Below are 570,095 nucleotides of genomic sequence, written 5' to 3' on the forward strand. Positions count from 1 at the left end.
GAGGTTTCGTTAAACTTTGTCTTCTTTTTCTTTGGAGTTTAAATTCTCACTTTTTCTTCACTCTCATAAGGTTTCTGAAATAACGAGGACATCTACAGTGGTTGGTAGTTTTCACAGCAAAATAGTGGAAGTTTTTTCGATTTTACATAGGGTGGACACGTATAGGAGATGCGAGGTAAGTTAATACATATGTCAGATGTATCGCTATAGAGCTCCAACCTCCGCAGTTTGATCATCTCTAATTGGCAGCAGTGCTGTAGTATTTTTCACGTTGTTGGAGGTAACAAAATAACGGGAGGCATGGAGATAGAGAGATATAGATAGATAGATAGATAGAGAGAGAGAGAGAGAGAGAGAGAGAGAGAGAGAGAGAGATGAAACGTATCCTACAGTCAAACGTAAAAATGATTGTATAGATGCCGTTCTGTATCGATAATGTAATGAAATGAGTGCACTGTTCTCGTACACAAAGAATGCTCTCAAACTATACCGATTTTGCTCATAAAACTAAAAGAAAACGGACTGCGCCTATTTTCGTGAAGACAATAATGTTTTATTATCGCCGCAATTGTGTTTTTAATAGGTCCTCGCTTATAAGAGGTGTGTTGATATTTAATACAACTGTTACACTGAAATGTTTGTCTCAAAATGGCGAGCATCTTTGGGGGCGACTGCTGGCAGCGTGGAGCACATGTCTCTGTTAGGCGGTGGCAGCTGCGCTTTTAGACAAGCAACACTTGGTCGTCATTTGTCTCACTTTGTTTTGTAGCCCACTGGAGTCACGGCGTATTGTGTATGTGTAGCTTTTGCCTGCACTGATAGCACTAACCGACGAAGCTACGTGCTTCGCCAGAGATTCTATCTCCAACTGTGGCCGGCCTTGGTGCCTGCTTACAGCTACAGCAGTCGGGAGTCTCTTCTCCCAACCAGCGGACGTCAGAAAAAGCGTTCTGGACACTTCTCTGGAATTTCGTTCTTGTTCCATAGACTAGAAAAAAAATTCACAGAACAAAGCATTCCATCTGAAGCTGATGGAACTCTTTATGTACCACTGACAATAGATTCTGGAACAGATTATAAAATCCACTTCTGTTTCTGAAAGCTCTAGGGGATGGGAGAGATGGAGGATGGAGGGGTAGGAGAAGGCAGGTAGAGGTGGTTCTGGCGCTCTCAGTCTGCTAACACATGCCGAAGAGAACACATGGTTATGATGGTGAGGGAATTATTTCCGATAGCTGTGTGACGCTGCTACAACGCCTTTTCGTTCATTTTACGATGTGTGTTGCATTATGGCAAGTTGTTTCCAATTGAGGAAGGGCGGGTGATGGTTTTTCGCGCTAATTTCGATGTTTTTTTTTCTGGGAGCAGTGAAACATTTACCATGATGTGTGATTGTGTGTATTTGAAGGATCAAGGCTGTTTGTTTTCGAGTGGTGTTAGTTGTTGGTTTATATGTTTTTTTTTTTAAATTGGTAATTCTTTCAGTTATTGTTCTTCTACATTTACATCTACATCCGCACTCCGCAAGCCACCTGACGGTGTGTGGCGGAGGGTACCTTGAGTACCTCTATCGGTTCTCCCTTCCATTCCAGTCTCGTATTGTTCGTGGAAAGGATTGTTGGTACGCCTCTGTGTGGGCTCTAATCTCTCTGATTTTATCCTCATGGTCTCTTCACGAGATATACGTAGGAGGGAGCAATATACTGCTTGACTCTTCGGTGAAGGTATTTTCTCGAAACTTCAACAAAAGCCTGTACCAAGCTACTGAGCGTCTCTCCTGCAGAGTCTTGCACTGGAGTTTATCTATCATCTCCGTAACGCTTTCACGATTACTAAATGATCATGTAACGTGGCGCACTGCTCTCCGTTGGATCTTCTCTATCTCTTCTATCAACCCTATCTGGTAAGGATCCCACACTGCTGAGCAGTATTCAAGCAGTGGGCGAACAAGCGTACTGTAACCTACTTCCTTTGTTTTCGGATTGCATTTCCTTAGGATTCTTCCAATGAATCTCAGTCTGGCATCTGCTTTACCGACGATCAACTTTATATGATCATTCCATTTTAAACCACTCCTAATGCGTACTCCCAGATAACTTATGGAATTAACTGCTTCCAGTTGCTGACCTGCTATATTGTAGCTAAATGATAAGGGATCTTCCTTTCTATGTATTCGCAGCACATTACACTTTTCTACATTGAGATTCAATTGCCATCCCCTGCACCACGTGTCAATTCGCTGCAGATCCTCCTGCATTTCAGTACAATTTTCCATTGTTACAACCTCTCGATATAACACAGCATCATCCGCAAAAAGCCTCAGTGAACTTACGATGTCATCATCAAGGTCATTTATGTATATTGTGAATAGCAACGGTCCTACGACACTCCCCTGCGGCACACCTGAAATCACTCTTACTTCAGAAGACTTCTCTCCATTGAGAATGACATGCTACGTTCTGTTATCTAGGAACTCTTCAATCCAATCACACAATTGGTCTGATAGTCCATATGCTCTTACTTTGTTAATTAAACGGCTGTGGGGAACTGTATCGAACGCCTTGCAGAATTCAAGAAACACGGCATCTACGTGGGAACCCGTGTCTATGGCCCTCTGAGTCTCGTGGACGAATAGCGCGAGCTGGGTTTCACACGATCGTCTTTTGCAAAACACATGCTGATTCCTACAGAGTAGATTTCTAGTCTCCAGAAAAGTCATTACACTCGAACATAATACGTGTTCCAAAAATCTACAACTGTTCAACGTTAGAGATATAGGTCTATAGTTCTGCACATCTGTTAGACGTCCCTTCTTGAAAACGGGGATGACCTGTGCCCTTTTCCAATCCTTTGGAACGCAACGCTCTTCTAGAGACCTACGGTACACCGCTGCAAGAAGGGGGGCAAGTTCCTTCGCATACTCTGTGTTAAATCGAACTGGTATCCCATCAGGTCCAGCGGCCTTTCCCCTTTTTAGCGATTTTAATTGTTTCTCTATCCCTCTGTCGTCTATTTCGATATCTACCATTTTGTCATCTGTGCGACAATCTAGAGAAGGAATTACAGTGCAGTCTTCCTCTGTGAATCAGCTTTGGAAAATGACATTTAGTATTTCGGCCTTTAGTCTGCCATCCTCTGTTTCAGTACCATTTTGGTCACGGAGTGTCTGGACATTTTGTTTTGATCCGCCCACCGCTTTTACATAAGACCAGAATTTCTTAGGATTTTCTGCCAAGTCAGTACATAGAATTTTACTTTCGAATTCATTGAACGCCTCTCGCATAGCCCTCCTCACACTACATTTCGATTCGCGTAATTTTTGTTTGTCTGCAAGCCTTTGCCTATGTTTATGTTTGCTGTGAAGTTCCCTTTGCTTCTGCAGCAGTTTTCTAACTCGGTTGTTGTACCACAGTGGCTCTTTTCTATCTCTTACGATCTAGCTTGGCACATACTCATCTAACGCATATTGTACGATGGTTTTGAACTTTGTCCACTGATCCTCAACACTGTCTGTATTTGAGACAAAACTTTTGTGTTAGTACTCTGAAATCTGCTTTTTGTCACTTTTGCTAAACAGAAAAATCTTCCTACCTTTTTTATTATTTCTATTTATGGCTGAAATCATCGATGCAGTAACCGCTTTATGATCGCTGATTCCCTGTTCTGCGTTAACTGTTTCAAATAGTTTGGGTCTGTTTGTCATCAGAAGGTCTAATATGTTATCGCCACGAGTCGGTTCTGTTTAACTGCTCAAGGTAGTTTTCAGATAAAGCACTTTAAAAAAATTCAATGGATTCTTTGTCCCTGCCACCCGTTATGAAGTTTGAGTCTCCCAGTCTATATCCGGCAAATTAAAATCTCCACCCAGAGCTATAACATGGTGGGGAAATCTACTCGAAATATTTTCCAAATTATCCTTCAGGTGCTCAGCCACAACAGCTGCTGAGCCAGGGGGCCTATAGAGACATCCAGTTACCATGCCTGAGCCTGCTTTAACCGTGACCTTCACCCAAATTATTTCACATTTCGGATCTCCGTCAATTTCCTTCGATACTATTGCACTTCTTGTCGCTATAAACACGCATCCCCCTTCACTGTCCAGGCTGTCTCTGCGGTATACATTCTAATCTGAGTTTAGGATTTCATTACTGTTTACGTCTGGTTTCAGCCAACTTTCTGCCCCTAGTACTATGTGGGCATTGTGACCGTTTATTAATGAGAGCAGTTCTGGGACCTTTCTATAGACGCTCCTGCAGTTTACTGTTAGCACATTAATATTGTTATTCCCTGTTGCATTTTGCCTACTCCTACCTTGCCGCGTCTCAGGAGGCGTCTTGTCGGGCCTAGGGAGGGAATTCTCTAACCTAAAAAACCCACATGTGCACTCCACACGTACTCTGCTACCCTTGTAGCCGCTTCCTGCGTGTAGTGCACCCCTGACCTATTCAGGGGGACCCTACATTTCTCCACCCGATAGCGGAGGTCAAGAAATTTGCACCCCAGATCTCCGCAGAATCGTCTGAGCCTCTGGTTTAAGCCTTCTACTCGGCTCCAAACCAGAGGACCGCGATCGTTTCTGGGAACGATACTACAAACAGTCAGCTCAGATTCCACCCCGCGAGCGAGGCTTTCCGCCTTCACCAACTCCGCCAACCGCCTGTACAAACTGAGGATGACCTCTGAACCCAGACAGCAGGAGTAATTGGTGCTGACATGAGCAACAATTTGCACTCGGGTGTACCCAGTGCTCTCTATCGCCGCCGGCAAGGCCTCCTCCACATCTCGGATGAGGCCCCCCGGCAAGCTGACAGAGTGAACACTGGCCTTCTTCCCCGACCTTTCCGCTATTTCCCTAAGGGGCTCCATCACCCGCCTAATGTTGGAGCTCCCAATAACTAATAAACCCCTCCCCCGTGTGCCTGCTCGGACCTTGCTTCTAGTTGGTCTGTTAGGATTTATTTTCTCAATGTCACGTACGAGGGTTGAATGAAAAGTTATGCCTCTCCCATAGTTAATTGGGTTTGGATGGGAATATTTTAATAAATCAAACGCAGAAATAATCCTTAGAATGTGATCTTTAATTAGCAATATTAACTTTTCCACATAATCACCAGCCAACTGGATACATATCTGCCAACAATGAACAAGTTTTCTTAAGCAGTCACAGAAGAAGTCGACACACTGTTTCCGCAACCACAATCTCACAGTTCTCTCAATGTCTTCATCAGAAGCATAATGATGTCCCCACAGATCGTCTTTCATTATTGGGAACATATGGAAGTCAGATGATGCTAAATCTGAGCTGTATGGAGGATGACGTACGGTGGTGAGATTCAGTCTCTGAAGCTTTGCTGTGGGGGTACCCATCGTGCACAGATATTCCGATGGCTAAGCAGAGCAATAATGTGACCCACATGTTCTTGTGAAATGCCGATTGTGCTTGCAATTTCTCTGAGTTATACGACGATCGTCCTGAATCAATCTGTCAACATTTTGCTTGTGAAACTCCGTAGCTGCTGTCACAGGACGTCCAACTCTTTGTTTGTCATGCAGGTCAGATGTTCCCACCTGAACATCTGTAAACTTACTCGTCCAATGATGCACAGTACTCACATCAACACAATCACCATAAACTGCTTTCAGTCTCTGATGAATCTCCTTTGTGGTGACACCCTATGCTGTCAAGAATTCAAAGACTGCACAGTGCTTAAATCGCGTTGACCGACAGTCTGCGCAGCGTTCCACACTTTACACTGTAACAACACAACCGTTCAGTGCTAAGGCTTCCCACCAACTGGAGCTGTAGAGAAGAGGCTACGGAACAAGCCAGTACCTGCCGCATACCAATGCTGCCAACTGTTGAAGAGTTACGAAGGTGGAGGCATTACTTTTCAGTCAACCCTCGTAGATAAGCCAGGACAAATCTCTGTTGCTTCTGCTGCTGAAACTATGGCTGATAACTTTGTGTGTGTTATTCTAGTAGAGCTGTTAGGGTTTCTTTCCTCAGTGACATGTTGACAAGCCAGGGAAAATCTTTGGTGCTTCTGCTGCTGAAACTATGAATGCCAGTCAATTGCAGGCCCTCCCTTCCATGCCAGGTGCTTTGAACAATGTATGAGTCTGTTGGTACATGTGAAATTAAGAATATGTCCCACCCCCAGCAGCTATTCATATGTAGATTTGCAGGAGGCAACTCTTCCTGTACTTCTGTGATAGTTTGATGTTCCATCCTTTCATACTAAGTGCCTTGAACGATGTTTGAGTGCATGGGGTGTGATACAGTATTGTAAATGAATGAACTGAGTATGAAGATTTTGGAATCGATTCTCAGGTGAGCACACAAAGCGTTTCCCACCGATCTATAGCAATGTAATTATGTAATTAGGACATGTAGTAACACTTGCACTAACAGATAAGCTTTTTTCCTCAGTGCGGTGGTTGTAGAACAGTTTCAAGTGATATTGCAGGCTAAGTCACACACACAATCAGCAGAAAATGAGGATGGGGGAGGTAGAAAGTTGGGGCAGGTAGTGGAGGAGTGTTGGGGTAGCTGTTCAACAGTTTGAACTCACTCTGGTGGCTATATTGTAGGAACTAGGGCAGCAGTCATCAAACTTCTAGCGAACATATATACAATCAATTGGAAACAAGTGGGGGCAGAAGTGGCAGAAGCAGGGGTGGCAGGCAGTGAAAAGTGGGGGCGGTGGGTGGTGGAGTGTGGAGGACAGTCCAGCAGTCAGTATCCCTCCAAAAACAATCATAAATAAATTACATTAACCTAACCTTCCTCTCTGGCAGCTGGACAGAGACTGTACCATTTGAAGGGAAGGGGTAATAGTGGGGGTGGGTGATGTCATAGGAGTGGAGGTAAGAGTGGGGCAGGCGAACAGCAGCCTTTGGTGGATGTAGTGCAAACCAGCTCAGTTGGTCTCTGCACCTTGAGGTGAACACGCACCCACATCTCCAAGTGAGGTTACTGGAGGTACCCCAGTTGAGCTATAAATAAATTAATTAATTAAATACCCTGCCTTCCTCTCCAGCACAGAATGATGTTTTCCATCCAAAAATAAATAAAGTACACTAATCTAATCTTCCTCTTCAGCAGCTGGACTGAGACTAACCATTTCCTACCACTTCCAGGGTCGTGATGGTGGTGGAAATGGGTGACACCAAGGGAGTGGAGGGAGGGGTGGGGGAGTTGGTTTAGTGAATGTAGCCCAATTGCCCTAATTTTCCCACTAAAATTTTCCGTCATATCTGGGGGAGGGGTGGAGAGGGTGCGACGTTATATAGGGGTGGAGGAGGGAGAGGTAGGAGGGGACATCCGCCATTTTGAATAAATTATATGTCCTAGAAACCTCCTAGCTCCACTAGTCCCAGTTGCCCAAAGTTTAACGTACCAGCCCACTTTTGGATTAAACAATTGCCACTTTGTGTGTAATAGGATAGGAACATTTATTTATTTGTTTAAACAATGATGAGCGCCCCCCTCCCCCAAGGCTACCTCATGTTTCTCCGATTGCATGTTGCCCATTCCTAAATCCATAGAGATCAGATCTTCTGCGCTGCGTTAGCCACCGGAGCGTGACAGAGCCTGCCTGTGAAAGAGAGACCAGCTGACGTCACATGGTGCGTGACTCAGACCATGCATCGGAGGAGTCTAACCCAGCGATGATGTATTTCTTACGATTGTGGGAGCAATTTATAGCAACATCATTACCACTCCAGCATGAAACAACACTAAAGTTACGCCGCTTTATACTCCTCTGACTAACTATAACAATATGCAGCACCAAGCCAGCTAGAGAATGTACATACATTCAACTTTTTAGTGAAGCACTCAAAAAAGAAGTTTTCGAGCTATTTACACAAATTTTCACCGATTTCTTAAAGGTAAATCCACAGTCAAATACATGTTTGGTGAAAATGTACAGGGTGAAGAAAAATTCGCGCACACGGACTTCGCAGCGCGATTCCTCACATATTGGCAATACAAAAATTTTTCTCACAAAATTTCGTCCTGCCCATATTTCGGGCCGTAAATGGACGTCAAAGATCAGTAATCTGGCAACACTGTAATTACGTGTACAATAACTACCTCTGTCAGGAGACGGCAATACTGCTGTGTAGTTGGTGCAGTGGCTAGTCTTTTGGGTTAGCATGCAGGAGGTCGAGGGTTCGATTCTCGTTTGTGGATTAGTTGTTCTTGTTTGTTAAAAGTAGTCTGCATGGTACCGTACTTGGCGACTTAATCTTCATACAGCGATTACAGGTGGTCTTCTACGGAACATTTGCAGTTACGTATTATGAACACAGAAATGGAAATACAATCGCTTCCATTGGTCAGCTTTTAAAGAAATTTTTTGAATGTCGTGGTCGCGAATTGTTTCACATCACTGCATTTACTAGATTCCAGACTTGTTTTCTGTGTATCCTCCACCAATGGTCCCATTGAAACTATTTTCGATGCTCGTTACTAGCCCTACTGATGACGTAAGGCGTAATTGATCGTAATGGACCTGCACGTGGCAAGAATTATAGTTGGTATTAATCGATGGGATCACTGGGGGAGGATACACACAAAACAAGTTTGGAATCTAGTAGATGCAGCGGTGGGAAACAATTCGTGCCAAGATGTGCAAAAGGTTTCTTTAAAAGCTGACCAATGAAAACGATTGTATTTCAATTTCCATATTCGTTATTCGTAACTGCAAATGTTTTGTAGCAGACCCACTGTAATCGCTGTACGACGATTAAGCAGCCAGATACCGTTCCACGCAGACTACTTTCAGCAAACAAAAACAAATATCCCATGACCGAGAACCGAACCCTCGACCTCCTGTGTGCTAACCCACAGTGCTATCTACTGCACAGAACTACGGCTGTATCCTGACAGAGGTAGTTACCGCACACATTTTTCTTTAGATTGGCTTTTGAGTGATAGAAATGTTTTCAGCAGTCATAACCGAGCAGAGTTCCCGGTGGATACCGTGGATAGTAGCACAAGTGAAGAAAAAAAATGGTTCAAATGGTTCTGAGCACTATGGGACTTAACATCTGTGGTCATCAGTCCCCTAGAACTTAGAACTACTTAAACCTAACTAACCTAAGGACATCACACACATCCATGCCCAAGGCAGGATTCGAACCTGCGACCGTAGCAGCCGCGCCACAAGTGAAGAGGCAGATATATTATTTGTTGAGAATGTGCACTTTCTTGGTGAATAATGGTGCTGTGAAGTATATTCCCGTAACTGCAGAAGGTTTCCGTAGTTGCAAGCGATCGACACGGAATATTTTTCGCGATCTTACATGGCAAGCACATTACGTAAAACTTACTGGCTATTTGACAAGCATGAGATAGACATTTTCTTCCTCAGTTCGGACATGATGATGTGCACACTAAGTGACGAATTCGAACAACTATGTGCATGATTACAAAGTGCTGTATATGAAGCAGTATGGGTAAAAAAATGTCTGGAAGTTCAGTAAAATTGAGATATCTTCTGACTCTGATAAATATATCCTAAAGAAAGGGACTGAAATGTGTGGTTTTTGAACAGACAGGGCATATGTCGCCTTTCTTGAGTGAAATATATTCTGATGAAAACGTTTCCTGTTACATTTGATGGATGCACACAGTACAAGAATGGTGCAGTTAGATCCCTGTTAAGCCATTGCTGATAACATTTAATGACGAATTTATCAGAAAACGCAGAATTCGTCCTGCAATGCGTAGTATTTTGTCGCACATTATCAGTGTTCTGCCAAAAGGCAGGTTTTCATATGGTAGTTCTCCACGCTGTCTGGAGTTCTGCCATCCTCTTCAGGTCTGCATAATTTCCTCTTCCCTTTACGTCGTCTATCATCTTGTATCTCCTTCTTCCTTCCAGTCTTCTCCCACAAACCAATCCTTCCAAAGCATCTACTAGCAAGTACTCCTTTCTCAATGAATGTCCCAACCAGTTCTTTTTCCTTTCTCTTACAACCTTCAACAGACATCTTCTCTCACCAACGCCCGCATCTTGTGGTCGTGCGGTAGCGTTCTCGCTTCCCACGCCCGGGTTCCCGGGTTCGATTCCCGGCGGGGTCAGGGATTTTCTCTGCCTCGTGATGGCTGGGTGTTGTGTGCCGTCCTTAGGTTAGTTAGGTTTAAGTAGTTCTAAGTTCTAGGGGACTTATGACCACAGCAGTTGAGTCCCATAGTGCTCAGAGCCATTTGAACTTCTCTCACCAACCCTTTCCAATTCTCTTTCACTACTCACTCTTTCCGTCCAGCTTATTCTCTCCATTCTCCTCCACATCCACATCTCAAATGCTTCTAACCTTTTTTCATCCTCTCGTCTCAGCGTCCATGTTTCTGCCCCATATAGTGCCACACTCCAGACAAAACATTTGCCATGCCTTTTCCTTAGTCTTTTATCTAATTTGCCACATAAGAGTCTCCACTTTCTGTTGAATGCCTCCTTCGCTATGGCAATTCGAGTTTTCACCTCCTGGTGACATCTCAAGTCTTCAGTTACTGTGATTCCAAGATATTTAAATTCACTTACTTGGCTAATGGTAGACTGTCGTGTTTTAATATTGGACAGTCTGCGTCTTGTACTGATGACAATACTCCTTGTTTTTGCTGTATTTATTTGCATCCCATATTCCACACAAGCTTCATTCAGATCTTTCAGCATGTTATGCACTGTCTGATCACTTTCTGCCACTAATACCATGTCACCAGCAAATCTTACACATTCTATTCTCTTTCCACCAATGCATATTCCTCTTTTCCCATCTAAGCTATTCCCAATAATGTCTTCAAAATATACGTTAAACAACAGTGGGGAAAGGCAACAACCTTGTCTAACACCTCGTCCAATGCTGCTTCCTTCTGACATTTCATTTCCAACCCTTATCCTTACTTTCTGGTGTAAATATAGATTCTGTATCAGTCGTCTCTCTTTCCAATCTATTCCTTTCCTCTTCAAAATATCCATCAGCTTGTTCCACTGAACTCTGTCAAAAGCCTTTTCTAAAATTATAAAAACAGCAAAGATTTCTCTACCCTTTTCCATATATGTTTCCCCTATAGTTCTTAACAGGCCAATAGCATCTCTTGTTCCATTTCCTCTTCTAAATCCGAACTGATCCTCTGCAATCCCTGTATCCAGCTTCCCATACAATCTTATATTCAACACTCTCAGCAAGACTTTAGCTGCATGAGAAATTAGACTGATGGTCTGCATGAGAAATTAGACTGATGGTCTGGTGCTCTTCACATTTTTAGTGTTTCTCTTTTTCTCTGTTGGTATCAAAACTGTTGCAATGAAGTCCTCAGGCCATTCCCCTTTGACATATATCTCGTTACAGAGGTAGATTATTTCATTTCTTGCCTTGTTTCCCAGACTCTTCAACAGTTCTGCTGGCAAATCATCAATTCCACATGCCTTCCTATTCTTCATCTCCTTCAGCGCCTTTTTCTACTTCTGCTTCCAAGATAGAAAATCCCTTTCCATCTTCCGGCACATATTGCTCCTCTTCAACCTTAATTTCGCTTTGCATTTTATGCCCCTTATACAGACATTCAACATATTATTGCCATCTGTTCAAAATCTCCTATGGTTCTTCTGCTAGAGTACCATCTGCTCTTTCTATTTCCATGTTATTCCATGTTATCTCACTAGCCAGTCTATACATCATTTCATACTTTCCCTCTCTCTCCATTTTCTCTATTTCGTCGCATTTCTGTTTCATCCATTTATCTCTTGCTTCTTCAGTTTCTCTTCTTACTTCATTATTCTGTTTCCTGTACCTCTTTTTGTCTTCTTCAGTTTTATACACTTTTCCACTTTCTCCGCTCTTCCCTCTTTTTCAACATGTTTACTGTTATCCATTCTTTCCTGGTGCTTAGGGATACTCTAATTCCTAGTACTTCTTTTGCAGAGTCCATGAGTCCTTCCCTCATTTTTATCCATTTGTCATTAACACTTTCATCAACACTACCTCTTTGCCATTTTTCCATAAATCTGTTCTCCAAATCTGATGCCTTTCCTACCTCTTTGTGTCTTTCTATGTTTAGTCTTTCCTTTGCTTTACCTCTCCAGACTGTTTTCAACTTCAATTGTACTTCTCCCATCACTAGGTTGCGGTCTGAATTTATATCCGCTCCTGCATAAGCTTTAGCATTCTTCAAACAGTTTCTAAACCTTTTTTGTATCAGGATGTAGTCCAGCTGATATCTTTCCCTATTCAAATTTGATATCCATGTGTAACGTCTCCTTTTGTGGTGTTCAAATAATGTGCTATCCGCTGCTAATGAATTTTCTTTAGAGAAACTACTTAGTCGTTCACCTCTCTCATTTCCAATCCAAATTTTCCTACTGTATCTTCATCTCTTCCTTCACCCACCACTGTATCTCAGTCCCCCGTGATGATAACGCAGGCATTTCTATTTTCTTTCTCGATGAGTTCTTGCATTTTCTCATAATATTCTTCCACTTCCTCATCTCTATGCTGGTTGGTTGGCATATATACCTGTATTAATACCAAATCTTTTGAACTACCTTTCAGTCGTATCTTCATCAGTCTTCCATCGATATATTGTACCTTCATTACCTTATTTTTCAACTTATACCCTATCAATATTCCTACTCTATTCTCACCACTCTTGATTTCCCCTGAGTAAAAGAGCTTACAATCTCCACTTTTTACCTCCCCATTCTCTCCCCATCTCATTTCACACAAACCAAGGGCATTTAATCTGTTCCTTTTCATCTCCTGTTTTGCATTCTCTAGCTTTCCCACTTGCAGTAGTGTCCTCACATTCCATGTTCCAATCCGTATCTTTCCTCCCTTCACTGTCCCTTTCTTCCTTTCAAATACATCTACTCTCAATGTGTTCCCCTCCCCGGGATCCGAATGAGAGGAAGTTATAGCTCCGGAATCTTTCACATGGAGAGACGTACCATGTACTGCTTGAGAATGTAATGTGGTAGTTTTCTGTTACTTTCCACATAGGCAGTAGGATGCCCAGCCTAAAGGCAGCCGCTCACCATGAGTCAGACGCGGCCTGTAGCTGCCCCACTGGGGTTCAGTCGCTACTTGTACTCTTTTTGTACCCAAAGAGATAAGGTGCCTCTTACGCCAGCTCCGCCGTACTGAAGTCCATCTTCTCCGCCTCCTCTGCCGTTGAGGTCTTCACCGTACCCCTCGCAAGGGGCCCTCACGAGGTACTATCACCTGGGCCAGGTGAACCAAGGTTCTTAATGAGGTGTTACTCCTCCCCCTCCTCCTTTCTCAACCGGGCTTGGGGCCGGCTATGACGGAGTTTTGTTGCACAGCAGAACAGTAATAAAGTGTAGGCATAAAAATTTGTGAGAACACATGGAACAATTTTGTGGAACACGTGTGTCGAGGATGCAGTAGCATAACCAATGTGAGCACTCAAAAGAATCTAAATATAAACATACAGGGAGTTTATTGCCTCATAGTGTGTGAGTGAGAATATCAGTAACACCTGATTCAACACTTATATAACAGAGCAGAGCAGACACAATACTCTTCTGTAAAGGGGTTATGTATAGTAACTTCACCTAGGTATGACACAAGAACGCCTTTCAGGCTGCAAACTTTTCAAAAAGAAACGTTTTGAAGGTCTGAAGTTCTACGTAGTCGAGCCGAGATTGCTGACAGGCTCAGGAAACGAGAGCACATTTGGTCACGAGTAGGGGGGGTGGGGGAGGGGAATCAAGTCATTGACTGCTATAAAACCCTCCTTTCACTCACTCTGAGTTAGGCCACTCCGTCTGCCTCACTGATACCAAAGGATGGTCAGATCTGTTAGTTTCAGGATGCCCTGGTGAATACAGCATAGTGTGTATGGCCACCACCACTTACGAGTTCAATGCTCTGATTCTGCAGCCATCTGGCTGTAGAGGGAAATTTCACTCTGTGAGCTGCATTCCTGCTGGTAACAATGGAGGTGACTGACTGAATATGAGGGCCAGGCCAATCTTCTGTGGTTAAAGAACCGATGTACTCATCGACAAGCTGTTCAACTTAGGAGCAGGCCACCTGTGCCACCACTCCTGGGCAGTACGGGTACCACATTTCTGGCTTTGTGCTAGGACTGCCTCTCAAGCTGTCCCTTGTGTCGATGATAGGTTTTCCACCTACATATCATCTCAACAACCAATAACAAGGGTATGCAGATTGCTGGGCTTAGTCTAAGCAGAGCTTGCCTCAACGAGAGGGCTGAGACTTCAACAGATGTCCACAGCCATTTCGGGTTGTAGCAACATGTCAGTCCCCAGACCCTCCTACAATGGAACCATGACACTGACCTCAGACAATGCCAGGGCCTGCGCCTGCAGATTCCTCGCTGGGCACTAACTTGCTACCCTGTGCCTTCATGCAACGCAGGTTCAGCAAAGCCACTGCTACGCAGCAGTGGGTGAAGGCAAAGTGATTGTAAAACATTCGGAAATAAATGTCTATTAATTGAATGATGTCTTATTAGTGTCCTGGCGCTCAACAGGACTCCCCCACCATACCTCCGCTCATCTATCCTATTCATCTGAGAGATTGGGGGAAAAGGTAGAATTTTTTAATATATTATCATTTTATATTTGGCGCAAGTGGCCTAAGTCCACCATGTTGGATTTTTGACAATCCCATCTTTTTAAAATGAAATTGTTTGAATTTCTTGCAATTTTTTGAATTTCTCAGCATTTTAAACAGGACAAGTGGCCAAGTTCTGCCTTCTTGGATTATGATGTCAGAGGGGTGTGGGGTGAAAGGAAGTGGGGACGTAATTTGCAACACTGCATAATGTCATCAGAAATATGCCAACAATGCAAGCTGCACATGTAGCAGTATTTCCCTCTTACTGAGGACAAGTGATAAGTTTTGCAGTCATTATATGTGGACATTGCTGTCACATACGCACATGCTATCTAAACAAATGTTTCTTTGCTGGTCTGAAAGTGATGCGTGGAAGAAGAGGTAGAGGGAGCATCTCACAACACTAGAGGCAACATTTGGAACGAAGTTGTTGTACAATTGGCAAGGATTGAAATGAAATCAATGTTTTATACTTATTCTGGGGGGGGGTCTTCAAGAGATAAAATGTGCAGGTGTGTAGACTATTCAATCTTGTCTTTTTGTTTAACAATTGTAAATAGCAGCATATATCTGTATTATATAATGAATGATAGATTTCACATAGAAATAGGGATTGTACAATGGTCCATGATGATTAACAGTAGTTGATTTATTTATCAATTGATTACTTTATGAGGAGACTGGGCACATCATGGTATTATAGTTTAATGACAAAAAGAAACATAATTCTTGTAAGCAGCCTTAAAGTCAGAACTATTCCAACATTTGTCCACAGTACTCTAGTGAAACAAAGGAAAACTTAACTCATGATGGGTACACGGGGAAAACAGTGCAACCATGTTTAGTTTATCCCAAGTGTAAAACACTGTTTTGTTTGTACATTCTTGCATATAAGATACTTCATAATGTAAAGTGATAAGGCCATAAACTTCATTTCTCAACACTAGTCAATGCACGCACTAGTAGTGGGGCAACCTTTGTACGACGACGAGCTGCATTGTTGCCAAATTTATTGAAGATGGCGGTGATGACGTCTTATAAGTGGCAGCATGTAGACTTGGCAACAGCGCATGACCTCATCCAAGATGGTGGTTCTTGGCGGGATAATAGTCGAATTGTGCTATGTCCACTAACCTAACCCTCAAGAAAAAATGGTGGGAATTTTTAATTTTGGCGGGAAAATAGACCAATTGGGCTATGTCCACCAACCTAACCTAACCCCCTCAGCTCCATAAAATTGGCACCAAATTCAAATTCCAACAGGATAATGTATGCAAAGCCTTACTTTTCTTGAAACTTCCTGGCAGATTAAAACTGTGTGCCCGACCGAGACACTTGTGAATGTGGACGGTACTCTTGGTGCTTCCGCATCTTCCTCGAAGGGAAAAAAGAACGAAGTACGCGGAGTAGGTAAAACTGCTCAATTTGTTCTTTTAAACGGACCTACATTGTTTTGTGGTGCGAGGTTTAATTTTTCTCTAATGAAAACTTCATCTTCTTCGAGTTTGGGTAATGGATGGATAACTGTTGCTTTCGTTGCCTGTAACAGTGCAGGGAGGGCTGGTTTGGAATCCTTTGAAACCCGTGAAATTTTGGCCTACCGTACTATACCTATATCAGAGATTATTATCTCTGGTGAGGGTTCCTACATTATGCCACATGGGAGCAGATTAAAACTGTGTGCCCGACCGAGACTCGAACTCGGGACCTTTGCCGAGTTCGAGTCTCGGTCGGGCACACAGTTTTAATCTGCCAGGAAGTTTCGTATCAGCGCACACTCCGCTGCAGAGTGAAAATCTCATTCTGGCTTACTTTTCTTTATTATTATTCATTATCATTTATTAACATTCATTATCATTTATTATTATTATTATTACTATTATTACGATTATTATTATTCATTATTATTGGCCTACCTCCACCAAAAAATTAGCTCCAAATTCAAATTCCAGCACGATAAGGGTTGCAAAACCGGACTTTTCTTTATTATTATTGATTATTATTCATTATCATACATCATTTCTTATTTATTATTGATCTACCTCCACTAGAAAATTGCGCCAAATTCAAATTCCAACTGTACATCAACATTATTATCATTTATTATTTATTCAAGATGTCTGATTTCGGTGGGGAGAAGGCCATTTGCGTTACATCCACAGCAAAAAATCTGTCACAAGTTCAAAATTGCGTCAAATAATAAAGTGCACTTATAGTAACCTAAGTCACGTCCTTTGATATTGCAGGGGGAACGGGACTGAAGTCTTTATTTCAAGCAGTACGGTCATCACTTGTTCTCCAACACAATCAGTACGCATCGTCGAGATCACAGTGCAGTCGCCACGACGTCCACGCTACAGCTGTATTAGTTGAAAGCGTCGCCGCATCCGACCCCGTGTCCCAGGCGCCACGTCACCGAGTGAGCGGCCACATAGCCCTGCGCGCCACGGGTAAGGGAGCTCTGGCCCCGGCGGCCAGCGTGCGTGCTGTGGCATACGGCGGTGCGCTGGCGGCGGCCCGCGCTAGCCGCTGAACCGGCGATCGCTCCCACGTCGTAAAAATGATTTCGCTGGACAGCCTGGAACTTGCCGAGTTTGACGTCACAGCAGTCCCTTGCCTGTTCACCACGTGTATTTGTCACCTCCGCACGTTTCCCGCCAAAATTGTTTGCCTCGGAGCTGAATCACACATTGGTCAGCCGTTCCACAAAGAACGCCCTGCCACACTTCTGCCGCGAAAGTTGTTTTCCTGGGCACGTTCAAACATGTCGATGCCGGCCGTTCACCGTCCACCACGTGTCTTTGTGCGACCGAGGACGCCGTGCTACACTTTTGGCGCCAAAGTTTGCTCGACAGTGGAATCCGCCATGACTGTATAACAGCACGTTTGGTCGCCACGAGAACGCTCGCTAATTGACTCTCTCTCGCGCACGTGTTATACCTGGACACTCGCCGCGCCGCTGCCCCGATTACATCGCACACCCTACACACACGCGACGGACATAGTCTTCTGTAAATATGCTAACTCCCACATCGCTCATCTAACCTATCAATTACCTAAGTACGTAATTACATTTCAGTTTTAATCATATTAAATAATTCAATTTACAATTTCATATACGTATGCAAACGTGTTGAACTACCTAATTTCAATTACTTTTTGAGGACCAGACCGCCACCTCTTCCTAGGAACCAGCTCCGAGTTTGAATTCTGGCAGTAAAGAAAGGTCACTTCCGCTTTCTCTACCAACCTAAGAAAATTGTTGGAAAGAAAGGGCACTTGTACTAACTTCAGCCACCCGACCGCCACTTCCTCCTAGGAACCAGCGCCAAGTTTGGATTCTGCCAGTAAACAAAGCTCACTTGCACTTCCGTCACCAACCTAAGAAAATTGTTGCAAATGAAGCTCATCACCACTAAACTAAGCCACCAGGACTCAACCTCTTCCTACGCGTTTTGGGTAAAAGGATTCACCCTGCACTAGGCCCATGGATGGAGGAACGAATTTACTTTATTTAGGAATGGAGTATATGTATCACACCGACATGTCCCACACCATACAGACCTTCAAAACACTCCTACATAACTCATTTTTAATGCTCTAGACACACGCTTGCTAATTGTAAACAGTTAAGAATAACGCATAGCACAGGCTACAGACACGCGAACTGCTCGTAAATAATGCAAAACATTTACGTCCAAATAGCCAAACAACTCCTAATTTTCGGAAATAATTTCAGTGCATAGGCTGATGGAAGGAGGAAGGAGTGTACTTTTATTTATTTGGGACATATCATTTTGAAACTTTTGCATCTCATAGGTTTCGATATGTAAGGCTGTCCTAAGGCAGGTTCTGATCTCCAGTAGTGCACTACACTTGGCAACACAACCACACCCATCAAGGTATTCATTCCAACCCAGACCTGTAACTCCTCTACAGATAAATTTGTCCAGTTATTTGTTGACTCACTCACAGTGTGACCAGATTGCCGTTTTTGCGCAAAAACCGCTTAGACTGCGCTGTGCTGCTCGGGGAAGTAAGGAAGGACTGCACTCTATTTATTTCAAGCCCTTTTATTTAGTTGTGGAGTATATTTGTCACAAAACACCCGCACTGATCCGACTGTGGTCATCTGACACAGGCCACAAACATGTAAACAACTCCTAATTACACCACACAATAGCAAACTGCTCTTAAATAATGCAGTACACAATATCCGCAGACGAGCTCTGTACTCTTAAACTCTCCAAATAAAGCACAGCACAGTGCACAGACATGCTCGCAAAATAGTGCAACAGACGCACCCTAACACCCCCAGCTGCCAAACCGACCAAAAGTCTCTGCTCGGCCTCCCCCAAACATGACCTCAACACAGTCGCATTCGTGCCCAACACTGGACAAATTGATATCACCTATGCGCCTTAGATTACGCTCCAAGGCAGGCCGTGCGCGCATGCGGTCGGCGGGAGAAGGGGTTCCAGAGCCTCCAGCCAAGTTCAGCTTCAGCGTACTCGTGACAGCCGACCAGAAAGGGCACTCTCCTCTGACACATGTGAAAGCTCCATTGTTCTTCTCAAGTATACCGCCAGCGTCTCAGGTCTGGGCTGCCTTCACGTCTATTGTCAGAATAGCCCATAGCTCGTTGACACACACGATTAACGCCGCCGCGAAAACATATACTGCTCGCATGCAACCGAGATGGTGACGGAAAACCAATCACTCTGATCTGCGCTACAGGGGCGTGTAATGATTGAGAACACTATTTTTTTTTCAAACAACTTATTTAACCATACAGTATATCTATCACACTATCACAAAACACCCACCCAGATGTGCCCTGGGCCATGTTGCACAGCCCACAGACACGCACCCAATCGTAATTTCAGTACACACAATAGCAAACTGCTACTAAATAATTCTTCACACTGATGTGTAAATACGCTCAGTACTCGTAAACTATCCAAATAACGCATAGCAGAGCCTGCAGATCCGTTCGCAAAATAACTCAGCAGACGTGCGCAGGTACCCCCTCCGCACCCTGTCCACAGGATCGTGAAGTCACGCATCCGTCTGATTTCAGACCTCGCACAGCCCCTGCTCGGCTTCGGCAAGCGGTCGACGCGCTCGTCAGCTGTCAAAGCACACACAGACGTCCGTCCAGGACTGCGATCCGTCACAACCCCGAGCCGCGACCACCGAACGCGGGTGAAAGTCAGCTTTATATCAACGTAGCATAATTCCAAAACGCAGCCTCCATACGCTAGACACGTCATAGCAGTACATGTCTTTACCTCCTATGAAACAATAGCACACTGCGCATTGCTCCTGACATGACATTACAAGGCCCTTTAACTAAACATAACTACACATCCCTGCTCTCGCCTCGTCGCGTGACCAGCCATCTAAAACCTTCTCAATATTATACTTACTTTGCAATATTTTTTGAAAATAAGATCTAATTTACTCCTCCTACCGCACCTAACCTTACACGCGTCCTACCATCAACATACGCAAACGTCCTCAACCCTATCTTGAGGCTCATATATCACCCAACAAACCATGTCCATCAATCAATTTACCATTCTCATCTCCTCTTTTCGAATTAAAACGTAGCCTGTATCTAAACACCTGTCAACTCATCTTTCTCGCACTTTCAACAGTAAAATTAATTTTACACACACCCCGAAATACCAAACGCAAATGAAAAGTCAAACTTTTATACAGAGCATCAAGCACATTCGACACTCACACCAATATTCAAAGCCTGATCCATTGCCGCAACATTCTTCCAGTGCTCGATTTGGAACTATTTTTCCGCTCTTAACTGTTGTCACTGGCAGTCGTATATCACTATCTATAGATTGCATAAATTACCACATAAGGAAAATCTCGCGCCGCCGTTTAGAGACTCCTATATCCGAACACATAGCGTTATTCAACAACTATCACTTGCTCTTATCTAATAACTCATCCATCAGGTCTGGGGGCAAAGTCACCCCTTTCTGTCTTTCTTTCAGCAGTAGACTGCTATTTTTTACAGTGGTAGCTAAATTGCGCCATCAACTTAACATCACCAATCGCGAAACATATCTCCAAATACGTATTCACTCTTACTCAATTACACAGAGTACCCGCTGAGCTGAGGACATGACCTTCAATATTACAGTTCTTAACCCAATAACCACCAAAACAAGTACTAAATGCTCAAACTAATCCCATAGCACCTTACAAAGAGAGCATCCGAGCGCCGGCGGCGGCATGTCAAAGCCACGTATCTGTCCATCTAAACAGCCGTCCACTCAGCCGAAGTGGGCTCTCTCTGCACCTGCTCTCCAGTTATTGTCTAACGACATACAGTGCACAAATGGATTCCTGAATAGCGCAGATCTCTATCCCCCCCTGCATCTCCAACTGGACATGTAAAGAGTGTCTCCCCCAGCCAGCGAACCCTAAGTCATTCACTCCTCGCTGACAATTTCCATTCACAAATCTTAAACACTCGCACATATAAAACCATATTCACCCCTGCCAAAACTCACTTAATAATAAAAAAGCATTCTCCCTTTCTAAGCACAGATGTGTATGCATTTATCTTCACCCATTTGATCTATGCAATTTAAGTTGGAGAAAGACATATCCATTGCCTTCTGCAGCCTGTATATAAACAGATCGCGGTTGAAAGTATCGTTGCGAACACTCATAGATGACTGTTCAGTAAGTCCATTCACATTTAATTCTTGAACACACGAAAACGATCAAAGTATACCAGACAACAATATACATATTTCTAAGACCTCGCGCATAGCAAACGATCAATCTCTCTGCGTATGGCGGTCACAGAGCACTCTCGCCCTCTTACGTTAAAAGACCATCTTCACCTCGGTATTCACCACCCTACCCCGCAACATCGCTACCCAATTATTCCTCAACCGAGCAGACGAATACAGCTACACTCCACATCTCTTGACTGAATAGAGCTTTCCTAGTCCTAACCCCTCCAAGTGCACCACATTTCTCGAAATGTAACCAAGTCTTGGAGCTTAGCGCACCATATCGATCTATAGTAACAGATCTCAAAGTGCCTTAGTTTAATAGCATACAGTTAAGAAGAACAAGAACAGAGTGATATTTATGCACAACGTAGTTCGACACATATTTACGTAAATCATCCAATCTATCACTTGTAAAGTATTGTTCTGGAGTCTAGGATCGGTGCATCGGAGGTTCTGCTAAGAGAGAGAGAGAGAGAGAGAGAGAGAGAGAGAGAGAGAGAGAGAGAACATAAACACACGCACTCTTAAGACTAGAACATTCAGCACTTACAAACGGGCGATAATCTTAGATCGCCTACTTTTCCGTCCTGTCAGACATACATCCTTCTCCCCGGTTCCCCTCCGCTGAGCTCTCTCTCCCCCAATCGTAAAACTTTTCCTTTGTATGATACGAGCTCAATAAAGCCCTGCCGACACGTCTAGTGCCCACTGATCACATCCGATCACGAGTCGGAAATTATACTATTACTCCATCAGGTCTATATAAAAATGATTGTTAGTAGCAGGCGGTACATCCTACAAGCAAACAGATACGCGTAACAGCAGCGTCCAACATGTCAAAATTACAAGTCATCCCGTCACCAACTCTGTAAACACCCCGTCTGTCGGGTAAGTGTGTACACATTGATTACAGCCCCTCACAAATACCCACAGCTATCTTAGATATGACGCTGAAGTCTCGATTTTACACCAAGCATGCGGCGGGGTGGGGATCGCGTAAATCAAAGGGCGTTTAGAGGAATATGTCAACTTTCATTACACATGAGATGGAAGTCTTCTGATGACGCACGGGTTCACCGATAACGATCGCAAGTAGACAGTGCTTTAAACCACATACGGAACACGTAGCTGCATACGACTAGAACGCAGGCTATATCACGTGACTAAAGCATCCAAATAGAACCCTGGAAAAATAAATTGACCTTCGGCAACTTGTCCTTCTCTAGAATAAATGAGTCAATGTTTAAATCGTACCTAGTTACAGCTCTATCTCAATCGATCATCCCGTACACTCTCTGTTATCCTTTAACACAGATGTGAGTAAGTTTAGACGTGAATGATTCTCTGTCCTCCTGAAAAGCATCAAATACAGTATTCAACTCGCCTGTATCGCTGCTACCTCAGCAGACATACAGTATAATACGAACTCAACCAGAAAAAATTGACTACCTTCCTGATTCCGCTCACTTCGATGTCATCGTTTTCCTACATTCCTCTTGTTGCCGCATACTTGACTCCATGTACAAATTGCTCCATGCGAACCAGAAGATAAGCAAGTACATCCTCATTTTCACCGTATTTTGGTGTATATTAGGTTAGTTTATATGTATGCGCTAATGAGTTTTCGCATTTCTTTCTATTTTATGTCAGATCCACCCATGCGACGGCGACATAACCTATCGTTCTGTGTTCTAAAATTGCGTGTAAATGTACCTCAGGCGTATTCAGTCACTTTGATTTACGTGATCCCCACCCTGTCGCATGCTTGGTGTAAAATCGAGACTTCAGCGTCATATCTAAGTTAGCTGTGGGTATTTGTGAGGGGCTGTAATCAATGTGTACACACTTACCCGACAGATGGGGTGTTTACAGAGTTGGTGAAGGGATGACTTGTAATTTTCACATGTTGGACGCTGCTATTATGCGTATCTGTTTGCTTGTAGGATGTACCGCCTGCTACTAACTATCACTTTTATATAGACCTGATGGAGTAATAGTATAATTTCTGACTCGTGATCGGATGTGATCAGTGGGCACTAGATGTGTCTGCAGGGCTATATTGGGCAGGTATCATACAAAGGAAAAGTTTTACGATTGGGGGGGAGAGAGCTCAGCGGAGGGGTTCAAATGGCTCTGAGCACTATGGGACTTAACATCTGTGGTCATCAGTCCGCTAGAACTTAGAACTACTTAAACCTAACTAACCTAAGGACATCACACACATCCATGCCCGAGGCAGGATTCGAACCTGCGACCGTAGCAGCCGCGCGGTTCCGGACTGCGCGCCTAGAACCAGCGGATGGGAACCGGGGAGAAGGATGTATGTCTGACAGGTGTAACCTCCCCACCGTAATTTTCAAAGAAATAAAATATAGCAATACTTAATAGAAATGGGAGCCAAGTGTAACCTCCCCACAAAAATTTTAAAAGAAAAGGACGATACTAATTAGAAATGCTGATGGACATGGCTCTATGCGTAACCTGCCCACAATGAAATGTACTGACAATGGCAACAAAAATGTGAAATTCGCAATCTGACTCAAATATAAATCCTTCAAAAATTAAAGTCCATTTAGTGACAAGAAAATTCAATTAAACCGAAATATCGGTCTTTGGCCCTGTGTAAAACAATCAGAATTAAAGTCTTACCTCAGAATAAATGGATGTCACATATCTGCTCTTGTTGTTGCGCACCGCTTGGAGGAACTGCATTGCAAATAATAATATTCTCTTTTTTTGTGATTTTAGTGGAATTTTTCTTCAAAAGAAGTGGAATGAAATGGGAAGTGCAACGAAATCTTGAGTTCAATAAAAAATTAAACTTTTGAGAAAATGCTTTTGAAATAAAAAATTATTATTGGGAGACTTGTTGGAGAATAATTACAATAAATAAAATTTTTCATTATCTAATGATTATATTAATTAACAGTATACCTTATTCCTCATCTTGACCATTGTTGCCGACCGCCTACATCACACAACCGCACTGGGCTGCTACTACTGACCGACCGCTCTGCATGACGACTACAGACTGAGTACTGCTCTCAACTAGACAGAGCTACAGACTCGCAACGACTGACTGACTGCTACTCTGCATAGCGACAACTAACTCGCAAAGACTACTACTGACTGAGAACCGCTCGCAACACTCGCGCGGTCAAGCGCATACTCTCTGGTCACAGATGCTACAATGCCTCGCCATCGCTGCTGCGTTACATACGTGTTTCATAACCCTCCACTCGGGGGGCAAAAATTTGGCAGCGATGGTGAGTCATTTGGACTTGCCAAGCGCGGCAAAATTTTTCTTTAATTAACAAAATCCTACAACTTACAGAATATTTAAATGTTGTGCACACGCACTAAGTACAAAATATATCAGACAAGGACAAAATGTGAATACTAAACATAGTAGCAAATCAGAAAAAAGTATATACAAACTTTTTGACAGATAAAGTGCACAGGCACTGAAAAAATTCTTTAGCATATGCAGAACAAATAAACAGACTGGCAAGAATAATTAGATGTAGTACATAAAGTATATGTTGTGCACACGCACTAAGTACAAAATATATCAGACAAAGACAAAATGTGAGTACAAAACATAGTAGCAAATCAGAAAAGTATATACAAATTATTTGACAGATAACAAAGTGCACAGGCACTGAAAAAATTCTTTAGCATATTCAGAACAAATAAACAGACTGGCAAAAAATATTATGTTGACAAGTGTACATGCACTGAAAAATGTCTTTAGCATTTTCACAACAAATAAACATAATGGCAAAAAAAAAAATTCATGTCCAAAGTGCACATGCACTGAAAAATGTCTTTAGTATTTTCACAACAAATAAACATAATGGCAAACATCATGTCGACCAGTGACATAAGTGTACTCACACTGGAGTTTAGCGAATCGAAAAATGTATAACCTATGAACATAAATGATGTTACCAAAAAAAAAATTTTTTCTTTATGTGACAAGAATCAGGATAGGAAAGGGAAGGATTGCATCATGGTTGTAGCACTTTAGATTGCACACAGCTGCTCTGAAAGTCCATATCTTTCCACAGTAGTACAACACCAAGTGACACAACTTGAAGTTCTTTTCCCATCAGAATTTATCAGTGTAGCCAAGACACTGAACTGTCGTAGTAATGTTCCATGTTTTCATTTTGGCAGTACATTAGGTACACCAAACAGTGGGACCATAATAATGTCTTCATCGCTCATGGTGGTGGACAGCATGTCGTGTCAACACCACACTCTTACAAGGCACACCAACGTAGAATTAGTGCAAAACCAAATATAGTGCTCCATGATCACTGGGATAAACAGGACAAATGGACATTGCAGTAATTCAGGGTAGTCAGCTTATGAGGTGAAGGACATCAAGTCACATAATATTGACAATTACAGTCTTCATGAGTAGTTTGTGGCATTCATAGCCCAGTTATTGAACATTTCTGTACCAAGTATGTAGTATTACAGAAAAATGTTCATTAATTGTTTTACATAGAATCAGTAGCCTTCTTTTCCTGGTTACAAAATATTATGAAATAATCGCATTCTTTTCAGTTACAGAGTATAATTAAGAATCATTAACCTTTTCCTAATTACAGTTAATTAATCATTTGTCATTAATTAATCATTTGTCTAATTACAGTTAATTAATCATTTGTATAATTACAGTTAATTAATCATTTGTCGTTAATTAATCATTTGTCTAATTACAGTTAATTAATTAATCATTTGTAGCCTTAATTAATTACAAAGCATTATTAAACAGTACCATAGTTAATTAATTATGTGTCATTCCAATCTATTAAGAATCATTAGTCTTTTCCTAATTACAAAGCATTATGAAACAGTCACATTCATTTCCAACAAAGTATCAACATTGGAAACAAGAGCTAATCAATGGCATAATTAATAACAATTCGTGGAGTGACATTAATTATTGGCACTCAGTGGCCATCAAGTATTGAATAGAATAAAACATAGTTCATCATTCAGTATTATTCAGATCATTACAAAGTCATTATTAAAAATCAGTTAATTACAGTCAAATCATTAGTAATCACAGGCATTACAATAAACAGTGGCAGTTATTAGCTAGTGACAAAGCATTATTTTGAATATAGTCTCATTAAGAGGTCATTACTCGAGTGACATGCTATTCAGAGTTGATCAGTATTATTCAGAATTATCATAAACTAGTGACATTATGTGGGACTGGTAATACATTTTTTTGGTAGCAATGCATTGCGTTGGGATCGATAATTAATTGCTGAGGCATAATACTTTTTGCTTTTGACCTATTGCTGCAAATGAGGATAGGTAACGTCATTCGTCATGAGTCAGCTGTAGCAAGATTATGTAGCAAGGCAGTACATGTGATCACATTTATAAATGATAAACACAAATGGGTAAAAAATATAAAAATGCAAGTACTAGAACAGGTATAATAAGTAACAGGTTTAGTAAGTGTCATGAAAAACTTCTCCTGGAAAAAATACAAAAACGGATTATTGACCTGAAAGAAGAAACGCACACTATGCTGAAAAGTAGTGAACTTCGAATTAACAAGTAGTGAAATGTGTATAAAATGTGTTCCATAGCTGTCCTTTCCAAAACTTTCCGTCATCCTACTATGCAATGTAACACCTGCTGTCAAAGCAAACTGCAACAAATACTTAAATAACTACGTAGCATAAATACATTACTTCAACATTATCCTCATCTGTAAAAAAAAAACTTCATTATCCATATCATCATAACTTCACTATTATCATCACCTGTAAAGAAAAACTTCATTATTCATAATACCATTTCCTTCATCATTATTCATCAGTATTCACTATCATCTGCAAAAAATCACTTCATTACTCATTTCATAACTATTCCTTATCTCTAGCATATTTCATCACTAAAACTAAGATGTGTAGTTCAGTCTGACAGCCTGCATCAATCACCTTGTAATCTGAAAGAAAAAATTAGTTAAGACTGCTATTCTGTGATGAGTATAGTATAGTCTTGTTAATGCTTGTTAATCCTGATCCCTTTACTCTTCCTCATAAAGTTATTGCATCTCCTTTCGTTTATTCCGTAGGTGAAATTCCCATTTATGTTAAATTTATTTCTTAGAATCATCATTCCTTTCTGAAATTGATGAACAAAGATTAATGTCTTGCATTTAAATCCTATACCCACTAAATAATGACTGGTTTATGGTGACACAATTAACCATACAGCATAACATGACAGAAAACGTAATATGTCCAAGACATTGACAGTGTTCGGATGCGAAAAAATGTACACAGAATAATACAATGCAGTAGCAAAAAAAATGTGAAACAGTCACGATGTTGAGATGTCATAAGGCAAAAAAAAATGTCAAAGTCGACTGGTGTGTGTTATATCTTAACTATTTCATAGTGCATACAAACAAAACTGGAGTATAGTCATATACACAAAAAATGGAAAATGTGCACGGTCTGATGTGTAACGACAAGAAAAGCGACCTGCTAACCTTACCTTGCCGGGCACTTGCCAAGAAAAAAAAATACGATAATCATCAATAAGTAGTCACATAAATATAATTGCAGAAATAGTCGTAAATGTGTAAATTCATCTGGAAAAATATGCATGGTCTGATGTGTGACGACAAGAAAAGCGACCTGCTAACCTTACCTTGCCGGGCACTTGCCAAGAAAAAAAATACGATAATCATCAATAATTAGTCAGGTGAATTAATTGCATTAGTAAATGGCATCATAGTGTGTTGAATCATACAGTGGTTTCACTCAATAAACGGTTTAATGTTTGAGATATGGTGATTGCCTTTCGATTTTCTGGTTCTCAAAGTTTCGACGTGTACAACATTGGGGTGAGGGATACTGCGAATCCGATACGGACCTGCGTATAGAAGTTCAAATTTACTGCACTTACCTTTTAATTTGCTGGATAAATAGTGTGTACGTACTAATATCTTCTGTCCAACGTGAAAGTCGCGGCGTGTACAAACCTGTTTTTGCTGTCTTCTCCGGCGCTCTGCGGCACGTTTGATGTTGTTCAGCGCAATGTCAATTATTTCGTGGTGTCGTAGGCGACGAATTTTGGGGAATTCTATTAATTCTTTAATTTTGTTCGGTGGTTCAACGTTTTTCAGTATAACAGTCGGAGATAGCATAGTGGATTCATTTGGAATGGAATTAATTACATCTTGGAATGAGAGTATGTGTGTATCCCAATCAATATGTCTTTTGTGGCAGTATATTCGGCACAGCTTACCAATTTCTTTCATTAATCTTTCACAAGGGTTCGAAGAAGCGTGGTACTTGGATATATAGATCGGAGAAATGTTTCTAGCTCGTAACATGCGTGTCCATACACTACTACGAAATTGAGATCCATTATCAGAAATTACTTTCATTACATGCCCTACATGAAATAGAAAATGTTTTACAAATGCTTTCGAAACAGTTTTAGCAGTAGCTTTGCGTAACGGAGTGAAAGTAACAAATTTTGAAGTGAGCTCAACAGCGACAAAAATGTAGCAAAAACCTCCGTTAGTTCTCGGAATCGGACCAAAAATATCTACTGCGGCCATGTGTCTTAATTTCACAGGTATAATGGGATATAAAGGAGGAATATGTGAAGTGGTGTCTGATTTAGCTTTCTGGCAAATTTTACAAGACGCTAAAACTCGTCGTATACGTTTTTCCATGTTGGTAAAATAACAGTTCTGTCTCAGTATAAGAAAACATTTTCGTGCTCCGTAATGTGCGTAACTTAAATGAGTGTACCAAATTAGTTTGTTAACCAGTTCGTCAGGAATGCATAATAACCAAATGTTGCTGTCAGGATGAGAGCGGCGAAACAGAATGTCATTGCGTACAGTGTAGTGGTTCCTAATCGTAACATTTTTCCTATCTTGCCAAAGGTGTTTAATTTCTTTCCACACATTGTCCTTATTTTGTTCTTGTGCTATGTCCTGTAATGACGATGAAATAAAATTTTCAAATGCAACCTGCTGAATGTACATGACACTGAAATTTGCTTTGCAGAAGTTGGTTGCTACGTCTTGCTGATTGTTACTGAGAGAACGCGATAGTGCGTCTGCTATAACATTTTGCGTACCGGGAATGTGAACTATTGTAAAATTAAATTCCTGTAAATATAGTTTCCATCTGCTTAACCTGTCGTGAGTGAATTTAGCTGAAAGTAAAAATTGTATCGCTCTATGGTCTGTGTAGACGGTGGTATGTCTGCCGTAAAGAAAGTGCCTAAATCTCGTGAAAGCCCATACAACACATAATGTTTCAAGTTCTGTGACGGAATAATTTCGTTCAGCAGGTGACAAAATGCGACTTGCAAATGCGATGTTTTTAATTACTGTAGAACCATCTTCTTCTATTTCCTGGAAAATGTGTACGCCTAAGGCGGTGTTGGAACTGTCGGTGGCAATGGAAAAATTTCTAGTAAGATCTGGGTGCGATAAAAGTAGAGCATTCAATAAAGCATGTTTCAAATAACATTCTCGTGAACAAAATTCTGCGTGTCAAAAGTAATGTTTGCGTTACTGTAGTATGCAATCTGTGCTGTATCTGGTTAAATTCTATCGTTCGTCCTGTTATTTACGGGAGGATGCTGTGGCATATCCACTATATGAACTGTTCTGTTATTTCTTACTGACGTGTTACGCTATGGATGACACCTATTGTCTGTTCCATTCATGATTATTTGTTGTTGCTGATGTTGTTGCTGCTCATAAGATCGACTGTTATTAAATGTACGCTGAAAATTGTGCTCATCATTCTTTTTACGTCTGTCCTAATAATCATTCCTATACGGTGTATTGCGATAGGAATTGAAATAGAGTGTTGTCTGTACGTAGTTATTTCTTTGCTGCCGTGCGTTACTATTTGTTGTAGCTGAGACTTTACGTGCACGCGGCGAAACATTAAAGTTTGGTTGACCTTGTAGACTGCATTGTTGGTTAGGTATGCTAAGCGGCTGACTTTCATGCTATTGTGGTGAAAAACATCTATTGTTACAAAAATATGGTTCCGACTGCTCAAAATTTTATACATACTGATGATTACGATTTTATCTGTAATTAAAATTACGGCGGTACTGGAGTGCCTACTGAAAATTGTCACATTCGGTAAAAGATTTGTCGTATCCGGTTTTCATTACATACGTTTCTTAATACTAGGTAGAGCAATAGTTAAAGAGCAGTTTGGATAGATATAAAGGATAGTAGAAGAAAAGGCAGCAGTGCAGAAAACTAAAGATGAAACAGCACTACTACAGCTCGGGGCCCTATGCTCGCTACGGCACATATTCATTAAAGCGTAATGAATCCCCTGAGGTCTTTTACGCACTGCAAATACATTTTAGCTTTTGCGTTGCACGCAATAGCGGTAAAATTCCAAAAGCAACTTGTTGTAACCATGTTAATTCAAGTTTCCTCATTACAGGCAATGCTGATGAAAATGCAATACCAAATTGTCGCCTCAGGTTCAAAGCTAGTTTCTCCATTACAGGTAATAGCGGTGAAAGTACAAAGATAAATTGTCGTATACAGTGCAAATCGTGTACCTGTACGCTGTCATTATTAAATTCCTTACATTTTCTTACAAATGCAAATTGCTCGAAATCTACGTTCTCGTCACTCAGTTTGATAACACGTTCAGGTTTGTGTGTGAATCTGTTCGTCTGTGTCATTTCGGATTTCAAGTTGCGTAGCTTTTCAGATTTTAAGTCGCGTGGCTTTTCGGATTTTACGTCTCGTAGTCTCTGTAAATTACTCACATTATACGCGCTGCGTGACTCTGATAAATGCTCGCAAGGTGGCGGATTCTGTGACGTATTGGTGACTGAAATAGTTTTCAACTCTGTTACTGTAACACTTTTGTCAATTTGGTTGATTTGTCGTGCAAATTTCTCGTCAACTTCCGTATTCGGAGTGTGTGAAACTTCCACTGACTCTAAATTAATTTCGTCGCGAATCTGTACTTCGTTTTTAGGACATTCTTCAGTGACTGCATTAATTTCATGTAACTGTGTTTCGTTCGCTGAACATTGTTCAGTGACTTCATTAGTCTTGTCTTTATGTGATTCTGTTGTACCTACACGTGTGCTACTTGATTCTTGTGCAACAGTGCCAACTTTTTTATTACTGTTATTAGCACAAGTCTTGGTATCCTCACGTAATTGATTTGTATTATAATAATAATGCGCGGCAATGGCATCAAGCTGTTCATTAATCTGTTCATTCCGTTCACTAAGTTGTTTGATTTTTTTATTAATGTCGTCTTGATCTTCATTCGATTGTTTATTTCTTTCATCAATTAATTCACGTTGTTTGCGCTCGTTTCTCAGTATTTCAGACATTAGTTGTACAAATGCCGCAATTTGATCCAATGTAACTTTCCCTACTCTATTATTCGTGCTGTTTGCTCGTGTACATGGAATTGTTGCGCTTTGTATGACCATTTGGTCATTCTGTAATTTACAAAAACGTTTCTCACTCGAGTCCGTCATATTTTCGGTACACTGACCACTTTCATTAGACAAATTTGTCTGTTTGTCACGAGAATTTTTCACACCGGGTGTGTTAGGCTGGGCAGCGCTCATTACTGTAGACCGCTCCGCGTCATCAATTGTCGTCAATTTAACAGACGAGACAATTGAGTTCGTTTGTTCATCATTAAGGTAAAAGTCATCATTAGTGGTTGGAATGCACTGATTGTTAGTGAACGCAGGATTGTCATCATTACGTTGCGTATCACAATTACTATCGGTCACGTTGTTTAAGTCGGTAATTTCATTCACAATACTTCGCGATACACTATTCACAGTCTTTCGCGGCATTTTTACAATAGTCAAAATTTTTCACAAAACAAATAAGCACAATGCAAAAGCAACACACAAATACAACAAAGCAGCAAATTGCCGTTGACCTGTAGAAAGAAAGTCACAATATTATTAAAAGCGTTGCGCCAAATCCTAATTATCTAAGCAAATAAGAGCAGATATCTGACTGTCGCTCAAAAGACTCTCAACGAAATACGATCCTGGACTGGGTGTCGCCAAGTGTAACCTCCCCACCGTAATTTTCAAAGAAATAAAATATAGCAATACTTAATAGAAATGGGAGCCAAGTGTAACCTCCCCACAAAAATTTTAAAAGAAAAGGACGATACTAATTAGAAATGCTGATGGACATGGCTCTATGCGTAACCTGCCCACAATGAAATGTACTGACAATGGCAACAAAAATGTGAAATTCGCAATCTGACTCAAATATAAATCCTTCAAAAATTAAAGTCCATTTAGTGACAAGAAAATTCAATTAAACCGAAATATCGGTCTTTGGCCCTGTGTAAAACAATCAGAATTAAAGTCTTACCTCAGAATAAATGGATGTCACATATCTGCTCTTGTTGTTGCGCACCGCTTGGAGGAACTGCATTGCAAATAATAATATTCTCTTTTTTTGTGATTTTAGTGGAATTTTTCTTCAAAAGAAGTGGAATGAAATGGGAAGTGCAACGAAATCTTGAGTTCAATAAAAAATTAAACTTTTGAGAAAATGCTTTTGAAATAAAAAATTATTATTGGGAGACTTGTTGGAGAATAATTACAATAAATAAAATTTTTCATTATCTAATGATTATATTAATTAACAGTATACCTTATTCCTCATCTTGACCATTGTTGCCGACCGCCTACATCACACAACCGCACTGGGCTGCTACTACTGACCGACCGCTCTGCATGACGACTACAGACTGAGTACTGCTCTCAACTAGACAGAGCTACAGACTCGCAACGACTGACTGACTGCTACTCTGCATAGCGACAACTAACTCGCAAAGACTACTACTGACTGAGAACCGCTCGCAACACTCGCGCGGTCAAGCGCATACTCTCTGGTCACAGATGCTACAATGCCTCGCCATCGCTGCTGCGTTACATACGTGTTTCACAGGACGGAAATGTAGGCGATCTAAGATTATCGCCCGTTTGTAAGTGCTGAACGTTCTAGTCTTAGGAGTGCGTGTGTTTATGTTCTCTCTCTCTCTCTCTCTCTCTCTCTCTCTCTCTCTCTCTCTTAGCAGAACCTCCGATGCACCGATCCTAGACTCCAGAACAATACTTTACACGTGATAGATTGGATGATTTACGTAAAAATGTGTCGAACTACGTTGTGTATAAATATCAGTTGGTTCTTGTTCTTCTTAACTGTATGCTATTAAACTAAGGCACTTTGAGATCTGTTACTATAGATCGATATGGTGCGGTAAGCTCTAAGACTTGGTTACATTTCGAGAATGTGGTGCACTTGGAGGGGTAGCGTTCTCGCTTCCCACGCCCGGGTTCCCGGGTTCGATTCCCGGCGGGGTCAGGGATTTTCTCTGCCTCGTGATGGCTGGGTATTGTGTGATGTCCTTAGGTTAGTTAGGTTTAAGTAGTTCTAAGTTCTAGGGGACTGATGACCACAGATGTTAAGTCCCATAGCGCTCAGAGCCATTTGAACCATTTTTGAACTAGGAAAGCTCTATTCAGTCAAGAGATGTGGAGTGTAGCTGTATTCGTCTGCTCGGTTGAGGAATAATTGGGTAGCGATGTTGCGGGGTAGGTTGGTGAATACCGAGGTGAAGATGGTCTTTTAACGTAAGAGGGCGAGATTGCTCTGTGACCGCCATACGCAGAGAGATTGATCGATTGCTATGCGCGAGGTCTTAGAAATATGTACATTGTTGTCTGGTATACTTTGATCGTTTTCGTGTGTACGAGAATTAAGTGTGAATGGACTTACTGAGCAGTCATCTATGAATGTTCGCAATGATACTTGCAAAGTAGAGGAGGTATGGTTTAGCTATGATACTGAAATTAGGAAAACAAGCTGTCACATGATTGGCCAGTGTTGGACTTATTGTAAAATTTTTCGCGATATCAGCTGTGATGGATAATATTACAGTAGATCGGTGGTGTCTTATCCATCATATCCATGCATTGGGTATGACATAATGATTGACTGACAATGCTTGTTTGAGTTGGGGAACAAATTTTGGTTGATGGACCGTAACTTCCGGGGTTGCTAGCACCGAAAATGGTGATCCCGTACTAGTGTGCTAAAATGACCAGTCACTAGAAATGGAACACAGAGTTATCAAATATTCGGCCACTGCAACATATGAGTTTAAATGTAGAGGTCGTCAATCACTTTCGGGGGTAGTTTGGAAAGTCAACACAACGCCAACAGGCTCTTCGAATTTCCTTGTGTTGCAGCTGTCCTTTATTTAAAATCATTCAGTGTTATGCTATCGGCTTTAAGAATATGATTTACAAGGTGCAAGGTATAGTTTCCTATAAGAGGCCGTGCATCATTCCGTGTTAATGTCTGTTTAGAATCAGACACGGGCTTCAAAGTCACGGCAGAAAGACGAAATGCTCGGTAGTGTGCAAAAGCGTGTTAGAAAACGCTGTTTGAACAAGGGTCAGAGATAACTTCTCATCCGCTTAGAGTATGGGTGATCAAACTTTAATGTGGTCTCTGCAGTGTGTGTATTTTTAACTTGATCATGTTCATATAGGCATCTGCAGTTTGAGGTGTCGGACTTGGTGAGCTGTTAGGAATTCGTGGATGGTCGCACACTGAGTTATTAGGGGAGAGTTATGTGAATTCCGTTTGTCCACGCTGGAGGTGGATCGCATTGGTGCCTTTGTGCCTTGTAAATATGATGAGCTTTTACAGCTGGTATTTCTTTAACTGTTTGATGGTAGAGAATAAAGATGATAAGGTGTTGAGCATCTGTTGGACTTGTATCTAGTTCGGGACGTACAACATTGCGCGCATTTCCGGCGAATGGTCAAAACAAGGTCCTGTTGCAATACCTGAAGTTGTTCTGTTTAAATGGTTCAAATGGCTCTGAGCACTATGGGACATAACTTCTGAGGTCATCAGTCTCCTAGAACTTAGAACTACTTAAACCTAACTAACCTAAGGACAGCACATACATCCATGCGCAAGCCAGGATTCGAACCTGCGACCGTAGCGGTCGTGCAGTACCAGACTGTAGTGCCTAGAACCGCGTTCTGTTTGTAGACAGGCTGCAGAAGGTACTGGATATGTCTTTCTCCAACTTAAATTGCAGAGATCAGATGGGAGAAGATAAATCCATACTCATCTGTGCTTAGAAAGGGAGAATGCTTTTTTATTATTAAGTGAGTTTTGGCAGGGGTGAATATGGCTTTATATGTGCGAGTGTTTAAGATTTGTGAATGGAAATTGTCAGCGAGGAGTGAATGACTTCAGGTTCGCTGGCTGGAGGAGACACTCTTTACATGTCCAGTTGGAGATGCAGGGGGGGATAGAGATCTGCGCTATTCAGGAATCCATTTGTGCACTGTATGTCGTTAGACAATAACTGGAGAGCAGGTGCAGAGAGAGCCCACTTCGGCTGAGTGGACGGCTGTTTAGATGGACAGATACGTGGCTTTGACATGCCGCCGCCGGCGCTCGGATGCTCTCTTTGTAAGGTGCTATGGGATTAGTTTGAGCATTTAGTACTTGTTTTGGTGGTTATTGGGTTAAGAACTGTAATATTGAAGGTCATGTCCTCAGCTCAGCGGGTACTCTGTGTAATTGAGTAAGAGTGAATACGTATTTGGAGATATGTTTCGCGATTGGTGATGTTAAGTTGATGGCGCAATTTAGCTACCACTGTAAAAAATAGCAGTCTACTGCTGAAAGAAAGACAGAAAGGGGTGACTTTGCCCCCAGACCTGATGGATGAGTTATTAGATAAGAGCAAGTGATAGTTGTTGAATAACGCTATGTGTTCGGATATAGGAGTCTCTAAACGGCGGCGCGAGATTTTCCTTATGTAGTAATTTATGCAATCTATAGATAGTGATATACGACTGCCAGTGACAACAGTTAAGAGCGGAAAAATAGTTCCAAATCGAGCACTGGAAGAATGTTGCGGCAATGGATCAGGCTTTGAATATTGGTGTGAGTGTCGAATGTGCTTGATGCTCTGTATAAAAGTTTGACTTTTTATTTGCGTTTGGTATTTCGAGATGTGTGTAAAATTAATTTTACTGTTGAAAGTGCGAGAAAGATGAGTTGACAGGTGTTTAGATACAGGCTACGTTTTAATTCGAAAAGAGGAGATGAGAATGGTAAATTGATTGATGGACATGGTTTGTTGGGTGATATATGAGCCTCAAGATAGGGTTGAGGACGTTTGCGTATGTTGATGGTAGGACGCGTGTAAGGTTAGGTGCGGTAGGAGGAGTAAATTAGATCTTATTTTCAAAAAATATTGCAAAGTAAGTATAATATTGAGAAGGTTTTAGATGGCTGGTCACGCGACGAGGCGAGAGCAGGGATGTGTAGTTATGTTTAGTTAAAGGGCCTTGTAATGTCGTGTCAGGAGCAATGCGCAGTGTGCTATTGTGTCATAGGAGGTAAAGACATGTACTGCTATGATGTGTCTAGCGTATGGAGGCTGCGTTTTGGAATTATGCTACGTTGATATAAAGCTGACTTTCACCCGCGTTCGGTGGTCGCGGCTCGGGGTTGTGACGGATCGCAGTCCTGGACGGACGTCTGTGTGTGCTTTGACAGCTGACGAGCGCGTCGACCGCTTGCCGAAGCCGAGCAGGGGCTGTGCGAGGTCTGAAATCAGACGGATGCGTGACTTCACGATCCTGTGGACAGGGTGCGGAGGGGGTACCTGCGCACGTCTGCTGAGTTATTTTGCGAACGGATCTGCAGGCTCTGCTATGCGTTATTTGGATAGTTTACGAGTACTGAGCGTATTTACACATCAGTGTGAAGAATTATTTAGTAGCAGTTTGCTATTGTGTGTACTGAAATTACGATTGGGTGCGTGTCTGTGGGCTGTGCAACATGGCCCAGGGCACATCTGGGTGGGTGTTTTGTGATAGTGTGATAGATATACTGTATGGTTAAATAAGTTGTTTGAAAAAAAAAATAGTGTTCTCAATCATTACACGCCCCTGTAGCGCAGATCAGAGTGATTGGTTTTCCGTCACCATCTCGGTTGCATGCGAGCAGTATATGTTTTCGCGGCGGCGTTAATCGTGTGTGTCAACGAGCTATGGGCTATTCTGACAATAGACGTGAAGGCAGCCCAGACCTGAGACGCTGGCGGTATACTTGAGAAGAACAATGGAGCTTTCACATGTGTCAGAGGAGAGTGCCCTTTCTGGTCGGCTGTCACGAGTACGCTGAAGCTGAACTTGGCTGGAGGCTCTGGAACCCCTTCTCCCGCCGACCGCATGCGCGCACGGCCTGCCTTGGAGCGTAATCTAAGGCGCATAGGTGATATCAATTTGTCCAGTGTTGGGCACGAATGCGACTGTGTTGAGGTCATGTTTGGGGGAGGCCGAGCAGAGACTTTTGGTCGGTTTGGCAGCTGGGGGTGTTAGGGTGCGTCTGTTGCACTATTTTGCGAGCATGTCTGTGCACTGTGCTGTGCTTTATTTGGAGAGTTTAAGAGTACAGAGCTCGTCTGCGGATATTGTGTACTGCATTATTTAAGAGCAGTTTGCTATTGTGTGGTGTAATTAGGAGTTGTTTACATGTTTGTGGCCTGTGTCAGATGACCACAGTCGGATCAGTGCGGGTGTTTTGTGACAAATATACTCCACAACTAAATAAAAGGGCTTGAAATAAATAGAGTGCAGTCCTTCCTTACTTCCCCGAGCAGCACAGCGCAGTCTAAGCGGTTTTTGCGCAAAAACGGCAATCTGGTCACACTGTGAGTGAGTCAACAAATAACTGGACAAATTTATCTGTAGAGGAGTTACAGGTCTGGGTTGGAATGAATACCTTGATGGGTGTGGTTGTGTTGCCAAGTGTAGTGCACTACTGGAGATCAGAACCTGCCTTAGGACAGCCTTACATATCGAAACCTATGAGATGCAAAAGTTTCAAAATGATATGTCCCAAATAAATAAAAGTACACTCCTTCCTCCTTCCATCAGCCTATGCACTGAAATTATTTCCGAAAATTAGGAGTTGTTTGGCTATTTGGACGTAAATGTTTTGCATTATTTACGAGCAGTTCGCGTGTCTGTAGCCTGTGCTATGCGTTATTCTTAACTGTTTACAATTAGCAAGCGTGTGTCTAGAGCATTAAAAATGAGTTATGTAGGAGTGTTTTGAAGGTCTGTATGGTGTGGGACATGTCGGTGTGATACATATACTCCATTCCTAAATAAAGTAAATTCGTTCCTCCATCCATGGGCCTAGTGCAGGGTGAATCCTTTTACCCAAAACGCGTAGGAAGAGGTTGAGTCCTGGTGGCTTAGTTTAGTGGTGATGAGCTTCATTTGCAACAATTTTCTTAGGTTGGTGACGGAAGTGCAAGTGAGCTTTGTTTACTGGCAGAATCCGAACTTGGCGCTGGTTCCTAGGAGGAAGTGGCGGTCGGGTGGCTGAAGTTAGTACAAGTGCCCTTTCTTTCCAACAATTTTCTTAGGTTGGTAGAGAAAGCGGAAGTGACCTTTCTTTACTGCCAGAATTCAAACTCGGAGCTGGTTCCTAGGAAGAGGTGGCGGTCTGGTCCTCAAAAAGTAATTGAAATTAGGTAGTTCAACACGTTTGCATACGTATATGAAATTGTAAATTGAATTATTTAATATGATTAAAACTGAAATGTAATTACGTACTTAGGTAATTGATAGGTTAGATGAGCGATGTGGGAGTTAGCATATTTACAGAAGACTATGTCCGTCGCGTGTGTGTAGGGTGTGCGATGTAATCGGGGCAGCGGCGCGGCGAGTGTCCAGGTATAACACGTGCGCGAGAGAGAGTCAATTAGCGAGCGTTCTCGTGGCGACCAAACGTGCTGTTATACAGTCATGGCGGATTCCACTGTCGAGCAAACTTTGGCGCCAAAAGTGTAGCACGGCGTCCTCGGTCGCACAAAGACACGTGGTGGACGGTGAACGGCCGGCATCGACATGTTTGAACGTGCCCAGGAAAACAACTTTCGCGGCAGAAGTGTGGCAGGGCGTTCTTTGTGGAACGGCTGACCAATGTGTGATTCAGCTCCGAGGCAAACAATTTTGGCGGGAAACGTGCGGAGGTGACAAATACACGTGGTGAACAGGCAAGGGACTGCTGTGACGTCAAACTCGGCAAGTTCCAGGCTGTCCAGCGAAATCATTTTTACGACGTGGGAGCGATCGCCGGTTCAGCGGCTAGCGCGGGCCGCCGCCAGCGCACCGCCCTATGCCACAGCACGCACGCTGGCCGCCGGGGCCAGAGCTCCCTTACCCGTGGCGCGCAGGGCTATGTGGCCGCTCACTCGGTGACGTGGCGCCTGGGACACGGGGCCGGATGCGGCGACGCTTTCAACTAATACAGCTGTAGCGTGGACGTCGTGGCGACTGCACTGTGATCTCGACGATGCGTACTGATTGTGTTGGAGAACAAGTGATGACCGTACTGCTTGAAATAAAGACTTCAGTCCCGTTCCCCCTGCAAAATCAAAGGACGTGACTTAGGTTACTATAAGTGCACTTTATCATTTGATGCGATTTTGATGGGTTGCGAGTGAAAAAAGATAAGTGAAGGCGAAAGTTTGTATGTGTGATAGATTATTTTGTGTAATTTGAACTTGTGGCAGATTTTTTGCTATGGATGTAACGCAAATGGCTTTCTCCCCACCGAAATCAGACATCTTGAATAAATAACAAATGATAATAATAAATAGACGTACAGTTTTCGAGACATTATCGTGTTGGAATTTGAATTTGGCGCAATTTTCTAGTGGAGGTACTCCAATAATAATAGTAAATAATAATAAATGATGAATGATAGTGAATGATAATCAATAATAATAAAGAAAAGTCCGGTTTTGAAACCCTTATCGTGCTGGAATTTGAATTTGCAGCTAATTTTTCTAGTGGAAGTAGGCCAATAATAATGAATGATTATAAATGATAATAAATGATACGGAATAATAATGAGTAATAATAAAGAAAAGTAAGGCTTTGCATGCAATATCCTGTTGGAATTTGAATTAGATGCCAATTTTATGGAGGGTTAGTGGACAAAGCCCAATTGGTCTATTTTCCCTCCAAAATTCAAAATTCCCGCCATTTCTTCTGGAGATTAGGTTAGTGGGTGTAGCCCAATTGACCTATTTTCCTGCCAAAATTCAAATTTCTCGCCATTTTTTCTCGAGGGTTAGGTTAGTGGATGTAGCACAATTGGCCTATTTTCCAGCCAAAAGCCGCCATCTTGAATGACGTCATGCGCTGCTGCCAAGTCTACAAGCCGCCATCTTGGATGACGTCATCGCCGTCACCTTGAATAAATTTGGTAAAAATGCAGCGTGTCGTCGTACGAAGGTTGCCCCACTACTCACACTACCATTCTAGCAACAGAACTTACACGATGATGTTTGGTTTCCATCTTGTGTACCAGAACTTCCCATTTAATTACTTATTTCGTGACTGATGAAAGTAGAACTTAGATTTGGGTAATGTTAGCTGTTTGGTTTCCTTATTCATATTGCTAGTGGCAAGGTATATGGAAGACAAAAAAGGTAATGTTTCCCACCTTTGTTTTTTGTCTTAGCGATGGGCCGCTGGCAGAAACAAAAATTCAGTGAAGATGTTTGGAAAGAGATCGATGAACACAGAAACCTTACAGCAAATTTGCAAAGAATAGAAACATAGGGTTTTGGACATTTATTTGGATACAATAAATTTGTAATAAATATTTTGAGGGAAAGTTTTTGGAAAGAAAACCAAGGGAAGTCAACAAAGAAAATAGTAGCAGATCTACTGGTGGTCAAAAGTATCAAAATTATCAAGAAATGAAGATATAGATGAGAGGCCGCAGCAAGACGACATTGTCTGTTGAAGACTGTGATGATGATCTTCGTTTGCACGTCTTTGTAGTGTTTTCTGAGTGTTCTGAACATTTCATTTGCACTCTAAAACGACTTGCAATTATTTGTGAATGCTCTACAGAACATAATGTACGAGAAGGCTCGTTGTCATTTTCAGTGGTCTGTTATTCTGAAATAAACTGAAGCTATGTGAGGTGTTTACAAACGATTTTTCGAGTTTTGACGCCTAATAGCTTCAGATCCATAATGCTCACCCATGTGTACTAATAACCAACGGAGAGAGCATATTTTAAAGTTCCTTTTGATCATGTCACTGCAGATTTCACTGTGATTCGCCAGGTGGCATGGTATTAGCAGTTTGCAAACTGCAGAATGGCGATGTACTTCCAACATGATAGATGTCCGGCACATAGCTAGCGTGCGGTTGAATCGGTATTGAAGAGCATATTTCACGACAGGTGGATTGGTCGTCGAAGCATCATACCATAGTTCGCACGTTCACCGGATCTGACGTCAACGGATTTCTTTCTGTGGGGAAAGTTGAAGGATATTTGCTATCGTGATCCACGCCTGACAACAAGCGTCAGCGTATTGTCAATACATGTGGGATCATTACGGAAGGCGAACTACTCGCTGTTGAGAGGAATGTCGTTACACGTATTGCCAAATGCATTGAGGTTGACGGACCTCATTTGGGGCATTTATTGCATTAATGTGGTATTTACAGGTAATCACGCTGTAACAGCTTGTGTTCTCCGAAATAATAAATTCACCAAGGTACATGTATCACATTGGAACAACTGAAATAAAATGTTCAAACGTACCTACGTTCTGTATTTTAATTTAATAAACCTACCTGTTACCAACCGTTCGTCTAAAATTGTGAGCCATATGTTTGAGACTATTACCGCGCCATCTATCACAAAGCGAAAAAAGTGGTCCAACTAAAACATTCATATTTCTTTACGTTCTACACGAATATGTAATAAGAAATGGGGGTTCCTATTAAAAAAAACGCAGTTGATATCCGTTTGACCTACGGCAGTGCCATCTAGCGGGCCAACCATAGCGCCATCTGGTTTCCCTCTTCAAGCTAGACAAGTTTCGTTCTTTGTAGTTTTTTCGTTTGACGCTTATTTCGCGAAATATTTGGCCCGGTCACGATCAATGGACGACCCTGTATAGTTAACAATTATGACAGACTTCAGCACAAATAACTGCAATGCTCAACAAGGAAATGTCGGCGATGTTATTGGAATTGAATGAGGACAGCGATGAACCACAAAATGATGCACTTGGTGCAACTGGAGAGAAACTGAGATTCATCCTTTGGTAAATAAGTGTCGTGTGGCTAGGCCCTCCAGTCAGGGAGACCGTTCGCCTGGTGCAAGTCTTTCGAGTTGACGCCACTTCGGCGACCTGCGCGCCAATGGGGATGAAATGATGATGATTTGGACAACACAACACCCACTCCCTGAGCAGAGAAAATCTCCGACCCAGCCGGGAATCGAACCCGGGCCCTTAGGACTGACATTCCGTCGCACTGACCACTCAGCTACCGAGGGCGGACCTTTGGTAAATGAAAGGACTGCAAAAGCGGTTCTTACCAAAGCTCACCGAACGTACTGCGTTGTAAGATACTTACTGATACAACAGTAGCTGTGCTACGATGCCAGGTAGTTACTACTTTGCAGGGCGCAGACGGAGTGGAAATATCGACCACGCAGCAGGAAAGCGAACCCATTGCAGCTATCATGGCACAGTTCCTTCGCATGTGAGCCATGGACTTATCGTGACTTACCTGACTAGAACCGATGCTGTAACAAAACAAGTACACACCAAACCAGTATAAACAACTTTCACTCTTTAGTCAAAGGTACCATGGTCTGCTGGCAACCAGTCTTGAGGAGGGACCTAAGTCAGTCCATGTGTCAGAAAGTCTACTAGGCTATGAGTATATACACTACTGGCCATTAAAATTGCTACACCACGAAGATGACGTGCTACAGACGCGAAATTTAACCGACAGGAAGAAGATGCTTTGATATGAAAATGATTAGCTTTTCAGAGCATTCACACAAGGTTGGCGCAGGTGGCGACACCTACAACGTGCTGACGTGAGGAAAGTTTCCAACCGATTTCTCAAACACAAACAGCAGTTGACCGGCGTTGCCTGGTGAAACGTCGTGTAAGGAGGAGAAATGTGTACCATCACGTTTCCGGCTTTGATAAAGGTCGGGTTGTAGCCTATCGCGATTGCGGTTTATCGTATAGCGACTTGGCTGCTCGCGTTGGTCGAGATCCAATGACTGTTAGCAGAATATGGAATCGGTGGGTTCAGGAGGATAATACGGAACGCCGTCCTGGATCCCAACGGCCTCGCATCACTAGCAGTCGAGATGATAGGCATCTTATCCGCGTGCAGCCACGTCTCGATTCCTGAGTCAACAGATGGGGACGTTTGCAAGACAACAACCATCTGCACGAACAGTTCGACGACGTTTGCAGCAGCTTGGACTATCAGCTCAGAGACCATGACTGCGGCTACCCTTGACGCTGAATCACAGACACGAGCGCCTGCGATGGTGTACTCAACGACGAACCTGGGTGCACGAATGGCAAAACGTCATTTTTCGTATGAATCCAGGTTCTGTTTATAGCATCATGATGGTCGCATCCGTGTTTGGCGGCTTCGCGGTGAACGCACATTGGAAGTGTGTATTCGTCATCGCCATACTGGCGTATCACCGGTGTGATGGTATGGGGTGCCATTGGTTACACGTCTCGGTCACCTCTTGTTTGCGTTGACGGCTCTTTGAACAGTGGACGTTACATTTCAGATGTGTTACGACCCGTGGCTCTACCCTTCATTCAATCCCTGCGAAACCCTACATTTCAGCTGGATAATGCACGATCGCATGTTGCAGGTCCTGTACGGGCCTTTCTGGATACAGAAAATGTTCGACTGCTGTCCTGGCCAGCACATTCTCCATATCTCTCGCCAATTGAAAACGTCTGGTCAATGGTGGTCGAGCAACTGGTTCGTCACAATACGCCAGTCACTACTCTTGATGAACTGTGGTATCGTGTTGAAGCTGCATGGGCAGCTGTACCTGTACACGCCATCCAAGCTCTGTGTGACTCAATGCCCAGGCGTATCAAGGCCGTTATTATGGCCAGAGGTGGTTGTTCTGGGTACTGACTTCTCAGGATCTATGCACCCAAATTGCGTGAAAAAATGGTTCAAATGGCTCTGAGCACTATGGGACTTAACGTCTGAGGTCATCAATCCCCTAGAACTTAGAACTACTTAAACCAAACTAACCTAAGGACATCACACACATCCATGCCCGAGGCAGGATTCGAACCTGCGACCGTAGCGGTCGCGCAGCTCCAGACTGTAGCGCCTAGAACCGCTCGGCCACCCCGGCCGGCGCAAATTGCGTGAAAATGTAATCACATGTCAGTTCTAGTATAATATATTTGTCCAATGAATACCCGTTTATCATCTGCATTTCTTCTTGGTGTAGCAATTTTAATGGCCAGTAGTGTACATGGTTCAGCCAGCCACCCTCTTCAGATGTTGCAGCTGCTAGCTGTGGAGCTGCTGCTGGTGTCAAATCCGTTGCTGTGGACTTAGAGCCCTCCAACTGGTGGGCTGCCTGGAAGGCCTACTTTGGCGTTAAACCCTCTGGTTTCCATTTGGGGACGTGGAGCCACTCGTCTGGCATCACCTATGCAGTCAAACTTCTTGCTGCCTACCTGTATTCTGAGCAGACTCTGCAGTTGGGTACTGCCACTTCAAGTGGGGCTCACCATCATGATAATGTAGGTCTTGGCTGTTCTCGCCTGAGGGTGCTAATGGTCTCTAAACTGTGCAATGGTGTTGAGTTCCTGTCCTATTAGGCCAGCAGCTCACTATACCATTGACGTCTGCACACCACAGTGTGCTGACTGCAGCTCTGAGTACTATGGGACTCAACTGCTGTGGTCATAAGTCCCCTAGAACTTAGAACTACTTAAACCTAACTAACCTAAGGACAGCACACAACACCCAGCCATCACGAGGCAAAGAAAATCTCTGACCCCGCCGGGAATCGAACCCGGAAACCCGGGCGTGGGAAGCGAGAACGCTACCGCACGACCACGAGATGCGGGCATTTCAACTGGGGACGCACTGCTTATGTCCCGTGGGTGCTGGCCTCTGGGCGATCACACAACACATTAACTTTGAGTAATAATTAAATAGTTCTCCAATGCTCTCTCTCTGACGTCTCCCCGAGTGTCTAATGGACACCCACTTACCACACCAGTGCAATCCATGCCTAGGACGGTGGTATTCTAGGATCCTAACCATTAATCACCTAATCCAGCAACCACCATAGTGACTAATCAACTAGGTCGTTAGAACACAATATCTAACGTGACTATGCAAGAGCAGTGAAAATATACAACACTGAGAACAAGATGTGGTTCACTCACTTTCAGGAATCTACATTCAGAAACTTGATGTTTGCTAGCAACACCATCCAGCATGTGGTGGACAAGGATATTAAGTGATGTATTTAGTTGCAGGGATTTTATGGAAATGTTTGGTGAAGACTCACAGAGCTTGTTTGTCAGAACACTTTAGAGGAATTCATTTTTTCAAATTTGGATGTGTATTTTACACTAGTACACAGTATTATGTACGATACATCAGCCTCATTGCTGGCCATCAATGCAAAATTAGATGCTTATTTGAACTTATCTTTCCACCCAAGTATATTAACCGAAATTTAAAAAAAATTATGAATTGTTGTCTCTCTCTAAACTGGGTTTCCTGGCATCCAACCTTCAACAGCGTGAATAAAATGTTCATCTATAATTACTGAAGTGCAAAGGGTAACTACAACAACTAGGATGATTTTCATGTTCAGTAACCTAAAACTCTACCACAGCTAGTCCCAAGCCCAGTCGAGAAAGGAGGAGGAAAATACCTCATTTAAAAACCTTGGTTCACCAGGCCTGGGTGATAGAACATCACGAGAAACCCTTGTCAAGGTAACTGTGAAGACTTCGAAGGCAGTGAACATAGAGTTGAATAACATTGGTATGGCGGAACTGGCGGAAGAGGTGACCCTGCAAAACAACGTCCGCACCGTAGGGGGTGAGCAGCTGACGCACTGGCTAGGCTGATATCAGGCAGCAGCAGTCACCATTATCAGCTTGATGCACAGAGAAAACGATGCTTTCGATGGATTAAGATCGAAGACTCATTGGAGACACCAATAATAGCCTAGTTGTTCCGCCATGATACTGTGAGGTCGAAAGTAAATGGAAAGACTACCATACCATTATATCTCCTGGACGTCGGTAGACCGACAATAGTGATGGCATTTCCTGCAGTAAAAAAATCCCAGAACTAAATTACTCCCCAGTTGAGATCTCCAGGTGGGGAGTACATCATTGGGTGTCATCATAAGCGATGACCATTTTAATTTCAAGATTAGGAAATGGAACATAAGAACACTTCGAAGAGTAGGAATACTGCAAAATTTGAAGAGAGAAATAGACAAGTGTGGAGTGAACAGAATGAGTTTCAGTGAAAAGATGTGGGCAGATAGTGGTGAAGCACTGTCAGGTACTTACACGAAGTTTTATTCCAGTGGAACAAGTTTGAATGGGGTGTAGCAATATTGATGAGAAATCAAATAGTGCAAAGTGTGACTAAAGTGAAGTGCCATAGTGATGGCTTAGAGTTTGTGAAAATGAGTGCAGAACAAGTGGACTTTCTGATGGTTCAAGTGTACATGCCTACATCAGACCATGACGACAATGAAGTGAAGAAAATGTGTGATTAAATAGAAGGCATCGTCCAATATGAATGAAGAAAAGAGTAAACACCATAATCACTGGAATAGTGTGGTTGACAAGATAGTGAAGCAAACATCATGGGACAATATGGATTAGCAAGAAGAATCGACAGAGCTGGGATGGTAGTGGAATTCTTACAGCAAAACAACTTGGTGGCAATGAACATTTGATTGAAGAAAAGGTCGAGTAAATAATACTCATGGAAGAGCAGCGTAAAAAATGCTAAGTCTACGCCGGCTGCCATAGTCGACTCGAATCCCGACCTTTTCTTTTTTTTTATATACTTCAGTATGAGGTTGAAGAGGATCCGACAGCGTGAGAGGACAAAGCAGAAATGGGACTTGGAAAAATTAAGAGAGAACAATGGGTCTGTAAAAGAACCTTTGGAGCAATGCTTTAGTGGAGTGAAATGTGAAAAAGTAAGGGTGGAAATGCAGTGGGGAAACGTTACTGGTTTTGTTGAATATTTTAAAGGGTGAAGTTGGGAGGATAGCAAACCGAGTGAGGAATCCACGGATCACCAATGACATTTGGAGAAGATAGAGGGAAGGAGAAGCGTAAAAACGTTAATGAAGAACAACGTAGAAGAATTAACAAAGCACTCAGGACAGAAACGGTGCAAATCAAAGGGAAAGTACATAGGAGAAATGTGCGACGAAATAGAGGAACTACAGAGAAGAGGAACTTAGCACCTCATGTACAGGTACCAAAGGACGAAGTAGCTGATAGGGAACAAGAACAAAGAATAAGGACCTTTGGAATAGAAGATTCTAGGGGACAAATGCTTACTTAACAAGTAAAGGTTCTGAAAATATGGGAAGAATACGTAAAGGAACTCTATGATATTTCGTTCGCAAGATATCGGAACAGAGACAGGGGAGGCGACTGGCGAAGACGGAAAAGAGCCCAGTATATTTACAAAGGAGGCAGAGAAGACTTGAAGGGAGGAAAGCTGCAGGAGACGACAACATACCGGTGGAATTGCTGAAAGAAATCGGAAACAGAGGTTTGAAAGCGCTGACGCTGACGCGCATTTACGAAACGGGAGAATAGCCAATGACTTTTGTGACTTCACAATGGTTGCTCTTAAGAATAACAAACAAGCCAAGAAACGTAGCGATTACACAAGAATTTGTCCGATTTCAGATGTGGTAAAGATCATTGCAGCCGGCCGCTGTGACAGAGAGATTCTAGGCCCTTCAGTCCGGTTCCACGCGCCTGCTACGGTCGCAGGTTCGAATCCTGCCTGGGGCATGGATGTGTGTGATGTCGGTTAGGTTTAAGTAGTTTCTAAGTGTAGGGGACTGATGACCTCAGATGTTAAGTCCTTTAGTGCTTAGAGCCATTTGAACCTTATGATCATTGCAAGAATACTCAACAGAAGGCTGGAACACAAAATCGAAGAAGTAATGGGAGAGGACCAGTTTGGATTTAGGAAAGGAAAAGGAACGAGAGACGCCATCGACATAGTGAGGGTTTTGTTGGAGAGAGTTTGTTGTTAACTAAGAAATTTGCGCTTGTTTTACAGACTGGCAAAAAGCTTTCGACAGAGTCAACTGGATAAAATTGATGAAAATCCTTAAGGAGACAGGAATAAACTGGAGACCTCGGAAACCAATTCAAAACTTGTATCTGGGACAAAGAGTAAAGGTGTGATTGAACGACGGAGAAACAGGCAGCGTGGAAATAGGAAGAGGAGTCAGACAAGGATGTTGTCTATCTCTTCAACCTGTGTGGAGAATGGCTGGTGAAAGAAGCTTTCAAAGCGTGCGGAAACTGCAGGATAGGATTGCGACACATCAATACTATCAAGTATGCGGATGACCTGATAGTTCTCGCCAAAAATCAAAGATAACCGCAAAAGATGATGAAAAGGTTGGTACAAACTGAAAAGATATATGGCATGGAAATCAACGTCCAGAAATCCAAAGTATTAAAATAGGAGAAACCTTTGAAGATAACTGTCGACAATCGAGAGTGTGATACAGCCCAAGTGCTTGAGAAACTTGCTAACAGAGGATGCCCAGTGTACAAATGAAATTCAAATCATCACAGCCACCATAGCCGAAGCCGCATTCGATAGGAAGAGGACTCTTGTGACCAGCAAGTTGAGCTTGTAGTTAAGGAAGAAACTACATCTGTAGCATTCCACAGTGTGGAGCAGAGACGTGGACCGCGAGAAAAATGGAGTAAAAATACCTGAAAATTTTTGAAACGAGGTACTGGAGGAGAATAATGAAGATCAAGTGGACAAAAAAAATGTTCAAATGTGTGTGAAATCTTATGGGACTTAACTGATAAGGTCATCAGCCCTAAGCTTACACACTACTTAACCTACATTATCCTAAGGACAAACACACACACGCCGATGCCCGAGGGAGGACTCGAACCTCCGCCATGACCAGCCGTACAGTCCATGACTGCAGCGCCTGAGACCGCTCGGCTAATCCCGCGCGGCTCAAGTGGACAGGTCGGTGTTAACGATGATGTACTGAGAAGCGTAGGAGAGAAAAAAAACTGTTTGGAATACAGTTCTTCTAAGGAAGGTCAACTGTATGGGTCACGTACTTAAGACACGAGGGGCTCATACACGATGTCATCGAAGGTAAGATCAAAGTAACTACAGGACGAGGGAGACGAAGATTCAACATCTGGATGACATGAAACATGGAAAGAGATACAGCACACTGAAGGAAGAAACTGAAGAAATTCTCCATATGAAGCTCACCACTAGGAAAAATACTACATAATAATAACCTAGGTAAAGAGGCAGTCGAGTTATAGTTTAAGGAGGAACTAGAAACATTCACCTACGGGCAGGAGCATTTAGAAGAACTGTGGCTCAAGTTTAAACGAATAGTTGACCATGCACCGGATATGTAAATCTAGTAGAACAGTTCGTGATTGAAGAGACCCTCCATGGCAGGCAGTCACGGTAAAGAAACTTTTAAAGAAACAGCGACTACTGCATAATAGATCTAAAAGTATCAGACCGTACCTAGAGGGTGCAGACTGAAACACAGTCGTGCGTTTCATTACATGCACGTAAACTATATAGTTGAGTGCCATTTACAGCATTCATTTCATGCTGTAGGAAAAATGTGGTACAGGGTCTTCGAGCAGCCTTTCTTAACTGCAGTAGCGCTCTACTGACGTCATGATGAAATTCAATTACAGATGGAATTTTTCCGTAGAGACTTTACAGTGTTGACAGATGAGAAAGCTAAATTACCTTAAGGACAGTGACTTCTGCAATGTGTATGAAATTGTTGGCACAGATTTCATGCACAATATTAGCAACCCATTCCATCGTGTTAACTATGAGGTATGTTTATAGGAGCAATGAATTTTGTGTTGAAATCGACGAATTTTGCGTCGAAGTCACTCAATTTGATGTCGAAATCACCGAATTTTGTGTCAAAATCGGTGAATTTTGCACTGAAATCGCAGAATTTTCTGTCAGTATCTGTTCTTATAAAAGAATGTTTAGAGCAAATGTCTGAAATTAAAAAAAAAAAGCCTAAGCTGTAGGAAAACTCGGGTACTAAGCAACTTGAGAAGAACCTATAGCGAACGACAAGAATGCAAGTCCAAGAGAGAACTGCTCGGATTTAAAAGTGTTGAAACAAGGATGCATTCCTGCTCCCCTACCGTTGAACCTATACATTGTAGAACTAAGTGCTGCCACAATATTCCATATAGTAGGTTCATCAAAACACACATTTTAACATCAGCCAGTTCCACTTAACATCATATATTCACAAGATTTTTAAGTGTGTGTCGGGGTCAGGATGGTCTGAGTGTTACAGACCTCATAGCAGGTCGCAGTGTCATTGTAGGTTGTAGGCAAGGCACTAAACATGAAGAACCAGCTCTTCAGCTGCCGGAGAATAATACAGGCAGTGAAAATAACAAGTGGGTGCATCAAAACAGACTTTACACCTTTGAAGACTCATAGTGACTTCTTCATTGATTTATAGACACCATTTTGGTGTCATTTAATAGCAAAATCTATCCAATTTTTTACCTTATACCCAAACACATTCAATGTGACTTCCACTGGTTAAGCGGCAGACATCCCATCTGAAGTCAATTTCTTGCCAAACTCGCTGCAGCAAGTCAAGTGTGACTTGTTCAATTGCGAGGTAGATTCTAGTTCTGAACCCTGGTACATCTACATCTACATTTATACTCCGGAAGCCACCCAACGGTGTGTGGCGGAGGGCACTTTACGTGGCACTGTCGTTACCTCCCTTTTCTGTTCCAGTCTCATATGGTTCGCGGGAAGAACGACTGCCGGGAAGCCTCCGTGCGCGCTCGAATCTCTCTAATTTTACATTCGTGATCTCCTCTGGAGGTATAAGTAGGGGGAAGCAATATATTCGATACCTCATCCAGAAACGCACCCTCTCAAAACCTGGACAGCAAGCTACACCGCGATGCAGAGCGCCTGTCTTGCACAGTCTGCCACTTGAGTTTGCTAAACATCTCCGTAACGCTATCACGGTTACCAAATAACCCTGTGACGAAACGCGCCGCTCTAAGCTTCGATCTCCTCTATCTCCTCCGTCAACCCGATCTGGTACGGATCCCACACTGACGAGCAATACTCAAGTATAGGTCGAACGAGTGTTTTCAGGGTGTATACGTGGACAAGGAAAAAAAATTCCCGGATTTTTCCCGGATTTCCCGGTTGAAAATACACTTTCTCCCGGGTGAAAATACACATTTTCCGTGTTAAATGACAGTATACTTTTGCTCGGCACTGTAAAACTTATCAATCGTTAGAATGTTTATGGTTTTCTACAGAGACGTAGAATTTGCCGGCACTTTAGGAAACGAAACCCAGGGGGAAAAAAAACCACGTTTTGGAAAGAACTTTGATGTGCAGCAACATGTAGGCTGCGTTTCTTCGTTTTACGGAGGTATAAATTCGAATTCCACCAAACCCTGCATGTTACTTTCCGAAGCAATGAAATCGAGATTGCGACGCGCCTTTGTAAGCCAGTCATAGCTCATGTCACGTGACCTCGGCAGCTGATGGCAGCACAGGACACGTAGGGTAGTCAACCAATAGCAAGATCACTCTTAAGTAGCACGGACACAAAAAGAAAAGTTAATGGTTTAAATTAATATACATAGTTTTGCTAGAAGAAAAACAAAGCTTTCACAAATAATATTGGTCTCGAAGATTAATAAGCTACAAGAGAAGCTAAGCTTCCACATATAATGCTGATCATTTTGCGCGTGTTACACTTTAAGATACATCACACAAAAGTGCCAGTAAAATTTTTAATAACGACGTAAAGGTCTGATCCTCTGGGCTCGAAATTCTTCTACATGGTCATCCTCAAAGAGTTGATTTTTAGATGAGAGTCAAACGCTCTGTGATTTAAGAAATTCATCGTACATTCTCGCACATAGTTCATCTTGCGCAAAAGGAAATTTACTTTGAAAGTAACACTTTTCAAACCACCATTCGTAATATTTTTCCGTGACCTGCTAGAAATTGTTTCGTTTCAGCAGTTGCCAGAGAGCGCCAGATAACAGGCGTCACTGTGCCTGCGCAGCTACGGTGACGCAGGAAGCCCGCACGTTCGTACGTGTAAAACATTAAAAGATCTTGCATTATGTCATAAAAGAAACAAGACATCAAAGGATACTTCAGGAGAATCGGAATTTCGTGAACTATACTAAAATGAATAATTCGGCTTAAAGTGCACAATCGTATGTCCAGATTCGGATGTAAATTTTCTTGAGTACCAGTACTGTATTATCTCGTGTTTGGTTCTTTATTATGGTATAATGCCATACGACCCAGAAGATGGAAAACGTGCACTTGAAATGAAGCGAACAGTTGAAACTAGCCAACAGTGTGAAATTAAACACTTCGTTTCAAATAAATTGACTGCCTCAGCGCAAAATATTAATAAAAGCCAAATCTCTTTAGCAAACGGACAAAAATAATTTCATTGTTCTGCAATGCGATTAACGATTGACTGTCAGAAAGGTGAAAATAGTAACATATTTTAGCCTTCCGTAGCTATGCGAACGTATTTTAATTCATCTGGTAGCTCCCGGCCACAGAAATCCGATTTTTGTTTTCATTTAATGCGAGAGCAATAAACGAAGAGGAAACAGCAAAATCACTAAACGTAAACACAGGTCACGTGGAGACTACCCACCTCACCACTACAACTCAAGACTACTCTATGCATCAGCCCAGGATCTACAATGTTTCCGAACCGGAGCCATTAGATAGTGGCGCCCAGCCACACATCTGTAGCCAGAAGCGGGAGATCGTACTACTCACAGGCGACTCAACTGCGCATGCGCAAGAGCCCGCCCGCAACTGCTCAAATGAATCAAATGTAAATAGCTGTCATGTCACGCTCATCAGAGGCAATTTGTTGTTAGGAAGTACTGCATATTCTTCCTAAAGCCTTTGACACACTTTGGTTGGCAGACGCTCGTGTGAACACTGTGTTTTGTTGTATATGGCGCATTTCCTTTGCAACTTACGTTTTATTTTCGTTTTTTTTCTCTCGTTCATGTTTTTTGCTGCAGCATTATTCTGCAGAAGCGGGATACAGTAATATCCTTCGTTAGAGTATTGGTTCTTACCAGTCAAAATAACAAAAATTTAATTGGTGACTAAAACAAGGAAAAGTTCCCGGAATTCTAAAAAATTCCCGGGTTTTTCCCGGTTTTCTTCCGGACGAAAAAATTCCCGGGTTTTTCCCGGATGTCCCGGGTCGTAAACACCCTGTGTTTTGTAAGCCACCTCCTCTGTTGATGGACTACATTTTCTAAGGACTCTCCCAATGAATCTCAACCTGGTACCCGCCTTACCAACAATTAATTTTATTTGATCATTCCACTTCAAATCGTTCTGCACGCATACTCCCAGATATTTTACAGAAGTAACTGCTACCAGTGTTTGTTCCGCTATCACATATTCATACAATAAAGGATCCTTCTTTCTATGTATTCGCAATACATTACATTTGTCTATATTAAGGGTCAGTTGCCACTCCCTGCACCAAGTGCCTATCCGCTGCAGATCTTCCTGCATTTCGCTACAATTTTCTAATGTTGCAACTTCTCTGTATACTACAGCATCATCCGCGATAAGCCGCATGGAACTTCCGCTGGAAAGGTTGGAACAAATATGGTATCCATGATGAATCCCCAGAAGTAAGAGTCAACTTGTGTCAGGTCTGGCGAACGTGGGGGCAGCGGAACTGGCACACCTCGGACCATCCACTTACCTGGAAAGCGGATAATTACGAAACCTTGTGTTAACGGCGTAAAGTGAATCCCCGGCTTGCCAGCTGGGAACAGGAGAGCAGAGAGGGCCGTGAAGAAGATGTCAGCCAATTGCTCACTGACCGACCCCTCTCCAGGACGACAACGTTAAAGCAGCGGACTCTACGCAAAGAGGACATAAGCACCGCGCCTGACTGGTCACGGCCCAGTTCTACAGAAGCTTCAAGATCAGCGACCTGAATAGAAGAGTCGACACTATTACTTTGCCCGTATTAGAACTGTCTATACTGAAGAGACGTGCTTATTTTGCCTGTCGCCCTTTGCTTGCGACGCATCTGTGTAAATACAAAGTTAAGTAGTGTAATCATTTACTTCTGCAATAAACTTCATTAATACGATATGTTTGAATGTTGTCTAGTGATCTCAGAAAGTAGGTTTCCTAGACACCCCATATTTTGACAACTAGGCAGGATTCAACGTTTGACGACAAGTAAGAAAACCCTGTGCCTGGCTGCCATAAATTTTTGATTTTTCGTGGGCTGTTGTGTTTTGCTGGCGCCTTAATTCTACATTGTATTTTCTTTGCAGGAATGTGTTTACTTGCTTTAATGGTGTCTCTTACAGTGTTTTTGCAAATTAGTCTTTTCAGGGATGCACAGAGATGACCTGTGGATTTGTTACGTCTTACCAAACGTTCAGTTTCAATAAAACACTTATGCTACTCATAAACAGCAGGAATACTGGGAGGATCTTTACCATACTCTGTACGAAAATTACGTTGCACATTTCTTACAGCCTTCGACCATTCAAACCAAGACACACAGCGAGTACGCTTGGGACCAGTAAAGGCAGCCATTTTTGCTGCAACTAGTGGAGAAACGGTTCTCACGGGTGTACTTCGGGTTTTTTTTAGAAATAACCTGGGTTGATGCCTGATTATTTCATCTCAGAAGAATTAGTTTTACTTCCTAATTGTGTGAACGTGGAGAACATGATTCCAACTTGTTACTACATTATGTAAATCACACACAATTGTTACTTATCCCGTAAACACAGTGCGATTTGACTATGTATCTGTTCACTTATCCCTGAAATCATCAACAACCAAATTATTACCCGTGAAAGCGTGGTAACATGACTAAGAATGATGTAAAGATAACCTGCGTGATTTGTAAGCTAGCACGTTCAATTACCCTCGCCGCGGAGCGTAGACCAGTAGCGAACATGCAGCTGTAATTCTATTGGTCAGAAATTAACGGCGGATGCCACAATTTACACGCGCGACTGTATCAAAAGTTAGGGTATGACAACTCACTTTGAAGATAACACTACAAACACGTTTGTAACATATTTCCTCCAAAGGCAAACAAAATATATACATCTGTAGCAGCATTAATTTAATAGAAGCAGAAAGTTTAAGCAAAAGAAAGAGACTTAGAACTATTGGTGGGTCAACGAAGCTCCGTGAAAGTTAATAAATCACTTCAAGTAATTTTATTTACGTAGCAAAATTTAATAAAAGGAAAAAATAATTTTATAATGAAGTTAACGATTTACAATCTGAACTGCTGAATTCTGTTAACCTTCCACTGGGGAGAGCACACAGCAAATGCAACTTATCTGTTCGTTGTAGGAGAGGTCAGGCGGCGTGTTCAGATGATGACTTTGCGTATAAAATTATTACAGCAACTGCGTTTGTCACATTTCCACGACGAAGTATGCTGGTGAAGTCTCTTCTTGGTTAGGCTGCATTGTCGTCCGCAATGGCGTTTAAAAGGCACTGACAGATTAGGCGTAAATGTTGGTGATAATCCACAGGCTTAGCCATGCACTCCGTGCGTGCCACCGTTATATCAGGGATATTAACAGTTCGTCACGTTTGCCTACGACTACCGCGATCGTGAACTCACACTTGGTAAAACAGTGCTTAAACCGGATCCACCACTGTAGTTACGTTCACGGCGACATTACGGCTTCGAACACTCGGCTGTTCATTAAGAAGATAAATATATTACACAGTTTTATGAAACCTTGATCTCGCGATACGGTTACACGTAAAAGCACTTTCACTTCCACAATAACAATAATTATAATGTCTACTCACAAAAACACTCTCAGTACCGATTAAGACACAGCCCAGTTGTTAATATTCATATCGTACGTCTTTCTGTTCATAATGATCAAATGGTTCAAATGGCTCTGAGCACTATGGGACTTAACAGCGGTGGTCATCAGTCCCCTAGAACTTAGAACTACTTAAACCTAACTAACCTAAGGACATCACACACATCCATGCCCGAGGCAGGATTCGAACCTGCGACCGTAGCAGTCGCGCAGTCCCGGACTGCGCGCCTAGAACCGCGAGACCACCGCGGCCGGCCATAATGATCACTTCAACGTCGCGCTACGTCTGTTGATAAAACATCGATATATCGATATTTTTCACTAAAAATATTTATAAAAGTCGGTGATATTTCTTTACCCAATGTATCGACATCTAAATGGCAATATTGAAAGCCCATATTTTCATTTTATATTATATTTTTTCGCAATTTTCGGTAAATATTTGAAATTATTCTTTTAAAATGGTAGTAGAACTTAATTTTGCTTTCACTATGTGAAAGAGTCTTGCTAGTTTTGAGCTTTCCTTATATCCAGTCTTTCTTTTTGTGTGAAACAAGTATAGGTGGCACAAAGACAAAGTCCGATTGAACTGGGGGGGAGGGGATGGCGGTGTGAATGGAATAACAAATTTCCAATTTGAAGAAATAGCACACCGGTTGCGTTAAAAACATTTTTAACAACGTCGCGCTACGGCTGTTGATAAAACATCGATATATCGATATTTTTCACTAAGAATATTTATAAAAGTCGGTGATATTTCTTTACCCAATATATCAACATCGAAATGGCAATATCGAAAGCCCATATTTTTATTTTATATTATATTTTTTCGCAATTTTCGGTAAATATTTGAAATTATTCTTTTAAAATTGTAGTAGAACTTAATTTAGCTTTCACTATGTGAAAGAGTCTTACTAGTTTTGAGCTTTCCTTATATCCAGTCTTTCTTTTTGTGTGAAACAAGTATAGGTGGCACAAAGACAAAGTCCGATTGAACTGGGGGGAGGGGATGGCGGTGTGAATGGAATAACAAATTTCCGATTTGAAGAAATAGCACACCGGTTGCGCTAAAAGCTTTTTTAACGCAACTAGTGTGCTATTTCTTTATTTCTTCACTTCGGCATTCTTCAAAAACTGTTGCTGAATTTGATGAACAAAAATATAAATGACAAGTTTGGTCTCTGCGGTGGGCTGAGACGTGTGAGGGAAATGCTGACCTAATCGGAACCCGGCGCTACTAACAGAAACTGCAACGTTTAATCCACCATACAATTTCGACACTACAGGTGCTAAGTCGCTGGTGTTTGCAGAAATGAGAAGACAGGGAAGTCGACATGAAGTGTTCTGGACAAATCTTCTTTATGACGAAACCGAACGATGGACCCATCGGACACCTTTTACTGTGCTAGTTACATGCAGTTACTATTGTTAGCTAAGCGTGAACATGCGTCGCTTATCTCTTAGTTCTTGGTCTAAGGGGGATAAGCAGGCTGCTAGCTTGCTTCAATACTTGAGTATACAGCTCTAACACCGGCACCATATTTCAACGTGTGGCCGATATTTTACAGGCCAGAATGTCGATATTTCTTCCGTCGATATACCTATACTTGTTCTTTGATATATCGAGGGCCGATAATGATATATTTTTTTAAATATCTATATATCGGATTCCCCCCATGAACCATGGACCTTGCCGTGCCTCAACGACACAGATAGCCGTAACGTAGGTGCAACCACAACGGAGGGGTATCTGTTGAGAGGCCAGACAAACATGTGGTTCCTGAAGAGGGGCAGCAGCCTTTTCAGTAGTTGCAGGGGTACAGTCTGGATGATTGACTGATCTGGCCCTGTAACACTAACCAAAACGGCCTCGCTGTGCTGGTACTGCGAACGGCTGAAAGCAAGGGGAAACTACATCCGTAATTTTTCCCGAGGGCATGCAGCTTTACTGTATGATTGAATGATGATGGCGTCCTCTTGGGTAAAATATTCCGGAGGTAAAATAGTCCCACATTCGGATCTCCGGGCGGGGACTACTCAAGAGGACGTCATTATCAGGAGAAAGAAAACTGGCGTTCAACGGATCGGAGCGTGGAATGTCAGATCCCTTAATCGGGCAGGTGGGTTAGAAAATTTAAAAAGGGAAATGGATAGGTTGAAGTTAGACATAGTGGGAATTAGTGAAGTTCGGTGGCAGGAGGAACAAGACTTTTGGTCAGGTGAGTACAGGTTATAAATACAAAATCAAATAGGGGTAATGCAGGAGTAGGTTTAATAATGAATGAAAAATAGGAGTGAAGGTAAGCTACTACAAACAGCATAGTGAACGCATTATTGTGGCCAAGATAGACACGAAGCCCACGCGTACTACAGTAGTACAAGTTTATATGCCAACTAGCTCTGCAGATGAAGAAATTGATGAAATGTATGATGAGATAAAAGGTAGTGAAGGGAGACGAAAATTTAATAGTCATGGGTGACTGGAATTCGACAGTAGTAAAAAGGAAGAGAAGGAAACGTAGTAGGTGAATATGGATTGGTGCTAAGAAATGAAAGAGGAAGCCATCTGGTAGAATTTTGCACAGAGCATAACTTAATCATAGCTAACACTTGGTTCAAGAATCATAAAAGAAGGCTGTATACATGGAAGAACCCTGGAGAGACTAGAAGGTTTCAGATAGATTATATAATGGTAAGACAGAGATTTAGGAACCAGGTTTTAAATTGTAAGACATTTCCTGGGGCAGATGTGGACTCTGACCACAATCTATTGGTTATGAACTGTAGATTAAAACTGAAGAAACTGCAAAAAGGTGGGAATTTAAGGAGATGGGACCTGGATAAACTGAAAGAACCAGAGGTTGTACAGAGTTTCAGGGAGAGCATAAGGGAACAATTGACAGGAATGGGGGAAAGAGATACAGTAGAAGAAGAATGGGTAGATTTGAGGAATGAGATAGTGAAGGCAGCAGAGGATCAAGTAGGTAAAAAGACGAGGGCTAGTAGAAATCCTTGGGTAACAGAGCACTCCGTCATCAGGCCACAAGTGACCCATCGGGACCATCCGGCCGCCGTGTCATCCTCAGTTGAGGATGCGGATAGGAGGGGCGTGTGGTCAGCACACCACTCTCCCGGTCGTTACGATGGTTGTCTTGGGTAACAGAAGAGATACTGAATTTAATTGATGAAAGGAGAAAATACAAAAATGCAGGAAATGAAGCAGGCAAGAAGAAATACAAATGTCTCAAAAATGAGATCGACAGGAAGTGCAAAATTGCTAAGCAGGGATGGCTAGAGGACAAATGTAAGGTTGTAGAGGCTTATCTCACGAGGGGTAAGATAGATATTGCCTACAGGAAAATTAAAGAGACCTTTGGAGAAAAGAGAACCACTTGCATGAATATCAAGAGCTCAAATGGAAACCCAGTTCTAAGCAAAGAAGGGAAAGCAGAAAGGTGGAAGGAGTATATAGTGGGTCTATACAGAGGCGGTGCTCTTGAGGACAATATTATGGAAATGGAAGAGGATGTAGATCAAGATAAAATGGGAGATATGATACTGCGTGAAGAGTTTGACAGAGCACTGAAAGACCTAAGTCGAAACAAGGCCCCGGGAGTAGACAACATTCCATTACAACTACTGACAGCCTTGGGAATGCCATTCCTGACAAAACTCTACCATCTGGTGAGCAAGATGTATGAGACAGGCGAAATTCCTTCAGACTTCAAGAAGAATATAATAATTCCAAGTCCGCAGCTCGTGGTCGTGCGGTAGCGTTCTCGCTTCCCGCGCCCGGGTTCCCGGGTTCGATTCTCGGCGTGGTCAGGGATTTTCTCTGCCTCGTAATGACTGGGTGTTGTGTGCTGTCCTTAGGTTAGTTAGGTTTAAGTAGTTCTAAGTTCTAGGGGACTGATGACCATAGATGTTAAGTCCCATAGTGCTCAGAGCCATTTGCACCAATAATTCCAATTCCAAAGAAAGCAGGTGTTGACAGATGTGAAAATTACCGAACTATCAGTTTAATAAGTCACAGCTGCAAAATACTAACGCGAATTCTTTACAGACGAATGGAAAAACTGGTAGAAGCCGATCTCGGGGAAGATCAGTTTGGGTTCCGTAGAAATGTCCGAACACGTGAGGCAATACTGACCCTACGACTTATCTTAGAAGAAAGATTAAGGAAAGGTAAACCTACGTTTCTAGCATTTGTATACCTAGAGAAAGCTTTGGACAATGTTGACTGGAATACTCTCTTTCAAATTTTGAAGGTGGCAGGGGTAAAATACAGGGAGCGAAAGGCTATTTACAATTTGTACAGAAAGCAGATGGCAGTTATAAGAGTCGAGGGGTATGAAAGGGAAGCAGTGGTTGCGAAGGGAGTGAGACAGGTTTGTAGCCTATCCCCGATGTTATTCAATCTGTATATTGAGCAAGCAATAAAGGAAACAAAAGAAAATTTCGGAGTAGGTATTAAAATCCATGGAGAAGAAATAAAAACTTTCAGATTCGCCAATGATATTGTAATTCTGTCAGAGACAGCAAAGGACTTGGAAGAGCAGCTGAATGGAATGGACAGTGGCTTGAAAGGAGGATATATGATGAACATCAACAAAAGCAAAACGAGGATAATGGAATGTAGTTGTATTAAGTCGGGAGATGCTGAGGGTATTAAATTTGCTGAGGGACTTAGATTAGCAAATGAGACACTTAAAGTAGTAAAGGAGTTTTGCTATTTGGGGAGCAAAATAACCGACGATGGTCGAAGTAGAGAGGATATAAAATGTAGACTGGCAATGGCAAGGAAAGCGTTTCTGGAGAAGAAAAATTTGTTAACATCGAGTATAGATTTAAATGTCAGGAAGTCATTTCTAAAAGTATTTATATGGAGTGTAGCCATGTATGAAAGTGAAACGTGGACGATAAATAGTTTAGACAGGAAGAGAATAGAAGCTTTCGAAATGTGGTGCTACAGAAGAATGCTGAAGATTAGATGGGTAGATCACATAACTAATGAGGAGGTATTGAATAGAATTGGGGAGAAGAGGAGCTTGTGGCACAACTTGACTAGAAGAAGGGATCGGGCAGTAGGACATGTTCTGAGACATCGACGGATCACCAATTTAGTATTGGAGGGCAGCGTGGAGGGTAAAAATCGTAGGGGGAGACCAAGAGATGAATACACTAAGCAGATTCAGAAGGATGTAGGTTGCAGTAGGTACTGGGAGATGAAGAAGCTTGCACAGGATAGAGTAGCATGGAGAGCTGCATCAAACCAGTCTCAGGACTGAAGACCACAACAACAACACATCGGATTCAGATATTAAAAAAATATCAACAGGTGACAGGGAGCATCGCGGCAGCAGGCAGGATCGTGTATGTCTGCGTGGCCGCCAAGCTCAGCGATCTTCAATCTTTCTCAAACGATTTTAAAGAAAATAATCCATGAAAAAAAAAATTCTCGCCCATGTCATAGCTTTATTCATCAACTTAATGATGAACTGCTTATGACTTCGTTAATGGCCTTAGTTATTGTGGTATTTCAAAATTAAACTACTGCAATACCATGGAATAGTTTACAATGAACAACAGAGGTCGCTACGAATTTGCATTTGGTGTGCACTTTATGTCATATGTTGCTATGAACAACATATAGCTAATATATTGAACTATTCTTTAAACTTGTGATGGAATCTACAACCCATTCCATTCTCGAGAAAATGGACCGTATATAGCGCACTCCTTTCCGCTCACTTGCCCAGACGATGTAACGAGAATGAAATATTTATAACAATCTTGTGTCTCAAAAACAGTCTGCGATATTGAAACAAGATTTTGGCAAATGATAACAAGTAAAGTGTAGACTATGTTGTGTGTTATACAATTAATTACAATTTTTAGTGGAACAATGTAATTTTTTAGGGTCACTGATAGCTGGTGAAAAGAGAATCGTTACAGGTCCCTGGAAACCACAAAAAGTTTTCGATACATGGCTCTGACATTCACAATTGGATTCACAGCCATTGTAGGAACTGTTGAGTCAAATGTGAAAGTGTGATGGGATTGCCTCCATCCTCAAGACAGTGTCTGCTGAAGAGTATTTTCTAAATACTATAAATGATTTATACAACGTACAGACCTTTCCAAATGCAGTCAAGGAAGTTGACAGGAGACCCATTCGTCTAAAACACTCAGAAAATTATGCTACAATGTTTATAACTACAGAATATTTTCATTCAGTCATACTACAGGCAGTTGCAGATCCTCGTATTTAATTCATTATAGTCTATGTTGAGTGGTATGGGAAGGGAAGAGAAGAAGGTGGTAGATTCCATTCCTCTACCGCATTTCAACTGATGCAAGAAAGGGAGTTTAATATAATTCCAGACTCTCCATCAGGTGTGCTGCCTCTTGTGTCATTGGAGGTGAGGCATATCCACTGTTGATGCTTTTCATTAGCTCTTACAATCGGTAGTTTCATATCCAGGGGAAGACCACAAAGATTAAATGAACGTGATTTTGGAATAATGTGCGCTAATTGGAGCACATTTTGGAAGTCAATACAAATTTCACCAGTATCTGCTGATGATTTTGTCAAGTGAGAATGTTCGCCACAACACTGTCATTGACCTAGAAGGATCCCTGCGATTCGATGAGCAAGATACAGTAGAAATAGATGTTCTATACAAGGCGCTTATCATTCAGACAGAACTTTAACAGAGCTTGAAATGAAGTTGTCCAAATGAGAAGATTTTGAAAACTTTTTATCGAATAATAAAGGATATTTTCATGTGTTGTCAGCTATACTACTTACATGAAAGAAATACCAACTCATCACAGTTGTAATTATACTTGTTTAACTGATTCCCTACAGAATGCAGAAAAAAAACAACTGCTATAAAGGCTTCTGCTTGCGCCATTTTCTCAACATGCACGGAGCAGCAATGGTTTGTTTTGTCAGCGTTGCTCTGATAGCCGCACTGCTCCAAACACTGCCTCTTTGTATATAGCTGCTCAACTGTGCTTTCGATGTCGCTCTCTGTGCTTTTGTCTATGATTTACATACATGTTCTTCACGCCACAGTTAATATTACAAATGCAGATAAAGTAAACAAAGTCTTTCAAGTAATAATAAGGAAATATATTTATCCATCAGCAAAAAGGAAATAAAACGCAGTTTCGTTTTAACTTTATTACCAAACCCAGCTATGCTTCACCATCGAAGATGTGACTACTTAGTCTAAGAACTCAAAAGAAATGACAGAAAAAAGAGCAAAAATTATGTATCACTGATGGCTATATCACTACTGGGACGAAGTTCGTGTCACCCCACTCTGCATTGTTGTCAAATTGATTCAAGATGGCAGATCCATGATGGCGGTGGTAGATATGACATCATTGCAATGACATCATGGTGGGAAGTTCAAATTTTGGCGAGAAAATAGGTCAATTGGGCTGCCTCCACTAACCTAAACCCCTGCCCTCCAACCCCCCTCCCCTCTCTTCTCCCACAGGAAATGACCGGAAGTTCAAATGTTGGCAGAAAAAATGTCACGTGGGCTTCCTCCACTAACCTAAGAATATGCGGGGAGGTAGGACACTTGGGCTACCTCCACTAACCTAAGTCATATGACCGCCACCTCTTCCTATGAATTGATGGGGAAAGGACTCAGTCTGTGCTGGGCTGCTGAAGAGAGGAAGGAATGTATTTTATTTATTTTGGAACAATTTATTTAGCCATGGATTTCACATAGTTTATTTATTACACTGATACAAAACACTCGCCCTGACTTGCTTGGAATCACAGTAAATTGTCTACAGTCCTGCAAACTTCTTCCCGCGCCCGGGTTCCCGGGTTCATTTCCAGGTGGGGTCAGGGATTTTCTCTGCCTCGTGATGACTGGGTGTTGTGTGATGTCCTTAGGTTAGTTAGGTTTAAGTAGTTCTAAGTTCTAGGCGACTGATGACCATGGATGTTAAGTCCCATAGTGCTCAGAGCCATTTTTTGCAAACTTCTCGTAAATTACAGACCTGCAAACTACTCGTAAATTCCTGAAAAAATGAATAGCACAGTCTACAGACCTGCTCGCAAAATAATGCAACAGACACGCAAACAACTCGTAAATTGTGAAAATAGTGCATGTAAAAGGCTGCGTAAACACTCTCACAACGCTTAAACAGCCAAAAATAATGCTGTGCACAAACATTCAGTGCACGTGAAAAACGCTTTGGAGCTATGGTCAGCTGAGATTTATCAGTGAACAGTTCCAATGCGCGCACATGCCGACGCCGCCGACACTGCACAGACGCTTTGCAGCCTGCAGCCAGCAGGTGAAAGTCGCGTCTATTTTCGGGTATACAGATAGAATTCTTCGAGTGTTGTACTGACGTCACATGTCTACGTAAATAAGAGCCACGTCACCCTCTGGTTGCGCATGAGTTCACCTAACCACTGTGGTTGAGGCATACCTGCCAGTCCAGAGCCGAGAGAGATGTTTGCATAGCGGCTCACCCTCCCAGGCACAGCTAAAAGGTTCTCAATGTTATCCTGATGTCACAGGTCGCGCTATAGAAATCTGTTCCAATGCTTCCCAGTATAGCACAGGGTGAATTGTTCGTAGCGATCGTAATGGAACATGTGAGATGCCTCTTAATTGTCAAGTGCAAGATGTTTGCATAGTGGCTCACCTTTGCAGGTGCAGGTAAAAGATTCACAATGTTATACTGATGTCACATGTCGCCGGCCGAAGTGGCCGTGCGGTTAAAGGCGCTGCAGTCTGGAACCGCAAGACCGCTACGGTCGCAGGTTCGAATCCTGCCTCGGGCATGGATGTTTGTGATGTCCTTAGGTTAGTTAGGTTTAACTAGTTCTAAGTTCTAGGGGACTAATGACCTCAGCAGTTGAGTCCCATAGTGCTCAGAGCCATTTGAACCATTTGTCACATGTCTATGTAAATAAGAAACAAGTCTGCAGGTGCAGGTAAAAGGTTCACAATGTTATACTGATGTCACATGTCTATGTAAATAAGAAACAAGTCTACATCTTAGATATAGTAAAGTGCTGCAGAAATAGTTAACGATCACTTCTGTAGGAGCTTTCGTGATGTCTCAGGTTGTCTGGATGGAAATTCTGGCCCTAACAGGACCTGTTCACGAAAATAGTCCAGATTAACACCGACTGCTTTCTCCTTCGCAACCCTAATGGGACAGCCCATCCATTACATTTCAGTCCCTTCTCAGAATTGGTAAAGTGCTGCAGAAATATTTAACTGTACCTTTTGTAGGAGCTTTCGTGATGTCTCAGCTTGTCCATGTGGAAATTCATGTCCTAACAGAACCTGTTTACGAAAATAGCCCAGAATAACGCCGAATGCGTTCCTCCTGATCGTCCTAACGTGACACCCCGTACATCACGCGTTACCTTTCCTGGAAATCGTGAAGTCCTGCTTTCAACAAACATCTCCAAAACCCAAAGTTCTCACTAGAGGCTTCTACATCCCAGCACAAAGGATGTCTTGTGAATGAATGGAGCATTATGATTGGCTCTTACTGAATTTACCCGACAAATTACTGATCCCGCCAGTGTAGAAGCACTGTCCGTTTTTTTTTCTTTCTGCAGACGAGACTTTCAGCGGCAAAACTATTTTGTACAGATCACCATATTGCACTGACAGTTAAACCGTACAAATGTGGCCTGCAGATCGTCAAATATGCAAAGAATCTGCTCAATTACACTGCTCTTCCACTGAGGAAGGAAGCTTGAATGTTAGAGCATGAAACCGATCTCCAACCTAACAATATATCACTGTGTACCGTGTTGGTGTAGTAAATATACAATTCATATCCTGCGCCATACAAAATCGCCCCTTTTTTATCATTCATATAGCTATCAACCGCCAGACAAACGTACATATACCGTAAAGACAGAAAATGTAAGCACATGTACTGTAGGAATACTCCTCGCAGCACTAGACATTTTCCCGCAAGGTTGGGCGATCATCCATCGTAACCGACGGTCACAAGTCATCTGCTCCCAACACATGACCAGAGCGGCATCAGTGGACCGAAGTCACTCTGCAAACAGTTGTACAAAGTCGGGCTCATTCCTCCTCATCACAAAGGCGTTAGTGTTCCTGGTCCTGACCTGCTTGCTTGCTTGTTTTCTACACCCATCTCCAGACTCTGGTATTACAAAAACACATGTATTTTGACATTATTTGCCAGAATATTATGCCACTGTAACATGCTTTGTACCCTGCCATACATTTTGTTTTTCTGCCACGACTTCGGGGCCTGTGTCAGGTTATAAACTGACATTAACATGTTCCGATCCATTGCCTCTCCCAAAAAACTAGACTTCGCACAATGTTGTTTTTGCTGCTACCATAACACGCTACACACTGGATGATTTTAAACAAAAGACCGTTACAACATAAGGAAGCTGGACTGCAGTCCGAACGTGGCTGACGACCTCTACATTTAAACTCATCTGTCAGAGTGATGAAATAGCTGACGGCTCTGCATTCTACTTTGACTGCTTCCTCGTATTGCAGTCATGTAGGTGATCACTGTTTTGGTGCTAGCCATCCTGAGAAGGTGTTGCCCCTCCACCAAAACTCTTTCTCCATCTCAAACAAACGATGTCAGTCAATCGTTAAGTGGTAACAAACAGAGTAACAGTGGACGGATGGGATGGAAAAGACACTGTCAATGTACTGTAATAATAAGCATTATAGCTGATATTGTGAACAATTTTAGCAATTTTACAGTAATTTCAACACTGATCAATAATGCGACAGCATGTTCCCCAATTTCAGTATCATCGCTAAACTGTCCTTTCTCTACTTTGCAAGTATCATTGCTAATGTAGATAGGTGACTGTGCAGTACGTCCATTCATTGTTAATTGTCGAACATATACATCATGAAAGTATATCAGACAGTGCTCTACATATTTCTAGCACCTCCAGGATAGTGCACAATTTACAATCTATCTCTATGCTGGTGGGACCCAGTCGACTCCCAGTCCACCCAAGTGCACAAGATTTCTCCAGATGCGCCCATGTTGAGAAGGTTAGCACCTCTTGTTGGTGTATAGTAACAGATTTGAAAGTATTGTAATAGCAGACTATTAAGAAACGGGTGATTTTTATGTATGATGGGGCTCCAGACGAATGGATTTCGAAGCATTTTACATAAATCAACAATGCTATCAATTTAAAATATTGTTCTAGCGTCTGGGATCAGTACCAGGTGGGTATTTGTGAGAGAGAACATAAAAACACGCACTCCTAAGGCTGCGTGAACAGTGGACGCTATACATATCTGGAAAGCTAAATTGCAAATGTATCACAGAGAGCCACTGTTTTAAGGCAGTAGTTTTTTCATTTTACAGTTTGTTACCATAGTTTATCGTAGAGAAACCTGCAAGGAGGATGTGTGTCATGCCCTGGAAATATATTTTCTTACAATGGGATAATAACAGCGATGCATTCCATACGAATGATAGGTCGGAAACTGAGGCGATCTAACATTACAGCCAGTTTAAGGTGCAGAACTGTTTAGCGTTAGAAGTGAGTGTGTTTATGTTCTCTCTTACCAATACCCTCCTGGTAGTGATCCCAGACACTAGAACAACACTTTAAAATTGATAACGTTGTTGATTTACGTAAAATGCTTCGAACTCCATCTGTCTGGAGCACCATCACGCATAAAAACCACCCGTTTCTTGTTCTTCTTAATCGTCTACTATTACAACACTTTCAAATCTGTTACTATACACCAATAAGGTGTGCTCACCTCCTCGAAATGGGAACATCTGGAGAAATCTTGTGCACTTGGATGGGCGAGGACTCGGCAGGATCCATTCATTCACGAGACGCGGAATGTAGAGGTCTACTTCTGATCAGCTGCAGATTAAATCGGTAACGGTGCTGCAGGGCGGGTTAGTCAAAGACAATGCAAGGGGTTCTTTCAGTCTCCAATTTTACCTTAAGACTGTGAGAATGCTCTGTGACTCACATCCGCATAGAGGTAGACTGTAAATTGTGCACTATGTTCAAGGTGCTGGAAATATGTAGGGCACTGTCTGGTATACGTTGATGATGTATATGTTCGAGAATTAACAATAAATGGACATTCTGCACAGTCATCTATCTACATTCGCAATGATACTCGCAAAGTAGAGAATGGGCAGTTTAGCGATGATACTGAAATTGGGGAACATGCTGTCGCATCATTGATCAGTGTTGAAATTATTGTAAAATTGCTAAAATTGTTCACGCTATCAACTGTGGTGCTTATTATTACAGTACATCGACGGTGTCTTTTCCATCCCATCCCTCCACTGGTACGCTTTTGGTTACCACTTAGTAATTGACTGACATCGTTTGTTTGAGATGGAGAAAGAGTTTTGGTGGAGGGGCAGCACCTTCTGGGGATGGCTAGCACCGAAACAGTGATCACGTACATGATTGCAATATGAGGAATCAGTCGAAATGGAACGCAGACCCATCAGCAATTCTGCCACTGTCACAGATGAGTTTAAATGTGGAGGTCATCAATTACCTTTGGACAGCAGTTTGGAAAATCTCCTCAATGCCACCAAACTCTTCCAGTTTCCTTATGTTGTAACTGTCTTTTATTTAAAATCATCCAATGTGTGGCGTGTTATGGTAGCAGCAAAAACAACATGATTTACACCGTGCGAAGTCTATTTTTCTGCGAGAGGCAATGGATCAGAACGTGTTAATGTCAGTTTAGAACCTGACACAGACCTCGAACTCGTGGCGGAAAAAACAAAGTGCATGGCACTGTACAAAACGTGTTACACTAGAAAAAAAGCAATGTTTCAAACAACGACACAGGGTCACAGGAAGCGTTTCTGGCGTCTTGCAGTACAGTCTGTAAGATACAGTCATCCTCCTACAGTACAGGTGATGAAACTTTAAACTGGTCTGTGCAGTGGATCAATACCTGTATATTGTGATGGCATGCATACGGTATTTGTTTTCGATATATGGAAGGAGAGAGATGCAATAAAAATCTTATCGCGTTCTCTATCAGATGAAGAGAGTGGAGCTTTCATAATTCGTAATTTTCTCTGTCCGATGGTACAGAATGACGATGATAGAATGTTGGGGTGATAGACGTGAATAGACCCTGAGGGACGAGAATCTGCTTCGGACTGCAGCATCTGTATGGTGTTTGGAGAAACGCCACAATGCAGTGGCAAAATCCTCCTTCATCTCCCAGTTCCCGTACTGTCTTTTATACTATCTCGTGTACCAGGAGCAGGCTTCTTTTGGCGCTGACCTCAAACATTGTGCATAGTTGGCAGAGCTACAAAACATGTTCCCGTTCGCTTCGAAAGGTCAAAACACAGTCCTGTCACACTAACTCAGCTTAGCCTGTTTCTATACGTGTTGCAGAAGGTGGTGGATATAGTTTTGTCTGACTTCTGCTCAGTTCCGACTTAAATCAGAACGATCACATGCACAAAGCTGCCGAGGTGGTAGCAGTTGCAAGAGGCATAGGAGCTGTCTAAAATGTTAGTGTAGCAGATAGGTTCGAGAAAGGTGACTCGTTTCGAGATATGAGAGTGCCAGAAATACGAGAAAGGTGACTCGTTTCGAGAGATGAGAGTGCCAGAAATATGATTCGCTAGTGGCTGTAATCATTAAAGGGCTTCTCCATCAGATACGATGCAGGTATGTGGTTGAATGAGATGACTTGATTCCAAATCCCAGACATCATTTCTACCAGAAAGCGTAGCATCAGAGAACTGAAAAGCTAGTGCACATTGCCCCCATATCCGGAATTTACGGGAATCAGGTGACTTGTGTTTGTAGATGTGGTGCCAACTCCCTCCAACGACCTACCAAGGTCTCATTGCTTCCATGTCACGATGCTCGCCGCTGTTATCCATGACAAAGTTGGGCGTACTGGCTATTAGGTAGGTGGTCATGATGTTCTGGCTGATCAGTGTAAATGTACAGAGTTAGGAAGAGAACTGCAGCACCGCCAGCCCAAAGGTTGAATGTGGATGTTGTGCTTTACGAAATATAACACAGACGTCGCAGTGTTACCAGGCTGGGTGTAATATACATATCAAAAAGCATGTAATGCCGGAAATGCATATTCTCCTATTTCCATCTATTGTACTATAATTTTTTTCCTTATTTTGTTACCCGAAGATATGACATTTCAGTGTCTTTTTATATTGTAATTGTTTTACTATTTGTATATATGCATTTATGTCGATGTATAATTGGTTTGTTTTGTAAATACTATTTGTATTTTTACGCTGGCTCTTGCCTAGGGGAAACAATGCTATTGAACGAATATATCGATAGGTCATGTGGAGAACCAAAGTGTTTGGGATCTTTGGTAGTGTTAACTCTGCCACATGGAGCGTGGGCAGAGAGTCTGGCTGGAGTAGGGCGGTGGAGCAGGTGTGTTGTGTGACGCTCCCGCGAGTTGCCGCGCTTTCAGGGTTTGGCAGCATGTAATTGCGCTCGACTTGCTATGATAGTTTCTCATACGGTGTCGCGGACGGGAAGCATTAGCTAGCACACATCAAGAGCCCTTTTCGCCTGGTGACCGTGTCGAGAAGAAGGCGCGACAACATCCAGCTTCTGCAACAGCGACGGCCGACAGTGAGTGACTGTCGCCACCTCCCCAATCGACGACTGCAAACCTTCAAACAACCAACAAGGAAGACTAAAAGCACATAAAGTTTTAGAACTGTATGGCAGACCTCAGTTTTTCAAACTGTTACATCACAAAAATACAGCAACTTAGCATGAACCTTTGTTGATCATTGTCCCAATTGCATTACCAAGCAGGGTCCCTTCCTTTTCTGGAGTGAACCTGAGTGTCGTTGAAATTCATACGCCGGGATTAAAGTAATATCATTCCATTCCACTGCTTTAATTTCAAAGTTCAGTTAAAGTATTCATAGCTGGCTACAATATTTAGATTACACAAGCACAAATTAAGAGTGCGAGTTTTCTTACCATATTTTAGCTTACCTGTGACTGCAGCTCAGCTTGGTACGTACTAAATTTTACTATTGTTAATTGTCCAGAATCATTTAATTCAAGTTCAAAGTTAAATCTATTATTTCTAAATTGCGTAGATTCAAGTAGCTTTTGAAATGATTGTTGGGGTAGCCCAAGACTAATCTTATTTTATTGAATTTCGTAGTGCTTCAGAAACAAAGTTCACTATTAACTTTCAATTTTCCGGTTTTATTAATTCTTTGGCTAAATTAAGTCACAGTGTAGCGAAATTTATTACTTCTGACAAATATTCAGTTTTCACACAACACGTGTCAACCTTCAGTTGCCAAGCTTTTAGTGCTAATTATATGTGTATTAATCTTTCGTTTTCAGTTATTATAGTAGTTGTCCATAGGACTGGCGACTGTAATTTCCCCCAAATCTCAAATATCTAATTAATCGTTAATGTAACGACCGCACACTTACTTTCTTCATTAACTTTACCCCTTTTCAAAATTAATTTCCACCAACTTCATTTGCATTTTTCCTTTCATTTAGATGTAACCCTTTCCTCCCTCTTTACCAACAGATTAACATCGGTGACGATTTCTTTTCCCAAATTTCCATTAGGTCAATAAAGTCGATAAGTGAGGGGGAAGTTACAAGCATAGCTCAGGTCAAACACACGCAGTGTGCAAAAGTATACAGGATAATTCAGCGGCCCCTACTGTTGTCGTGTTATGCAACATACAATGTTATATCTGGCCTTCATAAACCATGTGCGAGGTTTACATTTTCTCTCACTCGCTAAGTGCAAACTACCAGTCCTACATAAAAAAACGAATAGGAACTTTTTCTAGCGAATCTAATGTAGTAAAATTTTGTGTTGGGATATGTTTCGGTTAGAGGTAGTAATTTTCGATTTACCGGAGAAAAACGTAGAAAAGTGACTTTCAAATGCACCACCACTCCCACAATCAGGCTGCAACCAGTCAGAATTTCTAGTATGTTGTTCATTGCACTTACACTGTACAAAAATATACGACTGCATGAATTATTTTCCACATTCGACCTCTTGTGGTCTTCATTGCCTGGCCTTATAGCGCCACTGGCTTAGTCGAGCACTTACAAATTGTAAAATTGACGTTCATGTAAATTTTACCTAACAATTTTGTGAATTTCAATAGCATAAAATAAATAATGACAATGGTGTATTTGTCATGCCTACTGACTAAGAAACTACTGTGCTTGTAAGGGTTAAGGTTGGATCGAATTGTCAACATAACTACTTTCGACATAAAGTTTGCAAAAGTTGTTTTTTCTTTCATTGTCCTCACACGTTTAAATCAATAACGTTAACCAAGTAGCTGACAACCCTGGTGGCATAAAAGCCCCCACCAATAGGGACCAAGAGCAGTCAGTGTAGTCTGAAATTTTTGTAAAATGGTAGGAATGAATTTCACAAACAACTTACTAGAAACCCTGGCAAGTAAGGGATGAGTGAGGGTTTTAGGTGCGTTTGAAGGTCACTTTTGTAAGGTTTTCTTGAATAACTCGAAAACTGTGGCGTCTGATAGAAACATATCCCAGTACAATATTCAGCTACATTATATTTGCTACAAAAAGAACCTGTCCATTTTCTTCTGTAGGACCAATAGTTTGAGCATAGCGAGCGAGACAACATGAAAAATCTCGTGTGTGCTTTATGAAAGTCAGATATGACGTTATCGGTTGCGTAGAATGACAGAAGTAGGGGCAGCTGAAACATGCTCTGTATACCAAAGCCGTTTGTACTAAAATCAATTGTCATTAGCACAGCTTCACCACCACTTGAGCTGTGTTGCTTGGCCACAGTATGGGGTGCTGATGAGGACTGCACTTTGCAGCCCACTTGAAGTTGTTCGATACTGGAGCTGCTGCCATAGTGGACCAGTGCCAGCTCAGGAGGGTAGGAGTAGTGACCACCAGCACGGGGACCACTACTTGCTAATTGACTGTCTGATCATGATGCACAGTTAATGGAAATAAATAAAATGCCACCTTACTACCCAGAGGTAGGTTCATACAAAACAGTAAGGTTATAGTGAGACCAGAATACAATGCTTTTAAGAGTAAGTTAAAAGGAGTGATTTCAGATTAGGTATATATAGAAAGAAATGCTAATGTCACATTCAATTTGTTCCATAGTAATTTTGTGTCACTATTCTAAAGTTGCTTTCCAAAAAAATTACTCAGAAGATTCAATAAAAGAATTAGCTAAGCCATGGATAACTGAGGTAATTAAAATTACATAAGATGAAGAGCGACATTTTTATAGAGGCCAGAGTAAGTCAAGATCCGACATTAATTGCATTCTACAAAAAATACTGTAGTATTTTAAGAAAAGTCATTAAGATGTCAAGAAGTATGCACATCATGATAGAAATAAATAATGTGAATGTTAAGACTAAAGCTATATTGGATATTTTCAAACAAGAGACAGGACAGCCAAAAGTAAACAAGATACAATAACAATAAAACCAAATGACAGTTTTGTGACTGATATTCACAAGCTGCAGGTACTTTCAATGATCAGTTTCTAAATGTAGTACCAACAATAGAAGTATACAGTTCAGTTGAAGAAGTAAGGGAATATATCCAAAATATTATTCCACAAAAATCTAAGCAATTATAGGGTGGCCCAAATGAGTGGACTATTGGACATGAAGTTGTGGCGGCATTAACGCAGGAGAAAAAGACCTATAGCTACTTTCAACAGGATAGAGTTACTGCCCAGACAGCTGGTCGAACCTTGGAGCACATTTAAACAATATTCATGCCTGAGAGAGTTGTTAACAGAGCTCAAGCTGGTAGTGGCACTAGTTGGACACACAGATCACCTGATCTTTCAGTGTGCAGGTCTTTGTGTCCTCAGGAACTACAGCAGAACATTTCAAACAAAACTGCAGCAATCCTAGCAGTCCAGCTTCGATCCGCTTTCAGCTACTTCAGGACTGGGCAAAAATTGCCAAGAGATGAATGGTAACCACTTTCTACATCTATTATAGTCAGGCTAGAAACGTATTTCCTTTCCTCTGCTGTGTTCCTTCTTTCCATGTAACTCTGTTCTCTGAGCCACATTTATTTCTCCACCTGGTAGAAGTACCACCAGCATCCTTCACTGAAGTGAAAATAATCATGAAAAGTCTAAAAAACAGCAGTTCATGTGATGTAGATAGAATTTCAAACGGAATTCTGAAAAGTTGTTCCAACTTAATGAGCAATGTCCTTAGTGGTATATATAATTCATCACTGGCACAGGAAATGTTTCCACGTAGATTAAAATATGCAGCTGTTAAACCTCTTCATAAGAAGGTGACAAGACAGGCTTAAACAATTATAGCCAATTCCCTTACTGGGATATTTAGAAAAGTAGTGTACTCAAGAGTAGTCTTACACTACATGGAAACAGTTTACTTAGAATATCACAGTTTGAATTCCACAAGGGTTGCTCGACTGAAAAAGCTGTTTATACATTCACTCATGATATAGTACAAGTCTTAAATAATAAAATATCGCCAGCTGGTGCTTTCTGTGATGTTTCCAAGATCTATGATTATGTATATCATGTTACTCTTTCAGAAAAACTCTAGTTTTATGGTATTGACGGCTTTATGCACAGCTGATCTGAATTATACTCAAACAGAGAGCAAAAGACTGTGATGAATAATTCAAACAATGTTAGATGCATACAAATTTTTGTGATTAGGGAGAAATCACGAAGGGACTCCCAGAGGATTCAATTATGGGTCCACTCTTATACACAGTCCAGTCACATTAACGTGACCACCACCTGTGTTCGACGTCAATATGCAGTAACCACTCACAGACGGCCAATGGCAGCTCAAGCAGTGGACATTATTTAATAATAATGCTGTCATTGTCGTAATGTGAAAACGGAGCGATTTATCTGATATCCAAAACCACATGATCATTAGCTTTCAGGCCACAGGTGGAAGCATTTCCGAAACAACTAAGTTTGTAAACTGTTTATGTGCCATCATGGTCAAAGTAAACCTTGCATGGCAACAGGACGCTATCCAAAAATTCGTTCGCCATGAGCCATAGATGACAGGGATGAACGATAGATGTGGAGATGTGTACAGACCAATAGGCGTGCAGCTGACCATCAGATGAACCAATGGGCTACCAACAAGTGTCACACCGATTGCAGCAGACACCTAGTTCGCACACCTATGCAGTCTGCTATTCATTGACGATATAGGCTTGAATTTTCATGCCGGTAGCGCAACTGGTCGTCCACTCAGTAGTGCAGGTAGCCTTTTCAGATGAATCAAGCCGTTGAACAGATGGCCATTGTCGTGTACAGTGTGAAACATCTGAAAGCAAACATCCTGCAACAATCGTCCAGGCCAGAAGGCACTCCCTGGGTCGTTCTAGGGCACACAGCGGATAAATGCAAGTGTGCATCTATCCTTGGCGACCATGTCCAGCCCTACATGCAGTTTGTTTTTCCTTGGCATGATGGCATCTAGCAGCAGGACAATGCAATGTGTCACACAGCTCGCAGTGTATGTCCATGGTTGGAAGAGCATCAGGATGAGTTTACCCTAACCCCCTGGCCACCAAACTCCCCAGATTTAAACATAATCAAGAATCTGTAGGACCACCTCAACTGGGCTGTTCGCGTCAGGGAGCCTCAACCGAGAAACGTAGCACAGCTGACCATGGCACTGAAGTTGTCATGGCTCCACAACCCTGTTGGTGCCTTCTAGCATTTCATTGATCTCTTCCTGCATGTTTCACAGTGATCTGCACTGCAAAAGTTAGTTATTCAGACTTTTGACGGGGGTCGCATTATTGTGAGTGGACAGCGTATATTTGAATGACCTTCTACTTCACATTCGAAAATCAGGTTTGGTACTTTTTGCAGATGATACTAGTGTTGACACAAATGCCTTTAGAGAGAAAGCAACAGAAGAGACGACAAATGATATTTTCCAAGGAATTATAGAATGGTTCTCAGAAAATGGACTCTCCCTAAATTTTGAAAAAACACTCTATATTCATTTCTGTCAACGAGCAGAGTGCTACCAACAATTGATGTAGCACATGAGCAGGAGTCAGCAAACAGGGTAGGATGCTCCAAAAAGAAGCATGTTACTGAAATCCTCATACAATTAAGTTCAGATACTTCTGATGCTCATTTAATTGCTGATCTTGGAAACAAACGAGTCAACCTCCTGACATATTTTGCATATTTCCACTCAATAACGTGTTATAGAATACTTTTCTGGAGTAATTCATCACTTAGAAGGAAAGTTCTGCTTGCACAAAATAAAAAACAGTAAAAATAATATGTAGTGTTCACCCACAGAAATCACGTAGGTGTCTCTTCGAGGAGCTAGGTATTGTAACTGCATCATCTCAATGCATATATTTGCTAATTAAATTCGTCATAAATAATCCATCACAGTTTCAGAAGAACAGCTGTGTCCATACCTACAATACTAGATGGAAAAATGGACTTTCCTAGCCAGTAATAAAGCTGTCACTCGCTCAGAAAGGAGTTAAATATTCAGCAACAAAAATTTCTGATCATTTTCCCAATAACATAAAATGTCTGACAGGTAGCAAAGCATGTTTCATATTTAACTTTAAATTATTTTTCTTAGACTAGATATCCTACAAATTGACCCATATACATGATTTTAAAAAAACTCAGTCAGATGTTATATGGAACATGTAACCAGCTAACTATAGTCCATTTTAAATTACTTAATAGTTGACCCATCATTGGCTGGAGTTGATTTCCTCCAATGGAAGCGCTCAGCATCACCCCTATACCATTCACCATTGCCAAACTGCCACAACAAATGCTCAGCTGACTTTCATTGTTTGGTTAGTGCTGTGTATCAAGCATGCATGTTCCGTTACCATCGTTGTGCATGTATTTTTCGTGTGGTTTATCATGTCTGATGAAATCCGAAACAAAGGGGCCAACCTGGATCTGGGATGCCAACACATCAGAAAAGCAAGGAATTACGTTTAAAGGACAATCGCAACAACTCGTGTGCAATGTGGTGGAATACTTTGAGAGAGAGGCAGAAAATGGGGGCCCTCTCTTACCGGTTTCCAAAGTAGTCGTGCGAACAGCAGCCGCGGTTGAGGTCAGTGAACCGATCGAACTTCGTATCAGTAAGAAATACGAGGATGAAAGAAGCGAAGCAGGACCCTCTTGTGTTCATACGCCGGTCAGGAAAAGAAGCATGCAGAAACGCCTAACAAATCTGCATGCTTTCGCACAAGACGCGATCTGGCGTCACATATACAGTTATTATCACTAACCTACATTAGATAAGCTTCGTACAACACTGCGTGATGCCGCACTTTCTGAAGGCAGCAGATCACCACTGCGACTAGCGCTGCAGAGTCTCGGCTTTAAATACATAAATATTTCAGGCCTTAAAAATGTCGACGGAACGAGAAGACACAGCCGCGTAGCGATGCAGATTTTTGCGTGAAATGAAAGATACTAACTTCGAGGACATTGTTTGGATCGATGAAACTTAGCGAACGCAGGTCATATTGTTATGAAAGGTTGGAGAGACAACAAAGGAAAGATATGGCACTCCCCACTGGAAAAGGTGCTAGAATTATTCTTTTGCATGCTGGTACCTACCACGGCTTTATTCCCGACTGTCAACTGCTTTTCAGATCCTGGAAGACATCAGATTACCATGAGGAAATGAATCATGAAACATTTTTAAATTGGTTTGAAAATACGTTGTCACCAAGTTTGGAAAATCCGTCAGTAGTTATTATCGACAGTGCTTCATATCTTCAGTTTTAAAGGATACCGTAAGACACTAACCCTGTGCTTTCGAAAGGAAGACAACATTCACTGGTCGCGACAACCCAGAGTTAACTGCGGATGATTCAGTGAAGAAAAAAAAAATAGAATTATTACAACTCAGGTCGCTTCATTAGCCATAGTTGCCAACCTATGTTATCGTAGCTTACAAATATGGACATAGAGTCATAAGATCACCACTTTATCACAGACGCTTTAACGCTATTGAATTTATTTGGGAGCAAGTGAAAGTATATTTTGCTCGCGAAAACAAAAATAAAAATTTTTGTGGGTGAAGTTGAGAAACTGACTGTTAAGGGACTGGAAAATGTCAGCGAAATGGACTGGAGTGCTGTTGTGATGCTTACGAATCGAGTAATTGACGAAGTGTGGAATAATGAAGATCTTCTAGAAGACAGTGTTGCGGAACTTATTATTTTTTCCTGCTGCTCATCCACTTCGGAAAGTTCCAGTGTGACTCTGACATGAGTGGTATCCACCCACTTTTGAACAGCACAGCTGCCAGGAGCTAGAAATCAGTGGAGGAATGTACACAAAAAAGTTTCCTTATTTTTAAACAGTGTACAATATTTCTATGTGCCATCCCGATGTGGCATATAACGTGTAACGTGTCAGCTCCTGAAGCCAGCGTGAGGATAATTCCAAGTAACCTATGAAAGCGAGAAATTACAATTGGCTTTTGGCACTGATATTTCTCCTGAGTTTGCTCACAGAGGTTAGCTTTAATAGCTGTGAACATAGCAAGCGTGATGAATAGTTCTGCCACAAGTTGCTGACCGCTGTCTCCTCGGATACATTGCATATCACGAAGTTGTGGTTATATTAGCATTCAATCATTTAAAATCAGCTGTCGACAGAGTATCTCGGTTTCCCGTCACTCCCCAGAACGGCCGCTGCCAACAACGCTTCACATTACTCTTAAGAAAAGGTGGCCTTATATATTCAATAATATTATAAACCCGTCATTATATTGACGGCCTGAGGGCGCGTATTGATGTATTGTCAATACCAGAAATATTGACGAGCATTATTGATGGTCCCAAAAACGGTCTCATTGCGTACTGAGCGTGTGGGTCGAGCATTGACAGTTTGAGATTATCCGCCGTTCAAGTGCTGGCAGAGCTTCATGAACCAGCCACACAGTGCTATAATGTGTACTATTTATGTTATCAGTTCGTCTTTGAGCGTAACATCTCTCAGATTCAATGTTTGTAGTAGTCATTTAACAGGAAACACTCTTAAAAGGATTATGCAGTAACCATATTTATCACTTTACAATGATCAATCGAGGACTCTCTATGCCATTGTTTTCTTCTTTAATTTGGAAACATGGTATGCCTCACCATGTGCTGTATATGCATTGGCTACAAAATGCATATCAGTCTCATCACATTATTTACATTAATTACTTGAATATATAATTGCAGTACAGATGTAATTACTTCACAGGTTAAAATAACATTTTTTGCTAATTGTGTTTGATGATATTACAACACTAAATTTCAAACAATCGAATGACCTTCCTGTTGCCAGATATCTCAGTTACATGTAATCTCGCCGACTGCAATTGCCTCTCCCAATGACGAATTTTGCTTTTCTGTTTTACGTCGTATCAACATTAATAATTTGTCATAAGATGAAGGACTCATACGAAAATGGTTTGACATCTTTTGTTTCTGGGCTTAAGATTTTATTCAGTAAATTAATATACGATAAGTAGCTTCTTTTTCAACCCTTCTCAGACTATTGTCCCATTTTCGTTGTTTTCTCTTGTTTACTGGGTATAACTAAAATAATTGCTGCACACGCTTTCTTTTGGGTGTTCCGACATATTAACCTTGTAAAATGAGAAAAATTGAAGTAACAAATTTCAAAATACCACCATCGCTTTAACAGAGCATTCAATCAGATTATGGCAATATGGTTTGCCAAAACTGATAATCTGAATAAACGCTCTACTAAAGAGATCGTGGTGGTTTAACTTGTGTTACTTCTGTTTTCAGGTAAATATAGCTCGCCCCTAGAATGTAATAATGTCAGGCATATACAACGTGTAGAATTGCGATGCCTACTGCCGATACCGACAATACTATTGATGGTCTGAGGGTCGCTTTAATATTTTAAAGGTATGAAAAATTAGTATTGTCAATAAATACTGAATGCGTGCAGGCCTGTTATAAGCACTTGTGAAGTGATGCGCCGTGTGTCGTCTGTAAGAGAGCTGCAGCCAGCAGCCAATGTGGCAATGCTGTGACTGTGACAGACGTCAACTATCAAGTAATTTTAAATGGACTATAACTAACGAACTAACTAAGTAACCATCTCCTTCAGTTTCTACATTTGTTCAAGGAAGCCATTATTTGCCTTCCTTTTCTCTTTTCTTAGAAGTTTCCTCCTCAGTTCCCCAGACAAGGCTATGATTGTGATCTTGACCATCTTCTCAGCAATGGTTTCCACTTCTTGGATTGGTCTATCCTCCAATCCAGCTGCGAAAACAGCTTCTACAGTTCAACAGCCAATTACAGTATTGTTTTGTTTGTATCACAGGAACCCCCAGTTTTTAGATTAGTTTCCATGTTATTTCTTTTGTTTCCACAAGAACTAGTGCTATATCAGTCCACACCAGTGGAGCCCTCCCGCTTGTGTTACGCTAATTACTCAGGGGGCCGCCCAGTATCCCTGAAGTTCCGTTCACGACATATCTTCAAATGTCTCAGGCAGCTCTCGCCACAGATCGCTACATACCTTGAGTTGGGAGTACTTTCGTTCCATCTTCCTTGTTCCATTCTATGCACATTTTCACGTGAATCACGTGTCCCAAGAAGAAGTACTTGTTCCCCACATCCATAAAAGGATCTCCTTTTGTATGTGGTCAGTCTCCTCATACAAAAGTAGATGCAGTATTGAGGGGAGAATGGGTTCAAGTGGCATCACAAAGAATATCCTCCAAAATCTTACACAATCACACCCTGTCTTACTTACATCCCCACACAATGCGGACTGAGCATTTCATTCTGTTCCACACCTACACTTATTAACAAAAGTGCAGACATATTGGGTATCAAGCCTGCACTGAGGTCATCGACAGACATAGAAGTAACACTAAATGTTCCCCAGGGAAGTGTGTTGGGACCCTTGCTGTTCGTGTTGTATATTAATGACCTTGTAGACAATATTAATAGTAACTGCAACCTTTCTCCAGATGTCATAGTTAAGTGCTGTCCAAAACAAGCTACACAAATATTCAGGCAGATCTTGATATGATTTCAAAGTGGTGCAAAGATTGACAACTTGCTTTAAATGTTCAGAAATATCAAATTTTGCATTTCACAAAACGAAAAACTTAGTATATTGTCACTACAGTATCAACAAGTCATTACTGGAATCACTCGACTCAGACAGATACTGGGGTGTAATAGTTCGTTGAGACATGGAATACAATGATCATATAGAGCTAGTGATAGGCAAAGCAGGTGCTAGACTTGGGTATATTGGTATAGTACTAGTCAAATTTTATCTGTCTATGGAGGAGATTGGTTAAAAATTACTCATGCAGCCTGTCCTAGATTATTTCTCAGATAGGACTAACAGGGGAAATTGAATGTATACAGAGAAGTGCAGCAAGCACGGTCACAGATATGTTGCACCATTGGGAGAGTGTCAAAAATGCTTAAAAATCTGACCAGGCAGATACCTTAAGACAGATGCTTTCTGTCCTGAGGAAGCTTACTTACAAAGATCAGGGACCAGTTTTAAATGATGACCCCTCCCCCCCCCCCCATCTACCATGTATAATTCCCACACAAATCATAAAGACAGGATTTGTTTAATTACAGCACACAAGGAAGCATGTAATGTTATTATTCCCAAGCTCCATACTTGAATGAGACGGTGAGATGTCCTAATAACTGTACAATGGGAAATACCCTGTTCCATGCACTTCAGAGTGGTTTGCAGAAGATGGTTGTAGGTGTAGATGTAGAAGAAAAAACGGTCTAAGAATACTGAATACGAAAATAGATACCTCACAGAAATCATTTAGGGGCCTCAAGTACGCAAATAAAAAGAGTTATCAGCAAGTGAACGAAGTGACGTCCAAAAACAACTTTCGAATGAGTATACTTAATTTTGAATTGTACTTCTTCCCCTACATATAAGTCAGATAGACAATTCGAGTTGTCATGCAAAGTTTTATGTGAAAATGTTGATGCTATTTAGAGTTCAATGTAGGTACATCTGAGGGTAAAGTTTTTAACAATTCCGTTGCGTTTTTGTTCTTAGTCCGGGTTCTGAGAGGCCACCAGTGTTGTAAATATAACTATTTCTGTACTTAATTTTCTAAAAAAAAATTGTACAGTTATACAGAAACAGTCTTCGTTCAAAAGTTTGTATGGTAAACTGTTGATAAATGTAACAACAGGAAAAAAGTCGCCCCAAAATTCCAAAACATGGACATACATGTATATGTATATACATGTATATGTATATGTATATACAAACACATTAAACAGAATTTAGAAGGCAATTCATGGAGCCTGTTTACCTTATCCATAGTGTCTTTTTCTATGTAACAAAATAGAATAGCCTATGGTTCCTCCCACCAACGTCTACATCAAAACTTTTTCCCTGATAAACCTTCAACTTTGCGTTCATTTTCGCTTGAGAATGAGAATCAAAAGTTATTATATAACAAACAAAACCATTGTCTTCATAACCGAAGGCTTCCATCAAGGATTGCTGATGGATAAATTTAAAAAAAACTTAGACTAGTAACTGCCAGCCGACATGTGCAAGTTTTCGTTGGCTGTGGAAACAATGCAAAGCCTACATCGATTACCTCAAACGCAGAACATCTTGCTTTTGATACTATTTGGAATTCCAAGAACGTGGTGTGGGTGTTTTGTTGTGCCTTGTGTGGCAACAAGAAGTCGGGAAGTGTACATGTGAGAACGTGGGAAATGTGTCATAACGTTGTACAAGTAAAACATGTGAAGTAACACGTGATTTTTACCATATTTCGGGGACTAATAACAAAAGATCAATTTATGATGGATTGAAGAAAGCATCAACGTTATGTTTGGATGGCAATATTTGGCGCGCAGAAGAACATACTTAAATCGGTAAATATGTTTCGAGGGAGCGATTCAGTTGAGCAGACCTTTGACTGTTATCTGCTCTTTGTACTTATTTTACCAATTACCAGAGGCTCCACATTAATCAAATCAAAGCTGATGCTGGTAGCTTGATTTAGGAACATAATGTAGTACTCTGTAAGTGACATATTCATCCAGATGAAAGTTTCCCTTGGTTTCTCTCAAGTGCTCTAAGCAAATTCCGTGATGCTTACTTTGAAAAGGACACTGCGTGTTTCCTTCCCCATCCCTTCGTACTCCGATCTTGTGATCCGTCTCCAAATCACCGATTTGTCGACGGGGCATTAAACGCTGATGTCCCTTCCTTCCCCCTTCTTTTCATTAATGACAATTTTTCGAACGTTATTCCAATTATTCCTATTTTGTGGGTACACAAAACATATAAATTCAATGTCAGATTTACTGTCTTCTGCATGCATTGTGAATACCGGTAACTATAATTTTAATTTCCGCATGTTCTCATACAAATGTTAAATAACTGTTCAGGTTTCAGTTGACTAGTCATAAATACTTATTAGCCAATGCCTGTTGCTAGAAGTGAACATTTCCGTGAAGCTCCTACTAGTTCTGTAGCTTTGAGTGAAATAGCTATTGTCATAATGCTCTTTGCCAATATCATGGCAAATATGTACTTCATGATATAGAGGTATGGAATTAGCATGTGAGAATGCTTTTGTTTTGACAATCATGAGAGTAGGGAGTAGTAACAATATCACACATGGATGTGTGTTGGCTAAAGCTAATCTTCTTGGATTCCTTCAAACACTAAGCAGCTTAATTTGTATTTCTTGTTCTCACCTGTTAGTGGGGGAAGTGGAAATCATTTGTTTGCTCACATTCTTTTTCTCCATGGTAAGATACTCACTTTTACTGCATAAGCATCCTGTAAATTATGGATGGATAACTGTTGTACTCTCTCTCTCTCTCTCTCTCTCTCTCTCTCTCTTTTCCCTCCCCTCCAATACTAAATTGGTGACCCCTTGATGTCCCAGAATGTGTCCTGCCAACCATTCTCTTCTAGTCAGGTTGTGCCACAAATTTCTTTTCTCCCCAATTTTATTCAGTGCCTCTTCATTAGTTCGTGATCTACCCATCTAATTTTTACCATTCTTCTGTAGCACCACACTTCAAAAGCTTCTATTCTCATCTTGTCTAAACTGTTTATCATTCATGTTTCACTTTCATACCTGGCTACACTTCGTACAAATACTTTCACAAAAGACATCCTGACACTTAAATCTATATTCGAAGTTAACTAATTTCTCTTCTTCAGAAATGCTTTTCTTGCTTTTTCCAGTCTACATGTTATATCTTCTCTATTTCGACCATCATCAATTACTTTGCTGCCCAAATAACAAAAATCATCTGCTACTTTGTGTCTCGCTTCTTAATCTAATTCCCTCAGCATCACCTGGTTTAATTCAACTACATTCCATTATCTTTATTTTGCTTTTGTTGATGTTTATCTTATATCCTCCTTTCAAGACACTGTCAATTGAGTTCATCTGCTCTTCCAAGTCCTCTGCAGTCTCTGACAGAATTACAGTCTCATTGGCAAAATTCAAGGTTTTTGTTTCTTCTCCCTGGACTTTAATTCCCATTCTAATTTTATCTAGCTCTATATACAGATTCAATAACATTGGGTATAGGCTACAATCCTGTCCCACTCCTTTCTCAATCAGTGCTACCCTTTCATGCCCCGTGACTCTAACTTCAATCTAGTTTCTTTACAAGTTGTAAATAGCATTTTGCTCCCTGCATTTTACCCCTGCCACCTTTAGAATTTGGAAGAGAGTATTCCAGTCAAAATCGTCAAAGGCTTCCTCTATGTCTACAAATGCTGTAAATGTAGGATTAACTTTTTTCTGAAGCTATCTTCTATGAGAAGTCTTAGGGTCAGTATAGCCTCTCGTCTTCCTACATTTCTCCGAAATCTTCCTCGAGATCAGCTTCTACCAGTTTTTCCAGTTGTCTGTAAAGAATTCATGTCAGTATTTTAGCCGTGATTTATTGAACTGATAGTTTGGTAATTGTCACACGTACCAGCACCTCCTTTATTTGGAATTGGGATCATTGTATTCTTGTTGAAGTCTGGCACATTTCACCTGTCTCATACATCTTGTTCACCAGGTGGAAGAGTTTTGTCATGGCTGGCCCTCCCAAAGCTATCAGTAGTTTTAATGGAATGTTGTCTACTCCTGGGACATGTGTCGACTTAGCTATCAGTAGTTCTAATGGAATGTTGTCTACTCCTGGGACGTGTCGACTTAGGTCTTTCAGTGCTCTGTCAAATTCTTCACACAGTACCATAACTCCCATCTCATCTTCATCTATGTTGTCTTCCATTTCCATAATATTCCTCGCATTCGGGAGGACGACGGTTCAATCCCGCGTCCGACCATCCTGATTTAGGTTTTCCGTGATTTCCCTAAATCGCTCCAGGCAAATGCCGGGATGGTTCCTTTCAAAGGGCACGGCCGACTTCCTTCCCCGTCCTTCCCTAATCCGATGAGACCGATGACCTCGCTGTCTGGTCTCCTTCCCCAAACCAACCAACCAACCAACCATAATATTCCTCTCCCTTGTATAGTCCCTTTATATACTCCTTCCATGTTTCTGCTTTCCCTTCTTTGCATAAGACTGGTTTTCCATCCAAGCTCTTGATATTCACCTTTCTCCAAAGGTCTCTTTAATTTTCCTCTAAGCAGTATCTATCTTACCCCTAGTGATATATGTTTCTACATGCTTACATTTGTCCTCTAGCCATTCCTGCTTAGTCATTTTGTGCTTCCTGTTGATCTTTTTTTTTTTTAGACATTTGTATTTCCTTTTGTCTGCTTCATTTGCTACATTTTTATGTTTTCTCCTTTCATCAATTAAATTCAGTATCTCATCTGTTACCCAAGGAATGCTACTAGCCCTTGTCTTTTTACCTACTTGATGCTCTGCTGCCTTCACTGTTTCATCTCTCTAAACTATCCTTTCTTCTTCTACTCTATTCTTTTCCCTTGTTCTTGTCAATTGTTCCCTAACGCTCCCTCTGAGATACTCTACAACATCTAGTTCTTTCAGTTTATCCAGGTCCCGTCTCCTTAAATTCCTACCTCTTTGCAGTTTCTTCAGTTTTAGTCCACAGATGATAACCAATAAATTGTCCTCACAGTCCACATCTGCCACTGGAAATGTAATAGGCCTATAATTTAAAATCTGGTCCAGAAATCTCTGTCTTACCATTATACAGTCACTCTGAAAACTTTGGGTGTCTCTAGGTCTCTTTCATGATTCTTAAACCAAGTGTTACCGACCGAGCGAGGTGGCGCAGTGGTTAAACACTGGACTCGCATTCGGGAGGACGACGGTTCAATCCCGCGTCCGGCCGTCCTGATTTAGGTTTTCCGTGATTTCTCTAAATCGCTCCAGGCAAATGCCGGGATGGTTCCTTTCAAAGGGCACGGCCGACTTCCTTCCCCGTCCTTCCCTAATCCGATGAGACCGATGATCTCGCTGTCTGGTCTCCTTTCCCAAAACCATCCAATCCAAGTGTTACCTATTATTAAATTGTGCTCTGTGCAGAATTCCACCAGGCTGCTTCCTCTTTCATTCCTTTGCCCAAGTCCATATTTACCTCCTATTTTTCCTTCTCTTTCGTTTCCTGCTATCAAATTCCGGTCCCCCATGACTACTAAATTTTTATCTCCCTTAACTGCCAGAATAGTTTCTTTTATCTCATCATAGATTTCTTAAATCTCTTAATCATCTGGATAGCTAGTTGGCATATAAGCTTGTGCTACTGTGATGGGCTACAGTAATGTGTTCACTATGCTGTTCATAGTAGCTTATACATGTTCCTATTTTTTTTTTATTTGTAATTAAACCTACACCTGTGTTACCCCCATTTGATTTTGTATGTATGAGCTGTATTCACCTGACCAGAAGTTCTGTTCCTCCTGCCACTGAAGTTTACTAACTCCCAATATAGCGGACTTTAACTTATCCATTTTCCTTTTTAAATTTTCTAACCTACCTGCCCAATTAAGAAATCTTACATTTCATGTTCTGATCTGTAGAACGCCAGTTTTACTTCTCCTTGTAATGACATTTTCCTGAGTAGTCCTCACCTAGAGATCTGAATAGGGGAAGCATGCCCTCGGGAAAAATTATGGCTGTAGTTTCACCTTGCTTTCAGAATTCCCAGTACTAGCACAGTTGATGTTACAAGTCCAGATCAGCTGTTGCTCCTGGAGCTACTGAAAAGGCTGCTGCCCCTCTTCAGGAACCACGGGTTTGACTGGCCTCTAAACACATACCCCTCCATTGTGATTGCACCTACGGTGTGGCTATCTGCATCACCGAGACACGCAAGCCTCCCAACCGACGGCAAGGTCCATGATCACTTGACCTCTGTAGCTAAAGTGAAGCCCTCGGTACCAAGAAACCCACACACAACTCCAAGATCCAATAACAAAAATTTCATTTGACTCACTTGATAGCTGAAACAAAACCTGTGGTACCTAACACCAACACACTAAAATTGTCAAATCTATTATCCAAACCTTCACTTACCCTACCTGTTCCATATAAAATTCACAGTACAACAAACCAAAACTCGCTCACATAACTAATACCAAAATGTAGTGTAACCTAACCAATGATGTTAAACCCATAGCCAACACAATTACCAAACACTAAAAAGGACAACCCCAAAATCCATAAAAACTTCCATCACAAACAATTTCAGTACATGCAACAACTATAAAAATACACACACATATACCATACATTTGACAATTAAAAAAAAAATCTGAAATTCACACTGGCCAACCCTATTCCGCCCCCCCCCGCCCACTCTCTCTCTCTCTCTCTCTCTCTCTCTCTCTCTCTCTCTCTCTCTCTCTCTGTGTGTGTGTGTGTGTGTGTGTGTGTGTGTGTGTGTGTGTCGTGTTTTCTAATCACTCTGAAAAACGATTTGTTCAGAAAGTAGCAGTGTCCTCATTCTTGTTTGCATGCATACCAACTATGTGACGACTACCTTTACTCCTTTAACAAGTTCTCTTTGAGTCTTTCAGGCTACACATACAGTAATACAGGGTGTCCCACTCAAACCTCCGTGATTTCAAAGGCCCAGGGGGAAAAAAAACACAGTAGATACGACAATGAAAAATGCACCAGATTGTAGAGCATCTCAAAGAATTTTTATTTCTGCATCAGAAGTGCCAAGTATCGTCACCAGAGTGCAGCATGGTCATATGAAGTAAAAATGGCGACCCCACAGCAGTGCGCGGAAGCAGTAGTGTGGTTTGCAGAAACAAAATCACCAATTACTGTGCAAAGAAATTATTGTCGTGTGTATGAATGTGATCCACCTGTTGTGAAAACAATTAAGGATTGGTATAGGAAGTTTGTGAAAACAATAAAGGATTGATGGCAACAGGAAGTGATCTGAAACATTCTGGGAGTGCATGTTACGGAGTTTCAGAAGAGGCAGTGAATGACATCAGACAAACGCTTCTCAGAAGCCCACATAAGTCAATTCCTCAAGCATCTAGGCAACTTGATGTACCTCGATCAACATTGCATTGTGTAGTTCACCAGCGTCTTCGTATGTGTGATTACGTGGGCTTCTGAGAAACTTTTGTGTGATGTCCTTCACAGTCTCTTCTGAAATTCCATAACATGCACAACCAGAATGTTTCAGAACACTTCCTGTTGCCATAAACTTCCTATACCATTCCTTAATTGTTTTCACATCAGGTGGACCACATTCATACACACGACGATAATTTCTTTGCACAGTAATTGGTGATTTTGTTTCTGCAAACTACACTACTCTGCTTGCGTGCACTGCTGCGAAGTCGCTATTTTCACTTCATGTGACCAAGCTGCACTCTGGCGATGATACTTGGTACTTCTGGTGAGGGAATATAAATTCTTTGAGATGCTCTACAATGTGGTGCATTTTTCACTGTCGTATCTACTATGGTTTTTCTCTCCTGGGTCCTTGAAATCAGGGAGGGTTGAGTGGTACACTGTACAGTAGAGAATAAAAGGGGGGGGGGGGGGGAGGTGGTAGATGTTAGTAGTTTCTGGTTTCAAATTCCTATACTATATCTTTCACCTCTAGACCTTTGTCCTCCAGAAACTGAAGCAGCACTCAAAGCACTTTCAATTTCTGTAGGCCTATTGAAAGAGAACTTGGCTTTATTGGAAATATTCTGGGAGAAATGGTGCATACCACGTGCCGTGCTGCTGAATGCAGCTGAAGTGTTCCCCAGTCTTTACCAAGTGGTGCAGTGTATCCATTAAACTGGACATAGGCATACTTGATTCAGTGTATTATTTAATATTCTTCTGCTTTCCTTCTTAATTTATTGACCCTTTCCTTGGACTTGACAGTACTAGACTTCATCTCCTCACTGGTCTTTTCTTACTAGAAGGAACTGTAATATGTGTGCTTTTCTTGAATAATTATTTGATCTTTCACGGATAATCGTGTACAATAACTTCCGGAGCCATCCGGTAATGATGAGGATCAGAATAGACCTGCAGTTATTCTTTGCCTGTTATAAGAGACGACTAAAAGGAGTCTTATGCCTAGTGAAGCTTTTACATTAATGGCTGAGCTGTTATTTGGATACCCATCAGTTTTAGCTCATTTAATTTTCCTCAACTTTTTTGGCTTAATTATTTATGGCCGTTTTTAAGGTTTGACATCCACTCTTCCAAATTTCTCAGAAATGGCCATTTGGGAAAGGGCTTGATCTATACATCATGTGCTGTGATCTTCTGTACCTACATTTATAGTGGATTTACGTTCACACCCAAAATCCCACGCAGTAGTCAATACATTGGAAGGGGGGTTTGCATCATGTACCCACATAAGCCTCTGATAGAAGTGAGTGTCATCAGCAAGAGTGATCCACATTGAAACAGATCAAACCTCTCCATATTGGTAGATGTGCCAGTGTGGCTGTCTGATTCCAATTGTCCATCCTGTGACATCAGCCACTCTCTCTTACTCAACACCCCAATGGAACATGTATCAAGTTAGTCACTTCAAAAGCTGGCTGGCAGCTTTCATTTCCAAAGCAACTATTGAAACAAGTCAAGAGAAGGATATTGAAGGAGTGGTGCAATGTGTTATTAACACAATTATACATGACACAGAAGCAGTGATACCCTATAATTCAGGCTATTGCAATGGTGCCAGGATGGTCTGAAGAAATAACTGCAACTATGAGAGAATTCTGCAGGACACCTAAATGACACAAGCACCACCCCTCTACAGAACATTTAATGGCATTCAATAGAGTTCAAGTGAAGGCATGATTTTTCGTAAAGAAGGAAAATCAGGAGTGTTGACAACAACAGTATATATCGTATGTTTGTGCCAACATTCCATTGTCTCAATTATGGACTACACTAAGCTGCATTTGTGGTCACCCACTGTCCACACTAGTTCCTGGTATCTCCCACAGTGGTGACATTGTATTAATCCCATGGTCACTGCTGAATGTTTCACACACACACATTGCCAAAGTGTATGCGTGCAGTAACTACAACCATTCTGATTTCTTGACCTGGAAACATCTGTCAGGGCAAAACTCCTTATCCTTCCATGCATGAGGCTTTGAATCATACAGTGTTCCATTTAGCACTTAGTGAATTGGAGTTTTGCAGTGCCTTAACAGTGTTTGTGTCAGGACACGGCCCGTGGACCCACTAAAATCCATAATCAAATGCTTAAACACCTTAGCAACAAAGGCATAAAACACATTCTCAGCATTTTCAGTCACATTTGACAGGAAGGAGCATTTATGTTGTCTCCATCCCCCCCACCCCCCCACCCCTTCCTCCTCCTCAATGGTGGGAGATTATTATTATTCCTATCCTGAAACCGGGATAAACTGTTTCATCTGGAATCTGCAGTGCGCAGTGCTTTCACCCATTGCCAACACTTGATTGTTGCTTTATTTGATCTAAAGGAGTAGTACGATAACACCTGGCACCATCACATCCTGTCTACACTGCACAAATTTGGGCTCTGGGGTTGTTTATCCATTTTTATCCAGAAGTTACTATCCCCCCAGTGGTTCCAAGTCCAAATAGGTTTTACCATCAGCGACCAATATGTATAGAAAACCAGGATTCTGATTGTAACCTTCTTTGCACCGAGCAAGGTGGCGCAATGGTTAGCGCACTGGACTCGCATTCGGGAGGGCGACGGTTCAATCCCGCGTCCGGCCATCCTGATTTAGGTTTTCCGCGATTTCCCTAAATCGCCTCAGGCAAATGCCGGGGTGGTTCCTTTGAAAGGGCACGACCGACTTCCTTCCCTAATCCGATGAGACTGATGATCGCACAGTTTGGTCTCTTCCCCCAAACAAACCAACCTAACCTTCTTTGCCATTACAATCAAAGATATCATGACTACAGTGGGACATATGGTCTCATCATCATTGTATTTGGACTAGCTTTGCCTTATTACAACTCTCCATCATTGCACACTGCATAATGCCAACTTCAGGGGACCATACAGAAACTACGTAATGGGGGCAAGAATCGTGGATATTAATTTTCTCCTGCGAAAACTCACATTATACGCTGACTCAAGACTGTGTTTATGCACCTGGAACTTTACCTTGCTACATAGGTGCTTGAAGTCATCAAAACTTTCAGGATTTTAGTCCTTTTATTTGACAGTAGGTTAACATGGTTACCACATGTACGCCAGCCCAAAGCAAATTGAATGTGGAAGCTTAATATCCTCAGATTTCTCAGCAGCACTTTGTGAAGTGCAGACTGCAGAGTTCTCCTATTTTACAAAACTTTGATTTTGTCCTGACTAAACTTTGTATGCTTTTTCTAAGGGTTGGCAGCACTGCCGGTGCTGAGCTTGTTAGATCCAGTCCACCACAATGGTGTTGGTTGGCAACTGGAGCCTTCCATACGAGCCCTGTAGACAGTCTCATAGTGGGAGCTGGTATCTCACCACTGAGGGTCAGACACGAGCAACTCTTTAGTGAACTACATGGTCATCACCTGTCAGATGCCTACACATATGTGTTACTTGACTGTTTCACACCTGTCAGTTGCAACTGTTTGCGAATTGTCCGCAAGTTGGTAGACCATCTGGGATACAATTGGAAGCTCAGTGTGCCCCCTCTTGGCTTTGTTTATAGAGTTTCCTCTCAGCACGCCCCGTGGTATTTACGAGTCCTATGATTAGGATTGCTCTCTTTTGTGGCTGTAAGAAAAATGCTGAAGCAGCTATTCTCAGATACATGTTACATTCAACTCTCCACGACTTCCAAAGTTGACACACATCCACACACATGGATCGAAAGTAAATGACAGGGTTGGTTTTGCTTGTGTGTACACAAAGGGACACCAGAATTACTCCCAGCCGAGTGCATGCAGTGTGTACATTGCTGAGTTGGTTGCTATATCATAGGCTCTGCAGTACATTAAAATTCTCGCCACAAAGAACTTCCTGGTTTGTAGCAACTCCATAAGCCACATACAAGGCATATTTCAGTGCTAACCCAAAATCTTTTGGTCACTAACAGCCAAGGACTATTAGTTGACCTCCTCAGCTCCAAAATGATAGTAGCAGATAACATCTGGACATGAAGCCGCATGGATATTCCAGGAAATTAACTCACTGATATATTAATGGAATGGCAGACTACCTAGACCCTCAAGGAGCTGAAAGCAATGGAGGTGACCACCAAGGTGTGGCATACTTCTCTCCAGGCTTCTCCGAAAGATGCTATTGTACTGTGTTGACTGTGTATTAGCCACACCTGATTTGCATCAAGAGGTCTCTCCTCAATGCAGCTCTGGCAGTCATCTTACAACCACCCATTTTCTCATGGTGTGAGCCCTGTGGGCCGATCTGAGACAAACAATCAATCTATCTATCTTTCTACCTCCCTACCTCTGTGACTTGCAGATGATGGGTTAATGGCTACCAAAGGTCTATGCTTCCTGAGGGTGGCCTTGGGCTACTTTCTATCTCTGTGTTCTCATGGATTTTTAAATTTGTATATATGTATTTTATTTACCTAATTGTTTAAGCTAATCAGCTCTGTAGTTCATACAGTCTACATTTTCTCAACTCATTTTAACTGTACTGACTATGACGACCAGTTGTGTTGTATTCTTCAGTGGCCAGCTGCAGTTTCATCTGTTAAGATTTTATCTCATTTTTAACTCTCAGGCCAAAACTACTGTCATATACATTTTCAAACACAGTGACATTATCACAGAACCTGGAGCTGACAATTCTCATTTCCTCATTTCATATCTTTTTACATCATTTTCTAGTTAATTGAGGACTAATAACCAAGAAGTTTAGTCCCTTTAAACCCATAGTCATCAACATTGTTGTCCTCGTCACTATCAACTTTCAGAAAGCATCAAACATACAATTAGAATATACAACTCGGAACTAGTACTTGCAAGTTTATACACATGAGTAAGGATTCAGATGTCATTTGTTTGAATCTGATTACATCTGTTGTCAGTATTTCTTGGCTTTATTCCAAGAATGTCACTCTTTTCAAATGTAGGCTGACAAAGCGAGGGGGGCTTATATTCATCCTCACACAGGTACTTCCTCTCACAAAGTTACTGCAATCGCCATACCATTTTGAAGACATGCTTAATCTCTTGGAACTGTTCACCACATGCATACAGAACTGTAAATCTGCACGATAGCTCTGCTCTTGTATATAATTATGTGTATTATAGTTCTTTGTTTACGACTATTATTCATTGGTAAGAATACATAGGGATACACATCACTCTTCCAGAGCCCTATGCAACACTAAAGTAATCTTGAAGGGAGAGATCAAAGCAAACCAGAGGCTTGCTGAAACTTCCTGGCAGAAGTTTAAAATTATCACACACTACACTGCAGAGTGAAAATTCATTCCAGAGGCTTGCTGCACAGTTTTAATTAACTGATTTGCTTAATGTGAGAAGTATTCCAGGTAGTCTAAAAGGAACTGAGTCAATGGAAGCAATGTTCTTCTGGAGAAAGGATATGGTAGCTAAGTTTAAAGAATCAGTAAACACCAAATACAGACTAAATCTGCTGCTTTCGTTATATTATTTGAACATATATGAGGGAGGTTAGACCATAAACTAAGGTACATGATTCCCTCTGTTTCAATGTATAAATGGAACAAAGAAGGAAATGAGTAATAAACTGGGATGTTTAAGACATTGCATTCATCCAGGAGGAGTGGATTCCCAGTTTGTCAACCAATCCTGATTTATGTTCCCCATCACCCCAAAATTGCTTTAAGAAAAACTGATGTTATATATTTTTTATAAATGTAAGTTTGTTGACTTCCTGTGTTCTGGTTTTGCAGGTTTTCATATGTTGAAATGGTTTTCAAAATTCATATGTGGCTTTCTGTCATGACCAGGTGAAGCAGTCATGCCTGACATGTGTAAAGTTGTCGTATAAAAAAAATAAGATTGCTAGTAAAAACAAACTACATTTTTTGAGAATATGCTTCACTTGTGGTCTATGACGACATTCCTGTAAGTTCGACATTCCTGTAAGTTGTATCATAAACAGTTATAAGTACAAAAACATTGAAAGTAAACATCCTATGTGAGCAAAGATATTTGTTTAAAAGTTGTTCCAGTTTATAGATATAAATGGAGAATCTATATAGAGAAGAACTACTTTATGTTAATGTATTTTGTCAAATAGGATGTTGACTTTCATAGTTGACAATATATGTGCAATGAAAGCCAAACAATATGGAGGAATTTGGCCGTGGGCTACGAGCAGATAGATTCTCGCAATATGAAGGTATTTTGTACTGCTGAAGGTTACTGTAACTAGCAGTCAAATGCTTCCATGTTTATTTAAAAATGTCACACACCTCAGGTGTGATTGTTTCACCACGTCGTGACAGAAAGCCTCATGTGAATCTTGGAAACCCTGATGATGGAAATTTTGCTTCAAAATATGAATCAGAAATAAAAATTGAAATACAGTAATGTCAGTGGGAAAGAGAGATGAACGGATTGAGTGCCAAATAGGAGGAACAGAGTTAGAACAGGTGGACGGTTTCAAGTACTTAGGATGCATATTCTCACAGGATGGCAACATAGTGAAAGAACTGGAAGCGAGGTGTAGCAGAGCTAATGCAGTGAGCGCAGAGCTACGATCTACTCTCTTCTGCAAGAAGGAAGTGAGTACCAAGACTTAAGTTATCTGTGCATCGTTCAATCTTTCGACCAACTTTGTTGTATGGGAGCGAAAGCTGGGTGGATTCAGGTTACCTTATCAATAAGGTTTAGGCTACGGATATGATAGTAGCTAGGATGATTGCAGGTACTAGTAGATGGGAACAATGGCAGGAGTGTGTCAACAATGAGGAAATTAAAGAAAAACTGGGAATGAACTATATAGATGTAGCAGTCAGGGCGAACAGGCTTAGATGGTGGGGTCATGTTATATGCATGGGAGAAGCAAGGTTTCCGAAGAGATTCATGGGTTCAGCAGTAGAGGATAGACCAAGGAGAAGGTACCTGGATTCGGTTAAGAACGATTTTGAAGTAATAGGCTTAACATCAGAAGAGGCACCAATGTTAGCACTGAATAGGGGATCATGGAGGATTTTTATAAGGGGGACTATGCTCCAGACTGAACGCAGAAAGGCATAGTCAGTCTTAGATGATGATGATGATGATGATGATGATGATGATGAATACAGGTAGATACTGACTTTTATTCTTAGAAAAGTAAGTATTTCTCACTGTTTTGTGTGTGTGTCATACGAACCATTAGGTATTCATTAAAATTTTCAATTTTCGCTGCTCAGTGTTTACAGTTCATTGCATAATGACAGTTTGGATATTTGGCCTATGAACAGAAAGGTATTTTCTCTGTAATCATAGTCAAGAGCTTAAATACATTTTAACAGGAAACAATATACAGTATCAATTTTTAGTAGTAAATTTTAAATTATGATATCACTATGAATATGCAGTTCTCAGATTTCAAACTATTGCTGTATCACATTGTGTAAATTGCTCTATATTTAATTACTATTAAAAACAGTCTTGATCACGATTTATTTAACGAGGTGACCGGTTTCAACCACTACTGTGGTCATCTTGGAGTGATTCTCCAACAGAAAGAGGTTCCTACTCAATGGTCTGAAGATGACCACAGTAGTGGTCGAAACCGGTCACCTTGTTAAATAAATCGTGATCAGGACTGTTTTTAATAGTAATTATTTATAAGACATTGATCACTGCTGTTCCTGTAATGCATTCAAAAGTAATTGCTCTATATTTCATTGAGGTAACTATTGGACATCTTAAAGTAGCAACTGTTGGATCTTCACACAGTGACGGTTTTATGAATATGACATATGGAATTCGTGTATGTTTGACCAAGTTGCATCCAGGTGCATGATGGTTGCGTATCCTGAGTCCCTTACCAGGAACTGAGGTGCAGCCTTCTGCTTATAGGCAGGGTCACCAGTGCTGCTGCGGAAGTTTGCTGTGTCCAACAGAAAAACCAAAATTGGTGACCATAGGGGTACTCCAGAGTATGCCGCCATTGGCTTTTGTTAGAGATTTTGTTTTTGTTTTTGCAGTCTGATCACAGAAACCACAGGGTTCCAAGCTGTACATAGTATGATTTCCTTTATATCCTTCCTGGCTGTTTTCTTACAAGGGAAACGCTAGGTTACAGCGTGTAGTGCTAGTTAGTTACATGCTCCGTAAGTCATTTGAACAGTTCTTTTACCAAAATGACGTGGAGTGAATCAGTGTACAGGATATGTGTACATGACTAGTGTTGACATTAATTATCACATTATTTATTTTTTGAAAAAATATATGAATAGCATTCTCAGTTGAGCAACCTGTGCACAGACCAAACTGTGATACACTAAGTAAATTGTTTTTATTTAAATGTGAGACTACTCTTGAGTACATTACTTTTTCAGACATTTTGTAAAAAGAGATCAGTATGGAAATCTGGCAGTAATTGTTGAACTCTTTCTTGTTATGGCTTGTACAAGGAGGTGTAACAATTGCATATTTTAATCTGTCTGGAAAATTCCCTGGCCAATGATGTGTTACATATACCATGAAGGACATTGGTCGTTATGTCGGAACAAGTTTTCGGAATTCTGTTTGAAATTCCATCTACACAACAAGAGCTTTTCTTTCCCAGCATTTTTATACAATCCTATTAATTTCAATGAAGAATGTTGGTGCTGTTCTATTTGCTTAAATTTTTGTGGGATGACTTTTTAATATGTTCTATTGCTTCAACTGAAACTTACAATCCTATTTACAAAGTGATTGTTAAAAGTACTTGTAACTTGGGTATTATCAATCACAGCATTATCATTTAGTTTGTTATTGTATCTTGTACATCGACTGGCTGTCCTGTCTCCTGTTTGACATTACCCCAAATAGTTTTAAACTCATGATCTGCATTACTAATTTCTCTGAGGATGTACATACTTCTTGGCATTTTTATGACTTTCCTTATAATAGTGCAGTATTTTTTGTAGAATTTCAAGTAATGTCATATCTTGACTTGGGGCCTTTGTGTAAATTTCCCTTTTCATCTTACGTGAGATTTTAATTCCCATAGTTACCTATGGCTTACTTAATCTAGGAAAGCAACTATAAAATATTGACACGAAGTTACTGCAGAATAAATTTAATTTGACTTTAGTCAATGCACACTAATTTATATTTGGAAGTTACATGTTGCGACCACCATGCAGGGTCTGATGGTGTTTGGTACACTCTGATTAAGAGAGCATGCTTTGCTTCTGATACAATTACAATATGCTGGACACACTTCAGCATCTGATGACAGTGGTTATTCAGGGGCACCAACTACCTTTACAGTCTTGCTAAACTTTTTTAAATATAGTGTTTCATATATGGAACAGTGCATGAGTGATGAGATGAACATAGTCGTCGTACATACCTGTGCCAACCAGTGCAGGATATGGCTTGATTTATGTCAAGACAAAGATTGCATTTCCAGTTTTATTTTTGACAAGGACCCTATAGCTACCGATTTTTGTTTGACTCCCAGCCAGGAATAGCACACCTACATTCCTATTAGGGATGTATGGACATACTACACTCGTCAGCTGTACATATGTGGTTTCCAGGCATGGTCTCCATAAGATCATTGCAGTGTGAACCCTGACAAATGCTACTTCCCAGCAGTAACTGTCTGCAAATGTCCAGCAGTTGCCTTGAGGAAATATTGTGGAATGGCCACAACACAATCCAGCAATAGATCCTAGAGCTTTGGAATCAACAGGCCCACTGGAAAAGCTTGAAAAATCACTTGGTATTGTAGTCTTTGTCAAGAATGGAAATATGATACTGGTCAGTACTTATGTGGTTGATTGCTGTTTTACTTGACTAGATTCACTCTTCATTTCTGTCTCCTTATGCTTCAGATACCTGTATAGGGCACTTAAAACAGTATTTCACCTATTTGATTAATGGAAAATCTCATATAAAGATGTGAAACAAATACTAACAAAGAGATAGAGGGGCTGGCCAGTACTTACCTCAGCTCAGTACAGCCGATAGATACACAAAACAGAACAGAAAATTTACGTTCCTAGCTTTTGGAACTTTGTTCCTTCATCAGGGAGGAGAGAGGGGAAAGAAAGAGAAGAAGGGAAAGTGGATTCAGTTACTCACAACCCAGGTTATGAAGCAACAGGGAAAGGAAAAAAGGGAGGGTAGCAAGGATGGAGGCATGGTTGTCAGAGGGAAGCCAAAGATATTTCACCTATTCCTTGGATGCCGATTCATTTTAGCTGTTTTCCAAGCATTGAATGAAAACTGTTCATGTTTTTATAATATTCAAATATTAATTACTCATTCAAAGTATGTATTTTTGTTTTTCTCTTCAATTTAACTTTTCAAAGTTCTGAAAATATTGGATTCTACATGTGTAAACCAACCTTCAGGTAATGCAGTCGTGTGTTCCAGTTGGTTCTGTGCACTGTAGTACCAGATTTATTCTATAAACTCGTCTTTTATGTCACATGTTCATGTTGTGAGTGACTGTCAGGTAAAATCAGGTGCACAATCAGTTAAATTCAGGGGAAAGAAACGTAGATCATAGACAAGTTATTTCTACTATTGTGTGTACAATGTAATCTTAACACCACTTTGTACATGCTGTGCCATTTGACTTTTTCGTTTTCAATTTCTGTGTTATTACTTTGGTCTTTTCCTCATAGGTTACTCAGCTCTTTATTTCTTTTTAACTAGCCACAAATGTTCTATTTGGTAATAATAATAATAATAATAATAATAATAATAATAACAATAACTTGTCATAAAGAAGACACATTAATTTGGAGACAGGTACAATTAAGACACACTTACAGGGTGACAATTATTGAACTATATGAAATAAAACAGTTTGCATTAGGCCATACAAACTGCACGGTTGGCTGCAGGGAATGATGGGAATTAGTGTCCACATGTGCCTTGTTTTTGTGGGCCATTTGCACTTGAAAGTGTCACAGTACAGCATACCTAAGTGACAGCGCTTGTGATGGGCTACTAATCAAGCTGTAACAGCTAAGCTGCAGCTCAAAGGAAGTTTATGATCGAGTTCAAGCTGAAGACAACTGGTCCAAGTGTGTTAACAATTAAGAATTTGATTTGCAGGTTTGAGAGAACGGGTAGTGTTCTTGATGACAGTGTTGGCAATGTCGGTCATCCAAAATGGGTGAAAACACTTGAAAACATCTAGAAGACATGCACTGTGTTTCAATCCACCCCCAGGAAATCGATCAGATGAGCTGTGCGAAAGGTGGGAATCAACCGGTAGACACTGTGACAAATTGTTGGTGAAGACCTGCTTCTCTTCCCATACAAAATTCAAACTAGTCAGCCATTAAGCCCCAGGGCCATGGAACAGTGGCTGTGTTTTGCCAACACTGTTGTCCACAGAATTGACAAACAGGACGTTGATTTGAATATGGTTTGATTTAGCGACGAAGCCCACTTCCATTTGAATGGGTTCTTCAATAAGCATAAATTGGTGGATTTGGGGGACTGAGAATCTGCAACCCTGAACAGGTGACTGTGAGGTGTGCAATTTCCAGTCAGGGAATAATTGGTGCAATATTCCTTGATTGCATGGTGCCTACTTAAGAGTACATGAAGGTTTTGGAAGGTGATTTCTTCACCATTATCCAAAGTGACCTGATTTTTACAAGATGTGGTTCGTGCAAGACGGAGCTTGACTACATTGAAGCAGGATAGTGTTTCATGTCCTGGAGGAGCACTTTGGGGACCACATTCTGGTTCTGGTGTGCCCGTTGGCCACTGGCATGGGCCTCATTTGGCCACCATATTCTCCAGATCTGAATATTTGTGACTCCTTTTTGTGGGGCTATATTAAAGACAAGATGTACAGCAATAACTCCCAAACCATTTCTGAGCTGAAAACAGCCATTCAGGTAGTCATCAATAGCATCAATATTTTGACACTTCAGTGGGTCAGCCAGAATTTCATTATTTGTCAGTGCCACATCATTACCAATGATGGCAGGCATATCAAACATGTTGGAACATACATCCGAATATCTGTAGTGACGTTTACATATCGAATAAAGTGTGTGCATGCCGTAGTTTGTAACTTAACATACGTTGTTGTTGTTGTTGTTGTTTTCCCCCATATAGTCCAATAATTGTCACCCTGTACATCAAGCTTTCAGCCGCATCCTTCTTCAGTAGAAGAGAGTGTTACGGGTTATTCCTAAAGTAATAAAGAGAGTTTTGCTAACCCGCAAAACATTGTCTATGTATGCATAGCAATAATCCAAGTCACATGTGACCTCATCCGTAAATCTTTGAAATGTCTGAGCAGCATTACATAGCCCGAAGTCATGCGAGTGAACTTGAACAACCTGACAACCTGAAAGGTGTGCGTACAGCTGTCTTAGGAACATCGTCTGGTGCCACAGGTCTCTGGTAAAAAGCTCTGACGAGGTACAGCATAGAGAATATGCTCTTACCATAGACATTGGATGTGAAATCCTCGATGTGTGGTATAGGGTACCGGACTGGAATTGTTCTTGCCTGTAGCTGTCAATAATCTTCACAAGGATGCCACCCGTTGTTCTTTTTCAGTATCACATGATAGACGATAGATCCCATGTGCGAGCATGGATGCGAATTCCTGTTTAACCACTTTCAATTTCTGTAGTGTTAAACGACGTGGTTGAGCATGAACAGGTGGTCCAGGCATGGTCAAAATGTAGTGCACTGTGGAGTGCTGCATGGGAGCTAGCATGGGAACTTGACATGTGATCTTGGGAACCTGCTTCAAAAGTTCGATAAACGGAGAATTTCCAGTAGTCCTCTACTAGCTAAGTTAGTACTAGTTCCAGTAGGCGTTGATGCCGGAGGTCAAGCTCAAGTCCATAAAAGATAGAAAATCTGCCCCCAGAATAGGATGAGTGACGTCTGCCATGACAAACTGCCACTCAAGCATGCGTCGTAGACTTCGGTTTAACACTAATGTGGTACGACAGTATATAGCTATTGTAGAACCATTGGCTGTAAAGAGGTGGTAACCATCACGCATACGAATGTTGGTACTAGGAACTGTAATTTCGTACCGTGGTTTGTGATAAACAATTGACGGCTGCCATTCGGAGTGTCAGTGGCCGTCATCACTGAGCTCCTGTTGCATTTCCCTGCTCACAAGGTGGGCTACACTTTCATGCCTCCCCCCCAGGGTGTCCATAACTCTTTTGTGGATACGTGCGTGGCAAGCACAGAACCCCAAGCTAGTGCGGCCCTCTTTCCTTTCCGGGTTGCATACCTTCCTTTTCCACATCCTTCCCCATCCCCCATCCTCCCCCCTCACCCCCCTCACCTCACCTCTGCCTCTTCCCTTCCCCTTCTCCCCCTCTAGGAGTATGTTTTGTGCCTACGTCCGGAGATGGATGCTTGTAATTGTTAGACAGTCTCTCTCCTTCGCTTTCTATGCTGGAAAATCTCTGTCCTTCCTTTGTCCTTCTCTTTTCCTTGCCTCTTCTCTTTACCCTCTTCTCTGCTGTGGCATTTGAGACCTTTCTTCTTTCCTTTCCTTTTCTTTGTTCCTCTGTATATCTTTTTTTTCCTCCCTGTGTGTGTCTGAAAGCCGACCCACGCATTCCCACACATAGCCGGTGACGGGGTAACGCGTATTTCCCCACCATGGGTGGACAGGTAGGACCGTACGTACCCCCTGGTAATGGCCAGATCCAGGGAGGGGCGATTACCCGAGCTGATACCTTCCGAACGTGCTGATTGGTCCCTCTGTCCGTTTCTCGGGAGGTGTGAATGATCACCTAAGATGGGAGTGTCCTCAGAGAGGGTGCCAACAAAGAAGGAGCACGCCATCGGAGACACCGGTAATCATGGGGAATACTTTCGCAATGGTTTCCTCATCGTCTACAATGGCTGCTCACAAGCAAAAGTTAAATGGGTCTGAGCCACGGACAGTTCTTCCATCATTGCCACAGTTCCTTGTTGTTTCTCGGTCGGACAAAGGTCAAGACTTCTCCACAGTCAACCCTTTCATTAATCAGAAAGGTGTTGACGCAATTGCAGGTCCTGTAAAGTCTTGTTCCCGATTACGAAATGGCACCTTGTTGTTATAAACAGTCAGTGCCCTCCAGGCACAAAAATTGCTGCGAACTTCACTGCTACACACCTTCTCTGTCCGGGTGGAAGTGCACCACACTTTAAATTCATCACGCGGGGTGCTTTATACACACACCCTCGACACATTGTCCAACGAGGAAATTCAAAACTACCTGTCTGACCAGGGCATACCAGCTGTTCGAGTCATGAAAAGGGTTGACAAGGACTTGGTTCCAACCCATACTATCTTCTTGACATTTGACAGTGTTTAACTTCCACCGAACATAAAAACGGGCTATGAGGTAATTTCAGTTCGCCCTTACATACCCAACCCTATGCGTTGCTATTGGTGTCAGCGATTCAATCACACCAGCCAGTTGTGTTCCAATCCGGCCAAATGCGTTACGTGTGGCAAGGATGCCCATGAGGGTGCTTGTCCACCTCCATCCCCTCGTTGCATCAACTGTATGGGCGATCACGCTTCTTCCTCTTGAGATTGCCCCATTTTCAAAGATGAATGGCTTATTCAGGAAATCAGAGTGAAGGAAAAGGTGTCTTCATTTGCTGCTCATAAGTTATTCTCCAGTCGAAAGCCCACTGTGCCTCCAGCAGGTAAATATAGTGCTGTCCTTGCATCTCCTCGGCCTACTAGGGAGGCAGCCACACAGACTTGTGATCTCACCTTTAGCGCAACGGTCGTCAAATCGGCTAGCGCAAAGATCGCCTGTTCAACCTCCCCACTATCACCTGCTCACTCTACGGCTCACCCTTCATCGGCTTCTGCTAAATTCGAGCCCCAAAATCACACACCCGGGCTTCAAAAAAAGAGCCTACTCGTGAAGATTTTTTACGTACCCAGACCTCACAACCATCGATTTCTCCCTCATCTCGTCTGTTTCCAAGAAGGCTCATAAGGAACCCAGTTCCTCTCCTTCTCCGCCATGGCGTGTCTCATCTACAACGCCACCTGGCAGTAACCGCCCTCGGCCGTCTTCTGTGTCGCCAAGGCGCACTGCTGGTGGCCTATCAACTGGCCAATCGCTGGTGGCAGGAGCTGCTCCTGAAAACCTATGGATCAGGATCTTCTGCCTTTGGCTGAATGCTGTTCCACGCTGTCGGCCGCCGGCTCTCAGCAGGCATTGAGTTGAGACCAACTGTGGTAAGATTCTTCCCTTTTCTGTCCACCCTTAAAGCTGTGTCCCCACGATTGCTTTGTTTTCCCTCATTTTCAGTCAGTCCGGTTTGATCTCCCCTCTGTTGATGGCACTCCAGCACATGGGGGACTTATGATTCTTCTCCATGATACTGTCCATAATCACCCAATCCCCTTAAACAGTTCCTTCCAAGCTGTTTCTGTCCGTCTTTCCCTTTCTGGATACACCTTCTCTCTTTGTACTGTATACATTCCATCATCCACACCAATGGCAAGAGCTGATCTCCTTCATCTCCTTGGTCAGCTCCCACCCCCTTATTTGCTGGTTGGGGACTTCAGTGCCCACCACCCGCTTTGGGGATCTCCGCGTTCTTATCCGCGAGGCTCCCTATTGATGGATGTCTTCCACCAAGCGAATCTTTTTTACCTCAACACTGCGGATCCTACATTTTTGTCTGCCTCTTTGACAAATTTCTCTCATTTGGACCTTTCGGTTGGTACTGTTCAGCTAGCTCGGTGCTTTGAATGGTTTGCTCTTGCTGATACACACTCGAGTGACCATTTTCCGTGTGTCCTTGACTGCAGCCACAACTGCCATCTATGCACTCGCGCCACTGGAAGTTTGCCCAAGCCGATTGGACACTTTTTTCGTCTATAGCGACAGTCAATGACCGTCACTTTCCTAGCGTTGACGATCAGGTCACTCATATTACAGAAGTTATTCTTACAGTCGCGGAACATTCAATACCTCGCACCTCTGATTTGCCCTGAAGCCCCTCCCCCCCCCCCTCCCCTCCCCTGTTCCTTGGTGGAACTAGGCGTGCAATACATCAGCGATGATGCGCTCTTCGTATTTTCCGCCACCATCCTACTTTGGCCAACTGTATCTGCTATAAGCAGCTGCATGCGCGATGCCGTCGCGTCATCCGTGATAGCAAGAAGGCAAGCTGGGACTTCTTTACTAGCTCTTTTAACACCTTCACTCCGTCCTCAGAAGTTTGGAGTCGAATTCGACATTTATCTGGCGTGCCTAGTTTCTCCCCGATCTCTGGGCTCACTGTCGCGCATGATACCTTAGTGGACCCGTCACAATTTCTAACTCATTGAGTACACTTTGCTGAAATTTTGAGCTCTTCAAATTACCCAGCAGCTTTTCTCTCGAAGAACGTGCTGCAGAAGTGCGACCTCTTGCTTTCTCCTCTCAAAATAGCAAAAGCTATAATACTGTTTTCTCCATGCGGGAACTCCAACACACACTCTCTTCTTCTCGCTCTTCTGCCCAGGACTGGATGGTATCCACATCCAAATGTTGCTGCATTTATCATACCATAGTCTGCACTACCCCCTTTGCCTTTATGATCGAATTTGGACCGACAATGCTTTTCCCAGAATGCTTTTCCCAGAAGATGGCGGGAAGCTATCGTCATTCCTGTTCCAAAACCTGGAAAAGACAAACATCTCCTATCTAGTTATCGCCCCATTTCTCTCACGAGTAGTGTATGTAATGTTTTGGAGCGTATGGTGAATTGCTGTCTAGCCTGGTGGCTGGAGTCCCAAAGCCTTTTAACACCTACCCAGTGCGGTTTCCGAAAGCATCGTTCTGCAGTTGACCATCTTGTTGCTCTCTACACTTATGTCATGAACAATTTTCTCAGGAAACGCCAAACTGTAGCAATATTTTTTGACCTGGAGAGAGCATACGATACCTGATGGAGAACAGGCATCCTCCACACACTGTACTCTTGGGGCTTTCGGGGTCGACTGCCCCTTTTTATTTGTGAATTTATGGCAGAGCACACATTTGAAATGTGGGTGAACACTACTCTCTCCCATACTTTCTCCCAAGAAAATGGGGTACCCCTGGGCTCCGTGCTAATTGTTTTACTGTTTGCCATTGCCATAAATCCAATTATGGGTTGTCTCCTTCTCAATGTCTCGGGCTCCCTCTTTGTGGGCGATTTGGCGATCTACTACAGTTCTCAACGGACCAGCCTTCTTGAACGACGTCTTCAAGGATGTCTCGATCACCTCCACTCTTGGAGCATCGAAACCAGCTTCCGCTTTTCTCCCAGTAAGACCATTTGTGTCAATTTTTGGCGTCATACAGAGTTTCTTCCATCTTCCCTGCATTTAGGCCCTGTCAACCTTCTGTTTGCGGATGTCTCTAAATTGTTGGGTCTTATAGAATGAGATTATCACTCTGCAGCTGAGTGTGCGCTTGATCCACAGGCAAAGGTCACGAGTTCGAGTCTCGGTCCGGCACACAGTTTTAATCTGCCAGGAAGTTTCTTGGGTCTTATGTTCGATAGAAAACTGTGCTGGTCCTCCCATGTTTCCTATCTTTCAACTCGCTGTTTGCGATCCCTCAACACCCTCCGTGTTCTGAATGGTACTTCCTGGGGAGCGGACAGAGTGGTCCTTCTCCGCCTCTGTCGTGCTTTAGTGTGCTCGAAATTGGACTATGGAAGCATAGTTTACTCCTCTGCTTGGCTGTCAATTCTTTGGCGTCTTGACTCTCTCCACCACCATGGGCTGCGTTTAGTGTCTGGAGCTTTTTACACCAGCCCTGTGGAAAGCCGTTATGCTGAGACTGCTGATCCTCCGCTGTCCAATCGGAGAGCTGTACTTCTGAGTCGCCATGCTAGCTAGCCATCTGTCTTCGATGCCTGCTAATCTGGCCCATGACCTTTTTTTCGACACCTCCTTAGATTTAGGGTATGCAGGCCGCCCTTCCTCTCTACCACCACCAGGAGTCCGCTTCCGTCAACTGCTCCATTCTCTTTCCTTCCACTTTCCTAAAACTTTCTTGTCAACTGGGGGTACAGCACCACCTTGGCTCCGCCCCTAGACCTGCCTGCTCCATGACCTTTGTCAGCTTCCCAAGGATGGTACCCCTTCTCTCATTTATCGTCGGGCATTTGCTGCTCTATGCGCCCAAATGAAGGATGCCACATTTATTTACACTGACAGTTCAAAAACATCATGTGGTGTTGGGAGTGCCTATATTGTTGGCGACACCCCTAATTGATTTCGGCTTCTCGACCAGTGTTCGGTTTTTACTGCAGAGCTTTACGCTGTTATCCAGGCTGTCCAATACGCGCGGCGCCATCAACGGGTACAGTATATTATATGCTCAGATTCGATCAGCTCTCCCCTTAGTCTCCAAGTTCTCTACCCTGTCCACCCGCTGGTCCACCGGATTCAGGACTGCCTCCACTTGCTCCACTTGGGGGGCATCTCTGTGGCGTTCTTCTGGATCCCAGGACACGTTGGTATCCGTGGAAACGAGGCAGCCGATATAGCGGCCAAGGCTCCAGTCTCTCTTCTTCAGCCTGCTGTTCGCATGGTTCCCTTCGCCTATCTGCAGAGTGTTCTATGTCGTTGTGTTGCTCTTTTATGGCATGCATATTGGTCTACACTTCCCAATAATAAATTGCGGGAAGTGAAAGCTCTTCCCTGTGCTTGGACCTCTTCCTCCGAAACTCGTCGTCGGGAGGAGGTAATTTTAACTAGTCTCCAGATAGAGCACTGCCTTTTAGCCATCAACATCTTGTAAGTGGCGATCCTCCCCCACTTTGTCCCCATTGCTCTCAACTGTGGACGGTGCAACACCTTTTACTTGAGTGCCCCTATTTTACTCTGTTACGCGCCCGTCTACAGCTGTCACCTGATATATCTTCCATTTTAGCAGATGACACACGCTCAGCCGATCGTGTCCTCGAGTTTATTAGTATCAGTGAGATGACGTCAGTCATTTGAAGCTCTTTTTGGGGGAAAACAATCCCCCCCCCCCCCCCCCACTTATATAGTGGTTTTCTAAGCTTTCCTTCTGTTTTTTAGTTTCCCCACTTATTGAGTTTCACTCGCATTGCTGATGATTTCCAATTTAGTTTTTTTTACCCTTCCCTAAACCACAGAAAGGGCGCTAATGAGCGTAGCAGTTTTGCGCCCGAAAACCATAAAAACTTTCATGCCACGTGCCCAAATCAGTGGAGGTACCAACATACTTTCGTAGCTGAAGGTGAGCGACTGAATTTCCCAGGCGAGCGGTAGTGATGAGATCGGCGACTGTTGTTCTGAGTTCGCAGAGGGGCGACTTGTGTGGAAAGTTCAGTGATCTGAGCTTGTACTGCAGCAAATTTGCTGTCCATCTGCCATTGTGGGCTGACTGTTGCAATGCACACAGATGGATACATTTCAGATATTCCATCGGCAGTTTGCATTGGTGGATCTAGATCACTGGCGCACACAGTTAGAATCTATTGCAGGTCAGTAGGTAGGCGTGATAGCCAAATGCTTCGCAGAATGTCGCCACTTACTGTGTTGCTTGCTGACGTACATAATTGGCACAGCAGCTGCTATGGCATGAAATCGCCAAGCTCTTCGATATGAAATACTTTTTCCAGCCCTTTCGCCTCAGACTGCAAAACTCGTATGAGTAGGGTGCTCTTAATCGCCAAATGTCGGTCCACGCTCGGCGGTGACGATAGAATATCCAGCGGCTCCAGTGCCATTGCTTCACTGAGTGCTGCCACAACATAACTATATTGTGCCAGAACGGCAGTGGTTTTACTGTGACACGGTTTATCATGGCATCAGCAGGTGTGTCTGCTAGTGGTGCAGGAACTTGATCTACCATCGTAATAATACTGAGGAATCAGTAGGCTACAGATGTGCGGTGTAGCTGCCGTGGAGTGCGGAGGATGCGCGGCGCAGTTGAGTGTGCAGCATGGTTGATGTGACTGTACTTTTTGCGACTTGGCACACTACGGAGTGCAAACATGTTTCGAATTGAGTGCCCGGTGACTGTCGAAGATCACATCGGGGTCACCAACTGTTGCGTGTTAGCGAAACTCATTTTATTACTTTAGGAATAACCCATAACACAAAATGACATTCGTTTGACAGAGCGAACAAACAACAGAATAAATAATATAGCTGGAAAACAAAGAATAAACGTAGATCATAGGCTGTTCCAGAGATGTTGTTGCATGGAATCTTTCACATGTGCGTAGCACTAAATCTTACACATATACACTGCACGCTAGCTTGCACACACTTCAAGAGGCACACACCATGCCCGCACACAAGCAAGCACACCTCATGCACACATAACCACCAACTCCAGCATCTTGGGCCGGAATGCAACTATCACATGGGATGACAAGCAGCAATCTGGAGGGGGTAGGGAAGGGGAAGGGATATTAGTGTACGGGTGGCGAGAGAGATGAACACTGTGAGGTGGAGTGTGCAGGTACTAGAATGCTAACGGGTGCAGCGTCAGGAGGCTGTCGGGAGGATGGCGGGGGAAAATGTAGCAAAAAAGGAGAGGAGCAGGGAAAGACAGATGGATGCATTGGCAGAAAGCGGCAAATAAACAGGGTGGTAGATGAGAGTGGGGAGGAGCTGATAGGACAGTGGGTGTGGAAACTGTTGGGTGGAGCGTGTGAGCATTCTTCAATAGAAGTCTAGCACCAGCAATTGAATTAGGCATACTACGACCACCAGTAGGAATTCAGTCTTTTAACCCTATACAAATTCCACTTCTTAATACAGTAATTCTTCTTGTATCAGTAATAACAGTAACATGAACACACCACAGACTTATGGAATATAACTGCATTCAAGCGTTACAAGGACTATTCTTCACCGGGCTGCCAGGACTATATTTCACTTTACTTCAAGCTTACAAACATTGAGAAGCACCCTTTAGTATTACTGAAGCAGTTTATGGATCAACATTTTTCATTGCCACAGGATCTCATGGGCACCGTGTAATTTTTTGGAACAATCTTCTTAACAACATGTTTACTTCGACAGTCACTAAATCAGTTCTCACCAAGACATCACTTTGGATTTGAAGCCGCTGCATGGTACTGACAGTTTGTAGGTGTAGTTTGACTATTCTTATGGATCTCAATTTATTGATGAGGTAGATAATAGTTTTTCCGGTATAAATAGTATATTTGACTTCCAGTCAGAAAGCTTGATAATTAATCAAGGAAATCAATCCTAATATTACATAAAAGAATTTTTTATTAGATTTATTATTACATTAACTGTTATAGTCCTTGGAACCATCCTTTTTAATCTTTGATGTAGAAATTGTTATATTCTGCCTAGTTGTCAAAGATGGGGTGTCTAGGAAACTTGCTTCCCAGATTGCTAGACAACAGTTCAAGCAAATCATGTTAAAGACTTTTATTATGAAATGAATCAATGAAATACTTAATTTTGAGAAATACATAGATGTGTTGCAAGCAAGGGGCGACATGCAATATAATCAAATGCCCTTCAATATGACGATTCCAATGCAAGTGGAGTAATACAGTAGATGCTTTTATCCAGGTTGCTGGTCTTGATGCTTCTGTAGAGCTGGGCCACTACCAGTCGGGAGAGGCACTTATGTTCTCTTCGCCTAGAGGCTGCTGCTGGCACATTTTCGTCTCAGAGAGGGGTTGGTCAGTGTACTATTGGCTGACGTTGTCTTCACAGCCCTCTCCGCTCTGTTGTTTCCCACTGGCGTGCCAGCGCATGACTTGAAGTCGGAACAAAAATTGCATTAATTCTACCAGTTGTAATTTTTATAAAAGCATCAGACATTATAATCTGAACAGTGTAAACAGTATTCTTCATCCAACCCCTTTTAGAAGGTTATATTGTGAATTGAATAAGGAGCTCTTCAATGAGCAGAATGAGGGGTTGTAGTTAAAGATGACATTTGTGTTGCATTCAAAAAGTATTGATGTAATCAACCATCCTTACATTGAATAAGAAGTGAATTATTGCAGTCAGTTAATTGAAGCCAAAAGAAGGCATATTACTGTTAATAATATTATTGAACTATTAAGGAAATGTAAAGCTAATATGAAAGCTGCTAACTTTTTGTATTAGTGGTTAATTCCGTTACCATTTGTAACAATATCTGTATTTATAAACATTATCTAAAAATATTTCCTTAACATTTTCAGTGTTGCACTTAATTATAAGCTATTTAAATATATAAAAAATACTGCTAGAATAAACATTCAAAAACTTGTAGTTAAAAGATAAATCGTAAAATTAGACTTGTATTAACCCTGAATGTAACCAGTTAAATAAGTAAATATTACGTATAAACCTCGACCACCTAATAACTCAACAATAATCGAAAGACTTTGATGAATAATAACCCAACTTAAGAGGTAAAGATATAACAAACATAGTTGAAAGAAAAGGTGTACATCATATAGAAACAGCAAGTCGAACGAAAAGTAGTGTGTTTAAAGAAAATAAATTATGAGAAAAATCAAACTGAGAAATAAGATAGCCCAAATAAGAGCCTAAAACAACAACAGTAATTGGTAAAGCAATAATATGAGGAATAGGAAAAATCAATCAAGATAAAACAGCACAAACAACTACTAATTATCCCAAAGAAGATATAATAACCCTAATTGTTAAAAGAAAATCTTCAATAAAAATTATTCTCACCATACATTGAATAATAACATAAACAAAAATAATAAGAAGCTGTTAAACCAGTAGATAAAATAAAGGAAAAAATAATTATTCATCCTAAACAAACCCATTCAGGAATTAAATCCTTTGAATAAAATCCAGCCAGAAAGATATACAACATAAAGACAAGCTAAAAAAAATTAAAACAAACAGAAGTTAAATGGATAACAGTAGAACTCATGAAACGAATATCCCAAGAATCCTTTAAATTGTGAATTATTGAACCTGCACATATAAATGACAACACCTTAAAGAACACGAGCCAACAAATGGAAAAAAAGCAAACTTTGGAAGGGCATCTTTTTGAAATCAAACTCAAAATTAGTGCCCAAACTAGCTGTATAATTATACAGCCAGGTAATGACAAGAATCAAACACAGTTATAAGTATTTAATATTGGACAAAAATGAATTAATAAATAAACACCAACAGTGACAAGAGTAGAGGAATGAACTAATCCAGAAACAGCATTAGGAGCAGCCATAGCTGCAGGAAGTCAAGAAGAAAAAGGAATATGAGATCTTTTAGTCATAGCTGCCAAAAGAGTTAATATAGTGATAAGCTTTATCGTAAAAGAATTTGAGATAAAATCATGATAATAAATATAATGTCGACCACAAAAATTTAATATTCGAGCAATTAAAATCAAAATAGCAACATTACCAATACAATTAGACAAAAAGTCAACATACTCACACTATAAGACTTTACATTTTAATAATAAATAACTAAACAATAAGAAACCAAACTCAAAGCATCTCAACCTAATGAAATTCTAATCAAATTTGGACTAATAATTAGAAAACCTATTGAAAGAATAAACATCAAAACAATAAGATAAAAGATTTTTTTCACCATATATATAATCCTCTCTATAATAAATCACCAAAGAAAAATATACATAAGAAAAGATGTAAAAATAAGGGCTATTCAGTCCAAAATTAAAGTCATCACAACCATTGAACCATTTAAATTGGAAAGTTCCCGTTCAACAAAAACTTCATAATCAGTCATTAAATAATAAGTACTCAAAATAAAAATTATGGTTCTAGACAAAAATAAAGAAAAAAACTTAATGAACAATTAGAAAATAAATACACAGCCTAAGATGAAAAACTTAGTAACATACTGTCCCTGCACCCTCCACCCAACAGTTTCCACCCTCTCTGTCCTGTCGTCTCTTCCCCATTCCCATCTCCCACCCTGTTTATTTGCCACCCTCTGCCAATGCATTTTTCCCCGATCGTCTCCTTTTTTGCTCCTTTTTTCCCCACCTCCCTGCCCCACAACCTCCTGATGCTGCATCTGTTGGCACTCTAGTCCCTGCACACACCACCAGACTGTTTGTCTCTCTCCCCACCCATGCACTACTATCCATTCACCTTCCCAGCCCCCCCTCCAGACTGCTGCTTGCATCCCATGTGATATTTGGCCCGAGATACAGTTCGTGGTTGGTGGTCACATGTGAATGAGGTGCGCTTGCTTGTGTGTATGAACATTGTGTGTCTCTCTTTTACTGATAAAGGCTGTGGCCGAAGGCTTTATGTAAGTAGCTTTAAATTGTGCCTGTCTGCAACTTAACATGTCGTCTTCATGGTAAGTAGCAATCTTATCTTTTCCTACATTGTTGGTATTGCTACCTGGAGTTTCCATTGTTTAATAATAATAATAATAATCTGAAGATAAGTCCTGTTTTGTAATCAGTCTTCTTTATTCTTTGCTATCCCCTTCACTTTGTGATAATTTTGGCACTTCATTACTTCCAGTTGATCTTAGACTATTTTCTTTCTTGGGCTCTCCTTGGTTCTACTCCCAGTATGTCTGTTTAAAACATACCATGTCTAAATGTTCATAAAGTTTTGTTTTTCTTCTTGTTGGATAGTTGCTGAGATTTCTCTGTTCATTGATCTAATTCTCCACCACTTCAAAGTGCTTTCTGTCCTCAGCAGTGTTCAGCTTTCAAAGCCGTATAGGAGTACAATTAAATGATGTGGTCACTAGTAATTGTCTTTGTTCATTAAGATCATATTTACGTGTTCCAGTTGTTTTTCTGATTTCCGTGCTGCATCTGTTGTACTCTGTACTCAAGGTGCCTAAATAACAAAATTTATCAGCATTTTCTGTTTTATTTTTTAATTTTTTTATGTCAAGAGTGCTCATTTCTAACTTGGTTACTGTCACGATTTTGACTTTTTGACTATTAATTTTAAATTCAAACTTTTTCATAATTGCTGAAACTTTAGAAAGTATATTCTGCATATGTTTATAACTATCAGATATTAAAGCAGTGTCATCTGCACCAATCTTATGGAATGAACAGGAATTTTGTTCCCTTTAACACCAGATGTTTTTCCTTTGTTGATCCTTTAAGTTTTTTCATTGAAAGGGATAATGAGCATCCTTTTGGTCTTACCCCTGTTGTAATTTTGGCTGTACATTTTTTCCATAATATGTATAAAGTACTGCAATATAATTAATTTTTTTTTTTTTGCAGACAATGACGCGCTTTGCAAGGGCCCATGGATCAAAGTCTTCAAATGAGCGATTACCAGAAGCAGCAACATCGTGGAATGTAATGAAACAGCAACTTACAGACAAGCTACAGTCTTCTAAGGCACTTGGAGATTCAGCTACATCTTTCCAAAAGATTTGGAAATCATCAGACTTTGATAGAGATGTTTGGAACAAAAATGAGGTTAAGTGGGCTGATTTGGAAGACAATGAGTGTGCAGATAAAACTGTGAAATCTGGTGAAGAGTATAATACACTTGAAAAAAAGAATAAGAAGAGGAAGCATAATAAGACATTTATAAATGAACATTTTCCTGAAACCACAGGGGACAACGAGAAAAAAAAGAAAAAAATGAGGAACAGAGACAGCACTGAATTTCATGAGTCTCAGTATACAGGAATTAAGTTGTCTATGCCTGATGGGGATTTGCCACATACTAGTAATGTTGAAAAGGCAAAGAAGCTCAAAAAAAAGAAGAAAGAAGCTAATGATGAAGAGGGTAATATCAATGACATAGAGTTAGAGAAACATGAAATGTCAGAAGATGCAGTGTGTGAAGAAAGTGGTATATCTCCAAAGTTCACCATGGAAAATAATATGAAAAAGAAGTTAGGAAAGAAGCGGAAAAGGAGTCATGATAGTATATCTGGCATACAAGATGAACAGCCTGCCAGGAAATATGGAAGTGGTCTGAATGTAAAGGAGAACGTTAACCTTGAGAAAAGTGGTGAATCAGAAGCAAGTGATCATCAGTTGAAAAAGAAACATAAACGTTCTAAAAATAAAAATAAAACTGAAGAAAGTGGCTGCTTGGATTTTGTCAAACAGAATTTCCATGAAGAAGGTAGTGAAATTATCCCAGGTGCAGATGCTGATGTGGTGCCAAGTGAAAAGCATAGAAAGAAAAAGAAATGTAAAGATAATGGAAGCAACACAGTAGTTGGTGTAGATGCCAGTTTGAATGGTGGCAAGCCGAATTTTGAATTGGGGGGTAAAGGAAGTCACACAAGTGTAACTTCAGAGAACGTGCAAAACGAAGGAAGAGAAAAGAAAAGAAAAAAATTGTGGCAGCAAGAAAATAACAAGAAATTCATGAAAAAACATAACTTCTCTGTGGAAGATAGAAAGATAAAGAAGGGTGAATTTGAAAAGAAGTATCTGCACACAACAGTACTACACGTGAATGGTAAGGATATAAAAATAGTTAAGTTTGATGGCTTCCCTGTGAAAAAAGAAGACGCAGAAAATTTAATACAACTGAAGAAGAAAATGATTGCAAATGGGATACCAGCTAGTGAAATTAAAGCAACAATGAAGTTGGAGAGGCGCAAGGCAGAGAAAGCACTGGCAAGAGAGAAGAAGAAAGTTTGTTTTCATTGCAGGAATTCTGGTCATGTTCTATCAGAATGCCCAGATCTGGGAAAGGCAGATACAGATGATCTTGTAGGGATGGGTATTTGTTTCAAATGTGGATCAACAGAGCACAAGCACTTTGAATGTCGTGTTACTAGGGAACAGGAATTTCGTTACGCTAAATGCTTTATATGTAATGAGCAAGGACATATTGCTCGGCAGTGCCCAGATAATCCCAGAGGATTGTATCCAAAAGGTGGTGCGTGTCATATCTGTGGAGATGTTACTCACCTGAAGAAAGATTGTCCAGATCTTATTAAAGAAAAAGAAGAAAAAATTATAAAGTTGCAGACACTGACTGACAAGGCATTAGAGGCATTAGAAGATGATAAAAACGCGAAGTCTGTCTCACTTAATGATGTTAAAAAAAAGAAGACTGTCAAATTTTAATGAGATCTGGAATTTTGTTTTGTAAAAAGAAAAGTAGTTGTTTAAGATTAAAGGTTTATATTTTTAAAAAGAAACAAGTGTTGTAACGTGTTTGGTTTGTCATGTAAGAGTTTTATTATTATGCAGTGTGTTGAGTTTAAAGAATAAATAATTTTTGAAGTAAAGCTAACAAATCAACAAATACCATGAAACGAGGTGAATAGTGACAAATTTTAACTTTGGTTGAAAAATTTGATTACTGTTTGTCAAATTTAAACAAAAAAATAGTACCCAAAACTTAGGGCTGTATTGCTCTTATCAGCTTATGATATCATTATCAAATTATTTTCTTTCAATAAATTTAAAAAAATTTAAACATGGTGTTTCTAATCACCCCGCAGATAGGGGTGAATAGAAAGTGTTATAAAATTGAAATGATAATTAAATGGACACCCTAGCTGCAAACAGGCGTTGATGTACTTCATTGGGGACATGTTGAAAATGTGTGCCCCGATCGGGACTTGAACCCAGGATCTCCTGCTTACATGGCAGACGCTCTATCCATCTGAGCCACCACGGGCACAGAGGATAGTGCGTTTGCAGGGACTTATCCCTTGCACTCTTCCCGTGAGATCCACATTCCCAACATGTCCACACCACTACATTCGTAGTGTGACTAATAGATGTTTGCCCATCATACTCATTACTTGTGGCAGATTAATCTACCAAGTCCCGTACGAGTTCGGGCATAGCGTGTGCGTTCGCACAAGGTGGTCAATGGCTGGGAAGCCATATTTTAACTATATATATGACAGTAGTATCTGTTCCCGAAAGAACAGTTACCGTGGATGACCATGCAGCTTTGCTAGAAATGAAATGATAATTAAATGGACACCCTAGCTGCAAACAGGCATTGATGTTGTCAACAGCATTAGTGCAGTCTTCAAGATTGTTCTTATCCTGGTTTTCATTTGCTGGTATACCGGTACTAGTACCTGGGAGCATTGACAACACTTTATTGAGAGCTAGAGGCACAATCCCACATTTCCTGAAACCTGCAATAACGTTTTTTTCCTTCAAGGAGTCACACAACTTTTTCAAAAGAAGAGGAAATTTATCCTTAGGAACTGTTGCCTCGTTTCTTCCTGCTCCCATTCTTCCAATATTTGGTGCCAAGTAGAGGCTGAAAAAATGCCACATCCAGTGGTTGTATGAGGTGTGTTGAATTTGCTGGTAGGAATATAAATCTTATGTCATTGTCCTGACACACCTTAAGTGATTCTGTGGACAGATGTGAAGATAAATTGTGTCTAATGAGAAATTTCTTACCTTCCAGCTGTTTCAGGGATGGGACAGCAACTGTAAGGACCCAATCATCGAAGCAGAACGAATTGAACCAGCCAGATTTTGACCGATTGTATCTTGCATATTTTGGCCCACCTTCGCTCCAGCTTTGATATAAATGCAAAGCCTTATACACGACATAAGGGGGTAGTATAGTGTCATTTCCATAAATGCAAACACTACAGAGATTGATGCCTTTGAGGAGTTTATGACCCTTTTGGGATATTTAGTTCCCTTCCGTGTGACTACCTTTCATTTTCCTGGATCATCTGTAAGGTTTGTGTCTTCATAATTTATTATATTAGACGACAGCATATTCTCCAGTTCCTTTGACAGTTCATCGAAGTAACTGTTGATAGTTTCTGGTGTAACACCAGCTCTGGAGCGTTTTATGTTTTGGTACATACATACTGCTACTTGATCTTTGTGTCGCCTCATAAATGATTCCACAAAATCACAACCAGGGAGATTATTCACAAACCTTCTCACTTCCTTCTCCCTTCTGTCCAGAGAATCCTTTACTAGAAGTCTTCAATCTTTAATGCATAGTGTAGCTGATCAGCTACAGACTTCATTTCTTTGATGTATCCTATACTGAGCAACATTTTGTAACAAATTCGTTATGTAGTTAAGTATATACACTCTACTGCAGCTGCTAAGCTGCTAGTAGCTCTTCATAGCGGTCGTAAATGGCAGGGTGAACTGAACCAGTTTGACAATCAGCTGTATGGATGTACTGTCACTTGTGTGTTTTTCCGGAAAGTAGAGACTTTTTTTTTGTGTTTGTGCACTGATTTGTGGGTTTGAAAATTACTTTTTTATTTTTAAATGTAATTAGATATGGTGTAGACAGTTAATTCCGATCTCTTTATGATAGATTTGAAATTAGGTCTGTCTTTGTGTTTGTAGCGATTGTCAACAATAATGCTTTGTTAATTTAACCAAAAATTTGAGCAGCAACTCTGAAACAAGAAAGATATGTTAGTGGTGTGTGTAACATAACTAGAGAATTATATAGTATTAATATGGCATACCAGTAGAATTTTTTAGATTTTGTTATCGTGGGATGAATAGAAACACCAGAATTCATGTGTTTCTATTCACCCAGCAAAGTTTATAAGCATAACCTAAAAAATCTGGAAAATCACAGACCTGATTTCATTGAAAGTGAAACAAAAACCAGCCCTTACTGTTTTATACATATGTTGTACCTAGTACTTACAGTGCCATTAACTGTCATATGTAGAATACATGTTTACTTACTAGAGAAGTTCAAAGTAGGTAGGAAAACAACTTAAAAACTATCAACACACGCACGAGGATAAACATCAACCTACAATGCTGCCAACCCAAAAACAATAATAGTTAAAATTAATGTCCAGTATAACCTTATAGTATTCAAAGTGATTGTGTATATGAAGTTTTGTTTCTATTACCCCATTTTCGGCAGTGAAGGTGCAGAGTTGTCACTAGGCCCATAAACAAGACTGATAACTTTGACAACTTCTGCCACCTCTCCAAACCATTGCAGTGTGCACAAATTCCTCTGTGGTCAGAATGAGCTTGCTGGTGCTACATTAATATCCTGTGCACCTGCTGTCTCTCCTCCCACCCATCAGGCTCCCTTTCCAAATCCTCTATCCCACTCCCTGCCTCATTTCCCTCTCAACCACTTCACTTGGCGTGACCCCAAATCCCAGTTGAGCTGCAGTGCTGCCACAGTTGAGACGGTGCATCTGTATGTATAGTGTGTGCCCTTGTGTTGCATGTGCGTGTTTGGAGTGAGAGCAAGTCCACTCTAGAGCTCTGAAGGACATATTTTTAAGTCCAGTTGACTAATTGGCTATTCATTGATTGTTACCTGTATTCCTTAAATTATTTATATTCCAAATACTTTCCTTTACTGAATTCAGTATGCATGTATCATATTTGCAGATGTATGTTGCTGGGTGTAGAATTTGTTACATAGTGAAGGATATATCTATCTGCAATAAATTCACAGCCACATATTATGCCAAACAGTGAAATGTAAACAAGCAGTAACTTTTCGAAAGACAGTAAGTCCATAGTTAAAATTTTTGCAGCAGACCAAAAATTAATATTGAATAAAGTTTTAAAACAACATATAATTTGAATATGAGAAGCTATTAATGGGTCTGAATACAAGAAAATGGAATGAGTAGGAAAATCTCACTCTTTATTTAAAGGCATAGTTGCTACTCAGATTTTTAGAATATTTGGACTTGTTTCATTTTGCATCAACCATAAGAACTATTCGTGTGTTGAATCCAATTTACAGAAGAAAAATTCAATAATCTATTCTTCAACTTTTATTTTGGGCAATAATAAATGACACAGAGAAACAACAAAATGTGTCCAACTGCAGTGTAAACAGTACAATCAAAATTAATGATTTTGGTTTCATGGTAACATACTGTTTACATGAGAAATGTTGATTTATTGTGTGAGCACTGATTAAGAATTTTAATTAGGCAGTACATTTTTAAACAATATTAAAGAGTTACAACCAGAATTGTAATTAAACTTATTTTAATAATATATTTTTATTTTTTTTAAGAAAAAGCTTTTTTAACCCTCTTCAAAGCATTTGGTATCCCAGTTCCAACTCCAAGTAATCACTCTCTCAGTCTTCAACTTTTTCTTCTATATTGTTTGCCAAATCATCTCTCCCGAGGTGTTGAACATAAAATTGTAGACTTTCATCTTCTCTCCTTATGTCAAGAAAGTGCTATTTAAGATTTCGTGGGGTGTATCAAATGGACAGTATTTGGGTCAGGCATATGATCTTTTGCTGCACCTCTTTTTAGCAAGCTCATATAATTTTTCAATGCAGCATTCAAGCTGTATGAAGTTTCCATTTTAAAGATAATATACATTCTTTTTTCCTTCCAGTTTCAATAGCTTTATGACTTATCCCCACTGGCTTCTTCAGTTGGCAACAAATGTCCTTAAAGTTTAAAATTCCAGTCTGTTCCTGGTCTTTGAACATTCCCCATTTTCTACTAAATATTATATGTTGAGGATTTAACATTTCAGCCTTTTTCTCCAGAGACTTCTCTATTGCACTGAAAAGGCAATCCATGAGCAAGTATGAATGACCACGCACTGGAAATGTTAGCCGTGTTTCTTTCACTGAGTCTGGAGATTTTTTTAGAAGCACCAGTTGGGAGAATGAACCACTTGGGCAATAGAAAATAATCTTGTACTTTTAGTGTATTATTCGAATCTACAATACACTATGCATTTGTTCCTCGACAAGCCTGGTCTTCATTTCACCAGTAGAAGTTTGTGTTGCACTTGGTGCGTATCAAAGGAGAGAGACAAACTGCTGGGCAATTTCTGTTTCATAATGACATATAATTGCTTTGCTCTAATTTTATGAGCAGCAAGCTCTGTTCCAACCCCTTTGTCTCTTGACAAAGTATTTAGCAAGTTTCATTTAGTGTTTCATTCCACAGCAATAGCTACAGACACCTGCTGCAGTATCACCAAACGCCACATTAAAAGTTTTAGAAAAAAATGTTATTGAAGGATCATTTTTGTACCTATAAAGAGCAAGGAATGCTCTCATTTTTCATAGCTAAGAATTTTGTGATGTTTTATTCTAAAGAAAGATACAGCCTTTCATTTTTTTCTGCTGTAATGACTTCCTCTACAGATGAACTCAATCACACTCTGTTTCTTTGGAATGTTTTGTTTTGTTGTTTGGTCTCCGTCTCTTGGTTTCATTAATGACATATTGAGGAAGTAATACTATTAAGTTTGGTTGTTCCTATATAGAATACAGCTATAAAAAGCTTTAAATACACAGGAACTTGTTTGTTCATCCGATCTGAAATTTTGTAACTAGAGAATTCAGTCTTCCGCCCTCTTTTGTAGGGGGCCTTGGTTTTGAGCAGGACGCAGCTATAAATAAGGACAAATCCTGTCCTAGTGCTGTTTGTTAAGGTGTCTGTAGACCACCTCCCTATTCCTGATGAGATAATAGACAATGATGGTACAGCATCTGAAACTTCCCTCTTTATGTCCACAAGGCAGTTCAAACTCCAGCATTTCAGGGCCCTTGTCATGCTATCTGAAAAATTCAAATAAGTAACTTTGGGTTTTGATACAGAATTTAATGTAGGAATATATAGCTAGTAATCTTAATAAAATCTGCTGATGGTACTTTTGCAGTCATTTGTAACTGTGTCTGGTTGGCTGAACACTGCAGTTGCTACATTTAAAGGATTTGTTTGGTCCTCACAACTTGTTGCTGAATACTTCGTTATGTTCAAGTCACTTAAAAGCATAAGCTGAAAATCATCTTCACACTAAACCACATTTCAATCATTTAAGCTTTAAGGTGGCATCATTTGATAAAATTATATCATGGTTAAAATGAAACTACTCATTATCAAAATGACATCACACATATAATTGCTCATTTAACTGCAGCTTGAATATTTCGAAAACTAGCATGTTTCTTTCTGACCACCAAAACATAACTAAAATGAAATTTAGTTCTCTTTTGGTGATCAGAAAGACGCATGCTAGTTTTCAAAACATTCTGGCTCTAGTCAAAAGAGTCATGTATATTTGATAATTAGTATGGTACTTTAATTTTAAACATTAGTCAACTGGCAACATCTTACAGCTTAAATGATTTTAATGTGCTCAAGAGTGATGATGCTTTACAGCTTATGCTTTAAAGTGACTAAAATTTGAGATAAAGCGTGCCAAAATATAAGGACCAAATAAATACTTTAAATGTAGCAACTGGAGCATTGAATATTGAAAAAAGAAAATCCACTCCTTGGTCAAATTCGTATCAAAATTTTTTAAAATCTCTTACTTTTCCATGTGCTCCACTTTTCTTTTCAAATTTGACTTTTTCTTTGTGCTATCCCGCCCCAAGCTTGGTGTGTGATTTAGACTCAATAAGAAAAGGGAAAAGTGTGCCCTTAGGGCACTACATTTTAAAGAAAAAGAAAATTCTTATTTTTTGTCTCTCATTGATCAGTAATGTATTTATTTTCAATTTAATCATTAATATTGCTGTATTAACTTTAATAACACAATCTACAAAGAACTTTAGTGAGGTAAATATGATGAGAAACATCATACTTCCTTTAAAAATCCGTATTCTTTGGTGATATCTTTTTTTATGAGGTGGAAATGTACGATGATACTTGGATACAACGTGAAGTACATGCTTCTTCTGTTTCTCATTCTTGTAAATTATTTATTGTAGTCTTCCTTTAGGGTGACACAGCTTTCAGTTTAATAACTGGCATTGACAAAATCTTTCTTTTTCGTACCACTGCAAAGGGTCTGTTGTGAGGATTTTGTCACATAAATTAAAACTGGTGAAAGATACTCCTATTAGAAACACATTGCATAACTCATTATTGATAATTTGTTGGATTTGAATGATTGCTATTTGAATCCCATTTTTTTTGTTTTCTGTTTCATTGCACTGACCATTTCTATTTTGGATTCAGAATATCAGTCAGGGGTTAAGGATGGCCTTAACCATAGTACAGGGACGGAGATAATACAGATAAAACTGATTTTACAGGTTTTGTAAAGGCCCATGATGGCATTTTGATCAACATCATGATATTTATATACAAAGTTATGAAAGAATACTGAAATCCAAATATGGGTTTTGGCTTCAGAAGGGACACAGAAACTTGATTCGACATTTGTGTTACAAGATAGCCCCTGGAGTGCAGAAACATATTCTATGAGGTGGTACCTCAACTAAAAAGATCACTGTTAATTCTAAAACTTCTGTTGAATCCTCTCCAGGCTGCTGTTCTCTCATATTATATCGAATGAATTTGAGAGATACAGAATTGGTCAAAGGGTTGCTTGACTTTTCCATTTTGAATTCGAGTTTGGATTTTATTAAAATTGATTCCAGGTCAAATTTTTACAACTGTATTATCATAGTGAGGTCTGTGTTTCTACAGCTCAGTGTTTCCTCTAAAATGCCTGTGAGAATGATTTCATGTGTGTGATACCTGCACAGTAAATAAGAGTATTTTTCCAAAATGTTTTCAGTTGAAACACACACATGATTAAAAGAACATTGTTGTGTCAAAAACTGTTGCTTTAATTCAACGGCAGTTTCATAGACAACTTTTGCCTGCTTTGTTCTGTAGTAAGTCAATCAACTAAAATATTCCAGATATTACCAACAATTAATGAGTAGCAGATTTTTATTTTTTATTTTCAAATTATTTTATATGTAATATTTTCATTTTATAGAAACACAATTTAATGAATTTTTGAAATTCATGTTTGCTGTACTCTCACTCCTTAGTGGCTGTCGCTATTAGCTCAAAGCTATCTTCCTCATATAACTAGTGATTGGTTCTATGCATGAAACATGGCTTTTCTTTCAGCTGTTGACTGATCAAACATTTGCTATTGTCTTCTGTATTAAGTTTTCGGAAAAAAAAAGACTACCTTTTCAATTATGAACTTACGATGACTTCCAGTATGCTTTTGTAGTAGCTTCCATTGTTTGATACAAAGCTTCTAATTTTATTATGCAGTCTGTCAGATCCTGTTTTAGAATTCCTGATTTTTCGTACAAGGAATCCCCTTGAGTGCGAGGTCGCAAGTTCAATCTTTAGAAAGCCTCATATGAAAGTGATGTGTTAACAATTATGGCAGGAAAAATATTAGCTGCTAATGACTTGCCATGTGCATCAGGAGGGCAGCAGAAAATGAATGTCCGGGAAGTCCAGAGAGCAACCATCAAGATCAAAGGTGACCTCCTTGGTTGTTACAAACTGTGCAGGATGTTCACTTAGGTATCCGCTCTTAAGGAATGCATATAGAATCATATTGGTGTAATGGGTAATTAGACTGATTGACTGTGATGGCATGAAACAGAATGTGAAACAGTCTGTCGTGGAGCTTATCGTGAAACTGGCTATCCTTTAAGGTGTAGCTGAAGATAGTGCTATAATATGTTTTACAGGCATGGAAAAAACAAACAATCAGAGCCTGAATTTGTCCATTGGTTCCAAATGGTATAAATTGGAATGTCACACACGTTTCAAGAGCGAGAGTTTGTTCTAAAGAAGTATGATTTTTATACACAATCGAGGAATCGAGCAAAGCAAGTTATTTTGACCAGCTATTGGCCAAAAGCGGTGATCATATCGGTGTCGTAGTTCTCTTTTGCCTATTTTCACATGTTTGTATACTGTGACGTAAATATTCGCTATTGCCCTTGGAAGATCACACAGATGAGAAGGAATTGTAGGCGGCAGATCCTACTTCTTGCAACATGATAAATAACTTTCCAGCTATTTTTATCATCCAGATTGACAGTTGGCATTGATGTTTAGTTGATGTTGATACAAGTCTCTTGGTACCTCTAATTTCCAGGGTTCCTTTCATATGCATTTCCTCATCAAATCCTGATTGGTCGGACTTGAAAACAAATTCCGTACTAAATGATGGGATAAGTTTGTTTATATCATCGACCAAGTTTCAGATCGATTCTGTGGTTTGCTGTGCATTGCCAAGTTGATGCTTTGTTTGAAATTTCGTTATCATACGTCTTCCATTTCTGAGCACTGTTTGACGTTATGCAACCATCCACTTCTTCCCTGGAAGTCACTGTAATCTATATCACACGCAATTTGATATGTTTGACATAGTAGTTCACTATCGTGCACAACTTGTAAACTCTATCGAGCATCTTTGAAACGCACAAACACAAGTTTGTGTAAAAAGTGCGCCTTGTCTTCCCGTGAATATCCATAGTTTTTCTTATGCACTACAAGATCATATTGCTGCCTACTTATTTGAAATCTGTTCAAAACTGATTTTTTACTATGCAGCAAATGATCTTCCTTGCATGTAATTAAGTTTAGTATCTGTGTGTTGGACAAAGATTGTCCTTCACTACATTTCACTGGAGACTGGATTTGTGGCTTCCTGTCTGACAAGGATGACGAACTACATGGCTTGACACCTGTTTCAATATCACTCACGTTTTAAGCAGGTACTCCCCACGTACATTGTCCACATTGCCAAGCGTATAAGACACCACACATTCCACTGATTCGTCTTGCAGAAATGCTAATATTTCATCTGCCACTTCTTTCACACGCTGTCAAATTCCTTGAGTTCTTTTCTGACAAAATGTCAACTCTAGCACTGTTTCTTAGATATACTGCAATGTTTGCTTTGTTTATCATTGCCATTGCTCTGCTTTGTATCAACACCACTAGTACTGTAACACTGTTATGAGTTCCTTGTTGACGAAGCACCATGGCCTCAAACTGTTCTCACCATTGGATATCTCCAGTCCCACTCACATTGCCATTAGCAGCCAATATTGTGGTTGCAGACAGTATGTGGGATGCCAAATGCCGTAAACATCATTGCCCTTTGCAACCTCGCACTGGAGGGGTTCCTTGTCAGTATATCATCACTTCCTTCACAGCTAGTGTGGCACTTCAATGAACAGTTAATTTACACATATGAAAAAGAATTCATTAAAAATTCTTTGAAAGATGGCAGTTAACTTTCATGTGAGTGATACCTGAGCAGATATATTACCTCCCATAAACAAACTGAAGGGGAAACTACTTGTGGTTGCTACCTTCACTTGAAAGTGGAGAGATCACTAGAGTAATTGGGTTGGCTCGTGAGAAGCTGTTGTCATTTCACTCTGTTCACCCTGTACCTGTTTTAAGATCACGCCACCAATATAAACATGAAATGAGAGCACATTCAGTTACAGAAAAAAAGTGTACTTTAAGTTTATCATGCAGATGTAATATTCTGGAAGCTGTTTTTTTAATGAATGTTCCAAATTTAGTATTGAGAATTAAGTTTCAAACAGCTCATTTTTAAATGGAATCAAATCAAACTGGAGGATAAAAAGAAAAATTTTAAAACGTGCCAGATGAGTGCTGTCCCATTGGTAGAGTTTTAAGCACAAGTTGTCAGCTTTGTAACATCTGTCCAAATAGGTAGCCGTCACTCATAATTCAAATCTTCAAAAACTACCTTGACATTAAGATTTCCCATCCTGATGCCATAGGTGCTGAACGATTTCGTATGGGTCCCCAGTAGCAAATCTGTTGATCCTATGTCCACACATTGGTGTTGACCAGAAAGTCCTGCTTTCTGGGTGGAGGTTAGTGACATTGCTTTTAGTGTGTGACTTTGAAGTTCTCACGGAACATTCAGTTTTTGACAGTATAATGCAACTGAATATTTGAAAAGTTTACTCACAAAGTGGTGGCAGGAGAAGAAACTTACAAAAATTTAAGGAAATGTGCAAGCTTTTGGAGCCAGTGGCTTCTTTTGGTAGCAGGGTTGAAGGGGAGGGAAGAAGGATGAAGGAAAAGGACTGGGGAAGTTCAGGAAATGGGGAGAGTTGTGGAAAAGCTGCCATGAATTGCGGGTCAGGGGATCAGGGGAGACTTACTGGATGGGATGAGAAGGAAAGTGTGGTCCTTGGGAACTTCACTGAACAAGATTTAAAAACCTGAGAGCTTAGAAAGGTGGAAGATATGGTAATAAGCAAGACAGAGATTACTAACAAAACATCATGCAAGAGTTAGTAAGAGTGGAATGCTAAGTGCACTATACATGGTAGAGGTGGGGAGGGGGTGGGGGGTTAGGAGGAATAGACCGATCAGAAAATAAAAGATACAGAAAACTAAAAGGCAGTGAAGAAAGGAATAGTTATCGCGAAGAAATGCTGTGACAAAAAAAGTTAACGTAAATTAAGGCCAGGTGGGTTGCAAGAAGCAAGGATGTGTTGTAATGCCAGTTCCCACCTTTGGAGTTCTGAGAAACTGGTGTCAGTGGGAATAATCTAGATAGAGTGTGTGTGTGGTAAAACAGGCACTAAGTTCACAACTGTTGTGTTGTAAACCGTGCTCTGCAACAAGAAATTGTGTGTTGCCAGTGTACACCTTCTGACTGCTCAGTTATCCTAACTGATGACTTGGCGGTAGTCATTCCAACGTAGAAGGCCAGACAGTGTTTACATAACAGTTAGTACACTTTTTTTTGCCCCCCACAGGGCTCTCCCGTTGATAGAATGTGTTTTGCCAGTTAGAGGGCTTGTATATATGGTGGTAGGAGAGTGAATATGGCAGGTTTTACAGCAGGGATGGTGACGGGTAGAAGACATAGGGAAGGGAAATGGGTGCAGAAGGAGCGTAGGGTCTAATCAGAATATGCAGAGTTTAGGGCCGCAGGGCGGGAGGGGGAGGGGGGGGGGGGGGGAGATGACACAAGAAGCTATTCTAGGTGTGGTGGGCAAAATGTCAAACTGAGTGAACATTTCAGGGCATGATTATAGGAAGCTGTGGCCTTGTCAAAGTAGCTGATTAATACACATTCAAGACCAGGATGTAAAAGTGGCAAGAGGTGTACTACTCAGCTGGTCAGTTGGTTTTTGCAGGGATCAGCAATATCTGGACTGGATGTGATGGCCCAGGAAATCTGCTTTTGAACTAAGCTGCTGGTGTAATTACATCCAGTGAAGGCCAAGGTGAGAATGGTGGTGTATTGCTGTAAAGAGTGTACATCAACAAATGTGTTTGCCTCGACCGGTAAGGCATGGAAAGGATGGCAACTGTCATAATGCAAGTGCTGTTGCTTGTTAGTAGGTTTAAAGTGAACAGATGTATGTAGCTGAACCTCTATGAGCAGGAGCTCAATGTCAAGGAAAGTAGCACAGGATTTGGAATAGGACCGTGTGAAATTTAATTGGGATAATGTATTGAGAGATTGTTAAAATTTTTACTGGTCAGCTTCACTGTGAGTCCATGTGGCAAAGATTTCATGTGTATCCAAACAAAACTAGGGGCTGAAGCATATGGATCGCAGGAAAGCCCTCTCCCAGGTTGGCAAAGGAAGGAGCCAGCCTGGTTCCCATGGCCGTGCACTGATCTCTGGACATATCTGATTTTAGACAGTTTAGGAAATGGTTGGTGTAATTAATGTAGGAGGAGAGTCTTTGTACTGTAGGTTGCAGGTGTTGATAAAATAAGTCAGATATACATTCAGTGGGTGCTTTGAAGCCAGAAACTATGGGATGCTATAGTGATTAGGTTTGTGGATCTTAGCAAGAAGGTGAAGCGTAAGACTGCATGGCTTGGGTGGGGTTATAAGTTCTATGGATTGAGGTGTAGACCCTGTTTTCTTGTCTTTTCCATGAACTATCCCAATTGCAATTTATTGTTGTAATGGTTTCCTATTTTAATAATTTTCTTATCATATGGTCCACTTTCCTTGGCGGAAAGTCTTGGCCACTCATTACCTCTCGTGAACACTTGTTTGCTCCCACAATTTCTGTGCTAATTTTTATACAGGTTTCATATCTTTTTTATTGCCTGTCATCCTTTTTTTCTTCATCCCCCCCCCCCCTTCCCCTTCTGCTTCTTTTTTGCCACTGACACCATCTACAATATTCCAAACCCTCCTCTCTTGCCATAACAAATCTCATCTCATCTTGTATTTTGTAATTTCAAATACATGGTTTTGCATTTTCCAAGTCCCACATTCCATTTCTTGAAACTTTTTGTCTCTGGGAGCTATCCCCAGAGGCCCAACATTGAAAGTGTCCCTGTTTCTAGATGTAATTGTACACTGTAATTAAATGTACAATGTATGATCAAACAGTAAATGGATTTTTTTCCCTTTTTTTCACAGCCTTTATACATTCGATTTTCAATTTTTTTTTCCTTTTGATACACATGTTCCTGATGTATGTTTGCATTTTAAGTTATTTTGAATATTTAGTTTATTATTGACAGTTGAAGAGGTTATACACGATTTCAAGTGCTTGACAAATTTGTGTGTTTCAAAAATATGTACCAAAGAATTTGCATTAAATTTTGCTAGAAAAATGGAATGAAGTACAGCACTGCATTTGAAATGTTAACTATGTGCTATGAGTGAGACAAGTGTTCAGGAGTGGCATAAATGTTTCAAAGAGGGTCGAGAAGATATAGAAGACCTCAACCGCCCTGGGCATCCTAGAATATCAATTGCTGATGACTGTGTGGAAGAAGTAAAGAATATGGTTTCTGAAAAAATCATGGAACCACCTCAAAGAGATTGCTGATGAGGTTGGCATGTCCTTTGGCTCATGGCAAGCAATTTTATCAGATGTATTAGGCGTGGAACCTGTAGCAGTGAAGTTTTTCAACAAAAAATGATGCATAGACGTTACTTAGGAATTGCTGAGTGAAGTCAACAGTGATCCAAACTTCTAAAGAAGGTTATAACAGGTGAATGTTCCTCTCACTGTTTTTCTTTAATTACAGCGGGATAGTGCATCATAAGTTCTGCCTTATGACCATATGGTCAGTAAGGAATACTGCCTGGTAGTTCTGAGCAGTTTCCATGAAGCAGTACTAAGAAAACGACCAGAACTGTGGCAAAATCACAAATTGAAATTTCATCACGATAATGCTCCTGCACAAACCTCAATGCGTGTTTGTGATTTTTTTGGCAAAAACCAAAACCGTTATGTTGCCTCAGCCACTGTGTTCACCAGACATGGTTACCTGTGACTCCTTTCTATTCCAGAGGGTTCAGAGAACCACGAAAGGACCATATTTTGCCATCACTGATGAGATAAAAATAGAATCGCTGGGAGAGCTGAACATCATAGTGAAAAGATTTTGCCCACCTAGAATAGCTTTTCGTCACCCTCCCAGTCTCCACAATATCTGTGTCGGACCATATGCTGCTTCTGCACCTGTCTTCCAACCCTATGACGCCTATGCCTATGACTGTTCCCACTGCAAGTGTTGCCCTATACACCCTCTTACCACCACCTATTCCAGCCCGGTAACTGGCAGAACATATACTATCAAAGAGAGAGCCACCTGTGAAATGACACATCGTATACCAGATTTTATGTAAACACTGTGCGGCCTTTTACATGACAGCCTTTTACTAGACTGCTGACTGACGTCAGTCAGGATGAATGGGCATAGGAAGAAGGTGTATACAGGCAACACACAATATCCTGTTGCAGAGCATGCTGTATGACATGACAGTCATGACCTCAGTGCCTGTTTCGCCACACACGCTATCTGGATTCTTCCCCCAGACACCAGTTTCTCAGAACTCTGCAGGTGGGAACTAGCACTACAACATGTCCTTGGTTCTCGCCACCCACCTGGCCTTAATTTATGTTAATTTCTTCCAGCTCAGCATTTGTTCACAGTAACTACTCCTTTCTTCACTCCATCTGAGTTTCCATCTTTCATTTTCTGACCTGTCTATTTTTTGCAGTCTCCCCTACCACCTCTGTTACATACTGTGTACTTACTTTTCACTCTTTCACATGTGCACGAAGTTTTAGTAGTAATTTCTCTCTCGCATATTACGCTAACTTTCACCTTTAAGCTCTCAGATTTTAACATCTCATCTGGTGCTGTCCCCAACAATCAGTCTTTCCTTCTCATCCCATCAGGTAAGTCTCCACTAACCCGGGGTTCTGGGTGACTTTTTAGAACTGTATCCCCTTCCCTAAACCTCTCTATTCCTTTTCCTTGTCCATCTTCCGTCCCCTTCAACTCTTCTGCCAGAAGAAGAAGCCACTGGCTATTGAAAGCTTGTAAAAATTTAAATTATTTTGTGTGTGTGTGTGTGTGTGTGTGTGTGTGTGTTCCCCTGCCACTGCTTGGTGAGTAGATTTTTTATTTATCTGTTTATATTATATTATCAGCAATGAAAAGTGAGTTCCAGAAGTGCATCCAAGATTGGAAAAAGTGCTGGCACAAGTGTATTATATATGAGAAGGATTACTTTGAAAGGGACAAAGTCGATGTTGATGAATAAATACAGATTCATTAAGAAAGACAAAAATTCCCATTACTTTTTGATCACACCTTGTATATCTGCCTTATTTGATGAACACTTGCAACTTACAGTACTAAGAGTCCTCCCTGATATCAGTAACACCAACAGTTTCCGACACTGTCTGAAATCAGTACCAGTCCCACTTCACACCTTGGATGTCACCTTTGATGCCTCCTTCCCTGTACCAACATCCCCCATGTGTATGGTCTGTCTGCTCTGAACATTACCTCAAGCAGGAACCAGCTTCTGTCACACCCTTCCCACTCATCTTAATCAACCTTTTACTTATGAAAAAATACTTTACCATTGAGGGCAGACTTAAAACAAATCAGAGGCTTGGCCATTGGAACAGAATGGCTCTTTCCTATGACAAACGTTTTCAAGCAGAGGGGGCATTCCCGGGATCCATAAGCGCACATTAGAGTACATTGATGTCATCTTTGCCATGTGGACTCTTGATGAGGCTGACCAGTCAACATTTTTGGAATCTGTAAATATGTTCTCCAAATTCAGCTCCACATGGTACTATTGTGAATCCCATGCTGCTTTCCTTAGTGTTGATGTCCACCTCACCGAGAGTCAGCTACATCTTTGTTCACATTTAACCTACTAACAGACAACAGTACTTACATTTTGACTGTTTCCATTTTTTCCAAGTCAGATGTCAGGTGCAGATTCTTTACATCAGTACACCAGCATTCTCATCTCAGGCTTCACTGGATGTGGTTTGCCAACCAGCCTAGTTCAAAAGCAGATTTTTCCAGGCCATCACATTCGATCCAAAAAACAATTTAGGAGTACACCTCTTGTCACTAAGTATTATCCTGGTCTTCAGTGCATATTCATCAGCCACTTCGACAAGATTATGACTTTCTAAAATCATGCCTTGAAATGGGGTCCATTCTGTCTGACATTTGGCCCACCACACCTAGAAAGGCTGTTCCCCTCCTTTCCAACTCCAAACTCCTTAATAGCCTAGTCAGACCCTATGCTCCTTTCGCACCTATTTCCTTATCCTATGGCTCCTATCCTTGTGATGTTCCCACTGTAAGACATGCCCCATGCATTCTCCTACCACCACCTACACCATCCATGGAAATGCAAAACATATTCTGTCAAAGGGAGTCACATGTGAAATAACGTATGTTGTGTACCAGGTGTTATGTAAACATCATTTGGATATCTACATTGGTGTGACCACCACTGAGTTATCAGTTAGGATGAATGAGCATAGACACAGGGAGTATATTGACAACACAATATCCTGTTGTAGAATGTGCTCTACAACAGCAATTCTCAACCTGTGGGGTGTTCGCCCCCTCCCCCCCCCCCCCCCCTTTTCCACACCCCATCCCAGGGGGATGCAACTATTGCTAAATGGGAGGTGCGAGCTTATTGAAAAGAATGAGATATCAATTCAAAAATTAATTAATTTACTGAAAGGAAAGCAAGGCAACATACATTCTGACATAATAAAAAAATTAAAGTTCACATTTACACTGATATAATTCACTTATAAATAGGACTGTACCAGTGTCTTACAACACATTTAATAAGTAACTTTCAGTACTAAATTGCAAACAAGTTTAGTTATCATTAGTGGCTACCTTGCACTTGATGCAGAGCAAAGTTTTTTGAAGGCAGCAGCCATACTACTTTCCCCTCAGCATTTCACATTCCCTTAGGTAATCCATCAACTTTTTGCTCTCTACCTGTAAGACAGGGAGCAATAGAGGCCCGTCAATTCTAGGTTTGTGTATTTTTGTGTGTCACAAAATATCAAGAAATTTACTTATTCTTGGTAATTTGTAAGGTTTGTATCTTTGGCATTAAAGTATATACAGGGTGGGGCAAATAAAAGTGGCCCCAACAAGTGGATGCATCCACCCCGTGTGGATGGAGCAACTGTCCATACAGCTGGCCAAATCTTGGAGCACATTTACATAATCTTTGCACGCAAAAGAGTTGTTAGCAGAGGTCAGCCTGGTCACATCCCTTGCTGACCAACCAGGTCACCTGATCTGTCAATGTGTGATTAATTTGTGTGGGGAGCCTTCAGGTCTAAAGTGCATATCAACAACACCTGTAGTCCTCAAGGACTGCAGCAGAACATTTTGGATGAAATTCCAGTGGTCCTGCTTCGATTCACCTTTAGCAACTTGCTGACCAGAGCCAAAAAGTGCAAAGAGATGAATGGTGGTCATTTGCAACATCTGCTATAGTCAGGTTAGTACTGTATTTCCTTTCCTCTGCTGTGGTTCTCTGTACCCTGGAACTCTGTTCTCTGGGCCACCTTTATTTGCACCAACCTGTATATATGAAAATGTCAATCGGAAATTGGGTGTGAATACTGAAAGATTAAGAAATGCTGCTCTACAACATTACAGTCATGACCTTGGTATCTGTTTCACTACATGTGCCATCTGGACTCTGCCCCCTTACACAGTTTCTCAGAACTCAGTAGGTGGGAACTGGCATTACAACGTGTCCACAGTTCTCGCCACCCACATGGCCTTAATTTATGGTAATTTGTTTGGTCTCAGCATATCTTCTCAGTGACCTTCTTTCACGTCCTTTCAGTTTCCTGTATCTTTTATTTTCTGACTTGTTTATAGCCGTCTGCCCCCCTGCCCCTCTACTGCATACAGTGCACTTAGTTTTGTGCTTGTACTAACTCTTGCCCGATGTTTTCTCTATAATCTGTCTTGCTTATTACTCTTATCTTCCACCTTTAAGATGTCATATTTTCAAATATCATGTGGTGGAGTCCCCAACATAAGTCTTTCCTTCTTGACCCATCTGGTGAGCCTCCCCTAACCTGGGGTGCTAAGTAACTTTTGCGTAACCCTCCCAATTCCCTAAATTTCTCCAGCCCTTTCATTTTGTCCCTCATCCTTCCCCTTCAACTCTTCTGCCAGAAGCAGCCACTGGCTTCACTTGCACATTTCCTTAACTTTTGTGTGTGTTTTCTTCTGCTGCTGTTTGGTGAGTAGATTTTTATCTATACCATTAGATTATATTTTCACAAAAAAATTCAGTTTCGCCACTTGATTGCAGATGATTGATGAAATCAAGGGATGCCATTGCATTCACAGAATTTGGCAAAAGAAGTTAAAAATTTCTGAACATCGTTCGTTATCATGTGTGGCAGCTTTTTGTGGCCAATATGTGTGCTAAGGTTTCTTCTTTTGTTTATTGAATATGTATACTCAAATACTGAGTCAGCGTCGATGGCTGTTAATCACATGAAGTGAAGTGTAAAAATGGGCCAACAGAATCAATATGTAGTCACTTTCGAGGTTTTTCCACTGCTGGGGCATAAAGAAAAGCACTAATGATGCTGCTTGGATTTATGCACATTGATCACAGACCTTAATTATGTACTCAGTCTTTATTTATGCCAAGCCAGTATGCATCCTTTTTATATGCTTCATCCTCCAATGACTGTTGTGCAATGACTGAATATGTGGGACTTGAGAGCTGCAGGAATGGCTATGCATTGCTCTGCGAGTTCCGATGTTGGAACCTGGATGTTTTGCATCTGATATAACCAGTCTTTTAGAGGAAAAAGTATGCTGTAAGTTGTTGTTGACCATCCTTGGATTATGCAGTAAGCTAATCAATTCAAGGTGGGGTCTTGCCTGGGCTAGTAGCTATGCTGCTATGTGTCTGCAGTTCGTAGTTTGTGGCAAAATGTTGTCTTCATAGCCAGCAGTTCATGTGAGTAGAGATGAACATCAGAGAAAAGCAAGTCCAGGCTCTATGGTGGGTGATCAAACACATCCCATTGAAATTGCTACTGGGGCATTATCATTGATTCTGCAGTGTGTGGCCAACAACTGTCCTGGAGAAGGAAATGCATGACAAGTATGTTACGTGAGGTTTCAAAAAGATCAGGCAAAACCTTGCAGTGGGCACCCATGCTTGGGGAAGACACTATTATTTTAGGCATATTTACATGCTCACTGTGTGCTCAGAATTGAAATCACCAACATGATGCAATTAACAGGCATACTCGGGGTGCTGCTCAACACATCTGTGCAAAGCTTCATTGGATTTTCAATGTCCCTTTCAGAACAGCCCTCCTAAATTGATAGAAATGGGTTTGCGTATACCATCAGGGTTCTTAAGGACAATTATAACTTCAAAATGAATGAAAATCATGTTCACGACACGTCTTAAAAACATTGTGTGTAAAGTTACCCCATCCAAGGAGTAACTTTACATGGACATATACTTAAAAAGTTATTTGACAGTGTTGCCTCATAATGTGTAACATTACACACATCTGGAAGTTTAAAATGGAAAGAAACAGAAATCTGAAGTGGTGTTGTAGCTTTACTGACTTGTCAGAACACATTACAACAATAAGTGGAAAATTGTGTCATTTCAATTTTTTAAGTTTTTATGGCGTAAACTGGAAATAATGTTTCTGCTGTGTCTGGAGCATGACTTCCTCACTCTTCACTTCTATATCAGTATAAGACACCACTAACTCTAATTTCACTTCAGTACAGATTGAATATTTGCATAAGTGGATGCAGGTGTTCTTTGAAATTAAAAAACACTCTTCATAATATCATGTAGACTCACAAAGTTCTGGTAATTGATTTCGGAGCTATCTTTCACATCAGTCCATACAGTGTGTATGTTGAGTTACCTGCCATCTTTACGAACTTCTCTCTCATCACAAGAGCTGGCCTGTAACACAGTGTTTTTCTTCTGGCGTTCTTGGAAGCTGGAATGTTTCTGCCATATCACAATCAGGTGAGGCTCTCTCTATCTCATTATGGTTGTAAAGTGTGGGTTGTTCTTCCTCACTCACCAGTTATGTGAACATGCAGTAGACGACTCGGCAACATGCTTTATACCACTTGCACTGACAAGGGAACCTCCCAATCGCACCCCCCTCAGATTTAGTTATAAGTTGGCACAGGGGATAGGCCTTGATAAACTGAACACAGATCAATTGAGAAAACAGGAAGAAGTTGTGTGGAACTGTGAAAAAATAAGCAAAATATACAAACTGAGTAGTCCATGGAACACATATGCAACATCATGACAGTGTGAGCTCAGGAGCGGCGTGGTCCAGAGGTAGCGTGAGCAGCTGCAGAACGAGAGGTCCTTGGTTCAAGTCTTCCCTCGAGTGAAAATTTTACTTTCTTTATTTTTGCATAGTTATTATCTGTCCGTTCGTTCACTGACGTCTCTGTTCACTGTAATAAGTTTAATGTCTTTGTTTTGCGACCGCATCGCAAAACCGTACGATTAGTAGATGAAAGGACGTGCCTCTCCAATGGGAACCGAAAACATTTGATCGCAAGGTCATAGGTCAACCAATTCCTCCACAGGAAAACAGTCTGATATATTCTATACGACACTGGTGACGGCATGTGCGTCACATGACAAGAATATGTTGTCGACCCATCTAACTTGTACACTTGGCGAATGGGTAAAAAGATTCTTCTACCTTGCCCGATTTAGGTTTTCTTGTGGATGTGATAATCACTCCCAAAAAAGTGATGAAAACATGAGAGTTTGTCACATAAACTGAAAATAAAAAATTAAAATTTTCACTCGATGGAAGATTTGAACCTTTTTATTTATTTTTTTATATATATAACGTATATAGACTTTTATTTACAAAATAACAAATTCGTTTTACAAAATACAGTTTACATTTTACTTGTAGAGACGAGACAATCCATTCTTTATTTTTATTTTTCTGTTACTGTACTGTCCAGGTAATTATTTCATTTGGTATTTTTTTTTAATTTTTTTAATATTTTTCGAAAGTCTGTCAGTCAGAGGTTTTTTTAGTTGTTTCTTGCACCGTTTATTGTTGTAGTTTAGCAATTTTAGCTTTTCTGAGCCTTTGTACGCTACATTTATACGTATGGCAGAGTGAATATGGAGGAAGCATTGATTGTACGATCTAGTTATTTACAGAGAATAATTAGTATATAAGAAAACAAAGTTATTTTATGGAATTTTACTTATTACTAGTTATGGTATTATTATTGTTATTATTTTTGTAGACGTTTTGAGTTGAGGATGTGCTCTATTCATTTTAAAATAATGTTGTGTTATTACTATCCTCTTTTTAAATCTTGTGTTAGAAAACAAGGGGGAGGCATTTTACGTTGGGTCTTCAAAAACGAGACCTTAGTGGGACATGCACTAGGCATGAAATCAGTTTGATAGAAATATTAACGAGTGTATCAGTTGTCAGCTCTTGTTTGATGGGTAAAGTGGTATCCAAAGGGGAAACCCTCATGAAAAACTATCTGAACATATTAAACAATCCATGACAAAAGAAAAAGGACATTACTATTTTAGCGAATTATTAAACCTATTTTTTTTTTTTTTTTTTTCGATTGAGCAAAGAGCAATACACTTGGAAGCATTATAGAGTGCAATTTTAGAGCTAGTTTACTATCGGTGGTGCGTGAGAGTGAGGAAGACTGAAAGGAGGAAACTATTCGTGGTGGCAAGACAGACATACATAAGCATGTAAATCACTAGTTTGTTGTACTGATAGGCCTGTAATAGTTTTGTGGTACTCACAGTTTCGCACACCTCTCGATTGCACACGATGGAAGGTAGAAAAACAAAAAAAAAAGCACAAAAACACAAAAGACAAAGGGACACTCGGAGCTACGGTTATATTGACACTATATTGTAAACTTTTACGCGTTCGATCACTTTTCACTGTCACTTTTTTTTTCTTTTTTTAATAAAAAGCACTTTAGCACTGTAACACACGCATCACTGTTGGTGCTTTTGGGATGTGGGAGGACATCTGCGACTGCGGCAAGGGCGTGGGGGGGTTTGTGGCGGTGGACGGCGGCGATGGCAGCGGCGGCGGCGGCGGCGGCAACGGTGGTGGTGGCGGTGGCGGACACGTCACGTGGCGGCAGACAGGGCGTCCCTGAAGGCGGCGGTCAGCGGGATCTCCAGGAAGTTGTGGAAAGTCTGACGATATGTAGCGCGTTGTTTTGCCCTCTTGTGCTCTTCCCACAAGTCCGTGAGGAACTGCACGCTGTCTGACTGCTTTTTGGCAATGACTGCGTGTGCAGTCATGGCGAGTATCCACATCGTGGCCGTTCGTTTTGGCCTAGGGAACGGTTTCGCGTCAGGGACAGTGAGAGCCGTGACTTGGATGTTTCTTGGATCGCTTCTGTTCATGTGGGCTGTCATCTTCTTGCTTGTCTCCCATATGTTGCTGGTTGCCCTGCATAGGAAACGGTGCTCTACAGTGTCCTTTTCGTTGCACGTTTCACAATTGGGCGATTCTTTTATCCGGATTCGCGCCAGTCTCTCGTTGGTCGGTACGGTGTTGTGCACTACTTTGTACCACGTAGATCTGGCGTGCTCCGGTATTGCTTTTTCTGAGATATTTCTCCAGACGACTGGCCAGTCGTGGTCTGGAGATTTTATCTCGATTCTTGTTCTGTGTGTTTGCCCTCTTAGTGCGCCGTAGATGTTTTTCGCCGTCCTTAGCTGCGGGTTTGTTACGGTGGGCAGTGCGTAACTTTTATCGAGGATCAGTTGCCTGATGTGTCGCATCTTAAACGGTATGTGACTGGTGTCTACCGGCGCTTCTTCTGATCGTGGCCTGTAGATGTTTATTAGGCAGGCCGTGATGCTGTCTTTGTTTTTGCCCTCCATTTGGATTGCTCTGTGGAGCAGCAGCGCAGCACACTTTGTCCTGACGTCCACCAGCCCCAGCCCTCCTTCCTCCTCCTTCAGTGAGCACGTCGCCTGCGATACTTTGAATATTTCCCGCCTCCACAGCAGGTAGTAGACGGCTCCTTGTATCGCTCGGGCGATTTCTGTTGGTGCACTCAATATCTGTGCCACGTACCAGGCTTTCGACAGGATCGTTGTGTTGATCAATTCTGCTTTTTGTCCTAATGTTAGATGTCTACTCGAGTGAGTCCTGGCGAGCCCTCGTATTGTATGTAGGGTTGTTCGCCAGTTCTGTGTCGCCATCTTTAGTGGGCATTTTTGGATGAGTATCCCTAGTGTTTTGTGGGTCTCGGTTACTCGATACCACTCCCTGTTGATGGTCAGACTTCCGTTGCCAATGGGGAGCAGCACGGTTTTTCTGGGATTGACCCTTGCTCCCGATGCGTTTTGAAATGTTTTGATTATCGGTTCTATTCCGTCTATCTCCTGCTCGTTGTTGACAAAGATTCCCACATCGTCGGCGTAGGCCATGCATGTGACCTTCTGCTGCCCGATTTGGTAACCGTGCAGGCTTGCAGCCAGTTTACGTAGCAGTGGATCAAGCGCTGCCGCGAAGCGGGCCATGGACAACGGGCAGCCTTGCCTTACTGACTTGCCTAGTTTTAACCTTTTTGTTGTCCATCCATTTACAGTTATTATCGATGAGGCGTTCTTTAGAAAGTTTCTTATAATGTCGGTGAATTTTTGTCCGAATCCGAGTATGGTTAACGTTTGCAGGAGATATCGGTGGCTGATCCTGTCGAAAGCCTTGTGGAAGTCAACAGAAATTATTGCTGCGGTCGTTCTGCTGGTGGCGGCGTGGGCAATTACGTCTCTGTATGCGCAGGCGGCGTCGAATATTCTCCTGCCGAGCACTGCACACGTTTGCCACGGGCTGATCGCCTTCATTAACGCAGTCTTGATGTTATTTGCGAGGCATTTCGCGGCAATCTTGTAATCTGCATTCAGCAAAGTTATGGGCCTGAACTCTTCGATGTGTTTCGCTGCCTTTGTTTTTGGGAGAAGGATTACCGTCCCTTCCAGAAAGGAGGCCGGTACTGCTGTCTCGTTTAGGATTTCGTTCACCATTTCTGTCAGATGTCTTCCTACTTGGTCCCAGAGCTGGCTGTAGAATTCCTTGGGGATGCCGTCGGCTCCTGGTGCTCTGCCGTTTGCGCTGTCTTTGAGGATGGCTCTCACCTCATCCTCTGTCACGTTTTCGGTCAGTAGCGCCCGATCTTGATTGGTCAAGAGCCGACGTGTCTCCAGCAGGATGTCTGCCGTTTTGGCATCGTCCGTCTCTTCGCTTCTGAAGAGCTTTTCGAAGTGGTTTTCCACGTGGTCCACAATTTCCCGCTTTGTGGACAGCTTGTTTCCGTCCTTATCGAGGAGTTCGGAGATAACCTTGCTGTTTGCCCTTTGCCTTTCCCTGACTAAGTGGTGCAGTGTGGCGGGCTCATCCTCGATGACGCCGTGCGTTTGACTGCGAGCGATGACGCCTTCCATTCGCTGCCGTTTCATGTTGAGCAGATGTGCTTTTAATCTTCTCACGCGCGTCAGGTACTGTAGGTCGTCAGCAGGGGCGTTAAGCGCATCCTTAAGACAGAGTGCGTAGGAGTCTGCTGTGCTTTTCTTCCAGTATGCTTTTTCCGCGCTGTATCTGATCAGTGCTCTTCTGATCGCTGGCTTGGCAAGTTCTGTCCACCACTCTATAGTGGAGTTGTATGCGTGACGTCTTTCTGAGCATTTCCCTACTGTGTCGGAGATTTCCGACCGTAGTTTCTCGTCTTTGAGGTGTTTGACGTTTAGTTTCCATCTCTCCTTTTGTCCAGCGGTCTTTCTTCTCGGCAGGTGGATTTTGGTTTCGTATGCGCAGTGATCAGAGAAAATCACCGGGCAGACCTCTACGTGTGATACAGAGGCGGCCAACTCTCTGCTCACGTACACCCTGTCTAATCTGCTTTTCCCCGTGTTGTAATGAAAAGTGAACTCTGTGTTCTGTTTGTTGAGCAGACGCCACGAGTCGTCAAGTTTTAGACGCCTTATGAGCTCTTGCAGCTCCATGCATAGATTCGGTACCGGGATCTGATCTTCTGGTGCAGCTACGCAGTTAAAATCTCCTCCTAGCACAATGTTGGTGTCATTCTGCGGGAGGAGTTCGCAAATGCGTTCGTTGAAATATTGTCCTCTTGCCCTCTTCTTTTCTGAGCCCGACGGTGCGTATATGTTTATGAACACAGTTCCTGATATTTCTAATGCGATCCCGCTTCCATCTACCATCAGTTTTGGCTCCCCTGTCTCTATTTCTTCTCTTATCATAATCGCTGTCCCTCGTCGGGTTTCGGGGTCTATGTTACTGATAACTTTGTATCCGGGTACCTCTTCTATTTGTGTCGTTACCACCTCCTGCAGGAGAACTACGTCTGCGGTTCTATGCTGCAAGAATTCTGATAGGGCTTCTAATTTAACTGAAGAGCTCATTCTATTGACATTGCATGAGATGATCGTGTGCGTTGTTTTACTGTGCATTTATAACGAGGGTCGTCGGGCGCTTTGCTGGGGCGGGTCGGGTGTGTGCTGTGGCCGGTCAGGTCGTAGGACGACGTCCTCGGGTTTGCTGGTGTGCGTTACGGTTTTTGCGGGTGGTGCGTCTGATGATTCTCCATCAGATGTCTCCATCCGTTCTGCGTTATCGTGGCTCCTCCTGGCGCCTCTCCTTTTCGGTTTTGTCGGCTTTTGCCGCTCTGTGTTGGTGTCCTTCCTCTCGTTGTCCGACTCTTTGAGCATGCGCGCAATTTTGTTAACAGATTTCTTGATGTTGGCCTCGCGCATCTCACTAAACGTTTGTGGCGTGTTGCTGCTGGGTCCGGCCGTCTGGCTGGCCACAGCTGCTTCCTGGACGGGGGCGTCGACCTCCGCTACCTTCTGCCGTCGGATGGCAGGGGAGGGGGCGGGGGCTGCGGCCACCTCGCACTCCATTGTGCCTTCGCCCTCCGAGTCGGAGCTGAGCTGCCGTTTCTCTCCCGCGCTACCTGCGCTGGCCACGGCCGGGGCCGGGACGGCGGCAGGGGTTGGGGGAGCCGCTGGGCTTTCCGTGGCGGCGGTCGGGGCTGACGCTTCCGCTGTCGCTTCTGTGGCTGCTACGGCTACGACCGGCTCTTCGTTTAAACGTGGCGCTTCTCCAGCTACAGCTCCGGCGTAGTTGCCGGTAATGTCCTGTTGCTCGGCATTCGTATTCGGTTGCCGTGGCAGTTGCGCCGGTCGTTTGTTTCTTGGGCAGTTTGCGCGCATATGCTCTGTGGAGTTGCATATGGAGCACGTCTGGGGCTGGCCATTGTACTGCACCACTCCCCTGTGCCCTCCAATCATCACGAATGATGGCACGTGTTTCTTTAATACCATCATCACCGCCCTGACGCCCGAGTCGACCTTGTATCTGTGTCCCGTTCCCCAGAACTCGCGGTTCACCGACAGAACTTCTCCGTATAGTCTGATACATCGTGCAACTTCCTCGTCCGGCACTTCGAAAGGCAGATTGTAGACCTTCAAGTGCCTCACACCGTAGCCAGCGTACGAGATCTTTACGTCACTCACGGCACCGTCCCTGTGCGTGAATTTCCGTATACCACCGTAGGTGGTCACCAAGGTTTCACATCGTACGAGCGTTTTTAATTTAATGAAAAGACTGTATACTGTGAAGTCCAGCATTAGTCCCTCAAGTTCATCCTCCTCTATCCTCAGTTCACTAAACATCCAATCCTCAATTTCAAAGGACGTTGGCCTAACGAATCAGTTTTTCGAGGCCTATCCACTGTGCCAACTTATAACTAAATCTGAGGGGGGTGCGATGGGGAGGTTCCCTTGTGAGTGACGTACCAGGTTCAACCGATATCCTCTTTCTCTTCTTTAATATGTTTTGGTCCATAGGATATCGACTTAGATGTGCTCTAACAGAGACTGTAATTGGAGCATCAGTTTCCTTACTTTTATTTTTCATGGTTTAGGTCCCCACCCCCAGTAGATGTTTGAGAACTGCTTGGCAATCTGGTGGATAGATTTCAGCTGCTCCAAAACTGGCCACGAGGTTTTTCTCTGCCCTGTCTGAAATAGCTTCTTTCAGATCTATTACAAGTGAGTAAAACAGGTCGTTTGACAGAGAACCAATTCTAGGACTGTGCATCTTGAATCCAGATAATGTGTGTCTCCAAACTCTTCTCAGAGGAGCAGAGAATGCTATGTCCAAAGGCTGAGTGATGTGTGTAGACTTTGGAGGCGGCCTAACGCAGTGTGTGTCATATTGGGTACGCAGATTAATAATGTTGTTGTTGTTGTTGTCTTCAGTCCTGAGACTGGTTTGATGCGGCTCTCCATGCTACTCTATCCTGTGCAAGCTTCTTCATCTCCCAGTACCTACTGCAACCTAAATCCTTCTGAATCTGCTTAGTGTATTCATCTCTTGGTCTCCCTCTACGATTTTTACCCTCCACGCTGCCCTCCAATACTAAATTGGTGATTCCTCGATGTCTCAGAACATGTCCTACCAACCGATGCCTTCTTCTAGTCAAGTTGTGTCACAAGCTCCTCCTCTCCCCAATTCTGTTCAATACCTCCTCATTAGTTATGTGATCAACCCATCTAATCTTCAGCATTCTTCTGTAGCACCACATTTCGAAAGCTTCTATTCTCTTCTTGTCTAAGCTATTTATCGTCCACGTTTCACTTCCATACATGGCTACACTCCATACAAATACTTTGAGAAACGACTTCCTGACGCTTAAATCTATACTCAATGTTAACAATTAATAATATCAGCATTAATATGGAATGAGAGGTTGTCACCTATAATTGGTTTTGGTCCATCCAAGTTTCGGATGTGAAGGACGATGACTGTGTTACACTAGTAATAAAAGCAAGCAGTGTTGAACCAACCAGACTTTATCCTGTTATATTCTGTCCCTGGCAATCAGTCCATGTTTCCCACATGTGGTCCACTTTGTAAACAACATACAGTGGATGTAATTTACCTGCCACTGTCCCACAAAACATGATTGATTTAGATCATTTAGAGAAGTTCCTTTCTTTAAAATTGAAACTTACTTTCTTGGTGTTACAGTTAATGATATTGGATGCAGGAGCACCACTGCTAGATGAAGTGGTTATAAAAATAGAAAGTAACTTCCTCTGTACAACAATGTTTTCTGAGAAATGAGTATGCCCAGTTTTCTCCAGGAAGGTTGCTCTGAAATTGAGTGACAAGTCATCCTTGTTTATCTAACATTCGCTTTCCAATTAAACACACATCTATTTTGTCAAGTAGATGTCCCCATTCCCCCACAAACTTGAAGTACGTGAATTAATTGCAATTATTCATGTTGAGAAAACACTGTTGGCCTTCCAGGTTTTTTTCCCCATGAAGTTCCTTCACTTTGTTTGCAGTTGTTTTCATAGGTATTCAACCTTGTAGTTGGGGCAACCACAACTATGAGTAATCATTTTGGGAATTAATAATTGCTTCAGTTGTATTGAGTCAATGGCAGCGAAGGCGGAGAAGATGGACTTCGTTTCACCGGAGCTGGTGCCTTTTCTCTTTGGGTACAAAAAGAGCACAAGTAGCGACTGAACCCCAGAGGGGCGGCTACAGACAGCGGCTGACTCATGGTGAGCGGCTGACTTTAGGCTGGGCATCCTAGTGCCTATGTGTAAAGTAACAGGAAACTACCACATTACATTCTCAAGCAGTACATGGTATGTCTCTCCATGTGAAAGATTCCAGAGTTAAAACTTCCCCTCATTTGGATCTCCGGGAGGGTAACACATTGAGAGTAGACATATTTGAAAGGAAGAAAAGGACAGTGAAGGGAGGAAAGATAAGGATTGGAACATGGAATGTGAGGACACTACTGCAAGCAGGAAAGCTAGAGAATGCAAAACAGGAGATGAAAAGGAACAGATTAGATGCCCTCAGTTTGTGTGAAATGAGATGAGGAGACAGAAAAAATTTACTCAGGGGAAATCAAGAGTGGTGTAAACGGAGTAGGAATATTGATAGGGCAAAAGTTGAAAAATAAGGTAATGAAGGTACAATATATTGATGGAAGACTGATGATGATACGACTAAAGGGTAGTTCAAAAGATTTGGCATTAATACAGGTATATATGCCAACCAGCCAGCTTAGAGATGAGGAAGTGGAAGAATATTATGAGAAAATACAAGAACTCATTGAGAAAGAAAATAGAAATGCTTGCATTATCATCGTGGGGGACTGGAATGCAGTGGTGGGTGAAGGAAGAGATGAAGATGCAGTAGGAAAATTTGGATTAGGAATAAGAAATGAGAGAGGTGAACAACTAATTAGTTTCTGTAAAGAAAATTCATTAGCAGTGGGTAACACATCATTTGAACACCACAAAAGGAGATGTTACACATGGATATCAAATTTGAGTAGAGAAAGATATCAGTTGGACTACATCCTGATACAAAAAAGGTTTAGGAACTGTTTGAAGAATGCTAAAGCTTATCCAGGAGCAGATATAAATTCAGACCACAACCTAGCAATGGGAGAAATACAAGTGAAGTTGAAAAAAGTCTGGAGAGGTAAAGCAAAGGTAAGACTAAACATAGAAAGACTCAAAGAGGTAGGAAAGGCATCAGATTTGGAGAACAGATTCATGGAAAAATGGCAAAGAGGTAGTGTTGAAAATGATAATGACAAATGGATAAAAATGAGGGAAGGACTCATGGACTCTGCCAAAGAAGTACTAGGAATTAGAGTATCCCAAAGCACCAGGAAAGAATGGATAACAGAAAACATGTTGAAAACGTTGGAAGAGCGGAGAGAGTCGAAAAGTGTAGAAACTGAAGAAGACAAAAAGAGGTACAAGAAACTGAATAATTAATTAAGATGAGAAACTGAAGAAGCAAGAGAAAATGGATGAAACAGAAATAGAGAAAATGGAGAAAGAGGGAAATTATGAAATGATGTATAGTCTGGCTAGTGAGATAGTTTTCGAACGTAAAAGAAAGAGGAATAACATGGAAATAGGAAGAGCGGATGGTACTCTAGCAGAAGAACCACAGGAGGTTTTGAACAGATGGCAAGAATATATTGAATGTCTGTATAAGGGGGACGAAAAATGCAAAGCGAAATTGAGTTTGAAGAGGAGCAATATGTGCTGGAAGATGGAAAGGGATTTACCATCTTGGAAGCAGAAGTAGAAAAGGGGATGAAGAATAGGAAGGCATTTGGAATTGATGATTTGCCAACAGAACTGTTGAAGAGTCTTGGAAACAAGGCAAGAAAAGAAATAATCTACGTCTGTAACGAGATATATGACAAAGGGGAATGGCCTGAGGACTTCCTTGCAACAGTTATGATACCAATAGAGAAAAAGTCAGGCAGTAGTAGCCAGCCACGACGGATGCAGCAACAGATAACTAAACCACTTTTGTGACATTTACGAGTTACTAACCAGGGGCGAATTTTATTATATCATCTGTGTGCTTTAATAGTTTAGTTTCTTGAGTCTCTGCGTGTAAATTCGAAATCTAATAGCCACAATTCTCGCGTTTTCATTTGCATCAAAAGTAAACCAATTTTGTGATATATTACAAGTTCCTTATCAGGGGCAAATTATTTAGTTTCAGCTGAGTGCTTCGGTAGTTAGGTTCTTGAATATCTGCGTATTACTAGACACAGTTCATGCGTTTTCGTCAGGGTCTACATTAGAGCTGCGCAGCACATGCCGTTATTATTTATCTGCATAGTTTAGTTTTCCATGGTCTTTGGTATGGACAGGGACTGTGATTGTTGTGTGCGGATGCGAGCCGAGTTGGTGACACTTCGCTCGCAGCATCAGGCTGTGACGGCTTTGGTTACACAGCTTGAGGCTGCAGTGGATGGGCACCACTGTTGTGGGCTGGCCGTGGGGATCCGACGGACGCCCAGCGCATCAGAGTCCTCCGATCGGTCCTCACCGGTGGCCAACCCCATTACTGCTCGCACTGAGGGTGACCCCTCACCTGTGGTTGAGTGGGAGATCGCCCTGGGGCGAAGCAGGTGGCGAAAGATTTCCCAGGCGGCCGCATGTAAGGCCTCCCCGGTTTGTCTGACAAACAGGTTCCATGTGCTGTCTGTGGCGGACACTGTCGCTGAGCCGGATGCTGTCACCTGTCCTGCTTCAGAGAAAACCACTCAGCCTGCAAGATCCGGGAAATCACAGAGGGTGGGACTATTGGTAGTTGGGAGCTTCAATGTTAGGCCCGTTATGGGGCCCCACAGGGACTTGGCTGACAAGGAGGGTAAGAGAACCAATGTGCACTCCATGTGCATACCGGGTGGAGTCAGTCCAGATGTGGAAAGGGTCCTCCCGGATGCCATGAAGTGCACAGGGTGCAGCCAACTGCAGGTGGTTGCTCACGTTGGTGCCAATGATGTGTGTCGCTTTGGATCAGAAGAGATTCTCTCTGGTTTTGAGTGGCTAACAGAAGTGGTAAATGCTGCCAGTCTTGCTTGCAAGATGAAAGCAGAGCTGACCATTTGCAGCATAGTCAACAGGACCCATTGCGGACCTCTGGTACAGAGCCGAGTGGAGGGTCTGAATCCAGACCGTGTAGGATGCAGATTCCTCGACTTGCGCCAAAGGGTGGTTGGGTTTCAGGTTCCGGTGAATAGGTCAGGTGTCCACTATACGCAGGAGGTGACTACACGGGTAGCAGGGGCTGTGTGGCGTGGACTGGGCAGTTTTTTAGGTTAGAGGGTCTCGGGAAAACACAAGATGGGCTTCAGTCACAAAGGGTGCAGGCTGAACACAGGGAGAACATAGATACAGGAACCATTGGTATAACAGTTGTAAATTGTCGTAGCTGTGTTGGGAAGGTACCAGAGCTACAAGCGCTAATAGAAAGCACTGATGCTCAAATTGTTATAGACACTGAAAGCTGGCTAAAGCCAGATACAAGCAAAGCCGAAATTTTTGTGAAGAAGCTAATGGTGTTCCGAGAAGATATGCTAAACGTGGTTGCCGGTGACGTGTTTGTTGCTGTTAGAAGTAGTTTAACTTGTCGCGAAATTGAAGTAGATTCTTCCTGTAAGTTAGTATGGGCAGAGGTCATTGTTGGCAACCGGAATAAAATAATAATTGGATCCTTTTACCGACCTCTCAGTTCAGATGATACAGGCGCTGAAAGGTTCAAAGAAAACTTGAGTTTGATTTCAAACACGTACCTGGCTCATACAATAATAGTTGGTGGTGACTTTAATTTACCCTCGATATGTTGGCGAAAATACATGTTTAATTCCGGAGGTACGCAAAAAATATCATCCGAAATTGTGCTAAACGTATTCTCTGAAAATTATTTCGAGCAGTTAGTTCATGAGCCCACGCGAATAGTGAATGAATGGTTGTGAAAACACACTTGACCTCTTAGCAACAAATAAACCTGAGTTAATAACCAGCATCAAAACCGATATAGGGATTAGTGAACACAAGGTTGTCATAGCGAGATTGAATATTGTAATCCCCAAATCCTTGAAAAATATACCTATTCAAAAAAGCAGATAAAAATTCACTTGACGCCTTCCTGAGAGACAATCTCCACTCATTCCAAATTAATAATATAAGTGTAGACCCGATATGGCTTAAATTCAAAGAAATAGTATCGGCAGCAATTGAGAGGTTTATACCGAATAAACTAACAAACGTCGGAGGTGATCCTCTTTGGTACACAAAATGGATTAGAACACTGTTGCAGAAACAACTAAACAAACATGCCAGATTTAAACAGATGCAAAATCCCCAAGATTGGCGATCCTTTACAGAAGCTCGAAACTTAGCACGGAGTTCAATGTGAGACGTCTATAACAGTTTCCGCAACAAAACTTTGCCTCGAAACCTGGCAGAAAATCCAAAGAGATTCTGGTTGTATGTGAAGTATGTTAGCGGCAAGAAACAATCAATGCCTTCTCTGCACAACAACAATGGAGATTCTACTGAAGACAGTGTTGCCAAAGCAGATTTACTAAACACAGCCTTCCGAAACGCCTTCACAAAAGAAGACGAAGTAAATATTCCAGAATTCTAATCGAGATCAGCTGCCAACATGAGTAACATAGAAATAAATATCCTCGGAGTAGTGAAGCAACTCAAATCACTCAATAAAAGCAGGTCCTCTGGTCCAGACTGTATATCAATTAGGTTCCTTTCGGAGTATGCCGATGCATTAGCTCCATACTTAACAATCGTATACAACCGTTCGCTCGACGAAAGATCCGTACCCAAAGACTGGAAAGTTGCACAGGTCACACCAATATTCAAGAAAGGTAGTAGGAGTAATCCACTAAATTACAATCCCATATCGTTAACGTCGATATGCAGCAGGATTTTAGAACATATATTGTGTTCGAACATTATGAATTACCTCGAAGGAAACGGTCTATTGACACACAGTCAACATGGGTTTAGAAAACATCATTCCTGTCAAACACAACTAGCTCTTTATTCACATGAAGTGCTGAGTGTTAGTGACAAGGGATTTCAGATTGATTCCGTGTTCCTGGATTTCCAGAAGGCTTTTGACACTGTACCACACAAGCGGCTCGTACTAAAATTGCGTGCTTATGGAACATCGTCTCAGTTATGTGACTGGATTTGCGATTTCCTGTCAGAGAGGTCACAGTTCGTAGTAATTGACGGAAAGTTATCAAGTAGAACAGAAGTGATTTCAGGCGTTCCCCAAGGTAGTGTTATAGGCCCTTTCCTCTTCCTTATTGATATAAACAATTTGGGAGACAATCTGAGCAGCTGTCTTCAGTTGTTTGCAGATGACGCTGTCGTTTATCGACTAATAAAGTCATCAGAAGATCAAAACAAACTGCCAAACGATTTAGAAAAAATATCTGAATGGTGTGAAAAGTGTGAGGTCATCCACGTGAGTACTAAAAGGAACTCTTTAAACTTCATTTACACGATAAATCAGCCTAATCTAAAAGCCGTAAATTCAACTTAATACCTAGGTATTACAATTACGAACAACTTAAATTGGAAGGAACACATAGAAAATGTTGTGCGGAAGGTTAACCAAAGACTGTGTTTTATTGGCAGGACACTTACAAAATGTAACAGACCTACTAAGGAGACTGCCTACACTATGCTTGTCCGTCCTCATTTAGAATACTGCTGCGCGGTGTGGGATCCTTACCAGTTAGGACTGATGGAGTACATCGAAAAAGTTCAAAGAAAGGCAGCATGTTTTGTATTATCACGAAATATGGGAGAGATAGTAACAGAAATGATACAGGATTTGGGCTGAACATCATTAAAAGAGAGGCGTTTTTCGTTGCGACGGAATCTTCTCATGAAATTCCAATCACCAACTTTCTCCTCCGAACGCGAAAATATTTTGTTGACACCGACCTACATAGGGCAGAACGATCACCACGATAAAATAAGGGAAATCAGAGCTCGTATGTAAAGATATAGGTGTTCATTCTTTCCGCGCGCTATACGAGATTGGAATAATAGAGCATTGTGAAGGTGGTTCGATGAATCCTCTGCCAGGCACTTAATTGTGATTTGCAGAGTATCCATGTAGAAGTAGATGTAGAAAGAGAAACACTAAAAAATGTGAAGAGCACCGGACCACCAGTCTAATTTCTCATGCAGCTAAAGTCTTACTGAGAGTGTTGAATAGAAGGCTATAGGGCAAGCTGGATAGAGGGAATGCAGAGGAGCAGTTCGGATTTAGAAGAGGAAAAGGAACAAGAGATGCTATTGGCCTGTTAAGAACTATAGGGGAAAGATATATAGAAAAAGGTAGAGAAATCTCTGCTGTTTTTAAAGATTTAGAAAAGGCTTTTGACAGAGTTCAGTGGAACAAGCTGATGGATATTTTGAAGAGGAAAGGAGTAGATTGGAAAAAGAGACAACTGATACAGAATCTATATTTACACCAGAAAGTAAGGATAAGGATTGGAAATGAAATGTCAGAAAGAAGTAGCATTGGACGAGGTGTTAGACAAGGTTGTTGCCTTTCCCCGCTGTTGTTTAACGTATATCTTGATGAGATGATTGCAAAAAGCTTGGATGGGAAAAGAGTATAGAATGTATAAGATTTGCTGATGACATGGTATTAGTGACAGAAAGTGAGCGGTCAGTGAATAACATGCTGAAAGATCTGAATGAAGTTTGTGTGGAATATGGGATGCAAATAAACACAGCAAAAACAGAGAGTATGGTCATCAGTACAAGACGCAGACTGTCCAACATTAAAATAGGACAATCTACCATTAGCCAAGTTAGTGCATTTAAATATCTTGGAAGCACAATAACTGAAGACTTGAGATGTCACCAGGAGGTGAAAACTCGAATTGCCATAGTGAGGGAGGCATTCTACAGAAAGAGGAGACTCTTATGTGGCAAATTAGATAAAGGACTAAGGAAAAGGCTTGGCAAATGTTTTGTCTGGAGTGTGGCACTATATGGGGTAGAAACATGGACGCTGAGACGAAAAGATGAAAAAAGGTTAGAAGCATTTGAGATGTGGATGTGGAGGAGAATGGAGAGAATAAGCTGGATGGAAAGAGTGAGTAATGAAAGAGTATTGGAAAGGGTTGGTGAGAGATGATGTCTGCTGAAGGTTGTAAGAGAAAGGAAAAGGAACTGCTTGGAACATTCATTGAGAAGGGAGTGCTTGCTAGCAGATGCTTTGGGAGGATTGGTTTGTGGGAGAAGACTGAGAAGAAGGAGATACAAGATGATAAACGACATAAAGGGAAGAGGAAACTATGCAGACCTGAAGAGGATGGCAGAAGACCGGACAGCCTGGAGAACTACCATGTGAAAACCTGCCTTTTGGCAGAACACTGATGATGATGATGATGATGATGATGATGATGATGTACTGAGTCATTTACTTTTGGATCACTACCGATTTCATGGCACTAAAAGCCCCATCTTCAGGTGAACATATGACTAAAACATTAGAGTGGAAAAGTTCAGAACCTTTTTACCCAACATTCATTGTCTGTCAGAACAAAACACTGCTAAAAGGCAGTAGGTCATAGAATAAAACAGCCAGATTCCAATATAGTGGATGGGTCTGCTCCTCCGATCTATATGGAACCGTGACCCCCTTACATGTTTTATAGATCTTTTTACATTAACTGTCCAGGACATCTACATTGCTTTCCTCTGGTAGAGCTTCCATGTCTCCATAATGAGACTGCGAAAAGTGTTACAATGTTTCGATCAACATGTGTATGAAGGGCCTTTTATCGATTATGAAATTACGTAAGTCACAATTAAATCACAACTCGAGTGCAATAATTTGTGAAACTGTCCATGTGCTGACTGTTTGTACCAAATAAAAACTGTCTTTAGCACATCAAAAATAATTTAATAATGCTGAAAATTTGTTTTGTTTGGATCTTTGCTGTTGAGAAATGTGAAACCAAGTCATATGCAGTGAGACTACATTGCCATTTAAGTATATGAAGCATTCAGTTTCCTCCTCTTCCCCCTCCTCAATTGCACACAGTGTGGTGTGGCAGTGGGAGAAGTGTGCAGCCAGGCCAGCACTGGCACATGAGCCAAGGCACTTGCTTGTGAGCCAAATTCTTGGCTGCTCCTGACTTTGGTAATGTGGTACAGTGATTAAAAACGTCATCCTGATAGAGACGTTCTGTGGTTTTCCTAAGGCATATCAGGTGAATGATAGGACTGGCTTCCTCAACAAGGCACAGCTATATGTCTACCCCTGCCTAACGAAGTTAGTGCTCCACCTTCATTTAGAAAACTTTGCAGAATGCTTAACTTTTTATCTTTCTTTGTGGGTAAATTTGAAGAAATGCTTCCAGTAGGAGAGGGTCATAGATTAAATTTGTTATACTTCCCTCATAGGTATATCTGGCATCTGAACTGTTTATGTAGTGGCACTGGTTGACCTACTTAGTCTGTTAATTTGGCACTGTGTAATGCTCTCTGCTCCATAGTGGTGTCTAAAAGATAGATTTAGAGATTTCTCACTGGAGTCGGTAAACAGTCAAGGAAAACAGTATAACAAGAAGTCAGTGACCCAAGTTCAATAACTTATATATACTGCTTACTTTTGTCATGTTTAAAAATATGTTACTTTTGCCATGCACTATGAGTAGTACTACATCTCACACACACACACACACACACACACACACACACACAGAGACAGAACAGAAACCACTTTACAAAACAAAAGGTTACAATGGCAACAAGACAGAAAATTAGTGTTTTTTAATGACTCATTGTTCTTCTAACTTATATTACTTTGATATTCCATGAAAGTATTTCGGTGTACTTTGCAGGGCTTATACCACGAGGACACGAACCTTTCTGCAAATGGAATACATTCATTGTCTGGATACAGATATAGTGCATAGTACTCAATAAGTGAAGAGAGAGGATTACACCAGTGGTTTATGGCTCCTTTCCCATGTCTATATTACATGACATGAAAATGCATAATTCATTTCTGAGGATGTTCAGTTTATTTCCATGGTAAATGTAATAATGTATTGACTGCAAACCAGAGAGCTTAACTTCTTTCGGCACAGGTAAGATTAATGACAATTTCTACTGCTATTACGTACGTGTGATGACTGATGTGGAAGGCATGACTTTAGAAAGGTACAAAATACACTGGTGTCCAGAATTAAAGCAACAAACCAAAATTTTGCAAGGTTGCATTTATTTTCCCACAAAACAATAAAATCAGGTGATAGTAAAGTGGAAACAGTATAAAGAATACAGAACGTGAACAGCTGCAACATGCATAACAATAGAGGAAAAATATTCTTCGGTTTTTCCAACTTAACAGATTTACATATACATTCCAACAACTGGTTAGTGCACTCAGTACGGAGTGCAACCACCTCTTACAGCAATACAGGCCTGACAAATGATGGGGCATGCTGTGAATGATGTCATCAGCCTCATCTTGAGGCAATAATGGCCATTCTTCCTGCAGTTGCTCACAAGTCTGGGAGAGTGGTTGGTGGATGCTGTGTGATGCAACACATCTCCCTTGTGCATCCCATACACACACTATGGGATTCAAACTGGGAGTGTGAACAGACCACGCCATGCGTGCAGTATCTTCCATTTCCAAGAAAACATCAACCATGTGTGCTCTATGAGGTCGAGCAATATGAAGTCTAGGGCCACAGCACCTTGCAACAACCCCACGAGGTCCCAAGATCTCGTCACAATACTTGACAGCAATTAAACCTTGCTGATTTAACCATACAGTTTCACGAAGAAGTGTTCGATTGGTCAACATAATCCCTGCCCACACAATTAGGGATCATCCGTGATATCAGTCTCTTTCCACAATGATTGGGATCCAAACTTGTGTTCCACATTCCCTACAGATGCAAATTCATCTAGAATAATTGTCCAGACCAAATCGAGACTCATCTGTGAAAAGAACCATATGCCTGCAATTTGACCTCCAGGTGGTATGTTGACAACTACACTCTAGCTTCCTTCTGTGAAGACGCGTCAGACGTACACATACAGGAGGTCTCTGACAATAAAGGCCACTCTGCCAAAGCCTTCTGTACATCGTTTGCCTCACAACATGTCCAGTGGATGCTGCAAACTCAGATGCCAGTTGCTGTACAGCACTAAGGCAGCCAAATAATGATTCTCTCTTTCTGATGTTACATGTGGCCGGCTCCGCCCTGGTCTGAGGGATACAGTTTCTCTTCCCCTGGTCCACCACTGCCAAAAGCCTTCTCTGTGCCATATTGTACCATCTTTGACTGTGCACACAGCAATTGTGGATGTGGGACAGCCCAGTAAACACTGTCCCATTTGATAGGTGCCCTGACGTAGTTGTTGGCATGGTTGTCCATTGACCAGAATGCCATCTTCCATGCAAGACATTATCATATGGACATCGGTTGTCAGTTTGTAAGATTATACCATGAGTTACACACAGGACAGGGAAACTGGGTTGATGTTTTAATTTTGGACACCAGTGTAATTTAATTAATTCTTGATGGAATGGGTATTCTTCATTGCAGTTTCCAAGCTATTCTTTAGTAAGAGGAGCATCTGTACTACAGTAGTAGCATGAAATACCATAGGATACTTTGCAGGTGGAATAACTTTACCATTATGAAAAAAATGTTCTCTGTAATGTAATGATTCCACTGGCAGAAAAATTCAACACTGCAATTAACTTGTTTGCACACTAGCATAACTTTAATACAAATTAAAAAGCTATTGGATACCTTCATAACAGAACACAATGATGGAATCAGAAGAAATGAATTAAAATTTGTGCCACAACTGCAACTCGAACCTGGGTCGTCTTGCTCACTAGACAGAAATGCTAACCATTATGACAACATTGCTGCACGAACCACGCAAGTCAAGTGCCCTCCCCAATGCAAACTCCAATTCACATCTTCAGCTTATTTTCACCCTACATAGTGTAATGGTTAGCATTTGTGCCTAGTGAGCAAGAAAACCTGGGTTTGAGTCCTGGCTGTGGCACAAATTTTAATTCATTTCTTCTGGGGGGGGGGGGGGGAGAATTTCATTATAAGATCTAGAATGTAAAGAATTGTTTATGATAACTACGTTATCATGAGCATTTTCATTTGAGCAAGTGGGGCCTATACGGGCAGGAGTGGAGAAGACAAAGTGCTTGAAGTCTTAATTGGCATCTAATTTTCTTGTGGAATAATGTATCACCGGAAGGCATCTTGAGAGCATGCACGATCTGGAACTTCAAAGTAAATGTGGATAGAATGGTATCAAGAAACTGGAGGATTCATTTTGGCGTGCAAGAACTTGGACTTAAGAATTTACAAGACTGGTCGAGAACAATTAATTGATTACATTATTACTGCGTATCAGTTTTCAATATAGTGTATTCAAAATGTACTACTTCTTATTCTGCATTCCTGGGTTCAGTGAAGCGCCAGCTTTGGGTCAGATTAGCGATAAATATACAGTCATTTGGATAGCCTCACTTTTTCTGAATATGTAAGTTGTAACTCCAAAAGAGCTGCAAGACATAATGCACTGAAAACATTTACCAAAGTGAGTGTGTTTGTGGCTGAACGCATTTCTGTAGACGGTCATATGGACACACCCATCATATTCATGATTAATACTGTGAAAATTTAAGACCTATTAAAACTACCCAGAGCATAGCCTTTCAATGGAGATGACTTACTGAGCTATCCAAGTGCCAGCTTCACTTCTGCCTGTACTCATTTCTTATGTTTCATACTATATAGACACTCCCCTTCATACCTTTATTGACTCACTCACCCTTGGAAGAAAGGATCTGCAGAGAAATTGGTTAGCTGCAGCATAGTGTTTATTTGCAGAGTGAATCTCCCCCCTCCCCCCCCCCCCCCCCCCCCTGTAGCATAATGTATGCTGTAGCGATTAGGGATAACAATGTCTCAAGTACCTATATCTTTCAGGATTAAATAACCTGGAGGTCTAGCGGTCGCACAAAAAAAAAAAAGACCTCTTTTTGCATGCCCTTCCTGGCCAACATTAAGTATACTGAAAATAACCTCCATACTACTTTTATCCTGCGATTTCACTGACAATAAGATACCACACAACCTGCTTTAAACCAGTTTTCAATTTTTGACACACTGGAAATATTTTTTGTGGGCTGTGTTGCATGTATTTTTAATATACAAACATAGAAACACCACAGTACTTGTGTCAAGTTATATTCTTTTATGGCTGAACACATCACTTTTTCCTGTGCTACACTAAGGCTGAGTGATGGATACGACAAATCGTTTCCCCTATTAGTATTACTTTTATGAATGATACTGTCATTTTCCAACTTGGATTGATTCCTCACAACACTCTATAAGAAAGTAAACTTACTGTGGCAATTATCAGTAACTTCAACTGTTTAATGAGCTGTCTACAGAGGATACCACAACTTGTTTACACACTTCTGTGCAACAAACCCTCTTTGCCCTCCGTGATGCTTTAACCCACAAGATGAAGCCATAAAACAGTGGATGAAAATGGGAAAAGTAAGTTATCTTTCCAACTTTCATTGCCAAAATTTAAGATCTGTAATACATGACTTTTAGTTCAGGATTTTATAAATATGAACACTCAAGAAATTAAAATATTCTGTTCAATTTCTTGATTTACCCTTTGTCCATTATTTCTAAAGGTCACTGTATAATTTATCAAACTGAGAAAAGGCGTTCTGGAAAGCCCCCCCCCCCCCCCCCCCCCCCCCCCACTGGAATCAAGGTTTTGTTAGCAAAATGCAGAACCCTGAGAATCACAGCATGTCTCTTGACTTTACATCTCTGTAAATGAGTTTTGACCAACACTAAGGCATGAGACAGATTTTCTGACAGGTCGTCATGATATCTCCAGCACTGACAATATTGAGCATTAATGGAGGAGGCTCAAGAGCATTGCCCCATCAAAATTGTGAGGGTTACCCACCGTGGTTCGACAATCATGTTAGGACGCTGCTACAAAAGCAAATAGAAATCCACTGCAGATTTAAACATAACCAAAGCTTCAGATAAAAAAAATGTAAATAAAGCCCAAATTAATATAAGGAGGCTATGTATGAAGTGCTCAACAAATATAAAAGTAAAACTGTAGTTACCAACTTAACAAATTCATAAGTAGTTCTGGTCTTCACACACAGACACAGAGCAATCATAATTGACGTGGAATAGAGAACGACACAGAAAAGGTCAAAATACTAAACGTCTTTTTCCAGAACTATATCAAAGACGATCATACTGCAGTTCCCCCTTTAAATTGTAGCACAATTATCATAACACATACCAAAATAAGTGACCAAAGGATTGAAAAGCAAATTAAATCACTCAACAGGGCAAAGGCCTGAATCTGATGGAATGCCAGTTCGATTCTGCACAGAGTGTGAGAGAACTTGCCCCTCTTCTAGCAGCAGTGTACTGTAGGTCTCGTGAGGAGCAAAGTGTTACTAATGATTGGAAAAAAAAGCACAGGTTATTCCCATTATCAAGCAGAGTTGTTGAACAGAAACACACAACTTCAGGACTATATCTCTGATGTCTGTCTGTTGTAGAATTTGGAACATGTTTTATGCTCATGTATTATGACATTTCTGGAGACTGAAGACCACCCCTGTGGGAACCAACATATGTTCCATAGACAAGGACCATCTGAAACACAACTTGCTCTATTCATCAACGAGGCACAGAAAATAGTAGATACAGGCACCCAGGTAGATACTGTTTTCCTCTACTTCCGAAACACATTTGATACAGTTCCACAAGGCTGCCTAAAGTAAACATGATCCTATGGCATATCAAAATAACTGTGTGCATGGACAGAACAGTTTCTAGAACACAGAACATAACATGTCATTCTGAACACAGAGGAGTCTTCAGGCGTAAAAGTAATTTCGGCCATGCTCCAGGGGAATGTTACAAGGCCATTACTTTTCACAGTATACAGGGTACACATAATTAAAGTTCCAGTTCCAAAACACTGCTCAGAATGACGTCAGATTTGAACTGCATATTATTAACACTGGGGAAAATGTCATGGACAAAAAAAAAGAAAAATTTAACAAAAATTTTATCAACAGATGGCACTGTAACCGTCAGAATGTGCACACTAACAGACAGGTGGCACTCGAGTGCTCCTCAGTTTGCATCTGAGATGCCCAACACTACTGTCTCCAAGAAGGACCATGGAGCTGTTGGTAAAACTCTTTCACAAGAATGATGACTGTATGCCAGTAGCCCTGCAGATCCGATGTGTGCTAGGAGCCTGGAAATAAGATTACAAAATTTGGATAGACGTTTTATGAAGTGCAGTGGGGCAGAGGAAGGAAAACAGTTGATGTGATGTCTGTCGAACATGTGGCCACAGCACCACATGAGTGGTGGCGTGCAAACACAACATGCTGTGCATGGGGAAGGGCCCTAACTTTGGACATGCCTGTAAGCATGGTGGAAAAGCCTGTTCAATATCCTGCATGAAATCTCTCATGTTTAGTAGTTGCTTCCAGCTCAGCTGCCAGCAAATCAAACTTTTGTTCTGGAATTTCTTGCTCACCAGAAATGGACGATGAATGACCATGGAACATGCTGTGGACAGACGAAGTCTATTTCCATCTCCAAGGACATGCCAATATGCAGAATATGTGCACTGGAAAATCTACATACACATCAGCAAGTATCACTTCATTCTGCAATGGCAAGCGTGTAGTGTGGGTTCATGGCACTGTTTATCTTAGGGCTGTATTTTTTCGAGGAGATGGGTCTTGCTGGTCCTGTTACCTGTAGTCACAGGTAAAAACTATGAGAGCCTTTTGTGCACCACTGTCATGTAGATCCTTTAACAGCGTGGACGTATGGGCAGAATAATTTTTAAGCAAGATGATTCTCCTCTACATATTGCACAGCCAGTGAAGCAGCTGCTGCAAAGGCATTTGGGAAATGCTAAAATTATCAGCCATCACTTCCGTACAGCATGCCTGTCGAGGTCGTGCAATTTCTCACTTTGGGGTTATCTGAAAGATGTGTTCAGTGCTCCAATTATGAATTTAGCTGAATTGAAGGCATGTGCCGTGCAGCCCATTCTGACTGTGCCACCCGAGACTAGTCACACACATTGAACGGTATGAATGGTGAAATGTGCAACACAAACCACAGCTGTCATATTGTGATTCATCTGTCGTTTGTAGCTGACCCCATTTACATTCAGATACTTACTGCATCCCCACAGGTAAAATTTTTGCTATATTTTTATTGTTCCATGACGTATCCCCCAACATCAATAATATGATGCTCTAATTTGGCATCATTCTGAGCAGTAGTTCTCTCTATACAGTGTTTTGAAACTGGAACTTTAATTATGGACAACCCATATATAAATGACCTAGTAGATAACATCTGAAGTTCTTTGAGTCTTTTCGCAGATGCTGTTGTAAACAGAGAAGTTGTAACAGCAGAAAATTACAGTGAAATGCAAGAAGACCTACAGAGGTTCAATGTTTGGTGCAGGAAGTGGCAACTGAGCCTCAACATAAAGAAATGTAATATATTGTGAATACATAGGCAAAAAGACCATTTATTGTATGATTGCAAATCAACCACTTGAAGTAGTTACTTCCAAAAAATGTCTAAGAGTATGTGTGTGGAGCAATCTGAAGTGGAACAACCACATAAAATTAATTGCGAAAAAACTCACCATATAGCGGAGATGCTGAGTTGCAGAAAGGTACAACAAAAAGACTGTCGGAAAGTTAGCTTTCAGTCAACCTTTGTCAAAAGTATACAACATACACAAATACACACACTCACGAAAACACAACTCACACATACATGACAACAGACTGGCAGCTAGAGCCAGACTGCAAGCAGCAGGGCATTATGGGAGAGGCAACCAGGTGGGGGTAAGTATGGAGCTGGGGCAGGGAGAGGAACGGGGAGCAGGGTAAGGGGTTGGAGGTGGTAAAGCGCTGCTTGGAGCATGCAGGGACGAGGTGGACAGTGGGGCAGCTGGGTTCAGTTTGGAGGTTAGATAGGGAGCAGGGGAGAGGAGGGGGTTAGCGGAAAAAGAGAGAAGTAAAAAGACTGGGTGGGTTGGTGGAATAGAGGGCTGTTTAGTGCTGGAATGGGTACTGGAAAGGGGCTAGATGGATAAGGACAATGACTAATGAAGGTTGAGGCCAGGAGGGTTACAGAAACATAGAATATATTGCAGGGAGAATTCCCATCTGTGCAATTCAGAAAAGCTGGTGTTGGTGGGAAGGATCCAGTGGCACAGGCTGTGAAGCAGTCATTGAAATGGGGGATGTCGTGTTGGGCGGCCTGCTCAACAACATTGCAGTCCTGTTGTTTCTTGGCCACAGTTTGTTGGTGGCCATTCATGTGGGCAGAGAACTTGTCAGTTGTCATGCCCATGTAGAATGCAGCTCAGTGATTGCAGCTAGCTTGTAGATCACATGACTGATTTCACAGGTAGCCCTGTGACATTTGTGACAGGACTGGAGTAGGTAATGATGGGAGGATGTACGGTGTATGGGGCCAGTCTTGCATGTAGGTCTATTACAGGGATATGAGCCATGAGATAAGGGGCTGGGAGTAGGGATCGTATACGGTTGGGTGAGGATATTGTGTAGATTGGGGGGGGGGGGGGGGGGGGGGGCAGAATACCACTCTGGGAGGAGTGGGGAGGATAGTGGCTAAAACATTTCTCATTTCAGGGCATGACGAAAGGTAGTCAAAACCCTAGCGGAGAATGTAATCCAGTTGCTTCGGTCCTTGGTGGTACTGAGTCATGAGGGGAATGTTCCTCTGTGGCTGAATGGTGGGGCTTTGGGAGGTGTTGGGTGGCTGGTAAGATAAGGCAGAGGAGATTTTTTGTACAAGGTTGGGAGGGCAATTATGATCTGTAAAGGCCTCAGTGAGACCCTCGGTATGTTTTGAGAGGGTCCTCTCATCAATGCTGATACAATGGCCACGGGTGGCTTGGCTGTACGCAAGGGACTTCTTGGTACGGAATGGGTGGCAGCTGTTGAAGTGGAGGTGGTGCAGGTGGTTGGTAATGGACAGAGCTACCAATAGCAATCTTTGAGATGGAGGTCAGCATTGAGGAACATAGCTTGATTGGTTGAGTAGAACCAGGTGAAGGGAATGGGAGAGAAGTTGTTGAGGTTCTGGAGGAACGTGGATAGGGTGTCCTCACCCACAATCCAGATCATGAATATGTCATCAATGAATCAGAACCAGATGAGAGGTTTGGGATTCTGGGTGTTTAGTAAGGATTCCTCTAGATGGCCCATGAATAGGTTGGCATAGGATGGTGCCTTGTGAGTGACAATAGCCGTACCCCGGATTTCTTTGTAGGTAATGCCTTCAAAGGAGAAGTAATTGTGGATGAGGATATAGTTGGTCATGGTGACAAGGAAGGAGGTGGTTGGCTTGTAATCCATCAGGCACTGGGAGAGGCAGTGTTCAATAGCAGTAAGGTCAGGGGCATTAGGGATGTTACTGTAAAGGAAGCTGGCATCAATAGCGATGAGCAGTGCACTGTGTGCTAAATGGACAGGAACTGTGGAGAGTTGGTGGAGAATATGTTTGGTTCCTTTTGTGTTGGAGGGTAGGTTGTGGGTAATGGGCTGAAAGTGTTTGTCTGTGAGAGCAGAGATTCTCTCAGTGAGGGCACAGTAACCATCAACAATGGGACATGCTGGGTGGTTGGGTTTATGGACGTTAGGAAGCATGTGAGAAGGTAGGAGTGCAGGGAATGGTAGGGGTGAGGAGAGAGATGGACCCCGGGAGAGGTTCTGGGATGGGCCTAAGAAATTGGAAGAGACTGGAAATCCTGCTGGATTTCTGGATTGGGGTCACTATGGCAGGATTTGTAGGTGGGTGAACCTGACAGCAGGTTGAGTCCGTCTGTCAGGTAGTCCCTGCGGTTCAAAACAATAGTGGTGAACCATAGTCAGTATGTAGGATTATAAAGTCGGGATCAGTTTTTAGGTGGTGGACTGCAGATCTTTTTGCAGATGTAAGGTTAGTTTGCATGTTGAGGGATTTGGGGAACGATGGTGACACAAGGCTCAAGGTTAAGAAATTCTGGAGAGTTAACAGGGGTGATTTGGGGGCAGTGGGAGTGGATCATGGGTGGACGGAGGAGTGAGCTAAGTCACACAGGGTTCATAATTGGTCTTTGGTTGAGTCTGATTGGTAGGGTTGGTGGCGAAAATGCGTTTCCCCCGTAGGAACCGGGAGACGGAGAGAAGGTCCTTAACAAGTTCTGCATGATTGAATTTGCGGTGGGGCGAAAGGAGAGGCCTTTGGAAAGGACTGATACTTCTGCGGGGCTAAGGTCTTTGAAGGAAAGGTTCATGGCTGTGTTTCGGGTCTGTTTAGATTCTGGATTCTGTGTGATGGTGGTGGGAGGGAATTTTGGAGGATGGGGTAAGTGTAGTAAGTCTCTGAGATAGGGTTTGTCAGCTATGAGGGGATGTGGGGGAGGTTTAGAGGTTGTTGTAGAGGTGGTAATCCAAGGCTGGAGGAGGAAGTGAGCTGGTTGGAGAATTTTTTGAGATGGTGTTGTGCATGTTGCTCTAGTTCCTGGAAGGTAAGAGTTTCAGTGTGTGTTATGTGATCCAGGAATTTGGGTTTGCACAGGAGAATTTGACAGATGGAAAGAATTGCAAGGAGGTTTGGGCCTGATGATCTGGTTTTGCAGGACTATGTTTGTGAGGACTGGTGGTATTCTGCTGCTCACCGAACCTACACAGTATCTTCCTCCATCCCTACACAACCCCTGCTCCCAGCCCCTTACCTCACGGCTCATATCCCTGTAATAGACCTAAAAGACCTGTCCCATACATCTTTCCACCACAACCTACTCCAGTCCTGTCACAAACATTACCTATCCCATCAAAGGCAGGGCTACCTGTGAAACCGGCCAAGCTGCAAGCACTGTGCTGCATTCTACATGGGCATGACAACCAACAAGCCGTCTGTCCGCATGAATGGCCACCAACAAACTGTGGCCAAGAAACAACTGGACCACCCTGTTGCTGAGCATGCCGCCCAACATCATGTCCTTCATTTGAATGATTGCTTCACAGCCTTTGCCATCCGGATCCTTCCCACAAACACCAGCTTTTTTTGGTTTGCACAGGAGGGAACTCTCTCTGCAATACATCCTACGTTTCTGTAACCCTTCTGACCTCAACCTTCCTTAGTCATTGTCCTTATCCATCTAGCCCCAGACTGATGCCAGACTGAGATTCACTGGAGGAATCCTTACGAAATGTAGTCTATCAGCAAAGGTAGTAACTTACAAGGCACTGTGAATATTCCTCATCACTAAGGCGTCTGTAAAATATAGGACTGAAAGAAGAAATAGAGAACATCCAAGGAAGCACACTATCCATCTTTATGACAGCTTCAGTTCTGCTGGCGACACTTTCAATGTGGTGTGGAGGAATGGTAGACCACTCTTCCTCAAGAGCCAAAACCACAGAGGGTAGTGATGTTGGACACTGGGGTATGGAGCAAAGTCAACATTCTAACTCTTCTTAATGGTTGTGTTCTGGTCAGGAATCTGGACAGGCCAGTCCATTTCAGGAAAGGTTTTTTTTATTTTTTGTTAAATTAAAAAAAAAAAAATACTTTATAGATGCTGCTTAATGAAATGGGCACCATCATACTGATACAATCAACCATTGTCTTCAAACTCTTTCGCCACTGTATACACTACACAGTGCTGTACAATGTGTTCATATCTTCCACATTCCTTAGGCACAGTAAGGGGCAAAGCCTTAATGACACAAAATACCCAATAAGCACCTCTGTACTTCACTGTTGGCACTACAAATGATGGCAGGTAACATTCTTCAGGCATTCACCAAATTCAAACCCTTCAATCGGATTGTTACAGAGTATAGCATGATACAACACTCCAAATCACTAGTTTCCAGTCATCCATTGTCCAGTTGTATCATTCTTCGCTCCACCACAAGGTCAAATAACTACTTATTTTCAGAATCTAGGTTTGAAGGTTAATATCAGTAAACCACAGTTACTGCAATTTAAACTATCAAATTCACACCAAACCTCTGTTAGTAATATAGTTGGAACTGATGCAGTAGACACAGAAGGCTGTAATTTCTAGGTATTTACCTATATGAAAATCTATGGAGGGTAAACCATATTAATTTTATATGTAACAAAATCAGTAGTTCAAATTAATGATATGAATATAATAGAGGGAAACATTCTACACTCGCACACATATATGTGTCTGTAAATGTGCGGATGGATATATATGTGTGTGTGTGTGTGTGTGTGTGTGTGTGTGTGTGTGTGGGGGGGGGGGGGGGGGCGCGCGAGTATATACCTGTCCCTTTTTTCCCCCCAAGGTAAGTCTTTCCGCTCCCAGGATTGGAATGACTCCTTACCCCCTCCCTTAAAACCCACATCCTTTCATCTTTCCCTCTTTCCTGGTGAAGCAACCGTGGATTGCGAAAGCTTGAAATGTGAGTGTGTGTTTGTATTCGTTATTGTCTCTTGTCTCTATCAACGTACCAACACTTTTGTTTGGTAAGTTACAGCATCTTTGTTTTTAGATATAAAATCAGTAGTTCACTATATCTAATTAGCCAGGTATCACACACAGTTTCCAGTCAAATATTAAAAACAACTTCTTATGGGACATGTTTTTCAAAGAGTAATTATGGGATAGAGATTTTGGGCTGTGTTGCTTACACACATATGGAAAGAATATTAACCCTGCAGAAAAGAGTAATCAGGATTATCCATGGAATAGGTTAGAGAGACTCCTGCAGGGTAATCTCCTGTACATGATAAATACAAGAGTTGGAACTTAAATAGTGGCAACTATTTATTCACAACCGATACAAAAGAATTACATGTTTGCACCTGTTACTGTCCATCAAAGTAGTCACCAGCGTTGTGTGGAACCCATTGCCAGCAATGTGGAAGGCGTAGTATAACATTAGCAGAGCCTGTTCTGTTGATGGTGCGATGGAGCGGTTTACTGCCTGTCGAATCTCTGGAACAGATCTGAAGCGAATGCCGTGAAGTGGTTCCTTTATCTTTGGAATCAAATCAAAGTTACAAGGACTTAAGGCCAGGGAGTATGGTGGATGGTACAGTACCTTCCAGTCCCATCGACCAAACAGAGCAGCCACAGCTTGTTCTGTATGCACCCAAGCACTGTCGTGCAAAATGATGGGTGGGTTTTGCAGAAAGTGTCGCCGCTTCTTTCACAAAGCTGCCCGCAGGTGATGCTCCAAAAATGAACAGTAATACAACTTAAGTCCTTGTGAGTTTGATTTGATTCTAAAGATGAAGGAACCACTTCGTGGAATTTGCTTCAGAACTGTTCCACAGATTTGACAGGCAATAGACCACCCCATTCGCACCATCAACAGAACAGGGTCTGCTAATGGTATACTATGCCTTCCACATTGCTGGCAACGTGTTCTACACAATGCTGGTGATGATTTTTAAGGTCAGTAACAGGTGTAAACATGTAACTATTTTGTACTGGTTGTGAATAAATAGTTGCCACTATTTAAGTTTCAACCCTCGTACATCACAGTCTACCCACTATATCTTTAAATTAATTATATTTTTTTGTGACACGTCTAAACAATTCAACCAATTGCTCTAATATGCATGTCTATAATACAAGAAAGAAAGAAAGACTGCTTTTTCAGACAAAGGACTAAAATTAACAGACCACAGTCCATGCATCGACAGTGAGATATGGAATAACACACTGCTGAGCTCTAAAAGTATCACCAAGAGAACTGTTCCTGACAGGCAAGTGCTTATGGTCCTTGAGTGAATATTAATCTGAACTGAAATCTCTGTATATTTTGTTCTGCAAAATCTATATATTTGTAATAATTATGATGTAATGCCCTTTTCTTGTACAATGTTGTCTTGCTAAATAAATTTCTATCTCTATCACTTACACCTACAAACGATTAATTGTGCATATATGATATGATGTAGTATGTTTGTACGAAACTTGTAAAAAATTGCTATAATGTTTGTAAAAGTCATCAGTTAGTCGCTCAATGGAGGAAGGAGGGGGGGCGAGGGGAAAGTGCTGCTTAACATTTAATACAGAAATGTGTGGCTTACGAGGAGCTGCTTGTTCACTGTACCTTATTATTTTTAACTTGCTACGCATATTGACTGTGCTAGCTGGACTGCTGACACCACTTTGGAAATCACGAGTGATTCTTTCCACTGATTTCACATTTTTTACAACGTTTTGCAGCATTCAACAGCCCCTGTCCAACAGTACATGAGGTCTGCCTGATTTTTGTTTTTTCCTTCATGTCTGGGCAGCTTAGAAAGGTTGAAATGCCTCCGATGGCTTTGTGACTCAGGTGATATCCAATAACTAGTCTATATTCACAGTTGCTGAGCTCTCTTGACTGACCCAGTCTGCTGTTACTGCTTTTCTACTGACAACACAATACTCCCTGTCTTCTTTTATACTGGCAAGTTTGCCTCTTGTGACATCTGGTGATCAATTCCATATTACATAGGAATGTCCAGATACTTTTCATTAGGTAGAGTACTTACACAATACAGTCAATGGATTTTATCCCACACAAAGAAAAGATGGTCATTTAGTCTGAACTGTATCATTCATTCACAATTAATGTGAGTAGGAAAGTTGTCTTTAAACTGCAAATTTATGGCTACAAAGAAGAAACTATGGGCATAAAAATACAGTATATCAAGGCTTTGAGACATCACTTGGCAGCTCTTGACTCATAGATTGTATGTGTAAGTGTATGCAACTAGTTACTTACAAAGACAAGAGTTACTAGGTTGTGCCTCAATACCCTGAAATGTTTGTTTCAATGTTATTTGAATGGTACCTCACGCCTGTTATAGCTTAACTTTTTAAACTAATATACTGAAAGCAAATACAGCATTGTTTTTCATTTTCCGGGACAACCGTCAAATATTTTCATACCCAACATATCTTCTTTGTTGCCACCAATATGCAATTCAAACACAGCATTTCTACCTGCAGCCAACTAAATGATAAACCTAATATGAAGTAGCTCATTTTTCTTTGTGTGTTGTTTGGTGCAGCAGGACTGCGTATTCACCATGAATAGGTCACCCCCCCCCCCCACACACACACACCCATTTACGACTGTCTGTTGGCCCATTTTACAAAACGTCTGAGCCCGTTCTCCGCTGACACTCTTAGTGATGCAAGTAGGAGTGCTTCATCTTTTGGAGTGCTCACATGAGGCTTGTTTATGATAAATACACTGAGAACCTCAAGTATCTCAAGACACACACTCCCATTTCCCATCCTAAGTATGATAAATGCCTGACAGATTCCCAGCAATTACCAAGTTTAGTTTCTCTGTTCCACATGCCTGTAATTGGTACTAACATCTCTTGACCAACTTCAAAACCCTTATTTAGAATATTTTCCCTCATAAAATCAACAAAGCAATTCCAATGAGTCAAGGGGGATTCTTAAGGAGGGACAACGCAAATTTATATTTCACTAGGGCAGTGTAGTCTTTACTGTTTCCCACATTTTTTATGATCTAGGATTTCAATTTACTTGTCTATTGAATGTCTTTATCCAAAGGTTGGCATGGGTAACTATTATTAATGACTATACTTTAAAGTCTGTATGCTTTCACGCACACCAGTTTCTGCCACTAATTTTGGTAGGCACTGTATACAAATCTTGCACTTGGGTACCACCAGTGGTCAATACTAACTGCGTTCAGCCACATATAGAAATCTTAAGAGTTGTGGTGCCTCTGGGACCTCAAACAACAGCTTGTGTCGTTTAGGCCTTAAACTCTGTCTATCCAACATAAAATAGTCCTGTATACACAGTGCCATACATGTGACCTACTTGACTGATTGTAAACACAAAACCATTTCACTTTCCAACACACACTTCCCTATTATTGCCCCAACTTCTCACTTAATATATATACACGAAAATTTTAACCCAAAAGAGTGTAACTTCTGGTTATATATTTTTTAAAATGTGATAAGATTTAGTTTGTACTGGTTTTCAAGGAATTGTAAATAAAAGTAACAGGATAAGCAGATTTAAAATAGACTTAAATAGTGGATTTCATAGCTCAAAAGTTTTACAACATTTTCTTCTGTGGTATGTACAGTTATAGATAAAAGATATACACAGATCTCAACAAAGCAGGACAAATAAATTATACATAATAAAACACTCTTCCTCGCAAAACAGCACACAAATAAAAACAGGTAAAAGTAATAATACGTTATGTGACTGCACACATAATATTGCACCTTGTACACAGAATCAAACTATACACATGATAAAATAATTTTGTAAATCGATAAATATAAAAATAATCTACGAGAAACTGTTTTATTGCCAGCTGATGCTCTTTTTTTGGCATACTTATTAGCCGTTAAAATATTTCTCTATTCATTGTATATGAAGGTCTGATTTTATACATAAAATGTACATTTTGTCTGAAAGACCCTGCTGTCATATCATGCCAGATAAAACAATTATTTTCAGTCTTAAGAAACACATTTCACAGAAAATCTGTGATCATAAAAAGAATGTAAAATATTTACACTGCACTTTCAGTCTAATATACAGTTCACTATCGCTGAAACCACAAAATCTTACAAATTGTGAACTATCCGTGAACACATCAGGGGGGCAGGGGGGGAATATTTTCTGAAGTCAAAGGGAAGTGTGGTTTAATCACTGTATTTACATAAAGCACTTTTATATTTAACAATGAAAAATGCACTTTCATAAAAAATATTTTCCAGTTTTCTTTGCACAGAAACTGATACAGTGTAAAGCTTGGATGACTAATTCTTCACATCTGTACTGCACTAGCTGTAAAAGAGAAAACAGTAGATTATTTGTCATAATATGCATTCTCTGTAAACAAACTTCAGTTCATAGATTTAAAAAAAATTAATTTAAAACATCGTGACAACTAGAGAACACAACCAAACTCTGTTCAGGATTTTATAGTTTTCAGTCCTACAAGTAATCCAAAATACACCACTGTATAACAGTGGACACTTACGCATGATGGTATTTGTTGTCATGTGAATACATACAGTGTGTTAGAAAAAGTCTTCCATATTTTGAGAGGTGCTAGTATGGACCAAAACCAGAAAAAAGTCTAGAAATATAGGCTCTAAAACACAAACCTTAAAAGCTAGGAACACTTTTTCCATCTTCACTACTTTGAAGCACCTTTTCTATTGAAAAAACATATTACCAACTGTAAAAAAAATGCACTGCACTCTATATTTTGAAACATCCTGTATAGCCTGCAAGAGCCTGAATGCCGTTTATCCATTCTCACCAAAGTGTTTCTAGTATTTTCTAGATTCTTTCAAAACGTGTACAGCGTAGAATGAATCAAAGCACAATACAATTCTTCAAGTACCGCAGACTTGCAGGTGTGCTTGCTGAAGCAGAGTGGAATTCTCTCTTGAGGGAGGTACAGGCCTACGTATTTCCACATGAGATCAAAAATTAGGGCAGATTTTATTATAATATGACATCTAAGATGACCAAGAGATTTCTTTCCTCATTAAAATCATGTGCATCATTACAAAATACAATCAACTGACCAATTTAGCTAAGTATTTATTGTACAGTTGGATTTATGCCACATTGAATATATTAACTTTATGTTTTATTAAATGTACGGGTACTACTTCAGACTATAACTTTAAACTTTTCTTCGTAAAAGGGAGCATGTGACAAAATGAAGAAGAAAACTTTGTGTAATACTTCCAAGTAAGTCCTATCAATTATAGTTGTGCCATGTACATAAATGGATGGAATACTATCAGATTATAATATTGGAGCTGTAAGAAGGTAAAAGCAAAAAGTTAAGGTATATTACAAAGTAGATTTGATTATAAGAAATAAATCAGGCATATCTAAATCTACACCAACATCTACATATATACTCTACAAGCTACAATATGATGCATGGTGAAGGGCATCTTGGACCAGTACTACTCGTTCCCTTTCCTGTACCACTTGCAAATGGTGTGAGGGAACTATCTAGATGCCTCCGTACAAGCCCCAATTCTTCCTATTTTCTCTTTGGTCCTTGAGCAAAATTTACATTGGCAGCAGTAGACTTGTTCTGCAGTCGGTTGCAAATGGCACTTCTCTAACTTTTCTCAAAAGTGTTTTGCAAAAAGAATGTCCTCTTCCCTCCAGGAATTTCTATTTGAGTTCATGAAGCACCTCTGGAATTCTCACGTGTTGACTGAATCTATTGATAACAAATCTAGCGGTATGCCTCTGGTTGGTTTGATGTCTCCCTTTACCTGGTGGGATTCCTAAACACTATAGCAGTACTCGAGAGTAAGTCACACTAGTGCTCTATACACAGCGTCATTTATAGATTAACAACTCTTTCCTAGAATTTTCCCAATAAATCGAAGTCAACCATTTGCCTTCCCTCCTACTGTCCTTACACGCTCGTTCCACTTCATATTGCTTTGCAATCTTATACTTAGACATTTAATTGATATGACTGTGCCAAGCAGCACACCACTAATACTGTATTTAAATATTACAGGACTGTTTCTCCTCTTCCATCTGTATTAACTTACATGTTTCTTCATTTAGAGCAAGCTGCTATTCATCACATGAAATAGATACTCTGTTCAACTCATTTTCTATACTTCTACTGTAATTCAATGACAATACTTTCTCATACACTACAGCATCATCAGCCAATAGTCACATTCTTGTGGCACTCCTGATGAAACTCTGTCTCTGATGTATGCTGAGGACAACATACTGGGTTTTGTTACTTAAACAATTTTCGACCCACTCGGATCTCTGGGATCCTATTTCATATGCTCATATCTTAATTAATAGTCTGCCATGGGGCACTGCGTCAAATGCTTTTCAGAAATCTAGGAGTATGGAATCTGCCTGTTGCCTTTCATCCATGGTTTGCAGGATATCATATGAGAAAAAGGCAACCCGAGTTCCACACAAGCTATGCTTTCTAAATCTGTGCTGATCTGAGGGCGACTTTTCAGTCTCAAGAAAATATGTTACATTCAAACTTAGAATATGCTCAACAATTCGGCAGCAAACCAATATTAAGGACATTGGTTGGTAATTTCAAGTGTCCATTACTTTGCCTTTCTTATAAACAAGAGTCACATGCACATTTTTCCACTTACTGGGGACATTGGACTGGGTGAGAGAATCAAGCTAAAAGCAGGCCAACTAACGAGCCAATGTTGTGATGTGCTCCCCGTAAAACCAAAAATGGGATTCCATACAGAACTGGCGACATATTCCTGTGCAAATTTTTCAGTTGCTTCTCTATACCAGGGAAGCCTATTATTATGTTCTCCAAACAGGAATCAAATGATGGTATGTCTGTACGATCCTCCTGTGTGAACGATTTGTGAAACACAAAATTTAAAAGCTGATCTTTCCTTTTGCAATCTTACATTGTCATACTAGGCTGGTTGACAAAAGACAGGCAAGAAACAATCAAGCCACTTACTGATTTTACGTAGGACCAGAATTTTCTGGGGTTCTCGGCAACATCTTTTGCTAAGGCACGAGAGTGGAAGTATGCGCATTGATCTTTTTATAGATGCATAAGTTTCTACAAATTCTATCTGCTGACATTTCCAAATCCTATTCTAAACATTCAGTTTCTCTCTTTCATTCTTTGTAAGCGTGCAGCTTTCCGAACCGTACAGTACTATGGGGCAGATGATAGTGTTGTATATCTTCATCTTTGTGGTGATTGACAAAGCTTTACTTTTGAGTGGGTTGCTTAGTGAGTACAGACCTCTTGACCCTGAGGCTATTCTTTCATTTATATCAATTGTTATGATATTTTTACTGTGGAAATGTTATCCAAGGTTTTCAAACTTGAGAACTTTTCTGAATTTAGAAAGCTGGTCAATTTCAAAGCAAGGATTTGGGTTTATGACTCGACCTATTTCCATATATTCGGTTTTCTCTTGGTTAATCAAAAGCCCCATTTTGCTGGCACTGTGCCTGAGAGTTCTGTACATGTCTTTCAGTTCTTCTTCAATTTCACTCAGCGACACTACATCATCTGCATAAGCCAGGAGTTTTACTTCAGTGTGTTCAAATCAGAGACCATTGTATAGGTGTAAATTATTCTCCCGAACCACTTTCTCTAATGCAAGGTTGAAGAGGACACACGAAAGAGCGTCTCCCTGTCGTAAGCCTGTTTTAATTGGAAAGGGGGGGGGGGGTATGGATCCTCTGAACTTATGCTGCCTGGGAGCCATCCATGCACAGTTGTATCATCCTAATGATTTTACTGGGTTTACTAAATTCTCGTAATGTGTTGTAGAGGCTACTTCTGTGGATGCTGCCGTAGGCTCGCTGGAAGTCAATGAAGAGACAGTGGATGTTTTTGTTAAATTCCCAGTATTTCTCAAAGATCTGCCATATAGTAAACAAATTATCGGTTGTGAAACGGTTTGTTCGAAATCCAGCCTGGTAATCTTGAATAATGTTTTCTGTTTTTCCAGAATGATAATTGAGGGGATTTTGTATGTTATGTTCAGCAAACTGATTGCTCTGTAATTTCCACATCCCGTTCTGTTTCCTTTCTTGTGTACTGGACAAATTATTGCAATTTCCCAATCTTCTGGCAGTGTTTCAGTTTTCTGGATCATTGTGATAAGGTTACAAATTTCTTTGTGTAGTTTGATTCTGCCCTCTTTTAATATCTCTGCTAATATCTGGTCCTCGCCTGCTGCGTTGTTGTTTTTGAGCTTTTGAATGGTGTCTATCACTTTCTGTTCTGTGATTCCACATTCACCATTATTAATGCTGTCACTCTCAGACATCGTGTAATTGAAGGTTATGTACGGATCAGTGCAATTTAACATTTCTGAGAAATACTCTTTCCATCTTTCTAGGATACCTTCCAGCCGCGTTCCTTTGTATACTGATCAACTTCTTTGAGTTTCCATTCCTGCTTTCCACTTCTATAGATGCTAGTACTCCAGTAAGATATTTTCTTTTCTCTGTTTGTAGAACTCTTGCTGTTTCTCTTCTAACTGCCTTGAAGGTCTCTCTCCTGTCCTCACTCTCATTATGCAGCCACAGCATCTTGGTTTCTTTCCTCCTTTCTACTGCTCTCTCACACTTTTCATTGGACCATTTCTGTTTCTTCATTTTCTTTTCTTGCTCAGTGTTTTTTCTACTGCATCTTATTCTTTCCCAAGCCTTCTCGACACTATTTTCATCCTCAGCTTCTTGCAATGCTGTAAATTGGTTATTTATTTCAATCGCATAGGCTTCTTTAACAGACTGTTCCTTCAGTCTAAATTAGGTTTTGGTGTGGCTTTTGGTTGCCAAATGCAAATCATCTTGATTTTCATCTTTCCTACCACTAGAAAATGATCTGAGCCGATTTCAGCTCCTCTGTACGTTCTGACATCTCTCAGAAATGAAGTGAAACATTGATATGTCGTAACATGGTCAATCTGATTTACTGTTGTTCCATCTGGAGAGCACCCTGTACGTTTGTGCATATATTTGTGAGGGAACATCGTCGAGCAAATTCTCATATTCTTTGACAGTGCGAAGTTGATCATTTTTGATTCATTTTAGTTTGTGTTCAAGTACTTGCTATGTTTTCCTATTGTGAGGATGAACATATCCTCTTTACATACATGTGCACTTCACAAGTAATCTGCTACCCTAACAGCTGCTTTCTGTGTGTACGTTGCACCCCTGACCTGTCAAGGTGGGTGCTATCATTCTCCATACCATAATGCAGGTCCAGAAATCTGCAGCCAAGACCATCACAGAGCTGACAGAGCCTCTCACAGAGACCCCCACTTGGCTCCAAACCGAAGCACCCCAATCAGTTATAGGTATGAAATCGGAAATTGTGAGTTCTACTTGCAACCAGCCAGCAAGGCCAGAAGCCTTCACCACTGCCGGCAGGCACCTGTATGAACTAAGGATAGCCTTGGAACCCAACCAGCAGGCATTACTGGCGTCAACATAAACAACTTGCCGATGACTGTAGCTTATATCATTGATTGGTGCAGGCAAGTTCTCCTCCACACGCTGGATGAGGGCCACAGGCAGACATACTAGATGCAATTTCCCAAAAGTGCTTCATAACGCGCCTAACATTGGAGTCCCTAATAACTAGCAAACCCCTCTCCCCACGTGCCTGCTTGGACCCTGTTGAAGTCCACTCACAGGGCAAATGGCCGAGGCCAGACCGCCAGCCACCAAACTGACTATGTGTTACAACTCACTCAGCCGCCCTGCATTGGGTACCTTGATGGCAGAGACTGTGGGCGAAACAAGCAACATCTCAGATCTGATGGAATTACGATTTCCTTGAGACATATGAGTCTCAACTTTACTGATAATGACAGAAGCTCAAGATGTGAATTAAAATTTGTGCCACAATCGGGACTTGAATCCTGGTCCCTGCTTACTAGGCAGATGTGCCAACCACTACACCACCGTAACAGTATGGCTAACACAGCTGCAGAGACTACCCTAGTTCAGTGACGTCCCTAACACAAACTTCAGTTCACACCTTCACCTTCACTCATTTTTCCCTTCTTAAATCATTACAACTGCTGAGAAAGTTGATACTCATATGCCCAAAGGAAACTGTAATTTCATCAGATCAACAAATCAGCTATTCCTGGGGTTCAGGCAGGATTTCCCCATTACTTACAAAGCTGGAGTGCTATTCCAACAATAGAGAGCCTCAGCGCGCACACCCACGCGCACACCCACACGCACACACGAACCCATCACCATAATCTCTGCCTGCTGAGGAGAACTATGGTCATGTGCATGAGAGCTCAATTCTCGCGTGTGTTTATTTTTGACAAAGGCCTTGTTGGCTGAAAGCTTACTTTGTGACAGTCTTTTCATTCTCGCTATCTGGGACTTAGCATTTCCACTATATAAAGACTAAAATAAGTAATCTTGAACTTGTGGTTGGCTCATACTCACAAAAAGTTAGGTTAGTGACCCTGTTAACACACACCAGTCACCTACCTACTGACCTGAGGAGGCAACAAGACAACATTGTGGAATAAGTTAAATGATTTATTTCATTTTCTCATCTTTTTATCAATTCCTATAAACATGTGACACCTGACCACTCAAGATGTCTGCTACACAAAAATGTTCAATGCACCTGTTTGTTAGTGAAGGTGAATCTTGCAGTCATTTTGCTTAAAAATATATTCCAGAATGTTGCAGAAATGAGTAAATAATCAATACCCTTTATCATCATAATCATCTATTGCTAACTGCCCCCTATAAAAAAATTATAAGCGGACACATTACCAAAAACACAATAAAAGAGGGAATTCCTTCAGTCACAACAGAGGAGGTATCTACTGCATATGGTAGTCCATTGTTGTCAGTCATTGGTTTCATCTTCCACCAATACTGGCTTCACTCACTTAAGGATCATGATCATCATCCTTCCGTTGCATCCTTGGATGCCCCCTTGGGCATTATCCAGCAGGCTGAGAATGGAGAACTCTGTTAGGGAGGGATCCATCAGTTTGAGAGATGTGGCTAAACTACTGTAACTTCTTCTGCCATAATATTTGGCCAGTATGTGGATTTCGAAATCACTGGTACAGGCCCTGTTTCATTCTTCATTCTCCTTTACTTTCTGTGGTATTGTAGATGGGTCCATAGGTCTTACGAAGCACCTTTCTCTCAAAGACACAGATTGCTTCTTCAGTTGTTGCTAAGATCACCCAGGTTTCATAATCATACAAAAGTACCAGCCTTACTAGTGGTACGTCAGCTGAATCTTATTCTACTGTGGTGAGAGATGTGACTTGAATAAATTGTTGAGACTAAAGAACATGCAGTTATTATTTCTTTTTCATTGATGCACTTCTTTCATCATTTCACTTTTGTCAGTCAATCTGGACCCCAAAGACTTGAATTCTTGAACTATTTCAAAGGTGTGCCCATTGACAACAATGTGGGGAAAGACAGCTCGACAGTGTGATACAATGAGATATTGTTTTATCATCATTCACCAGCAGCCCAATTTTCTTTGCATTGTGGAGAAATCGGGAAGTATCAGTGTGTAGCTTATTCCAGGGTGCTGGAATCACAACATTGTCAGCAAATGCAAGGATTGTGTCTACTCCCACCATTGCCATTTTTTCAATTCAACCTGTGTCATTGCTTACTCCCTTTCGTGGAACTAAATCTCTAGTTATCTGTAAACAGCATAATCCCATCTTGGGATTGTAATAAGAGCCACTTTCCATATATTCAATACTTTGTGAGACTCAAAATACAGTTTCAGTAACTTTATTGGTTATAAAAATGTTTTGATTTATACAAAAGGTATGTCCTCCACTCTTTGAATTGTCAGTAGCAATTGATGAGCTGCAGTTGCATGGTCAGCCACAAAACATGAGGGAGATGTTGAACAGAAGAAAAGCCTTTGTGCACTTAAATTTGAATTAGTGACATGTTTGAAGCCAAGTGCCAGGTAACATAACATATTTGAATAAGGATTTTGGTGAGAGTCAGAGTATCTGCTGTTTGTGGAGTACGTAACGGCTGGGATATGGATGTAAAGGAACAGAAGATGCATATCTGAACAAGGGATTGGGGGAGCGCCTGCAATGCCATGTTGAGTCTTTAAGAAAATCAGCTGTTACCCATAAAAATATGAAGTTAAGCAGGCAGATGACTTAATGAAATACTATGCTAGTAGTTGTTTGGGAGATGCACTGCACATATCTTACATCTGAGTAAGAAACAGGATATGACAGAATATATACGGTGTAAAAAAACTATATAGGCAATATTTACTTTATGCGACAAAATTTTACAGGTGTGCTGTTACTCCGCTAGGGGTCTATGAATGTTTGATACCAGTGATTTTTATAGATGATGTTTGAACTGCCGTGTGATTAATGTTGTTTTGGAGTTGCTGCTGGAAATGTCGTCCACTTACCTTCAAGCACAACTGACATCTGCATACTTGCGATTGTATGTGACACTGCCAGACAATCCAGAACAGCTGGCTGCCCATCTGACCGAAGATGCAGCCATTATTCGTGAAACATCTGGTTATTTTGAGCAGTTGTTCATTAATATAAACAGACGACATTTTCAACACCACATCTAAGACAATATGCATCACACAGCAGCTCGAATATTATATCTGAAAATCACTAGTGCCAAAACCTTCATGGAGCTCTTGTGCACTTGTGACATTTTTGTCACATAATATAGTTTTTCTTTTTATCTCTTTTAACACTCAAATTCTGTATGTATAGTTTATTTTTTTTTTTCACACCTTGTACAGCAGGGTCACCATAAAAAGTAAAATTCAGGCATTAGGACTCCTTTATATTACAGCTAGGATTCAGGAATACAGTTTTTAAAAGAATTTACAGTGACACACACAATTTTTACAAGAAGGCACTGAAAGGTAATGTAATGTTATTTCATTCCATCAGGAGATTAATCAAATAAGTGGAGTGGATCAGCTTCCGATTTGTTTGGAAGACTTAAAACATTTTTCACAGATTCTTTCTGACAGTTAACACATTTCTACAGAGAGAGATTGTCTCATGACTGGCTGAGTACAATGTAACTACATGGATAAATAAATATAGCTACTATGATAATGACATTAAATATAAGTTATTATACACTGCTTCCTAATACAGAGTGAGTATGAAAATGGGCAGGGTTGCCACATAAATCAAGGCAGATCATGTATTTGCAAAAAAAGAAACATTTTTTTCAAAGACTGGTGCAGAGAAGAATGTGCTTGCGAGCTGATATCAGAAATATATAACTTACAATGTCAATTAAGTGGACTAAGAAAAAGAGTTAACACAGGACAAACCTTTTAATATTCCATATTTTACATTCCATTTTTTTATGAGTTTAGAACTACTTTTGCTGTGCAGTTTACCGTGACCTGTTTTCAAAGAACAATATTTTTATTTAACTATCCACATGGAATCTTATAGTGCAAAGGAGGTGGGGAGTACAAAGAGGGTAACTTATTTCCTTTAGCTACACAAGAGTGGACTTCAGACCAAAGACTGATTTGATGCAGCTCTCCATGCTACTCTATCCTGTGCAAGCCTCTCCATCTCCAAGTAACTACGGCAACCTACATCCTTCTGAATGTGCTTAATGTATTCATCTCTTGGTCTCCCTGTACGATTTTTTCCCTCCATGCTTCCCTCCAGTACTAAACTGGTGATCCCTTGACGCCTCAGAATGTGTTCTACCAACTGATCCCTTCTTCTAGTCAAGTTGTGCCACAAATTTCTCTTCTCCCCACTTCTATTCAGTACCTCCTCATTAGTTATGCAATCTACCCATCTAATCTTCAGCATTCTTCTGTAGCACCACATTTCAAAAGCTTCTATTCTCTTCTTGTCTTCACTGTTTATCATCCATATTTCACTCCCATACATGGCTATACCCATACAAATACTTTCAGAAAATACTTCCTGATACTTACATCTATACTGGATGTTAACAAATTTCTCTTCTTCAGAAATGCTTTCCTTGCCATCACCAGTCTATGTTTTATATCCTCTCTATTTTGTCCATCATCAGCTATTTTGCTGCCCAAATAGCAAAACTCCTTTACTACTTTAAGCGTCTCATTTCCTAATCTAATTCTCTCAACATCACCTAATTTAATTTGACTGTATTCCATTGTTCTCATCTTGCTTTTGTTGATGTTCATCTTATATCCTCCTTTCAAGACACTGTCCATTCCGTTCACCTGCTCTTCCAGGTTCATTGCTGTCTCTGGCAGAATTACAATGTCATCGACAAAGCTCAAAGTTTTTATTTCTTCTCCTTGGATTTTAATTTCTACTCCAAATTTTTCTTTTGTTTCATTTACACCTTGTTCAATGTACAGACTGAACAAAAATGGGGATAGGTTACAACCCTGTCTCACTCCCATCTCAACCATTTCTTCCCTTCCGTGCCCCTCAATTCTTATAACTGCCATCTGATTTCTGTACAAATTATAAATAGCCTTTCGCTCCCTGTATTTTACCCCTGCCACCTTCAGAATTTGAAAGAATATTCCATTCGACAATGTCAAAAGCTCTTCTAAGTCTACAAATGCTAGAAACATTAACCTAGCTTCTAAGATAAGTCATAGGGTCAATATTGCCTCACATGTTCCTACATTTCAAGGAATCCAAACTGATCTTCCCCGAGGTCAGCTTCTACCAGTTTTTCCATTCGTCTGTAAACAATTTGTGTCAATATTTAGCAACTGTGACTTATTAAATTGATAGTTCAGTAATTTTTACACTGTCAGCACCTGCTTTCTTTGGAATTGGAATTACTATATTCTTCTCGAAATCTGCAGATATTTCACCTGTCTCAGACATTTTGCTCACCAGATGGAAGAGTTTTGTCATTGCTGACTCTCCCAAGGCTATCAGTAGTTCTAACAGAATGTTGTCTACTCCCGGGGCCTTGTCTCTACTTAGGTCCTTCAGTGCTCTGTCTAATTCTTCATGCAGTATCACAGCTCCCAACTCACCTTCATCTAAGTCGTATTCCATTTCCATAACACTGTCCTAAAGTACATCACCCTTGTTTAGACACTCTGTATACTTCTTCCGCCTTCTAGCTTTTCCTTCTTTGCTTTGGACTGGTTTACCATCTGAGCTCTTGATATTCATACAGGTGGTTCTCTTTTCTCCAAAGGTCTCTCTTAATTTTCCTGTAGGCGGCACATATCTTACCCCTGGTGATACATGCTTCTACATCCTTACATTTATCCTCTAGCAATTCCCACTCAGCCATTTTGCACTTCCTGTTGATCTCATTTTAGATACATTTGCTTTTCTCTTCATCTATTTCATTTAAAACATTTTTGTTTTTCTCCTTTCATCAATTAAATTCAATATCTCGTCTTTATGTACTTGATCCTCTGCTGCCTTCACTATTTCATCTCCCAAAGCAACCTTTTCTTCTACTATTGTATTCCTTTCCCCTGTTCTTGTCAATCATTCCCTAATGCTCCCTCTGAAACTCTTTACGACCTCTGGTTCTTTCAGTTTATCCATGTCCTACCTTTCTGCAGTTTCTTCAGTTTTAATCCACAGTTCACAACCAATAAATTGTGGCCAGAGTCCACACCTGCTGCTGGAAATGTCTTACAATTTAAAACTTGGTTCCTAAATCTGTCTTACCATTACACACTCAGCCTGAAACTGTCCATTGTCTCCAGGCCTCTTATATGTCTCCAAGTCTGTTACACATATACAACATTCTTTCATGATTCTTAAACCAAGTGTTAGCGATGATTAAGTTATGCTCTGTGCAAAATTCTACCAGGCAGCTTCCTCTTTCATTCCTTATCCCCCGTCCATATTCACAAATAATTCCAGTTCCCCGTGACTATTAAATTTTTGTCTCCCTTAACTATTTGAATAATTTCTTTTATCTCATCATTCATTTCTTCAATCTATTCATCATCTGTGGAGCTAGATGGCATATAAACTTTCACTATTGTGGTAGGCATGGGCTTTGTCTATATCTTGGCTACAGTAATGCATCCACTATGCTGTTCACAGTAGCTTATCTGTGTTCTTATTTTTTTATTCATTATTAAATCTATTCCTGCATTACCCCTATTTGATTTTGCATTTGTAACCCTGTATTCACCTGACCAGAAGTCCTGTTCTGCCTACCACCAAACTTCACTAATTACCACTGTACCTGACTTTAACCTACCCATTTTCCTTTTGAAAGGGATCTGACATTCCATGCCAGTTTTGTTTCTCCTGATAATTATGTCCTCTTATGTAGTCTCTGCCCAGAGATCCAAATGGGGGACTATTTTACCTACAGAATATTTTACCCAAGAGAACGCCATCATTTAACCATACAATAAAGCTGCATGCCCTCGGGAGAAATTGTGGCTGTAGTTTCCCCTTGCTTTCAGTTGTTCGCAGTGCCAGCACGGCAATGCTGTGTTGGTTGATGTTACAAGGCAAGTTCAGTCAATCATCCAGACCATGCCCCTGCAACTATTGAAGAAAGCTGCTGCCCGTCTTCAGGAACCACACATTTGTTTGGCCTTTCAACAGATACCCCACCGTTGTGGTTGCACCTTTGGTACAGCTATCTGCATCACTGAGGCATGTAAGCCTTCGCACCAATTGCAAGGCCTGTGGTTCATCATATCACCGTTTGTGAATTTTAAAAACAAAGATGATGTGACTTACCATACGAAAGCACTGGTAGGTTGATAGATACACAAACAAACACATACATACACACAAAATTCAAGCTTTCGCAACCAATGGTTGCTTTGTCAGGAAAGAGGGAAGGAGAGGGAAAGATGAAAGGATGTGGGTTTTAAGGGAGAGGGTAAGGAGTCATTCCAATCCCGGGAGCGGAAAGACTTACCTTAGGGGGAAAAAAAGGACAGGTATACACTCGCGCGCGCGCACACACACACACACACACACACACACACACACACACACACACATATCCATCCGCACATACACAGACACAAGCAGACATTTGTAAGTCTTTCCGCTCCCGGGATTGGAATCACTCCTTACCCTCTCCCTTAAAACCCACATCCTTTCATCTTTCCCTCACCTTCCCTCTTTCCTGACGAAGCAACCATTGGTTGCGAAAGCTTGAATTGTGTGTGTGTGTGTGTGTGTGTGTGTGTGTGTGTGTGTGTGTGTGTGTGTGTGTGTGTATCTATCGACCTGCCAGCGCTTTATATATATATATATATATATATAAAAAGGATTTTTCGATAAGTAATGCCCCACATTTTCTTTCTCAGAACATATTTATTGTTAAAAGTCAGAATTTGGTGACAATATACATCAATATATCTTGTCCATGTCCTATTTTTCTATGTAGTCTCCATCACTTTCTACAGCCGTATGCCAACATTGTGGAAGAGCATGTATTCCGTGCTGGTAAAAGCTCTTGTCCTGAAGGCATGCCCATGTTTTCACTGCATGACTTATACTCTATCATAGCAGACACACTTCCAATGCTGACCGACAACTGTAGAGGCAATTGTCAAGTTGTGATACACTGGTCAGTACAAATAATGGCATCCACACGATTCAGCATGTCTGGAGCAGTGGCTGTGAAAGGACGTCCTGAGTGTGGCAGATCATGGGGCACTGTTTCTCCATTTCCTGAGGCTGCAACTTTCTTTATCGATCACCCAACTGTACTCCTAACAACTGCAGCATTGCCATACACTGCACACGATCGCTTATGGGTGTTCACCAGTTTTTTTTTTTCTGCACACAAAGATTCAATAAAAGTAAGCTGCTTGCAACGTGAGTCGTATGTACACGCTATTTTGATTCTGTACTACTGCTCTGTCATGTACCAGAACAGTTCGAAACTTTACTGGCGCACAGAATAAACATCAAATGTGAAGCACCAACAAGGATGTTTCTCTATGTATATTAATAGATTTTTTAAAAAAAAAAAAAATGTGGGGCATTACTTATTAAATGACCCTTGTAGATTCTCTGCAGAGAATATATTACATAAACCAAACTGGAGGAAGCTTCCCATTCTGTTACAGGTTACTTTCTTAGTGGGGGGAGGGGGGGTCAATCCAAATGAAGTGGCACAATAAAAATTAAGGTGGTTACTTGACCATTTGTAAATATTTTAATTTTTTTTATATGTGATTACCTTATAATTGAGAAGTACAAAATAGTTTTTAAAAATTTTACCTTTTACCTTTACTGAATGGCGGCAATTTTCGTTTGTAAATGCGCGACGATGTTTCAGTTTAGAGACATTAGCATAAATACGAATATCTCTGCAATGCGTTAAGTTACAACATTGCAATTGACAGGATGGTTTTTAGAAAAGTGTCCTTTACAACATTGTCTATTACACAAAATACCCTAAATTCAAAGATAAACAGTGAAAATGACCTCCAAAGTTTGGCTCTCAAATGGCTCTGAGCACTATGCGACTCAACTGCTGAGGTCATCAGTCGCCTAGAACTTAGAACTAATTAAACCTAACTAACCTAAGGACAGCACACAACACCCAGCCATCACGAGGCAGAGAAAATCCCTGACCCCGCCGGGAATCGAACCCGGGAACCCGGGCGTGGGAAGCGAGAACGCTACCGCACGACCACGAGATGCGGGCTCCAAAGTTTGGTATCCAAATTTTCAAAAATCCGCTATTTAGGCCCAAAAATAACAAGCAAGGAGTGATTTATGGGAGTCTATTTTTTTCCTATAGTTAGATATCATACACTACTAGCCTCTTATAGAGCAAAAACACATACAAATGTTTCCTTAATTTTTTATGGATTTTTTTAAATTTGAAAATTTTCATTTTTTGTAAAGTTTGGAGTTAAGTTATCTCAGGTGGGACTGAATATAAAAATATGATTTTTACACACATTTCAATACTGATCTCTGACTGAGAACAAAGATATGAATTTTTGACACTGAGGAGATAATTCACATTACTCTACAAGTGATCTTATGGCTGTTGTCTATTCACGTGTGATATTGGCGGAATATAATCAATTATTATTGAAGTAAGGTACTGAATTATATACAAAAAATGGAAACATCACTGAAATTAACATTTATATTATTTTGACATACTTAAAATAAATGTTTTCAATTAACATCCTTCGAGATGCGACTGTTCCTGAACCTGGTGGTGAATGTTAAGAACACTTATTTCTTTAGACAGCTTCTGTGATATAGAATAAGACCTCCCAGTTGCTGTGGTAAGTTGAAGCACTGAAAGTTTTCTTAAAACATTTTTCATTGGTATCCAAACTTTGTCACTAGTAGATTTCTTGAATGATGTTCATGAGCCAGCAGGGTGGTAAAAACGCACAAAACCATCATTGTTTTCCAAACTTATTCTTTCAACATCTGCAAGCCACCACTGTCCATCATACACACATGCCAGTATGTCATTCAACATTGAAGACAGAGGTGTAATTTTACTGACACAATGATTCTCATAAATTTCGGTTTCTGATGTTACATAGCATGGAAATAAGTTTTCTGCAATGCCAAGGAATTTGTGGAAATGCCTTGTTCCTTTTATTGTTATCCAGTTTTCAAATCTGGTGTGAAGTGTTGTTTTCATATGCAGAACCACTTCTTCTTTCTTGATCAGAAAACAGGTAATGCCTTTAATATTATCCTTGCAAAAAACATACATGTCCTGTACTGTGAGAATTTGGTCTGTGGTTGGTCTTTGTAGGCTGGCTTTACTTACTTCATGTTTTGTTGTACCTCCTACTCCATCACATGCATTTTTACCATGGCAAGACGCAAAAAAGTGCCACTCAGCCTCCAACCCAAAGTCTGCTTTGTGGTTGCACAGATTTGAAAAATTCTTTTTGTTCTTATACTGACTACCACTTTCATCTGAACAGTATATCAGCTTCTCAAACTTGGGAAAATTTTCTTTCATGTAATTTATTACATACTTTTGAAACACATGTACATCCAAAGTGTTGTGCTCCAAGTAGTCACTTAGAATGCAAATTGAAGAACTGCAAACTTCATCTTTCTCATTTTTAAAGTAGAGAATAAATGGATGCACTGTTGCCTGGTCATTGACCCGGTGGTACGCTTGTATTGCATCCTGAATCACAAATGTAAAATTTTCTGCGAAATCGGCTAGCTCTATGCATTCAGTTCCATGAAGTTGTGCTTTTTTTGTCCTTCAAAAACTTACTTTGTATTTTAGAAAGATAGTGGTTACTTCAGTTTTTTTAAGTTATCAATTAAAGATTCCAAGTACTCTTCCTGAGATTTAACCACTGTTATCATTTCTGCCCTGTCAGTTGTGACCCACTGTTTGAAGGTAATACTGTATGGCATTTCCTCATTATATTCGTGAAACAATTCAATAGCGGTTTCCTTACCAGGGCATTTATTACACAAACTCATCATGTAGTCATAACTGTTAGTGTCACAGACCATTAAATCTAGTAACTCTTGGTAGTTAAGATCACGGAATTTTGCACCCGCAATGACCAGTTTGACATTTTGATGATATAAACAAACACATACGGAGTGTGTCCCTGAGGATCCAGCGAAAATACACTACTTAGGGCGGAGCTCACAAAACTTTGACCTTCAATTTTGCATTCAGGATGAGAATTTTTGAAAGCTACATAAAGTTTATTTGAATTTGACAGTACTAGTCGTTTCTGCTTTGTTACTTTAGCTCCATTTATAACAACTCTTTCGCTATCTTTGCAACCTGGACACATTCTACTGTTTTCATCATCTTCAAAAAACTGCTGGATCTTTTTAAATGTTTTTTCACTTATACCTACTCCTTTCTTCTTTCCTAAAACTGGAAGAATGCCTTGCTCATTCACTAATTTTCGGGTTAGTTTAGCCAAACGACAAGAAATGTTGAATTCACGAGTTATCTTTTCTCTTGACCATGAGTCAGGGAGAAAACTTAAAATTTTAACTTTTTCCTCTTTACATGTCACTGAACATTTAATTTTTAATTTCTCTATTAAGCTCTAATATTCAGTGTCAGATGATGCTGGTGGTAGGTTTTCTTCTTCTTTAGAAATACTGTTGGTACCTGTATTATTAAAGCAGGATTCCAAGTCTTTTCTAATTTTGTCTGAAATTTGTTGTGCCTTATTTTCAATAGCAGCTTTTCTTTTTCTGCTACTTAATTTTATTATTTTCGAAGCAGGAGATACGTCTGACTAAGAACAAGCAAAATCCAATATGCTAACAGCTTCCTCATTAGGAATATAAATGTCACTAACAAGGTTACATGACTCTGTTTATGGATTCACAACAAATATTTTTGAGTATCAATTTGGGCACAGGGAATTTCCAGGAATCACATTACATTTCACTTGGGAAAGTGTTTCACTCTCACATAACAAGGACAAATGTTCAAGTGTTCCCTCAAACCTTTAGTAACAGGCTTTTTATGAACTTTAAGTGGAGCACAGCACTTTCTCCAAAAATGTGGTTGTACTTCAGAATGAATGAATCGTGTCTGACAAGGGCCTCCCGTCGGGTAGACCGCTCGCCTGGTGCAAGTCTTTCGATTTGACGCCACTTTGGAGACCTGCGCGTCGATGGGAATGAAATGATGATGATTAGGACAACACAACACCCAGTCCCTGAGCGGAGAAATTCTCCGACCCAGCCGGGAATCAAACCTGGGCCCTTAGGATTGACAGTCTGTAGCGCTGACCACTCAGTTACCGGGGGCGGACTTCAGAATATATTTCTTCTCATGATACTCGCACACTGATGTTACCGAATAACTTACTCGAAATTTAAACAAAGTTTGTCTACCTTCATCAAAGTCATTGACAGTTTTCACGTTTTTTGAAACTGAACTGTAAACTGTTTTGTGACACACTTCACTTGCTATCTGTCCAACAGAGCACTGTTCATCCATGTTATTGCTTTCCAGTTAATCTCTCAAAATTAATCACACACACACACACACACACACACACACACACACACACACAGAACAAAGCACATAACACATTCTACACTCTCGAAGTATGTACATCCATTTTAACAGAGGCTTCAGACCAGACTGACTACAACAACGTCACACCCAGCAATAATGTAGTTCTACAATGCCACACCCAGCAATAATGTAGTTCTTTATTGACAATAAACCTAAACCTAAATGGGCATTTTTATTACCATAGAACAAAAGTGAAAGGTCCTATTATTTAACATAACATTATTAAAAATAAGTAAACTAAATGAATATTGGGTGACAGTGTTAACTAAATATATGTCACAATTAAATTTTATTACAATGAAACAATAAACCATTTCAATAGGCAACAGCCATAAGATCAGCTGTAGAGTAATGTGAATTATTTCCTCATTTTCAAAATATCTTTGTTCCCAGTCAGATATCAAGGACGATATTTTTACAGTATGGTGCTATCATATAGGTGTACATACTGTGCAAAAATCATATTTTTATATTCAGTCCCACCTGAGATTAACTCCAAACTTTACAAAAAAATAAAATTTCCAAATTTCAAAAATACATAAAAAATTAAGGAAGCATTTGTAAGTGTTCTTGCTCTATACGAGGCTAGTAGTGTACGATATCTAACTATAGGAAAAAAATAGACACTCATAAATCACTCCTTGTTTGTTATTTTTGGACCTAAAAAGTGGATTTTTGAAAATTTGGATACCAAACTTTGGAGGTCATTTTCACTGTTTATTTTTGAATTTAGGGTATTTTGTGTAATAGACAATGTTGTAGAGGACACTTTTCTAAAAACCATCATGTCAATTGCAATGTTGTAACTTAACCCAGTGCAGAGATATTCATATTTCTGCTAACGTCTCTAAACTGAAGCATCGCCGCATGCTTACAAATGAAAATGGCCGCCATTCAGTAAAGGTGAAAGGTATAATTTTAAAAAAAAACTTTTTTGTACTTCTCAATTATAGAGTAATCACATATAAAATAATTAAAATATTTAAAAATGGCCAAGCAACCATCACTGGACCACTTCATATGGATTGACCCAAAGACTAGAAGAGTGAAAGGAATATATGCTAAGAGATTTACAGATGGTATTCCCACTGCATATGTATGCCAAGAATAAGCTTTGTGTCATTAACTGATTACAAAGATACCTCCTGGTTTTCTTCTCAGGTCAGCACAAGATTTTAATACTATACTATTCTTGAGTCCAAGAAACAAGCATAAATAAAAAAGAAACAGATGTCAAGAGAATAGGACAGCAGTTACTTCAAAATGATGTCAAAAGGCCCCCCTAAATGCAGAACAGGGTCACTTTGAAAAGGCATGTAATTCAAAGACAACAAAATAAGCTGTGCATTGGGCATCTAACAAGCCCTTTATTGATAGAAATTGTTTCCAAGTTTGATAAGATGATGGTGTGGAAAAACACTGCAGACTGAGTAAATCCTCACTCCAAAGTTGTAAACAAATTCAAATTTAACCAACAGCCTGACTGCATGCCAATCTGCCGAGTTTCCTACGACACAGTTTAAGTTCAACACAATTACACATGATCAAAACATTTTGACAACTATGAAAAGTAGTTAAAGTGACATGCTGAGTTGCAGACAGGCATAACGAAAAGACTGTTATACATTAAATTTTGGCCAAAGCCTTCTTCACAAAAGAAAGAAACACACACACACACACACACACACACACACACACACACACACACACACACACACAAGCAGGCACACCTCACATGCACAGGACCACTGGACCACTATCTCCAGCAGCGATTGGGAGTGAGGCAGGGAAGGGAGGGAGGATGTATAGTACAGAGTTTGAGGAGGAGGACGAGGAGAGGGAGGAGGATGGGGAGGGGGGGGGCAAAGAAGGGGGCTGCCTGGCACGGCAAGCACGGTGTAGAAGGCTAAAGGACAATGCTGCCATGAGTGACGTCATATGGCTGTGTAGAAAAGCAGAGGAGCGGGGAGGGGAGGGAAGGAGCGGGGAGGAGCAGGGGAGGGGAGGGGAGGAGCGGGGAGGGAAGGAGCAGGAGAGGGGAGGGGAGGAGCAGGAGAGGAGAGGAGAGGAGAGGGGAGGGGAGGAGCAGGAGAGGAGAGGAGAGGAGAGGGGAGGGGAGGAGCAGGAGAGGAGAGGAGAGGAGAGGGGAGGGGAGGAGCAGGAGAGGAGAGGGGAGGGGAGGAGCAGGAGAGGAGAGGAGAGGGGAGGGGAGGAGCAGGAGAGGAGAGGAGAGGGGAGGGGAGGAGCAGGGGAGGGGAGGGGAGGGGAGGAGCAGGAGAGGGGAGGAGGGGGGAGGGGAGGAGCAGGAGAGGAGAGGAGAGGAGAGGGGAGGAGCAGGAGAGGAGAGGAGAGGGGAGGGGAGGAGCAGGAGAGGAGAGGAGAGGAGAGGGGAGGAGCAGGAGAGGAGAGGAGAGGAGAGGGGAGGGGAGGAGCAGGAGAGGAGAGGAGAGGAGAGGGGAGGGGAGGAGCAGGAGAGGAGAGGAGAGGAGAGGGGAGGGGAGGAGCAGGAGAGGAGAGGAGAGGAGAGGGGAGGGGAGGAGCAGGAGAGGAGAGGAGAGGAGAGGGGAGGGGAGGAGCAGGAGAGGAGAGGAGAGGAGAGGGGAGGGGAGGAGCAGGAGAGGAGAGGAGAGGAGAGGGGAGGGGAGGAGCAGGAGAGGAGAGGAGAGGAGAGGGGAGGGGAGGAGCAGGAGAGGAGAGGAGAGGGGAGGGGAGGAGCAGGAGAGGAGAGGAGAGGGGAGGGGAGGAGCAGGAGAGGAGAGGAGAGGGGAGGGGAGGAGCAGGAGAGGAGAGGAGAGGGGAGGGGAGGAGCAGGAGAGGAGAGGGGAGGAGCAGGAGAGGAGAGGGGAGGGGAGGAGCAGGAGAGGGGAGGGGAGGAGCAGGAGAGGGGAGGGGAGGGGAGGGGAGGAGCAGGAGAGGGGAGGGGAGGGGAGGGGAGGGGAGGAGCAGGAGAGGGGAGGGGAGGAGCAGGAGAGGGGAGGAGCAGGAGAGGGGAGGGGAGGGGAGGAGCAGGAGAGGGGAGGGAAGGAGCAGGAGAGGGGAGGGAAGGAGCAGGAGAGGGGAGGGAAGGAGCAGGAGAGGGGAGGGAAGGAGCAGGAGAGGGGAGGGAAGGAGCAGGAGAGGGGAGGGAAGGAGCAGGAGAGGGGAGGGAAGGAGCAGGAGAGGGGAGGGAAGGAGCAGGAGAGGGGAGGGAAGGAGCAGGAGAGGGGAGGGAAGGAGCAGGAGAGGGGAGGGAAGGAGCAGGAGAGGGGAGGGAAGGAGCAGGAGAGGGGAGGGAAGGAGCAGGAGATGAGATGAGAAGAGAGGGGAGGGAAGGGAAGGAGAAGGAGATGAGAGGAGAGGAAAAGGGGAGGGGAGGAGAGGAAAAGGGGAGGGGAGGAGAGGAAAAGGGGTGGGGAGGGGAGGAGAGGAAAAGGGGAGGGGAGGGGAGAGGAAAAGGGGAGGGGAGGGGAGAGGAAAAGGGGAGGGGAGGGGAGGGGAGAGGAAAAGGGGAGGGGAGGGGAGGAGAGGAAAAGGGGAGGGGAGGGGAGGAGAGGAAAAGGTGAGGGGAGGGGAGGAGAGGAAAAGGTGAGGGGAGGGGAGGAGAGGAGAGGAAAAAGGGAGGGGAGGGGAGGGGAGGAAAAGGGGAGGGGAGGAGAGGAAAAGGGGAGGGGAGGAGAGGAAGAGGGGAGGAGAGGAAAAGGGGAGGGGAGGAGAGGAAAAGGGGAGGGGAGGAGAGGAAAAGGGGAGGGGAGGAGAGGAAAAGGGGAGGGGAGGAGAGGAAAAGGGGAGGGGAGGAAAGGAAAAGGGGAGGGGAGGAGAGGAAAAGGGGAGGGGAGGAGAGGAAAAGGAGGGGAGAGGAGTGGAGGGGAGAGGAGAAGAATAGGAGGAGCAGAGAGTGGAAAAAGGTGATGTGTGCATTGGCTGAGAGTGAGCAAAGAAGCACAATGAGGGTGAGGAGATGTGAATTCAGAGGTGGTTGTAGGACAGAGGGGCATAGAAACTGTTGAGTGGAGGGTACAGAGGCGCAGTTTATCATAGGTTGAGGCTGGGACAACATATGAAACTCTACTGCCTCCAACCCTCCACTCAGTTTCCTCTTCCTCTGTCCTTTATCCTCCCCCCAATTCATGTCCCCTCACCCTGATTGCGGCTGCTCTCTGACAACGCATCCACCAATCTTTTCATTCCTTTGCTCCTCTCCTTTACTGCTCCCCACAACCTCCCGACACTGCCCCTGGCAGCCTTGTCTTGCCACCTTTTAGTCCCTGCTCCCTCCACCAGACAGCACTCTTCTCTTTCCCCACTCATACTCTGCTATCACTCCCCTTCCCTGCCACATTCCTGATTGCTGCTTTAGTTCAATGCAACGATTGCAGTCTGGCTAGAGTGGCTGGAGATAGCTGTCATGTGCATGTGAGGTATGCCTGCTCATGTGAATATGTGTGTGTGTGTGTGTGTGTGTGTGTGTGTGTGTGTGTGTGTGTGTGTGTTTTGGCTGAAAGCTTAGTGTGCAACAGTCTTTTCACTGTGCTTGTCTGCAACTCATTGTGTTATCTTTATGGTGAGTAGCCACCTATCCTTTTTTAACTGTTGATATTCCAACCTGGAATTCCCAAAAAGTTCTTAGTAATTTTCTTAGCCCATACCTTCCGTCTTACTGGCACATTCTATGATCTGGACTAGGCAGCGACCAAACTCTTCCAAAATCAGTCTCTCTGCTTGAGTCTCTGAATTATTACTGCGCTCAGAATCTTCTGCTTGGGCTAACATACACTGACATGTTGCATGTATAACATCTTGGGTCATGAAGTTGAATGCATGCCTGAAAATGCGTGTTCAAAATCAGCACACTAACAGATGTGCAAATTAAAACACTACACACACACACACACACACACACACACACACACACACACACGCACACACACACACACATTTTTTCATTTCCCAGGTATTAAACATGTTTATAGATGCTATTTGAAGTACAGTATACTCCCAATTATGTGGGGTAATGTCGGGGAGAAGATGCATGAAAAATCAAACATGCATTCAGCACAATGTCTACTGGATGGATGGTAATGGCAGTGTCGGTGACCGACATCAGCACACACTCGGGCAGTCGTCTTCCCGGCAACCCGCACTCCCAGTCCCCATGTGCATGATACGTATTCTTTTTAAAAAAGAAAGAGTGAGTGAGAGAGAGAGAGAGAGAGAGAGAGAGAGAGAGAGAGAGAGAGAGAGACAGAGAGAGAGAGAGAGAGAGAGAGACGGGGGGGAGGGGGGGGGGGGTTGCATGAATGATCCATACATGAATAAATCTGGAGTACACTGTATTTATCTTTTGTCAAGACCATTAATAAATCCTGGTATGATTCAGATATTGGATATACCTAGAGCCAGACGGTGTTGATGCCTGAGGACGCGCAATATCCTGTATATGTGCTGACAGTTTGTTCTTGACGGCTGTCTGCTGCTGTACACGAACTTCTGCAGCATCTGCCAAATCTCTCAATGACTTTTTGTCACAACTTTCTTCTACATTGCGACAACCAATGCATCTGCAGTTATTTGAACAAGGTATTTTTGCCTGTCAATAGAAAGAACAGAGATATGATTAAAAATACTAGATATCAAAGTTTAACACTACAGTGTGTTTAGTGTTTCTTCTTCTTGTTAATCAAAACAAATGTCTTGTTAATCTAAACAAATGCCACATTGGCTACAATTATTAGATCTGTAATATTTATTTTTTCTTTATTTGCTTTCAGCATATGGATTTGCTTTATTTTTCTTTCCTTCTCATCAGGAAAAGAACGTGATTTGTCCACATTATAAAATTGTTCAGGAGAGCAACTTAAAAGTTAGAAACCGAATTTCATGGATACTTATGGGCAAAATTAATGAATGTAAAAGTCATTTGGAAGGATATATTATATACATAAATTTAATATAAATTGATTCCTCAAATATTTAAATTGTAGTTTCACTGGTGTAATATTTAAAGCAGTGTCATGTGTTTCAGATTATTTTGTAATGGAAAAAAGTTCGAAACAATAAAGGAACTCCTTGGTAAATAGTTTCTCTTTGCTATTTTAACTTCATGTGATATGGTGGTAATAAGAATAAAATATAATTACTTTGTCTCAACATACAGTTCTCAGCCTTGTGCAAATGACTTGTGTAAAACACTCTAGCTTCTTGTCTGCAATACTCTTTCAAAACCTGGAGGTACTGATACTTTTCTTTAGATGATGTCAGAGGGCCCGTAAAGACAAATCATCATCATCATCATATAAAATTATTCTAAAATATTGTTTTATTATATTTTTTATATTTTACCTCTGCAAGCAGGGGATGGATATTCTCCAGAATGTTGCTCTCAAAGTAGCTGTGAAACTCTCAGCACCAATAAAATCCAAGCTCAATTATAAGCTTCTTGATGCTGAATGAGGTGGGGATGGTTTTTGTAATGACTAGTTCTCTGATGGGCCTTGTTTGGAAAGGCCATTTCCTCAAATATTTATGCTTGAGAAATTATCCCCAATTTTGTATCACATATTGACTGACCACCACAACATCACAAGACTTAGACTTACACTGAACTTCAAACATGATCCACACCCAATCCATTCGCAGTTCTGCTAACGATAATGCATTAATCAGTCCCATATTCTTATCACACTCCATGAAAGAGCGTCTACAAAAGTTTCAGTTCACTCACAAGATTATTAAGATATCTTAGCACAGCGTAATTCTTGTTCTGGCCTGAACACGAATCACAAAAAAACTTCAGAACCTTGACTTTCTTGTACAACAATTCTGTCACAAAGCAATTTAAAAAGTAAACGCCTTCATTGGGGCCTTTTCTTCCAATATCTTCAATATAAGAATAGAACACTGATGTTGCAAACGAAAGCTGATAAATACTGAATGAGTAAACAGACAACTGCCTTTGTAATAGACATCATTCGTACTTCTGTTTGGTACGCATACCTTTTTCGTAGTTCATGCAGGATGCTTCTCTTTCATAAGACTTGGCTTCTTAAACAAGCACTTCTCTTTCTGGAATAAAATGCTTCAGCTTTGACTTTGTGAAGTTTCCGGTCAATGGTGATCTTGAAGATTTTTTCAAGAGTTGTTTCTTCATATCATCATCTAAATTTTCAGATCACAATGCGTTCAGCACTTTCATCTCAATAGAATATTTATTGCAGTTTGACCATGTGTCATTCCTTGGATACCCAAAAGCTACACTGAATTTAGCATTGAACACTGTTCTATGCATTTCATATGAAATGACAAAATCTGAATATTTTTCCTGTAACATTTCAAGGAATTTTTTTCACCCAAAATTCCTAGGGAAATGCAACTTCTTGGTCTAGTATTGCTTTAATGACTTGGTGTCCCCTTAAATGAATGAATGTGATGATAAACTGCCATTTCTACTTCTTCCTTAATTGGACTACTTCCTTCCTTGGACTATTTCCACACTTACTCCTTACAGTTTCAGAAATTTCTGAATTCTCATTAATCACTGCCTTTTTGCTTCATGTACTGCTCAGCTGCATCTGGAATTTCATGTACAGTGTCATCATTTTTCACTCTTACTCTGTAGTTGAAATTACACTTTTGAAGCTGTGCTTCATCTTCATTCTTCCTTGATCGCCTTCTGTGACGTTGAAGTATTGTAATGAGGCCTGTCAGATACAATGATTGTTCATTCCAGTTTACCATATCACTGAATTCTCATATAATATTTGATCTTTCTTCGGCATTTATTACCTCAAAACACTAACTTAGTTAACAACCCATAAGGAAACCAAAACTTAATACACAACATATATTCCTCGTAGTGAGACACATTAGCACATTCTTTCCCTGCATGCCTAATTTAAAATGGGTTATAGAATGTGAACTATTCATACTATTGCAATGGTCGATTAACAGTTTTAAATAACACATTGTCCTACATCTCATTGCATACATAACTCATTTTTGGAAAAAAGTGGACAAACCATATACTCTTCCTGTACTCTTCAAATATCACATGACCGAACAATTAAATTTTATGTGAATTTGCACATTTTTGAATATTATTGCTGTTTTCTAAGACTCACATAGTGTTACACTACAGTTTTAAGCTTTATCTATCCAGTGTGTCTTACGACTGCTCATGCGTAATGAAATATAAATAATACAAATAATTTAAATTTTAACAAGAAAATTTGGAAACTATGAGAGGTAAAAAGGTGCATGTCTATATAAAGCAAACTTTAATTCATATTATGAAATTAAAAATGTCCCCAACACTTGGCATCTTCTGTAATGGCCTCAACTGATCTTCAATTCACAGGATTCATATCTTTAGCATTGCCCTGCCACAAAACTTGTCTTGCACCCTTCAGCCATTGGGAAGTCTAGTATCTTCAAAGAGATGAGATGTCTCACATCAGCTAATGCATGCCACTATCAGATGGTCCAGATAGTTGCACATAGGATTTCAACAGCTGTGTGTGCTCAAGACCAGTAAAAATAGCTCAGAACCCAATGAGTGGAAATTTGTTCTACATATACTTCATTTCAACCAACCTCTCACCTGTATTATCTCTGTTTGTTCTCTGTCCGTCCTTACCTCATAAGCATTTCACTACCGTTTCCCCTTATCCAGACACGATGAATACAATGGGCTTGTGCTCTAGCTGACTCTCCCCTAATTTATGGAGGTCTCGTTTTCCCCACCCATTCCTATCTTTTGTCAATTGGAGGAAACTATCACTGGAGAAGAGTATTTGTGTCACCATTTGTTACTATTTGTGCCTTTGTCAGTACTACGAAATCTACAAAAATATGTACACAAATTTATTTCTTGGAAAAAAATATTATACAATGAAATGTAACAGAAAATAGAAGCAACAACTACCTGGAACACTAAGACAAACAACATGAAAACAGTACCATAACACAGTCAAACGCTGCTGAAGATAAAGAAGCTTAACAAATGATTTCGGGTGAGAACCAGATTTCACAGAGCTCTTTCCTCAACTACAAAAGAAACAATTGCAAGAAACAAATTTTATATCTGCTAATATCTAGGAAAAATTACAATGTGCCATTTCCCAATGCAAAGAACAATGTTCTCATATTGTGACCAGAAGCCAGTCCAAATCCGAAAGCAGGCTCATCAATGTAGCAAAACACTTGGCACTGAAAGTATGTTTATTACAAACACTAATGTACAGACACAACAGAACTGTTTCCTGGATGGAGTGCGCTGCTACTTATGCAAACAATGGATACTGCAGAATATGCAAAGATCACAAATATAAGAATTTCAAGAATCTCCTAGAAATGATAAATACTATGTAAGATATATCTGCTTATGTGTTCAGATTTGAACTAACCACACACAGTGTGCCAGCTAGCTACACTAACTGCTACTCCAGTTTTCATACACCACAGCTTGCTGCATTGCCCCTTTTCCTGAAAAGACAGCAACCCGCTATTTCATAAATCCTCAGTTGAGCCAACTACCTAGATGTAGATCTTATCAGTGGTCCTCTATATAGCAATGCTGGAAGATCCTGCTGTTCAAATTGTGTTGTCACATCCTCTTCACATAGCCGCTCTCATTTTCCTTGAACAAAAAGTCCCATTTATATGTGCCTCAGGATTGTACTGGAGCTTCATATGGAGGATATGGATGACAGGTCTGCACTTTAGTCTTCTTGTTGAATCTCATATTTCTTGAGTTCATACCGTGATGTCCAACAAGCAGCAAAAGATACAATATGGCCTTAAGAAGTGTTTCACTAACCTCTAAAACAGTTCCACTTTTTGTACAGGCATAAAAACTCCCAAGCTGTATCTCACTGATCAGTGCTTGCTGTTACAGTGCTTTTAGTCCTTCTCTTGGGTACCCATGGACTGTGTCCGGGTCAGTTGTCTTCGCTTCTTCAGTTCTGCTGATTAGATGTTTCATGTATTAATCCTGAGTATGGTCTGACTGAAATGGTAACAGTTGTTTCGGTCTGAAGACCGTGGAGTGGAGATAAAAGAGGGCACCCTGTAGTGCCTTGCTTTGCTGTGCTATACGTGAACATCATGATGGGCAGTATTCTACTCCAATGTCTCTGTTCAACATCAACATACGAGGGTGTGCTGAAAAGTAATGCCTCAGAATTTTTTAAAGCTTGTTAAATAAAACCAACGTTATTAACATTCTACATATTTATTCTTCATGTCTACATATTTATTTCTCAACATAGTCATCCTGGCAACAAATACATTTCTCTAAACAACAGGCCAGTTTGTTAATCAGTCACTGTAGAAATTTTGGCTTTGTTGATGGAGCCATGGCCTCAACCCTGCTTGTACCACTTCATCACTATCAAAGCGAAGTTCTTAAAGTTTTGGAAACATGAAAATCAGATGGGTCAAAGTCTAGACTGTAGGGAGGATGATAGATGACAGTCAACCCAAAGTGTCGGAAGGTTGCAGATGTCAGAGCACTCGTTTGTAGTTTGGCGTTGTCATGCTGAAGGAGAGTGTGCTCCATGTGTGGTGAACTCTCTGAATTAATGGTTTCAGTTTTCTGAGGGTCTTGCAGTAACTTGCAAAGTTTATGGTGGCACACGAATTCCATATGCACCACACCTTGAACATTCCAGAACACTGTATACTGATGGCATGGTCTTGAACTTTTTTAGTGTCTGAGATTCTTTGGAATGAAACTCCTATGGTGCTATTTTGTTTTCAGGGTCAAAATGGTGAACCCAGCTTTCACAATGTTGTTAAGGAACCCATCAACCTCACACTCAAAATGCAAAAGAAATTATTGCCAGATGTGCAGCCTCCTCTGATTCATATCAGAAGTGAACATTCAAGGCAGCCACTGTGATTACAGATTTCTGTAGCACAGTTCTGCAATGATGGCCTGTAATAGCTTTGCGATATGCCATACTTACCAGAGAGCTGTATGTGTGTTACATGGTGACTTTCTCTGAGGAGTTCATTAACCTGGTAAGAGTGAGTCTTATTGGTAGCTGCACATGGTTATCTACTCCGAACTCTGTCGCTGACGTTGAGGTTAGCCACTTTCCTTCATTACAAACATGAACAACTGAACGTCTTAAATTACTTATACTGACACAATCATCATTGTACACAGCTTTCATTCTTCTATAGATTGCAGTTAGAGTCACATTTTCTGCTGTTACAAACTTTATTAAACCAACACAGTTACGTTACACACCACCTTGTTACACGCTGTAATTTGGAGCTCTCTAGTGGCAGAAGCTTACAAATTGTGGCAGCAAAGGGGGAAAGTTAACCGAGTAATATGCACAACATATCATACCTCAACCGATACTGATAACAGAATAGAAAATTTGGAGGCATTACTTTTCAGCAATTCCTTGTACACTGAGAGCATATTGCCAGCTTCTTATCAACACATTTTGTGAATATTTATCCTTGGTTGGTAGGCAGTGGTCATCATACAGGTGAGATCACAATTCGAAATTACTTCTGACACTGGTCTCAACAGAAGAATTTTTACATAATCAAGGTGATGATACAGGGTGCTCTGTGCTTCAAAATGATGTCTTTTACAAGAAACCCTGCAATTTCTGGAGCTTCAGTAGTCGGCACAGCTTTTGTGATTGCATAGTAAGTGAGGTAGTCATTGCAGACTATTATCCATCAATTCTCAGTTGCTGACATCGGGAACTTCTCCAAGGTGGTGTTTCCAATTTCGTGGAATGGCAATGCTGCAGGTGGAATTGGTTCCATATGCCCTAGAGATAATTGCAGCGTATGCTGCTGTCTTAAGCATTCCTTACAGTGGCTCATGTAATGCTTAACGTATCATTAGAGACCTGGTCTGTGACACCTATGTCTTATTATGTCTAGTCTTCAGAATCCCAGATGTTGAAGTATCATGGAAATACTTATGATAGCTGACCATGGATGCATGGAAGGAATCAATTCTGCCTCACTGGTTCTCATTTCCCATATACAATATTCCTTTTAGTAACTGGAATTCTCCTTCGGTCAGTTCCTCATCCTTTAAGGCTTCTATAGTTTTCAGCATGCTGGACCTCCCCTCTGATCAGAAGAAATGTCATTTAATGCAGTGGTGACAGATTTTATGCATGCTGCTGCATTCCATCAATGGATTACTTGAAAGACAGACAGTGTGTGTTTGTAATGTAACATATCACTTTGGTGAAGTGATGTGTTGCACAATCGTTTTTTGGACCGATGTATGATGTTCACCACTTTAAAAAGTTTATTTTCACAATGTATTAGATAATCTACCATTTGGACGTATGTTTTATTTAAGCACATGTATCATGGGATGGAAGGATGCAGCATATTTGCCAGCTGTGATGACGATAAATATCGTAACCCGTTCGCAGTATCCGTTGGTTGAGCGATTTATAAGACATTCCCAGTTCCTGCCTGGGAGATATGGTGTGTGCCACAGAAAAACCATTGAACAGCTAAGATAGCATAAAATATTTTTTTTAAGACATGTCGTTTGTGGGCAATGACAGCATAAAATGAACGTGTTTTACAACAAGAGATTTTAAGACCTGAAGATTACAACATAGTTCGTTGAAGCCGGATATCTTCAATAAAAAAATATTTTATGTGATCTTGGCTGCTGAATGATTTTTTTAACAATTAAACACACCACTCTTCAGTTCCCTCAAAATGAGAAAATTAAATCAAGAACTGGTTATACAGGGACACAATTGAAATCTGTTAAACACGAAAGACCATTTCAGGATTCTGTCCTTATCAATATTTTTGCGATGTTCCGAATAATGTGACAACTTTGTAACAGACAGTTATTGTAAACAAGAGTAAAATATACAAGATTTTCTTAATTAGAAACCTCACATTTATTTTGAGAGATGTATGTTGGATTTGTACCCTTAACTTCCAGCAGTAACTGCAGCACTTTGAGAAAAGAAGTTCGAACAGAAGAGGTTGGCAAGTGTGCTGAAATACCTAGGTGAGCAATATTAAATAACACGAAGTCTTAGCTTCTGATCAGACTGTACTCCACCACCTGATATGGTAAAGAACCAGTGGGACATCGCTTGCGGTGACCATGACAGGACCCAGAGCAAATACGGCTGGGAGTAAATCAATTTTATGAAGAACAAGAAAAGCAAACAGAAATTTTAAATTTTAAAGAGCATTTGCAAATATTAAGTATGCAGTTTTGCAGGAGTCAATATTTGTAGTCAATAGTAACAAAGACCAACAGCTAAGTTTCGGCTGAAGTGCAAAATCAACTGTTGCGAATAAAGAATCTTGATGAAGTTTTGGCAGTTGTTGAACAATTATTAAATCCTTCGACTGCAATTACAACGGAGAAGAAAAAACTGTTCCATAACTCTGAAGATTACGACTACAACTATGAAGGATATGGAGGACTTCAGTTGTATGAATTTCAAGAGCAGTCTACATCAACAGCAGCGGACTGCAGTTACAGCACATCAATCCACAGCAGCAGCAGCTATGGCAAATCCACTTTCAGTGGCCTACACACCAATCTAGCTCCTTGTCAGCATAATTTATTTTATTTTATTTTATTTTTTTTTTTTGGGGGGGGGGGGGGGGGTGTTGGTAAACTGCAAGTGATTTTGTAAGCAGAGTTTGTGGGTGTACTACAGTGGTGTACCTAGCCTTGTTACAATATTAATCTGAGACCAATTGGACACATGTTACTGTACGCATTGCACACCAGGGGTAACGAGAAAAGTGGATTCAGATTTCCTGGCTTGGTTTCATGTATTTAGTGAACAAATGGCTAATGATATAAAAAGGAGATAAAAACAATAAACACGACACAAAAACAAATAGAACACTAGAATATATTAAAACTGAATTAAAGACTGAAATAAAAATGACAATTACAGAATTAGAACAGCATATCAATGAATTAATTAGGGAAAAGCCAGAAGTGGAGGATAGTATCTCTCAGTTACAGACAAAACTTTCCACCTTGACACATGAAACAAATTTGGAAATATGGAAACAGTGCACTTTAGTTCAACATGAAGTGAATAAACAATTTAGATATATAAACAAGGACCTGATCAATTAAAAAAATTAAATGAGCAGGAATTTAAAACAATACACAATCGTATCTCAGGGATTTATTTAATACTGAGAGCATTGGAACAAAGTAATGATTTGGATGTAGCCGTGATTCCAGGCTCTTCACTTTCTACTTTGGAAGAGCGTGTGTAGTGGACCTAGTTGATGATAAAGTAGGATAAGAGACTGAACTGTCTGTAAGTGCACTTCATTCTAATATAGAGGTACATAAAACAGAAAGAAATACAGAAAATTTGGGGTGAGTTAACTAAGACTAAAAAGGACGATCTGTGCCAATAGTGGACTGTCAACCAAGCTAATCAAGGAATTGCAGCTAGGAAACAAAATTAGTGTAGCCAAACAATTTACTAAATATAAGCCACATGGGGGAGGCTCACCTCATGTTTTTTAAGATCATGTATGAACACACTACCAAAGAAATGGGATGATTCTAGGAGGATTGATTTCACATTAAGTTATTTAGAGGGTGACATTGCAGAGTGGGAAACTGCTCCTGCTGAAGAAGTTATGCCCTCAAATGATTTCCAGGAAAAATTTAAGTGGTAGTACTGGTCTCCTAGTAAAACACACGCACGCACGCACACGCACACGCACGCACACGCACACGCACACGCACACACACACACACACACACACACACACACCACCAACCAACAACAGCATTTGAGCTTCTCGACTTAAGATGATATAATAATAGTCTGGGAACTTAAAAGAAATACACTCTGTGGCCTTCAACAAGAACTAAATATTTAGACGATTGATAGAAAAGGGCCATTTAAAGCTCTGAGATGTAGATTTTTTCCATGAAGGGTATAAGGGGTGGTCAATAGTTGAAGGTTATAAAAGGTTTTGATACATTAAACAAAGAATGTGGTGATTATACATTGGGAGGAACTTGTCAGATTAATTAAACACAGTATAATTAGTAATGATGTTATTAACACAAATGTGATTGAGCCTTTGAATGCAAAGCACAGATGAAATGGAATTTTTTGAATACTTCCCTTTAATCCCAAAGAGCTATTGGATCACATTTGGTGAAGAAAAAAATACATAGATCACAATCACATCTGCAATAATAAATGGTACACTCCTCCCGCATACATTTCCCTATCCTATGGCTCCTCCCTCTCTGACAGCCCCTGCTGTAAAACGTGCCCTATACACCCTCCCATCATGCTTTATACCACCACTGTAAGTGGCAATACATATACTATCAAATGACGAGCCACAGGTAAAAAGATAGTCATTTACCAGATTTTATGTAAACACTGTTCAGCCTTTTACATTGGCATGACTACCACCAAGTTATCAGTTAGGATGACTGGGCAAAGACAGAGGGTGACAGCTGTGACGGGCAAAGACAGAGGGTGACAGCTGTGACCTCGGTGACTGTTTCATCATATGTGCAATCTCGATTCTTATCCAGACCCCAGGTTCTCAGAACTTTGCAGGTGGGAACTGGTGCTACAACATGTCCTTGGTTCACCGCACATCTGGCCCTAATTTACCACAATGTTGGATGCTACCTGGTGGCACTGAGGGCATGTGATGTGATAGGAGAAGTATATGAGTGGCGCAGAGATGAATGGGGAACGATTCTAGCGATAAGTGGCGCACATGCAGAAATCTGCTGACTTAAAAGTGACTTTGAGCTGACTTATGCAACTTTGACAAAAGACAGATTGTGGTCCAGTGCCTGGAAGCAATCATCTCTGAAACAGCGAAGCTGGTCAGCCGTTCACATGCTACTACTGTGAGCATGTATGGAAAGTTGTTGCTGAATGCTAGTAGGCAACAAGAAGTTGGGCATCTGTACGTCATCAGAGAACACTGGGATCAGAGGCTTGCCCATTCTCTAAAGCAGGACAGGTGGTGATCTGTGACAGATCTAATGAATCAGTACAGTAATGGCGCAGGCACAAGTCTTTTGGAGCACATGATTCAGCATATTGACCCAGCAACATCATCAATTACGATTACAGTGGGCACGGGATCATTGAGATTGTAGCGTGGATCAATGGAATTTTGTTATCTGGTCAGATGAATCTCATTTATTGTTAAACCAGGTTGATGGTCATGTCTAGATACACTGTCATCCAGGCAAATGGCTGCTTGACACATGCAACGTGCCACGGCCACATGCAGGTGGGAGCAGTATTATGTTATGAAGAACATTTACCTAGGTTTCCATGTGGCCTGAGGCAGTAATTGAAGACACTGTGACAGCAGTGGATGACGTGAACATTATTAGGACCACCTGTAACCTCTTACGCTTGGCATCTTCAACAGCGATGGCATCTTCCATCAGGATAACTGTCAGTACCACAACGCCAAAATCATGCTGCAGTGGTTTGAGGAGCATGATAGTGAACTCACATTGATGTCTTGGCCATCAGATTAAGCATACCTGAACCAATGAAACCCAACTGGGATGCTATCAGGTGCCAGTTCCACATCCACAAAACAACCATCCTTAAATTACGGGAAGAGTGTGACCTGTGCGTAGGCATCTGGTGCCACAGATCTCTGGGGAACTATCAAGTACTTGTCGATTCATGGCACTTGGGATCACTGCTGGATTGTGTTCCAGAAGTGGACCAACATGCATTTAAGTAGGTGGTCATGTTTTGGCTCATCAGTGTAGCTTTGATCAAAGAATGTGTGTCTTAAGAAACATTCCTTTACAGCTAACAGTTCTGAATTAGTATGTGGCAAACAATAGTTATCAACAAGCTTTACACGGCAAAGACACTGCAGAACCTCCAGGAGTGCTTTCTTTTTCTGTGTGGAGCTGGATGTTAGCCCTCTCACTTTTGATGGGGGATAATCAAGGAGAGGATAGTACCCTTAGCTATGAAGTGTAAAAATGACGGATTAACATCCAAATATGACTGTTGCACAATGTAACACGAGAGCATTTGTTGAAAGATACAACAGGAGAACATTCCGAGTTACAGAAGTGAATATGTACTACGGAGTAAAGAAAGTACAGGAGACAAGACAGTTTAAAAACAGGTATGAATATGGGCTACAGTAGTAGTAAGTACCTCAATATATACGCATAAAATGAGGAGGTAGAGTTGCACATGCTGTCAACAAGATACTGTACTGTACTATGTATGTATCGTATGTATGGTGAGATAGAAAGGATAGGTGGGTCTAGAGCAAAAGGATGACCCACTCCTGAGTGAAAAAAGATGGTACATAACGGGGCAATACAGATTTGGATAATTAAATGATTGTGTAGAGAAATCTCTGTGGAAAGAGGTGGATCCTGATGGCTCCTATACAAGTTAATACCGTTACTTTCAAGGTTCCTCCCAAGTAGCTAAGTAGATGAATTTAGCTAAGTTGGTTAACCTGTTCCATACGCTAATTTAAAGATGCCATAAAAAGGAGACAAGTGTCTGAGTTTTGTATGAATACCATTAGGTTTGAAAAGATAAGTGTAACTGATTACATAGTGCCTGACAAGAAATACTCATTAATATTCAGAACATGTAACTCCTCTGGTTTGGTGGCAGTTTATGGATGCTGATGATATCTAATGAGGAAACTTTCAAAATAACACAGATTGCATTGTTTCTTTTAACAACTACACAAACCAATATTCCAGTACAGCTCCGAGTTTTATAGTGTCATATATTCCTCCTAGAGGAATCTCTCTCTTTTAAAAAATAATAAAAAAATATATAATAATAATAAATTATCGGTGATAGTATGTAATACAATGTAGCACACATCCAGTGATTTCCAAACATTTATGAATGTGGCTAGACAAGCCTGAATTCTGGAATAAATGTACTCAATTACATGACATATGGACAATACAGCTAAATGGCTACTGGACTGTAGGGCCTAGTAATAAGCGGGCACATGAGAAAACCACGAAATGTCTTAAGGAAACTATTGAATGATCCATATGTGTAATACATATCTGTTATCTGAGATTCCATATCCAGAGTAAAAGACTGAGTGCCTGGTAGAAAGGTTAAGAACTTACTCAAAATGGAGTCGAGGCAAATACATGTCTATGATTCACGGTTTACAATCTAATGTGGAGCATTCCACAGTTAATAAATGTGATTAAATATATTTATTTAAAACGAGATGCAATCACAAAAGTGACTGTACATCCAGGAGACAAATGCTAGTAATGCTTGTTGTGAGAAGGTAAAAACTAGTTTTGAATTTCAAATATTTACCATTTTTTTAATGTTTCACAGTAATAATGATGTCATTCGTCTAAGGTGAGGTATCTGAAGATTAACATATCACTTTGGCGAAGTGATGTGTTGCACAAGATTTTTCGAAGTGATGAATGATGATCCCCTATACAAAAAATTTAGTTTTGTAATGTATATATAATCTGCTGTTTGGTTGTATGTTTTATGTATGTGCATATATCATAAGATGGATGGACACAGCACATTTGCAAGCTGAGACAACAATAAACATTGTACTGCATTTGCAGTACCTGCTGCTCAGGTAATTAATTCTGTGTTGTCAATTGCCGTCTTGGAGATATGATGTGTGCCACAGAGGAAGAGCGCCTGTGACAATTCCTGTGACGTCTTGGGGTCAAGAGAGAAACTGGTTATAGAGGGACTCAACTGAAATCTGTTAAACAAAACAGGCTCTATCCTTATCAAATTTTTTGTGATGATTTTGAGATCTGGATGATGGATTCTGTACTCTTAACTTCCGGCAGTAACTGCAGCACTTCGAGAACAGAAGTTCAACCAGAAGAGGTTGGTGAGTGTGCTGAAATACCAAGGTGAGCAAGATTAAACAACATTAAATCTTAGCTCCTGATCACACTTTACTTCGCCACACAATATCATGGTAAAGAACAGCGGAATGTTGCAGTGTCCATCTTCTGACATATTCCGATTTCTAATACAGCTCGAGGCCAAAACATTCTGTATTTAAGACTGTGTCGTTACTGCATTCCATTGGGTTCTGTTCTGCAACTACTCTTCTGCTGAGTGGACCTGCTGCAGACTCCCACTAACCATTTTCTTCATTTTGGCCTGGAATGTATCCCAGCTATTGGGCTTCTCTTTGTGTTCTCTACCCACTGCTGTGTTGTGCCATGCAAGCAAAAGAACTCATCTGGCAAATACGTAATGTCATTCACGGTGTTCTTATTTCAATTTCCAGGAGTGTATATGACGTGTTCAAAAAGAAGCCCAACTTTTGCTGTATCAGCTTTATTGCTTATTGTACAACTTTTTAAGCACTGTCCACTTCAAGATAGTCCCCTCTACTTGCAATACACCGTTCCCACTGCTTTTTCCAGTTTTGGAATGCCTGCTGGAACACATTTTGTGGGATGGTGCGCAGGTTTCTTATCGCATTGTCCTGTAACTCCTCTATTGTTTGGAAATGAAGGCCTTTCAACATGTTTTTCAGTTTAGGAAACAGGAAAAGCCTGCTGGGGCTAGGTCAGGAGAATATGGTGGATGGGGCACAATGGGTATGTGGTGTTTTGCTAGGTAGCTGCAGACAAGTAGTAACATGTGAGCTGGCGCATTGTCATGATGCAACATCCAACTCTGGTTTTCCCACAGTTCAGGCCTCTTCCTGCACACAGCATCCCTCATGTGCACTAGGATTCCCTGGTACACTTTCTTGTTTACCATCTGACAACATGGCACAAATTCATGTTGGATAATGCCTTTGCAGTCAAAAAATACAACCAAAATCACCTTCATCTTTGGCCAACTCGTGCGTCTTTTTTGCATGAGGTGATCACTGTGACGACTGCATCTTCGTTTCAGTATCATACCCGTTAACCCACATCTCATCATCTGTTATGACATTCTTATGAAAATTTTCATTGTCATTGAAAGCAGCAAGCAGTTCCTCACACATTTCAACATGGGTCTGTTTCTGATCTTCTGCCAACGGATGTGGTACAAATTTTGCACTGACACAATGCTTCTCAAGTTTTTCACACAAAATTTGATGGCACGATCCTACGCTGATGTCCAACTCCTCAGCAATTTCCCAAACTGTTGAACGATGATTTCCGTGAAATCACAGCATGAACACAATCCACACGGCCATCATTTGTTGATGTGGAAGGACGTCCAGACTTGAAATCATCACGGAGTGACATTCTGCCCTGTTGAAACGTTTAAACCACTCATAGGACTGTGTATGACACATACAGTCCTCCCGGTATGCTTGGCTAAGCATTTGAAATGTGTCTATGAAAGTTTTGCCAAGTTTTCAGCAGAATTTCACACTCCCAAGTTCTTCGAGCTCCTTCAGTGCACTAATCTGACGAGCGGGCTGTACACATACTTACTTCAGCGGCTGTGGTCTGCTAGCTAATTGTTCAAACAACATGAGGCAAATGGCAGTCTCTTGTCTAAACCTGCCACTAGGTGCACTCTGTAGCCGCAGTGTGCTCTCTCATCAGATTGGCGCGCTATTTCAAAAGTTCGGTTTCTTTTTGAACACACCTCATATACCAGTATTAATAAGAAACATCGAGACCATTTGTAAGATATTCTGACAACTTTAGTGAACAGTTTATGCCGATTTATAGTACATCTAAAAGCTGAAAAAAGACAGGTACTGAGCAAAGGTAGAACAAATCTTTTATGTAATTTAACATTTGTTGCCAATTTTAGAATTTTTCTTACTTTAAAAGGCAAACTTCTGATTTAATTAAAATGAGGAAAGGCAATATTCTTGGTAACTCAAATACAGAATGAAAACAAGTTTCAGATGCTAATATTTTAGAATAAGATAAGGATTCAGAGGAATTAGCCATTTCATTTTCCACTTTCACAAGATTGGAGGAATGGGTAAATAATCTACTTAAATGAAAGGCTCAAACAAAGACACAATTATCTGCAATTACACCTCATTTATTAGTGTACAATACTGGAACTATATCAAAAATTTTAAGATTAAGGGCAAAAAGTAATTTTAATTCTAATGCAGGTGAGAACTTCTATGTGGGAGAAACTATTAAAATTAGGTACAAAACTACAACTTTAGTGATGAGAAACGTATGTACATGATTTTTGTAAACAATTTAAAACTAACTGATATGGTGTTGATCACATACCAGGGGCCGAAGTGGATAAAACATTTTCCTGTCAGATCAACGAAGTTCAGCACTGTCTGGACTGGCCAGTAATTGGATGAGTGACCATTCAGTTATGCTTCATGCTGCTGACAATTTTCCTCTTTGCTGCTAGAACAGAGTGACACGAGAGGTGCAGGCATGATATCCTTGATCACTATTCTTTGCACTAATATCCACGACTGTTCATTGTGGCCCTTTCATTGGATGGAGATGTTAAGCTCCTCTATGCAGCCACCAACACTTAACAGATACGCTGATGGACATAACCCTCACACTTTGTGAAGAAAAGGTGCCTGTGGGTGCAAAGGTTAGGAAAACCCATTCCAATTAGGCAGCTGAACCTGCCCTTTCGTGTCTCCCAGCCACTATAGGCACATAACTTTACTTTTTATGTAGTAAATAACAGCAATTTGTTCGAAATGTTTGATTCTGATGGTAAAAAAGGAAAGACAGTAAGATACAGTAGCATTAATGGAAAGAGTTACTAATCAAATTAGAGTTGATAAGGCTTAGTGTGCTGGTGACATTTCACCATCAGTGTTTTCACAGCAGAACCCAACCACTGATTTAAGATACAAATATCTGGAAGTCAGCTTTTACCAATCACTTTCAGTAAAATGAATTATTGTACCCACTCCTCCATTTCCAAAAACATATAATAGCAATCACCTCTATATATGTGATTTTCTAACGTTTTTCAGATGACAAGAGACAGTGGGGTATTGAGTTGCAAGGCTCACACGTCTCTCAAATCAGTTAACTTGCATGTTGTGTGTAGCTGATGCTCTTCTCTAGGTAATCAGCTATGTTGATCTCCCAAAAGCTGCTTCTCCAAATACTATAGCTGGTTAAAGGAATTTATTAAAATACTTCTCTATCCTCGAAATAATTTCGGCACTTGTAAAATACTTTTCAGTTCAATCACTATATATTTTCAACTTCCACAGACAATAACTTCTGCAAGCTAACTTATTCCTTAAACATTAGACTCACTCACACACACTCAAATAGTACACATGTGTCTTGGGGTTGTTTGGGGGAAGAGACTAAACTGCGAGGTCATCAGTCTCATTGGAATAGAGAAGGGCGGGGAATGAAGTCGGCCGTGCCCTTTCAAAGGTACCATCCCGGCATTTGCCTGGAGTGATTTACGGAAATCACGGAAAACCTAAGTCACGATGGCTGGATGTGGGATTGTACCATCATCCTCCCAAATGCGAGTCCAGTGTGCTAACCACTGCGCCACCTCGCTCGGTGTAGATGTGTCTTGCTTCGTTCGTAGACTAGACTTTAAGTAATTCAAGAGCCTCTAGTCCCAAACGAGTCCAATACATAAATGAACATAGAAATCTATATTCAATTGTCCATTAGTCTTTTTACAACCAATACAGACACTAAAGAGCACAGAATACTACATAAACTTTCCTTGATCTTTTCGATCCATACACGGAAACTCTGTGGACTGTACAGCAAGCACTTGTCTGCCGCCATTCAGCCGCTGGGTCCATCTCTTTCTCATAACTGTTTTTAGACCTGCACATATAAATGGGCAATGCACAGTAGGGATTATTCGTTTCTCCCACTAACCTCTAAAATATCGGGTGTTCGAAATGGTGGAAGGCCAAGTGGTTCTAGAATTTACTCCAAAATTCTCAAAGCACTACAATCTATCTGCCCTTGCACTGTAGAAGCATCTTCCTTTAAAATTGTTCTACTACTGCCACCACACTAAAAGCTAAATTGTGACATGATAGGTAAAGAAATTTAGAATCAACAATGAGAAAATGATAAATACATTGCAATGACTAATTTTATTTGGAGAGAATTATTTCCATAGATTTATTAATTAGATGAATTTATATTGTTTTGTATAAAGTGGGTATACAATACTTACTTACAAATCCCTCATTGAAACACATGTGCCTGCAATTATGCTCTCTCCAAAAGGAATGGCTCCCAGTAGTTTAAGCCTTAACTTCCCATACTTTCTTTTTTACTATTTTTTTTTCCAATCATTTTTAATGTCCACCATTTCCCCGCAAAGAAATATCCATGGCAAATATATGTCTTACAACTTCAAAAAAAAATAAACAAACAAAAATCAAAAGAGATAAGGACAAATTATTCCTTTCCGATGTATACTGCTTTGAAACTGTTTTGGAAAGTGCTACTGACATCAAGTTTATGGAGGAAGAAAGACAAGACAGTTGATCATAAGTGTAATTTGTGACATGATAACGATCAGTATTACAACAACAATGATGATGTGCCAACATAAACAGTACAATAATTGTAATATGTTCACTTGATTACTAAAATAGTGTTTATGGCACACTGATATATTTTTATAACGAGTATCCTAATGACTAGTATTGCTGCCTAGACTGCTACAAATGAGTACTTACACATGACTGCTACTAGTTTCCCCAAGTGAAATTCCCTGATATTTCCCCGATTTCCAGACAAGTTTTAGCATTTTTCCTTGACAAATTTTGAGATCTCAAGGGTAAGTTAAGACATAAGTTGACAATCTGCCTTTGCAGCCATGATACAAGAAACATTAGTGCAAATGAGGGGGAAAAAAAGGGGATTGCAAGCAGATGGTGTTTCCTCATGCGAGCAAAAATCTACATCAACATCTTTTGTAATGAACTTTTCTAAATGGGGAAAGCAAGTCAGATGGTATGTGTGTTTCATTAAGACCATTGATATTATTTTATTTCAATACAACGAGTCACATTTGGTGACATAAATAGGCATTTCCTTGGGGTTGCAAGACAGTTTTAAAATATCTTCACTGATTTCAGAAATAACCTCAGAAAAAAGTGGGCCTCTAAAGAAGTGTACAGGGCGGGGATGAACAGCATAAACTAACACTGCAGGTGACAGCCAATAAAACATTGGTTCTACTATATTCGTTATAGACAGTGATTACCCATTGTGTTGTACGTATTATTTTTCAGTATTGTGTGATTTTACTTTCAAGAGATATTTAAGTACATAGCGTACAAACCGCCACCAACTTACCGTCCATACTATCTAACATATTAACTACTTTTGAAGTGCCAAAATGTAATAGAACAAACAAAAGTACTTGCAATGACAGAGTCACAATCCCTGAAACCCATCGCCCATGGCCTCTGGCCTGTTCAGGAGCACTGCAGTCCTGGAACCATGGATAAACCATGAAAATCCGCTGCATTACGCAACACACAAACAGACCCAGCCTGCGGGCAGATCAGTGAGACTAAATCCGACAGGCAGGGCCACTACATTAGTGGGAACTGAATGCCTTCAGATCGGCAGGCCCGATCCATTACAGATACCCGCAGAAATGGTCTGCGCTTTTGGCCTGTCATGGAAATCCACTTGTGTGGCCAGTTATTCACAAGCCACAGACAGAATGCTGATGAAATGAGACCACGGTGCTCAATCCATGCAACAGATAACTTGTTCAAATACTCTGAAAATCAATAATAATAATGATTGCTGAGACGCAGGCAGGCATGTAAAAAAATAATCACTCTCTCACAACTAAATTTTTAGCTATACCTTTTGTCAGAAAACGAGAGTGCACACATATGCATTCACACAATCACTCAGACATAACTCGTGCACACATGACTGCCTTCTCCAGCCACTGCACCTACAATCTTTGAAAATCAGATCCAAACAAACCACTCCTCATGCCTCCCTGCCTCTCGTTGGAAGCAGCTAGGCTAGCGGAAAGAAGAGGTGGCAGCACTGACGGCAAGCTGACGGGAGTGGGAGGAAGGGGAGAAGCAGTACTAATGAGGGAGTAGGGAAGCAGCGCACATATTCAGCTGCACCCAGCCAGTGACAATGCATGACACCTCAGTAAACAAACCATTTCATTTACTATGACAAAAATAAAGTTTTTACAGTTTTTTTCCTCTCTTCCTGATTTCCCTGATCTGTTTTAAATTTCCTGGTTTCCAGAACCTGTGGCAACCCTGTTAGAGAAATACTGAGCATGATGTAAATGTGTATTTAGGAGACTAAGATAAAATAAGAAGATGCAAACAGATGGTTTAATTTTTATTCTGCAAGATAAGAGTAACATTATGTTTGCAGACAGGACAGTGTACCCAAACGTATGTAGTGTTGTACAAAATGTGGTGGGTGCATCAAGGAACGAAGACCTGCACCTGTGCTAAGCTTGGTACAGAGATACCACCTCCATGGAGGAAAGTGGTGAGAAAAGAAATGTGTCTGAGGAACTAAGTGTGAAACGTAATTTCAATATAAGTAAAGTGTTTAACATTTCGAGACTCATTCTAATGTTGCATAGAACGAAGCTGGATTGAGTTGCAATATCTTGAGAAATGCAATTAATTAGGAAAATATAGAAAGGTATTAAGCGTGTCAGAGTTTATGCAACAAAAATAAGACAAAGGAACCACAAAATAAAAAGAGTAGGAAAGATCAGGATTTTTAAGCACTCAGAATGTAATTTCACCTATTAAAGGAAAACCAAAAATAATACGGAATGCAAAGGTAGCCTAGGATCTGTTATTTTCTCACAAAAGATATTTGTTTTAAAGAGACTTTTTGTAAATATAGCATGACAGCACATTATTCTAGCTATAGTGAAGCTGCTATTATGATTTCAATATTGCAATGAAAAAGCAGTGTTGGGTTCAAGTGTACCAGGATGTACTGCAGGATTCAAATACTTTAATGATAAAGCAGTGTCAAGGGCAAATGAATAAATTCATTATTATAGGTATACTGTAATTGCATTTAAGATGCAAATATCTGTCATAATAAGAAAATGCTATGTGCAAATATAAATGTTCTTTCCTTTAGTTATAACAGTCATACATTATTTTTGTAATGATGCTCAACGTAAAACAATATGTGTGTAAATGGAAAGCACATTAACTTTCCCAAGAAGATAATTGTAAATAGCCTTATACAGTATCAGCAGTTAGAAAAAAAGCATCAAAAGAGTTTATTACTTACATAAAAAGACTGTACAAACTCTACATATGAAGTGGGGCGAGCAGATAATCACAGGAGAGGAGGGGTTGAGGAATAGTAGCAACAATAATAATAATAATGATAATAATAATAATAATAATAATAATTTGAAACTCTCAGTGGTACCCGGGCATACATGTATGTGCGTACTAAGGGGATGTGGTGTTAAGTGATTCATTGATCATACTCATTGGCAATCAGATGGCGCTTAGCAGTCATGCCTGCCCACCCTCTGTTTTGACTCTGCAGGCAGCAAATGTGTTGAAGGGTGTTTGCAACATTCATTCTAGGGTGCAACCTTGCCACATGGGGAGTATGAGGAGGCTGGATGGACATATCACATGTGGGGCACAATGTATTGGTGGTGTGTCGCTATTCTCAGCAGCGTTCTGTGGCACATTTCCACTAATGTAGCCCAGGCTCAGCATGTCTGCATAGTACAGGCACACATCAAGATCCATGCATTATGTAAGTAGTGATGCACATCCGATTATCATACAGGGATGACATCTGAGACAGCAGGACTACAATCAGGCGTGCCTCTAGTGAGGTTACTTTGGGAACCACCCAGCATGGCTACTCTAGTGTAGAGAAAGAGTCACGAGAGAGAGGAATGAAGCTCTGTTGTTGTCACCTATGAGAGTACATTCTGTCTGTAGGCGAGTGGTGGATGTATACGTGTATGGCACAGAGTTTTTTAGCCATGGGACACTGGTCCCATCCCAGGCTTCACTACGTGAGAGCCATAAGTTACAACGTGCGGTCACAATTGGTGTTTCTGTAGTGTAAAGTTACTAGTTCCTGCTACACTGCAAATGCTGTTATCCCCGTGCTACTGCCATTTCTTCAACAGGATAGTGATGTGCTTTTCAAACAGGACAATACTCATCCACATAAGGCTGCTGCGACACAATGTGTGACCAGATCACTTGCAAATTGAACATGTATGGAATATCATGAAGCAGGAACTTATTCGTTCTCCAGAGCCTGCAAGAACTATTGCTGAACTGCGACAAAAGATGCCAGATACTTGGGTCCATCTATCACAGGAGGCCATTTGGCACATTTATGATCATTTGTCTGTGAGAATATACTGACCCCCTAGAACATTATGACCAACTACCTAATAGCCAGTATGTCCCCTCTGCCACAGGTAACAATGGCAACGTGTCGTAGCATGGGAGCAACGAGGCCTTGGTAGGGCGTTGGAGGGAGTTGGCACCACATCTGCACACACAAGTCACCTAATTCCAGTAAATTTCAGGGAGTGGGGTAATTAGCTCTGACACCACATTCAATCACATCTCAGACATGTTCAATCAGTATTGACATCTTCAACTTTTATAGTCCTGTCTTCCTCAGTTGTGTGTAATATTACGGTATATTGATAATTTTTACTTATGGCATTAAAACAAGCGTTCAGTGCATAGTGCTGTGGAATGTGGAAAAAACCGCAAATTGGCGTTCATAAGAAGAGGAACACCACCAAAAATGCAACAGGAGCGTAATATGTAAGAAATTGTCTACACAACCTGCCACTGATAATGCCTTGCAGAAAATAAAGGCGAAACGCGTATGGCACTAAAATTGTGTTTTATTCAGTTGCTGTCAGACGGTCCATAATAAAAATTATCAATATACCGTAACGTTCAATCAGGTTCAGATCTGGTGAGGCGGAGGCCAGCACATCAACTGGAAGTCACCACTGTGTTCCTTGAACCACTCCATCACACTCCCAGCCTTCTGACATGCAGCATTATGTCACTGAAAAAGTCACTGCCATCAGGAAATGCAACCAGTGTATGAAACTCCTTGCCCATCATGGTGCCTTGCACGAGCTCCACTGGACCCATGGGTGCCCACACAAATGTTCCTCAGAGCATAGTGGAGCACCACCAGCTTGTCTCTGTCCCACAGTACAAGTGTCAAGGAGCTGTTCCTGATGATGAAGGTATCAGGGTTCATCAGACCCTGCAATGTTCTGTCACTGAGCTAATGTCCAGCGCTGATGGTAACATACCCATATCAGTCCATAGTTGCTGATGTCATGGTGTTAACATTGGCACGTGAAAGGGTCATCAGCAGTGCAGGCACATCGGTAGGAGTGTTTGGTGCACTGTGTGTTGAGACATATTTTTACTCTGGCCAGCATTAAAGTCTGATGTTAGTTCTGCAACAGTCCAACGCTTGTCCTGTTTTATCTGTCTGCCTAGGCTTCGATGTCCAACGTCTGTAATGAGGGGTGTCTGCCCAACCCCATGATGTCTGGATGTGGTTGCACCTCGGTTTTGCCAAATGCTGAAGACACCACAGCACTCCTCGAACACTCCACAAGTTGTGCAGTTTATGAAATGCTCATGCCAAGCCCCTGGGCCATCAAAATGTGCCCTTGGTCAAACTAAGATAGATCGTGCACCTTCCCCGTTTTACACATGGACAGCAGGTTCACTGACATTACATGCACCGAGCATATGTCTCACTAGCAGTCATTCCTAGGCAGGAGATGCTGCTATCATCTGGCTGGGTTTATACCACTAGTAGGTCAGTAGTCATAATGTTCTGGCTGATCAGTGTACATGCCTGTGTTGCCATCAGAGGGCAGTATACTGTGTACTGGTGTGACTGTTTGGGCGCCCTTTACTGTGACGTGTTTCGTCTGAATTTGTTATCATATACTCCTACAATGATGCACTGCCTGCCACATCACTTGTCAATAATAAAATGAGAGTGTGGGGCTACTGTGGTGCTAAGTGTCACTCAGAGGCATTATGTGTATCCCTAAGTCTTCTTACTAATGAATGGCACTTGCAAAGAAAATTCGGTATTGTGGCAGGAGCACAGATATTGAGCAGTATTGTTATTTTGTTTGCATGTGGCGAGTCATACCAAGGGACAAAGGGACAATGCATGTCTTCACAATAGGACGATTGCTGCAGCAGCTTGGTGAGAAGAAATACCCACCTGAGAGGGAGTTTGTAAGTTCTGAGGACCGACAACTTACTTTGAAGAGATGCAGAAATCCTAAGAGAATACATAAATAATTTTGACCATAGGTATCATGTGGTGTAAAGAAACAAATGAAATTTTCTTTTAATTTTGGTTCTGCGTTGATAATCTGTATTGGGATGTTAAGATTGAAAGGTGATGTGCCTATTTAATGTCAATACATGTTAGAGTAATAGGAATATGGACTTCTGTTGTCTTTAAACAGAATTAGAGTTGTGACATTCAGTTTAACAACATTAACAGCAACACAGGTGGATGAAGAGTCTGACACTGCCTTTCCAGAGGTCACAGCTAATAACATAAAAAGGTAACAAAGAAGTTGCATTTAATAGTTAACTTACAATGGCACATCCCACTACACTCAAGTCCAAATCTGTCAGTGCACTGAAAGCACATTTATTATGCACACAAATGTACAGACATAACATGACTGCTTCCTTGTTGGAGATAACTGTTATTTATACAAACATTGAGTAATCCAGAATGTGCACACATTACATACGTAAATAATTTCAAGAACCTTCTAAAAATGATAAATACCAAATAATAAATATTTACTGAGTAGATTTTAACTGGCGACTTGCAGCAAGCCTGCCAGTGATGCAAACTGCTACTCCACTTTGTACGCAGCATAGCCCACGACATTTGTAAAAACATATTAGAAAACCATTACAAATAGCTATAACTAAAGAAAGAAAATGGCTTCATCCTACAAATTAACCTAAAATATTAGGTTATTATGAGCCTGACACAATAACAGATTTACCTACATCTACATATACTCCACATGCCACTGTACAGCTCACGGCGGAAGGTACTTTGTACCAAAGTTAGCAACTGTCTATATGCCTCAATATTCTCCTTTATCTTGTTTACTTTAGTCTCATAATCACCATGGAAGATACATAACAGAGGCAGTACAACTGTTGCACAATCTTCTCTAAATTTCCCTTGCAGCATTTTGCAAAAATGTCTCCTACCTGCCAATGATTTGCATTTAATTTCCCTGAAGTCTCCATTATATTTTCGTACGGACTGCATAGACTCCTTATGATCCTACGAGCATACCCCCTCAATTTGTTCAAAGACTTTTCAAAAACCCTACTCTACTTATGAAGCTACTTTAGCAAAGTTTAACATTAAATCTGTATTAGAAAGTAGTTGTTAACAAGGCTGACAGACAGAAATGATAAAATATGAAATAATTACCTCATAACATTCACAATAATTTTTCAGGCAGCCAGAGCGTTTACAGTTACAGCCTTTATTATGCCTCCTTTCATCCCCTACCATGCCTTTGCCAATTTTTGGACGAAATGCATTTGGATTTCTCTCTAAGCATGACTTTATAGCTCGCTGACGATCTTCTTCATGGTCAAGATTGTTATAGCAGTTGTTACAGTTACACATGTGGCAGAATTCTCCATTTGCGAAGCAGTCACAGTACCTGTAAATAATACAATTTCATCTATTTAAGATGCATTTAGTAACTTGTTAATGCAGTGTAAAATGGAAGATTTCTGAAGACAAAGAAGGTTTTTTTTATTCTGGAACAAAGCTATTTGCTGCTCATTTGAGTTAATACCTATAACATTAATTTGTAGCACAATATACCATCATCTCATCATTTGATGTAGTGCACTTATTTAATACATATAAAGATGAATTTTACTCAACTGCATACACCAGTTAAGCTAGAAGAAATATGCACACAAATATGTGTCTCTGTCCGTAAGCTGTCGCTAATGACCTCATTGTCTGCGGGTTGCACTTCCAGAAACTCTAGTTTTCCTTCCATTAGTCATATGAGAATAACGTGAGGATTTCATGCCAAAAGGAAGATTAAATACAAACCGGTTTTTCAAGATGATGTACCAGGGGCAATCAGGAAGTGATGCAGAAGACACTTAGTACATTACCTAATACACTAATGTAGGAGATGATAGCATGAAGTACTTAAGCGAACATCAAATTGAGAGCAAGTTCAGCAGGGGCGTGGGGGCAGGGGGGCTGGGGAGTGGGGGGGAAGGTGTGAATGAAGACGAATGGAAGACAAGCTGAAGTGGGAATGGAGGGGAAGAAGATAAGGAAAGAGGAGCACAAAGACAGATTATGGAAGTCACATCATTGCAAATTACTAATATGGTGCCACACCTTAGCAACTTATATCAACATCCACCTGTATAACAAAGTACATATTCTAGTACATACTATAATTTTTGGAGCTACTTGTCTTAAAAAGTTCGGAATTAAAAAGCTGTTGGCAATGATGTTTACAGATACAATGATAAAATATGAAATAATCGCCCGGTAACACTCACAATCATTTTTCAGAAAGCCATGTTGTCTACAGTGACAGCCTTTGTTGTGACCCTCCGTCCCTGACTATACTTTTACCAATATTTGCATGAAATGCATTTTGGTTTTTCTTTAAGCTTTTCACCTTAATGGTATGTTACAGAATCTATTCGACCATTTATTGTCAAAGTGTAAAACCCAAAAGATGAACAGGGAAATGATTGAAAAATATTAGGTAATATAATAAAGCTGCAAAAGCTGTGCAATGAGGAAAACAATGTACTGCCCAAGAGAATAAGGCATATAATTTGTTTCTGCAGATGATTCTGTTCTGCTTTTAGGCCTTTCATTTAATTGTGGGAGGACATGAAACTAGTGGAAGTGTTAAAGGGGAGCTTTGATTTATATTCTAAACAGCATGCTATTTTATTACTTTGTCATACTGAGCCTTCACTCTAATGCTAATGGCACTGTAATTGCTTCTGGCAATTTTTAAAATTGCTATTTGTTATTGGAAGGAATTTCATCCAATGAAAATGATTTAATGCTCAATACAGTAAATAATAACAAATGAACCAAAGAAACTGCAAGGGGTATCAAAAAGTTCCCAACTGAGGGTGTTGCTGCAGTGTATATGTAATTTAGTGCAGCTCCAGTGCTGGTATATAAGCACCAACATGTAGGCAAGGTATTACTGTGCTATTCGTGACTTTCTGATGTGTGTATGCTAAATGCAGACTCGTGGACTTTGGAAACATTATCATCAAATTCAACCAAACAGGATCAACATGCTAGATTTTTTCTAGGCTGCTGCAGAACGAATACCAGAACAGACATCTACTGGAGAATGAAGAATGTGTACAGGCAACATGTCTGTCAAAAACCACCATTGTGGAATGGTGCACCAATTTCCAAGTTCGTTGTGATTCAGCACAAGATGCCAATCAAACTAGGAGGACAGCTTCAATTTACAACAACTCAAGTGGGAGACAGTTGAGCACTTCAAAGAGAGTAACTCTGTCATAACCATGCATCTGCATTGGAGGAACTTAATTTTGAAGCTCATACACTATTATGGGCCATCAACAGTCACACATTAAATTATACTTGCATTTATGGAAATGAAGTCTAAACACCCCAAATGTACAGAATTTGCATTTTGCAAGACAAGTAAGTGGTTTTCTGGTACAAAAGCTGTAAAACTGTAGATCATTGTGGAGGAATTACTCACAAATGTAATTTGCTAAAAGAACACTCCAGTTGTGGAGCACTACACTCTAGCCATGTCTACCTGCTTTTCATTAACAAAAAAAAACAGTTTTTCAAGAAATCAAATGGTGAGTTATCCTACATTCTACTTTCTTTAACTGATACTGTTTACTCACAATATCCAAGAGTAATCACAAAAGAATAGTTTCCAAAGCATTTGGGACACACAAAAACTACTTTGCTTCCATAAATCCCAAACTGGGATGCGCCGGTCTCGCTGGGCTACTCAGTCTTGGCTTGGCAGCAATTATGAATAGAGCTCTGGTTGATGCTACCATCAAGTGCAGAGTTCACACAGTTATTCGGTTTCTGAATGTAAAAGGTGTTGAATCAACTGAAATAGCAAAAGTTGTTGAATCACCTGAAATTCATTGCTAACTGGTGAAAGTATAGAAAGAATTGTGTATGGATGTCAAAAATTTTTGCAAGTTGTGTAGCGAGTTTACTGCCGACCATACTGAATTTCACAACAAACAAATGAGCGAGAGACCACCGGTCTCTGATGAAACCGTCATGAAGGTTGACTGGTGGATCACTTTGAATAGATGACAGACTAACGGCCGAATTACTGAATGTCTTTTTCCAAAGCTGTTTCACAGAGGAAGACTGCCCTTCTCCAGATTGTCGCATAGATGACAGAGGGATACAAAAACAACTAAAATTGCTCAAAAGAGGAAAGGACACTGGACCTGATGGGATACAAGTTCGATTTTACACAGAGTACATGAAGGAACTTGCGCCCCCCCCCCCCCCCCCCCCTCCCTTCTTGTAGCGGTGTACCGTAGGTCTCTAGAGTGTTCCAAAAGATTGGAAAAGGGCACAGGTCATCCATATTTCCTAGAAGGGATGTCAAACATATGTGCAGAGCTATAGACCTATATCTCTAAAGTCAATCAGTTATAGAGTTTTGGAACACGTATTATGTTCGAGTATAATGACTTTTCTGGAGACTAGATATCTACTCTGTAGGAATCAGCATGGGTTTCAAAAAAGACGATCATGTGAAACCCAGCTCACGTTATTCATCCACGAGACTCAGAGGGCCATAGACACGTGTTCCCAGGGAGATGCCGTGTTTCTTGACTTCTGCAAGGCGTTTGATACAGATCCCCACAGTTGTTTAATGAACAAAGTAAGAGCATATGGACTATCAGACCAATTGTGTGATTGGACTGAAGAGTTCCTAGATAACAGAACGCAGCATGTCATTCTCAATGGAGAGAAGTCTTCTGAAGTAAGAGTGATTTCAGGTGTGTCGCAGGGGAGTGTCGTAGGGCCGCAGCTATTCACAATATATATAAATGACCTTGTGGATAACATTGGAAGTTCGCTGAGGCTTTTTGCAGATGATGCTGTAGTATATCAAGAGGTTGCAACAATGGAAAATTGTACTGAAATGCAGGAGGACCTGCAACGAATTGACGCATGGTTCAGGGAAAGGCAATTTAATCTCAATGTAGACAAGTGTAATGTGCTGCGAATACATAGAAGGAAATATCCTTTATCATTTAGCTACAATATAGCAGGTCAGCAACTGGAAGCAGTTAATTCCATAAATTATGTGGAAGTAGGCATTAGAAGTGATTTAAAATGGAATGACCATATAAAGTTAATCATCAGTAAAGCAGATGCCAGACTGAGATTCATTGGTAGAATCATAAGGAAATGCAGTCTGAAAACAAATACAGTAGGTTACAGTACACTTGTTCACCCACTGCTTCAATACTGCTCACCAGTGTGGGATCCGAACCAGATAGGGTTGATAGAAGAAATAGAGAAGATCCAACAGAGAGCAAAGTGCTTCATTACAGGATGATTTAGTAATCGCCAAAGTGTTACGGAGATGGTAGGTAAACTCCAGTGGAAGACTCTGCAAGAGACGCTCAGTAGCTCGGTATGGGCTCTTGTTGAAGTTTTGAGAACATACCTTCACCGAGGAGTCAAGCAGTATACTGCTCCCTCCTATGTATATCTCGCAAAGAGACTATGAGGATAAAATCAGAGAGATTGGAGCCGACACAGAAGCATACCGACAATCTTTCTTTCCACGAACAATACGAGAATGGAATAGAAGGGACAACCGACAGAGGTACTCAAGGTACCCTCCGCCACACACTGTCAGGTGGCTTGCGGAGTATGGATGTAGATGTAGATTTCTGAAATTTGGTTCTTGATGTTTCTCGAAGGGCCAATGATAGGATTTTAACAGACAAGTATCAGAAGCTGTGCACAAGATCGGTACCACCAATGCCGATAGGAGACAACGAACAGCAATGTGCTGATTCTTCTCGTGAATTTCTTAGCAGATAAAAAGGACAACTTTTTGGCCTCAATTCTCAAGGATGACGAAATCTGGCCATTTCACTTTACACCGCATACCAACAGCAATCATGCTACCAACAGCAGTCCTCTTCACCCACACCACAAAAATTCAAACACAATCTGTCAGTCATGTCATGGCAACTGTGTTTTAGGACCAAAGGTGTTTTTGTTATTCGACTTAATGCCTACTGGACCACAATAAATGCTGACAGTTACTGTGGCACACTGAAAAAACTCACTACCCTCTGTTTCTAAGTTGAGAGAACATTTGGGTGGAAGACAATTCAGCCTCAGCGATGAGGTGAAACATAATGTTCAACGCGTCATCGAGGACATAGCTGTGTGCTGGTATAATAAGGGCGTACAAAGGCAATCACAGCATCTATAAAAATTGTGATTATGTGCAAAAACAGATGAATGTCCAACCTTCAAAATGATATAGATATTACAGAAAATTAACAGTTTTTTGATTTCTAAAAAGCTGGACACATTACTTTTGGTGGTGGAGCGCCACTTAACAAGTGGTGGTGGCTAAAAAGGAAGTTCCCAATACGCAACCTAGTTAAAATGACCTCCTCATGGCGGGAGGTCCGAGAGGAGGTCGTCCAAGATGTTGGGACAGGCTTAATAACCGGTTTCATTCCCATGAAGGGAGGACCAGTGGCAGTGCCAAAGTGACACCATCCCCTGACAGATGGCAACACAGAGATCATCGGAGAGAATATAAGAACTAGTGGGCTGAGGTACAAGGACTACAACCTTGGCAACAGCCTTGTTTCCTGTCAGACCAACATGACCAGGAATCCACATAAACATCACAGTGGCTCCATCAAGAGAGAGCACGTGGCAGTTTTCCTGGAACCGTTGCATTAAGGGATGGATGGTGTGCAGTACACAGAGGCTTTGAAGGGCGCAGTGTCTGGGCGGATGACAACCAAAAAGCCTGTGTCACTGGATGTACTCTGTGGACTGATACAGGGCGAAGATATCAGTAAATACTGAGCAGTATGCTGAAAGTAGATACCAAAAAATGTCGGTGCCAATAATAAAGGCACATCCGACACCAAGGTCAGTCCAAGAGCCATCAGTGTAAACAAAGGTACTATTGTGAAGTTCCATGTGAAGGTCGTCAATCTGAAGGTGAATAGCGAGGCTGGAGTAGTATGCTTAGGAAGCAAATGAAGGACAACGTGAACACAATCCGCCACATGAAGCCAAGATGGTGAAGGGTTCACACCCACCAGGAAAGTTGCAGGTAGTGTGAAGTTAATCAGAAGGAGCCAGAGCTGAAAGTGAACTCCACGAGGTAACAGAAAAAGAGGGACGTGCCCCATACTAGCGATCAAAGGAGTCATCGAATAGGGAGGCATTGGATGGGCGGCCACGCATGGCACACAAACAACATGCATACCTCCTGAGGAAAAAGTTACAATAGTAGGACAGCAGTAGTCAGCAGCTTCTGCATATAGACTCTCAATCGGGCTAGTGTGCAAGGCGCCAGTGGCCGAACTGATGCCACAATGGTGGATAGTAGTGACGGAACACCACTTTAGAATGGGTGGTAAGAAACTTGAGTAGGGTGTCCCTTGTTACAGGCATTGATAATAGATAATCACAGCCTAGATGAAGGATGTGGTTTAGTTGTTCCAGCCTGGACTTATACTGGATGACAAAGGGGTCACTCCTCTGTAGCTGGTTCTTGGGTGTGATGGGAGGACTAGGGGCATGTGTGGAATGTGTCATGGGAAATTTTTTTGCAGACTAGGTTTATGGGACAGTGGCTGTCTGTAAAGGCCTTTGAGACCCTCAGCACACTGGGCAAGATAGTTCTTTGTCATGGCACATATGCTGTCCCTGGGTGGTCAGGCTATATGAGAGGAATTTTTTGGAATGGATGGCAGCTGCTTAAATGCAGGTATTGTTGGTGGTTGGTGGGTCTAATGTGGGCAGAGGTGTGCATGGAGCCATGAGAGAAGAGATGGTCAACATAAAGGAAGGTTGCGCACTTGGTTGAGGAGGATCAGGTGAAGCAGATGGGAGAGAATGTGTTGAGATTGTGAAGGAATGAGGGAGGGTATCTTGGCCCTGATACCAGTTTGTGAAGATATCATCAACGAACCTGAACCTGAACCAGAGCAGGGGTCTGAGAAGCTTGGAAAGTTTCCTCTAGATGCCCAATTAAAAAGTTGGCATAGGAGGGTGCCATGTAAGTGCCCATAGCATGCAATGGATTTGCCTGTATATGCTTCCTTCAAAGGAGAAGAGGCTATGAGTTAGGATACAGTTAAAAAGTTATGAGGGATGAGGTAGTGTGTTTGGAGCCTGAAGGACATTGGGAAAGGCAGTGTTAAAAGCGTTAAAACCAGTTGTGAAGGAAGTGTCTGGTCAGCTGCACAAGGCCAATGATATAAAGTCAGTTCACAGTAAAATTATTTCTGTTACTGATAAATCAGATATATGTATAGTATTTAACAATCATTTTCTGAGCATTACTGGTGAATTAAATAAAAATTTAGTTTCTACAGGGAATTATAACTCTCTTGGGAAATGCCTTTTTGAGATTGATGTCTGAAATACTCCTATGTGATACAGACAAGAGGGAGACTGAGTCAATAATTAAATCACTGAAGACTAAGGACTCTCATGGTTATGATGGAGTGTCTAGCAGAATATTTAAGTACTGTGCTGCACATGTTAGCCATGTATTTAGCCATATTTGTAATTTTTCCTTTAAGAATGGTCAGTTTCCTGAGTGATTAAAGTACTCAATAGTAAAGCTGCTTTATAAAAAGGGAGAAAGCAATAACGTAGATAATTTTACACCTATTTCTATGCCATTAGTGTTTGCCAAAGTTATTCAAAGGCTGTGTATGTAAGGATAATTGATCATTTCTTTGTTGTTGTTGTTGTTGTGGTCTTCAGTTCTGAGACTGGTTTGATGCAGCTCTCCATGCTACTCTATCCTGTGCAAGCTCCTTCATCTCCCAGTACCTACTGCAACCTACATCCTTCTGAATCTGCTTAGTGTATTCATCTCTTGGTCTCCCTCTACGATTTTTACCCTCCATGCTGCCCTCCAATACTAAACTGATGATCCCTTGATGCTTCATAACACGTCCCACCAACCGAACCCTTCTTCTAATCAAGTTCTGCCACAAACTTCTCTTCTCCGCAATTCTATTCAATACCTCCTCATTAGTTAGGTGATCTACCCATCTAATCTTCAGCATTCTTCTGTAGCACCACATTTCGAAAGCTTCTATTCTCTTCTTGTCCAATCTATTTATCGTCCATGTTTCACTTCCATACATGGCTACACTCCATACAAATACTTTCAGAAACGACTTCCTGACACTTAAATCTATACTCGATGTTAACAAATTTCTCCTCTTCAGAAATGCTTTCCTTGCCATTGCCAGTCTACATTTTATATCCTCTCTACTTCGACCATCATCAGTTATTTTGCTCCCCAAATAGCAAAACTCCTTTACTACATCAAGTGTCATTTCCTAATCTAATTCCCTCAGCATCACCCGACTTAATTCGACTACATTCCATTATCCTTGTTTTGCTTTTGTTTATGTTCATCTTATATCCTCCTTTCAAGACACTATCCATTCCGTTCAACTGCTCTTCCAAGTCCTTTGCTGTCTCTGACAGAATTACAATGTCATCGGCGAAGCTCAAAGTTTTTATTTCTTCTCCATGGATTTTAATACCTACTCCAAATTTTTCTTTTGTTTCCTTCACTGCTTGCTCAATATAGAGATTGAATAACATCGGGGACAGGCTGCAACCCTGTCTCACGCCCTTCCCAACCACTGCTTCCCTTTCGTGTCCCTCGATTCTTATAACTGCCATCTGCTTTCTGTACAAATTGTAAATAGCCTTTCGCTCCCTGTATTTTACTCCTGCCACATTCAGAATTTGAAAGACAGTATTCCAGTCAACATTGTCAAAAGCTTTCTCTAAGTCTACAAATGCTAAGAACATAGGTTTGCCTTTCCTTAATCTAGCTTCTAAGGTAAGTCGTAGGGTCAGTATTGACTCACGCGTTCCGATATTCCTACGGAATCCAAACTGATCTTCCCCGAGGTCGGCTTCTACTACTTTTTCCATTCGTCAGTAAAGAATTCGCGTTAGTATTTTGCAGCCGTGACTTATTAAACTGATAGTTCGGTAATTTCCACATCTGTCAACACCTGCTTTCTTTGGGATTGGAATTATTATATTATTCTTGAAGTCTGACGGTATTTCGCCTGTCTCATACATCTTGCTCACCAGATGGTAGAGTTTTGTCAGGACTGGCTCTCCCAAGGCTGTCAGTAGTTCTAATGGAATGTTGTCTACTCCTGCAGCTTTGTTTCGACTCGGGTCTTTCAGTGCTCAGTCAAACACTTCACGCAGTATCATATCTCCCATTTCATCTTCATCTACATCCTCTTCCATTTCCATAATATTGTCCTCAAGTACAATGCCCTTGTATAGACCCCCTATATACTCCTTTCACCTTTCTGCTTTCCCTTCTTTGCTTAGAACTGGGTTTCCATCTGAGCTCTTGATATTCATACAAGTGGTTCTCTTTTCTCCAAAGGTCTCTTTAATTTTCGTGTAGGCAGTGTCTATCTTACCCCTTGTGAGATAAGCCTCTACATCCTCTTATTTGTCCTCTAGCCATCCCTCCTTAGCCATTTTGCACTTCCTGTCGACCACATTTTTGAGATGTTTGTATTCCTTTTTGCCTGCTTCATTTACTGCATTTTTGTATTTTCTCCTTTCATCAATTAAATTCAATATTTCTTCTGTTACCCAAGGATTTCTACTAGTCCTCGTCTTTTTACCTACTTGATCCTCTGCTGCGTTCACCACTTCACCCCTCAAAGCTACGCATTCTTCTTCAACTGTATTTCTTTCCCCCATTCCAGTCAATTGTTCCCTTATGCTCTCCCTGAAACTCTGTACAACCTCTGGTTTAGTCAGTTTATCCAGGTCCCATCTCCTTAAATTCCCACCTTTTTGCAGTTTCTTCAGTTTTAGTCTACAGTTCATAACCAATAGATTGTGGTCAGAGTCCACATCTGCCCCTGGAAATGTCTTAAAATTTAAAACCTGGTTCCTAAATCTCGGTCTTACCATTATATAATCTATCTGAAACCTGTCAGTATCTCCAGGCTTCTTCCATGTATACAATCTTCTTTTATGATTCTTGAACGAAGTGTTAGCTATGATTAGGTTGTACTCTGTGCAAAATTCTACCAGGTGGCTTCCTCTTTCGTTTCTTACCTCCAATCCATATTCACCTACTACGTTTCCTTCTCTCCCTTTTCCTACTGACGAATTCCAGTCACCCATGACTATTAAATTTTCGTCTCCCTTCACTACCTGAATAATTTCTTTTATTTCATCATACATTTCTTCAATTTCTTCGTCATCTGCTAAGCTAGTAGGCATATAAACTTGATCATTTTATATCACACGATTTGCTCTCAAATGCACAGTCAAGCTTTAGAAGTCATTTAACAACTGAAAATGCTATATTCTCTATTCTCTGTGAGGCACTGAATGGGTTAAAAGGTTTCAAACGCTTGGCATAGTTTTTGATTTAACTAAGGCATTTGATTGTGTTGATCACAAAATATTGCTCCAGAAGTTGGACCGTTATGGAATACGGGGAGTAGCTCACAATTAGTTCACCTCTCACTTTAGCAACAGACAGGAAAAGGTCATTATTCGAAATGTTGAGAATGGCTGTGATGCGGGGTCTGAGTGGGGTACAGTCAAGTGTGCGGTGCCCCAGGGATCAGTGTTGGGGCCACTCCTGTTCCTTATTTATATAAATGATATGCCCTCTAGTATTACGGGTAACTCTAAAATATTTCAGTTTGCTGATGACACTAGCTTGGTAGGTAAGGATGTAGTGTGCAACATTGGCTCAGTTTCAAATAGTGCAGTTCATAACCTAAGTTAATTGCTTGTAGAGAATAAACTAAAACTAAATCACAGTAAGATCCAGTTTTTACAGTTTCCAGTACGCAATTCAAGAAAACCTTACATTTTAATTTCACAGAATGGGCATATGATTAGTGAAACTGAACAGTTCAAATTTCTAGGAGTTCAGATAGATAGTAAGCTCTCGTGGAAAGTCCACATTCAGGATCTTGTTCAAAGACTTAAGGGGACCACATTGTGGTTCAGGTCCAAAAAAATCGATTTTCAGTTTTCATCATATTTTGATAGATTAAGGTTTTATTTAAGTACTCTGAAAAGGATTTTGCTGAAATTTTTTTTGAACCTTTAAAGAGCATTTTCCTACCATGTGTGTTTATGTACCACGCCCACTTTTCTGCATATATTTTAGATCTTTATATACCCTACATTGCATGCTTTCAAACACGTGGTTAGTTTTGTTCAAGTGTGATTGTGAGTAGTAGTTATAGAAAACTTGCAGGTATACTATGGGCAGGCAATTAGGAGAAATAAAGAAAATCTGGAGGCAATGTTTGGGCCATATTCTTCAATAAGTCCTCTACTGATGATAAGCCACGTCATGGATTGTGTCCATCAGGAGAAAATTCATGGTGCAAATACAATAGGACTCAGGCAACTGGAGAATCTTATTCTCACCAACATTCTCTTCCTGCTGCTGTTATTACAGCAATTAAACCTATTTTCAGAGACTTGGCTCATCTTGACCTCATAAGGAAATGTCTGCATGGGCAGACACAGAACACAAATTAATGTTTCAACAGCATAATTGGAGCCGCCTTCCTAAAATTGTACTTGTAGGCATGCATACAACGAAACTAGGAGTCCATGATTCTGTTATTACATTCAATTGTGGTAATATTGGAAAGTGTTGGGTACTGAAAAAGCTGGGAATTAATCCTGGTGAAAATATGATCACTGGGCTGCAACACTGTGATAAAATGAGGATAGCCGGTGCAGACAGGTTTGCATCTAATATGCCCCCCCCCCCCCCCGCCCCCCCATGAACCATGGACCTTGCCGTTGGTGGAGAGGCTTGCGTGCCTCAACGATACAGATAGCCGTACCGTAGGTGCAACCACAATGGAGGGGTCTCTGTTAACAACCCAGACAAACGTGTGGTTCCTGAAGAGGGGCAGCAGCCTTTTCAGTAGTTGCAGGGGCAACAGTCTGGATGATTGACTGATCTGGCCTTGTAACACTAGCCAAAATGGCCTTGCTGTTCTGGTACTGCGAACAGCTGAAAGCAAGGGGAAACTACAGCCGTAATTTTTCCTGAGGGCATGCAGCTATACTGTATGATTAAATGATGATGGCGCCCTCTTGGGTAAAATATTCCGGAGGTAAAAATAGTCCCCCATTCGGATCTCCGGGCGGGGACTACTCAAGAGGATGTTGTTATCAGGAGAAAGAAAATTGGCGTTCTACGGATCGGAGCGTGGAATGTCAGAGCCCTTAATCAGGCAGGTAGGTTAGAAAATTTAAAAAGGGAAATGGATAGGTTAAAGTTAGATATAGTGTGAATTAGTGAAGTTTGGTGGAAGGAGGAACAAGACTTTTGGTCAGGTGACTACAGGGTTATAAATACAAAATCTAATAAGGGTAATGCAGGCGTAGGTTTAATAATGACTAAAAAAATAGGAGTACGGGTAAGCTACTACAAACAGCAAAGTGAATGCATTATTGTGGCCAAGATAGATACGAAGCCCATGCCTACTACGGTAGTACAAGTTTATATGCCAACTAGCTCTGCAGATGACGAAGAAATTGATGAAATGTATGATGGGATAACAGAAATTTTTCAGGTAGTGAAGGCAGCCGAAAATTTAATAGTCATGGGTGACTGGAATTCGTCAGTAGGAAAAGGGAGAGAAGGAAACATAGTAGGTGAATATGGATTGGGGCTAAGAAATGAAAAAGGAAGCCGCCTGGTAGAATTATGCACAGAGCATAACTTAATCATAGCTAACACTTGGTTCAAGAATCATGAAAGAAGGTTGTATACATGGAAGAAGCCTGGAGATACTAAAAGGTATCAGATAGATTATATAATGGTAAGACCGAGATTTAGGAACCAGGTTTTAAATTTTAAGACATTTCCAGGGGCAGATGTGGACTCTGACCACAATCTATTGGTTATGAACTGTAGACTAAAACTGAAGAAACTGCAAAAAGGTGGGAATTTAAGGAGATGGGACCTGGATAAACTGACTAAACCAGAGGTTGTACAGAGTTTCAGGGAGAGCATAAGGGAACAATTGACTGGAATGGGGGAAAGAAATACAGTTGAAGAAGAATGCGTAGCTTTGAGGGGTGAAGTGGTGAACGCAGCAGAGGATCAAATAGGTAGAAAGACGAGGGCTAGTAGAAACCCTTGGATAACAGAAGAAATATTGAATTTAATTGATGAAAGGAGAAAATATAAAAATCCAGTAAATGGAGCAGGCAAAAAGGAATACAAACGTCTAAAAAATGAGATCGACAGAAAGTGCAAAATGGCTAAGCAGGGATGGCTAGAGGACAAATGTAAGGACGTAGAGGCTTATCTCACTAGGGGTAAGATAGATACTGCTTACAGGAAAATTGAAGAGACCTTTAGAGAAAGGAGAACCACTTGCATGAATATCAAGAGCTTTGATGGAAACCCAGTTCTAAGCAAAGAAGGGAAAGCAGAAAGGTGGAAGGAGTATATAGAGGGTCTATACAAGGGCGACGTACTTGAGGACAATATTATGGAAATGGAAGAGGATGTAGATGATGATGAAATGGGAGATATGATACTACGTAAAGAGTTTGACAGAGCACTGAAAGACCTGAGTCGAAACAAGGCCCCGGGAGTAGACAACATTTCATTAGAACTACTGACAGCCTTGGGAGAGCCAGTCCTGACAAAACTCTACCATCTGGTGAGCAAGATGTATGAGACAGGTGAAGTATCCTCAGACTTCAAGAAGAATATAATAATTCCAATCCCAAAGAAAGCAGGTGTTGACGGATGTGAAAATTACCGAACTATCAGTTCAATAAGTCACAGCTGTAAAATACTAACGCGAATTCTTTACAGACGAATGGAAAAACTGATAGAAGCTGACCTCGGGGAAGATCAGTGGATTCCGTAGAAATGTTGAAACATGTGAGGCAATACTGACCCTACGACTTATATTAGAAGAAAGATTAAGGAAAGGCAAACCTACGTTTCTGGCATTTGTAGACTTACAGAAAGCTTTTGACAATGTTGATTGGAATACTCTCTTTCAAATTTTGAAGGTGGCAGGGGTAAAATACAGGGAGCGAAAGGCTATTTACAATTTGTACGGAAAACAGATGGCAGTTATAAGAGTCGAGGGGTATGAAAGGGAAGCAGTGGTTGCGAAGGGAGTGAGACAGGGTTGTAGCCTATCCCCGATGTTATTCAATCTGTATATTGAGCAAGCAATAAAGGAAACAAAAGAAAAGTTCGGAGTAGGTATTAAAATCCATGGAGAAGAAATAAAAACTTTCAGGTTCGCCAATGATATTGTAATTCTGTCAGAGACAGCAAAGGACTTGGAAGAGCAGCTGAATGGAATGGACAGTGGCTTGAAAGGAGGATATATGATGAACATCAACAAAAGCAAAACGAGGATAATGGAATGTAGTTGTATTAAGTCGGGGGATGCTGTGGGTATTAAATTAGGAAATGAGACACTTAAAGTAGTAAAGGAGTTTTGCTATTTGGGGAGCAAAATAACCGACGATGGTCGAAGTAGAGAGGATATAAAATGTAGACTGGCAATGGCAAGGAAAGCGTTTCTGGAGAAGAAAAATTTGTTAACATCGAGTATAGATTTAAATGTCAGGAAGTCATTTCTGAAAGTATTTATATGGAGTGTAGCCACGTATGAAAGTGAAACGTGGACGATAAATAGTTTAGACAGGAAGAGAATAGAAGCTTTCGAAATGTGGTGCTACAGAAGAATGCTGAAGATTAGATGGGTAGATCACATAACTAATGAGGAGGTATTGAATAGAATTGGGGAGAAGAGGAGCTTGTGGCACAACTTGACTAGAAGAAGGGATCGGGCAGTAGGACATGTTCTGAGACATCGACGGATCACCAATTTAGTATTGGAGGGCAGTGTGGAGGGTAAAAATCGTAGAGGGAGACCAAGAGATGAATACACTAAGCAGATTCAGAAGGATGTAGGCTGCAGTAGGTACTGGGAGATGATGAAGCTTGCACAGGATAGAGTAGCACGGAGAGATGCATCAAACCAGTCTCAGGACTGAAGACCACAACAACAACATGGCCAAGAAAGGAAGACAAACATCCAGGAAGGTGAAAAAGAAACTGGAAGACTTGCTAGAGGCCAAAGAAGGGCCCTCATATGCAGCAGGACAGTTTTAATTAACTGTAAGTAACAAATTTCAAAAGTTTTTTCATTCAAACTAAAATTTTCAGTACATATGCCCCATTATATCAGAAACTATCATAGATAAATGAATGAAATTTTCAGAGACTCTTAATAACGTAAAAGGTCACCTCTTGTACTACATTCATTAATATTCCCCCCATTAGGAAGTTCACAAAAAAATATTTTATGGAGAAAAAAAACAATATTTTTTGTTAATAAATTTAAAAAAGTATTTCTTAAAAACTATAAAATGGATAAAGCAGATTTTAGTACAGTTGACTATTAGCATCATGCAACATACAGTAAAAATATTAAGGTCCTGTAACAAATAGTTTTTTCAGAAATGGGTCAAATACTTGCCTAAATTAACACGGGTTAGGTAGGCAGGGTGCGGTCCCCTTAATGCTGCCATTTTTACTATTCGAACGGTATCTGAAGTGAGTTATCATTCGACATGAAAATCAGTCTACTTTGCTTATTTTCATTCACTTATGTTGTATGGCATTATATTATGGGGTAACTCTTCCCATTCTAAAAGGATATTTTTTGGCTCAGAAATGGGCAGTTCGGGCAATAAGTGGTGTAAGTTAACGAATCTCTTGTCAAACCCCTGTTCACGGGTCTGTGTCTTTTGACACTGGCCTCTCAAAATATATCTTTCCTTAACTCTTGTGCAGAAAGGTGTGCAGTATACTGCTGCATCCATGTTCAGTAAGCTACCGCTCGAATTCAACAATCTTAGCAGTAATTCACGCACTTTCAAATCGAAAATGAAAGAGTTTCCTCATGGGTCACTCCTCCTATTCTATTGAGGAGTTCCTTGAAAAATTAAGCTGATTCTTGTTGTATTGTTGATTGTGTTTACTTAAGCTTATGGACTGACTTTTTTTTGGGTTCATGAACATTTATTTTTATCTGTTATTACTTTTATGTTGTAATTTCATGTACTGACACATTCCACGACCTTTGAGATTTGCTCCTCAATTTGGTCCTAGGAACTTGACGTGTAAATAAATAAATAAATAAATAAAAACAGTAGCCATAAGGGATGTTGATGTATAGAGAAGTGGTGTGAACAGTGATGAGTAAGTATCCAAAAGGTAAAGGGTGGGATTATGGAGAGTCAGTGAAGGAAGTAGTTGGTATCTCTCATGTGGGAGCCTGTATTTTCGGGAAATGGTTGAGGAGTTTATAAATTAGTGCCAGAATTATTTCAGGGGCAGCACGATAACCAGCTCGACTTGGGCATTCAGGATTGTTGGTTTATGGATTTTGGGGAGCCACAGAAGGTGGGTGTTCAAAGTGTCATAGAGGTGAAGAGGGAAAAGACTCAAGAGAGAGATTCTGGGAAGGGCCAAAGGGTGGAAGCAGGGATTGGAGATTACATTGTGCGTACAACTGTTTCTACCCCCATTCTCCCATGACCACATCACAATTCACATCCTCTCACCGTCACTGAGCAGCAGTCTCTGTCAATGCACCCACTTGTCTTTTCCCCATCTCTGCTCCTCTCCTTTTCCACTCCCGCCCCTCCCCTCACCCCCACAGCCTTTTGACACTGTGCCTTAGAGCCTTGTCCTGCCACTATCTAGTCTCTGCAGGCTTTGCCTGGTAGTGTCGACTTCTCTACCCCCACTCATATCCTGCTATTCCTCCAATTTCCCCACTCCAGATTTCTGCTTCAGTTCAACACGTCATAGTTGCATTCCAGCTGGAGATAGTGATTACCATATTTACTCGAATCTAAGCCGCACTTGAATCTAAGCTGCACCTGAAAAATAAGACTCGAAATAAAGGAAAAAAAAAATTCCCGAATCTAAGCCGCACCTGAAATTTGCGACTCGAAATTCAAGTGGAGAGAAAAGTTTTAGGCCGCACCTCCAAATCGAAACAAAGTTGATCCATTGTAATATGAGGCACAATTTAGGTCGAATGAATGACGATACAGCTACAGTAGTTTGGTTCGAGTCGTAAGCTTAGCAGTTAAGCTTCACCAGGTAGCCACTGCTATGCGTCAGGCGCTCCGTCCGTATTTATACGGGTACCCTTCCTTTTTCACGTGCTTCGTCTGGTTCGAATCGATTGCTTATTTTGCTTTGATCTGATAAGTGCCGTTTTCTTTGTTATAGGTGTTTATGTCACTCTAAGCTGAAAATGCATTACTGTACTGTGTCATGCATTGTTTGTCGCATTCTGATAGTGCGTGTTTACGGCCTGTCGCCGCTCGCAGCATCGCTTGCTTTTGTGCGTGCTACTGCCGCTTACAATTAAAAAAAAAAAAAGGGGAGAGAGAGAGAGAGAGAGAGAGAGAGAGAGAGAGAGAGAGAAATTCTCTCATTAGCGAAACAATGGCAAGAGACTGCTATTTGTTGTTACTTACACTGCTGCTTTCTTTGATAATGATCAACAAGAACCAAATAATAGACTGCGTATGATAGAACATGTTCTGAACGAGAGTTAGGCGAAAATTTTTCCCCGTTTGAAAATCTTTGCGGCCGCTTTTTAGTGCGTCAAATTCTGCACAGAAATTAGAGTCGTCTTAGATTTAAAAATCTAGTCAGTTGCCGTGCTTCATTTCTGACTGTATCACTATTAGGCATAAGAATAATACAAATATAAACATGACATGATACATATATTCTTCCGCGTTTGCTGTTATCTCACTGTAGTTTCGTAGTTTATTAGATCGACAGGATTTAAATGAGATAGCAGCAAACACGAAAGAATACATGGCAAAATGTTTATATTCATATTATTCTTATGGTGAAGAGAATACTGCATGTGATTCACATTTCATCAGGTTCCTATTACCAACCATCTCTTCTCACAGGTAGGAAAAAATTCAGAACGAAGAGTTGGCCGTATTGACAAACATCCCAAACAGTCTTGCCAGTCGGATTTTCGTAGTACATTGAAATTCTGATACATTCGAAGATGAACAATACGGAATTTGTATTTACTTCGTTGGATAATGTATGAAAATGCAGTGGTTGAAACTCAGAGTGGAGAAAAAAAGTTCTTCTTCCACCTTTTTTTTGTTAAAATTTATTAACTGACGCAGAGGTTTTGGCGCCAGTATTTATCTTTGTGCCTACAAAGCATGCCTGCGTAGCGCTACACATACTCGACAGCAGAAGTTAGCTGTGGCGGCACCTACCAACATTTTTCAGAACTTCCTTTTGCTTTGCACTCGATTCTAAGCCGCAGGCGGTTTTTTGGATAACAAAAACCGGAAAAAAACTGCGGCTTAGATTCGAGTAAATACGGTACATGTGTGTGAAGTGTGCTTGCTTGAATGTATATGTGTATTCCTTTCTGAATGCTTTGCCTGAAAGCTCGATGTGTAACTGTCTTTTTGTTGTGCACATCTGCAACTTGAGACGTCATCTTTATGGTCAGCAGCAATCAATTCTTTTTATAATATTATTCATATTCCAACCTGGACTTTCCACTGCTTGACTAGGAGTAGTACGTATTTAAGAATGGAGAGAGATCACCATTTCCATTCATTCCAGTTGCACACTGAGGGAGGAATCCGATGTGGTCTAATCAAAGGTACCACATCTGTATTTGCTTAATGTGATTTAATGAAACAACTGAAGCAGCAAGCTCAAGTTTATTTAAACCTATTTCCATATTACTGGGGAATGTTATTTTGCTAATATCTGATCTAATCACTGGATGACAAGCACAACTAAAAGAAACTGGATAAGTATCAGCACACAAATATCCACAATAAACACTTTCAACAGGCCTTTATTTCTATCCCCCCTACCAGTCCCCAGAGAACAAGTGTTCACAGCAGATGTTCAAGAAAACCACACTAAACCTAAATTTGGGATGTCCAGAGGAAGATTTGATCTTTGTCTTCATAACAGTGAGTCCAAAGTCATACCCAGTGTGTTCTCTCAGTGGGTAAGGGCTAGATGAGGTTAGGCAACAGGGATTACATGAACCCCTGTCCTGGAGACAGTTCCCATCTGCACAGTTCAGAGGATTTGGTGCTATAATGGAAGACCCATATGTCATTAATACTGAATCAGATTTTTAAGTTGTTGATATTGTGGTGTGTAACATTTTCGACAACTAGGGGCTCTCATTTGCCCGCCCTCCCTCCCTTTTCCTCCACATATTTCTCTACCCTGTGTAAATATGGGGTAGGGACTCAGGTGAAGAAATATATTTGATACAATGAAAAGATGATTGACTGAGTGAAAGACCAAGCACAGACACAGCCAGGGACAAGGAGCATAATTCAAAATCCGAAACTGTCATTAGGAGGAAACGCCCATCTTTCATGCTGTACTGGGTATGTTTATTGAAGCGACAGGGAATAAGGAAATGAGTCTCTTGATATAAACCTGAATCATAAGCTCAGAAATTGTCTACGAATTCTTGTGAATATTTAATTCCAACCCACTTATTCACACAAATGCTTCAATACAATAATTTCACTGCACATTAATGAAACTGCATTTGTTGTTTCACATTACTTCAAGTACTTCCCATTCTGCAGATAATAAATAGTTAATGTTTCATCTGGAACAATTTGAAGCATCAGGAATGAAAACAGGAGAGGTCTGTAACAATAACTAAAACGCATTACCAATATTTACATAAAGTATTGATATATACAGCACTGAAGATGCTTTGGGGGTTTCAGCAGAAGACTGAATTTACTGCTAGTGTTCAATACCAACAAAGGGGTTGCAGTGTCTCAACAATGTAATTTACCAGAATTGGGTGGTGGATTGGGGAGGGGAAGTCATCAGTCCCTCGATTCAAGAGTGGTGCATCCAGAAGTAGAGGTGCCCATTGAGAACGTTTCCTAATCTGGTCAGGAGGTAAGGTTAAAAATGGACAGCTTTTGCACAATCAATAATAAAAGCACGATGGAGAACATAGGGAAGTAAGCAGGTGGGCAGCATCCCCAGGGCTCTGCAGGTGACAGGAAACATCCCACCCAGAGCTGTCCCACCTCTTATCCAGTAGTCAAGAGCACCAACTATTCAACAGAGTGCAACACCTAGAATAGAAAACTGGATGCTGCGCAAAGGAGGCAAGCCAAATCTAAAAGTGATTAAAATGGCATAAAAGGGGACTGAAAAAGTAGCTTGGTGAAGGAGGTAGGGTCAGGATACCCTCAGACTTAGCATACAGTAGGAGATGCCCCATCCCAATCACGCTGCACCTGCTCCAGTGGTATTTTATAATCTTATAACTGAGATGAAGAACCACTTCCACGGAGCACACTGAGAACCAGGCCAACCCTCCATGAATTGTCTGTTAATATTACAGGCAATGAATCCAGAAGTCCATACTTCGCACGGAGGGCAAAAGGGAAGGGGCATTCCACCAAGACATGAGATACTGTTCTCAAGGCTCCACAACCATAATTTGTGGGCGACTTGTTACACAAAAGAAAACTACTGGTTAACCTGACACGACTGATGCGGAGACAACAAAGGACTATGAATTCTTCTGGGAGAAGTGTTAGGAAGGGCACCATGCTGCAGCTGTCCCATTGATTGAGCAGAATTTATTTAATGGAACAGTAGCCCACCAGACGTCATTCCATTTCCGAGCGACCAGAGGTCTCACGTGCACCTGCAAATCTGCACCTGGGTCAGCAAAGTGAATGGGGAGTGAGTAAGTGCTCCTCTAGGCAAACAGTCAACTAATTAATTTCCTGGGATACCCAAATGACTTGGGGTCCAGAGAAAGATGACTTGAAATGGTAGCATGACGATGGCCAGCAAGAAGGTCATGAATAGTGGAGACCAAAAGCGGCCAAGAATAGCATTGTTCAATACCCTGGATACCGCTCTTTAAGTCAGTATGTAGCGATGCAAAAGGTACCCAAATTTGTTATAAAAGTCAGTAAACCACTCAACTGACAGTATTTTTCAGTACAGGTATTTCATTCATTCCAAGCAATTGTCGATTTGTGACGTCATCGTCTGGGCACGAGTTTACTGTAATCTGAATCCGTTTTAGCAAACTAATAGCTTCTCTTAGGCGATAAATTTTATTGATTATGAAATACAAGTTCTTGAAATTTATTCAGAGCTGGAAATGTTTAATTAGTAATTGCATGCCATAATTTATATGTTTAATATAAAGGTGTTTTCATTTTTGTTTACATGAAAGAAATGTGAATTTATGTGCCGCTTTTACCCTGAGACGAGTTATCACTTAGAGTGCAAAAGTGTGTGTACAATTCGCTGACCTGTGCGGTGAATTCAGTTCCAGTTAGATTTGATGTGAGATCATGTTATTACAAAAGAGTCATTCAGCCCATTAGGGAAAACTGAAGCTTGCGCGCCCGATTTAAAATAGGTTACACGCCAGTGCATAATCGAGCTGCCCTGCAAATCGCATACAATAGTGGCAAACGCGCTTGGACTTAGTGTACTAAGTTGGAAGTTAATTTTGAGACAAGTACTGATTTTGACAGAAATGAGCCGGAAGTTTATTTTAATAGCGAGGTTCAGTTTTAATTGAGACACGTATCACTGTGTTGATTACGTTGCCTAGCAACACTTTAATGCAGATTAATTAATTTATCAGAATGATTTACACACACAAAATGTTACATGTGACCGCATGAGAGTATGAGATCACCAACTGTTGCGTAACTTCACTGTATCACTATGGAACCTATTATATCGTGTCTCTTCATCACGGGATCTCAAGAAGCCAGGACAAACAAGAAGACTAAAAGAAGAGGCCTCAGTATAAGTACACATTAAAACAGGCCAAGGAAGGTCAATGTAATAAAATGGAGGGCTCGCTGAGGGCTGTCACCTCTGCTGTACACACACTACTTGTTCCTGACGGAGGATGGTCATACTGGCAGGAGATGTAAAAGCATATTCCGGATGAGCCTCAGTTTTAGAGCCATCAGTATTAAAAGACTGCAGCAGCTTGGAACTTTTGAAGAACTGGACATAACAGACGCCATACAGGTCACGGAGGCAACAAACTTTAGGATCTCGTAAGAAACTGGTCCTAACCTGTGGCTGACACCATCCAAGGTGGCGAATGTGAGAAAACATGGGGAGCAGAGTCCAGGGAGAAGAGATCTTGGCAGAAGGAAGTATAGCACATTCCAAATGGTGATCCTAGCTGACGATGGGTATCAGGACGATAACATTCCTACTATGCTAAGCGAATGGGATATGAGAGATGATCAGGGAATTGTTGAATGGCGATAGTATCGCAGATCAAGAGGTGGTAACATCAAATCTAAAGACCGAAGAGCCCCATTCGGCAAGGAGACTGTCTACAGGACTAGTCTGACCAGTGTCTGGCACCAGTGGCCAGACACATCCCACAATTGTTGACTGGATCTAACAGTTTGAAGGCTGAATGAGTAGCCTAGCCATAAAACTGGCAACCATGGTTCAGTTTGGACAAAAATCAGGGTCCGGTAAATAAGGATAAGGATAGCACAATCTGCACTCTAAGATGTGTGGGCAACGAAGCAGAGACTGAACTCCCGCATACAGCTAGTTTTCAGTGATTAATATGGGACAGCTTAGTCAGCTTTTCATCAAAGAGTAGGGCCAAGAAATGTGACTGCGCAACAATGTCCTGGTGTTGGGCACCTAATTACTGTTCTGGGTCAGGATGGACCATGGTGCGATGGCAGAAATGCACAACCTAGACTTTTGTAGAAGAGAACTGGAATTATGGCAAAGAGCTGATGGAGAGCCCTACCACAAGGCACCTCGGAGTCGATGTTCAGCAGAGGCTACGAAGTAGGAGATGTATAAATGCAAAAATTGTCAACATATAATGCACAGGTCACCAGCCGCCCAACAGAGGTCACTAGCCCACTGATGGCGATGAGGATGAGAGTGACACTCAACACAGAGCCCTGTAGGAGGCAAATCTCTTGGACCCATGCACAGCTGAGAGAAGTGCTGACTAACTCTGACCTCCCAGTGGATACAAACTGATGAACAAAATTCAGTAGGGGGCCTTGAAAGTAGCATTCATGGTGGGTAAGTACAACGTGATGATGTGGTGTCATATGTCTTATGCAGGTCAAAAAATGCTGCAATAAGGTGTTGGTGATTAGAAAAAGCCTGCTGGATTCCTGCTTCCAATCTAAGCAGATCATCAGTTGCTGATTGTCCCTCTCAGAAGCCACACAGATAGGGAGACAAATGGCCCAGAGGTCTGAGAGCCCAGCATAATCTAAGGGCAACAACATTTTAAGCAGCTTACAGGGATGTGTTGTGGGATGAGGCAAGAGCCCAAAGTAGTTCCCAGTCAGTGAAGGGTTCATTACAGGATTCAGCTTAGTGTGGAGTGAAACATAAACCAATGCTGAAACTTCCTGGCAGATTAAAACTGTGTGCCTGACCGAGACTCAAACTCGGGACCTTTGCCTTTCGCGGGCAAGTGCTCTACCATCTGAGCTACCGAAGCATGACTCACGCCCGGTCCTCACAGCTTTACTTCTGCCAGTATCTCGTCTCCTACCTTCGAAACACAGTTTTAATTTGCCAGGTAGTTTCATATCAGCGCACACTCTGCTGCAGAGTGAAAATCTCATTCTATAAACCAATGCTGTCACTAAGCCGATCTCAAGGTGTTCTGCAAGAACTGATGAACTGGTGAAAGACCACCCTATGGACAAGACTCTGAACAGCTGCTGATCGTTGGCAGCCCATACGACCATGGAGCTTGGCCCACACCTGAAATGAAGAGGTATATATTCCCAGAGAGCAGATATAGTGCTCCCAACATTCCTTCTTATTGCACCTGATTAGATAGTGAGCCTCAGCATGAAATCATTTGAATGTGGTAAGGATGGTCTACGAAGGATGTCGTGTGAACTGTTGCAAGGTTCATCGGTGACCCTGAATAGCTATTACAATGTCTTTGGTCCACAACAGCAACGGTTGATGGTGGGAAGGACATGTAGAATGGGGAATAGCAGTTCCAGTGGTGTGAATGATCGTGGCCGAGAAGCATTGCACAATCTCATCAATACAAACCAACAGAGAGGCGGTAAATGTAACAGCAGAGGCATACAAAGGCCAGTTGGCTCTGTGAAGTGCCCAACATGGTAGTCTGTCTAACAGGCAGTGGCAAGAAAATGACAGGATCACTAGAAAGTCATGTAGTGACCAACACAGTGAAACCACAAGATTATGGAAAGAGTCTGTTAGAGCCATAGCTGAAATGGTTCCATGGGTGGCACTGAAATGGGTAGGATAACCATCATTCAGGAGGTACACATCACATCATGGTCTGCGACAATCTGGTCAATTAGAAGGCTCCTACCAGACAAACTCGTACTCCCCAACAGGAGGTGGTGTGCATTACAGTCCCTCAACCAAGAGAAAATTGGGTGGGTGGGGGGGCGGGTGGGTGGGTGGGTGGGGGCAAGATCTGGAGGTAGATGAATGTTGCAAATGGTAATCGTTCCAGTTGTTTGCACCTGCACCAATGAGATACGAAGGGGACAGCATTCACTGACGACATCTGTATGAACCCAAGTAAAGACCCCTCCTGAAGCCCTCTTGGGCCTAGCACAGTTCTGACAGAATGCACGATAACCACGGAGTGTTGGAAAATGGTCATCAGTGAAGTGTGTTTCTTGAAGACCAATGCACACCACAGATGAACAGAAGATAAGATGTTTAAGTTCTGGCAGGTGACATTAGTATCCATTACAATTCCACTGAACGATGACATGACTGGCGGCTAAGTTAACTGTGAAGCAGCCAGAAGGACCGACAAGCTACACATATATGATCACAGCCTATCACCACTGGGGATGGAACCACATCCACAAATATCAACTCAGAATCCAACTATGTGCGGGGATTTGGCACCTCTGGGGGCACCGGATGTTAGCATAATTGATAATCATATTCACAAGGGGTAAGTGTTCATGTTTCTTCTGTGCCTCAATATTTGACAGGCAGTCAACAGATTTGAATTCCTGAATCTTCTGTTCCTTCCTGAAAACTGATCAAACTGGTGAATGTGGGGGGTGATGTTACGCACAGCTGACGTGCTAAGGTGGATGGTCACAAGGGTTATACTCGTTGCTGCAGTTGCTGCATTTTGAGTCTGCCGTGCAGTGGGATGAAATGTGTCCGAAGCACAAACATCTGAAGCACCTCAAAGGCAGTGGGTCATACAGTTTCACATCACGCCTGTACAACACGACCTTAACTTTCTCCAGGAGGACACTTCCTTCAAAGGTTATGATATAGGCACCTGTATCTGTATGATTATTCTTGGACCCTTTTTGTACATGTCTAATAAAATGTATGAATCACAAATGGAGATTAGTACAGAGCTCCTCATCTATTTGGGGCACAATATCTTTGTGAAAGATGATTCCTTGAACCATGTTCAAAGTTCTGTATGGGACAATGGTCACAGGTATATCACCTAGTCGACCACATGCCTGAAGAGCTCTAGACTGGGCAGCAGAAGACATTTTAATTAATAATGAAACAAATCACATTTTCCCAGACTCAACTTCCCCAAATTAGTCTTCAATGTTTTCAGCAATGCAGCAATATGAGGAAGGTGTCATGAGGGAAATTGTTTTGGCCTCAGCATACCTTCCTTATGAAAGCATACCTTCCTTATGAAGACAGCTCTCCTCCTCCTTTGGACATGAGGAGACCGACAGAAGCTTGCCATTGGCAAGGTGACCAACTGTTGGTTGGATGTGATGCCAATGCCCACAACCAAGTGTGAGGCAGCAAGGACACCAACAGTAGAGGTGAGTACCTTCTTTAATTTCTCTAGTTTAACAACTTGGAGGTCCTGAATAGGGGTGATTTACCTACATTCAGGAATATTAGAAGGGAAGAAGTAATTGACATAACCTTTGGTTCCATGATGCTAGGCAGCTATGTCAAACAATGGCATGTGGCATTAGAGCCATCCTCATTGGACCACATGTATATTAAATTCAAGGTTGAAATGCGAATCAGACAGACCACACGAATTATAGGAATCCCAGGAAAACAGACTGGGAGACATATAAGAGGGACTTTGACTTAAGCTTATCGGAAATTAAAACATCGATAAGGAATCCAGTAGAGTTTGACGACGTAGCAGAGGCTGTAACCTCTGCCATAGTGACCTCATACCAGGACAACTGCTCTATCATCAAGAAATGCACAAATAGGAGTGTGCCTTGATGGAATAACAACATGGAAACACAAAGAAAACTGGTACAAAGACTGTTTAACCTTGCGAGACATTGGGCAAAATATCGTGAGGCCCTTGTCAATTACTACCTTGCAATTAGACAAGCAAAGGAGGCATCCTGGAAGGCATTCTGTGAGGAAGTGGAAGGCATTGCTTCTCAAGCCAGACTTCACAAAATCCTCACTAGATTAACAATTAATCCAGGAGATATGTTGAGGGAGGAGGATGGATAAATACAAAGACAGCACATGAGACACTGGAACTGCTTCTCAAAACTCACTTTCCTCAAATGCTCTGGCAGATAATATAGACCAGTAAGCTTTCCCTGAGAGACAATGGTTCTCAGGCACTCAAAGAGAGGACTGGGAATCAGCCAAGGAGTGTGTCAACTTCAGTAAAATCCAATGGCCAGAGGGAAAATTCCAACCATTCAAGTCACCTGGACCAGATGGAATCTTTCCAGCTCTCCTGCAACAGGTAAGAGAGAATCTTATAAGAGTTCTATGCAGGTTATTCTGGGTTAGCCTACCAGTAGGAATCATTCCCAACATCTGGAGGGCAGTGAAAGTTGTCTTTATTCCAGAGCCAGGGAGAATTGATCATACCAAGGCCAAGGATACGAGACCAATCAGTCTGTCCTTCTCCATTCTTAAAACATTAGAAAAACTGGTTAATGTACATGTTTGGGAGAGGAGGCTAACTAGGGCTCCTCTACATTCAAACCAACATACATATCAACCAGGTAAATCATGTGAGACAGCTCTCCACCAACTCACTGTGAGGGTGGAAAAGCATTTCACTTTCACGAAACAGCCCTCTGCATCTTCCTGGACATCGAGGGGGCTTTTAGTAAGATTGTTGCAGAATGTCACAGGGCTCTGATGGAACTAGGGGAAAGCAGTACGGTAAACCTAGTGTGGCTTCCTGGCCACTCACAGGTAAGTGGCAATGAACAAGCCAACAGATTGGCCAGAATGGGGGCCAAGACTCCAGTCATTGGACTGGAACCTGTCGTGACAATCACCAAGGCTATGATCAAACTTTAAGTACGGAACTGGCTTATAAGACAGCAAGTAGAATACTGGACTAAGGTCTATAAACAAAAACATGGTAAGATAATGATGCCAAGAAGCAGCACACGAAGACACGACCTGAGGATGATGTGCACTTCCTACATTGTGATTAATCATTAAAATACATTTACAGCATCTTTGAAAGTTACAAAAATGAATGATAAGTTATACAACCTGGTATTAGTCCATAAATCCAAGATGCCATGATCAAAAGAATGCATAAATAACACGCTATTTTGGTCACAGGAACATGAAAGTGGCATTGCACTGTGCCCTGTTATTGTTTGACAGAGCAAACGTTTTTTTCATGGTGGAGATGAAATGAAGAATACAAGCCTTTGTTTGCATTGGAAGAACTTCTTGATAGCTTCCAGATGTCAATGCTGGAGTGAAGTGCATTGGTATATAATCTGCAATGATAGTAGGGTCAGATTTCTCTATGGCATCCTTACAGATGCATGGGATATCAGCTGCTCCTTGTTGACCACAAGGACACTATAATTTGGCCCTTATCTATGAGGGAAAGGTACAATTTCACATTGTTTTTTGAGCATTCCTGTTTTATAGGATAGTGGGCTCTGCTTCCAGTACTTTTGATGATGTCAGGATTGTGTTTTGACAGGTGGTGTGCCAAGGCGATTTGCATCCACTATGGGACTGGCTGCAGAAGGGTGGTGATATGTGTAGGGATCTTTATGAAATGGTATCACTAGTTTGGCTGAGCAAAAAACTGTGTCTGAGACTCTCTTCAACAGTCCCATGAGGAAAGCTAATGTGCCAGTTAGCAATCTTAAACAACCATAGCAGGGGGGCTCTAGTGGAGTACCAATGTAGGAGGGATGAAATGATCAGGAAGAAGTCACTATGACATCATGAACCTTTCATTGAATAGAAAGGTTAGAACTAGAGCTACAGGCCATAAGGTTGATTACTGATAGGGATGCATGTGGTATACTAAACTGAGTGGGATAATATTTAGTATATGGAATCAAGATTTAAGAACAACTGCACTAATGAGTTGGCCCATGTAGTGATGTTAGAACAGCCCCTAAGTTGCTAAGGTTCGTTATCTTAGAGCTGCCCCACAAAGAGTTATGGATATTGAACTAACCCAGTAAAAGAAACCTAGGGCAGCTGTTAAATAAAACTGATGATCTCACGTTATGTCATCTCTCGCTCAGGAAAGTAGGACAGATGCTGCAAAGGGTGATTCAATTTTCTTTCTTTCTTTCTTTTTCTTTTGTATTCATACTTCCACCACTTCTACTGTGGTACTAAGTGGTATCTGGTCTCTAGAGGTGGTCTCAAGGACCGATGTACACACCACACTACAAGCTCTTTCAGGATCAATTCTGTTCAAACGACAGGCTCAATAATGATGTTGGACAAGTTTGCTAAGCACCGAGCAAGCATTTCATTCCAACTGCATGAGTTCAGAAGTGGTGTAGACAGGATTCGGATCTGCTAGGATTGCTGGGTCGGCTTTCACCTTTGGTTTCTTCTCTTTTCTTTTCTATTTCTCAACATCCTCCCCATGGAATTTAAATTCAGTTGGAGGCATATCCAGATACAAGTCTGGTACAGATTAGGACTGGGCTGTTCTGCAGCCCAATGTCTGCATCTCCTGATTCTGCTGGCTTTTATTAGGGCATGGAGTTATGGTGGTAGGGCCACATGGGTGCCGGTTAGATGTGGTCCCTCCTCATACAGATTAGGTGAGCTCAGGGCCCTAAGTGCAGATATGGAAGTGAGAAAAAGGAGGGAGGGAATGGGGGAAGGGAGAGTGGGAGGAAGAAGAGGAGAAGATAGGGGAGAAGATAGGAGTCCCTTCCCTCTCATTAGACATCTTCATCCTCCTGGTGGATAATGAAAGGGTTATTTTCTGGGAATAGCTTGCTCTATTCTGGACAAGTGACAAATAATTCTACTTGTTCCTGGTACTTGAGTGAAATTTCGAATATTGAAATATTCTGACCTAAATACTTCCACATGAGTTACTTTCGAAAGCCCCAAGCCAGTACACTAAAGTTTATCGAAATCAATGTTTCTTGGAACACAGTGTCGATGAAAATTCAGTAACTACTAAAGGGGATTCTGAACACATCCAATCTAAGGCAACTTTTAATCTGCTAGGAACCATTGGCATTTTTGTCTTATTTAAATATTACTTGCTTCATTTTATCTCCATTAATACAAATACTTCACCGCAAGAACATAGGTAAGGCTTATTTCCTGGGAAAAAAAGGCAATACAAAAATTTGCAATAAAATAATACAAATGTAAGATATATCAAAATACTGACACTTACAGTTTCAGACATTGGGATTTGGTGCAGTTACACGGTTTTCGAGGCCTAATGCCATTGGGCTCCAACGTGGTGCGGGATGATGCTCCTGAACGCGGAGGAGCTGGGGTATCTGTGTTCACAGGACCAGTAGCCTGGCTGTGGCTCCCACTGGAGCTTAGGATGTTGGCACTGCTAGATTCCTGCTGCTGTGTCTGCGTCTTCTCCTTCTGGGACTGCAGTTGTGCCTGCTGATGGTGACGTTGTTGCTGCTGAAACTGATGGGCTTGCTGCAGCTGTTGCTCTTGCTGCTGTTCTTCTTGTTGCATCTGATGCTCTTGCTGTTTTTGCTGATTTAGTTGCTGCTGTGCCTGTAACTGTCCACAAAGCAATACTTTATGTTCTACTTTTATGATATTTCACTACTTTATACATATAGTTAGCTGTAAGAAAAACATACGATAGTCCTTACATATTTTTCTTTGGCTGAGCCAAATTATGAAAACCTACAATATTACAAATTTGAGCCGAACAAACAACATCTGACACAAAAACACTTCACCTTTTCAAAATCAGTAATAAGTGTACACTTATTCTACAGTCTCACTGCTCGTACGTCAAGACGAAACTCTACTTTGCGATGTAGTACGTAATTTGAATGTGGATAGAAACACTAAGTATTACTTCGCATTAAAGTCCTAACAATCACTCTTCCACAGGAATTGCATTAATAGCGTTGCAGGCAAAATCTTTAAATGTAAATGGTATAATAATATTTAAAATAAACTAGAAAATACGATGTGACATTCGTGACTGTCTGAAAAAGTGTACTGAATAATTTTTGAGCTGTTTGTAGAACTGGTCTAAAGGTCTATAGTGTGGACGTTCTGCATTCAAAGAGTGGGCCCATACCTTCTCTTGTTTCTTCTTGCCAGTAATCACTTTTCTTTTGCACAAATGAGTAGCTATTGCTGTCCTCGACAATGCCAAGAACATTTTCACTTTACACTAATGCAAGTGAACATTTAAAGTCACATGACTACTCTGTAATTTACGTTTAAGTGCTTGGCAGAGGGTTTGCGAGGAGAATTTTGGATTATTTCTGGGAAGTCCCACTCTTGAATAGCACTTGGGAAAAACAAATACCTACAGCTTTCGGCGAGAGCTTTTATTTCTCTTATTTTACTATGATTGTCATTTCTTGCTACGTAGATGAGGCTGGAAAAAATAAATAGTGCATTTGGAGACGAAAGTTGATGACTGAAATTTTGTAAAAAGATATCGCTGCAACGAGAACTAGAAACTCCTTTGTTTGTATGATTACCATTCCAACTCACACATTATATGTGACATTCTCTCCTCTATTTTGGGACAATTCAAAACAAGCTGCCCTGATTTTAACTTTTTGATGTCCTCTGTCAATTATATCTGGTAAGGATCCCATACCGCACAGTGATACTCCAGAAGAGGATGGACAAGTGTGGTGTAGGCAGTCTCGCTAGTAGATTTATAGCATCTAGTAAGCGTACGGCCAATGAAATGCAGTCTTTGGCTCATCTTTCCCGCATTTTCAATGTGATGGTACCAATTTCAGTTGTTTGTAACAACCATCTCTAGGCATCCAGTTGAATCAACAACTTTCAAACTTGAGAGATTAAACATATAGCACAAATTTGGCAGACTCCTTAATACTCATGCAGAGGACCTCACACTTCTTATTGTTTAGGGGCAACTGCCACGTTTTGCACCATACAGATATCTCATCTAAATAATTTTGCAATTAATTTTGATGTTACTACACAATACATGACCGTATCATCCGCAAACAATCTTGAGAGCTGCTCGGATTATCTCTTGAATTGTTTGTATAGATCAGGAATAGCAGAAGGCCTGCATCAGTTCTTTGGGGAAAACTGGATTTCACTTCTGTTTCACATGATGACACACTGTCAGTTACTGTGGACTGTGTCCTTTCTGACAGGAAATTATGAATCCAGGCAGACAAATGAGATGATAACCCATAAGCACACTATTTGGTTAGAACAATTAGGAAAAGGATAGATTGCTACTCACCATAAAGATGACACATTGAGCCACAGACAGGGAAATGAAAGGTTTGTTACATATTTAGCTTTCAGCTGATGCCTTGGTCAGAAAAGGGAACACACACACACACACACACACACACACACACATACACACACATTCATACATGTGGGGCAGCTGCCTGGCAACAATCTAACACCTTCATTTCTCCATTTCCCCATCATACCTGTTACCTCAATGCCATCCTTGCCACAACAGACCATGCTTCATATTTCTACATCTACATCTACATTGATACTCCGCAAGCCACCCAACGGTGTGTGGCGGAGGGCACTCTGCTCCAGTTCAGAAAAATATTCCTTGCCCTGGCTAAAACCCAGTCTCACATTCTGTTCCTTAACTGTTGCCTAAACCATTGAATCACCTCCAATGGCCTAACCATGAAAATTCCTTTCTCTGGATCCCACCTTTCCTTTCAAAATGACTTTCACCTTTTCAGATTTTGCCAGTCCTAGGCCCTCATTGCAGAAATATATCTCATGACACAGGCATCCCAGAATCACCTCTGCAAGATACTGCAACTGTGTAATCCCGACTACATTAATCACATCTCTGAAATTGAATCGCTTGCTCTCCACCACTTGGAGGAACATTCCAAACATCAGTTACATAAAGTATCCAACCTGCCGACATACTACCACCATCTTGGTGCATCACTATCAAAATGTACAGCGTTTGTCTTTGTCAGCCTTTCATAACACCCAGACCCCACCTAGCTGACCTTTTCCACTTACCAGGTCCCCGAAGTTTCCTAACAACATGCCACTAAATCCATAGCCAAAAAATTCGCAGAACACTGCTGTAAACCTTTCCACCAAATCCTAAGCCCCCAGAGAAGTTTCAGTCCTCTCCAGATGCATCATCTTTAGCCCTACAGCTATGTTTAACCATGTTGGATTTGTCAAAGACCTACTTTCCTATGCCTGCAATGGAAAAACTTTTTTTGCTGCCAACCCCTCCAAACAAAGCCAACCCAATCTCAATACTGAACCCTGCCTTTTCCAGGCCATCCAACCATGTTCCTCCCTCTCCCCCACCCCCCTTCTAACCTTTTCCCCCATCTGTTTCAGCTGGTCCTCGTCAACCAATGCGTCACCATCCTTTATGCTGACCATCTCTTCTCTGATGGCTCCATCACAGCTCTGCCCACATAAACCCACCAACCACGAACAGTACCTGCATTTAACCCTAGGATGCATATACAGGGCCTCCGAGGCCCTTGTATGTCTTCATTTTTAAAAAAAATTCTGCAATTTTTTGTTTGATTTCAAACTGCTTTCCAGTACTCTTTCACTAACGCTGTGACATTCCTCCTATCAAGTCTGAACGAGATACCTTTTTAAGTTTTTTGTATAATTCAATACGTTTACCCATACACCGTGAATGCATAAGCAGGGCTTCAGAAGCCCTCACACATTTATAAATGTTCTTTAGCCTAAGCAGTTATTAATTCAACAATAACTGTAGTGGTATTTCCAGCAACAGGAGTGCCAACAGCAGCAGAAGCTATAGTAGTGATAGTATAACTAAAAAATAATACACACTACTTTCACATATTGGCAATGTCGGTGTATTATTGATCTTTTTGCTATCAAATGTTTTATTATTGCATAGTATTGTTATCCTGTGCGGCTCTTGTCAGCCTCATTGTTACCGCAGTTTGTTTGTTGCTGCAAGGCCCATATTGTTACGAGTATGACTCGTTTACTGCTGCACAAGCTGCTGTTCGAGAGACACACCTTTTGCTATGGCTTCGACACGCAAAGCAACAGAGTCAGTATGTGCAAATGCAGCTAATTTTGAAAGTGTTGTGGCTCGGTGGTTTGAAGAACATGATTCTTCCGAGGAAGGAAATATTTTTGAAGATGCATGTAGTGAAGAATCAGCCAATGAACCTCCAGATGTGAATATTGAGGCAGATGACAGTCCTTCCGATAATATTACTTCATCAGAGTCTGAAAATGAAGAACCACCACAACAAAGTATAGTAGACCACACATACATTAGTCGGAATGGAACTATTTGAAAATTAGATCCTCCTGCTACTTTTCGTACGCCTGTCCATAATATCGTAAAGAGGGGGTTGGTTGTTTTGGGGAAGGAGACAAGCCAGTGAGGTCATCGGTCTCATCGGATTAGGGAAGGACGGGGAAGGAAGTCGGCCATGCCCTTTGAAAGGAACCATCCCGGCATTTGCCTGGAGCGATTTAGGGAAATCATGGAAAGCCTAAATCAGGATGGCCAGACGCGGGATTGAACTGTCATCGTAAAGAAGGCAACTGGTCCAGCCCGTGGTTTGAAAACCTGTAAACTAAAGGATGCCTGGGACTATTTCATCTCCAAGGAAATACTAGAGGAAATCATCAACTGCACAAATATTGAACACAGAAGAGTGGCTGCTTTATGTGGTAAAACGTGGAAAAACGTTTCGCTTTCTGAAATGGAAGGTTTTCTTGGTCTTTTACTGCTTTCTGGTGTTGAGAAGAGTTGGGAATGTCCTATTAGAGAATTATTCTTGGATGAAAACGCAAATCCTACATATAAGGCCACCATGTCAGTAAATAGATTCGAGGATATAAGGAGAATGATTAGATTTGGTGACAGGCGTACCCATGAAGTTCGATCTGCAGATGACAAACTTGCAGCTGTTCGCTATGTATGGGAACTATTTCTTGATAAGTGTAGAAATAGAACTATTCCCAATGATTCGCTCACAGTTGACGAACAGCTAGTCCCATTCCGTGGAAGATGCAGCTTCACCCAGTATATGCACTCAAAACCAGCCAAGTATGGCATAAAAATATTTTGGTTATGTGGTGCTACATCTGCATATGCTTTAGACGGAATGGTTTACACAGGAAGGAAGCCCCATGAACCTATTCGGAAAAATCTTGGATTGAATGTGGTGAAAGAGCTTGCTAAAAGCATTGAAGGATCATCAAAAAATATTACTGTTGACAACTTCTTTACTAGTGTGCAGCTGACAGAAGAGATGCTTCAGAAGCAAATTACAGTGGTGGGAACAATCAAACAAAATAAACCAGAAATTCCTAATGAGATGAAACCATCTGCTGCCTCAAGAGCGATTCATTCCTATTTGCTTGCATTTGGAGGTGACATTACAATGGTGAGTTATGTTCCCAAAAAGAAAAAGTCTGTTGTCCTCATTAGCACAATGCATCACGACAGAAACATTGATGAAACTCATGCAAAAAAGAAACCAGATATAATAAAGTTCTATAACTCTACAAAGGGTGGAGTAGATCAAATGGACCAGAAAATTTGTTATTAAACTTGCAAGAGAAACAAGAAGATGGCCATTTGCATTATGGATGAATATGATGGACGTCGCAGCAATGAGCAGTGAAATTGTATTTTCTGCCCAACATCTGACATACTATAGAGGAAGAAGTGATGAAAGGCGTTTGTTCCTAAGAGATTTAGCAGAGGAAATGGTAAGACCACTAATGGAACATCGTATTCAGATCCCTAATCTTCCAAAGAAAATCGTTGATGTCATGCAAAGACGTGGTGTTCAAAAAGATATCATATTGCCGAACCAACTACCTGTTTCAGGAAAAAGAAGAAGATGCAATTATTGTCCATATAGCAAACACAGGAAAAGTGCTATGAGATGCATTAAGTGTAAAACCAACATTTGTAAGGAACATAGTGGTGTTCTTTGTGCTTCTTGTTTGTCACATGTTGGAAACTAAGAAAAATGCAATTTTATGTGAACAATGAATAATAACTTTTTGTCAAAATATTGCCTATTTACATAATATTGTGGATAATGAGTATGTTTTAATTGAAGAAATTGGTTGTAATAAATGTTATAAAATGTAAATTGCAACTTATAAGTGAATTAATAAAATTATTTGTATATGTTGTATGTAAATGGATGTATCTAATAAAAATTCACACTTAAGAGTTTTTTTAAAACAATTAATAAAATGTTAATGAGGCCTACCAGATCCTATTACTGTATCTTAGGAATCTTTCAATATGACAATAAATTTGACATAAATAAATTTAACTCCAAAGAATGATTATATGAAAAGAGGAAGATTTTAAATTTGGGCAGGGCCTTGGAGGCCCTGCATATGCATTCATGTGTGTTTTTGGCACCATGCATCCTAGGGTTAAGCAGCTGCCATCCCTTCCACACCAAAAAATCCCTCTCATACAGCCTGACCATCTGGGGACAGCATATGTGCTGTGACAAGAACTCCCTTGCCCAGTATGCTGAGGGTCTCAAAGCCCTTTACAGAGAGGCACTGTACTGCTTCGAGAATTTCGGGGTAAATTCTAGAAATACTTGGCTCCCCAACATCTCAGAACACCCGATATTTTAATTACAAGGGTGAGAGAGTCTTTTTACTGCATTAGAGCACTGTCCCTTAGGCCTAGTCCGCAAACAAATTTCCCATGACATGTACCACATGCAACGTAATCCTACCACCACAGCCAAGAAGCAGCTACAAAGGAGTGTTCCCTTTGTCACCCAATATAACCCCAGAGTGGAACAACTAAATCACATCCTTCATCTGGGCTTTGATTATCCATCATCTGGGCTTTGATTATCCATCATCAGTGCCTGAAATGACTGACATCATACTCAAGTTCCTTACAACCCCTCCTAAAGTGGTATCGGTCACCCATTCAAAATGCATATCATCCCAGTCTATCCCTATGCGACCACAACACAAACCCTTGCCACAGGGATCACATTCCTGTGGAAGACCCAGGTGCAAGACCTGCCCAATCGACCCTCTCAGCACTTCCTTTTCCTGCCTTGTCACAGGCTGACCATACCCAACCAGAGGCCGAGCCACCTGTGAAAGCCGCCATGTCATATACCATCTCTGATGCACTAATTGCACAGCTTTCCATCCATGTTGGTATGACTACCAGCCAACTGTCCATCAGGGCAAATGGCCACCATCCAGAGCATGGTAACTACTCTGTGGCACAACATGCAGCTGAATGTAACATGCTTGCTTTCAATGGCTGCCTTACAACTGAGGCCATGTGGACCCTCTTATCCACCAGTAACTTCGCTGAACTGTGCTGATGGGAAGTTAACCTTGCAACACATTCTCCACTCCCGATATTATCCCGGCCTCAACCTGTGGTAACCTACTGTCCAACACCCTTCACCCAACAGAATCCACCTCCTCCCTATTCACGTCCCCTCACCCTCATTGTAGGCAGCCCTCTGCCAATGCACCCATCTGTATTTCCCCTTTCTGCCCCTTGCCTTTTTTGCTCCCCTCACCACTCCCTAGCTCACATGCTCCCAACACTACACCTAGCAATCTCGCCATACATACAGCTAGTCCCTAAATGTTCTGCCAGACAGCTTCCCCCCCCCCCCCTCCCTCCCCTCTCCCAACACATACCCTGCTATCCCTACTTCTTCCCTGCCCCACCAGATATGGTGGTCATGTGTGCATGAGATGTGCTTGCTTCCATGAATGTGTGTGTGCTTCATTTTCTGATGAGAGCTTTGGCTGAAAGCTAAGTGTGTAACAGTTCTTTCATTGTGCCTGTCTGCTACAGAATGAGTCATTTTTTACAGTGAGTACCAATCTATTCTTTTTCAATATTGTTGATATTCCACAACCTGGAGTTTCCACTATTTGATTAGAAGCCACTTGTGAGGAATGGTATCAAAAGTGTTCTGAAAATTCAGAAGTACGGAATCAATCTGAGATCCCCTGTTGACAGCACTCTCTACCTTGTGTGAATGGAGAGCCAGGTTTGTTCAGAAGTATGATATTTTCTTTGTCCATACTGGTTATGTGTCAATAGATTGTTTTCTTTGACGGAATTCACAATGTCCAAACACAGCGTATATTTCAAAATCCCACTGCATATCGTCAGTGATATCGGTCTGTCATTCAGTGGGTTACTCCTATTTTCTTTCTTGAATACTGTTATGAGCTGCCAAACTTTCCAGTCTTTAGGCAGGGATCTTCTGTCGAGCGAGAGGTTGTATACAACTGCTATGTAAGGGGCTATTGTACTGGCATTCTCTGAAAGGAATCTAATTGGTATACAGTCTGCTCTGGAGCATTTGCCTCTATTAAGTGAATTGAGTTGCTTCGGTACACTGAAGAAACCTATCTACTTCTACGTTAACTATGATTCAAATTCTCAAATACCTACTTAATCTTCTTTCATGAATGAATTTTGATAAGCCACATTTAGTATTTTCGTTTTAGTGGTGCTGCCATCAGTAACACTACCATCGTTATCACCCAGTGAAGTTATTATTTGTGTCTTGCCTGTGGTGTACTTTACACGTGACCAAAATCTCTTTGGGTTTTGTCAGATTTTGAGACAATTTTGGGTTTTGGGAATTATTAAAAGCATATGGCATTTAAATCCACACAACAGTTTGAGTGTCTGTAGAACTTCACAGTTCTTCGGGATATTGCATTCTTTTAAATTTGGCACATTTTTTCTGATGCTTCTGCAACAACGTTCTACCCCGTTTTGTGTATCACATGGGAACAGCTTCATTTCTCATTAATTTACTTGGTACTAAACTGAATTTTTATTTGAGTTCAAGCCACATGTGTTCTACACTTGCATACTTGTATGGAAGGAATGGGGACAGTCTCTTAGGAAGCCTCTCAAACTTTTATCTGCTTTTTTTAGATTCATTTGACATTTGTTTTTAATGGTTTGGAAGTTAATGGTATTCAGTCTTGCTACAGTGACATTTTACCACTAATTCATGTATCTATTATGACGGTCTATTTGCCTAACAAAGAACCCCGAGAGCGAGGTCGCAAAAGGTCAATGATATTTAAGGCATTCGACGCTCTACACATTGTCCGCTGTGCAACCACAATACTGGCTGCTAATGGCAACAGGGGCTGACACTGGAGGTATCCACTGATGGGTACAGCTTGAGGCTATGGAGCATAGCTGAACTGCTCAGTCGATGCGAAACTAACAACAGTGATACAGTGCTAGTGGTGTCCATACAAAACAGAGCAATGGCAACAATAAACAAATAAAACATTGGATTATATCTACAAGAACCGTTACTGAAGTTGAAATTTCGCCAGAAAGGAAAATTTCGCAGAGTGAGAAAGTAGTGGCAGATGAGTCAGTGGAATGTGTGGTGTTGTATATATATTTCACTGTGTGGACAATGCACACGGGGAGTACAATGATGACAATCCTGGCTTAACAAGAGAAAGTGATACTGATACAGGTGTCAAGCCATGTAGTTCATCATCCTTGTCAGACAACAAGCCATAAACCCAATCTCCAGTGAAATGTAGCAAAGGACAATCGTTGTCCAAGGAGTGGATACTGAACATAATTATGTGCTTGGAAGATCATCCACAGCGTAGTAAAAGAACAATTACGAACAGATTTCGAATACATCCGCAGCAATAAGAAAAACTATGGATAGTCAAGGGAGGACAAGATGCACTTGTTACAAAAACTGGAGTTTGCGTGCTTCAAGGATGCTTGATACAATTTACAGGATCTGAATGATAGTGACCTACTATGTTATGCACATCAAATTGTGCATCATATAGATTACAGTGAGTTCCAGGGAAGCAGTGCATTCTTGCATAACTTCAAAGAGTGCTATAGTATTGGAAGATATAACATAACTAAATTTCAAACAAAGTGTCAGCTTGACGATGCACAGCATACTGCAGAACTGAACCGAAAATGTGTAGATGAGATAAACTAACTTATCCCATCATTCAGTAAGTAATTTGTTTTTGACTCTGACCAACTGAGATTTGAAGAGAAAATGCATTTGGAAGGAACCCTGAAAATTGGAAGCGCCAAGAGAGTTTGAGACCTTAACTTTTCCTGGCGAATTGAATGTTCAAATAACTTACGGGTTTGCTGCCGGGTGATGTCGGTTACCACCACCAATATTTCGACAGGAACACACCCTGACATTCTCAAGGCACAACTGCACGGAGGAAGCAATGTGCAAGGGAATTTAATACCTCGGTTCACAGAGGAGAAACAAGGACCAGTCATCCTATGGAATACAACAACACAGAGATTCTGGCTTGCACGTCCAGCTATTGGGATAGTGTTATTAAGGAAGCTGTTAAAATCGAACTATCAAGCAACCTTATAAACAGAGATGGTGGATTTTGTTTAAACGCTGCTTGGAATCCAGCTCTGTCTCTCATCAATAAACAGAGGGACAGAATTAGTGCTACCTCACCTGTTGATAAATAGTCACTGTCGATATTTCTGATGTTGGTTATCCTTGCTGTGTGTTGACTCTGCGGTTACTTGTTATGTGTGGGGTATCTTCCTTTTTTCTCCTCTGTGAACCGAGGTATTATATTCCCATGCACATTGCTTCCTCCGTGCAGTGGTGCCTTGAGAATGGCAGGGTATGCTCCTGTCAAAATATTGGCAATGGTCGATGACGTCACCCGGCAGCAAACCCGTAAGTTATTTGACCAAGAGAGTTGCATGACAGTCAACTAACGTCATTGCCTTAACGCACCTGTACACAATTATACTGACTGTTAATCTGGATGGTAAATTAACTCCAAAGTTATTTATTGTGCTGTGTGAAGTTGGAGGTGCTCCGTTCCCCTATGATTCTTTCTCACATGCATGACTTTGCAACAGCAGTGGAGAATATTTATGTCACAGCAAGCAAGAATGGGAAAACGTGGGTAAGAGAACAAGAACTACAGTATGAGCACCGCATTTGGACAATAGCTGGTCCAAATAACATGCTAACATGCTTTTACTTGATTCCTGGTCTGCATATAAGAATCATACTCCTTTAGAATAAACTATCACTTCAGAAAAATGTATGACATTGCAATTCATGCCACCTGGAACCATCTGACAAATTCAGCCTCTGGATGTTTGTTTTTTCCATGCCCATAAAACATACATAGAAGTGACAAAAGTCTTAGGATAGCATTATGCACATATACAACTGGCAGTAGTATTGCATACAGAAGATACAAAAGGGCAGTGCACTGGCAGAGCTGTCATTTGTACTCAGGTGATTCATGTAAAAGGTTTCCGAAGTTATTATGGCCACACGATGGGAATTAACAGACTTTGAACATGGGATGGTAGTTGGTGCTGGACATATGGATGAAATTCTGAAAACCACAGTGTCAAGATGAAATTCTGAAAACCACAGTGTCAAGATGGTGCAAGAATACAAAATTTCAGGCATTACCTCTCACCTCGGACAATGCAGTGGTCAACAGCCTTCACTTAATGACTGAGAGCAGTAGTGTTTGTGTAGATTTGTCTGTGCTAACAGACAAGCTACACTTTGTGAAGTAACTGCAAAAATCAATATGGGATGTATAACAAATGTACAATTACGACAGTGCGGCGAAATTTGGTGTTAAACGGCTACGGTAGCAGACTACCAATGCGAGTGCCTTTGCTATCACCACATCACCTGCAGCGCCTCTCCTGGGCTCAGGACTGTATTGGTTGGACCCTAGATGACTGGAAAACAGTTACCTGGTCAGATGAGTCCCGATTTCAGGTGGTAAGAGCTTATGGTAGGGTTTGAGTGTGGTGCAGGTTCCATAAAGCCATGGACCCGAGTTTTCAACAAGGCACTGTGCAAGCTGGTGGCTGCTCCGTAATTGTGGGGAGTGTGTTTACTTGGAGTCTACTAGGTCCTCTGGTCCAACTGAATGAATCACTGTGCTCAAATGGTTATATTCAGCTACTTGGAGATCATTTGCAACCATTCATGGACTTCATGTTCTCAAATAACAATGTGCCATGTCACCAGGCCACAACTGTTTGCGACTGGTTTCAAGAACATGCTGGAAATGTGAGTGAATGATTTGGCCACCCTCACTGGCCAACATTAATTCCACTGAAAATTTATGGGACATAATCTAGCTGTCAGCTTGCACACAAAATCATGCACCAGCAATGCTTTTGCAATTATAGATGGCTGTAGAGGCAGCATGGCTCAATATTTCTGCAGGGGACTTCCAATGACTTGCAGACTCCATGCCACGACAAGTTGCTGCACTATGCTGGGCATAATGAGATCCAACACAATATTAGGGGGTATCCCATGACTTTTGCCACCTCAGTATATTATTGCACTATCTACAGTTACTCCTTTAAGGATAGCCAGTTTCACGATAAGCTCTACAATAGACTGCTTCGCATTCAGTTTCGTGCCATCACATTCCATCAGTTCTCATTACCCAGTTACACCAACATGATTCTACATGCAATCCCGTAAGACTGGACACCTAGCTGAATGTCCTGCACAGTGAATGACTCCCAAGGAGTTCGCCTTTGATCTTGATGGTGTAAACTTTTATGACCACTGTGGCATACAATTTTTCATTCAGTGTTCATGATGCACATTAATGGTTTGTTCTGAACATTTCTTGAATGCCGAAGATGTCAGTTTGGTGAAGTGTACCACATACATCCCATAGAAGGTTGATTTCTGCACCTCACCTCATGGACACTCATTTCTGTCACCTTCCTGATACATATGGTGAGTTATTAGCAGCTAACATTTTGCCTGTCACAACTGTTAACACAACACTATCAAATAAGCCTTAATAAAGATTGAACTTGTGATTCACATTCAAGGGGTTCCTTCTAAGATTGTTTCTTGTCAAGAGGTCGAGTATGTTATCACAACCATTTACACTTCTTGTGGGCCCCTGAGCTAACTGCACCATATGACCTTTGGACAAAGCATTTTGTACAATTTCAGCTGAAGTCTTACACATATCACAGACAAACATGTATTTTCACAAACATATTGAGGGTAAATTTAAGTAACCACCAGATGCCAGGTAAGAGCTTCTTTCTGGTGAGCAATGAGGTGCCAACAGCATGGTTGCACCATTAATGTATGCTTAGAACAAGAGCCAAAAGGAACTGGTTACACCCAATGAAACACAAAATAAACCATGATTTCAATCTACATCCTACACTAACAGTGACACTAAAAGCAGGGGGCAAACTTATTGCTGCAATTTCAGTGGAATTTCTATTCATTTAGATGTTTATAGCCACTTTCTCAGAAGAGGACACAATCATTTTGAAAATGTTCAGAGAAAGAAAGCATATGCAATCCAACACTCAAAGTTTTTTTCGCCCCCCCCCCCCCCCCTTCCTAGTTCAAAATGTTAAATCATTCTAATGCTCGGATTACAAGCAAGCATTTTGCTGAGTATTATATCAGACTTGTGTCTACATTAGCAAGCCATAACTTAATGATTTTTATAATTTAAACTAATTTTATTACATTATGCATGGGTACAATTAAAAAAAAAAAAATTTTTTTTTGCTCAGTACATTTCAGAATGATAGAAATACAATAGGTTGGGTGACTGTGGAGGGTAAGTGAGGGAGACTGAAAGACTGAGTAGCGTGATTGGTAAAAAAAAAAAAGAAAGAAAATAGGACAAACATAGCAAGTGATGTGAGGGGCCAGGCTAGCGGGCCAAAGGCAAATTGTGGCAGAGGGTGAGTTGCATGGGAGGTGGGTGAGAGGTGAAGGGTGAGAGGCATGGGGGAGGAGGAGGAGGAGAAGAGAGGGGGGGGGGGAGGAGGAGGAGGGGGGGAGAAGAACAAGATGCACAGGGTAAGACAGGTAGGAGACTTTGGTGAGTGGCCACAAGAGTGAAAAGTGCAGGCAAGTGAAGTGATGATAGGGCTGCAGTAAGAGGGGAGTCACACAGTTGTTCATATAGAGCAAGGTATTGAAAATCCTCTTTTACACTCACAAATGTCTAGACAACTTGTTTTAGGTGTTTGTTAATCAGCTGACCAATAAAAACATCTGATTGGTAATCACATGTTGGCTTATCTTGTCCATTTAAGTTCATAATTTGTTTTCGTTTTAATCTAGCTGAACGTAATATATTTGATTTCCATTACAAACATTCAACCTCCTTCCTATACTCAGCAGTTTACTCTTTTAATGATTATGTACATATTCTAGCTTACATGTTTTGTTCTGTTGCTGTCAACAATAAAGTTATATTTTATTACAGATCTTTTTTCTCAAGAGGAACCGGATGCCCAGGCTCTTCTTGTAAGGCTGAGTATAAATAATCTATGCTGTTTAATATGTGCTATGTCAAAGAGGAAATTCAAGGGTCAATGGAGTTCCCACAAGAAGTGAAGACAACTTAAGCCACCTCAGAAAGAGCTTCACTTAATCGAAGCAAATTTGATACAACCATGATAAGCAGATTCCCCAAATGATGTCTGCTGCCAAAAATTGTGGCTCAAAATACATTTATTTCATCAATAATCCTAACTTGAAGACTAAAACTTTTCTTAGGAAGGTTTATAAAATCTTTCTAATTCATCTCACTAATCCAATATCTCTTGATTTTTATACCACACACAGATTACTGTGATACAGGTATGACAGTGATCACCAGACCATGCTTTGCAAACCTGGGTTTACTAAACATATTCATATACAGTGGAGATCAGTCTTTCACAAAAATATTCCAAGATCCAGTTTATTATATTTAGGAGGGAAGATAAGTACAGGGAAAGTGTTAGCCATTCTCTAAATATCCTAAATATGCTAAACAGCTGATTTCCAAAACAATATGTAAACCAGCATTTAACATACATCATAAAACTCACTAAAGGTGGCATGGCCAGAACTAAAGAGTTCTAGCACTGTCTGGTGGCAGGTGCAGGGACTAGAACACTAGATGGCAGTCTGATGAGACTACCAGGTGCAGTGTCGGGAGGTGGGATGCGGGGTGGAACTGGGAGTGGCAATGGAGAGGAGCAGGAATGGGGAAAGTACGGGTGGACGCATTCGCGGAGGGCATCACACAATGAGGGTGAGGGACTGTGGAAAGGAAGGAGGTGATAGGACAGAGGGGACAAAAATAGTTGGATGGTGGATGTGAGCTAATCGGTCACCATAGATCGGGGCTGGGAAAAACCGCTATCATATCCCTGTGGAAGTCCCCAGGTGCAAAAAATTCCCACTCCACCCACTCAGGACTTCCTATTCCAGTCCAGGCTTGTCTTACTCCATCAAGCCCAGGCCACCTGTGAAAGCAACCTTGTCATACCTGCTCTGCTTCAACTGTTGCACAGCTTTTTATAGTAGTGTGACTACCTACTAGCTATCCACCAGGATGAATGCCCACCACTAAACTGTGGCAAAGCGCACAGTACACCACCCTGTGGCACAACATACATTTGAACATAACGTGCTTGATTTCAATGGATGCTTCACTACCCAGGTCATCTGGATCCTCCCCTCCACCACTAACTTTTCCAAATTGTGCAGATAGGAATTATCCTTACAACACATTCTCCGCTCTTGATATTATCTTGGCCTCAATCTACTGTCCCCACATCCACCATCTAACAGTTTCGCCCCCTCTGTCCTATCACCACCTCCCTTTCCACAGCCCCTCAGCCTCACTGTGTGCTGTCCTCCAACAATGCACCCTCATCCTTTCCTCTTGCCTGCTCCTCTACATTTTATTTTTGCTTCCTGTTCGCCCCCCCGCCCCCCCCCCCCCCAACACACACAACCCACTTCCTGCTGCTGCAACTGGCATTCTCATCAAGCCATCGTCTATTTCCTGGCCACTCCACCACACACAACTCTTCTCTCCCTCCACACACCACTATACAGCACTCTCCTCTCCCACCCACACACCACTATACAGCACTCTCCTCTCCCACCCACACACCACCAGACAGCAATCTTCTCTCTCCACATCATATCCTGCTGTCCCTCCCAACCCCACCTCACTTCAGATTGCTATTTATGTGACAGTCTCAATGTGGTCGGAGCTGCTGGTGGTACCTGTCATGTGTATGTGATGTGCTTGTTTGTGTGTGTGTGTGTGTGTGTGTGTGTGTGTGTGTGTGTGTGTGTGTGTGTGTGTGTGTGTTTGTGTTTCCCTTGCTGAAGAAGGTGCTGACCAAAATCTTTAATGTGTAACAGTCTTTTCATTGTGCCTGTCTGCAACTCAATAGGCCATCTTTATGGTGACTAGCAGTATATCGTTTTCCTAATTTTGTTGTTATTTCAACTTAGAGTTTACATTGCTTGTGACTAAGTTCTGTTCACCTAGAGCTATGTCCATTAGTAACATACTCCAAATGAAAATTCATCCTTACTGCACAAATACTACGTAAGGATGTGGCTCTCAGATATTCAGTGATTAAGGAAAGAGGATTACGGATGTTCATGTCACATTTATTCAAAAATAAGAAAGTAAGAAGACAGAGAAACATCAGCAACTTACATTTTTAACTTGCTCCACATAGTGTGCTGGCAGCATCACGTAGCTGTTACCACCAGATGGAAGAATAGCTGCTCCTGTAACTGTTGAAGCTTGAAGCGTTGCTACATTCTGAGCTCCTCGAAGCTGTGACACTGGAGTAGCTGCAGGAATGAGGATCCTCTGTGCAGGTTGACCAGAGGCAGGTTTTGGAACAACCTTTTCCATGTGAAAAATAAAAACATTATGCCTGTTTAAATAATACTTGGCAAAATTTAGAGTAGGAATATATTACAGTTTTTAAAGAGCGGGTTATAATAGACCCACACCCAGCGATTATCAATATTTGATTAGTAATAGTTTCATTTCTTTGCACCTGCCAATCATCCATCAATCGATATCAGCTTATAATTCATGTCATACGAGAGTTATCTAGGGAATATCCTCCATTACGCAACAAATAAAATACTGAAATAGTTAAAAGCATGTTTTTGACCTTCATATTATTTTCTTATATAATCACCATTTATATTTACAAATTTATCACATTTCTGAAAGAGCTGATACATTCGCTCAGAAAAAGTTTTGCTGTCACAGCCTGTGATAGCACTTTGAAGTTCCCCAATACTATCAAAATTTCAGGAGGCAACCTAGTTGCTCATGTTTGATGAGGTGGAAATCACTTGGTTCCAAGTCTTTGCTGTAGGTGGATGTCCTGTTTGTACTGACATAATAGTTATTGTCTTTTCCATGGAGTGTGCAGTTAAGTGCTGATGTGAAGTCACATGACAGTTTGGCGAACAAACTCGAGCATAATTTGAGCTACAACACTGTTCAAAAGACTGCGACCGAGTATACTTTGGGCCATGATTTTATTGATGTGCATGCCACCTACCACTTGAATACTGGACTCATTTCATGTGAGAACTATGTATGGATGTGTCACTACCTGTTTCTTAACAGGTCCTTCCTTCTGGTGTTCACTTCTAGAATTAGTTCAAAAGGAATGTTGGCGTATGTTACAGCTGTTGTCGCTAATGGGTGAGCCAGTGCGTGTTCACACTGTCAATTTCATCTGCGTAATTGTTAGGCTTCGGCGTTTTCTGTAATTCTGCTTTAAATATGTCACGTATGCTGAGCGAGCAAGAAATTGTGGAAGCTCAAGAGGCAGAATTCTTTGATTCTGGATAGGAGAGAAAAATATCTGAGTGGCAACAGTTTGAAGATGATTCATATGTGGGAAAACTGCAGTCTGCTACAATTTTTTATGGCTAATATTGTTACTACAGACACTGCTGCTGTAATTACAGTTTAGTTCTGTTTTATTTGTCTTGATCTCACCCTTGTTTTACAGATGGATCTCACAATGAATCAATATTCAACATGGGTTTCTAAGATCTGTTTGGAGAAGACGGAACAATTTAGCTGAAAAGAAACAAACTACTACCACTCTGTTTGCTCTTTGCTTGCCAGAATAATTCAAGACCTTTCCATGATTATACTTCCTGTCACCACTATTTAAAATTTGTAATCTACCAAAAAATTAAGTAATTATGAAAAATAAACACAGAATCTTGGTCTTTTTTACTATGTATTACCGTTTCAGATGTATCAAACATATATGTGCCAGCAACACTTTATATAATCGCAAAAATGGTTGGTTGCCTATGGCCACAATTCTTCTAAGTGACTGGGCTTTGGTGTACCAAAGAGAGTGTGCTACTCATGTGTGCGAGTTGGTATGACACTACATTACTGACTGCTGTTTTGTCTTTAAGAAACCCATGTTATTTCACTGGTCATCTCCTGCATCGTAATGTAATATAAAGTCCAGACAAGCAGTCTCAGTACACAGTTATAGAACACAAGCACAGAACTTGTGGTACCCTATTTGTTTAGTCAGTCATGAGAAGTACATGTGGAAAGTACGGAAAGTTGTCCAACAGTTGATATATTGTGAACTATGATAAAACAATGATACAAATTGAACGAGTTCATCTGTGTAGTCAATATAGAAAGTAGTGAGCACTTCATTATGTACTATGGTCTTTCCTCTATTGAGGAACTTTAAGTGACTTCCAATTCCACACAACAGTTGGTAGTATGAAAAGGGTTGTATTTGATAACTGAGGGTATTTCTCCCAGTATGTCCTCTGTCTGTTGTTGGCTGAACAAATTCAGTAACAAAATAAATTTGCTTAGAGATGGAAGTCCAGGTGCGAAAAGGATACTACTGAAGGAATCACTTTTATTGTTTCAGAATGATGGAAGGAATTTTCAGCACATTACCAATACATGTAATATACTCTTAGGTTTGAAGGAATAGACATTTCTTAAATTATACGCAAACATTTTAGCACTAGGAATGTCTGTGATCAAGACCTGGAGACATCATCATCATCATCATCATCATCATCAAACAAAACAAAACAAAACCAAGACAACAAAAAATTCAAGCATTCAGGGTACTGTCAACAGATGTTCAATGACTTTCATTTATTCTGGTCAAAAGTGATGTGTAACACCTTTTCTGCTGACAAAATTGTGTTTTATGAATTTGATCAAGACTGGAAATGTAATACCTATCATATACAATGATTTTCTCCAATAATATTCATTCAAGAGATGTTGGCAAACAGGGAATTTGCATAATACAATTACCGTTATTTATAGAGCTACAAGTGGACACATTACTAGTCACACCTGAAGATGGAAGAACCAGAGACTGATATGCTGAAGAACAGTTTCCTAAACTGATCTAAAGAATATTGGAAAAGTGATTAAAGACAAAAATAGGTGACCTTGCCAAATTGCAAAAATTCCTATGGAGATTTCTAGTCCCATGAGTTATCTTCACTAGCGATAAATAAAAGAAATAATCTGTGAACACAGTTTTGATTCTAAGAAAGAGCTATGTCACAGCATGAAGCATTTCTGGAGAAAATCTAGCAACACACTCCGACCTTAATTGTGCATAGGTCATTCCATGCCAAGTCGTTCAGTTTCGGAATAAGTTCCTGCATGACCATCACAGATTTTGCTGCAATGCTGTGTGAAAATTTTTACCCCATAGCGCAGCTATCAACAGTGCACCCATGAGTTTTCGGCAATATTGAAACGCAATATCTCCGGCAATATTTTCTTTAAAGAAATAAAACTATGCCATCTTGCACAACTTTTTATGCTCTCTAAAGTGAAATAATTGAAAGGAGGAGGAGGAGAAGAAGAAGAAGATTTCCTGAATGACTTGCATATGGATAATTTGAAGCGAAGTCAGCCGAAAAAACACACACTGACAAGAAGAAAAGTAAAGTTTAGCTTTTTATATCTCTGGAAGTAATTGTGGGCTACGACTGAAACATAGTGCATAATAACTTACAAGAAAAAGGTCTTACAATATGAAAATTAATTAGCCTACTGATTTCCAATAGTTCACAAACTGAAGTCAAAGTTGACAATTTTTCTAAAAGTGGGAGAAATGGTTATTTCTGACCCACTTTTAAAAAACAAGAGTCTGCTGCAAATTCTTATAAACTATTTTCTTTAGCAAGACTAAGTTCTAAACCATCTAAAAAAACCTTTATTTTATTTTGCAATGCATGCATTTAAGGTGCTAAAAACAACTATATTCAACATGTAACTGACATTCGGATTTAGGTTATGACATGTTCAATATGCCTGCCATCATTGGTGGTGATGTGGTGCAGACGAATAGTGAAATTCTGCGTGACTCGCTGATGTGTCTGAACATCCATGTTGTCGATGACCTCCTGAGTGGCTGTTTTCAGCTCAGTAATGGTTTTGGGGTTATTGCTTTACACCTTATCTTTAATATAGCCCCACAAAAAGAAGTCGCAAGTGTTCTGACCCGGAGAATATGGCAGCCAATAAAGGCCAATGCCAGTGGCCTCTGGGTACCCCAGAGCCAGAATGTGGTCCCCAAAGTGCTGCTCGAGGACATCAAAGACTCTCGTACTTCAATGGAGTTGAGCTCCATCTCGCATGAAGCGCATCTTGTCAAAATTAGGGTCATTTTGGATAATGAGGGTGAAATCATCTTCCAAAACTTTCAAGTAATGTTCGGTAGTGAATCTGCCATCAACAAAAATTGCACCAATTATTATAAGAATGGACATTGCACACCACAGTCACCCGTTGAGGGTGAAGAGACTTCTCAATCATGAAATGCGGATTCTCTGTCCCCCAAATGCATCAATTTTGCTTACTAACAAACCCATCCAAATGAATATGGGCTTCATTGCTAAACCAAACCATACAGCACATACTAATTCCCATCATTCCCTGTGACCAGCTTTGCAGTCTGAACGTCCTAATGCAAACCGTTCAGAAGTTATAACTATTTTACTTCATATATTTCAATACTTGTCATCTTGTAATAACTTACAAATACAAGGTCTTATAAAATAAAATTCCATTCCAATAGGTTACAAATTGAGGAGAAAAATGACAGTTTTTCTAAAATTGCCAGAATGGCTATCTTTTCCGACTTCATTTGAAAGATCACGTTCTAGCTACCTGGTTTTGCAAAGTGAGCATATGAGGTCCTAAAATGGAACAACAAGGTGGAGGCGCAACAAAAATGGGCCCATATTCCACTGCCTATCAAATTAAATCTGACATCTTTTGTAACGTACTAAAATTATTTAGTTCTCTATGTGGACAACAATATCAAAAGTACTGATGGCTAGAAAATGAGCACAAGTCAGAAAAACTGCACAGAAGAAGTTTCTTCTTCTTCTTCTTCTTCTTCTTCTTCTTCTTCTTCTTCTCCTCCTCCTCCTCCTCCTCCTCCTCCTATCCCCCCCCCCCCCCCCCCCCCCCCTCACTCTCTCATTTTAGACATCTCTACAGCATTCAGTTTAAAAAATTCTTTTTATAAAAAAATAAAATGGAATAAGGAAGCCAATAAAAAGAATAGTTTTCTCTTTTTTTGTGGCTCTAATAATTCGAAGTAATCACATTTGGAAAGTGTGATTTTTTAGTCCTATGTTACCAAAATTTCTTCCTAAACACTCCCATTGGTGACATCATCTGACTGGTAGTATAGTTTTCCTCATTGCATTCCACAGAAAATTAATGAAACAGGTAAGAAATTCAAGTAGCCTGAAGTACACATGAGCTTAGGATCCTAAAAGAGACCTCTTCTGGCTCTGGCACATCTACAAACATATGGGAATCTGCAGTAAAGAAAGTCATCCATGGCTGTTGTTGCACAGCTATCAGGCATGGCCCCTAAGGCAATGGGGATGCTGGTTTTCTCACTTTAAAAGAAATCAGCAGTGGTTAAACGGCCATGGACCATACAAACATATTTATACAATTTTTCATGTGTGCATTTATGTTCCACATTAGTCACGAACTATGCTAACACAAAGTACACTATGCCTTAAACCAGAAAGAAACTAGCACATCAATAACATCACACAAAGTTTCAAGCACTGGCTTTAAATGATGGCTCTAGGGATATACTGCAACGTATTGCTCACACAGGGATCATGCAGATAAGATTAGAATAATTACTGCACGCACAGAGGCATTCAAACAATCATTCTTTCCATGCTCCACATGTGAATGGAACAGGAAGAAACACTAATAACTGGTACAGTAGGACGTACCCTCTGTCATGCCCCTCATGCACAGTATAGATGTAGATGTAGAAATAAAAAGACTTACTAATAATTATCTACAACATGAATCCATTCCAAAAAATGTCAGGAAGACTGCTGAGAATTTCATCAAAATTGACAATGTGGAACTTCTGTAAAACCTGAAGGCTACTTATATGAAGTGTGCTGCAATTGTTACACAACAATTTTACTACCATCATTTCCACGACCTTGGTAATGCACAGTTAAATTGTGAAGTTTATAAGCAGCTTGATTCTGTAGTTACAGCAGACAAATAGACTGAAATATGTCACAATGAGTAGTGACAAGACACCCCTTTCTTGAAGTTTTTCAAGTTATTCAGACTTTATCTGACTTCCTAGTCATCAATACTTTTGATATTGCTTTCCCCATAGAGTATTAAACAACTGTACAACATAATAAAGACATCAAATTTACTTTGAGTACCAGTGGAATAAGGGCCCCATTTTCAAAGCACCCCCACCTGGTCGTTCTTTAGGGCCTTATACACTGAAGCGCCAAAGAAACTGGTAGAGGTATGTGTATTCAAATACAGACGTATGTATGGATTACTCCTGCTACATTGGCAAGTTATCACAATTTAAGTGAGTTTGAACGTGGTGCAATAGTCTGCACACGAGCGATGGGACACAGCATCTACGAAGTAGTGATCAAGAGGGGATTTTCACATACGACCATTTCACAAGTGTAGCATCAATATCAGGAATCCGGTAAGACATCAAATCTCTGACATCCCTGCAGCTGGAAAAAAATCCTGCTAGAACTGGATCAACGATGACTGAAGAGAATTGTTCAGTGTTACAGAAGTGCAACCCTTCCACAAACTGCTGCAGATTTCAATGCTGGGCCATCAACAAGTGTCAGCATATGAACCATTCAATGAAACATCATCGATATGGGCTTTCGGAGCCAAAGGCCCACTCATGTACCCTTCTGACAGCATGACACAAAGCTTTAAACCTCGGCTTTGCCCATCAACACTGACACTGCACTATTGATGACTGGAAACATGTTGCCTGGTCGGACGAGTCTCATTTCAAATTGTATCAAGCAGATGGACATGTATGGGTATGGAGACAACTTCATGAATCCATGAACCCTGGATGTCAGCAGGGGACTGTTCAAGCTGGGAGGATCTGTAATGGTGCGGGGCATGTGCGGCTGAAGTGATTTGTGACCCCTGATACGTCTAGTAACAACTCTGACAGGTGGCATGTATGTACGCATTCTGTCTGATCACCTGCATCCATTCATGTCCACTGAGCATTCTGATGAACTTGTGCAATTCCAGCAGGACAATATGACACCCAATATGTCCAGAGATGCTACAGAGTGGCTCCAGGAACACTCTTCTGAGTTTAAACACTTCCACTGACCACTGAACTCCCCAAACATGAACATTATTGAGCATATCTGGGATGCATTGCAACACGCTGTTCGAAAGAGATCTCCACCCCCTCGTACTCTTACGAATTTATGGACAGCACTGCACGATTCATGGTGTCAATTCCCTCCAGCACGACTTCAGACATTAGTCGAGTCGATACTACATCATGTTGCAGCACTTCTGCATGCCCACAGGTACCCTGCACAATATGAGGCAGGTGTATCAGTTTCTTTGGCTCTTCAGTGTGTACACACATTGAAAAAACCATAGTTTTTAGGTGGTTTAGAACATGTTCTTTCTAATGAAAATGGTTTATAGAGAGTTTGTAGAAGACTCTTTCTACAACTTTTGAGAAATCTTTTTCTATTATTTATTTTGACAAAGTTCTAAAAGCTGTAAAGACGATCAAGTTTTATTTCTTTCAAAAAAAATATTACCGGAGATGACATGTTGCGAAATTGCCAAAAAGCACACTGTTGATACTGTAGCTGCACTGTGGAGTCAAACAAATGACTATCTCTGAAAGGATTCAGTTACTAATGATCAACATACTTTACCAGTGTGCATTAGGAACATGTGAGATTGTTCACATAAAATTTCATTAAAATCCGTGATAGTCATGTGGAAACCTTTACTCCACTTGTTGCTGTATGACTCACATTACTATTACAACTAAGAGAAACACAAAACATCACAACTCAAAATTTTAAATTGTGTCATTTTGAATGTCAATGGTTCACAAAGAATTGCCTCCCACAAAACTGAACAAAAGCCTGCCATTTTCTTCCAGTTTGTTTGCTTGTATGTGGAATTGTATGCTGTCACTTTCAAGAACTCTGGGAAAATTACTACCCTCTAATTTACTGCTACTGTACCTGCACTGAATAATTGCAATGTGAAACATTTGCCAGCATTAGTTTCAATTTTACATTAAACTATAAGGTGATAAATGATAATACCGCGCAGTTACTGAAGTGCAGCTACTCCAGTGTGGGTTGCAAGTATCGTATGGCAGTGAAACATGGTAGGTATTCTACTGCATTAAAACAAAACCAATTTACGCTGAAAAGAAATTTGTTCAAATTTTGGCCAACAGTTACAGATCTGGCGCTGTGCGGCATCTTTTCAACGTCTCCAATGCTCATACTGAACAAATTGTGTAAGCGGCAGTTAATAATAAAATCAACATTATGCATTTCTCACTTGTCTGACCTGTTCCTGATACATCACCAACGGAAACGTTGCTATTAAGTCTTTCTTTAAAGCTCTGGATAAAGAAAGTAGCAAAAACCTTTCAGGGCTGGAATGCTGACAATTGACCGCTGCCATTGGTCAGTTGAATGTCACATGGAATAAAGCAGCTATTTTGGACCCAAGTAGTGCACGCATGCAAATGGGAGAATTGATGTAATTGGTGGTTATTGTAGTATGTAGGGGTGTGGGAAACATACAGACTTATTTTATACTAAATGAAGAACCTAACAAAACTTGTCAGTTTTTTTGCAATGAAGAATGCTACGGTGTTTGCATTAAATTGCAGTGTTATGCATTTAACTGCGATTCGATAGCAGAGCTCGGTAGTAGGTTTTTGCAAATTCCACAAGGCGAATGGAATGAGGGTTTAGGCAAAATCTTGATGCATCAAATATGAAGGAAAGATAATTTCCATACGAGTCTACCAGAATAAATGAAACGAAAAAATGTTTCTCTTTGTGGATTATACAACAATAACCTCATATACAACATTATTTGGGTGACGGGCCATATTATTTTTTGTAGTGAAACTGACAGAATGCTGAATTTGTAACATTAAGCTTGTAAGATAAGATCGGTCCTCGATCTCATCACCATTTCTTCTTTTCTCCCTACAAGTAATGTTTACATACGAACTAATCTTCCATTGGCATATTTCAAAAAATTTTAATTCAGTACCATTTTCAAGATAAAAACAGGAGATGTCATGATTTTTGCACTGACACTTGTATTTTAGGTGTCCATCTCTTCACTGCAAGTTTGTATCTTCCTTCCAAAATTCTGGAATAAGTACTGTTCAAACCATATATTTCATAAAAATTAAACATTTCATAAAATCAAGGATAGAACATTCAGTAACCATATTATATTACATCTGACATTGATCACAAAACATTGACCTTATTAACAGATAAAAGATAGCTATTACGGTAAGTGATTGTGGAGCAGAAAATCAATCATAATTGCTCAACAGTGGAAAGGCCTCATTTCACGCTGTTAACGCATGTACGAGCAAATGGAATAAGTTCACTGATATGTGAGTGGCTAGAAGACTTCTTAAATAATAGAACCCAGTATGTTGTCCTCAACAAGTGTTCATTAGAGACAAGGGTATCATCAGGAGTGCCCTAGGGAATGTGATAGGACTGCTGTTGTTATCTATATACATAAATGATTTAGCAGATAGGGTGAGCAGCAATCGGTGGTTGTTTGCTCAATCTGTGGTTGTTTGCTGACAATGCTGTGGTGTATGGTAAGACGAATGGCAGCTAGTCCTAAATGTAGAAAAATTTTAGTTAATGCAGATGAGTAGGAAGAGCAAACCTGTAATGTTTGGATACAGTAATACTAGTGTCCTGCTCGCACTGTCTAGTCATTTAAATATCTGGGCATAACGTTGCAAAGCGATATGAGGTGGAACGAGTAAATGAAAGGACTGGAAAGCTGCCAAAACATAATGTGAGTAAGGATCATGAAGATAATATACGAGAAATTAGGGTTCATACGGAGATGTACAGACAGTCATTTTTCTCTCGCTCTATTTGTGAGTGGAAAAGCAGGTGAAATGACAAATACACTATTTGATCAAAAGTATCCGGACACCAGGCTGAAAATGATTTACAAGTTCTTGGCACCCTCCATTGGTAATGCTGGAATTCAATACGGTGTTGGCCCACCCTTAGCCTTGATGACAGATTCCACTCTCGCAGGCATATGTTCATTCAGGTGCTGGAGGGTTTCTTGGGGAATGGCAGCCCATTCTTCACGGAGTGCTGCACTGAGGAGAGGTATCGATGTTGGTCGGTGACGCCTGGCATGAAGTCAGCGTTCCAAACACTCCAAAAGTGTTATATATGATTCTGTGCAGGTCAGTCCATTACAGGGATGTTATTGTCATATAACCACTCTGCCACAGGCCATGCATTATGAAAAGGTCCTTCATAGTGTCAAAAGACGCAATTGCCATCCCCGAATTGCTCTTCAACAGTGGGAAGCAAGAAGGTGCTTAAAACATCATTGTAGGCATGTGCTGTGATAGTGCCACGCAAAACAACAAGGCGTGCAAGGCCCCCTCCATGAAAAATATGACCACACCATAACACCACCGTCTCCGAATTTTATTGTTGGCACTACACATGCTGACAGATGACATTCATCGGGCATTCGCCATAGCCACACCCTGCCATCACACTGCCACATTGTGTACTGTGATTCATCACTCCACACAATGTTTTTCCACTGTTAAATCGTCCAATGTTTAAGCTCCTTACACGAAGTGAGGCGTCGTTTGGAATTTACCGGCATGATGTGTGGTTTATGAGCAGCTGCTCGACCATGAAATCCAAATTTGCTCACCTCCCACCTAACTGTCATAGTACTTGCAGTGGATCCTGATGCAGTTTGGAATTCCTGTGTGATGGTCTGGATAGATGTCTGCCGGTTACACATTACGACCCCCTTCAACTGTCGATGGTCTCCGTCAGTCAACAGACGAGGTCGGCCTGTACGCTTTTGCGCTGTACGTGTCCCTTCACATTTCCACTTCACTATCACATCAGAAACAGCGGACCCAGGGATGTTTAGGAGTGTGGAAATCTCATGTACAGATGTATGACAAGTGACACCCAATCACCTGACCAAGTTCGAAGTCCGTGAGTTCCGCGGAGCACCCCATTCTGCTCTCTCACAATGTATAAAGACTACTGAGGTTGCTGACAACGAGTACCTGGCAGTAGGTGGCAGCACAATGCACCTAATATGAAAAACATATGTTTTTGGGGGGTGTCCGGATACTTTTCGTCACATAGTGTAGTTGTAGAGGGTACCCTCCGCCACACACCGTATGGTGGCTTGCGGAGTATCTATGTAGATGTAGATGGCATTTGGGAACACAAAATACCTGTGGTACACTGTAGAGAGATTTTATTGAAGAACTTGCTCCCCTTCTAGCAATAGTTTATTGTAGATCACTAGAACAATGAAGAGTGTCTACTAACTGGGAAACACTCATGTCATTTCCATTATCAATAAGGGTTGTCAACAACAAACACAACATTGATCAACAACAACACACAAATGTAGGTTCTGATGTCCATCTGTTGTACAATTATGAAACAGTTTTACACTCACACATTATGACCCTATTGGAGACCCAAGATCTCATCTATAAAACCCTACATGGATTCCATACAGATCTTCCAAAAAAACTTTGCTGCTTTCTTCATGCCTCAGAATCAGAGAGCCACAGGCAAAGGTACCGACCTGATTTGTTAACACATTCAGGACTTCCATGCAGATAGAACTCAAGATGGCGTACTAAAAGGAACAATATAAACAAATGTAAAATTAATTTCAAGAAGATTTCTCAGTTCCGGTACCACAGTCACTATTTTGCCGAGGAGCAATTCCATTTTCCACCCTAGTCATTATAAAATCACTGTTATTTACACTATGATCAGCTGGTTTTGGCTGTTAGCCACTTTCAAATGTGTATTACAGTAGAAACATTATTTTGAAGCATTGATGAATAAAAAATAGTGTTTGCACTCACGTTGACTCTGAAGGTAAACAAATGTGATGTGTTGTGCACAAATAGGCAAATAAATCCACTACTGTTCAATTACATCATTAACAACAAGTCACTGGAAGCAGTAACCACAGTAAAATTCCTAGCAGCAACCATCTGGAGCACAACCTAAGATAGAATGACTGCATAACACTAATCACAAGAAATGCATATGCTAAGCTGATCCTTTGGGAGGATTTAATGAAGTGGAATTCATCCACAAAAGAAGTGGCTTACAAAACACTTCTTAAACTCAACGAGTATTGCTCGTCAGTCTGTGATCCTTACGAAGTTGGTCTGATGGAAGACACAGAAGATACAAGAAAGAGCAACGCATTTCATCATGGGACGGTTTAGTTGGCACAAGAATGTTATGAAGGTGTTAAAAAATTTCATTGGTAGACACTACAATATAGGCACTGCACTTCGTGAAGACATTATTGTTGAAAATCAGCGTATCGACAGTCCAAGAAGAGTTGGGTAACATGTTACGTCCCTCCCTCATATGTCGCACTACTAAATGTTAAAAATAAGAAAATCAGAGAAATGAGATGTTTACAAACACAAAAAATAAAAACAGGAACAAAGGAAAAGACAATGGTGCCAGAAGTACCATTTGCCACACACCCTAAGCTGACTTGCAAAGAAAGGAGGTAGGTATTGGTTCTATTATATCTGCTGCCACATTAAGCATGAAGCTACAACAAAAATTACATTCTTACAACAGAAGGAAAATATATATTGCTACTTACCATAAAGTTGACACATTCAGTTGCGGACAGGCACCACTAACAGACATGTACACATTAGTGTTCTGGTCTGAGTTGCTAGAGATGGTAGTCTGTGTGTGTGTGTGTGTGGGGGGGGGGGGGGGGGGGGTGAGGTGCGCTTGCTTGTGGGAATGAATGGGTATGTATTTCTTTTTCTTTTTCTGTCAAAGACTGTGGTCAATAGCTAATGTGTAAGTGTCTTAATTGTGCCTGTCTGCAACTTAACGTGTCACCTTTATGGTAAGTAGTAGTAGTTTACCTTTTCCTTAAAAACTGATGTTCCAACCTGGAGTTCACATTGTTTGATTTTGTTCTTACAACATACTTTGTTTACATGTCATGTCGATGATGCTACTTTTGTTGGAAAACATCAAATGCCATTTTAGAACAAAACATTTATTCAAAACCACAAAAGTATGACAATACTGAAAATATGTCCAAAACATCAAAGCACAATAAACACCACTGCTGAACTGAAGCAAAGTAGGTTTTTTTTTTTTTAATATATATATATATAAAGACAAGTGACTACCTTCAAAGATCAAGTGTGTGTGTGTGTGTGTGTGTGTGTGTGTGTGTATGTAAGAACATAGAAAAAACACTTATACTCTCACACTTTCCCACAATTGCTTATATATATCATGAGGCAGACACTATATCAACAAGGTTCTTCATCATCGGTAACCTCGTTAATGGTAACTGTTTTGCCATAATGTCTGCTGTCTGTTTATTGGCTGGTGTGTACTTCACTCTAACCACCTCTTCTTTAACTAGTTGATGAATGTAATGATACCTAGCCTCTGTGTCTTTTGATTTTTCATAAAATCCAGATCCATTAATAAATGTGATAGATCCTATTTTGCAGATAGATAACGAAAGTGCTAAGGACCCATCAACAGCTGAAATTCCTTTCAGAAGTTGATCTAACTACACAATGATTTGTAAGTTTCACTCGAAGCCACATATTCTGCCTCCACTGGAGAAAGAGCAATGCACTTCTGCTACTTATTTTTCCACAGAACATGCCCTCCATGAAACTTGAGTAGGCTGCCACTTGTTGATTGTCTCATGCTTCATTTCCCACCAAAGTCAGCATCATCACTATAAGCTTCAATATTATGCTCTTCATTCTTCTCAAACTTAATGCCATCTGTAACTGTTGATTTAAAATATCCGAATATTCATGTGATCAATGTAAAATTTGACTGTGCTGGTGAATACTGAACTCTTGATGAGCAAAAAAAAAAAAAAATCTGGTCTCATGCCTTGTGTCAAATGCATCGAACTTCCAAACTTTATGCGATAGAGTTCAGTATTATTAAAAGGAGATGTTACTCCCAGTATCAATCCTAGTCTAACAATATCAATTTTCCATCCATCATTGCATAATTCTCTATAATTATCTTCACAAATGCCAACGGATTTATCTGAATACAGTCATCAAATTTCTTGATTTGTAAGGACAAGAAGTAATCATCCTTTTCTACAGTGATCTGAAAATGTTTACACAACCGCTCAATAAACTCAGTAGTTGCATCATTAGGGCTCCTAGCCAATCCATCATCAACATAAAACAACAGTACCAAGTTTTCACCATAAAACGTACATGGATCTGAACAGTTCTCCCATAAATTACATTCAATATAAAATACAACAACATTTACCAGCATTTTGAGGCTTGCTTTAAGCCATATAAACTTGTCAGTAATTTAAACACACATCCTGTACCATCCATAAAAGCCCTCTGGTTGATATATGTATACCTCCTCCTCCAAAATACCACCAAGAAATGTTGTTCTTACATGAAATTGCCTCGTACATCAGTCGTGTTGTAACACTCAACAGGGCTCTCATCGCCTCAACTCTTGCAACAGTGCTAAATGTGTCAACATAATATATTCCAAAACATTGAGTATATTCACAGTCGACCTTCTATTTCACCACTTCATTATTTGTAGCAAACATGTATCAATTTTCAACTTTTTTAAAAATTAAACAACTCTCATGTTTTATTTCTTTCCAGAGCATTCATTTCTACCTCCATTGCTTCATTGCTTCCTTCCATTCCTCAGAGTTTTCTGACTGCACTGCTTCTTCATAGTTCCTTGCTGTCTCACAAAGAGTCATCATTCCTGGTTGATGGGCTGAATCTCCACACTAAGATGGTGGTTTCTCCAAATTTCACCATTCACATAAATTATGGCTTCACATGTCTTCATATTTTCTTGCTTCCAAGTTGCTCTCAACTTGTCTCTCAGTCTTGCAAAAATAGTTGATAACCCTTTCATCACATGACGACACATCTTGGTTCATACATCCCACTGACTCTCCTATTCAAAATAAACATTTTCAATTTCATTTTATGCAACCTTTTCATTCTCATCTACATCTGATATATCAACAACCTTTTTGGTCTCTTGAGTAAGTGGTTCCTGTAATTGTTTGCATTCGAATTTTACATCCCTACATACACGCATGCATATTTCAGGAAAATAATTGAGGTATCCACAGTCACCATAACCAACCACATATCCTTTTGAAGATTTAGCATCAAACTTCTTGCATTTGTTTGTAGGAATCCAAGCACAGCATTCTGATCCACGCATCACCAAATCATCATCAAAAGGACCTCCTTTCTTCAAAAATATTTCAATTGGAGTTTTACCTTTAAATTTTGTGGGATCAGTTTGATTCATAGTGCGTGTTGCAGCCAGAATAGCCTTACCCCACAATGCTTTTGGTAGATTTTCAGCACAGCAAGGCCAAAAACGTGCCATCACACAAAGGATTTTATTTTTCCGCTACCAATTCCATTCTGCTGAGGAATATATCTTGCAGTAATTGAATGTTTCAGTCCAGTTGTGTCAGTGAACTTATATACATCTTTACTATGGAACTCCTTGCCAAGGGCTGTATTTAATTCTTTTGAAGTAATATCAGCTTGAGTCTTTATCACTTTAATGGACAGTGGTAATTTTCCTTCAATTTCATCATTGTGCCTGAAAAGGTACATTACTCTAAAACTGGAAAAATCAACCTCAAAAACAATGAAGTATCGATGACTTTACAAATCATTTTCTTCCATTGGTCCACAAACATCAGCATAAACTAATTATTCAGGTTTAGTGGGCTTTTGTGCTCTTTCACCAAACACCAGCTGATGATGTTTACCATCGACACACCTCTCACGAAAGCTACTATCAACCATTGTCTCTATGCTGCTATCCTTCAAAAACTGATGTACGCAACATTTACTTTGATGAACCATTTTTTCATGCCATCTCTGTATCATCATCAGTTTCAGCAACACCACACGACCTCTCTTGATGAACAACCTTCACAGCTCAGATTATTTGATTTATTAATTCTTGGACAGCTTGCTTAACATAAAATAAGTTATAGGATACATCAGGGAAAACCAATCATCTTCAAAATATCATTATGTCTATTTATGCTCAACTGTATACATTACATCAATCAGCCCATACCAAATGCTTTAAGTTGTACACCATTCTTGGCATTATCCATCTACCTTGAGTTTCAAATGGTTCATATGTAGTGTACCACCCCTGCCAATGTACCAACGACCACAATCACAGCTCAGTGTTCTTCCAGTCCATATGTGGCATAACAGCAAACCAGTGCTTAACAGTATTGGTTAAAAACAGTTTTGGTTGCAATTTAGTGTTTTTATTTTTCAACGACACGTTTCGCCTTATTTAGGCACCTTCAGGTTATCTTTTCTAGGCGGACGCGAGAGGCACCAAGATCTGCATAACGCGTTCCCGTTCACAGGAGCAGGAACTGTATTCACAGTGCTCCAACGTGTCATTGAAAAATAAAAAAAACTAAATTGCAACGAAGACTGTTTTTAACCAATACAGTTCAGTGTACTTACATCCCCAGAAAAATTCCTGTGTGTCACAATAAAACTTTTTTTTTTTGCAGTTTCCAAAGTGTCTGTGTGATGACAATTTCTTGAATCTCCCACTGATATTATACTAGCTGACAACACTGCACAGTCTTCTCTTTTGTATGTGTTATTACAATCGTTTGATCAATGGCTCTTTTTCTTACACTTAAAACAAACCAGCCCTGTTTTACAATGTTCTAGTAAGTGACCTCCTCCATCACATAAAAAGGACATTCTATCTCCTTTCCTTTTATAATAAGCTTCTGATGAAGTTAGTTTGTGCCTTTGTTGCTGTTTGTTAATCTTAATTTTCAACATCAATGTTGTAGCAACACTTCTGTCCTCACAATGTGTTGTTCTCGGTTCATAATTTAAATGCTGTTTACGTAACTTATTCCATTTCTTCTTTTCAGTAGGAAAATGTAATCGAACTCTTTAGGTAAAGTTTACAAAAATTGTGCACAAAGATCACCATAGCTGATCGGCTTGTCCAACAATGAAAGCTGAGTTTTTAAACGATGGAAAATCCAGAATGGAATAATGACAATATTATGAAAAGGATAGACTGCCACTCATCATATAGCGGAGATGTAGAGTCGCAGACAGGCACAACAGAAAGACTGACAAGAAAGCTTTCAGCCAAAATGCTTTCTTCTGAATTAGACAACATGCACCTCCCCCCCCCCCCCCCCCCCCCACACACACACACACAAAATAACATGAATGTCACTTGCGCACACATGACCACTGTCATCTCCACTATACGGTGAGTAGCAATCTATCCTTTTCATAATACTGTCTAAGTGTATCAATCCGTTGCTACCCACACAATGTTATGAAATTTGTGTCTTAGCAGATCAATGTTTTCAGATCAGTGGACATCATAAATTTTACTTAGCTTCTTCCAAATCTCTTTAGCAGTCTTGCATTCCATAACGTTAAGTAAAGGTTGGTGTCAAGCAATAGAATTAGCCGTTTCCTTTCTACTGCATTAGCTTTAGTTCATTTAGCAAGTTCAATTTCGTAAATTTGTCCACTTTTTTCTGGCCTGCTCGCATCAGCATTTACGAAGTCAAAGATTTCGTCTAAAATAATTCTAATTATGATCTCCACACCCCACAATTTTCTTCACAAGTGAGGTTTTTTAATTTGCTGTCTTCCATTGGCCATTGTCTTGTCTTCTGCATTTCTACACTCCTGGAAATTGAAATAAGAACACCGTGAATTCATTGTCCCAGGAAGGGGAAACTTTATTGACACATTCCTGGGGTCAGATACATCACATGATCACACTGACAGAACCACAGGCACATAGACACAGGCAACAGAGCATGCACAATGTCGGCACTAGTACAGTGTATATCCACCTTTCGCAGCAATGCAGGCTGCTATTCTCCAATGGAGACGATCGCAGAGATGCTGGATGTAGTCCTGTGGAACGGCTTGCCATGCCATTTCCACCTGGCGCCTCAGTTGGACCAGCGTTCGTGCTGGACGTGCAGACCGCGTGAGACGACGCTTCATCCAGTCCCAAACATGCTCAATGGGGGACAGATCCGGAGATCTTGCTGGCCAGGGTAGTTGACTTACACCTTCTAGAGCATGTTGGGTGGCACGGGATACATGCAGACGCGCATTGTCCTGTTGGAACAGCAAGTTCCCTTGCCGGTCTAGGAATGGTAGAACGATGGGTTCGATGACGGTTTGGATGTACCGTGCACTATTCAGTGTCCCCTCGACGATCACCAGTGGTGTACGGCCAGTGTAGGAGATCGCTCCCCACACCATGATGCCGGGTGTTGGCCCTGTGTGCCTCGGTCGTATGCAGTCCTGATTGTGGCGCTCACCTGCACGGCGCCAAACACGCATACGACCATCATTGGCACCAAGGCAGAAGCGACTCTCATCCCTGAAGACGACACGTCTCCATTCGTCCCTCCATTCACGCCTGTCGCGACACCACTGGAGGCGGGCTGCACGATGTTGGGGCGTGAGTGGAAGACGGCCTAACGGTGTGCGGGACCGTAGCCCAGCTTCATGGAGACGGTTGCGAATGGTCCTCGCCGATACCCCAGGAGCAACAGTGTCCCTAATTTGCTGGGAAGTGGCGGTGCGGTCCCCTACGGCACTGCGTAGGATCCTACGGTCTTGGCGTGCATCCGTGCGTCGCTGCGGTCCGGTCCCAGGTCGACGGGCACGTGCACCTTCCGCCGACCACTGGCGACAACATCGATGTACTGTGGAGACCTCACGCCCCACGTGTTGAGCAATTCGGCGGTACGTCCACCCGGCCTCCCGCATGCCCACTATACGCCCTCGCTCAAAGTCCGTCAACTGCACATACGGTTCACGTCCACGCTGTCGCGGCATGCTACCAGTGTTAAAGACTGCGATGGAGCTCCGTATGCCACGGCAAACTGGCTGACACTGACGGCGGCGGTGCACAAATGCTGCGCAGCTGGCGCCATTCGACGGCCAACACCGCGGTTCCTGGTGTGTCTGCTGTGCCGTGCGTGTGATCATTGCTTGTACAGCCCTCTCGCAGTGTCCGGAGAAAGTATGGTGGGTCTGACACACCGGTGTCAATGTGTTCTTTTTTCCATTTCCAGGAGTGTATTAATGCCAAATTATCATCGAAGTCGGCTACAAATGTCGCACTTAATGAAAACTTTACCTGTTGCACACTTTTGCTGCCGTGTTGACAAAACATCAAATGCTAGTGCAGCAATTCTGAAAATACATTAAAACCACCAAAGCACAGTAAAAACCACTACTGAACTGAAGCAAAGAAGTTTTTCATAAAGACAAGTGGCAACCTTCAAATGTCAATACTGCATGTGTGTAAGTAAGAACATTGAAAAAACACCAATACTTTCATGATTTCAATGCAAAATATTTTCATTACAAACTTTATTGGGTACGACAGGCAACTGTGCTAAGTGTGTTCCACATGCACTAAGATGGAACTGTATTCACAGAGTGGAATTAAAATGCTGTAGCATCGCTATCTAATTTTAAGTACGGTAAGCATAGTGTAGCAACACTAGGTTATGTCTACATGTACACCAAAGGATTGCAAGATGAGCAAGCCATGCTTGGCAAAACCTGAACCACATAACATTAATAGCTGGAGCGGGCAGCACAGTGTCACCACACCAGGCCAAGTACCATGTTATAAGATATGTAAGCGGGTTCCAGGTAATGGTGCAACAAATGCACCCTAGAGCCATATCAATAACTTTGAATTTTGAGGCAGATTAATTCACAGTCCAGCAGCACCACCACGACATCAGGACTGCACTATACAATGAGATGACTAGGTGGCACCAGCTGCAGCAATTGGTTCGCGACCAGGCTGGGGCAGCCTCTTCACACATTAAGTCCAACCTCTGGGTCCGATGTTGCTGATGCATGCATCTCTTTGCAGAGGCAGAAGTCAGCCATCCACTGGCCGTTGCTCACCTGGTGCACCAGGGTGGGGCGTGTCTGCATCACGTTAACAATGACGAGACGTGTAACTGAAATATAATAAAGTATTACTCTCGATCATCAGTCTGTCACTGGGCCCTACTGGCCAGTCAGTCCACAGCTTACCCTACAGAGCGGTGCCAACAGGCAGTGCCCCTACAGAATGGTATCAGGAGAGTTGATGTACCCGCCAGCAGACAGTAGAGGGTGTATCATGCCCCATAATGTGACGTCCAAACCGGTCTATAACCATCATAGTTGGATGAAGAAGATGACTTGACATTTCAGGGGTTAACCAAGGCAGGTCAGTGGTTTTTGCCAGCGGTTCAAACTGTACTTTTACATGACAGGCAGACAGACTGTGTTTTGAGGGCGTGGGAATATAACTCCTAGTTTTCACGTTGTTGATATAACTAATATGGGTGTCATGAGTAAGGGCTGTGTCTCGTTGTGTAGTAGTATATAAGCCATGAAGTGTGATTAACAATTCAGGAGGAGACGCTAAGTTTAGTCATTGTTTTGGTGTACAATAATAAACAAGACTGCCACTCGTGCAACAGTAGATAAGTCACAGTAAAAAGTAATATGGTGGTATTATGGTTAAGTGTTTTTGTAATTTGATTTTGTTTTGTGCAGAGCAAGGATTATTTCTCCGTATTTTAGCATGTGAATTAGTGGGAAGATAGTGGTGTGTTTAAGTGTCTTTCTCATTTGTGTCTGTGCAATTGATACGTGGTAATTCTGTCATAGTCAGCACAACAGGCAGCGGAATCAAACCTGCAAGAAACTATAGCAGAGAAGATGCTTAAAATTTTAAGAGGCAAAGTATGAAAGTAGTGAGCAGAGAAGACAGAGCTGTCCAAGATATCAGTTGCTGTTGTTGCTGAGGAGAAGGAAATGGCTTAGCGCAAAACTCCGGGGTATAGAGAGTATATATGGAGACAATACAATAACAGCTAGAATACAATAACAGCTAGAACAAAAAAGGGGTTTGGGATGTGAGGGACATGTTGATTACGAAGAGAATGAAAAAGCAGAGGACGAAGCTGATAGGGAGGAGGAGGAGGAGGAGGAGGAGGAGGAGGAGGAGGAGGACGACGAAGGCGAAAGGGGGAGGGGGAGGGGGAGGAGGAGGACGACGACGAAGCTGAAAGGGAGGAGGAGGACAAAGCTGAGAGGGAGGAGGAGGACAAAGCTGAGAGGGAGGAGGAGGACAAAGCTGAGAGGGAGGAGGAGGACAAAGCTGAGAGGGAGGAGGAGGACAAAGCTGAGAGGGAGGAGGAGGAGGACAAAGCTGAGAGGGAGGAGGAGGAGGACAAAGCTGAGAGGGAGGAGGAGGAGGACAAAGCTGAGAGGGAGGAGGAGGAGGACAAAGCTGAGAGGGAGGAGGAGGAGGACAAAGCTGAGAGGGAGGAGGAGGAGGACAAAGCTGAGAGGGAGGAGGAGGAGGACAAAGCTGAGAGGGAGGAGGAGGAGGACAAAGCTGAGAGGGAGGAGGAGGAGGACAAAGCTGAGAGGGAGGAGGAGGAGGACAAAGCTGAGAGGGAGGAGGAGGAGGACAAAGCTGAGAGGGAGGAGGAGGAGGACAAAGCTGAGAGGGAGGAGGAGGAGGACAAAGCTGAGAGGGAGGAGGAGGAGGACAAAGCTGAGAGGGAGGAGGAGGAGGACAAAGCTGAGAGGGAGGAGGAGGAGGACAAAGCTGAGAGGGAGGAGGAGGAGGACAAAGCTGAGAGGGAGGAGGAGGAGGACAAAGCTGAGAGGGAGGAGGAGGAGGAGGACAAAGCTGAGAGGGAGGAGGAGGAGGAGGACAAAGCTGAGAGGGAGGAGGAGGAGGAGGACAAAGCTGAGAGGGAGGAGGAGGAGGAGGACAAAGCTGAGAGGGAGGAGGAGGAGGAGGACAAAGCTGAGAGGGAGGAGGAGGAGGACAAAGCTGAGAGGGAGGAGGAGGAGGACAAAGCTGAGAGGGAGGAGGAGGAGGACAAAGCTGAGAGGGAGGAGGAGGAGGACAAAGCTGAGAGGGAGGAGGAGGAGGACAAAGCTGAGAGGGAGGAGGAGGAGGACAAAGCTGAGAGGGAGGAGGAGGAGGACAAAGCTGAGAGGGAGGAGGAGGAGGACAAAGCTGAGAGGGAGGAGGAGGAGGACAAAGCTGAGAGGGAGGAGGAGGAGGACAAAGCTGAGAGGGAGGAGGAGGAGGACAAAGCTGAGAGGGAGGAGGAGGAGGACAAAGCTGAGAGGGAGGAGGAGGAGGACAAAGCTGAGAGGGAGGAGGAGGACAAAGCTGAGAGGGAGGAGGAGGACAAAGCTGAGAGGAGGAGGAGGAGGAAGAGGTGGTGGTGGTTAGTGTTTAACGTCCCGTCGACAACGGGGTCATTAGAGACGGAGCGCAAGCTCGGGTTAGGGAAGGATTGGGAAGGAAATCGGCCGTGCCCTTTCAAAGGAACCATCCCGGCATTTGCCTGAAACGATTTAGGGAAATCACGGAAAACCTAAATCAGGATGGCTGGAGACGGGATTGAACCGTCGTCCTCCCGAATGCGGGAGGAAGAGGAGGAGGAGGTGGAGGAGGAGGACAAAGCTGAGAGGGAGGAGGAGGAGGAGGAGGAGGAGGAGGAGGACAAACCTGAGAGACAGGAGGAGGAAAAGGTTGGGAAGGAGGTGGGGGGAGGAGGAGGAGGAGGAGGGAGCCGAGAGGGAGAGCGGGTCGGGGGAAGCCGAAGGGGAGAGCGGGTCGGGGGGAGCCGAAAGGGAGAGCGGGTCGGGGGGAGCCGAAAGGGAGAGCGGGTCGGGGGGAGCCGAAAGGGAGAGCGGGTCGGGGGGAGCCGAAAGGGAGAGCGGGTCGGGGGGAGCCGAAAGGGAGAGCGGGTCGGGGGGAGCCGAAAGGGAGAGCGGGTCGGGGGGAGCCGAAAGGGAGAGCGGGTCGGGGGGAGCCGAAAGGGAGAGCGGGTCGGGGGGAGCCGAAAGGGAGAGCGGGTCGGGGGGAGCCGAAAGGGAGAGCGGGTCGGGGGGAGCCGAAAGGGAGAGCAGGAGGAGGGAGCCGAAAGGGAGAGCAGGAGGAGGGAGCCGAAAGGGAGAGCACAGGAGGGAGCCGAAAGGGAGAGCACAGGAGGGAGCTGAAAGGGAGAGCAGGAGGGAGCTGAAAGGGAGAGCAGGAGGGAGCTGAAAGGGAGAGCAGGAGGGAGCTTATGGATCGTTTACTTGTTCCAGCTGGATGTCCGGCCACCATTAAGATAGTTTAACCTATAGATCCTGGGAAAATTGGTTGGTTTAAAGATAAAAAGGACCAAAGTAAGAGATCATCATTACTTCCTACAAGGAACAGGCAAGCAAACAAAGCTACACACCAAGTAAGAGCCTGGGGCACAAAACCCACGGAAAAGAAAACCCAAAGATCTATCAGAGGTCAGAAAAGCCTATAGAAAGTAACAAGAAGAAGAAGAAATCGGGAGAGCAAAAAGAAGAAAAGGGACAGAGGAAGAATGCCAAGCGAGGTGCCCTGTCCAGTCAGAGGCCCCTAAAGGCAGAAACCTTTACCAAAGGTACCACAGCCAACAATACACAGTGACATGAACAAGGTAAGAACACAGAAAACACCAAATTGGACAGAACACGTGAGAAAGGAAAGAAGAGCACAAGAATGTGTAGGATGAGAGCTGGGGTAGGCCACCAACCCCAGACAGCCACTGCCCAAGTGGGGCAGAGCAGAAAACAGGGTGTCCTGACAACCCCTCAATGAGCTGACAAGGCTAAGGCTCCCTCCCTTAGAGAGGGTGACGAAAACTATAATAAACCCCGTCACAGATAAACTGTATAAGCAGGTCAGCTGTTGAGGCATTGTCTCAAACACCAGGGATAGAGAGAGAGACAGGAAGATTAAAAGTGGCTAGGTCAGGACAGTCCAGCAAAATGTGGACCACCATCAAATAGGCACCAAATGGACAGGGAGGCAGATCCTCGCGATGGGGTAGATGATCATGGGTATGGTTGATGCAGAGCTGGCAAAGGGCGAGGTGTCCTTGTGAGAGGCCCGCATGGAGGACTTCCACAAATTCGTGGTGTCCTTTATCGCTTGTAGTTTATTTGGTTAAGTCAGAGTATGCCACTCCATATTCTAAATTCTTAGAACTTGATGGCACAGTACCAACTGAAGGTCCAGTTCCAGAATACCGACTTCAAGAGGGGGCTTGCCCGTAGCCAATTTGCCCAGCCTGTCAGCAAGTTCATTTCCTGGTATCTCAATGTGACCCAGGGTCCAGACCCATCAAACGCACACATTGTCTGAGGATAAAAATGGAATCTTGGGTAGTCAGGACCAAGGGATGATGAGGGTAACATTGGTCAAGAGCTTGTAAACTACTCAAGGAATCGCTACAAGTGTGGAAGGGCTCACCGGTCAAGGAATAGATATGCTTTAGAGCCTGAGAGGTGGCCACCAGCCCCACAGTGAAAACACTGCAGCCTTCTGGTAAGCAACGCCAGTGCTAATGGCAACTATCAAGCCATGAGTATAGTCTACTTCTGAACCACGAAATGCACCGAATATGGAGGAGACTTGGTTGTGAGGGGCCTCAGGCAGAGCCGACTCCTTTGGACCTTGTAATAGGTCAAGACACAGTTGGGGACGAGCAATGCACCTTGGAGGTAGACATGAGCAAACCCAGGGAAAAGGTGGTAGAGGCGAGAACTGAAGTTTTGAAAAAAGGGGCCGGATGCAGATGGTGACTGCAACCCCAGACCTGGGCCAATGTATCTGGAAAGAGAAGATGGTAGTTTGGGTGCTCTGGGGAGCAGCAGATGTGCTACACTTAAGTGATGACCTGTTGTTAGCACAGAACTTGCAACCATGGAACCCCTGCCTCCACTATGAGGCTGATCTTGGGGCTACTCCAAAAGACATCAGTTGCCAGTTGTACCCCACAACGGTGTATCGGGTCCAGCACCTATAACATGGAAGGTGATGCCAAGCCATATGTGAGACTCTCGCATTCTAGATGGGTCGGGACCAATGCTTTGTAGAGCCACTGAAGAGCACAGTGGGCTACGTCCTAGTCAATGCTGCTGAGGCATCGATGAGCCTTAAGGAGTGACCAACATGTTGGTGAAGATGGGGAAGCCAAGTTACCAGGGCATCAAAGATCAGTCGTAAAAACCAACTTGTGTCCACCACATTGAGGGGCTGGCCATCAAGCTACAACTCCAGATGGAAATGCACTGTACAGTGAGGAAAGAATCCACAATTCAGGTTTCGGCAGCCAAAAATTGGAAGCCGTGACTAAGAGCCGAAGATTATGCTCTGCGTATTGCTGTTTGCAGTCTGTGTTCAGCAATGGCCATTGTGGATGAACAAAAATAAATGAAAAAGTCCTCAGCATATAAAGAGGGGGACACCATAGGTCCCACAGCCGCCACCAGACCACTGATAGCCACTAAAAAGAGAGGGACACTCAAAACAGAACCCTACAGTACCCCATTCTCCTGCAGATAGGGGGTGCTAAGCAATTTGCCAATTTTTTCCTGAAAACTGCAATATGAAAGAAAGTTCCAGATAAAAATTGCGAGTGGGCCACGAAAGCCCCATTCATGTAAGGTGGCAAGGATGCGGTGGTGCCATGTGGTAACATAAGCTTTATGTTGACCAAGAAAAACTGCAACAAGGTCTTGACACTGAGCAAAAACTGTTCAGATAGCAGTCTCCAGGTGGACTAAATTTATCTGCAGCAAAACAGCCTCAGCAGAAATGATGCAGGGTTGAAGCCAAAAGGCCCTCAGATACAAGAATTCAATACAGCCTTCGACTCACCACATGTTCAAGTAACTTGCAGAGGGCACTGGTTAAACTGATCGGATGATAACTGTCCATCTGAAGAGGTGGTTTATTCCATTTCAAAACTAGAATAATGACATTTTCTCGCGCCAAAGATGGTTGAAAAGAACATGAGATTGGACAGCCACTGATAAGTGTTTAAGCACTTGGTTGTGCACCCGATCTGGTGCAGGAGCCATGTCGATGCACAGAGTAGGTGCACTGCCCAACTGCCATTCACTAAACAGCACGTTATAAGGCTCCATACAATGGGGAATGAGAAATAAATGGAGTAGTCCGAGATAGTATTTGAGAAAACTGACTGTGGGCAGATATGGATCAATGCTGAGGCCTGTGTAAAATGCTGAGCAAAATGCTCAGTGACAGAGTCTGGTCTGGTGAGGAGCCTACAGAATATCAGACCAGCTGTGTGGCTGGATTGAAGAGTTTTTAGCAAACATAACACAGTTCCCCCCATGAACCATGGACCTTGCCGTTGGTGGGGAGGCTTGCGTGCCTCAGCGATACAGATGGCCGTACCATAGGTGCAACCACAACGGAGGGGTATCTGTTGAGACGTCAGACAAACATGTGGTTCCTGAAGAGGGGCAGCAGTCTTTTCAGTAGTTGCAGGGGCAACAGTCTGGATGATTGACTGATCTGGCCTTGTAACATTAACCACAACGGCCTTGCTGTGCTGGTACTGCGAACGGCTGAAAGCAAGGGGAAACTACAGCCATAATTTTTCCTGAGGACATGCTGCTTTACTGTATGATTAAATGATGATGGCGTCCTCTTGGGTAAAATATTCCGGAGGTAAAATAGTCCCACATTCGGATCTCCGGGCGGGGACTACTCAAGAGGACGTCGTTATCAGGAGAAAGAAAACTGGCGTTCTACGGATCGGAGCGTGGAATGTCAGATCCCTTAATCGGGCAGGTAGGTTAGAAAATTTAAAAGGGGAAATGGATAGGTTAAAGTTAGATATAGTGGGAATTAGTGAAGTTCGGTGGCAGGAGGAACAAGACTTTTGGTCAGGTGATTACAGGGTTATAAATACAAAATCAAATAGGGGTAATGCAGGAGTAGGTTTAATAATGAATAAAAAATAGGAGTGCGGGTTAGCTACTACCAACAGCATAGTGAACGCATTATTGTGGCCAAGATAGACACAAAGCCCATGCCTACTACAGTAGTACAAGTTTATATGCCAACTAGCTCGGCAGATGATGAAGAAATAGATGAAATGTATGACGAGATAAAAGAAATTATTCAGGTAGTGAAGGGAGACGAAAATTTAATAGTCATGGGTGACTGGAATTTGTCAGTAGGAAAAGGAAGAGATGGAAACATAGTAGGTGAATATGGATTGGGGGGAAGAAATGAAAGAGGAAGCCGCCTTGTAGAATTTTGCACAGAGCATAACTTAGTCATAGCTAACACTTGGTTCAAGAATCATAAAAGAAGGTTGTATACCTGGAAGAATCCTGGAGATACTAAAAGGTATCAGATAGATTATATAATGGTAAGACAGAGATTTAGGAACCAGGTTTTAAATTGTAAGACATTTCCAGGGGCAGATGTGGATTCTGACCACAATCTATTGTTTATGAACTGCAGATTGAAACTGAAGAAACTGCAAAAAGGTGGGAATTTAAGGAGATGGGACCTGGATAAGCTGAAAGAATCAGAGGTTGTAGAGAGTTTCAGGGAGAGCGTAAGGGAACAAATGGCAGGAATGGGGGAAAGAAATACAGTAGAAGAAGAGTGGGTAGCTCTGAGGTATGATGTAGTGAAAGCAGCAGACGATCAAGTAGGTAAAAAGACGAGGGCTAGTAGAAATCCTTGGGTAACAGAAGAAATATTGAATTTAATTGATGAAAGGAGAAAATATAAAAATGCAGTAAATGAAGCAGGCAAAAAGGAATACAAAAGTCTAAAAAATGAGATCGACAGAAAGTGCAAAATGGCTAAGCAGGGATGGCTAGAGGACAAATGTAAGGATGTAGAGGCTTGTCTCACTAGGGGTAAGATAGATACTGCCTACAGGAAAATTAAAGAGACCTTTGGAGATAGAGAACGACTTGTATGAATATCAAGAGCTCAGATGGAAACCCAGTTCTAAGCAAAGAAGGGAAGGCAGAAAGGTGGAAGGAGTATATAGAGGGTTTATACAAGGGCGATGTACTTGAGGACAATATTATGGGAATGGAAGAGGATGTAGATGAAGATGAAATGGGAGATATGATACTGCGTGAAGAGTTTGACAGAGCACTGAAAGACTTGAGTCGAAACAAGGCCCCGGGAGTAGACAACATTCCATTAGAACTACTGATGGCCTTGGGAGAGCCAGTCATGACAAAACTCTACCATCTGGTGAGCAAGATGTATGAGACAGGCGAAATAGCCTCAGACTTCAAGAAGAATATAATAATTCCAATCCCAAAGAAAGCTGGTGTTGACAAATGTGAAAATTACTGAACTATCAGTTTAATAAGTCACAGTTGCAAAATACTAACGCGAATTCTTTACAGACGAATGGAAAAACTGGTAGAAGCGGACCTCGGGGAAGATCAGTTTGGATTCCGTAGAAATGTTGGAACACGTGAGGCAATACTAACCTTACGACTTATCTTAGAAGGAAGATTAAGAAAAGGCAAACCTACGTTTCTAGCATTTGTAGACTTAGAGAAAGCTTTTGACAATGTTAACTGGGATACTCTCTTTCAAATTCTGAAGGTGGCACGGGTAAAATACAGGGAGCGAAAGGCTATTTACAATTTGTACAGAAACCAGATGGCAGTTATAAGAGTCCATGAAAGGGAAGCAGTTGTTGGGAAAGGAGTGAGACAGGGTTGTAGCCTCTCCCCGATGTTATTCAATCTGTATATTGAGCAAGCAGTAAAGGAAACAAAAGAAAAATTCGGAGTAGGTATTAAAATTCATGGAGAAGAAATAAAAACTTTGAGGTTCGCCGATGACATTGTAATTCTGTCAGAGACAGCAAAGGACTTGGAAGAGCAGTTGAACGGAATGGATAGTGTCTTGAAAGGAGGATATAAGATGAACATCAACAAAAGGAAAACGAGGATAATGGAATGTAGTCGAAGTAAGTCAGGTGATGCTGAGGGAATTAGATTAGGATATGAGACACTTAAAGTAGTAAAGGAGTTTTGCTATTTAGGGAGTAAAATAACTGATGATGGTCGAAGTAGAGAGGATATAAAATGTAGACTGGCAATGGCAAGGAAATAGTTTCTGAAGAAGAGAAATTTGTTAACATCGAGTATAGATTTAAGTGTCAGGAAGTCATTTCTGAAAGTATTTGTATGGAGTGTAGCCATGTATGGAAGTGAAACATGGACGATAAATAGTTTGGACAAGAAGAGAATAGAAGCTTTCGAAATGTGGTGCTACAGAAGAATGCTGAAGATAAGGTGGGTAGATCACGTAACTAATGAGGAGGTACCGAATAGGATTGGGGAGAAGAGAAGTTTGTGGCACAACTTGACTAGAAGAAGGGATTGGTTGGTAGGACATGTTTTGAGGCATCAAGGGATCACAAATTTAGGATTGGAGGGCAGCGTGGAGGGTAAAAATCGTAGAGGGATACCAAGAGATGAATACACTAAGCAGATTCAGAAGGATGTAGGTTGCAGTAAGTACTGGGAGATGAAGAAGCTTGCACAGGATAGAGTAGCATGGAGAGCTGCATCAAACCAGTCTCAGGACTGAAGACCACAACAACAACAACAACAACAACACAGCATTTTGTTCTCAATGGATAGATGTCTACAGACATTAAAGTAACCTCTGGCGTGCCACAGGGGAGTGTTATGGGACCATTGCTTTTCACAATATATATAAATGACCTAGTAGATAGTATCGGAAGTTCCATGCGGCTTTTCGCAGATTTTGCTGTAGTATACAGAGAAGTTGCAGCATTAAAAAATTGCAGCGAAATGCAGGAAGATCTGCAGCGGATAAGCACTTGGTGCAGGGAGTGGCAACTGACCCTTAACATAGACAAATGTAATATATTGCGAATACGTAGAAAGAAGGATCCTTTATTGTATGATTATATGATAGCGGAACAAACACTGGTAGCAGTTACTTCTGTAAACTATCTGGGAGTATGCATACGGAATGATTTGAAGTGAAATGATCATATAAAATTAATTGTTGGTAGGCGGGTGCCAGGTTGAGATTCATTGGGAGAGTCCTTAGAAAATGTAGTCCATCAACAAAGGAGGTGGCTTACAAAACACTCGTTCGACCTATACTTGAGTATTGCTCATCAGTGTGGGATCCGTACCAGGTTGGGTTAATAGAGAAGATCCAAAGAAGAGCGGCGCGTTTCGTCACAGGGTTATTTGGTAAGCGTGATAGCGTTACGGAGATGTGGAAGACTCCGCAAGGGAGGCCCTCTGCATCGTGGTGTAGCTTGCTGTCCAGGTTTCGAGAGGGTGCGTTTCTGGATGAGGTATCGAATATATGGCTTCCCCCTACTTATACCTCCAGAGGGGATCACGAATGTAAAATTAGAGAGATTCGAGCGTGCACAGAGGCTTTCCTGCAGTCTTTCTTCCCGCGAACCATACACGACGAATAGGAAAGGGAGGTAATGACAGTGGCACGTAAAGTGCCCTCCACCACACACCGTTGGGTGGCTTGCAGAGTATAAATGTAGATGTAGATGTAGAACAGCATTCAGAGAAATTCCCTCGACACCTGTAGGAGGATGGCGGCCAAAAATGCACCGTATCGATGCACGTGCCTGTAAAGAGGGAGTCTGTGGTCCTATGGCAGTGACATAGCTTTCCCTACAAATCTATTTCTGGCATTTAATTAGATAACAGTTACAAGTATAAAGCTGTTTAAAGGCCAGGAAGTGGTTGAGAGATGGATGTCGTTTGCAGCATTGGAGAGCACAACAGCAATCTTTAGTCAGCTGCAGCAATTTAGGGGATCCACCATGTGACAGTCTTCTGCTGGGGAGATCTGTAAGAAGAGGGACTTGGTGAAGCAGCTGCCAAAAGTACAGCGTCAGTACAGACTCCAGTTCTCTTGTGTGGTGGAGCAGTTGGGATGGCAGCCAAGGAAAACATATCCCAATCCTCATTTGCAAAGACCCACCTGGAAGGGTGTCCAGGCAAGTGATGCTGAATAAAAGGCAAGACAATCAGAAAAGATCACTGTCACACAAATCATCATAAAATCCGCTCTGAAAGGAGGGGAGGAATCCAGGGCTACAGAAGGAAAGATTAAGGCCAAGAAAGTGCCAAAATGAAGTGTGTGGGAGTGCTCTGGTCAGTGGCTGCAGTACCACCCCACAGAGGTGTAAGACATTACAATATCCAAGAAGAAGGAAGAGAGGAGTGGCTGTCTAAGGTGTGTGAGATGAGCAGGAAGCATTGGAGAAAGGTCTGGGGGGAGATAAAGATTGTAAATTGCTACCACAGAGTCTAAATGGATTCCAACAGCCACTACTGCGAGTGCCCAGGAATATGTGGACCAACGTACAGACACCACCGTACACTCGCAAAGGGCTGACTCAGTTCTGACAAAAGGCTTTGAAATCACAAAGAGTCAGCGAATAAGTATCCACAGAACGAGATTCCAGCAATACAACACCATCTACAGAATATATAGAAACAGACTGAAATTCCAACAGATAACAACAGTAACCATTACAGTTCCACTGGAGGAGATTAGTACCAGAGCCCAGATGGAAGATGAATGGCCCAAAATCTATAATGATACTGAGTTAGTGACCATCACTGGTAATAATGGAGTGATGTCCTTGAATGTAAGACCAGGTTCTGACTTGAGAGGGAAAGAGTGACACCCCCTGAGACGTTAAGACTTACACATCATCATCTTCTTCTTCTTCTTCTTCTTCTTCTTCTTCTTCTCCTCCTCCTCCTCCTCCTCCTCCATCTCCTCCTCCTCCCCTATTGGAGTGCAAGAGGAGTTATTGTTGGGAAGAGAGCAATTCGCAATAATACCAGAATATGAAAGAGAATGAGTGGCCCTGAAGCCCACAGAGCATGGGTCTCATGTCTGGTTCAAAGTAACAGGCTTCTTGCCTTTGAGATGCCTGGAAGGGCAGTTCCTAAATGAGCCCCATCTGCAGCAGCTGCAAGAGAAGAAAGATAGATGTTCGAGAGTTCTGAATTCCTGAATGTTCCTTCCCTTTTTATATATTGAACAGTCTGGTGAGTGAGGAGAATGTGGGCTGGAACGGTCCATGCACTTGGCCAGTGGGGTGCAAAGATACCCCACATGGAGAGGATGGCTGCAGTCACTGCAAATAGCAGTCGCCTCACATCACTGAGACACATACCAAAATAGAGACAACAGGAACAGCGCATGGGAGATGAGATGTAAGGCTTTATGTTGCAACAATAAATCATAACTTCGAATTTTTCCAGAAGGGTATCCCCCTCAAAAGCCAGGAGGGAAGTGCTATTGTCAACGCAATTGTCTTAAGGACCCATCTGGACTTGCCAGGTGAAATGAACGACCCGCCATCCCAGGTTAGTCCCGAGTTAGTTATCAGATTGAAGACAGGTCCCTGTGGAAAACAATGTGCCGGGTCATATTTAAGGACTGGTGAAGTGTGATCATCACCGAGATGTCTCCTAGGTGCTCACGAGCACAAAGACAAGCCAACTGACTGGCAGAAGAGATTCTGATCAGTAGGGAACCAGACTGAATCTTACTAAGAGAGTCAACTTCACCAAACTTCACTGCAATGTTTTCTACACGAAAAAGAAGTTCGATAGCAGCGAAAGTCTCTCCCTCTGCAGTAGTGGGGAAGGGGTTTCAGCCCAAGCATGTGGGTCTGGGCCCTCCTCGCAGAGAGTGGCCAAAGAGGGGAAGGACGAGAAAGGAAAAATAGGAGCATAGACAGAATTGTTCCTACCTTAAGACATGGCCGCAGAAAACTGGCCAGAAGTCCAGAGCTTAGCAAGCTTCATGTGCACACCACCAGTCCTCGTAACACCTACTTCTATCAGAGGCTCACTTCTTGGGTGCCACCCAGCTGCAGCAAGGGCTGCCTGACACAGTGGTCATTGCCAAGACTTCTGACAAAAAAAAAAAAAGAGAGCAATCACTCCTTGGCATACATGAGAGACTGACAGCTCAAGTGCCAGAAGTGTGATCCCCGTGTTGTCAGGAGCTCAGCCAGATGAGTAAATAACAGCCCCACCACACGGACTGGCTACCGTGCTGGTGACTTAGTGGGAAGGGGGTGGGGTGGAGGCTATGGCAGGGAAGAAGGAAAGGGGGGGGGGAGGCGAGGGGTGTTAGAGGAAGCACACTGGATATGCTAGGGAAGGAGGTCTTCCTCAAATGGCTCACACTATGAAACAATTTAGAAAGGGAGGTCAAACCCCAAAAGGAACCAGAAAAAGCTGAGAAAAGGTGGGGATGGGGGGGGGGGGGGGAGGGGGTGAGGGGTGGAAATGTGAGACACAAGACCATAAAGGAATAGCAGAACCAAGAGAACAGCCAGGTTATCATGTAAAGGGGAACACCGAGGCAGACATGGGGAGCGGGCAGGAGGGTGGGGGTGAGGGGGGGGGGGGGTGACGAAAGAGCTAGGATGGGCAAGAGTGGATATGGGGAAGGATATGCACCTCCAGTAGCTCTAGGCCCCATGTGCACCACACACCTACCCACAGAAATGCTGTGGGCCATCTGCGGGGGTATCCTGTGAAGAGTAGGCAAGTATGTCATGGATGGGTGGATGATCTTTAAAGTGCGTAAGTTAAATTAGTTGTAGGAGGTGTCGTAACATAAGTTTACGACCAGTTACACAAGGCAGAGAATAATGATTATGATGATGATGAGGATGAGGATGATGATGATGATGATGAAGGTAAGGTGGGTAATGTAAAAGTACTAGTCCTATATCCAGGGGAATTGTGAAGTCTGTGGTAGGAGGAATGAGAGTGTGCTATATCTAAGTGGCCAATTGTGGGCACAGTTACACGGGTGATTTAAATGCAGCAGTGTCTGCCGCAATGGCTGGCGATAAGTGTTTTGTTGAGGCTGGAGGACCTGGTCTGGGTGCTCAGGGAAGTGCAAGTAACAGTGATTTTTGCACTGTGCAGAGTGGAACTGCAGATGTCATTGTTTTGGATACTACAGGAAATGCACAAGAAGTTGTTTGTAGTTGTGTTGCAAATGTTGTGGCAGGAACGGTATAACACATGGTATGATGATGAGGTCCCATACTCCGAGGAGCGTAGGGGACGATGCGGGGGAACTGCACCGCCATACTAGGCAAGGTCCTAGAGGAGGTTGTTTGCCATTGCCTCCCTCCGACCGTAATGGGGACGAATGATGATGATGAAGTCGACACAACAACACCCAGTCATCTCGAGGCAGGAAAAATCCCTGACCCCGCCGGTAATCGAACCCGGGTCCCTGTGCGCGGGAAGCGAGAATGCTACCGCAAGACCACGAGCTGCGGACACGCATGGTATAACACAGAGAATAGTTCCTCGAAAGCAGGGCGAAGGAGGAAAAGAAAGAAGAAAAGAGTTTGTAGAGTAGCTAAATCTGTCGAAGAATTTATTCCACAAGTTTAGAATGAAGCACAAGAGCAAGTACTGGGTCACAGCCTTGCAGAGCAAGCAGCTGATGTGCACAGCGGGCTATTTACAGCACAGCCGAAGACTGGTATACATAAAGAGTATGAATTGGGTGCAGTGTGCAACACAAGCCTGGAAACCAACATCATGCCAAATCTAACCTACAGTGATAGAAAGCTATCGCCAGTGCAGACCTGTCACAAGGTGTGTGTAATGTATGGGACAAACCAGTTAAACCTGAACAAATACACCAAGGGTTAATTCGTATGATACAGTGCCACCAGACACCAGGAAGTTGTTTTGTGTGAGCAGGAGTAAAAAAATTTTGAGTGGCATTCAGTATGTAATGAGTGCTACAGTGGGATTTGCCAATGACTCTTCTTTCTTCTTGTTTGTCCCAGCTTCCTGAGATATCTCGGTGAAGAAACATGGTAAATATAACAAGTTCCATAGTGTTAAAATGAAATTATGCAACAGTTAATAATCTCATTGTCTGTTCATTGGTATTTATGGAGAAGAAAAGAAACTCTCTCATACTCGCATGTGTCACCAAACTTCGTGTAGCATTTTATGTGTGTAATGGACTTTCCTGTTTTGCGAACCATTTCAATGAATTCATTACAACGTCATATGTGTCTCTATTAAAACTGATCCTCGATATTTTAAATAACCTTTCATTTAGTTTTTGTCCAAATCAGAACGTGTTTCAAAATTAATTTCAGCTTTGTGGATTAAATCCAAGCATATTTGTAACTATTGTTCGTGATTCGCTGAACAGCCCGATTTCGCACTGGCACATAACTTACTTAAAACTAGTGCACAGTTTTCAGTATTTCCCTGGTGGGCTACACAACTCCTTCACAATGACGTGATCTGACATAAGAATCTAACTGGAACTGGATTTATCTCCATCCGATTCAGAATCATAAAATAAAATTCACCGCACTGGCAAACGAACTATACACACGCACTTTTGCACTTTAAGTAAGTAGTCGTCTCTGAGTAAAAGCTGCACATAAATTCACTCTCCTTTTCATGCATAGAAATACTAAAACACCTTTATATTAATATTTCCCATTCTGAATACACTTTGAGAGTTTATATTTCATAATCAATACACTGAGAGAAACTATTAATTTGCCAAAACGGATTTGGATCACAATTAATTCGTGTCTGGACAATGATGTCATAAATCGACATTTGCTTGACATGAACGCAATAAATGTACTAAAAGCACTGTCCATAAAGTAATGTACTGATTTTTATTTTTATAACAAATTTGCTACCCCTCTTATCACTACAGGGAGGAATAAGTGGTACTGCCGGTCGAAGTGTTGTGAATGATCGTAGTGTATGTGGTTTTCTCATGAGGGTAGCTTTGGGAGTGTGGTTGCTGAGAAACCACAGGAGGACCTATTGTGCAAGAACAAAGTTCCTAAAGTTGTACCAAATCAAACAGTTAAAAAACCACCAGATATGTAGATGAAATGCCAAATGTTAAGAATTAAATGGAATCGGACGATGTTTTGTTGAAGTTGGTATGTTAAGAATAATTTATTAAGAAAGGAAGAGTGTCATTTTAATTTGTACGTGTGGAACGAAGAATTAGAATTTGTGTGCGCCTAAGCATGGCAAGAAACCTAGCAATGAAATATGGTTCTTAGTATATGAGATAATGAGCAGGCCACAGGACTCTTGAGAGATGAAGATAGATAAAGCAATACAAGTGGAGATCCCAAGCTGACAATAGCCATAGTGAATGTACGAGGAATACTGTAGTGTAAATATCGGGGAAAAATGAATTTGTTAAAGCTTAAGAGAGACTGGAAGCTTGGATGAAGTCTTGTTGGGGCAAAGATGTGCAGTGGACAGATATAAAGTAGACGATAGACATGCTCAAGGATTTGCAAGGAAGTAGCTATAGAATTTGATGTAGTAAATGTGCAGTGTTTGCAAGTCTAGTATAATGTTGGGAGTGTGACACTTATTTTATAAAATGATGATGGAAGTAGTCATGGTGAGGAATTGGGGGTTGGATCTTTCCCATGGAGAGGGAGGGTGGTGGTGGGGGGGATGTAGTGTTGCTACCTAGTTTTAAGTAAAACTCTTAGGAATTTGGAAGAAAGCCATTGTAGAGCAATGAGCTAGCTACCACTGGCCATAAAGCATAATGTGGTGACATAATTGTTATAGCAACATGTACGGGGGCTAGCCATGCTTGGAGAAACTTGCACCGTGCAGCAGTAATAGCTGCAGCGGGCAGCACCGTGTCACTACACCATGGCAAGAACCATGTAATGAGCTGTATGACTGGATGACTGGGTCCCAGGTAATAGTGCAACAAAAGCACCCTGGAATCATATAATAACTAAGAATAATGAGGCCTATTCATTCTGAGTCCAGCAACAACACCAGAGCTATGCTAGACGATGAGACGACTGGGCACCACCAGCTGCAGCCATCATTTCAAGACCGAGTTGGGGCAAGTGTATATGATACTAAGTCCACTCTGTGGGCCCGAAGTCAGCACCACAAGGTGTTTGCACATGCATCATTTGTATTGACCACCAGTCTGTCACCGGGGCCTACTGGTCCATCCCTCCACCACTCACTCTGAGTGGTGCCAACAGCTGATGCCCTCTACACTGGTACAACTACTAAAGACCTGACTTCTATCAGTTGTAGAAGGAAAATCCCAAAAATCACTTTCTTGCAAAACTGGTACCAAACAAAATGTGCATAAATTATGGATACACGCATATTATAGCTATGTTTGGTATCTTGCTACTTACAGCCCCGAGAATGTAGCACATCCCTATTGTATCAAGATATAAATTATAAGCATATTACAGACTTTTACTATTCTCCTTTAGCAGTGGCTTATGCATGAGCTGAGGTTTGAAAGAGTAGTAAAACACCCTAAACATAATAAAATGTAAATAGCATAAATATATTAATGTTTTGACAGTGGTATGGACACTGTAATAACCCAGTACTTCAGCTCACATTATATAAAACTTGTTGAACTAATAAGGCATTTGTATGTAGGAGGCAGAATCCAAACTGACACGTATATAAAGTGTGGAAAGAAAACTAAGACCAGAGTAACACACTATGCCCTTTATATTCCTTTATCCATTTCCCCCTGTCAATTTTGTTAAACAGATTTGTATGTCCTAATAAAACAGTGTGAAACAGTTAAATATTTTGGAATTCCTTCAGTAGTGTTCAAATTTTTTGGTGTTCAGAGACACAGCATGCATTAATACTTATATGGGGTAAGGACATGACTAACCGTTCGGACTGAGGGTGCTGCTGGTGCTATTGGTACCATCTTCACAGCCTGCGGCTGCGAGCGTACTGTTGACATCGCTAAAGGCCTGGCGGTGGCACTGACTGCCGTTGCAGACAGCAGACCATCAGTGGATGCCCTAGCTGTACTTGCCACTGTTGATGTACTGCCACTTGCTGTGCTGACGAGTCGCACATACTGCAACTGTGATACATTGATGTTTAACTTGCTTTCAAACTAAACTGCAACAACACATGCAAGACATAACAAAATCTCTGGCAAATGGAATAATTGTGGTGTTACTGCTATCTTTCCTATGACTTTTTGATTAAATGTAACAGATCAGAGAGCACTGTACTACTTTATACTAACAACTATAAAATGCATAATGAAACACACACACACACACACACACACACACACACACACACACACACACACACACACAGAGAGAGAGAGAGAGAGAGAGAGAGAGAGAGAGAGAGGAGTAGTAGTAGTAGTAGTAGTAGCAGTAGTAAAGAGACATATGAAGGCAGGACAAATATTGAAGGTACATCAACTATAGTTAATTAATTATAGGGATGCGGGAGTAATATACTTTTTACGTGTTATGGTGTATCTCAAGGTTCCCTGAAAATTAAAACATTTTAGCTGACCAAGAAGAATGAAGAAACTATATCAGAACGAAATTGCTATAAAACAATATGTTCATTGTTTCAAGTGAAAGACTAACTGTTTCTGACCTAGGCTATTTTCCTAAGTTAAAAATACTGTTCACATTGTTGTTATTTTGAATGATTCTAACATTCAAATAGCACTTATCAATATTCTCACAAAATGTCTTTTACCTTAAAGTAATTAAATTTTAAAAATCATTCAATTTCCAGATTTGGTTCCATGATCAAAAAATGCTCTGTTATTGGGTTAAGTTCAGGTGACATCACAGGCTAGGAATAAGGCGAGTGTTTTTCTGTATTACTTCTGCAAACCATTTAGGTATTTAGTGCTCAAAAATAAAAGTTGTCAATTCAAGTAACAGTGGAAAGAAATTTTGTAAAGGCTGATAGTGGAAACCTTCCGAAAATTGAAGTATTTGTGGTCTCTTCATTTTTCAAAAACAACCCAGAAACAAGAAATGTGGAAACTGCATCGCATGGTGACTGGGATGGAAGTACTGTGACACAGCAATACGTCACAGAATTGTCTTAAGACTGAGGAAATCTGGAACTGGATTATTCACTCTGACCATACAGAAAAGGTTTCCCAGAGCAGCTTGAGAAGGCCTGCACAAAAAGACACAGCAGAAACTTTTTCATTCAGAAGATAATTGTGTTTGTTAATTGCTGCTGTTGTTGGCATAACTGCTACTGTTTTCCTGGTGCCTCTCTTGTAAATTTCCGTATTTTGAGACAGTATAGTAACACTTGTCAGGAACGGCACAGCATCACTGAATTTGTCTTCAAAAGCTTTAAACATTGCAGTATTTCTGTTCCTCCAGGTAATTAATTTAAACCACTGGTAAATTATGTCTATAAAATATAGCTGATGCAGCAGAACCTTACACTATCTGTTGGTCTACTGCATACTTAACTGCTGCAGAAACACTACGATTTAAATGTGCTTAAGCAGGACCAACTTCCATTTTATTGTAATTCCTTGGTCTAATTACATTTCCTGGTAGGTTCCAGGCAAAGTTCAATTTTTCTCTTGGTCAAAATCATACAGCTTTACAATGGGCTCAATGGAAACAGTTGGAAGTGGCTTATTACTGCCTTTAATGACTAATTTGGAAAGAATAATGTGGTCAAAAATTGTTAAATGGATTCTCAAATTCTACAGAATAAGAACTCCTTCAGGCATGAAATACATTTTCTTAATACTGTCCCTGTAATTCATCTCAAAATGATCAGGTGCAAAAGGTGCTAAAATGTAATAAGATATACGACATAAAACTCTTACATTACTGTATTTATGTATAAAGTACACTTAAGAAGGCAATAGTATTTAACGAGGGGAAAAATCTTGCTCCCAATTGGGATCAATCTTGCGAGCATTGTATTAGAAGTCCAGCACCATGCATATTACACTACAAGCGACAAAGTGTTGATATGGGATATTTCCTTATACAAAAATGATCCTCACAGGAATGAATACATGCAGTAACCACTACCACCTCAATTGTACCTCGACAAGAAGGTTGCAAGCGCATTTCAAGCACCTTCTCAGCCTTTGGAAAACCCAAAACAATTTTTCAGGAGTTTTCATAGATGTATTTGTACAATGCGGTAATACACACCTTTTATAACCCACTTCTCGATATGTAAATTCCAAAACAAGATATCACAGTGAATGAGCTTTACAAAGTAGGAGCAATGTGCTACCCAGTGACATCACAGGCTCTCCTGGTTCAAACGGAGCATTTTGGGGACTTTCAAATTACTCTAATTTCATTTCCAGTTCTTTTCTTTTTTTTATTATTAAACACTGAAATTCATGAAAGGAAAAAGTATGTTATGAGGATGAAATGACATAATTAACCATTGAAGATGATTCCCAGAGAGTCAAATACCCTATTGTAGTGTTGCAGAACATGTCCACACATCATCTGAATATGCACATTATAACTGACCTGTAGCTGCACAGACTACTGGGCCAAAGGCAATGGTGGGGGGATCCACTGGGAGCGGCCACAATGAGTGAAGAGAGATAATCAATTGTTTCATTTTCCCCATGCAACATAAATTTTATGGCATTATGCACACTATCACATACTTTTACTGCAGACTCTGTGTTTGCAGACTATTAAGTTAGCATTCTATGTAGCCAAGGGTAGTAATGTCAAACACTGACTAAGAGTTCACAGACAACTGAGGTGGTCGTCCACAAGTGATGGACGCATGCGAAGCATGGGGGGAGGATGCATATTCTGTGCATAGGCCAAATTATCATGTACTTATTCTGCCAGCAGTACTGGAGTTAGTGAGTGTGTGTGTGTGTGTGTGTGTGTGTGTGTGTGTGTGTGTGCGTGCGTGAAAATGGGATACAGAAGACCAAGAGATATACACAATACACAGAGCATTCAAAAGGAATAAACACAGAAATAACTTAACAAATTATGCTACAGAAACTCTGAACAAAGGGGCCAAACTGCTGTAAAGTGAGAAAATGACACATAAATAGAATAATGAAGGGTTAATTAGAAATTAAATAACAAAACTGGCAAGCAAGAAGAAGAAGAAGAAGAAGAAGAAAAGAAAAAATCTGAAGATATTCTTAATTTTTATCTTGCTGCTACATGACTCGGACAACATTACATCCCATGAAACTACTTCAGTCTGCAATGTGGTTCAGCGAAGCCCACTGAGCAGGCCAATGTCACACAGGGATTCTAAATTACTGCCACTGTGAGGAAATCGAGTGGAAAGCTTTGATCATTGGCTTGGTCCTTTTTTTAAAAAAAAAAAAAAAAAAAAAAAAAAAAAAAAAAAAAAAAAAAAAAAAAAAAAAAAAAAAAACGCACAATCTGTTACACATAAGAGAAAGGAAGGAACGAACGAATGAACGAATATTTTAACACCCACTGTTGGCAAGGTCATCAGAGATGTAAGACATACTTCGACAGGACAAAGATGAAAAAAGAAATTGGTCATGTCCTTCACAAAGGAACCATTACAGCATTTGCTGCAAGCGATTTAAGTACACTTTAAAAAAAAATTAAGAAATAAAGTAAAAAAAATAAAAAAATACTGAAATAAAATAAAAAAAATAAAATAAAGAAAGAACCTAAAACTGATCCCCACACGGGGACTTGAGGCCTAGTGTAGTTATACAAACCCCTCCAGCAGTGAGAGGCAGGTACTGGTGACTTCTTACTGACAAATTATACTTGCAAGGAAAGTAATTTGCATAGTACGAAAATAACAGTATAAAATAATATGCCTCATATAAATGTGCAGATACTGTGGATAGTTTTAATTTTTACTGTGAGCCATTTTGAGGGATGACATGTCTTCAGCACGAGACGGTAGTTGAGGCGAACCAGTGAGAGGAAATGTCTGCTCGAAGATGGCAATTAGTATTCCATGGATCATTATCTTGTCCCAGAGATGTGCAGACTTCCCACGAACTATTAAATCAACATCAACAGCAACAAAATCAAACAACAGGAAATCCAGGATGGCATGTAACAATATTATGAAAAGGATAGTTGCTACTCAGCATACAGCAGAGATTCTGAGTCACAGATAGACACAACAAAAAGAGTGTTATAAAATTAGCTTTCGGTCAACAAGGCTTTTATCAAAAATAGACGACAGATAGGCAGGCACGCACGCGCGCACACACACACACACACACACACACACACACACACACAGCTTATTTTGTGACAGTCCTTTTGTTGTGACTATCAGTGACTCAGCATCTCCACTATATGGGGAGTAGCAACGACCCTTTTCATAATATTTTCACACAGCATAAAAAGCTATTGATTTAGAATTTTCAACAGTCAGCAGATATTTCAACTCTACCCAATTTTAACTCAATGTGAAATGTCAGTTATCTTTATTGCATCAAAAAATTTGAGGACTGAGAAATAAAATTAATGAATTAATTATCTGCATAGATGAATTACAGTCTTCACATTCAGCTGACAATCTGCCTCTCTGAACATCATGTGACCACTGGTACAGAACTTTTAAGTGTTACAGGGTTTAGGTTAGCATCTCACTTTTGTATAGCAGAAATGGAGAAAGGAGGAGTTGCCACATTCATCAGGAACTGTCATAAATTTAAGGACATAGACATTCATAAATTTTGCCTAGAACAGCATATGGAAAGGAAGTAGAATTTCACAAAATGTCCTTCATAATATTAAGTGTATATTGAGCAACCAGAGGTAACTTAATCTGTTCATAAACCACCTTGAAGCTGTACTGGCCCATTTAACAACCAAAAAACAAAGAAATAGTGGTTGCTGGCGATTTCAATGTAGATTTCCTTAAAGACTCTCCCAATAAGAACTTATATGAGTTAGTAACACTATCATTCAACTTAATCCCACTGTAAAGTTCCCCACTAGGGTAGCCAATTACTCACAAACAGCCACTGATAATATCTATGAAAAGTCCAATGAATCAAATTATATTACAAAATCAATAGTCAATGGCCTCTCACACCATGATATGCAGTTCTTCTGTTAAATGTTAATACTGGACAGTATATAAAATCTGTTAAATCTGAGCTGAAGAGGATAATCAATAAGCCAAAAATTGACTGTTTTTAGGACACTCCTCAGAGACATTCACTGGAACGATGTTTACAGTGCTCATGGCATGAATGAAAAATATAACACTTTTGCCAATAAATTTGATTTGAACACTGTTTTCCTCCAAAACTAACCAAGGTTAGAGCAAAGTCTACAAAGAAGCCATGGATTGCTCAAGGAATAGGGGTATCTTGTAAAACAAAAAGAAAATTGTATCTGTTAATCCGAAAAAGTTCTGATGTTGATGCTATAGTACATTACAAGAAATACTGCAAAATATTAAAGGCTGTAATATGGACATCAAAGCAAATATATTACAAGGAAAAAGATAGTCATATCAGATAACAAAATAAAGAAAATATGGGATATAGTGAAGGAGGAGACTGGTAGAACCAGACATGAAGAGGAACAAATAGCATTAAGAGTAAATAATACATTGGTGACAGATGTGTATAGTGTTGCAGAACTTTTTAACGAACATTTTATAACTGTTACTGAACAGATGGGGTTGTCAGGTTCTGTAGATGCTGCTATGGAACACCTCAGACCAGACATTTCAAGTAACTTCCATAATACAAATTTGGCCCTGACTACCCCAGCACAAATAATTTCCATGATAAAATCTTTAAAATCAAAAAAATCTAGCGGGTATGATGAAATATCAACAAAGTTAATTACAGAATGTGATTATGAGTTAAGTAACATATTAAGCTACCTGGCTAACCAGTCGTTTATCAGTGGAATATTTCCTGAATGGTTGAAATGTTCTGAAGTTAAGTCACTGTTTAAGAAGGGAGATAAGGAAACAGCATCAAATTTCCATCCAATTTCACTTCTGTCAGCATTCTCAAAAATTTTAGAAAAAGGAATGTACAATCGGCTTTATAACTATCTTATCTCAAATAACATACTGTCAAAGTCATAGTTCGGATTTCTAAAGGGTTCCGATGTTGTGTTGCAGGCAACTGGTTATTTAGTGATCTGTCAAAGGCATTTGACTGTGTAAATCACAATATCCTTTTAAGTAAATTAGAATATTATGGTTTAACAGGAAATGCTGCAAAATGGTTCAAATCTTGTATCTCTGACAGGAAACAAAGGGTGTTATTAGGAAAGAGACATGTATTAAGCTATCAAGCATCATCCAACTGGAAACTAATTACATGTGGGGTCCCACAATGTTCCATCTTGGAGCCCTTACTTTTGCTTGTATAATTCAATGACCTTTTATCAGTAATATTACCAGATGCCGAGTTTGTTTTGTCTGCCGACGATACAAACATTGCAATAAATAGCAAATCAAGTGTAGTCTTAGAAAGATGGGCTAATAAAATATTTATGGAGATCAATCACTGGTTCCTAGCCAATTCTTTGTCACTAAACATTGAAAAAACACACTACATGCAGTTCAGAACTTGTAAGGGGTGTCCCACGAGTATATGACGACAAGCAGATGAAAAAAGTGGGATTACAGCTTGATAATAAATTCAACTGGGAGGAGCACACCACAGAACTGCTGACACGTCTTAACAAATCTCTGTTTGCAATGCGGATTGTGTCAGACACGGGGGATATAAAAATGAAAAAGCTGGCATACTATGCTTACTTTCATTCCATAATATCATATGGGATTATTTTTTGGGGTAATTCATCAAGCCAAACTAAAGTTTTTCAGGCACAAAAATGCGCAGTACGAGTTGTACGTGGTGTGAACTCAAGAACATCCTGCAGAACCCTGTTTAGGGAACTAGGGATACTAACTACTGCTTCCCGGTATATATTCATTCCTTAATGAAATTTTTCATAAAACATATATCACTTTTTCGAACCAACAGCTCAGTTCATGGAATCAATACTAGAAATAAGAATAATGCTCACAAGGATTTAAAGTCACTTACTCTTGTACAAAAAGGTGTGCATCATTCAGGAACACACATTTTCAATAACTTGCCAGCACCCATAAAAAGCTTAACAACCAATGAAATTCAGTTTAAGAGAAGCCAAAGGAATTATTGGTGGCCAACTACTCCTACTCCATTGATGAATTTCTCAGTAGAACCAACTGGTGTGTGTGTGTGTGTGTGTGTGTGTGTGTGTGTGTGTGTGTGTGAGTACAATCTAACTTCCGCACCATTTCATTTCAGTGCAGTAATGTGTTCATTGTAAATAAGTATTATAGTAGTTCTATTACATGTTTATTACGCTATAAATAAATAAAATCTTCTTTTTATTTTAAATTCAGTGTATTAGTGTTTGTAAAATGATTCTTTCATATAGTACTCATTAAAAAAAAAAAAAAAATTACGATCATCCACTTGGAACCTGTGGAAGGTACATTAGCTTATTCGTTTCAGATGTAAATATTTGTCGTGTATTATCGTTTTTCTGACATGTTCTACATCCTGGAGGACATCCTCACCACGGATCAATTGGAATGAAAGTAGATCTAATCTAATCTAAACAGGACAAGAAAATCACAGATAGACTGAAGATGAACAAGTCGAACAGACTACATGGGGGGAGAGGGGGGGGGAGTAAAAGAGGAGGTAGGGTGGGGGCGGGTTGGACCACCAAGTCCAGACAGCCGCAGTCTGATCTGCGCAGAGGAGGCAACAGAACGATCTGCCTCACCGGGCTGATTTAAGTGGCCCACCCTTTTAGAGTAAAATGTAAAACTAAGTCAGTCACTGAGGCATTGTCTCCCAGTATCAGGGGTAGCGAGTCAGAGATATTTAAAAGTCCACTGAAGGGTTGCTAGGTTGGGACAGTCCAGCAAGATGCGGACCACCGTTGAATGGGAATCATGACAGTGGGGTAGGTTCTCATGACAGAGGAGATGACCATTAGTCAGCCAAGTATGGCTGATGCAGAGCTGACAAAGAACAGCAGGGTTCTCGTCAGAGACCTGCATGGAGGACCTCCACAGATTTGTAGTCTCCTTCATATCCTGTAGTTAGTTTGGTGAAGTCAGAGTGAGCCATTCCGTGTTCCAGGTCCCTAAAACTTGAGGCATAATACTGATCGGATGTCTGTCTCTAGAGTATCTATCTCAAGAGTCAGCTTACTGGTAGCCAATTTGGCTAAGCTACCAGTGAGTTCATTCTGAGGGATCCCAACATGGTCCAAGGTCCAGATACAGGTCACTGTGCATCTACACTGTTCAAGGGCATACAGGGAATCACAGACAGCCATCATCAAGAGATGAAAGGAGTCTTTCGGACCTTGTGATAGGTGAAGACGAAGCTGTGGCCAATGGGCATACGTGAGTCAGCCTGGAGGAGGGATGCTAGAGGAAGCAGCTGGAGTCCAAAAATGAGGTACATGATGCGCACTGCGATCATAATCCCTGATCTGGGGCACCATTGTGAGAGATGGATTTCCATGTTTGGAATGAGGAGACAGTAGCTCAGATGCTTAGGGGAGCTGTGAATGTGGGTACCACAACTGACAAGCTGCTGTTGGTGCCAGATCCATAACCTTTACAGATGGGGCTAGTGATGCAATGCACAGACATATGCCCGAATTTCAGACATCTAAACCACCGCATGGGGTTGGGGGATGACTACGACACATATGATTTCACATCGCATTGGTATCACGTTGACCTTTTCAGGCACTGAATCCCCCTCAAAGGCCAAGATGAAGGCACTGATAGCAACCCTGTAGTCCTTTGGCCCCTTGTGGACACGATGAACAAAATAAACATCCTGTCACTCCAAGTTGGCACGAGGCTCATCATCAGATTGCAAGAGCAGCTCTTGGTGACAAATGATGCTCTGAACCATATTTTGACTATTATGGGCGGGGGGGAGGGGGGGGGGGGGTGACAATCATCAGTACGTCTCCCAAATTGTTACAAGCGAGCAGCGGCTGTGAGCAAGGGATGCTGTTTTGATCAAAATTGATGCACTTTTCATTTAAGAGATGGCTGCCACTTTCCCAAACTTGTCTTCTATGTTCTCCACAAAGAATAAGGGCTTTGTGGCAAAGAAGGAATCCCCATCAGTCCTTTTTGCAAACCAAGTATTGTGGGGAGCATTTCTCTGCTTCCCACTTAACCGTACATTCCTCCCATAGTGCAGTCAGGGAAGGAAACATTTTAGGATCTTCTCTCTCTACATTAAATGAGGACTTCCCTTCCATAAACACTGTTGGGGCTGCATAGCCACCAGCAGGACATAACTTCATCCGCTTCATTGATGGCTCATCTGCTATGGTATCACCCACTCTGAATGGGGGCTCTCCACTTGGGCACCACCTAGCCTCAACAATAGCTAACTGGCCAGTAATCCATTGCTCGGAGTCCAGGTGCCCCACTCACGACAGGCACAAACTCTTTGGCATACACTGGGAGTTTTCAGCTCATGCACAAACAGTGCATTTCCTGTGTGATCAAGGGCCCACCACTGTGCAGATATTTGACGACTCCCCCCCTCCCCCCAAAATGGGATGGCTACTGTGCTGGGTTTTAGGTGAATTACCTCAGTAATAGATGCAAATATGGAAAGGCATAAGGGTGGAGCATACATCACCTTAGGCTACCTTCCCTGCATGAACAGAATTTCTGCAAAATTTTCGAAATGGGTGGCAGGTGAAACCCAACAATAAGGACCATGTATTCATTTAACGAAAAGTTGTAAAAAAATGCCAGAAGTGGACACTCAATTCCCAAATCATAAGCCAGGGCCAAGAAAACCATCCAATGGAGAGGCAGAGAGGGAAAGCGATAGTGGAAACATGAGCTAGCAGCACAGAGAGGAAGTAATGGTGCAAAGGCTGGGACCCCATGGTAGCCAAGCACATACAAAAGAGTTGTGACTCTCTGGGGGGAATTCCATGTTTTTCAGAAGAATCACCACCCTGGTTACATGGCTGGAAGTCAGCACAACAAATGAGCTTCTAACCAGCACAAATACCCGCCATCTCTAGCAGAGGTATTTGCAGTCAAGCAGTACCTATGAAGACAAGAGGACTACCGTATTTACTCGAATCTAAGCCGCACTGGAATCTAAGCCGCGCCTAAAAAATGAGACTCTAAATCAAGGAAAAAAATTTTTCCCAATTCTAAGCCGCACCTGAAATTTGAGACTCGAAATTCAAGGGGAGAGAAAAGTTTTAGGCCGCACCTCCAAACCGAAACAAAGTTGGTCCATTGTAATGTGAGGCACAATTTAGGTCGAATGAATGACGATACAGCTACAGTAGTTTGGTTCGAGTCATAAGCTTAGCTGTTAAGATTTACCAGGCAGCTATTGCTATGCGTCAGGCGCTCCGTCCGTATTTATAAGGGTACCTTTCCTTTTTCACGTACTTCGTCTGGTTTGAATTGATTGCTTATTTTTCTCTGATCTGATAAGCACCATTCTCTTTGTTATAGGTTTTTACGTCACTCTAAGCTGAAAATGCATTACTGTACTGTGTCAGGGACTGTTTGTCGCATTCAGATAATAAGTGTTTATGGCCTGTCGCCGCTCTCGCCATGGCTTGCTTTTGTGCACGCTACCGCCGCTTACAATTTCTTAAAAAAAATCGTCTCATTGGCGAAACAATGGCAAGAAACTGCTATTTGTTGTTACTTATACTGTTGTTTACTTTGATAATGATCAACAAGAACTAAATAATATACGGCGTATGATAGAAGTTCTGAACGAGAGTTTAGCGAAAATTTTTCTCCATTTGAAAATCCTTGCAGACACCTCTTTAGTACATAACATTCTGCACAGAAATTAGAATCATCTTAGATTTAAAAATCTAATCAATTGCCGTGCTTCATTTTGACTCTATCACTATCAGGCATAAGAATAATACGAATATAAACATGACATGATATGTATATTCTTCTGCGTTTGCTGTTGTCTCACTTAGTTTCGTAGTTTATTAGGCAGACAGGATTGAAATGAGATAGCACCAAACACGAAAGAATACACAGCAAAATGTTTATATTCGTATTATTCTTATGGTGAAGAGAATACTGCATGTGATTCACATTTCATCAGGTTCCTATTACCAACCATCTCTTCTCACAGGTAGGAAAAAATTCATAACGTAGAGTTGGTCATATTGACAAACATCCCAAACAGTCTTGCCAGCCGGATTTTCGTAGTACATTGAAATGCTGCTACATTTGAAGATGAATAATACGGTATTTGTATTTACTTCGTTGGATAATGTATGAAAATGCAGTAGTCGAAACTCAGTGCGGAGAACAAAAGCTCGTCTTCCACCTTTTTTTTAAATTCCTTTACTGACGCAGAGGATTTGGTGCCAGTATTTATCTTTGTGCCTACAAAGCCTGCCTGTGTAGCACTACATATATTCGACGGCAAATGTTAGTTGTGGCGCCACCTACCAACATTTTTCAGAACTTCCGCCTACTTTGCACTCGATTCTAAGCCGCAGGCGGTTTTTTGGATTACAAAAAAACGGAAAAAAAGTGCGGCTTGGATTCGAGTAAATATGGTATGCCAGTCGTCTGCCCTGAGAGACAGCAGGCCATAACAGGGGCAATTGCCGTCATAGGCTGGTGTGCTCACCTTGACATCACGCACCTCTGCATGCAGGGGCAATTTCCACCCCTTGGGGCTGCTACCCCCTGCAAGGATACTGGCAGATTTCTTCAGCACTAATGGCACCTACTGCAAGCAGCTGTTTGAGGTTCTGGAGGAATCTGGATAGGGTGTCTTCACCCTCCGTCCAGATCACAAAGATGTCATCAATGAATTTGAATCAGATGTGGAGTTTGGGATTTGGAATTCTGGGGGGTTAGAAAGTATTCCTCTAGGCGGCTCATGAACAGGTTTGGCATAGGATGGTGCCATGTGGGTGCACATTGCTGCATCATGAATCTATTTGTAGGTGGTGCCTTCACAGCAACAGCAGTTGAGGGTGAGGATATAGTTGGTCACTGTGACCACAGAGGTGGTTGTGGCTCTCTGTGTTCATTAGTTATATAAGAGATAAATACATGGACAGGCATTATGCCTTCTCCGCAGAAAAGGCCTCCTGAACATGCGTATCGAGCTCTTGCTTGACAAGACAGGTGACTAAACTGTGATACAATACTCAAGTTCAATAGTGCATTAGTTTTACTTTCCCTCCCTTTGCAAATGATGTGGAAAGTTTATTCCTAATACATTTTGTAGGAGAGAGAACATTTCTGGGATTTGAAGCAGTTAATATAGCTTTTGTGATGGAGTCTGAAAGAGGAATGTGGGAAGTATATGGCCAAACTACTGTCACACAGATATAACAGCTACCCCATGTTTGAAGGCACACTTACATCACACAGATCCTACCAAGTTTAAGTCCGAAACCATTAAACATTTTATCATCACACTTGCTACTTGTATGTGAGATGCGTCTAAGAAATTCTCTACTATTTAATTTTGAAGTGAAGCTTACATACAGATGAATGCCTAGTGTTTTTGCTTAACAACAGTAAAGAATGACAGGGGTACAAGAAGTTGAAAAGAATTTGTCAGAAACAAAGGAAACATTTTCTAATTCTTCTTCTAAGAAAGCGAAGTCATCAAAATGTCCACACATTAAGAAAAGATATGATGGTGACAATGATAAAGCAACATCATAGTATCAATAATATTCACTTTTCTTTCTTTTAAAAATCACAGATGTTTACAGCAGTTGTTTGAAAGATTCTCATACCTGCCGCGATCCTGGCATCTGAACTTGAGCAATGCTTACAGCAGGACCCATAACATTTTGGGTTGCAGGTATACTGATAACTTGACCACTTCCTGTAGTTGATGTAAGTACAGTACCTGGTTTTAAGGAACCCTATAACAAACACAGATAAACATAACTATTCACTTAGTGTTTTACTTGTAAGTAGAAAACTTAGTTGTAACTATCCTTAAAACAAATTTTATATCGTGCCATCTAAAGCTCTAGAATGCCACACAGGAAAATGATGAGAGTGTGAAGTTGATACTGTCTTAATAACAACAGGGAAGAATGTACTTTTTCAAATTAATTTAATAATATGCCTCATTGAAACACAGGTAAGCACTACATCACACCATGAATGTTTAGAATATTATTATTTGCAGCATGTAAGAGATTAAGATGCACATGAACAGAACCACAGTTCATCTCAGTGATTCGCAGCATCACTCTAATCGTCAATCTTAGACGCGTTATTTTTTACTGCTGAATCTACCAGATGGGAGTACAGTTAATTAACTACGTAGGTGGAATCCATCAGTTTAGTTTATCAGTACAAGTAAAGCTGCAGGTACTGAGATATGGCAAGAATGTTGGCTCTATCATGCCACAAACTTAGCTAACTGATCTTTACATTTCACTTGATGTTTGTGAATGCTATTATAAAACAGAATTCTTGAAGCTACTACAGAAAGTACACGAAATTCTGCCACAGCACTATTAAAAGTGAAATGCTGAAGATGCCGTTCTGCAAGTGTGAACTAATAAGTAAGGTGAATGCAGTAGGAAAAATTCAAAGCTTGGTTTTTGGTGCTGTTCACTTGCTACAACAGATGGACGGCCATGAACACAACACACAAATAAATGTAACATGACAGATTCATTTACTCCACTGCAAGATATTCAAACTGAAAAAATTGAGGGTATGGTAGTAAAGTTTTATGAGAGATTTGAAAAGCTGCTCTATTTCTGCAAAATTTCTTCAGATACTGACAGGGTCTTAATTTTTTAGTGTGAGAATGACTAATTACATTTATCAAGGTATTTAGAGTATTGTATATCTTCTACAGTTTGCATCATTAATAATACTTTTTAAAACAGGCTAAAAAGGACAGAATAATTTCTCTGAGCCCTATAACTGTTCCCAACCTGACATAGATACTCCTAAAATTATGTTTGTGTGTATGACAATACTTGTAAAACTAAAATGAAAAATGTGGGATGCATGAATAGTACACACAAGTTACTAATAATTTTATTGCACTGCAAATAATATGAACTGTTGTGTTTCTTTTCTCAATGATAACTACTCTTTGCACTCCTTAGAATTATCTACTACATACACTCCACGATTTGTTTTAAATTTTGCAAATATTGTCACAGTTATTAAAAATTTCACAAGCACACATTTTCAGGACAATCTGTACGGGGTTGGAAGTCTGTTTGGGACTAGGAGAAATTATTTCATACTTCTCAGTCCATTTTAAAGATGTTTATATTAAGAAGTTTTATTTAAATAATTATTTTTGCTTTTTAGTCTTGTGTGTGTGAAATTTTTCAATTGATTTCAAACATTTTGACGATATTAGAACACAGACATTGGTAAAATTCTGTTTCAGTTTGCAGATATCTCTGGTACACTGAAAGACAACCTTCACTGGTATGAATGTAATGCAGGGGCTCATGAAAGTAAATACATTCTAAAACTTAGATAAATATTAGTTTCAACACAAACGCACCTTTTAAAAAAAATAAAATCTTATGCAATCAAGAACATGAAAAATTGCAAAAAGAATGGCATTGGTTGCTTTGCAATATGTCAATTACATACCAAGAAATTGCAAAGCGAAGCTGACACTTTAAATAAACTAAACGCGCTGCTATTGCACATCCCCAGATGCGAGAGTAAATTCCACGTTGGTCGTAACTGCAAGGTGATTGACATATGTAATCTTACTTTCACCAATACCACAAGGACTGAAAGTAGGAATAGGTTTTCCTGCCACAAACACTGTTCTGTACATAGCAGTTTCCCTCCTGTGTGTTTTATTTATCAATGTACACACTACAGAACAGAACTGGTCAGCGTGTGGCGAATTGTTACACTACCCAGTACAAACCATCACCTCTGCAGTTGTGTACTGTAACAGACCACAACCAGCACTGTGTTTGGGAACAGCTCACTATGAAGTAAGTTGATCTGTGTGGAGGTACACACAGGTACACGGCACTGATGGGCTGTACACTGCAACTGGTATCAATACTGTAAATGTGATGTTAATTTACCCGTCCATCTGTTCTAGGCATTTGACACGGTTTTCACAAATGAAGAAATGGTTGACACTTTACTACGTTATGGCAAATGTCACCAAAATGGCACAGGAGCAGCACAGCTGGATGCCCAGTATAAGCCTAACAGACATCTTCCAATCAACCCTACCTTCATAAATATTGTTAGAGACCTCCACACGACAGTACGCATGTCTCCAGAAACATGGATCCAGAGCAAAAGAATAATACTTGAAGCAACAGAAGTAACTGTTATGATGGTCGCAGCACTAAACCCTCATGAAATGGAGACACTGGTAGGAATCCTCCCTAACAAGGGTGCTGTACATTCTTCATACGTATAAATACCACCCCTACTATAAGTTGCTACTTGAAGGTCTTCATGGAAACAACTTTCAAATTGGCCTAGAATACTGTCCATAAGTTCTGCAGAAAGGCTACAACTTTATGCGCAGGGTGCTGTTTACTGATGAAGACATGTTTGAAAACCATGGGAACATCAATTTACACAATATACACTACTGGTCACTGGAAAACCCACACTGACTGTCAGGTAGAACATTAATGTCAGTGGAGAATCAATACGACAACACATCACTGGCCCATATTTCACTGAGGGGGCTCCTAACAGCTGACAATAAGGGCAGTTCTTGAAAATGTACCTTACCTGAACTAATGGAATACCAACCTCTTCATTTGCATCAAATAATATGGTACAGCATGGAGAATGTCCTGCACATAATGCCATGTTGCTAAGAAATGCACTGAATCAACAATTCCCAAATAGATGGACAGCGCAGGGCAGCCCTTCAGAGATTTCCAGTGTGGTCACCAGACCTCACCACCCCATGGACATTTTTGTCTGGGGACGAGTAAAAAATGTGATGTCTCAGCAGCTTCCATCAACAATGGTCAACATGAAAGCCTGTATTACTGCAGCATGTGCTGCAATAACACCAGAAGCACTGTCAGCAGTGAGTCAATCAGCAATGGACTGTGCACAGCGGTGTTGCCATGTACATGGCGATCTCTTCAAAAATACGTTGTAGCATTTCTGCAGTGAGAAATGCAATTGCATACTTGTGTGAATTTTGTGTGTTTCTGGAAAGACATATGTTTGTTTTGTAGGTACTAGTGTACATTTATGGAACTATTTCCCAATGTTTTGTAGCATAGTAATTAAAAATTTTCAGTGACAAGCAACATTATGTAATTTATGTAAAACTACATACAACTAGCATTTATACCACTGTTACAAACTTGGTCAACCATTAATTATGTTTATCCTGGCTGGTGATGTTCAATATTATGTTTCTGTTTTGTCCATTCCAGTACTGCAACAAAGATCAATAATGCATGAATGTTTAAACCCTTTCCTTGTTTTTCATTGTGTGTTATTGACACCTGTATTGTTTCCAGTTCTCTTAATAACAGTATAAAAAGCAGTAAGTGCAGCATTTGTGGCATCATAATAAGTCAATCACATCACGACTATGAGCAATGTGGGGTTAAAGTTTGCATCTTCAGATGTTCAACAGCGATGCGTTTTGTTTATTTCAAGTATCAGCTTCAGACTGCAATTTTTCAGGATGTAACGGACATGTTGTGATGCAACCAACGGCGTTCTTTTTGTGTTTTTTTATGTTATTGATTGTGTAAAAATAATGTGGCCAGTTCATTTACAAAATGTGTGTGTTGAAACTAGTATTTGCTTATGTTTTAATGTTTCACAGTATTTACCTTCACGAGCCCCTACCTTACATTCACAAGCATAAAAGTTTTCTTTAAATATTTATTGTAGTTCCAGAGATATTTGCAACAAAACGTTTTGAGTAGGCCTAGGCCACCCTGTCTATTGTGAATAGACCATGAAGGTAAAAATCAAGTAGATTCACGCTCACACACAGGCTCACCAGCAACCGTTCTTACTGCAAAACATTTGCAACTAGTTCAGGAAAAGGGGAATCAGCAGTGGTACACAAACTGACCTTCACCACATACCAGACAAAATAGAGAGCTGATATTGGACTGTCATCAGGCTCTGAGTTATGTTGAGAGTTTCAAGTCTTTACCACATCAGAAGGTCAATTCAAATTCAATTTCAAAATGTGTACCGAACAAACAGACAAATGAACAAAAAAAAGCACCCTCTGCCAAACATCAGACAAGATGGTGAGTTAATATTGCATTGTCATCTGTTTCTGAGATATGTTGAAAGTTTCAGATTACTAGCTCATTGGGAAGTTACTTGAAATCCTCTGTGGAGCCACCTGATGTCTGACAGTTATTTCCGTACAAGTATGAAAATACTTGTTTCACTCCAATATCTGTCCCCCCTGGAAATATCACCATCTGGTACGACGTACTGGAGTCTGGGTCACACATATCAACTTCCACGACCTGTAGTGGTAGACCAGAACTTCCAGAGACATGTGAGCAAAAAGTAACCCCCACAGAAAAATAGCTTACAGGTACACTCATCTACTGACTTACTTCCATAGATCGCAAACAGTCTGACAGTTACAGCTGCCACGGAAAAGTAGCTTATGCTCGTCTGCTGACAGTTATTTCCACAGTTGCTTGAGTCCCTTATGGTCACCACATAGATGAGGCATTGAGTGGCAGGCAAACACATTTAAAGTTTGGATTCTTCCCACTAAGATCAGCTTTTCTCAACGATGCAGGTGGGAAACTCTCCCTACAACATATCCTTCATTTCCATCATTCCCCCATGGCCTCAACCTCCACTAGTCCCTCTCACCATCTGCCTTTATCACCTTCTTGAGACATCCATTCAGCCTCATACAGGGTCGTTTACCCATCTGCACATCACAGTGCACTCTGCTTCTCTCCTCTGTCCTCCTCTCTCTAGGCACAGCTTCCTGTTAGTAGCCAATGTAATGTTTGCAAAGGTAATGTGGTCTGTCCTAACCAATAAACCAACTGAATTTGAGCTTTATTTCAGTTGTGCAAAAAATGTTTTTGGAAAGCTGTAACTTTGATGTGAGCTTTGTCTTTGCTTCCCTCTATGCTTTTGCCTCATACATAGTTTTCAGCACATTTGACAAATTCACCTATCTACCCACCATTAGATCATCATTTTATGTCGTTTACTCTCTCGTGGAAACCTGCAAAAATCTGCCTTAGTCCATTTGACATCCATTCGCCTGGCTACATGTCATGTCCACATCCATTACAGTTTCACTAAAGTCATCATCATGTCTTCCACTGTAGTCAGTTTGCTGATACATTTGTACAGTCTTCCCTAGTAATGCCCAGTATGCATCTCTTCAGTGCCCCATTTCTGCATAAACATTCAGATTTTGGATGATTTTTGCATTTTGAGTCTGTGACTAACTGCTGCAAGCCAAAACCGGTAGACTTCCTTAACAGATACACATGACGTTTGATTAGAACACACTATTTAGTTGACCGAAAGTGCTCTGATCTGTTTCACCCTTCTGTTTATTACTTTTACTGTCCATCCAGCCATCAGCTCCAATTACTCGTCAATTGGTTTTATGACTTCATTGTAAATTTGTACCACTTTCTTTTCAATGTGTTGGCTACACTTTTGTGTTGCTTTTCAAAATTTCTCTATTAAGCTACTCCATCTTGACTGCAGCTGCATGCATCCTACTAATGGACCTGGATCTTTAAGTGATTCAGTGATGACTTGAGTACTTTTCTCAATTTTACAACAGAAATTCCATGATAGAAATATTGAAAATTAATTAGGAAAAGCAAACATCCATCTGAAACTGATAAATATGTGGCAAATAAGCATGAAACAACAGATGTTACTACCCTATGAGTCACGACAATTTCTAGTTTAAATATGCACTAATCACACAAAAACATCTGAACACAACCATCCTTGGCCATCAGAGTTAATTTCTTTGTCACTTCATGGTTAAGGATATTTGGACCCTTTGGACCCTGATTGTTAAGTGTCGAGAATGGCGGTTAAAAACCTCACAACTGACTCAAGAGAAGGAACTCATGACAACTAATCTTGAGTTCTGGATAAATCTTCCAGATATTTTACTACAATTTTATAGTTTACGTAACATATTTTACTGGGTTCAATATTTCCTGCAAGGGTTTTTGCTCTGCTACTTACTGTCTGCCATCCCTATCACTTAAAATCCAAAATGCAGTGATGCTTTCAGCATCTACCAGACACTTGAAACTATTACAATGCCAATCATCTGCCCACTGTTGTCAAACAGGGCTCTTTAATACATCAATGGAAGGTTGCTTTCTATGAAGCCTCAAGATAATGTAATGCTTGTTTCTGCAGTTTTCTTGGTAAAGGTGTTGTCTACAAGACAGGTTTCAAACACTTTCAAACCCTTCCAACTGGCTGTGCAACACCTACTATTTTTACTGATAATATGCTCCAACCAGTCAGTTTGGGAGCTGAATGTCATCGTTTCACATTTCTGCCAGCAAGAGCAGGAGAGCATTGTTTTATACATTTGTCTATAAATAGTACTGAAGATAAAAGAAATTCTCAACATCATCACAAGGCAAAATTTTATTGACAATCAAAACACCGCAAAAACTGACATACTGGCTTTGAAGAGATGCTGCAATCACTTAATATACAACAGATTTTATTGCCCATCTAGAACAATTTTTTTTAAATGAAAACAATCTAGATGTACAATAAAATCTGTTGTACCTTCACACATGTTGAACAGTTTAATGAGAATCTAATATACAAAGAATTTCAAGAAAGACAGGTAGATAAGGATCATGTGATAAATTTAATTAGTACTTTTAGCTGAAGACTTGTATGATGGAAGATAAAATGGCAGATACATTAATCCAAGATGCAAGTTACAAATTTACTGTTGTGAGAAAATTATTAACCGATATAGCTACTCAATTTTCTGCAGCAATTCTGTTAATGCCAAGCATTTTATAACTTACAACTACTCGTCAGGAATGCATCAACGATGTTTTATGTTAACATATCCACAGTTTTTCCTAATAGTAGGACTGTCAGTTTCTCTGGATTAACCATACATCCTTTGGCCTCCTATATAGTCGAAAAGCTAGTTATAGGTGAAGTTTAACCTCTGTACTATTCTCATCAATTTGCAAGTGAAAGGGGCCAGAGTGCTACAGGGTCCTCATTTACATACAATCCCACTTCCATAATATGATAAAGCCTTTTGCAAATAAATACATAAATAAATCTTTGCAGAGTGTGTATTTACATGACACTTGTATTTTACTCAGCCATTATTTGAGTGATGTGATGCAGGATAATTGTGGAGCCTATGTTCCATGTGTTCACAACCATTAATATTTACCAAGGACACACAAACGGCACAAATGGACCAAGCAAGATTGGCAAGCGTTATTAAGACATTCCAGTCAGGCTAGAGTGACTGCTGCTTTCTCCCAGAAGTTGTAAACTTTTTTGACTTCTTTGTGTGGTTCCTGCTTATAAGATGGAGAAAAGCAGATTCCCATCTGTTTCAGAAATATTGTCATTGATTTCAAAATCATCATCGTCAGTTTTGGGACCAGGTGCTTCAAGCAGCCCCAGAATTTCTTCATCAGTTAAACTGTCCTCAATGTGCGGAAAGTGATCACACCTGTAATATTTTTTTCAAGTTATGTAGCACTTTTTGGAAGCAGAAAAATCCATCTTACAGGTTCTCCGAAGCACTAAAAAGAGTGAACAACTGACTTCAAGCTGTCACTGCTTGGAAATAATGCATCTTAATGCAACTATCAGCAAAGCTGCACTCAGATTCTTTGTACTGTTAGGCATCACTATGCGACTGTAATTTCTACTGGCAATAACAGAATGTGTTAAAAGAAGTTTCCGCCTATGATACAGGATAGAGCACAGAAACAGCACAAGCATTACCATTTCAACAGCTACCATTGAAAAAACACCATGTGTTCGCAAGACAGTAATTTTTTTAAATGTATAAACCATGGTGTCTGTAGAAGATCTCTTAAAACAGCACAACAATTGCACATGATGTGAGGCAATACCCAAACGCAGCACTAGTTCAATCACTTGGTGTACAATTCAGGAAGACGGGCTGCTCTGCACATCCTGAAGAAAAGAGGAGGGCCCACTGCATATATATCACCGAGTTGGTGACAGTCACCATTGCCTTCAGATTTATCATCATGATATGTTGTTGTTGTGGTCTTCAGTCCTGAGACTGGTTTTATGCAGCTCTCCACGCCACTCTATCCTGTGCAAGCTTCTTCATCTCCCAGTACCTACTGCAGTCCACATCCTTCTGAATCTGCTTAGTGTATTCATCTCTTGTCTTCCTCTATGATTTTTACCCTCCACGCTGCCCTCCAATAATAAATTGGTGATCCCTTGATGCCACAGAACATGTCCTACCAATTGATCCCTCCTTGTCAAGTTGTGCCACAAACTCCTCTTCTCCCCAATTCTATTCAATACCTCCTCATTAGTTGTGTGATCTACCCATCTAATCTTCAACATTCTTCTGTAGCAACACATTTCGAAAGCTTCTATTCTCTTCTTGTCTAAGCTATTTATCGTCCATGTTTCACTTCCACACATGGCTACACTCCATACAAATACTTTAAGAAACGACTTCCTGACATTTAAATCTATACTCGATGTTAACAAATTTCTCTTCTTCAGAAACGCTTTCCTTGCCATTGCCAGTCTACATTTTATATCCTCTCTACTTCGACCATCATCAGTTATTGTGCTCCCCAAATAGCAAAACTCCTTTACTACTTCAATCGTCTCATTCCCTAATCTAATTCTCGCAGCATCACCTGATTTAATTCGACTACATTCCATTATCCTCGTTTTGCTTTTGTTGATGTTCATCTTATATCTTCCTTTCAAGACACTGTCCATTCCGTTCAGCTGCTCTTCCAGGTCCTTTGTTGTCTCTGACAGAATTACAATGTCATCGGCGAACCTCAAAGCTTTTATTTCTTCTCCGTGGATTTTAATTCCTACTCCAAATTTTTGTTTTGTTTCCTTTACTGCTTGCTCAATACACAGATTGAATAACTTCGGGGATAGTCTACAACCCTGTCTCACTCCCTTCGCAACCACTGCTTCCCTTTCATACCCCTCGACTCTTATAACTGCCATCTGGTTTCTGTACAAATTGTAAATAGTCTTTCGCTCCCTGTATTTTACCCATGCCACCTTCAGAATTTGAAAGAGAGTATTCCAATCAACATTGTCAAAAGCTTTCTCTAAGTCTACAAATGCTAGAAACGTAGGTTTGCCTTTCCTTAATCTTTCTTCTAAGGTAAGTCGTAAGGTCAGTATTGCCTCACGTGTTCCAGTGTTTCTACGGAATCCAAACTGATCTTCCCCGAGGTTGGCTTCTACTAGTTTTTCCATTCGTCAGTAAAGAATTCGTGTTAGTATTTTGCAGCTGTGACTTATTAAACTGATAGTTCGGTAATTTTCACATCTGTCAACACCTGCTTTCTTTGGGATTGGAATTATTATATTCTTCTTGAAGTCTGAGGGTATTTCGCCTGTTTCATACACCTTGCTAACCAGATGGTAGAGTTTTGTCAGGACTGGCTCTCCCAAGGCCGTCAGTAGTTCCAATGGAATGTTGTCTAGTCCTGGGGCCTTGTTTTGACTCAGGTCTTTCAGTGCTCTGTCAAACTCTTCACGCAGTATCATATCTCCCATTTCATCTTCATCTACATCCTCTTCCATTCCCATAATATTGTCCTCAAGAACATCGCCCTTGTATAGACCCTCTATATACTCCTTCCACCTTTCTGCTTTCCCTTCTTTGCTTAGAACTGGGTTTCCCTCAAAGCTCTTGATATACATGCAAGTGGTTCTCCTTTCTCCAAAGGTCACTTTAATTTTCCTGTAGGCAGTATCTATCTTACCCCTAGTGAGATAAGCCTCTACATCCTTACATTTGTCCTCTAGCCATCCCTGCTTAGCCATTTTGCACTTCCTGTCGATATCATTTTTTAGACGTTTGTATTCCTTTTTGCCTGCTTCATTTACTGCATTTTTGTATTTTCTCCTTTCATCAATTAAATTCAGTATTTCTTCTGTTATCCAAGGGTTTCTACTAGCCCTCGTCTTTTTAACTACTTGATCCTCTGCTGCCTTCACTATTTCATTCCTCATAGCTACCCATTTTTCTTCAACTGTATTTCTTTCCTCCATTCTTGTCAATTATTCCCTTATGCTCTCCCTGGAACTCTGTACAACCTCTGGTTCTTTCAGTTTATCCAGGTCCCATCTCCTTAAATTCCCACCTTTTTGCAGTTTCTTCAGTTTTAATCTACAGTTCATAACCAATAGACTGTGGTCAGAGTCCACATCTGCCCCTGGAAATGTCTTACAATTTAAAACCTGGTTCCTAAATCTCTGTCTTACCATTATATAATCTATCTGATACCTTCTAGTATCTCCAGGGTTCTTCCATGTATACAACCTTCTTTCATTATTCTTAAACCAAGTGTTAGCTATGATTAGGTTATGTTGTGCGCAAAATTATACTAGGCGGCTTCTTCTTTCATTTCTTACCCCCAATCCATATTCACCTACTATGTTTCCTTCTCTCCCTTTTCCTACTCTTGAATTCCAGGCCCCCATGACTATTAAATTTTCATCTCCCTTCACTACCTGAATAATTTCTTTTATCTCATCATAAATTTCATCAATTTCTTCGTCATCTGCGGAGCTAGTTGGCATATAAACTTTTACTACTGTAGTAGGCGTGGGCTTCGTGTCTATCTTGGCCACAATAATCCGTTCACTATGCTGTTTGTAGTAGCTTACCCGTACTCCTATTTTTTTTATTCATTATTAAACCTACTCCTGCATTACCCCTATTTGATTTTGTATTTATAACCCTGTATTCACCTGACCAAAAGTCTTGTTCCTCCTGCCACCGAACTTCACTAATTCCCACTATATCTAATTTTAACCTATCCGTTTCCCTTTTTAAATTTTCTAACCTACCTGCCCGATTAAGGGATCTAACATTCCACGCTCCGATCCGTAGAATGCCAGTTTTCTTTCTCCTGATAACAACGTCCTCTTCAGTAGTCCCCGCCCGGAGATCCGAATGGGGGACTATTTTACTTCCGGAATATTTTACCCAAGAGGACGCCATCATCATTTAATCATACAGTAGAGCTGCATGCCCTCAGGAAAAATTACGGATGTAGTTTCCCCTTGCTTTCAGCCGTTCGCAGTACCAGAACAGCAAGGCTATTTTGGTTAGTGTTACAAGGCCAGATCAGTCAATCATCCAAACTGTTGCCCCTGCAACTACTGAAAAGGCTACTGCCCCTCTTCAGGAACCACACGTTTGTTTGGCCTCTCAACAGATACCTCACCGTTGTGGTTGCACCTACGGTACGACTATCTGTATCGTTGAGGCATGCAAGTCTTACCACCAACAGCAAGGTCCATGGTTCGTGGGGGGAGGCATGGTATATCATATAAAAAATTCTACCCAAAATCAAATACTCGGAATGAAAAATACCATGCAGATCTTGCTGTTGCTGGTTTTGGAGGCAATGACTTTTGTATTTCAGGTGTTTTTTGTGCTAAAGGTGTTTCCTTGGATAACCTTTGATCATATTGTTGGGGGCCTAATGTTATCAGGAATACAATGACATGGGACAGATTATATAAACAGTGTGACTTCTTAGTGAAGAGGAGGAATCTGCTAAGTTCAGTGCGGCCATGCTGACAAGTTCTCTCTTACTTACAAAATATAGGACAAGTGCATGGAAAACTGCCTCCACTGTTACTGTCATGGTGAAGACATTACAATTGATGAGTGATTGCTTTCCAGCAAAGGAAAGTGCAGATGAAACCAATTTATGTTAAACAAACCTTACAAGTAGGGACTCAAGTTTTGGATAGCCGCAGACATCAAAGCACATTTGCATTGTCTTCCCTTATCTTGGTATGGAGGAAAGCCAACCAGGCAACTAGCCTTTGGGAGAGTATACCATTCTTCACTTCTGGGATCTATTTCTCAAGCTGGGATGAAATATGGCAACAGACAACTTCTTAACATTTTTTCAGTTTGTGAAGAAACTTCAATATAAGACAACATTGTTGGTGGAGAAAATTAACAAGGTTGTGAAAAAAAACCTCAATTGCATGAAGAACAAGAGTTCTGACTGAAATTCCTGCAACATCTTGGAAAAACCTAATAAGCCAATACACCATGACAATACACAAAAGGTAGAAGCATAAGAATGTCGTCACTCTTAGAAACGACATGTTGAAGTGCAACAACATGAAAGCAACTGAAGAACTGACTATATGACTGCACAAATCAAAGAAGTAGAAGTATCAAACTGGAATTGCATAGGTTCCAAGACCAGTCTATCTTTGAGAGGGGGGAAGAGCCATCTGAAAGAAGCATATAAAAAATATCAACGATCTTCCCAAAGTCTGAAATGTTTACAAACAAACATGTGAAATAAATGGAGAACTGTAAGGAACATTAGAAATAGATCACACTTCAGGACAGGAATACAACGTGTTGTATCCAAAACTGTTATCTCAAAGTGTTAGAACTTTGAGGTGAAGTTTTTATCTAAATGTGCACGTCATATACATGAAGGAAAAAATATATGTTTAACTTCAGTCATGTTGAGGATTCACAATACAAATCTCATATGAGGTCAAATGACATCTTACTATTGTTCTAGCGGTTTCACAATTTTCTATGTTCTGGTGCTAGAATTGCACTTTTCATACATCATGCTATTCACAGGGTGCTCCATTTCACCATTCCGCTGGATAGGTCAGGAGTCCACTACACGCAACAAGCGGCTACACGGGTAGCAGGGGTTGTGTGGTGTGGGCTGGGCGGTTTTTTAGGTTAGATGGCCTTGGGCAAGTACAGAAAGGGCAACAGCCTCAACGGCTGCGGGGCAAAGTCAGGACATGCGGGGACCAAGCAGCAATCGGTATTGTAATTGTCAACTGTCGAAGCTGTGTTGGTAAAGTACCGGAACTTCAAGCGCTGATAGAAAGCACCGAAGCTGAAATCGTTATAGGTACAGAAAGCTGGCTTAAGCCAGAGATAAATTCTGCCGAAATTTTTACAAAGGTACAGACGGTGTTTAGAAAGGATAGACTGCATGCAACCGGTGGTGGAGTGTTCGTCGCTGTTAGTAGTAGTTTATCCTGTAGTGAAGTAGAAGTCGATAGTTCCTGTGAATTATTATGGGTGGAGGTTACACTAAACAACCGAACTAGGTTAATAATTGGCTCCTTTTACCGACCTCCCGACTCAGCAGCATTAGTGGCAGAACAACTGAGAGAAATTTTGAAATACATTTCACATAAATTTTCTCAGCATGTTATAGTCTTAGGTGGAGATTTCAATTTGGCAGATATAGACTGGGACACTCAGATGTTTAGGACGGGTGGTAGGGACAGAGCATCGAGTGACATTATACTGAGTGCACTATCCGAAAATTACCTCGAGCAATTAAACAGCGAACCGACTCGTGGAGATAACATCTTGGACCTACTGATAACAAACAGACCCGAACTTTTCGACTCTGTATGTACAGAACAGGGAATCAGTGATCATAAGGCCGTTGCAGCATCCCTGAATATGGAAGTTAGTAGGAATATAAAAAAAGGGAGGAAGGTTTATCTGTTTAGCAAGAGTAATAGAAGGCAGATTTCAGACTACCTAACAGATCAAAACGAAAATTTCTGTTCCGACACTGACAATGTTGAATGTTTATGGAAAAAGTTCAAGGCAATCGTAAAATGCATTTTAGACAGGTACGTGCTGAGTAAAACTGTGAGGGACGGGAAAAACCCACCGTGGTACAACAACAAAGTTAGGAAACTACTGCGAAAGCAAAGAGAGCTCCACTCCAAGTTTAAACGCAGCCAAAACCTCTCAGACAAACAGAAGCTAAACGATGTCAAAGTTAGTGTAAGGAGGGCTATGCGTGAAGCGTTCATTGAATTCAAAAGTAAAATTCTATGTACCGACTTGACAGAAAATCCTACGAAGTTCTGGTCTTACGTTAAATCAGTAAGTGGCTCGAAACAGCATATCCAGACACTACGGGATGATGATGGCATTGAAACAGAGGATGACTCGCGTAAAGCTGAAATACTAAACACCTTTTTCCAAAGCTGTTTCACAGAGGAAGACCGCACTGCAGTTCCTTCTCTAAATCCTCGCACAAACGAAAAAATGGCTGACATCGAAATAAGTGCCAAAGGAATAGAAAAGCAACTGGAATCACTCAACAGAGGAAAGTCCACTGGACCTGACGGGATACCAATTCGATTCTACACAGAGTACGCGAAAGAACTTGCCCCCCTTCTAACAGCCGTGTACCGCAAGTCTCTAGAGGAACGGAGGGTTCCAAATGATTGGAAAAGAGCACAGATAGTCCCAGTCTTCAAGAAGGGTCGTCGAGCAGATGCGCAAAACTATAGACCTATATCTCTGACGTCGATCTCTTGTAGAATTTTAGAACATGTTTTTTGCTCACGTATCGTGTCATTTCTGGAAACCCAGAATCTACTATGTAGGAATCAACATGGATTCCGGAAACAGCGATCGTGTGAGACCCAACTCGCTTTATTTGTTCATGAGACCCAGAAAATATTAGATACAGGCTCCCAGGTAGATGCTATTTTTCTTGACTTCCGGAAGGCGTTCGATACAGTCCCGCACTGTCGCCTGATAAACAAAGTAAGAGCCTACGGAATATCAGACCAGCTGTGTGGCTGGATTGAAGAGTTTTTAGCAAACAGAACACAGCATGTTGTTATCAATGGAGAGACGTCTACAGACGTTAAAGTAACCTCTGGCATGCCACAGGGGAGTGTTATGGGACCATTGCTTTTCACTATATATATAAATGACCTAGTAGATAGTGTCAGAAGTCCCATGCGGCTTTTCGCGGATGATGCTGTAGTATACAGAGAAGTTGCAGCATTAGAAAATTGTAGCGAAATGCAGGAAGATCTGCAGCGGATAGGCACTTGGTGCAGGGAGTGGCAACTGACCCTTAACATAGACAAATGTAATGTATTGCGAATACATAGAAAGAAGGATCCTTTATTGTATGATTATATGATAGCGGAACAAACACTGGTAGCAGTTACTTCTGTAAAATATCTGGGAGTATGCGTGCGGAACGATTTGAAGTGGAATGATCATATAAAATTAATTGTTCGTAAGGCGGGTACCAGGTTGAGATTCATTGGGAGAGTGCTTAGAAAATGCAGTCCATCAACAAAGAAGGTGGCTTACAAAACACTCGTTCGACCTATACTTGAGTATTGCTCATCAGTGTGGGATCCGTACCAGATCAGTCTGACGGAGGAGATAGAGAAGATCCAAAGAAGAGCGGCGCGTTTCGTCACAGGGTTATTTGGTAACCGTGATAGCGTTACGGAGATGATTAATAAACTCAAGTGGCAGACTCTGCAAGAGAGGCGCTCTGCATCGCGGTGTAGCTTGCTCGCCAGGTTTCGAGAGGGTGCGTTTCTGGATGAGGTATCGAATATATTGCTTCCCCCTACTTATACCTCCCGAGGAGATCACGAATGTAAAATTAGAGAGATTAGAGCGCGCATGGAGGCTTTCAGACAGTCGTTCTTCCCGCGAACCATACGCGACTGGAACAGGAAAGGGAGGTAATGACAGTGGCACGTAAAGTGCCCTCCGCCACACACTGTTGGGTGGCTTGCGGAGTATCAATGTAGATGTAGATGTAGATGTAGATAGTGTCTTCATGTGTGTAACTATCTTCTGGTAATCAGAACATTTTACTACAGTATTGTTCACATTGGCTACAACAGTTTCTTTTCAATATTTTATAACTGTGGATGTTGATACCGTGAAATCTTTCACAAAGAACACTGAAATGATCCTATCTGTTACATAAACAACACAGGAAATAACCCATAAACATGGAATCGTATTTGCCCAGATAGGGCTACAAACTTCAGCAGATACCCTGTCAATCTCTAGATCACATTTGTTAAGTTATTTGTTGTATGCTACTTTGCACCAGTTTTCACGGCCACATCCTTTCCTCCCCCCCAAAATCTCTGTAGGACATCAAGTGTCAAGTGCCACAGTGAGCTACTGTCCTTACCCAGCCCTTTGAGATAATCAAAATGAAAACTTTGCAATCAACATTCCAACAGCATATGGTATGTAAGTGCTATCTAGTGCTCCACTACTTTCACTGCTACCTCAATCAGTTATCTGGGGGGTTAAGACGTGAAAGTTTATGATTGTACAGCAAACTGTATAATTTAACAGCAAAAATAGTTAGTTTTTGACAATATAATGTTAACTGGATAGATGAAAAAAAAACCTACTCACCAAGCAGGAGACCACACATACAAAATGATTTACTTTCCCATGGTCAAGTGCTGAGGAGTCCCACGAACTGCGCTAGAACGACTTCAAAAGTGCCACCTGCCAACCCCACATCAACCCAGGATATCTTTTATGTTGTACTAGTGACCCGTCCTGGCTTTGCAAAGGTAGCACTCAGTATCTATGGCCAGACGACTTGTATGGAGGAGCAGCAATACCGATTACAGGTCACAGTGAAGAGTTACAATTAAAATTCAGGGAACAACTTCAGATAGTTGAATAACATCACTTTCAAAACACAAGCACTTTAAGCAGTGCACACCCGGAGAGTTCTTAGGAGGCACAATTTATCTGTTCCAAATTTCATTAGTGTTTGGAGTGACATCTCAATGGTAAGTGCATCAGAGGTCATTTAAGAATTCAGTGGCAACTTGTGACAGGCACCTAGTAGTTGTAGGTCGTGTGGGCCTGGCACGATGCCAAGGTGTTCTGCATTCACCACTATAAAGCAATGGCATCATTTTCACAGTAACGAGGGAATTCGATTCATCACAGTGCGGCCTGTTACCACAAAATATTTATAAATTGCAACCACAAACGTTTTTCAAGAACTAGTTTACCTATTAATGAAAACCATATCAGAATACCTACACTAGTTCGTGAGATTAGCCTGAACATACAGAGACCGTGGCAGGAGACTGTAATTAACATATGCATAGACAAAAGATTTTCACAATATTAGAGAAGGAAAGTTGCTACTCACTATATAGCAGAGATGCTGAATTGCAGATAGGCACAACAAAAGATTCTCCCAATTATAGCTTTGGGCCATTAAGGCCATTGTCAACAACACACACACACACACATATTCGTGCAGACAGACAGCTTGTAGGTTGTCATCCCTACATAGAATGCAGCACAGTGGTTGGAACTTAGCTTGTAAATCACATGACCGTTTCACAGGTAACCCTGCCTTTGATGGGACAGGTCATGTTAGAGACCAGGCTGGAGTAGGTGGTAGTAGAAGGATGTATGGGACAGGTCTTGATTCTAGGGCCATAACAGGGGAATGAGCCATGAGGTATGGGATTGGGGGCAGGGGTTGTGTAAGGATGGACTAATATATTGTGTAGGTTCAGTGGACGGCGGAATACCACTGTAGGAGGGATGGGGAGGATAGTGGGCAGGACATTTCTCATTTCAGGGCACGACGAGAAATAATCAAAACCCTGGCAGAGAGTGCAATTCAGTTGCTCCAGTCTTGAGTGGTACTGAGCTATGAAGGAATGCTCCTCTATGGCCAGATGATGGGACTTTGGGAGGTGGTGGGAGACTGGAAAGATAAGGCACGGGAGATTTGTTTTTCTACAAGGTTGGGAGGATAATTACAGTCAGTGACAGCTTCAGTGAGACCCTTGGTATGTTCCGAGAGATGCAACGACCCCGGGTGGCGAGGCTGTATGGAAGGGACTTCTTGGTATGGAATGGGTGGCAGCTGTCAAAGTGGAGGTACTGCTGGCGGTTAGTAAGTTTGATATGGACGGAGGTACTGATGTAGCCATCTTTGAGGTGGAGGTCAACATCTAGGAAGATGGATTGTTGGGTTGAGTAGGACCAGGTGAAGCAAATGGGGGAGAAGTAGTTGTTGTTCTGGAGGAATGTGAATAAGGTGTCCTCACCTTCAATCCAGATAGCAAAGATATCATCAATGAATCTGAACCAGGTGAGGGTTTAGGATCCTGGGTTTTTAGGAAGGATTCCTCTAAAGGCCCACGAATAGGTTGGCATAGGATGGTGCCATGTGGGTGCCCATAGTCGTACCGTGGATTTGTTTGTAGGTAATGCCTTCAAAGGAGAAGTAATTGTGGGTGAGAATATAGTTGGTCATGGAGACTAGGAAGGAGGTTGTTGGTTTGGAATCCATAGGGCTTGAGAAAGGTAGTGATAAATAGCAGTAAGGCCATGGGCATTAGGAATGTTAGTGTACACGGAGGTGGCATCAATAGTGATGAGCATGGCACCATGTGGTAGAGGGACAGGAAATATGGAGAGTCAGTGGAGGAAATGGTTGGTATCTTTTATATAGGAGGATAGGTTCCTGGTAATAGGTCGAAGGTGTTGGTCTACGAGAGCAGAGATACTCTCAGTGGGGGCACAGTAGCCGGCCACAATTGGGCATCCCGTGTGGTTAGGTTTTATGGACTTTAGGAAATATGTAGAAGGTAGGAGTGCAGTGAGTGGTAGAGAGAGAGACACAGAGAGAGAGAGAGAGAGAGAGAGAGAGAGAGAGAGAGAGAGAGAGAGAGAGAGAGAGAGAGAGAGTGAGAGAGAGAGACAGAGCGAGCGAGCGAGCGAGATTCTGGGATGTTTTTGGGATGGGCCTAAGGATTTGATAGCAACTGGGGATCCTACTGGATTACCGTACTTACTCAAATCTAAGCCGCACTTTTTTTTTCTGGTTTTTCTAATCCAAAACACCGCCTGCAGCTTAGAATCGAGTGCAAAGCAAGAGGAAGTTCTGAAAAATGTTGGTGGGTGCCGCCACAACTAACTTCTGCCGTCGAATATATGTAGTGCTACACAGGCAGGCTTTGTAGGCACAAAGATAAATACTGGCACCAAATCCTCTGCGTCAGTAAAGGAATTTAAAAAAAAGGTGGAAGACGAGCTTTTGTTCTCCGCACCGAGTTTCGACTACTGCATTTTCATACATTATCCAACGAAGTAAATACAAATACCGTATTATTCATCTTCAAATGTAGCAGCATTTCAATGCACTACGAAAATCCGACTGGCAAGACTGTTTGGGATGTTTGTCAATATGGCCAACTCTACGTTCTGAATTTTTTCCTACCTGTGAGAAGAGATGGTTGCTAATAGGAACCTGATGAAATGTGAATCACATGCAGTATTCTCTTCACCATAAGAATAACACAAATATAAACATTTTGCCATGTATTGTTTCGTGTTTGGTGCTATCTCATTTAAATCGTGTCTGCCTAATAAACTACGAAACTAGAGTGAGACAACAGCAAACGCGGAAGAATATACATATCATGTCATGTTTATATTCGTATTATTCTTATGCCTAATAGTGATACAGTCATAAATGAAGCACAGCAATTGACTAGATTTTTAAATCTAAGATGACTCTAATTTCTGTGCAGAATGTAATGTACTAAAGAGGTGCCTGCAAAGATTTTCAAACGGAGAAAAATTTTCGCTAAACTCTCATTCAGAACATCTTCTATCACACGCAGTGTATTATTTGGTTCTTGTTGATCATTATCAAAGAAAGCAGCAGTGTAAGTAACAACAAATAGCAGTCTCTTGCCATCGTTTTGCTAATGAGACGATTCATCTCTTTTTTTTTTTAATTGTAAGCTGCGGCAGTGCGCGCAAAAGCAAGCCATGCCGTGAGCGGCGACAGGCGGTAAACACGCACAATGAGAATGCGACAAACAATGCATGACACAGTACAGTAATGCATTTTCAGCTTAGAGTGACGTAAACACCTATAACAAAGAAAACGGTGCTTATCAGATCAAAGAAAAATAAGCAATCAACTCAAACCAGATGAAGCACGTGAAAAAGGAACGGTGCCCGTATAAATACGAATGGAGCGCCTGGCGCATAGCAATGGCTACCTGGTAAAGCTCAACTGCTAAGGTTACGACTCGAATCAAACTACTGTAACTGTATCGTCATTCATTCGACCTAAATTGTGTCTCATATTACAATGGACCAACTTTGTTTCGATTTGGTGATGCGGCCTAAAACTTTTCTCTCCCCTTGAATTTAGAGTCTCAAATTTCAGGTGTGGCTTAGATTCGGGAAAAATTTTTTTCCTTGATTTTGAGTCTCATTTTTCAGGTGCGGCTTAGATTCGAATAAATACGGTACTGGAATGGGATCACTGTGGCAAGGTTTGTAGGTGGAAGTATCTGAAAGCTGGTGGAGTCCTTCTCCCAGTTCAAAACAACAGTGGTGGAGCCTTTGTCCGCAGGTAGGATTATAAGGTCGGGATCAGTTTTTAAATGGTGAACTGCAGTTCTTTCTGTGGATGTAAGGTTAGTTTGCAAGTTGAGGAATTTGGGGAATGATGGCGAGGCAAGGTTTGAGTTTAAGAAATTCTGGAATTGGGGGCAGTGGGGGTGCATCACGGTTGGATGGAGGAGTGAACTGAGTCAGGCAAGGTTCAATATTGGTCTCTGGTTGAGTCTCATTGGCAGGGTTCATGGCAAAAAAGTGTTTCCACTGTAGGGACTGGGAAAATGTGAGAAGGTCTTTAACAAGTCCTGCATGACTGAATTTGGGAGTGGGCCAGAAGGTGAGGGCTTTGGAAAGGATTGATATTTCGGTGTTACTAAGGCTTCTGGAGGAAAGGTTCGTGACTGTGTTGCATGTCTCTTTAGGTTCTGAATTCTGTGTGATGGTGAGAGGGAATTTTTGAGGGTGGGGTAGGTGTAGTAGGTCTGCGAGATAGAGTTTTTCAGTTATGAGGGGATGTGGGGGAGGTTTGGAGGTTGTTATAGAGGTGGTAGACAGTGGTACTCCAGGGCAAGAGTGGGAAGTGAGCAGGATGGAGACCTTTGTGAGGTGGTGGTGTGCATGTTGCTCAAGTTGCTGCAGACGAGTGTTTCCATGTGTGTTATGGGTTCCAGGAATTTGGGATTGCATAGCAGGAGAATTTTGCAAATGGAAAGAAGGTACTACAAGGTGGTTTGGAGCTGAGTCATCTGGTTTTTCAGGGCTACGTTGGTGAGGGCTAAGGATTGGCGGAATCTGAACAGATGGAGGTCACTGTGGAAGGAAGGGTGGCAGCCGAAGATGGGTAATTTGATGGTAAGGCTATTTCATGGGACTCGATGAGCCAAGCAACAACACAGGAACAGTATGTGGGACTGTTTTCTGTATTGATGCAGATGGAAGGAGCAACGACCCTTGGTGGTGGGAAAAATTAGGTAAATAATGTAGAACTATGAGTGAAAAATTATGCAAGGATACACTCAAATACATGCGAAAAATCATGGTAAGGACGAAATAGATGCAAAAGGGGATAAAATGAAATGAAATCTGAGTGAGACGACAACAGCGAAAGGTGAAAACTCACTAAAATTGGCGAGATAGCAGGTCTGAGAGTGGATAAGTGTGTAGAAGGAGGATGGCAGGTATGACTGGATGAGGTAGAATTAGTGGGTGTGAACTGGGATAGAATGGAGAAAGTGTGGGGAATGAGGAGGGATTCGTAGGTTGAGATACAAGATCATGTGGCATCGGAAAGGTGAAGGAGTTAACACGCAAAATATACGGAAAATGAAGAAGGGAGAGTGATCAGTTTGAAAGTATAGGCTCAATTATATCAGCGGAAGTAATTTGGGACATACAATGCTGCACCAACAATCAGCGTGGTCTTGTAGCCGTCTGCTGTGCGCGGCCGAGACAGTTGATACAGTGTGGCTCGTAAGTAGAACATGCAGTGCAGTTTGTAAAGTGATGAGAGAAAAACAGGAAAGACGTTGAGTATAGTGATGCAACAGAAAATAGTAACAAAGTGAAACAGCACTGGGTTAGGATCGAAGAAAAGCCATCAGGCAAAAATCAAGCAATGAAAAACCCAGGATGGAATGTAACAATATTAGAGATCCAAGGTGAGGACACCCTATCCACATTCCTCGAGAACCTCAACAACTTATCCCCCATTTGCTTCATTTTGTCCAACTCAACCCAACAAGCCACCTTCCTAGATGTTCACCTCCACCTCAAAGATCGCTACATCAGTACCTCTGCCCATATCAAACCTACTAACCACCAGCAATACCTCCACTTCAACAGCTGCCACCCATTCCATACCAAGAAGTCCCTTCCATACAGCCTCGCCACCCGTGGTCATTGCATCTGCAGTGATGAGCAGTCCCTCTCTGAATATACCAAGGGTCTCACCGAAGCCTTCACTGACCATAATTATCCTCCCAACCTTGTAGAAAAACGAATCTCTCGTGCCTTATCTTTCCAGTCTCCCACCACCTCCCAAAGGCCCATCGTCTGGCCACAGGGGAGTATTCCCTCATAACTCAGTACCACTCAGGACTGGAGCAACTGATTTACATTCTCCGACAGGGTTTCCATTACCTCTCATCATGCCCTGAAATGAGAAATGTCCTGCCCACTTTCCTCCCCATCCCTCCTACAGTGGTATGCCGCCGCCCACCAAACCTACACAATATACTCGTCCATCCTTACACAACCCCTGCTCCCAATTCCTGACCTCATGGATCATACCCCTGTCATAGACCTAGATGCAGGACCTGTCCCATACATTCTCCTACCACCACCTACTCCAGTCCGGTCACTAACATCACCTAGCCCACAAAGGCAGGGCTACCTGTGAAACCAGTCATGTGATTTACAAGCTAAGCTGCAACCACTGTGCTGCATTCTATGTAGGCATGACAACCAACAAGCTGGCTGTCCGCATGAATTGCCACTGACAAACTGTGGCCAAAAAACAAGTGGACCACCCTGTTGCTGAACATGCTGCCAAACATGATATCCCTCATTTCAATGACTGCTTCACAGCCTGTGCTATATGGATCTTTCCCACCAACACCAGTTTTTCTGAATTTCGCAGGTGGGAACTTTCCCTGCAATACATCCTAAGTTCTCGTAACCCTCCTCGCCTCAACCTTCGTTAGTCACTGTCCTCACCGATCCAGCCCCCTCCCTGTTCCCATTCCAGCACTACACGGCCATAATTTCACCACCACACCTAGTCTTTTTATTTCTCTCCTTTTCCACTACTTCCCCCTCCCCTGCCGTCCATCTAAACTGCAGCAGTTCACTGTCCACCAACCCCACCATACTATCCCTCCCCCTCCTCACCCCAGCCTCCTCCTTACCCCCACGCAGTTGCCATTCGCATAATGCACTGGTGGTGCTGCTGCTCGCAGTGTGGTTTCAGTTGCCTGAGACTGCAATCATGTGTGCGTTGAGGTGAATACCAGCCACTAATTATACGAACAGTCTTTCTTTCTCTCATTAAATCCTGACAGCTTGACTGTTAATAATGTAATCCCCCAGTTCACATTACCAAACTTAGCAGTTCTGGATGGGGTCGTAGAGCATGTTTTCGATAATTGCAGAAACATGTCCAGTGTTTTTATATTTTTAACCCCCTGATGGTGCCATGTAAAAGTGAAGAAATTGTACACTGAGCTACACCATGTGTCCCACATCCTCAGTCAATCACAACTATCATACAAAACAATCTATTATGATCATATTAGAGGCAGTCAAGCAAAAACGAGAGATGGAAAAAGTATGCAAATTGTTTGTTATTTCAAAATTAATTGCCATAACTATTAATAAATTCATCACACAGTGAGACAAGATAGTCTATGTCTTTATAGAAAAATGTTTGGGTGCATCTCCTTGCCCAAATCGAATCTACAGCCACATATGTCTTTCTTCAGGGCTCCAAAAATATGGAAAGCACAGAGGAAAGGATCCTGACTGGAGGACGTGTAAGTGCTTCCCAAAGAAAAATCTGTAGGACAATCTAAACAATTTTGGCGACATAGGAGCGAGCCCCTTGTACCCTAACACAAACATCAACTCACAATCTGTCTTAAAGAGCTGATGTACACCTTGTCATTGCTGATAGTATACATTGTAAGTAACCTTCACCATCCTGCTGAGCTACTTTTTTCCAGCCATGATTTCCCTTTACTTTATCATACTGTAATGTGTTCACTGTCCTAGCTGGCATACCAAACTGACTTCATTGCTGGATTGACCGGATGTTACACTGTTCCCAACACCTTACTAGCTAAATACTTCAAAGGGAAAAGTACGTAGGATATGTAGAAGAGCAGAGGAGAGTTAGTGACATAGTGAAGCTTTGAACAGAGCTCCGAGGTGTGCTTATATGGCTCTAACAGTAGATTGTTGCTTGGATCAAAACCAAAGTACAATATTTTAAACTACCATGGACCTTCCATTTTCAAGGCAGTCCACATGGAAACCATGCCACTGCCACTGCCACTGCTATTGGCTTTGAGATTTTTATTAAAAGTATGAGGAGCACACTACTTGTATGTAACCTGTCTTAAGGCACATGAGAAAAAGTATCAGCAACTACTAAGGACATTCTAAAAAACTTCCTACCCATCAATCCAAGAAGTTTCAACAATGGATTAATTTAAAAAATAGAGAAACATTAAGACGTTGGTTTTAATGCTTCATGTGTTCTAAACAGTCTCTCCCACCTGTGTACAATGCACAGAATCTTCATACAACCATGTGAAATTATCAAACAAGTCCTTCTTTGGGATACTGATCGTTTCAAGTGTCACACTGATTTGAATGTCTGTTATTTTGTCACTGCATTGACTTTGTGCACTCTGTAGTCGGTCAGTATTGACAACACCAAGTCTCGTCATCCATGATAATTTTATGCCAGAAAAGAACTATCCACATTTTACATTTCAATCACCTTCCAGCAGGTGCCCAAACATCAGCTTTCATTCAGGAATCAAGGTGTGCAAGACAAACTCTGCACACACTTTTATCTTCTTAAGAACGTTCTTGACAATATCATTAACACTTGATTGAGAGCTATTGCTCCACTGTAATTTGTAACATGACGACATTGATACAAAGCAGTCATACATCCATTACTTAACACTGCCTGCTTACAACTGACTGGCTAATTGCACATTTGTTGTTTGTAGCTGTTACTTCAAACTGTCACTATAGTTACTGCACAAACGTCACTTACACTCCAGGGATAAAATCTGTCTCGGAACATTTTTAATAGATAGTACATGTCCCAGATTACATGAATTTTGAGGAAAAACTCATTTCACACAGCTTGAGTCATTCCTAACACTTATCTATATTTGATTTGAATTCACAAGGTCCAGGTTTTGTTTGACTTTTATTAACTTCTAATTATCAGTCTATATTATCTTTAATATTCTTTCCTTATATTGTAGTTCCTTATTACACGATCTGATGGAAGTGCTGTCAAGTGTCATGACAATTATAATGACAGTTAAGTTTTTGTTCATTGTGGCACCTTGTAATTTAAATTGGATATGTTCATGAATAGCAATATTACAAACTAGTTAACCTTTATGAAATTGCCTGCGGATTGTGTATAGTATTCCAAGAAATAATGAAATGCCTAACCTCTAAACAGTTAACATAACTTTTGCTGGAAGGTAGTATGTAACATCACCTGTCTCCACCATCCACCTTGCTTATTGCTCATTATGTCAATGTTACTTTATTACCTGCCAGCTTTCCTAAATGATGAAAACCCTGTTGCTTATGTAGGCTCTTATTTGTCAGCACACAATTATGACATCTGTAAGGTTTCTTCCTTTGCATCACTCTGAACCTGTTGCCAGGAAATCGTATGAAAGTATATGGTACTGATAGGAATATACAACACCTGAGTAAATGATTGAAAATAAAACATCTTCATGTGCATCATAAATGAAACGTTGCAGGAGTTGATTAACAACAGACGCTGAACATCCCTACCATAGCACCGCTGATCAATCAATTATTATAATCTTGGTCGAACATAAGAAGCTACTTACTTTTGCATAATGTTATTATTGATGCAACAGTTTTAAATATCTTTCGATGTCACTTTGTTTCTCTTATGCAACTAATGATTATATGCTAAATAAAAAAAGTCACTAACCTGCCTAATGATGACTTTCTGAGGGCTTAGTGGCTTGACACTAGTATTAACTGTTGAAACTGCTGATGTAGCACCAGAAACTGTTGCAACACCCCCAAGAGATTGTTGCATACTTGTAGGTGCAGGCAGAATTTTTGTAGGAATCTTCACAACTGTAGATGCTGGCATTACTAATTTGGCTGGCATTTTTACTGGAGATGTTACAAACTTATTAACAACAATGTTCTGTAAATAGAGAGACAAAACTAGTAAAAAAAGAGCGATGATATAATACTCACGTACTATCAGTACATAAAACAAAAAGAGAAGAAATGAGGAGGAGAATATCAATTCAGGAGAAATCTGAACACAGATCATACAATGCGTAAACAAATGACAATTTTCTGTATAAGTGGACACCTTATGTTAAATGGAATACTCTAACAGCAACACAAGAACAAGCCTTTATGAGTGTGAAAGTGTAGCTGAAACATAAAGATCAATAGTTTGTAGTTGTAAATACAGAAGCTGCCTATTTCATATTTTTATTCTTACACCAGAAGTAAACCCTGTTGGTATCATTTTAATAAGATGCAAGTAAATCCAGAAGAAGGATCTAATACATACAAATAGTTGCCAAAATGATATTTCAGTCCAAAAATGGCAATTTAATCAAAATTAAAAATGAAGTGGCTATGAAAAATGACCAGAAGTGGCACTGATTAGATGACGTTCTCAGCAGCATGATATAAGCCTTTAGCTCAGTAATTTCCCAAGTTTCATCAAACTAATGCTATTTGTTCAAATTGGACAATTTGTCACTATATGAGTAAAAAGGAATGAGCATGTTCATTTTTATGTTTGTAGTAAGCCTTTTAAGGTGAGAGACCATAATGCTGTTGAAATAGCACGTTACACATTTGAGCAAACCATAAGGAAGAAAATGTTACTGATATTTCAGATTATCTGGAAATTGCTCAAATACTGCAAATGACAGTGTGTGACAGGCTTTGAACCTGGCTAATGTTGATCACCGAGAACCTTATGAACAATAACCTTCCACAAAATATTTATGGAGCTTCAAGTGCAAAACTGTTTACAAGAGAGATTCACATGCTAAGTCCATCCAAATTATGTACCAACTGGTTGCTTAAAATTATCACCTAAGAACAGTAAGGTGATGGGCTCGTATAAGCATGTCACTCAGCCCAAAATTTAAACCCACGATAACTTTGTACATTCTGTTTTTTGACTGCTTTCATGAAGGTGGACAGGGATTTTCTCCAGATTTCTTGTAGGAAGCTGCAGCTTTATCCTAACTCAGCCATAACAGAAAATTTTTAAAAATATGATGAAATGATCCCAACTGTGTGTTTTCAACAGCTTTCATAGCGCCTGATACACACAATCATTTGTTAAAACATTCAAAACTGTCACATGAATAATTAAGGTGCAGGAGGGAGGAGAGGTGGGGTGATGATGCTTAAAGTCCACACTCGTCTGTATTATTCATGTAGCTTTTTTCCATATTTATTGTTTCTCATGTTGTTTCTGCCTGTCTTCATAAGTCATAACTAGAAATAGAGTTATTCTATGAGGGTTGCCCAGGAAGTAATGCACCACATTTTTTTGCCTCAGCTGAAAACAATGCTGTGAATGGAAAATGTTATATATGTATTATTTGAAGTCTCTTGAGTGACCACACCAAGTTTCCATCACTTCCAACAGATAGCATAGCTGTAGGACAGTTCCAAAATGGCGTCCGTAGGTGATATACGTTATAAGCAACATGCCAATATTGAATTTCTCACTGCAGAGAAAGAAACTGTGGGTAATATTCACAAACACTTGTGAAAAGTATATGGAGCATCTGCTGTTGACAGAAGTACAGTTAGTCCCTGGGCATAGAGGGTGAGGTCATCAGAAGGCGGTTCGGCAGAGATCCATCATTTGCAGCTGTCGGGGAGCCCAGCCATGGCTGTCACACCTGATATGCAGCAGAGCGAGCTGCTGGTGTCATTCGCGATGACAGACGCATTACGACTCGGCAATTGTCGCTGCATCCGTCAATCAGCAATGGAAGTGTGGATACAATGATCCACACTCTTGAATATTCAAAAGTATGTGTACCAATAGGTCACACACGCCCTTGTTTCGCACTGGGATAAGGCCACAGAATGGGATGGAGATTATGTGGAAAAATAGAGTGTGTAGATAAAACACCATTCCTTCATGTGTGCAACTCTCATTATGTTCAGTAAAGAATAGTTGAAGAAAAAAAAAAAAAAAGTGGTGCATTACTTTCTGAGCAACCCTCTTACTAAGGTTAGGCCCAATGCTGGATGATCTGTAATTGTCCATTGGAATGGTGTCACCAGCAAAGTGGAGCTGAGCTGGGAGCACGTGGTACAAAGCTCTAATGCACTGTCACAAATAAAATGTCTCAACATACAAAATTTACTATTTATGCACTGTTTACAAGTTTATTACATCATTAAGGTGAATTTATGTTATGTAAAATACCTTTGCACAACAGTTTTGCAAAGCAAGTCTCATCGTGTAAAGGTTCACTCTGTGAAGTGCATTACAAAAGGTGGTTTTGCAGTGAAAAGAGCCCACCTGGTATCTGGGTGCACATTAAAGAGCCTTGTTCTCTCATTTTGTGTAATGTAAACATTATTACTTCTTGTGCAGGGCCACCTCTTATCCACAAGAGGCACTAAAATTATTCCTGATGATATACTTTTTGAAATTTTAAACAATACTGTAAACTTGTGTATAAATTGCATGCCATAAGGAATTACAGTGTTACAGCTTTCCTTCCTCGAACCATTACAGCTTCTCTCAACTTCTCATCCATTTCTTCATTCTTCCATACGTAAGTTCCCATTTCCCATACTCATAACTGATAGAATTATTCCTTGCTCCACCAGTGGTAATCTCATTTTGTTTGGTCGCTGAAAAACTTGGGCAGACAAGTTTGGTCTGCTCCTTGTGAACTGCAGCTACCACATTTTAAAGTGCACTTGCTTTGAAGGACCATCTTTTCAGGTCCCTACACTGTGCCAACTAGCATAGTGTAATTTGAGATCCAGAAACCTCATCATGTCATTAAACGCATGAAAATTGTACCCCAGCCTCAACTAATAATAGTTTAAAACAGAACAGGAATGATTAAAAAGAATGCATGCAGACTTCTTGGTTTAGAAATTAAACCCCTTCTCTCTGCTCATTCCTTCAACCACCGAATAGTCATTTGCAATTGACGATTTGTAATTGCAAGGATCAAAGAGGAACAAAAGACAAACAAATCACAAAAAATAAAGAACACTGGACACCACGTGTAACTGTCAACATTACACTATTAAAAGCTATGCAAAGAGAGGGTAAGGAGCCACAAGGCACTTAAAAATGGTGAGAAGTGTGACATAATATTTTGAAAAGTTTATTAAATGTGACAAATTATTTCAATAAACAGATGGGACAGAAGTGAATTGTTTTCATTTTTGACAACATCCTGGTTAACACCCTAATAAATAAATTTATCTATTATGATCCTGGACAGGGTATGGCCATTTTTTTTCCGTTGCACAGGTTTATTAATACATGCAGGTACACTGTTAACTCAGTAATTCACAAACAAAATATACATAAAGTTTTTACAATTTGTGTCATTCTACACTTCAGTACCAAAAGAAAATCAACAAAATATTTTTGGGATACTGTTTCTTAGGAATCTAAGCACAAAATGAAGTAAACATACTAGATTTTCTTTTCAGGATTTTTCATAATTGTTTCTGCCTCTTCTACCTTCACAATTTGTGCAGTCTCATGCACCTTTTTAAGTGAAGCTTGAGAGAGTAGTTCTCATGCCTCCTTAGATAGTCGGCGTTCTTTTCTGTTGTCTTTCAGGGAGTTGTCTCATAGTCAATTGATTTTTTTCATCTTATTTGTCTTTTTACTCCTCTTTTCCGAATAGCTTTGGTTTTGTTCGTCTTTCTGCTTTTCTTCTATTTCAAGTTTTCTTTTCCTTTCTTCTTTTCACATTCTTCCTTATAAGCAGTATAATTTGCATGTGCTTGCTGTCCATACACAGAAAGAAAATGGTTGTACTGTCCTCAAGCATTGCTAACAATCAAAACACTGTTTAAAATTCTTTTGGTCATCCCTGCTTTGTCTTCTCCTAAGGTGTGCTTCAAAATGGAATATTTTCTGTGTCTGCACTTCCAGGGAATGATGTAACAGAAGCCTTAACAAATTTTGAAACATCTGGATACCATAACTTAATGGGTGATGAATCTCTTTTTGAGATGTGCCACTGCTGCCAGTAACTATCAATATCTTTGTTATCTGAATCTGGGTCATCTTTTTCAAATGGTCCAACCTCCCACTTGTCTAATAAGTAATCCTGCCAGACATCAAATGTCAATTTTTGAAACCTTCTGATCTTTATTTTTCCTCTGGGGTCTAAAAACTTAATGTTTATGGGCTTTCTTTAAAAACTACACCTTATCATGTCCTTCTACTTTACCAGGCTCTTTAGTTACCTGCCCGCTAACAACTAGATCAAAAGAAAGCAGATTACCTGATGTAAAGGGTTCATCATTCAGAAATGCTCTCAATTTCCTCTACCTTCACAATATGAAGTCAAAAGGTTTGAAGCATGTTTTCTATTTCTGTGTGCAACTTGTGATGAAAAGTGTTTGGCTTTGCAAACAGTGAGCAAACTTACTGAATAGTTCTACAGATGAAATTATGAAATGAGGTTCTGCTTTCACTGACAAGTTTTTTTAAAGCATTCACAATGGCACTGTAGGATTTGGACTCAATAGTCGTAGAATTCTTTTTTAAGGGCATATACTTAAGAAAGTATTATTGAATGCTATCCCACTGTTCCAAAATCCTGCTGGCTAAAGGTCCTAATGTAAGACACCATGTGGTTGCATGCCTCAAGAACTTGTGATATGGAATGTTGAACTTAGAGTGAATTCCTTAAAGTTCTTCCCAGCAAATAGGCCAACTACCAAAATAACAGTAAATATTGACCAGAAATTTGGATGCTTCTTCACCTAAACACTTCACAGTCATTATGCATTGTATGAACGTTACAAGTTCCAATGTTTATACGTTGTCTGCCTCGAGTCTTCTGGACATCATTATCTCAAAACTTTAACACTTCTTCATTGATGTTAGGTCCATGTGATGCCACATAAGGCATTTATTAGGGACAAGTTGACTTCAGAAAGTGCTTAACATAATTTCTGATCCAACATTTCACCATACACTTTGCAAATTCAGAAAGTTGTTAGAAGACGTATTCTTATGGAACACTTACTCTCCCACCAAAATGTCAAGGTTGTTTGTAATTCTTTTTTACCTTTAACTTTAACAGTTTCATCGAAAATCAATGTGTAATATTACAAACATGCTTCATCTAACATATGTTCCCAGAAATATGGTGCCAGTCCATCAGTTACTAGGTATCCCATTTTCTTAGACAAAAGCGAACACTATCACAGATCATCATCTCAAAAACATTACAAATATCATTTGATGAATCCATAGAGCAATGGAAATTACCAATTCCATTGTCCAAATCAATTCAGCAGTGATGGAACTATCCTCAATATTTAACGTCCATACTGTCAGCGTATAGTAAGGTTGTGTCTGAACTGAAAGTTGTAAATATAAGTGATGGGGGTCAACGTTTAGTTTCAAAGTTACATTCATGTTTCGTTCAGAATGAGTTGTTAAAATTGCCCGAAAGCTTTGTCTCAAAATTAATAGAGCACGAACTTACACAGCAAAGTAGCTCACTTTCACTAATTTTTTTCTCCCTATAGAGAGACTTTACTTTTCAAACTGTCTTCTTCAATCCAGTCACTATGGGATTTACATTTTCTCATTTCAAACAGTTTATTTTCAAAACTGAACAAACGCAGCAGCAGTTTTGTTACTACAGCAAAATTAGAATCCGGGGAAAAAAAGAAGCAGTCATAATAGATGATCATTTGACTGTAACTAAAAAAAGGAAAAATGTACAAGAAGGAAAAAAAAGAAGAAAAAAAAAGAAAAAATGAATAATCTGTCACAAATTTCAGAAGCCTCTCAGGTTAAAATTTATATATTTTCATCATTGGAGCATTCCACAAAGTCAAATTAACGATAATGAATACAGAAACTTCCAAACAAAAAATAAATAACTCACTTTCTTCCTAAACAGATAAAAAAGGTTGAAAAAGGTGATAATGTTTAAAAAAGTTGACTAAAGGCGAGAAAGACAACTGATGATTCGCCCAACAAAGACAGTCCCACCTAAAACACTACGTTGAGGGGCACTGTTCTCTTGCTCAAAGTGATCACAGAGGACTATTACAGAGTCTGTATCTAAAATATCATGTTGACAGGAAAGACCACGAAGTTGGGAAGAAATCCTCAAAACCCCACTTCATGGACCTGCCTGAGGATATTGTGCCTCCAAATGATGTTATGGGCCTTCTTGTTGTTTAGCCACTTCCAGAAGGGACAGATTATTAAAGATGAAGTGATATTTCCTGAACCCACACTGAAAGCAACTAAAGGACTGCTTAGACTAAGGTTCAGACTAGGTGGCAGTTGACCATCCGCTCCATTGTCTTTCCCACGCGGCTAGTGTGGCAACACTACAATAACTATCTGGGCATCTCAGTCCCCCTCAGGCTTTGAAAGGAGAATTAAAATTGCCTCTCGCCATGAGTCAGGAGTGTGTCCTGACACTCAATGAAGTTAAAAAGGGCAAAGAGGATTTCTTTGCTTCACTCTGAGGAGCTGTAAAACAATATAATGGACCCTATTGTGACCAGGCGACATACCATGAGCTGCGGAGTACACAGAATCCCGCATCCACACGGAAAAGGGGCAGCTGTGGTGGTGGTGGTGGTGGTGGTGGTGGTGGTGGTGGTGGTGGTTAGTGTTTAACGTCCCGTCGACAACGAGGTCATTAGAGACGGAGCGCAAGCTCGGGTTAGGGAAGGATTGGGAAGGAAATCGGCCGTGCCCTTTCAAAGGAACCATCTCGGCATTCACCTGAAACGATTTAGGGAAATCACGGAAAACCTAAATCAGGATGGCCGGAGACGGGATTGAACCGTCGTCCTCCCGAATGCGAGTCCAGTGTGCTAACCACTGCGCCACCTCGCTCGGTGGGGCAGCTGTATTTTTCAACAGTGGTGTAGCTGAAGTCCCAACAGCCCCTCTTGGCAGCCACCCTGTAGCACTGGAAAGCCGAATACTGACTGCCAGTGCAGGTAACTGTGGCAAAATAGGTCACCATAGTGCGGGTAGTGTCTTGCAGGTTGGTCAGGAGACTTCAATTTCCCATTACAGCAGTAACTAGGCACTTCCCTCCTCTTCCAGAAACTCTCCTGGTGGTCCCCCACACAACTGTATTCTTAGTGGAATGGTTTATGGTGTTCAAGAACTGTTGCCATAATCTTTTTTTCCTTTCATTAATAACAAGGTGACATTTTGCCCTTGATACCCGAAAGACTGTGGAGTTCTCAGCAATTGGCGGGCACCTGGACTTACACAGAGCTACCAACCTTATCTAGATTGAACAGCAGCATTAGTTGCTCCACCAAGGGACAGGCTTTCTTTTCACCTGACCCAAAGAATGTAGAATGGATGCTTCAGCAGTATGGTGGATCATTTCGGTAATATGATCCAGCAATTCCTGGACATTCGCCTATATCATATCCTGCAAGTTGTATGTAGAACATAATCTCTGCCCTGCTGAGCACCCATTATGGTGGTTTTCTTTCAGACACCATTCTGACTGGCAGTTGAAACCACATTGGGAAATGATCACTTGGGTGCAAGTAATTGACCACTTCCCATTAAGTAATGCATGCAAGGGCCAGAGAGCAAACCGAGAGATTGATAGCAGTGAATGATCCTGTTGCAGTGCTGAAGTGCATGTCCACTCTATATTCAATGGACACACACATGAGAAGGCTCTCAAATTGATCTATACCTTGGGTAGATGGCTGCAGATCCCCAAAAAACACTGTGCAATCATTTCACTACAGAAGACAAAGGAGGGGGGAGGGGGGGGGGCGGGGGTGAGCTGAGTAAGGAGAGCATGGAAAGTTTCATTGTCTAGCTTCTTACTGTGGCGGGCAGAGGGAACATATGGTCAACCTGTGAAGCATGTGCGTTGATACAGTGTCTGCTTGTAGGCTAGTTGTGAGGAAGAGGAGCAATAAGTAGTAAACATTGTTTACAAAAATTGCCATTCCTCCCCTAGCTCTCTCTACACTAAGGTTACCCTTTTTGCAGAGAATGTAAGCACATAGCTCGGGTTAAAATTAGCCCTCCAATCAGCACCCTGCCGTGTGACTTGTCCAGCATCAACTGACACTGATGTCGACCACAGAAGCATTCCTACAATGCAGTGGGATGGTTCTCTCAAGAAAAGGAAGAAATGAAGCTCAGAGTCAAACATAGAAAATATAAATCTGAATGGTCCGACACAGATTAGAAACTGTAATCCTCCTGAATGTTCTCTGTGAAGGGTGGAACAGAGAAGTCAATTGCATTTACATCAAAGATACTTACTCCAGTTCAGGAGCATTAATCTCAGATTGAAAAGGAAGCATTGGCCATAATTTTTTGTGTCCATAAATTTTCACCATTATTTTAAGTAGTTATAAATTTCATCTTATCACCTACTATAAACTGACCATACCATTTTTGAAGGCAAGGTTAAATTGCAATGGCATATACCGTACCACCTTCATTATTACGCTCTCTATTTGGCAAACCATGAAAAATGGACCTTGCCGTTGGTGGGGAGGCTTGCGTGCCTCAGCGATACAGATAGCCGTACCGTAGGTGCAACCACAACGGAGGGGTATCTGTTGAGAGGCCAGACAAACGCGTGGTTCCCGAAGAGGGGCAGCAGCCTTTTCAGTAGTTGAAAGGGCAACAGTCTGGATGATTGACTGATCTGGCCTTGTAACAATAACCAAAACGGCCTTGCTGTGCTGGTACTGCGAACGGCTGAAAGCAAGGGGAAACTAAAGCCGTAATTTTTCCCGAGGGCATGCAGCTTTACTGTACGATTAAATGATGATGGCGTCCTCTTGGGTAAAATATTCCAGAAGTAAAATAGTCCCCTATTCGGATCTCCGGGCGGGGACTACTCAAGAGGATGTCGTTATCAGGAGAAAGAAAACTGGCGTTCTACGGATCAGAGCGTGGAATGGCAGATCCCTTAATCGGGCAGGTAGGTTAAAAAATTTAAAAAGGGAAATGGATAGGTTGAAGGTAGATATAGTGGGAATTAGTGAAGTTCGGTGGCAGGAGGAACAAGACTTCTGGTCAGGTGACTACAGGGTTATAAACACAAAATCAAATATGGGTAATGCAGGAGTAGGTTTAATAATGAATAGGAAAATAGGAATGTGGGTAAGCTACTACAAACAGCATAGTGAACGCATTATTGTGGCCAAGATAGATACGAAGCCCACACCTACTACAGTAGTACAAGTTTATATGCCAACTAGCTCTACAGATGACGAAGAAATTGAAGAAATGTATGATGAAATAAAAGAAATTATTCAGATTGTGAAGGGAGACGAAAATTTAATAGTCATGGGTGACTGGAATTCGAGTGTAGGAAAAGGGAGAGAAGGAAACATAGTAGGTGAATATGGATTGGGGATAAGAAATGAAAGAGGAAGCCACCTGGTAGAATTTTGCACAGAGCACAACATAATCATAGCTAACACTTGGTTTAAGAATCATGAAAGAAGGTTGTATACATGGAAGAACCCTGGAGATACTAAAAGGTATCAGATAGATTATATAATGGTAAGACAGAGATTTAGGAACCAGGTTTTAAATTGTAAGACATTTCCAGGGGCAGATGTGGACTCTGACCACAATCTATTGGTTATGACCTGTAGATTAAAACTGAAGAAACTGCAAAAAGGTGGGAATTTAAGGAGATGGGACCTGGATAAACTGAAAGAACCAGAGGTTGTACAGAGTTTCAGGGAGAGCATAAGGGAACAATTGACAGGAATGGAGGAAAGAAATACAGTAGAAGAAGAATGGGTAGATTTGAGGGATGAAGTAGCGAAGACAGCAGAGGATCAAGTAGGTAAAAAGACGAGGGCTAGTAGAAATCCTTCGGTAACAGAAGAAATATTGAATTTAATTGATGAAAGGAGAAAATATAAAAATGCAGTAAATGAAGCAGGCAAAAAGGAATACAAACGTCTCAAAAATGATATCGACAGAAAGTGCAAAATGGCTAAGCAGGAATGGCTAGAGGACAAATGTAAGGATGTAGAGGCCTATCTCACTAGGGGTAAGATAGATACTGCCTACAGGAAAATTAAAGAGACCTTTGGAGATAGAGAACGACTTGTATGAATATCAAGAGCTCAGATGGCAACCCAGTTCTAAGCAAAGAAGGGAGAGCAGAAAGGTGGAAGGAGTATATAGAGGGTCTATACAAGGGCGATGTACTTGAGGACAATATTATGGGAATGGAAGAGGATGTAGATGAAGATGAAATGGGAGATATGATACTGCGTGAAGAGTTTGACAGAGCACTGAAAGACCTGAGTCAAAACAAGGCCCCAGGAGTAGACAACATTCCATTGGAACTACTGACGGCCTTGGGAGAGCCAGTCCTGACAAAACTCTACCATCTGGTTAGCAAGGTGTATGAAACAGGCGAAATACCCTCAGACTTCAAGAAGAATATAATAATTCCAATCCCAAAGAAAGCAGGTGTTGACAGATGTGAAAATTACCGAACTATCAGTTTAATAAGTCACAGCTGCAAAATACTAACACGAATTCTTTACTGACGAATGGAAAAACTAGTAGAAGCCAACCTCGGGGAAGATCAGTTTGGATTCCGTAGAAACACTGGAACACGTGAGGCAATACTGACCTTACGACTTATCTTAGAAGAAAGATTAAGGAAAGGCAAACCTACGTTTCTAGCATTTGTAGACTTAGAGAAAGCTTTTGACAATGTTGACTGGAATACTCTCTTTCAAATTCTAAAGGTGGCAGGGGTAAAATACAGGGAGCAAAAGGCTATTTACAATTTGTACAGAAACCCGATGGCAGTTATAAGAGTCGAGGGACATGAAAGGGAAGCAGTGGTTGGGAAGGGAGTAAGACAGGGTTGTAGCCTCTCCCCAATGTTGTTCAATCTGTATATTGAGCAGGCAGTAAAGGAAACAAAAGAAAAATTCGGAGTAGGTATTAAAATTCATGGAGAAGAAATAAAAACTTTGAGGTTCGCCGATGACATTGTAATTCTGTCAGAGAGAGCAAAGGACCTGGAAGAGCAGTTGAACGGAATTGACAGTGTCTTGAAAGGAGGATATAAGATGAACATCAACAAAAGCAAAACAAGGATAATGGAATGTAGTCGAATTAAATCGGGTGATGCTGAGGGAATTAGATTAGGAAATGAGACACTTAAAGTAGTAAAGGAGTTTTGCTATTTGGGGAGCAAAATAACTGATGATGGTCGAAGTAGAGAGGATATAAAATGTAGACTGGCAATGGCAAGGAAAGCGTTTCTGAAGAAGAGAAATTTGTTAACATCGAGTATAGATTTTAGTGTCAGGAAGTCATTTCTGAAAGTATTTGTATGGAGTGTAGCCATGTATGAAAGTGAAACATGGACGATAAATAGTTTGGACAAGAAGAGAATAGAAGCTTTCGAAATGTGGTGCTACAGAAGAATGCTGAAGATTGGATGGGTAGATCACACAACTAATGAGGAAGTATTGAATAGGACTGGGGAGAAGAGAAGTTTGTGGCACAACTTGACCAGAAGAAGGGATCGGTTGGTAGGACATGTTCTGAGGCATCAAGGGATCACCAATTTAGTATTGGAGGGCAGCGTGGAGGGTAAAAATCGTAGAGGGAGACCAAGAGAGGAATACACTAAGCAGATTCAGAAGGATGTAGGTTGCAGTAGGTACTGGGAGATGAAAAAGCTTGCACAGGATAGAGTAGCATGGAGAGATGCATCAAACCAGTCTCAGGACTGAAGACCACAACAACAACATTTGGCAAATTTCCAACATTCCATTTGTTACTTTACTTCTGTGCAGCATTATAATGCAAATGCGCCATCTAGCCATCCAGCAGGTACAGATCATGAATTTGTTTGCCAGGAAACAGATAATTAACTGGAGACATTGCTCCACATTCTCAGCGTGACGCGCTTCTTCACCTGGTGCTGCAGTATACCTGGCAGGCTTGTCTTCCCAGCTCTCTGGTGCATATCCACTAGGCCTTCACTCTAGTTTTCTTCAGTGGCAGCAATTTCAGGTCAGGCAAGGTGAGTGCTTACAGAGGAAGAATGGTGCTGGGTAGTGATACTGCTATTTCTTGAATGTCGGATGCTTGAATTTGTGCCTCAGTTCCACTAGGAGATTTCTAGGTTCAAGCAACTGGCATGACACTATATCTACTGACCTTGCAACACAAAAATGTTGTGACAGTCTAACATCTGCCAGATACACCAATCAGCTGCACCCTGGTCATCCTCACTGTAGCCCACACCAACATATCCACAGGAGTGTGTTCATGCCCAGATTCCAGGTTCCTTTTGGGGTCTATGTGATTAATCATTGTGGGCATCTTCTCGCACATCCTGTATGTAATCATCTTCCAGCTGACAACAATGGGACCCTTGTAGTGGATCTTCACAATAAAGGATGCACATCATATATACTATACAGCCTCAAATGAGCTGTCAGAACAAAATTTTAAACTGCAAATGCTGAAAGTTTTAGGATCTACTAAACTGGCTTCAGTGAATAACATTCCTAGGTTCTTGCAGGTTCATGCCCGTCAAAGGACAAAGCCTGGCAGAGCTTCCTCAGGTGCTCTTACAGGACAGTTTTTGGACCTTGTCTCGACCCCTGGTACACAAAGCAGACACAGCCAGTCCATTCCATCCCATGTGAATACCTCAGTGTGCGTGCACACATTTCAGAAGCATTTCCGAGAGCCTGTCGCAGGACAGAGGTACCAGCTGGTGTTGGTACCACACCACATGTGAAGCAATCAGCTCTCATTGTGGGCCCTTGGCCTGCATCTCTTTTGTCCGGGAGTCCATCATCTCCCACTGTCGCAGCCCTGTCACAGCTTTCTCCTCTCCCAGGTACCTGAGGCTAGCTGCCTGGTCTTTCCTTATCATAAGCTGAGAGAAACGCCATGGATCAAACTGGCTTCATCAATGGTTTAAACAGTAATCCTGGCGAATCCTGGATGGGAAACTACACTCAAACTAGTCCCTGGGCCTAAGTGAGAAGCTCCAAATCTGGCACTGCCATCCCTGGCTGCTTCAGATGTCTTCCTGGGGGCTTTAGTTGTGACATCGCCCAGACCCTGGCAGCTTCCACTGTGCTGTCCTCCACTACAGTGGTTGTTTGGTTGGTTGGTTTAATGATTAAAGGGGACAAGCTATGATGTCCTGAATCCCTCCAAAGCTATGATGTCCTGAATCCCTCCACAGGCAAGTCAACAAAACTACACACCAAAGAAGGACCTATTGCGCAAAACACTCAGAAAGGGAGAACCGATAGAGGTACTCAGGGTACCCTCCACCACACACCGTCAGGTGGCTTACGGAGTATGGATGTAGATGTAGAAAGAAGCTGCTGCCTCTGTTAGGAGGCTGCTCAAGGAGCTAGTACAAAAGGCGCCAGTTGCCACTCTTACCCCACAATAATATATCACATCCAGTATCTGCAACATTGAAGGGGATGCCGAGCCGTATGCACAACTTCCATGTTATAGACAGGACTGGACCAAAGCTTTGCAGAGCTGTAGCACAGCAGAGCTGTCTGTGTCCCAGTTGGTATTGTTGGGGCACTGAGGAGCATTGAGGTGTGACCAACATGTCTGCTTCAGTTGACCTAGATGGGGAAGCCATGTCAACCAGGCATAACATTAGTCCCAAAAAAAGACTGCTGTCCACCACATTGAGGGACTGGCCATCAAAGTACAAGTCCGGATGGAGATGGACTACATGGTGATGACAAATGCGTAATACAGTTCTTGGCAGCCAAAAGTTGGAAACCATGAGTAAAAGCCCGAGAGAGAGAGAGAGACACTCAAAACAAAACCCTGTGGAAACCCATTCTGGAGATGGGAGGTGCTATGGGAAGCACCAACCTGTACCGGAAAAGTGCAAGATGAAAGAAAATTCTGGATAAAAATATGGAGCAGACCACAGAGGCCCCACTCATGTAAGGCGGCAAGGGTGTGGTAGTGTCATGTGGTATCATAAGCTTTATGCAGAGCAAAGAAGATTGCACCAAGGTGTTAATACTGGCAAAAACCATTCGGATACCAGGCTCCAGCTAGACTAAATTACCCACAGTAGAATGGCCTCTGTGAAGTCTAGGTCGGAGCCAAAAGGTCCTGGGATTCAAGGATCTAATACAACCTTTGACTCAACACACGTTCAAGTAACTCACAGAGGGCATTGGTTAAACTGATTGGATGATAGCTGTTCATTTGATTTCGAAACTGGAATAGCGACACTTCCTCGCCAGTGGCAAGGGAATTCCTCCTCGCTCCAAAGACAGTTGTAATGGACAAGTATATGACGTTGGCTAGTCACTGATAAGTGTTTAAGCATTTCGTTGTGCACCCGGTCCAGTCCAGGAGCCATGTTGGGGTGGAGAGCAAGGACGCTAGTGAATTCCCACTCACTGAACAGGGCTTTATAAGGCCCCAGGCAATGGGGAATTAAAGACAAAGAGTGTCATCCAGACAGTGTTTGAGAAAAATGAATGCAGGCAGATACTAGGCCCACGCTGAGGCCTGGGCGAAATGTCGAGCAAATTCCTCAGCAAGAGTCCAGGCCAGTGACGAACATAATTCACATTAATTTCCAGGGCATCTGTAGGAGGATAGAGGCCTGATCTTCGCCCATGCCTGTGAAGAGGCAGTGTGCAGCCCATGGCAGTGACATATCACACTCAATAAATACATTTCTGGCATTCTGACAATGTATTCAGCCATTTAAAGGTCAGGTGGTGGTCAAAATGGAGAGCTTGACCATGATCTTTAATAGCTGCAGCAATTTTAGGGGTCCACGAAGGGACAGTCTTCCATGGGGAAGAACCTGAGGAAAATGTAACTGCTGAAGCAGTTGCTGAAAGGATGGCATTGGTCAAACTCCATACTGACTTGCCAATGCCATCGTGTGGTGAAGCAGTTGGGATTGATTATTCTCACATAAATTGGAGTGATCTCCCAACTGAATGGAGAGGAGTAATCCAGGACTACAGATGAAAAAATCAATGGGCGAGAAAGTGCCGTTTGCCTCACTGAAGTGGAGCTCCACTGTTGAGGGGCAGAGATCAAGCCTTGCCAACAGGTCTTCAATAATCCTGCCCTGGTCAGTGATCACAGTACTTCCCCACAGAGGGTTATGGGCATTAAATCCCCAAGGAGAAGGAAGGGAGGAGGGAACTGTCTAAGAAGGGCAGTAAATGCAGAAAGCATAGGAGACCAGTGGGGGGTGGGAGGTGAAGACTGCATATCGTTACTGCAGAGTCTAAATGGATTCAAACAGCCACCGTTTCTACTGCGGTTGGAAGAGGAACCCATGAAATAACAATGCCCGTGCACACCAATGTACAGACACCAGCCGAGGCTCACAAAGGGCTGACCTAGTTCCGGCAGAAAGCCTGGAAACCACAAGAGTTTTGCAATATAACACAAGCTACAGCGTAGAGAGAAAGAAGAGAAGAGTATTTCTGGAGGGTGACGATAGTAACCATTACAGTTCCAAAGCCAAGTACTGGACCTACATGCTGGTTCAAGTGGTGTGTGTGTGGGGGGGGGGGGGGGAGGGGGGGGGGGTTAAGTACATCTCCCAGGCAAACAGGTGGATGACACAGACTTACTAATATGTGTAATGTAGCGTACATCTGTCTGCAGTGAGTACAAGGCTGATATCATAGACCAGTTATGTGAGCTTCTGTAGTGAGTCAAATATGATATCGCCTTGTGGCTCTGCCTACATCAGTTGCTGTTACCTGACTCATTAGTGCCAACTACTATGCTGTGTCGAGAGCAACAAATGATGGACTTTTGGTTACCACCACCTCTTGCTGTTGCTCCAGAATTTATTTTTGTGCATTGAACATTGCGGTCCAAAGTGGGTGTTACAACTGAAACTATTTAGTCTAGAAACATCACTTGTCATTGTAACATCAAAATCATTGTGCTATTTGCACATAATGTGCTGAACCAGGTCTCCTTAGTTCTAACTTGGCAGAAGTCAGTCGACTTCAACCCAAAATGTTGTGTGTCTGAATCTTGGGCAAAGCTTGCTTCCTCCACTTCCCACACCTATCTAAGACTTTGTTCATATGATTTGCACAAACTATACATCAGCCGTTTCAAATCTCAACACAATGTACAAACCGTAACAATAAGCAAATCATTAAGTGGCCCTGTAACATAATCCATTCATTAAATGTCTGACTACCATCAACTTTCATTTAATCAAAAGACAAGATTTGCACCGACTCAAAGTGACAAGTAGCTTAACCCTCAGCTTCATCACAAGTAAAACATCATTCAACAATCGTGGGCCACACTGGAATCAAAAAGAGGACCATTTCACTAAAGTCAAAATTGCAAAGTGTGGAAAAAAATTCTAATGTTTCCTACATAGTGGTAATTTTCAATGCTTTACACATATCATGCTTTTCTAGTTGGAATCTGAACTTTTCAGAGAGCGAACAGCTAACTTGCATTTCAAAGAAAATCTTCCACAAAACATCTCTCACTTTACTAGATGCCAGATTCTTTGCAGGCAATTTATAGTACTTTTTGTTTCTAGTGGAAGACCAGTTTCTCTCACACAAGTCTTGCCCTCACTTTTAAAACACTACATATAATTGCAAATTTTTTGTTCTTATGCTCAAGTTCTTGTAATTTCGTAACGAGCTGTCACAGTTCATATTCTAGAATCAGCTGATCAGTTGATGTTGATATGGACAAGGTCCATTAAAGAGTTGCTACAAATAAGACCATCTAACAACAATTCACATTTATTCATTAATCTCTACTTACTGTGTATGGATTGATCGACTTCCCGTTTCCTGACTGATAAGACTTTAAATGTCCCTAGTGACTTTTAAAGGCTTTTTCTTACCTGAAACCTGTCTTCTTTGCTTTCTTTCAATCGACTTTCAACATCCATACACACACTTGCACAAACCGGAAGATTTACAGTTGGCACAGCATATGGTTTTGGAACTTTCACAGTATAGCCACAGTTCTGCTCATAGACCTTAGATACAACATCTGATTTAAAATGTAGTGAACATACAGTAGCACATGAAACGTGAACGTGGTCTTTTCAGTAACACCCCCACAGTCAACACTTTTTGGTGCTGAAAATCCCTGGATAATTGATGGTAGAAAATTCCAGTTCCTTTTGTTTTCCTCTTGGATGACAAACACCTAAACTCTAACCTCACACTGCCACAACCACATACTTTTACTTTGTTGCTTTTTCCTACAAGTGTTTTCTCATACGAAAGACAAAATATTTGAAATCAAATAGTTATTTATGTTCCACAAAGAGATTTTCACTCTGCAGCGGAGTGTGCGCTGATATGAAACTTCCTGGCAGATTAAAACTGTGTGCCCGACCGAGACTCGAACTCGGAACCTTTGCCTTTCGCGGGCAAGTGCTCTACCATCTGAGCTACCGAAGCACGACTCACGCCCGGTCTCACAGCTTTACTTCTGCCAGTATCTCGTCTCCTATCTTCCAAACCTTACAGAAGCTCTCCTGCGAACCTTCCAGAACTAGCACTCCTGAAAGAAAGGATACTGTGGAGACATGGCATAGCCACAGCCTGGGGGATGTTTCCAGAATGAGATTTTCACTGCAGCGGAGTGTGCGCTGATATGAAACTTCCTGGCAGATTAAAACTGTGTGCCGGGCCGAGACTCGAACTTGCGACCTTTGCCTTTTGCGGGCAAGTGCTCTACCAACTGAGTGTAGTACGCTGTGAGGACGGGGCATTTGGTAGAGCACTTGCCCGCGAAAGGCAAAGGTCGCGAGTTCGAGTCTCGGTCAGGCACACAGTTTTAATCTGCCAGGAAGTTTCAGTTATTTATGTTGTATGACACCTGGACAAAGAAAAGTTTGTTTATTGTTGTGGTCTTCAGTCCAGAGACTGGTCTCATGCAGCTCTCCATGCTACTATATCCTGTGCAAGCTGCTTCATCTCCCAGTACCTACTGCAACCTCCAGCCTTCTGAATCTGCTTAGTGTATTCATCTCTTTGTCTCCCTCTATGATTTTTACCCTCTACACTGCCCTGCAATACTAAATTGGTGATCCCTTGATGCCTCAGAGCACGTCCTACCAACCGATCCCTTCTTTTAGTCAAGTTGTGCTGCAAATTTCTATTCTCCCAATTCTATTCAGTACCTCCTCATTAGCTATGTGATCTACCCATCTAATCTTCAGCATTCTTCTGTAGCACCACATTTTCAAAGCTTCTATTCTCTTCTTGTTTAAACTGTTTATCATCCACGTTTCACTTCTGTATATGGCTACACTCCATACAAATACTTTCAGAAACGACGTCCTGACAGTTAAATCTATACTCGATGTTAACAAACTTCTCTTCTTCAGAAATGCTTTCCTTGCCATTGTCAGTCTACATTTTATATCCTCTCTACTTCAACCATTATCAGTTATTTTGCTCCCCAAATAGCAAAACTCCTTTACTACTTTAATAGTCTCAATTCCTAATCTAATTCTCGCAGCATCGCGCGATTTAATTTGACTACATTTCATTATCCTCGTTTTGCTTTTGTTGATGTTCATCTTATATCCTCCTTTCAAGACACTGTCCATTCCGTTCAACTGCTCTTCCAGGTCCTTTGCTCTCTCTGACAGAATTACAATGTCATCGGTGAACCTCAAAGCTTTTATTTCTTCTCCATGGATTTTAATACCTACTCCAAATTTTTCTTTTGTTTCCTTTACTGCTTGCTCAATATACAGATTGAATAACATTGGGGAGAGGCTACAACCCTGTCTCACTCCCTTCGCAACCACTGCTTCCCTTTCATACCCCTCGACTCTTATAACTGCCATCTGGTTTCTGTACAAATTGTAAATAGCCTTTTGCTCCCTGTATTTTACCCCTGCCACCTTCAGAATTTGAAAGAGAGTATTTCAGTTAACACTGTCAAAAGCTTTCTCTAAGTCAACAAATGCTAGAAACGTACGTTTGACATTCCTTAATCTATTTTGTAAGAGAAGTTGGAAGGTCAGTACTGCCTCACGTGTTCCAACATTTCTATGGAATCCAAACTGATCCTCCCCAAGGTCGGCTTCTACCAGTTTTTACATTTGTCTGTAAAGAATTCGTGTTAGTATTTTGCAGCCGTGGCTTATTAAACTGATAGTTCAGTAATTTTCACATCTGTCAGCATTTGCTTTCTTTTGGATTGGAATTATTATATTACTCGAAGTCTGAGGGTATTTCGCCTGTCTAATACATCTTGCTCACCAGATGGTAGAGTTTTGTCAGTAGTTCTAATGGAATATTTTCTACTCCCGGGGCCTTGTTTTGACTTAGGTCTTTCAGTGCTCTGTCAAACTCTTCACGCAGTGTAATATCTTTCATTTCATCTTCATCTAAATTCTCTTCCGTTTCCATAATATTGTCCTCAAGAACATCGACCCTGTATAGACCCTCTATACACTCCTTCCACCTTTCTCCTCTCCCTTCTTTGCTTAGAACTGTGTTTCCATCTGAGCTCCTGATATTCATGCAAGTGGTTCTCCTTTCTCCAAAGGTCTCTAATTTTGCTGTAGGCAGTATCTATCTTACCCCTAGTGATATGCGCCTCTACATCCTTACATGTGTCCTCTAGCCATCCCCGCTTAGCCAATTTGCACTTCCTGTCGATCTCATTTTTGAGACATTTGTAATCCTTTTTGCCTGCTTCATTTGCTGCCTTTTGCATGTTCTCCTTTCATCGATTAAATTCAATATCTCCTCTGCTACCCATGAATTTCTATTAGCCCCCGTCTGTTTACCTACTTGATACTCTGCTGCCTTCACTATTTCATCTCTCAGAGCTACCCAGTCTTCTTCTACTCTACTTCTTTTCCCGATTCTTGTAAATCGTTCCCTAATGCTCTCCCTGAAGCTCTCTACAACCTCTCGTTCTTTCAGTTTATCCATTTCCCATCTCCTCAAATTCCCACCTTTTTGCAGTTTCTTCAGTTTTAATCTACAGTTCATAACCAATAGAGTGTGGCCAGAGTCCACATCTGGCCCTGGAAATGTCTTACAATTTAAAACCTGGTCCCTGAATCTCTGTCTTACCATTAAATAATCTATCTGAGACCTTCCAGTGTCTCCAGGCTTCTTCATGTATACAACCTTTTTTTATGATTCTTGAAGCAAGTGTTAGCTATGATTAAGTAATGCTCTGTGCAAAATTGTACCAGGCAGCTACTTCTCATTCCTTACTCCCATGCCATATGTTTCCTTCTCTTCCTTTCCCTACTACTGAGGTCCAGTCACCCATGACTATTAAATTTTCGTCTCCCTTCACTATCTGAATAATTTCCTTTATCTCGTCATACATTTCATCAATCTTTCATCATCTGCAGAGCTAGTTGGTATATAAACTTGTACTAATGTGGTAGGTGTGGGCTTTGTATCTATCTTGGCCACAATAATGCGTTCACTAGGAATGCAGGTAAGCTACTACAAACAGCATATTTTCCTATTCATTATCCAACTTACTCCTGCATTACCCCTATTTGATTTTGCATTTATAACCCTGTATTCACCTGACCAGAAGTCTTGTTCCTCCTGCCTCCGAACTTCACTAAATCCCACTATATCTGACTTTAACCTATCCATTTCCCTTTTTAAATTTTCAAGCCTACCTGCCCGATCGAGGGATCTGACATTCCACACTCCAATCCGTAGAACGCCAGTTTTCTTTCTCCTAGTAATGACGTCCTCCTGAGTAGTCCCGCCCGGAGATCCGAATGGGGGACTATTTTACCTCCGGAATATTTTACCCAAGAGGACGCCATCATCATTTAACCATACAGTAAAGCTGCATGCCCTCGGGAAAAATTATGGCTGTGGTTTCCCCTTGCTTTCAGCCGTTCGCAGTATCAGCACAGCAAGGTAGTCTTTGTTAGTGTTACAAGGCCAGATCAGTCAATCGTCCAGAGTGTTACCCCTTCAACTACTGAAAAGGTTGCTGTCCCCCTTCAGGAGCCCCATGTTTGTCTGGCCTCTCAACAGATACCACCCCCCCCCCACCCCCCCCGTTGTGGTTGCACCTACAGTAAGGCTATCTGTATCGCTGAGGCATGCAAGCCTCCCCACCAACGGCAAGGTCCATGGTTCATGGGGGGTGTGAATAACTAGTTGCCACTACTTAAGTTCCAACACTTGTATTATTATATTTTGAATACAGGCCACTTAACACAATGGTCATTAGCGGCCTGACCAAAATTCAACATTCTTGTGGGAGGAGGATTGATTGGGTTGGGGGGGGGGGGGGGGGGGGAGGGGGGGGGGACAAAGGCTATCACCACTACTGAACTATTTTATAATGTACTTAAGACTGCCTTCACTCCCCAGCACTTTCAGGGATGAGGCTCAAAACAGTTCACAAAATTTCAGAACCCATGTAACACTGGTGTCAGTACCAGCAACAATGGTGGGCAGACCTCCAATGAAACCAAAGGCTGTCCTTATGTCAGTATATGAGAGACATGAAGCCAAAATATGGTGACCAGAAAGTGGCACTCTACGAACTTCACAAGGTGATGGATCCTCCTGCTGGAGCAGGAAATCATGTGTTTAAGGGCAATACTCTAGGCGCAGTCTTGTGAACAGCACTTCCTTCCATCGGTAATGTCAGCAATGTCTAGGTAGCCAAATTAGAAGCGACAACAGCCTGACAACAGAAATTGCAGCTCGTACAGCCAATGCAGCCTCAGTTTTCAGCAAACTGAATCACCAAGTACGGAAATCACATGATCTCAGACTACAAACTAAAATTGTGGTCTACAAAGCAATAATATCACCAACTTTACTCTATGCCTCTGAAACCTGGTGCTATTATAAAGCTTGTATTAGGAGACTCGACACCTTTCATCTCCCCTGTCTGAGATCAATTCTCCGCATGAAATGGAAAGACCGTGTTCCAAACACAGAGATTTTGTGTCACATCGAACTGCCTGGCATTGAAGCTCTCTTAATGAATCACCAACTGATATGGAGTGGCCATATAATACTCACGGACGACAGTAGACTTCCCGAAGAGGTGTTCTACTCAGAGCTCTCGTATGGAAAGCGGCGGCAAGGCAGCCAACACCTGTGATATAAAGACACCATCAAACGCCACCTCACAGCCTGTGGCATTCTGATCAAATGTTGGAAGGAGCTTGCATTCCACTGATCAGAGTGGTGCTTAACTGTACACTAGAGTGTGGAACAATTCCAGCATATCCGCCTAAAGAACCTGGACGATAAACGAAAGCTCCGCAAATCCAAGCCCAAGCCTAATTACATCTATACATATAAATCCACTGAGCAACTGTGTTGCACTTCATGCGACCAGATCTTCAAAAGCAAAGCTAGTTTTTGCAAGCCACATCCGAGCCCACCACAATATGGACTAAATGACTGACGGAGTCGCTGTCACCGGACACTGCAAGGAGGACATCATCATCATCATCATCATCATCATCGTCAGCAGTAAGTCTACCAAGCCTGTGTACTCAATTTAAGTGACCAGTTTGTTTCCAGCCATCTCCAATGATACAGTTTCTCACTGATGCGCAATTCATCAGTCAGACAATGATGTGACAGAGTGCGTGGGGACAGCACATTGCATACAACACCGTCCCGACATCGTGTTTTGTCGGTTATTTCCTTTCCCCGAATCCTGATGTGTCCAGGTACCCAACAAAAGATCACCTTCTTGCTACAGTACTGAAGCCACTGTAAGGAGTCATGGATGAGCTGAATCAACTGGTCTACTGGATATAAAATGCCCTAAACTCCACAACACAATCTGTAAACTGTCCTGCAAGGCACACTTTGTTAACTCCATCAGGGAAAACAGCTGAACAACCGAGGAAATTCACTTTCTGGGTTGTTATAAAACTGTAATCTGTATTAAAGGTTAGTTAGTGTTTTTTTTTTTTAATTGCATCAAGCTTAAAAACGCTTTGGGCCTCTGAACATGCCAAGGCAGCAGTTTCTTTCATGCCTTGCTGATTATTCCTGAACATCTGCTCAAAGATGGGATTGACCGCCACACTAAATGCCAATGACTGAGGCAACACAGAGATTTTCAGGGCCTTTTGAGCTAGAAGGATGTGCCATATAATGCAGAGTGGTAGTTCATCAGACTCTGCGAGCGACCCCCCCTCCCCTTTCCCCCCCCCCACACACACACTCTGAACTGGGTTGGTCTGATAGGCTCCAGTCCATGTCAGAATGCTCTCTTAGTGGACAGGGCCTGACATCTTGAGAAAGGAAATATGGGCTGATCCGTAAACCATGCTGCTGTAATCTGTGATCTGACAAATGCTCTATTAAACTGCAGGGGGCTGGACCTGTCAGCTCTCCACATCTCTCTATTGAGACATTTCAATATTCAAGGATTTGAAGCTCTTATTCAGCAGGTCTTTCAGGTGTGGGGACCAGGTTAATTTTGAGCCAAATAGTAAGCCCCAAAAAGCATTCTCTCTCCTTAAAATGTAAAATTTTATCCCCCACTGTGAGCTCTGGTTGGTTAAAACTTCGATGAGCGCAGTTAAAATTGGCACACATAGTCTTGCCTGGTGAAAACCTGAAATCATTTTTATTGGCCCAAGCTTCCCGCCTCCAGATGGTAAGGTGTGGTTGCCTTGTTGTTGTAAGATCAGAGGAAGAGTAGTAGAATGTGAAGTCATCTGCAAGCAATTAAAAGGGCTCCTGACTGCAGAGATGCCACTGATAGCAACTGCAAAAAATTGACACTGATTACACTGCCTTGGGGAGACTCCGATCTTTGAACATAGCAATGAAACAAGACATCACTGATGTGACACTGAAAGCACCACTCCTCATGGAAGGACTGGATAAGAAGTGACAGACATTCATGTACTGCCTATCCACAAAGCTGGTGAAGGATGCTGTTCCTCCAAGTGCTGTCATATGCTTTTTCAAGATCAGCCACGACCCAAACCAAATGGTTTTGGCATTAAGAAAGAACCCTGTATTACCATCTCCAATAGAATTAAGTTGTCAAGGGCAGAATCTCCGGGTTTGAGGATCCAGATGCGGCAGTAATTGACCATGCATTCAAGAGTCTTATCCACACTGGTATGAGATACACTCTGATAATTGTTAGGGTCAGTATGATCCTTGCCTGATTTCCATAATGGAATTAATATTGTCTCCTTCAAAGCCATGGGATACTGCCCCATGAAACCAAATACGATTGAAAGAAGATAGGTGCTCGCCTATGGCTTCAGAGCACAAGTGACGGAGCATGGCATAATAAATCTGACCAGGTCCTAAGGCAGTGTCTCTGGCCAGGAAGAGCTCATTCCAATGGGGAATGGAAGATTGTAGACCACCTCAAACCACAAGAAGCAGCAGAGCCTCCTCATCTTCACAGTCCTACGGAACACGTAGAATGCAGGAATTTTTCTGGATGACACAGTGATGGTAAAAAAGTGTCGAGTTAAAACTTGAGCCATGTCTACAGGCACATCCTCCAAGACCTCATTTCCCATCAAGGCTGTATGGATACATGCACTGTCCTTGCCTGAAATTCACCTTATGAGCCCCAAACTTGTGCAGTGGAAGTGGACAGATTAGTAGATTTCATGAATTCCTCCTAAGAGTTCCTCTTCCAATCTTTTATCATTCGCCTCGCTTGTGCTCTTACAGAACTGAGGGCACAGAGGTTGGAAGTTGGAAAGTGTCTGAATTTTCACTAAGTTGCACACCTGCCAAATGATACTCATCATTACACCAATGGCTGTCGCAGCTCATTGGATATCATAGCAAGATGTTCCACCACCTCCTGGACATAGTTCTGTTGTTTGAAGATGGCCTTCTGACTACATCACACCACTCTGCCCTTTGAGCCATTCATCTTTGCAGCCTGCTGTCTACCACCATCCAAGTCTGCAGATGAACCCACACCAGAAAGTGGTTTCAGGGAAGGCAAACCTATGGCCACTTCCCACTGAACTGGGTCTGCAATAGCTACTAGGGAGGAAAAACGAAGGTCAAAGGCTGAATATGACCCTGCAGTTGTAGAAAATGTCATCTGACCAGAGTTAAAAAACACATATTCTATGAACGCATGAGGCAATAACTTACCCCAGATGTCAGGGGGCATGTTAGGTGTAGCCCAGCTCTGTGGTTGCTCCATGTGGATATCAATATGCCTGGAACAAGTGGCAGACAAGCCAGACAGCACATTCTCCGTGCTGAAGTCCCCCACGAGGAGGAAAATGGGCGGGATAGTGCCTGGAAGAGTTACTTCAGTGCACCTACATCCAAACTGAGCAGAAAGTGGAAGATATAAAGGACACACTGTGATTTTTACAGGTGTGAGAACTTCCTCTGCAACTGGTTGTAGGGCCATGGTAAGTGGGATGGAGAGCTGTCATTGATGAAAACAGCCACCCCACCCTTAGCCATTTCCAATAAAATTATTGTTCCTGTAGAGGTAATAACACCTTAAGACAGGTGTTTCGGTGACTTTAAAATCAGTATCTTATAAGCAGATGGCCTCTTCTGAGCCAGGAACTGTAGTTCTTCCAAATGCAGTCAGTAAACATTGAAGTTCCACTGCAACACATAAGTCCCTTTTAGTGATACGTCCTGTTCCTTGAATGAGAGGTATCACGTCCTTAAATAAATATGTCAGAGAAAAGATGTTCATGACAAAGTAATCGATAAATAGTGAGCACCCCACAGCTGGGAGACATTTTAAATTGCAGGTGCTGATACCAGAGCAAACGATCCAGTGGTTGTACGAAAGTGGATAGCAGTCAGACGACCCTACCTTCTGAGTTCGAATTGGAGTTCCACGGAGTGGGCGTTGCGGAGGAAAGGGCTCCATGAAATCTAAGAAAGCAAAATGTTTAAGATAATAAATGTATTGTAATTGTTGATTATCAAGTTGAATGCCAGATCTGTTATGTACGTAGTACAGAGACGTAGTATACAAGTTGTTAGCTGTCATTTATTACCTATTGAGTAGTAATTTTGAATATAATATAAGAAGGTGAATTGCATCTTGCTTCTTATTTATGTGATGGAGTGAATGAAAATGAGAGGTTAATTTTCAGTAGTTTTCTCTGCAGCCTGTACAGAGGCAATGTCTGAGCAAGTTGGAGAAAGAAGGCACATGGATTCAGGGCACAGACTAGCTGGAACCTGATTAATAATAGTTAATGGTGGCTAAATACTCAGTTCGCAACATTCATTATGGATAAAATGAATGTTCAGATGGCAACTTATTTAGGTGTTTGGTGCGTGAGGTTAAGTATAACAAACCACAAAGTAACCATTGATTAACAATGGGTCCCCTCATCGTCCTCCCTTGGAGGCAATAACTTACCCCAGATGTCAGGGGGCATGTTAGGTGTTGCCCAGCTCTGTGGTTTCTCCATGTGGATATCAATATCCTTGACAATAAAATCACAGTTGGAAAGGGAGAGTGCTCGCCAATCTGAATGTTTAGCTGCCACTTTCTTCGATTTCAATTGACTTTTTGTGCGACGTTTTTCCTTACTTATCAGAGGAGTTGCTTGTACAAGTAGAGAGAATCGATTAGTGGGCTTCTGATGGTGTGCAGCGGAATGTGGCTGACCACAGGAACTCTTGCAAGTGCATGTACTTTGTGGTCTGGGTTTGTGTGGAGTCATCACACTTGGCAACCAGCTTCTTAAGGACCAATGCAAAGGAAGGAGCAAAAGCCGGAGGTTGCATAGCTTTGAAAGGTTATTTAGCTCCACCAAAGGGTACACGCCCCTTAACTTTCAACTCCTGAATTTTCCTTTCCTCATCATGAACCTCAAACTTCCTGCTCCATACTGGGTGATCCCAGAGCAGTTTCTACATTTCGAAGGAATTGTACAAGACTCATCTGGTTTGCAATGAGAACTTCCACAATTTCCACATGTAGCCTTCTTCTTACATGCCATAATGGTATCACTAAATCTGTGACATTTGAAGCATCTCATTGGGGTGGGAACAAATGGTCAAACCTTAAGATGGATACAGATGCCCACCAAATGTTCAGGTAATTCAGATGTATTGAACACTGCCATTTTTTTCAACTTGCCATTGACTCTCCTCATATTGTTCTGCACTTCCATAACACCCATATTTTTCCATTCTTTGCATAACTCCTCAGTGTCCATCTCCATTATATCAAAGCAGGTAACTATGCCTTTACAGAAGTTAAATGTATTATGCAACTCAGTCGAAACAGGGTAGCCATCTACGGTCTTGCTTCACAGAAGTTTAGACAACCACCATGCCTTGTGAATATAGAAATGGAAGACATTCTCAAAAGGTTCCCTCTGCTCTCTTGATTACAAAGAAAGTGTTGTGGCAGACTAGTGCCCTCTTACTATAGCTCAGACTATTTCTAGGGTGCCTGACAATACGCCCATCCCATCAGGTGCAGATATGGATTTACGTCACTCCACAGAGATACACCCCCCCCCCCCCCTCCCCCTAGCTGTTAGGGAAACAAATGTCAACCTACACAGAGTCTCACATGCCTGAGGAAGGCTTTTACAAGAGGGGCGATAGGTGCCCCAGAGGTTGCCAGCTGAACACTGTTTTACCTCAACAGTCATTTACCTCATCAGCAATTAGCACGCCTTGAGGAGAGGTGTGTAGGTGAAGCCAAGGCCCCTGTTCTTCAAATTCAAAACATCCAATGTTTTAACTCCCACCCAGCACTAAAGATGCCTACAGTAACATCCAGCACTACAGGTGCCTTCAGTAAGGTGGAAAGAATTTAGCAATTAAGTTATAGTACTAGTGGGCAAGTTTTTACATTTATGGTAGTTGAAAATAATGACTGTATACACAGACAGAAAAAGAAATAAAGAGAAGAATATAAATGGCTTGCAATGTTTCTATTAAACTGAACAGGATATTGAAAACAACGCTTCTGATGTGTCTAAAAAAGTTTACAATAATTTTGAATTATGGCATTAAGACACAAACATTTAAAGTGAAAACCATTGAAAAACTGATGGTGATTCAGCAAACAAAGGAGATATTTACATTGGTATTGCTAGGAGGAACAGGAAAAATGAACATATGAGACAGGGAACAGACTTGAATGAAATATGAAATTATGAGCATATTGGAAACGAAATGGAGGTCATGCAATTTAAAGAAGGAAGCACAGAGAGTAGACAAAAACCAATGGATTGCCAGATCAGAGTTGCCTACAAGAGAGGAGCTGCTGACATCTTAAGGTGATGATGGGTAGACAGGAATAAGAGAATGTTTAATGCAAGCAAAGAACAAGACTTTAATAAACAGAAATTAAGTGTGAGGAATCGCTGATACTGAGTTGTATAGAAACATTGCCATTTTTAAAGCTATCAGATCAGTACGAGAATTTTTCACTGCAATCAGGGATTACCAAAGACTCTGGCTGTCACTTGACAATTAAGAACTATGAACCCTTCTCCGTGAAGACAATATCCAACACATTACCTGAGAGACACAGTCAAAGGGAAAATAAGGAGGTTCCTGTAGCTGAACACTCACAAAATGGCTACATACTTTAAATTAAAAATGCTTTGTCATTGGAGTTCCAGTAACATAACTGGTAGTGTCCAGCCAGCAGTTACTGCAGTTCTTTCTCTACCACTGCTTTCTCATGGTGTGCCTGTTTTACGGCTACATGTTGAGCGCTATTAAGTGCGGCTGGCTGCAGAGAACCACGAGGAGTGAACTAAATCCTGAAAGATTTTGTATCATTTATTTCACATCTCTAACTATTATTTTTAATGAAAGCAAAGCTATGTCCATGTCCATTTCTGAAGTTAGTTTTTCTCATAAAAAAATCTTATAGTATCACCATGCAGGATGATGATGATTTGACTATCTTTTCTTTATTAGTTAGAAGGATGCCTTAAATCAAATAATCTATCAAACTAAATTGGAAGAGTTGACAGTGACCACCGGATACTTTGAATTCAATGCACTTTAACGTGCGTGATGGTGTATTTGAAATATGGAAATAGTATCACACTTTGATGATGTTCACCCACGGTACTGAATGCACCTGTGTGTTTCGTGGCACTGTCACAGTGGACGTTTATTCTGGATAACAATTTTTTATTTTGTTCCATAGTCAATCAGCAGCTGTCTATCATGGGTACACTTACATTTATCTATAAAGTGAATCATCACAGTGACAATAGCCTTAGCATTTCATATTCAGTTTGGAGTATCCAAATCAAGTTCTTGGCAAATTTTGGTAACCCGAGGGGAGTGTATTTTGCTTTAGATTAATACCTGAAACTTTTTTTACCTGCCAAGATAAATAAGCTTTCTTACGGAAGGGTGTACTGTTTCTAATGCTCTTCAATAGCTAACAAAAAGATTCCCAACATTTACAATAAGACTTCTCAAAAGAAAACTAACTGTCACAGTACCACTGCCTTGAGAAAATGGAGCACTCTGGTTCTTTTTGATACAAATATGTCACTTCGGTTTGTGCAAAACTTTATGAAGTTCATATCAACAACAGCCAAGAAGAAATTAAACTAAACGTGTATCGTCAGTGTCTCGAGGGATCTCTGTTGGGAAGCTTAGCACCTTCCATAATTTTAACAGATTATGGCTCTTATCATACAACAATTCTTGACAAAGTGCCTACAGTTGTCTCCAGAACACATGGCACTATTCACTGGATAAAACAAAAAAGTCGTCTTATCACTGCCATTTGAATGGCACAGATTTCAGATGGGCTCAGAGGGATACGCTGTGCACAAAACAGAAAGCATATTGGCAGAAGCAATTGACAATGGACACTGAAAACCAAAGCAAACTGTCAACACAGTGGTATACTGATGTGAAATACACAAAGAAAATCATCTTGAAAGTGAGGGAGAATGAATATGTAGTGTAAAATACATAAGCAACTGATTATTTTATTAAATTCTGGCAGCACAGTTTGTAACTACACAGTCGAAGTTGAAAGTAGTTCGCTATACAAATGAAGGGCATCAGCCTATGGTACAGCCTGCTGTACTAAAAATTCAGCTGTGTCCTTAACTTACAATGTATTTTGGTTTATTATAACATTTTTAACTTTCAGACATTTACTGGAATAGAATGAACACACTCCATTCACTGTATATCACACTTTCTACAGCTGCTGCTCCTACCACCACTCCTCTACAGTCCTCTCACTTCCAACAACGAGGGCAACAATCTGTACATACATGTTTTGTGTAATCTGCAGGTGCACCAAGTACTGATCATATGAGCAAGTGGCATCAGGGGCACTACCAAACAACACAGTCTCCAACCAATGTTACCTTATTTTGTTCAGTCTATAGGAAACTATATTAGTTGTTAAGAATATAGATGGGATTAGTCAGATTAGTGTTAGAGATGCTGACACTACATAAGATAATTGCTATTAAAACAGACCAGCCCTTATTGAAAGATAATTATTAGTAAAATTATCAGGATTATGTTCTCTGAGTTTCACGAAACTGACAGCATGATACGGGCAGGCCACTTTGTCTACTGAATCCAGACGCTACGCTATACATTTATTCAAAGCAAAAAGCTGCCAATTCAAAACCTCTTGAGCCACCAGCATACATGATTTTCAAACTGGGGTACTCAATAACAATACGCAGAACTGTCAGAAAGGAGAGGCATCTATCAAACTGACAGGTGAAATGGGTCTACAAACCACAATACCAATGGAACAGCCAACCATAAGCCAGGCTTCCAAATTCCAAACAGGATAAGATAAGAGCTTTGAACAGCTATAAAAGCAGATTAAACTGCAAGTACAAAATCTTAATAAGGCCGGTCATAACCTACAAATGTGAAACTGGGTATCAACAGATATTGTCAAGTAGCAAGTCAAAATATTTGAATGGAAGTTGCTGAGCAAAAATTACGAAGCACTTCAGCATTATAATGATATATGGAGATCTAGAACAAATGCTGAGTTGCACCCTATTATACAAGGAGCTGACATTGGCTTGACATGGTCTTAGAATAGATGGGAGAATGACAACAAAGGTAGTGTTCTTAGCACGAATCCTGGAAGAAGAAGAAGAAGAAGAAGAAGACGAATGTTAAGAAGATGGTACAGAACAGTACTAGAGAACACAGAATGGAGAAAACTTTTTGAAGAGTATTGTCATGAGAAGAAGAAAGAAACAGGAAGAGGAGGAAGCAGAGAAGAAACTATACAAGAGTGGAGCAATCTGCATTTCCTCAGGTATTACGGAAGCAGCATAATGTATTCAATTTGAAATGGCACTTCTGTTTAGTTGACAAATACAGGGTAGTCACGTTACCTGTGTGTGTGTAAGACAAAAAAAAAACAATTCATCTCATTTATGTAGCGTAGAGGATGAGAATGAGGATGAGGATGAGGATGATGACGATGATGATTGGTTTGTGGGGCACTCAACTGCACGGTCATCGGAGCCCGTACAAAGCCCCAATGTTTTCACAGTCCAATTTGTTATGCAGTACAATCCAGCCACTGTCATGAATGATGATGATGCTAATGAAATGATGAGGACAACACAAACACCCAGTCCCTGGGCAAAGAAAATCCCCGACATGGCCAGGAATCGAACCCGGGACCCCATGATCCAGAGGTAGCACCGATAGCCACTAGAATAGAGGAGACGCTACATTACATTACATCAATACATTACCACGAATATGACATTTCATAATGATTTGGAACATAAGTTTTCATTACACAAAATTATATATATCTCCCATCGATTGGGTAGAAAGAATTGTCATTCAAAAGTTCTTCTAATTTGTTTTTAAATGCTGATTGTATATCTGTCACACTTTTAATACTATTTGGCAAATGACCAAAGACTTTTGTGGCTGCATAATTCACCCCTTTCTGTGTCAAAGCCAGATTCAACCCAGGATAGTGAAGATAATCAGGTGTAACAGGCTAATTTACTGATATGTTTATCACCAAAATTAGCAATAACTCTAATAGCATAAGCAGCTGAACCTAACCATTTCAGAAGATCAATGTGTTTCTTCCAGTTCAATTTCTCATCAATGCACACACTCAGAAATTTTGAATATTCTGATTTAGCAACAGACTTCTGTTCATGGCCTATATTTATCAATGGTTTTATGCCATTTTCTACACAGAATTGTATATACCTTGTTTTCTTCAAATTTAGTGAAAGCCCATTTGCAAAGAACCACTTAATAATTTTCTGAAAGACATTATTTACAATTTCCTCAGATAATTCTTGTTTGTTAAGTGTGATTACTTGTATCATCAGCAAAAAGGAACAAGCTTTGCATCTTCATAAATATAGAGTGGCAGGTCATTAATATATTTGGAGAACAATAAAAAACTCAAGACTGAATCCTGTGGGACAGCATTCTTGATATCTCCCCAGTTAGAGGACTCTGCTGATTTTTGCTGACCATCTGTGCTGTTAATTTCAACCTCCTGCTTTGTTCCAGCTACATATGAATTAAACCATTTGTGCACTATCCCATGCATACCACAATACTTAAGTTATCTAGAAGAATTTTATGATTCACACAGTCAAAAGGCTTTGAGAGATAACAACCCAGGCCAGTGGGTGATGTTCATTATTCAGAACATTTAATATTTGACCAATGAACGCATTTACAGCATTTTCTATTGAAAAGACTTTTTGAAAACCAAATTGACATTTTGTTAGTGCTTCATTTTTACAAATATGTGAAGCTACTCTTGAGTACATTACTTTTTCACGAATTTTGTATAAGGCTGTCAGAAGTGAGACTGAGCAATAGTTGTTAGCATCAGACCAATCCCATTTTTTATGCAATGGTTTAACAATAACATATTTCAGTCTACCTGAAAAATGCCCTATATCAGTGAGCTATTACATATGTGACTGAGAATCCTACTTATCTGATGGGGAAAAGCTTTTAGTACTATGTTGAAAATTTCATCGATGCGAACTTTTACTTTTGAGTGAAAATTTATTATTCTCTTAATCTCAGTAGGAGAGGTGGGTTGAATTTCAATTTTATCAAACTGCGTAAGTGCTACCTCTTCCAAACACAGCCTTGCATTTTCTAATCAATAGCTGGATCCTATTTTCTCGACAACGCTTAAAATATGATCATTAAAAATATTTTCTACTTCTGACTTTTTGTTGACAAGCTTTTCATTGAGTCTGTAACAATACCAGAGAAGGAAAGTTGCTACTCACCATATAGTGGCGATGCTGAGTAGCAATAGGCACAACAAAAATATTCACACAATTATAGCTTTCGGCCAATAAAGCCTTTGTCAGCAGTAGACACACACACACACACACACACACACACACACACACACACACACACACACACACATACACACAAAACTAGCAAACACGTCTGCAGTCTCAGACAGCTGAAACCACACTGCGAGCAGCAGCACCAGTGCATGATGGTAGTGGCGACTTGGTGGGGGTAAGGAGGAGGCTGGGGCGGGGAGAGGTAGGGATAGTATGATGGGAGTGGCGGACAGTGAAGTGCTGCAGTTTAGACGGAGGGCAGGAGAGAAGGAGAGAAGGTGCGGAGGGGGGAGGTGGTAACTAGCGCAAAGGAGAGAAATAAAAAGAAGAAATTTAAAGACTTTTAATATATTTGACAACTCGTCCTCCTTTCTCCAAAGTGTCTCTACTTATATGTGCTGAAAGCTTACATCCACCTACATTTACCTTTTTCATCTCTGTGACTATATGATGTTCATACAGGCATAGCACATTTATTCCATCCTCAGTTTCTAAATCTTCTAAAACAAGAATCTCATTTACTTTTTTTAATCCTTCGATATTCCGATGCAATACACTGACATTATTTTTCACTGTGCTTTTATGAGAATTTTGTGATATATTTTAACATCCCTAGTACCTCCCTGTCTGAGCTTCTTATTAATTCTCTTAACCCAAAATGAGGTACTCCTATGAGTTTCCAAATATTATGCTATCATCCCAGCCAATTTCCACTTTCCTTTCCTACTGATACGGAGACTATGCTTTGTGGAGTCCCACCTACCAATAGCACCAACAGGAACCAAACCTATGCCTGACAAAGTAGCCTCCCGAAGCAGCTGATCTAGCTCCATACTGACCCTCCTGACAGAGCTGTTCAATAGGGGCCAATCATACCACACGAAAGCAGGAACCAAGCCAAGATTCGTATGGTTCACTGCAGATGCTATTTTTACAAGGTCACACTCAATATTGGAGTCATGTTCTTTACCTATACTGCTTCCTGCTCCACCCACTATCACAACATGATTCTACATCCTCTGTCACTTGGCTAAGACAAGCACTGGGCTTGAAAAATCTGTGATGTGGTACCTGTTACCTAATCTTTCCTGCAAGATCTGGCCCACATCTCTTCCACAGCTATCACCTAACAACAGAACTTTCCTCCTGCTTTGTATTTTTTTTTTTTTTTTTTTTTAACAACTGGTTTGTAGGTGAACGTCTGTTGAATCTTAGTTACACTTACATCTACTCAAGCCTCTTCCTCTGTTAACTGAGATATAGACACAAATCTATTGTTTGTTTGAATGATGAAACTGTCAAATACTGATCTCTTTCTATGGGCCCTATTCCTTGCTACCACTTCCCATCTGTCTTCACCCTTCTCCCCCCTTAACCTCATCAGTTTTTCTCCAGCATTATCCAGTTCAGCCTTAAGGGCTCTAATCTTCTCTTCCTGTTCAGCTATTATTCTATCTGTTGAACATACTCTGCAATACCATGGAAAAGACTCATTTACTTCCCCAATTCCCTGGCCACTAGATCCCTCCCATTGTAACCATCTGTCACAACACCTGCATAGAACCCCAGAACTAACTTTTCTACAGCAGCTCAAACACTTCTCACTCATGGTTTTTACTACATTTATCTAGGCAATAATAGTAATATTTTATTAACTACACATCACAAGAGTCACTAAAGTTATGTGGAACGCGAATATATGTATGTACTATTAATATAGTAATGAAATGCACAGAGAGGACCCATAGACTGGATTATATGACCTTTGCCTTTTATACATAGGTCTCATATGTACGAGGTCGGACCTGAACCTGTGTCTTAGTGCAATGCCAGTGCACCATGGAGCTTCCAATTGTTCCATGGCAAAGGACAGACTGTCACTCTCCATCCACCTTTTTTTGAAGATGACAGGCAGAAGGGTAGCTGTCACGCACCAAGCCCAAGCGAAATTCACTGTTGTTCAGCAATAACAATTTGGCAACACTGGACTCCACCACCCCTGTTAAAAGAAAGAAGGAAGGAAGAAAGAAAGAAAGAAAGAAACGAAGGAAGGAATATTGAAAAGTTTAACATCCTGTTGACAGCATAGTCATTAAGACGAAGCACAAGCTAGGTTTGCAAAACGATGGGGAAGGAAATCAGCTACAAACTTTTCAAGGGAGCCATCCTGTCAACTGTCTGAAGCAATTCTGGGAGATCACTAAAAGCCTGACAGAGATATTAGCCACTTTCCTCCCGAATGTCTATGCCTCTGCACCACCTCACTCAGTCCCCAGTTCAGAGATATGCCAGGGATAACAGTAACAAACAATGTAATTTGGTCCATACCTGTGAAAAAGTAGCACAGCTCCATATCAATTCAAAAATTTTCTAACATTTCTTATTTTGACATTATGTCAGATAGAGGGCCAGGGCCTTTGAAGGTAGTAAGACTGTCATTTGATAGATGATGCACACATTGCGTAAGGGCTACCTTCAGTGTTTAGTGGCCATGGCAATCTGTTGTTGACTCCACCACGAGACTGATTTTAGCTGGGAGTAAAAAGTAAACTCTGTCCACATGCCCTGACGGTCCCACCAGTACTGACCGACTGCCATGTCACACTCTGCCAATGGCATCACTGGATGCAATATGGAGGGGCTTGGGGTCAGCACACCACTCTCTAAGCTGTTGAAGAGGGGTTTCGTGGAAAAAGGGGGCTGCTATTTCTGTCCCAAGTAACATTGCACTAGTTGCACCCAAGAGGACATTGACATGAAATGTCTGATGTAGTGGAGTGTCAAACAGAGAGGCACTGAAAATACATCAAATTGTATTCTTGGAAGATCTAGCACAGAGAGCACCCAGTCAGGTATCAGTGTGGTAAAGACAAAACCATCAGGAAATGGTCACTATCACATAAATTGTCATGTGCCTTCCAGCAGGTAGGTGGGACTTGGAAGGTCTATAATTAAATAGCATCACTGTCCTAGACTAAAACCATTGGGAGACCCATTATTCAACCGAGAGAGATCAGGAGTCAAAAACACTTGTTGTAGAAAGTTGTTTTGATTAATAGTCTTATAATTGTCTTACCAAAGCTTGTGTGTCAAAGGCATGGTGGCTGTTGAAAATCTAGTCAGTAATCTCTCAATGTCAGCCCTCCTCCTCCTCCTATGTTGCCATTAAGAGACTAAACAATGAAGTCATCAGCTCCTCAATCAAGAGGTATTTCAGCTAGAGTTGGTGACATGCAATAGAATTTTTACTGAATTAAGAAAGAGCGAAAAAATTGAAGTATTGAAAGCAAGGAGGCTATATGCATCCATATATATGGCGGTATGTGTTGTTTGGGAGGAAGAGAGGGAGAGGTGGGGGGAAGAGGAGGAGGAGGAGGAGGAGGAGGAGGAAAGGGAGGGTGTTGACAGAAGAATTCATCCCAACAGTTCATGAGAAACTGTAAAAATCTGTTAATAGTCTAAAATGCTTTTTATATGATTTTCCTTAAAAAACGCATTTTCTGCAAAATGTCTTTTTTGACCTTACTCTATTTTTACAAGCAACCTACAGCTTACTGGGGATGGGGATTTCCTGCTGCGAGACAAACAGAAAGTCACAGAAAGGAGGAGGTAATTGCTATTGCTTTTAGTTATTCCACACCCATATCTGATATCATATTTTAGTTTATCAATGAACAAACAGATCACTTTAACGTCCAGAACAATAGCTTTCCATGCCCTAGAGGACTTGGGTAATTAATTTATAAACCTGTTTTCCTCAGTTCACGTTGAGCAGCAGCTTTGAATGTCCACATGTTACCATCTTTGACAACACTGATTTTTCATTTATGCCTTATTCACAATAAAATCAAAGACACAGTAAGAGCATAATTACATCTACCAGAATATTCTATAGTGACTAAATCCTTATCTTCCAGTTGTTGGAACACGCCACTTAGGAGAATATATATTTCAAAAAACTTAACACAGCTGTGTGGAGATTAGAAAGCCATTATTAATGGCATGCAGTTATCAATCCCTACTTTACTCCAAGACTGGGTAAATTATTTGCCAAATCAAAAGGGAGAGTACTCACTTTCTAAAAATTATTTACTCAATACCTACTCAATGAATAATGTAAATGGTACAAGGGAATTAATACTCATATGACTTGCATAAATATCAAAGTTTACCTTTAGAGATGGCCAGTACTAACATCATATTACATTCTGAACAAGTAAGTGTATACAAATTGTTCACATACCAAGAGCACACACAGAATTATTGAATGTTTTCTTTTCATAGTTAGACTTAAATGCAAACCATCCATCCGTCATATACCAGGGGTGTGCCACTTTCCTGCAACAGACTGCCTCCCACAACAGCCCAGTAATAAAGAACTTTAATTATTTTCAGGGAAAATTACCTGTTAAAGAATTTATCCTTAAAGACTTAAAATCTCACATTCCTCAATGTGTACAGGGCCATTTAAATCAACGTCGTCATGTGACCTTACTGGGAATATGGTACAATTATTAAAATGTTTAGCATTATTCCCAAGGAAATTAATTATGAGATTCATTTTAAATAAATGCCCCCACACACTACTACAATCCTACCCCCTTCCCTACTTCCAACTAATCACAGATCCTAAAATCATCTCTCAGGAGGCCAATAACTTCCAGGCAAATAAGGAAGTAAATATGCCTTGCACAACTTATGCACAACACTGAATGCCATTACACAAGAAACAATTAACAACTGCGTCCTCCAAGGGCAACACCATCATTCCATCCTTATATCTGCTGCAGGTGGCATGCTGGGTCATGGACAATGTTACCTAATTCATCACGACTTCGGTGAACACGTCATGCTCACATTAAGATAGGATCTTGGGAATCAGGGTTGCAAGTCAGTCACCATGTTCTTGGGCTCTCCAAATAATCATCAATTGTGTTGCCATTTCATTTCAAATAAGTGCGCCCAAGAGGACCATGAGCAGACACCACAGATGGCCACTGAGGAACATGTTTTGGCCCAGCTGCCAACATTACCACCACTCAAAATATTTTATCAGATAACAATAGCATCATTGTGATAACCTTAAGTTCTCATGAACATCTGTCTCCTTACTGTGTTCCATTCCCTCTTCACCATCTCTCATCTACGACAATATCTGTTACATATGGTGCTTTAATTGGTGCACTGCTCATGCCACATTGTCAGGTTCCACTCCAATACGCAACAAGACTGAGCACAATTCCCCAAAAAACACAAATACTGACCATTCCTGGGTCCAGATACAATACTACAACAACCAGCTATGGTGAGTGCAAAATGCGTGGAAGACAAGAGCAATTAGTGCAGAGGGCATTACATGTGAAGTTTAGAGTTTTCTAAGCAGAAATATGACCGTAAAGATGCAACATTGAGTGTATGCCCTACACTCGCAGGAAATATCTGACTGAGATGCCACTATGCACTACAATGGATGTGCTCTATGGTGAGAGAAAAAAGGAGATGAGACTGAGGGAGGTCGTTTGGAGAAGGAAGTTAGGAGGACTGATAATTAGTGCTCTGCATACCTCATATTTTAATGACATCAGTGCAAACAGTTAATCTTTAGCCTTTTACCACTGATGTGATATTATGTCCTGCTGCAATTGACTTCAGGTGGATCTATACGAATTTATCTGATATCCATAATCGTGCTTTGATCAAACAACTGTTCCTCTGCCTCATTCATGCCCATCCCCTTTTTTATGCTAGCATCTTTTTTTTATGAATTTATTTCCTCCATATTTCCTCCCCTTTTGTCCCTTAATGAACTCTTTAAGCCAATCTGTTTCCATTAGTAGCCTGTTGTGAAAGCTGGTCTTCTTCCTTTACAAATTTATTTTCATTAGTGCCACTATTTGAGAACTTCCCTTAGCAATATTTGCTGTTGTGAAGTACCTGTTTGCCCATGTCTTGACCTTTCCTCACCAATTTCCTGCGGAAAAATCTTTCCACATTCACTACGAGAGAGAGAGAGAGAGAGAGAGAGAGAGAGAGAGAGAGAGAGAGAGAGAGAGAGAGAGATGAGGGGGGACAAATAACAGAATACTAGTAACATTTGAATACTTAATGTTTTGTATTTATTAAATCCAAATACAATTAAAACCACTGAAACAGAAGAACAGCAGTGTTTTTTCTCACCTTACTGGGAGAACTTGGAGCCACAGAATGAATTCTTGTAGGTTGTATCAGCCCCATCTGCTGTGCCTGAGCTAATGTAATAGCTTTAGTTGGGCTTGCCAATAGTGTAGATGTACTACTTTGTCCTGTACTAGTAACTATTTTGAGTGGCTGTCCAGTAGTCAGTCCTTCAGCTTGAGATGTTGTTAACATTACTGGTTGTCCTTGCTGGTTTTGTTGGTTCCCTGTTATAATTACTTTTGCAAATACCTTTAAAATATACAAATAAATAAAATTAGCAGTCATTATACACAGGTTCATAAAACAAGAAATCAAATGACTCAGTATTCAAAAAGCTACATGTACAGGCAATAATTACTTGACTAACTTTTTCTTTATAGTTAGGCTGCATGCTCACAATAGCTGTTATAGGACAACTACCGATATGTATTGTGAACACTTACTGAAAATTTCTGAAATGTTAATTTCTTATTTACAAATTGTATGCACAACGCTCAGCATAGCAATAATTTTCTTTTGAGTAACAATATATATTGCCAGTAGTCTAGGTTCATATACTCACTCAGAACTAAACTTACACTGATAATATTGCCTGGCTACATAATACACAACTATTCAAGAAATATAATTGTAAGAGTGTAATTCTGCACTTCACTGTGAGTGGCAGAGGGGAATCTTGTTAGACAGAAAGGATGTGAGTAGGAATGGAAATTTCTCTTACCTGAAAGTCTTGAGAAAAGTCAGATTCTTGAGAATCACACAAAACATCCTGAGAGATTCAATCACTACACTTCTTGCCTCTTCACATCATTAAAATGACCAGTTTCAGGTATGTCAGCTAACTACTGTGCAACAACCATGCTCATTCTCTCTAAAGTCTCATATGGGATCCCTTGTGAGAAAAGGTCTGAAAATTTTGAGCGCTTCTTGACATATCCATTCTCACTTTCTGTCTCTAATGATGAGATTATTTCTGTTTAGGAGTGGACACATGGTAGTCTGATATTTTTTGTTAGGTTGAGAGGAAGCTCCTGGTTATATTGGCATGTTCGACTTGGACAGATAGAGAAATCTGCTGTAGCTGAACATAGCATCAAAGAAAACCACACCTTTGACTTCGAAAACACCAGGGTGCTATGCCGAGCCGGGAGCTATTGGGAAAGCGTCATTAAAGAATCAATAGAAATACGGGTCCACGAGAACCTTGTGAACAGGGACGAAGGCTATCAACTGAGCGCGGCCTGGAATCCAGCATTAGCCGCAATACGCCAGGAACGCAACAAGAACCGTCCAGCTCACGAGACGCAATCAGAATGCTCTGACGGAGACACGAACGGCGCACCCGCTTCCCCCTCCACCTCGCCCGCCGGCTCCTCTGGACCCAGCCTCCCGCGGCCAGGTGGTGGGGGGCACACCGCAGGTATAAAGAGCCCGGCATCCGCAAAGTCTCGGCACTTCGCCAGAAGATGATGAGTATGTCACTCGTCGAAACGTCGCTGTTTGAAGACACCGCCACCCGGCTGGAAGCCCGAGAACTCTTCACCAGCTGTATACGCCGGGAAAGCATACACTCACCCACCTACATATTAATACTACCTAAAACTATAGAATGTTTTGTGAACCATGGATCTTGCCATTGTGCAGTAGTCTGCATGTCTAATGATAAAGACAGCCATACTTTGGAACCACAACTGAGAGGCCACAGTAACCCATGATCCTGAAAAGGAGCAGCAGCCTTTTCACTGACTGTAGTTTGGATAATTTACAAACATGACCATGTAATATTAGCCTATGTGGACTCCTGCTGGTACTGCAGAGAGCTGAAAGCAAGGTGAAACTGCAGCCATTAATTTTCTTGAGGGTATGTAGCTATACTGCATGATTAAATGATGAAAGGAGCCTCTTGGTTAAAATATTTTGGAGGTAAAAATATTCCCCCATACATATCTCCAGGTGGGCACTAATCAGGATGAGGTCCTCATCTGGAAAAACAAAACTGGCATTCTATAGGTTTGAGTGTGGAATGTTAAATCCCTCAATCATGTAGATCGGTTATAGAATTTAAAATAGAAAATGGATATGTTAAATACAGTGGGTATCAGTGAAGTGGTTGCACTTCTGGCCAGCTCAATACAGTGTTGCCAACAGAAAATTAAACAGAAAGTGCTAATAATGAATAAGAAAGTAATCATACAAGGAACTTACTTTGAATAGCATAGTGAATGTATCATCGTAGCCAAAACTGCCAAAAGGTCAACGTCCATCACAAAAGCAGAAGTTTGTATGCCATCTAGCTCCACAAATGATGAAGAGAGTGAAACAGTGTATAATGAAATGAAGGAAATTACTCAGATAGTTAAGGGAGGAGAGTTTAATTGTGATGGGGGACTGAAATTCATTAATAGGGAGAGAAGGAGAAGGAAAAAATGTAGGATGCAGACTGGGGGGAAAGGAATGAAAGAGGAAGCCAGCTTGAAGAACTTTGCACAGAGTATAATTTAACGACTGCTAACATTTGGTTTAAGAGTTATGCAAATGAGATTTAAGTTGCGAAACAAATCCAGTGGCAGATAGAACTATATCCAGTGGCAGATAGAACTATACTACACTGCCCATAATTTATAGGCTATAGAATACAGATTAAAACCGAAGAGATCACAAGGAGGTTGGGAATTAAGGAGATTGGTCCTGAATAAACTGAAAATACCAGAGGCTGTTGAAACTTTCGGAGGCAGCATTTGACTGAAAATGGGGGAAATTAATACAAAACAGACTGGTAGATTTGAGAGATGAAATAGTGAACACTGCAGAATATCAAATAGGTAAAAACATAAAGCCTATTAAAAAGCCTTGGGTAGCATAGGAATATAGAATTTAATTGACAAAAGGAGACAATATAAAAATGCAACAAATGATGCAGCTGAAAAGGAACAGAGACATCTAAAAAATGAAATGAAGTAAATTCAAAATAGATAAGCAGGAAGGGCTATCGGCCACATGCAAGTGCAGAAGCACGCATAACTAGAGGAATGGTAGGCCAACCTATAGAAAAATTGAGGAGACCATTGCAGAGAAGTAGAGTACCTGTATGAATATCAGGAGCTCAGGTGACAAGCCACTGCTAAGTAAACAACAGAAGGGTGAAAGGAATATATACACAATGTAAATAAAAACAAAGCCCCTGGAATAAATGACATGACCTCAGAACTATTGAGATCCTTGGGAAAGCCAGATATGACAAAACTATTCCATCTGACATGCAAGACACATGAGATGAAAGAAGTAACTTCAGATTTCAAGGCGAATGTAATAACTCCAATGCCTAAAAAGGCAGCTGCTGACATACACAAATATCACTGAACCATAGGGTTAATAAATCATGGTTGCAGAATGCCCGTAGAAACTAACCTTAGAGAAGATAAGTTTGTGTTCCATACACATGCAGAAATACCTGAGGCGATACTGACCCTATGACTTACCTTAGGAGAGATTATAGAAAGGCGAAACTACATTTATAGCATTTGTACATTTAGAGAATGCTTCTGACAATGGTGACTGTCATACACTCAAATATTTTGAAGGTAGCAGGTGCAAAACACAGGGAGTGAAATGTTGTTTACAATTTGTACACAAACTAGACTGCAATTATAAGTCAAAGTACATGAAAGGGAAGCATTAATTGCGAAGGTAGTGACACAGGGTTGTAGCCTCACTCTGATGATGATCAATCTGTACACTGAGCAAGTATTCAAGGAAACCACGGAGAATGAAGAACAAGAATTTAAGGTAAGGGAAGGAACGAAAAAACCTTGAGGTTTGCCAATGATATTATAATTCTGTCACAGAAGGCAAAAGACATGGAAGAGCTGTTAAACGGAGTTGGTAATGTCTTGGAAAGAGATTACAAGATGACTGAACCAATTTCCGTAATTGGAAAATTCAAATTGAGCTACTGTAAAATGAGATACATCTGCTATAATTTATTTAAATGAAATATTCTGAAATAGTTGTATACAAAGAGAATAGCATGGCAGAAGTATCTGCAAAAAAAGACATGCAGTTGGCAACTTTGAACAAACACGACAACAAATGTAACAGGGTTGCCCCAAGTTTCCCCAAGTAAAATTCCCTGGTATTTCCCTGATTTCCAGACAAGTTTCAGCATTTTCCCTGAAAAATTTTGAGATCTCGGGGGTAAGTTAAGGTGTAAGTTGACAATCTGTCTTTCCACCCATGGTACAAGAAACAACAGTGTAAACAAAGAAATATCTAAAAAAAAAAAAACTGCAAGCAATGGCGTTTCCTCATGTGAGCAAAAATCTTAAGTACTAACATCAACATCTTTTGTCGTGAATCAATAATAATGAGGATAGGTAGCAACTCACCGTAAAGATGATTGCTGAGCCACAGACACACAGACAAGACAAGAAAATCACACTCTCACAACTAAATTTTCAGCCATAGCTTTTGTCAGAAAATGAAAGTGCACACACACATTCACACTATCACTCAGACACAACTCATGCACACATGACTGCAGTCTCCGGTCACTGTGTCTATAGTCTCTGAGAAGCAGATCCAAACAAACCACTCCTCACACCACCCTGCCTCTCACTGGCAGCTGCTAGGCTAGTGGCAAGAAGTGGTGGCAGTTGTGACTGCAAGCTGAGGAAAATGGTAGGAAGGGGAGAAGCAGTAAGAATGAGGGAGTAGGGAAGCAGTTCCCATACTCAGCTGCACCCAGTCAGCAACACTGCACGACACGTCAATAAACAAACCATTTCACCTACCAAGACAAAAATGAGATTTTTCCGGGCTCTTCCAAACATCAGTCTCTCAGACAAGTTAGAGCTCTGGAAACTGTGCATCATCAATGTGATAAAAAGATTAATGGCAATCAGATATTATTAATTGGTGAAAAGTCAGACATGATTATCTAACGGGTGAAAGTGAATGATCACAGAATGAGTGATAGTACTAATGAGTGCAATGAAAAATGCTTGAATTATGATGAAAGCAAAACTCAAAACAGAGAGTAAACTTTTCTATTCTGCTCAGCATAGGCGGAACACAGCGTATGATCACTTGTTCTGGCACCAAGGGAGAGACTGCTGTAACAAACAGGTGTTTGCTGTGGTCGAGGAGAACAGAGTTCACGTAGTGAATGGCCAGCCTGAAGCAAAGTGGAAGTAGTTTTAAGAATGCACCAACAGTCCAGGAAGCAATCCAAATAAATAAATACATAAATCTTAAAAGCCAAGGCAATCATTGCATATCGAAAGCTTCAGAGAACAGTGAGAACTGCCAGACAAGTGCGAGGCAACAATATTTACAGGAACTGTCTGATCAGAGGACTGGCCCACGTGACATGCCCATGGTGGCAGTGGCACCCTCCATGGGAGTAAGCAGTGGACTTGGTATGATGCCCGAGTATCTTTGAACTTTTCTCCATATTGATCCTCAGAAGTCGAACCCAGCAGCAGTGTATCAGATCCAGTATCCACAACGCTGAGAGTGATGCTGAACCATATGCCAGACTCCAACAATCACGGTGGGATTCTATCAGGCTTTGTACAGCTGCAGAAGGGTAGTGTGATCTACAATCCAGCTGGTGTCACTAAGGCAACGAACTGTATAACATTGCAATCAGCACTTTCACTTAATCTGGTGCAGAGGGGAATCCACGTCAAATGAGAATCGAAGACCAGTCCTAAAAAGTGAGAAGTCTCCACCACACTGAGTAGTTGGTTGTTGAGGTAAAGTTCTGGTTGTGGCTGAGCGGTACAGCATCAACAGAAGTGCACAATGCGTGTCTCAGCAGCAAAAAATTAAAAGCCATGGGTGAGGGCCCATGCCTGTGCCTCTTGTAGAGCGCCTTGCAGTCGATGTTTGGCGACACCCACACCAGAGGGGCAAAAGTCATCAGCATACAGGGAGCGTGATATTGAGGACCCCACAGCTGCTGCTACACTATTGATAGCTACTAGAAAGAGGGGGACACTCAGGACAGAGCACTGCAGGACCACATTCTCTTGGATATAGGGCGAGGGGGGGGGGGGGGGGGGAGTGGTACTGTGGGAAGCACCAATTCACATCTGGAACATATGGTGCGACAGAAAGTCCTGGATGAAAATCGGGAGCAGAACCCCGAGACCCCACTTGTGTAAGGTAGAAAGGATGTGGTGTCATAAGCCTTCTGCAGGTCAAAGGAGATGGCTATTAGGTGCTGATGTTGGGCAAAAGCTGTTCGGATGGCAGACTAAAAGTAAATCAGGTTATCATTAGTGGAACGGCCTTGGCAAAAACCACCCTGGGATGGAGCGAGAAGACACTGAGATTCAAGGAGCCAATGGGGCTGCCAGCTGACCGTGCATTCAAGCACCTTACAGAGAACAGTAGTGAGACTTATTGAGTGATAACTGTCCATCTCTGGAGGGTGCTTACTTAGTTTCAGTACGGGGACAATAATGTTTTCTCGCCATTGTGATGGGGACTCACCTTTGATTCAGTTGTGGTTAAAGGTGGCACAGATATGTTGCTAACAATCCCCCGATAGGTGCTTGATCATTTGTTTGTGGATGCGGTCTGGCCCTGGGGCTGTATCAGGCATAGGCTAGGACACTTAGGAATTCCCACTTAATGAATGGAGCCTTATATGGCTCCAGGTGGTGTGTAGTGAAAGATAATTGCTTTCACTCCAGCTACAGATTTAGGGCATGAAAGGCAGGATGACAAGTCTCACATACTGAGGCTTGAGAGTAGTGCAGAGCAAAACTTTAGGCAACGGCATTTGGGTCAGTGTAGATAGTGCCATTCAAGGTAATACTAGGTACACCAGCAGGTGTCTGGTATCCACAGAGACTTCTTATCTTTGCCCAAACCTGCAAAGGAGAGGTACATGGTCCCAAGAGCAAAACGTACCGTTCCCAGCATCCTCGCTTCCACTGTTTTATTACACAGCACACCTGAGCATGGAGCCACTTTAAGGCAGTAAGGTGCTCCATCGATGGGTGCCACATATGGCATTGGACAGCCCACCTATGATCTCAAATGGCCTCTTTGATTTGTGAGGACCACCAAAGTATTGTATTCCGTCAGGGCAGGCATAAGGAAAAGGGGATTGCTAAATCAACTGCCGAAAGAATTGCTGTAGTTGTATTCTGACCTGCCTCATCAGTATCTCCATAGGGCAGGGAGCCAAGGTCGACAACAGAGGCTAAAGTATCCCAGTCGGTATTGTTGAGAGCCCATTTGGGCAGGCAACCAGGGTAGTAACACTGAGGAACGGGAAGGAAGATCAGGTCACTACCACATAGATCATCGTGGACTCTCCAGTGGATGAAGAGGAGCAGACAAGGGCTGCAAATGGAAAGGTCAATGGCCGAGAAAGTTCTGTGCACCACAATGAAGTGTGTGGGGCTGCCAGTATTCAAGAGGCATTAGGTCAAGTTGTGCCAATACATTTTCAAAATCTTTACTGCAGTCAGTAACCATAATTCTACCCCACAAAGGGTTATAAGCATGGAAATTACCCAAGATTAGGAAAGGTGGGAAATGAGAGAAACCAATGCAAACCGTATGTTCCGAGACACTTGACCGTTGAGAGGGAGGTAAACATTGGAGATGGTAATATCCTGAAATGCCCTTCCTTACCCCAACAGCCACAGTCTCCAAAGATGTATTACGAGGCACAAGTTCACTACATAGTGTGTCTAGAACATATGAGTAAACTCCATCTGACACCCTGTCATAGACAGCACAATACTTATAATATCCCCAGTATCCATGAAGGGCTGGGGTCTACATTGCTGGAAACCTAGTCTCCTGAAGTGCCATGCAGAAGGCAGGTGAAGTGCATGAAAGATGTCGTAGCTCAGCAAGATGGTGGAAAAAACCACAGTAATTCCACTGGAGAATAATGTTGTCAATGTACAGAGAGGCCACAAAGTGACTAAGAGGGTAGGTTATGCCTTAGGGTCACCAGCTGCCACTGGTTGAGGAGTTGTAGCATCAATAGCCATAGGTTTGGGGTTCCATTGTGTGGTGTGAACTGAGACCTCGTAGGCCACCGAGACCTCATGGGCCACCACAGAACCTCTGCCTCGGTCACAGGCGTGGAATGGGCAGGATCTTGTGGCGTGGGGGCCACTGGAATGTCCACCTTCCAGGAGGACTTTTTCTGTCTTTCCTCTACTTACAAGGGAACCTCCCCATCGCACCCCCCTCAGATTTAGTTATAAGTTGGCACAGTGGATAGGCCTTGAAAAACTGAACACAGATCAATTGAGAAAACAGGAAGAAGTTGTGTGGAACTGTGAAAAAATAAGCAAAATATACAAACTGAGTAGTTCAAGGGAAGATAGGCAACATAAAGGACGATAGGAACGCAGGAGCGCCGTGGTCTCGTGGTAACATGAGCAACTGTGGAACGAAAGGTCCTAGGTTCAAATCTTCCATCGAGTGAAAAGTTTAATTTTTTATTTTCAGTTTATGTGACAAACTCTCATGTTTTCATCACTTTTTTGGGAGTGATTATCACATCCACAAGAAAACCTAAATCGGGCAAGGTAGAAGAATCTTTTTACCCATTCGCCAAGTGTACAAGTCAGGTGGGTCGATAATATATTCCTGTCATGTGGCGCACATGCCGTCACCAGTGTCGTATAGAATATATCAGATGTTTTTTCCTGTGGAGGAATCGGTTGACCTATGACCTTGCGACAAATGTTTTCTGTTCCCATTGGAGAGGCACGTCCTTTCGTCTACTAATCGCACGGTTTTGCGATGCGGTCGCAAAACACAGACACTAAACTTATTACAGTGAACAGATATGTCAATGAACGAACGGACAGATAATAACTATGCAAAAATTAAGGAAGTAATATTTTCAGTCGAGGGAAGACTTGAACCAAGGACCTCTCGTTCTCCAGCTGCTCACGCTACCACGGGACCACGGCGCTCCTAATCTCATATAGTCCATTATGGTGCTTATGTGGCCCATTGACTACTCAGTTTGTATATTTTGCTTATTTTTTCACAGTTCCACACAACTTCTTCCTGTTTTCTCAATTGATCTGTGTTCAGTTTTTCAAGGCCTATCCACTGTGCCAACTTATAACTAAATCTGAGGGGGGTGCGATGGGGGGGTTCCCTTGTTAGAGGATTTTGATGACTGCAAGGGCTTCTCTATATCAGTTTCACCTAAAGATGATGATTGCAAAGCCCTGGCTGGTGTCCGGCTGTAGATTGGTGGAAACTGTGGAAGACAGTGTCCCTAGAAATCCCTTCTTAGATAGAGAAGCAAGAGGAAGGTGATTCATCTCCAGTTGGGTGGTGGGAACCAAAGTCCCTAGTAAGTGGGCAGCCTTTGATCCTAGAGTAGGTGAGGATGAAGCAACCAGAGGGGAGCCTTCAACCATCAGGAGGCAGGTACCGTTGAGCGGCCCTGAGGGCCCATTGAAGGTGGAGTAATGAGTGGGAGTATCTTCATCCAAAGGGGTGATGTTGACATAACAGTAGCATATGATACCGTTTGGCATGCTGGATGCAACCGCTCTTACTTATTCTTGGCCTTTTGGTAACAGTTTGTCCAGAGTCTTGAACTCTTGGTATTTTCTTTCCTTTCTGGAAAAGAGTGCAGTTTGATGAGCAGGGAGAATGGTGCTTTCCACAGCTTAAACAGATGAGGGGAATATGCACAGAGAACATTTGCAAGCAGTGCTCATGCACAATCTGTTACGGATGGAGCTAGCATTGCAATGCCCAGATCTGTGCCCAAATTTCTACCAGAGTGCTGTAGGTAAGAGCTCTCCCAAGAAAGTAAATTGGGGGTGAAGCATACAGAAAAAAGCAACCACACCTAGAAATAATTGAAAGCAGAGTACAAGAGGAATGATCAGGGCAGCTGGCACAGGGTAAGGTCAAGTGCCTCCCAAAGGTGCTGCCGAGGCCATAAGCCTGGCAACAATAATCCAGCAAATATGAAGTAGATTAGTGCAATCTGCATCTCAAGTGTTGTGGGTGAGGAAGCAAACAGTGTTTAGCTTTCACATGCAGCTTTAGTCTGCTCAAAATTACTATAGAACAGACAGCTACAACAATAGTAGTGGGAGCAGACAGAGTGGAGGAGCCCATGCGAGAGGCAAGGACCACATTCCTCCAAACCCACAGGACCTGCAGTCACAGCAAGCCCTTGAAGATGCCAAACCTTCAACCCATCACCAAAACATTTCCTGCTTGCACTGTGTTTTGAGTTTCAGCCAGCTTGCTGCCCTAAGTGATCATTGCACCCTCTGATTTTATTTGTTGTGATTTTTAATGTTGCAAGAGTTACTATTGCTTTTTTTGTTACGTTTATTTGTATACTGAACAATGTCAGTAGAAAAAAAGCTATGAGTGGAAATATTTTTCTTCATCATTCCCTTTGTCACGAGACTGCTGTATGAAGTCAGACAAGAGAAACATTTTTCAGCATTATGTGCCTACTTTGAAACTGAAAAACTTAATGGTGGCCCACTGCTCTCCATTAATAATGTATCGATAAAAATGCTACAGTTCTGAACACAAACAGAAAACTATAGTGAAGATTAGCAGCGAAATGTTTGAGAAATAAAAGTAAGTTGGAAAAGCATCTACGCTTGAAACTTTCAGGGAAAAAAACGTTCTACGGATAAGCAAATTATCGCTATAGATTCATTTGCTGAGGATCCAGATTGTCATTATGTTTATGATTATCATCCCACAAATTAAAATCCAACAATCTTCAAGTTATTTGTCAACCTTAATGAACCAGGTCATTTTCAAGGCAGTCACACACAGGTTTTTCATGTCCTTAAACAACAGTGACAGGTACAGTGATATTTCACAAGCTTCTGTCATAGCAGCAGAATGATGTCCGAGGTGCGTTTCCATTGTTACCGTAGGAATGAAGTATAGGCAGATCCAGCTACATGTTTAAAGTGTACAATTTACAATGTTAAGTAGCTTCATAATAAAATCATATATTAGTAAGTTTTTGCATTTTACTAACAAATCCTTATTAACAACAAACTCTAAATGAAGTTCATCTGAGTAATTCAACCTAAATCACATAAAATAAATATTACTGTTTATAATATAATTGCTGAAATACCGAAGTAATGTTTTTTTTTTTATCACTTTTGTTATTTCTAACATTACTGATTCGCCGATTTAAGATACTTTTCAGAACATGATAAACACACATGAATCTTTTATTTCGCTATGCTAGAAATAAGCAGGCGGATCAGAAAAATTAATAACAGGCTAAGTTCAAAATTAGAAATTTGTTTCTTACAAAAAAAAAAAAAAAAAAAAAAAAAAAAAAAAAAAAAAAAAAAAAAAAAAAAAGATACAGGTGAGTGGTGACTAGTGAGTACACACTTCTGCATCATATTTAAATAAAATTATCTTGTATTAGAGAACTCTGGCAGGACTGTGGTTTGGAGTAGATGAAAATTGGATGTATTCCTAAGAGTTTATTCACATACCGTGTTTACTCGACTTCTATAACAAAAGTGTTTCCTGCACATTGAAAATTCTGTAACACTGTCGGCAGCTGCATTTCTGAAGACTGTTTGTATATCATCTTAATGTGTTTCAGCAAAAAAAAAAAAAAAAAAAAAAAAAAAAAAAAAAAAAAAAAAAAAAAACACCACACACACATTGATGCACGTTCCATTGTTATAGCGTCGTAGTTTGTGAGCTTGAGTAAGATGTACAAAATGTACGAGTGGCATAATCTGTATCACTTCAGGCAGTGGGGTTACCTTCATATTCTCCGATATTGTTGAATTTAGCATAGGTCAAAATTCAGGAGTAAGTAAGAAACACATATTTTTTTTGTTTTCTCCCCTAAAAAATTGCTGCCCCAAGATACAGGCCTTCAAAGATGACACCATTTTGAAGATGCCAATTTCGGAAAAATTTTTTAAATGCTGCAACTGTGTAACAGTTTTAGATATTTTGTAAGAGTTCTTTTTTTTTTTAATTTGTAAGGTAGTTGCTTTATGATTACAATGTTTGTCGTGGTTGTTCATTGCAGGTTTCTGTATTGTAGTTGTTCAATGTTAATTTGTTTACTGAAGAGTCTTCTAAGAAATCTGAGACCATCCAGTGAGTTCTGTGTTTTTGTGCGGATTTTGCCAGTTGACACAGTTGCAGTGTGTTTTGTGAAAAGGACTGTTCGAAATGTCTTCTGACTGGGGCCACAGGAGAGAAGTGTGCCGACTATTTGCACATCCATAAAAGAGTGATATGTAAGACAAACAAAAAAAACAGACTTTGTTCAGGTTGGGAATAAGTGTTCTCATTTGAAGACTCTGTTTCAAACTGAAGATGTTTCCGGTGATGACTGTTTGTGTTATAAATGTTTTGCCAGAATAACAACAATGATAGTATCTGAACAAAGTGAGGCCTCGAGGCCTCCCATGGTGCAGATGATGCCGATTTTGCATCAATAGAGGAAGAATTAAATACCGTGAATCAGTCAACTACAGAAGTAGGTGTTAGTCCTGTTAAGAAACCGTGGTCAGTGAAGTCGAGTCATAGGCTCTATGCATCAAGAAAGTGCAGAGAAATTACTAAAGCTATGGATTAATACACTACAACAAAACTCACTACACTCTTCAAAGTAGAAATTCCATCTTCAAAAGAAAATGAACCAAAGCACTCTTGCACCTCTTGCCAGGAATTTTTCACAAATATCAATTCAGCTGTTGCATAATGTGCATCCTAGAGTGAAAAGGTGTAACTTGTAACTATTATTCCATAGACATTTTCAAATAAAACAATTTTGAACCACGTTCCATCAGTATCAAAGTACACAGTAGACAAACCAAGAAATGTGAGGTCTGTAAAAGGAGTCTTTGGAAGACCAGATCCCTATTATGGTGATCCTGTAGAAGCAGCTCAAATTAAAATAGTGCAGACATTTTATGTGGAAGATAAATCCGAGTGTTCTCGCCAGAGTGCCAACAAAAAAGACACTATAACTGTAACAGGTGAAGGTCAAAAAGTTGTCAAAATGAAGAGGTACACGACTCACAGTATTAAAAAAAGTTTTGCAATTTATAAAAGCAACTATAGAACTTCACTTATACACACTACGATGTAAGTGGGTATTTCCACACCCACCTAGAGGTGGCTATTTGTGTGTGCACTGTGTGAATTTTGAACTTTTGTGTGGTAACTTCCAAGAATTTACTGCACCATGTGACATATGACACCTTGGTTGGGCGTGTGAAGTCCTTAGTAGTATGCGAAGTAAAGTGAGACACTTGTTTGTTTCATGAATGTGGTGATTGCCCTGGAAAGGGAGTACTATGTTTACAGACACATGGCCTGGGAGATGTAGCAGATAACTCTGCAGAAATTACATATGCAACATGGGAGGAAAATAAACTAATTAAGAAAACTGTTGCCTTTGACAGTTTCATTGATGAACTTGGTAAATGGCCAGTGAAAGCAGTAACACACCAGCATTTGAAGAAATTGTAACAACAACACATTGCAGAAGTGAAAGGGTGTGTACAAGCTGAGGAACTATGTTTAGTGCTTCACTGTGATTTTGCTTCGAACTGGTCTGTAATTCTCCCACAAGAAGTACAAGGGTATCATTGGAGTAATGACCAGGTTTCAATTTTTACAGGAGTGACATATTTTCAAAATAAGACCACAAGTGAGCAGTTATAAGTGATGACACAGGACATGACTTAGCACATGCTTTGCTAGCAATGAGCAAAATTCTTCATCTGTGAACAGGGGCAAAGAAGATCATCATTATTTCTAATGGTGCTCCTAGTCATTTTAAAAATCATTACCAGCTGTTTGAATTGACTGAGTCACTTGTGCCAATTGACTGGGTATACAGTGCTATTGGTCATGGGAAGGGGCCTTGTGATGGTGTAGGAGGCCTACTGAAGCACCATGCTACAAAACAATCTTTCCAGACCAAATACAGCTGCGATTCAGAATGCTAAGGATTTTACGAGAGTCATGAAATCTTACACATCCACAGCCCTCATTCTTTTGTCCAAAGAGGAAACCGAAGAATCCTGTGAGCAGAAAAAAGAAGAATGGTCCAAACAAACTACTCCTGTGAAAGGAATTCAGAAGACACATTTTTGGACTCAAAGTGATGGGCCAACTCATACTGCATGCACCTTAAAGAGCAAGAAAGAAGAAATTTTGTTCATTCAGCCAACATCTCAGAAACAGCAGGGCAATATTCAGGTTCACAACCTGAGAAGGGGGATGTTTGTGGCATGTGTGTGTGGCAGAATGGTGGATGCAGAGATTATAGACACCAGTTAAGAGTTAAATGAAATTGTGGTGAACTTTCTGTTACCACATAGACCAGCTGCTGGATATAGGTTTTCAGCTGAAGGACAGCAACAACACCATCGGTGCTTACTTCCTGTTCACAATGTTTTGAAGATTGTAAGTGCTCCAGTTCCTATTGGTTCAACAGGAAGGCATCACCCTATACCAAAGGAAGATACTGAAGCAGTGGAACACAGTTTTAGTTCACTGACTGGCTAATTTCAGTACAAGAAAAAGTGCATGGAAGTTGTATAAATTGAAACATTCAAGTCTTTGGACCTTTCACATACATTTTTGGAACCATTTAAAATGCTTGAAAACTTAGTCTCTTACTCATCTTTCAAAACTAAAATAATGTTAAATAACGCTAGGTTTTGATTTTTATGAGCCTGTCATGTGATAATGCAGTAATAAAACAGGTTTTATGTATGGCAAAAATTTCAATTATTTATAAAATCTGTTCAACCTAAAAGTGGAAGCTCTCCTTTTCAGGGAATGCAGAAGTATATGGTACTAATCAACAGAGAGGGGGTAAAAAAAAAAAAAAAAAAAAAAAAAAAAAAAAAAAAAAAAAAAATATGGATTGGCATTTTTGAAAAAAAATCCATAAATTATAAAAAAATTCAGAACACTATAGTAAAATAACTTTGACAGGTAAGCCCAAATGGAGGATTTCTTTGGGTTCATAAAGCAATTATCTTTCAAATTAAAAAAAAAACCAACAATATCTAAAACTGTTTGAGAGATACAGCATTTTAAAATTTTTTCCAAAATTCGCATCTTCAAAATAGTATACACAGTGTCATCTTTGGAGGCCTGTATCTGGGGCAGAAACTGTTTTGGAGAAAACAAAAACAAGTGTGTTCCTTACTTAGTCCTTCATTTTAACATATGCTAAATTCAATAACATCTGAGACAGTGAAGGTAAGATTTTTTCCTAGCCTGCCTGAATTCATATAGACTATGCCAATTACATGTTGTCTTCCGTACAGAACGTGGCAACTCAGCTCTGTGCCTCTGCTTGCTCCTGCTAAAATGTTGATTCTAAAGTAATTTTGAACAGACTATAGTCCTCTCTGGTAAGTCCTAAAGATCTGGACTATGCACTGGGTACCCAAGTAGAGTTCTGGGTCAGTATGAATCATGGTACTACGGATGAAATGCTCAACTCGCATTGTGGGAGAAAATCTGAGGCCACGGTGAAGGATCCAAGTTGAGACCCTCCACAAGATTCCTTGGAGCTGGCAATCAGCCAAGACTACAGATTGGAATTGCACAAAATGGGAAAGTCATTGATACACAGTGGGGGAGAGGGTGGGGTACACTACTGATCCAAAGGAGGTCACTAACCCTATAACAATGATAAGGAAAATTTTAACATTCAGCATGGAGCTCTGAGGAATGCCATTTTCTTGGGTCTATGGAGGGCAAAGGGATAAAAACTGACTAATAAAAATCAGTAGATATCCTCGAATGCTGGGAGGTGGTGTGTGCCTATCGTAATGTCTAAAAGACTACAATCAGGTGCTAGCGTTTTATAGAAGCGCATCGGATTTCTGTGTCCAGCCCAAACAGGTGGTTGGTTGTGGACCATCCCTCCCAGAAGACACACCGATAGGACTACTAAAGGCCCCATGATTCGAGAGCTCAGTATAATCATTTGGCTACCATCGTTTCAAGCAGTCTGCAAAGCATTTGGTGAGTTAACTGGCTTGTGGATGTTAAGGGACATTGGTTATTTTTTTACCTAGTTTAAGGATCTGGATGATGACACTACCCTCTAATTGTTAATGAAAATGTGAGTTAACCAAAATAGGTGGTGTAAAATGAACACAATGACAAAGCCATAATTCAAGTCCTGTGAACAAGCTAGGTTTCTAATAGGGTCATTCCATGTCAATTCAACCAATTTGAGAAAATGTTCCAGCTGATAGCCTCAGATTTGGCTGAAATTTAGCACACCAATGCTACCAAGTTTGAAACACTCATGTACAAACTTTTAAGTTCCCCTGGCAATTAGTTCCAGAATTATGGCTTGTGAAAGAAGGTGGTGTGACCCGGAAATTGCAACCCGCATCTGGCAATCTATCTTCACACCCAACTTCAGGTCTTAATAACTTTGAAACTATTCCACACAGTCCAGTTTGGAACTGCTCCGCACAGTCCAGTGAAATTTTTACAACCCAGTAACATCCACTTAGAGAACACACTCAAACACCAACAACATATTTCTGAGGGAAAATAAAAAATTCCAAAATGTGATTAAAAAATGTAATACGTTAAAAGGTAGATGTAGGTGCCTTCTATGCCAAATATAATTCACTCAAAAAGGGTATAAATTTTTTTTGTGGTAAGCTTAATGTGGCCTAAACACACAAAGAACTCATCTTGCCCATATCAGTCATACAAACAGAGTTACATGCACACGAAAATACAAAAATTTTAAAATTACCTCAAAAACATGGATTTTCTAAGTGTGGTAGCACAAAAGGGACAAGTTATATCCAAGCCAAATTTCAAACACTGCATAAGTAGACCATAATATAATATGTGGCAAAATTTCAACTTGTTATTGCAAGGCATTCATGTACAATAAATGTTGACAGAGATGTATTTCGTTACATTTCTTTTAACATGATTTAGTAAGTAATAGTGATGATGCAGACAGCTTGTTTCAGATAAAGCTGCAGCAATTGTTGGGAACCATTAGGCAACAGAAAGTTAAACAATGGTAGTTTTCAGGGACAGAATGAGTCATTGTTAGGCAGAAACAACAAAGGAAACAAGCAGCAATTACAGGTTACTCATGTTTTTAAGATTCTAGTTCAGACTGGTCAGTACTGTTGTGGAAAGTCAGTATAGAGGCAGAAGTGTGTACTAGTGGTGATTTTGTTCAAACCAGTTGCAGTATTGGTAGAGCACAAGCATCTAAATGTCATAAAACAACATATGGAACAAAATGTGGCATTCACTTTGTACTGTATGATCTGGATGAATCGGACCAAGATTTGTTGCTGTGGAGATCCGGTATACACCCTGTGGGCGCAAGAAGTACAGTTCCAGGAAACTTTAGTGTTTGTTATCATCATATGAAAGTGTTTCTGGATAAGTATTCTTTCCTACAAAGAAGTTGTTTTGATCCATTTCAGATTCATAAGAAGACAGTGAAGTGTAGCCTCAGAGTAATTAATATAAAATCAGTATTGAAAGTGAATCAGTGCTGGGGACTTAACATGAAACCAGGACAAAAGTTATGTTCCAGATGTGTTACACTGCTAAAAAATGAAGAATATTGTGATAATTTACATGACAGTGACTAAGAGTATCAGCCATCTACAACCTAAGCTGATGAGCAATTAAATACTTCAGTGACTGCTGTTGGTTTGTCTCCCATGAAGACACACAAAGTTGGGAAAAGTGACAGGCCCAGCTATGGTAGAAGAAAACTACAAGAAGCTCAAATGGAATTAAAACACAAAATAGCTGACACACTAATGGTGTAAGAGGAAGAATTATCTGCTCCAAAGGAACAGAAATCATGCCAGAAATGCTCTGATTTGGACAAAATTGTGCGTGATTTGAAAGAAAAATGTGCCATATCCACACGCCAAAAAAAAGTAGCTATTCTTACCCTTGCACCTTCCAGCTGGTCTATTGACTACACTGCAAAGGAATTCAATGTTTCTACATATATGGTAAAGCAAACTAGGAAAATAAAAGCAACCCAAGGAGTGCTTCCACAACTTCAGCAGACTCAGGGAAAGCAACTGAGTTCAGAAATAAAGGTGCTAGTGTTGGAGTTTTATGAAAATAATCACTACAGCCGAATAATGCCTGGAAGAAAAGACTATGTAACAGCGAAACTGGGAAAAGTACATGTACAGATGCAAAAAAGACTGTTGCTATCAAACATATCAGAACTATATGTAGAAATCAAGGAAAAGTATCCCAATACCAAAGTAAGTTTATCATCATTTTTCAATCTTCGGCCAAAATGGGTTGTGCCTGCAAGTGCAAGGGGCACACACAATGTTTGTGTATGTGAGACCCATCAAAATGCTAAGCTGATGTTTGCTGCTATAAAGGATTCTAGTCTGGATTACAAAGGTGCAATGAAGCTGCTAGTGTGTGACATCAGTTCCTACCAGGGCATGAAACACAGGTGTGAAAAGTGTCCTGTTAAGGCAAATCTTGCTGAACACATGGATAACAAACTGTATAGTGAACTCCTTATGGATGTGGATGATGATGATGATGATGATGATGATGAACTTGTTTCTTATAAACAATGGACACACATGGATCGCATAAGTCTTGAAACAAAGCAAAGTACAGTGGAAGGTTTTGTTGGAATGTGTTGTCAAAAAACGGACAAACTGACCACACACAGCTTCACAGCAACGGCACAATCGGCTGATCTCCAGTTTTGTAAGGATAATTTGAAACAAGATGAAATTATAGTAATACTACACTTTTCTGAAGATTATGCATTTATAGTTCAAGATGCCATCCAAGGATATCATTGGGAGAACAGTCAAGCAACTCTCCAACCATTTGCGATTTACTATAGAGGTGAATCAGGTGATGTGTCTGTCATGAACCTATGTGTTTTTAGTCACTATTTAATTCATGATGCCATTGCAGTTCATGCCCACATTCGCACTGTCATGGCATATGTGAAAAACAAGCTGCCTCACAAACATTTTGCAAAATACTTCAGTGATGGGACAGCTAGTCAGTACAAAAACTGTAAAAATCTCAAAAATTTATGGATGCATTACCACGATTTTCAGATTCACGCGGAATGGAATTTTTTCGCAACAAGTGATGGTAAAAATGTATGTGATGGTATTGGTGCTACCATTAAGCACATGGTATCACGAGCTAGTCTGCAGCACCCTACAGAAGGTCACATTCTAACACCTCTTCAGTTATTTACCTGGGTACAGAAAAAATGTCTGGGATACAATCATTCTATGCTTCGAAAGGTGAGGTGAAATTGGTTGAAGAGTTGCTAAAAAGCAGACTAACACGTTAAAACTGTTGCAGGCACAAAGAGCCATCATCACTTCTCTCCAGCGGACTCTGATAATGAGCAGATGAGCAGACTGGCCGGTTATAATTATAGGTTCATGCACAACATGTGTCTTCACAGTGTGTCTGACTCAGGATTCAGAATCAAAAGCAGCAACATACAACCAGGTTGCTATGTTATTGCTGTTTATTATGACAAATGGTACTTAGGATGTGTTGCAGAGTGCTGTGAAGCAGAAGGTGATGTATTTGTGAACTTCATGGCACCACCAGGACCAGCAAGATCATTTCATTGGCCACGTTTGGCAGACAGGTGTTGGATTCATTTTGAACATATTCTTATGACAGTTCCAGTTCCTACCACAGTGTCAGGAAGTCAGTACAATTTGTCACTCAATGTACAGAGTACAGTAGGTAAAGTGTGGGAGAACTTCTGTTCAAAGCACAATCGACTGGTTTTTTGCAGTTAAGGTGCAGTAAACATTAATGATAGGTTGTGTTAATCTGTCTGTATGTTGTTGCTTAGTGATTAAACAGTTGTGGGAGAGAATAAGAAGAGGCAGAACAATTTACAATATCTTTTTACAAAATTGTGTAGTGGAACAATGACCACATCACCAAATACATCTGTCAACTTCCATTGTACACAAATTTCTTGCAATAACATGGTGAAATTTTGAGATATATATCATTATGGTCTACTTATGCAGTGTGTGAAATTTGGCTTGGATATCACTTGTCCCTTTTGTGCTACCACACTTAGAAAATCCATGTTTTTCGCATAATTTTTCAAATTTTTGTATTTTCTTGTGCATGTAACTCAGTTTTTGTGACTGATATGGGCATGATGAGTTTTGTGTGCGTTTAGGCCACATTAAGCTTACCACAAAATTTTTTTTACCCTTTTTGAGTGAATTATATTTGGCATAGAGGGTACCTACAATATGTACCTTTTAATGTATTACATTTTTTAATCACATTTTAGAATTTTTTATTTTCCGTCAGAAATATGTTGTTGGTGTTTTAGAGTGTGTTCTCTAAGTGGATGTTACTGGGTTGTAAAAATTTCACTGGACTGTGCAGAATAGTTCCAAAGTTATTAAGACCTGAAGTTGGGTCTGAAGATAAATTGCCAGATGCGGGTTGCAATTTCCGGGTCATGCCACCTTCTTTCACAAGTCATAATTCTGGAACTAATTGGCAGGGGAAACTAATACTTTGTACACGAGTGTTCCACACATGGTAGAATTAGTGTACTGAATTTCAGTCATATCTGAGACTATGAGCTGGAGCCCCTGGTTGAACTGACATGGAATGATCCAATAGAAAAGAAAAGGTAAACAGAGAGCAACTTTGAATCACAGGAAAGGAAGAAGAACTGCATGGCGTCATGTGCTCACCACATACATACTTTCAAGTTTCCTGAGCCTCCTGGGAGAGAGAATAAGAAGACAATGGAAATCACTTCATCCTTACTTAGGAATATTTTTAAACAATTAATTATAATAATTTAAAATAAATATTGTTATTCTAGATACTTCACTTCTCTTTTAGGCAAACACAATTGAAAGAACAAGATCATAGCAAGGCATGTCAAACGTATTCACTTCAATAAGAACCTCATCATGTATAGATAATCATAAATCTAAAACACAAGTTTGTCTATGAAATAAACATCTTAGCAAACCATCTGCATATTTATATGGCTTATACTAGACAGAAGAGCAGCATGACCACCTGTGACACTTCAGTCTGAACTGTAACAATATACAGGTTGTGTCAAAAAGAATCATCTGAATTGGCACACCTATATTTCTGAAACTAATAAACAAATACACTGAATTTTGTTTTTTGATTAATGGGAAACTCAAAAAGCTTTTTTCATATGTGCTCAATACACTCCCCTTGAGATGCGCAGCATATGTTAACGCGGTATTCAAACTGTTCCCACAATGCAATGAGCACGTCTTGAGTTACAGCTTCCACAGCTGCTGTTATGTGATGTATCAATTAATTCATTGTTGTTGGTAACGAAGGCACATAAACAGAGTATTTTATAACCCCCCCCCCCCACACACACACACAAGAAATAATAACATACAGGTAGGTCCGGTGACCTTTAAGTCCAGTAATGTAAGACTGAATCATTTGGTCCAGTGTGACCGATCTATCATTCAGTAATCCTTCGATTTAAAAATTCCCACACTTCCAGATGCCAGTGTCACAGTGCCCCATCCTGTTCATAAATGAAGTTGTGAATCAGTCTACAACTGTGGGAAAAGAAAGTTCTCAAGCATATTGAGATACGTGCTTGCTATAACAGTGTTCTTGGCAAAGAAAAATGGACCACACACCTTTTCCCGTCAAACTGCACAGAACACATTAAATTTTGGAGAGTCACTCATGTTACACAATTTCATGTGGTTGTTCCATACTCCATAATCCCACGTTATGACAGTTCACTTTTCCATTTAAATGGAATGTTTCTTTGACACTAAACACTAAGCGTGGAAGAAACCTGTCATTCTCCATCTTGCCAAGAACAAAATTACAGAACTCCACACATTGTTGTCTGTCACCTTCACAAAGAGCTTGCAGTAGCTAAATTTTGTATGTTTTCATGTGCGAATGTTGACGGAACACACATCAGATGGACACTGGGGGCATGTTGAGCTGTCTAACTGCAGGGCAAACGGATTTCTGCACACTCCTTGTGAAACTATGGTGGATGCGTTCAATGTCTGTGTCAGATTCTCAGGGACAGCCCAGTGATTTGCCTTCATACAAAAAACCTATTTCTCAGACTAATTCAAGTCATCATCTAATGCTCTGTGCTGTACAAGGATCCACACAATACATAGAACCAAAGTTATGCTGAACAGTTATTACTGACTCGTTGTCCCAAAACCATTTTTACTAGAACTGAAGTGGGCTACCAATTGGGAACTTTGTGAAACTCTATGAAGCTTGCTCTTTCCAACAGTACATTGTTCATGCACGTATCTCAAACAACGTAAGAGTTGCCTTTTTTTTTTAAATCTGACGATTCTTTCTGGCAGCCCCTGTATAATGACAATAAAATAATAATAATAATAATAATATCATAAGAGAAGTCTAACATCTTTTGATAACCTTCACAGAAAATTTCAAAAAAATATTTTGCAGGTTAAAATCTACAACTTTTCTTCAGCTTTCTACACAAGACCCATTGAAATGGACCAGTGTATGGCTTGCATACTTGGAAGCAAATGGATGAAGCTTCTGAGGTAGTAGATCTTCAGTAGCCATAGCGATTAGACATCAGATACCAGAAAGTCATACTTTCAAACTAGAACCATATGAGTTTAAGATCCAAACAGAAGTTAAATATCTCCGACTTTTTATTGAACAATATTATGAAACAATAATAGTCACAGGTGGAGTCGAGCGAAACCCTGCTTCATATATAACATCAATATCTCATCATGAAAGTTTTATTAAAATGAGCAGTTGACATGTGACAGCATCTTATAGAATATTCAGAAGTTTCAAGAGAAACATTGGTTAAGTATGTGGCTCCCCCAATTACAGTAGAGTTTTCAAGCGAAAGTCAGTACATCATTACAATCAGACGTCCTCACAGGCTACAATGCTTTGGTTCTAGTTACCAGTGCACCATCTTCGAGCTGGAAACCTCATTAGGTCACATTTTAATGGATGAAAGCACTTTCAGTACCCTATTACAGTATCTCTTCAAATAAAGTAGCTCAAGACACATATGTGCCAAACACCTCACTACGTGAAGGAGGATATCTAGGCTTTTACTGGAATCTTATTGCCAAAAGTGAAAAAGAATATATGCTTCCAATGAACATCACTAGTTTTACAGCAGGCATCCTGCATCTTTCATATTCTTGCCAAAAACTAAAAGAACCAATCACTGAAATTTCATTTCAAATCAGTGGTTAGATTCCAGACGTATTTATGCAGCAAGGAAGACATAATCAACCCATTCTGCATGACACAGGAATTGCTAACATTATTTCACAATGGTCAACAGCATGCCAATCTGTAAAATCAAACCTATGAAAAGTTTAGGGTTTCAGAAAGGGAAGAGTGGAGCAATGGGTGGTAAGAGTCCTCCAGAAGGAGAAGACAAAAAATTTCCTTCAGTAACAGCACTTCACTGATACAATAACTGCTAATGTACAAGGTATTTCAGGACAACTGTCATACAGCTGAGCTTCATTCACAGATGCTTCAGAACAACAAGAACAGGACCTCCTAAAAATGAACAACAGTCTATCAATGAACAATAGTCTATCAACTTAATTGTTATATGACAAGACCTATAAAGTTTATAGGGTCTTATCTGAGGTAGAGTCGATTTAGTCAGGATGTAAATCCTCCTTTAAAGTGTAGCTACAAGTAAGGCATCGACTATGTTGTGCAGCACACTATTTTCCTATTTTAAAATATGTTCTGGATTGTGTTATCCTGAATGATTATAACATTGAAATCACATTTTTCCTCAATACTCTCACAAAATATTTATTATATTTATGCAAGTAAAGCTTAAAAATCATTTAATTCAAGTTACTGATGTTTTTCCAAATATTTTCTATAAACAATTTAGTTATTTAGTGATGGAAAACACATTTATAACTTTTAAGTAACAATGGAAACAAATTTTGTGAAGGCTGACAGTGGGCATATTTTGAAAGTTGACGCATTTATGGTCTTTTCATTATTCAAAAACAACCCAGATTTTTATTTTCTGGAAATATGAAATGTGCAAACTGCATCACATGGCAACTTGGATGGAAGTAGTATCATTACATGGCAATTCGTCACAGAATTGTCTTGAAATTGAAGGAATCTGGAACTGGATTTTTTGCTTGGACTATGCTGAAAAGATTTTCCTGGGCAACTTGTGAAAGCCTGCCCAATAAAACACAGTGGAAACTTTTACATTCAGAAGATATGTCTGACTGTTAAATATTGTGGTTGTTGCCAGAACTACTACAGTTTTCCTTGTACCTTCTCTCTCAATTTTCACAGAGCAAACAATGTTTGTGGGGAAATGCAGAGCATCACTGTATTTGTCTTCAGCAGTTTTTCTGTTCCTCCAAGTCATTAATTTAAACCACCGGCAAGTTATGTCCACAAAATATGCAGCTGACACATACTTAATCACTGCTGAAGTGCTGTGGTTTAAAAGTGCTTAAGCAAGACCAACTTCCATTTTATTGTAATTCCTTGATCTAATTACATCTCCTTGTACATTCCAAGCAATGCTCAAAACTTTTATTTTCCAAATATATGACTTTCCAGGACAGTTGTCTCCATCAATGTTTCATTCATTTTTACATTCCCAGCAGTGGGATCAACTTTTTGAAACCATCTATGTGGATATGTTGGTTAAGATCCCACGTATCACACACTGTATCCGTTCACCCTGGTGGCCTCCATTTGTGAGTAATTGATGAAGAGGGGGGGAAAACTATGTAATTTGACTTCAGCATTATTCAGCATCATGCAAAATTCCAAAACTTTTTCATCAGTTACTTGCAAACGAGGGCCCATCAAGGTGGATGGCTGCAGAGTGTGATACTACTATATCACCGAATATTTGGTTTCAAAAAGTTGGTCCCACCTCAGGGGACATCTCCTTGTGAGCACAACTGGATCAATAAGAATCCTACTTCAATTGTTTGTTTGTTTCTTGAATGTAACATTTATGAAAATATAATGATTAAGATTATGTTGAACAGCTGTTTCATGAAACACCTGCAACAATGAAAATATTATTTCTTGTTTGTTTTTGTACCCATTGTTAGGGTTTCCTACATCAGCTGTTGTTTTACACTTCCTAGTACCAGTGGCGTCAATATGACCCCAATAAGCACATCAGAAAATCAGATCTCCCTTGTTTTCAAAGCCATTTTTTCAAAATAGCTGACTTTCTCTTTCTGAATCAACTGTATCCAATGATGTTTTGTCGAGTTTTACATTTAGAACACATTAAAATTTATTCATGATTTCTGCACTGAGTACCATTCCATTGGGGGTCAATATGACCTGAATCTATCTTTCTTTTTATTTCTTGAATGCAGTATTATATAAAAGTATAGTCATTACCATTACACCGAACAACTGTATGTTTATATTTTATTTCATTAAAAAGTGCCAATACCAGTCTAAATTACCTAGGGTATGTATGACCCCAGTGGTACTCGAAGAGAGGGTGGGGTGGGAGGGTGAGGGGTGGGGGAAATCCTAGTCCTAGTACTAGTAGTAGTAGTAGTAGTAGTAGGTAGAGTTAAGAAGACAGTAGTATTAAGATGGGGGTGGGGGGTCACATTACCCCCAAATAAGGATCGAACTTCTGAACAGAGCATTAGAAGTATAGCTCACTACATATTATGCTGCAAATGACAACATATTACATATTGATGTGGTGTGTTTCCTCAGATAAAAATGATCCTCACAGAAATAAACACACACAGTGATCACTATCTCACTTGGATCTCTATCAGTGAGTTGCAACCTACTTTCCAAAATGCAAATTCCAAAACAAGATTTCACTGTGAATGAGCGTTATGAGAGTAAGAACAGCATGCAAACCAGTGATATATCATGTGTCACATGACTCACACGGAGCATTTTGACGAGCTTTCAAATTATTTGAATTTCTTTTTCATTTTTAATTCTGAAATTCCCAAAGAGAAAAAAAGGCAAGTTTTGAGCATTAAACATTTAAGAGGACAGCCCTATTAACTGGTAATAGACCATAAACTATTTATATGATTGCAGTGTGTCATTAGAAAAGAAAGATAAAATTATATCACTTAAAGTTTACATCCGACATTCTTGGCCAACTTCAGTCAACAGCAAAATGGGAAGTAACCTCATAAATGGTGGAACAGGAAGAGTCTGTTTCCCTGGACTTCCTGAGAGGTCCGGACAAGCACAGAGGGTGGGATTGCTAGTCACTGGGAGCTCCAATGTTAGATGGGTGATGGAGCCCCTTAGGGATATGGCAGTTAAGGATGGGAAGAAAGCCAATGTGCACTCTGTGTGCATACCGGGGGGAGTCGTCCAAGATGTGGAAAGGGTCCTTCCGGATGCCATGAAGGGTACAGTGTGCAGCCAACTGCAGGTGGTGGCTCATGTCGGCACTAATGATGTGTGTCACTATGGATCGGAAGAGATTCTCTCTGGTTTCCGGCGGCTATCTGAGTTGGTGAAGACTGCCAGTCTTGCTAGTGAGATGAAGGCAGAGCTCACCATCTGCAGCATCTTCAACAGGACCAATTGCGGACGTTTGGTACAGAGCCGAGTGGAGGGTCTGAATCAGAGAATTAAACAGTTCTGCGAACATGTAGGCTGCAGATTACTCGTCTTACGTCATAGGGTGGCGGGGTTTCGGGTTCCAATAAATAGGTCAGGTGTCCACTACACACAAGAGGCAGCTACATGGGTAGCAGAGGCCGTGTGGCGTGGACCAGGAAGTTTTTGGGTTAGACAGTCTTGGGAAAGCTCAAAAAGGGCTCCAGTCTCAAAGGGCACAGGGCAAAGGAACAACGAGAATCGACCAAGCAACAGTCTGTATTGTAGTTGTAAATTGTTGTAGCTGTGTTGGAAAAGTACCAGAGCTTCAAGCACTGATAGAAAGCCCTGAAGCTGAAATCATTGTAGGAACAGAAAGCTGTCTAAAGCCGGAGATAAATTCCACCAGAATTTTTACAGAGGCGCAAACCGTGTTCAGAAAAGATAGATTAAATAAAGTAGGTGGTGGTGTGTTTGTGTCTGTTGGTTGCAGTTTATCTTGTAGTAATGTTGAAATAGATAGTTCCTGCGAATTACTATGGGTACTCAACTCAACAGCCGTACCAAAATAATAATTGGCTCCTTCTACCGACCCCCCGACTCAGATGGTATAATAGCTGAACAGCTCAAAGAAAACTTGAATCTCATTACAAAAAAGTACCCCACTCAATCTACCCTTGATTTATTTGTGAAAATACATGTTCAAAGCTGGTGGTAGACAGGAAACATCTTCCGAAATTGTACTAAATGCTTTCTCTGAGAATTACTTTGAACAATTTGTTCATGAGCCCACATGAATTGTAAATGGTTGCATAAACACACTTGACCTGATCTAATAGAGAGAGTCATGATGGATACAGGGATTAGTGAACACAAGGTCATTGTAGCGAGGCTCAAAATCATATCAACCCAAATCACTAAAAATATATCTATTTAAAACAGTAGATAAAAATTCTGCTTGATGCCTTCGTAAGAGAGAGTCTCCATTCCTTCCAAGCTAATTATGTAACTGCAGACCATATATGGTTCAAATTCAAAGATACAGTATCGACAGCAATAGATAGATTCATACCGCATAAGTTAATAAGAGACGGGACTGATTCATCATGGTACACAAAACAAGTCAGAACACTGTTGCAGAAGCAACGAAAAAAGCATGCCAAATTCAGAAGAACGCAAAATCCCCAAGTCTGGCTAAGTTTCATGGTAGCTCGAAATTTAGTGCGGACATCAATGTGAGATGCTTTTAATAGTTTCCACAATGCAACATTGTCCCAAAATATGGTAAAAAACCCAAAGAGATTTTGGTCTTATGTTAAGTACAGCAGTGGCAAAAAAAAAACAGTCAATACCATCACTGCGCAATAGCGATGGAAATGTTACCGATGATGATGCCACTAAAGCGGAGTTACTAACCGTAATTCCTTCACGAAAGAAGATGAAGTAAATACTCCAGAATTTGAAACCAGAACAGCTGTTAGCATGAGTGACATAAAACTAGATATCTTAGGTGTTGTGAAACAACTCAAATCACTTAAGAAAGGCAAGTCTTCCTGTCCAGATGGTATACCAATCAGGTTCCTTTCAGAGTATGCAGACACAATAACACCTTTCTTAACAATCATAATACAACTGCTCACTTTACGCAAGGTCTGTTCCTAAAGACGGGAAAGTAGCACAGGTCACACCAATATTCAAGAAAGGAAATAGGAGTAACCCATTGAATTACAGACCCATATCACTGACCGCAATTTGCAGTAGGATTTTGGAGCACATACTGTACTCAAACATTATGAATCACCTTGAAGAAAATGACTTATTGATACATAACCAACACCGATTCAGATAGTATCATTCTTGTGTAACGCAGCTAGGTCTTTGTTTCCATGAAGGAATGAGTGCTGTCGACAAGGGATCTCAGATCGATTCCATATTCCTAGATTCCCACAAGGCTTTTGATACCGTTCATCACAAGAGACTATTAATCAAACTGCGTGCATATGGAGTATTGTCTCAGTTGTGTGACTTGATTCGCGATTTCCCCGCGGAGAGGTCACAGTTCGTAGTGGTAGACGGTAAAATCATCGAGTAGAACAGTGAATAAACTCAAATGCAATGGTAAGACTCGCTTTCAATATCACAGAACACTAAATGAAACATGAAAAAGAAAAAGAATATAGTTACAATTGGGAAGACTATATATGAAACATGTGCCCACATCACACTAATTCTAACTCACTTATGGATAGAATAAAAAGAGTATTAGAGTGTGGTACCAACAAATTTTAAATGAATGCAAATACTTAATGAGAATGAAGTGATCAATGATCAGCAAATCAAGTTAAGACTTTGATGAAATTCACTAAGAACAACACAACCTAATCTTTGATCTCTATTAAATATAGGCATTGAAATTGCATGAATATAACAACACATTCAGTAAACAAGTGAATCAGCAAAAATGTAATTTAAAATGATCTCTCCTAATGTAGATTCATTTCTATTTCCATTTGCACATGAAGTTTTACGTTGTCGAAAGGTACAATTCAATTTTCACTTTACTGCAGTGTGGGATGTCACACACCAGAATGAGCAATTATGCCTTCTCTTCTGCCACTATTTCCTTTAGTAAAAAAATGTGTTAGTAATTCATCAAGAGAACTACAAGATAATTGTTTTAGATAGGGAAAGACTAACCTAAGTCTTTGCAGCTCTCACAATGAACAATCAAATGTGTGGCTAGTCAAAGTGGTGGAACTACATTCATAGGAGATACAAAGATAATTTGAAGTCTTAGGGCAACCCACAACATAAATTGTCATGAAATCTTCCATATGGAAAGATGTACCACACACTAATGAGGAGATATATTAGATGAAATTAAAGTATAAATGCTTTATGATGCACATGAAAATTGAATGGCATGCTTAAAACAGAGGCTGAACTACATGGTCATGCTCTCACGAGACATTATCTAGAGTTTGCTGTTGGCTGAGAGTTATTTGCAAAATGAGCAAAACAACAATTTATTTCAGGGAGAAAGGATGAAAAAAACATTCGTGACATTGTTTATGGGATCATTCATTGTCCACCTGGAAGGATTAAGTAAAACTACTTACAAAAACAGGAATAATATTTTAAGCTTTCTTTATATGTATTATAAATTAAAGCCCCCATCGTGTTTTCCTGTCTGTATGTGAAGCCTAATCTCAGGAGGTATTGTGGGGATTTTGATACTGTTTTCACTAACAGACAGACTGAGTGAGTGACAAGGAAGATTCAAATATGTAATTCATTACGGCTAGGCAAAACAAGTTCTTCAGCCATACACACTTAATGCTACTTATGTGAAATCTGGGGGGTTGGGGTCGTTTTTGGGGAAGGAGACCAGAGAACGAGGTCATCAGTCTCATCGGATTAGGGAAGGATGGGGAAGGAAGTCGGCCATGACCTTTCAAAGGAACCATCCCGGCATTTGCCTGGAGCGATTTAGGGAGATCACGAAAAACCTAAATCAGGATGGCCGGACACGGGATTGAACCGTCGTCCTCCCAAATGCGAGTCCAGTGTGCTAGCCACTGCGCCACCTCGCTTGCTTATGTGAAATCTGTATGGGTATTAGTTTACTGCTACTACGCCATAATTGATACTTATGAAAAGAATCTTAGTCAAAAATTTAAACTATTATAGCTGAAGTGACACTTTATGCGGTAACAAAGGACAACATATCACATGCAAGTGATTAAAAGCACAACAGATATAAAGAACTTTAATTTGTACACATTATTTCAGTAAAATAGAAGAAAGGTGGATTTATTACACAGCTGTACTGTTTTACTAATGGAGGCTACAGAAGTGAGTCTGATCATCCAATATGCTATTGTACATAGTAGCCCAAAAGTCACTAACATGTAAAAATGCACTAATTCACATAATAATGTAGGCAGAGATGCAAAACTTCCGACACATGCCTTAAATGACATATGGGTTTTACTGCAAAAACAGGCCAAAAGATGTCACTGTACAACAACACATTAGTGATGCTGCATGATAATGATGTGTAAAATGAGCAGTAGTGAGAGAGGAAGTCAGATGCGCCTGCAATTGTGGCACTCTGACTAGAAAAGGTACTGTTGGTGAAGTTTTGACTGACTGACTGACTGACTGACTGACTGACTGACTGACTGACTGACTGACTGACTGACTGACTGACGAGAGTTATGGGATTAAACGGCAAGGTCGTCAGCCCCGCAATTTGAAAGTTACTTGCATAAAGTAGAGGGTCTACTAAAAGTGGGCGGATCCAGTCAGAGGGTGTCAAACTATAAAGCGAGACTGTTAAAACACTCACAGAAGAAGGCATAGCCATAAAAGTGTAAGTCAAATCAAAAAACTGGAAAACAGAGGGATAAAAGAACAGTCTTGGCACGGGGGAGTGGTTATGGGTCAGAGACCTAGAAAACATGAAGAGAGGCCCAACCACAACCATCCTGCCCCCGGATCTAGGAGTACAGCAAAACCTTATTACTGAAAATAAAAACCACTTTCAAATAGGAAACTGAGGACCAGTTCAAATATCCGTGAATCGTCTACTAATATTAATCTGGAAGGCCATACTCAGTATGAAGGGCCAAAAGAAGGGGACATTCCACCAATATACGGGATACAGTCAGTCTGGCTCCACAGTCACATTGAGTGGATGGCTCGTTACACTAGGGAAAACAATGGGTGAGACTAATGTGACCAATGTGTAGATGGCAGAAGACAGTGGGCTAACTGCAGTAGTCTCCTTGATCGTGTAAAGTTTATTATTGAGAGCATTACTGCACCAGATGTTATTCACCATTTGGGCAAAGAGAGATCTGATGTGTAACTGCATATCTGCACCTGGAATCATGAAAGGGAAGGGGTACGTATCAGCCTCTCTAGCCAAACGGTCAGCCAGTACATTCACTGGGATGCCCACATAACTTCGGACACAGAAGTAGACAAAAGAGCAAGCAGCATGGCCACAGGCAGAAAGAAGGTCATGGATAGCAGAGACCAAAGGCTGATGAGAGTACCATCAGTCTATAGCCTGCAAGCTGCTCACTGAGTTGGTACATACAAACATCAAAAAAAGTTTTGCATCACCCTGGTTCCCAGAACTGCTGAAGATAAGACGTTAACTGTGGATATTGTATCACAGACACAGCCCCTTTGACTGTTCAGAGAAGTCACTAAACCCACCCAAAGATGTAAACAACCATGCCTAAGCAGTGCCTATTACATGGAGGGGGTCCGACAACCGATCAGTTCCAGCCATTCCACAAGGAAGGAGGTACATGGCTTGTGTCGTCTTTAGTTCAACCATGCCTAGATGGTCAACAGCTTGGTTCGATCGCATCCACATTGTTAATTTATGCCAGGAAAGGCTCTCAGGTGTCTCAGAGTGAACCAAACCAATCTCGTTCAGACATGAAGGAGATTCAGAGGCACAGGAACTGTCAATGACATGACTCACTCAGGCCGCCAAAGGGCTACTGCTGCAGTGGATGACCGCTACCTACAGACTATGGCTTGGAGGAACCCTGACAGCAATGCCACCATGTTGAATAATGCTTTTCGTGCAGCCAAATGATGTCGTGTTTTGACTCAAACTGCATGCGATAGCCTGCATGATGCATAACTTCACTCCAGGCATCCATGGCAAGGTCCATCTTTGCAACCACGACACCATGCAGTGCAATACAGATGGGCCCAACAACATGTCAAATGGACCGCTCAGGATTGGCATCACGTTCTCTTCACCAATGAGTGTCTCATATGCCTTCAACCAGACAATCATCGGAGATGTGTTTGGAGGCAACCCGATCAGGCTGAACACCTTAGACACACTGTAGAGTGAGTGCAGCAAGGTGGAGGTTCCCTGTTGTTTTGGGGTGGCATTATGTGTGGCTTACGTATGCCGCTGGTTGTCATGGAAGGCACTGTAACAGCTGTACGATACATGAATGCCATTCTCCAACCGATAGGGCAACCATATCGACAAGGCATTCACCTTCATGGACAACAATTCGCACCCCCATTGTGCACATCTTGTGAATGACTCCCTTCATGATAATGACATCGCTCGACTAGAGCGGCCAGCATGTTCTCCAGACGACATTAACCCTATCAAACATGCCTGGGATAGATTGAAAAGGGCTGTTAATGGACGACGTGACCCACCAACCACTCTGAGGGATCTATTCTGAATCACCGTTGAGGAGTAGGACAATCTGGACCAACAGTGCCTTAATGAATTTGTGGACAGTATGCCACGGAGAATACAGGCATGCATCAATCTAAGAGGACGTGCTACTGGGTATTAGAGATATCGGTGTGTACAGCAATCTGGACCACCACCTCTAAAGATCTTGCTGTATGGTGGTACAACATGCCATGTGTGGTTTTCATGAGCAATAGAAAGTGTGGAAATGATGTTTATGTTGATCTCTATTCCAATTTTCTGTAAAGGTTCCGAAACTCTAGGAACCGAGGTGATGCAAAACTTTTTTTGATGTATGTATTAAGACACTGTGGATGAAGGTCTGAGTAACAAAATGGAGGGCCCTGTTAATGGCCAGTAGCTCTGCTGTGAATACACTACATGTTCCAAGCAGTAAATGATGTTCCATGCCAGTAGGAGACATAAATGCATACACCACCTTATCTATTGATTTAGAACCATCAGTGTAGAAGATGGTAGCACCCTGGAACTCTTCAAGGATGGAACATACAAGATCATAGGGGTGACAGTGACCTTAGGACCCTGGAATAGGTCAGTCCTGATCTGTGGTCTAGGCACCATCCAAGCAGGAGGAGGATGGGGGTGGGGGTTGCGTGAGGAAATGGTTCAAATGGCTCTGAGCACTGTGGGACTTCACTGCTGTGGTCACCAGTCCCCTAGAACTAACCTAAGGACATCACACACATCCATGCCCAAGGCAGGATTCGAACCTGCGCCAGTAGCAGTTGCACGGATCCAGACTGTATCGCCTAGAACCTCTCGGCTACTCCGGCCGGCTGGGAGGAAATGCAAAAGGCACATTCCAGTGAGTGGAGATGGAGATCCCGACATGGGGAAGTGGTGAGATGCATTCCAACAAGCAATCCCATCTTGTGGCGGCTTTCAGGAGGGAGACATCCATTGTTTCCAAAGAAAATAGGTTACACAGGATCGTTAGGGAATCACTGAATGGCGATTGCCTATATATATAAAAAAAAAACAAAAACAGGAGCTGACTCAGTCGTATTTGTAGAGGGGGAATACGCACTTCTGTGAAGAGAGTGTGAATGGGATTAGTGTGAAAAGCACCAATAGACAGACGCACCCCATAACGATGAATGAGGTCAAGTAGTTTCAGAGTGGAAGGACCAGCTGAGCCATAAAAATGACAACCATAATCTAGTCCGAGCACAACCAGAGTATGGTAAAGATGGAGAAGATTTATCTGCACCACAAGATGTATGGGCCAGGAGGCAGAGAGCATTAAGCATCCGCATGCATATAGTCTTCAGGTGGCAAATATGGGGCAGCTACGTCAGCTTTTTATCAAGAAGAAGGCCCAAGAAATGGGAGTGTGCTACAACAGCTAAGCACTGGTTGCCTAAATAAAGTTCTGAATCTGGATGTACTGTGGGCCGAGGGCAAGAATGCATAACCCGTATTTTGGAGGGAGAAAATGGGAAGCCACAAGAGAGGGTCCATGCAGAGGCCCGTCGGATGGCGCCTTGAAGCTGACGTTCAGCAGAAGCTACTTTGGGAGCTGCACCAGAAGCAAAAACAATTGACATACAATGCCAGGAAAACCAGAGCCCCAACAAAAGATACAAGCCCATTGATGGTGATGAGGAAGAGTGTGACACTTAACATAGAACCACGTTGGATACCATTATCCTGGATCCGAAAGGTGCTGAGTGAAGTACCAACTCGAAACCAGAAGAAATGATGGGATAAAAACTTGTGAATAAAAATCTGAAATGGGCTGCGAAAGTCCCAGTCATGGGTGTTAACTAAAATGTTACGGTGCCAAGCCACGCCGTATGCCTTAAGTAGGTCAAAGAAGACCGCAACAAGGTGATGGCAGTTAGTACAAGCCTGTCGGATTGCTGTTTCCAATATGAGTAAATGATCAGCTGTAGAGCATCCTTCCTGGAAGCCACACTGATATGGAGGCAAAACGCCCCAAGATTCGAGTACTCAACATAATCAGAAGCTAACCATCCTCTCAAGAAGTATGTTGGTCAGGTTAATTGAGCAGTAGCTGTTGAGAGACTTTAGGTTCTTCCCAGGTTTGAGGACAGTGATAACTATGCTGTCTCACCACTGCAAGGGAAAGCACCCGTGAGTCAAATGCAGTTGAAGACCCTGAGTAGATGTTGGCTCTGAGTAACGTCCAAGTGTTGGATCATCTCAATGCAGATGAAATCTGGGCCGAGGGCCATTTTATGCTAGGCGATAAGAGCCTGCAAGAATTCCCATCCAGTGAAGGTTTCATATTAGGATTCAGCTTGGCAAAGGTTGAAACAGAGGTGGTTTCTTCAGCTCTTCAATTCTGCAGAAGAGATGTAGCAAGAAAGGAAGAGGATGCCGATGCTGTCACAAAGTGAGTAGCAAGGGGTTCTGCAAGGAACAATGGGTCAAGTACACAAGCACCCTGTAGGATAAGACCCAGGACAGTTTATTGTCACTGGCAGCCCAGAAGGATAAAGATCTTTGACCAAACCTGCGATGAAGAGGCATACATCCCCAGGGAGGAAACATAGCACTCCCAGCATTCAATACTACTCTGCTCAATAAGGCAGCAAGCCTTAACACGGAGACGCTTAAAGGCGATAAGGTTGTTTAAATTGCTGCAGCGCCCTTCAGCGGTCCTGGATAGTGACTGCTACATCCTTAGTCCACCATGGTAACAGTCAACAATGAGGGGGGCCTGTGGATAGGGGGATAGCAGTGCCTGTGGTGTGAAGAAGAGTGGCAAAGACGTCTTGCATGACTGCATCAATGTAGTCAGAGAGAGGTGTCTAAGTGCATGGCATATATATATATATATATATATATATATATATATATATATATATATATATATAAAGGTCAATTGGCTCTGTGGAATACCCAATAAAGGGGCTCGTCTGCCTGGCTGCAGCAGGGCAACGACACAATCACTGGGAAGTGGGCACATCACAAAGATTGTCATTGGGTGACCAACGTAGGGAAGCAACGAGAGCAGGGAAGAAGATCATGAGATAAGTAGTAGGAAAGGCGTCATGAGCCACACTGAAGTGGGTCAGGGAACCATCATTGAGGGGAGACAAATCAAAGTCTGTAATAAGTTCATCAATTAGAAGACTCCTACCCGTCAAAGTGGCACTCCTTCACAGGAGTTGGTGTGCATTAGAGTTCCCGAAAAAGATGTATGGAGGGGAAGGATTTGCTGGTAGGCAGATCAATATAAGGAAGTAGCCAACCTGGAAGGAGGTAGATATTGCAAATGGTGATTGCAGGGGGCATTCGTACTCATACCGCTAATGCCTCCAGGTTGGTGCAAAGAGGGATCAATGCAAACCAAAGTGCAGACCCCTCCAGACGCTATCCTGGAGCAAGCACGGTTCCAACAGAATGCCCGATAACCATGAAACATTGGAGAGTGATCATCACGGAAGTGCATTTCTTGAAAAGCAAAACAGAACACAGAAAAAGAGGAAACAAGTTGTTGTATTTCCGATAGGTGACTGTAATATCCATTGCAATTCCACTGGATTATAGTGGGGCAAGAGTCCACGTTAGACATAGGGAAGCAAAGTGATGGTAATTTCACTGGGTCAGCGGTCATCACCTAAGATGATGTGGTGACATGTATAAATAAGATTCAGACTCAGGTTGCAAAGAGGTCATTAAGCAACTGTAAAACACAATAAAAGGATCAGGCTTGAGTATCAGCAGAATATGGGTGCATTTTCACTATGCCTACATTTTGTTGCTGCTTCCTTGGGCTTTATATGCTAGCACTGTAAAACCGAACTTAATTTCAGGTGGTTCAGAACATAACCTTTCTAGTGAAAATGGTTTTAAAGGGTTTGCAGAATACACTATTTTTAAAAGGTGGGTTGAAAATATATATTTTCAGAATTTTTACACACTGTCAATTTTAGTCTCAATTTGTAACTTATTGGAAAGCAGCAGACTGAAATTTTATATTCAAAGCTCTTGTGTTGGTAAGCTATGACATGCAAATTTCAGGTTTATCACGCACTTACCTCCAGAGATAGAAACAGATACTCTTCACTTTTTCTTTGAACTGGCTATTTCTTTGCATTAGTTTGCCTCAAATTATCCATTTGCAAATTTCTCATGAAAGCTTTTTTAGTATTATTATTATTTCACTTACAAGAATGCTAAATGTTGTACAAGGTGGCCTGGTTCTTTTGTTTCAAGAAAATACTGCCAGAGATATTATGTTGCTATGTTGTTAAAAACTTAAGGGTAGACTGCTGGAAGTTGCATAACGGGTCAAACAAATGACTACACCTCTTCAAGCACCACTGTTTATTGGGGACATGTGCCAATGATCGAACAAACTTTCATCAAAATTATGGTGTTACATGAACCTGTAGATCACTTGGTGTGGAACGATCCCTCCTGCCCCTCCGCCCAAGTAGAACTGATATGGTCTCAAACTAGAAGTTGTTTGGCTACGAACAATAAAAACATTACTCACCAATGAAACTACAGACAACTCTGAAAACTAACAGAAAGCTGTCAATAAAATTCAGAACATCATGGCGAAAGGCACAGCACTCTAAATCAGTTTTAGAAAATTCAGTACAAGAAATGAAGGCATCTTTAAATAATGGCAGTGACAGTATCACTTCAATGTATATGTGATGGCGACAAGAGTAGCCTATGTTGAGTTCTATAACACAACCGCAGAATTGAATTCAGCTAAATGTTTGGAATATACAGTTAAATTACTGGCTCTGAATGAAGTTCATCTCAGAAAGTCAGCCTTTCACAAAATCAGAAACCTCTCTCAATGTTTGTAATACTCATGTAGTGTATTCTGTACCATTACTCTTCTTTCTTCCAAACCAATTAGACAAGTTTCCTCACCTCAACTCAAGGGCTTTTTTTTTTTTTTTTTTTTTTTGCCAGAAGTACAACATTTGATTAAAAAAATATAACAGCAGGTTAATTATACACTGAAGAGCCAAAGAAACTGGTACACCTGCCTAATATTGTATATGGCCACCACGAGCATGCAGAAGTGCTGCAACACAGTGTGGCATGGACTTGACTAACGTCTGAAGTAGTGCTGGAGGGAATTGATACCATGAATCCTGCAGGTCTGTTCATAAATCCATAAGAGTGCAAGAGGGCGGAGATCTCCTCTGAACACCATGTTGCAATGCATCTCAGATACGCTCATTAATGTTCATGTCTGGGGAGTTTGGTAGCCAGCAGAAGTGTTTAAACTCAGAAGTGTCTCTGGAGCCACTCTGTAGCAATTCTGGACACACAGGTGTCGAACTGTCATGCTGAAATTGCCCAAGTCCGTCAGAATGCACAATGGACATGAATGGATGCAGGTGATCAGACAGGATGCGTACGTACGTGTCACCTGTCAGAGTCTTATCTAGTCGTATCAAGTGTCCCATATCGTTCCAACTGCACATGCCCCACACCATTAGAGCCTCCACCACCTTCAACAGTTCCCTGCTGACATCCAAGGTCCACGGATTCATGACGTTATCTCCATACGCATACACATCTGTCTGCTTGATACAATTTGAAATGAGACTTGTCCGACCAGGCAACATGTTTCCAGTCATCAACAGTCCAATGTCTGCGTTGACGGGCCCGGGCAAGGCGTACAGCTTTCTGTCATGCAGTCATCAGGAGTACACGAGTGGGCCTTCGGCTTTGAGAGCCCATATTGATGATTTTTTGTTGAATGGTTCACACACTGACACTTGTTTGATGGCCCAGTACTGAAATCTGCAGCAGTTTGCGGAAGGGTTGCATTTCTGTCACATTGAACGATTCTCTTCAATCGTCATTGGTCCCTTTCTTGCAGGATTTTTTTCCAGCTGCATGGATGCCAGAGATTTGATGTTTTACTGGATTCCTGATATTTATGGTACACTCGTGAAATGATCGTATGGGAAAATTCCCACTCCACTGCTACCTCGGATATGCTGTGTCCTATGACTCATGTGCCAACTATGAAACCACATTCAATCTCGCATAAATCTTGATAACCTGCCATTGTAGCAGCAGTAACCGAGTGGATAATTAAATATGTTTTCTTAAGATTTTATTCACATGATGTGACCACTCCTAAAATAAATAAAAAGTAAAAAATGCAGTAACATAAGGAAATTCATTTTCACAATCATTTCTGGTAGTGTCTTAAAAATTTGATAACATAAATAAAACTAAAATGAAAATACACTCCTGGAAATTGAAATAAGAACACCGTGAATTCATTGTCCCAGGAAGGGGAAACTTTATTGACACATTCTTGGGGTCAGATACATCACATGATCACACTGACAGAACCACAGGCACATAGACACAGGCAACAGAGCATGCACAATGTCGGCACTAGTACAGTGTATATCCACCTTTCGCAGCAATGCAGGCTGCTATTCTCCCATGGAGACGATCGTAGAGATGCTGGATGTAGTCCTGTGAAACGGCTTGCCATGCCATTTCCACCTGGCGCCTCAGTTGGACCAGCGTTCGTGCTGGACGTGCAGACCGCGTGAGACGACGCTTCATCCAGTCCCAAACATGCTCAATGGGGGACAGATCCGGAGATCTTGCTGGCCAGGGTAGTTGACTTAGACCTTCTAGAGCACGTTGGGTGGCACGGGATACATGCGGACGTGCATTGTCCTGTTGGAACAGCAAGTTCCCTTGCCGGTCTAGGAATGGTAGAACGATGGGTTCGATGACGGTTTGGATGTACCGTGCACTATTCGGTGTCCCCTCGACGATCAGCAGTGGTGTACGGCCAGTGTAGGAGATCGCTCCCCACACCATGATGCCGGGTGTTGGCCCTGTGTGCCTCGGTCGTATGCAGTCCTGATTGTGGCGCTCACCTGCACGGCGCCAAACACGCATACGACCATCTTTGGCACCAAGGCAGAAGCGACTCTCATCGCTGAAGACGACACGTCTCCATTCGTCCCTCCATTCACGCCTGTCGCGACACCACTGGAGGCGGGCTGCACGATGTTGGGGCGTGAGCGGAAGACGGCCTAACGGTGTGCGGGACCGTAGCCCAGCTTCATGGAGACGGTTGCGAATGGTCCTCGCCGATACCCCAGGAGCAACAGTGTCCCTAATTTGCTGGGAAGTGGTGGTGTGGTCCCCTACGGCACTGCATAGGATCCTACGGTCTTGGCGTGCATCCGTGCGTCGCTGCGGTCCGGTCCCAGGTCGACGGGCACGTGCACCTTCCGCCGACCACTGGCGACAACATCGATGTACTGTGGAGACCTCACGCCCCACGTGTTGAGCAATTCGGCGGTACGTCCACCCGGCCTCCCGCATGCCCACTATACGCCCTCGCTCAAAGCCCGTCAACTGCACATAAGGTTCACGTCCACGCTGTCGCGGCATGCTACCAGTGTTAAAGACTGCGATGGAGCTCCGTATGCCACGGCAAACTGGCTGACACTGACGGCGGCGGTGCACAAATGCTGCGCAGCTAGCGCCATTCGACGGCCAACACCGCGGTTCCTGGTGTGTCCGCTGTGCCGTGCATGTGATCATTGCTTGTACAGCCCTCTCGCAGTGTCCGGAGCAAGTATGGTGGGTCTGACACACCGGTGTCAATGTGTTCTTTTTTCCATTTCCAGGAGTGTATATTGCAGCTCTTCCAGGACATAGTGATGCCAGCTCATATTTGTACACTGCATAGTTTGCTAGTTGAATGAAATTTAAGATTACGTGTGTGCTTTATGCAGATGTTTTTACCAGCCACCAGATTCTGCTGTAACAGTTCTAGAATCATTCAAAGAAAATCTGTAGTCAGTAGCACATAACCAGATCATGCAACACTAGTTGGATATAATTTTAACCTATCATGTACACAGTGTGACATCTATGGATTCATTGCAGGGTGCAGGTGTTAAGGCAGACAGTCTTGCAAAGAACTTTTGAAAATGTCTTGAGCAGCTAGTTTGGCAGTCCACACACACAATGGCAATATTTTAGACCTCATAACTACAAACTGGCTGGACATTATCAACAGTGTCTGTACAGTGATCATAATGTCATTATAGCAACCATAGTTACTAAACTTAACAAGTCAGTAAAGAAGAGTAGGAGAGTGTTTCTGCCAGAAACAGCAGATAAACAGTTGTTAGCATCTCACTTAGGCACTGAACTGACATCACTTAGTTCCAGCAAGGCGGACACAGAGTAATTATGGGAAAAGTTTGAACAGGTTATTGTTGTTGTTGTTGTTGTTGTTGTTGGTTGGGGTTGAAGGGACCAAACAGCAAGGTCATCAGTCCCTTGTTTCAAGTGTGTTCCATTCCGATAGTGTGACATCTCATCTCAGAAAAGTCAGAACGATAAAAGGCAAAAGGCTAAAAAATGTAAAAGGGCAGTCATGTTGTCAATGATAAAAACAAAATGAGGTAAGTCAGCAAGAGAGCGAACCCAACGCTATTCTAGAGGCAGGAAACATCCCACCTCTGAAGCAGCAGAGGCAAGACACCTGTGACTTAAAAGGTGCAACCGCTAAAATGTAGAAGTGCGTATGAGAAAATGAGACTAACCAACCCTAAAAAATGATAAAAACAGAGTAAAAGGGGAAGAAAAGACTATCATGGCCAGGGAGGGGAGTCGGGAATCTCCAAACATGGCTTGCAGTGGGAGACACCCCAACACTCACCGCTCTGCCCCAACACCAGAGAGAGATTAAAAACCTTAGAACTGAGAATAAGAAACACTTTCCCAGAGGAAACCGAGAACCAGGTAGATCATCCGGGAATCGTCAGCCAACATCAAAGGTAAAGTGCGGGGGAGTCTGTACTTAGCACGCAGAGCTAAAAGAAGGGGGCATTCAACCAAAATGTGGGCTACTGACTGGAAGGCTCCACAACCACAAAGTGGGGGTGGCTCATCACGCAAAAGAAAACCATGGGTCAGCCTGGTATGGCCAATGCGGAGACGACACAGTGTGGTCAAGTCCTTTCGGAAGAGGCGAAAGGAAGAACGCCATGGGCCTGGTGTCACCTTAGCCGCACGAAATTTATTAGACAGGGAAGTAGCCTCCCAAGAGTTGGCCCATGATTGTGCGAAGTGGGATTTGATGTGAAGCCATACATCCGCTGCAGGAGGGGTTACAGAAAACGGGGGGTAAGTGACTGCTCCCCCAGCCAAACGATCAGCGAGCTCATTATCCGGGATACATGGCCAGGGACCCAAAGAAAGTCAACGGAACAAGCAGCACGGTGAATATCAGCGAGATGGTCATGGATGGCAGAGACCAAGGGATGGCGCGAAAAACACCGGTCAATAGCCAGACAGTCACTTATTGAGTCCGTACATAACAAAACACAGTTGTGTTGGGACTGTTTAATAAAGGTAAGGGCCTGGGAAATTGCCATCAATTCCGCAGTAAACACTCCACATGTAGGTGGCAGCAGATGATTTTCCATTCCAACGGAGGACGTGAAGGCATATCCCACATGATCAGCAGATTTAGAGCCATCAGTGTAAAAAACAACAGCATCCGAAGTAGAGGCCGAGTAACTAACCAAGGGGGGGTGGGGGGGGGGGGATGGAGGGGAGGGAGCGAGGAAGACAGGACAAAGAAGGAAGATGAAAATCACGGCAAAGAGACGCAAGGCGGACCCCAACCGGTAAACCCGCCCGAGGGCGGGAATCAGGTGGGATAAAATTGGAAGGATGAGTGGGAGAGAAATGGACAGCAAGTACATAAGACACCAGAAGCTGGGACCACCAAACAGAAAGGGGGGGATCCCAGCTTCAACCAGGAGACGATCAACAGGGCTAGTATGGAAGGCACCTGTGGCCAAACGTTTACCACGATGGTGGACTGGATCCAGCATGTGCAGTGTGAAAGGAGCACGATAAATACAGAGAAGGCGGGACGGTCCGCACCCCGAGAGGAGTGGGCAAGGAAGCGAAGGACATTGAGTTTACAGAAATATCCTACCTTCAGAAGTCTGATATGGGGCAGCCAAGTGAGCTTGTTGTCAAAAAGAAGACCCAGGAAACGAAACTGTGGGACCACAGGCAGTCATTGTGCATCGAGATAGAGCTCTGGATCAGGGTGGATCGTAGTACGGCAACAGAAGTGGACCACCCGCAATTTTAATGGAGAGAATTGAAACCCGTGTGAGAGGGACCATGCAGAGGTACGCCACATAGCTCCCTGGAGCTGCCGCTCTGCAGAGGCCATCGAAGAGGAACTAACCCAAATGCAGAAATCATCCACATACAGGGCAGGGGCGACCAAAGGGCCGACAGCGGCCACAAGTCCATCGATAGCAATGAGGAAAAGAAGGACACTCAAGACAGAACCCTGCAGGATGCCCATCTCCTGGGTCCATGGAGAACTAAAAACAGTACCAACCCAAACCATGAATGACCGACGGGACAGGAACTGGCAGATACAAACCGGGAGTGGGCCTCGAAGACCCCACTGATGAAGTCTAAGTAAGATGTGATGGCGCCAGGCCGTGTCATAGGCCTTACGAAGGTCAAAAAAATACTGCAACCAAATGGCAGCGCTGGGAAAAAGCTTGCCAAACTGCAGATTCCAAGCGAAGTAAACGATCGATCAGAGACCGTCCCTCTCGGAAGCCACACTGGTAAGGGGACAATAGATCCCGAGATTCGAGGACCCAATTCAGCCGACGGGCTACCATCCGGTCAAGTAACTTGCAAACAACATTGGTCAACCTAATTGGCCGATAGCTGTCAACAAATAGGGGGTTCTTACCAGGCTTAAGGACAGGAACCACGATGCTATCCCTCCACTGAGAAGGGAAGTCACCCTGGAGCCAGATACAGTTAAACACCAGGAGAAGATGTTGCCATTGTGGAGCACTGAGATGTTGAAGCAGTTGGTTATGAATGGAGTCTGGGCCAGGGGCCGTATCAGGAGAAGAAGAAAGTGCTGAAAGAAATTCCCATTCAGTAAAAGGTTCGTTGTAAGATTCTGACTGACAAGGGGTAAAACATAAGGTGGAAGCTTCAGACCGCTGTTTCTGGTGAAGGAAAGAAGCCGGATAGGAGGCTGATGCTGATGCCATTGCAAAATTGGTCGCAAGATGTTCTGCAAGAATCAACAGGTCCGTACAAAGGCCATCTGGGAGGCGAAGGCCTGGGAGGGTGGACTTCCGATGTCAACCTTAGAGAGAGCGAAGTGTAGCCCATACCCGTGACATAGGGACAGTAGAACCGAGGGAAGAAACAAATCATTCCCAACATATCCGTTTGCTCTGTTTGATTAAATAACGGGCTATAGCGCAAAGGCATTTAAAGATAATAACCACGGGACTTGCCGGTTACAAAATGGTACAGATGAGCGCAGTACAGCAAGGCTAGCAGCGCGAACAATCACGTCAGACACGTCACGTAAGACGTCATCAACATAACCCGACAAAGAGGGAGAAAAAACGACCTGTGCAGTGTATAGCGGCCAATCGGCACGTTGGAAAGACCAACGAAGTAACCTATCCATCGGGGAGCGGGAAGGGAGAGAGAGAGAGAGAATCAACGGGAAATGGTCACTATCACAAAGTTCGTCATGTGGCGACCAGTGTAATGAAGGGAGGAGAGGGGGAGAAGAAAGAGAAATATCAGTGGCAGAAAAGGTACCATGACCGGCACTGATATGAGTAGGGGAGCCATCGTTAAGAAGGCACAAGTCGTGGTCTGTAATAAACTGATCTAAGTGAAGACCTCGTCTAGATGGAAATGCTTTGCCCCACAAGGGATGATGAGCATTAAAATCCCCGAGAAAGAGGAAGGGAGGAGGAAGTTGCTGAAGAAGGGCAGTTAAGGCAGCAGGTGTAAGAGTCCTGTCAGGGGGGAGATAAAGATTGCAAACCGTGACCTCAGAGTCCAGGTGGACCCTAACAGCAACTGCTTCCAATGTAGTTTGAAGAGGAATCCATGTACTTGCAATGTCTGTACGGACCAACGTACAAACGCCACCAGAAGCCCGAAGGGGTCCGACCCTATTTCGACAGAAAACACAGAACCCACAGAGGGTCGATGAGTGATCATCAGTAAAATGAGATTCCTGTAGAACCACACAAGCTGCAGAGTAAGACGAAATAAGGGATTTCAATTCCGGAAGGTGACGGTAGTATCCATTACAATTCCATTGGATAACCACAGAACGACGATTTAAATGGGGGTTGAACAGGCTAAAGCCAGTCATACCGCCGGGTCACCACCCGTCACCGACAAGGAGGGGGCAACATCCATGAACGACAGGTCAGAATCTGGTTGCGAAGCCGGGGATGGGACCTCTGGTGACACCAGAGGCTCTTTGTCCCGGGAATTATGTTTCTTCTTCTTTTCTGGTTGAGATCGAGGAGGGGTATGTGGCATAAAGGAGCCAGCTGCAGCAAGATTGGGAACAGAAAGAGATTGGGCAACGTGGGGGCCGACAGACCGCGGTTCTCGTGGCCTGGAAGGTGCCGGGAAGGGGCACCCCAGGAGGGGCGCCCTTGACCGGCAGACGCCGAAGGAGTGGGACACTTCTCCAGCTGGGGAGGGAGAGCAGCACTTCTTTTCCTTCTTATATACTGAGCAATCTGGTGAATGTGGAGAATGATTGCCATGACAATTAACACACACAGGAGGGGGAACACAGGGACTCCCCTCATGGAGCGGACATCCACAGTCACAACAGAGATGGGCCTGCGAACAGCGGGAAGACGTGTCCAAATGCAAGCACTTAAAACACCTCATAGGCGGGATGTACGGCTTCACATCACATTGATAAACCATAAACTTTACTTTCTCAGGGAGGGTATCCCCTTCAAAGGCCAGGATATAGGCACCAGTATAAATGTGATTGTGCGTAGGACCCTTCTGAACACGCCGAACAAAGTGAACACCCCACCGTCCGAGATTGTCCCAAAGTTCCTCATCAGTTTAAAGGATGAGGTCCCTGTGAAAAAATCACACCTTGAACCATATTTAGAGACTGGTGGGGGGGGGGGGGGGGGGTAATGGACACAGGAATTGTGCCAAGATAGGTACAGGCACGAAGGGCCACAGACTGGGAAGCTGAAGTAGTTTTGATCAGCAACGAACCCAACCGCATCTTGCTCAGGGAGTTCACTTCGCCAAACTTGTCTTCAATGTGTTCCACAAAGAATAAAGGTTCGGTATTGGTGAAAGTATCCCCATCAGTCCTGGTGCAAACCAGATAGCGGGGGAAAGGCTTTGCCCCTAGCCGACGGGCCTGACCCTCTTCCCAGGGGGTAGCCATGGAAGAGAAGGTCGAAGGGGCAGGAGAAGCAGCACTAGAAGAATCAGTTCCATGCAGAGAGACGGCCGCGGAAGAACGGCCAGAGTTCTGGACCCGTATGCGTTTCATTTGCATAGCGTCCGCCCTGATACCACCCACTCTCTCACGGGCACCACGCAGCCACAGCAAGGGCCATCTGGCATGGCGGCTATTGCTGGGAGTTCCGATGCTCCAGGATGACGAGCAACCACGCCAAGGCTTGCATGAGGAGGTCACAGCTCAGGTATCAGAAGTGTGATCCCTGTGTGTTCAGGGGGCTCAACCAAAAGGGTACATAGCGACCCCACCACACGGGCTGGCTACCGTGCTGGCTATGCACCCGAGCATCAGACAACGACGTGAAAGAAAAGGTGGAATGAACGAGGAGGGCACACATCGGAGACACTAGGTAAGGTGCTCTTCACCAAATGGCTCACACTACGGAAGAGAAATTTAGTAATGGAGGTCAAACCCCAGTGGGGGACCAGGGACTGCCAAAAGGAGGAGGTGATTACGCAACAAAGCTAAATTGCAAAACCAACATTACCAGGAGGATAGTGGGGGCCAAGATAAGCAAGGACACCAAGAGAGGGAGAGGAGAGGGCGAGGGGGAAGGCGCAGGGAGAGGAAAGAAGGGGAAGGGGAAGGAAATGCAACCCTGGAAAGAAGGAAGGCTGCAATAGCTCGGGGCCCCATGCTCGCCACTCATGTATCCACAAAAGAGTTGTGGACCCCCTGGGGGGAAACAAGTTGTTAATTGCGATTGGGAGCACTGTGCCAAGCAAGTGGATTAAGATGGAAAAGACCCACCACGGTTTAACAACGAAACTTGGAAACTGCCGAGGAAGCAAAGACTGTTGCACTCTTGGTTCAAAGGAGAATGTGCAAATGATAACAGGCAAAGGTTAGTAGCGATTCATGCATCTGTGGAAAGTTCTAAGCGCGAGGCAAACAACAAATCCATTATCATACCTTAGGAATAGGTAAGGCCGAGAACCCAAGAAAATTCTGGTCTAAGTCTTCCGTCCAGTCAACCGTTTACCAGTTTGGTGTGGCAGTTGAAGACAGCATATCACAGGCTGAAGTTCTAAATTTAGCATTTAAGAAATCATTCATGCAGGAGAATAATAACAAACAAACCATTGTTTGACTATTGTACCCAGTCCCACATGGACATCATAATAAGCATCCCTGGCATAGGGAAGCAACTGAAAGGATTGAAAACAAATAAGTAGTCATGTCCATGGAATCCCAATTCGGTTTTACAAAGAGTACTTCACTGCACCGGCCCCTCACTTAGTTTGCATTTATCACAAATCTCTCACCCAGCACAGAGTCTAAAGCAACTGGGAAAAAATAAAAAACACGCAGGTGATTTCTGTACTCGTATAGAAGTAGAAGGTATAGCCTAGAAGAAGAATAAAATGATGGACTTGCAAAATTACTGACCAGTATCCTTAAAATCAGTTCACTGCAGAGTCTTGTAACATTCTCCATTGGAATACCATAAATGTTCTTGATACCAAGAAGCTTATGTTCACACATCATCACAGTTTTAGAAAACTCAGCTTGCCCTTTTCTGACACAATATACTGTGAAATATGGATGAAGGACAATAAGTAGATTCCATATTACTAGGTTCCTGAAAAGTGTGGGACACAGTGCCAGACTATTAACAAAGGTATGACCATATGGAATAGATTTCCAGATATGTGAGTGGCTCGAAACTTCTTAAGTAATAAATCCCAGTGGGTATCATTAGCAGTGAACAGGGAAGTGTGGTAGGACCACTATTATTTTCTGTATATATAAATGATCTGTTGGACAGAGTGGGCAGTAATCTGTGGTTGTTTGCTGATGATGCTGTGATTTACAGGAAGATGCCAAAGTTGAGTGACTGCAGGAGGATACAAGATGACTTAGACCAAATTTCTAGTTGGCTTGATGAATGGCAGCTAGCACTAAATGGAGGAAAATGCAAGTTAACGCAGATGAGTAAGAAAAAGAAACGCATAATATTAAGATATTGTGTTAGCAGTGTCCTGCTTGACACAATCACATCATCTAAATATCAGCAAAGCGATACGAAACGGAACGAGCATGTGAGGATTATGGTAGCAAAGGCAAATGGTTAACTTCGGTTTATTGTGAGAATTTTAGGAAAGTGTGGTTTGTTTGTAAAGAAGACTGGATATAGGACAGTAGTGTGATCTAATCTTGAGTACTGCTCATGTGTTTGGTGTCCACACCAGGTCAGATTAAAGGAAGACATCAAAGCAGTTCAGAGGTGGGCTGCTAGATTTGTTATTGGTAGGTTCAATAGTCATGGAGGACTGGAATTTGATAATAGGAAAAGGAAGAGAAGGAAAAGTAGTAGGTGAATATGTACTGGGGGTAAGGAATGAAGGAAGAAACCGCTTGGTAAAATTTTGCACACAGCAAAACCCAATCATAGCTAACACTTAGTTTAAGAATCATGAAAGAAGGCTGTATATGTGGAAGAGGCCTGGAGACACTGGAAGGCTTCAGATAGATAGATTATATGTGAGGCGGAAAGCGAAAAGGGACCTCCTGTCGGAAGAGTAAAATTATCAGAACAAGAAAAACAATTCAACAATGTGTAAAATATAGATTTTCGTTTTTTGTACACTATAATAGCTTACTTCATTCTGTACATGCTCATATTGATTTGAAACTTGTTTGAATGCAACAAGAGTCAATTACATCATTAAAAGCAATCGATGTCAGTCTTCAGAAAAGGGACCTATTGTCGTTATGGGGAAATAACATTGGTTCGACAAGAGGTCCCTTTTCTAAATATTGCAGCTATACATGCAATACTTCACAAAATAGCATCTCTTAAATTTTAGAAGCATTTTAATGAGCTCAGAGTAATTTCGTATAAAAGAAAACAGTTTTGTGATTTCAATAATGCCAAACAACACACGTGGTCTTATTTTTGCAAATGACTACAGATTTTGTCAATGTATAGTTGGTAGCCCTTAAAGAACAGCCGACAGCTGACGTTACAAATTCGTGTTTACAGCTTGCTTAGTTTAAAATACGCAATGTGTGAAGATAGAATTGTGAAAGCACTAAACGATATTGGTGTTGGTGGTGATCTATGTGATGAAGATTATGAAGTATTTCAAGATTACTTTTTTGAAAGAATGCCAAGTAGTGACGAATTAAGTGATGAGTCAGTTAACCTATCTGATATTTCTTTATTACTAGACATTCCGAAGTTAAACGAAGCCTTAGGTAACAACAATAATGTCATTGATAATGTTGTTATAGAAATAGAACGAAATGTTAACAGTGATCAAGTTGTAGATGAGAATGATGGTGCTGAAGACTTTGACCTGGTCATAACTGATGACTGCATAAATTTAATTGACTCTTTTGATGCCGACAGAGACCATGCTCTCGTTTCAGAGTTTTTAAAAGCGGGTTGCGGGTGCAAAGAAGAATGTTGCAATTACTATTCAGTTGATGAATGTTTGGAAATGTGTCGTGAATGTGCTGAGATTGATCATTATGAGAACAATGTCAACACATTAGATCAAGTAATTTTAGGCCCATAGCAGTGTGTAGTTTCAGATTCTTATTTGACAGCTCGTAAACATAAAGTACAAACTGAGAGGAAACAACCACGAAGTAAATACTTAGTAAAAGGTCGGCATGTTTGTAAAAACACTTACATGTTTTCCAACAATATTAAAATTAAAAGACTAAAGCGCCTAACAAAAATGTATAATGATACAGGATTGATTGTCAAAGCTCATGGTAATGCAAGAAAACTTCCTAAGAATGTAACTTCTTTTTCTGATTCAGAGTTTGTTGTAAGGTTTTTACACAATTACGCAGAACAACATGCCATAATTTTACCAGGCAGAAGTAGCACTCAGTATAATGCAAATTTCAAACTTCTACCTTCAAGTGATATAAAGCCAAAATTTTTGAAACTTACATGGCTTCCTTTACAAATGATATGCCCATAAAACCAGTACCAAGTAGAGTGTTTTGTAATATTTCAAAGGAGATTTGCCCAGAAATAGTTGTCATGACGCCCAAATCAGATCTTTGTGCATTTTGCACAAGGCATTTCACTTCAGGAACTGCAATGGCTTCAGTGCCTGAAGAAACTAAAATGGAAACTATTGTTACAAAAGAAAGCTTTATAAGGAAACTATCAAAAAGACTAAGGAAAATTTAGAAGATGGTGATAGAAATTGTGTACACTACAGTTTTGACATGGCCCAGCAGGTTCACATACCCAGTAACCCGTTGCAGCCTGGATCTATTTATTTCTTGGTACCATTCAGAATAGGAATATTTGGGGTTATGTGTGAGACTCTGAACAAACAAGTAAACTAACTACTCCCAGAAAGTGTAGGAACAACAAAGGGATCCAACGTTGTTGTCAGTCTTTTCCACAACTACTTGGAAAACAACAGTCATGGAGAAGAGACAATGTTCATTCATGCTGACAATTGTGTAGGTCAGAACAAGAGCAATATCTTACTAGAATATCTTGCTTTGAGAATCAATAATAACAAAAATAAGAGAATTGTTTTGTCATTCATGTCAGTAGGTCACACGAAATTTGCAGGTGACTGGGCATTTGGACTTTTAAAGAAAAGATTTAGGGTCACCTATATCTCTTCCATACAAGTATTCACTGACTGCATTGAGAAATCTACACCTACGACACATGTTAACTCAGCTGTTGCTGTTGGAAATGAAATAGGCGAAGTTGCTGTGAATAGATATGACTGGCTAAATTTTTTGAAGGATAGTAATGCTAACAAAGTACCTCACATACCTAAATACAACCACTTTGAGTTCAACGTTAGCTACAAAGGTAGAGTACATTGCAAATTGGACATCGATGGAAATGAATTTGTGTACCGCATCTTCCCCAATGGCAGTGGGCCCACTGGGTTTCCTGCTGCAGTAATTCCTCCAGGGATGACAAGACAACAAAAAGAGTACCTTTTTAAAAACATCAGGACCTACTGCAAAGAGAACTACAAAGACATTCTGTGTCCCGAAGTAGGCTCAGAACGTGAACCAGAAACTCTTGTAAATTCCAATTTCTTGTGGTTCTAGTCCCATTAATTGCTCCAGAATCAAAATTTGATCCAAAAGATGCCATAACGTAGTGTAAAAATATAAATATTATGCCAAAAAAATAAGCACAGGGCTTGCTATATTTTTCTCAAGGGGCCAATTTATTTGCTTTCAAATGTATTTACACTCTGATGTAATATAGGTAAGAGGGAGTAATCCACTTATTGTGAAGTGTTAATTTAAAAAACTCAAAACGACTTGACGAAGGACATTTTAAGTGTAATATAGACGCAGAATTTGTTTCTTAAATATGTATAGCTAAACAATAATAATAAAGTGAAACTTTAAAAGCCCATATCTCAAAACGCCTCTTTTATGTCATTAATATTCAACCTGCCATAACTTCCTCAAATTTAGAGATACAAATAAAATAATTTTTACAGGTTGTTCAGAATTTAATGCCAAATGTAAAAACTAAAACTCAAAGTCCTAAATTTTCGACAAGAGGTCCCTTTTCACTTTTCGCCTCACATACAATGATAGGACACATTTAGGAACCAGGTTTTAAATTGTAAGACATTTCCAGGGGCAGATGTGGACCTTGCCTACATTTTATCTTCTTCTATACAAGCACAGAAGTCACATGAGTTTTCTTCCAGTTGCTTGAGACTTGGTGCCGGGCGAGAGATTTGCGATAAATGCGAACTACATAAGGGGCCAGCACAATGAAGTACTCTTTGTAAAACTGAATTGGGATTCGTAACTGTAGATTAAAACTGAAGAAACTGCAAAAAGGTAGTAATTTAAGGAGATGGGACCTGAATAAACTGAAAGACCCAGAGGTTGTAGTGTGTTTCAGAGAGAGAGAGAGAGAGAGAGAGAGAGAGAGAGAGAGAATTAATGAATGATTGACAAGAACAGGGGAAAGAAATACAGTAGAAGAAGAATGGGCAGCTTTAAGATATGAAATAGTGAAAGCAGCAGAGGAGCAAGTAGGTAAAAAGATGAGGCCTAGTAGAAATCCTTGCATAACAGAAGAGAGATTGAATTTAACTGATGAAAGGAGAAAATATAAAAATGCAGTAAATGAAGCAGGCGAAAAGGAATACAAAACACTCAAAAATGAGATCGACAGGAAGTGCAACATGTCTAAGCAGGGATGGCTAGAGAACAAATGCAAGGATGTAGAGGCATATACCACTAGGGGTAAGATAGATATTGCCTACAGGAAAATTAAAGAGACCTTTGGAGAAGAGAACCACCTGTAGGTATATCAAGATCTCAGATGGAAAACCAGTCCTAAGCAAAATAGGGAAAGCAGAAAAGTGTTGGAGTATATAGAGGATCTACACAAGGGCAATATTATGGAAATTGAAGAGGACGTAGATGAAGATGAAATGGGAGATATGATAATTTGTGAAGAATTTGACAGAGCACTGAAAGACCTAAGTTGAAACAAGGCCCCAGGAGTAGACAACATTCCACGAGAACTACTGACAGCATTGGGAGAGCCAGCCATGACAAAACTCTACCATCTGGTGAGGAAGATGTATGAGACAGGTGAAATACCCTATTCAAGAAGGATATAATAATTCCAATCCCAAAGAAAGCAGGTGCTGACAGATGTGAAAATTACCAAACTATTAGTTTAATAAGTCACGGCTGCAAAATACTAACACCAATTCTTTACAGACAAACGGAGAAACTGGTAGAAGCCAACCTCGGGTAAGATCACTTTGTACTCCTCGAAATGTAGGCATATGTGAGGCAATACTGACCCTATGACTGTATCTTAGAATATAGATTAAGGAAAGGCATACCTTCATTTCTAGCATTTATATATTCAGAGAAAGCTTTTGACAAGGTTGACTGGATTATTCTTTCAAATTCTGATAGCGGCAGGGAGCGAAAGGCTACTTACAATTTGTACAGAAACCAGATGGCAGTTATAAGAGGCAAGGGGCATGAAAGGGAAGCAGTGGTTTGGAAGGGAGTGAGACAGGCTTGTAGCGTGTCCCCAATGTTATTCAATCTGTATATTGATCATGCAGTAAAGGAAACAAAAGAAAAATTCGGAGTTGGAATTAAAATCCATGGAGAAGAAATAAAAACTTTGATGTTCGCCGAAGACATTGTAATTCAGTCAGAGACAGCAAAGGACCTGGAAGAGCATTTGAACGGAATGGACAGTTGAAAGGAGGATATAAGATGAACATCAACAAAAGCAAACCGAGGATAATGGAATGTAGTCCAAGTCGTGTGATGCTGAGGGAATTAGATTAGGAAATGAGACACTGAAATAAAAGTAGTAAAGGAGTTTTGCTATTTGGGGAGCAAAATAACTGATGATGGTCGAAGTAAAGAGGATATAAAATGTAGACCGGCAATGACAAGGAAAGTGTTTCTAAAGAAGAGAAATTTGTTAACATTGAGTACAGATTTAATGGTCAGGAAGCCTTTTCTGAAAGCATTTGTATGGTGTGTAGCCATGTATGGAAGTGAAACATGGACAATAAAGAGTTTAGGCAAAAAGTAAAGAGATCCTTTCGAAATGTGATTTTACAGAAGAATGCTGGAGATTAAATGAGTAGATCACATAACTAATGAGGGGGTACTGAAAAAAACTGGGGAAATTAGGAATTTGTGGCACAAATTGACTAGAAGAAGGGATTGGTTTGAAGGACAAGTTCTGAGGCATCAAGGGATCACCAATTTAATACTGGTGGGAAGCATGGAGGGTAAAAATCATAGAGGGAGACCAAGAGATGAATACACAAGCAGATTCAGAAGGATGTAGGTTGCAGTAGTTACTTGAAGATGAAGGAGCTTGCACAGAATAGAATAGCATGGAGAGCTTGCGCAAACCAGTCTCTGGACTGAAGACCACAACAACAACACAGGTTCAAACAACACTAAAGTGTTACGGAGATGCTTCAGGAACTCTAATGGGAATTCCTGAAGGGAATATGACATTCGTTTCAAGGAACACCACTGAGAATATTAGAGCAGGCTTTTGAAGATGACTGCACAACAATATTGCTGCCATCAACATACATTTCGCATAAGGGTCTTGAAGATACTAGAAATCAGGGCTCATACTTAAGACAGTTATTTTTCCCTTGCTCTGTTTGCGAGTGGAACAGGAAAGAAAATGATTAGTAGACGAGTGGACATGGTATCCTCCACCAAACAATGTACACAAACTGCGCAACTTATACACAAAAGGAAGCTCTGTTTTAAAATATTAATTGGTATCTCCTACCCACAACCAGACTCGGAACTTCAAATTTTAACTGGACCTCTAACTACACAACTTATCAGTTGTACTTTTTTAATACTTCATTATTCTTGTAGTACACGGCAAATGGTGGCAGTGTCAATTTATTTACCTAATGAATTCCTTGAACTGTTTCTTAACAAAAAGCAGTACTTTTACCAAAGTCCATCAATATGTCAGTGTAAAGAAACTTCTAAGGAAACAGAAATTACTGCATAATAGGTGTAAAACAAACTGTAGAGTTGTAGATAGAGAGATGCTAAATGAAATATGTTTGGCTGTCAAGATAGCAATGCAAGATGCTTTCAACGAGAACCGTAGCAAAATAGTGTCAAATGATCTTTTACAGAATCCAAAGAGGAGGAGGAGGAGGAGATTACTGTTTAACGTCCCGTCGACAACGAGGTCATTAGAGATGGAGCACAAGCTCGGATTAGGGAAGGATGGGGAAGGAAATCGGCCGTGCCCTTTCTAAGGAACCATCCCGGCATTTGCCTGAAGCGATTTAGGGAAACCACGGAAAACCTAAATCAGGATGGCCGGACCCGGGATTGAACCGTTGTCCTCCCGAATGCGAGTCCAGTGTGCTAACCACTGCGCCACCTCGCTCGGTCAGAATCCAAAGAAATTCTGGTCATATGTAAAGGCTGTTGGTGGCACCAAAGATAGCGTCCAGGCCCTAATGAATGAGACTGGAACTGAAATTGAGGGTAGCAAAACAAAAGCAGAAATGCTTAACTCCATTTCCAACCCAGGAGACTTGCCCCAATTTGATCCATGTACCATTGAGAAGACGAATGAAATGAGTATTAGTATCAGCAGTGTTGAGGAAAAGCTGAAATTGTTAAAACTGAACAAAGCTCTAAGAATCCCTGTCAGATTCTATATTGAATTTGCGACTGAGTTAGCTCCTCTTCGAACTACAATCTATCATAGATCCCTCAAACAAAACCTGTGCCCAGTTATTGGAAAAAGGCACAGATCACACCTGTCTACAAGCAGGGAAGTAGAAGTGATCCACAAAACTACTGTCCAATATCCTTGATATCGATTTGATGTAGAATCTTAGAATGTATTCTGAGCTCAAACACAAAGAGGTATCTTGAACAGAATGACCTCCTCAATGCCAACCACCATGGATTTTGAAAACCATTTATCACGTGAAATCAAACTCGCACTTTTCTCACATGAGACACTGAAGGCTTTGGATCAATGCAATCAGGTAGATGTAGTATTTCTTGATTTCCAAAAAGCATTTGATTCCGTACCACACCTACACTTATTGCAAAAGTATGACAATATGGGATATCAAGTGAAATTTCTGACTGGACTGAGGACTTTTCGGTATGGAGGACACAACATGTTATCTTGGATGGAGAGAGAACTTTGGGTGTGCCCTTGGGAAGTGTGTTGGACCCTTGTTGTTCATGTTGTATATTCATGGTTGCCATAAGTTTCCACAAATGGAATTCCCTGATATTTCCAGACAAGTTTATGAATTTTCCTGGACAAATTATGAGATGTCAAGGTAAGTTAAAATAGTGCAAATGAGGAAATCTCAAAAAGAACTTGCACGTAGATGGCATTTCCTGTGTGAGCAATAATCTAAAGTACTAACACCAACGTCTTATGTAATGAACTGTTTTTAGATGGAGAAAGCAAGCTAAATGGTATGCGTGTTTCATTATGACCACTGATGTTTTTTATTTCAATAAAACGAAACACATTTGGTGACGAAAATACTTATTTTCTTGGAATCTCAAGATAGACTTAAAATCCCTTCACTGATTTCAGAAATAACCTCAGGAAGAAGTAGGCCTCTTGAAAGAAATGTGTAAGGTGGGGAAGAATTGCGTAAACAAACACTGCAGGTGACTATCAATAAAATGTTGATTCTTCTATGTTCGTTATTGTTGATTAATATCCACTGTGTTATATCTATTATTTTACAGGTATTTTGTGATTTTTCTTTTGAAAAATATACGAGTACATAGCATCAAACTGCAAGCGATTGACACTATTATTATCTTCTTCTTCTTCTTATTGTCCACACTTTCAAACATATAAACCAGCGACAATGTACGACACCTCAGTAAACAAACCATTTCGTATACTGAGACAAAAACAAGATTTTTCCAGCTCTCTCTCTCTCTCTCTCTCTCTCTCTCTCTCTCTCTCTCTCTCTCTTTTCCCTAAATTTCCCTGATACTTTCCTGATGTGCCTAAAATTCCCTGATATTCTCCGATTTCTAGAACCTGTGGTCACCCTGCTGTTAATGACATTGCAGACAATATTAACAGTACTAGAATTGGGATTTTTGCAGATGATGCAGTCATCTATAATAAGTACTATCTGACAGAAGATGCATAAATATTAGGTCAGATATTGATAAGATTCCAAAGTGTTTCAGATATTGGCAACTTGCTTTAATTGTTCAGAAACAGAAAATTTTCTATTTCACAAAATGAAAAAATGTATTATCCTATGGCTATAATAGTCACTGGTGGAATCTGTCAATTCATAGAAGTACCTGGGTGCAAAACTTTGTGGATATTGAATGGATGTCACATAGGTTCAGTCAATAACTTACGCAACCGGTTCTAAAATATTGCTCAAGTGTGTGGGGCCTGTACCAGATAGAACTAACATGGGATATTGAACTTCTACAGGAGGCAGAATGAATAGTCACATGTTTGTTTAAACCATGGGATAGTGTCACACAGGTACTGGAGGAACTGTTCCGGAGGACTCTTTCAGATAGATGTAAACTATCTTGAAAAAATCTATTAGCAAAGTTTCAAGAAGTGGGTTTAAATAATTACTCTACGATTATACTACAACCGGCTGCATATCACTCACATAGGGATCATGAAGATAGGATCAGAATATTTACTGCATGCACAGAGGCACACAAACAGACATTCTTTCCATACTTCATACATGAAAGAACAGCAAGAAACCCTAATAACTGGTACAATGGGACGTAGCCTCTGCCACGCACCTCATGGTGGTTTGCGGAGTATAGATGTAGATATCAGTGTTAATGATATCGCAAAAAACTTTACAGAATGTAAATTATACGTAATTCATTTAATGGTCCTGTATCATCATCTGCCAAGTTTCAGCTGCTTCCTTTGAGATTCATGTACTACAACAATTTTATTAGTGACTGGAAATGTGAGAAATGAATTCTCAAGCAAGCAACTATTCCCGATCTAAAATAGCTATGATTTTGCAACTTGCTGTCCTGATAACTTTTTGTTTAGAGCAAAGAAGTAACACCAATGAAGATCAGAAAGCTAGGCTCATAGCAAAACGTCTCTTCAAACTTGTTAAGAAAATTTTGTCATGACATTTCCCATGTTGACACAAGGAATATGTTAGTCAATGAAAGGAAATGGAAACATTATTTATCAGTGCATTGTCTGTATCCCTGTCAGAAAATTAGTGAAAGATTAGCTTTTCAGTTAATGTATTTACTACGTTATCAGCCTTAAAGTTACAAAAAATATCAAATGTACTAAAGTATGCTTGTATTTGACACAAAGTTTACATCACTGAAAAGAATGCATTAAGGCTAACATTAATACATACTTTCACTTTAGTGTCATTTCAATTAATGTGGAAAAAAAATCGAAGTACATCTACATGGATACTCTGCAAATCACACTTAAGTTCCTGGCAGAGGGTTCAGCGAACCACCGTCACAATAATTCTCTATTATTCCAATCGCGAACAGTGGAGGGGGGGGGGGGGGGGGGGGGGGGGGGGGAAACCACCCATATCTTTCCGAGCAATCTCTGATTTCCACTGCTTTATTACGATGATCGTTTCTCTCTATGTAGGCCACCATCAACGAAATATTTTCGAATTCGAAGCAGAAAGTTGGTGATTAAAATTTAATGAGGAGATTCCACCACAACGAAAAATGCCTTTGTTTTGATTATGTCCATCTCCAATCCCGTATCGTGCCAGTGACAAACTCTCTCCATTTTAGGATAATACAAAATGTACCGTTCTTCTTTGAACTTTCTCAATATACTCCGTTAACCCTTTCTGGTAAGGATCTCACACCACGCAGCAGTACTCCAAAAGAGGATAGACAAACATGGTGTATGCAGTCTCTTTAATTGATGTGTCGCATCTTGTGAGTATTTTGCCAACAATACACAGTCTACCACTCATGAGTATGACCTCACACTTTCCATTATTGCCAATTTTTGCACCATACAAATATCTTTTCTAAATCATTTCGCAACTTGTTTTGGTCATCTAACTTACTAGATGATAAATGACTGCATCACCTGCTAATAACCTAATACGGCTGCTCAGATTGTCTCCTAAATTGTGTGTGTGTGTGTGTGTGTGTGTGTGTGTGTGTGTGTGTGTGTGTGTAGCTGCTTTACTAGCTGACTTTCCGTCACTTACTACGAACTGTGATCCCTGTGACAGGAAATCACGAATCCAGCCACATGACTGAGATGATATTCCATAAGCAAGCAATTTCACTACAAGCCACTCGTGTGGTGCAGTGTCAAAAACCTTCTGGAAACCTACAACCATAGAATCAATTTGAAATCCCTTGTCAACTGCACTCAAAACTTTGTGTGAGTAAAGAGATAGTTGTGCTTCACAAGAACAATGCTTTCTAAATGTGTGTTGCCTGTGTGTCTATAGACTGTTCTCTTCAATATAATTCATAATGTTCGAACACAATATATGTTCCAAAGTCCTGCTGCATACTGATGTTACTGATATGGGTCTATAATTCAGCAGATTACTCCAACTATCTTTCTTGAATATTGGTGTGACCTATGCAACTTTCCAGTCTTTGGGTACCGATCTTTCATCTAGTGAGCGGTTAACTGCTCTGTTTAATTACACTACAAAACAAGTTCAGGTTACCAAGATGGGTCACTACCCCGCATTGCATAGATTTGAAAATTGGCACAGTTATTTCAGCAGTGAATTAGGCCCCTAGTGGTACAGTAGAAAAAAAGTCCCTGCAGCTTCTAAAATGTTAAAAAGTCATTATGGAATTTAATTGGGTGTAAAGTTTGAAAAAACCTAGGGGGTTATAAATGAAATGCTTTAGAAGCACTACTTAACTAAGTTGTTGTAGAAATGCAGTGACTTTGCTGTTGTCTGTTGCTGTTGGCAGGGGTTTCCGCAGTTAGTTTTGGGAAGGCAACAACAAATTATGAGTCAAATGAAGGTAGCCACTGAGAATCTCCTCTGTAATTTTCTATGGTTTGTAAATAAATTTAGCTGGAATCTGTTCTACTATGTTTTCCTGCCCTCCAAAGTGTGCAGAGAGGAATTCATCGCAGGCCACATCAAACCCGTCAGAAGACTGATGACACTTGAACTTTCAGCAAAATTGGAAATAAAACACATAAGTACTGTTATTGCACTGGAGAACGCGTATCTCGGGCTATGCTATACATCAATCTATTATGGCAATTGTATTTTCATGTTAAGATTTGTAGGCTTCACAACTCACAAGCGAACATGAACATTGGTAAGTAACTTTAAAATTCACATTGTTAGATCACTGAAAGTTGTTCTGGTGCTCTCCATATCAAAACAAAATGTTGTCAATTTGTAGCTCCTGGTGAAAGAAGCCATTAGATCCAGCAATTCTCACTGCTTACCATATACTATCACCTAAGTAGTTACAACCAATGTCAATGAATTGCTGACAACAACATGTAATATAACAGCCTTCAACACCATAACAGCACTTCAGTCCAAAGTAGGCTAGTTTATGACTGGATGAGGATGCTCATATATGCTTTCATCATAGAGAGGAATCAACAGATTCTGCATCATTTCGACAAAAAATAAATAAAATAGTCGTACAACACAATAATGTCTACATCCAATTGACTTTGAAATGGATGATGAGCTAAACTATATGAGACAGAACAATTTGAAACTGAGTCATGAAAGAAGGATCTTTCCACAATGAATACTCCACAACAGTCACTTCCTTCTCAGCCTCAAAGTTCATGAGGACAATGTATGTGAAGACCTTAATAAATGATTATCAGCTGGTGGGATATCTCACTGAAATTTCAGTGAACCAGTTTACAATGTAAAAAAGGTTATATCCCAAAAAAGAAATGCAACACTGAAGATGTAGTTATTAACAAGATTGCAGCAATGGTGGTCTGGATCCTTGGTAAATTACAGTAACTCAGTGCAAGCACTTGATATCTCAATTGTTTGGATTACAATAAGTTCCTTAAAGAAGAAAAAACTGAATATATTCAACAGTTAAGATACATCTTCCAGACTGGGCCAGTTGGCACACTATGGCCTTATTCCCAACAGCATTATGTTTACAACTGTTCTTTCCTGCAACATATTCAGAAGGTCATCCAGCATTTGGCCGTAACATGTCAAGAGCTGAGTTTCTATGCACCTATTAGGTTCCTCAGCACTATTATACTCACTGTGGAGTGGTGCAATCATACTTTAATGTGTGTCACCACCTCTAACAGCATAGTATTCCCTTACTTTGGAAGAGCAGCAGTGCTGACAAACTGCCTGTTATGACAGGAAATGTCACTACAGTAACATAGGTGGCACTAAAAACCAATTCCTGGCATTGAATCACACATTGTCACTGGTGAACACACAGCAAGTGATGCACTTTCTACACACTAACTGCATTTGTTGGCATTATTACATGCAGCACAACATTTTCGGCACACCATGTTGGTAGACTAATGGTGCAAGGGCCTTTATTAGTTTTTCTCATATTTGTCAATGTATATCTGCGTTTCATTTTTATTATTCCAGTTTTGGCAGATTCCAGACATTCAGTTTCTGGAGTACGTGTCCTGATCTTACTCATTTACCCATAGAGTGCCTGTATAGTTTCCCCATTCAGTTAGTACTCCATTTGCACAAGGATAGTGAATGATATTGAATACGTCAAACACTGACCAATCCAGTTTACATTTAAGCAGTTATTCTTCCCTGCATTCCATACACGAATGGAACAGTAAGAAACTGTAATACATGTCACAATGGAATGTACCCTCTGCTGTGCACTTAACAGGGGCTTTCAGAATATCTATGTATACAACCTGTCAACATACATTATTTAAGTCTTATAACAACTTGCATGACTTTGCTTTTGTAACAAAGGCCTACACCCCTTGCTGTAATCCCAAAACATCTTACAGTGACATGTATAAGAAAGTCTACTACATGTAAAATTTAGAAATTTAATGAGCGGTCTGTCATACTTCAATGTAAAAAAGCAATCCCAGTCAACAAACGAGTCTTAAAATTCTACTGCATGCAGTTTTAAGCTGATACGGTGAAATTAAATATGGAATACATTTGCTGAACTACTGTTTTAAATCAACATCCCTACAATGTAACAAAATAATTCCCAATACTAGCATAATCTACTACCTAGCTATGTGGGCATCTATGCTCAGTACACCTGCTGATTAAAAAAAAAAGACCCACAAAACAATTTCTTCTTACTAAATAGCATGAAATTGTAGGTATCTACACTACACACTTTCTCATTTGTAAACACACACAGTGAACCAACTGGAAATTTAACATTAGCCCTCCATGTCTATGATGTAGATAAACATGGTACTTTTCCTCACAATATACAAAACTGTAACTAATAAAGTGTTTGTAAAAACAATTCTGGTGCATATTTACATTTCTTATCTGTCCAGATGTGGCAGCAGCTGGTCTCTTGACAGTGGCTTGCAAAGGTTTAATTCCCTGAAGTGCTGAAGAGGTAAAGTTGGTTGGAGATGTCATAGCTGCTTGCCTGTTCATATTTGTTGGACGTAGCTGAACTATATTACCATCCGATGACTTTGCTGTCACTAGTGTCTGAGTTATTGGCTGGAACTGAGGCATTGTGCCAATGGGTACGTTACCTGACATTCCTGCAATCTTTCCAACAATTTGTCCACCACTAACTGTAACATGTGTTTGTGAGAAACTTGTGGGTGTTAAACACGTACTTGATGCAACAGGAGACTGTATCACCACTATTGATGAACCAGCCTGTGGAGTTTTTGCATTCATAGGTGACGACGTAAACGCCAAACTGTTTCCATAGGAGGCTAAGTGATGGGAGGATGATGATAGTTGTAATGCATCAGCCTCAGGTGAGTCTGATATTCCCATGTCATTGATGTCCATATCATCAGTAGATTCTTCTTCCACAATATCTGGGAGGATAGAGCCTGGAGAATGGGGCACTTCATTTGGGTCATGTACACTTGTAACAATTTCCACAGATTCCACTGTTTCTTCTACACTTAGCACTTCACCAGCACTATCCAGAGCATCACCCAACGAACTTTCAACTTCAACAGTAGAATTCAAACAATCTAGTTCTGGTGGGAAATGGGCCAATGCTTCAAACTCTGATGGATTAAACTGATCATTTGAATGCTGATATGTGAGAGCACTGAGATCACCATCTGCAAGAGCACCAGCGTCCAGGCCTAAAGCTTCAACAATTGCTCTAGCCCCAGGTGGGGTTTCAGTACCTCCTGAAAACAAGATAAAGGTTTCATATATAAACTGTACATTACAAAACAAAATTATGAGCATTTCCATTAACATTTTGTTTTAGCGATGGTAAATAAAAATTTTAAAAAAATGGTGTAACACACAAGACTCATAAAATCGAACATATTTGCTAACATGGAGAGGAAGAGTTCTCTGGACGTCTTGATTCGTTCCTAAAATTCATTTCTGCCAGTCAGAAGTGAAGCTGGCGAAGTGATAGCTACATGAACTAGCGGGCTTTAACCCAATAATAACTACCTTATATGGAGGCACACTCTTCGAGGTGAATAAAAATCTATAGGCTGATGTCTCAATGACTGACACTTCTGTAGCAGAATCACAGATCCACAACTTAAATGACGCGCCATTTTCTGCCAGCAAGGCAGGAAATTTGAAATATTGCTTACAGTCAAGCAAAAACATTAACCATTAAGACGTTAACAGGTCGCTCTCGCAATTACAGAGTAACTGTACACTCAGTTTCTGATAACATACATTATTCCAATTTCTCACATCATTAGCTCAGTATGATATTCTAACCTATAGGGTGAGACCTAAATTTCAGCGCTAGATTGAAATGATGGGTGGGGGCTATTTCTGAGCCACCTCTGTACAGAAATAGGTTGATGCCACAACCAGAAGTGTTCCTTCAATAACGTGACATGCTGTCAGTCTGAGTACTACACATATCCCCCCACAAATATTCAACTCTGTAACAACACTTTACCTGTATCTGGAGCTGGCATTCTGTATTTGTTCAAAATCACGCGCCCACCATTACCATCCCACAATGCACTGGACCGCCGCGTATGAATGATTTCGAAGTATCTTACATTTATACACCATAATTAAGGCCTTGTGAAGAAATGGTCGACAATGTCAATATCAGACGAAATAGACCCATTCATGATAAGAACATCATCGCCTCCATTTTCAAACAAAGCGCGCACAGCAACATACTATTACGTCGAGCTACTTTGCACCTTCCGCGGTGCAACCATCTTCCACCAATCAGAATATAGTTCCAAAGATAGCAGTAAAGAAAGATACGCACTAAGGTAATTAGAACAATTCAGCAATACACCAATAAAGCGACAACTTTGACCTGTTCGCATATCATCTCTGAGTAAGTACAGTGCTATGCTTTACCGTGTTTGTCAGAAGCCAGCGTACACTTACCCAGAAACAGTTTGCTGGTCTTGTTTGTACCTCTACGTGATTTAATAAGTTATGACGTTCGACAAAGATCTCACACGCTAAAGTAAGAACAAATGAGAACTCCAAAAATAGTGACGGCCGAGTGTGCCTTACAGGCTAGTCCACAAACTACGATCAGTCTGTATACAAATCTGTCCAGGTAAATCACAGCATGAGCGTGTGGACTTGGAATCGCTACACATTGCGCCCTTGAAACATGCCTGAGTCAGCTATTTGTTCGGTCTAGTTCTTCACGTGTTTGCGAAGATACTGAATTCTAAAGGCTGGTCCATAGACAGCAATCTGCCTGTGCAGATGATTACGATTGCAATAAATCACCGCAATTCTTCGCGACTTAGAGGGCGAAACCAATGACTGGAAAAAAAATTTTATGAATGGACACGATGGTAAACAAACATCTACTAACGCTCATAACTCGTCATGAAATTCCATATTGGCGTACACGTTTTTTACGCATCATTCATGGTGCACCATTTGGCTTGTCATTTCTGTTGCAGTCCCAAATGGTGTCATTACGTGAGCGTATAACACGGGGTGTTATCACAGCGCTGCACGATGCTGTTTTTGTGCAAGGAGTGTGCAAACGCTGCAGATATTCACAGGTGACCGGTGGCAGTGCATGGAGAGTGTTCACCGTCACGAAAAGTGCTTCTGCACCACAACAACGCCCGTAGAATGAGTAGAAAAATGACCGCTGCCATCGCTGAAATAGGCCTCCAGTTACTGCCACACCCGCCGTATTCTCTCGACTTGGCTTCTTACGATTATCATCTATTCAGGGGTATGAAGACACCTACTGCTACTACTACTACTTTGCGCAGACATAATTTTGTAGACTTCCAGGAAATGCAAGCAGCTGTTCTGTAGTGGGTGCGAGAAATTCTAGGTGCGATGCACTCCATAAAAATGGTTCAAGGAAGGCCTACAGATGTTAATGAGGTCAAGTCAGGAGACTAAGGTGGGTGTGTCAGTACCCGCAACCCCAATACAGCGATGGCAGTTGTAGTTTTCCGACTCATATGGGAACACAAGTTGTTATGTTGCAAGAGCACTTTTTGTGATGGTGAAAACTCTCCACACATTGCCGCCAATTGCCTGTGAATAAGCACAGTGTTTACACACACCCTCCACAGAAAATACGTCATCGAACACTGTCTTTGATGATTTCTCAAGGTTGTCCGCTCACGTAGTGACATCAGTTGTGAAATTGGCCTGTACTGTGCAGGGATTACACTTCTAATGATTGTCCTTCCACATACAGTTAGACCAAAATACTACATACTTGTAACGGTAATGATGAGCCAAGTGGAGCTGCATAAACGATGGAGAAAAAAATAAAGTACAAATCAGTATGGAACGTCCCTTGTACATATTTAAAGAAAGCAAATTCACCACATGAACGAATGACAGAGATATTACGATTCCCAGCAGCGGAAAGAAGTTACAAAGATGTTGAACTGTCGACTGTAGTGTCCAAGAAAACACTGGGTGAAATAATATGCTACTTAACAATTGTGTAGCTATATCCACAGTTTTGAAGAAAAATTTTGTGAAGGCAAGCAAATTGGGTCGATTATGAAATACATCAACTATGAGACACTATAGATACTGTAATACTTTTAAATTGTAGATGAGCTTTTACTCCACATGGTTTGATAAATTATAAGAATGACCAATAAAGTATCTTTTATTATGTTTCCAGTCATCCGAACATTTTCATTTCCCTGCCTGAAATCGGCCAGCAGTATTCCTTGCTCTTAACTTTTCACAAACATGTGTGGTTTCTACACATTTCGATAAATTCAACCATGATCTCCCTAGATCACTGGCATGTATCAGCCATTTTAGAATACAGTGTCCACGTAGAAGGGAGAACATTAAACTAAACATCTGACTCAAACACGTTCTGCACGCCAGATCTGCAACGATTTCTAGGTGACATACTCATTTGTCTGTGCAGAAGTGGCAGGCATCCGCAGATTTGAGCAATTATGCTCGAACCTCCAGCTTAAGCTTTGAGGTTTGCACACATCACATATATGCGAAAATTTCTGGTCCACATGCTAAGATTTGTTTGTACAGACGTGATGTATGCAGACAGATCGTTGGTTGCAGACTGATCTCATATGGGCCATAGCAGAATTTTTAGAAATACATGGAAGTCGCATATCTTTGTGAAAGGTTAAGAACAATGAATATGCCAGTCAGGATAACAAGCAAAGCAGCAAATACAGCTTTAAAGTTGTTCAGCACAGTTTCGCAAAGTGATTGCATTTGTAGCGTAGTCCAAATCATTACAACTACCTCACTCCTTGGTGCAAAGAATTTGTAGCGCCATAGTCTCCTCTAATGAAGTGGAACTGCATTCTTCATGGAGGTTTTCTATCGCATTACGTTTTGAATTACGAACTTCAATAAATAATTGACTGTTTCTGCCTCCATTCTCATATAATATCGCCAGTCATTAGGTTCCTAGTGTAAATCGAGAAGTATATTAATCTAAAGCGACTCTCACACGTTCAGTAATATTGTCAGACGCCAATATACTGACCATCGGAGCGCGTGTATTGACGTACTGCCAATACTAGAAATATTGACGAACGGTATTGGTGGCTGATCGTATTGACAGTTTGGCAACATTCTCTATTCAAATGTTAACAGAGCTTCATGAACCAGTCACACGTATGTGCACTGTTTCTCATCAATGCTCCTCCGTGCATGTCATACACCAGATTAAATTTTTCGAGTAGTGTTTTAACACAAAACAATTTTAATAAGCCTATGCAAGGGTAAATATTGTATGTATGACTTTAGGAAGATCAACGGAGAAGTCTCTATGACACTGCATACTGATTTAATTTGAAAATGTAGCATAGATTGGTGAATTTCATAGTAGTTTGGAGAAACACTTCCACTTCGAAAAATACGTCGAATACCATATCGGCAATGACTAGTAAGAGATCTGCAAAATGCATGTCAGGTTCACTAAATTATCACCAAACACAAAAAAAAATGTTTTGCGTTAATTGCCTGAACATATCCTAGTCAGGCAGTTGTAATTGCTTCACAGGTTTCGACAAAATTTTACTCGTTATGGTTGCTGATATTAAGGAACTAACCTACGAGCATTTGGATGACATGCCTATCGCCGTAAATGTCAAAGCTACTCCTAATCTCTCGTGCGACTGCTTCTCTGTATAAAGATCTGTTTACTGCAGTATCGACTAATCGACTAACTCCAGTGAAACGACTGTGCGAACTCCCTTGGAGATGTATTCCTGGTTCTTCAACGTGTGTTGACTGTGTATGTATCTGTGCTCCTTGCAAGTTCAAATGGCTCTGAGCACTATGGGACTTAACATCTATGGTCATCAGTCCCCTAGAACTTAGAACTACTTAAACCTAACTAACCTAAGGACATCACACAACACCTAGGCATCACGAGGCAGAGAAAATCCCTGACCCCGCCGGGAATTGAACCCGGGAACCCGGGTCCTTGCAAGTGTTTTGATGCTTAACAAATTATTTGCTGTGTTCTATGACAGAGTTGTTCGTTCGCAGTTGAGATAAATCAGAAATTTCTTTCATTATCCCTACATTGGTGCCCACCGACTAGAACAGTATAAAACAATGACAACAGAATCAGGCCCATCACTGTTGCATCCTACTGTGGAGCGGTTTCTGACATTATTCAAGTGAGAACATACACCAGTTTCTATGCCCACGGCATCTACTTCAATCACAGCTGAGCAAACAAGTCATCACACCAATCTGGACCTGCATCATGCTTCGTCACTGCCAAACATTTGTAATGTGAAACAAACGCCGTTTTGGTGGACAAACAGTGAACTGATGTTTATTCAACAGAAAGCAATATTTTACAAACACCGAGTGCACCATGACTTTGACAAATATGCATTAGTGTTATCGCAACTAGACTCTGATCACATAAAAAATGTGGAGCATGTTCTATGTGAATAATCCTATGCCGACCTGAAACAGGCTCTAATTGAACATTAACCTCTAACGCTCCATGAACGTTAAAAAATTGCACTCATCCCAAACCTAAGGGCATCTGAAGTCTTTAGAACTGCTACGGGAATTACGTTCATTTTCATGCAAAGATTCGTTGACTGACTGCTTTACACCTCACATGGCTCAACAAGATTCCCACAAAGTTACCCCCTGTGTTAGCTGCTGAAACCGATCTGCCGCTCGCAGATTGAGGTAAGAAGGCAGACACTATAGCTACTTTCCTAGAAGACAGTGTTTGTTATGTTCAGTTATCGTGTGCATACGAGAGTGGCGCTGAATGTGCATGCCCCACGATGCAACGACTACTGGCCCTTAATGCACATGACTACAACTTCCAAAGTTAGGTAGCTCTGACACAAGCTGCGCTCCAACATGTACACAACGAGCAACTGACACCTGTGTTGAAATTCGACGTCAGTTCGCATCCCCCAACAAAACTCTAGGACACTAAAACCCAAATTTAACCAGTGAAACACTAATGCCAAAAAATGTTCTGCACTATGTGCATACCCAAAATGGAAGCAACGAGCGTTAATGGGCATTCCTGCTAGTCATCCAAACGGAACATGCCCAACTACAACCAGAGCCCTACACTGCAGCAAGGCAATGCTCGCAGCGCTACGACATTCCAAAAGGCTGTTTATCAAAGACAGAAACATTACTTACAAATTTCTGGTAATCTCTGGCTCGAAAATTAATGTTTTCCCATGGCATCTGTGCTCTAAACCAACTTCAGCCAAATTCCATAGCTTAACTGCAGCAAATAATGCCCACATCAACATGTATGGCAAATGTGAAATTTCATTTCATTTCTGCCCTTCCTTCTGCCCATTGTGGAAGTTCATTCTTGCTGATATTAGTGGTCTGATCATCTGACCTGATTTTTTACAAGGTGATGCCAGATTAGTCAATGACAGTCTAGTGAGAGAGCACATCGACAATTTTCCACATTTCCCATAATCTGTGCTGGTTAGTGATCAGTGTGCTCAGGGTGCTTTGGTTCACACAAAGATCTCCACAGAATCCTGCACTAAATGCAGACCGCACACATATGTGGAATATGAGAAGCAACCTGTTCCTTCCAACACTGTATCCGTGATGGGCAATGAACTCTACGCCATCTCCAGCGATACTCAGTTATTTGATGAATTTCCCACTCGGACAGATCCTTCCAAAATACATGAGATACATTTGCACACCACACAGCATCACATCAAAACAATGCCTGGACAGCCTATCTTCTCCCATGCATGTTGCTTACGACCAGATAAACTCAAAGTGGAACAACAGGCAATGAACAACATGTTAGCAGAGGGCATTGTATGTATGTGAGACAATGATTCAGCGTCGCCACTCTGGACAGTGAAAAAGAGAGACGGTACATGTAGGCTATGTGGCGACTACCACGTTCTAAATGCTCACTCCACACCATATTGTTACACCATCCCCAATATTGCAGACTTCAACTACATGCTTTGGAATGCATCTGTATTCAGCGTTGTTGATTGTGCAAAAACGTTCTCTCAAATTTCTATGGCTGAAGAGAATACCATTTGGACTATACCAGTACAACTTTGTGCTCTATGGATTACGTAATGCTACTCAAACATGGCAAAGGTTTATGCATGATATTTTACATGATGTCTCATTTGTCTTCTGCTATGTTGATGCCATTTTGATTTTTCCAAATCCTTGCAACATAATTTTCAACATCTTTGTCAGCTCTATCAACATCTTGAGGATTATGCTATTGTCGGCAATCCTGAGAATTGTGTTTTCGCCAAACCTGAAGTTTCCTTTTTGGACTACAAGGTTTCCTGTTCTAGCTTAGCTCCACTGCAGGAAAAGGCTTCTGCTGTTCAAAATATGCCACGCCCCACAACATTCAAAGAACTCCGATGATCCATTGGAATGATAAATTATTGTCATCGTCATCTACCAAATGTAGCAGTGACAAAACAGCCTCTTGACCAACTTCTCTTGGGCAAAAATACCTCCAGCAACGGGAAGAACCCACGAAATGCAGAAGCACCTGCAGCATTCGAAAATCTAAAAACAGTACTATCTGGGGCTACATTGCTTGCACATCCAAAGCCTGTGGCGGCAATTGGGATCTTTGTTGATGCTAGTCAGGCAACTGTGGGTGTGGCGCAGTTCATGGTAACCCTTAGCATTCTCCTCCAAGTGCCTGCAAAAAAGCACAACAAAATGTATTGCCATAGACAGAGAACTGCTGACCATGTACTTCGCCACCAGATACTTCTGGCGTACGCTAGAAGGTTAACACTTTGCAGTGTTTACTAATAATATGCCTCTCACGTCCATTCTCCAGCGGCCAATGGAACTCACCTCACCACATAAAGCCACACATGCAGACTTCGAGGCTCAACTCACAACTGACATTCACCACATCAAAGGTAAAGATAACAATGTCACTGAGTGCCTCTCATGAGCGGCGGCAAGTATTACTATGGTGGACTGGCCAAAGATTGGAGATAGCTATAGCACAGACACCTTTATTCAACAGCATGTCCACAGTGCAAACTTTTCCTCACTTCACATGGGGCATGTACAAGTAGATGGTCCCTCATGTGAAATGTGATGTGACAGTGGTGGCTACCCATTATGTCTACTCATCCGGCAAAAACACCATCGAGAGTTCTTCAATGCAATCCATGACATGTCATATCCCGGTATCAAGGCAATGGTCAAATTGATAATGAACCACATTTTCTAGCCCTGGGTCAAAAAGGGCAGTTTTACATGTGCCCATTTCTGCTTGCATGCCAATGAAACAAAATCTCAGGCATGTGTATGCCACTACTCAAAACTTCCCTCTACCATTGGCACACTTTACCCACATCCACTTAGATCTTGTTGACCCACTGCAGTACACTGATGCCAATATTACCTTCTAACCAGTGTTGATCGTTACACCAGATGGCCCAAGGCCTTACCTCTCGCCAACTTCACCACTGAACCTATTGTCACAGCGCTTATCAGCATATAGTTTCCTAGTGATAGTATTCCTCTCACCATCACAAATGACCCCAGCTGTCAGTTTAAAACACCGTTATTCAGCTAGCTACTCAACTGGTGTGGAATTCATCACCTACATTTCACAAGCTATCACCCTGCCAGCAACAACTTGGTTGAATGCATGCATTGGTCATACAAATCTATCCATCATGTGCCACAAAGAGTCATGGATTGATACTGAGGGTGCTGCTTGGTCTCCAGAGACCATTAAGAGAGGATTTGTCCTGGTGTCCAGCACAAATTGTCTTTGGTGAACAACTGCAGGTGATGAGTGCCTTCATTGCACCGTTAGCAGCACAGATTTCCAGGGACCAGCTGGACTTTCTTAAAAAATTAGAGCAACACATCAGTCACTGATGCCCATACAACCCACAATGCCATGATCAGTTCATCTTCAAAGAACTAAACTGATCAACATGTGTATGGAATGTGATGATGCAGTTCGGGTGCCTCTCACTTCCCCACATTCTAGTAGTAGTAGTAGAGGGGTTTTTTGGGCGCACAACAGCAAGGTCTTCAGCGCCCCCCACATTCTAGTACATGTGAAGTGTTCTCAAGGAGACTTAACACTTTAACCGTCTGCAAGGTAGGAGGCACTGAGACAGTATCAATAGAAAGACTCAAACCTGCCTTCATTGCTTCTCTCCAAGATGATATACCATGCAACCAACCTGTTCTGACACCTGTTCCACATTCCTCTGCAGCCACACTCCTCTCTGCTTCATCTCAAGTGACACCCTCGTTGGGGGACACAGACACCCCTTTCCCACCATCTGCTATACCTCTATTCACTCGCACTGGCAGACAAATAAAATGCAAATTCCCAGAGAGCCCTGGTGCATCAGGCTATCATGTGCACAGTAAAGGAGCGGCAACATGACTTTACTCTTCGAAACTCAAAGAGCACTGCCTCCCTGTGTGCCAACTTATGCCAAGGTACTCTCTCAGCTCCTGTTATGTCCACGTCTGTCGAGAAACAGCCCAGCCATGCCTCTGTCCAGGCGACCTGTCATGGGCATGAGTTCATCACCTCACCCATAGTCAAAGATAGAAGTCAAATGAGGCACAACACGTTATCAACCCAAGCTGTAGCTTCTACAGCTTTTCTAGGGAGGGGAGCTCCTGTAGCGACCACAGTATCGACTAATCGGTTGACTCCAATGAAATGACTGTGTACGAACTTGTGTCGAGTCTATATGTATCTGTGCGCCTTTCAAGAGTTTTGATGTTTAATAAATTATTTGGTATGCTCTATGGTGGAGTTATTCGTTTGTAGATGAGATAACTCAAAAACTCCTGTCATTATCTCCTATAATGTGTTTTGCTTCTCTATTTTATCTTGTATACTTGTCATATGACGCAGGACTCATGAAATCTTTCAGGTCCATGGTTCTGATTTCAGTCAGTAAATTAACATGTGACCAGTCGCTCTTTGTTTTCAACCACTCCTGAACCCATTTCCGCTTTTTCGTTGTTTTTTGGTGGTTGCAAGCTATAGCTAATATAACTGCAGCATATGCTTTCCACAAATAACACATATAAACAGTTTTCTAGAACTCAAGGAAGATGCCTTAAAGAAAAAAAAGGTAAAAAATGTCAAGGAGGAATAAAATACAGTGGAGCAAGAAAAGGCAGTTTTTATTTACGAAACATATATTTGTTTTGTGTGTTCGACATTTTAACCTTGTGAAACCGCTTTGTCAACTAACTTTTTTGTCACTATTATTGATGGTATGATGTCGCTTCATTGTACTGAGTACTTGTCAATAAATATTGAATGCGTGCAAGCCCCTTAAAAAACATTGTTGCACAAAGGCTCACCGTCTTGACCATAAAGACCTATCTTTGAGGTATTGACGTTTCTCTGCATTTTTTCCTCTGCAAGAGTAGTAACGTACCTCCATTATCAATTTGTGTACTAAACAGAATTTAAAACATCCTTTCTGAGAGCGTAGCCACTTGTTACCGAAAGTTCTTTCACAGACCTGCAAATGGCAGGCTGGCAGTAAATTAAATACTTGTCATGTGAATATACAAGATGTGTGTTGGTTTATCGCACATACAGAATTCTGTGCCGACAAATCGTAGCGTGTCGATCATAAATCTGAGCAGATCTGAGATCTGTGCAAGGTGGAACATGCAGCCGCACATTTTTACCGAAGTCAATGCAGACAGGATGGCACATGTGGACAAGATTTTGCCACAGGTCTGACTAAGCGAACATGAAAAGTATGGCAAAGGCAAACAGCAGTATTATTTACAGGAGCGATCTATGTTGGCAAAACGTGTGAAGTAAAGAATATTGTGACTGGGGAAAAACTACTGGTGTATGAAATTCAACAATTTGTGTATAGACATCTTTCGTGAAAAAAGAAACTCCATATATTAAAATAAGAAAGTAAAAATGTTCATTTGGAAGGAGAGACAGCAATGGTCGTATTTTTTTGTTTTATTAACCGCAAAATCGATTTTCGGTCACTTAGTGACCATCCTCAGTGCTGTAATATACAATTTAAATTGGTAGGCACTGGTGTCAACAAGCTTAGTTTTATTAACCGCAAAATCGATTTTCGGTCACTTAGTGACCATCCTCAGTGCTGTAATATGCAATTTAAATTGGTAGGCACTGGTGTCAACAAGCTTAGAGCGATCACATAAACAGTATACAGAAAGATGACAGTGCTCTCTCTCCAATTAACAGATTTACATAAATACGTAGCATGAAACAGGTAACAACAGCTGATGAGAAGAGCAGGAGATGGAGCAGTAACATTATTCAGAACTGCAGTCTGCCAGTAATTCCCATGAATGTCAATGTGACTAGATTAGCAGTAGTCATAATTTGTGGTTCGTAATTTTAAAGAAAGAGGCAGCAGTATCTGCTTCAGCCTGATAGCTGACATGATATATTTGTGTGTAAAACTAAACGGCAAAAGTAACTTTCGCATAATGTGTCAGTGCCAAGTAACACGCCTCATTGAAATAGGACCATACATTGAAAGAACTGCTATAGCATAGTACAGGACAGTACAGTGCAGTACAGTACAGTACAGTACAAAAGGTAACTGGATCGAATATACAATGATACAACTTTTATTAAAAGACAATAATTACTATAAAGTCACCGCTATTTAAAGTGAAGTGACAAAAGTCATGAGATAGCCTCATCCACATACATAGATGACGGGAGTATCAGATACACAAGGTATAAAAGGGCAGTGCATTAACAGAACTATCATTTGTACTCTTGTGATTCATGTGAAAAGGTTTCCAACGTGATTGTGGCCACACGACGGGAATTAACAGACATTGAATGCGGATTGGTAGTTGGAGCTGGACGCATGGGACATTCCATTTCGGAAATCGGCAAGGAATTCAGTATTCCGAGATCCACAGTGTCAAGAGTGTGCCGAGAACACCAAATTTCAGGTATTACCTCTCTCCACGGACAACACAGTGTCCAACGTCCTTCACTTACCGGCCAAGAGCAGGAGCGTTTGCGTAGAGATGTCAGTGCTAGCAGATAATCAACACTGCGTGAAATAACCCCAGAAATCAATGGGCTATGGCATAAGATGACTGAACAAGTGCCTTTGCTAACAGCACGACATCGCTCGCAGTACCTCTCCTGGGCACATGACCATATTGTTAGACCCCAGTCGACAGGAAAACTGTCGCCTGGTCATATATAAGTTAGTCTTCCATCGGTGCGCTCTCGTCTTATTCTTGATAATGTTGTGTTCCACACGGTGCTGAGTTGTAAGCCACTATCCTGGTTGACCAGGTTATCACTGACCCGTATCTCCACTGTCTCTTTATTATAGAGAACCAGAAACGTTTCGCTCTACTCAGTCTCTTGGTTTCTTCAAATTGAAACGTGTGTTTTTCACTGAGGCTGTGCTCCACTACCACGGATTTTTCCTTTTGTCCGAGGCGAGCGCTTCTCACACGTTCAGAGATGCATTGTGTGATGCAACGCCACATCTGTCCAATAAATTGCTTTCCACATTCACAGGAAATGCTGTAGACACCCGGTGTTCTTAGCCCCAAATTGTCCTTTGTTGAGCCCAAAATAGTCCTGATTTTTGCTGGAAGATGGAAGATCGTTTTTATCTTGTTCTTCTCCAGTATCCGGTCAATCTTGGCTATGGACGGAACTGCACAGGCCTTTGTTGTTCTCTTCATCCTGAAGGTCCTTCTTCTTCTTCTTCTTCTTCTTCTTTTTCTTGCTCATCTTTAGAGCGCGTCCTTCTCCACTTGTTTGTAGGCCTGATCCTGCAGCAACGAATTAATCTTGTCCCAGTAGTCAGCCGCTCTTAGCAGCACAGTCACGTTCCCTTTGTCTGCTGGTAGAAGGTCCGCAGCTCGTAGTCTTGCGGTAGCGTTCTCGCATCCTACGCATGGGGTCCCGGGTTCGATTCCCAGTGGGGTCAGGGATTTTTCACTGGCTCGTGATGATTGGGTGTTGTGTGTTCATCATCATTGACTCGCAAGTCGCCGAAGTGGCGTCAACTAAAAAGGACTCACAATACGGTGGCCGAACTTCCCCGCATGGGGCCTCCCGGCCAACAATGCCATACGATTATTTCATTTTCTGCTGGTAGAATGACAGTATCCTCATCTTCTCTGAGACTGCGTATCGCCCTGCATTCCGCTGCCGCCGCCTCCTTGTCCGCAAAGCTCATGACATATGCAACAAGGACAGTTTAGTTACTGAGATTCAGCATCTGAAGAAAACCTTCCAGAAGAATGGCTACACCGAAACGCAGATTAGATGCGCTCTCAAGATGAGCAAGAAGAAGAAGAAGAAGGACCTTCAGGACGAAGAGAACAGCAAAGGCCTGGCATTCCTCCCGTAAGCAGGGCCGCCCACGACCAGGATTGCCATTTTCCATCCTCCAGCAAAAGTCAGAAATATGCTGGGCTCAATGAAGGACAAGTTGGGTCTAAGAACACCGGGTGTCTACATCATTTCCTGTGAATGAGGAAAACGATATATTGGACAGACGCAACGTTGAGTCACACAATGCATTTCTGAACATGTGAGAAGCGTTCGCCTCGGACAAAAGAAAAAATCCGCGGTAGCGGAGCACAGTCGCAGTGAAGAACACACGCTTCAATATTATGAAACCAAGAGACTGTGTAGAGCAAAACGTTTCTGGGAATCTATTATTAAAGAGGCAGTGGAGATACGGGTTAATGATAACCTGGCCAACCCGGGATAGTGGCTTCCAACTCAGCACCGTGTGGAACACAACATTATCAAGAATAAGACGAGAGCGCACCGATGGAGGCAAGTCGGTGGCGGCAGATGGAATAAAGAGGCCGCACCGAGACGAGACGCCAGGACCCGTCGCCCGCGACTGCCCCCCACCACTTGCCGCGGCGCAGATTCCGCTTGTGCCTGATTGGCCCGACCGGTGCCGAGGATGCGGAGAAGCCCGTGGTCCAGCGGCTATAAACATTCGGACGAGCAGTGAACCCGACACTTCGCTTGAAGATGACAAGTAAAAACCTTGCTGAAACATTGCTGGAGAACAACGCATTGACTCGGCTGTCAACCCGAGGAGATTTTATCATTGAGATTCGCCGAGAAATCCTGCATTTTCATATAAAGTACACTACTGGCCATTAAAATTGCTACACCACGAAGATGACGTGCTACAGACGCGAAATTTAACCGACAGGAAGAAGATGCTGTGATATGCAAATGATTAGCTTTTCAGATCATTCACACTAGGTTGGCGCCGGTGGCGACACCTACAACGTACTGACATGAGGAAAGTTTCCAACAGCACTTAACGGGCATTGCCTGGTGAAACGTTGTTGTGATGCCTCGTGTAAGGAGGAGAAATGCGTACCATCACGTTTCGGATTGTAGCTTATCGTGATTGCGGTTTATCGTATCGCGACATTGCTGCTCGCGTTGGTCGAGATCCAATGACTGTTAGCGGAGTGTGGAATCGTGGGCTCAGGAGGGTAATACGGAACGCCGTGATGGATCCCAACGGCCTCCTATCACTAGCAGACGAGATGACAGGCATCTTATCCGCATGGCTGTTACGGATCGTGCAGCCATGTCTCGATCCCTGTGTCATCAGATGAGGACGTTTGCAAGACAACAACCATCTGCACGAACAGTTCGACGACGTTCACAGTAGCATGGACTATCAGCTTGGAGACCATGGCTGTGGTTACCCTTGACGCTGCATCACTGATAGGAGCACCTGCGATGGCGTACTCAGCGACGAACCTGGGTGCGCGAATGGCAAAACGTCAATTTTCGGATGAATCCAGGTTATGTTTACAGCATCATGATGGTCGCATCCGTGTTTGGCGACATCGCAGTGAACGCACATTTAAAGCTTGTATTCGTCATCGCCATACTGGCGTATCACCCGGCGTGACACTGTAAGTAGGCTGTTTAGGTTTTTATGTTGGTAACGTCACGTAGCGCTCTATATGAAAATCACTGACTCTGCTGTGTGAAGTCTGTGGCTGGTCTGCATTGTTGCAGTATTGCTATTGTAGTGTTGGGCATTTAGACGTTAACAGCGCGTAGCGTTGCGCAGTTGGAGGTGAGCCGCCAGCAGTGGTGGATGTGGGGAGAGAGATGGCGGAATTTTGAGAGCAGGCGATCTGGACGTGTGTCATTAAGAAAGAGTAAATTTGTAATGTTGGATTTCATGTACGGATAAATATATTATGACTTTTGAACACTGTTGTTGTTGTGGTCTTCAGTCCTGAGACTGGTTTCATGCAGCTCTCCATGCTACTCTATCCTGTGCAAGCTGCTTCATCTCCCAGTACCTACTGCAACCTACATCCTTCTGAATCTGCTTAGTGTATTCATCTTTTGGTCTCCCTCTACGATTTTTACCCTCCACGCTGCCCTCCAATACTAAATTTGTGATCCCTTGATGCCTCAGAACATGTCCTACCAACCGATCCCTTCTTCTGGTCAAGTTGTGCCACAAAATCCTCTTCTCCCCAATTCTGTTCAGTACCTCCTCATTAGTTATGTGATTTACCCATCTAATCTTCAGCATTCTTCTGTAGCACCACATTTCGAAAGCTTCTATTCTCTTCCTGTCTAAACTATTTATCGTCCATGTTTCACTTCCATACAAAGCTACACTCCATACAAATACTTTCAGAAATGACTTCCTGACACTTAAATCTATACTCGATGTTAACAAATTTCTCTTCTTCAGAAACGCTTTCCTTGTCATTGCCAGTCTACATTTTATATCCTCTCTACTTCGACCATCATCAGTTATTTTGCTCCCCAAATAGCAAAACTCCTTTACTACTTTAAATGTCTCATTTCCTAATCTAAATCCCTCAGCATCACCCGACTTAATTCGACTACATTCCATTATCCTTGTTTTGCTTTTGTTGATGTTCATCTTATATCCTCCTTTCAAGACACTGTCCATTCCATTCAACTGCTCTTGCAAGTCCTTTGCTGTCTCTGACAGAATTACAATGTCACCGGCGAACCTCAAAGTTTTTATTTCTTCTCCATGAATTTTAATACCGACTCCGAATTTTTCTTTTGTTTCCTTTACTGCTTGCTCAATATACAGATTGAACAACATCGGGGAGAGGCTACAACCCTGTCTTACTCCCTTCCCAACCACTGCTTCCCTTTCATGTCCCTCGACTCTTATAACTGCCATCTGGTTTCTGTACAAATTGTAAATAGCCTTTCGCTCCCTTTATTTTACCCCTGCCACCTTTAGAATTTGAAAGAGAGTATTCCAGTCAACATTGTCAAAAGCTTTCTCTAAGTATACAAATGCTAGAAACGTAGGTTTGCCTTTCCTTAATCTTTCTTCTAAGATAAGTCGTAAGGTCAGTATTGCCTCACGTGTTCCAGTGTTTCTATGGAATCCAAACTGATCTTCCCCGAGGTTGGCTTCTACTAGTTTTTCCATTCGTTTGTAAAGAATTCGTGTTAGTATTTTGCAGCTGTGACTTATTAAACTGGTAGTTCGGCAATTTTCACATCTGTCAACACCTGCTTTCTTTGGGATTGGAATTATTATATTCTTCTTGAAGTCTGAGGGAATTTCGCCTGTTTCATACATCTTGCTCACCAGATGGTAGAGTTTTGTCAGGACTGGCTCTCCCAAGGCCGTCAGTAGTTCCAATGGAATGTTGTCTACTCCGGGGGCCTTGTTTCGACTCAGGTCTTTCAGTGCTCTGTCAAACTCTTCACGCAGTATCGTATCTCCCATTTCATCTTCATCTACATCCTCTTCCATTTCCATAATATTGTCCTCAAGAACATCGCCCTTGTATAGACCGTCTATATACTCCTTCCACCTTTCTGCTTTCCCTTCTTTGCTTAGAACTGGGTTTCCATCTGAGCTCTTGATATTCATACAAGTCGTTCTCTTATCTCCAAAGGTGTCTTTAATTTTCCTGTAGGCAGTATCTATCTTACCCCTAGTGAGATAGGCCTCTACATTCTTACATTTGTCCTCTAGCCATCCCTGCTTAGCCATTTTGCACTTCCTGTCGATATCATTTTTGAGACGTTTGTATTCCTTTTTGCCTGCTTCATTTACTGCATTTTTATATTTTCTCCTTTCATCAATTAAATTCAATATTTCTTCTGTTACCCAAGGATTTCTACTAGCCCTCGTCTTTTTACCTACTCGATCCTCTGCTGCCTTCACTATTTCATCCCTCAAAGCTACCCATTCTTCTTCTACTGTATTTCTTTCCCCCATTCCTGTCAATTGTTCCCTTATACTCTCCCTGAAACTCTGTACAACTTCTGGTTCTTTCAGTTTATCCAGGTCCCATCTCCTTAAATTCCCACCTTTTTGCAGTTTCATCAGTTTTAATCTACAGGTCATAACCAATAGATTGTGGTCAGAGTCCACATCTGCCTCTGGAAATGTCTTACAATTTAAAACCTGGTTCCTAAATCTCTGTCTTACCATTATATAATCTATCTGATACCTTTTAGTATCTCCAGGGTTCTTCCATGTATACAACCTTCTTTCATGATTCTTAAACCAAGTGTTAGCTATGATTATGTTGTGCTCTGTGCAAAATTCTACCAGGCGGCTTCCTCTTTCATTTCTTAGCCCCAATCCATATTCACCTACTATGTTTCCTTCTCTCCCTTTTCCTACACTCGAATTTCAGTCACCCATGACTATTAAATTTTCGTCTCCCTTCACAATCTGAATAATTTCTTTTATTTCATCATACATTTCTTCAATTTCTTCGTCATCTGCAGAGCTAGTTGGCATATAAACTTGTACTACTGTAGTAGGTGTGGGCTTCGTATCTATCTTGGCCACAATAATGCGTTCACTATGCTGTTTGTAGTAGCTTACCCGCATTCCTATTTTCCTATTCATTATTAAACCTACTCCTGCATTACCCCTATTTGATTTTGTGTTTATAACCCTGTAGTCACCTGACCAGAAGTCTTGTTCCTCCTGCCACCGAACTTCACTAATTCCCACTATATCTAACTTCAACCTATCCATTTCCCGTTTTAAATTTTCTAACCTACCTGCCCGATTAAGGGATCTGACATTCCACGCTCCGATCCGTAGGACGCCAGTTTTCTTTCTCCTGATAACGACATCCTCTTGAGTAGTCCCCGCCCGGAGATCCGAATGGGGGACTATTTTACCTCCGGAATATTTTACCCATGAGGACGCCATCATCATTTAATCATACAGTAAAGCTGCATGCCCTCGGGAAAAATTACGGCTGTAGTTTCCCCTTGCTTTCAGCCGCTCGCAGTACCAGCACAGCAACGCCGTTTTGGTTATTGTTACAAGGCCAGATCAGTCAATCATCCAGACTGTTGCCCTTGCAACTACTGAAAAGGCTGCTGCCCCTCTTCAGGAACCACACGTTTGCCTGGCCTCTCAACAGATACCCCTCCGTTGTGGTTGCACCTACGGTACGGCTATCTGTATCGCTGAGGCACGCAAGCCTCCCCACCAACGGCAAGGTCCATGGTTCATGGTTTTGAACACTATTAAGGTAAATACATTGTTTGTTCTCTATCAAAATCTTTCTTTTGCTAACTATGCCTATCAGTAGTTAGTGCCTTCAGTAGTTTGAATATTTTATTTAGCTGGCAGCAGTGGCGCTCGCTGTATTGCAGTAGTTCGAGTAACTAAGATTTTTCTGAGGTAAGTGATTTGTGAAACGTATAGGGTAATTTAGTCAGGGCCATTCTCTTGTAGGGATTATTGAAAGTCAGATTGCGTTGCGCTAAAAAAATATTGTGTGTCAGTTTAAGCACAGTCATGTATAATTTTTCTAAGGGGACGCTTCAACACGTCTCGGTCACCTCTTGTTCGCATTGACGGCACTTTGAACAGTGGACGTTACATTTCAGATGTGTTACGACCCGTGGCTCTACCCTTCATTCGATCCCTGCGAAACCCTACATTTCAGCAGGATAATGCACGACCGCATATTTCAGGTCCTGTACGGGCCTTTCTGGATACAGAAAATGTTCGACTGCTGCCCTGGCCAGCACATTCTCCTGATCTCTCACCAATTGAAAACGTCTGGTAAGTGGTGACCGAGCAACTGGCTCGTCACAATACGCCAGTCACTACTCTTGATGAACTGTGGTATCGCGTTGAAGCTGAATGGGCAGCAGTACCTGTACACTCCATCCAAGGTCTGTTTGACTCAATGCCCAGGCTTATCAAGGCCGTTATTACGGGCAGAGGTGGTTGTTCTGGGTACTGATTTCTCAGGATTTATGCACCCAAATTGCGTGAAAATTTAATCACATTTCAGTTCTAGTATAATGTATTTGTCCAACGAATACCCGTTTATCATCTGCATTTGTTCTTGGAGTAGCAATTTTAATGGCCAGTAGTGTATATTGTCGAAGATGATCGTTTTGGTAGTCCAGGAATTATGAGATGTGGAGGCATAATCTTGCATGGGCAAACTGAACACCGGATCTTTGAAGATGATACACTCGCCAGTCATCGTTATTGTGACGCTGTACTCCTCCCCCATGTGCTTCTTTTGAGGGGTTCATTTGGCCTTGATCTCAATTTTATGGAGAGCAGTTTGCAGTATCATCGAACTGCACAGGTGGAGGAGCTCCTGGAACGAGAGGATATTCGGGGAATGGACTGGACTGCCCGTTCTCCCGACTTAAATTCCATCGGGCGAGTGTTGGATGCATTGGAGAGACTTATTGCAGCACGTCCGCAAGCACCAAGCATCCAGCCTCAGGCGTGCATGTGTGTGATGTCCTTAGGTTAGTTAGGTTTAAGTAGTTCTAAGTTGTAGGGGACTGATGACCTCAGAAGTTAAGTCCCATAGTGCTCAGAGCCCTTTGAACCATTTTTGAAACTTGAGATGAGGATGCACTGCCACATGGGATGATCACACACCCAATTAAGAACCATGTCCCACCTTTTGTAATGTCCAGGGGACCAAAATAAATCGCTATGACTTCAATGCAATTATTGCCTTAGAATAGAAGTGTCTTTTCAGTTCTCCTCATTGGGTGTTACTTTCTTCTGTAGTATACTATTGTAGTTTTTTATATGATTGGTGAAAGAGCTCAATTAGACCCATTTCCATTTAAACTGAGTGTCGTGTCCACATGCAACCATTAACAGCATTGTGTATGTTTCCTTCTGATATTATTTGGTACATTGGCCTTGGGAAGGGGAGAACACAAATGTGTTTCTTTATTTCTCCATTGAAGCAGATCTGTCCCCTCCCCTTTCTTTCCAGTATAAACATGTATGTTTCTGTGTAAATGGGGGAGTGAGAACGCTAAAAAGTCACTCCCCTGTAAGCAGAAATAGATACAGTCTTCTTGGGATGTTGTACTAACCTGATCGATTCATTTGTCTGGGACCCAGAGACACGGCAGGAACAAGAAGGACTAGTCAGGGTTGGCGACAGGTTCGAACATCCGCCTCCTCCCGCTCCGCAAGCAAGGGAACGGAGCGGATAAGGTATGGTGGCATTGTGTGGTCAGATCTGGGAGGTGAGCGACACTTGCTTGGCTGTCAACTTGGTTTGTGAACATGTGTTTCACAGTGGAGTTATTTTCGAGTCAGTTTCTATTAGGACGTAATTGATATTCATGTGTGCCAGCCGTGGTAGCCGCGCGGTTTTAGGCGCTTCAGTCCAGAACCACGCGGCTGCTACGGTCGCAGGTTCGAATCCTGCCTCGGCCATGGGTGTGTGTGATGTCCTTACGTTAGTTAGGTTTAAGTAGTTCTAAGTCTAAGGGACTGATGACCTCAGCTGTTAAGTCCCATAGTGCTTAGAACCATTTTTTTTTTTTGACATTCATGCAGTTAAATTAGTTAGCGTTGATATATTGAGTATAGGTAAATTCTGGATATGACATGTACCTTGCTTTGTTCACAAGAGTGACCATTGGGCTGCGTGCAGCCTAAGAGATCTTTCGATTAAATTAATCTTTTTTTCTCTTTCAGGTAATGGTTTTACCAGATGAGATAGGAAAGCATGTGTTAATCTAAGTGAGATACAGTAGAATAGATTGAAATTTGTTTTATATATAATGTCGTGTGACAAGGGCCTCCCGCCGGGTAGACCGCTCGCCTGGTGCTAGTCTTTCGATTTGACGCCACTTCGGCGATTTCCGCGTCGATGGGGATGAAATGATGATGATTAGGAAAACACAACACCCAGTCCCTGAGCGGAGAAAATCTCCCACCCAGCCGGGCCCTTAGGATTGGCGTTCTGTCGCGCTGACCACTCAGCTACCGGGGGCGTTGAATAACTATAAACATGCAAAAGATTGAAATGAACGTGCCATGTGTTCAGTTATGCTAAAGTCCAATGAGTCTGCTGTTCAAATCATGTTCTGGTAATCTGCATGGTCCCACGCCACCACGTGTGTAGAATAAGTATGGGTCTCTCTCTCTCTCTCTCTCTCTCTCTCTCTCTTTCTCTCTTACACACACAGGCGCACACACACACACACACACACACACACACACATACACATACACACACACACACACACACACACTATAACGGTGAACGGTGAGCTCTAGAATAAACCAGCAAAGGAGACATGAGCCCATTGCAGGTCTAGATTAACTGAAAACTGCCGCCTGGATTTGAATCTGGTATTATGTGTAGCCCCTAGCCACTAGCAGTGTACAGTAAGTGTTTTCTCATTTCACTAACGGTAACTTCTCAGTATCTGCTTGGCAGATACCTTGGGTAGGTATATTAGAGGATTTTCTCTGATTTCAATGTAATGGCCAGATAGAGCGGAAACTGCCATTATAGATTCCTTTATGCGTATTTGTGGAAGCCATCATAGCAAATCTGACTAAAGTGAAGATCCATATACCTGGTCGTTCGCTAGTCATTAATGGCTTCCAGACTTCCGTGCCATTATACGTAATAATTCACAGTACACATAGCGTACCAGTACTTTTCGCCCGTTGTTTCGTCATGTACTTTAAGTTCCTCCTAACAGTATTCAGTTTATCCCGCGCATTTTATTTTAACTGCATGCCCTTGAAAAGTAGAGTGTGCATGTGCATACGGTGACATTTAACTGTGATAACCGTTTCTCCTAAATCCTCCATTTCAGCCACCTAATCGGACTGCACCCAATCAAATTATCTCTACTGACATTAAATGAATGTTCATCCCATGTTATCTGAATTAATAGCGCCATAAGGTGACTTGTAATATTTACATGTGGTGTGTGAAGCTACTAAGAATATTGAATTAAATTCGCATCAACAGTGATCTTTGGAATGCACTACGCGTTCCCAACCAGTAAGACCATCCAGGTGTTCCCTACGAAAGAATGGCAATTATCTTAAAGTTCTCAAGATCACCATAACTCCCCTTTCGTTACATGATCAGCATTCCTGAGCTCAATGGGGTTCTCTTCAAAAGGAGCCTATGTGCCTATGAAACGTTAATCTTACGTAAAGTCGTTATCTGTTTGCACAATACAGGAGCTTAATCTAAGTATTTTATTTGAGTGTCCTTACCAGATTATTACCCATATTTCTAGGAAGGCATGTGGGCTACAGAAGACCATGCGTATGAGTTAGTTTTGCACAGTTTTGTTAAATCCCAAGAGATAGAGGGAGCAACAAAAGTAGAGAGAGGCTTTCAAAGGTTAAAGTTTCATAAGCTATCTTACTTGGCAGTGTGACATCATGTGAAAGATACTTTCCTACTTACTTTTTGAACACTAGTGTAGAATAACTAAATAAACAAAATAATCATTTAGAATATTCTGTGAGTGACTACAATGCGGTGATAAAAGATAAACCACAAGCTTGCATTAGGGAAAGATGGCGGAAGGAAATGGCCCATATTGTTTCAAAGGAACCATCCCGACATTTACCTTAGGTGATTTAGAGCAATCACAAAACCCCAAATCTGGTTGCCTAGATGCTACTTTGAACCACCGTCCTACCAAATATGAGTACAGTTTCTCACAACTGCGCTACCTCATTTCGTCTGCGAGATTGCGAAGGTGTTTGACTGCATGGACCGTGATAACCTCATAACAGTTATTTCGTGTGGTCCTATGACCTGATGCAATTTCGTGTGCTTCTACGGCGTCGTGCAAGTATTTCAATGGGACGTCATGTCAGTGACTTGCGTGAACCTAACCTACCCGAGTTATCCAGCTGGTGAAAGGGAACCTACAGTTCAACGAAAAATCCAAACAATGTGTCGATTCTGGCGAATCTCCACATAATTAAAAAGTGAATGGCAGGTTAAAAGGCGGACTGAAAAATGCGTGGTCTGGCCATATGCTTTACTGCTTCAACAGTGAGAACGTGTAAAAATTAGAATAACATGAAAGAAACAGTAAATATAGTAGTTTTGTGGTTTTTATCTTATCTACCAGCCAGAAAGCCAAACGTGTCCGTTCCATGAAGATCAGGTAATATTTGGTATTCAGAATCTAAACCAATTAAAACCGTATTTGGTATTTAGAATTTAAATAAATCAGACTTAGTTCTACTTCTCTGTTATTCCTAATATTCGTTAGCGATCTAGAATTTGAACTGTCACAAAATGTAAATTTGGTCTTTTTACAGATGGTACAAGTATGCAAATCAAAAACAGTACTAGTTCTGTTACTGTAATTGAAGCTAACGAAGGATTTGAAAACAATAACAGCTGCTTTAAAACAAACCGATAATCATTAAATTTTGGCAATACTCGCACCATATGATTCAGTACTTCTCACAGAATCCTGGAGAGTTACAAGTACAAAATTTTTGAGGATTTTGTGGCTTCTTGTTGACATACTGCCTCTTGCATTTTGTCTCAGCTTCTTCACCCAACAACTGTCTGATAATTTTTCTGAGGTTGGAAGGTGGCAAGCCTATTCACATGCACCTTTTCTTTAATATGAAGATAACGCACTAATTAGAGGATAATCATGGAGCAGAATGCGATAATAACGTTTTATTAAAGTGAACTGGATTACAATGGCCGTATGTACTGTCTTCTAACTTCATACCAAATACAGTTAACAAGGTTCTGGTTTACTTGTTTTTTTTTCCTGTGTTTTCTGTAAGTTTGTGCGAATGGAAAGCATGCTGGAACTAGTACACGCAAGACAGTGATCATTGTAATGGAAAAACTGGTCGTCTGGTATCGACACAGGCGAGGCTCTGGCGTTGATCCTACGTCGGGCCAACCACGGGCGTGTCAGCTATTGTGCATTTACGACCGAACCCTGTCGTCCAGCTGGGCTGAGGCCTGTGAAGAGACTTTGTCAGCAGGAGGCCAGCGCTTTCTCGTATTCTGAAGAATGCCTGCAGGAGATGACAATCTCACACTTTCCTAAAGAAACACGGCTTGCAGAAAAATTAGAGCCTAGCCTCGGGAGCAGTGTTTTGCTTTCAGAGGACCTCTGATGCGAGGCTGGTTTCAGGGCGCTCAAACGCACGATTGGTAAAAATGTTAGTGACATCACGAGACGGAGTAGAAGCAGCAGCTTTTTGGAAGAAGAATGGCGAATCGAAACGTCATTGGCGTTTTATCGTGGCGTGTTTTTCTTGGCTGAATTTTTGTGCATGAAGGATCCTCGTCATTGGTTGGTTGAAAGTCAATATTCTGCAATTCGCTGACATGTCGCGTTTTGGAGGGATGGAATAGCAGGCTGTTCTGTTCAGCAAAAAATCTGAGAGTTCACTGAGAGATGGGTAGGTTTGCCCATCTTGTGTGCATCAGCACCGTTCAACAGGAGACAGAGAGCCATGCGGTTCTGGCTCAGACCTTAGCAGATGAGTCTCAAGTCCAGTATTGCTTTAGTAGACGCCTGAAAGACAACAGACACTGCAACTGTTAAGATGAATGTTCGCAAATAATTTTCAGAACATCGGTTGCATCTAAGGGGTATGTTTTCTCAATCGTTCAAATAAAACTGAAAACGATTAAGTTTACTTGGTAGAACGGACATAGGGGGCATTTGTAAAGTCAACTGACATTCTTGAATAGTCAGATCCACTTCCTGTGTATTTCAATTAAATAAATTCAGGTGTTTACCCAAAGCTTGTTTTTGTTAACACCTTCCATTTATATCAGATTTATTTCTTTTTAATTTACCACTTAAGAATCTATAGCTAGGGCGGTAAATACTGCACATTATCCATTCCACTGAACACAATAATTACAGCTCGTGTCTTAAAGCCGTGTCTGTCTCTTAATTAACATTCTGGATCAGGGTAACCATTTTTCCACGCAAGGAGTTTTGCATAAATTGCCGAACCCTTGCCAGGATAGAATTTTTGTGGATTTTTTCGGAAACAGGCAGAAATATTGATAACAGGATTTACCTTCGATTTGTCTTTAGCTTCATGTTCATGGTTTTCTTGATTTTGCTCCACGTCTGATTGATCACCAACACTGTAAATCAGCATTATGAAATTTTATGTGGCTAAATATGCATGCAAACGTTATGTGAAAAGAGTTATTGTCTGTGGGAAACTAGAAATTTGTCATAAGAATTTTTTGTTGTTTTGGGGGGTGTCCGACTTTCGTGAGCGTGTTAGAGAACAGATCAGTTCGCAATAGCCAGTGTTTCGCGTCAGATTAGTTGAGTGTGCTGTACCAGATTTGAGCCAGTTCAAGAGGAACTCACAAGAAGCAGAAAATCGATGTCCTACTAATGTGTAATGTGGCTGACCACAGCGTGCCATGTAATTAGGCAAACCAGGGATTATGTGCAATGCGCAGATAGTATGGCCACTCAGCTTAGGCATACGAGCATTTCACTTAGTCATGTCTAAGGAGGAAGAAATACGTTGAGCAGTGAGAGAGGTATAGAGTAGCAATAGACGACAAATGAACAATGCTTAACAGTAATAATGAAAAGAAAAAATTAGTTTTGGGAAGATGAATAGGAAAGAACTTTACAATATTTTTATGTAGTATTTGCAACAGAAGTTTTTACATCCAGATCCAACGTTTGAATGTGGTCATGGAATCGATATCATATACAAAGCATCTGTGAGGAATAAATGGAATGTGTAGTTGTTTAGAAGTTAATGGCAAGGTTGAAAATCCTTCTCAGTTTTGAACCAACTAAAGTGAATTATTATAGCAAATATAAGTGGCACAGTAACCCTTGAAAGGAATCCATGGCAGTGAATCTGTCTTATCTTAGATGACGTATTTTGTAGCATTAAACTAAGGTGCGAGCATATCAGAGCCAGACTTTGTAATCCTAATTTTTGATAATCTCATTTGCGAGACTGGCGTATATGCAGAGAGATACCATTTTCTGAAAGAAGTGGACTACCTGGCGATACCTGAAGTATACTACTTAGAGGAGTAGGATGTTCATTCAATGAGTGCCGAGAATGATCAAATTATTGATAGCCGTATCTGTCAGAAAACATAAAACTCAGTATATTGTCCGAACAGTGTGCCATGAGGCCACGATACAAACGAGGCGAGGGCAGTTTGGATATGAAGAAAATCTTCTAGGCGATATAGAAAATAAAAGCGATCGTAAAGTTAGTATTGGTCACGACGAAGATAAAAAAAGTGATTTGCGAGTTGAGCACCATGTACCATAGATCATACCAACCAGACAACAAATGGGGAGACCGGTTATTGAGAAGAAGATGAAGACGAGACAACACAGCATGGACTAGTAACAATTCGCAATTGCGAAGAAGAAGAGAACAGGAAGTCAAAAAACCAGCGAGAGACTGTACTCCATTAAAATCACGCACATCTTGGACAGACAAAAATAATGAGACAGGGGTTAACAATTTCAATATAACAGAATTTTTGAAAGCAATGCGAAAACAAGGTAAGGCCATGGGGTATAAGGTACGAGGAAAGGGAAAAGAAATTAAGGACATGGGGGAGAAGACACGAAACGGCATAATGAACGAAATTCAGAAACAAGCAGAGGAAACTAATAAAATTGCTCAGGAGGCGGCGAACGAAGCACAACAAACCAAGAAGCAGCAATAAACGTGAAAGACAATTGCAAGAAAGCAGTTAAGGAATGGCGCGAGGAGATAACAAAAACAGGCAACAGAGACGAAAGTGAGGAAATGTGTCAAAAATAAATAAATAGAGAAATGGGTGGATAAGACAGAGACATATTGACAGTCATTTGACAAATGAGATTCGTGAGAGAACAGAGAGTGAAATTTGGAAACTTAGTGCAGGATCTGATATGACAACCCAGCATCTATTGCAGAAACAGAGGAAATACACACGCTTCTCGCATTCAAGAAAGTATCAACATATGAAAACAGAGGAGAATCAAAGAGGCACATAAAATTCGAAGTAAGTTGCAATGGAAGTTCAGGAATATATTAGGAGAAAATGTTTGATCGAATGAGAAACAAAAGTACATGCCAATGAGTAGCACTCATTAACTTGATGAAAGTGAATGTTAGCTATAAACTTGGTAGCAGTGAGAAGGCTTATGACGAACCATGACAGGAAGATGTGAGAAGAGTGGAAACGACAGTGAGAGTGAGCATAAGGGGCGAAGTGCCGTCTGATTACACACATTTCATACAGGTACAGACGTTCCAAAGCTGTAAAGATGAGGGGAAAACGCCTAAACCCCAAAACCTGAATTTCCCAGTTTCATTTATCGATATGTCTGTCATGCTCATTGAGGTACAAACTAAAATTTGTGTGACCATACATGGAGGGAATCGTAGCAGAAAACATAAGAGACACAGCAGCTATGTGCAGTTTGTACAAAGAATTCAGATAAGGGTTTTGGCAAACTACTGGTCACAGAAGACTCAAGAGTGAATTAAACATGAAAAGATAACAAAGACCATGCAGGGTCAGTTTTCAAAAGCCCAAAGAAATTCTTAGATTCAGTGGTGAAGAAGATCCTTTCTGAGATGTACCACGCACTCCCAGAAATATCGTTAGGTACTGCCGTACAAAGCTAACATCACATTGTCAGAAAGTGTTAGCAGGATTAGTCAATGAAGATATACGCACATTTTGAAACATGCTATGTGAATTGGAATTCACATTCAATCAACAGAGTGGCAAAGAAAGAAGGCGAAGGTGATTCCATACACAGTGATATGGACTGCAAATGGTGCAAAATAACCAATTAGGTCAGGCAAATTATGAATGGAGAACCAGTATAGAAGAAAAGACAGAGGGTAGTAGATACAGATATAATAAAACGAAAGTACTCAGTTGCGGACAGCAGGCTCTGTCTGGGACGGATCAGAGACATGAAATTATCGGTAGAGAAAAAAATGTTCAAATGTGTGTGAAATCTTATGGGACTTAACTGTTAAGGTCATCAGTCCCTAAGCTTACACACTACTTAACCTAGATTATCCTAAGGACAAACACACACACCCATGCCCGAGGGAGGACTCGAACCTACGCCAGGATCAGCCGCACAGGCCATGAGTGCAGCGCCTCAGACCGCTCGGCTAATCAAGCGCGGCGGTAGAGAAAGGGGAGCAGCTTGGCGTGTTTTGTTCAGGATTGGATTTAGTACATGAGTAATTAGAACAAGTGGTACTAGTTTCAAGAGTTTACATGTAATACTACATGACCCAATGAACAAAATTTGAGTAAAGGTTGCTGCATTTAGAGTTAATTGTAATAAGAAGGTTAATCATGGCCATGATTATTCATGCACCAACAGACAAACCTTGGAGCATATGGAGCTCTAATGGAGGAGATATCGTAGGAAAGAAAGACCAAAAATGTAGAATAGATACATAAGGACAGTAGCATCCAAAAGCTGTAAAACCTGTTTATATGAGAGTATCTTGATTTGTTTCATTAATCACTATATTTCATAGTATATTTGCATGATCTACATGAATAACTACATTTAATGCAGTTGCAAATTAACCAAGATTGTTACACTTACAGCATGGCATGAGTGGAGCCATTAACCTTTTACTAAACCAAGATTAGAACTATGATAAACTCGCATTATACAAATGATGCAGGTATCATCGTGCCATCAGCGCCAGTCAGTCGATTATAATGTCAATAATAAAAGGTGTTTCAGTGAAAATCACGTAATTTTTGATGTTGTAAGGAACTCTCTATATATTTTCGATGAACTGTGGATGAAGCCCTACCAACAGGCATTACATGCACTGATAAAAAATGATAGTGCAATGAGAATGGCTAGTTTCTAGCTGAAATCTAGATCTGCTAATAAAAAATTTAAAAAGGACGACTGATAGCTGAAATCTATTATTTACAAGTCAATATAACAGTCGCTGAGTGCTACAGCCTTCTGACTGGAAGGTAACCTGACAATCTCTATATTTTATTTTGTTTATCCTTACACTTGGTCCTGAATTTGTGGTCATTATATTAATTTACTGCTTGCTATTAGGGTCATTCCACAACTGTAAAGTCTTTCTCATGGAGATATTTGTTGAATTGTACTTAATATTGTGATAGAGCTGTGTACTGAGTCTGGTCTCGAGGAATATGCAGAATCTCCCAGACGTGAAGAGTGGGACTGCAACGACGGCATGCTTAACTGTCCGATGCAACAGGGGAGGCGAGAGGCAGGCGCTCAGCCCAGCTGGGGGCAGCTGTGGTGAAGGTCGCCCAGCTATGGCAGCAGACCATTTTCGTCCTGGGCACTGACATGAATGGTGTGCGGTGGGTCTGGAGACCCAGCAAGGGGCCCCTAGGAGGCGAGAGGTAGATGACAAAATAGGTGACTTTAGTATAACGACAGAAGCGAACCACAGTCTGGAACAATGGAGGGGCCAATGAAAATAAGGGATTCCTGTGGAATGTGGGCACCCTAAGGACTGGTAACGCTGGAACTGTACCACAGTAAACCAAGATTATACCTTCGAGAAATCATGACATAAAGAGTCTTCATTACAATAATGCAACCTTTTGCTCTGGCTTGAGACTTATATTCATTATCCAGTCCGTACCACAATAAAACACTGTTCTACGTAATCATTACCCATTGCAACATTTCTGTCCTCACAGCGAGAATATCCTGATCCTATCTGTCAGCACACTCAGTATCGATCAGAACGATATTTTCAAATTAAAGTCTTAAGTAGCGAGGAACGACTGTCCAGGCTACCCCAAAACTAGCTACTGCTCAGCTCTAGCGAGTGGCTCAGCAAAACACTGTCACGTTACACTCGAGTCAGCAAATAGACGACCAGTACCAGCAACATGATCGTTGAGACAGTACAGAACACATGTTTCACCCACCTGTTGACATGTATCTGATACAATGGGAAAAGGCTAGCCACATTATCGTTGAATGAGGTGACGTCACACCCAGTGTCACTGTCACCCTCTCTTGACTATATCTAAGCAGACTGGAAGGCGACCCATTTGCTCTCTACTGTACTGGTAGAATCTACCCAATATGCCACACCCATGCTTTGAGCGATGACAGGATGGAGATGCATTGAAATGATCCACTTGCTCTACGACTGCACATTGTATATCAGTGAACCCTCCCTACACTCACATGGCAAAGAGAACCCCAGCAGGCACGTGGTGATCAAATACAATCCTACTCCAAGATCAGGTCTGGATTCAGTGATTTCTGTTCATTATATATATATATTCATTTTGATGTCAATGTTTAGTGTACTTATTATCATGTATTTTGTACTATCTCTTTGCTGTCACATGCCTCACCAATTAGCTGTTGATTTGACAAGTTTACACAAGCTCATACTTAAGAGTTCCTTAATCATACTTAAAGATTTGTTTTCATTTTGATTTGCATTATCACATTTGTTATAGTACTCACACCATGTTTTCACAGAAAAACTATTCAGTAACTTGAAACATTTCATGATATTATCTGTACAATATCATTTAGTACCACATTAACTGCTTGAATATTTGAAAAATTGGCTACATTTATACACAATACTGGAATCACATTATTTTATGTTTTTTAATGTTTCTTAATTTGTTCTATGCACCATTATGTACAAACTTAGAGCATTTTGAGAAATACCTCGTGTGGATTTGTATGATGGTCACATCTATAGGGTGTTTCTATATTTCTAAAATGTGATTAATGTTCGTCTATTTGTGGATGATATGTTTTTACACATAATTTAAATTACTGTAGATTTATGCTAGCTATGTGGTATGAGTGGACTTACTGTCACTAATCTTTTCATCTTTTAGTAAACTAAATGAGCAATGAACCATACTTGATGAAAGGCAGAGTCAGAGATTTAATTTTATAACATCATTTTCACTCTGACCTTAATAAAGAGATTCTTGTGTCTGATGACTGGTACATGAGCCCTTATTTGTTCTTGTGCATGATATATCAAGGACCTGAATTCAGCATTCAATCCTACACTGATTATAAGCTAGGATGGTTTTCTTGAGGTATATGTGACTGTCTCTGTCATTTGGTAATTACTTACATGTTGTAGTTGTAAGGGTTATTTGTTCTACGCTATTGACAGTTATTAATGCTGATTGTCACTTGAACTAACATGACATTCTCGTGAAATCAGATGGATTTGGGACAGAAAATTTTGCTTGTTGCTGCCCCTCCACCTCTGCTAAGAGGGGCACCTCTGGTACAAAATTTTTATGGCTAACGGTATCTAAATGAGAATGACATACTAAGTAGATAATAAACACAGAGTAGAATACGATAATAATGTTTTATTAAAGTGAATTGGATTACAATGGCTGTACGTTCTGATTTTTAACTAGCTTCATATCAAATACAGTTGACATGGTGCAGATCTTCCCAGTTTTTTTTTTTTTTTTTTTTTTTTACTATGCTTTGTCCGAGTGCATGGGAACGGGAAGCACGCAGGATCTAGAACAGACAAGCAGTGACTGACATAACGAAAAGAGTGGCCCTCTGATACCGGCACATAGAGCCAGCCTCTGTGGTTCATTCATGAAAGTCACCACGCCAGGCCTGCCACACATTCAGCGATTGGCTGACATGTCGTGTTTTGGCGGGAAGGAATTGCAGGATGGATGGATAAGCTAAAAATCTAGGAGTTTGTTGACAGATGGGATGTTGTACGCATCTCGTACACATCAGTACCCTTGACTCGGCAACGGAGAGTGTGCGCATTTGCCGCACTTTAACAGATGAGTGGGGTCCAGAATTCGTCTCGACGGAAGCTCGACACACGTTCTGTACTGCAGAGACACACACATGATAGCGGCGTTCTGCACGTGTCATGCTGATTAATTACAATAAGCATAATTAGCAGCACTGGAATCGAAGGTCAACTCTTGATCCCCATTTGCTCAAGGCAGTGGGATCATCAGTCTCAAGTCCAGCATTGCTTTGGTAGATGCATGAGTTTCTCTATAACTGTCAGGCCAACGGTTACTGTATTCATTTAGATTAAAAGTTCATGAGTAATTTTCAGAACGTGAGTTGCGTCTAAGGAGTATGAGTACTTGTTTGTTCAAGTAACACTGAGAACCAATAAGCATACTTGGTAGAATTCACATAGGAGACCTTTGTGCAGTCAGTACTATTTAATGTGTGTTTCAATTGAATAAATTAATGTGTTTATCCAAAGCGTGTTTCTGTTAAAACCTTCCATTCGTATCACATTTATTTCGTAGTAGTTCTCTTAATTAACTTTCTGGGTCAGTGTAAAGATTTTAATAGCAAGGAGTTTTGCAACATCTTACATGCAAAAGCGTCTGGCACTGTCAAAGCTTCAACCTCCTTTGGTGGAGGCAGACTGGAGTCCAGCTCGCAGTCGGAGATTTTATATACATCTCATGCCGATGTCTGAGGACTTTTCCTTCGTAATTGCCATTGTGCTTCCCCCCTTGCTACCCGCAGTAGTCGTTCGCTGTGTCATAACTATGCAAGATCCGTTTAGCTTGAAACTTTTGTCTCCGTTATTGAAGTTGATATCATGCTTTGAATTTCTACAGCTTCCCTGAGCAAGCAGGAGTGGTAACCCTTCTACACATCAACAGCTTCCGTGCCGGAGAATTTTATTGTGTGATCGGTCTCAGATAGGGCATGCTCCGCCATTGCTTATTTCTCCATTGTTCCAATCTGCAATGCCACTGATCCTAAATAGTACTGATGGATCGTCCAGTCATTTCCACGTAGACTTTTTCACATCTACAGAGTCTATGGTATATTTCCTACATTGCGCATATGTTCCTTTTGGATTTTACCGATTTAGACACTCTTTGACCTTCTTGGTCGGTTTGATAATCGTCGTTAAATCGTGTTTGCGTAATGTGCGGGGGCTTCTATTCATCACCCTGGGATATGTGGCAGGAAGGCCATACCCGATGTTTCTTCTCACAGCGTGTCACTTACTGAGTGTTAGATTTCCTGATACTTCTCATGCAACTGGCAAAGCGCCCATTGCTCCTCAGAACGCTTTTCAGGCGTGGTATCTCGCGTCTGAGATCTTGTGGATCACATATATTTCTCTGACTTGTGTTTGGAGCGTATTAATCATTACTCTTTCTCGGCTCGATAATTAGCACAGACATCATCCTGTGTGTGTCAATTTTCGATACACGCTGTGTCCCGTTTCTCGGAAACAGCGCATCTAGGGTAGTGTTTGGTCCTTTACTACCTCCATAGCAGATTTTATGTTGGCATAGATACTGTTCAGTTGTCTTACGAAGCCACCGATCTGTTCATTATCATGGCTCCACACAACGAAGGTGTTGTCAACATACTTGTACAACACCTTAAGTTCATAAGATGCCAGGTCCAGTGCCCATTTTTCAAATTACTCTATGAAGTGCTTGGGCGTCACTGGGCTAAGTTGACCACGCAGGCGATTCCTTCAACCTGTTCAAAGAAATCTGCACTCCACATCATTTAGTTCATAGTGAGACATGTATGAAAGACTTGATCATGTGTGAAAATGCATCAATATGCTCCAGAAAATCCCTGAGTGGCACTTCGGCAAACAAAGAAACAACATCAAAGCTGATCAGGATGTCGTTTGGTTTAAGTCTTAGTTCCCTCAGTTTCTCTATGAAATGTCCCGAGCCCCTTATGTATGTGTCAGTCTTTCTCGCGTATAGCAGAAGCAGAGAGGCAAAGTGTTTTGCCAGTTTATACGTTGGTGAGTAAGGAGCGCTTACCATCTGCCTTGGGGGGTGCATCATCTTATAAATTTTCTGTCATCCTTACAGCTGATGTGTGACTTTTTCTTTTGCCTGCTGTTAAGAATTTAATTTTATTCAACATTTATGATAGTAATTGAATACGAATTCCCATAATCGACACTTTGCAGTTTAATTGTTCTCTGATCTGTTCATACATCGGCTTACAAAGATAGAAATTAAAAGCCAAAACTCACTTCAGCAACGTAATACAGAATTCACTGCCTGGCACAGTAAACATACGGCTAACAGGAGTGTGGGACTGACAACAACTATGGAAAGCTACAAGTAGCACACATGAGAATTCATGGATTTTACACAATTGAAAACTAATTTCGATTCCCATGACACTACCACCTTTACCGAAATAGATACTCACACACAAAAACTTATCATAATACTGCTGCTCTACCAAAGGGGGCTAGAAACGGAATGCCAGGATCTGCTGGCAATAAATCATTTGATGTTGCCTGAGACACAGAATAATCTAACGCTACAGCTGCGGCCAGAAACACATCAGTGATGATTTATTTGCCTATTGCTAAACAGCTGACTTGGCCAAAGGTGACTGGTTCAAATGGCTCTGAGCACTATGGGACTTAACATCTATGGTTATCAGTCCCCTAGTACTTAGAACCACTTAAACCTAACTAATCTAAGGATATCACACAACACCCAGTCATCACGAGGCAGAGAAAATCCCTGACCCCGCCGGGAATCGAACCCGGGAACCCGGGCGCGGGAAGCGAGAACGCTACCGCACGACCAGGAGCTGCGGACGCCAAAGGTGATTATTGGAGACAATGCGTCCAGCCATTTTTCAGGCGAGGTTGTCCAAGCTGCTAAATACAGTAATATTAGGTTTATCTGCCTGCCCCCTAACTGCACTCACTTGATGCAACCGCTTGACGTGGCGTTCTTTAGACCTTTAAAGGCTCAGAGGGGAAAGACGTTAACAAAATAAAGAGAGAAGCGTGGGATAAAGAGCAACCTATCAATACACATGTTTCCTTCCCTACTGAAATCGACACTAAGTAACACTATCCCATCTCTGCTGCCAACCTGATATTTGAATTCAGGGCTCCAGCCAGCCATACCCTGAATAAGTATGAAGTGCTAAAGAAACTTCCTGAAAGTCAGGTCACTTGTGATCTGGAAGAATTTTCAATGAAATTCGATTAATCTGTTGCAGGATAAGAGGAAGAAATCGACGTCTGACCGAAGGACAAAAGTAGCAGTCCAGGCAAGCTTGTAGAGGATTTTTATGAATAGGTACAACCCTGCACAAGCCAAGATGAGCAAGTTGCCACAAGTCAAGATGAGCCAGTTGTGAGTCAGAAGAAAAGGGGTCACCCATCTAAACAGCTCCCAGTGTCCGAGAAGAAGGAAAAAGAAGAAAGACGAATTTCAGAGTCAAGTGATGATGAGATGAATGATGATGAATTGCTCAAAAACCTAGTTGGAAGTGATGACAGTGAAGAAAGGGATAGTTACAGATAATACATAGTACTTGAAGAGTATGAAGCTGAACATCAGTTTGACAAGGTTTACATGCTGCAAGTTACACTGGTGTGCTTCAAGGAAAATACACACATCAAAAAAAGTTTTGCATCACCCCAGTTCCCAGAACTCCTGAAGATAGACGTTGCTATGGATATTGTATCACAGATATAGTCCCGTCGAGGGTTCAGAGATGTCACTAAACCCGCCCAAAGATGTAAACAACGAAGCATGAGCAGCTCCTATTAGATGGAGTTGGTCCAACAGCCTATCAGTTCCAGTCTTTTTACCAGGAAGGAGGTACACGGCTCGTGTTGTCTGTAGTTCAATCATGCCTAGGCAGTCAATACCGCGGTTCGATCGCGTCCGCATTGTTACTTTGTGCCAGGAAGGGTTCTCAACAAGGGAAGTGTCCAGGCATCTCGGAGTGAACCAAAGCGATGTTTTTCGGGTATGGAGGAGATACAGAGAGAAAGGAACTGTCGATGACATGCCTCACTCAGGCCGCCCAAGGGCTACTACTGCAGTAGATGACCGCTACCTACGGATTATGGCTCGGAGGAACCCTGGTAGCAAAGCCACCATGTTGAAAAATGCTTTTTGTGCAGCCACGGGACGTTGTGTTACGACTCAAACTGTGCGTAATAGGCTGCATGATGTGCATCTTCACTCTCGAAGTCCATGGTGAGGTCCATCTTTGCAACCACAACACCATGCAGCACAGTAGAGATGGGCCCAACAACATGCCAAATGGACCGCTCAGGATTGGCATCACGTTCTCTTCACCGATGAGTTGCCTTCAAGCACACAATCGTCGGAGACGTGTTTGGAGGCAACATGGTCAAGCTGAACGCCTTAGACACACTGTCCAGCGAGTGCAGCAAGGTGGAGGTTCCCTGCTGTTTTGGGGTGGCATTATGTGGGGCCGAAATACGCCGCTGGTGGTCATGGAAGGCAGCATAATGGCTGTATGATACGTGAATGCCATCCTCCGACTGATAGTACAACCATATCGGCAGCATATTGGTGAGGCATTCGTCTTCATGGTCGACAATTCGCGCCCCCATCGTGCACATCTTGTGAATGACTTTCTTCGGGATAGCTACATCGCTCAACTAGAGTGGCCAGAATGTTCTCCAGACATGAACCCTATCTACTCGTAACATGCCTGGGATAGATTGAAAAGGGCTGTTTATGAACGACTTGACCCACCAGCAACTCTGAGGGATCTACACCGACTCGCCATTGAGGAGTGGGACAATCTGGATCAACAGTGCCTTTATGAACTTGTGGATAGTATGCCATGACGAATACAGGCATGCATCAATGTAAGAGGATGTCCCACTGGGTATTATAGGCACCAGTGTGTATAACAATCTGGACCACCACCTCTGAAGTCTCGCTGTATGGTGGTACAACATGCAATGTGTGGTTTTCATGAGCAATAAAAAGGGCGGAAATGATGTTTATGTTGATCTCTATTCCAATTTCCTGTACTGGTTCCGGAACACTCGGAACAGAGGTGATGCTAAACTTTTTTTTATGTGCGTATGTTCTAGTGATGTTTCATGCAAAGAAAAATGTAGAATATTAAGTCGAACATCTTATCAGTGATGATGAAGTAACATTTTTGAGGAAATGGCATTCCAAGGTGGTTTCAAATGAGGCTTTTTTTTTGTATGTCCTAATGTTCTTGATACGTCAAGTTTTGAGAAAGGTGATATTTGTAGTATTCTGCTTGAGCCTAAGGTATTTGGAGAGGGAAGGCTCCCTCTTGGGATAAAACTTGATGATTATGACATCTCCTAGAATGAACATTATTTCCAGTGACTTACTCCGCTGTAGAGTGTTTGCAGCTCTGTTTCTTTTTTTTAATGCGAGATCTGTTATTCCATTGGCTTGATTAAAGTCATGCAAATAGGTCTGAAAATGCCTATTTTTAAATAATTATCTTATTGCATAAATAGGTAAGCAGCTGTTTCCGTTATTAGCAAAATTAAGTCATAATCATATGGAAAATTTAAGCTTATGTAAGAAAACTGGTAAATAACATTCAAAATATTGTAAATAAGACACTTTCAAAATAGCATTCACATATAAAATATCATGCTCTTTTATGTAATACAGGCAGCATTGAGCGGCAGATGGTATGATTTCCACACAATAGGCAAATATTTCATTGTTCAAAACCCTTGATCCATGGTATGAAAGTGAACACTGAAAGATTTTTTTAAAAAAAAAGTGCAGGGGAGAAAAATGTATAATTTTCTTTGTCATATTCAGTAATACCTCTTACAACTTCCAAAAGCGTTTCTTGCCAACATCTTCAGAAGTTTTAGTTTAATTTACGAAAATAAATTTAAGATGTTCAAAGTCACCCCACTTATACAGCACTTTAACAACACCAACTGGAAGCATTCCCTACGTGACCGTATCTATTCAAACATTGTCAACATAAAATGAACAAATAGAAAACTTATTATACAACAGAGGAGGGAACATCTGCTGTTGGACAATGGGTGCTTATAGCTAGAAAATCTTTCAACATTTGCTGAAACAAATGGAACTTGGACTGTGACATTTTCATTTAGTTTCAAAACGGAATCAAAAAAGTCGACACGAATATCGATACTTCATAAATTTATAATTTATCTGGTAGAATATCGACATTTCAGTTTCAATACCCACACCTGTGAGTGTCGCGACAATAATAATAAGCAGATGAACCACCATCCTGCAGTGTTGTGCAAACGTTCACATGATGTGTCATAGCCAAGTAACACTGATGTAATTTGGACATGTAGAAAGGTCTGCTACAGTATGGTACAGATGGTAACTCAAAGAAATGCGCATTGAGACGAGAAGGATTGACACTTTTATTACACTGTAGTCATTGTGATTCCTGATGGTCGGGACATTACAACAGCCAGGTCATGTTCTTAGTAGGGCAAAGCGGGTTCTGAGACAGTTTGTTAGTGCAGGTTGCCTACATGAGGGGCAAGTATGTACTCAGAGACAAGCCTACTGTTCTCTTTTGATTGACAAGTCCTTAACCTATTGTTCTGCTAAGAGGGTTATGACCCTCTGGGGATAATCCTTCCTTCTGATTGACAGGTCCTTAACCTATTGTTCACCCACCCCTCCTCTTGCTCCCACTCGCTGATACAGGTACACTTCGGTCGCGTTTTCTGTATTCCGATCCCGCAAGGAATACCGTCATGAAACAACCATCACACGTAATTACACCATAACAGATCGCTTAAACGTATCTGAAAAACCTTCTCGCATCTCGGCAACCGCGCAGGCTGCGCCAGCCGTGCACCCCAGAGCTCACGTCGGCTACCGGACCGCGTCACACCGGCGAAAGCCTGAGAAGTGGTGGCGCGCCCAGGCCACGCGACTGACAGAGCGCACGTCAAGCTGATTCCCGAACAAAAGCACCCAAAAAATTCCTGTCCAAACATGTGCTCCCTCTCTACTTCTCCTCATGGCTTTCGACACCGTTCCTCACAAGCGTCTTCTAACCAAACTGCGGGCCTACGGAGTATCGCCTCAGTTGTGTGACTGGATTCGTGATTTCCTGTCAGAAAGGTCACAGTTCGTAGTAATAGCTCGAAAGTCATCGAGTAAAACAGAAATAATATCCGGCGTTCCCCAAGGAAGTGTTATAGGCCCTCTATTGTTTCTGATCTACACTCCTGGAAATTGAAATAAGAACACCGTGAATTCATTGTCCCAGGAAGGGGAAACTTTATTGACACATTCCTGGGGTCAGATACATCACATGATCACACTGACAGAACCACAGGCACATAGACACAGGCAAGAGAGCATGCACAATGTCGGCACTAGTACAGTGTATGTCCACCTTTTGCAGCAATGCAGGCTGCTATTCTCCCATGGAGACGATCGTAGAGATGCTGGATGTAGTCCTGTGGAACGGCTTGCCATGCCATTTCCACCTGGCGCCTCAGTTGGACCAGCGTTCGTGCTGGACGTGCAGACCGCGTGACACGACGCTTCATCCAGTCCCAAACATGCTCAATGGGGGACAGATCCGGAGATCTTGCTGGCCAGGGTAGTTGACTTACACCTTCTAGAGCACGTTGGGTGGCACGGGATACATGTGGACGTGCATTAACCTGTTGGAACAGCAAGTTCCCTTGCCGGTCTAGGAATGGTAGAACGATGGGTTCGATGACGGTTTGGATGTACCGTGCACTATTCAGTGTCCCCTCGACGATCACCAGTGGTGTACGGCCAGTGTAGGAGATCGCTCCCCACACCATGATGCCGGGTGTTGGCCCTGTGTGCCTCGGTCGTATGCAGTCCTGATTGTGGCGCTCACCTGCATGGCGCCAAACACGCATACGACCATCATTGGCACCAAGGCAGAAGCGACTCTCATCGCTGAAGACGACACGTCTCCATTCGTCCCTCCATTCACGCCTGTCGCGACACCACTGGAGGCGGGCTGCACGATGTTGGGGCGTGAGCGGAAGACGGCCTAACGGTGTGCGGGACCGTAGCCCAGCTTCATGGAGACGGTTGCGAATGGTCCTCGCCGATACCCCAGGAGCAACAGTGTCCCTAATTTGCTGGGAAGTGGCGGTGCGGTCCCCTACGGCACTGCGTAGGATCCTACGGTCTTGGCGTGCATCCGTGCGTCGCTGCGGTCCGGTCCCAGGTCGACGGGCACGTGCACCTTCCGCCGACCACTGGCGACAACATCGATGTACTGTGGAGACCTGACGCCCCACGTGTTGAGCAATTCGGCGGTACGTCCACCCGGCCTCCCGCATGCCCACTATACGCCCTCGCTCAAAGTCCGTCAACTGCACATACGGTTCACGTCCACGCTGTCGCGGCATGCTACCAGTGTTAAAGACTGCGATGGAGCTCCGTATGCCACGGCAAACTGGCTGACACTGACGGCGGGGGTGCACAAATGCTGCGCAGCTAGCGCCATTCGACGGCCAACACCGCGGTTCCTGGTGTGTCCGCTGTGCCGTGCGTGTGATCATTGCTTGTACAGCCCTCTCGCAGTGTCAGGAGCAAGTATGGTGGGTCTGACACACCGGTGTCAATGTGTTCTTTTTTCCATTTCCAGGAGTGTATATTAACGACATAGGAGACAATCTGAATAGCCATCTTAGATTGTTTGCAGATGATGCTGTCATTTACCGTCTTGTAAAGTCATCAGATGACCAAAACGACTTGCAAAATGATTTAGATAAGATATATGTATGGTGCGAAAAATGGCAATTGACCCTGAATAAGGAAAAATGTGAAGTTATTCACATGAGTACTAAAAGAAATCAGCTAAATTTCGATTACGCGATAAGTCACACAAATCTGAAGGCTGTAAATTCAACTAAATACTTAGGGATTACAATTACAAATAACCTAAATTGGAACGATCACATAGATAGTATTGTGGGTAGAGCAAACTAAAGACTGCGATTCATTGGTAGAACACTTAGATGGTGCAACAGGTCTACTAGAGAGACCGCTTACACCACGCTTGTCCCCCCTATTCTGGAGTATTGCTGTGCGATGTGGGATCCGCATCAAGTGGGACTGACGGATGACATCGAAAAAGTACAAAGAAGAGCAGCTCGTTTTGTATTAGGAGAGATAGTGTCACACACATGATACGTGAATTGGAGTGGCAATCATTAAAACAAAGGCGTTTTTCGTTGCGACGGGATCTTCTCATGAAATTTCAATCACCAGTTTTCTCCTCCGGTTGCGAAAGTATTCTGTTGGCGCCCACCTACATAGGGAGAAATGATCATCACGATAAAATAAGAGAAATCGGGGCTCGCACAGAAAAATGTAAGTGGTTGTTTTTCCCGAGCTCCGTTCGAGGTTGGAATGGTAGAGAGACAGCTTGAAGATGGTTCATTGAACCCTCTGCCAAGCACTTTATTGCGAATAGCAGAGTAATCGCGTAGATGTAGATGTGTAGCTGTAATGTGCCACTGCTGGTCGTACACGCGCCGCTGGTCGCGGTTGAACCGAACCGCAAACAATGCAGCCTTTACCCAGTAAACCCCGGCTGAATACCGACACATGCGAAATGCCTTTCTTCCGAGGCAAATGTCTGACTCAGAATCGATACAGAAATAATGTTGAAGTTAATAAATAACTGATTTCTGATCATGTGATTGTGATGTAGGTGATACAAGGTGGATGCTGTAGCTATTCCACACAAATTGACGATGTCACAAAACTAATAGCTCACTGGCTCTGAATACACTTAAAAAAAAAGATCATTGCATGCAAAGAATGAGAGAGAGTTGCAGATTGCTTTGCAGATTACATGGGAACTAGCAAGAGATATTTCATTCCGTCGCGGACTCTAAACTGCCCCAGCTTTCCTGTGCACTTTTCTTGAGGTACTCTTCATGAACCACTTCAGGAGTTATTAAATCTGGTGCGGAATATCACATCTTGAAGATGTCACAAATGGTGCTTCAGAAGACATACCATATGTTGATTAAATCGTTAATAAAGTGTTTATACAGTTTACTTCACACACTTTAAAACTACTCAAAAAAAAAAAAATAGACGCTGCACAGTAGTTTGCACGCATAAACAACAGCGTTACATTTGTGACGAGATTTTCCATTAAATAATACAAACCTGTTATTATTTGACATCACAACTGGAATCGATGATGTTTGAAATGATAGTTGGAATTATATCATAACGGTTGTAGAGTCTCCAACCACAACAGGTCTGCTAAATGTAATCTGTTTTTTAAAGGTACTATAGAATTCCTAAGTTGACTAATTCTCTCAGCTACACCAGGACGAAGAAGGAACGAGGAAAGGGTCTACCACATGATAGGATAGTAACAACAACAACAATAAATACCGCCAAGATGTACTGAGAAACACGATACATTCGGGGCTAGATGACTGAGATAGTCGGAAACACTATCATATTCCACGTAATCGCCTTCCGGTCCCCGACATGCACCATGCCGCAGTACAGTGCCTGCGCTCAGAGACTGGCAATAAACGTGGCCCAGGACTGCTGCCACAGAAGCGTGTGTGAGCCAGACAGAAGACAACTGGCCGTGGAGGGCTCCCACCCCAGGAGAACCTGAGTGGTAGGAGTTCGAATACTATCAACACTCCCAGCACAAACACTCGGAGTATACATGCGACACATGTGATCCCGAAGCAACTCAATGCAAACTGGGTATTACTTCACTATTCACCCTTTAACGGGTAACCTTAAGCCAAATCGTCCTAAGCTGGAAGCTTTCTTGGACTCTCTGAACTGGTGCTCAAGTCCCAACCTGGAACAAAGGCGTCTGCAAGGATGCTGTTTCCATCTCCAACCTGCTTTCTTGCTGCTATTCTTTCTATGGCCATTTCCAGACTCAAAGGAATTTTGGGAACCAGGCACATATTTATCAGTGTAGCTATAATTAAATATTACGATTGCTGCTTCAGTATGACACTGAGTGATGTACTGAAAATGTCTCTACCATCCATATGCATACAGCACCAGAAAAGAATTATGATATTCCCACACTCACACCAGCAACATGTCTCTATTCTCCTCAGTTGTAGGAAATTATTTGACATTTAATTTTTCCAGTCAGTGTTTCCAGAAGGAGCAGCATCCTGCCAAATCTCTCTCAAACAAATGTGCGCAGGCGTCCGGCACTATACGATAATCAACAGCGCACCCGCGGACCAAAGGGTTGGGTAGACATCACAGATACGGATTAGTGTACTGTAATCTCGTGGAAGTCGACAGTGCAACAGGAAAGACCCGTGGGCACACTTAGGGATGCCGCTGAGGCGACGTTTTGTTACAGTCATATTCCCCGTCCTGTTTGTACACATATGCCTTCTATTTGTACACATACGGCTCACAATTTTAGATGAACAGTTGGTAACAGGTAGGTTTTTAAAATTAAAATACAGAACGTAGGTACGTTTGAACATTTTATTTCGGTTGTTCTAGTGTGATACATGTACCTTTGTGAACTTATCATTTCTGAGAACGCGTGCTGTTACAGTGTGATTACCTGTAAATACCACATTAATGCAATAAATGCTCAAAATGATCTCCGTCCACCTCAATGCATTTGGTAATACGTCTAACGACATTCCTCTCAACAGCGAGTAATTCGCCTTCCGTAATGTTCGCACATGCATTGATAATGCGCTGACGCATGTTGTCAAGCGTTGTCGGTGGATCACGATAGCAAATATCCTTCAACTTTCCCCACAGATAGAAATCCAGGGACGCCAGATCCGGTGAACGTGCGGGCCATGGAATGGTGCTTCGACGACCAATCCACCTGTCATGAAATATGCTTTTCAATACCGCTTCAACCGCATGCGAGCTATGTGCCGGACATCCATCGTGTTGGAAGTACATCGCCATTCTGTCATGCAGTGAAACATCTTGTAGTAACATCGGTAGAACATTTCTTAGGATATCAGCATACATTACACCATTTAGATTGCCATCGGTAAAATGGGGACCAATTATCCTTCCTCCCATAATGCCGCACAATACATTAACCCGCCAGGGTCGCTGATGTTCCGCTTGTCACAGCCATCGTGGATTTTCCGCTGCCCAGTAGTGCATATTATGCCGGTTTACGTTACCGCTGTTGGTGAATGACGCTTCGTCGCTAAATAGAACGCGTGCAAAAAATCTGTCATCGTCTCGTAATTTCTCTTGTGCCCAGTGGCAGAACTGTATACGACGTTCAAAGTCGTCGCCATACAATTCCTGGTGCATAGAAATATGGTACGGGTGCAATCGATGTTGATGTACCATTCTCAACACCGACGTTTTCGAGATTCCCGATTCTCGCGCAATTTGTCTGCTACTGATGTGCTGATTAGCCGCAATAGCAGCTAAAACACCTACTTGGGCATCATCATTTGTTGCAGGTCGTGGTTGACGTTTCACATGTGGCTGAACACTTCCTGTTTCCTTAAATAACGTAACTACCCGGAGAACGGTCCGGACACTTGGATGATGTCGTCCAGGATACCAAGCAGCATACATAGCACACGCCCGTTGGGCATTTTGATCACATCAACATGATATCGACCATTTTAGTAATTGGTAAACGGTCCATTTTAACACGGGTAATGTATCACGAAGCAAATACCATCCGCACTGGCGGAATGTTACGTGATACCACGTACTTAACACGTTTGTGACTATTACAGCGCTATCTATCACAAAGCGAAAAAAGTGGTCCGTCTAAAACATTCATACTTCTTTACGTACTACACGAATATGTAATAAAAATTGGGGTTCCTATTTTAAAAAACGCAGTTGATATCCGTTTGACCTATGGCAGCACCATCTAGCGGGCCAACCATAGCGCCATCTGGTTTCCCCCTTCAAGTTAGACGAGTTTCGTTCTTTGTAGTTTTTTTGTTTGATCCTTATTTCGTGAGATATTTGGCCCGGTCACTATCAATGGACCATCCTGTATACTAGAGCACCTCCATTCAAGGGCCAAGTCAATAGGTGGAGAAAGCGCAAAATTGTTCTAGTCTAAGCGTATTTTTAAGATCCTGTTGCTAAGCGCCGCTCCTGTTCAACACTTTGGAGCAGGCAAAAGATTAGAGCTAGACGGATCCGTTGTTGCAGCTGGCAAAAGTGAGTTTGTTACAGAAAAACAAAAGAGCATCATACTAAAATTTTGCTCGTTACATTTGCGAGAAACGATGACTTAATTATACAGACCTGTTTAGATCCTATAACGTGTGTGCGGAAGCTCAATTTTCAAAAAGGAATACCAGGTTATGTAGAAACCTCCTGTAGGCTTGAATGGAAAGAATACTTCATTCCAAGCGTGCAACAGACTTCTGTTTGTCCCTTTCAGAGCACCAGGTGTACGTAACTGAATAATCACTATGAATTCATTGTCATTCAGTTATTCAGCTTCAAGTGTGTGCAAGATGTCTGTGAATAAGGTAATACTCTAATTCTGATATGAATCTGAGTAGTGGTAGAGCGTGTATTATGCAAAACACGGTCATGCTTTAGTTATCACTACTAAAGGGGGACAGTGACAGCACAACTCTGCTTATTCAAGAACAGAGCTGTGGCAACACATTAGAAAAAAAATATCCTAGAGCTCTTACTTCTTCAATACGCTGCAACAATTAGCCTTGAGGACTATGGATTCGATGCGTACAGCATGTTTGAGTGGATAAATCAAGAAATGCGTGTAACGTGCTCTCGGATATTTATATGAAAATTTGAGAGTCATCGCCACATGAATGGTTTTGATTACTACATGGTCCCTACACAGCTTATACCGTTACTACTTAATATGTATATTATTTGCTACCTGATGTATTTGAAAGGGATGAACTCATTTCAATGTATGAGTTCCGCTTTAAGCACTACGACTCGAATGCACAATGTCACATTGATGGGCCACCACCATCGCCTCTTGTCTCACTTTAGTTTAAGCTCTACAGCAAAGTGATTCTCCACTTCTCCGAGTCGTATCAAGGTTAATTTGTTATTAAGATGTTTGATTGTTTCAAGTGAGTTCAGAATGCCGAAGAGGAAGTATTCTCTCCAAGTGAAATATTCAGATGAATGCTTCTTCATAAAACAAGGAAGGTATGACTGAAGTGGAATGTGTAATTTGTAAGGGCTATGATATTATTGCGTTTGGGGAACAGCAGATTTTAAGGATCATTTAGCTGACGTAAAGCACAAATGAAACGTGCGCTCTGAAACAACTTAAAGAAACGGGCAGGGTCAATTAGTAACAGCAGCAAAATTGTCAATAAGCTGTCATACCGTTATATGTTATCATGTTTTTAAAACCAGTGAACTATACTTTCACATTAAGCTCTAAACTGATGTTTCTGAAGCCGCAAAAAGTGTGACGTTGGGCATAACAGAATCAACAGTAATTATGAAATAATTATAACGTTCGACACTGTCAAACAAATACACAGTGATCTTTCAGAGTTCCTGTACGCAACTAATAGCGGCATTTACTAAAATCTTCCACTTTTTTAAGCTTAAGAGAAGCAGCCCACTTTGTGCCGATTTCTCCTTTCTAAATTACGTCGCTTTTTAGTCAATTTGAGAGAAATGTTCCGGTTTGTCAGACAGAAATTATGGCAACCCTAGATACATAGAAAGCTGAAAATAAAGTAATTGCGAAATGGGGGCGAGCATTACATATATTTAATATTGCGTTCGGTTTTATCCAATAGCAAAACTCCCGCAAGCTGCAGGACACGGGCTATGTTCACAGACGGGCACTGACCTGTCCAGTGCGCTCAGGCCGGCATTCACCTGATGGCAGGGTAGAATGCTGCGTTCTTATTGGCTCCCTGGGGGATGTGGTGGGTGGAGGGGCAGAGGGTATATAAACGTCACTCCATCCCCAGTCACCCTCATTTTGTCGTTAATCACTGCAGTAGAAGGTCGATGGTCTTGCTCTTTCTTGTGCACGTTACTCTCCAGTTTGCTCCTTTTTTGCACGCATGTTACCAGTTCAGGTGAGAAATGAAGCGTCCGGCTGCACCAAGCACCATTGGTGCCAGCGGCGAACGGTGGATGCCGTTAGAGCAGTATGGGGAATTATCTGTTAAGTACAGATACAAATAGGTAGCTGTAACTTTTCTCTTCTACTAAGCATTTCGTGGTATTGAATACATTTCTTTTTATTCTTTTAGCACATATCCACCAACACCAAAGCGTGGATAAATGAATACTGTGGTGCAACAGCAGAGACAGTGGCAGCAGCGGCTGCATCATCATCATCAACACCAGCAGCAGCATCGGCAGCATTCTAAGTATATATTCCATTGGTGTGACCAGCGAGTCTGTAGGTGATTTCGAGTGATCAAAATCGATGACTGTAACTTGTTTATCACCAATAATTTCTTATTTATTACATACCTTACTGTTTCAGCATATATCCAGCGGGTAATTGATGAGGCCAAGAGGCATCAGCAACAGCAGCAGTGGCGGCAGCTGCACAAGCAGCAACAGCAGTGGCAGCAACTGCAACAGCAGCAGCAGTGGTAGGAACTACAGCAGCAGCAATATCATAAGTAGTATATATATTTTTCATCGAATGCGTAGTATGATGTTATTGCAGATGATTTTGAGGGACCAAAATCGATAAATGTTATTTTTTTCACTAAGGATTTCGTATTGTTCCAGTATATGTCGTTTATACGTAGTTTATTTCTAAAAAATTTCATATTTTATGGAGTGTGCCATTGTTGCTGCAGATAGATTCGAGGATCAAAATCGATAAACGTTACTTCTTTTTTCATTTCACAAAGAATTTCGTATATTTAGAGTATGCATATGCATTAATTTTTTTCATCTCCATAGCACTGGGTATACATAGTTAAATTTCATCGTCTCTGTAAGTATGGTGTATATTCTTTGTTGTAGATGATTTCCTGGCAGATAAAGAAGGGGGACAGGGTAGGGTATGTGCTGGAGATATGCAGGAACCATTGCAGATCTCATGTGAGTGTATATGCTGAAAAAATATTTTTGTTTCCCGTAGTTTCTGTGTGTATATGTTTTTATTATTAGATTATTGTTGTAGACGACATCAGTGAGATGAATCGATGGGCCCTCCCCAACTCGGGTGACGACGAAATGCCACAGTTGGTGGAGGAGATGGAGAGAGACCTTCGTCGTCGTGAGGAGATGAGGGACATGTCAAAGGAGCCATAGCGAAATAGGTAATACACACTTTGCTTACAAATAGTCAGTATCCTTTCTTTCCTTGCAGCGGCAGCAAGCGATGTCTAGAACATTGTGATCTACAGAGGGCTGCGTCAAGGGAACAGTTCCAACGATACGCCGTGGCTCGTGTGCCGGGGGTGGCGAAGACTACAACATTGAGGCGAGGTCCTGTGAGACGTGCTTCACTGGCAAGGGCGGCGCTAGTCGAATCTCGTTCACGAGGATCGAGAATCCGGCAGGGGGATTCCGTGACCCTGTTTGTTTTCTAAGGGCTTGCCTTCCTATAGTGGAAAAGGAGTTCCCCAAGGTAGCCAGTGATCCATGGTATCCTGCCATTAAATGCAGTGTGCTGCTCTGCGTCGAACTGTTGCACCCTCCTCTCAAAGTTGATTCCAGCATTGAAAAGACAAATCTTCATTATCTCTGGGGGAAAATTGCGTGATAACGCGGAGCACGCCAATCACCGAGTGGTTTCGTAAATCCACCTTGAATGCTATACTGGCGCCATTTTCCAAGATGGAAGTGAGAGGGTCAGCTAAAGCACTCAGCCAAATACTACACCTAGACATCCATACATTCGTCTATGATCCGGTAAACTGAAGGTCCATCTATATCAAGCTACCTAAAGATGTAGCTGATAATCATGCATGCATTAATGTTGAAAATAAAACCGATCAGGCTCGTTTTACATGCTCAGTCCTGGCTTGCGAGAGAAATTACAAGGTACATCCAGAGCACATATCCCAACACTGTAGATACCTTGACATTCATAAGTGTTATAACTGATGGTATCGAGTTCCCCATCAAGATTCAGGACATACGTAAATTTGAAGCACAGAATACCGAAATATTGGTTCATGTTTACGGCCTGGAGGAAATAAGCAAGTCACATGAGCAGGACAAGCATACTGTTGTTGGCCCCCTCCATTTCTCAAAATTTGCCAATGAGCGTAAGATACATGCACACATGCTACTCTTCTGTGAAGGTGATAATTATCACTATGTTTTGATCAAAGAAATGTACCGACTTCTGTCCTCCCAGACGAATAAACGTAAGGGTAAACATCATATTCGCTTAAGGTGCCTGAATTATTTTTCCTCAGACAAGTTATTAGCGGCGCATCTAGTAGGCTGTGGTTCCAAGGACCTGGTACGTGTTATTATGCCTGCTGTGGAAGACAAAAGTTTAAAAATGCTCACCACCAGGAGCGATGCCCATTTGTGGTGTACACCACCTTTGAGTGCCTCCTCGCTCCTGCGACCCTCTCTGAGGGTGACCCTACAGCTTCACATACCACATTTACAGAAAAACATGTACCATATGCGACAGCGTACACAGGCACGCCCTGCAGCAATCACTGCCAACTGGTGAGTTTCGATGAATGCCTGAAGACAAATGCAAGGGATTAGGTGGAAAAATTATGGGAGTATGGCAGCTGATTCTGATGTAGGGTATGTGGTGGAGGCAAGACTCACATACCCTATTAGTTTGCATGACGTGCACGCTGATTGACAACTCTTGGGAATAGGCGGAGATACGTTATTCTTAATCATACGTTATTCTTAATCATAATCTCCAGCAGTGTCTCAGCTTGGGAATGGAACTGGTTAGAATCACCCAGGCTATCTCTTCGAGCAGTCCCACCAGTTGAAGGGGTATATTGATTTGAATACAAAACAGAGAGCTTCCTCGATGTGTGAATTTGAGAAAGATTTTTACAAATTAATGAATAATTCAATTTTCGGTAAAACAATGGAGAGTTTGAGGGAGCATCGTGAAATTTTGATTAGAACCGAATCAGATGGGCACGATGATAAAAGGATCGTTTGTGATGACAGGACTGAAACTCTCCTCTACACACACTACTACCTTGTAGCCAGTGTGAGGGGGGGGGGGGGGGGGGAGGATAGAGTGAGAGGGAGAGAATGAGTGTGTGTGAGAGAGAGAGAGTCTGCAGTGTAGTAGTATGACCCTTTTATCATAGTGTAAATAATTTTGTCTGTATTTGTATATTTTTTATTCATATGTAACGTATGTGTGCCCTGTAAATAGGTATATACTATGCATCACGTGTTTCATGTAAATAGAACAGTTTTTAAATTTTTTCCACCTGCCGCTAGCTACCTAAGTCAGATTAGTTTTTTAAGTGTATGTTTTTATATATAGGGTGAGTCACTAGCTATTGCCACCAAGAATAACACCAAAAGTATGATAGGAGCTGAAAAGTTTGTGGGAAAGAAGTTGCGTGGGACAACAGGAGCCATAATACGATGCTGCTTTTTTGTTGCTAAGTGGGGCGCTTCAGAGATATGAAGGTCAACTGTGTTTTTTTAAATGGGATGCTACAGATTGGTGCTTATTTTCTGATAGCGGCTATTTAGACGAATCCAATGATGTGTAACAGTAAGGTCTTTGAAGGTCAACGAAGGTCAGAAAGGTGGCATGAACGTCCATTTACAGAAGGCGATCGAAGTGATGACTATTGGTATCAATACCATCTTCTTATCATGGATTGAGTGGTATTCCTTATCACATCGGCACTTATCAAAGCACATGCTCTGACAGTTCTCTCTCGCATATCTTCAGATGTAGGTGGAACATCTTTATAAACAATGTCTTTCACGAATCCCACAAGAAAAAATCCAGAGGCAGCAACACATCTCCTCCGCATCCAATCCAACCATTTGGGAACTGTCTCCGCAACACATTTCTAGCCATCAGCGAAAAATATGCCAGACACCCATCGTGTTGATACCACATTCTGTTCCTTGTTCGTAAAGGTATTTATTCCAGTAACAGACATAATGTTTCTTGCAGGAATGTGGTGTACTTCCTACCATTAAGATTTCCTTCTATAAGATAGGAGCCTATAATTCTGTCCTCCAGAATCCCACACCATACATTCACCGACCATGGTTTTTGGTGTGCAACTTGGCACAGTTAATATGGATTTTCAGTTACCCAAAGCACATGTTATGCAAATTAATATTTCCATGAATAAATGTGTCAGCCGGCCAGTGTGGCCGTGCGGTTCTAGGCGCTTCAGTCTGGCACCGCGTGACCGCTACAGTCGCAGGTCCGAATCCTGCCTCGGGCATGGATGTGTGTGATGTCCTTAGGTTAGTTAGGTTTAAGTAGTTCTAAGTTCTAGGGGACTGATGACCACAGATGTTAAGTCCCATAGTGCTCAGAGCCATTTGAACAATTTTTTAATAAATGTGTCATCCCTCTGAATCTGAAGTTGAGCCCATCAGCAGAATTCAATGCGACGCATAGAATCCATACCAGTTAATTTGTGGTGGAGACTGATACGGTAAGGATGATATTTATGATGATGTAGAACACGAACAACACTACTCTGGCTCATCCCAGATTCTCTTGCAATTTGACGCGAATTAACACAAGGATCTCGAACCACAGTGGCAAGAACACCAATTTCCGTTTCCTTGTCAGTAACTTTCCTTTACCGGATATGTTTCCGATGTGTTAAAGTTCCAGTTGTTCTCAATTTATCATATACATATTTAAATGTACGACGTTCAGAGTGAATACATTGAGGATATCTTCAGCGTATAAGTCTCTAGCTCTCACTGAATTTCGTTGGCATTCTTCGTAAATGAGAAGCATATCGACTTGTTCTTCGAAGGAATACATCATCAACATTCGTTTGATTCGACGATACTAGTCTTACCGTTTCTATTAGTGTTGTATTGCGAAACCGTCGAATGGTGTTTACATGTCAATGGCACGTTAGATAGATACGCCGTATTCGACGAATATTTACTATTTGCACGATATATGAGACAGAATTGTCAGAGCATGTGCTTCGATAAGTGCCGAAGTGATAAGGAATACCACTCAATCCATGATAAGAAGGTTGCAGCACTGTGTTGATACCAATGGTCATCACTTTGAACACCTTCTGTAAATGGACGTTCATGCCATCTTTTTGACTGTCGTTGATCTTCGAAGACCTTATTGTTACACATCATTGGATTCGTACCAATAGCCACTATCAGGAAATAAGTACCAAACTATAGCATCTCATTAAAAAAAAAAAAAAAAAAGAGTTGACCATATCTCTGACGCGACCCCACCTAGCAATAAAAAGCCAACATCATTTTATGGATTATGGCCCCATTGTTCCAAACAACATTTTTCCCACAAACTTTTCAGCTACTATCATATTTCAGAGTTACTCTAGGTGGCCATAGTTAGTGACTCACCCTATATATATATATGTGTGTGTGTGTGTGTGTGTATGTAGGGACAGTCACCTAACGTTACCGCTGGATATATTTCGTAAACCACATCAAATACTGACGAACCGATTCCACAGACCGAACGTGAGGAGAGGGGCTAGTGTAACTGTTTAATACAAACCATACAAAAATGCACGGAAGTATGTTTTTTAACACAAACCTACGTTTTTTTTAAAAAATGGAACCACGTTAGTTTTGTTAGCACATCTGAACATATAAACAAATACGTAATCAGTGCCGTTTGTTGCATTGTAAAATGTTAATTACATCCGGAGATATTGTAAACTAAAGTTGACGCTTGAAACCTCCGACGTTCAGTTGCGTGTTGTAACAAACACGGGCCACGGTCGGCGAGCAGCATCTGCGGGGACATGTTTACGATGACGACCGTGTTTACGAGTGTGGCTGTAGTGCACTGTTGTGGTTTGGTCTATCTGTCGCAGTGTCCGCATGTAGTGCTTGCTGCTATTGTTATTCTGCATTCGCCTCCGCACGCAGACCAACTGCAGTACACCGTGTTACCAGACGTCTGTGATAGTGTAGAGTTGTAGGAACTGTGACCATGGTGTATTCGAACTCTGAAAAGGCGGAGATGATACTCATCTATGGCGAGTGTCGACGAAATGCAGCTGAAGCCTGCAGGGTGTATGCAGAACGGTACCCGGACAGAGAGCATCCAACGTGCCGCACATTGCAAAACATCTACCGCCAACTGTATGCAACAGGTATGGTCGTAGCACGCAAACGGGTCCGTAACAGGCCCGTCACAGGAGAAGCGGGTGCAGTTGGTGTGTTAGCTGCTGTTGCCATGAACCCACACATGAGTACACGGGACATTGCGTGAGCCGGTGGACTGAGTCAAAGTAGTATCATGCGCATACTGCATCGTCACCGCTTTCACCCGTTTCATGTGTCGCTGCATCAGCAATTACATGGTGATGACTTTAATCATCGAGTGCAATTCTGTCAATGAGCATTAAAAGAGAATGCGTTGCAGTTCTACCTGTTTACCGATGAAGCGGGTTTCACAAACCACGGGGCAGTGAATCTACGGAGCATGCATTACTGGTCCGTGGACAATCCTCGCTGGCTCAGACAGGAAAAGCGACAGCGACCGTGGACTGTAAATGTACGGTGCGGAATCATTGGCGACCACCTCATTGGTCCTCACTTCATTGCATGGGCCCAAACAGCTGCAACATACATCGAGTTTCTACAGAATGATCTGCCAACGTTGCTCGAAAATGTCCCACTGGAAACGCGTCGACGTATGTGGTATCAGCATAATGGTGCACCTGCACATTCCGCAATTAACACTAGGCTGACCATTGACAGGATGTTCGACGGGCGTTTCATAGGACGTGGAGGACGCATAAATTGGCCAGCCCGTTCTCCTGATCTTACACCTCCGGACTTCTTTCTGTGGGGTACGTTAAAGGAGAATGTGTACCGTGAAGTGCCTACAACCCCAGAGGATAAGAAACAACGTATTGTGCCAGCCTGCGGCGACATTACACCAGATGTACTGCGGCGTGTACGACATTCATTACGCCAGAGATTGCAATTGTGTGCAGCAAATGATGGCCACCACATTGAACATCTATTAGCCTGACATGTCGGGACACACTCTATTCCACTCCGTGATTGAAAACGGAAACCACGTGTGTACGTGTACCTCACCCCTCGTGGTAATGTACATGTGCGTCAGTGAAAAAGACCAATAAAAAGGTGTTAGCATGTGGACGTAATGTGCTGTTCCAGTCTCTTCTGTACCTAAGGTCCATCACCGTTCCCTTTGGATCCCTACGTAATTCGGTGCTCTCCGATACACACGATCGAACAGCGGAGGAGTGGTACTCAAGGGTCAACTTTAGGTTACAATATCTCCGGATGTAATTAACATTTTACAATGCAACAAACGGCACTGATTACGTATTTGTTTATATGTTCAGATGTGCTAACAAAACTAACGGGGTTCCATTTAAAAAAACGTAGGTTTGTGTTAAAAAACATACTTCCGTGCATTTTTTATGGTTTGTATTAACCAATTACACTAGCCCTTCTCCTCACGTTCGGTCTGTGGAATTGATTCGTCAGTATTTGATGTGGTTTACGAAATATATCCAGCGGTAGTGTTAGGTGACTCACCATATATATATATATATATATATATATATATATATATATATATATATGTGTGTGTGTGTGTGTGTGTGTGTGTGTGTGTATAGCTCACGGTCCATCAGAATTATTATTATTGTTAAGCCTTTGCAACTGGGGCTGTTGAAATTAGTTTCTAAGTGTTCAAAGTCCATCAGAATAATTGTAGAAGGCCATGCTACTTGGACTGTGGAATTTAGTTGTATTAAAAGTACCTCCGCATTAGTTTTTAGCATAGATTTATATATCCAAAAAATGTAAACATTCTCATCCAGTGGCACTGGAAAAAAATTGCAATAATTATTCTCGTCCAGTGTTACTGTTTTAGCGTGTACAGTAAAAGTATTTCTGCATTGGAATAGCAGAGCCAAATTGTACCTCAAGAACTATATTGTAATCTCAAGAACTGAACTGTAATCTCAAAACCTGAATTTTATTTGTGTGAACTGAATAAACGAAAAAAATTGTTACCATACGTCTCTATTATTATTTACAAGAAAATCTACCCCTGTTATATATATGTGAAGGCTGTGCAGGACATGAATGACGTTAGTTTTTCTGAAGATGAGTACTATTGAGGACGTCAACTTCAAGGTGGAAGATAACAAACTACGAGTATATAGAATGGCTGCATGAAATTACGCCTACTGCGCAGCACGAATTGGGTTATGGGACCAGAAGGCATGTGACAGCGTCTGTTTCTAAGTAAGCATACATAGTAACACTATTTTCACACAACTTCTTCTTCTTGAGTCGATGGAGAGCAGGACACCCCCAGAATTCAAGGTGTTGAAGAGCAGCAGATTTGAAAATTCGGCGCATCCATGAGACCTTCTCCATCCCCTTCACGTAGATGATCTAAAAATCGAAGTGGCGTCAGCATATCTTTATAGGGTATGCCAGGATTATCCCAGTGAAGTCCAAGATAGAAATGTGGTAACCAATTTGCACTCTGTGTATTAGTACACTTCACATTCTTGAACGACCTCGACTATACTAGGCCGGGTAAGAATGTCTCTATTATTCCGGTGTCTTCTGTGTACGCCAGTACGCCATATCTTTAAATTTGATCTGTCTACGCTCACCATGTTAGAAACCATGAAGTAAAGAAATAGGGATTAAGAAAGTAGTAGCATCTTATTTGGCTACAGAATAGACACTATTATTATTGACATTTTCTGCTATACCCGCAATACAACACATTTTAATTGATGATGGTCCATCAATGTGGCATTGTGCATTCGAGCCATAGTGCTTAAAGCGGGGCTCAAACTTTGAAATGAGTTCATCCCTTTTAAATACGTCAGGTAGCAAAGAATATATATATCACACAGTAATGGTACAAGCGTCTAGGGACCATGTAGTAATTAAAAGTGTTCACGGGGCGATGACTCCTAATTCGTTTAATACAAATATCCGAGAGAACGTTCCACACTTTTCTTGATTCAGTCACTCTAACACGCTGTAAGCAGTAACATTATCTTTTCCCAACGAATCCGTAGTCCTCAGGGCTAATTGTCGTAGCGTATTGAGGAAGTAAGAGCTCTAGGATAGTTTTTCTAATGTGTTGCTACAGCTCTGTTCTTGAATAAGCAGAGTTGTGCTGTCACTATCCCTCTTTAGTAGCGATAACTAAAGCATGACAGTGTTTTTCACAATACACCCACTACCACTCCTCAGATTCACTATCAGAATTACGGTATTAGCTTATTCACAGACATCTTGCACACACTTGAGGTTGAATGACTGAAGGACGATGAATTCATAGTGGTTATTCAGGAACATACAGCTGGTGCGCTGAAAGGGACAAACAGAAGTCTATTGTACGCTTGATTAAAGCATTGTATCCATTCCAGCCTACAAGAGGTTTCTACATAACCTGGAATCCCTTTCTGAAAAGTGAGCTTCCGCACACACGTTATAGGCTCTAAATAGGACTGTATCATTAAGTCAGCGTTTCTCGCAAATGTAACGAACTAAATTTTAGTATTATGCTCTAACAGGCTCTTTTGTTTCTTCGTAACGAGCTCAATTTTGGCAGCTGCAGTAACGGATCCGTCTCGCTCTGATCTTCTGCCTGTTCCAAAGTGTTAAACAGGTACGGTGCTTAGCAACATGAACTTAAAAATGTGCTTAAACTCGAACGATTTTGCGCTTTCTCCACCCATTCACTTGGCCCTTGAAACTACCTATGAATGGACGTGCTCTAGTATATATTGCACTCGCAATAATTTCTTACTCAGGGAAAATTTGTATGATCTGCATGGTGGTATGTAGGTCTACGGTAGCTACGCATGGAATTTTGCAGTCTGAGTTTATATAGGACGCCACTGTGTGTTGACTGGATACACAAGTATCAAAAATACGAGAAGGATTCGTGGAAGTGGTGAAATCGATAAAATAATAGAAGACGGTAGGGATTTTTTAAAATTGTAATTACATCCTTTATTCATCGACAAATATGTGATGGGAGGAGGCTTTTTTGCAGTGTGAAAACGACACCCAGTTGGTACGAGTGTGAACGTATCATAATTTTTTATACTCCTATAAATAATATTGAGAAATGTTATGAAGCTGCTTGAACGTGTAGGTGCTGTGGCTTATGTTCCGACATATCATTAGACGTTTGTGGGAAGTAATCACACTACTATTCACGTACAAAATATTACGTATGTCTAGTCGGAAGGGAAGGATAGGTTTGACGTGGTGAACTGTGATTTCAACGCATTGAGGAGTACACCCGAGTATAAGGGGTGACAGATTCATTTCTTAAACAGATGCACAATATAGCAATGCAAGGGTTCAACTGGACCTGCTATAGTGTACAAACAGGACGGGCAATATGATTGTAACAAAACGTTCCCTCAGCGGCACCCATAAGTGTATCCACGGGTTTTTCCTGTTGCACTATCGACACCCACGTAGATTACAGTACGCCAGTCCGTATTGTTGATGTCTTTCCAATCCTTTCGTCCGCGGGTGCGCTCTTGATTATCGCATAGTGCCGAATACCTGCGCGCATTTTATAAGAGAGACTTGGCAGGATGCTGCTCCTTCTGGAAACGTTGACTGGAAAACTTAAATGTCGAATAATTTCCAAGAACTGAGGAGAATGAAGACATGTTGCTGGTGTGAGTGTGGGCATATCATAATTCTTGTCAGGTGCTGTATGCATATAAATGATAACTGCACTACTTGTGTGAAATGTGTATGTATTGCAGTGCAAAGTTGCTGTGGTTTATGTTCCACCATGTCCAGAGAAAACGGCTGTGTGTCCTATCGAGAGGGAGGTGTAGATTCAGCGCATCGATAGCTGTAAGGGTATGAGAGAGATTGTACATGGAAAATTATACGCGCTGTAAATATTAAGATTCGTTCCAGAACCATATCCGTCAAGAGGAGACATTTCCAGTACATCGCCCATTGTCAGACTGCAGCAGCAATCGTAATATTTCATTACAGTTACACTGATAAATACGTGCCTGGTTCCCAATATTCTTGTGAGTCTGGAAATGGGCGTAGAAAAAATAGCAGCAAGAAAGCAGGTTGGGCCGGAAATAGCATCCTTGCAGACGGCTTTATTCCAGGTTGGAGCTTGAGCACCAGTTCAGAGAGTCCAAGAAAGCTTCCAGCTTAGGAAAATTTGGCTCGCGGCTCCCTGTGGATGGTTGAATATTCAACTAATGGCCAGTTTGTATTGTGTCGCCTTCGGGAACACGAGTGTTGTGTGTATACTCAGCAGGAACTTCAGAAGATTCAGTATGACGAGTGCCTGCGCTGGGATTATAGATAGCATTCGAACTCCAACCACTGAGATCGTCCTGAGATTGGGGTCCTCCAAGGCCAGCTGTCTTCTCTCTGGCTAACGCGCTGCTGTGGTCCTGGGCTGCATTTACGGCCGGTCTCTGAGTACTGGCACTGTACTGCTGCATGCTGCGTGTTGCGGTCCGGAAAGTGAGTACGTGGGGCATGAGAGTGTTTACAATGATCTCACTCGTCTAGCCTTGAATGGTTGTGTTGCTCATCGCGACGGCATTTGTTGTTGTTGTCACTATCCTATCATGCAGTAGACCCTTTCCTCTATCCTTCTCTGTCCTGGTGTAGCTGAGAGAACCAGTCAACTTAGAAATTCTATAGAACTTTTAAAAAAGAAAGTACACTTAGCAAACCTGTAGTGGTCGTGGACTCTTTAACTGTGACGGTATAAATTCACGTAGAAATTTGAAATTCCAACTGTCATTTCATACATCACCGATTGCAATTGTCATGTCAAATAATAAGTGGTTTGTATTATTTCATGAAAAATCTCGTCAGAAACGTAACACTGTTGTTTACACATGCAAACTACTGTGCACTGTCGATATTTTTATTTTATTTTGAGTAGTTTTAAGCTGTTAACAAATTGTTTAAACGCTATGTTTACGATTTAATTAATATTTACCATGGCTCGTCTTCTGCGCAAAAATAAACATTCGAATTCTACAGAGCGAAATACGCTTTCGTATGACAGAAGAATACTGTGCAAAGGGGAGGGTGGCGCTGCATCTTGGTATACTCAAGACCAAATAACGTGCCTTATAATCTCTCAAATAGATATGTTTTATACATCAAACTATTCAGGAAGATATGCAGTACAAAATAGGCATATTTTTGAAAAATCGATTTTTTTAAATTTTTTGTCCTAACCCCCTAACTAAGTTTTCGGAAAAGCAAGTTAGATAACAACTCCTCTGGGCGAGGCAGTGTATATACACTCCTGGAAATGGAAAAAAGAACACATTGACACCGGTGTGTCAGACCCACCATACTTGCTCCGGACACTGCGAGAGGGCTGTACAAGCAATGATCACACGCACGGCACAGCGGACACACCAGGAACCGCGGTGTTGGCCGTCGAATGGCGCTAGCTGCGCAACATTTGTGCACCGCCGCCGTCAGTGTCAGCCAGTTTGCCGTGGCATACGGAGCTCCATCGCAGTCTTTAACACTGGTAGCATGCCGCAACAGCGTGGACGTGAACCGTATGTGCAGTTGACGGACTTTGAGCGAGGGCGTATAGTGGGCATGCGGGAGGCCGGGTGGACGTACCGCCGAATTGCTCAACACGTGGGGCGTGAGGTCTCCACAGTACATCGATGTTGTCGCCAGTGGTCGGCGGAAGGTGCACGTGCCCGTCGACCTGGGACCGGACCGCAGCGACGCACGGATGCACGCCAAGACCGTAGGATCCTACGCAGTGCCGTAGGGGACCGCACCGCCACTTCCCAGCAAATTAGAGACACTGTTGCTCCTGGGGTATCGGCGAGGACCATTCGCAACCGTCTCCATGAAGCTGGGCTACGGTCCCGCACACCGTTAGGCCGTCTTCCGCTCACGCCCCAACATCGTGCAGCCCGCCTCCAGTGGTGTCGCGACAGGCGTGAATGGAGGGACGAATGGAGACGTGTCGTCTTCAGCGATGAGAGTCGCTTCTGCCTTGGTGCCAATGATGGTCGTATGCGTGTTTGGCGCCGTGCAAGTGAGCGCCACAATCAGGACTGCATACGACCGAGGCACACAGGGCCAACACCCGGCATCATGGTGTGGGGAGCGATCTCCTACACTGGCCGTACACCACTGCTGATCGTCGAGGGGACACTGAATAGTGCACGGTACATCCAAACCGTCATCGAACCCATCGTTCTACCATTCCTAGACCGGCAAGGGAACGTGCTGTTCCAACAGGACAATGCACGTCCGCATGTATCCCGTGCCACCCAACGTGCTCTAGAAGGTGTAAGTCAACTACCCTGGCCAGCAAGATCTCCGGATCTGTCCCGCATTGAGCATGTTTGGGGACTGGATGAAGCGTCGTCTCACGCGGTCTGCACGTCCAGCACGAACGCTGGTCCAACTGAGGCGCCAGGTGGAAATGGCATGGCAAGCCGTTCCACAGGACTACATCCAGCATCTCTACGATCGTCTCCATGGGAGAATAGCAGCCTGCATTGCTGCGAAAGGTGGATATACACTGTACTAGTGCCGACATTGTGCATGCTCTGTTGCCTGTGTCTATGTGCCTGTGGTTCTGTCAGTGTGATCATGCGATGTATCTGACCCCAGGAATGTGTCAATAAAGTTTCCCCTTCCTGGGACAATGAATTCACGGTGTTCTTATTTCAATTTCCAGGAGCGTAGTTCAATGTTACACTGTGAGTTAACAGTGGACTTAAAACTACCAGAAACAGGTAATTACCCAATCGGTTTTTTAATCTCCACCATAGACATTGCCCATTGACTGTGAAACACGTATGTTGTGTGGCGGCGATGGCGAGGCATTGCAGAGTCTCTGACCAGAGAGCCATTTATCGTGGCTAGTCTGCGCTCGACCGCGCGAGAGTTGCGAGCGGGACTCTGTCAGTAGTCGTCGTGCAGTACAGTTGCGAGCGGGACTCAGTCAGTAGTAGTCGTGCAGTACAGTTTGTCAGTAGCAGTAGGGCAGAGCAGTATGTCGGTAGTAGCAGCCCAGTGCAGTTGTGTGTGAGGAGTCGGTGGGCGTCGACATGGCACTCTGGTCAAGATTCAGGATGAGGTATATTATTTTTAAATGCGCTCAGCTAATAATGTAAATTAACTGTTACTAATTTGTGCAACAATCGCCCCAATAATAATTTTGGTTTTCAAAGCAATTTTTTTACAAAGAATTCTTTAATGAAACAAATATTCCCTTGATATTCTTAAAGAAAAGCTTCCCTTAAATTCAAAATTTTTGCAATCAATTTCCTCCAAGCTATGGCAAAAACGATAAGAGCAGAAATTTGACATGCAGTTTCAATGAGGTAAGAAATTAATTATGATTTTTTTGCACAGGGCCAAAGACCGATATTTTGGTTTAATTGAGTTTACATTGTCACTGAAGTCTCATTAGCATTGAATTGTTTTTCGTTATTTTCGTGACAGCTTACACCTTGAGTCAGATTGCGATTCTCATTTTTATTGTCATTAAATTTATTTGCTGGGAGCTTACGTTAGGTTGTATTCTTGTTAACATTCAACTATTGTGTTTCAAAATTTCTCTGGGGAGCTTACACTTAGCTCAATGTGCATTAGCATTCATAAAATAATAATCTTTTAAATTTCGGTGGGGAGGTTACACTTGGCGACACCCAGTCCAGGATCGAATTTCGTTGAGAATCTTTTGAAAAACAGTCAGATATCTGCTCTTATTTGCTTAGATATAATTAGGATTTGGCGCAACGCTTTTACTAATCTTGTGACTTTCTTTCTACAGGTCAACGGCAATTCGTTGCTCTGTTGTATTTGTGTTTGTTGCTTTTTGCATCTGTGCTTATTTCTTTTGTGAACAATTGTGACTATTGTAAAAATGCCGCGAAAGACTGTGAATAGTGTATCGCGAGGTATTTTGAATGAAATTACCGACTTGAACAGCATGACCGATAGTAATTGTGACACGCAGTGTAATGATGACAATCCTGCGTTCACTGACAATCAATGCGTTCCAACCACTAATGATGACTTTTGTCTTAATGATGAACAAACGAACTCGGTTATGTCCTCTGTTGATTTGACGACAATCGATGGCGCGGGACGCTCTATTGTAATGAGCGCTGCCCAGCCTAACACAACCGGTTTACTAAATATACGTGATGAACACACAAATTTGTCTAATGAAAATGAACAGGATACACAAAATACGACGGATCTATTTAATTCCGAAATAGTGACTGACAGTGTGCGTTTGACTGACAAATCTTTTTGCAAATTACAGAATGACCAAATGGTCACACAGAACGTGACAATTGCATGTACTCCATCACAGAGCACCGAGAATGCAGCAGCTACTTTTGGTTTGGAACAATTTATGGCAGTAATGCTACAGTTTAAGAACGAATTTAGTGTAAATTCCAAACAACAGAGTGAAGATCTCAAACAACTTAGTGAGCAGAACAAACGGTTCAACGAAAAATTAGACAACAATTCCAGACAGTTAAATGAAAAATCAGACAACAGTTCCAAACAGCTTAGTGAAGAAATTAGAGCCGTTGCCGCGCAGTGCCATGACACTAAGGAACAGTTGCGCCTGGAAATTGAGGCTTGTTCAAGAAAAAGTAGCGAAGAAATTAAATCTGTTGCTCAAGAATTAAGGGAAATGCAAACAGCCCCAACAGAAACACTTAGAGCGGAAATTAGTACAGTCGCTAAACAATGCTCTGAAAGAGCTACACAATTACGCGACGAGTTTAAAGCAATGACAGCAGAACTTTCGCGCACAATGGATGAAAAGATTGACGTGAAATTCGAACAACAGAACACTCAAATTAACGAACGTCTTAGTCTTCAAATACAAAACAGTGATACGCGTTTCCGCAAATTTATTCAGGATCAAAATAAAGTCAAACGTCAAGTCATGGAAACAATCACTGCTCAGAGACAAGAAGACAAACGTAAAATGTTTGCGAAGGCAAAAATGTATGTAGACAATAATATTGCCACAGTGTCCGACGAAATGAATACCATCAAACAGTCGAACACAGAATTACGTGACGAAATTTCGGATCTTAAATCGAAAACAGACACATACACAACCGATTTTCAAGCAGTGACCGACAGACTCGAACAATTAGAACTAACAGAGGATTCTGATGTCGTCAAAGCTGACATTAAAAAACTGAATGAAACTACACGTAAATTGCAAAAACAGATTAATGCCACTGACACTAAAACCGATGATCAGGTAAAAATACTGACTGAAAAATGTGATGAACTGCCCAGTCGTATTGACGTCATTGAAGGTAATAATGACAGCAAATCAGACGATACTTCACCGGTTTCATTTAATCAAACACCTGAATTTCAAAATTTACAGCAGACAATTAATGAGATCGATTCGTCTAACAACACCTTGCGTAGAAAATTGTCAAGCTTACAGCAAGACGTAACAGAGATGAAAAATATTTCAGTTAATAATACATTACAGCAGACGCCACTTTGCGAACATTTGTCAGACTCGCGCAGCGCGTATAATTTTGGTAATCTACAGAGAGTACGGGACTTAGATTCCGAACAATCACAGTTCAATAGATTTTCTTACAATCCTGATCCTGTTCCATCATACAGAGATGATAGTTTCGATTACAAACATTTTCTATCAGTGAGGAAATTTAAAGTGTTTAGGAATGACAGAACACAGATTCACCCATTGGATTGGATACAGCAATTTAGCTTTGCTTTTCCACCGACTTGGCCTGTTACGCATAAACTTGAATTTATTTGCAGCTTTTTGAAAGGCGAACCGGCAACTCGTATGAGACCGATCGCGAGGGAATGCTACTCAGTAGAGGAATTTCAGAATGCTTTTCTGTCTGCGTATTGGTCGAAAACGACACAGCGCGGAATTAAAGATCAGTTAATTAGTTTGCCGAATTACGAGAACTCAAATTTTCCCAGTGTGACGCAATTTTTTGAGCACATGGTGCAACAAAACCAATACCTGAGTGAACCGTACAGTGAATCTGCACTTATACAATTATGCATTTCCAAATTACCACGGTCATTACGAGTGTCACTTCTAACGGGGCAGCAAAAAGAAAACATTTCAGCATTCAGGGATCTGTTGCAGCTTTTAGAAGTACAGCAATCTGATTATTCTTTTGTGAACAAAAATTTTTCATATAATAACCAGGGGCATCCAACTTACAGTAATTACGATCAGTCACGCAATTTTAATAGTAAAAGTAATAGACGTTTTAGGAATGACAACTCCCAGAGCTTTAATAACAGACTAAATTCCAATTATCAATTCCGTCGAAATCATCAGCAGCAGGAACCACACTTTAGTAACAATAGAGGTGTTTCACAACAACAACATCAAAACCAGCCGGTTAGCAAACCTAACCAACAATGGAATGCACAAGGTCAACCAGGCTTTAATGTTCCGCCGCGTACACGAATAGTCCCAGATCCAACAAATAGTAACGCACGGCAGCAAGGAAACAACTACGTACAGAGAAGACAGTATTTCAATTCCTATCGCAATACACCGTATAGGAATGACTATTACGACAGACGTAAAAACGATGAGCACAATTATCAGCGTACATATAATAACGGTCGGACTTACCAGCAACAAAATGATCAGCAACAACATATCCTGATGAATGAACCCGATAGTAGGTATCATCCAGAGCGTAATACGTCTGGAAGAAGTAATAGAACTGTTCAAATAGTAGAAATGCCACAACATCCAGCTGAAAATAGTAACACATTAGATAGAATCTGATTAGATACTGTACAGGTCGCATCTTCCAATAATACAAGCACTACTTTAGACACGCAAAATGTTGTTCACGAAAATGTAATTACTTTTGACGATATCAGAGACACTCTCTTGCAGGAAACACCATTTGTTCAGAAAACTATTTCACATCCTGTCATCGAAATTAAAATTGGTTCATCGAAATTTTCAGCAGTAATTGATTCCGGATCACCTATATCAGTAATAAATGAGGAGACTTTCAACGAGTGCAACAAAGAGAATACGTATCCTACATTACCATTAGGCAAAATGAAAGTAAAGGAGCAGTATCGAGTAAAGGAGTAGACGTTAAATTACAGACGCATTTATCATTTTGTATTGGAGGTCATACTTTCCACTCAAATTTTTGGATTGTTCCTTTACTGACAACAGACGTTATTTTAGGTACGGATTTTCTGGTACAACACGACGCAGTAGTTGATTTTCAGAATTCTTATTTAATGTTGAAGGATTAAAATATACGATTTGCTTTAGAATTTCAGCACTCACTATCTGCGGAAGAGCAAACAATTAATCGCACAGAGGTCATTTCCGTGTCACGTAACATAGACTGTAATCCCACATTGTTCACGGATACGTATGTACATAACTATAACACTCCAGACGAAGCTGACTACGACGTAATGCAAATGATTTCCGATAAAGTTAGACAAAGCAGTGCAAATACAGACGACGAACGCACGCAGCTACACGAAATTCTTTTACAGCAAGCTCCAGTTTTCGACAACATTCCTGGTACTATGTCCGGCTTTATGTATGAATTTCAAGTGAAACAGCACGATACATTTAAAGCAAAGCATTATCCCATTCCATATATCCACAGAGAACAGGTTAAAAAAGAGTTGCAGGATATGCTTGACCAAGGAATTATTGAACCGGCAGTTAGTCCGTACATAAACCCGTTACATATTGTTAAGAAAAAAGATGCGTCACTTCGCCTTGTACTTGATTCACGTCACATCAATGACATAATTATTAATGAAACAGACCGACCACAGTCATTAGAGGAACTTCTACAGAAATTTCACGGTACAGCTATTTATTCCACATTAGATTTGAAATCGGAATTTTGGCAAATTCAACTTCATCCGAATTGCTGAAAGTACACAGCTTTTCTCTGTTTTGGCGACTGTTATCAATTTTGCAAATTACCATTCGGATTAACTATTCTTCAGCAGCTTTTATTCGCGGTTTGAACACAATACTTCCGACAGAACTTAAAGACAGAATTACGACGTACGTAGATGACATTCTTATTGCAGAAGCTAACTGGTCTGAACACAATATGATTCTTGAACGACTGTTACAAACTTTTCATGCACAAGGACTCGCAGTTAACCTTAGTAAATCGCACTTTGGCAAAACTTCGATAAAATTTCTTGGACACGTAATTTCAGCAGAAGGCATTGCACCTGATCCGGAAAAACTTCAAGCTCTACGTGACATTACTATTCCTACGACAAACAAGCAATTACGCAGTTTTTTGGGCTTAATTAACTTTTTTTCGTAAATTTATTCATCACTCTGCTTTAGACACACCCAGATTATGCCAATTAACAGGAAAAACACTATTTGGTCTTGAGATAAGCAAGCACATTCTGAATTTGTGAACCTGAAACGTGCTTTGTTGAATGCTCCACTTTTGTCGCACCCAGATCTTACTAGAAATTTTTCCATTGCCACCGACAGTTCTAACACCGCTTTAGGCTTACATATTTTTTAGTAAATAGAAGAAGATGGCTCTACAGTAATTAAAAACATCGCTTTTGCAAGTCGCATTTTGTCACCCGCTGAACGAAATTATTCCGTTACAGAACTGGAAACATTATGTGTTGTATGGGCTTTCACGAGATTTCGGCACTTTCTTTATGGCAGACATACCACCGTTTACACAGACCACAGAGCGATACAATTTTTACTTTCGGCTAAGTTCACTCACGACAGATTAAGCAGATGGAAACTTTATTTGCAGGAATTTAATTTTACAATAGTTCACATTCCCGGCACACAAAATGTTATAGCAGACGCACTATCGCGTTCTCTGAGCAACAATCAGCAAGACGTAGCAACCAACTTCTGCAAAGCAAATTTCAGTGTCATGTACATTCAACAAGTTGCATTTGAAAATTTTATTTCGTCGTCATTACAGGACATAGCACAAGAACAAAATAAAGACAACGTGTGGAAAGAAATTAAACACCTTTGGCAAGATAGGAATAATGTTACGATTAGAAACCATTACACTGTACGCAATGACATTCTGTTTCGCCGCTCTCATTCTGACAGCAACAATTGGTTATTATGCATTCCTGACGAACTGGTTAACAAATTAATCTGGTACACTCATTTAAGTTACGCACATTACGGAGCAAGAAAATGTTTTCTTATACTGAGACAGAACTGTTATTTTACCAACATGGAGAAACGTATACGACGAGTTTTAGCGTCTTGTAAAATTTGCCAGAAAGCTAAGTCAGACACCACTTCACATATTCCTCCTTTATATCCCATTGTACCTGTTAAATTAAGACACATGGCCGCAGTAGACATTTTTGGTCCTATTCCGAGAACTAACAGAGGTTTTTGCTACATATTTGTCGCTGTTGAGCTCACTTCAAAATTTGTTACCTTCACTCCGTAACGCAAAGCTACTGCTAAAACTGTTTCGAAAGCATTTGTAAAACATTTTCTATTTCATGTAGGGCATGTGATGAAAGTAATTTCTGACAATGGATCACAATTTCGTTCTGCTATATGGACACGCATGTTACGAGCTAGAAACATTTCTCCGATTTATATATCCAAGTACCATGCTTCTTCGAACCCCTGTGAAAGATTAATGAAAGAAATTGGTAAGCTGTGCCGAATATACTGCCACAAAAGACATATTGATTGGGATACACACATACTCTCATTCCAAGAAGTAATTAATTCCATTCCAAATGAATCCACTATGCTATCTCCGTCTGTTATACTGAAAAACGTTGACTAAGACACCATGAAATAATTAATATTTCGCTGAACAACATCAAACGTGCCGCAGAGCGCCGAAGAAGACAACAAAAACAGGTTTGTAGACGCCGAGACTTTCACATTGGACAGAAGATATTAGTATGTACACACTATTTATCCAGCAAATTAAAAGGTAAGTGCAGTAAACTTGAACTTCTATACGCAGGTCCATATCGGATTCGCAGCATCCCTCATCCCAATGTTGTGCACGTCGAAACTTTGAGAACCAGAAAATCGAAAGGCAGCCACCATTGGTCAAATATTAAACCCTTTATTGAATGAAGACACTTTACGATTCAACACACTATGATGCCATTTACTAATGCAATTATATTCACATGACTAATTATTGATGATTATCGTATTTTTCTTGGCAAGTGCCCGGCAAGGTAAGGTTAGCAGGTCGCTTTTCTTGTCGTTACACATCAGACCGTGCATATTTTTCCAGATGAACTTACGTATTTTATGAATAATTATGCAATTCTATGTAATGACGTATTAATTTTATCAAATTCTCTCTCCATTAAAGTCTTTAATTCTCGCCTCTATTAACTACACTACATACAAGCTGAACACAACGAACGTCACATTTTGTCTTTTTATGTACGTTTGTTTTCATGTTTTGTTTATATGCACTGTGAAATAGTTAAGGTATAACACACCAGCTGATTTTGACATTCTTTTTGCCCTATGACATCTCAAGATCGTGACTGTTTTACGTTTTTTTGCTGCTGCATTGTATTATTCTGTGTACATTTTTGCATCTGAACACTGTCAATGTCTTTGACATATTACGTTTTCTGTCATGTTATGCTGTATGGTTAATTATGTCACCATAAACCAGTCATTATTTAATGGGTATATGATTTAAATGTAAGGCATTAATCTCTGTTCATCAATTTCAGAAAGAAATGATGCGTGTAAGAAATAAATTCAACAGGAATGGGAATTTCACCTACGAAATAAACAAAAGAAGATGCAATAACTTTATGAGGAAGAGTAAATGGATCAGGATTAACAAGCATTAACAAGAATATACTATACTCATCGTAGAATAGCAGTCTTAACTAATTTTTCTTTCAGAATACAAGGTGATTGATGCAGGCTGTCAGACAGAACTACACATCTTAGTTTTAGTGGTGAAATATGCTAGAGATAAGGAATAGTTGTGTAATGAGTAATGAAGTGATTTTTTGCAGATGATAATGAGTGCTGATAAATAATGATGAAGAATATGCTACTATGAATAATGAAGTTTTTCTTTACAGGTGATGATGATAATGGAGTTTTTAATGATATGGATAATGAAGTTTTCTTTGCAGATGAGGATAATGTTGAAGTTATATTTAGGCTATGTAGTTATTTAAGTATTTGTTGCAGTTCGTTTTGACAGCAAGTGTTATATTGCACAGTATAATGACTGAAGGTTTTGGAAAGGACAGCTATGGAACACATTTTTATACACATTTCACTACCTGTTAATTCGAAGTTCACTACTTTTCACCATAAAATCCATTTCTCTTTTCAACTTAATAATCCATTTTTATATATTTTTTGCAGGAGAAATTATTTATGAGATTAATGTGCTATAAGCAGTTGTTCATTAAATCTATGAATGTGGTTACATATACTCTACTTGTTTCATAATCTTGCCACAGCTGACTTATGACGAATGACGTTACACATTTTTCATTTATACCAATAACCCAGAGCAAATTCTTCTCTCTTGCTTTCCCCTATAATTACCCTAAGCAATGCATTGCTAACAAAAAAATGTATTACCAGTCCCAAATAATGTTACTAGTTTAAGAGAATTTTGAATAATACTGATCAGGTCTGAATAGTATGTCACTTCAGTAATGACTTCTTAATGATACAAATATATATATATATATATATATATATATATATATAAAATAATGCTTTGTAATGGGCAAATAACTGCCACTGTTTATTGTAATGAGACTACTTATAATGCCCATGATTATTAATACTATGACTGTAATTAACTGATTTTTAATCATGACTTCTTAATGGTGTGTATCACCAGTTTTAAATAATGCTATTCATTTAAGAGAGTTCTGAATAATACTGAATGATGAACAATGTTTTATACTATTCAATACTTACTGGCCACTGAGTGCCAATAATTAATCTAATTAAATGAATTATGATCTTTCATGTTTTGGTAACTGGCCAATGAGTGCCAATAATTAATGTCACTAAATGAATTATGTTATTAATTATGCCATTAATTAGCTCTTGTTTTCAATGTTCACTTTTCATGTTTTGGTAAATGGCCAATGAGTGCCAATAATTTGTATCACTCAATGTATTATGTTAACGCTAGGCCAATAATTGACTCTCCTTTTCAATTAAGACTACTGATGAACATTATTCTGTCATACTAAATATGCTTTGTATCTGGCCAAGGACTGCCACTGTTTATTGTAATACGATTACCCATGATGCCAATAATTTAATTTTGTGAACATTATTCTGTAATACTACATACTTGGTACAGAAATGTTCAATAACTGGGCTATGAATGCCGCAAACTACTACTGTAATTCTCAATGAAGCCTATTATGTGACTTAATGTCCTTCACTTTATGATCTAACTACCCTGAATTACTGCAATATCCATTTGTCCTGTCCATCCTCATGGAGCACTATATTTGGTTTTTGCACTAATTCTACGTTGGTGTGCCTTGTAAGAGAGTGGTGTTGACACGACATGCTGTCCACCACCGTGAGCGATGAAGACGTTATTATGGTCCCACTGTTTGGTGTACCTAATGTACTGCCAAAATAAAAACATGGAACATTACTACAACAGTTCAGTGTCTTGGCTACGCTGATAAATTCTGATGGAAAATGAACTTCAAATTGTGTCACTTGGTGTTGTACTTCTGTGGAAAGATATGGACGTTCAGAACAGCTGAGTGCAATCTAAAGTGCTACAACCATGATGCAATCCTTCCCTTTCCTATCCTAATAGTGAAAATCATTTTTTTGCTAACATCATTTATGTTCATGGGATATACATTTTTTTCGATTTGCTGGACTCCAGTGCGAGTACACTTATGTCACTTGTCGACATGATTTTTTTGCCATTATGTTTATTTGTTGTGAAAATGCTAAAGACATTTTTTCGATTTGTTCTGAAGTACAGTATATATGCACTCTTGTCTTTTATATTGTATATACATTTTTTATTTTGATGATATGTTCTAAACTACAGTGCATGTGCACTTATGTTATGTGTTAATATGTTTTCTACTGAACTTCAGTGCCTGTGCACTTTTCTCATTTTTCAATATGATTTGTACTCATTCTGTATGTTCAATACTTCAGTGCGTTTGCACTTATGTCATTTTTTACTCATTGTATATACATTTCGTCATTTGCTGATATGTTCTCAACTGCAGTGCATGTGCACTCATGTCACTTGTCAATATGATTTTTTGCCATTCTGTTTATTTGTTCTGAAAATGCTAAAGAATTTTTTCAGTGCGTGTGCACTTTGTTATCTGTCAAATAATTTGTATATACATTTTTCTGATCTGCTAATATGTTTTGTACTCATATCTTGTCTTTGTTTGAAATGTTTTGTACTCGGTGCATGTGCACAACATTTAATTCATGTATCTAAATATTCTGTAAATTGTACAAGTTGATTAATTAAAAAAAAAAATTGCCGTACTTGGCATGTCCAAATGACTCACCACTGCCAAATTTTTGCCCCCCCAGTGGAGGGTTATGAAACACATATGTTGTGTGGCGGCAATGGCGAGGCATTGCAGAGTCTCTGACCAGAGAGCCATTTATCATGGCTAATCTGCGCTTGACCGCGCGAGAGTTGCGAGCGGGACTCTGTCAGTAGTCGTCGTGCAGTACAGTTGCGAGCGGGACTCAGTCAGTAGTAGTCGTGCAGTACAGTCTGTCAGTAGCAGTAGGGCAGAGCAGTATGTCGGTAGTAGCAGCCCAGTGCAGTTGTGTGTGAGGAGTCGGTGGGCGTCGACATCGCACTCTGGTCAAGATTCAGGATGAGGTATATTATTTTTAAATGTGCTCAGCTAATAATGTAAATTAACTGTAACTAATTTGTGCAACAATCGCCCCAATAATAATTTTGGTTTTCAAAGCAATTTTTTTACAAAGAATTCTTTAATGAAACAAATATTCCCTTGATATTCTTAAATAAAAGCTTCCCTTAAATTCAAAATTTTTGCAATCAATTTCCTCCCAGCTATGGCAAAAACGATAAGAGCAGAAATTTGACATGCAGTTTCAATGAGGTAAGAAATTAATTATGATTTTTTTGCACAGGGCCAAAGACCGATATTTTGGTTTAATTGAGTTTACATTGTCACTGAAGTCTCATTAGCATTGAATTGTTTTTCATTATTTTCGTGACAGCTTACACCTTGAGTCAGATTGCGATTCTCATTTTTATTGTCATTAAATTTATTTGCTGGGAGCTTACGTTAGGTTGTATTCTTGTTAACATTCAACTATTGTGTTTCAAAATTTCTCTGGGGAGCTTACACTTAGCACAATGTGCATTAGCATTCTTAAATAATATACTTATAAATTACGGTGGGGAGGTTACAACTGGTGGAAACTGGGGAGATGACACCTTGGTCCTGAAGCAGTTCGAGTTCTGCCTGAACAGTCTCACGTACAGCAGATGGAATCGAGAGGGCTTGGCAAAACTTAGGAACCACCGAAGGGTTCAAAGAAATGTGACCTGTAAGGCTTTCAGCGTCGTTTCAAAATCTCTTTACATGACGCGCATGGGTTATCAAGATCAGACAAAGGCATTGTGTTTGACTTTAAATTGACATGGTCGTATATTGTGAACCTAAAACTCGTACAGCGTCTAAACCGAAAATGTTAGTAGGAACAGGGAAGTGAATAACTACAAAGGCTAGTGCATGTTCAATATTTTTGTCCTCTGTGGAGAGCGACAGTTCTCTGTGGAGAGGAATTGACCTGCAACAGGAAGACAGGACACGACACTGGGTCCATCGCAATGGAGGCAAACTGAACTGGCGATATGTGACCTCGTTGATTACAGACACGGCTGCGCCAGTGTCCAGCTGGAACTCTAAGGACTGGCAGAACAGCGCCAAAGCCAACGTGATCTTCCTTTGCAGCAAGGAAACCTCCAGTTCCACATCCGCGACTGTATGTGCGATAGTGTTGACCTCATACTGCTGCTGAGCACATGACTTACGGATAACTTGTTGATGTAAGGCGGCCAGATGAGCAGTTTTGCCACAGACCCAGCAGTTTGCTGCAAGATGCAGGCATTGGCTTCTGTTAAGCTAGCTGCCCCATTCCTGACAGTGAAGTATACTGGGGCACACTTGCATGTGGCACCAGAACAAGACAAGAATGTTAATAAATTAAAATGAAACTAGTACATTATAACCGATGGATGTCTGTGATAGGCTCGATAATGTGGATCGCTGTCTGTGGGCGACCACAGAGGCAAAGATATTGCTTTATTGGTGGAAGAGAGCACTGGGCACACAGTTGTAAGTAGCTGCCTGTGAGGGAGAGACTGTGGAATAGACGGTCTTTGTGGTGTACTATGTGAAGCCACCAAGTGTTAGATTAATTTAGGTATGCTAGTATTGTTGAACGTGGAAGCAGCAGTCTTCATGTAAGCAAGGTTAAGGTATTAAATGATTATGGTTTCTGTTTTTGTCAGTGCGTTAGTATAGATGAGTTGGCTGATAATTTGCAGTTGTTGAGTAACCCCAGAATGTACATAAACTGTTTTGATAAAAAGGCAAGTTACATATTTCATTTTTGTAATACATCTAAGATTTATTAACAGAGCTTTATTTAATTTGATGATTTGCATTTATATTGGATTAACGAAGTTAGACAATACTTGCTATTTAAATCTCATTGTTTGTGAATCAATTTTGGGTAATGCAACTACAATTGTCAGATGTTTTTGAAAAGACAAACTTAACTTGCAGTATAATTTTGCCAAATAAAAGAATCAGTGTTAGCAATCACCACAATTAGTACCGCCTCCCTGACCAGGTCATATATTATTACAATGCATCTCCACCTTAGGGTCTTTGCGCGACCCAAGAATCTGCTTCACATTCTTCAAGTGTTCATCTCTGTTTTGCACCCGATGTACTTATCGACATATTGGCCGAATTATGACTTTGTCTTTATTATCTTCCGTGAAAACTATTTATAGCGCAACCGAACATTGCCCCAGCTCTGTCTGCTTTCCTCTGCAGGTATCAGGTACCTGCAATAATATTACGCCTGCCTTTGACGTATTCCATGACAAACTGTTGCAGATACATGGCCCACCACGCTAATCACGGATGTGTGAGGCAACACCTCCTCAGAAAACTTAGTGCCTGATCATCAGTCAACACCACACTAAGATTTCCTAATAGATAACCTTCAGACGTTTGTAAACCACACAAAACGGCCAACGCATCCTGCTTGGCAACACAATGATTCCACTCCGCTGTCATAATGTCCTGCTCGCAAATGAGAGCATATGATGTTGAGCTTCTCCTTCATTACCTTCTAATTGGAAGACATCTACACCAGTTCCATACAAACACACGTCAGCTGTTATAGGGAAGGGCTTGTAAAGTTGGTATGGTACAAAATTTTACTAGTGAACAGTTGTAACTTGAGGTCTTGGAATGACACTTCACATTCTGCAGTCCATGTCCATACCACGTTCTTCTTGAGCAATTGGTTCAGAACTAGTTTTTGCAGTCATATGACGATACAAAAGACGTATAATAACCAATAAGACTGGACATGGGCCTGAGGTGTTTCTTTTTTTTTTTTTTAATTTTCGAGTTAGGAACTTCGTCGATTGCTTGTAACATTCCCCTCCATACTGACGCCAGGGCCTAAGAATTTTATCTAATTTTTAACCAGTTCAGTTTTACCAAATTTGAGCTTCATTTTGGGTTTCTGTATGGATGCAAACACATGCCGCAACAGTCTACAGTGTTCTCCCTGACTGAATGTAGCTAACAACATGTCATCGATGCAAACAGTCGGTAAATCCTTAAGTTCTGTCCCAATACTTTGTGCATTGCCTTAACATTTACACACACTGAATATTTAAACCAAATGGCACTACACGGAATCAACAGCACAAGACGCCATACAAAAATGCCGTGAACTTTATTGATTCCAGGGCTAGTCTGAGCTCCCAATATCCTCATATTACGTCCACTGACTATAAAAGCTTCGTCCTATGAAATCGTTGTAGCAGCTCATTAACTGACATTGATCTGTCACGTTCTCTATCGACTATCTTGTTTAGCTTTCTAGCATCTAGTAGGAGACACATATTTCCAACCTTTTTCGAGAGCAAAAATAATGGATTAATGTATTCACTGCTTGCCTGCTCGACAAAACCTCCTCAGTTGACTTCTTTCTGTTCAGCTTCGCTTGTGCAAAAGGCACAGTAAACTTCGCGTGGTCTTTTATATTCATCCTAAAGTCAAACTCTTTACAAAAATCAGGGGAATCAGGAAACAGAACACCACTCTTTACCAAAAACTCCTTTCATGTTTCATTCTCTGCTTCTGACATCTGTATAAATTTGGTTCTCTCAACTGCCTCGTCTGTGATCTGTTTTTGGTCTTTGACCAACAGTTTCTGCTTACTCTCAGACGTTACTTACTCTGTGTGCTAAGTCTTTGTACACTAACTAGCCTACTCTCTTGCGTGAAATGCACTTCTTCTGGGTACTTACCATCCATAGTTCTCGTACCTTCGCCCTTCTACTTTACAAAAGATACCACTACAGTGTTTTCCCTTACATGCAGTTTTAAATGACATATATCAAAATTCACATCACAATAATAATCACTAAAAAAATCAGCCCCTACAATCATGAAGACACTCAGCTACGAAATAATTAAAAAACGCTCCAGTATAACATCTTAAACTGCACAGGTAGCATGACTTCTTGACTGGTTGCTTTTAACAGCTTCCTTGTTGTTCTGCAGATTTTAATACTTGATACCAGCATGACTATTATGTCCGGTTTACTTGTCAAAGCTTCAAAATCGCCTAAATCTTGGGACTTCTGACTATGAGTAACTCGTACCCCACTCCTCTTACTACTACTATTACAATAGGATTAATATCAGCTTCAACTAGCACCAGCTCCTCTTCACCTAATAAATTTATAATTACTGCATGAAATTACATAGCATCTCGATTAATGATAGTATTAAAGCATTTTGCTCATCATACTTGACATGTGAAGACATTGGCTCCTCTACTGAATCTGTCATTGATCGATCATCATCAATACCAGTAACCACTAAATCAATTCATATCGAGTAGTACTCATTCAGTTTTCACTTGCTCTGCTGAAAGAATACTAGGAGCTTCTACCATCCTTTCATCTCCTTACTGTACTCGTGTCGAGTACATATCAGGACTGAAAACTTCAGTACTACTCGGTTCATGCTTAGTTCTGTCCATATCAATTATACCAACTGCTTCACACTGTGAAGTGGAATCTCCAGCGTCCTTATCATTATCGGTCATTTTGTTCTGAAGCATTACGAGTGTGTACAATAGTTGGAAAATAATCCGAGATCGTAGCTTTTGAAGTCTTTTTCCTCTCGCCGTTCGCAGGTGTGTTGACTGTTGTCGGTGATGTGGTAGGGGCGTTGCCTCGTTGATTGGAACCGCCATTCTCCATGGTCAACATGCCTGGCGCAGGCTACATCTGCACCTCCCACTGACCAATTGACGACCGGAAAGACGATCTTATTTGTGCCCTGCTGAAGTGCATGGACTGCTGGAACTCTACCATTCTGTTGTTAAATGGATGAGCCAAAACCTCCAGCTGTTACTTCCAACACACCTTTCTAAACTAAAACTGCTCTTGGAAAATACAGGGTGAACTTATTTCATCCTTATTAATAGCACAGCAGTATTCCATGCCATTTCCCGGCCTCACAATGCACCAGTTTGTAACATTTTACTCCACCCCTGTTATGAATTTATTTTTATTTAGCATTGGAATAAGGCTTGCCATAATCAGCACATTGTAGATTGATTTGTTCTGACATGTTCATATATCGGTTTACACAGAGAGAAAATAAAAGCCAAAAAGCATGTCAGCTATTAATATGGAACAAACTGCTTGACGCAGTAAATGCAGGATTAAAGGGGTGCGTGACAGGGGTACGATACAAACCCACCTTCTTACACTGTGTACTCAAGGTCCAGCCACCCATAATTGATTTTTAACCTTTACCTGTTCTTAACTGTTGTCAGTGGTGGCTCGTGCAAAATTTTACCGTTGTGCCAAGTAGTGACCTATAGCCTTTTGACTTACAAGGGTAATAATCTACATAACTAAATTCAGTATAATAATTTTATATATATATATGTATATATATACATATATACATTTTATGTATATATATATATATATATATATATATATATATATATATATATATATATATATATATAACTGTTTAAATGTGTTTAAATTTTGTAATTAATTGTTTACACCTTGAGGTCCAACCACTTAGGAAAATTTTGGGCCCATACAACCAGCTATTTATAGCATTCTTTAAATTATTACTGGCTCATCTGTGCTTGATGTATGTTACATAATAAAAAGCCCAAGCTTCAAGGTTTAATTTTGACCTTTATTGTAGTTCTCTGACACTTTACAAGCTATGCAATGATGGTTACAGAAAGTATAATTTTGACTCAAAAAAGAAAAGTGCGAGGTGTGGATTTCAGTACATTCACACATAACTGCATTTTGTGTGGTAAAGTCTGAAGCATTCTGACATGCAGATAGGTGTGTTACAGCCAGGGCAATACCATCTTCTTTCCTTCATGCTTGCTTTGCCAGTTGATTGTTCGGGCTGCTCTGAAAAAATCTTGCTCATCCTTGTTGGTTGTTGCTTCTTCTCAGTTGCAGGAATTTTCTCAGGGAAGTGTCGTTCTACAAGCCGTTTGCTGATGTTTGAACTAGTGACAGTTTCTTGAGCCACAGTTGATCCCTCCATCAATGTGGCTCAAAAAGGTGGAAAAATGACAGTTTTTCTTCTCATTAGGGTTTATAGTCTCACGATAAAAAACAAAAGCGTTCGTTGCAGACATTAGGAACAAGGGAAAAAATAGTTTTTTCCACCACTTCATTTGTTTCCTCTTGAAAGGATAATAGGAGATCATCGTATCACTTCTATCAACCCCTGTTTTGTTCGTATTATAATCAAGAAGAGGATCCGGTTTTGGCTTGATCTTGACACCATCCTTCATACGAACAGAAGTGTTTGAGGTTGTCATTTAGTATTTTCAGGAAAGGCATAAGACATCCCTCATGTCCTCCAAACAAAGCGGGTGGTTTCGCGTCATTGACACCGACTGATTCCTTTTGAGTTTCTTCAAAACAATTCTTTTGGCAGTTCCTTTCGATTAGCCATACATGTGCCTACAGCTTTCGTTTTATTTTGCCATAAAAATCAAGAACTGCTGGGGAGCTATAAAATCTGTCCATATAAACAGTGTGACATATGCCCAAATAATCAGCAAGCAACCTCTGAAAGAGTGGTATTATGGAATTGTCTGTCGATCCTTTCCTAGTGTATACTTCGAATCCCAGAACGTAACGAGTCTTTGAATCAGAAACAATAAACATTTTTATTCATACTTGACTGGTTTATTTTTTATGTAGGCATGAAAGACCACTCGCCCACGAAATCCACACATGCCTTCTTCAATGGTGAGGTTTTTTGTAGCAGTAAAATGATTTCTTACATTCTCATAATAGATGATAGAGAAAAGGTCTGATATTATGCTGTGGTAGAGCTCTGGAAATGTAGATAGAATTGTCATTCAAATGTAAATTTGGAAGTATGGCCTTGAACCAATTTCTGCTCATTATAGATCCTGGGAAATGGATTGAAAGAAAACTATTGACAGATCAGTAGTTTGCCTATTTTGGTTTCCTCACGAGGCACATATGAATAATTATGGCGAAAAACAAATTCATTTCGTGAAGCTATACTCCAACCCATGAATGCCAAACGCTGTTGGCTTTAGTTTGGAGCCTGCCTTCAGTTTATCATAAACACACTTTGCATACCTGTTCGTTTCTGATTTTATCTGAATGTGGAAAGAAAATAGAAAACACATCAAGTGGGGTGGATCTTTCATCAACTGCAGCTATTACTCCAGTTACGTCGCAGAATTGTGGCAAAGGTGACTATAGGTCCTCGAATCTCCAACCCAAATAAGTATACGTTGATTTCGTTTGCGAAAACCGCTGCCTCTTCCGTGGTGGTGCAGAAGACTGTGTTACAGCAGAAGAACTTTGTCGCTTGGAAGTTGTTTGAATAGCAGCATATTCGCCATCAGGTTTCTCTGTAAAAAAAAAAAAAAAAAAAAAAAAAAAAAAAAAAAAAAAAAAAAAGGGGACGAGATTAAAACAAATAAAACGTAACTATCCGTAATTGCAATGCCAGTGTCTGAAGCAACAGTACTAGAGACGACAAGTTATATTAGTCTGCAGCTTACCTGACTTTGAATCTTCTTCAGACTCTTTCCACTCAGATATTTCTCCTATTTCTCCCTCCGATCCAGAATCAATCAAGTTTTCTTCCAGTGCCTCTAAAATTTCTGATCACTTAATAAACGTGACATGTTTGTAGCGGGATCACAGACAGCGATGAAACCGAACGAAACCGCGCGCGACAACGCGAGCACACAAGGGCTCAGTCAGGCGCCAAGTAATTCTAGAACATGACAACAAATCGCAGCACATGTCACGGTACAGCCAGCGAGACGTCAATACAATATTTTCACACGAAAATGTCGGTTTTGGGCGACAGGAGGCTTGCACGGCGTGAAAAATTGCGGCCCGAGCTACACTCGGGCGTGGTCCATTGAGCTCAGTGCCGCGGCGTGAGCTACACTCGGGCTTGGTCGACAAAGTGTTACAATTTTGAGCAATAAAAGGAAATAAAAAATTAGGGTAGAAGTGAGAATCTAGCCCAAACTGACGAACTGTCAGTCAGAGTGCTTGTCCACAGAACAACCAAGCCAATATATGAAACGCTGCTCAAAAAATCCCACATATTCTATGAGGAAATCTTTAGAGAGCACTTTATCTTTTCCTACAGCCCACTCAGGCGAAATGTTCTAGGAACTTGAAGGGGGATCTACTTTCTTCTACTCACATACTTCGAGCCAGATCAGTGAACCTCGTCTCACGCCCTCCTGTTGTTAGATTTACGTTTGGAGTAGATCAACTTAACCCTTTAAATCTCACTTCTCCTTCAAAGATCTAGTGGAAAAGAGCCTCTTTAGCAGACCATCTGCAAAAACACTTTCATTCTAAATTTCCTCCTATACTCGCTTTTTTACCACCGTCAATGGGCTTCTCACTTACAAGCATAGTAATCGTAAATGCATGGAACATATTAGTTTTATATATATAAATTGAGTTGTTTAAGTATATTTAACTTTTATAATGAACCGTTTCATATTCTGAGGAATAAAATTAATTGAAAAAATTATGGTGGCAGTGGGAATCGAAAATGAGTCGACAGATTGCCAAGTCAGTACAAATGAACACTTATATTTCAAAAATCTTTCATTGTAGCTACTAAACTGCAGTGAATTACAATGTTATGCAACTTAATCGTTACAGAAGCATCGTTCGAATTGTTATATTAATTATGGAATTAATTTAAAAAATTAAATAAACAAAAATTAAACTAAGGGGCAATATCAGTCACGAATCGTATCGACCGCATGAACAGATTTTAACTTATTCTTGCAGAACATTTTCACTGTGCAGTGTTGATGTGTTGATTAAACTACTTTCAGATGTGAATTAAAGAGCTAACAAGTGCCACAGCACTTGTCACATAATTCTTTTTCCTTTTTTTTTTTAGATATACCTGTTGTTATGCTGCACCCAATCAGTCAAAACAATTTTAAGCTTGATAACTTTTTGTAATTGACACTTCGTTTATATGTTCAATAATGTTGTTAGCTCCCAGATTATTAATGACATAATTTACTGTCCCATCAACCAATGAATGTATTGAGCCTGTTGCCTGCAGAGCATTGTTGGTACAAAATGGTCTGTCATGATATTGTAAGAAAAGCTAGCTAATCTGTAAGCAATTTCCAGTTTTATGTATTGTCAGCACATGCACATCTGTGTACTACTATACCCACAATATTACATTTCTGACAAAGGTTTGTTTGGCTAATTCCAATTGAATCGGCCTTTCAGTTGTACTATAGTTTCATACCATGCTCTAAGTATGTCACATGAAACTCCATCCAATTTTATATGTTTCTGTACAGCATCACATTCGTTATTAGGAGATTTCCTTCCTATTTTGTTTCTCCCTTCACTTTTCTTTCTGTAAAGTATAATATCTCTGGTCGCTATCTGTTGCGAAGTAATGCTCTCGTTGTTGATGTAACTTATGTCCACAAAATATGTCCTTACGTGCTGGACCTGTTGATTTATTTTTTGCCGTTGTACCAGTGCTTGGAGACTGTCAGGCCTAAGAGTTTCAATAATTCAAATGTAATGCTGTCTGTATCTTCTTCTAGAATAGCAGCAGTCCTTTCTATAAAAAGTGCACAGGCTTTGCGTTTTATGTCAGTTAGTCCTAAATCTCTCTTTTCTTGATCTAGAGTGGATGTTCTTGTGTCTACTCTGAATACTTCTCCTTCCCACAGGTGGTTGACATTATATTCCTGGCTATTATTTTGAGTAAGAGAAACAGTTGTGTCATGCAGAAAGCGTAAGAGAGAATACAGCTGTTAATTAATATCATTCTTAGAACTTGATTTATATTATTGTGTAGGTACTCTCATGACCCCTTGATTTTGTCCTGATGCATTTATCCGCTTAATAGCTGTTGTCTTCATTGGACAAGTAGTCAGAATTGTTCCAGCTACTTTATACTGAATGACTATCTTTGCCCACTCTATGATAATTTGGTGGAAGCATGGATTAAAAGTCTGAGGTTATTTTTATTGGTGTGTGCACCTGACACAAGGCAGTAAATTTTAAAAATTATTTTTAATTTGGAAATACAAATTATTCATTATGATTGGCATATACTCTTATATCTGTATGGTGACTTGATAACGCTATTCCTGTTAGTCTCACATGAATATTATGTAGAAATGGCTCTAAGCAAAGGGCAAATAAAAGTATAGCGATATAGCTTCCTGGAGGGACTTCACATCTTAACTGTATTCTAATTCGTTTTCTGACAATTTATTGGTATATTATCACTAATTCCTGTCGCAACATTCTTAATTACATTTAGAAATAGTTTGGAAAACCCATTTTCTGTATAGTTGCACTAAGAAACTTATGGTCCAGCCGGTCAAAGGCTTTATGAAGGTCAATAAATATAAATGCATGTTTTATATTAGCACAGACGTTACAGTAATTACACCTCTATATTCTGAAATGCTTTGAAATATGGTTGTGCCAGTTACACATGACTGATGGTGTGTTACAATGTTTTTAGTCAAGTCTGAAAGTCTACTGTTTAACATTTTTGACATTACTGATATTAAGGATCCATTGTACTTATAAATGGTGGAAAAATCGAAATTTTTTCTCACTTTATTAAATTCTATAGTATTTTCTGCGTACATTGATATACACATTATAGGGTTTCAAATTAAAAATGACCTATATATACCTAATTTTAGGGTTACTGCCATGTATGTTGCCACACCCACTCTATTTCTGTTACAGAAACCAGTATTATGAGGGCTATCCACAAAGTACATTACGTTTTGGAATTAAAAATAAATAAGGTATTGGAAATTTTTTTATTATATACAGATGAAAGCCATACTTAAATACTACTTTTCTACATAGTTGCCATTTAAATTAAGGCACTTATCGTAGCGATGGACGACCTTGGAAATTCCTTCGTCGTAAAATTCGGCCGCCTGCGCCTGCAACCACGTGGTTACCTCTTCTTGAAGCTGTGCGTCGTCATCAAAACGCTGCATAGCCAACCACTTCTTCATTGCTGGGAATAAGTGGAAGTCGCTCGGTGCCAGGTCGGGACTGTACGGCGGATGAGGAACAACTCCCACTCAAAAGATTCGAGAACTTCACGAGTGACAGTTGCCGTGTGGGCCCGGGCGTTGTCGTGAATCAGCAAGATCTTTGAGCCCAACTTTCCCGTGAGATTGTTTTGTATTGCTCTTCTGAGGTTGTGCAGAGTTTGGCAATACCTTTGAGAGTTTATTGGAGTGCCTCTTTCCAGGAAATCCACAAAAATCACACCTTTTCTGTCCCTAAAGAGGTAACCACGTGATTGAAGGCGCAGGCGGCCGAATTTTACGACGAAGGAATTTCCGAGCTTGCCCAACGCTACGATAAGTGCCTTAATTTAAATGGAAACTATGTAGAAAAGTAGTGTTTAAGTGTGGCTTTCATCTGTATATAATTAAAAAAATTTCCAATACTTTATTTATTTTTTATTCCAAAACGTAATGTACTTTGTGGATAGCCCTCGTATTTCGAAAACAACTGCGAACTTTCTGTTTCCAGTGATTATACGTATGATACAATGTATATGTTGGTAACAATGTAGGTTCTAGTGTTTGTAAATGATTATTTTTGCTAGTATTTTGTTTCATTGAGGCAGTTTGTTCACGTGTTACTGAATGTTTGTTGCCCAAGTGCTACATATATTTGTGGAAGTACATATTCTTTAGTGTGCAATAAGTACGAACTATGCCACGTATCAAGAAATTCAATAAAAGGAATTTCTGTGATAACCAGTTCACAAACAAAGCAAACTACTCTGTTGAAAGTAACCTACGTATCAGTTCAGGGAAGAAACTCCCACATGGTATGCCTCCTGGTGATTCAAATTTTTGTGCTAACAATGCTGCTGTTTGTAGTGGATTTGTTGTTGTTGATGTGTGCATCTTATCTTCGTTGATAAAGGAAGTGGCGAAATGTAAACCATGTGATGGTGTAGGCTGTCTGGAAATAACTGAACAACAAAGTAGCAGGAAGGGTTTAGCAGCAAAATTAGTTGTTCTGTGTAGATCTTGCAATACATCTACCCCGAAAATGACTTCTAACATTGTGAATAGTTCATATGATATGAGGTTGAAGTTAGTGTATGCAATGCATGAAATAGCAAAAGGAAAAAAAGGATGCTCAAACGTTTTGTGAGTTCACGGACCTTCCTCCTCCTCCCAGTAGTTTCAGCAAGTACATAAAAATACTTGTAGGTGCCTTGAAGGTTGTGGCTAAAGCATCTAAGAAACGTGCTGTAGAAGAAACTGTAAATATTAGTGGAACCAAGGACATTACTGTTGCACTCGATGGGACATGACAACGTCGAGGATATCATTCCTTGAACTGTGTTGTAAGTGCTTCTTCTCTGTAGAATGGAAAAGTTGTTAATGTTGAGTGCTTATCTAAGTACTGCCACACCTGCCATGGCAACAATGAAGGACATATTGAACAACGGCGTTTTAAGAATTGTGATGATTACAGTGAAGGTATGGAGTGTGATGAAACTCTAAAAATATTTCAGAGACCGGTGCCCATTTCATTAGATATACAAGGGACCTAGGTGATAAGGAGTCTAAAGCATTCAATAAAATTAATGAGTTCGATGTTTATTGTGACACTTTGGTAAGAAAACTTGAGCATTGTGGACATGTGCAATAGAGGATGGATGCTAGACTGAGGAAGCTACAAAAAGAAATAAAGGGAAGTTGCTATCTGATGGAAAATGTCTGTCTGGTCGAGGCAGATTGACAGAAACTGATATAGACCTTCTTCAGAGTTATTATGGACTGTCTATTAGACGAACTGAACCTCTGAATGATGTTACAGCAATGAGAAAAGCTGTATGGGCCAACTACTTTCATAAGTTGTCCACAGATGACCAACCTGTTCATGGACTTTACCCTAAAGGAGCAGATTCTTGGTGTGGTTGCCAAAAAGCAAAGGAAATTGGTCAAACATACCATCATAAGCAATCTCTTCCTGAGCTTATTATGAATGAAATAAAACCAATTTTTAGAGACCTGAGTGACCCTATTTTGCTTAGTAAATGTCTTCATGGGCGGACTCAGAATACAATTCAATGTTTCAACCTTTGCATGTGGGAAAGATTACCCAAGAATGTCTTTGTAGGACTAAATACATTAAAAGTTGGTGTACTAGATGCAGTGATAGTTTCAATGATAGAGTGATAGGAAGGTTGGAAGTCGTGAGAAATTTGGGCATAAAATGTGGCTCTAATATGGAAGATCAATTGGTTGTGTGTGACAGACAACAGGTGCATGAAGCTGAAAGAATCGCTCTTCAAGTTATCAAAGAAGCAAGAAGTGCTAATTGGAATGCAAAGAGGAAGCTTGAAGATGAAGAAATGCTGCAGGATGAAGACTATGCTTCAGGAATGTTCTGAGGCACAGTTTAATAGAACTCATATCTTCATTCGCAATTTCCCCCAAGTTGTATTTTTCAGAATTCAGGTACAAATATTTCCTAAGGTTTATAAAATATTGCTCTAATTTTTTTCTGTAACTTGCAATAGTCCATACTTATGTAGCCCTAAGCTTTATTACACAATCAACTAAGTTATAAAAAAAATAACATTTTTATTAGGAAAAAAATTTTAAAAATTAAAATATGAGATGTGATACTTTATCCTTATAATATACATAATAGGAAGAATTAAATAATTCTAGTACCACAGCAATCAGGTCATGCCTATCTGGTAAAAATATGATCTCCTTCAAATGTATAACATTGGACTAAATGGTACCTCAATCTGAGGAAGCATTTTGGAAAAAAATTGCATCAATTTATTTGTAATGTTTTAATAAACCGAAGCAGATTCAGAAATATTCAAAATGCTGCTAATTTGTTTAGAAAGTGTGCTGTATTAACTGATACCAGCAAAAAATCTGTAAAACATATACATTATAAACAGTGCCCGAAAGATGTTGATTTTTACATAATATTGACCCAGAAAAGTACCCTGTATCCTTAAGCAGAGAAATAGGGTACGTCCAGGAGAGTTTGAGCATTTTTTTTCTTCAGCATAAAATTTGAGTGGTTTTTAACTTTTTTGACTTCTGCAGCAGAGTGTAATATAAACTTAATTACAATACATTACTCAGGCACTAAAACTGAAAATACAAGAGACATGATACAATGAAAATATACATGAGTGATTCATGTCATCCATAGATGTATGGGTCAGTGGACCAGTTTACTGGGAGAGATGGACCATGTAAAAATGGATATACATGCAGAAAAGAATCAATTAAAATTTCATGTTTTTATTTGGAATATGTTGTAATGAATATAGAATTATACTACTAAATATTTTAATGCAAAACATTTTTATCAGTTTATTATAAATATTGATTGAACATTGGCTTTTGTAATGAGTTGTTTGTTTTGTTCAAAGATTAGCCTGTCTTTCTCTCACCACAGCAATTACATTTATTACCGAATGTTGAACAATCTTCATGTGACCATCGTGAACTAGAAGGACACTGAATCCAATTGTGATTTTTATTAGTTTCGTATCAGATTTCACCACATGCAGCATGTTCATTCTGATCCTATTCATCAAATTATTTTCTTAATATTCAGCAATGTCTGCATCTGATGAACATGGTGAGCTATTTGCAGTATTTTTCTTTTTTAGCTTCTTCAGTGTGTTTTTCTCTTAACTAGTACATGGTGATCTTTGTGACTTTTTTCTGTTTCCTTTCTTTTCCTATCCCTCTTTTTCTTTAGAGTTTCAATATTTTTAGCAGAGTTTAGCCCTTTAGATACAGTTGCTAATTTCCTCTTAAAATTAATGGGTTTTCTCAATACAAGCGTCAGATGATACTTCTTCCAAAAGTTTTGATTGTGTTGGCTTAGGAGTAACTAGTTTTGAGGTTTAGTAGGTTTAGCAGGTTTAGTAGGAGTGTAGTCTGTAATTATGTCAGTGAAGGAATTTGACTTTTGCGAATAACTGTACTCTTTTGATGTGTTTTGGGATCAGTAGGCATTTTGATGAGTCTTGAAGTGGTTAGTTGAACTGTGTATAAGATTCTGCTCTTCTGCCTGTTCACACAGACATATCTTCTGACAAATAAGCGTAGTCTGAGAGTGTGACCATGTTTAGTGAGATTATAGTAGATGCCTTAAGCTACATTTAACTATGCTTTATAACACACCGACTGGCGGTACCCAAGATCGAACTTATAACGACAATGGATCGTACTGTACCAATGTCGCTACGCCGTTAATGTATGGCTTCCTGCTGCGCAAAATACTTGGGCGAACCAATCGACCACTACAGCTTTAATTAGGTACAGTTTTTAATTTCACAGTCGATGTTATGACTGCGGTTCGCTATATGATTTTAGAAGATTCCAGTCGTAGTGGGGCGCCTGGCGACTACTCGAAGTCTAGCTCGTACCGTAATTGCACTCTCGAGGAACAAATTGAAGACAGATCACCCTTAGTATAATTACTACTGCGGCAACCTCAACCACTGACAATGCAGCCAGCTCTAATATCTTATAATGAAAGGCAGCACCCTTACTTTACACAACGTCGAGATCGAACAATGACACGATTACAGTACGAATAGATACAGCCAAACATTCTAATGACAATGATCATCAATATCAAGCAGTAATTGCGAGATAAGCGCGTTTAGATAACAACTCCTATTATCTAAACTACTGGTCAAATCAAAGCAACAAATCGCTTTAAATACAGTACCTATTTATATTATGTCGCGATAAATGTCACATCTAGCTTGCAATTGTTCTCCCACACAACGAAATTCTCACAACGCAGGACATTATCTCTGGAAAAGACTCGTAACTTTTTAATTACTTACAAAATTCCTATTCCATACACCGTCGTGTTCTGACATGTTTGTATTAAGATGCTTCCACCAATATCTATATGGATTAAAATCGTTTATGCTACCACTGAATCTCTTTCCGCTTAGCCCAGCGTTGCTATGTAAATAACACGACGTCATGTACTCCACCGATTTACGAATCTTTGTTACAGATATAATCTTTGACTGTTCCGTAATAAATTACGACAACTTCAGTTCTTCTTGCCTTTACTGAGACTCTCTTTCCATCAATGAAATCGTTTTAACTTTTTAGAATATCTACCCTCTGTAGGTTTATTGTGGTTCCACTCAATCTATGAACTTTTGATAGACAAACTGACAAATACCAGCGTATCCTTGTGTCCTGCAATGCGGTATTAAGATCTCTGGAATTCACCCTTTTCTTTTCTCGTAAAATATATATACATACACCAGATACTAATTAAATACAAGTAAGGTTTATGTTAACTCAAGAAAACTTGAATTTATTTTCTCTACGTATTTCAATACAATTTCATTCGCGTAACTGAGCGAGTGCCATCAAAGACTACACCCCACAACACGGAAATTCAGTAATAAAAAAGTTTAAAAAACCCTAAATGCCACCGCCTCTTTAAATCTAACCTTAAGTGACAATTTAAAACAATTCTGAACCTCTTCAGGCGTTGACAATACGCGACCCGCTAAGTTCCCTACTTGAATTCGGCCACTCGTCACTTTGTCTAATGAAGGCTTTGTTTAGCTGCGTCGGCCCTTAGTGGCCGAGCGGTTCTAGGCGCTACAGTCTGGAACAGCGCGCCCGCTACGGTCGCAGGTTCGAATCCTGTCTCGGACATGGATGCGTGCGATGTCCTTAGTTAGGTTTAAGTAGTTCTAAGTTCTAGAGGACTGATGACCTCAGAAGTTAAGTCCCATAGGGCTCAGAGCAATTTTAACATTTTGTTTAGCTGCGTGCTGCTTGTAAAATGGTTCCGTTATTTTTTCGTTACTTCTCCACTCAACTACTGGTGCAACATAGTGAAACAGTTCGTATTTATTCGAGCCAATTCTCGGTCCGCTGCAAGATAGTGGTGTTTAAACACCAACTACGAACATGTGTTCGAGGCTTTCCCTTCTCGACACACACACACCAACCACTGCCAAACCCAACCACTTCAGTAAAACGGCTAACAACCCAATAACCTCTGGACGACAGCGACCACTAATCGTACAACACGGACGGGTATCGGTTCCACCAATTCCCAAAAATTTCAGCACCTACAAATCTACTTCTCTCTCTAATCAGGCCCAGGCTGGATTTACCACAGTAAACTTTACGACCGAAACTGTCCAAAAGACGACAATCAATTGGTATCTGGCGCACCAAAATTCGCCAAAACCGGTGTATCACCAGCAACTATTCAGAAAATTTCACAGAATCTCTGTATATTCGGTTGCTCAGCTTTGGGAGGAAACAACCGTCACAACCACGTATATGAGCAGGGACCTTAGAGACTAAATAGCCACACTGCCTCCGCGAAGTGTAAAAATGGTCCAAATGGCTCTGAGCACTATGGGACTTAACTTCTGAGGTCAGCAGTCCCTTAGAACTTAGAACTACTTAAACCTAACTAACCTAAGGACATCACACACATCCATGCCCTAGACAGGATTCAAACCTGCGACCGTAGCGGTCGCGCGGTTCCAGACTGTAGCGCCTAGAACCGCTGGGCCACTTCGGCCAGCTCGCGAAGTGTACCCAAATTAAAGTACTGGTACTACCAATCCACACTCCTTTCCCTTTCCCAAGCCTTAACCGCCAGCTGCGGTGCCTCACTACACCACGCTACTGTCGGACCTAGACGCACACTGATACATCCACTTAGTCGGTGAGAGGTCTACATGGGAACTAACTCTTTATGTCATACCACAGGAACCATTTAAAACGAACAAACACTCAGCGCCACGTCAACTTTTGACAATTAATTAATTATTCGTTGCTGCCGTCGGTTCTCTACGACAGCGGCCGGCTACTGCGCGTCGCTCAGGCAGCGTCTCTGGACCCAGCGAAGGCTAGTTGTTGCATCGCTGAAGTCGCGCGCGCTCACCACCTGTTTTTTCATCGACGTTCGCGGCTCATCTACAACATATTTCTTTTTTAAAAATACATCGTACACCTATATTTACAGTAACCAGGTGTTATTATTAGGTTATCGTGTATGATTCTCAGCACTAGTAAGGGCGAACGTAACCCGTGCGTTTTGACACAGCGCAGGTTCATCTCTCACACATTAAAACAAGTGGTCCACCTCTCACAAATAACACAGGTCCATCTCACTGAGTTATCTGGGACAGATGGGTTACTGCAACTTCTATCTGTAGGCAGCGAATTCGGCTGCCGTTTTAGGTTAGTTTCATGTCCACACATTTGTCAAGCTCGCAGTAAAAAAACTGCATCAATATTGTGCAAGCTGAGCCTTAATACTAAAATTATGTAACTGCACGATAAAACATTTTAGCTTACCAGAACAGAGAATGACAGCAACATTTCTGCACCACGTTTGCTCACGAAAGAGCTTCTTCCCAGGTAGTGGGAGCCGCTCTCCTGTGGTGCATTTGTGATAAGCGCCACTGTCCCATCTCACCAGGTGGTCCAATTCCTCTGGATTCACCCTACGGCGAAAGTTTTCTAAGTTCTTGTTTGCTTTGTTCTCATTGGCTAATACTGATGTACACTCTTTGAGTTCGGTAGGTATTGGTTTTCCTTGAATAGCTTCGGTTGTCTTGCGTGTAAACGTATCACCAACTACATTACAGTAGCGTTTACAAAATTGAATAGGCAAGCCATCTGGTCCTGGTGACTTTTTTAAACGTGAGTTACAGGTGGCATCGTGTTTTCCCCTTCATGGATTCAGTAATATGTTCATTTTCCACTTCTGAGAGCTGTGGAACCATTGTGTCGAGGAGACCTTCAAGGGACTCTTCACATATCTAATTTATAAAATTTATGGATTTTCATAACAGAAATCTCCATCATTATCTCTTTCTGAGATGTGACGACCGTACCATTCTTAGTTTGGATTTTATCAATGAAAGATCGCCGTCTGTTCTTGGTGTGCCTCAATAGATGATACACAGAGGTGGTTTCATCCTGGAATACACTCTTGACCCTGGATTGTAATCTCAGGTCTTCCTTCTGCTTTGTCTTAATGCTTCACAATTTGACTCTTATTTTTTAAATATCTTCTATACAAATGTTGGACATGCTTGCCTGACAATACAAGTTTGTCAACAGTGTGTAATAAAATTCTATGTCGTTTTTCTTATCCCTAGACCACTGTTGACTACATTTGATAATAAATTTCCACAATTTTGGTTTCACCTTGTTGCACCACCAATCTATCACTACCTGCATGCCTTTCTCTCAGCACAGGCACAACGAACATGCCTCTTCCAAACTGTGCTCTAAATCGTTTTCTTGCAATAATGATATGACTAGGTTCCACTGATTTCTGAACCGTCGAATCGGTTGTGTCGTAATATTGATTGAAAGAACATGCTGCTGTGGTCAGTGCAATACACGGGAATTGTTTCAGCTTTAATTAAAGGTTTTACCAGACTAAGTGACACATAGATTCTGTCGATTCTCCTACATCACTGTGAACCATATGTGTGAACTCAAAACTGTGAATATTTAATTTCACAGGGTTCTTAAGTTTTAAGTCAGTAACTATGCGCTTTAATTCATTAGAGACATTAAAATTCCGAATCTAACCTTTCTTGTTTAAAATTTAGTTAATAGCACTTCCAATTAAAAGGCCTTTCGGGTTTTTCATTATAAATAAATAATTTAATCTTTAAAAATATGTCCATTTGATTGGAGGTTCTTGAAGCGGCATACAGATTGATGAGGACGATGTTTAAAACAAGGACCATTGCGCTAATGGATTCTGATTTTTCAGTTTCAGAAACAGGTATCCCTGCTCTGATTAAAATGGCTGTCTCCACATTAGCTTCAAGTGAAACATTTAGTACTTCCGCATATCTTGCAATCTCAAAATTAGATATCACAACTTCTTGCAACAAGGCTGTATCAGTTCCTGACTCATACAAACATTGTTTTAGTGCAGCAGCTTTTAGTTCTGAGGCTTTCAAAGAAAAATATTGACCTGATGCTGTGAGCAACGTAGCACTCTATATCTACATCTACATACATATTCTGTAATCCACCGTACGAGTACCCTATGACACTATTACTCGTTTCGTTTCCTGTTCGAGCGAAGGAAAAAGGACTGTTTATATCCCTCCGTACAAGCCCTAATTTCTCATATCTTATCATCGTGGTCCTTACGTGCATTGTATGTTAGAAGCTGTAGAGTCGTTCTGCAGTCAGTTTCAAATGCCGGTTCTCTAAATTTTCTCAGTACTGTTCCTCGGAAAGTTTGTCGCCTTCCTTCCAGGAACTCCCATTTGAGTTCCTGAAACATCTCTGTAACACTTGCATGTTGCTCGAACATACCATTAACAAACCTAGCATCACGCCTCTGAAGTACTTCCATTAATCCAACCTGGTACGGATCCAAACTCTCGAGCAGTACCCAAGAATAGTTCGCACTAGCGCCCAGTATGTGGTTTCCTTTACAGATGAACCAGACTTTGCTAGAATAAACCGATGTCAGCCATTCGCCTTCCCTACTGCAATGCTCACACGCTTGTTCCATTTCATATCGCTTTGCAACGTTACATCCAAATATTTAAACGAGGTGACTGTGTCAAGCAGGGCACTACTAATGCTGTACCTGAATATTACGTATTTGTTTTGGCTACTAATCCGCATTAACTTACATTTTTCCACATGTTGACTTAGCTGCCATTCATCACATCAACTAGAAATTTTGTCTAAGTCATCCTGCATCCTCCTACAGCCACCCAAATTCGTTTCCTTACCTTACACAAAAGCATCATCAGCAAACAATCGCAGATTGCTGCTCATCCTGTACAACAAATCATTTATGTATACAGAGAATAATAGCGGTCCTATCACACTTTCCTGGAGCACCCGTGACGATGCCATTGTCTCTGACGAACATTCGCCGCCGAGGACAGTATTCTACGTCCAATTACATAACAAGTGTTCGAGACATTCACATATCTGTGAACCTGTTCCATATGCTCGTATCTTCTTTAACAGCCTGCAATGTGGCACTGTGTCAAACGCTTTACGGGGATCTAGAATTATGGAATCTGCCTGTTGCTCTTCATCAATAGTTCGCAATGCCGGTAGGGATGACGTCATATCAGAGCATACGCAGTCAAAACAGACAGCCGCGTCCCTCTCGAGTTGTTTGTAGTGCGGCAGACCATCGTTTCTGCACTCGACACTGGTTTCTAGTTACCACAGAAAGAGCACTACAAAATATGTTTTCTTGCATTCTATTTGCATACTACAACGCATTGGAAGAAAAGTAGCGCAACTTTAGTGTGATTTGCTGCTCGAATACGAAGAGAAATGGCACAGTTTTAGTGCAATATTTATAGTTTGCTGTAGGACACTAGCACATGATAACAGCACACCACTACTTTTTATGCAGTTGTTCATACACTGCAACCCAATATGCGTAGTATGATTAAGTTTTGCATCATCACAACAAAATTCCAGAAGGGGTTCATACACAATAAAACAAATAACACGCTAATCTGGAAAAACCGTAATGTACACCAATTTGGTTGGTGTACATTAGTTACAATAATTATGCAAAGCTACCAATGGCACTCATCAGAAATCATGGAGCTTGTACGACCAAAAACTAATTCCGGTTGCCAAGACACTTCTCAGCTACTCATATATAAAATTACCTAACGCTGATGCTCTGCGAGAACGATTTGAAAGCGGAACGCCAGAATAGTTTTTGATCCGCTGGCAGTGCATCACGTGATATTCTCCAAGACACATAATAATCTAACCCCATAGTCACAGCCAGAAGGTCATCAGTAACGATCCATTAACAACACTGAGACAGGATATAAATAGATAATCCAAATCGTCCAGCTTAACAATAGTACATTGAGTGATGGTGTATTACACAACAAAAACTTTCTTCATTATTCTACCTTCATCTATGGCTGTATTGTCACCATCAAACTGTAGTTTTAGCACACCACTTAAAAGCACTGTTTCAGACTTTTTCAGTATAAAATGAACCCGTACAAAATTTATTACGTAACAGAGCGGAAACTGCAATTTGACACAGGTCCTGCCTCTACAACATCCGATGCTTTTTCGCTTATATAGTTGTCTGCTACCCCTGTTTATAACTTTTTGAAGTACTGTGACGTGAGACAGGATACTTTACTGTTATTTTTCTTTTAAAACTATAGTGTCCTACACCGGTTCATGCAGTGGAGACTCTTCCGGAACGCTGTTTGAAATAATTCGCCCTTCACGCTAAATGTTAAAAAACATAATTTTTGGATAGACTGTTTCTCTTTTATTAGGCTAAAAGGCGCGGGGAGGGTCCACCTGCTTGTTGCTAAGGGTGTCTGGGCTCGCAAACTGCGTCTAGCTTTTAGTTATTGGCCATCGCATCCTTACACCAGCTCTCCAGAAACTTTGCAGTGCGTCGCTCCATACCCCAGCCATGATGACTTCCCGTTCGCTGGCACTGAGCTGATCCACTGCATGACAATGGATGCCTTCAGCCATCCGATGCTACAGAAAATTCCAATTCCCGTGAGTAATCAAAACTTAATAGATCATGATCCATGGCTCGGATAACAATGTGGTTTGCATCAATCAATCTTAAATAAAAGACTGCACGACTACACATTATGTTTCAAACTCCTTCCTGATCTTAATCCTTTCACTGCTACAGACGCACTTGCCACAGGCCGTGCCATGCGCAATGTTTCTCTATCCAAAGCCGACTACGTGCACATGGAAACTTCCGTGGGTGATGGCTTCCTGCCTGCATAATAACTTGTGGCAGCCTCCTGTCCTTGTGACGAAGTTTTCAGCCGGAGCTTCTGAGCTAAATGCTAGAAATCCATACATTCACTATCTCTTGTTTGTCTACACTCTTGGTACATGTAAGCAGAACTGTCATTCACAAGCAATTCACAAGGAAAACAAAATGCTTGCTGGAACACACTATTGATGCATCAGAATGCCTTAGGAGTACATAAATAAAATTACTTGGTGTGAGGAAAATTTCATGCCAGGAATAATTCTTTTAGACACATTTTATTTCCTTTATGTTGGAATAATTTAATCACAGCATAAAGAGATGAATAAGTATATTTTTTTAGTAACTGACACAATATACCAATCAGGCAAAATCGCCCTGAACGTTGAGACAATTATCCATCAACGCACTAGGTTGAAGATACTCGTTTGGTAAAACACCATGGCCTGCTACGTGAAGAAGTCCATAACTGCCTGCCGCACGTCCTTGCCCGACAGGAGTAATAGACCGTCCAAGGCCTTTTTTAAGGAAGTGAAGGCTGATAATCACATAGGGAGAGATCTGGATCATAGAGCGGGTGCTCGAGTGTCTTCGACTTGAGATGAGGTAACTTCTGCATTACGACATTTGCATTGTAGGGACGCAATTTGGTGCACCATTCCACAATGGTGGTTTTTGACAGATGTACTACCCCATACACATTCTTCATTCTGTGACGAATGTCTACTGGTGCTTGTCCTGCAGCAGCTAAGAAAAGAATAACAGAATGTTGGTCCTGTTTGGACGCATTTGATAATAACGTCGCGATAGTTCACGTTGCTGTAACTACGACAGGCACTTCAGAAAGACATGACTGCCACACTAATCACATGCCTATATGTCGATGCTCGGTCGGTCCAAATCAGTTGTGCGTTTGGCCCAAGGTTCTTATCGTATTTTATCATAATGTGCTTCTAGTACCTAAAATCAGAATCCAAGAAGTCAGGTAACGTTAAGTCACTGCTAAGAGTGTATTTCTCTTGTTCTGTAACAAACAAACATACTTACAGCGCAGTAATATTTGAAGATGTATTTAATTTTGATTGATACTGGTGAGTTCATCCACGAGCTTGCGTCAAGGGCAGACAGGTATGTAGGGCGGTCCCTTCAGGGTTAATAGAGAGGATAATCTTCCAATACTGACAAATCATTTGCATGAGCAGATACCACTGATCAGCTGCTGTGACTGTAGTGCTACCCCATACTGCAATGTGTGTTGTACCACAGGATGTGCGTGCGTGTGTGTGTGTGTGTGTGTGTGTGTGTGTGTGTGTGGTAGTTGCCAATGTTTTGTTCGCACTGGAGTGGTCATGTTTAAAAAGTCAGTTCAATTAGCCCTGTCATTCACAAATTGCATCTGGGAATAACATGAATTAATTACCCTAGTTGTGATAATAATCTAACCCAATTAGAATTGGTATCTTGAATCTAATTCTAGGAAAAACTGCGTCCTGACAATACAGGGTGATCCGTTGATAGTGTCTGGGCCAAATATCTCATGAAATACGCATCAAACGAAGAAACTACAAAGAACGAAACTCGTCTAGCTTGAAGAGGGAAACCAGATGGCGCTGTGGGGCCCCCCAGATGGCGCTGCTATAGGTCAAACGGATATCAACTGCGTTTTTTTAAATAGGACCCCCCATATTTTATTACATAGTCGTGTAGTACGTAAAGAAATGTGAATGTTTTAGCTGGACCACTTTTTTCGCTTTGTGACAGATGGTGCTGTAATAGCCACAAACCTATAAGTACGTGGTATCACGTAGCATTCCGCCAGTGCGGACGGTATTTGCTTGGTGATACATTACCCGTGTTAAAATGGACCATTTGCCAATTGTGGAAAAGGTCGATATCGCGTTGATGTATGGCTATTGTGATCAAAATGCCCAACGGGCGTGTGCTGTGTATGCTGCTCGGTATCCTGGACGACATCATCCAAGTGTCCGGACCGTTCGCCGGATAGTTACGTTATTTAAGGAAACAGTAAGTGTTCAGCCACATGTGAAACGTCAACCACAACCTGCAACAAATGATGATGCCCAAGTAGGTGTTTTAGCTGCTGTCGCGGCTAATCCGCACATCACTAGCAGACAAATTGCGCGAGAAGCGGGAATCTCAAAAACGTCGGTGTTGAGAATGCTACATCAACATCGATTACATCCGTACTATATTTCTATGCACCAGGAATTGCATGGCGACGACTTTGAACGTCGTGCACAGTTCTGCCACTGGGCACAAGAGAAATTACGGGACGATGACAGATTTTTTGCACGCGTTCTATTTAGCGACCAAGCGTCATTCACCAACAGCGATAACGTAAACCGGCATAATATGCAACGGAAAATCCACGATGGCTGCGACAAGTGGAACATCAGCGAACTTGGCGGGTTAATGTATGGTGCCTCATTGTGGGAGGAAGGATAATTGGCCCCCATTTTATCGGTGGCAGTCCAAATGGTTCATGTATGCTGATTTCCTACGTAATGTTCTACCGATATTACTACAAGATGTTTCACTGCATGATAGAATGGCGATGTACTTCCAACATGATGGATGTCCGGCGCATAGCTCGCGTATGGTTGAAGCGGTACTGAATAGCAAATTTCATGACAGGTGGATTGGTCGTCGAAGCACCATACCATGGCCCTCACGTTCACCGGATCTGACGTCCCCGGATTTCTTTCTGTGGGGAAAGTTGAAGGATATTTGCTATCGTGATCCACCAACAACTCCTGACAGCATGCGTCAGCGCATTGTCAATGCATGTGCGAACATTACGGAAGGCGAACTACTCGATGTTGAGAGGAGTGTCGTTACACTTATTGCCAAACGCATTGTGGTTGACGGACATAATTTTGAGCTTTAATTGCATTAATGTGGTATTTACAGGTAATCACGGTGCAACAGTGTGCGTTCTCAGAAATGATAAGTTCACAAAGGTACATGTATCACATTGGAACAACCGAAATAAAACGTTCAAACGTACCTACGTTCTGTATTTTAATTTAAGAAACCTACCTGTTACCAATTGTTCGTCTAAAATTGTGAGTCATGTGTTTGTGACTATTACAGCGCCATCTATCACAAAGCGAAAAAAGTGGTCCAACTGAAACATTCATATTTCTTTACGTACTACACGAATATGTAATAAAAATGGGGGCTCCTATTTTTAAAAAAACGCAGTTGATATCCGTAGCCCCCTCTAGCGGGCCAATCATAGCGCCATCTGGTTTCCACCTTCAAGCTAGACAAGTTTCGTTTTTTGTAGTTTTTCGTTTGACGCTTATTTCGTGAGATATTTGGCCCGGTCTCGATTAATGGACCACCCTGTATATTTATTGTAAAAACAAGACCCAAGGAAAAATGTGCAAATTGAACAAGTATTGACATAGAGTGTTAGCTCATGAAATTACTGAAACTTAACACTTTTGCTATTGAAGATTGTCTGTCTGCTGAGCCGAGGTGCGTATATCACCGAATTCCGTGCTGGGAAGGGCAATTCTGCAGTGCCGCTCTGTGCAGTGCTGCCGGCCGTTGTACAGACGAAGTGAGTTCCGCAGCTGTAAATTCTGACTACACAGAGGACGTCTAAGGCGTCTGGAACTCCTAGGGTACAATGCCGGACGCGAGTGAAGAGTTCTGCGTGCTCGTAAGCCAGGAGCAGAGACTTCTCTCAAGTGCGCGGTCGTAAGAAAGCACTTTGTAATGCCTTAGTCTCTCTAGTTATATATACCATATACTTCCTCAAAACGCATGAAAAATTGTGTATACACAGTGTATTACTCTCATTACTCCTGCAATTATACAACCTTTTACACTTACATGTTTACTGGTTATTCAGAGTGTTCAACGTAATTTGATATACTTGTACATTTTGTAAAATTCCATTACCTTACCGTCTTGGTATAATCGAAAAGCTTTTTTTTTTCACTACCCAACTTTTTACAAACTAATGACAGAATAGGAGGAAGAATAGGTGACATCGCCACTGAAGTGCCCCAGACAGATCTTGGGACCCCTTACTTGTCTTCTGCTAATTTTGAAAACTAAGTTTTTTTTTCAGTAACTGGTTTACAAAATCATCAGGCCCACAAACTAACCCCATTTGAATTCTTTCTAGTAGCCTTCTCTTAAGTACATCTATTTGAGTTATTCATCAAAAGGTTGGTCTAAGTGTGGAAGTTTCATGATCTGGTCTTTGCAAGACTCTTTCGTACCCCTTCACTGCTCCCTGTACATCGGAGCATTTAAAAACTCACTCTTTATCCTTGCCTGTTCAGTGTCAGACGAAAACTTTTTCAAGAAACACTTTTCAGATTCATCTATGGATAAATTGCTACAGTCAGGTTGGTTGCCCCATGACAAGGCTTCCCCTTCTAATGATATTTTAATGACATAATTCTTAATTCATCACTCATAACAGGGAGAAAACTATCTTGGCAATGTTGAAAAAAATCAACTGGATGAAGGTGTTTGTCACCAGGAAAACACTTTAATGGAATAGTAGGATAGCTTGGGTGTCCTACGTTACAAAATGTTTTTAGATAAGCCCCATCTTGTAACTATTGAACTTGTTTTTGATAATAGTGACTTCACTCTGTAAGTCTGACACATCTGAGTCTGTTATCTCAGCTATCTTCTGAACTTTTTCATCTACATCTGAGGCAACACTGTCTACTTTTTTAATTTAACTTATTTATTAGTGTTACAGCTTGTTTACTAGTGTCTCCAACACCATCTTTATATCTAACTTCAAATGCACCTATCTCAGATCTGAGGCCCTTGTCTACTTCCCCTATTTTTGTTTCTAATGATTGTATATTTGATTCTGAAGCTTCTACCTTCCATTCACCTTTTTTCAGTCGTTCATCTGCAGATTTCACTTGAGAAAACACACCAACTAAGTCTTTTGTAACATTTGAAATTTGCGCATTAGGCTCTGCGCTAATGAGATTAGATTCTGAGAATATATTTTTTTCATTAATGACAGTTTTCACTAGTTTTTCTATTGATGACGTTAATGCAGTGAATGTCTTGTAAATTTAACTGTTTGCAATTTTTCATGCAGCATTGTTTTACTTACGTGCGACTGTACTTCTTTCTCACGGCCTGGATTCGAATCTAACACGCTGCTGTCTAAAAATCCTGTGTCTGCACTGATTTCATTCAACTGTTCAGGTTGACTATTGTCTAATACATCCTGAAACATGTCTTTATCGGCTATGTCCTGTTTAAAGTCACTAGATGAAGCTGGCAGGTTCGGCATATTTGTTTCACTGTTCTGATCACAATCCTTTTTTTTTTTTTTTTTTTGTAAATTTGTTCCTAAATTATCAATGCAAGATAAAATGTTCACACAACACTGTACTGAGAAAATACAAAATTAAATGTTTTAATTGGAACTTTGCTTATTACTGCCCTGGATTGGGTAGGCGATGTCAACTTTGATAATGATACTTCCACCTTTAACAACCATGTATGTCCATAGTGTTATGTCATTCCAAAACTTCTCCACAAGTACTATGTAAAATTATATTTGGTTTAAAATCATTTCATTTTGCAACACAATTTTATGCTTTTTGGTCACCTGAAACATAAACGCTGTCAAAAATCCAAAGATACAAGTATCCTGGTCACAATGGCACCACTTTAACGACCTCCTTTGTTATGCACATTGGTAGACCGTTAATTGTAATAATTGTTCATGGAGTAATTAAATAGTTTTGGCCAGGTCTAGTGGTGGTTTTAAACAAAATATACTCATCTTGTTTCTTGAAGATCTTAAATCTGTTGCTTGAACTTCTTCTATCTGGAAGCCAGGTTCACTTGTAGGTCTGGAAGCCCTATTGGTTGACGTGTTTGTAGAATAATGTAGACAACAAAACTGATTCATACGTAATTTTCGTATTTAATATTTCTAAATGCCTTGCTGCCATAAATTTCCAATGTTCACTCAGTGAAATGCATTCCATTTGTACGCAACTCCAGAAAACTTTACATTCCTCCTTCCTTCCTTCGCGTCACACAGACAACATGCAACCCAACCACATCCAGTTAAAAGTAAAGATATATTCATACTAAGTTCGAAACTTAGAACTTTAAATGGAAAATAATACACAAAAAATTCCATTTACTCAATAGCACAATAGAACAAATCATGATAAAATATATTCATATAAACAATAAATATATCTTACTGTAGTACAGAAATTTTATTAAATTAGTTTTTTAATCACAGGGGTTAATTGTGTTAGCACGACATATTATACAGTCAGGGTTTAAAACATTTCAAATAAGCTCGAATAAAGAATAAAATCGTAAATTTGTGAATATACATGGTCCAAACAGCTTACTGCACGTTACAGCACGACCCATTGAAGGTGATATAGACATACCGGGTACACGCCTTTTCCTCCTTTCGCATCTGTGTGTCTCACTGCTTGTAAAGCTGTATTACAAGAATGATGACTGTGCACACGTCGCTCTGCAGAAGTTACGGAAGCTGAAGGGTTTGAAAAAAAGCGTTGGTCCGATGACTGCCGTGGTTCTGGAGAAAATGATTCGGAAATTCGAAAAGACGGATTCTTTTGGTGTGCAACCTCGAAGAGGGAGGAAACGAATTGATTCGACGTCAGTGGAAGCTGTGGCCACAGCAATGCAGGAGGAGACGAGTGGAGGTGTGCAAACGTGTAGTGCCCAGAGAATTGCACAAACATTCTACATACCTGTGAGCATGGTGTGTAAAATCCGACTAAACATCCTTCTTTGCTATCCATTCAAAATTATCCATGTGCACGAGTTGCTTCCTGTTGACCTGCCAGGAAGAGAGACCTTTGCTTTAGAATTTCTTGTTCGCATGGAAGTGGATAAGGTTTGGCCATGGAAGATTTTGTGGACAGACGAAGCCCACTTCAATCTGACAAGATATGTCAATACACAGGATTGTCGAATATTGGCAACAGAAAGTCCACACGCAAATCAACCAGTACCTCGTCACCATGAAAAGATCACTGTGTGGTGCGGGTTTACGGCATCACTTATCACAGGGCCACAGTTTTTCGAAGACTCAGGTGCTTCCGGTCCTGTTACCTGTGCGTCAGGGTGGTAAGCGCTATGAGTGTCTTTTCGCAGTCACGTCATTCCAGCTCTTCCACAGCGTGGATGTGTGTATGTTTGGTGGGATCATTTTCATGGAAGATGGCGCACCTCCGCACATTTCAATTCCAGTTAAGCAGCTACTGAAGCGCCATTTTGGAAATGCTAGAATTATCACCCGTCATTTCTCTACAGCCTGGCCATCCCGATCACCTGATCTTAATCCGTGTGACTTCTGGCCTTGGGGCTATCTGAAAGTTGTTGTGTTGAGTGTTCCGACTGTGAACTTAGCTGCATTGAAGGCACACACTGCGCAACACATTCTGACGGTGACCCCAGAAACACTTCGATCAGTCGTAGGACATGCTGTTTCTTGATTTCAACTTGTTGCAGAAAACGGAGGACAGCATATTGAACATGTTTTGCACCAGTCACGCGGAAATTAATAATCCGATTTGATTTTGATTGATGGTTTTTTTTGCGGTTTTTGGCGTCAGGACAATTAAAAACCTATTTTTACCATTCGATGTGATTTGACCTTGCCGTGGTGGATTGGCTTACGCAACTAACGGTATCACACCTGTACACCCATGCACAGTGGGTAGTACAGTTCGTTTAACGTCAAATGTACACATATGATTCACTTTGCAGTCGACCACTATTAAAGTATGTTACTTACAGCCCCATCTTTTGCTTCATTTTGTAACTATTTATATTTCTTCTGCCATACGTTTTCCCCCTTCTCTGATAATATTCCGTTGCAATTTGACGTCATTCTGACCAGTGATGTTATTTATATAGCAGTTTCAAAGTTTAATTTTAATTATAATCATCATGTACAATGAAATAAAATTAAGCCTGTTGTAATATAGTGAAATGAGTAACAGAAAAATACATTCATAACATTTAATAAACACTTGTGAACTTGTGTCATATTGCAATAACTGTTATTAAATAATATCCTGTACTAATTCATGTATGTCATCAATTGACAGTAAGGTCTGTTGTGTAAGGGATGGTTAAGTGACCAGGATGGGAAGAGTGGTCATTGGATATCTTTTAATATGAACAGCGCTGCTACTTGCCAAGAAGTGGTCAGACGAATTCTAATACACATCAGCATTCTTATCAGTGGGACTGACAGAGGAAGAGTGTTTCCTTATTTTGCAGTAATTTTGTTTTAGTTTTTGCGTAATCTGACGTAAGATAAGTGATTTACATTATACTTGTTACCTCACTTACGTGAGGAGTAATATTTAGTACAATATCAATCTTTAAACGACGTCTTTTGGCTTACAAATGTAGTTCCTTGTTATTTATTCCGTTTTAATAGTTTTTTGTGTGGATCACTAATGCCGACATGGCATCCAGTCTGGAAAAGTATCCAAGAAATGTGGCCGAGATGTTCACCCTAATAAGAGTTAGTTAATTCCACACGTCACCAAAAATATTACAGATCATAATTCTTTATATATGCAAAGCTGTCATCCATCATTCTATCCCTTCGGATAATTTTTAGTTAATGAAGTTATATTGTTTAAAACCGTCTCTGTTCTGTTATATTTGGCCTAATACAAAACCCCGATGCTAGACAATGTGCTGCAGTTGAGTGGTATTACTTCAGATAGAAGGGTGTAAGGATGACTAAAAAATGTGCCTAGAAAGCAGAACAACAAGCAAGGGGTGCTGTTGCGATGGCTCTGGCCACAATACTAGCTTAGATACAGTAAAATGGCCTTTGTGCAAGCCTTCAGAAAAATGCATCTAGTTCCAACGAATTATTTACTTTTTCACTTAAAATATATGGCGTGATTCCTTATAATAATATTCAAAATGCTTAAGAGGTAATTTTCTGTCAATAACCACGGTATAGTAAAAACTGAATTTCTATTTGAGTGACCAATACACCCCCTTCCCCTTCCACCCAACTTCCGATGCTGCCGAGGTGTCACCCTACAATGTCAATATTGGCTCTTAAGGGGAGATTGTACCTTCATAGGGGATAAGATACAAAAAAAATTTTTTGCTCATAAACATTCCTTAGAGTGTATTTTACTAGAGAAATATGTTTTCCAAGGGCATTTTAGCCATTAGAGGCTTTAAATATTCATTTAATTTAAGTGTAACACGTGTTGCTACGCCCCCTTTCGCCTTCTGTCAACTTCTTGAACTTCAGAAACCTAATTTCCTGATTTGTGAAAATATTTCGTGCTCACAGTTGGCTGCCCTGTTCGCGCCCTACATTCACTTGTTCATTGTCCTTCCAGAATCCAAATGAATCATTTGACCGTGTCATATTGTCTAGAATTACTAAAACAGTATTTGTAGGTAAAGATACGTTGACTTAAGGTATTTATGATGCAGTTCTTTCATTTAATGGTGGCAATATGGGGAGCGTTAGGCTGTTTCAAAAGATAGGCATACAACCTGGGGTGAATATGGTGATGGCATGTTCCGAATAAGATGCTGTCCATGTGAAGAAAGCAGATTATGAAGTGACTATGATAGCTAGGAAGGCAAGAATGAACTCAAGGAATGGTAAGAGAGCCAGAGAGGATGAAGAAAACGCTGATGACACAGGATATGGTGCAGGGATATTCTGAGGCCAGTAACACACTATGATCATCTTTAAAGCCGGATTCCTGAGATTTTATTTTTTTAACGATTAGGTACATTTCTTTCAGGAACTTACCAACATAAAATAGTGGAACTTACGCAACTTCCAAATCTTGGCTGAACATCAATGATGCATTTTTAAAAGAAGTTAAGTTTAATATTGTAAAAATTATGAATTAATAAAAAATGGGAAAAATTTTTCAACTTGTAAAAATTCTCTAAAATAAAATTATGTAAGCGACTTATCTAAAAAATTAGGTCAATGGAGAGAGACTCTTCGTCCAACAGCCATTAAAATTTTATAACATTATCATGAACCGTTCACGAGATAAATGTACCTAAAACTGACAAATTTAACATTGTAAGTATATAAGGTACAATCTCCCCTTAAGCAAAGACATTTAACGACCGCTGATCTAGAGAGACGCTTCAGTCTCGTAATCTTTTAGCGTTTGAATACTTTTTATAAAATGCCCTATGTATTTTCAATCCTTTTCGCGTCCCTAGACAACATTTACGGCAAAAAATCACGATACATGAAGGTAATCGCGTACCTTAGGTGGAACTATCTTGGCGTGTCGTACGATTTTGGCGTATACGGTTTGTAATGTGTGACATGGCGGTGAGTAACGTAAGTGTCGCTGCGTGAGAAACGGTGTGCTGTAATCGCTTTTAGAATTTGAAGAGTTCGTCCGTAGATGGATCATCCTTTCCTTCAGTATAACAAGGCCAGACCACACAGCAGCGCTGCAACATCTGCGAGAGTCCGATGCCTTAGGTTCACTGTCATCGATCATCCTCCATACAGAACTGACTTAGCCCCATTACATTTTCATTTGTTTTCGAACTTTAAGATACCTTCGAGAACATCATTTTGATACCGATGAGGAGGCATAAGCAGAGATGGGGTTGCGATTCTGTCAACAAAGTCAAACATTCTAATATGGTCTCTCGGGAGAAATGTGTTCATCGTCAGGGTGACTGTGTTGAGAAATAAACATGTAGATATGAAGAATAAACACGTAATATGTTAATAACGTTTGTTTCATTTAAGAAGCTTCAAAAGTTTTCACATAAAAAAATTGAAGGCGTTACTTTCCAGCACGCGCTCATGTAATTTTTGTTTTATCTGCGTAATGTATGCTGTGTAATTACATCATGTACAAAACAGATATACCATCATTTGAAACAATAAGTCTGTTTCTTGCCAGTGTACTTCTTGATTTGATGAGATGTTCCAAAGTAAGGAAATTTAACTGTCTGAATACTTTCTACAGTGTTCATCATCTATTTTCCATCCTTGTTTACGTCCTTAGTCAGTGGGTGGCTCTGAGCACTATGGGACTTAACATTTATGGTCATCAGTCTCCTAGAACTTAGAACTACTTAAACCTAACCAACCTAAGGACATCACACAACACCCAGTCATCACGAGGCAGAGAAAATCCCTGACCGCGCCGGGAATCGAACCCGGGAACCCGGGCGTGAGAAGCGAGAACGCTACCGCACGACCACGAGCTGCGGACTGCTTAGTCAGTCCTCACGGCTATAACATTAGGGTACCCGAACATAATCGTTTGCACCAATTTGGAATAATTTCATCACATTGAAAAGTGATGAATATTTACAGTTTTTGTTTAACTAGCGAAATGAATCTTGTCTATTCACGTCATTGTACAGAACATATGTTGTAAAACATGTAGTCTGTTTGTGGACAGTGCATTTCATCATGTGGAAAGACTCTTCAGACTCGAGAACTTGAAGCATTTATGCACTTGTTTCGACCCATAGTATGTATTTTCAATACTGCTTCACAACCGTAGATAAATTTAGCTGTCAAAAATCAGGATATCCGAACGTAACTGTCTACTTTATGTGGCAATAATTTTAATGTATCGTATGTTCTTACTGGCGCAATGTAAGCTACATAATTACATGATGTGCATAATAAATATTGTAGCTCCTGAAACACCAAATCTGTTCGTTTTCCAGCAAACTATTTCATCTGAGCAGAAGTCAGAAAACGTTAGAATACTTTTTATACCCACTGTATCTATTTTCCATCTTCGTTTTTGATCTGGGCTTTCGACTGGCTCTAGGGAAGTTCAATAAAGTTTTTAACAATTTATTGACGTGGGTCAGTTAATTTCGGCTATCAGTTTCAGTTCCCAAAGATTAGTAATGATTCTTTGTATGATAAGTATAGAAATCGGGTTCAATACACAACGTTAGGTTGCAAGTTTTGCATTGCTATCTGGTTTCTTGGTGCACTTTCTGTTTCGTACACACCATACGTCTTCTCTTCTGGGAAGAGAAGACGTACTCCATCCACAACTGGAAGATAAAGTTGACATGAACTCAGTAACGACAATAGCTTCTAGTTCCTAAACTTTGCGACAAGTGTACAACGGACGGATATACGTACGTAAAGGAACTGTAGTATCGCCAGATGTTAAAACAGTTAATCACAATATCACATTGCAACTGACATCAAAGAAAAGAACTGGGTGAGGTATATAAGGACAGCACGGGGTTCAGAGTGCGCGAGCGATCACTTCCCATTAAAAATATGACTATAAGTACAAACCACAGCCAGAATTAAAACAACCTTAAGGAAGTAGTACGCTGTCACGTCGATGCGCTCGAAGATTCTAGAAAGAAAGACGAATTTCAGCTCCGACTCAGCAAACACACTGAAGCTCTGCACGAACAGGATTTAAAAAAATAAAAAACAGAAAACTGTGGAAAGAAATTAAGAATGCAGCAACTGAGGTGGCAAATGCAGTCATCAAGAAGCGGACCAGGAGCAAGGAGATTTGGTTTGGGGACGAATGCATTAAGGCATTTGCTAGATTTACCAGGAGAAGAGAAATGAAGGAGTGCTGGCTAGGAGGACAGATTTTGCGGAAGGCAACGTAGAGTTCGAAGAAGTTCAGAGAACTACCCAAGCCTCCCTGAGGTGAGCATAGATAATGTACGTCAAAGAAATAAACGAACGAAGCTCAACAAGGTTTCTTGGGAAAAGATATACCGCAAAGTTAACTTCTGGAAGAAGAGGTACCATAAACGCCAAACATTTGGTAATGACAGTAATGGGACCATACTCTCCAATGATTTCAACATAGCTGAGATATGGCAACAGTACTCCAGGGAGCTCCTCAACTGTGATGAACCTAAGGATCTGTTTGAATTTCAACCTCCTGACGTTGTAAATTTAGATCATCCGCCACCTACACTTTGTACGCATTGCGCCCAAATTTTAACTGTACGCCACTTCCTGCTGGAATGCCCTTTTTTAAACAATTTACGTTCCATACTAAAATGTAAACTTTCACGGCCGGAAATGTCATGTCCATTATAATTATCCGGGCTGATATGCCGTGGTCGGTTGATGAATTCTGTGTCAATTCCCAACGTGTCGCCCCCGTCTGCGGAGGACATCTTCACGGGAGTCTCTAGCTCGATGGAAGGTCCAACACACCCACTGGCAGTTGGACCTTCCATCGGGCTACAGACCCCCGTGAAGACGTCCTCCGCAGACGGGGACGAAACGTTGGGAATTGACACAGCATTCATCAACCGATCATGGAATAACAGCCCAGATAATTATAATGGACATGAATTTACGTTCCAGCTTGTGTTTGACGTCTGATTTATCAGACGTTTTAGCGAATGAGGCGGTGGCTGTCGACCGTGTTTTACTTTTTATCCGCCGAAGCCATATGGCGAAGGCCATTTACTTTTGTTTTGGACCTCCATTTCTGTATGGCGTTTTTTTAGCCCTTTTCCCACGTGCCTGTTTTTAGCTTTCTCCTATTCTGTCCATTGGGACTGGCGTATAGTCGTTTAACTCCTCTCTGTCTTCGTGTTCCATAGTTTTGACTTGGGCGCGCATGACCACAGTTGTTTTTTGCGCCCTAAGACAAAACAAAACAAAACTTGCACTGGAGGACATTGAAATTCAGACAATGAAACTTAAGAAAAACAAAAGAGCATGTGAGGATGGAATCCAGGCAGAAGTCATTCATGTTGGAGGAGAGAAATTCTACAAGAAAATTCACCAACTACTGAAGAGGATCTGGATTTTGGAGGAGGTTCCAGAGTATTGGAAGACAGCGGTAATCTGCTGCAAACACAAGAAAGTGACAAAATGGTCTGCACCAACTACAGAGGAATCGCGCTCCTGAACATCTGCAATGTTGCAACAGTTCACTGAAAAGATATGGAAATATGGCGAAGGCGTGCATGTGTTCTTCACAGATTAAGAACACGTATAAATTCATCCATCGGGAGAGCTGTATGAATTGTCAAACTCAGTCTGGAATACCCAGGAAACTCGTGGACTTAGTTGAAACTTGTCTCACTGACCCCAAACGCAAAGCTAAGGTCGGGTACCAAGTCACAGAGAGCTTTTATGTACACACAGGGTTGTGACAGAGAATGGTGTGTCGTTGATATTGTTCATCCTGGCACACGAAAAGATTATGAGGAAAGCTTTCGTTATGAACTTCAAGGGGCTCGAGGCAGAGGGTGAGAAAGTCACACATCTCGTATTTACCGACGGTGTGGCCCTGTTGTCCACATCTAAGGAGGAACTGATGCGGATGAGTGACGGAGTGGAGGCGGCAGCGAGTAGAATCGACCACCTTGTGAATCAATCGAAAACCGAGTATCTGGTGACGAGCAGGAGTCATACCTATCCAAAAGACCCAGTGCAATCTCATAATTTTAAAAGTCTGGTGGTAATCTTTACAGTGGGCGCATCATGTTAGGCAGAAATAAAAGCGAAAATCCAAGAAGCAAACCGATCGTACTTCTGCCTGAGTCAGCTTTTTAAATCACGTAGTCTCTCAAGGAATTTCAATCTTCAGCTGTACGAAACACTGATCCAACCCACAGGGCTATATGGTTGCGTCACTGGGAGCGTTGGGTAAAAAAGACTTCAATAATCTTCTCGTTTGCGAATGAAAAGTCTTAAGGAATATCTGTGGCCCGGTACAAGGCAAGATCACTGGAGAACGGAGGGTCAAGCATAATTATGTGCTGGATGAAATCTGCAATGGATGAGAAGCAAACGGCTAGTATGGGCAGGAAATGTCGCTCGGATAGATAAACACCGATGACCTTTGAAATCTATTGATTCTCCTCCTTGCAGAAGAAGACAACTAGGGAGACCAAAGACATGACGGAGAGATGGAATCCATGAGGACTTTTCGCAGTTTGGCATAGAGGGTAATTGGCGATAGAAGGCAGAAAACAGAAGTCTGTAGAAGAGGAGCTTTGTAGCTGAGCGCGGTCCTGTGGACGTGATCCCGTAAAGTAAGCACACCATGCATCAGCACATTAGCGTGTTTTTTTTTTTTTTTAATGTTCACTCAAACAATGCCTACGTCTCCAAATCGGAGACGGTTTACGCCATCGGAGCACCTTCCTCTGCCAGTTTTTCACAGTCCTGTTGCATAGTTTTCCACAATTTCCCTGACGAGAGATAGGTGAAAGTCTGCAAGTGACATTTTTCTTCCTGTAACCGACCTGTGGAGAGCACGAGCATTCAGAATGCCCAGATTCAGAATGCGAAAAAAGTATTCCTTGCACCATTTTACAGTCTCACAGACCACTCCCATTGGGCTCACAAGCATTTCACAATGGCCAGCTGCACTAATACTCGACTTGTAATGTGCAATACACTGGGGTTTCTTGATTTTTCCCAATTATTTCTGTCAATCTTCTCTGTTTCAACCATTTGTAGTTTGTTAATGTGGTCAACATCCGCACTTCTCTTCTGTAGCAAAAATGGTTCAAATGGTTCTGAGCACTATGGGACTTAACATCTGATGTCATCAGACCCCTAGACTTAGAACTACTTAAACCTAACTAACCTAAGGACATCACACACATCCATGCCCGAGGCAGGATTCGAACCTGCGACCGTAGCAGTCGCGCAGTTCCGGACTGAGCGCCTAGAACCGCTAGACACCGCGGCCGGCAAACGGTCCCGGGACATAACTTCGCTGAAAACCAGAGTGTTTACAAGTATGTCTCTGGACCAACATCACTTATTTTCAAAATTTTAACTTGAGCCATTAGAAGGCAAATAGCAACAAAACAATAAAGTTCCTCATATTCAATATCTTTCCATTCTTACAGTGGCGAATACACAGATTCTGGAGGACTCGCTTTAGTGCATACCAAAAATCGAGTAGTTTCGTCTACTACAAAATGAAACAGGTTTCTATATCTAAATCTACATCCACATGGATCCTCTGAAAATCACATTTAAGTGCCTGGAAGAGGGTTCATCGAACCACCTTCACAATATTTCTCTATTATTCCATTCTCGAACAGCGCGCGGAAAAGACGAACACCTTATCTTTCCGTGCAAGCTCTTATTTCCCTTGTTATATTACGACGATCGTTTATCTCTGTGTAGTTTCGAGTCAAAAAAATATTTTCGCATTCAGAGGAGAAAAGATGATTGAAATTTGGTGGGAAATTCCCGCCGCAGTTAGAAACGCCTTTGTTTTAATTATGTCAGCCCCAAAACCTGTATCATATCCGTGACACTCTCTCCCCTATTCCTCGATAACTGAAAACGTGCTGCCCCTCCCACACCGGGCAGCAGTACTCCAAAACAGGACGGAGAAGCGTTGTGTAGGCAGACTCTTTAGTAGATCTGTTGCATTTTCTACGTGTGCTGCCAATAAAACAGTCTTCCCCACAATTTTTGCTATGTGTTCTTTCCAGTTTAAGTTTTTCGTAATTGCATTTCCTAGGTGTTTAGTTGAAATTATGGCCTTTATATTTCATAGATTTATCGTGTAGGGGAAACCTAGCGGATTCCTTTTAGCACTCGTGTGGATGACCTCACACTTTTTAATTATTTATAGTCAACTGTCAATTTTCGCACCATACAGATATCTCTTCCAAATCGTTTTGTGATTTGTTTTGACCTTCTGATGATTTTACTACACGATAAACGACAGCATCATCTGCAAATAAGCTAAGACGGCTGCTCGGATCGTCTCCAAAATCGTTTACATAGATAAAGAACAGCAGAGGACCTGTAACACTACCTTGGGGAAAGCCAGAAATCACTTGTTTTATTCGATGACCTTCTGTCAATTACTATGAAATGTGACCTGTCTGACAGGAAATCACGATATTCCATAAGCATGCAATTTAAATTACCAGTACGGTTTCAAAAGCCTTCCGGAAATATAGAAATAAGGAATCCATTTGAAATCCCTTGTCAGCAGCACTCAACACTTCGTATGAGTACAGAGCTAGTTGTGTTTCACAAGGACGACGTTTTCTAAATCCGTGTTGATTATGTGTAAATAGACCGTGTAAGCTTCCTCCTTTCTATTGTAATCAAGACTTTAATAAAAATATCAAGGTAAATGTTAATCAGAACACAAAGAGGAATCCACATAACAATAAAAATGGCTCTGAGCACTATGCGACTTAACTTCTGAGGTCATCAGTTGCCTAGAACTTAGAACTAATTAAAGCTAACTAACCTAAGGACATCACACACATCCATGCCCGAGGCAGGATTCGAACCTGCGACCGTAGCGGTCGCTCGGTTCCAGACTGTAGCGCCTAGAACCGCACGGCCACTCCGGCCGGCTCCATATAACAATAGATTTATTCGTTCTTAACATCACAAGACAAAAAAAAATTGGCTAAAGAACGTCACACAAACATTTTCGTTTGATAAACGCTTTCACTAATATGGGGTCTATGGTGAACAAAGTGATCAGCTGGGGATCGACACACGCCACTAACCAGAACACTAATCGCTCTATCTGAAAAATGCCAAGTACGCGGTCTCGCGTTCGGGTAATTCGGAAGGCAGGTACTTACCTATGAGCTTCTGAAACTCCGGTGGATTCCAGTGTGCACGTAGACCCGTTTGCTGGTCTGCCAAACCAATTTGACTCCGTCCCACGACTATGCGTCACGGAATATGTCAAATGTTAAGACGGCCGACTCAAGACATTTTAAGTAAAACCACCCATCGCTCGTCGTGTGCATGATGCTAGAAGCAGTACCTCTGACGGTTCAGAAGGTGACTGTCACAGGTTCTAAGTGGCATACTATCAAAGGACACAAGTCTAACTGTTTTGGTCGAGAGCTGCAGATCTTTACTAGCGAAGCGCCACCACAAGAGTGACCACCTCTCTTTCTTTCTACTTTCCTCGCCAGCTCGGTAGCCAAGCACATTTACATTTCAGACTTCTCCTACATTAGCACAAGCCAATCAAGAGCTGGAGTGCGGCATTAGAAGCTGGGAGAGCACCCCTTGCTCTGCATACACCGATTTGACCAATCAGAGACTTTAAAGTTAATTGGGAGAAAAGGAAAAAAAGATTCAGCTTCGCGGCGTCTTTCCCATGCATTTACCCCGTGTCTTCTGCTAACAATATGACCAGGGTGGAACTACAGCCCTCCATAAAAAGATCGTTATCTCTCCCCTGTTGTGTCCATTCCGAAGCTTCCAAAGAACGGCCATAAACTTGCTGAAAGTTTCGTGCCTTCACAAATATGTTTTGTAACAGAGTCTGGACGTCTGGGCGCCAATGACCTGTGCCACGGAAATTCGCAGAACGCTCACAGTTGTCTCGTCGGCTTCCTGCCCAACAAGGGCCCATCCTCTGCTTTATTGCCGGTCTACAATGCGCTGGCCACTGCAGCGGCGACTTCTTGGCGCTAGTCAGTCTACCTGACATGGCTGCCAACCAACGTGTCTGCACAATGAGACGGCAGAACTCGGCAGTCCGGAAATGTTTCCACCCAGGTTCCACAGAAAAAACTCGCTCCCCTCAGCCCTCAGTCGCCGTACGCTTTTACTGCAGTCGTTTAAATCGGCACCCTATTCCTTTGAACGCCGGTAAAGCCTACCACTATTCCTTCACTAGAGCACACAAGCAAGAGCGTTAACTACTGCCCACCATTTCACCATGATGTATGAAGCCAAATCGTAATAAATATCATCTCCCTTAAGAACATTAAGCGGCATGACACCGAATCAGAAGTGAGAGTGCACTACAATCTCTCAACCGTGCTCTTCGAGGTAATTCATAATGTTTTATCACAATACGTGTTCCAAAATCCTGCTGCATATCAATGTTAATGTTATGGGACTGTAATTTTGTGGATTACTGCTGCTGCTGTTCTTGAATATTGGTGTGACCTGTGCAACTTTCCAGTCTTTGGGTACAGGTTTTCCGTCAAGCGAGCAGTTGTATTGATTGTTAAGTATGGGACTATTGCATCAGTGTATCTGAAAGGAACCTAATTGGTATACAGTCTGGAATGGAAGACTTGCTTTTATTAATTATTTAAGTTGCTTCACTACTCTGAGGACATCTGTTTCTAAGTTACTCATGTTGGCAGCTGTTCTTTATTCGAATTCTGAGATATTTATTTCGTTTTCTTTTGTGAAGAAATATTCGATGGCTGTGTTTAGTAACTCTGCTTTCGCAGGACTGTCATCGAAAGTAATACCGCTGCTAATGCGCAGAGAAGGCTTTGTGTCTCGCCGCTAGCATATTTAAGGTACATACGACCAGAATCTCTTTGGATTTTCTGCTAGGTTTAGAGATAAAATTTCATTGAGAAAACTACTATAAGCATCTCGCACTGAAGTCCATGCTAAATTTTAAGTTTCTGTAGAAGATCGCCAATCTTGGGGATTTTGCGTTCGTTTAAATTTGGCGTGCTTTTTTCATTGTTTCTGCGATAGTGTTCTGACCTGTTTTCTGTACCAAGAGGGATCAGCTCTGTCCTTTGTTAATTTATATGGTATATCTCTTGATTGCTGTCGATGCTACTCGTATTTCTCTGAATTCAAGTCATATCTGGCCTACACTTACACTGTTAATTTGGAAGGAGTGGAGGTTGCCTCTCAGGAAGGGGGCAAGCGAATTTTTATCTGTTTCTTTTTTTTAATAGATATATTTTTCGTTTGTTTTTGGTGGGTTCGGGAGTTACAGTATTCAGTCTCTCCATGACAACACTTTGTTCATTAATCCCTATATCTGTTTTGATGCTCGTTATTAGCTTCAGATTATTTGTTGCTAAGAGACCAAGTATGTTTTCACAACTGCTTACTATTTGAGTGGACTCATGAACTAACAGCTCGAAATAATTTTCAGAGAATACATTTAACACATTTTCTGATGATGTTTTATGCTACCACCGGATTTAAACATGCATTTTCGTCCACATATTTCAGAACTGGGATGCTATCACCAGAATTATGTTACTTTAGTAAATATAATAATACCCATTCTCTTTGAGTGGAACTTCATATTGTGGTGAAACATTTCAGTATACCTACAAACGACACGGCCATGCAGAAAGGAGCAGCATGTGCTGAAACATCAGCTAATAGGTATAGACCACGGTTGTAAAACAAGCTGTGGTATTAACTTACCATAGTGCAGTGCAAAGTCATAGTAATCAACTATTACTTTTCATTAACCGAGCCACTTACAAAATCTCTATCTGGTAATCCAGATTTAGAGTTTTTGTGGTTTCTCTACAGCAACTAAGCGAATACCGGGATGTTTGTTTTGAAAAGATCATGGCCAATCTCCTTCCACATCCTTCCATAATCCAATCTTGGGCTCCATTTTTAAGAACTTCGTTGTTGATGGGACATTAGACCCTAATCTTTCTTGCCGGCCGAAGTGGCCAAGAGGTTCTAGGCGCTTCAGTCTGGAACGCGCGGCCGCTACGGTCGCAGGTTCGAATCCCGCCTCGGGCATGGATGTGTGTGATGTCCTTAGGTTAGTTAGGTTTAAGTAGTTCTAAGTTCTAGGGGACTGATGACCTCAAATGTTGAGTCCCATAGTGCTCAGAGCCATTTGAACCATTTTTTTAACCTAATCTTTCTTCCTTTTGCGGCGGAGCGGTTTTAAAATGTTCGCTAGCACTGAGTGAAGCAAGCTGCAAATTAATGTACACCTACCTCAGTACAGCATTCGTTCACCATCCGTTGCTCTGCATTCGTAGGTACTATGTAGACGATGTTAAAAGCAGCTGTGAAGAAAACCATCGTCCTTACTTACGAATGCATAGTCCGTGTAACTCAGGTAACAAAATAAACCCGTATATCTCTACTAATAACGGGCAAAAGTGGATGCTTCCTTCCTTCATTGAAAATGTCCGCTTCCCAATACTAATGTTTTTTATTGTCTTTTAGTTATGGTGTCAACAAGCCCACATTTAGGTCGATAGCACATCTACTACTAGTTCATGCAGCTTATATCACACGCAAGACGGCCAGAAATGTACTAAGTCCAACCCGAAATATTACGAGATTAATACAGTCAATACTGTGCTACGAAATGAGTTTCACACTCAGTCCTTTTCAGTGGCTTCTTCAAAGGAAGGTGCTCGCCAAAAAATGTTCTATAAATGCATACTGAAAACGCCACGAGTTCCTCACAAAGGCCGATAGTTTCACACGCGTGTTTCTCTACAACAAACACACCCAAATCTCCCAAACTTCACCAAACTGCATCTGCTTGCACGGTGATATAAACTGAACACGAAATAACAGTCACTTCTTCATTTTACGAATAACTTTTTCGGACATGTCCAACAAGACCTTCTCGTCCGGCAGCTAGTCCACGACTGTCTGAATGCCGTTGCTTTCACGGCATATAACTCATTCCAATGCGCAGGAAAGCCTTTAGTCTTATTGGTTGATCAAAACGAACAGCCAGTCAGATCAATCTTTCAAGATCATATTCGCGCTTAAACTGTTTTATTCCAATCAACATTCGCAGATGCATTTACACCATTTCATGCTGCAAATATTGACAAAATGTTCCACCAAACTAAACCATGCGAAAACTAAGAGAAACTATGCTTGAAATATACTTTAGAACTAATTATCCTCTTATTACCTTTCTGGCTGCCTTATTACAAAAGCAAATACTCGTAGACATACGTCATCCGCCAGTTTTGGGGATTTACAGTTTTCATGACACCCTGGTGGCGTTACACTTGCTAGTTACGTAAGGTGTAATACAATATAGAATTGAAATTTGACGTATGTCCCACATACACACTCACATTCACTCTCATTTACTCTCACCCAAAGACAAAATGTAAATATTAACTTTTAAACTGTTATTTTCATTACAAAAGAAAATTATCGAAAGTTTAGAATAGAAAATCTTTATAAAATAAGTCAACACAATGAGAGTGCTATTACTGTTTTCAAATAACAAAAGAAATATGAACTGTTATTGTTCCTATCTGCATTTACTTTCTTAAGTGTCGGTTAAGTGCTTTTTCAATGGTTTTTTATATCTCCGAAACTATTATAGGTAGCGGTATCAAATTTTGACAAAAACTTCGCCTGAGTAACAAAAGGTCATGTACCAAATTTGGACTAAATCAGATAATATTTAACATAGTTATTTAGTTTCTTAGGTGAGGTGAATAAGTGATGTTAGTACGCGCCACAGTAAGCGTTCTCACGGTCCACTTTAGCGACGGGTGTGGCCATGACGCGTACGGCAGGCCACAAGACGACCGCCGCCGAATGCTACTATACTGCAGGCTTCCAAAAGAGCTTGCCATAACGTAACAAAACTTACTGCAAAAATCTGCAGTCGCGTAATTGCTGTGACGCTACACTTTCCCTCCACTGGCATCCTGAAGTTAATCCACTATAAAGAATATTTAAGAAATTTAATAGGTTTGTTCGAATCTACTGCTCTAGGAAGTAAAGCAAATGGGCACAGTACCTTACTCAACCTGAAGAGAGGAATACAATGACGGGAAAAACCGCAACTCCAACAGATATTTAATGTAGAGTAATGAAATTTCGGGAATAAATTTGTCTAGGTAACTTATTTAAGTGACTAACATTGCAAGACAACAAGTTAAAATAAGCGTGAGATAAGCCACTGCAAATGTGAAATGCTGGTACGTTAACAACTGGTGTAACCGCCAGAATATTGAATGTAAGCTTGCAAACGAACATGCATTGCGATGTGCAGGTGCCAGATATCAGTTTATGGGATGGAGTTCCATGCCTATTGCGTTTGGTCGGTTGATAAAGGGACAGTTAAATCTGTTTGTGGATGACGTCGGAGTTGTCGCCCCATGATGTCCTATGTGTGCTCGTTTGAAGATAGATTTGGTGATCGAGCACGCCAGGGATACACGTCAACACACTCAAGGCATGTTGGTTTACAACAGCGGTATGTGGACGAGCGTTATCCTGTTGGACAAGACTCACTGGAATGCTGTTCATGAATAGCAGGACAATCGGTCAAATCACCAGATTCACGGACAAATTTGCAGTCAGGAAACGAGAATAAGCACAAGAGTGCTCCTGCTATCATACGAAATCGCATCTGAGGCCATAACTCCAGATGTAGGTCCAGTACGTCTAGCAAGCAGATCGGTTGGTTGCAGCCCCCCAACTGGCCTCCATGTAACCTACACACAGCCATCACTGGCACCGAGACAGAACCAGCTTCCGTCAGAAAACACAACAGACCTCCACCCAGCCCAATGAGCACTCGCTTGACAGCACTGAAGTCGCAAAAGGTGGTGGTTTGGGGTCAGTGGAATGCACGCTACAAGGCATCTGGCCCAGAGCCGTCACTGAAGCAACCAATTTGTAACAGTTCGTTGTGTCACTGTGGGTGCCAGCTGCTGGTCAAATTGCTGCTGGAGACGCAATGTAATGCGCCAGAGCCATATGCCGAACACGGTTGTCGTCCTTCTCAGAAGTGTCACGTGGCCGTCCGGAGCCGGTCTTCTTGCGACTGTACATTCTAATGACCACCGCTGCTGGCAACCATGTAAAGTGGGTACATTCCTGTCAAGTCTCTCCGCAATATCGCAGAAGGGACATCCAGCTTCTCGTAGCTCTATTACATGCTCTCGTCCAAACTTAGTGATGTGTTGATAATGGTGTCTTCGTTGTCTTAAAGGCATTCTTGACTAACATCAACTCACCACACCCAATGTCGAAGATAACTAACGATAACGACCGTTACAACGTGTATTCAACGCAAACCTGATTCGCATCCGCATAGTGGCGCCGCCACCGCCATTGTTATGTGACTGGCACGAAATCTGAGTAGACACATTTCAGATGTAGAAACACGTCTACCAACTTTCGTTTATATCGCACAACTCCTTAGTGTTGCGATTTATTTTGCGTCAGCGCTGTTTGCCTCTTTTCTGCTGACAGAACACGACGTGAGTTACTTTTAAAGAAATCAGAGAACAAAGGATGATTCAACGCACTACCTAATATGTCTAGTCCCAAAGATACAATTCACCATGGAGAAAGAGAGTAATGGATAACTAAATTTTTTTTGATGTATTGGTTATTAAACTGGAAGATGGGACTTTAGGGCACAAGGTATATAGGAAAGATACACACACCGATCGTTACCTACATAAGGATTCGAATCATCAACCTAGGCAGAAGAGAGGAGTCATAAAAACTTCGGTGGACGGGGCTAATAACATCTGTGAGCCAATTTATTTGCAAGATGAATTAAGCCATTTGCGAACGGCTTTCAAGAGGAATGGGTACACTGAAACGAAATAGATCGCGCACTCGACCCTAGAAGAAAAGCGTTCGAAAATACACGACAACAACAACCGTCGGCTGGAAAAGTTTTTCTTCCATTTATTCACAATATCACGGACCGTATTGGGAAAGTTTTGGCCAAGTTTCAAGTGGAGACAATCTTTCGACCTACCAAGAAAATTAGTGAAAGTTTAAGATCGGTGAAAGATGCACGACACCCTTTTGCTACCCCAGGTGTGTATAAAATTCCGTGTAGCTGTGGCATGGTTTATATTGGAACAACTAAAAGGAGTGTTAATACCCGCCTAACGGAACACAAAAGGAACTGTAGATTGGGACAAATTGAGAAATCAGCTGTAGCGGAACACGTTTGCAAAGACGGTGATCACAAAATAAAATTTAGTGAGACAAACGTGATAGCTAGGACCTCACATTATTAAACCCGCATGTATAGAGAAGCTATAGAGATCTACAAGCACGAAAATAATTTTAATAAAAAAGAAGAAGGATTAAAACCAGACAAGATATGGCGGTCGACTCTGTACCAACGAAGTGACTATCGATTACCTGTAATCGAGAGAGATGGCACTAGCCAGAGATAGTTTTAAAGTCGAAAGCACGTGATGAGTAATGGCGCCATCTAAGCGCTCTTTATAAGCGGGGCCTCCAGCGCCTAGCAGCCACACGGCATCACGCTTTACCTAACATTGGTTCGCCCACTGTTAGAGTATGCGGCCCGTGGTCTGGGGGAAAGCCGCAGATGCTCACATTGTGACTCTGCAGCGGATACAGAACCGCGCCCTGAAGACTGCTATGCATCTTCCAAGGCGCTTCTCGACGCGTCAACTCCACGAGGACACCGGGATCCTGCCTCTCCGAGGTAGGTTCCGCGCCATCGCCAGGAAGTTCTACGAGATGACGGGACGCTCCCGCAACCGGCTCATCCGTGGACTGGGCCAACAACCTCATCACAGGACAACCAAGTTTTACTAATCCCTCAACAGAGTGTGTCTTTATCAGGTTACACCAGACAGGACCAATCGACAAGAGTGGTAATATATCTTTCTCTCTCTTACAGGAACCGCAGGAATGACAAATTTTTGTCTAAACTGCACCACCACGTGCCAAGGACAGGCTCGTCATTCCAGCGTCAACGTCAGCCTAGCAGCCAGTCGGCGACTCACTTCAGAAGATGTTGCCCGCAGTAGGCAACGAAACGTCAGGAAGGAGAAGCAGTTCTATATATGGACCACGGCAATTCAGCCCGGAAGTTTTAATTAATGAAGACGCCGGCAGTGAAAACTTACATGTCATGATTACTTATGCGAAATTGAAATAACTCAAAACTATATAATTTTACACTTCAGAGCGTATTTCATGCGCACAGAAATTTTGCGTGTGCCTCTGTGCTACAACAATATGTGCTTCCCGAACCCTTATGATGATAACGGAGACACTTTACAGCATATTTCTCAGTGCTACATCATTTTATAAACTACGTTTACTTCTCATATCGCATTTTACGTACGTATTTTACATTTACAAGTAGGACAACTTAGAACCTCTGTATCTCGGAAACGGATATAGATATCAGGAAATTTGTCAAGGTCGTTCTAGATTGGGATCTTAGGAAGACATCGTAAAAATGAAAGTAATTTGCTATACATAGCCGTCTTGCAACCCACGGGTCGATGTTGGTACCAAAAAAACAGTGTTTTTGGTATATTTCTCGACAACGGACGAAGATTTTTGAAAACTGAAAGGCAGCACTTCTAGATAAATACCAAGAGCACATACCCTTAAATTTGAGCAAATTTCTGCTGTTTTAATTATTTACGTATCGACTCATACTGTATTTCACATGCGTATTTTACGTCTACAAGTAGGGTAATTTTGAACTTCTGGATCTCAGAAACGGATAATGATATCAAGAAAATTTTCAGTGTTGTTGGAGATATTAGAAATACATCGTAAAAATTTCAACTACTTGCTTCACTCTGAAGCGCCAAAGAAACTGGTATAGCCACGCGTATTCAAATACAGAGATATGTAAACAGGCAGAATACGGCGCTGCGGTCGGCAACGCCTATACAGTATAAGACAAGTGTCTGGCGCAGTTGTTGGGACCGTTACTGCTTCTACAATGGCAGGTTATCAAGATTTGAGTGAGTCTGAACGAGGTGTTGTAGTCGGCGCACGCGCGATGGGACACAGCATCTCCGAACTAGGGGCGAAGTGGGGCATTTTCCCGTAAAACATTTCACGAGTGTACCGCGAATATTAGGAATCCAGTAAAACATCAAATCTCCGACATCACTGTGGCCGGAAAATGATCCTGCAAGAACGGGACCAACGACGACCGAAGAGAATCGTTCAATGTGACAGAAAAGCAACCCTTCCGCAAATTGCTGCGAATTTTAATGCTGAGCCATCAGCAAGTGTCAGTGCGAACCATTCAACGAAACATCATCGATATGGGCTTTCGGAGCCTAGGGCCACTCGTGTACCCTTGATGACTGCACGACACAAAGCTTTACGCCTCGTCTGAGCCCGTCTACACCGACATTGGACTGTTGATGACTGGAAACATGTTGCCTGGTCGGAGGAGTCTCGTTTCATATTGTATCGAACGGATGGACGTGTACGGATATGGAAACAACCTCTTGAATCTATGGACCCTGGATGTCAGCAGGGGACTGTTCAAGCTGGTGGATGCTTTCTAATGGTGTGGGCGTGTGCAGTCGGAGTGATATGGGACCCCTGATTCGTCTAGATACGAGTCTGACAGGTGACACGTTCGGAAGCATCCTGTTTGATAAACTGCATTCATTCATGTCCATTGTGCATTCCGACGGACTTGGGCAATTCCAGCAGGACAATGCGACACCACACACGTCAGAATTTCTACAGAGTGGCTCTGAGTTTAAACACTTCCGCTGGCCACCAGATTCCCTAGACATGAACACTAATAAGGATATCTGGGATGCCTTACAACGAAGAGCTCTCCAACCCCTCGTACTCTTGCGGATTTATGGACAGCCCTGCAAGATTCATGGTGTCAGTTCCCTCCAGCACTACTTCAGACATTAGTCAAGTTCATGCCATGTCATGTTGTGACACTTCTGCGTGCTCATGGGGGCCGTACACGATATTAAGCAGGTGAACCAGTTTCTTTGGCTCTTCAGTGTACAAATGGTCCCTAGCCGAACGGCTATCCAAAACACTTGACTCTACTTTTCTGTCTCCAATAGAATCCGAGGTATGAGCCCCGGAAAAATCCCGTTTTTATGATCGGCGTTTTGGCATATATTACGCAGCGTATGTTGTCGCATGCGTACCGATAAGTAGGGCAAAAACCAACCAATGAGAATGTTTATTGGTGGGAGTGGGAGCGGTAGAAGAAGCTTGAGAGTGGGTCCGTTGTGAGAGAGAAGCAGGCAGGAGATTACCAGACTTGGAAGCACAACACTGTGTTTAAGTGAGCTTTGCCGCAACCTGTGCAGCCAGCAGCAATTCTGCAACGCAGAGCAACTAAGGAGAATGCCGTCACAGCTCCACCTGTAGCTGCCATTGCAGAAGACGCTTCCGCTGTCTTTTGGAGACTCCAACTAGAATTACGGGCTAAGCCAGCTTTTAACATCTAGGTCACGTAAGTAATGTCAACGCAAACAAAGTCGACACTCGACGAGGTGGCTGATGGGAGGGATCGTGGATAGGAAATGCCTTTACGGTTGCTATCAGACACCACACTGAGAGTCAACTTGATTTGCGCAGACGTACTAGTGTCAGAAGTAAAGATGGCTGTCATTCGCTGTGCCATATAGAGGAACACCAATATTTTAAACGACCTGTAAATTCACTGAATTACTGAAAAACATTTTAAGAATTAACATTAACTCTGTAGCAGTGGTTCTCAACCTTTCTGAGACCATTACCCCTGAGCACAAATAGAAATTAGCTAGTACCACCGCCTCTGCCCCCCTCGCCTCTACCATCTGTTGGCCCCCTCCTAATCCTCCTCCTCCCTCACTTTATCACCAACTTTAGCACTAAACTGTGGAATGAAAGACTATTCTTGGAACGCTTTCATTTTTAAAATGATGAAAGATGAATGATATTTAATTTGTGTGTGTATGTGTGTGTGTGTGTTAGAATGAATGACAAAGAAATTCGAGGTGCGTCGCAAGTGCTACCCATAACTCCTTTTCAGTTAAGAAAGCTAACTGCCCACAGTGAGTGCACACACTTGTTAAAACTCATACTTCCTCTGCATTACTCCTCTCCATTGCGGCACTTGCATGGCCTGCGCACTGCAATCCCATTTAAAACTAAGCAACTTAAAGTGTGCACTATACTTATCATTCATAAACTACTTGATTGCTGCACTCCTTACTTCTTATCTGGCTGAGATTGGAACCGTTCAGGCTGATAATGCTTTGTGTCTGACCACAGCCACTAATAGTTATAGTAATAATAATAATAATAATAATACTGTGTACAGCACTATAGTAGCCCTTACATAGTTACTGCTGTTTCGTGCTGTCAGTTACTGTATCTATTTCGAAGCAGGTAATGAAGCAATTTCTGGACTACTGCAGGTACTATATACAACCTGGGGAAGACACTTTCTCGAGTTATTTAGCATTTGTTACGTATATGCCTCACTTTTATCATCAGCAATGTATGGGACAAAGCACAACGTGTGTGTCTAGTGGGTGAACTACGCGAGGAACCTGTAACTTCCACCACATTAATGCTATTAATTGAGAAAAAGTACTGATATAAGAAAAGTACTTATACGAGGGCCGTTCAGAAAGTAACCTCCGGTTGATTTAAAAAAATACATCAAGTTAAATAAAAATATTTTAATATATACATCTTACAACTACATCTTTGCACTATTTTTCTACATAGTCTCCATAGCGATTGAGGCACTTATCGTATCTCTTCACAAGCTTTGAAATTCCTTCTGCATAAAAATCTCCCGCTTGTGCCTGGAGCCAGCCTGTGACCGCATCTTTGAGCTCTTCGTCGTCATCAAACCGCTGTGACCCGAGCCATTTCTTCAAATGCATGAAGAGGTGATAATCACTTGGCGCCAGGTCTGGGCTGTAAGGCGGATGGTTGATAACGTCCCACTTGAAGGACTCAAGAAGGGCCATTGTTCTGCGAGCAGAGTGAGGACGGGCGTTATCGTGCAAAAAAACGATACCGGAAGTCAGCATACCACGGCGTTTGTTCTGTATAGCCCGTCGTAACTTTTTTATTGTTTCACAGTACACGTCTTGATTAATGGTCATACCACGTTCCATGAATTCAACCAACAACACCCCTTTGGCATCCCAAAACACCGTTGCCATCAGTTTTCTGGCAGAAAAATCTTGCGAGGCTTTTCTTGGTTTGGTAGGCGAATTTGAATGTGCCCACATCTTTGATTGTTCTTTTGTCTCAGGGTTCACGTACTTAATCCAGGTTTCGTCACCGGTCACGATTCTGTTTAACAATGGTTCTCCTTCGTCCTCATAACGTGACAGAAAGTCTAATGCAGAGGCCATTCTTTGAGTTTTGTGGTGGTCGGTAAGAATTCTGGGCACCCATCGTGCACAGAACTTACGGTAACCGAATCTTGCTGTCACTATCTCGTACAAGAGAGTCTTAGAAATCTGTGGAAAACCAGTAGACAACTCCGACATTGAGAAACGTCGATTTTCACGAACTTTTGCATCAACTGGCTGAACGAGTTCGTCAGTCACCAATGATGGTCTACCACTCCTCTCTTCATCATGAACGTTTTCTCGTCCACTTTTAAATAAACGTACCCATTCACGGACAACTCCTTCACTCATAACTCTTGGTCCGTACACAGCACAAAGCTCACGATGAATAGCTGCTGCAGAATATCCTTTGGCTGTAAAAAACCTTATGACAGCACGCACTTCACATTTGGCGGGGTTTTCTATTGCAGCACACATTTCAAACTGCCACAAAAACTAAACTAGCGCAGGTACGACGTTCACTCGACCACGGCTTGATGCCGACTGACCTGTTGAGTGCGTGAACGCACAGATGGCGTCGCTACTCCCCCCACAACCCGCACTGTGACCAATCGGAGGTTACTTTCTGAACCGCCCTCGTATAATCAATATTAAAGTCTTACAAAATTATGATAATAGCAATGATGTTTTGAAAAAAATTCAGTTTCGTGACTGAAGCAGAATTGAATCGTTTTGTTTTTACCCCTCAGGGGGTAATTAACCCCAATTTGGAACCACTGTTATATAGCGATGGCTCAGAATTGCTTTTTTTATTTGCTGCGGATACAACATTCATAAAAGATTTTTGAGCTATTTTTTTCCATCTCTCAAAGTCTTGAAAATTACTGACTCTGAGCACTATAAACTTTCTTCCAAAAGTTTAAGCGGGTAACAAAATTAGATCGGGTTGGTAGCTGTCTGACATCTCGCTGAAAGCAACACCATGAGAGATACAAGTAACTTAATATCACGAGTACCTAGAAATGTGACCATGACTTCAGAAAAAGACTTTCACTTTGCCAATTACACTGATGTTGTGGCTTGTTACTGGTGCCATAAATGATAAATTCTCTCAGAAATATTTCATCTGTAAAATTTATAAGGACTTTTACTGTTTTTCCATTTGTGTATATGTGGTCTCTGTTTGTTCCATGAATTTGAAAATCCTGTTTTGGAGTTGTCAACACATAAATTATGTCCATAGCATAGGTTGATCTCAAGTAATGGTTTTAATATATAATTTTTTACTTCTGGACGAGCACACGATGACGAAATGTGCGGCGGAGAAAGGGAGGGACGGCAACAGAAAAGGGATAGTAGCGAAGGTTGTGGCCTAGTCTGTCATCAAGGGTGGAGATTTTTTGGGCACAGTTTATGACTCCTAAAGCAGCAGGAACAGAGAGCTGTCAGCTGGACTCTTAAAATGTGCTTTTCTGATGTCACTGTGTTTTAATTTGAACGCCCAAATATTAGGTTAATGAATCTGAGTAAATGTAATAAATAAAACAAAAGCTCAATAGCTACAAAACTGTTATGACCTGCAGAAAAAGAGAAGACAGTTTTGTGGAACTAGTAATTTTTTGTGCATATAAACCCTTACATCACTGTGGTACACTGTAAACTGTTATCATTTAATGCCCACATACAAAATTTTTTCCTGCTTTATAACTATGTACATTTAAATGAAGTGTATAAATTTGTTTTGTATATTATT

General features: G+C 41.2%; 2 protein-coding genes across 3 annotated transcripts; one reads left to right on the plus strand and one right to left on the minus strand.

The window, feature by feature from the left end:
* Positions 1–94,976: 94,976 nt before the first annotated feature.
* LOC126457602 (uncharacterized) lies at positions 94,977–116,668 on the plus strand. Of its 2 annotated transcripts, none has more exons than XM_050094051.1 (2): positions 94,977–95,126; positions 114,404–116,668. In XM_050094051.1, the coding sequence occupies exon 2, from the start codon at positions 114,407–114,409 to the stop codon at positions 116,222–116,224; it is 1,818 nt and encodes a 605-aa protein (XP_049950008.1). In that variant the 5' UTR covers positions 94,977–95,126; positions 114,404–114,406; the 3' UTR covers positions 116,225–116,668. The 2 variants fall into 2 exon arrangements, with proteins under 2 accessions (XP_049950008.1, XP_049950006.1); XM_050094049.1 differs by lacking the exon at positions 94,977–95,126 and adding an exon at positions 95,579–95,788.
* Positions 116,669–168,847: 52,179 nt separating this feature from the next.
* LOC126457604 (protein lin-54 homolog) lies at positions 168,848–444,712 on the minus strand. The gene is made up of 12 exons (XM_050094052.1): positions 444,439–444,712; positions 442,842–443,692; positions 380,570–380,818; positions 340,774–340,998; positions 314,383–314,514; positions 301,458–301,658; positions 263,755–263,949; positions 247,394–247,746; positions 217,758–217,995; positions 192,682–192,878; positions 191,938–192,113; positions 168,848–169,600 (listed from the first exon to the last, which is right to left on the minus strand). The coding sequence occupies exons 1-12, from the start codon at positions 444,455–444,457 to the stop codon at positions 169,581–169,583; spliced, it is 2,856 nt and encodes a 951-aa protein (XP_049950009.1). The 5' UTR covers positions 444,458–444,712; the 3' UTR covers positions 168,848–169,580.
* Between the last annotated feature and the right edge of the window lie 125,383 nt (positions 444,713–570,095).

The sequence above is a fragment of the Schistocerca serialis genome, chromosome 2 (assembly GCF_023864345.2).
Source record: "Schistocerca serialis cubense isolate TAMUIC-IGC-003099 chromosome 2, iqSchSeri2.2, whole genome shotgun sequence".
Lineage (NCBI taxonomy): Eukaryota > Metazoa > Arthropoda > Insecta > Orthoptera > Acrididae > Schistocerca > Schistocerca serialis.

What these genes read in the sequence shown, in the direction of transcription:
- LOC126457602 (XM_050094049.1), top strand. Translation starts at nt 95,594, where the DNA reads ATGTCAGTGGGAAAGAGAGATGAACGGATTGAGTGCCAAATAGGAGGA. An exon ending in CTCTCTTCTGCAAGAAGGAA is followed by an intron (nt 95,789 to 114,403) that starts GTGAGTACCAAG and finishes TTTTTTTTGCAG; the next exon opens with ACAATGACGCGCTTTGCAAG.
- LOC126457604 (XM_050094052.1), bottom strand. An exon ending in CATCTGGACAGATAAGAAAT is followed by an intron (nt 380,819 to 442,841) that starts GTAAATATGCAC and finishes TATATTTTAAAG; the next exon opens with GTATTTGCAAAAGTAATTAT. An exon ending in TCAACACCGTCTGGCTCTAG is followed by an intron (nt 192,114 to 192,681) that starts GTATATCCAATA and finishes ACGCATTTTCAG; the next exon opens with GCATGCATTCAACTTCATGA.